The sequence below is a fragment of the Schistocerca americana genome, chromosome 7, assembly GCF_021461395.2.
Source record: "Schistocerca americana isolate TAMUIC-IGC-003095 chromosome 7, iqSchAmer2.1, whole genome shotgun sequence".
Taxonomy (NCBI): domain Eukaryota; kingdom Metazoa; phylum Arthropoda; class Insecta; order Orthoptera; family Acrididae; genus Schistocerca; species Schistocerca americana.
The window spans coordinates 194,793,762-195,370,477 of NC_060125.1; the positions used below are offsets into that span (position 1 = coordinate 194,793,762).

Here is a 576,716-nt window from a genome sequence, read left to right on the forward strand (position 1 = left end):
GAATGAGGAAAATCGGTTGGATATGATGTATGATGGAAGCAGGAAATGACGTATCTCCTAAGAAATCCGATTTCTTTGAAAGTGTCAACCTCTCGGCAACTTCACTTCTTTGGAGAATGAAGTTAACTGGAGAGAACAAAGTGCTGCAGATGCACAAGGAAGCTAGGAACTTCTTATGGTATTTTCTGGTGTTGTATGGATCCACAGATCTTTCAAGTTCAGCTTCTCGTGTTCATGGTGTCAGTTTAGGTTTTCAGATAACGTAAGAGCTGGCGTCCGTTTGCAGCACGCATGGATCAACAAGTGAAAAGACTGATCATGGAATTGCAAAAAACTTTGCAAGACTATAACCTTCAATGGGATCAGCTTCGAGGTGTTACAGTTGATGGGGGGAAAAAAAAAAGACATGGCTGGCCTGAGGTAGGGTCTGCAGGGGCAGATCAGAACTCAGTGAAATATTTTCAGATTCCGTGCATACTGTTTATATGCTACATCATATGCTGCTGTTCGTAAAAAGTGAAACAGTCAGAGTCAATGACGTATGGAACAGCAAATAATGTAAATGACAGTGAGGTGGAGTCCACGTAGGCCCAACAACGCCCTCTTTTGTGTGACCGGACAGGTCGGTCTTCCGCAACGCTCAGTCGATGAGAAGTAGTCACCCGAAGTGGAGTCCGTCCCGGTTGCTGTGTGGTCAGCGCGAAGGAATGTCATGCCCGGGTACAATTCCCGGCTGTGTCGGAGATTTTCTCCCCTCAGGGACTGGGTGTTGTGTTGTCCTAATCGTCATCATCTCATCCTCATCGACACGCAAGTCGCCGAAGTGACGTCAACTTAAAAGACTTGCACCAGCCGAACGGTCTACCCTACGGAAGGCCCTAGCCACACGACATTTCCATCCGAAGTGTAAACTGTAACCAAGCGCTCTGTGCTTCGCAGACATCACAGGGTGGAATATCGGCTTGAGAGTGCGTTCGAAAGGGGCAGAATGATTGATCTCGGGTGGGGATGGGATGGGGGGGGGGGGACGGGGGGGGGGGGGGGTCTGTCGTTCCGTGACACAGTGGGTCGCACACGACATGCTGTTTCAACAGTATGTGGAAAACCAAGGGAGAGAATTGGGCCGGATGCAGCGTCGACAGGGTAATGGGCGACACAATGTGGCCGCAGCGCGATATTACCCCCATCTAGTCCGCTTGATCATAACGAATAGAACATCTTCTTCCACAGTGTTGGCACGACGTTGGAGTACTGCAACGGGTGTGGACATGTCTGGTTCGATGGTCTGACGCCGTCTCCTGCGGGATGGACTTGCGACACGCATGCCATTGCGTCGACTTCCATTGTCCGGAACTTACCGACGCCTCACTCTGCAATGCGCACGTCAGCGCCGACACTGGCGTGCTGAGTGGCAAAATGCTTCAACTTGTCCTACAGTGAGAGCAGCATACGCGTTCGACGCCGCAATGGTGAACGCAATCGGGCATACTGTGTTATTGAGCAGCATAACTGACAAACGTCAAGTGTGATGGTTTGTGGCACCATTGTCTGTAACGCGCAATCTCGCCTCCTATGTCACAAAGGTTTTACAGCCCAAGCACTGCCCTCGTGCATGCCGTTCCACATGCCATATTTCAGTAGGGCAACGCCGAGCGTATGTGGGGGTGGGGATGTGCAAGAGCCGGCCGATGTGGCCGAGCGGTTCTAAGCGCTTCAGTTTGGAACCGCGTGACCGCTACGGTCGCAGGTTCGAATCCTGCCTCGGGCACGAATGTGTGTGATGTCCTTAGGTTAGTTAGGTTTAAGTAGTTCTAAGTTCTAGGGGACTGATGACCTCAGAAGTTAAGTCCCATAGTGCTCAGAGCCATTTGAACCATTTTTTGATGTGCAAGAATTCTTCTTGTTCGTTCAGGTCCTCCTGCACTCCAGTTGATACCTACAAACTGTGTGACAGAGTATTCCTCAGCAGCGTATTTAGGAGCTCTTTGTTTCCATGCAGCGGCCCTGATTGGAGCACGTGGTGGCGTTACTCCGTGCTGAATTTCCAGTCACAGGGCATCTACAGGTCTGTAATGCTAGTCAAATGTATAGTGTCATGTCCCTAATCGTATTAATAAATATCATTGCGGTCACATCTCTCGATCTTGGTGTTTCACTTTTTTCAAACAGCAGTGTACATCGGAAGTACTCTGCGAGAAAGACTTGGATGTTTTTTGTGTATTGAAACCAGTCGTTTCCGTTGTGAAGTTTATTCGGGAACACGCCCTCAATCACCGCCAGTTCCGGGCTCTTCTCTAAGAAATTGACTGTGAATTCTGTAGCTTGCCTCGTCATACAGCAATCAGGTGGCTCAGCTATGGTAAAGTCCGCTTCGTTTTTACACTCTCCGAACCGAAATAGTCATTTTTCTAATTGAAAAAGATAGAGCTGATTCAAATCTGTCAGAGCCTACCTGGCTGTCGAAGTTGTAAATTCTGGTAGACATCACATCCCACATGAATGAATTAAACTAGAAACTTCAGGTAAAGGATAACCTCGTCTGTGATATGCACAGAATCCTCAGGGAATCTGGGAGAAAGCTGTCATTGTTGGAAGCACAATGGAAGAAAAACCTTTTCTCATTTCCACTGTTTCAAAGAGTTTCGTACAGCAATCCTCGAAGATGTCAGCCTCGATTTTCTCAAAAAGAAAATATTCGCGACTTTAAGAAACACTTTTTTCCGAGAGATTTTCAGGTTTTGACAAAATTGGGAATGAAATTCTTGTGTTCCAGAATCCGATTTATTGCAGCATTCATGACGTGCCACTTGAACTACAAATGGAGCTTACCGATTTGCAAGCACATGACTTGTTGAAAGAGAAGCACAGAGAGGGAGAACTTGGTGAATTTTACCGCTGTTTACCTGAAATTGAGTTTGCGAAACGGAAGACATCGGCCACTAGAACGGCACCAGTGTTTGAACAACTTACGTCTACGACCAAACATTTTCAAAACAGGAGTATGTGAAGTCAGCTGATAGAACAAGATTTACAGATGAACATTTGAAACCAACTCTCTTGACTGGATGCAGCAATACCAAAACAGTGATTTCAATAACGTGTTTTACTGCTTATTTTAGATTCTGATATGTGCATAGTAGGTCTGATGTAACTATCTTTTTGCTAACTTCGCTTTTTTGACAACTTTTTTAGTAAGTAAATATGTTCCTTTTCCTTGTTTTATCTGCGTTAAATGTCACTCACCCGTGATTAACGTAGAACGCTCAGCTTAGTTTTTCTTTTTTTCTTCCCAGACTTACGATGCGACCCGCGCTAGTCATTTTGTCAGTTTGGTGACCTCTGGGCTAACGAGTGGTAGCGGCTCGATAGACACTGCGCCACCATTTCATGGAAACACTCAACATACGGCACGGTGGAAACTCATATACGTGCTCAGTGATGGCACAACCGACTTTGTTTTAACAACCGAGTGCCTTTTTAATTCACTCGTTTTTTACACTGAAAAAAGACCGAATGAAACTAGTCCCTACAGCGGCTTCAGCTATCTGAAAATTTATCACTCACTCCCAGGTTTCACTTCGTCCCTTCTTCGACCTTTCCAGTTATACCTAAACGATGACTAGTGTTGCCAACTTTTTCAGAGACAAATAATGTATCTTATGTCAAGGAGAGGTGAATAAACAGTGTATTTCTACGGACAAAGTTTATAAAAATTTATGAATCTATTTACCTGAATAAGAATTTTTCGTACTTCTTGCATTAAATATGGGTTTCAGATTGCTTTTAAGAAGTCAATAACTTGTGCCACATTACAAATTTATGTTTTAATAAAAAAAACAGTTACATGAAAATATCTAGTTTCAGTGATCTTTTCAAGTTTGAGACATCTATGATGGATACTTGAAGGCCCGCCTGGCTAGCCGCGTGGTTTAACGCTCTGCTTCCCGAGCGGGAAGGAGTGCCAGTCCCCGGCACGAGTCCGCCCGGCGGATTAGTGTCGACGTCTGGTGTGCCGGCCAACCTGTGGATGGTTTATAAGGCGGTTTTCTATCTACCTCGGCGGACGCGGCCTGGTTCCCCTTATTCCGCCTCAGTTACACTATGTTGGCGATTGCTGCGCAAACACTGTCTTCGCATACATGTACACCATCATTACTCTACCACGCAAACATTTGGGGTTACACTCGTCTGGTATGAGGCGTTCTCGGGTGGGGTCCACTGGGGGCCGAACCGCACCATAGCGCTGAATTCGGTGGGGAGCGGCAGTGGTGTGGGTGGACTGCTGTGGCCTGTTGGGGGCTTGTGAACCACTGAGAGCTGCGGTGGGACGAAGCCTCTCCGTCGTTTATAGGCCCTTAGTTTAATGCACAATACACATAATACATGCAGAATGAAGCTCCGATTTAAAATATGTATTAAGGCCAGTACTCGAACCCCAGCTCTCTTGCTCTCTAAACAGATTCGCTAATCACTACACCACCATGGAACAGCTGCTTTAGCACATCTGCACGGACTACCCTAGCACGCCTTAATCCAAATTCCCATTCATGCCTCAGGCCACTTAGTATTCCACCTAAAATTGAACAGCACTCTCCAACTGTTTTGGAATAGCACCTAAGTTTGGAACGAAATGAGTATCTTGCCTGAAATCCAGGAATAGGGGCTTTATTCAAATGAAACTATATGGCTCCAGAGATTTTTTCAGATCTGAATAATCTATGATGTTAATATGCAGACTGAAGCGATGAATGAAAATTTGTACCAAGGCTGTGATTCGAACTTATGTCTCCTGCTCACTAGGCAGATGCTCTAACCACTACATCATCCTGACACTGTAGCTTTGCATAACTGTACAGACTACCCAGACATGCCTCGCTCCTCAGTCCAAATTCCCATTCACGCCTCGGTCCACTTCCTTTGATAAAGCAGCTATGCCTGTGTCGCAGGCAGGATCCCCCATTTCATTCATTATTATTCCAGTAGTGTGCCATCCTCGCACAATGGGTTTTGCACAGCTGCATGGATGACCATAGAATGCCTCCCTCCTCAATCCAAATTCTTATTCACACCTCAGTGCACTTGGTTGTTGTTGTTGTTGTGGTCTTCAGTCCAGAGACTGGCTTGATGCAGCTCTCCATGCTACTCTATCCTGTGCAAGCATCTTCGTCTCCCAGTACCCATTGCAACATACATTCTTCTGAACCTGCTTAGTGTATTCATCTCTTGGTTTCCCTCTACGATTTTTACCCTCCACGCTGCCCTCCAATACTAAATTGGTGATCCCTTGATGCCGCAGAACATGTCCTACCAACCGATCCCTTCTTCTAGTCAAGTTGTGCCACGAACTCCTCCCCAATTCTATTCAATACCTCCTCATTAGCTATGTGATCAACCCATCTAATCTTCAGCATTCTTCTGCAGCACCACATTTCGAAAGCTTCTATTCTCTTCTTGTCCAAACTAGTTATCGTCCATGTTTCACTTCCATACATGGCCACACTCCATACAAAAACTTTTAGAAACGACTTCCTGACACTTAAATCTATACTCGATGTTTACAAAATTCTCTTCTTTAGAAACGCTTTTCTTGCCATTGCCAGTCTACATTTTATATCCTCTCTTCGACCATCATCAGTTATTTTGCTCCCCAAATAGCAAAACTCCTTTACTACTTTAAGTGTCTCAAGCCTAATCTAATTCCCTCAGCATCACCTGATTTAATTCGAGTACATTCCATTATCCTCGTTTTGATTGTGTTGATGTTCATCTTATATCCTCCTTTCAAGACACTTTCCATTCCGTTCAACTGCTTTTCCAGGTCCTTTGCAGTCTCTGACAGAATTAAAATGTCATCGCAAACCTCATAGTTTTTATTTCTTCTCCACGGATTTTAATTCCTAATTCGAATTTTTGTTTCCTTTACTGCTTGCTCGATATACAGATCGAAAAACATCGAGGATACGCTACAACCCTGTCTCACTCCCTTCCCAACCACTGTTTCCCTTTCATACCCCTCGACTCTTATAACTGCCATCTGGTTTCTTTACAAATTGTAAATAGGCTTTAGCTTCCTGTATTTGACCCCTGCCACCTTCAGAATTTGAAAAAGAGTATTCCAGTGAACATTGTCAAAAGATTTTTCTAACTCTACAAATCCTAGAAACGTAGGTTTCCCTTTCCTTAATCTTTCTAAGATAAGTCGTAAGGTCAGTATTCCCTCACGTATTCCAATATTTCTACGGAATCCAAACTGCATTTGGTATTCCTCCTAATTAGTGAAAGCTCTTACTCTACCCACTGATTTTGTACACATCACTGATAATCCTCTGCCAGTGAATGCTGAGACGACATGAACAGGAAGTATATAAGATAGATTTTTTTAAAATTGTATCGTGACTTAATCACTTGGTTTTTGCTCAGCTACTGGAACCTGTCAGAAGTAATTTTTTCGTGAGAAGTATTTGTCATTATTCATTGATTTTCTTTGAATTCCTTTAATTAATAGTTTCAGAATATGAACCATGCTTGCAGAATACTGCATATCACAATGAATTTATCTTGAGGATCACTGGTTATCTAGTGATACGACTTCTTCCACATCACTAAGTTTTTCGGTACCTTCGGTTCATAATCAAAGCTCACTATTAAGTAAACGCCTGTTCACAAAGTGGGCGAATAACTCAACTGAAATATACTTATTGGCAAGCAAATATCTGAACAATAATAATAGTGATGGGCAGGAATAATGGAGTCAGGAATAACCATTTAACAGTACCAAAACTATCGAAAGTTTCCGCTTAAATGAATGGCTCTTGGATCAGTCGACTTCCACGAGCGTTCTCAGGGGGATTCGAGTGTGATTTGAGACTGTTTACAGTGATGGCTGAAGACAGACTTAACTGTGAAACTGAAGTATTAGTGTGTGAATGTGAATAGTACTTTCTCATGTCCATGAAATGTTACACCTGCTCAAAAGCAGTAAAACGCAAACAGCTTTACGATGATCAGTATGATTTCCACCTACATAGCCCGCAACGTAATTTTCTGCACAGTATATATGTTTTCCACACAAATAAATGGCTATATTTAAATGATTTTTAGTTAATGGCCATCGTCACAGCTTTTCAGCACAACAGAATGCAACCAGTAAGTAAAATTAGGAGAGTCTCTTTCTTCTTCATGCAATCTAGAGGGAACTTTTATGTTCCACTTTGTACCTCCAGAGAAACATCAGCTTAGTTAATTACACCTTACTAGCATCTACCACACATTAATCTACAGCAATACAACAATCAGTTTTAAAAGATGGAAAGAAGAACTAGGCTGTTCAATAAGTAATCCAATCAATATGTATAATACTTATTTTAATTTATGTATACCTCCTGAGATGCCTTAAGATTCCCTCAGGGAAAGCTGTCCTGTAAATGTATGTGTAACTACGTTGTGTTCAGCTAATGGGAGTACTACTTACTGGTTCCATTCACAAGAATAAATGAATAGCTTAGTCAAAACACTAAGAAATGGTTTTAATTAAAAGAATAAGTACACAGTTCAATTGGCAGAAAAAATTCAGGCTTATTTCACTTGAAAAGAAAGGATGAGTAATTCAGTCAATAGACAAAACTACAATGGACTGTATCAAAGGTATTCATTTGGTTGCTTCTATAGACTGGTTACATTTAAAAGAATGTGTCCTATTCTCCCCTAAGCGGGGAAAGCTGGGTAAATACGACCCTAGCCTGTTGGTTACATATAATTTCAAATGGGACAGTTCATTTTAATTATTGCTTCTTTACTTTATTAGTTATTAGAGAAGATTTGAGATGATTACGAACCAAAAGAATGTCACTGCCTTTACACTTGTGGTTTTAAGTGACTTTTTCTATCAAAATATGATTTTCTTTGATTTATTTTCACAAATAGGTTCATCTATGTTTGTCTGACCTCATCTGTATTGCATTGTTTACCTCATACGTACTTAGGCATGGATTTACGTCACTTATTTTTTCGTAGACTGTCATACAGCAACAACCATGGTGTGTAGCTTGTTGTTGAGTTTCGCTAGTCTTTAACCACTCTTTTGAAGGATCCTAAATAGACCATACACGTAGTCTGTATGTGGTCTCGTGACATGCATGTGCACATAAACCTAGACATTTTGTAAAAAAAGGTTTCCTTCTGGATGATTTCTTGAAATTGAAACTTGTTTTCTCCCTTTATCCCTGAGAAAGTTTTTCCTACTTGTGGCTATGTACTTGGTACCATTGTCTGCTGGCGGCGCTTCAGACTTACCAACTGGAAAAAAGTAATCAGTTTCTATGTTTCTAATCAGGTACCTTACTCAAGTCAAAGCAGTTCATGTATTTTATTCCCAGAATTTTTTGCAGTTGTTCCTGTGGATAGGCTTAGTCCTGACTGGTAAGAGTATCTTATTGATACCTCCGACTTTGAGTACTGCATTTTACCCCCAGACTAGGACACTGCTAAAAGTGGATTTCTATGGAGGTTTAAAATTCTTCCGACACAACATCTGGTTCACTTATTTTGTAGCGGAGGGTCTCTTTGCCCATGGAATTGATGATGGCATATTGAGTTGTTAGTGACCTATTACTTCTAGTTTGCATTCGTAACCATAAATTATTACAGGCTTTTCCTCAAACATATCACTGTAATTGGTTAGACCAGTTTGCAGATCGACTCACCGTTGGTCATTAATATGAATTTTTCAGATGCTTCAGTAGCTGTTGTTATGTCACTGATACTGCCAGTATCTAAGCTGCGATTTGTGGGTGCAGGTTTGATCACCACCTTCTGCACTTTTAGCGACAAACAGAACCAGCAACAGCTTTCAGCTGTACCTAATAAAGTTACCTCCATATACAGTTTCCTAGTCGCGAAACAAATGCTTCTGCTGGATCATAGAGTTCTTCCCTGCTGGTAAGTCACTTATCTACTGCACATAATATTCTGCAGATGTTAACAGGTGGCGTGGGTCCTCATTTCATTCAGAAATTCGTTTGAACAGGTTGGTAAAGAGCGGTGTAATCTTGGCCCCAGAATCAATAACTGCCATTTTGTGAATTCCTTCAATTCGAATGGCGATAGCCGACCGTTTCTCATTGGGTCTAAGCCTGAGACAAATATCATAGATAGCTTGCAACTCGTAGTGCGTGCCCATGCCATCACTGTGGCGCAACTTGCAATTGTCTAAATTTGACCCCTTCAAATACCCTTCGACCAGCACACTGGTGAAAACTTGAGTGGTTAAAATTAATTTTTCTCTAGGTTATGATCAATAAGTTCATCCAAACAACGACTGTGATCGTGATCTATGTTAACATATCAAGTATGGTACCCTGTGTCCAGTTTACTTTTCCATCACCTGTTATTTTACTTTCATGAGTTTTGTCCATCGTTTTCATGCGTTGTCACGCCTGTTGGTCCAGTGAGTTTTCAAATGAGTGTCAGTAGTTCTGTTTAGTTGTGCTCCCTCAACTGTTTACCTGTGAAGCGTGAGCGATATTCTCAGCTGTACACCTATCCTCTTCATTTAAATCGAATGTGTCAGTTGTGGACAAGAATTCATCTGTGTCACGATCCAGAACTGTGACCAGTTTTTCTCTGACGCTTATCAAGAGATTTTCGATTACTATTTTCAGTTCATCAGTCAGTGTTATTTAATGCATCGTTTTATTTCAATATTGCCACAGTATGCATAGAGAGTGCCTTCTTACTCTTGTACTTAGAGGTATTAAATTCCTTTCTACATAAATAGTCTTGTCCATCTTTTGATCAGTACTTGAACAAAAATGCTTTTTCAAAGTCATTGTAAGTCGAGTATGCTTCAGTGGCCCACAATACTGTGTCTCCGTGCAAGTATCCTACTATAAATTTAAATATTGTATGTCACATCTTCTGTTACGAATGATGCCACAAAAAGGTTTTATGACCACCATAAGATGAATATCATGTTGTCCCAGAGCAAATGTCTTGGTTTCCATTGTCAGAGCATGTTATCCTCCACGAGATAAGCAGAAAAACACGATATCGCAGCCATAACATGTAGTACATGAGCCCTCCTAACAAGGTTTTGTTTGTTGGCAGCAAGTGTACTACTATTGTAAGTTCTGTTAACGTTTACACCTATGCTGGATGCATGATCTTCATCGCATATAGATATACCAGAGTCCAAATATTTTAAATTACTTTTTATTTCCGTTATATCATGGTGCAGGTATTTCATTTCTTGTTGAGATTTTCAGTGTTGGCATCATGGCCAATATGCGTTTTAATTAACGATTTTTCCACGACTCCAGAAATACAACTACGAATGCAATGGATTTTCCGGGATGAATCCACAGAACTCCCACCTGAGTAGAGCCACACCCCACTGCTAAGCCATGCCCCTTTCTTAACCCATCATCCCTTCATAAACACAGCCCCCTCGCCCTCCTCCCACCCCATCCCTCTCCTCCAATCACAGCCCCATAGTTTGCCAGTAATTAAAACAAAACTGACAATCAGTGTCTAGTATCTTATCGGCCACTAAAATGAAACAACCAATCAGTATGTAGGCCCAGTGCCGCCATCTTGTTCTGTTGGCACCATGCTGAAAAGTATCTCAGCAACCTGAACTGCTCAAAGAATGAAATATCCAATCAGTATTAAGCCACAGAGTCTCCATCTTGTTGCATTAGCATCATGAAAATGAAATGATCGTATGGCTTTATTGGCTAGGAGACCCCATTTGGGGTTGTTCGAGTACCCTTTGCAAGTCTTTTTAGTTGACGCCACTCTTGCAAATTGCACATCAGTGAAGAGGTGTTGAAATAATCAGTATAATACGAACACCCAGTCCGCAAGTGAACAGAGTCTACAGCCCAGCCAGTAATTGAACTCAGAGGCAGCAATGCTAACCACTAGTCCACGAACTGCAGACTATTAGCACCATGTTCAATAGTATCCGACCTACCTGCATTGCATAAATGAAACAGTCAATCGTTGTGTAGCCTCAGAGGCAAAATCTTGTCCATGTTCAAAAGTATCTGAATGATGTGGGTTGTGTAAATGAAACAGCCAGTCTCTAAGTATTCCAGTAACAGCACACGACTAACTGCGTTTCTGAAAGCTAACTGTGGCAGGTGGAGGCGTGATGCTTTGTCAGCAGAACCACAGCTTTGTCATCCAGTCTCGACTTGTCTGACTTCGTAGAAACCAAACACAATTTTATCAGCAGAATGAACACACACACACCACCCACGCACAGCTTCGTCAAATCTCGATTTATCTGAAGCTTTGCTGACTTTGCAGAAACCTGAAACAGCTTACACACCCACACCCACCCTCCCCCATCCCCCAACACACACACGCATGCACACACATACTCACTTACACACTTAGATCTCTCAGTCACAGGACTTTACTGATCTCTCAGTCGCAGGACTTTATTAGCCACTTGAACGAAACAGCCAGTTGCAGCCCAGTATTTTCCCAACTATTAAAACGAAATAGGTCATCACAGTCTAGTATTTTACGAATCATTAAAATGAAACAGCCTATCAGTGTGTACCCCACATTGTACTCTGTACCTCCTACTTGGCTATGTGCGAAGTTAGGTCTCGGTACCACACTTGGCGCGAGGCACTATGGACCCACCCAAGTTAAATAATTCCACATCTAAATTGTTTTATAGCTGCACAAAACATATTTGGCCAAAGTAATGTGCTACTCAGGCAAGGCAGTGAAAGTTGCCTTTTAAAACTAAATGACCTATATTACTGGTGGTATAAAAACGAACTTCCTTCATCTGACCAAGAACCATTTTAGGGACAATAATGTCCTAAATTAGAAAAATGTAACTAACTTTATTCACTAACTACTACAGGTTTCTTTATTATTTTTGATCTTGGGCCTACCTGTGGTTCCACTGGTGTACAAAAATGAACTTTCGAGGAAGGCTGAGATATTTACTGATCGAAGCTACTGTGTCAAGGCTGTTTACAGACAGCACTTCCAAAACCAACAACTAATCAACCATGCTTATTCATTGACGTCACGCTTTCCGACACTTTAGTACAACAAACTTTACCAACGATAATTTGTTTTAGAGACGTCCTTAATGAGGTGTACCACCTAAACTGCAATACAGAATTAAAACTTTGAACATCACCAAGCACGATACGATAGCTTCATAAATCTGGTCAGTTCACTTATGTAAAAGATGATGATGAACAAGGTTCCACACAGGGGGAACTATGATGTCTCATTGTCACTAAAAATTCGATCTTTGTGCCAGACTAAGACAGCGCTTAAAATTGATTGTATTTATTCCATAACGGTTCAAAACACATGTGACACTACTGTTAAGTAACTTAATTCTTCTGTCACAGTAAAAACTACATATGGCTCACTTACTGGCACTACTAATCTAAATTGCAGGCTAAGCTGCACTGGGCAATGAGCAGCATTGAACATTTGTACCACATGTGGTGCAAGAAACCAACGCACCCACCCCAGATTAAATATTTCCATTATCTAAATTGTTATATAACAGTAAAGGAACACATGGTCTGTTTATTGGCACTGCTGTTCTAATTTACAAGTTAAGCTACTGGCAGCGAACAAAGTTGGATCTTAGTGATAGACACGGTGCAAGACACAATGCACCCTCGAATTAAAGATTTTCACACATAAATGGGCCAATAACAGCAAAAAATACACGTGACACTACTGATATAATTTGCAGGTTATGGCACACTTGGCAAAAAGCAATGTTCAATCGTTGTACCACACTTCATGTCAGGCAGAAAGGACCCTCAAATTAAGTATCACAACTTTATGTTCATGTCAAAATTTTTATACACTGTTCAGCCACATTAATGTCACCACCTGTCAAAAGCCTGAATAACCATCTTTTGCAGTGTGGTTAATTGTGAGGCGTGCAGGAAGAGAGTGAATGAGTTTCTGGAAGGAACTGACAGGGATGTGGAGCCATGCCAACTCCAATGCCATGGACAGCTGCACTAGGTTTCTTGGTTGAGGATCCATGGTTCGAACAGCCCGATTGAGGTGAACCCACAGATTCTCAGCTGGGTTTAAATCTGAGGAATTAGGTGGTCAGAGAGTACAGTAAACTCTTCGAACCGTTTATGCACACCGTGAGCTGTGTGGCACGTTGCATAGCTCTGCTGGTAGGTGCCATGCTGCCTATGGAAAACAGACTCTACTTAGAAACGGACATGGTCCCCCAAGGATAGATGAATACTTGTGTTGATCCATTGTTCTTCCAAAATGACTAGATAACCGAGGGAATTCTATGAAAACATTCCCTAGACCAGATCGCTATCTCCTCCTGCCTGGACCCCTGAGATTTCAGAGGTTTCACGCTGTACACGCCAATGGCTACGCGTCTGAAGGAGCATAAAACCTGACTCACCTGAAAGACCACCTGCCGTCACTCAGTGGATGTCGAGTTGTGGTAATGGCATGTAAATTCCAGCGTTGGTGTTCGATGAAAAGCTTTCATCATGGGTGCATGAACCTGGCGCCTGCTGCGGAGGCCCATACACAGTACTGTTCGCTGAACGGTCGTTGATGACACTGCTGATAGCCCCTAGGTTCATCTGTGCTGTCTGTTGCTCAACTGTTGAACGTCTATTTTCCCATACATATCTCTGCAGCCATCATTCATTCCTGTCATCTATGGACCTCGTGCATCACAGTTTCCTCAGTGCCGGTTTTGAATAATGTCATTTGGCTAACCACGGCGGCATGTGAGAAGTTTACAAACTTAAATGTTTCGAACGTTCTTCCTCCCTTGACCCAAAAATCAATGATCGTGGCTTTTGGCCCGCGGGATTAGCATGGCGGTCTGAGGCGCTGCAGTCATGGACTGTGAGGCTGGTCCCGGCGGAGGTTCGAGTCCTCCCTCGGGCATGGGTGTGTGTATTGTCCTTAGGATAATTTAGATTAAATAGTGTGTAAGCTTAGGGACTGAAGACCTTATCAGTTAAGTTCCATAAGATTTCACACACATTTGAACATTTTTTTCGTGGCCTTTTGGACTTCACATAAAGCACTTCGTTTCCGCACTACAACAACGAATACAGTGTTTTCTATTTTCCCCGAGACACTTTATATACCTTCCACTGCCAGTGTTACCACCTCACTTGTGTGAGTGGTTATCACACGTTGATGTTGAACATAGGTGTGGCGACATTAATGTGGCTGGAACGTGTGTAACAGTAAAAATACGTGTTGCACTGCTGATCTAATTGGCAGGTTAAGCTGCACTGTGCAATGAGCAGAGTGCAATCTTGTACCACATATTTCACGAAAGAAGTCGGTGACGTCAGGGAAATGACTATGGATATTAAGAATGCGTCTATATCACTACCTGATGACATCAATGAATGGCGTTCAGCAAATGCTACAGACCGACTTTTAAAAAGACAGGAAACTTTCCAAGCTCACCGTTCTGATCGGACATTAAAAGAAATTGAGAAATTTGAGGTTAATGTGAAGATAAATAAAGCATTTTATGGGAGAACACACAGAAAATTATCAAAAGTGATTGCAAACGAAAAAGCAGTGACAAATGTTGATTCGAAGTACAATGATTATTGCTTCATGTGGTCAGTTACAGTCAGTTTGTACTCCAGCAAATGATCACGTGAGCAGTGTGTCTAGTTATCATCCATAATCACACGCATTCAACTTTGCAAACATTTCATTTCCTACCGAACTGAAATACGCTGAAATAGTGGAGAAAAACAGTTAAATGCATTTGTTAATGAGTACAACACTCAGTACTCTGATCACTAGTGGATAAGTACAGTAGGGACCTAATGACATGAAGAGAAAGAGTTTACAGAAATGCCATTATTTGTCTCGAAACATCATAAACGTGAGAAACATGTGAATTTCTTAATGCTGCCTGTTGGAAGCAGAATAATTTACGAGTTCTGTTAGATAATAATCTTTGTAGGCTAGCTCTTAGTAGCGTTTTCCTTCTCATCTTTATATTATACTGAGATGCTGACTGGACTGAATGGTTTAGTAAACATTTGTCTATGATTGCTGGGTGCACTGAAATTATTTGTTTCAATACAATCACATGATTATTTGTCTAAAAGAGGAAGAAGCGTTTCAAATAACAGGAATTTGTTACATCTGCAAGGAATGCCTCAAGAAGACTGATGTGGAACATAGATATCATTGTCATTTTAAAGGCAGATGATATATGTCATTTAAGCTGTAGATCCAATTTCATGATAGCTGTTGTGTTCCAATATCTACCGAATTACGATCCTCAATTTATAATAATGGATCTATGTGAACGATTGGAAAAATCTGGCCACAATAAAACAACAAAATAAATGCAGAACTATGTTACTGTGATGGCGCCAAACATGGAAGAGCATAAAACACTCACTAAATTTGACCCAGTTGATACTGTTGCGTCACTGAATTTCTATTTATAAATTCTATCAATTTTCTGACGTGTTGAGCAGAAAAATGTCTTCCATATTTAAGGCCAGTTTGCTGAGCGATGAAACAACAATTGGAATACCAAACAGCGTGCAAACTGTTCAGTTTGTTTGAATGCAAGACATCTTAATTTGAAAACCGATGTCTGGCTTTCAGCCAATGCTTGAAAATTTCCGCGCTCTCTGTCTTAAAACAGATGAACTGGGTCCAACCCATTATGTGACTTCACGTGGCTTAGCATAAGATGCTTCTATGAAAACTACTAATGTAGAACTGCAACTTATTACGTACATAGAACAATTACAGTTTGTTAATCATGGGATCAGAGTTGGGATTCTTCATCGTTTACATAGACATGTAGCTGCAAACAACGGGTTCATGGCTGATTATAATGAAAATAACGATGCCGTGTTATATACCTCGATGTTAACAGACTTTATAGCTGCGTTATTATGCACAATCTACCGGTCTCTGATTTTGACTGGATGTCTGTGGAAGGTTTGGGGCGTTCCAGATGATTTAGACATGGGTTACATTGTAGAAGCAGATCTTGAGTCTCCAGAAAACGTACTTGAGCTTCACTCTGATTTACCATTACGTCCTGCGGAAATTTTACCACCATCTAACATCAACAAACCAAGAGTTCCGAAGAAGCCAATTTTCAAACCGTATTATATGAAAAATTATATGATTCACTACAGACATTTAAAGTCGTGTTTCAACAAAAATCTTATTCAAAGCAAAATTCACCAGATAATGTCATTCTGGCAAGCTTCATCGATGAAATCAGATATCCGTTTTGATACTGAGAAACGTTTGAATGCAAAATCGATTATCAAAAGAACTCCTTCCAACTTCTGAATAACATTGTTTTTTGTAAAGCTATGCAGAATGTGCGAAAATGTGTGGTGTGAAACTAATAAGAAGATCCGAAGGTAGATACGAGACTGGTGCACTGATTGTAAGACCGAATTTCAGGTATAGTGTCGGATTTAATAAAACGTTGCTTGCTATTTAATTAAGTAGAATGTACAATGTTTCCGATGGCCCTATAATTGCAGGAATGGCTATTTTAGATATTTCTAAGACGCTGGTTCTAGATTTACATTATGGGCCTGTGTTCAATTTGAGCCAAAAAATATTAAAACATGTTAGACATCTGATTTACCAGTTACCTAATTGTTGTAAATGTAATTGTAGCCTATATGTTGTAGATGTAGAAAAGATGTGAGCTGAGAATGTAAGATATATGTTGCAGATGCAATGTAGCTGTGTTATGCAGCTGAAACTGTAATCTATATTTTGTGGATAAAGAAAAGATGAAAACTGTGAACGTAAGTGAAATGTTGTAATATGAAAATGAAATTGTGGTCTATGTGTTGTAATACAAAATTAACATTGTACTCTATATGTTGCAGATACAGTAAGAAACTGATACTGTAATCTATATGTTGCAGACGTATAATTAAAATGTGATTATGCCCTACTGGTTGTGTATACAATATGGAACGGATAATGTAATCTGTATGTTCTGTATGTAAACTGCTGGAAAAAAATAGTGCACCCTTTTAGAGATTTCCATTTCACTCAAGATGTATTATTGCAACGCTGTATGTTATGAGCAGGTTGATGGTGTGGCCAGGGGTAACCCACTGAGTCCTACGTTCGTTAATTTTTACATGGAAAAATTTGAACGATTAGCTCTGGAAAAAGCGAATAAGGAACCATGTCGATGGTATCGATACGTGTATGATACAATAGTGGTTTGGTCACATGGCAAAAAAGCTTTAGAGGAATTGTTTTGTTATTTAAATAGTATAAATCCTAAAATCCAATTTACCATGGAAATGGAGAAAGACAATGCAATATCCTTCTTGGATGTCTTCGTTATGAGACAGACTGATGGCACCTTGAAACATAAAGTCTTTCGGAAGGTTACACATACAGAAAGATACTTGCATAAGGATTCCAATCATCATCCATAACAGAAAAGAGGTGTAATTATAGTGGACAGAGCTAAAAGGGTTTGCATGCCGGAATAACTGAACGCCGAGTTAAAACATCTAAATCAGGCTTTTGAGAAGAATGGGTACTCTAGTAAGGAAATAGAGTTTTGCGACCGAATAACAGGAGGCCTAAGGACAACGATAGGAAACAGCGATGGAAGAACACGGTTTCTCTACCCTTCATCAAAAAGTAACGGATCAAATCGGCAAGATTTTAAGGAAACATAACGTTTGACCGATTTTCAGACCAACTAAGAAAATAGGCCAAGCACTTCGTTACGTTAAGGATAAACGTCCCCCTTTGTCTTCAAGTGGTGTATACAAGATTCCGTGTCCGTGTGGTAGGGTCTACATTGGAACTACAAAGAGAAGTGCGAATACACGGTTGAAGGAACATAAAAGTCTTTGCCCACTAGGAAAAACAGACAAGTCATCCGTGGCGAAACATGCTCTTCAGTCAGCTGACCACGCAGTGAAAATTTCGGAAACTGAAGTTTTATGTGCTATGACGAACTGTTATCCACGGATACATAGAGAAGCCATCGAAATATATAAACATGGGACTAATTTCAACAGAAAAGAAGAAGCCATGAAACTCAGCGATATATGGACAGTGGCGCTACAGAAACGATGAGAAGTTTTTATCGTTGACGTACTATGATCGATAGATATATTTTATCTTTGACAAGGTTTATCTCTGCTACTACGTGAAATCGAGACCACGCCCACTTTCCACGGCATTTAGGCCGCTCTTCGTTGTCCGACTCGTCAGTCGGCAAGACTCAGCAAAGCCAGGAGCACCTCCGAAGATGTCCAACGTAGCCTTGGACGAAACGTCAGGGGATAGAAGAGTTCCATGGACCACGGCCATACAACCCGCACGAATTCTCAGTACGTGGTATAGTCTCCACGGGTGGTAATGCAGGCGCTGACTGGCATGCGATCGATGGTTTAGATGGCGAATATTGTCCTGTGATACGTTATGCAACGCCTGATAGACCTGTTCACGTAGGCTTGGCGAGTCGCTTCTCCTCTCATCAGATCTTACACGTGCTCGATTCGAGACAAGCCCAGAGATCGTGCTGCTCAGGAAAGATGTTGCACGTCTTGCAGAGCACGTTCAGTTTCACGGGCAGTGTATAGGAGAGCATTATCCTTTTCGAACAGCACATTACCTTCCTGTTGCAAGAACGACAAGAGAACGGGTCTAACAACATTCTGCACTTACCGAGCGCTGCTTAGTGTCCACCCTAGAACGGACAATGGTGAAAGAGAGTTGTAGCTTCTAGTACCCCAGACCACAAAGCCTTGGGTGGCTCCAGTGTGTCTTGGACAGCGCTCACCTCTTCAGAACCGTAAGCGCAAACGTCCATCACTTGCGTGGAGGAAGAGTATACTTTAATCGCTGAAGACCACGACGCGACGCACCATTCGATCTTCCAAGTGATCCTCTGACACCACCAGTCGAGAAGTGTACGTCGATGCTGTGGCGTAAGTGGAAGGCGGGCCAGAGGTGTGTGTGCCCATAATTCCACTGCTAATAAACGGTTTGCAACAGTTCCTGTTGACACGTCTGGGCTCAAAAGCCCTCTTATCTGTGCTATGGTAGCTTTGCAATCTACCACTGCTGCCCTTACAATACGAACATCCTGGAAGGTGTCTATGCTGCGTGAACGTCCGGAACCTCGTCCGCGGTCATGAGAATGTTTACTTGACCACTGATACCAGCATCACTGCACAACTGACGCAGCACGTTCAGCTTCTGTGGCAGTTCTCCGAAAGGACCATCCCACCATCGGAAGGCCAGAATTCGAACCTTTCCGAACTCGCTCAGTTGGCTGTAGGAAGCATGAGTTCACCTCCACGACACGGTTGCCTGCTTGCTTACACGTCTGCATCTCATTCAGGCTTCTGGCTGTGAGAACTTCCTATTACATAGTAAACACAGATGGCGCTCTGGTAGCTATGCTACTACGCCATCTGTTGGGGTATGACACTGAAGCCATTATCAGTACATCTGCTATCCCTGAGATGGAATATGCAGTCATCTCATCGAAATAGACGTCGTCTTTCCAGCTGTACTAATTTTCTTTCAGTAATGTGTATGATTGTGTCGTCGTAAATTACTGGTTGTATATGTGTTTGGACAATGTAATGTTCCATGATATATCCAGCTACGTATCTCAGTGTTTTTCTTTTGATCCATGTCAATTATGCCTGTTTGAACTCGTAATGCTGTGTTCAACAGTGGAACACACGTGCCACGCACTCAATTACAACTACCAAAATTTACTGAAAAATCCAAATAACTACAGCTAATTAAATTGGGTTTGTCATCTTTATTGGAGCAAATTCCTGTAGCAGGAACAGAATTTTCTAATGCAATGTTCAAGTCACTTTCGCATGTTTTCGATGTAGAATTTGTATAGTTTTCTTAGAGCGTTAGGTAAACATAAATATATTCAAAATTAGATAAAACTAGTACTGGAACCTCCTTGATTTCCATGACTTTAGTTATGAGTGTTACCTGTAGATCGCGGGAAAGGAAAACAATGGAGTGCGATAACAGGACGCAGGTCTAACGGAGTAGAAGGTCGCTATGCGTGCTTTAACCCCTCAAGAAACTATTTGAGAACTTTTACCCCATTAACCTGTATTTTCTTGCGCAGTTCAAAATGGTTCAAATGGCTCTGAGCACTATGGGACTTAACTGCTGAGGTCATCAGTCCCCTAGAACCTAGAACTACCTAAACCTAACTAACCTAAGGATATCACACACATCCATGCCCGAGGCAGGATTCGAACCTGCGACCGTAGAGGTCGCGCGGTTGCAGACTGTAGCGCCTACAACCGCTCGGCCACTCCGGCCGCCTCTTGCACAGTCCCTTCAAACGTAATCAAGCGTTTTTTATTGGTGTTTATGTACCTTAGATGCTTCATTATTCACCTTAGATAACTTGAATTAATTTTTCTTTCCTACGATTTATATTTCGTTGAGTAACCGTTTGTTCAAAACATACTTACCGCTCAAACTCACTCCGAATATAATCACTTCTTCCATTGCGTCATTTCTTTTTCAAGAAATCGAAAGAGAACAGCAACTCGACGGCCGCTCTACAGTTAAGCTCTTGTTCTTTCTAAAAATGGAATCTCAATAAGGAAAGAATCCAAAGCTACTGTGTTTTCAGAGGCTGCGGCTTTTTTCGTTAGTGTCCATCTGTCTGCTTCCATTGTTTGGCCAGTTGGTATATCACTATACACACTTTTACATAGTCTGTATTGATTTACACTGACAACGAAAAAAGCCACCCATACTGTCGCAGTAAGTAAAAGCTAAATTTGCGTCGATATCGACAGATAAAAAACAGTCATGGCGATACATTTAAGCGTGTTCCGTCTTTTTGTCACAGAGCGAGCACCCAGCATTATACTAGAAATAGTGATGTGACTTCCGGAAACGATCTGAAGATGAACTTGAAAAGGTTCGAAAACCGGTTCATGGAATAATAAATAACTATTCAAAAAAGTGACTGGTTGCGGTTTTATGTATTTACATTCAACTGACAGTCACGGGTTCTAAAATATCCCTAATGGATAAACTTAACCTAGAGCGTTTATTTCAAGACTAGCATAGCGCCCGCTGTTTCACTCGCGTGGACTACATCTTCAGCTCAGATTTCTTTGCTTTTTTTTTCTTAAATCGAATTTGTATGTTACTATGCCCATTGCTCATGTGTAAATCTACACACACTAAAAGAGTTAGTGACCCTTTACATGGCTGCCAGTTTTTGTACAATTGAAGTGTTCCGACGGGTTTAATTTATATAGCGAGTTAAAAAAAGAAAGAGACAAATCGGGTCGGAGCCTCTACAGTTATTAGCGCCACCTGGCGCTGAATTGTCTCATGTCAAACTGATGCCCTGACCTACTGAAAAATTGATGAATTAAAGTTCCATTTCTTTTTCTGTGCAATTCTGACAAAGCCTTTCTTTGATTTAATTCACGAACTGTAAAATCTTCTAAGCTTTTCATTCTAATTAAGGCCATAGAAGCATGGTCTTTTCCGTAACTACTACTGACCAAAAAGTGATCTGCTTCCATAATGAAATGTGTTCATAAAAATTTTCGTCTCCTGTTTCACCCCATTAGGGGCAGAATATCCAAAAACACTGAAACACGTACTTTTTTTTTATTTCTAACAGAGAAATCAAATACCAACTTTCATAGACGTAGCTTTAAAATGCTTTAGTATTTCTTTAATAATGATTTATTTATATAAACTTTCACCCACTATTTCGTGCCCTTAGTGGATGACTTTCCAAAAAGGCTGAAACACTTATTTTTTCTTCCTGACTGAGAAACCAAACACCAATTTTCGTAGTTCTAGCTTCAAAATTTCCTTTATAACAACGTACTCGTATTTTCAAGTAATCTTTCAGTTCTTGTTTCACCCTCCTAGGGGTGGAATTTTAATAAATTGCTTCTTATACGATGCATGCAGTATAACATCGTCTCTAGATTTCAAGTTTTTGTCCTTAGAGGTTTAGTCTTGGAGATGATGATTCACTGAATCAGTCAGAACATTTCCTTTTACATACAGTGAAGATTTTCAGTGGCGAAGTGTTGCTCTTTTTTGTACATCATGATGATGAGTATTCTGTGGTCATCCCCCATTTTCCAAGAAGACAACAACGATGTTCAAAGTTCCTGGTTTAATGTACAGCTAGGTACCCTAGTGCACTCCGCCCGGTCCGCTAAATCACTCAATATTAATCCACTAGAAACTGTATACAACTGTTTGGAACGGCTGGTGAAAGATAGCAGCATCCCTGCAATTTGGTGGCTGCACGGTCTATTCACCAATACATGGGCACTGCTGAATATGGCGTATCTGAAAAAAATTGTCGGCTCTCTTCCTCGTCGAATTGAGGTGACTGTCAGAGCGAGAGGCTGTATCACATGGTATTAGATCGATGTCTACTGGTGGTGAGTAATTTATTGTCTGGTATGTTTATCCTGCTGACATAAAGTATGGTGCTGAGTGACTTGCTTGTCAATGTCGCGACAGACGTTTTGGCATGTAGATCCCACAAGGTGACTCAGTTTAGTTAAGTAAGCTTTTCTCAGAAAATTGGAAAGTAAAATTGAGGAAACCTGTGAGGGGGGAGATCAGCTAGATTCAGGAACGGATGTCTGAAGACGATAGCACAAAGAATTCTAGAAATGAACAGGGATAAAAGAGCTGCACACACCAAAAGAAGCTGTAGTAAGGATTGGTAATGAGATGACTTCTTAGACAAAGGTGTTGTTTGCTTCTAGGCTACTCGGTAGTCGTGCTGAGATACTAAAAGAAAGAATTAGAAAAAGCAAGAAGCAAACCAATCGGGGAGAAAGGATAAATACAATTTAGTAGCAGCTGGTCGAGCAGTTTTGGTTAAATCAAAGGAATAATTACAAATTTCGGAAAGAGAGACACGTATAAATTTGTGTTGTGAGCTTGCGTCTCAACTCCACTCCAGACTATCCTTTTCTCTAGCAACGTAAGTCGCACGGGTCAGCCTACTCGCTAGGCGGAGCGGATCCTTTTGCAATTCGAGCGGTAGAATTTCACAGAACTTACGGTCGGAAGTAAGTTTTTCGTCATCTGTTACTGCCAAACAACGTAGCTCGATGGAACTTGGGCCGTACATAAAAGGAACTGTTACGGTAAAGTACAGAAAGTAACCGTAAAAAGTACGCAATCAGAAGAGCATAAATTACACTTTCATTGAAAAACAATGATTACACTGAAGTCACCCCGATTTATAATGATTCCCAGCACATTACGATGGACGGTAAATGGTTCTTAATAGAATGTATGATCGCCACTCCCGTGCTATCCACAAGGATGTTAAGGAGTTCTTGTGGTAGGGCGTTCCATCCCACTACTGGATCGGATGATTGCTGCTGGATGGTCGTTGGTGAACGTGGACGTGTTGTAATCCGACTCACCAACGCATCCCATACGTGCTCGCTGGGATTTAAGTCGGAAGAATGGGCAGGTCAGTCAGTTCGCCGAATATCCTCTCGTTCCAAAAGCAGCTCCTGAGCGCTTTTCGATGCAGTAGCGCATTGTCGTCCATAAAAATGAACTTAGGGATGAATGCACCCGTAAAAATACTAAAGAGAGGAAGGAGTTCAGTGTCAAAATAACGTTAACCGATGAGTGTACCGATTCAAAGATCTGGAGATAATTACGCCCATGAAACCTTACGCTGCCCCACATCGTAACGCCTGGACCACCAGAATGGTCATGTTCGACAACGCTCGACATATTCTGGTGAGAGGTCGGAACACGAAATACACCCAGGAACACTGTCGAACGCGGTAGTTTCGATGGTCCAAGTGGTAGGATGTGGGGAGACATAGTGTTGCATCGCTTACTGATCTCCAAAACTTTTAACACGGTACGCTCACTAGTCGGTGTTGTTGTGACACTGTACTCCTTCTCTATGTTTGTCTTCTCAGAGTTGCGTTCCACCCTCACTTCATTTTTATGGATGACAATGCGCGAACGTCCTATCACGATAGCTCATTACCACACTTGTGGCCAGCATGGGAGACGTTGGAAATCATACGCTACCATCCTTTGTGATCACGCAACCTATTAAGAACCACTTCCCGCCTTTCGTAATGCCCAGAGGACCACCATGAATCACGGTGGCTTCAGCGCAGTTATTATTTTTAACAAAAGTGTCATTCCTGTTCGTACCATTGGTATTTCTCTCGGTTACCTTCTGTACTACACTACAGCAGTTCTTTCTAAGTATGGTCAATGTTTCATCGAGCTATGTTAGCTGGCAGTATGACATTATGCTTTATTACAGTCGTCCTTAGGTTTTGAACACCAGTGTATGTTGCAAGTGACCAATCACGCGGAGCAAATACCCCGCAGTTACATATCACTGCGCAAACCAGGACATCACCTCTTTAACAGTTTTGAAATGTGGTTCTGAAGCAATACACTAAAACTGGAATGCAGCGATAGAATGACAAATGGTGGTATTTCTAAGAACTAGAAAGGAAATTAGTGGAAATGATAAGAATGAAGTAAACATCTTGGTTGGGACATATACTGCGAAGAGATAGCCTGAAACAAAGAATCATCGAAGGAAAGATTGCTAGAATGAGAGAATGAGAGCATGAAGAAGAAATAACTTGGAATGCTAAATGGCATTAAAAATGGAATAACTTAGTAGGAGGTTAAGGAAAAAACACAAGACAGAAGAAATTGGAAAGTATCCGCTCGATTATCTGCCCTTAGACACATATAAAGAAGAAGAAACAACATATTGTTTTCAACATGCCGTTTATGAGTAACACACACAAACGAAGCTCAGTCCTCATAGTATGATAACACCGTCTTTAACTAGTAATTATTGTACTTCTAAGCCTTCAGTGCGCCTTACTTGTTGTTAACCTTAACGTGTGAAGCTTTGGTCGAGCATGAGCTCGAGATCATTTACGCGGTTATGTGTTACGGTGAGAGGACAATCCTTTTCTTAGGAATGACACGCAGAAACATTTACATAAGGGAATTCCGTCCTTAAAAGTGTTTACTATAGTAATGCCCATCATTTTATAATTTCTTAAGTCGCCACGCTAAATAGCAAACTGCACTCTGAAAGGGAATGTGATTAAAGTACGTTTCATACAAGCAACGGTCACAGACATCGCGTCAGCTACAGTTATAGGTACCACACAGCAAGAGAACTCCTTCCATCCCCTGTTTAATAATTGAATTCCTAGTTCAAAAATGGTTCAAATGGCTCTGAGCACTATGCGACTTAACTTCTGAGGTCATCAGTCGCCTAGAACTTAGAACTAATTAAACCTAACTAACCTAAGGACATCACACACATCCATGCCCGAGGCAGGATTCGAACCTGCCACTGTAGCGGTTGCTCGGCTCCAGACTGTAGCGCCTAGAACCGCACGGCCACTCCGGCCGGCGAATTCCTAGTTCATTAATCATTCTGGCATAAGGCGAAAATACACCAGGAGAGCTTTTTACTGTAGCGTCATTAGAGAGCGATCGGGATGAAAAAACTAATTCAAGTTAATCAACGCAGAGTATCACCAGATGTTTCTGGACAACAGATCATATTATCTCGGTAGTCATTGGTTTCACTTTAAACATCCTAGCCAAGAGTACTGTACTATCTTTGAAACTATACAAGGAGATATGTCCTCTAACTTTTTATAGAGTCCAAGGATTATGTACTGAATGAAGTTCTAATGCCTTCACTAGTCATATGGGAGTACGTTAAAAACAGGATGTAAAATACATGATGGCGGGAACACGAGCTACGCACGGCACATCCCTGATTAAGAACTTGTAATATGTTACAAAACCGATTTACTTTCCGACGCAAACGAAAACGCGCGAACTGTGGCTATTAGATGTTAAATAAACACACAGAAACACAAGAAACTGAACTATTAAAGCACACAGATGATATTATAAAATTATCTCCTGGTTAGGAAACCGTAAAAGTCACAAATCGGTTACTTCCCTGTTGTTGCTTGTGTCACGACCGGCTACCGCTCCCTGACTCCATGTTTTGGGTTGATGTAATATACCAATGTTGTGGTGGCGTCCTTCTTCCTCCGAGCACTAACTTTACTATGGATAGGTCCCAACCAGCCCACAAGGAACCTAGACACATCTAGTTCGAGTTATAGGCCTAGGGAGACCTCACACGAATCCGGGCCCTGTACAACTATGCCCGTAATTGTCCGCTGTTTCACAACAGTATCTCAGTCCCGCATTACTATATGTGACTACACAGAAATTGATGAGAGCAAACTTGAATGTGGCAAGTCTGGCGTAAAATTGTAGCTTCCTCGGATAAACTAATTATTGTTTACAAAAGTACAAAGCTTATTCTCCGTCCAGAAATAGCCCTGATCAACTTAACACTAAAATTCAATGGTAAGATCTCACTACCGTACCACAACATAAACTAGTAAAATCCAGTATACTAAATCACATGCAAGAACATTTAAAATGCAAGACGTCGTATTTTTTCATAACTTACACGGACAAGCACCATTTGAAGTCTCTAACGAGTCTTTATGACTATTCAGAACAGTCACAGAGACCGTTCTAGTCTATTCGGCGCGGAATCCATCAACAGCAAAGCGCATGGATATTGTTACAGAACAGTAATTTCACTTCACAATTTTTTATGGTGGTAAAAAAAGAAGGGAGATGGCACTATAAACTTATTGTGTACGCAGTTGAGGGACCTACCGCCACCTTAAATAGCCCAAAAAATTAGTATACTGCTGCTTACATTTGCCTCTTGTTCATTATTTCTGCCGTGTGCACGCAACAACCGTTTTAAATCCTAAGAAATACAATGCATACATGAATAACATAGTGTCAGAAAGGCTGTTTCGAACGTTTTTCTGTTCTTATATGATTATAAATTCTAATGAGATGACACATGTTGTCTCCATAATGTAACTTTTATTTTTGTTAACATATTTCGAAAAACCAAGAAAAACAGGATGTGGTTTGAAAAGGCTCCTTTCGTAATCTATTTGATTTCATTTTTACTATATTTGTATCGACAGCAAATGAAGTTGGAACCCCGAAATCAATGCTTGTTGGCTTACTGGTACTGCCTTTTGTTCGTTACATTTTAAGTTTTCAACTCGTATGCACAACATTTTCAAGAATAACTTTTGCATACAACTTACCTATATCTTCTTTGTTAGCCCAAACGTCTGCAGTGAGGGAAGAAACAAGGCATGCTGACGTATCTTGTGTACGTTAACAAAGTGAACGGCTATTGAAATGTTAAAAAAACAGAACTGTATAGATGTATACCTCCATGCTGAACTGAGTTTTTCTTTTATTAGACTGTCAGTGCATTAGTCTCACAGTAGTTTACGCATCTTCTCACTTTCAAATCTCTCCTCCGATGCGTCATTCAGTGTGTAGATAGTAATAAGAATTCACTGTGTGAAAAAACAACTACAATAAAAATAAACACCGCAATTATAGTTCATGTAATAAAAGAAAATATGGCTTGAACGGTGAAATGTGATTCCTTTAGATTTTAGATTACGATCGGATCTATAAGTACATCCGTAAGCGACACAAGCTGGCATGTTTTATGAAACAACAACGTCTCCACACAATCAAAGCACCAGATGCTATTTGGGATACGACCTGGAAGATGATGGATATCCTCAGCGGTCGAAACTGGCCACGAGCATGTCAGAATGACGTCAGGGGAAGTACCATTGCGGTCAACCATGGACATATAAAAGCGGTGAACCCAATGTTTTGGCCTATTTAAGACGACGGACGTCGGCTTCAAGTTTGTGACCCAATGACAACTCCCTTCTTTTCTTACCTCCATTCACGTTTAGAAATTAATTATCTGCGCCGGGATTCTTTCGTGGTTATTCGTCCCCGCCCGACCGTCGACTACCCGCTACTACTGACCAGGCACTCAGTCCACTGATTGTTTAGCTCCAGCATCGCTCCATAATCTACACTAATCTTTCCCTAACAGTTTACAGCTTACATTGATACAAGAACCCCCCCCCCCCCCCCCCCCTCCCAGGCTTCGTACAGTGTTTGCCCCTTCCCAGTATTCCTTATAATTTCTTATTAGAACATGCCGCTACCTAAACACATCGAAAAAACTTTTGCATCACCAAGGTTCCGACAGTTCCGAAACCTGTACAAAAAATTGGAATAGAGATCAACATTAACATCATTTCAGCCCTTTTTATTGCTCGTGAAAACCACACACAGCATGTTGTACCACCACACAGCGAGACCTTCAGAGGTGGTGGTCCAGACTGCTGTACACACCGTTACGGTACCTCTAATACCCAGTAGCACGTCCTCTTACATTGATGCATGCCTATATTCGCCGTGGCATACTATCCACAAGTTCATCAAGGCACTGTTGGTCCAGATTGTTCCACTCCTGAAGGGCGATTCGGCGTAGATCCCTCAGAGTGGTTGGTGGGTCGCGTCGTCCATAAGCAGCCCTTTTCAATTTATCCCAGGCATGTTCGATAGGGTTCATGACTGGAGAACATGCTGGCCACTATAGTCGAGCGATGTCGTTACCCTGAAGGAAGTCACTCACAAGATGTGCACGATGGGGTGGCAAATTGTCGTCCCTGAAGATGAATGCCTCGCCAATATGCTGCCGATGTGGTTGCACAATCGGTCGGAGGATGGCATTCACGTATTGTACAGTCGTTACGGCGCCTTCCATGACCACCAGCGGAGTACGTCGGCCCCACATAATGCCAACCCAAAACAGCAGGGAACCTCCACTTTGCTGCACTCGCTAGACAGTGTGTCTAAGGCGTTCAGCTTGAACACTTGCCTCCAAACACGTCTCCGACGATTGTCTGGTTGAAGGCATATGCGACATTCATCAGTGAAGAGAACGTGATGCCAATCCTGAGCGGTCCATTCGGTATGTTGTTGGGCCCATCTGTACCGTGCTGCATGGTGTCGTGGTCGCAAAGATGGACCTCACCATGGACATCGGGAGTCAAGTTGCACATCACGCAGCCTATTGCGCACAGTTTGAGTCGTACCACGACGTCCTGTGGCTGCACGAAAAGCGTTATTCAACATGGTAGCGTTGCTGTGAGGGTTCCTCCGAGCCATAAACATTAGGTAGCGGTCATCCACTGCAGTAGTAGTCTTTGAGCTGCCTGAACGAGGCATGTGATCTGAAGTTCCTGTCTCTCTGTGTCTCCTCCATGCCCGAGTAACATCGCTTAGGTTCACTCCAAGACGCTTGGACACTGCCCTTGTTGACAGCCCTTCCTGGTGCAAGGTAACAACGCGGACGCGATCAAGCAGCTGTATTGACCGTCTAGGCATGGTTGAACTACAGAAAACACGACCCGTGTACCTCCTTCCTGGTGGAACTGATCTAATGTCGGACCCCCTCCGTCTAATAGGCGCTGCTCATGCATGGTTGTTTACATCTTTGGGCAGGTTTAGTGACATCTCTGGTCAAAGGGACTGTGTCTGTGATACAATATCCACAGTCAACGTCTAATTTCAGGATTTCTGGGAACCGGGGTGATGCAAAACTTTTTTTGATGTGTGTATGTGTATTAGAATTAAAGACCGCCGATATAGCCAAACCGTCAGAATATCAGACGCCTCTCATCGCTGTCGAGGGTAATTTGAGGAGGAAGGTACAGTATCGAAACCGGATGCGTAACCTATTGTTCTTCCCCACAGCCAATATTTCGGCGGTCGGTTTGTCTACCCAGACGACGATGCACGATAACATGGCGTCTAACTTGTGCCCTTTTTCCTCCAGGATGCAAGGATCAATCAAATGCGATAACCTACTGTATCTGCTGACACGGACCAGGGTAAGCACGTCGGGGACGGCTGAAACTCACAGTGCGTCATCGCAGAAATCCTTTCATCACTTCTGGAAGGCTGCCGTTGAAGACTTGGAGGGGTTTGAGCAGCTATGTTTCGACATCCTTGTGCAGGAACCATGCCTGGGTTTTTGCATGGGTTGGGCCAATACTGTACTGAAAATTCAACTTGAAGTACAAGCTCACTCTCGTACCCTTGTCAACTTACAAATAATTTAGTTTTTGGGTAGGTTCCGCCTTGAGCAAAGAATTTTTTTAACCACTCGCACCACATGCTTGTTTATCAGCACAACGGTGCTACTTACTGTGACCTCAGAGTTTACTGTCCTTACTTTCACGGGTTTACACGTTGTCATCATTGTTAAAGTGAACTTTCTCTCGCATGATAGGAAAAATACTTTTCTACTGCCTGGACAAAGAGAATTTCAGTTTTCAAGTAACTTATTAACACATTTGAATATAGACTTCCTTATAGTCCTATCTCGTCAACAGATGCTGTGGTTTCTATTGATTTCACTACATTAGATTATTGGTCTTTTTCTTTTAAACTTTGTCATCTACCATCACAGAGAAAATGTGGAAAATCTATTTACATCTGTTGGGGCTTATATTATCTTCCTCTTCGTGAGAGATAGTGTGTGTGTGTGTGTGTGTGTGTGTGTGTGTGTGTGTGTGTGTGTGTGGGGTGTGTGTGTGTGTGTGTGTGTGTGTGTGTGTGTGTGTGTGTGTGTATGTGTATGTGTGTTTGCAGTATGTTTACACTTTCTTTTACAAATGGTTCAAATGTCTCTGAGCACTATGGGCCTTCGAGCCTGAGGTCATCAGTCCCCTAGAACTTACAACTAGTTAAACCTAACTAACCTAAGGACATCAACACATCCATGCCCGAGGCAGGATTCGAACCGGCGACAGTAGCGGTCGCGCAGTTCCAGACTGAAGCGCCTAGAACCGTTCGGCCACATCGGCCGGCTTTCTTTTACAGATTTACACGATGTCACCACTGTGAATGTGTAGTTTGCGTTTTCTTATGTCTCCCTGTTTACAAGTTACTAAACCAAGATGGCGGACTATTTCAGTGTGATGGGGCAGGAATTTTGAATCTTGTTTTGGCATTAGGCTTTGAGGAGTGAAATCTCTATATATATATATATCTCTCTCTCTCTCTCTCTCTCCATATATATATATATATATATATATATATATATATATGTGTGTGTGTGTGGTGTAAGATTGCGTGATATATATTCGTTTCACAGTCGTACAAAAATGTGCACTTCTTAACTGGCTGCCATTGTTTTCGTTATTGTTTGGTTTTATTTTGCAGTAACATTACATTGTTAGTTTCATAATGCTTATTTAATTCCCTATACCCTCTGAATCTAAATCTACACAACAAGATGTGCAGGTGCTGCAGAACGTTTTTTGAGTAGTTCGTTTGGCCCTTATTTCTTTTGTGAATAGTTAGCAATTAAAATTACACTCCACTTTTAATGTTGTCGGATCTGCTTTGATGGTCAAATCAGGATATCCTGTGGTATAGCACTAACAAACAAATAGCAGCTGATAGATATTAACGCATTGGCAGCGAAAATCGAACGCTTGATACTGCTACATTTGCAATGGAGCACAAAACGTTTTATCCACAACTACTGACTCACAGTAGCCACGTGAAAGTTGTGCTGCTCCTGAGGCGTGACCAGATAATCACGGCCCTCTCATTTGTAGGCTGTTATCTTCAATCGAGGTTGACACGCGTGACAAATTTCGTCACATGCTGTTGTTGCTCCGACGGAAAAAAGCATCTTATTCAGTCACAAGACTCCAAGATAAGAGACGTCACCCTTATCATCGAAATACTTACCGCCTGCAACACGTGCGTGTTTATCAACACGACACTGCTACTTAGTATGACTTGATACTCTGTTAATCCTCAGGAAATCGAAACCATTACACTTACTGTTTTTAGACAGACTAACGCAAGAAATTTTCAACGGCGTTTAAAAAAGTTATTAAATGGTCTTCGGCAAACGCTGTATAATATCGGCTGAACTTCAGCCTATCAGGTGGTTTATGTCGATAGTAAGACCGGTCACTCTATAATCCCTTTTTAAACTAGTTTTATTGTTCCAGAATGAAATTTTCACTCTGCAGCGGAGTGTGCGCTGATATGAAACTTTCCTGGCAGATTAAAACAGCGTGCTCGACCGAGACTCGAACTCGGGACCTTTGCCTTTCGCGGGCAAGTGCTCTGGAGCAAGTGCTCTATAGCAAAGTTTCAGTTTTATTATTCCATTAACTAGTTTTCGAGGCATAGTAGGTTCATCTTTAGATGTTACACTTTTACACGTACTTTACGTTTTGGTTGGTTGCTGGAATAGAGACGCTGGTAATATAAAGGGCATAGAGGTTTTTGGCTCACTTTTCTTTGCATATTGCGTGTTAATTTCAACAGAGCCCATTAATCCTGTTAACCATCAACTTACTCAGCCGTCCAGTGAATGTTTTGAACATTACATAACATGCTCCTCATTTAACGTTTTTGCACATTTCCATAACACCGTAACTCTAGTATCTGGGTAGCTATATTAAATCTCTTGTAGACCTTATTAAGCAAGAATGTCCAGTCAACATTTTGTAAGACGATTCTATCCCTTGCCTGAATCTTTAGAATCTGATCCATACTGCATAAGCTTGTAACAAACTATTTCTACCTTACTATCACGTCTATAAATTCCTGGTATCAGTCTCTCGCCATCTCTACCTATGTGTTGGCTGATGTTCTGAAAGTAAAAATAAATCATAAGTTTAAAAAAATAGTATCAATAGATTAAAGAAAACATTTTCCACATTGAGACCTTTAGGCTGCTTGTTTGAAGTGAAACAGAGCAAGATGTGCCCGATTACATTAAAACTAAGGCCTTTTATTTCTCTATCGTAAACTTAATCGTAGTACTGCAGTGAAATGCACTTATGCTCTAAATGCCCGCACATTTAAGGTCACAACATCATATATATCTTCATCTAACCTTACACGAAATGGTTTTGACGTAGCTACAGATTATATCTTTCGACAACCGACTTCAGCATGCTAAAGTATGTGATATAGTACAGTGTTGTACCTCAAAATTAAACACTCTTTGCGCATACGACGAGCCTCTTTACAAAAGCTGTGGTGTGTTTGCAGGTCTCAAATCAGTCACTAGATATAGAGACTTAAAAATGTCACTGACAGCCAAACTAGAGAAGTTTACACTGCTCCTTTAGGTCGTCTTCGCCTGAAGAAACGTTAATTTCTAAGTCCGTGTGTGACATGTCTCGAATTCCTTTTGTCGGCCTATACGCTGCCATTAGACACGAAGGCGTTCACAATCTAGCAAAAAGAAGGACCGAGAGCGAGATTTCTCCAGAAAAGGAGTCGACATGCAAAGCAATAGCAGCCTTAACATTTCTCCTACGTTCTGCGTAAATAAGTATTATTTCAGTTTTTTCTTCTACGGCTGCAACATTCATCGTCCACTTGCACGTCTGTTCTCCAAATGACAGGTGGGTGTGCAGGTAATAAAGGCTGTGCGAGTATATTATATTCTATTTTTCCCCAGTAACTTGAAGATGTATCCAGTTGAAATTTTCATCATATACTAAGGTATCTAGTAGGTATGATGAGGGTTAGCATCCAAGTCAATGTACAAACATTTATGTCACATATTTTGATACTCGCAAACTCAGTCATCAAAAACTATAGGGTAGTTTCCTTCGATCTACAATGATAAATTTGGCATGAATTAAGTCTTCACAATACAAAAAAATCCGAAAATCGTCAGTTTGTAATTATATCACACAAAAATATTGCTTCTTTCATTTGTCATCCGAATAAACCTCGAAATTAAAACAATCAGTAGTGGTCCATTCAGACTCACTGGATTGAAACTGTAAAAGTCAAATATCGCTCCTGGATATGTGACGATGGATAAATTGAGAAACACGTCATATGAGCAACAGTCATTCCTTGCCTGATATTCGGCTTTTGCTACTGAAGACCACTCAGGCTAAATGGAGAACTACCGATTATTACGCTAATGACCACCTGCGTCCTGCATGCCTATGTTACATTTACATTACTGGAATCAAAACACTATCGAAAATCCTGGGATTACTGGTAGCGATATCTCGCCAGTATCAATGTCGATAACACGTAAAAACGGTAGAGACTCTTGATTCCAAAACTGTTTATATACAAAAGTTTGTATGGAAACCTCAGTGCCCGAGACCTTCTCCCTCCTGGCCAATTTTTGATTTTTGCAATGGTTTTATTTTTTGTATGATCTAATCTGACTTCGAAAGGAAATATTAGCGGGAGAACCTCCGACATGTAATATTAATTCCTGAGCACTACATCGCATAGACTTGTGTTAAAAAGTGTGTCATGATCCGTCATCCATGCTTGGAGAGATGATTTCCGGAACATACCAGTAATGTGCTCCTTTTTACCTGCAAGGAGGTGGCGAGCCCTGGTCGAGTGTGTCGCTCATTTTGTTGTGTGTCGTAAGGTATGAAAATGGAAATGAGCGTTTGGCGTCATTGGCCGGGAGGCCCGTTACGGGGCAGGTCCGGCCGCCTTGGTGCAGGTCTTATTGCATTCGACGCCACATTGGGCGATCTGCGCGCCGGATGGGGATGAAATGATGATGAAGACAACACAACACCCAGTCCGTGAGCGGAGTATGAAACTCTAGAATTTATTTAATTTATGAAAAAACGAATGAACTGTTATATTTTAAACTTCATGTTTAGAAAAAACACAAATTTTATAGTTAATTACCTCAATTTTTACCACAGTTTTTAATAGATTTGGAAAATTATAGAGTTTCATACACCTTTAAGTATGGTTTCTATGCTGTGCAAAATTCATCGAAGAATCTCTGTTACTTATGAAGAAAAGTGTACCTGTAGCAACAAATGCTGCCATTAGTAAGTGAAAAAATGATGAAATTTCACACGTAAAACAATTACTTCGTTATGTTTTGGAACTTCCACTGCTGTGAGTGTGAATTCTGAATCCTTTCTGGTCATGCTGACAAAGTTTTATGAACTTATTTGTAAAAGTATAGACACTGGAAATTGAAATGTCCTGTGGTGCCTCTCCTGCTCCAAGTCGGCCCGTTTGACGTCCTACGCCCCTTAAAGAAGAAATCCACAACATTTTGTTTTGAGCTGTAAATTATTATTATTTATTTCGCATTTTCTTCGTCAACTGTTAATATACAAGACTATCACCGACTGTACAACCTTGATCAACCATATTAGATATTTTATCGGACCTTGTCATCACATCTCTACTTATTTCATTAATCTTACTTTTAATGCTAGTATTTTTCTTGTACGTTCGACATTCTATCCCAAACGCTAATTTCTTCAGTACTTTGCATGCACTCTCACGTCTCACGTCGTCCTTTGTCCTTTCCTTCCCTGACTTACTTGGGTACAGGTCGGCAAAAAATAGCGTTACAGTTGAAAATCACAACTGATTGAGAAACCACGGTTTTCGCAGTTACAACGTATAAGCATCGGGCTGTGGTATCAATCACAACTACAATGCGCACCTTGGGTTTTATGGCATTCATACTACCATGGAAGTCTCAAGCTGTTTCGACTATTCTCAAAAAGAGTATAAGTAAGAAGTAGCAACTAAAATTGTAACATGCCGTTCCATGTGGCATGTATCATCTGTTGGCCGAAGTTCGTACTTTTCTTCAAAAAAACTTTAGTTATGTCATCGTGTATCAGCTACTGTTAATATTATTTCGACTGTTCTCAAGAATAGTATACAGGCCCTCAAATGCTATCAAACCTACTGTCAAATTCACTCTTATCTATCCACACATTCGTCATACAAGCCCGTACATGATCCGGCTAGTTTCTTTATTTAAACTCACGTTTGAAGCACAAGCTGTTCGTGTATGCTGTATTTGGACATTAGTGGGAAAGGCTACAACTGCAGATGAAGCCAAGTGTGCCCACAAGATAGTTTGTGTGGGGGTGGGGCTGGACCTGGTGGTACTGTATATTTGTAATATTTTGAAAGACGAATGGCGACTAGTATGCAGCAATAAAATTTTTTTATACCCGACCATGTTGAAAATATATGTAATACTGACTTTTAAATCTTTTTTAAAGAAAAACACCTACTATATCACATTTTTTTCCTTTCCTTGAGACCTAGAGGCGGAGAGGGACGGAGCGGCGCCTCCTTGTTAATAGGTTGGGGTGCCCTTGGATCAAGTGTTTCTAGAATTGACTCTGGTACTGTGTTTAAAAACCAAGAAGAAGATGAAATCAAGATGTTGCTCTAGGGAATTATTTAAAATGAGAGAAATAATCACATGAAAATCTATTACACTACTGCCCATTAAAATTGCTACACCACGAAGATGACGCGCTACAGACGCGAAATTTAACCGACAGGAACAAGATGCTGTGATATGCAAATTATTAGCTTTTCAGGCCATTCACACGAGGTTAGCGCCGGTGGCGACACCTACAACGTGCTGACATGAAAAAAGTTTCAAACCGGCATTGCCTGGTGAAACGTTGTCGTGATGCCTCGTGTAAGGAGAAGAAATGGGTACCATCACGTTTCCGACTTTGATAAAGATCGTATTGTAGCCTATCGTCATTGCGGTTTATCGTATCGCGACATTGCTGCTCGCGTTGGTCGAGATATAATGACTGTTAGCAGAATATGGAATCGGTGAGTTCTGTAGGGTAATACGGAACGCCGTGCTGGTTCCCAACGGCCTCGTATCACTAACAGTCGAGATGACAGGCATCTTATCCGCATGACTGTAACGGATCGTGCAGTCACGTCTCGATCCCTGAGTCAACAGATGGGGACGTTTGCAAGACAACAACCATCTGCACGAACAGTTCGACGACGTTTGCAGCAGCATGGACTATCAGCTAGCAGACCATGGCTGTGGTTACCCTTGACGCTGCATCACAGACAGGAGCGCCTGCGATGGTGTACTCAACGACGAACCTGGGTGCACGAATGGCAAAACGTCATTTTTTCGGATGAATCCAGGTTCTGTTTACAGCATCATGATGGTCGCATCCATGTTTGGCGACATCGCGGTGAATGCACATTGGAAGGGTGTATTCGTCATCGCCATACTGGCGTATCACCCGGCGTGATGGTATGGGGTGCCATTGGTTACACGTCTAGGTCACCTCTTGTTCGCATTGACGGCACTTTGAACAGTGGACGTTACATTTCAGATGTGTTACGACCCGTGGCTCTACCCTTCATTCGATCCCAGCGAAACCCTACATTTCAGCAGGATAATACACGACCGTGTGTTGCATGTCCTGTACGGGCCTTTCTGGATACAGAAAATGTTCGACTACTGTCCTGGCCAGCACATTCTCCAGATCTCTCACCAATTGAAAACGTCTCGTCAATGGTGGCTGAGCAACTGGCTCGTCACAATACACCAGTCACTACTCTTCATGAACTGTGGTATCGTGTTGAAGATGCATGGGCAACTGTACCTGTACACGCCGTCCAAGCTCTGTTTGACTCAATTCCCAGGCTTATCAAGGCCGTTATTACGGCCAGAGGTGGTTGTTCTGGGTACTGATTTCTCAGGATCTATGCACTCAAACTGCGGGAAAATGTAATCACATATCAGTTCTAGTATGATATATTTGTCCAATATATACCCGTTTATCATCTGCATTTCTTCTTTGTGTAGCAATTTTAATGACCAGTAGTGTAATAGTACTGTCGGTCTCCACTTCGTCGTTGCTACTTTTCGTTCGTAAACGTTCCGGCAACTTAACTGCTTACGCTTCTACAACGCAGGCAGACCAGCAACGTCCTTGGTTGGTTAACGTATGGTGTGGCATCATGGGTAATAAAGTCATAGGTTCGCATTTTATCGACGGGATGCTGAATTAACGCAGATATTGAACGTTTTTGGAACAAGATCTACCAGTACTGTTTCCATTGACGTTCGACAAGAAATGTAGTTTCAGCCTTACGATTGCCCAGCGCAATACGCAACTGAAGCACGGGAGATATCAGACCGTTTATAAACGTTCGGTTCATCAGTGGAGGTGGCCCTATCAACTGGCCCGCAAAGTCACCGGATTTGACGTCGCCAAACTTCTTTCTGTGGGGATATTTAAAAGGAAAAGTGTTCCAGCATGTGCCAACAGACCGTGAAGACATGGTCGACTGCATCAGAAACGCCTGTGTTGACATTCCCGCAGGTATGCTTCTGTCCTGTATATGGCCATTTCAAAAGTGGATCACTAAGTGTATTGAAGTTGGCGGTACTGCGTGTGAACAGAGCAGCGTTCGCCTCGAGCCATGGCTACAGTGACGCGTCGAGTAGTCCCCTGTTCGATATGTCGGAGAAATAGAATGTTGCGAATGGGGTTTCCAATCAGAAGTTATCGAATATCATACCCTCGCAGCATGGAGTCTCACGTGCCATTCGATATTCAAGGGCCGTTGAGTAGCATTCCGTAATTGTGCTTCTGTACCCATTTATACTCCTCCGATTACAGAACCATCTATGCCGATACGAAGAAAATACTTCTGACAAAACATACGTAGATTTTGCCGTAGCGTAGCATTATGTAATAAAAAACAGGGTTTCCCACTGAAGATTTCAAAGTTGCTCCTCGCCACCCATACATGTGTTGGGTTGCCGAGGGGCGAGGGGGGGAGGGGGGGAGGGGGGGAGGGGGGGAGAGGGGGAGGGGGGGGCGAGGCGAGTGTGGCATCATTGGATGTCCCCTTCCAAGGCAAACGAATTGTAATTATAACTTTTTCTGACCGGATGTGTTGGTTTTAGAGATATTTAAATGTCTTCCATTAAAATGAACAGCCTGTATAACAAGTTTTAAAACTGCTGTCTTAGGTCTAAGACAGTCAAAGTACTGTGAGAACCCTTCATAGACATTCATGGCAGGAGCTAAGGAAGTGTTTGACTGTATCTGTGTTGAGGTAGTGGACAGATATTCTTCTTCTGAACACTTAGTAGCTGCTAAATTGTTCTACAAGAAAAGCTTCATTTCTTTTAAGAATGAACACCCGACAGACAGGTAGTATTGGCCATTGCAGCAAATCCCATGACTGACAAACAAAGGCCTGAAACTGAAATAAAACTATTCTGTTGTAGTCTGATAGTCAAGAGTAAAGTTGCGAAAAATTTATGCTGGAAATTGATATAGATGATATTCTTTCTGAAGTTACGAAACCGACAGAGAAACTTGTTGACAATTCCCATGATGCATTAGAGGCAGAACGTTGCTTTTCAACAATGAATAGGATAAAAACTTTTCTGAGAAGTGCTAAGAACTTGGGAAGTCTAAATACGCTTCTTGTTTATTCAATGGAGAAAAACTTCGTCATTTGTCATCCACAGATCAGGGAGAAAATTATTGGCCATTTTCATTTTTAAATGAATAGATAAAGCATGAACTGTAAACATCTAGGTGAAAGTAAAAAGGAAAATTTGATTTTGTTCTTTTAGAATTTTGTCAAGTTTCTGAATAAATTTGACTCTTACATGTGTTTCTTTAGTTACATAATTTTAAAACAAAGGCTAGTAATTTTCTGGAGTAGTGGCCCACTGACTTAAGCTATGAGGTGCCACTGACTGATGGGCTGATATTGTCTTATATTTCCTCTCTCAGGTTATTTGCTGATACTACATAAACGAGATATTTATGCTGTCTAACTTACGGTAAGGTCACATCAGGAAATGAAAAAATAAAGCTGGTCGTAGGCTGTGTTCCAAAAATGAACAGCATAGAGACAGAAGTGATGACATTTTCTACAGGAACTGACCATCATTTTGCAGGACAATGCTCAAGCACGTACTGTGCAAGCTCTTACTGATTTGTTTGACTGATGGGGCTGCTAAGTGCTATACCACCTACTGCACTCCACTGACTTAAGCCCTCTTGAGTTCAGCTCTATTTCTAAACTGAAGGAAACACTTCATGGCATTCGCTTCAAGACTGCTACAAATTCGTTGTGCAATAGACCACGCCCCTCAAACTGTCAACACAACTGGCACTGCTAAGAGTACCCTAGACTCCCACTCCGCTGCCAACGGGTTATACACAGTGCTGATGACTACTTTGAAGGTCAGTAAAACTTTGAAACACGTATCCGTCGTGTTGTTGTTGTTGTTGTGGTCTTCAGTCCTGAGACTGGTTTGGTGCAGCTCTCCATGCTACTCTATCCTGTGCAAGCTTCTTCATCTCCCAGTACCTACTGCAACCTACATCCTTCTGAATCTGCTTAGTGTATTCATCTCTTGGTCTCCCCCTATGATTTTTACCCTCCACGCTGCCCTCCAATACTAAATTGGTGATCCCTTGATGCCTGAGAACATGTCCTACCAACCGATCCCTTCTTCTGGTCAAGTTGTGCCACAAACTTCTCTTCTCCCCAATCCAATTCAATACTTCCTCATTAGTTATGTGATCTACCCATCTAATCTACAGCATTCTTCTGTAGCACCACATTTCAAAAGCTTCTATTCTCTTCTTGTCCAAACTATTTACCGTCCATGTTTCACTTCCATACATGGCTACACTCCATACAAATACTTTCAGAAATAACTTCCTGACACTTAAATCTATACTCGATGTTAACAAATTTCTCTTCTTCAGAAACGCTTTCCTTGCCATTGCCAGTCTACATTTTATATCCTCTCTACTTCGTCCATCATCAGTTATTTTGCTGCCCAAATAGCAAAACTCCTTTACTACTTTAAGTGTCTCATTTCCTAATCTAATACCCTCAGCATCACCCGACTTAACTCGACTACATTCCATTATCCTCGTTTTGCTTTTGTTGATGTTCATCTTATATCCTCCCTTCAAGACACCATCCATTCCGTTCAACTGCTCTTCCAAGTCCTTTGCTGTCTCTGACAGAATTACAATGTCATCGGCGAACCTCAAAGTTTTTATTTCTTCTCCATGGATTTTAATACCTACTCCAAATTTTTCTTTTGTTTCCTTTACTGCTTGCTCAATATAGAGATTGAATAACATCGGGGAGAGGCTACAACCCTGTCTTACTCCCTTCCCAACCACTGCTTCCCTTTCATGTCCCTCAACTCTTATAACTGCCATCTGGTTTCTGTACAAGTTGTAAATAGTCTTTCGCTCCCTGTATTTTACCCCTGCCACCTTTAGAATTTGAAAGAGAGTATTCCAGTCAACATTGTCAAAAGCTATCTCTAAGTCTACAAATGCTAGAAACGTAGGTTTGCCTTTCCTTAATCTTTCCCCTAAGATAAGTCGTAAGGTCAGTATTGCCTCACGTGTTCCAGTATTTCTACGGAATCCATACTGATCTTCCCCGAGGTCAGCTTCTACTAGTTTTTCCATTCGTTTGTAAAGAATTCGTGTTAGTACTTTGCAGCTGTGACTTATTAAACTGATTGTTCGGTAATTTTCACATCTGTCAACACCTGCTTTCTTTGAGATTGGAATTATTATATTCTTCTTGAAGTCTGAGGGTATTTCTCCTGTTTCATACATCTTGCTCACCAGATGGTGCAGTTTTGTCAGGACTGGCTCTCCCAAGGCCGTCAGTAGTTCCAATGGAATGTTGTCTACTCCTGGGGCCTTGTTTCGACTCAGGTCCTTCAGTGCTCTGTCAAACTCTTCACGCAGTATCGTATCTCCCATTTCATCTTTATCTACATACTCTTCCATTTCCATAATATTGTCCTCTAGTGCATCGCCCTTGTATAGACCCTCTATATACTCCTTCCACCTTTCTGCTTTCCCTTCTTTGCTTAGAACTGGGTTTCCATCTGAGCTCTTGATGTTCATACATGTGGTTCTCTTATCTCCAAAGGTCTCTTTAATTTTCCTGTAGGCAGTATCTATCTTACCCCTAGTGAGATAAGCCTCTACATCCTTACATTTGTCCTCTAGCCATCCCTGCTTAGCCATTTTGCACTTCCTGTCGATCTCATTTTTGAGACGTTTGTATTCCTTTTTGCCTGCTTCATTTACTGCATTTTTATATTGTCTCCTTTCATCAATTAAATTCAATATTTCTTCTGTTACCCAAGGATTTCTACTAACCCTCTTCTTTTTACCTACTTGATCGTCTGCTGCCTTCACTACATCATCCCTCAGAGCTACCCATTCTTCTTCTACTGTATTTCTTTCCCCCATTCCTTTCAGTTGTTCCCTTATGCTCTCCCTGAAACTCTGTACAACCTCTGGTTCTTTCAGTTTATCCAGGACCCATCTCCTTAAATTCCCACCTTTTTGCTGTTTCTTCAGTTTTAATCTACAGGTCATAACCAATAGATTGTGGTCAGAGTCCACATCTGCCCCTGGAAACGTCTTACAATTTAAAACCTGGTTCCTAAATCTCTGTCTTACCATTATATAATCTATCTGATACCTTTTAGTATCTCCAGGGTTCTTCCATGTATACAACCTTCTATCATGATTCTTAAACCAAGTGTTAGCTATGATTAAGTTGTGCTCTGTGCAAAATTCTATCAGGCGGCTTCCTCTTTCATTTCTTAGCCCCAATCCATATTCACCTACTACGTTTCCTTCTCTCCCTTTTCCTACACTCGAATTCCAGTCCATCGTGTACGAGCTATAAATAAATAGTTGCCACTATTAAAGTTCCAACCCTCGTATATTTTCTCAGTCGCAGAGGGCCAAGTGCCTATCTCAAGATCTCCACACGACATCTTCTCCTCAGAATCCCCAGATGAAGTTCTCTCTTCCGAATACTCAGACCACGAGATCCGTACCCAAAAGGACTTATCTCTCCGCCGGCCGAAGTGGCCGTGCGGTTAAAGGCGCTGCAGTCTGGAACCGCAGGACCGCTACGGTCGCAGGTTCGAATCCTGGCTCGGGCATGGATGTTTGTGACGTCCTTAGGTTAGTTAGGTTTAACTAGTTTTAAGTTCTAGGGGACTAATGACCTAAGCAGTTGAGTCCCATAGTGCTCAGAGCCATTTGAACCATTTGAACTTATCTCTCCTCTCTTCAAGTCCACACACCTCCTGTCCACATACGAAAAAGGATCTCCAAAATGCTGTCAATAATATTTATTTAACAAAATAACTAAGCCCCACTTGGAAAACGTTTTATAGGGTTAACCAATCATATACCTCCCATAAATGTAAATGTCGTGTGACTAGGGCCTCCCGTCGGGTAGACCGCTCGCCGGCTGCAAATCTTTCGATTTGACGCCACTTCAACTACTTATGCGTCGATGAGGATGAAATGATGATGAGTAGGACAACTCAATACCCAGTCGCTAAGCGGAGAAATTCTCTGACCCAGCCGGGAATCGAACCCAGGTCCTTAGGATTGACATTCTGTCGCGCTGACCACTCAGCTACCGGGGGCGGACAGAACTCCCAAGAACGCAGGTATTAACCAGGTTCTATTACACTCACATTCTTCATGTAAGTTTTTCACTTCATCCATTACGCTTGTCCCCATGTCTGAGTTCCTCAGATACTGGGGTGCTCTCTTACAACTTTTTAGACAGGGACATGGCTTTTGCCCAACGCTAAACGGCGCCAGAATGTCGGCTCATCCCCATACAAAGACGGAAAAGAACGACTGAACGAAATACATCTGTATCGCTCCTCAAGGAATACTGTGATCTGCATCTGTCACTGATTACCCTCTCCACAGCGTTCTAGGAAGACCAACCGTCAGCGAAAAACAAATTTCTTTTGACTAGATGGCACAGCTTGTAAAAAACCAAGACAGTGCACAAGCATAGGTACTTGTCACAGTACGTAATAGTGTTGTAGATGCTGTAGAGGCACTTGACTTGGAGTCAATGCCCAGTGCCCCTCTTTCTACTCTGGCTCATCGTGGCCTCGGCTAAACTACAGAAAATATTACATGCAAAACTGCCACTAAGAAAGAGGACAGCGTAGTCTTGACAGTCACTGAAGTTAGTTACAAGCGTTAAATATTTATTAATTGACAGGAATAGAACTCAGATTGTGATGAATTTAAAACAATCACGAATGAAACATGAGAGGCACCAGTCCAGTAACGGATCGTCGCATTTGAAACGGAATGCATACGAAAATGTTGTGAGTGCCACACGTGAAGAAGGAAGTCGGAAACGTGTTGTAAATTTTTACAATACTTTTCCTAAATGCGTCAACTTGGCTGAAAATATTATATGTCCACAATTTAGGTACTTCGTGAGAATCCTAAAATCGAGCAACGTGGGTTCGACGTAGCTGCACTGCTGGCTAGCCCACCTGCTGTGTACACCCCCCCCCCCCTCCACTTTGTAGGAGATGCATCCGGAGCGGGGCACACACAGAACGTTTTTGATTTTCGCAGTCCTTTTAATAGTCAAGCATTCGCATAATGAAACATTAAATCACATACCACTATCCCATTCGAGCAGGTATGGTTTCTTTGAAATTTTTCCTAAAAAGGAAAAGAACGGGTCATCATAAAATGCAGTTTAGTACTCGACGTACTTTTAACAGTGGGGTCACGAGTAACTGCTCGTTGGTCGGCTGCAGTGGCGGGACGCTCCGAAGTAACTGCCAAACACACCGACATGGCAGTCTTCAAGAAACTGGAAATGAACCGAGATGTTCTACGTTTATACTAGTATATACTGAGCAATACAAATCCACTGCCAGACCGAGCGAGGTGGCGCAGTGGTTAGCACACTGGACTCGCATTCGGGAGGACGACGGTTCAATCCCGCGTCCGGCCGTCCTGATGTAGGTTTTCCGTGATTTCCCTAGATCACTTCAGGCAAATCCCGGAATGGTTCCTCCGAAAGGGCACGGCCGATTTCCTTCCCCATCCTTCCCTAATCCGAGCTTGTGCTCCGTCTCTAATGACCTCGTTGTCGACGGGACGTTAAACACTAATCTCCTCCTCTCCTCCTCCACTGCCAGAAAAAAAAAATTAGCACACGCTTTTAGAGATTTCCAATTCGGTCAAATTTACTGTGGTAACAGTGCATATGGAGTACATAAAGTGATTACATTTACAGATCAGTAGCACACACCTGCTCAACCTGTTCATCCAGTTCGGTAAAAGATGCATGTTGACGAGTCGCAAGAGTCACCTCTTGTCCCATCACATCCCACACGCACTGGACTGGAGGCAAGTCCAGAGATTGTGCTGGCCAGGGACGTTGCTGCACGTCTTGCAAAGCACGTTGAGTTTCACAGGCAGCGAGTGGGCGAGCATTATCCTGTTGGAACAACACATCACTTTCCTGTTGCAAGACCTGCAAAAGAACGGGCCTAACACCACTCTGCACATACCAAGCGCTGGTTGGCGTCCCCTCCAGAAAAAAACAGAGGTCAACGAGAGTTGTAGCTTATCGCACCCCAGACCATAAGACCTGAGGTGCGGCCGGTGTATCTTGGACGAATGTGCTCTACGAGACAGCGCCAACCATCAGCTGCGTGCAGGCAGAATCTGTTTTCATCGCTGAAGACCACGGCGCAGCATTCCATATTCCAAGTTATCCTCCCATGGCACCAGTCGAGCCGTACATGTCGGTGGTGTGGCGTGAGTGGAAGATGAGACAGAGGTGTGCCTGCCTGTCGTCCCACTGGCAATAACCTGTGGTAGCTGTACGATCTGCCACTGCTGCTCTCTTACAATTCGACAATCCTGATAGACGTCTGTGGTATGTGGACGTCCTCTGTGTCTGCCGATGATGCTGTAGTCTACAGGAAAGCAGTATCACAAGAGAGTTTTGAGCAAATCAATGAGGATTTGCAGAAAATAAATGCGTGGTGTGATGATTGGCAGGTATCTCTCAATATTAGTAAGTGTAACCTACTGCGTACAACAAGGCTAAAATCCCCATTAATGCACGAGTACAAAATAATTGCCCAGTCTTTGGAAGCGGTAACATCCGTCAGGTATCTGGGTGTGACTATTCGAAATGATCTCAAATGGAATGATCAGGTTACACAAGTAACGGGCAAGGAGAACTCTAGATTGCGGTTTATTGGTAGAATCCTAAAGCGATGCAGTCCTTCAACAAAGGAAATAGCTTACAATACGTTAGTTCGTCCAGTCTTATTGTTCGTCTGTATGGGACCATTACCGGTTGGGTCTGATCCGAGAGTTTGAGAAAGTCCAAAGAAGAGCGGCAAGATTCGTGACTGGTACATTTAGCCATCGCGAGAGCGTTACAAATCTCATAGAATGTTTGAAGTGGGACACACTTGCAGATAGACGGTGCTCTAAGCGAAAGGGGCTGCTCACTAAATTCCGAAATCCGATCTTCGCCGAGGATGTAGAGCATATATTATTACCACCAACTTTGGTTTTAGGTTGCAGTAGGTACTGGGAGATGAAGGGGCTTGCACAGGATAGAGTAGCATGGAGAGCTGCATCAAACCAGTCTCAGGACTGAAGACGACAACAACAACAACAACTTTGAAATCGCGCACTGATCACCATTCAAAGATAATGGAAATTAGAGCTCGTACTGAGGCGTTCACACAAACGGTTTTCCCTCGCGCGATCCGAGAGTGGAACAGACGGGGGAAATATGACTGGCGCGAATTGCGCTCTCCGCCACACACCGCTTGGTGGCTAGCGGACTTTATATGTAGTTGTAGATGTAAATGTAGATGTAGAGTATTTTCACGTGACCACTGATACCAGTATTGTTGCACAAGTGACGCAGCACGTCCAACTCCTGTAGCAATTGTCCGAAAGGACTATGCCTCCACTCGAAAGGCTACGATGTAACTTCTTTCGAATCACTCAGTTGGGTGTAGGAAGCACGAGCGCGTCTTCGTGGTATGGTTCCCTGCTTTCTTCACAGGTTTGCACCACACTGAGCCTTCTGGGTGTGAGCTTTCCCTATTAAGGGGTAGATGCTGATGGCGCTCTGTACCTGTGCCACTGCACTATCTGTTGGCGGACGACGTTGAAACCATTATCAGTACATTCACTATCCCTCAGCTCCCATATGCCGTCAGCGGATCAAAATCGACGTTGCCTTTCCAGGTGTAATAATTTTTTTTTCGGCAGTGTATGTAAAATATCTATTTTGCCCGAGAGCCGATACTGACATTGTGGGGTGGGACCGTGTGCCGTATATGTATCGATCTGATTATAAATTCATAACCTACATAGACTGGCATTTACGAGCTCCTAAGAGTCTAACTACAATACGGGCGCAAAAAGTTAGCCGGCGACTACCATGGAGTGATCGTCCAAAGTCGGCAGCATTCGGGACATTCCTGTCGATTGTTCTCTGTTTCAAATTGCTACCGCCTTCGGTGATCCAAAAAGTAGTGATACTGTATTTGCCTGACGAAGTGCTGTTGCACTGTCTGTGAGTGCGCATGATCGATTAATAACAGTATTTTTACTTATATTTTAATGCATTATTCAATTTGAGACTTGACCACAAATCATAATTTTAGATAAATATATTGCGAAATACAGATCTGTCATTTAATAACGGCATCAGTCATAGTTGGTTCCCGAAAAGTACAAAAAAATATTTTCCTTTCTTATTAGAAATAGTCAGATCTAAGAATTTGATGATTTGTTGTTTTTTTGAGTTCAGTTGCGAATGTCAAATTTGGATGCATATTATTTCCAACGCAAATTATTTTTAACGCAGTTTTATACGTCGACTTTACTTCTCGAGATAAAAATTTCCAAATTCCAGTTTTGATTTCAGTTTAGTTTTAATAAACTGGTCTCTTCGCTGCAAGCATCGACTACAAAATTTCAGCGCACTGGTGCGCCACTTCTGTTAGCAACTCCATTCTCTTTCGTATTTGACAGTGCGCATCGACCACTGTCGTTAAGGCAACACACGGCGTCCATCGAATTCACCTTTGCCAACGGACAGCCATTTCAACCACGATGTCTCCTTGGAAACGGCATCCTTAGGCATTCTAAACGATGACACGAGAAGGCGCTCGTACACCACAAATCTTGTAATTTTTCGTACTACTCTGAAGTATTTTTAACAAAACAAATTATACTCTTGTCAATATCTGTGTAATTAATCGTTATTTACGTACTTTTATTACGAATATATAAGTGATGACTTAACAGCAGTTGCTATGGATACAGTGTCTACGTAATGCTATTGCCTCCAGACGACGTTCTGGGTTACAGTTTACCCTATCGCGTTGGCTTATTACTTAATGTCTTATAAAATCGGTTTTAACGTACACGGTATCCCTAGGGTATTGAAATCCCTGTTTATTAGCCGTTTATGGTTAAACTTATATACATTTTTGAAAATGGAAGTTCAAATCTTAACATACGACATATAAATCTCTTCCCATTGGCTGAGATTGAAGTCGTGCGGCTCATGCGCGCCCTCTTTCACTCTAACCCGTGGCTGATCAGCTGTTAGCATTTTTTTCTTTTTCAAATCTAGCAACAGCAGTTTTACGAAAAGGGTCAACATAGCTGTTCCAAGCATGATCGTTAGCTGGATGGGTAATGATACTTCATTGTAACATGTATGCTTTTTAATGTTTTCTGACTTTATGTAAATCATTGTTTTCAGTTTTTATTTTTACAATGCATTATCTGAGGATGATCTACTAATAAATTACTGTGCGATTCAGATTGTTTTTTACTAATTGTGCGATCACGAATGCTTACTAAAAGTTCTGGATATCATTTTGCTTCTACTCACAGTGCTGAATTAAAGAGTCTTAATTTAATTTCATATTCCTTGCGACGAATATGTGCCGCATTTGAAGATGATCTTTTATAATTCATATGCACGGATTCATGTTGCTTCCGTGACAAAATTTATACGACAGCAGCTGATAGGTACAAGTCGCGCATGCCCATTCGTTGTCCGTACTGGAAGACAAACAGTAAAACATTCCCGCTTTCCACACCCTCTAACCCCCAAGCAGCGACTTTCTTTGTACGTCTTGCCCTTGAGGTAAGCGGTCAACTTTACTTATCTCAAGACCCAATTCATCAAAGTCAGTTTAATATGAACACATTTTAAAATATTGTTGACTTTGTATTTTTGTTTGTTACTGAGCAGGAAACGACGCTCTTAAGAACCACTTAACAATAGTGGATGTTTTTGAACTTGTTTGTTAATTGATAGATACTTGTTGTTACACAAGATGTGACTGAAAACGTTCGGTGAACGATTTATGAAAATAAAGGAAACGACAGTTACAAACAAAATATCTTTAGTGGGATTCAAAGTAATCATCATTAGTAAGCCGTGGTAAAATTTGCTGTTTTGAAGAGCGCGCCGCAGCGCGTAGCGTGAAGCAGTCGCTCTCCGTTTCTGGCGGTGGCGCCGCTGTGGCAATCGCAGCTTTGGTGTCTCCCTCTGGTGTGAAAGGGGAAAGGTAGCCTGTTCACGTGCATTAAAGGGACGCTATGAGCTCGCTAGGGGGAGCCTGGTCAGTTGGTCAGTCGGAGTGAGTCTGGGTCAGTCACTCGTCACCAGTTGGTGGTCTGTCTCTCGTTCGCATTTGTCCGGCAGTTAGTGTCTGTCTGTCGTTCGGAGTGCTAGTATGTGTTAGGCCGCCAGTCTGCTCGAGTTTGCTCAGGCAATGGTCATTGGCGGTTGGATCGATCGGTTGGTCGATCGCGCACTGGGACACAAGATGACTTGTCCGTCTTGAGCGTCGGCGCATATGAGGTCGCCACGTCAGTCCAGTGGACCGCGCCGTATAGCGAGGGGTAGTGGCTTCGCGGCCGACGCGAGAGCAACAAGAGCCGAACCACGACATCGGTCTGGCCGGTGCGAGCTGCGAGGCCGTGAGACGGGAAACCGGCACGCCTTTAAGCGTCCGTTGTAGCGGCTGGCAGCGGACGGTTCGGGAGTGCGTTTTGGGGGTGCTGGGCCAGAGCCTAGCCAGACATCGCAGTTTATTAGAAGTTCAGAGATTCGTGATATGTTGTTTCATTTACTTGTTAAAATCTACTTGTTTTCTTGGTCAGTCTCTCGTCCCCAGCTTGCTCCTCTGTCTCCCGTCCGCATTTGTTAGGCAGTTAGTGTCTGTCTGTCTGTCGGTCGGTCTGCCCTACGTTAATAGCTGCCTCTGTCATGTTTGTCGGATTCGGTGTTAACGAATTAATTGCTTGAAGTGTAACGGCCGAATTCCTGAAATATGTTTTTATCTTGCCTATCGTCTTGAGAAGCGGTATATGTGTAATGTAGAGCATGTTTGTATATTTTATGTAAGACTGCATTTCATGGGTATTTATTTAAATGGTCATTTTAGTATATAAAGTTGCCACCCTTCCACCGTAAGAGTTCTTTTTTTAAAATCAAGTTGCACCTTCGGTGGCAAGTTAATTTTTTTAATGTTATTCTTTGTACCATTTCCATCCCTCCTACGGGGTGCATAGTTTATGTGCTTGTGTGAGTTGTTAAAATTTTCAGTTTAAAGTAATCTGGTATGTAGCAGATTTGCACCTGTGTAGTCTTTCAGAGGTTGTTCTGAGCGGTCGTGACTATGGCCGTGTCAAAAGGCAGCGGCAAGGTTCTCAGCCGCCGGCCGGGGTGGCCGAGCGGTTCTACGCGCTACAGTCTGGAACCGCGCGACTGATACGGTCAAAGAGCCATTTGAACAATTTTTTTTTTTTTTTTTTGTTCTCAGCCCGAAAACTCATACTGTCAATATTTGTTCTTTCTGTCCCTGAATAAAATTGTAACTTGATATTTTGAGGGTGCTAACAATTTCAATGTGTACTGTTACGAGCTGGTGAAGTCCAATGCTCATCCGACCCACTAACTCGACAAAACACTCTCCATTGTACCCACGACGAGCCTCCTGTACACCTAGTAAAATATGTAACAGTCGTTACAAACTTGAATTATGTGAACTGGCTTCTATGAGAGCTGGCTATACCGGAAACTGCGTGACAGTGCATTGCGGAGCAGTATACACATTACAGTTCCTCGAATTTTCTCAGATGTTGCCTCAGGAGGCCAGAATGTTGGAGTCGATTGATTGTCAGCGAATGGTAAGGACACCTAACGGTGCTCTGTGCAGTGGCCAGCCTAGAGTGCGCGCCAGATACAGTCACAGAAAATCAGGAAACAGAGATAGTTACGTTGACATATTATCAGTTACAAGTTAGAAGAGAGGAACAGAAGCTTAAGATCGAGACAGGGTTCCCTGACAAACAGAACCCAGACAAATTTGAATAGTACTCGCCCCCTGATTGTTCTAAATAAACTTAATCCATAAGTATTATAAAAGTTGATGTATGTATTTATGAATGTCTGTTTCACATCGCCTCCTAAACCTCTGGATAGATTTCAGCCAAATTTGGTACGCCTATTACTATCTGGAAAGAAACACTGCACGGAAAGAACCAGCAAAGTACTAACGTTGTGGTGCGATAAAGTGTAGAGACAATGAGGAAGAGATGGACATGCAGAGAGGGGGAAGAAGGGGATGGAAAATACAGAAAGTTGGGGATGGGAAAATGGAGAGATGCTGGGAAGAGGAGGACATGGACAGAGTGGGGACAGGAGGCGACAAAGCGAGAGGGGGGAGGAGATGGACTGAAAGTGCAACAGGGGGAGATGGACTGAGAGAGGGGGAAGAGGAGATGGAGAGAGAGAGGGGGGATGAAAGAAATGGACTAGTAGAACTAGAGTAAACACATACCTGGGAAATGCTGGGCACTCGTCAAGTTATATATCTATATATATAACTTGATGAGTACCCAGCATTGCCCAGGTATGTATTTACTCCAGTTCTACTAGTCCATGTCGGTTGGGTCCTAGACGACTGGAAAACCTTGGCCTGGTCAGATGAGTCCAGATTTTAGTTGGTAAGAGCAGATGGTAGTGTTGGAGTGCAGCGCAGACCCTACGAAGCCATGAACCCCTATGTCTGAGAGGAGAAAATGTCCGACCCAGCCGGGAATCGAACCCAGGCCCTTTTCCCTTAGCTGACCACGCAGCTACCGAGGAGGACTATAATTTACATTAAATACTTAACTTCGGTGTTAGAGAGATAAGTTCGCTCACAGAAGCACACATGTGATCAGTTTTCTCTTCCTTGTGCGCAGAAGGCATAGCCAAGACGGATTTAGAAAATGTGGTTTTTTCCAAAACAACTTGCTCTTTGTTCTCACGAAGTGATGAGTGATATCGACAGGGGACGTAAAACTGATTCCATGTTCTTAGATTTTCCAGTAGGCTTTTGAGACTGTTCCTCACAAGCGATTTCTAACTAAATTGCTGTACTATGCAGTATCGGCTCAGCTGTCCTGCTGTGTGAGCGCCCCTCTTAGAGTGTTTGCAAATGATGCTTTCACGTATTGTGGTGTAAAGTCATCAGATGATCAAAACGAATTTCAAAATTATTTAGACAAGATATCTGTATGACGCAGAAAGTGGTAGTAGATTGTAAATCACAAAAAATGTGAAGTAATACACATGAGCACTAAAAGGAACCGGCTAAATGTCAGTTACATGATAATTCACAAAAATTTAAAGGCTGTAAGCTTAATACTTGGGGACCAAAATTACGAATAAATTAAATTGGAACGATGACATAGATAATGTTGTGGGGAAAGCAAACCAAAGACTGCGATTTATCGGCAGAACACTTTGAAAATATTACAGGTCTACGAAAGAGGCTGCTTGCACTACGCTTGTCCTCCCTCTTCACGAGCACTGCTGTGTGGTTTGGAATCCATATCAGACAGATACTAGATGGCATCAAAAAACTGGCTCTGAGCACTATGGGACTTAACATCTTAGGTCATCAGTCCCCTAGAACTTAGAACTACTTAAACCTAACTAACCTAAGGACATCACACACATCCATGCCCGAGGCTGCGACCGTAGCAGTCCCGCGGTTCCGGACTGAAGCGTCTAGAACCGTACGGCCACCGCGGCCGGCCTAGATGGCATCAGATAGATTATATAATGCTAAGACAGAGATTTAGGAACCAGGTTTTAAATTGTAAGACATTTCCAGGGGCAGATGTGGACTCTGACCACAATCTATTGGTCATGAACTGTAGATTAAAACTGAAGAAACTGCAAAAAGATGGGAATTTAAGGAGATGGTACCTGGATAAACTGTCTAAACCAGAGGTTGTAGACAGTTTGAGGGAGAGCATAAGGGAACAACTGACAGGAATGGGGGAAAGAAATACAGTAGAAGAAGAATGAGTAGCTCTGAGGGATGAAGTAGTGAAGGCAGCAGAGGATCAGGTAGGTAAAAAGACGAGGGCTAGTAGAAATCCTTGGGTAACAGAAGAAATATTGAATTTTATTGATGAAAGGAGACAATATAAAAATGCAGTAAATGAAGCAGGCAAAAAGGAATACAAACGTCTCAAAAATGAGATCGACAGGAAGTGCAAAATGGCTAAGCAGGGATGGCTAGAGGACAAATGTAAGGATGTAGAGGCCTATCTCACTAGGGTAAGGTAGATGCTGCCTACAGAAAAATTAAAGAGACCTTTGGAGAAAAGAGAACCACTTGTATGAATATCAAGAGCTCAGATGGAAACACAGTTCTAAACAAAGAAGGGAAAGCAGAAAGGTGGAAAGAGTATGTAGAGGGTCTATACAAAGGGCGATGTACTTGATGACAATATTATGGAAATGGAAGAGGATGTAGATGAAGATGAAATGGGAGATACGATACTGCGTGAAGAATTTGACAGAGCACTGAAAGACCTGAGTTGAAACAAGGCCCCGGGAGTAGACAACATTCCATTAGAACTACTGACGGACTTGGGAGAGCCAGTCCTGACAAAACTCTACCATCTGGTGAGCAAGATGTATGAGACAGGCGAAATACCCTCCGACTTCAAGAAGAATATAATAATTCCAATCCCAAAGAAAGCAGGTGTTGACAGATGTGAAAAATTACCGAACTATCGGTTTAATAAGTCACAGCTGTAAAATACTAACGCGAATTCTGTACAGAGGAATGGAAAAACTGGTAGAAGCCGACCTTGGGGAAGATCAGTTTGGATTCCGTAGAAATATTGGAACACGTGAGGCAATACTGACCTTACGACTTATATTAGAAGAAAGGTTAAGGAAAGGCAAACCTACGTTTCTAGCATTAGTAGCCTTAGAGAAAGCTTTTGACAATGTTGATGGAATACTCTCTTTCAAATTCTAAAGGTGGCAGGGTTAAAATACAGGTAGCGAAAGGCTATTTACAATTTGTACAGAAACCAGATGGCAGTTATAAGAGTCGAGGGGCATGAAAGGGATGCAGTGGTTGGGTAGGGAGTGAGACAGGGTTGTAGCCTTTCCCCGATGTTATTCAATATGTATATGGAGCAAGCAGTAAAGGAAACAAAAGAAAAATTCGGAGTACGTATTAAAATCCATGGAGAAGAAATAAAAACTTTGAGGTTCGCCGATGACATTGTAATTCTGTCAGAGACAGCAAAGGACTTGGAAGAACAGTTGAACGGAATGGACAGTGTTTTGAAATGAGGATATAAGATGAACATCAACAAAAGCAAAACGAGGATAATGGAATGTAGTCGAATTAAGTCGGTTGATGCTGCGGGAATTGGATTAGGAATGAGACACTTAAAGTAGTAAAGGAGTTTTGCTATTTGGGGAGCAAAATAACGGATGATGGTCGAAGTAGAGAGGATATAAAATGTAGACTGGCAACGGCAAGGAAAGCGTTTCTGAAGAACAGAATTTTGTTAACACCGAGTATATATTTAAGTGTCAGGAAGTCGTTTCTGAAAGTATTTGTATGAAGTGTAGCCGTGTATGGAAGTGAAACATGGACGATAAATAGTTTGGGAGAGAAGAGAATAGAAGCTTTCGAAATGTGGTGCTACAGAATATTGCTGAAGATAATAATAATAATGGCGTGTGACGAGGGCCTCCCACCGGGTAGACCGCTCGCCTGGTGCAAGTCTTTCGATTTGACGTCACTTCGGCGACTTGCGCGTCGATGGGGATGAAATGATGATGATTAGGAGAACACAACACCCAGCCGGGAATCGAACCCGGGCCCTTAGGATTGACTGTCTGTCGCGCTGACCACTCAGCTACCGGGGGCGGACTATTCTGAAGATTAGATGGGTAGATCATATAACTAATAGAATTTGGGAGAAGAGGAGTTTGTGGCACAACTTGGGAAGAAGAAGGGACCGGTTGGTAGGACATGTTCTGAGGCATCAAAGGCTCACAAATTTAGCATTGGAGGGCAGCGTGGAGGGTAAAAATCGTCGAGGGAGACCAAGAGATGAAAACACTAAGCAGATTCAGAAGGTTGTAGGTTGCAGTAAGTACTGGGAGATGAAGAAGCTTGCACAGGATAGAGTAGCATGGAGAGCTGCATCAAACCAGTCTCAGGACTGAAGACCACAACCACAACAACAGCACACAGGACTGATGGAGGACATCGAAAAAGTTCAGAGGAGGGCAGCTCGTTTTGTGTTATAGCAAAATAAGGGAGGGAGTGCCACTGATATGATACACGAATTGGAGTGGCAGTAATTAAAACAAAGGCGTTTTTCTCTGCGGCTGGAACTTCTCATGGATTTTCAATCACCAACTTTTTCCTCAGAGTGTGAAAATGTTTTGTTTGCGCCCACCTACGTAGGGAGCAATAATAATTGTATTAAAATAAAAGAAATCGAAGCTCGCCCTGAAATATTACGGTAGAGAAGTACTCGTAGCTTAAAGGTGGGTCGATGAACCCTCTGCCTGGCACTAAATTGTGAATTGCAGGGTAATCATGCGGCTGTAGATTATGATGTAGACGAATAAATATAAGAAATTTCCTGTACCGCTACTTCAAACTGTCATCTGGATTTATATTTTATTGCAGATGTAGATCTCATCGACAGTTTTGTCACTAGACTGCAGTAACTGTCCCTCAAAAGTCTATGCATTCAGCTAGCACATTTACGACGACTTTAGAATCTGAAAATATAAACTTGTTTCTTTTACTTCGCATGGCAACGACAAACTAAGTTCAAAACATAAGAATTTTTTCAACTTTATAATGTTTTGACGTTGTATTTTGTTTCTGTTGTAATTCATCTACACCTCCGTTTCCTATGCAGACATCTACTGCAGATCCGTTGCCTGGACAATTTCATTTACATTGTTCAGAATTTCATTTAATTTCCTATTTTTGTTATTTATTTTTCAATACTTTAAAGATGCAAAGTCTGTTTCAGAGCGTATAGAAATATGCAATATTGCTACTTTCAGGCAACCAAGTCTTCCAAATCGAAGTGCAGCTTTACTTTTGAGAGAGTTACTATTTCTACGAAAACGAGTTAATTTTCCCGTCCGGATCGCTTTTCATGTGCTCAGTGAAGTATTGTTTCGAGCCTGGCGCCTTCACTCCCGATATCCTGCAGTTTTCCTCGTCCTCTTCGAGATAATTTGATTACGTTACCGTATGTTACAAGGTCGCAAGTTGCCGCCGGCTGAAGATATGATCTGCGATCGGTTCTCTCTATAGAATTAACGCAGAAAAAGCTGTTTACGTATATCGAGCGGCTCTGTGGTGTAACCCTGCTGACCGCGAGGTCGACTCACGTGACAACGCATGTCACATGATTTCCATCGTGCTTACCAGCGGCGACGGCACAGACCACACACACAGACGGCCTTATCACGTAGCGTCACTGACTCCTAACGTAACCCTCGCGGCTCACATGCTTCGGAATCACATGCCTCTGATAACAAACCTGGCTTGTCATTCTTCACACCTAGCGCTCATCCTGACGTACGACACTGCAACAAGCGCAAAATAAGAATATACACGCGTTATTCAACTGACCGCTTTCCAGGAAGAATTTCATACTGTGCCTATTCAGAAAAGCATCTGAATTTCGTCTACGAGCCGCATCAGACAGAATAAGGAGCTAATTTGTTGGTCTACTGGTGAGAGAATATCATGAACGGTCCAACGAATGTATGCAGCACGACACGAGTTTAGGACCGTCTAAATGGAGAAAGAAGTTGGACGGTTGGGCAGTGTGGTCTGCAGAAATTACAAATGATGCGCGTTTCCCGTGAGCCGTCGTGGATCCTCGAAAGCCTAAGCTAAAATTTACGTCCAATAGATACTAGGGGGCGTAGAATATACTGTAAATGTTAAAAAAAACAATTACTGAGTCGCATCTGATACTTTCCACACAAAACCGTACTAAATTTTTTGTGCGGTAGAATAGAAAAAAACTGGTAGAAGCCGACCTCGGGAACGATCAGCTTGGATATCGGAGAAATGTAGGAACAAAGGAGGTAATACCGACCCTACGACATTTCTTAGGGGAGAGATTAAGGCAACCCATAATTATGTTTGTAGCACTTGTAGACTTAGAGAAAGATTTTGACAATGTTGACTGGAATTCTCTCTTTAAAATTACGAAGATAGTGGGAGAAAACACGAGAGCGAAAGTCTATTTACAACTTATATAGAAAAAAGGCGGAAGTAATAAGAGTCGAGGGTCATGAAAGGGAAGCAGTGGTTGAGAAGGCAGGGAGACAGAGCTGTGGCCTATCCCCGATGTTATTCAGTCTGTATATTTAGCAAGGAGTAAAGAAAACCAAAGAAAAATTTGGAGCGGGAATTAAAGGTCAGGGAGAAGAAATAAAAACTTTGAGGTTTGCCGATGACACTGTAATTCTGTCATAGACAGCAAAAGACCTGGTAGAGCTGTTGAACGGAATGAACATTGTCTTGAAAGGAGAATATAAGATGAACATCGACAAAAGGAAAACAAGATAATGGATTTTAGTGTAATAAAATCAAGTGATGCTGAGAGAATTAGAATAGGAAACGAGACACTTAAAGTAGTAGATATTTTTGCTATTTGGACAGCAAAATAACTGATGAAGGCCGAAGTAAGCGGATATAAAATGTAGGCTGGCAGTGGTAAGAAAAGCGTTTATGAAGACGAGAAATTTGCTAACATCGAGTATCGACTTAAATATTAGGAAGTGTTTTGTGAAGATATTTGTCTGCAGTGTAGACATGTGTGGAAGTGAAACATGGACGATAGACACTTTAGACAAGAAGAGAAGAGAAGCTTGTAAAATGTCGTAACGGCACCGTGCTGAAGATTAGGTAAGCTGGTCAGTAACTAACGAGGTGGTACTGACTAGAACTGTTGCGACAAGAAATTTGTGGCACAACTTGACTAAAAGAAGGGATCGGTTAATAGGACGCGTTTTGAGACATCATGGGATCATCAGTTTAGTACTGGAGGGAAGTGTGGGGCGCAAAAATTGAGGGAGACCAAGAGATGAATACAGTAAGCAGATTCAGAAGGATGTAAGTCGCAGTAGTTATTAGGGGGCCGAACCGCACAATAACCCTGGGTTCGGTGTGGGGCGGCGGAGGGGTGAAGTAGACTGCGGTAGTCGTCGTGGGGTTGCGGACCACTGCGGCTGCGGCGGGGACGGTGCCTCTCCGTCGTTTCTAGGGCCCCGGTTAACATAACATATCATAACATAACCAAGTGGAGAAATCGGAACATTCTTCTGTTTGAGTTGAATAGAGGGTTGACAGCAGCGGAGGCAGCCAGAAACATTTGCGCCAAATGTGGGGAGATAATGGCATTGGACAGAGCACGGCAAGGAAATTATTTTCTCTTTTACGGAGGATCGTTTTGACATTGGTGCCTCTTCATGTTCAGGAAGACTTTCGGGGTTTGATGAACTTCGTACAAACGCGTTACTCTCTTATGTGCATCTGTTGTGTTTATTAAACTTACGGAAAGCTGGTACGAACTATACACCAATCCAATTATTCCCTCACTTTTCCAAAATTGCGTTTTCCGAACCAATTGTGCTTCGTGTGCTACCAGTCCCCGTGCAATCAGCTACAGATGCCGCAGGTCAGTAGTGAACAGACAGCAGTTGTACAGGGCGAGCACAAAGTCTTTCTTTGATTACAAAAAATGTATGTCTAAGAAATTATGCTAGATGCAGTACTGTATTTTACGGACTATAAGACGCACTTATTTCTGCGAAAAATTGTCTCCAAAATTCAGGTGGGTCTTATACTCGAAATTAATACAAAAATGTTCAGCGTTTGATCTAAAATTCCCGCCAGTCTTAAGAATGGCCATATATTCGATGCCGCGGGAAACCTATGTCTACCTGGCGACACTGAATTCTACTGGCAGCAGCAGTACACCGATGCGACCAACCTGAGTTACGGAGATTCACAAGCTTGCTAACGCTGTCTTCCTCCAGCCGCGCCGTCACCAACCCACAATACTGAGTACCCTATGATGCGTCGTTGCAGTCTACGGTGTCACTGAACGTGAATTAAAAGTGGTTTGTGTCATCGGTATTTTTGCCAGTAGGTAGTTCCGTAGCTATTCGTACGAGGCGGGCTATAAATTGAGAGTAATAGTATATGCCGAAGAACGGAAAGAGAGCAGCTGAGGGGCATTTCGACCCTCCACCAACAAAAAAAAAATCATTCGCGATTGGCGGGCTAGTAAAGAAGAACTGAAAAAAAACAAACAAGGAAGACTAAATGTGTAAAGAGAGGACTGAATGCATAATGGGCAAAAACAGATGATGACATAGCGAAATGGATTTAAGAACACTGTCAAAATGGCGCTGGAATTAATACAAAAATTATTCAAATACACGCTGGTATGCTAGCGCTACAGTGGAACTTAACAGACATTAAGAGTGGAGTTGGTTAGTGATGCGGGTATGTGAAGTGTCATTCACTTGGCATGCGAACCAAAATGAAAATATCTCAGAAAATTCCACAAGATTATAAAGAGAAAATATTGTCTTTCCAGTGCATTATTATTCAACATCGAAAGCAAAGCAGTCTGGAACTAAGCCATATAGCGAATATGGAAGAAACTCCTCTCACATTTGATTTGCCGAGTAACAGAACTGTTGCTATGAAAGGTCCTAAAACTTTATCTATAAGAACGAGTGTACATTAAAAAATTCACTGTTGTCCTTTCATGTTGTGCTGATTGTACAAAACTTAATCCAATGATCACTTACAAGCGCAAAACAATGCCAAAACCTTCTGAACTACTGTCAGGTATTGCTGGCAGAGGGTTGAGTGGACGAAGCTGGTGTGGAATTATGTATTAAAAGAGTGTGGGAGAGAAGGAAAGGTGCTTTATTGAAGAAGGTTTCTCTTCTTGTGTTAGCCATTTGAAAAATTCTCTGAAATAGAATTTCAGACAGGGAAGTAACAGAGCATGATGTTCCGGCAGGACTTACTTCGCAATTGCCACCTCTTAATGTCTCGATAAATAAACCATTTAAAGTGTATATGAGAGAGGATGGAACAAATGGATGATGAATGAAACCCGATATGGATTTACGCCCAAGGGAGCTTTAAAACGACCTACAATGAAACAAACTTATCGGTGGACAAAACAGTCGTGGTTTAGAGTGAGAGAAGACATTATGGTTAAGTCTCTAAAGAAGTGCGCCATTAGTAACGGTACATAAGTAACGGCACTGAAGACATCTCGTTTATGACGAGAACGACTATGACGATGAAGAGGAAGAGGAAGTCGAAGACGAAGAAGAAGAAAAAGTTCAGATGACGATTTTCAAGGATTTTAAAGGTAAGTCCCGTTTTATAAACTAAGACCTTTTTTAGTCTGGCTTTGCAGTCTAATAATAAAAATAGTAAAATGCTATTTTTAAAAAAATGGTTAAAAATTAAGGTGCGTCTTATAGTCCTTATCGCCTTACAGTCGTAAAATACGGAAATGCAGTTTCTTGAAAATGGTAACTTAACCATGAACTTCCTGAGAATACACCTGAACATGTCTTCTGACAGCATCGGATTTCTTTTCTCTCTTTCGCTTGCTACAGAGTGCATAATTTAGGAGCGCTGCTGTCACATTGCTGTCTATACAGGAGAAAGCGCAATGTGTTTTGTATTTTCATAAAGCACGGTCGCCTATTACAGTTCAGATACATCCCCGATATGCCTATGCCCGAGATTCGCCAGAGGTCAAGGGTATCAAAGGATGGTACCAAAAGTTTAAACAGAGTGGCAGCGTTGGTGATTAGGCAAGATGCAGCAGACACTGAATGAGTGACGGCACTATTGATACCGTGCAAAAAATATTCCAACACAGTCGGCAGAAATTAACGAGACGTGTTTCGAGAGGATCGGGCATACGCCAGAGCACTGTAATGAAGATTTTGCACAAACGGTTGCATTTCCATGAATACAAAGTGCAGCTCCAATAAGCCATGAAACCAAATGATACAGTAGGTGCAGACGTGGGATGTTTGCTAGAAACATTCTGGAACGAACAGATGCACGGGAAATGACTACCTTAAAGTTTATCTTTCCGGCGAAGCGACTTTTCACATCTTCTGGAAAATAAACAGCCATAATGTTCGCATCTGAGGGTCGGAGAACCCACGAATCGTGATACAGCAGATAAGGGACAGTCTGAAATTGGATGTTTGTTTTGGCTAAATGAACAACATAGCTTTTGGATCGTTCTTTTCACCGAGCCTACCATTTGGGCAACAGTTTACCTGGACGTGTTGGAACATTATTCTGCTTCTCAGTGTGAGAAATTTCAACCACGGGTAGAATTCCAACAAGATAGTGCGCTGCCACACTGAGGTTTATTTGTTCGCCTGTTCTTGGATGAAACCTTTTCAGACATATGGATCGGAAGTCTCGGTCCAGCACCATGGCTACCACGTTCACCAGACGTAACACCACTTGACTTTTTTGTGCGGTTATGTTAAGCATAAAGTGTTCAGTTCATTAGTTACTGAGATACAAACTATTACAGCACGAATATGAGACGCTGTAGATGTGGTGACGGAAGAGACTTTGTCACAGACATGGAGAGAAAAAAAAAAAAGCCTTATGAGCTAAGCTGCCATTTGCAACAAACCGCATAGCTGTATCTAGTGTAGATCCTTATAAGTGAGTTTTAGTAATCAGAGCAAGACTTTACGCTCACCCTGTATACCTTTCATGACGCACTGACATGAACACCGGTACACAGCTTTACACTGACGTCGTATTTGTTCATCAGTTCTTGAGTAGGACCATCTGTCCTGACTGCCCACAACGTATCCTTCTCGAATTTAATGTAATTGCTCAGTCTGAACACATGGTTACGGTTCTAAAGTGTCTACCGTGTTTCCTGACGTGATACAATGCTCTAAACGATAGGCCATTCTTTCAGCAAGTGGAGTTATATTTGATCGGGGCGCAGACTTTTCACGTCCGGTACGTAGTTGTATTCCATCCGCAATACAGGGCTATGGATCATTCTCTGTACTTTAAAATGCATTTTATATACACTATATCAGGACACTGCTATTTACTTCTTGTTCAGGAGTTGTACAGTAAGGCGATAAGCTTCTTTCGGCTGCCTTCCTCTATTCAAGCGATCTGCACCTATATACCGCTGTTAGTATATACAATTTTTACGTTGTACATGTGACTGGTTTTGTAACAGCGAGTCGAGTACTTACCTCCATATCTCACTGAAGACGTTGTAACTGTCAAATAATTCAACGTATTGCATTTGTAGCGCAGACTGAGTTTTTTTGTTTATAAGTATATTTTCTCAACATTAGACGGGTTATCAGAAAGTCAGTATAAATTAGAAAACTGAATAAATCACGGAATATTGTAGATAGAGACGTACAAATTGATACAAATGCTTGGAATGACATGGAATTTTATTAGAACCAAAAAGATACAAAAGTTCAAAAAATGTCCGACAGATGGCGCTTCATCTGATCAGAATAGCAATAATTAGCATAACAAAATAGGACAAAGCAAAGATGATGTTCTTTGCAGTAAATGCTCAATATGTCCAGCATCATTCGTCAACAATAATGTTGTGAACAGCACTGTAAAGCATGTCCGGAGTTATGGTGAGGCATTGGCATCGGATGTTGTCTTTCAGCATCCCTAGAGATGTCGGTCGATCACGATACACTTGCGACTTCAGGTAAACCCAAAGCCAATATTTGCACGGACTGAGGTCTGGGGACCTGGGAGGCCAAGCATGACGAAAGTGGCAGCTGAGCACACGATCATCACCAAACGACGCTCGCGAGAGATCTTTCACGCGTCTAGCAATATGGGGTGGAGCGCCATCCTGCATAAACAGCGTACGTTCCAGCAGGTGTTTATCAGCCAGGCTGGGGATGATGCGATTCTGTAACATATCGGCGTACCTCTCACCCGTCACGGTAGCAGTTTTGCTGTCCAGAGCCATCTGTCAGACTTTTGTGAACTTTGTTTCTTTTTCGGCTCTAATAAAATCCCATGTCATTCCAAGCTTGTGTGTCGATTTTTACCTCTCTATCTACATTATTCTGTGGTTTATTAAGTTTTCAAATTTATGCTGACTTTTTGATCGCCCTGTGTATTGGGAATTGTGTGGTGGTTATAGACTCTCTGTGTAGGTTTGTGTGAGTAGTCTTGCCTTATCATGTTGTCTATTAACGCGTTCTAAAATTTCGACGAAAGTTTTTTCAAACTAAACTTTTTGCTGAAGTTCAGTTTTTTCGTTTAGAATTTGGCTGGGTAGTTTAGTATGTGTGTGTACACATCCATTTCCTTGAAAAGTGTTATTTTTGGGTCTTTACGTATTACTTGTAGAATTTTCATTGCGTGGTCCAACTAGCTTACACTGCAGGCTCTCAGGAATATAAAATTCTCTTTACTATGACTTTCAGCGACCTTCGATGATTCACTAAAATATGTTGCCTCACGCCACGTCCTTAGAGATGTTATTCTTTAGTTATCCATCAGTGTATATTAAATAGTTGACATACTAAAGTATGTATGTAAATTTTTTTGACTCCGTAGCTGTACCTCAGACACGTTCAGAGTCGAAACAGTTGTACCTAACACCCCAATTACATTCACATAGTGAACATCTTCCGCCGTTGACAAGTGGCAGCGTTATGTAGCGCAGAGGCAACGGGGCAGCTTCCGACGTCACGCGTGTAGATAATGGCCGGCCTATAAAAGGAGCGCAGTCCCTCACGAGGAGTCAGTGCTGTGGGGACGCCCGTGCGTAACAAACACGCTTCTCTCTCGCTTTGGCTACTGCAGCAGCTACCTGCCGGCCGCAAGACTGCACCTACTACTGTACCAACTGACCACTGTCTGTGACGTCGCGACCTTTCGCCTACGTCAACGTACAGAAAGGCGTTGGAATCAGGTATGTCCGGCACATGCGTGCTGGTTATATTTCCAGCAGTGTACACAACAGCCCACATTTCTACTGAGGTAGGGGATACCTCCCAGTATTGTGACGGACCTACTTTTGCCCGGCGCAGTGCAGCGACTCGACGTGGCTCGGACTCAACAAGTCACTCGAAGTCCCATCCAGAAATATTGGGCTAAACTGCCTATACACCCGTCCATAATAACGAAAGCGTTAAAGGTGCATGTTGTGTACATAGTTCCGCGTAGTCAGCGCGTACACAACTTTCCCACTAGAGCGCGCCCCCATAAGCACAACAGCGCAGGCGCAGCGCACGTCCGTCTCCGCACTACGAGATGGCGTTGTCATAGAGACGGACCAAATTCTGCTTCCACCGATCCGCGTATTAATGTGTAACGCAGCCAATGAGATTGCTGCTAACGTAGAACCTTTTCTCCTCGCGGATCACACTCGCGCAGTGATACATGAACGCGCGAGGTATTATAACGAGTGTGCAGACCTCCGATTAGTCAGTCTGCATTTATCTGCACCTGTCTGTACCAGTCTGCATTAGTCTGCATTAGTCTGTAGTCAAGTTTCAGTCTGCGCCTAATAAGATTATCATATTCCTGTACATAGCCATGAAAAGAAATGTATAGACACTTTGTCAAGTATCAGAGATGTGAGAATAACATTAACGTAACAAGACCAAAGGAACTTCAGATTGTAAATTGTAAATAGCATCCAGAACCAAGTTAAGTTATTTTTACTCTTGTTATTATTTTAGTAAATGTGTGTGAAAATTAATCAAGTTATGTTTAAAGTTGGTCACCGTCAATCTGCTACTCTAAGCGTGGAAGTGGCATTTCTATCGTCTGACCTAACGGATGAAGATGAACACGCCACGATAAGACCACGAGACATATTGCTGACACTCGCCTACTTCGTTAGAGCGACAAGTCAAATAATCTGATGGTACGTGTACCGAAGGTCTTACAGTACGCACACCACAGTGCAGTATTTTTGTGCACGAACTGAGAGCTCGATTATGTCCTATAAATTTTCCATGGGATCCATATCAGGCGATCTGGGTTTACAGATCTATAGTTCAAACTGTCTAGAATGTTACTCAGAACCAATCGTGACCAGTGTGGCCTGCTGATTTGACACTGTTGCTTGTTGAATGGCTGCACATGGTTTCAAAGTAACCAAACATAACAACTTACAGTCAATGATCGGTTCAATTGGATCAGAGCAGCCAGGCCATTCCGTGTAAACACGGCCCACACCATTATGGAGCAATCACCAGCTTGCAAAGGCCTTGTTGAAGACTTAGGTGCATGGCTCTGTGGGGTCTGAGCCACACTCGAAGCCTGCCTTCAGCTCTTCCAACTGAAATCGGGACTCATCTGACTACACCACGGTTTTCCAGCCGTCTAGGGTCCAACTGGTGTGGATACGAACGCAGGAGAGGCGACGCAGAGGCGATGCAGGTGATGTGGTGCTGTTAGCAAAGGCCCTCGTGTCGGTTATCTGCTGCCATAGTCCATTAACGACATATTTCGCCCCCTGTCCTAACGGATACGTTTGTGGTACATCAGTCCCACACTGATTTCTGCGGTTATTTCACGAAGTGTTGCTTGTCTGTTAGCACTGATACCTCTACACAAACGTCGATGTCCTCGGTGACTAAGAGAAGGCCATTGGCCACTGAATTCACCGAGATGAGAAGTAATGACTAAAATTTGGTATTCTCGGCACACCCTTGACGCTGTGGATCTTGGAATATTGAATTCCCTAACGATTTTTCGAAATGGAATGACCCATGCGTCCAGCAGCAGCTACCATTCCGCTTTCAAAGTCTGTTAATACCCGTCATGCGGACGTAATCACGTCGGACACCATTTCACATGAATCACCTGAGTAAAAACTACAGCTCTGCCAATGCACTGCCCTTTTATACGTTGTGTACGCGATACTATCGTCACCTATATATCTGAATATGGCTGTCCCACGTCTTCCGTCACCTCAGTGTGTACTCTCCACCTGCAGTTGTTAACTGAAATAGAAATTGAGGGGCTGGGAGTACAATTGCTGCAAGTGACATTTCACAAGAAACTGATCTAAATGCACATTTGGTAAGTTAAAGCACGAATCTCTTCTGAGTGAAAGAAGTACACGCGAGATCCTGCATTGATGATACAATTTAAGCTCTAAGCCAATAGCTGAACTGCACTTTGAATACAACTAGTGTAAGCGAAATGGTGGACAGAAGGAGAATTGCTAATATCTTTAATGAAGGTTCAGGTATGTGTTTTTTTGAAGTACAGAAATAGTCTAATGCTTGTGATTATAAGACTATTTACAGTACTGTTTAATATATGTTTCAATAACCAAATTTTGAAATACCACTCGTGCATCTTAAGGCAAAATCAGCATATTTACACCATATATCATAAAGTCCTTGGACCTGGCCACACGTATATGGAATGTGATAAAGTATTTTGGTCTGTCTGAAAAGGCAAAAAAAGACTTCAGACATGTATTTGTTGCCCAACACAGGGTGGAAGGAATGAAGCAGATCAGCAGCAAGCTTTCAGTGGTGAAAACGGAAACCTTTCTTTCAAATAAAGCCATGGATGCCACAGCAAAAGATAAAGGTGCTAAAGACATAGATGGTAACAAAATTCAAAGGAGGTATACCAGGTGGATCATCTCGCTATCAGCTCAAGTATACACTAAACCGTGCACTTCGGATTATGCAAGTTGATTATAGGAGGACCAATAATGGTGCTGCTCACTACTTTTTAACCAGCCTTTGCATCGAGACGAGTTTGAAATAACATTTGAGAAATAGAAAGACCAGGAAATGAAGAACTAAATCTCCCCACTTTCCCACAAGTTCTGTAATAATATATCATATTCTCAGACATCACTTACTGCGAGTGTAAGAAGAAGGAGTGGAAAAAAGGACATGGTCAAAGAAGAAGACGAAGAAACTGAAAAATGTACAACACAATTTTACAGCATCACGAGTGTCGCCCAGGAAATTATTATCATTCTGTAGACACTGACTGTGAGGGGATTATAGGAAGTGACTATGAATAATCTCTTACATGTGTTAGAACCACACGGATATAATTTTGTTTCGGTACTTTCACTTTATTAGTTTCCTGTTTTTCAGACTGTTGTATAAATTTCACTTTAATTACTCACATATGCTTGTTTTATAACAAACTTGTATTTTGCTATGTACATCACGTGTGTTGTACAAAAAAAGCTTCAAAATATAGCACAGTAAATAAAATGTTTCTTTACTTCCACTTGTTTTCTTCTACAAAGTTTTAAGACAATAGATGTATAGGTAGTTTTAATGGATGGCTCTAAGCACTATGGGACTTAACATCTGAGGTCATCAGTCTTCTAGACTTAGAACTACTTAAACCTAACTATCCTAAGGACATTACACACATCCATGCCCGAGGCAGGATTCGAACCTGCGACCGCAGCAGCAACGCGGTTCCGGACGAAAGCGCCTAGAACCGCTTGACCAAAGTAACCGGCGTATTTTTAATATATTATAAAATATAATGCAGGGGCGCTACACTCTCTAAGCATGCCTGCAACTGTAAACAGACTAACTGACCATTGGGGAAAAATATTTAATGTTTCGATAGTAACTCATATAATTTACAAACAGCATTTTTACTTCGGCAGTCATTTAGTCAGGTTGTTTCAGCAGGCAATTGTACTGCTAGTACCCTGTCCGGCAGTTGTTTGCATACCGAAGTATGGCGAATGTACGAACCTGTTTGCAAATATTTTCGTAATGACAAATTTAATTATTATTTCTGCATTTAGAAACAAAGAAGCTTCTCTGTAATTTTATAACAATGATGAGTTATTGTTTAATAACTTCGAATTAATGTGATTAAAAAATTTATTTTTGCAGTTGTAGATGGCCAAATAGTGTATAGGCTAAATAGTGTAATTTTTTATGACGAAACCAGGGAAGTCCATCCTTTGAGCTTACCTGGGCCGCTTTGGAGGCGAGTATTCTTGGGACGCATATAATATACTTAACTCTAAGAACAACCGCCGGTAAAAAGCAAAACGAAATTAATTGAACATTTTATATTAAATGTTGATGTTGTGGTCTTGAGTCCTGAGACTGGTTTGATGCAGCTTTCCATGCTACTCTATCCTGTGCAAGCTTCTTCATCTCCCAGTACCTACTGCAACCCACATCCTTCTGAATCTGCTGGGTGTATTCATCTCTTGGTCTCCCTCTACGATTCTTACCCTCCACGCTGCCCTCCAATACTAAATTGGTGATCCCTTGATGCCTCAGAACATGTCCTACCAATCGCTCCCTTCTTCTAGGCAAGTTGTGACACAAACTTCTCTTCTTCCCAATCCTATTCAACACCTCCTCATTAGTTATGTGATCTACCCATCTAATCTTCAGCATTCTTCTGTAGCACCACATTTAGAAAGCTTCTATTCTCTTCTTGTCCAAACTAGTTATCGTCCATGTTTCACTTCCATACATGGCTATACCCCATACAAATACTTTCAACAACGACTTCCTAACACTTAAATCAAAACACAATGTTAACAAATTTCTCTTCTTCAGAAACGCTTTCCTTCCCATTGGGGACTGATGACCTTCGCTGTTTAGTCCCCGTTAAACATCCCAACAACAACAACCTTCCCATTGCCAGTCTACATTTTATATCACCTCTACTTCGACCATCATCAGTTATTTTGCTCCCCAAATAGCAAAACTCCTTTACTACTTTAAGTGTCTCATTTACTAATCTAATACCCTCAACATCACCCGACTTAATTCGACCACATTCCATTTTCCTCGTTTTGCTTTTGTTGATTTTCATCTTATATCCTCCCTTCAAGACACTATCCATTCCGTTCAACTGCTCTTCCAGGTTCTTTGCTGTCTCTGACAGAATTACAATCTCATCGGCGAACCTCAAAGTTTTTATTTCTTCTCCATGGGTTTTAATACCTACTCCGAGTTTTTCTTTTGTTTCCTTCACTGCTTGATCAATATACAGATTGAATAACATCGGGGAGAGGCTACAACCCTGGCTCACTCCCTTCCCAACCACTGCTTCCCTTTCATGCCCCTCAACTCTTATAACTGCCATTTGGTTTCTATACAAATTGTAAATAGCCTCTCGCTCCCTATATTTTACGCCTGCCACCTTCAGAATTTGAAAGACAGAATTCCAGTTAACATTGTCAAAAGCTTTCTCTAAGTCTACAAATGCTAGAAACGTAGGTTTGCCTTCCCTTAATCTAGCTTCTAAGATAAGCCGTAGGGTCAGTATTGCTGTGACTTATTAAACCGATAGTTCGGTAATTTTTGGGATTGGAATTATTATATTCTTCTTGAAGTCTGTGGGTATTTCGCCTGTCTCATACATCTTGCTTACCAGATGGTAGAGTTTTGTCATGACTGGCTCTCCCAAGGCCGTCAGTAGTTCTAATGGAATGTTGTCTACTCCCGGGGCCTTGTTTCGACTCAGGTCTTCCAGTGCTCTGTCAAACTCTTCTCGCAGTATCATATCTCCCATTTCAACTTCATCGACATCCTCTTCCATTTCCATAATATTGTCCTCAAGTACATCGCCCTTGTATAGACCCTCTATATACTGCTTCCACCTTTCTGCTTTCCCTTCTTTGATTAGAACTGGGTTTCCATATGAGCTCTTGATATTCATACAAGTGGTTCTCTTTTCTCCAAAGGTCTCTTTAATTTTCCTGTAGGCAGTATCTATCATACCCCTGGAGAGATAAGCCTTTACATCCTTACATTAATCCTCTAGCCGTCCCTGCTTAGCCATTTTGCACTTCCTGTCGATCTCATTTTTGAGACGTTTGTATTCCTTTTTGCCTGCTTCATTTACTGCATTTTTATATTGCTTCCTTTCATCAATTAAATTCAATATTTCTTCTGTTACCCAAGGATTTCTACTAGCCCTCGTCTTTTTACCTACTTGATCGTCTGCTGCCTTCACTACTTCATCCCTCAGAGCTACCCATATTTCTTTTACTATATTTCTTTGCCCCATTCCTGTCAATTTTTCCCTTATACTCTCCCTGAAACTCTCTACAACCTCTGGTTTAGGCAGTTTATCCAGGTCCCATTTCCTTAAATTCCCACCTTTTTGCAGTTTCTTCAGTTTTAATCTACAGTTCATAACCAATAGATTGTGGTCAGAGTCCACATCTGCCCCTGGAAATGTCTTACAATTTAAAACCTGGTTCCTAAATCTCTGTCTTGCCATTATATAATCTATCTGAAACCTTCTAGTATCTCCAGGGTTCTTCCATGTATACAACCTTCTTTCATGACTCATGAACCAAGTGTCAACTATGTTTAAGTTAAGCTCTGTGCAAAATTCTACCAGGCGGCTTCCTCTTTCGTTTCTTAGCCCCAATCCATATTCACCTACTATGTTTCCTTCTCTCCCTTTTCCTACTGTCGAATTCCAGTCACCCATGACTATTAAATTTTCGTCTCCCTTCACTATCTGAATAATTTCTTTTATTTCATCATAGATTTCTTCAATTTCTTCGTCATCTGCAGAGCTAGTTGGCGTATAAACTTATACTACTGTAGTAGGCATGGGCTTCGTGTCTATCTTGGCCACAATAATACGTTCACTATGCTGTTTGTAGTAGCTTACCCGCATTCCTATTTTTTTTTATTCATTATTAAACCTACTCCTGCATTACCCCTATTTGACTTTGTATTTATAACCCTGTATTCACCCGTCCAAAAGTCTTGTTTCTCCTGCCCCCGAACTTCACTAATTCCCACTATATCTAACTTTAACCTATCCATTTCCCTTTTTAAATTTTCTAACCTACCTCCCCGATTAAGGGATCTGACATTCCACGCTCCGATCCGTAGAACGCCAGTTTTCTTTCTCCTGATAACGACGTCCTCTTGAGTAGTCCCCGCCCGGAGATCCGAATGGGGGACTATTTTACCTCCGGAATATTTTACACAAGAGGACGCCATCATCATTAACCATACAGTAAAGCTGCATGCCCTCGGGAAAAATGACGGCTGTAGTTTCCCCTTGCTTTCAACCGTTCGCAGTACCAGCACAGCAAGGCCGTTTTGGTTAGTGTTACAAGGCCAGATCAGTCAATCATCCAGACTGTTGCCCCTGCAACTACTGAAAAGGCTGCTGCCCCTCTTCAGGAACCACGTGTTTGTCTGGCCTCTCAGCAGATACCCCTATACCCCTCCGTTGTGGTTGCACCTACGGTACGGCTATCTGTATCGCTGAGGCACGCAAGCCTCCCCACCAACGGCAAGGTCCATGGTTCATGGGGGGGGGGGGGGGGGGGGTTATATTAAATTTCATCAATAATTTTACATGTAAGTAATTACAGTTGCAATTACTTACTGTCAGTACCAGGTCTCTGAGACGTCATTAAAATTATGGCTAGCGACTGTACTTCACTTGTGGTCTCTCATCTTCAGTCACAGTATCAAACACGCTGGCTACTGGCGCCTTTTGACAGTTGACAGCATGTATGCTGAAGCTGCTGAACTACCACTGTCCTACCGCCGTGACTTTCTCCTCAGCAGGCATGCATTCCGTTTGTCTGTCATGCGGGGCCATGCATCATAGACCTCCTTCTTCAATGATTCCTTTGATCGCCAGTATGGGGCTCGTCCCTCTTCTCTGCCAACTTCTGGTGTGCGCTTTCGGCGCTTGCTTCGGCGGTTTAACTTCACACTACCTGCAACTTTCCTAGTGGGTGTGAAACCCTCACCACCTTGGCTTCGTGAAGTTGCCCGTGCTAACCTTGGCCTTCATTCGCTTCCTAAGTTCACTACTCCAGCGTCGCTCTATCGCCTTCAGTTTCACGACCTTGACATGTTATTTCGCGATAGTGCCTTTGTGTACACTGATGGCTCTCGGACTGACCGTGGTTCGGGTGTGCCTTCGTTGTTGGCGCCCACGTCTTCAGATATCGGCTTCCGGCACACTGCTCAGTACCGGGTGACCAAAAAGTCAGTATAAAATTGAAAACTGAATAAATCACGGAATAATGTAGATACAGAGGTACAAATTGACACACATGCTTGGAATGACGTGGGGTTTTATTAGAACCAAAAAAATGTAAACGCTCAAAAGATGTCCGACAGATGGAGCTTCATCTGATCAGAATAGCAATAATTAGCATAACAAAGTAAGGCAAAGCAAAGATGATGTTCTTTATAGGAAATGCTCAATTTGTCCGCCATCATTCCTCAACAATAGCTGTAGTCAAGGAATAATGTTGTGAACAGCACGGTAAAGCATGTCCGGAGTTATGGTGAGGCATTGGCATCGGATGTTGTCTTTCAGCATCCCTAGAGATGTCGGTCGATCACGATACACTTGCGACTTCAAGTAACCCCAAAGCGGATAATCGCACGGACTGAGGTCTTGGGACCTGGGAGGCCAAGCATGACGTAAGTGGCGGCTGAGCACACGATATCACCAAACGACGCGCGCAAGAGACCTTTCACGCGTCTAGCAATATGGGGAGTTTTTTTTTTGGTTCTAATAAAACCCCATGTCATTCCAAGCATCTGTGTCAATTTTTACCTCTCTATCTACATTATTCCGTGGTTTATTAAGTTTTCAAATTTATACTGACTTTTTGATCACCGGGTATTTAAGTCGAGCTCTTCGCCCTGTATCAGGCCATGGAGTACATCGGGCTACTCCGAATTTTCTATTGTGTCCTCTACTCAGACTCTCTCGGCGCCCTTCAAAGTCTATGTGCGCTGTACACCGCCCTTCCCTTAGTGCAACGGGTCCAGGAAAACTGTCACTTGCTCACTCTTGGTGGAGCCACTGTGCAGTTTATGTGGGTTCCTGGTCATGTCGGTCTGCCAGGATACGAGGCTGCTGACGCTGCTACCAAGGCTGCGATCCTTGTACATCAGCCCACTAGTTCCTATATTCCCTCCAACGATCTCTGTGCTGCCGTCTCTCAGGAGGTGGTGCCCCTTTCGCATCGCCATTGGTCCTCCCTTCATGGGAATAAGCTCAGGATTATTAAGCCTCTCCCAGCCGCTCGGACGACATACTCTCGGCCCTCCCGCAGGCAGGAAGTCATTTTAACTATGTTGCGTATTGGGCACTGCCTTTTTATCTATCGTCATTGGTAAGTGGCGTTCCCCCACCACTTTGTCCGCATGCCGAACAAGATTTAACTGTCTGCCACATCCTGTCGGAATGCCCATTTTTTCACCGTTTACGCCCCTGCTTGACCGTTACACGACACATGAGCAATTAAAAAATAATGCCACGTAACACAAAATTCACACATTTTTCACGGTTCTAGGCGATTCAGTCTGGAACCGCGCGACCGCTACGGTCTCAGGTTCGAATCCTGCCTCGGGCATGAATGTGTGTGATGTCCTTAGGTTAGTTAGGTTTAAGTAGTTCTAAGTTCTAGGGGACTGATTACCTCAGAAGCTAAGTCCCATAGTGCTCAGAGCCATTTGAGCCACACATTTTGCATATGCCAGGCACACCTCACTTGCCTCCCTTAGATTAACTGACGACAATGACGTCATGAAGGGCATCTGAAAGCAAAGTTAACATAAATTTACCAAATGACGGAAACCTGCTGATTCCGTATTACAGGATAAAAACGAGGAAGCAGAGACGGTAAAACACCATTCCACCAACTAGAATTTGTTCACACAATTAAGTAAACAAACTTGCTTTAAATTGTTATGTTACATAATACACGTTCACCTTACTAAACTAGAAACGTGTAGAAGATATACACAAGCAAAATGAAATCTACTGTGTGCTCATGCCTTGTAGCATGAATATTTTAAGCAGGCTTGTATGATGTAATACATTTTTATGTCGTTAGTTCCTAAAAATGTTGTGATTGTACCTTTAGATTAAATTATAGGTATTGTTTTGTTCGTTACATTCGGTTTTTAGTGCATGGTAATTTTATGGATTTACTCACGAACAGCTTAGGGGTTCACGTCACACTTAAGCCCACTTAAATGTGGACCTAATTGAATAGTTTACGCTTCAAATGCATTAGTACTAACTGGGTCAGCATGTTATACTGTACTTTGGAGTCATGATTACTATAACGCGTTTGCTTCTGTTCTCATACACTCTGATCTGTGTCAGTTTTCGCTATCAATTTTGACATACCATGTATAATGTATGTAGCATTTTTGTATCATTTCTGCAGATTATTCGCGTTTACATAGGCGTTACACAATTTCTATTACAGATTTCTTAGAGGTCGTGGAGGGAATGTAGTAGGTAATGCTTTTATAAGGAACCTAGTCTGGAAATGTACCGTTTTAATATAAAATAAGTTTGAAGATCGGATCACTCTAAAATCTCCCGCTTCACGCTACGCACACAATCTGAGAAGAGGGGCCGGCCGCTGTGGCCGAGCGGTTCTAGGCGCTTCAGTCTGGAACCGCACGACCGCTGCGGGCGCAAGTTCGAATCCTGCCTCAGGCATGGATGTGTGTGATGTCCTCAGGTTAGTTAGGTTTCAGTAGTTCTAAGTTCTAGGGGACTGACGACCTCAGATGTTAAGTCCCATAGTGCTCAGAGCCATTTGAACCATTTTTTACAGCAGGTGGCCATATACGATCTCTGCTTGCTCGTGATCAATTGGTTCGTGAACAACAAGACCATTTCTACCCTGTATCATTACTAGTGTCGATAAATGGTGTCTTTATGCTAACATAAGGGAAAAGGAAGGAATGGTCGAGCCCAAACAACGCAGCAACTCCCCACACAAAGACTCACGCACATCAACAAAATATAATGTTACGTATCTGGTGGAACTGCGACGATATGGTGAACTACAGACTGCGTGTCCGAGGTGTAAGCATCACTGATGACATTTATTGTCAACAACTGAGACGTCTTGCAGACGCAATCCAAGAACAACGACCAGGAAGACTGCGTGAAGTGACGCAATCCAAGAACAACGACCAGGAAGTGATGCTACTGCACGACAATGTCAGCTGCTTACTGCTTACTGTTACACTGAGAAAAAAATGCTGTATGGAAGTTATTCATCTGATCTTGCGCCCTCAGATGTTCACCTTTTCCGCTCTCGATCAAACAGCCTTCGAGGAATTTTATTTTCGGATGAAAATGCGCTTCGAACAATGCTTGACGAGTTCTTCTCCTCAAAAGCACGTGATTTCTACAGTCACGGAACCGAAAAGTTACCCCTTCATTGGCAGACAGTTGAAAATAGCAAAGGAAAATATATAATTTATGACTAAAGTCTATGCTATGTGTATCTGTTGTGTTTATTAAATGTACGGAAAGACGCAACGAACTTACGCAACAATCCAATGTTTCAACGGACATGAAAGAAGTGTGACATCATTACTTGGATAACAAAAGGAATATCCGTTGCCGCTTTCCATTTTGCGACAGTTGTACAAACGTTAGTAAAGGTCTGCTGTAGCCAGTGGAGATTACATTCAAGCTGAATAAAAGCATTTTCTTCGTATCTGCAGGAGTATTTCTTATGTGATACGAAACACCAGGAATGTTTTGTACATCTCGCACTTTAAATCGCGGCGCATAGTAATGGTTTTCAATACACAGAATGTTTCACAGGTCCTACTGCAGGCTCCCCAGGGTTGTAGAGGGGATTTAGTAGACAAAGCTCTGATGAGGAACCCATGTTCGTAAATGTACCGTTTGAACGTAAAAAATGTTTGAGGTTTGGCTCACTTTCAGGTCTCTCGTTCCACCGTACGCACACAGTGGAGACAACAAGCTTTGACTGGCATGCTCTACAGGATCCCGTGGCGTGGACAATATCTCGAGGTGTTTCTACGTGAGGAAGTACATCCTGTTCAAAGACGAGAGTGTGTCGCATCCGTGGAGCACCTCAGTCCACCCTTCTAGTTACGAACGTACCAGTGTCTCGCTGCCGTTGTAGTCGAACGGAAGTGTAAGTGATGTCATAATTATAACAGGGATTGACGTCGGAGCTCTCTTCTCAAAAATGGTTCAAATGGCTCTGAGCACTATGGGACTTAACGTCTGAGGTCATCAGTCCCCTAGAACTTGGAACTACTTCAACCTAACTAACCTAAGGACATCACACACATCAGGTTGGCAGCCCTGCAGCCGAGCGACTAGCGCGAGGTTTGGTGTTCTCGTAAAGATAAGTTATTTTAGATTATAAAACACATAGATTAGTACTAATTACGTGGTAAATAAGTGTATTAGTGTGCCGTTTAAGTGTACCATTAAAGGTTTCATTTCTCTTTACGTAATATAGCAGAAAACGCGAAAAGACCGTACAGTCGTATTTTCTGTTTACGTTCTGCTGCAGCAAACCTATAGAATTTCGTTTAGTTGTTCCTTGCTCTCTCCAGCAATTTAACTTAGCGTACCTCTTCATTATTTAACTAGCATTTCCGGAAAGTAGCGTAAAGTTTAACTTGTTGTTTCAGAAACTTTGCACTTTTGTTTTTGTTTACACACAGTTGCGTATAGGCCAAATTTGTGTAACCATATTTTCGTGTTTATCTGTAATTTAACTGACTTATTCTTAATAAATTATTACGTTTATCATGAGTGAAAAGTGCTTGACTTGCCGTAGAATTGTTAGGTCGGGGCTTTGGTGTGATGGGTGCTGTAGTTTTTTCCATGTGGGTGACTGTAGTGGCGTGGGAATAGGGGAAGTAAATGAGACTCATCAGTGGTTTTGTAGGATTTGTAGTAGAGATAGGAAGATACTGGAACAGGAGGGGAAAATTGCTGCCCTTCAGGCTGAGTTAGACAAGGCCAGGGGAGATCTTGACAGGTTAAGGAGGGAGAAGGGTAAAGAGAGGTGGGAAGTGGCAACAGGCAACAGGAGGAACAGGCCTAGAACTTTGTCTGACAGCTTTATGGTGAATGTGGAAAATAGATTTGACCTGTTGCTTCAGTTAGAAGCTGGTGAGCCTCAAGCAGTTACAGGTGTAGACAGGGCACAACAAACTTTCAGCAGCAAATTGAAAAGTAAGAATGTAGGGAAATCAGTAAAGAGAAAGAAAGTGTTGTTGTTAGGTAGCTCCCATGGAAGAGGTGTTGGCCAACTCTTGCAGGATGAACTAGGATCAGAATACCAGGTCACCAATTTTTTTAAACCTAGTGCTGGTCTGGAGCAGGTGACAGAGGATTTAGGATCACTTTGCAAAGATTTCACTAAGGAAGACACCGTGGTTATAGTGGGTGGGGCAGGTAACAGTATTGACAGAGATCCTGGGTACAGCGTAGAGTGTGACCTGGCGAAGATTGCATCAGCATCGAGGCATACCAGTGTTGAGTTTGTATCTGTTCTTGGGCGCCATGACCGACCTCATTTGAACTCTTCTGTCAAGAGAGTTAATTTGGAGCTGGAACGGCTGCTCATGTCAGGTGCGGGGTCACACATTGGTGTGGTTCATGTTGATTCTATCAGTAGGTGGGATTATACTAGGCATGGCCTTCACCTCAACAGGAAGGGGAAGGGTAAATTGGCTGGGGAAATAGCAAGAAAGTTAAAGGGGGGAGGCACTGTCATGAGTGGTAAAATACCAGTGGTTATAGGATTCAGAAAAGACCCTTTTTTAGGGTAGGGAGGACAGAAAGAAAACAAATTTTAAGAGAGGTTAGAACTGAGACAAACCTTCAGTTTGAGAAAGAAATCAAAAAACATAATTCCAGCTTATTACATCAACATAAACAGCCATTGGTTAAGAATTTTCAACTGTCAGCAGATATTTTAACTCCACCCAATTTTAAGTCAGTCAATGTGAAATGTCAGCTATCTTTATTGCATCAAAATATTCGAGGACTGAGAAATAAAATTAATGAATTAACTATGTGCATAAATGAATTAGAGTCTTCAAACCCAGCTGATATAATCTGCCTCTCTGAACATCATGTGACCACTGGTATAGAACTTTTAAGTGTTACAGGGTTTAGGTTAGCATCTCATTTTTGTAGATCAGAAATGGAGAAAGGAGGAGTTGCCACATTCATCAGGAACTGTCATAAATTTAAGAACATAGACATTCATAAATTTTGCCTAGAACAGCATATGGAAGCATGTGCAACAGAATTAGATTTTCACAAAAAATCTTTCATAATATTAAGTGTATGTCGAGCACCTGCAGGTAACTTTAATCTGTTTGTAAACCACCTTGAAGCTGTACTGGCCCATTTAACAACCAAAAACAAAGAAATAGTGGTTGCTGGTGATTTCAATGTAGATTTCCTTAAAGACTCTCCCAATAAGAACCTATTTGAGTTAGTAACACTATCATTCAACTTAATTCCCACAGTAAAGTTCCCCACTAGGATAACCACTTGCTCACAAACAGCCATTGATAATATCTTTATAGAAAAGTCAAATGAACAAAATTATATTACAAAACCAATAGTCAATGGCCTCTCAGACCATGACATGCAGTTCCTTCTGTTAAATGTTAATACTGAACAGGATATAAAATCTGTTAAATCTGAGCTCAAGAGGGTAATCAGTAAGCCAAAAATTGATTATTTTAGGACACTCCTCAGAGACATTCACTGGACTGATGTTTACAGTGCTCATGGCATGAATGAAAAATATAACATTTTTGCTAATAAAGTGCTTACCTTATTTGAACACTGCTTTCCCCCAAAACTTACCAAGGTTAGAGCAAAGTCTACAAAGAAGCCATGGATTACTCGAGGAATAGGGGTATCTTGTAAAACAAAAAGAAAACTGTATCTGTCAATCCGAAACATTTCCAATGTTGATGCTATAGCACATTATAAGAAATACTGCAAAATATTAAAGACTCTAATACGGATGTCAAAGCAAATATATTACAAGGAAAAGATAGTCATATCAGATAACAAAATAAAGACAATATGGGACATAGTGAAGGAGGAGACCGGTAGAACCAGACATGAAGAGGAACAAATAGCATTAAGAGTAAAAGATGCATTGGTGACAGATGTGTATAGTGTTGCAGAACTTTTTAACAAACATTTTATAACTGTTACTGAAAAGATGGGGTTGTCAGGTTCGGTAGATGCTGCAATGGATTACCTTAGACCAGACATTTCAAGTAACTTCCATAATATGAATTTGACCCTCACTACCCCTACAGAAATAACGTCCATCATAAAATCTTTAAAATCAAAAACATTTAGTGGGTATGATGAAATATCAACAAAGTTAATTAAAGAATGTGATTCTGAGCTAAGTAACATATTAAGCTATCTGTGTAACCAGTCGTTTATCAGTGGAATATTTCCCGAATGGCTGAAATATGCTGAAGTTAAGCCACTGTTTAAGAAGGGAGATAAAGAAATAGCATCAAATTTCCGTCCAATTTCACTGTTGCCAGCATTCTCAAAAATTTTCGAAAAAGTAATGTACAGTCGTCTTTATAACCATCTTATCTCAAATAACATACTGTCAAAGTCACAGTTTGGATTTCTAAAAGGTTCTGATATTGAGAAGGCTATCTACACTTACAGTGAAAATGTACTTAATTCATTAGACAAAAAATTGCAGGCAACTGGTATATTTTGTGATCTGTCAAAGGCATTTGACTGTGTAAATCACAATATCCTTTTAAGTAAACTAGAATATTATAGTGTAACAGGAAATGCTGCAAAATGGTTCAAATCTTATATCTCTGGCAGGAAACAAAGGGTGTTATTAGGAAAGAGACATGTATCAAGCTATCAGGCATCATCCAACTGGAAACTAATTACATGTGGGGTCCCACAAGGTTCCATTTTGGGGCCCTTACTTTTTCTTGTGTATATCAATGACCTTTCATCAGTAACATTACCAGATGCCAAGTTTGTTTTGTTTGCTGATGATACAAACATTGCAATAAATAGCAAATCAAGTGTAGTCTTAGAAAGATCAGCCAATAAAATATTTGTGGACATTAATCACTGGTTCCTAGCCAATTCTTTGTCACTAAACTTTGAAAAAACACACTACATGCAGTTCAGAACTTGTAAGGGGTGTCCCAAGAGTATATGTCTAACATATGATGACAAGAAGATAGAAGAAGTGGACGGTGTTAAATTCTTGGGATTACAGCTTGATAATAAATTCAACTGGGAGGAGCACACCACAGAACTGCTGAAGCGTCTTAACAAATCTCTGTTTGCAATGCGAATTTTGTCAGACATAGGGGATATAAAAATGAAAAAGCTGGCATACTATGCTTACTTTCATTCCATAATGTCATATGGGATTATTTTCTGGGGTAATTCATCAAGCCAAGCTAAAGTTTTCCGGGCACAAAAACGTGCAGTAAGAATTATATGTGGTGTGAACTCAAGAACATCCTGCAGAAGCCTGTTTAGGGAACTAGGGATACTAACTACAGCTTCCCAATATATTTATTCCTTAATGAAATTTGTCATTAAAAATATATCACTTTTTCAAACCAACAGCTCAATTCATGGAATCAATACTAGAAATAAGAATAATCTTCACAAGGATTTAAAGTCACTTAGTCTTGTACAAAAAGGTGTGCATTATTCAGGAACACACATTTTCAATAACTTGCCGGCAGCCATAAAAAGCTTAACAACCAATGAAATTCAGTTTAAGAGAAGCCTAAAGGATTTATTGGTGGCCAACTCCTTCTACTCCATTGATGAATATCTTAGGAAAACCAACTGATTTGTATATAAGTACAACATAACTTCTGCACAATTTCAATGCAGTAATGTGTTCACTGAAAATGTGTGTGTGTGTGTGTGTGTGTGTGTGTGTGTGTGTGTGTGTGTGCTTGGGTGTGTGTAAGTGTGTAAGTATAATCTAACTTCTGCACCATTTCAGTGCAGTAATGTGTTCATTGTAAATAAGTATTACAGTAGTTGTATTACATGTTTCTTACCTTATAAATAAATAAAAAACTTTTTTATTTTAAATTCAGTGCAATAGTATTTGTAAAATGACTCTTAGTGTTCATTAAAAAATGACGATCATTCCACTTGGGACCTGTGGAATGGTACATTAGCTTATTTGTTTTAGTTGTAAATATTTGTCATGTATTGTTGTTTCTCTGACATGTTCCACATCCTGGAGGACCTCCTCACTACGGATCAATTGGAATGAAAGTAAATCTAATCTAATCTAATCACATCCATGCCCGAGGCAGGATTCGAACCTGCCACCCAGCAGTCGTGCGGTTCCTGACTGAAGCACCTAGAACCGCTCAGTCACCACGGCCGGCACCACAAGCTGATTTTTGTGATTTGCGTGCCTGTATACCTGATCTTTGAACGTTCCCCATTGCATGAAAATCTCTCACGATTGTGGAATGATTACAGTTCATCACGTTTGGCAGTTCTCGAGTACAATGACGTGGATCACTGTGAGTTAATGCGTTTAAAAGTTCTTCATTCAGTCCGGAACGTCTTCCTGAGCGTGGAGAGTCACTAAAGTGGAAACCATCCTCCTTGAAACGAGAAAACCGTGTTCTTGCAGTGCTCTGTCCAATGGTACTATCCCCACATAGAGCGCAAATGTTCTGGCTTCCTTCACTGCTGTCACTCTTGTACTGAACTCAAACGGAAGAATATATCGGAAATGTTCAGATTTCTCCACTTGGCACTCCGTTTTCTGTCGGCCACAGTTCCATTCACTATCTCCAAATAACAAAATGACAATATGTAAACTCAAGTAAGAACATTGTACTACAAATAAAAAATGACAATCGATAAATAAACCCATGACAACAGAAATACCAACATGCAAAACAAGAACTCTACTAACTTATGCACCAAACTAATATGTTACAAAGAGCTGTGCACTACAACCGTGCCTATACTTCGTCCCGACTGAACTTACAGATCCAGGTGCTAACTAATGCGACGTTAGGCACGACGTAAGGCATACTTCAGCCATACGTGTCAGTAGAATGTGCAACAGTTTCATCAACTTCCGTGGCACAAATCGCGAACAGTCCGATCGCCTACCTATCTCCGGTTTTATTGACGGCGTAAACACTTGCCGTTTGTCGGCACTTTGTGAGATGGTCGCCCACTTTGTGACAGCATTTGTCGTTGTTGGTCCGTGCTGTCTGACATTTTGAGGTAGATAAACGCGGACATGCCGCATTTTCAGCAGTTTGTACTTCGGCCCCGAAGTGCTGAGCAGGATTAAACCTCATTTCCTGTTTACGAAATGCAGGAAGATCGGCAAAGGATCGACGCTTGGTGCAATGATTAGCAGATGACTCTCGTCGTATGCAATGTAACGTACTGCACATAAATTGGCGGGAGGCCCATTACTGTATACATATCCAACTGCAGAACAGTCACTGAAAACAGTGATACACATAAAATATCTAGGTATCTGCGGACGGAGCAATTTAATTTGGAACGACTACATGAAACTAATCACATGTGAGGCAGATGCCAGACTCACACCAAGAATCCTCACCCAGATAGGAGGAAGCCAACAAAACTCTCATTCGACCAATATTGCTCTTCAGTCGGGAGCCAGTAGCAGATAAGACTGATAGAAGAAATAGAAGGATCCAAAGAAGAGGAGCGCCCTTCGTTACGGGTTCACTTAGTAAGCACGAAGGCGTGGCAGAGTTGCTCAGTCGACCCCTAGCAGCAGAAGTTGCAAGACAGGCGTTCTGCATCATTGTGTGGTTTGCAAATTTCCGAGAGGCTACGTTCTGCTTCCAACAGCTAGGTATATCTCCAGAAAAGACTGTGAACTTAAAAATGGAAAGTTTCGAGCTCAGATGGCTGCTAACCAACAAAATTCCGCGAACCATTAGCGTCCGGAGTAGGAGAAGGAGGAAGGGGGCAAGATGACAATAGAATACAATGTGCTCTCCGCCACATAGCGTAATGTGCCTTGTGGAATACAGGTGTTGATATACATGTAGCCCCTGTTGCTCTTTTTCACAACCGTAACAAAACTACATGTTCTTGTCAGCAGCAGAGATACATACTCCAGCTCTGAGTGTTCCTCTCACTCCGTGTCATTTTCCCCACAATCATCACTGAGCACGCCTGTACACGTGGTATCATTTAGATATCAACACAGCCAACGAACGTTCGAGGTGCTCTTTATACAAGGTGGTCCACTGATCGTGATCGGGCCAAATACCTCACGAAACAAGGGTCAAACGAGAAAACTACAAAGAACGAAACTTGTCTAGCTTGAAGGGGGAAACCAGATGGCGCTATGGATGGCTCGCTAGACGGCGCTGCCCTTTTTTTTAAAGTAGCAACCCCCATTTTTTATTAGACATTCGTGTAGTACGTAAAGAAATATGAATGTTTTAGTTGGAGCACTTTTTTCGCTTTGTTATAGATGGCACTGTGATAGTCACAAACATATGGCTCACAATTTTAGACGTACAGTTGGTAGCAGGTTGGTTTTTTAAATTAAAGTACAGAACGTAGGTACGTTTGAACATTTTATTTCGGTTGTTCCAATGGGAAACATGTACCTTTGTGAACTTATCATTCCTGAGAACGCGTGCTGTTACAACGTGATTACCTGTAAATACCACATTCATGCAATAAATGCTCAAAATGATGTCCGTCAACCTCAATGCATTTGGCAATACGTGTAACGACATTCCTCTCAACAGCTAGTAGTTCGCTTCCATAGTGTTCGCACATGCATTGACAATGCGCTGACGCATGTTGTCAGGCGTTGTCTGTGGATCATGACAGCAAATATCCTTCAAATCCGGGGACATCAGATCCAGTGAATGTGTGGGCCATGGTATGGTGCTTCGACGACCAATCCACCTGTCATGAAATATGCTATCCAATACCGCTTCAACCGCACACGCGCTTTGTGCTGGACATTCATAATTTTGGAAGTACATCGCCATTCTGTCATGCAGGGTAACATCTTGCAGTAACATCGGTAGAACATTACGTAGGAAATCAGCATACATTGCACCATTTATATTGCCAACGATAAAATGAGGGCCAATTATCCTTCCTCCCGTAATGCCGCACCATACATTAACCCGCGAAGGTCGCTGATGTTCCACTTGTCGCAGCCATCGTGGATTTTCCGTTGCCCAATAGTGCATATTATGCCGGTTTACGTTACCGCTGTTGGTGAATGACGCTTCGTCGCTAAATAGAACGCGTGCAAAAAATCTGTCATCGTCCCGTAATTTCTCTTTTGCCCAGTGGCAGGACTGTACACGACGTTCAAAGACGTCGCCATCCAATTTCTCGTGCATAGAAATACGGTACTGGCGCAATCGATGTTGATCTAGCATTCTCAACACCGACGTTTTTGAGATTCCCGATTCTCGCGCAGTTTGTCTGCTTCTGATGTGCGGATTAGCCGCGACAGCAACTAAAACACCTACTTGGGCATCATCATTTGCTGCAGGTCGTGGTTGACGTTTCACATGTGGCTGAACACTTCCTGTTTCCTTAAATAACGTAACTATCCGGCGAACGGTCCGGACACTTGGATGATGTCGTCCAGGATACAAAGCAGCATACATAGCACACGCCCGTTGGGCATTTTGATCTCAATAGCCATATATCAACACGATGTCGACCTTTTCCGTAATTGGTAATCGGTCCATTTTAACCCGGGTAATATATCACGAAGCAAATACCGTCCGCACTGGCGGAATGTTACGTGATACCACGTACTTATACGTTTGTGACTATTACAGCGCCGTCTATCACAAAGCGAAAAAAGTGGTCCAACTAAAATATTCATATTTCTTTACATACCACACGAATATGTAATAAAATGCAGGTTATCAAGATTTTAGTGACTTTGACCGTGGTGTTGTAACAGGCACCTGAGCGATGGGTCACAACATCTCCGAGGTAGCAATGAAGTGGGGATATTCCGGTACGACCATTTCACGAGTGTACCGCGAATATCAGGAATCAGGTAAAATATCACATCTCTGACACCACTGCAGTTGATATCCGTTTGACCTATGGCAGATCCATGTAGCGGGCAAACCATTACGCCATCTAGTTTCCCCCTTCAAGCTAGACTAGTTTCGTTCTCTGTAGTTTTTTCGTTTCATGCTTATTTCGTGAGATATTTGGCCCGGCCACCATCAATGGACCACCCTGTATAAAACTCTGCATACTTTGCAATAACTGTGTACTTCCTATAAACAACATGTTTGTATCACTAAGAGGCATTTAAATTAATGGCTAAAAAGCTTTTGTGTCTTCTACTAAATCTTTCAGAAAGTGAGGCCTTTTTTCTTTTTTTTTCATTCTAGATAAACTTCATGGCCGTCGACTGGTTTACTACCTGCGCCCTGGTGGTGTTGGCTGCTTGGCTGCTATGGAAGTACCTGTCGTGGAACCACAACTACTGGCAACGCCTGGGCGTGCCTTGTGTGGAACCCTCGGTGCCTTTCGGCAATTTCAAAGACTTATTTCTTGGCAAGACATCGTCAACAGAATCGTTCCTGGAGATTTATCGGTAAGCGAAGGAAGAAACTCCTAAAAGAGTAACACAAATTTCTTGTTCAAACTTGTTCATCCACTTGCATAATCACGAACACTATCAACAGAAGGCATTTATTTCGGCCGTCTTTGTCGCTTGTAAAAGACACAGAGAAATTCACATTGTCAGCTGACAAACTATCAATTTCTGTTAAAGCTTTGAGTAATTGTGCTAGGGAATAAATACTGTGAATAGATAATTTTGTGTCTAACATTTTCTGTCGCCGCAGTTACCCTTCGGTTATATCCGTACACACATCAAAAAAAGTTCTGCATCACTCCGGTTCCCAGAACTCCTGAAGATAGACGTTGACAGTCGATATTGTATCACAGACACAGTCCATTTGACTGTTCAGAGTTGTCACTAGCCCGCCCAAAGATGTAAACAACTGCGCGTGAGCAGCGCCTATTAGATGGAGTCGGTCCGACAGCAGTCATTCCACCAGGAAGGCGGTACACGGCTTGTGTTGTCTGTAGTTCAACCATGCCTAGACGACCAATATCGCGGTTCGATCGAGTCCGCGTTGTTACTCTCTGCCAGGAATGCTCTCAACAAGGGAAGTGTCCAGGCCTCTCAGAGTGAACCAAAGCGATGTTGTTCGGACATGGAGGAGATACAGAGACACAGGGTCGATGACATGCCTCGCTCAGGCCGTCCAAGGGCTACTACTGCAGTGGATGACCGCTACCTACGGATTATGGCTCGGAGGAACCCTGAGAGCAACGCCATCATGTTGAATGATGCCTTACGTGCAGACCCAGGACGTCGTGTTACGTCTCAAACTGTGCGCAATAGGCTGCATGATGCGCAACTTCACTCCCGACGTCTATGGCGAGGTCCATCTTTGCAACCACGACACCATGCAGCGCGGTACAGATGTGCCCAACAGAATGTCGAATGGGCCGTTTAAGATTGGCATCACGTTCTCTTCGCCGATGAGTGTCGCTTATGCCTTCAACGAGACAATCGTCAGAGACATGTCTGGAGGCAACAGGGTCAGGCTGAAGGCCTTAGACACAATGTCCAGCGAGTGCAGCAAGGTGGAGGTTCCCTGCTGTTTTGGGGTGGCATTATGTGGGGCCGACGTACGCCGCTGGTGGTCATGAAAGTCGTCGTAACGACTGTACGATACGTGAATGTCATCCTCCGACCGATAGTGCAACCATATCGGCAGCATATTGGCGAGCCATTCGTCTTCATGGACGACAATTCGCACCCCCCATCGCGCACATCTTGGAAATGAGTTCCTTGAGGATAACGATATCGCTCGACTAGAGTGGCCAACATGTTCTCCAGACATGAACCCTATCTGCCATGGCTAGGATAGATTGAAAAGGGCTGTTTATGAACTACGTGACACACCAACTACTCTGAGGGATCTACGCTGAATCGGCGTTAAGGAGTGGGACAATATGGACCAACAGTGCCTTAATGAACTTGTGGATAGTATACCACGACGAATACAGGCTTATATCAATGCAATAGGACGTGCTACTGGGTATTAGAGGTACCGGCGTGTGCAGTAACCTGGACCACCACCTCTGAAGGTCTCGCTGTATGGTGGTACAACATGCAATGTATGGTTTTAATGAGCAATAAAAAGGGCGGAAATGATATATATGTTGATCTCTATTCCAATTTTCTGTACAGGTTCTGGAGCTCTCGGAACCGAGGTGATGCAGAACTTTTTTTGATGTGTTTATATGTGATAAAATGCCCATTACAAAGATGCAGCTCGTCATAAGGTTTTATTTGTGAAACAATTGACTAAAAACAAAGTCTGACGACCTCAGAAGAGGCCTTGCCGTGTATTCACTATGCCAGTTAAAACTACATTTACACCCCAGACCGGATTTTATATTAATATCTTACGTAGCTTTGAACCTCTGGATATCGGTAAAGGGTAATGATATTGAAAAATCTTTCAAACTTCCTCGAGAGTAACATCTTAAGAACATATAGCAAATATTTTGTCGATTTACCATGTGTAAACTTGATAGAAGTGGCCTTAACCTTAAATCATGGTTTTTAGGTGTATTTTCACACTAGATACCGATTTTCGAAAACCGGAAGCTGGCATTTCAAGATGAATGTATGAAGACTGTACAGTCCAAACTTGAGCGGTTTCCTATTGTTTGCTGTTTAGATCATTGTGAGCCACAGGGCGAAAACGTCTAAAGATCCGTTTGCACAGATTTATGCATGAATTCACACTCTAGATCTCGGTAACGGATAGCGATATCAAAGAAAGTTTCGAGGTTCCCCGAGAACGTCATCTTAACATCATACGATAAAAATTTGGATGGTTATCCATAAATATGATTTGTAGAACTGGCCAACCCCACCACTGGTACTTTTCATACCCAAAAATAATGGTGTTTTGGTTTTTTCAGGAGCTTCCTATAAAAAATTGTGCTTTTATAAGCAGCCTAAGGTTCATCCAACATCACAGCTAATGCAATAATACCTAACCATTTACTCAATTTGTCTGGAGTGGAGGAAGTGTTTAATGTTTAAATTTTCGTCATGTAATGTAGGATAGCTACAGTATACCCGTTATTCGAGGGCGTTACAATGGTCGCTAGCTCAAGGGTTATTAAAAATACTTAACAGCTGATAACTGTGATCACGAGAACCACAGATATGACCTCCTGCAAATCTGCGTTTTCGCCCGCTGCTTTTCAAAACATATTGTTGCCCTGCACTACAACAGCATCTCTAAACACTGTCTCGCAATCAGCAGAGGAGGTTCCGCGAACCTCTGCCCCATAGCACCAAATTTGATCAAACACTCTCGTATTGTTCGTGTATTTATCTATGTACTTGAAGCCCAATATTCTTTGCTCCACTGTTGCAGCTATCGGGTAACTCGCTTGCAAGTCGTTCCAGACTTTCACATTGCATGAGACAGTCAAGAAATTAGATATAGTATATGGTTTTCATTTGGATCAAGTGCGCCAAATAGACGGAGCAACGGTGCGACTGAATGCTGAAGTGCCAAGCCCTCGCGATTCTGCGCAGCACGCTTACCAGACCTCACGTATTTGGACTTTGATCTGTTGGGAAAATTAAAATAAGAGGTCTGCCGAAGACTTTAAATGCTGCTTGACAGGAGCCTGTGCTAAGAAGAGTCAGGATGAAATTTAACATGTAGTACTGTCTGTCCGGAGTCGCCTAATGGCCAACTTACCATCGGCTACCTTAGACTGCCATAAGTAAGCGAAAACTACGGTATGAATTAAAAAACGCCTTCAGTTATAATTTTTCGTGTTTTATTCAATACACGATGCATTTCGGACCCTGTGCGTCCATCTTCAGGTGTAATTCGTCTTAATATAATTTCTTTTTTTTTTTCAGTGAGATGAAATGAATATTCCTGTCACGAACAGGTTTGATGTTAGGTTACGCAAGTTCAAATGGTTCAAATGGCTCTAAGCACTATGGGACTTAACATCTGAGGTTCAAATGGTTCAAGTGGCTCTGAGCACAATTGGACTTAACTTCTGAGGTCATCAGTCCCCTAGACTTAGAACTACTTAAACCTAACTAACCTAAGGACATCACACACATCCATGACCGAGGCAGGATTCGAACCTGCGACCGTAGCAGCGCCTAGAACCGTTCGGTCACAGCGGCCGGCTGTTTCGTAAGTCAGACGCGGAAAATATGTGCGAAATAGTGGAAAAGATAAACCGTGTAAACTTACCAAATAACCTAAGAGAAACGTTTTTAACGTTTTAGCAACGGGATACGTTTTTCTCTCCATCATTTTCAAACATATCACTTCATTCAAGAGGTACATTCGCAGATACATGTTTGTAAACACTTCACAAATGTTTTTGTACATAGTGTGATCAAAGATTAATTTTTCATAGTGGTAAAGATATAATTATTAAACAGTTGACATATGCACGAAACAAATTGACATATGCAGGATATAATTTTAGAACAGATCTTTAAAATTACTGAAATAGCTGTGGCTTGCGAAATTTGTTTGTTTATTTAACATCGATTCTGGTTTTTTGATTTTGTGGAGGTGTATCTCCAGTTGTTCTAAAAGTTTTACGGGAAAAAACAGAAACGATGTTAAATGAATAAACATATTTCGCAAGCCGCGGCTCTTTCAGTAATTTTAAAGATCTGTTCTAAAATTATATCCTGCATATGTCAATTTGTTTCGTGCATATGTCAACTGTTTAAAAATTATATCTTTACCACTATGAAAAATTAATCTTTGATCACACCACGTAGAAAAACATCTGTGAAGTGTTTACAAACACGTGTTTGCGAATGTATCTCTTGAATGAAGTGATATGTTTGAAAACGATGGAGGAAAATACGTATGCCGTTGCTAAAAAGTTAAATACGCTTTTCTTGTATTATTTGGTAAGTTTACGCGGTTCATATTTTCCAGTATTTCGCACATATTTTCCGCGTCTGACTTACGAAATTCGTAACCTAACATCGAACCTTTTCGTGACAGAAATATGCATTTCATCTCATTCAAGAGAAAAAAGGAAGGGTACAATGATGGACGTGTTGACGAAATGCTGTGTTGGCTAATTAAAGCACATAATACTCTTGCACAACCCCATGCCACTGTAACAGCTTTACTCACACAAGTACCTCTCTCCTGATTCCCGAAATTCGCTTTACTCTCCTGCACATGCTGTTGGATTATCACTCCAGGAAGAAAGGATACTGCAGAGCCACAGCCAAGGGAACTGTTTGTAGAAGTGCCAGCAGAGGTGAGTGCAAGCCATGAGTCGCGCCTGGATAGCTCAGTCGGTAACACAACTGCCTGTGAAAATTAGGTTCAGGGTTCGAGACCCGATCCAGTACACAGTTTTAATTCGTCTGGAAGTGGGTTACTTGCCAATTATTCACGAAGATGTACTGGAGATAGTCTATAGGGGGCAGCCTCCATTCTGAAACTGCAGTCCGTAAACACAAAAGCAAATAAATTAATCATGCGTCATTAAACAGTAACGAAGCTGCGAATGCCATTGCTCTCACCTGATATGTTATTCCGTTTGTTTGCAGCAAGATGGATGGTGTGCCGTTCTGCGGCGTCTACCGCCTGCGGGAAGTAGCGCTGCTCGTGAGGGACGCCGAGCTGGTGCGTCAGATGCTGGTCAGGGACTTCCCCTCCTTCCAGGACAACAACAGCTTTGTCGACGAAAAACTAGATCCTGTATTCGCGAGGAACCCATTTTTTCTCAAGGGTGAAAGGTCAGTACTCTCTGTGACAAAACATAATATGGCATGATTGCTGCAGTTACTACTTACATCAGTGTTAGACAAAGTCATCTAGTGTAAACAGACAATTTCAGACTTTCTAATATACAATAGCTCTTGTTACTCAAAAACACACAGAGAGACATAATTTTGAACCTCTGTAGAGAGACAGATAAGATACCCACTAGCAAAAGAAAACATAACATCTAAATTAAAGACATCAAGTAGAATAACAAAAATCAAAGGTTACAACTGCACCTTAGTCGACAAAATTTAAAACGCGAGATTACACTCAGATGAAAAAAACAAGCAAGGACAAATTATAGCAAAAATACACAATTTACTATCATGTCATATTTGGAAAATTTTCAGATAAAGTCAGACTTGGACTTCATAAAAACCTACATACAAATAAACTTCAGCAAGAACAACATATGACAATTAAAAATTGGTCATAGTATAGAACAGTCCTGCAAATTTGTCCATTCGTATTTATAAGTTAAAAAGCGATAACTGTGAGAAAATACACATAGAGGAAAACGGGAATAAATTTCAAAGCAAGATTTCAAGAATGTCTGAATCTCACTGACACAAACCTGAAACTTGCTGGCAGAATAAAATTGTGTGACGGACCCAGACTCGAACGCGGGACTTTTGTCTTTTGCGGGCAAGCGCTCCACCATGTGAGCTACCAAAGCATGACTCGCAACCCGTCCTCACAGCTTTAATTCCGGCACTACCTCGTTTCCTACCTTGCTGACTCCACAGAAGTTCTCCTGCCCTGCAGAGCTTGCAGAACTAGCACTCCTGGAAGAAAGGCTATCCTTTCTTCCAGGAGCACTAGTTCTGCGAGGTCTGCGGGAGAGCTTCTGTGAAGTTTGGAAGATAGGAGACGAGGTACTGGCGGAATTAAAGCTGTAAGGAGGAGGCGTGCGTCGTGCTTTGGTAGCATTTACCCGCAAAAGGCAAAAGTCCCGCGTTCAAGTCTCGGTGTGGCACACAGTTTTATTCTGCCAGTATGTTTCATATCAGCGCCCACTCCGCTGCAGAGTGAAAATTTCTTTCTGATGATACAAACCTGTCTAGATTTAAGTCACACTTAGAAGAACAATATCACAAGGCCAGTGATACTATACAGTGCATATCAGCCTTGCATACTGCCAAAAATGGAAGTTAACTAAATGTTTTGGAGCAAATATAAATCTTCGTATGTATATAATGTAATGAAACCTCCCGAAATTATTTTAAACGAACAGACCGATCTTAAAAAAAAAAATTCGTCGAAAATTTCATTAGTATGCTTTAGCGCTCCACACATTTCTTTGTTCTGTTAACAGGGATAATCAGAAGTAAAACTGTATATAGTCTACGGTATGCAACAAATAATGATGCTTGCATGTACAGTAATTGTCATTGACAACGACATATTCTCGTAAAAATTTCTTATACTGATTGCATGTGCGGGGTGATTCAGCTACCCTACCTACGGGTTTTATGCAATCCACAATGCCTTCAGAAACCACGTGCAAAGTTTCCACATTCTCTCTCATTACGCGCAGATTATTAGTTCTACAGAAAAATGAACAGGACGTTTTTGCAGAAAATTTAATGTAGTTGAATTTTGTACTGGGATACGTTTTCGCTGGAGGCTACTGTTTTCGAGTTATTCAAGAAAAACGTGAAAAAGCGATCTTCAAACGTGTTTTTCTTTAACAACTCGAAAACTGTTGCCTCTAAAGGAAAAGTATCCCAACACGAAATGCAACTACACTAAATTTCTTACAAAAAGGTCCTGTTCATTTTTCTGTAGGACTAATAGTTTGTGCATAACGAGCGAGAAAACATGAAAATCTTGAACGTGATTTTTGAAGGCGCTGAGGGTTGCATGAAACCCATAGGTAGGGGCAGCGTAATCATCCTGCATATCTATATATGCATATAAATCACCTAATAATTCTGTTATATGATTACTACGAAACACCATTTTTGACATATAGTAAGAAGCACTACATACAAGGCAAGTCACACACAATAATACACAAAACCAAATACTCACAAAACACTATATACAACAAATAACATGTTTCATGAAGTTCAAAGAGGAGCAAAACGTAAGCACGAAAGTGACGTTCGCATGATGTATCATGACAAGTAAGCTTGACGAAACTTCCACCATACGTAGAACTGCTACTATATAACGCAGTAGGTAACATAAGGAAATACACAATGACACGAACAGAAATGACAGTTTTATTCTCTGTATCCGGATCCCACTCCAGCTACTGCCGAGTCTGGGTGCTGACGAGTCCTCTCCATTTGGCTCGGTCCTCCCACTACTTTTCTTCCTCCACTTGCTGCCAGGTCACACCTCTCCTTTCCACAGATATCCTCACTCCCATTTTCCACCGTGTTCTTGGGCACCCTCTAGGTCTTTTCCCATCCATCTTTAGTTCTTCCATAATTTTGGGGAGTCTCTGCCCACGCATCCTCTTAACGTGCCCATACCATCTTAATCTCTTTTGTTTTTTCAATTTCTTCAGTTTCTTCTGTCATACTTTCTTGTTTTTCCCTTAACTGCTTCGAGAAATTTCATTTCATCTGCTTACAGTCTGCTCCAGTCCCTTTTTGTCATTGTTCATGTTTCTCCACCATAGGTGACAATAGGGAAGTATTAATTCTTATACATCAGGAGTTTTGCTTTTTCTAAAACTTCCTTATTCCAAATCAGGTGTTTTATTGTTTGGTAGAAATTGCCTCGCTTCTGTAACCTCCTATTAATTTCGTTAGTTATTCTTCCATCCCTAGATATTTCACTCCCTAAATAAGCGAAACTTTCTACCACTTTGAGGGCTTCTCCATTCCAGGTAATATTTCCGTTGATCCCTTTCTCTCTACCAAATACCATTACTTCACTCTTATCTTTATTTATTTTTAATCCTTCCACGCATCAAGTTGTAACTGTACATCTACCTCTTTATCACCCCATATTACCATATCATTTGCAAAAGTCATCTTTTTGTCTTTTTCTTTTCTATATCTTTAATTGCCCTATTCATACCCTCCATAACAACATTAAAAAGTGCAGGAGATAGAATACTTCCTTGCTTAAGTCCTTGTCTTATTTCGAAGTATTCAGAGTTCCCCAATGGTTTTCTAATTCTACAATTGTGTCCTCTGAACATTGTCTGTATTACATTAATGTATCCATCTTCTATATCTAACTTCTTCATTTCCTCCCAGAGTCTTTCCATGTTAACTGAGTCACACGCCTTTTCTATGTCTATAAAAACCATTATCACCCTTTTGTTATACTCCCAGATTTTTTTTTCATCAGTTGGCGGATAGAAAATATCAGCTCGATCATGCTACTTCCTTTCCTAAGCCCATGCTTTTCTTCACTCAGCTCCTTTTCTATCTTTTCACTTATTCGATTTAGCAAAATTCTTTCAAAAATCTTGGCTGTGTGACTCATGAGGGTTATTCCTCTGTAGTTTTTACAAAGTCTTTTATTGCTTTTTTTGAAACAGTAGGGTCAAATCCTGAGTGGTTCGTTCCGAGGCTCGTCTGTGTTTTGAAATCAATATATAAAGACTTTCCTATTGGCTTGCTAGGCCTAACGCAAGAAAGGATTTTGTGTTGGGGTTGTCTCCCTTAGCCTTTGGAGTTTCTTCTCCACTACAAGGCAGTGGTTCGCGTCTCGTTTAATTCCCAGAAAGGAAGGTTGCCTCATCTACCAGCTACGCCGTTCCGAAGTCTGCCTTCTCCGCCGTCGCTGCCATTAAGGTCTTCACCCGTAACCCTAGGCATGGGTTCCGTGTTATACCCCACGGGATTGGGTCCCTGCCTAGCACTCCGGCCTACTGAGGTGTAGGATGCCCACCCCCGCGACGTGGACGCGCCAGACAGGAACTACCCCAGTGGAGGAATAGGGAAGGGGACCCTACCTCCCTGGTGCCGGGTTAATGATTGTGTATGGTGCCACAATCAAAGGTGACGCTTTTATTCAAAGACAATAATTACACTGAAGTCTCTGCGATTTATGATGGTATTCTTGACATTACAAAAGGTGGTATATTTTTCTTAATAGGATGTGTGATCACCGCAGAGGGCAGTCGATGCTCTGCAGCGTGCTTCCATACTGGACACGAACGCTGGTAAGGAGATCGTGTGGTAGGGCGTCCCATTTCTCTATCTTCAAGGTTAACAGCTGCTGGATAATCGCTGTTGCATGTGAACGTACTGCAATACGTGTCTCCCCAACGCACCCCACATGTGCTTGATGGGATTTAACTCGGGGGAACAGGCAAGTCAAACCATTCGCCGAATATCAGCTGCTCCACCTGCAATATTCGATGCGCTCGCACATTGTCCTCCATAAAAATGAAGTCACAGCCGAATGCACCACTGAACATGCAAGCATGGGGAAGGAGTAACATGTCACATGAACGTTGACCAGTGTGTGTACCTTGTTCAAAGATACGGAGTTCAGTACGCCCATGCCTTCCCACACTATAACACCTGATCACCAAAATGATCAGGTGGTGACAATATTCCAGCGTGCATTACGCACCTTCGTATGGCGAGAGATGTGGACACGTAATACACCCACGAACATTGGCAAATATGATTTTTGTGGTAGTCCAGCTGTTAAAGTGCGGGGAGGCATAATGTTGCGGCAGTATACTGACCTACAGATCTTTGAACACGGTACATTTGCCGGTCAACGTCATTGTGACACTATACTTCTTCACCATGTTGTCTTTTCAGGGGTGTCTCGGCCCTGACGTCATTGTAATAGATTACTATGAGCGATCGCATTGAACTGCGCACGTGGAGGAACTCCTGGAACGAGAGGATATTCGGCGGATGGACTGCCCTGCCCTATCCCCCAACTTAAGTAGCATTGAGCACGTGTGGGATGTGTTGAAGAGACGTACTGCAGAAACAACAGTCCAGCAGCTCTCAATTGCGCTGGTGGAAGAATAGAATGCCCTACGCCAAGAACTCCTCACTGAGATTATGTCGAGCATGGGAGCACATTTCAGAGCACTGTCGTCCTTGGTGGTTACTCACTCTATTTAGAACCACGTCTCGCCTTTTATAATGTGCAGGGGACAATCGTATGTCGCAGTGACTTCAGTGTAATTATTGTCTTTCAATAGAAGTGTCATTTCTGTACCTCTCATTGCGTGTTTCTTTCAGTTACCTTCTGGTACACGTTTCACCGAGCTACGTTATTTTGCAGTGACACATAATGCGAAAGTTACTTTCGGCCTTACGTTATGCACACCAGTGTATTTGTCTTGGTTAATAAGTGTACCGACAATGATGAGCGAACGGCCGGGAGCAGCCCAATAAAATATACCCAAAAGAACTGCTTACGTCAAATACGTAGGGTAAGAGTTAGACCATTGGGTGAGACGGACCAGTGGCAGATTTCACAAATGCGCCACTGGAGAGCGGATCACACTATTTGTGAGGAAGTTCTTTTGTGAACAAACGTGATGCGGATGAGTTGCTGTCACTTTCGTGCTAGTTCTGGAAAAAAATCACATTCTCTGTTCTGGTAAAGAGAAAAGCGTTATTGTGTTGTTACATAACTTTAGTATTAAGGCTCAATTTTCACAGTACCGATACAGTTTTTTTTTACTGCAAGTTTGAGAAATGTGTAGGCATGAAATTAACCTAAAATGGCCCCCGAATTCGCTGCCTACAGACAGAAGTTGGTGAAGTCCATCTCTCCTAGACAATCGGGAGAGATCGACCACATGTTTTTATGTGGGAGAGACGGAGCACAAATTTAGCTTCAAGGCATGTGTAATAATTCCATTGATGATAGCCGCAGTTTCAGGCTATACTTATTTGTCGGAAGACATATCTGTGCCAGCAAATGCAAGAGCAGAATCTTGCAGACAGGCCAACCAACCACCTCAAAGCTCATCAAAGGACTTGCTGACCACAAACACACCAAAAGAGCAGAGTTATCTGCCTAACTTTCAAGATTCCAGAATGAGATTTGCACTCTGCAGCGGGGTGTGCGCTGATACGAAACTCCCTGGCAAATTTAAACTGTGTGCCGGACCGAGACTCGAAGTCGGGACCTTTGCCTTTCGCGGGCGAGCAGACGAGGTACTGGCAGAATTGAAGCTGTGAGGACGGGTCGTGAGTGGTGCTTGGGTAGCTCAGCTGGTAGAGCACTTGCCCGCGAAAGGCAAAGATCCCGAGTTCGAGTGTCGGTCCGGCACGCAGTTTTAATCTTTCAAGATTATCACCTCAAAACTGACTACTCCTAAGCCAGCACAGACAATACTTTTTCTTCTATTGACAAAAACCGTTACTGTTAAGAGGGAGGCAACAGTTGTATTCAAAGGGCTAAACTCTGCTGAAAATATTGTAACTGTAGGGAAAAATGGGGAAAAGAGGAGAAAGGAAACAGAAAAAGGCACAAAAAATTATCAATGAATGATCAATGGGAAATGCCAGTATATTAGTGAAGAGGAAAACAGACCGAAGAAGCTCAGTAAGAAAAATTCTGGAAATAGCTCTCAGTGTTCATTAGGTGCAAACATTATAGAAGATTACAGAAATAAAAATTTGATGAATAAGCTGAGGATGAATGTGATGGCTGTGGTGAAATTTATTACCAAACGTAAAAATTACGATTGGATTGAGTGTGTTTCCTGTTCACGATGGTCAAAATTTTTCTAATAAGGGTAACTCACGATAGTCAAAATTTTGGTAATTAGTGTAACTGCTGTGATGAGAGAAAGACAGGATAATGCTTGAACAAAACCAAGAACTCATTAGAAATACCCTTGTTCAAGATTTGTGATAAACTGATAAAATTATTCTGGACTAAAATATTTAATATCATAATTCTATATTCACATTCAAAACAAAAATATGAAATTTTAATTGAGTCTGTTCTTCATGTTTACCCACTTTTATATTGTTCATCTCTCCCAGTACACTGGTTCATCTTACCAGTACAGCTAAAGGTGAGGTGGGCCTCTCATGTACATTTTTATTTAATCACATCTCTTGTATTTTAGCTGCCCATGCTTCAGTCATATATTGTACTTAAGTTTACATGACACTCTACACCAACATGCTGCCAGACGTCAAAAAAAAGTTGAAACACACACAGATCTTATCCTGAGGGAAAAAAGTGGTCCAAAAGTGGTAATTATTAATATAACACACTTACAGTTCCACTACCGCTGCTGATCTTTGGAGCTCAACTGCAATCGGACGATTATCACTTGAATGTCTTTTTCCTCTACACTGACTGAAATGGAATGTGTTACACCGTGTACTTTGTACATAAAGACAGCACGTTATCAAACTTATGGTCCATTGTGTCCATGTCTGGCCGGCCGAAGTGGCCGTGCGGTTAAAGGCGCTGCAGTCTGGAACCGCGAGACCGCTACGGTCGCAGGTTCGAATCCTGCCTCGGGCATGGATGTTTGTGATGTCCTTAGGTTAGTTAGGTTTAACTAGTTCTAAGTTCTAGGGGACTAATGACCTCAGCAGTTGAGTCCCATAGTGCTCAGAGCCATTTGAACCATTTTGTCCATGTCTCTGAGATATGTTGACAAAAATTTCATCCTTATGAGAGATTATTTTAAGTGTTTTCAGGACAGAAAAAACCAATCCTATACAGGCTGGAGAAAAATTGTGTCGCGTAATTTTAATCTTGGATAGCTGATGCCGGTAGGAACCAAAACTACTGACGTAGTGTAGGGCGACAACGCACCATTTTTAAACTACGGATACTTGGAGCCAAGCTCTCCGTTTGGCCGCGGGATTGCCCTGTTGCCGGGTGCTCTGGACAACGCATGATCGCAAATGCTTTGCCTGCTGGAGACCGGGATGTATCCAAGGCGGCCCGCACGCGCGGTGGTAGCGAGAACCATAGCACTGGCTGTCAACAGACAAACGGCAACACGGCAATCCACGGCCAATTGGAGCGCGTGGCGCCAAGTTACCGTAGTTTAAAAATGGAGCACAAATTTAGTAAATTTGATTCCAACTGGCATCAGCTATCCAGGGTTAAAATTTCGTGACACAGTTTTTCTCCACCCAAATTATGGGAGTACATTTCGGATATTAGGTGTGTCTAACGTTAATAGAACATCGTTGTCGCCTTCTTTCGGACTTTAAGAAAGATCGGATCATTGGCATCAGGAGCATGGAGGCAGATCACATTGACATTCGGCTGTAGTGCAAAGACAGCAGAACAAGTGGTTCAAAGTGGCTCTGAGCACTATGCGACTTAAATTCTGAGGTCATCAGTCGCCTAGAACTTAGAACTAATTAAACCTAACTAACCTAAGGACATCACACAAATCCATGCTCGAGGCAGGATTCGAACCTGCGGCCGTAGCGGTCGCTCGGTTCCAGACTGTAGTGCCTAGAACCGCACGGCCACTCCGGCCGTCAACAAGTGGTGACGACACGACCAAGGACAACGGTGTGGCACGGTCCTTCAAGGACGATCACACCACGAGGAGATCACAGAATTGAGCGACTGGCTCTGCCGTATAGACAGCCGTCAAATCATGAAATCCGTGCAGGAGTTACAGGCAGATTCGTGCCACGAGCCGTCGGGAAGAAATCGCAGGATGCTAGCGGCCACGCATTCTTTAGAGATGACAACATGCCACACATTATGGTGTAACACTATCCATTGCAGTCATTTGTAACCGAATCTACGAGGGCTATTCAGAAAGGAAATGTTTCCGTCTGAGGCCGCTAGACGCGCGCCGACCGCGTATATTTTGGTATGTACGTGTTCAGCAGCTTAGTCGGCATCCATCCGTGACAGCGGGAACGTCTCTGCGTATCTGGTTGTTTCGATATTCGAATTTGAAATGTGCGCTGCAATCGAAAATCCCTCCAGTTGTGAGGTGCGGTCTGGATACGGTTCTTGTTGGCGAAAAACCTAAAACCTATAGAAATTTATCACGAACTGTGCGAAGTGTACGGAAACAACGTAATGAGTGAATGTTCCGAAGAAAATGGTGCACTCGGTTCAAAAATTGCCGAATCTACGTTCATGATGAAGAGAGGAGTGGACGCCCGAGCATTGTGATTGACGGTCTTGTCGCTGAAGTTGATGAAACGATTCGTGAAAACCGTCGCTTCACAATAACGGAGTTTTCACTTTCTTCTCCACAAGTTTCACGGACTTTGTTGTTTGAAATTGTCACTCAAAAGCTAGGCTACCACAAATTTTGTGCACAATGGGTGCCCAAAATGCTTACAGAGCACCATAAAAAACAGGGAATGGGGTCAATGTTGACATTTCTGGAGGCCTGCCACAAACATGGTGATTCATTACTGGATCGAATCGTAACCGGTGACGATACTTTCGTGAAACACGTCAATTGCGAGACAAAATTACAGTCCATCGAGTGGAGGCACACAAGGTTCCCCCCAAAACCAAGAAAATGTTTGCAAACCTTGTCAGCAAGGAAGTTGATGGCGACATTGTTTTGGGGTAGGAAAGGTGTGCTTCTTATTGATTTTCTCGAACGTGTAGCAACCATAAATTCTGCCTGGTACTGCCAAACTTTGCACAGCCTTAGAAGAGCAGTTCAAAACAAAACGCCGAGAAAAGCTGACGTCCAAAATTTTGTTTTTGCACGGCAATGCCAGACCTCAAACGGCAAACCGCGCTAAAGAACTCCGTAATTCATTCAAATGGCAAATTTTCCCTCATTCGCCCTACAGCCCCGATCTTGTACCAAGCGACTTCCACTTGTCTCCCAAGATTAAGAACTGGCTTGCAACGCAGCGCTTTGATGACAGTGCGGAACTCTGGGCGGGCGTGACTCACTGGCAGAAGTCTCAGGCGGCAGAATTTTACGACCAAGGTATTTCAGATCTTGTCCACCGCTATGATAACTGCCTCAATGTGTTTGGTGACTATGTGGAAAAGTAGTATGTCAGTCGCTCTTTGAGATGTATATAATAAAATGTATTTCTTGTACTTAGTTTTTTTATGCCAAAACGTCCCCTACTTTCTGAGTAGCCTTCGTAATTAAATAAAACGTTTCGTTTTCTCGTATATATGTTCTTCTGAGCAATTGAATTACAAACCGTAGCGTGGAGCATCCTTTGTTTCCCTGTTGGTGAAGATGCGTCATGGCATGCATCTTTTGAAACACCACAAGCTTTGGGAAGCCATCTGACCACTTCATAGCTGCTCGTAACTTATCTACTTGCGATGGAACAACGTCCAAGGCTAGCACATTTCACTCCATGGCCTCCTAGATGCGCTCAGTAGATTTGACGCCAGGTGACTGGAGGATGATGTGGCAATAAGGGTAGCGGTGATACAAGAATTTTCTTGTCCGTCAGCTGTTCTCAAACCATTACGACTCTCTTGCAGTATGTTGCAGGCGAACAAACGGGTGCACGGGAGCGGAGAATTCCAACAGTGCTTTGTTAGCAAGCATATTGTAGTGCCTTATGGCGTATTGAGTCTTTACAGAATATACTCAGAGGTTTCAAAAAACGAATACGAAATCTGTAAACGGTGTTAAATGTTCGGTTGCCCAACAATACCTCATTTTAATATCTTTCTTCGTAAATCACCGGTCTTGTAAAGATCTTGACCAAGAAAAAAGTGAATCATCAAGCAGAGCAGGAGGAAACGGAATGGAACTTCATGGATCGAGGTGATATGTGATGTTCCTTCAGTGATTACAAAATCAAGTCAAATTTGCAAAGAACTTCAAAGTATGAACACAAGTATGAATTTGGCCTGGATGTAAGTTGGCTCAGAACTGTTGTCACTGGTATTTGATATCCTGCGTAACAGCACTGAGATGCAGCGGGCGTCAGAGTTGGCCCCACAGATCAGAGGATCTTGCAGGCCACCAGAGTACCTCTACATCATACAGACACTTCATAGAGACACGTAACATCTGTGGACGAGCATTGTGCTGTTGGAAAATTGCACCACTGTACTGTAGTGTGAGATGTAACTTTTAAGAGGACGCAGGATGTCCGTGACGTACTGTTCTGCCGTTTTTTACTCAAAAACTACCAGTCGTTACCAAAAGTGGTACGCGATGGCTCCCAACAATTTGACGGCAGGAATGACACGAGTGTGTCCAGATCGCCGACGATGGCCATCCGGCGTAATGCAAAACACCGATTCACTGCTGGACACAATACGACGCCGTTCATCCTTCCGGGTGAAGGCACCACTCGAATTGCAGCTGTTTTTGTCGTGGTGTTAACGGCAACCTACCCTTCGGATGGTAAATCCCTATTCCAGCCGCTGCTACTCTCTGACCGGTGGTGTGGGATGATACAGAATGTTGCAGTCCAATACTTGTTCTCGGATGGCAGCAGCAGACGTGAGGGATTACATTGTGCTTAGTGCATAGAACGACGATCCTTCCTTGTGGCGGTCAGACGTAGTCCACAAGAACCTTGATGACCAGTATACCTGTCCCCACATTCGCATGCTGTCCAACATCGGGGCACTGCCATATCCAAATAATCCACAAATCTGGATACTGCACTATTCGATCAGCCGGCCAACATGCTGATAACGCTGTCTCACACTCGGACGCAGCATCTCCTTGTCACTCAGAATGATCGCTCAACATCTGACACAGCTCATGCCCTTGTGTACCCCACGGTGCCTTGTAACAACACAAAAGACGAACAACACGAATGCACTGTGGTGGCCACTGTAGGTGTCGCAGACAACTGCAGTCATCTACATATCCGTCAACTGTGTGTAAGTGACGAAGTTACTCATATGTTGACATCCGAGCTTGTCTTCCGAGTGTGTATACAAACACAGTGGGTCTACAGCTCAACATCTGACACAGCTCATGCCCTTGTGTACCCCACAGTGCCTTGTAACAACACAAAAGACGAACAACACGAATGCACTGTGGTGGCCACTGTAGGTGTCGCAGACAACTGCAGTCATCTACATATCCGTCAACTGTGTGTAAGTGACGAAGTTACTCATATGTTGACATCCGAGCTTGTCTTCCGAGTGTGTATACAAACACAGTGGGTCTACAGCTCAACATCTGACACAGCTCATGCCCTTGTGTACCCCACAGTGCCTTGTAACAACACAAAAGACGAACAACACGAATGCACTGTGGTGGCCACTGTAGCTGTCGCAGACAACTGCAGTCATCTACATATCCGTCAACTGTGTGTATGTGACGAAGTTACTCATATGTTGACATCCGAGCTTGTCTTCCGAGTGTGTATACAAACACAGTGGGTCTACAATCTATTATGATTATCTTCGGTAAATAGCTAGATGTTGGACCCTACAGATTATCGAAAACATAAGAGGTGGTTGTTTTAATAAGAAACATAAACGTGTAACTCTTCAGGCTTTCCCGGCGAGATCTTGACATGTGGAATAATCGGGTCTACTGCCGTATGTTTGTGTCGCTCTGGCACCGGGCAGCGTCAGGCGGGCGCGGACGGCAGAGACAGCACTCAGCGCCCTCTGGGCATAAATACTGGACAAGATCCTCCAATACGGCAGTCTCAGGTAGCACTTGAAGAAGGCAACGAGTTACGTGGCCGAAATATTGTGCCAGAGCGACACAAACATCCGGCAGTAGAGCCGATTATTCCACATGTCAAACTAAACGTGTTATTCTTTTTACACTATTAATGTTACAAGCCCATTTCACAGCTGACATGCTCATGAAATTATCAAATGGCTCTGAGCACTATGGGACTTAACATCTATGGTCATCAGTCCCCTAGAACTTAGAACTACTTAAACCTAACTAACCTAAGGACAGCACACAACACCCAGCCATCACGAGGCAGAGAAAATCCCTGACCCCGCCGGGAATCGAACCCGGGAACCCGGGCGTGGGAAGCGAGAACGCTACCGCACGACCACGAGATGCGGGCAGTGAAATTATCAACACATGTAAATACATTAGACTTTTGCATCACACTTGATTCTAATTGTTATTAAAAATGTTAGCTGTGGACTAGAAGTAATTGTCCAGACAAAAAGTTACCTCTCCGTCTTCCAAATTTGTCTGAGTAGTACGATGTAGTTTTGTGTACCTCTGTCCGGAACGTAAGCATCTTGTTTGCAGGTGGAGGAAAGTCCGGTCTCAGCTGAGTCCGTCGTTCACAGCTAGCCGCCTGAAACCCATGTTCCTGCTGATCAAAGACGTCTGCGATAACATGGTGCGAGTGCTGAAAGAAGAGGGGCCAAAAGCTAGTTCAGGTATTTCATGCAATCATTGTGGTTTACAGCCACGATCCAAATGTAGCCAACAAGACCTACTACTTAAACGAAAATAGAACTAATTTAATACTTTCAGCTGCTAACGGGCGTTGCTATATATCAACGGACAGGTGAAAATGTGTGCCCCGACTGGGATTCGAACCCTGGATCTCGTGCTTACATGACAGACACTCTATCCATCTGAGCAACCGAGGGCACAGAGGACAGCGCGACTGCAAGGACTATCTCGCGCACGTCTCCCGCGAGACCCACATTCTCACCTTGTATGTCCACACACTACATTCGTAGTGTCCCTACCCAACACACTCATTACTCGTGGAAGACATTCTTACCAAGTCCTGTAAGAGTCCGGGGAATATGTGTGCATTCGCACAGAAGGAAAAGGTCATGGCCGGTACTGCCAGAACTATATACTTATATGGATACGGTGTCTGTTCCTTCGGACATCTTCGAAGGAACAGACACCATGTCCATATATACTACTTAAACGGTTGTGAAACGTAGCAGCGTGGCAGTAAGAATACTGATTAGACCTAGATAAACGTTTCGGAGTCGTGATGGCCTAGCAGTTTGTGCTTTTGGTTCACTTGACTGGTGTTGTCACTGTGACTAAGTGTTACACTCGCTGTTGCGATCCTGGCCATATATTCGTTGTATATTTATTTATTTATTTACACAGCAGTACATTGTTACTAGAAAAAATATTGCCACTATTCACAGTAATGTCAAACTGACGAGATCTACAGACAGAGCATTATAATTATTTTTCTATTATACAGAATTTCATTCCCCCACCCTGAGGGCAGGCGATCATCTGTCCGAAGAGCGATCTTCTGCCAACATGATGTATTTTCGACTTACAGCTCTGTTTTAAAATACTGCATGAGGTTACAGATAAAGGGTTAATATGTCTAAAGTCTTTTTATAAATAAACTGTGTTTACTATTTGATGGCTGTGCACACAAGTGAATGAACAGTTGTTCATGGTAATTCTAGGTGGATAAATGAGTGGATATGTTGGAATGAAATAAAGCAGGTAACAGGAACTTGGTATTACGTTCGCGGAAGCGCTTTAATGTATATTTGAGAGTCGAATATGGAGTGGGAGCTGTGAAATGTGGTATTGAGGGGTAGATAACAGAGCCTTGATTTACGGAAGAAAGAGGAAAAGGTGAAGGGGATCATAACACAAAATTTGGTTAACGTTACTTTCAGACATGAAGTGTGTGGTGATGAACAGAATGAAGTGCGTGTTGATAGTTGGCAGCGACCCATATTGGAAGAGGAGTAGGAACAATGTAGGATTCTGCCGACAAAGTTTCCAGGGTGCGTTGAATTCCTGCAGTAATTTGAGAAGGGATGAGAATTTAATTATCTGCTTAAGGTTTCGCGTAGGCAACGACTGGCATGTGTGGGATAGTAAGCGAGAAATAGCACGTTACAGAAACTGTTGTTGTTATTGTTGTTGTTGCTGCTGTAGTCTTCAGCCCGAAGACTGGTTTGATGCAGCTGTTATCACGAGTCTATCCTGTGCAAATCTCTTCATCTCCAGTGAACTACAGCAACGTGCATCTATTTGAGCCTCCTCAACGTATTCGTCCCATGGTCTCCCTCCACAATGTTTAGGCACCATACTTCACTCCATTACGAAACTAATCCCTCAGGATGTGTACTATCGACAGATTCCTTCTTTTGATCTATTCGTGCCATAATGTTTCTCCCCAATTCTATTCAATATATCCTCGCTATTTGCTCATCTACCCATCAATTTTCAACATTTCTCTGTAGTGCCACATTTCAAAAGATTCTATTCTCTTCTTGTCTGAGCTACCTGTCATCCTTGTTTCACTACCATACAAGGCTACACTGCACACAAATACCTAACACTTAAATTTATATTCGATATTAACAAATTTATCTCCTTCAGAATAGCTTTTTCTGTCATTTCCAGTCTATATTTTAAAGCCTCTGTACTTCGGTCATCATCTGGTATTTTAACTCCCAAATAGTAGAACTCGTCAGCTACTTTTGGTGTCTCATTTCCTAATCAAAGTTCTTCAGCATCACCTAATTTAATTCGACTGCATTCCATTACCATTGTTTCTCTTTTGTTGATATCCATCTTAAACCCTAATTTCAAGACACTGTCTATCCCATTCAATTGCTTTTCCAAGTCCTTTGCTGTCTCTGACAGAATTACAATGTCGTCGGGAAACCTCAAAGTTTTTATTTCGTCTCCGTGAACGTTAATTCCTTCTACAGTTTTTCTTCGGCTCCCTTTACTGTTTGCTCAACGTACAGATTGAATTACATCATTACATCTGGAATAGGCTACAACCCTGTCTTACTCTCTTTTCAACCATTGCTTCCCTTTCATGCCTTCGATTCCTACAACTGCGACCTGTACAAGTTGTATATAACATTCCTCTCCCTGTATTTTACGGCTGCTACTTGTTGAAATTCAAAGAACGTATTCTCGCCAACAGTGACAAAAGCTTTCTTCATTTCCAAATACTAGAAACGTTAGTCTGCCAATTTTATTTATTTTTCTACAGTATGCTGTAAGGTCGCATTGCCTCGCGTGTTCCTACATTTCTTCAGATGCCAAACTGAATTTCCCCAAGTTGGCTACCAGCATTCTTTCCACTTTTCTGTAAGTAACTTGAGTCAGCATTTTGCAACTATAACTTACTCTACTATTATTTCGGTAATGTGCACAACGTGTCAGATCCTGTTTTATTTTGAACTACATTCTTCTTGCAATCTGAGCGTGTTCTCTTGTCTCATATGTTGCGAAGTAAGTGGAACAACTTGTCATGGCTGGCTCTCATGCGGGTCCGACTACTTCTCAGGAACAGCTGTCGAATTCAGCTATAAAAAGTATACAGTTCCATTAAAAAAATCGTACATGCTTCAATATCCCTGTTGATACCAATGTCGAAAACATTAACCAAACAAAAAATACGTGCCCCTCGACGTTCTAACATTTGCTGTAAACCGAGTTTCGATCTGTGTAAGCGGTACGAAATAAAAGGGGCTTTACATCTTGCGTGACTCACCCTGTATATTTGCTGTGTGGGGAAAAAATATTGAAGCAGGCTGGTATTAACATGAATGTTGACAAGTAGCGTTACAGTAAATTCAGGCTCAGAAAATTCAAAACTTGGACGTAAGATGCTGCATTGTCTCTAATCTTACGTTACATGACCTTGAATTATTGCATTATGGCCGATGTAATAAAAAATAACATCTTCTAGTTGACAGGTCGCGTCAAGTTACTGATGGGTGAAACAGCTGTCAATACGAGTCATTGTCTTTTTTAAAAAAATGTTTTAACCAAAGTTACTTACCTAAATAGCACAAGAACTATAATTTGTTAGGTTACTGGCAGGTACAAGCACAGTAAAGTAACGGTTGGGGGCGGGGGGGGGGGGGGGGGTAGGGGTTAGTGGGCGGGTTGTATGATTAGCTGTTCGCTATAAACCTTAGAAGTACTGCGCCAAAAATTTCTTCTTATTTTCACTTTGATCATTGAGAAGGTATTCTTATGTTGTATGTGTGTTGATAAAAATTTAAATTTGTTCAAGAAGCCTTTGTGAGCAAGATGAAGTGCTTGAAGATTATGGTCTTTGCTATTTGCGGAACGGCTACGCTGGGTAAGATGTATAGCAAAATTGGACTTCTGCAGGTTGTTAAGATGGAGTACATCAGTATGCTCTAAGAATCTTGTAGCGAAGTTTCTGTCAGTTTGTCAAATATAGAAGCTTGGACACAAGTTGCATATAAGTTTGTACTTGTATTATTACACAGCGTTTGATACTATAAATAATTTTATTTTGTATCTTACTGTTGGTGTGGGAAACATTCTTACGTCACATGTCTTAAAGAGGTTGGCCATTAGCTAAAAAACCTTACCTCAGAAAGGCAGCTTTGCAAAACTGATTTCTTGTTTTTGAGTGGCCGTTCACAACTGGTTCGTCTAATTCTTTTTTGTAAAGTATTTTATGTATTAAAGCAGAATAGTATCTAATGCTGAATGTAACTGAATTTATAATTTTTATTTTTAATGTATTTTAGTTTTATTCATTAATATACTGAGCTTGCAGTTAATTATGAGTTTGAAGCATGTGATTTTATGTTGGTCTCGCTGGCGGGAAGACTTTGAGATGACTCTTGTTTTGGACGCAATTTTATTTTCTAAATTTTTCATTTCACTGGGGCTCTGCAGCTAGTGGAAGTAATACGCTGCCTTACGCAGTGGTGCAGAGTACGGTAGCACCGAATTAAAAGCTGGTTCTCACGGAGGCACTGGAGACGAATAAATCGTACGGCACAGTAGCGAGCCACTGGAATGGGCTACGAGGAAAATTTTGTTTGACGGCCGATACGTAGGGAAACCACAGGCGTTCCAGTGCGAAACTCAACATTTTGTTTATTAAATATTAGCTACCCGTTTACCTTTGTCATGGCAAATACCACGAGGAGCCTAAGAGTCATCGTATCTTTAATTCGACAGTACCACTATGCAGTAATCCAGTTTAATTAGTAGACAAATGAATACTGTTAAGACACGACGATGTACGAATAGCTGCGAAATTTTACGAAGTATGCAGGAGATTTCGACTGTGCACCAATCTATTCAGACGACGATAAGACGTACTCAAAGCGTGTTCTTCTGTAATAGTCGGTTTTACCAAGCTCTCGAATTTCATTAACTTTCTGAGACGAATTGTTTCAGACTGTTTCACTATAACTGTTTTACGGCGTTCGCTAATAAATGCTTCGTAATGGCATCCCCGGACTTATTTCAAGTAAATTAGCTACCCGCACTACCACTTATAATCGCAAGCCACCTGCTTGCACCTTCTAATGTATCCAATGCGCTAAAAATAGCTGCTTAGAGAGACTTCATCTACAAGAGCTTGTAAGAAAACAGGTGGGAGGAAATCTTACATGCCGAATCATTAAGAGGGGTAGGATGTCAAACTGGCCGACTTGGAGCAGGAGAGGCACCACGGGACATTTTAATTTCAACTGTCTATACTTTTATAAATAAATTCCTAAAACTTTGTCAGCATGACCAGGAAGGGTTCAGAATTCAGGTTCATAGCAGTGGAAGTTCAAAACTATAACAAAATATATTTTTTTACATGTGAAATGTCATCATTTTTGCACTTACTATTGGCTGCATTCGTTGCAATAGGTACACTTTTCTTCATAAGTAAGGGAGATTCTTCGATGAAATTTGCACAGCATACAAACCATACTTACAGGTGTATGGAACTCTAGAATTTTCCAAATCTATTAAAATCTGTGCTAAAAATTGAGATAATTAACCATTAAATTTGAGTTTTTTCTAAACATGAAGTTTAAAATGTAACAGCTCATTCATTTTTTCATTAATTAAATAATGATAAATATTTTTTTACAAGTGAAATGTCATCATTTTTTCACTTACTATTGGCTGCATTTGTTGCTATAGGTACACTTTTCTTCATAAGTAAGGGAGATTCTTCGATGAATTTTGCACAACCTACATACCATACTTACAGGTGTATGAAACTTTAGAATTTTCCAAATCTATTAATAACTGTGCTAAAAATTGAGATAATTAACCATTAAATTTGAGTTTTTTCTAAGCATGAAGTTTAAAATGTAACAGCTCATTCATTTTTTCATTAATTAAATAAATTCTAGAGTTTCATACACCTGTGAGTATAGTTTGTATGCTGTGCAAAATTCATCGAAGAATCTCTCTTACTTGTGAAGAAAAGTGTACCTATAGCAACAAATGCAGCCAATAGTAAGTCAAAAAATGATGTAATTTCACACGTAAAAAAAATTATTTTGTTATACTTTTGAACTTACATTGCTATGAGTTTGAATCCTGAATCCTTCCTGGTCGTGTTGACAAAGTTTTATGAATTTCTTTGTAAAAGTATAGACAGTGGAAATTAAAATGTCGTGTGGTGCTTCTCCTGCTCCAAGTCGGCGCGTTTGACGTCCTACCCCCCTTAAGATAACTCAGGAAGGGGTTAACGTAAGTAGCGTAGTCTCGGGTGGTAAGCCTGAGCACTTATACTGAATGTCACCTACACTAATTTCTATGGTGTCGTGGCTAAACCGAGAAACTTTTACGGCCGTTTGGCAAGGGGTCTTTCAATATCTAGTTCACAGTTCTTGGCTTTCTGTGAATTTCACAACTATGTTTTTTGTCTTTATTAGAGATTCTAAAATTGAAATAATTAATTCCACTTGGTGTTTTGTGTTCTACAGCGACTTGACTTTTGTGTTGTATCTTATTTAGTACTTATGCTTTATTATTATTATTATTATTATTATTATTATTATTATTATTTCAGACGGGTTGGAGGCGTGGCGTCTGTGCATGCGGTACACGGCCGACGTGGTTTCGTCGTGTGCGCTCGGCGTCAGAGGACGCGCCCTTGAGGACGAGCACTCGCCTTTACATCAAATGTTTCAGAAGCTTCTTGAGCCAACCTTCATGACCATTTTGACAATCTTTGTCACGGCTACGTCACCGAAATTGGCTACGCTTCTCCGTCTAAGGTACTGTTATCATTACTGAAGCTTCTTCGAGAAGCATCTTGAGCGCTCATAAATATCTACAGACATTATTTTCTCTATAATTTCCAAAATGCTGTGTGGTATTTGGTCTGACTGGTCTGGAAGATTATTCGTTTCTATTGACGCTCACTGGTGGTGTGTCTTGTCGGCATGAAATGTGGATTTACTCCCTGAGATGGAACATAGCATTTATGAGGGAGAATAACATTTATGCGGGAGAAACTGCCTCAGATCAGTCTCTGGGCATTCTGAATAAGGCGTTCTGTTATTTTCCTAAATAGACTCAAATGGATGACTTGCTATTTCTTAATCTGACAATAGACCCTTGAAACTTCCTGGCAGATTAAAACTGTGTGCCTGACCGAGACTCGAACTCGGGACCTTTGCCTTTCGCGGGCAAGTGCTCTACCATCTGAGCTACCGAAGCACGACTCACGCCCGGTCCTCACAGCCTTACTTCAGCCAGTATCTCGTCTCCTACCTTCCAAACTTTACAGAAGCTCTCCTGTGAGTTCGAGTCTCGGCCGGGCACACAGTTTTAATCTGTCAGGAAGTTTCATATCAGCGCACAATCCGCTGCAGAGTGAAAATCTAATTCTGCTAACATCCCCCAGGCTGTGGCTAAGCCGTGTCTCCGCAGTATCCTTTCTTTCAGGAGTGCTAGTTCTGCAAGGTTCGCAGGAGAGCTTCTGTAAAGTTTGGAAGGCAGGAGACGAGGTACTGGCAGAAGTAAAGCTGTGAGTACCGGGCGTGAGTCGTGCTTCGGTAGCTCAGACGGTAGAGCACTTGCCCGCGAAAGGCAAAGATCCTGAGTTCGAGTCTCGGTCGGGCACACAGTTTTAATTTTAGGAAGTTTCATATCAGCGCACACTCCGCTGCAGAGTGAAAGTCTCATTCGGGAATAGAAGTTTGTTTTCCAGTTCTTCTCCAAGTATACTTGGCCGTCGCCCGTAATGACCTCGACATGACGGAGTCCACTGTAGTTGCTTAAATATTTCAATTTAGTATGCAAGATACCCATCTGCTTCTATCTCGTCGCATCTAATGCCATTCATGCCAGACTCCAGCTCATCTAATGCACTTTGCTATCGCCATCAATGGTATCGCAAGTGCAGTGGGCCACACAGGCTCTCCGTCACTGTAAGTGGATGATGACCTTTGCCTCTACTATGTTTCTGCATCAATGCGAACCGATGAGCGCCAACTTCAGGGGGCTGCCTGGAGAGTCCATGATCGGGCCCTGAATCACGGCTATCAGTTTCATGCTGCGAAATCACGAGTTACGCGTTTTTGTCGACTCTGGACTGTGCACCCACACCCTGAAATTTATCTTGTTTATCTGGTCCCTTATTCTTACTGATGCTTAAGGAATCCAATACACTGTTTCTTTTTCCCTTTTTTAATAAGATGGTAACGCGTGCTTTAACCATTGCGGTTAATGAATCCTGTAAAACGGATAACAATGACTAAGATTGTTTTACAGCAAAACAATAACAGCGAGTGCTATATGTGTCACCTGCGTTTTTGTATCCACATGTTATAAGAACAATTTAAAATTATAGCCTGGTAGAAACGATGTAGCTCTTTAAATTTAATGTGGGCACAGGCCCTGTAGACGACGCGCTGCATCAACGATCTGCTCCCACCGCCTTCTATCCCTCACAGCGTCTCTCCACCCTTCGGAAATTCCTAATGCTGCGAGGTCCTTCTCTATGTCATTTTTCCACCTTGTACGAGGTCGGCCTAATGGTCTTGTTGGCTGGAGAGTTCCTTCAAATGCTGTCTTGGTGATTCTGTTGTTTTCCATTCTGGTCACATGTCCAGCCCATTGCAGTCTCCTACTTTTTAATTTCTGGATGGTAGTGGGTTGCTTCATCAACTGATAAATTTCATTGTTCTTTCGAATTCTCCATATGTCATTCTTCAACACAGGTTCCCATATTTTTCTCATTACTTTTCTTTCAAAAACATTCAGTTTTTCTCTTTCATTCTTTGTAAGCGTCCAGCTTTCTGAACCGTACAGTACTATGAGGCAGATAATAGTGTTGTATGTCTTCATCTTTGTGATGATTGACAAAGCTTTACTTTTGAGTGGGTTGATTAGTGAGTACAGACATCTCGACCATGAGGCTATTCTTTCATTTATATCCATTGTTATGATATTTTTACTGTTGAAACGTGATCCAAGGTATTTAAACTGGAGAACTTTTCTGAATTTAGACTGTTGATCAATTTCAAAGTAAGGATTTGGGTTTATGACTCGACCTATTTCCATATGCACTCCTGGAAACTGACATAAGAACACCGTGAATTCATTTTCCCAGGAAGGGGAAACTTTATTGACACATTCCTGGGGTCAGATACATCACATGATCACACTGACAGAACCACAGGCACATAGACACAGGCAACAGAGCATGCACAATGTCGGCACTAGTACAGTGTATATCCACCTTTCGCAGCAATGCAGGCTGCTATTCTCCCATGGAGACGATCGTAGAGATGCTGGATGTAGTCCTGTGGAACGGCTTGCCATGCCATTTCCACCTGGCGCCTCAGTTGGACCAGCGTTCGTGCTGGACGTGCAGACCGCGTGAGACGACGCTTCATCCAGTCCCAAACATGCTCAATGGGGGACAGATCCGGAGATCTTGCTGGCCAGGGTAGTTGACTTACACCTTCTAGAGCACGTTGGGTGGCACGGGATACGTGCGGACGTGCATTGTCCTGTTGGAACAGCAAGTTCCCTTGCCGGTCTAGGAATGGTAGAACGATGGGTTCGATGACGGTTTGGATGTACTGTGCACTATTCAGTGTCCCCTCGACGATCACCAGAGGTGTACGGCCAGTGTAGGAGATCGCTCCCCACACCATGATGCCGGGTGTTGGCCCTGTGTGCCTCGGTCGTATGCAGTCCTGATTGTGGCGCTCACCTGCACGGCGCCAAACACGCATACGACCATCATTGGCACCAAGGCAGAAGCGACTCTCATCGCTGAAGACGACACGTCTCCATTCGTCCCTCCATTCACGCCTGTCGCGACACCACTGGAGGCGGGCTGCACGATGTTGGGGCGTGAGCAGAAGACGGCCTAACGGTGTGCGGGACCGTAGCCCAGCTTCATGGAGACGGTTGCGAATGGTCCTCGCCGATACCCCAGGAGCAACAGTGTCCCTAATTTGCTGGGAAGTGGCGGTGCGGTCCCCTACGGCACTGCGTAGGATCCTACGGTCTTGGCGTGCATCCGTGCGTCGCTGCGGTCCGGTCCTAGGTCGACGGGCACGTGCACCTTCCGCCGACCACTGGCGACAACATCGATGTACTGTGGAGACCTCAAGCCCCACGTGTTGAGCAATTCGGCGGTACGTCCACCCGGCCTCCCGCATGCCCACTATACGCCCTCGCTCAAAGTCCGTCAACTGCACATACGGTTCACGTCCACGCTGTCGCGGCATGCTACCAGTGTTAAAGACTGCGATGGAGCTCCGTATGCCACGGCAAACTGGCTGACACTGACGGCGGCGGTGCACAAATGCTGCGCAGCTAGCGCCATTCGACGGCCAACACCGCGGTTCCTGGTGTGTCCGCTGTGCCGTGCGTGTTATCATTGCTTGTACAGCCCTCTCGCAGTGTCCGGAGCAAGTATGGTGGGTCTGACACACCGGTGTCAATGTGTTCTTTTTTCCATTTCCAGGAGTGTATTAGGTTTTCTCTTGGTTAATCAAAAGCCCGATTTTGCTGGCACTCTACCTGAGATATCTGTCTGTATATGTCTTTCAGTTCTTCTTGAGTTTCACTCAGCAACACTATATCATCTGCATAAGCCAGGAGTTTTACTTCACTGTGTTCGAATCGGAGACCATTATATAGATGTAAATTACTCTTCCGAACCACTTTCTCTAATGCAAGGTTGAAGACGAGACATGAAAGAGCGTCTCCCTGTCGTAAGCCTGTTTTAATTGGAAAGGTGGGGGATATGGATCCTCGGAACTTCACTGCTGCCTGGGAGCCATCCATGCACAGTTGTATCATCCTAATGATTTTACTGGGTATACTAAATTCTCGTAAGGTGTTGTAGAGGCTACTTCTGTGGATACTGTCGTAGACTCACTGGAAGTCAATGAAGAGACAGTGGATGTTTTTGTTAAATTCCCAGTATTTCTCAAAGATGTGTCGTATAGTAAACAAATTATCAGTTGTGGAGCGATTTGTTCGAAATCCAGCCTGGTAATCTTGAATAATGTTTTCCGCATAAGTTTTAAGTTTTTCCAGAATGGTCGTTGACAGGATTTTGTATGTTACGTTCAGCAAACTGAATCCTCTGTAATTTCCACATTCCATTCTGTTTCCTTTCTTGTGTGTGGGACAAATTATTGCAGTTTTCCAATCTTCAGGCAGCGTTTCAGTTTTCCAGATCATTGTGATAAGGTTATAAATTTCTTTGTGTAGTTTGCTTCCACTTTCTTCTAACATCTCTGCTGATGCCTGGTCCTCGCCTGCTGCTTTGTTGTTTTTGAACTTTTGAATGGAGTGGATCACTACCTGTTCTGTGATTCTACATTCGTCATTATTAATGCTGTCACTCTCAGACATTGCGTAATTGAAGGTTATGTACGAATCAGTGCAATTTAACATTTGTGAGAAATACTCTTTCCATCTTTCTAGGATACTTTCCAGCTGCGTTAGCATATTTTAATTTTTATCTTTTATGAATAGGTTTTCACTTTGATAACCTCTCTTACTTTCCTTTATATACTGAAACAACTTCTTTGAGTTTCTATTCCTGCTTTCCACTTCTGCAGATTCTAGGACACCAGTTAGATATTTCCTGTTCTCTGTTCGCAGAACTCTTGCTGTTCCTCTTCCAACCGCATTGAACTTCTCCCTCCTGTCCTCACTCTCTTTATTATGCAACCATAGCATCCTGGCTTCTTTCCTCCTTTCTGTTGCTCACTGACACTTTTCGTTGAACCATTTCTGTTTCTTCGTTTTCTTTTTCTTGCCCAGTGTTTTTTCTGCTACATCTGTTACTACAGTCTTTATTCTTTCCCAAGCCTTCTCGACACTATTTTCCTCCTCAGCTTCTTGCAATGCTGTAAATCGGTTATTTATTTCAATCACATAGGTTTCTTTAACAGACAGTTCCTTCAGTCGTTCGATGTCTAAATTAGGTTTTGGTGTGGCTTTTGGTTGTTGATTCCAAACCATCTTGATTTTCATCTTTCCTTCAACGAGGAAATGATCCGAGCCACTTTCAGCTCCTCTATACGTTCTGACATCTCTTATAAATGAAGTGAAACGTTGATCTGTCATAACATGTTCAATCTGATTTACTGTTTTACCATCTGGAGAGCACCTAGTACTTTTGTAACATGTCACATGTAAAAAGGTAAAAAGCGAAAAAAATGTAGACCTGGTTGCTCAAACTATATAAGCAAATCAAAGTTTAAAAAATGTGAAAGTAGCTGTAACACGACAGGTAAAAGAAAACAGAGATAACCCAGGCATTACTTTGCACAGGAGAATCTAAAGACACAACAATCCGAGAGTGGAAGAAAGTAACCTGCGGTTTCTCGGTGGGTACCCGTCACAGGGGGAGGCTCTCGTCCCCACGACCACCCCTAACATTGGAAGTGGAAGAGTATTAAAAGTTAGAATAAAATCCGCTCTCCCTCTTGAAATGCAACACTTTGGTAGTGGCTGTCACGTCATCCGTATGCATCCCAGGTTGCGAGGTTGGCAATCTGCGAGTGTGCCGCAGATCGGCCAGCAAGGGGCACTCAATGAGAGGACGCGCTGTCGTCGGTAGACTACTGCAGCTGCAGTGAAGAGGGTCCTCCTGAGGCAAAAGAAACTCGTGGGTAAGTCTCGTGTGGCTGTGTCTTTAGCTAGACGGTCGGCGAGTTCTTTCCCTGGAATGCCGATCTGGCTCGGTGACCAGATGAAGGTCACTGTCTTTCCAGAGCTCTAGAGGTCAGCCAGTAGGTCCTGGATAGCACAGAGTTATGCCTTTTAAGCAAATTATGGAATCGCTACAGATCAGAAAGATCGTCTTGGCGTGGGCGTACCGCAAAGCCTGAGAGATGGCAACCAACTCTGGAATGTCCACTTGGCAGATAGTGCTCCTCGTATCCCCTTGCATGTGGAAAACTTAACCCACCATGTCGTTGACTTTCGACTCATCCGTCTAGATGCTTACTGAATTAGAATAATCGTGAAGGACTGAAGGAAACAGGTGTCAGAGAAGGATAGATTCAGCATCCTTCTTGGGGCCACAAAAGAGGTCCATCCGTATGACAGGACATGGTATAGCCCACGGGGGATGCCCAGACTGACGGATACTTCTACATCTACATCTACATCCATATTCCGCAAACAACCTACGGTGTATGGCAGAGGGTACTTTAAGTACCTCTATCGGATCTCCCTTCTATTCCAGTCCCGTATTGTTCGTGGAAAGAAAGATTGTCGATATCCCTCTGTGTGGGCTCTAATCTCTCTGATTTTATCCTCATGGTCTCTTCGCGAGATATACGTAGGAGGGAGCAATATACTGCTTGACTCCTCGGTGAAGGTATCTTCTCGAAACTTCAACAAAAGCCCGTACCGAGCTACTGAGCATCTCTCCTGCAAACTCTTGGAGTTTATCTATCATCTCCGTAACGCTTTCGCGATTACTAAATGATCCTGTAACGAAGCGCGCTGCTCTCCGTTGGATCTTCTCTAGCTCTTCTATCAACCCTATGTGGTACGGATCCCACACTGGTGAGCAATATTCAAGCAGTGGCCGAACAAGTGTACTGTAACCTACTTCCTTTGTTTTCGGATTGCATTTGCTTAGGATTATCGAATGAATCTCAGTCTGGCATCTGCTTTACCGACGATCAACTTTATATGATCATTCCATTTTAAATCACTGTTAATGCCTACTTCGCAGCACATTCCACTTGTCTACATTGAGATTCAATTGCCATTTCCTGCACCATGCCTCAATTCGTTGCAGATCATCCTGCATTTCAGTACAATTTTCCATTGTTATCACCTCTCGATATACCACAGCATCATCCGCAAAAAGCTTCCGTGAACTTCCGATGTTATCCACAAGGTCATTTACGTATATTGTGAATAGCAACGGTCCCCTGCGGCACACCTGAAATCACTCTTACTTCGGAACACTTCTCTCCATTGAGAATGACATGCTGCGTTCTGTTATCTAGGAACTCTTCAATCCAATCACACAATTGGTCTGATAGTCCATATGCTCTTACTTTGTTCGTTAAACGACTGTGGGGAACTGTATCGAACGCCTTGCGGAAGTCAAGGAACACGGCATCTACCTGGGAACCAGTGTCTATGGCCCTCTGAGTCTCGTGGACGAATAGCGCGAGCTGGGTTTCACACGATCGTCGTTTTCGAAACCCATGCTGATTCCTACAGAGTAGATTTCTAGTCTCCAGAAAAGTCATTATACTCGAACATAATTTTGTTGTTGTTGTTGTGGTCTTCAATCCTGAGACTGGTTTGATGCAGCTCTCCATGCTAATCTATCCTGTGCAAGCTCCTTCATCTGCCAGTACTTACTGCAACCTACATCCTTCTGAATCTGCATACTGTATTCATCTCTTGGTCTCCTTCTACGATTTTTACCCTCCACGCTGTCCTCCAATGCTAAATGCCTCAGAACATGCCCTACCAACCGGTCCCTTCTTCTTGTCAAGTTGTGCCACAAACTCCTCTTCTCCCATATTCTGTTCAATACCTCCTCATTAGTTATGTGATCTACCCATCTAATCTTCAGCATTCTTCTGTAGTACCACATTTCGAAAGCTTCTATTCTCTTCTTGTCCAAACTATTTTTCGTCCATGTTTCACTTCCATACAAAAATACTTCCAGAAACGACTTCCTGACACTTAAAACTAAACTCGATGTTAACAAATTTCTCTTCTTCATAAACGCTTTCCTTGCCAATGCCAGTCTACATTTCATATCCCCTCTACTTGGACCATCATCAGTTACTTTTCTCCCCAAATAGCAAACCTCCTTTACTACTTTAAGCGTCTCATTTCTTAATCTAATTCCCTCAGCATCACCCGACTTAATTCGACTACATTCCATAATCCTCGTTTTGCTTTTGTTGATGTTCATCTTATATCCTCCTTTCAAGACACTGTCCATTCCGTTCAACTGCTCTTCCAAGTCCTTTGCTGTCTCTGACAGAATTACAATGTCATCGGCGAACCTCAAAGTTTATACTTCTTCTCCATGAATTTTAATACCTACTTCGAATTTTTCTTTTGTTTCCTTCACTGCTTGCTCAATATACAGGTTGAATAACATCGGGTAGAGGCTACAACCCTGTCTCACTCCCTTCCCAACCACTGCTTCCCTTTCATGTCCCTCGACTCTTATAATTGCCATCTGGTTTCTGTACAAATTGTAAATAGCATTTTGCTCCCTGTATTTTACCCCTGCCAGCTACAGAATTTGAAAGAGAGTATTCCAGTCAACATTGGCAAAAGCTCTCTCTAAGTCTACAAATGCTAGAAACGTAGGTTTGCCTTCCCTTAATCTAGCTTCTAAGATAAGTCGTATGGTCAGTATTGTCTCACGTGTTCCAATATTTCTACGGAATCCAAACTGATCTTCCCTGAGTTCAGCTTCTACCAGTTTTTCCATTCGTCTGTAAAGAATTCGCGTTAGTATTTTGCATCCGTGAATTGTTAAACGATAACTAGTTTGGACAAGAAGAGACTAGAAGCTTTCGAAATGTGGTGATACAGAAGAATGTTGAAGATAAGGTGGGTAGATCACGTAACTAATGAGGAGGTATTGAATAGGATTGGGGAGAAGAGAAGTTTGTTGTGGCACAACTTGACTAGGTGAAGGGCTCGGTTGGTAGGACACGTTTTGAGGCATCAAGGGATCACAAATTTAGCATTGGAGGGCATCGTGGAGGGTAAAAATCGTAGAGGGAGACCAAGAGATGAATACACTAAGCAGATTCAGAAGGATGTAGGTTGCAGTAGGTACTGGGAGATGAAGAAGCTTGCTCAGGATAGAGTAGCATGGAGAGCTGCATCAAGCCAGCCTCAGGACTGAAGACCACAACAACAACAATAGATGACACCTTTCTTATCGCACCAGACACAGAACACTGTCTTCTTTTCAAAGCGCTTTGGTTTTGCATTGTGTGTCAATGGTTTGCCTGAACTCACCCACGATTTACGACGCTTAAGATTCTTGGAAGGGCAGTTAAACAGAATGAACAGTGTCTTGAAAGGAGGGTATAAGATGAACATCAACAAAAAGCTAAACGAGGATAATGGAATGTAGTCGCATTAAATCGGGTGATACTGAGGGAATTGTATTAATAAATGAGGCACTTAAAGTAGATGAATGTAGACTGGCAATGGCAAGCAAAGCGTTTCTGAAGAAGAGATATTTGTTAACATCGAGTATGGAAGTGAAACATGGACGATAAATAGTTTGGACAAGAAGAGAATAGAAGCTTTCGAAATGTGGTGCTACAGAAGAATGCTGAAGATTAGATGGGTAGATCACATAACTAATGAGGAGGTATTGAATAGAATTGGGGAGAAGAGAAATTTGTGGCACAACTTGACTAGAAGAAGGGATCGGTTGATAGGACATGTTCTGAGGAATCAAAGGATCACCAATTTAGTATTGGAGGGCAGCGTTGAGGGTAAAAATCGTAGAGGGAAACCAAGAGACGAATACACTAAGCATACTCAGAAGGATGCAGGTTGCAGTAGGTACTGCGAGATGAAGAAGCTTGCACAGGATGGAGTAGCATGGAGAGCTGCATCAAACCTGTCTCTGGGCTGAAGACCACAACAACAACAAGATTCTCAAAATATATCCATTTTTCGTCATCTGTCACTATTCGATGGAGAAACGACTTTCTTTCGTATTTGGCGAGCAGCATTTCACAAGTGGTCTTTGGATTTGCTTACTGTCTTTCATTCAGTTCACGCAGTACCCATTTTCCTATCTTCTGCACCTTTCGCATAGCTTCCAACGGAAGAGAAACGGCTTTCTGCGTCACATTCAGAACTTGTTTTTTGGCATGGCATTCACAGCCTGCCGGAAAGGTGAGAGAAATATATAAATAGCAATGGGGTTTATTTTGAATAAAATATTGTTTTTCAGTTTTAAACAACAGACGTGCAATGATCGCAACCAAATTCCAGTTTCATACTTCTACACTTGGTGGGTCCTGTCCATTCCATCCGCTGCCTTCGCCGGTTTCGCTTCGGAGAGTTCTTGAATTTTTGTTATCGCAGCAACTCATGCGGTGCTAGCTGGAAACCGTTATCTCGATTGACAATTTTATCATGGACTCATATCTCTACGGCCTCTTTAAATAGAATCCCAGAACCCGTTCGCCCTGCACAACAGCTTTATTTGTTCGAAATCTGACGGTTTCGTTGAGACTGTGTTCCGCCACTGCAGATTTCTCTGTTTGCTCCAGTCTAGGCGAATGCTCCGTACGTGTTCGGAGCAGCGCTGCGGCATACATCGCTCCTTTTGGCCGATGTACTGCTCGCCACACTCGGAGCTGATGCTGTAGACTACATGTGTCTGTACTCTTAGTTTACTCTTCACCGAGCCCAGCATATTGTTGATTTTGGCGATGAGCAAAACATGGTTCTAACTTTGCTCTTTTCTAATATCCTAGCAACCTCTGCCGTGGGCGGTCCAGCATACGGAAGGAACGCTAAGCGCATAATGTCTTCTTCACCTACGTCTTCTCTTCTTCTTCTTCTTCTTCTTCTTACTATATTGCAAAGCGCATCATCTCCGCTTCACAGAATAGCCATTCTCGAAGAAAGTTTTTCTTGTCTCGACTGTTAAACCGAGAAGACTTCATCAATGATTACTATTGTCCTTGTACACACTCGTTCCTCGTGTATATCCTTCTTTCCAACCAGATATTCTTTATTTCCCATTATTCTTTGTCGGTGTAGTCTCTCAAAATTTCATTTTCCCAGAACTCGCTATGTTTATTTTGCACACCTATAAATTCTTTTTATATCTGTCTCCATTATTATTATTATTATTATTATTATTATTGTTATTATGAGTGCCAACAGCAGCAGGAGTAGAAGTACTGCTAGTATAAACTGTATTAGATCATAGTCAGCATTATTTATTCACACCGTCACTATAGACACTCAAATCATTTTCATGATATTTGTCATATTAAAATTGTTATTTATTTCCTAAGTAAGATGTAAAAATATACTGTAGGTGTGAAACGATATGATGCCGTAGTTAAGATGTTGTTTCCGACGCCCTTTGAAGTACATGCTGGCGTGCTTATGTCGTAGGTTGATGCCTGTGGAGGTCCATAAGTTCGTGCACAAATTGGTGACGGACACAATCGCCCAGAGAGAAAGTGGAAACGTGCAGCGCAGAGACTACCTGCAGCTGCTGGTTGACCTCAAGACCAAGGGCTACCTCGATAGTGAGGGACAGGTGCTCGCCGATAAGTCGAGTGAGTAACACCCGTAATACAGTCGCAAACGCCTCACGATTTTGCCACGGGAAATGAAACGTGAAACGTATGAGCATTTCTGCATTCCTGCTTTCTACATCCCTTGGAATCGCATTAAGACAGACCAATATCTTTAATATCGGTTTGCTGCAAAATGCTTGAGCATAGTCTAAATTCCAATATGCGAGGGTCACTCCAAAACAAATGCACACTATTTTTTTAAATCCATGTTTTATTCTACATGTTTGAAAGTTTTATAGTGTGTAGATACATCCTTTAGGAACAATATTTTAATTTCTCCACATAATTTCCATCCCTCTCAACTGCCTTACGTCATCTTGGAACTACCGTCTGTATACCCGCACGGTAAAATTCTCGACCAGCCTGTTGGAGCCACTGTTTGGCAGCGTGCACAAGGGAGTCATCATCTTCAAACCTTGTTCCACGAAGAGAGTCTTTCAGTTTCCCAAAGAGATGATAGTCACATGGCGCCAGGTCAGGACTGTAAAGCGGATGTTTCAGTGTTGTCCACCCGAGTTTCGAGATCGCTTCCATGGTTTTTTGACTGACATGTGGCCGTGCGTTGTCGTCCAACAGCAAAACATTCTGCTTTTGCCGATGTGGTCGAACACGACTCAGTCGAGCTTGAAGTTTCTTCAGTGTCGTCACAAATGGATCATAATTTATGGTGGTTCCAATTGGCTTGATGTCCACAAGCAAGAGTCGCTCGGAATCGAAAAACACCATAGCCATAATTTTTCCAGCAGCAGGTGTGGCTTGGAATTTTTTTCCTTGAGTGAATTTGCATGATGCCACTCCATTGATTGCCTCTTCATCTCTGGTGAAAAATGATGGAGCCATGTTTCACCACCTGTCATAATTCTTCCAAGAAATTCATCTCCACCATTCTCGTATTGTTCCAAAAGTTCGCTGCATACCGTTTTTCTTGTTTCTTTGTGAGCAACTGTCAACATTCTGGGAACCCCCTGGCACAAACCTTTTTTAACGCCAACACCTTCAGTATTCTGCAAAAACTTCCTTCCCCTATCCCAACTCAAATGGTTCAAATGGCACTGAGCACTATGGGACTTAACATCTGTGGTCATCAGTCCCCTAGAACTCAGAACTACTTAAACCTAACTAACCTAAGGACGTCACACACATCCATGCCCGAGGCAGGATTCGAACCTGCGACCGTAGCAGTCGCGCGGTTCCGGAGTGAGCGCCTAGAACCGCTATACCACCGCGGCCGGCCCTATCCCAACGTAGCGTGACAATTCGTTCAGTGTGATGCGTCTGTCAGCAGTCACCAATTCGTTAACTCTCTGCAAATTGTCTGGAGTATGTGCAGTACGAGGCCTGCCGCTCCGAGACAGTCCTCAAAATTGCCGTGCCCGCTTTCATCACGTAACATGCTTGCCCACCGACTGACTGTACTGCGATCGACAGCAGCATCTCCATACACCTTTTTCAACCTCTTGTGGATGTTTCCCACTGTCTCGTTTTCACAGCACAGGAATTCTATGACAGCACGTTGCTTCCGACGAACGTCAAGTGTAGCAGCCATCTTGAAGACATGTTGTGACGGCGCCACTCACGGGAACAGGTTGAAAACGAGCGGGAAGGATGTATCTACACGCTGTAAGACTTTCACACATGCAGAATGAAAACTGCATTTTTACAAAAATAGTGTGCATTTCTTTTGGAGTGACCCTCGTAACAACTTTCCTTGAGAAAACAAAGCTTCTGTCCAGAGATCAACAGATATTTAGAAAGCATCACTCGTGCGAAACTCAGCTCCCCCTCCCCCTTTTTCTCGCATGATATCCTGTGCACCACGAATGGAGGGCGACAGGCAGATTCCATATGCCTAGATTTCCGTAAAGCGTTTAATGCGGTGACCCACTCCAAATTGTTGCCGAAGGTTCGAGCTTTTGGAGTAGGTTTACACTTCTGTGAGTAGAAGACTTTTCAAGTAGTAGAACGCAGTACGTTGTGATGGACTGCGAGTGTTCATCGAAACACAGATCTCCTCAAGCCCCAGGGAATTGTTGACAAGACTGTTCTTGTTCTCTGAAGACATAAACGATATCACGGATGGGGTGAGCAGCTGTCTGGGACTGTTTCCTCAGGAAGCTGTATTGTACAGGAAACTCTCGTCGTTGTGTGACTATAGGAGGATCTACATCTACATCTACATACATACTCCACAATCCACCATACGGTGCGTGGCGGAGGGTGCCTCGTACCGCAATTAGCATCTTCTCTCCCTGTTCCACTCCCAAACAGAACGAGGGAAAAATGACTGCCTATATGCCTCCGTAGGAGCCCTAATCTCTCTTATCTTATCTTTGTGGTCTTTCCGCGAAATGTAAGTTGGCGGCAGTAAAATTGTACTGCAGTCAGCCTCAAATGCTGGTTCCCTAAATTTCCTCAGTAGCGATTCACGAAAAGAACGCCTCCTTTCCTCTAGAGACTGCCACCCGAGTTCCTGAAGCATTTCCGTAACACTCGCGTGATGATCAAACCTACTAGTAACAAATCTAGCAGCCCGCCTCTGAATTGCTTCTATGTCCTCCCTCAATCCGACCTGATAGGGATCCCAAACGCTCGAGCAGAATAGGTCGTATTAGTGTTTTATAAGCGGTCTCCTTTACAGATGAACCACATCTTCCCAAAATTCTGCCAATGAACCGAAGACGACTATCCGGGGATTCTTTTTCCTATTCATCTGCAATAATTTACATTTATCTATATTTAGAGTTAACTGCCATTCTTTACACCAATCACATATCCTGTCCAAGTCATCTTGTATCCTCCTACTATCACTCAAGGACGACACCTTCCCGTACACCACAGAATCATCAGCAAACAGCCGCACATTGCTATCCACCCTATCCAAAAGATAGTTTATGTAGATAGAAAACAACAGCGGACCTACCACACTTCCCTGGAGCACTCCAAATGATACCCTCACCTCCGATGAACACTCACCATTGAGGACAACGTGCTGGGTTCTATTACTTAAGAAGTCTTCGAGCCACTCACATACTTGGGAACCAATCCCATATGCTCGTACGTTAGTTAGGAGTGTGCAGTGGGGCACCGAGTCAAACGCTTTCCGGAAGCCAAGGAACATGGCATCCGTTTGATACTCTTCAGCCATGGTTCGCAAGACATCATGTGAAAAAAGGGCGAGTTGCGTTTCACAGGAGCGATGCTTTCTAAAGCCGTGCTGATGCATGGACAGCAACTTCTCTGTCTCAAGGAAATTCATGAAGTGAGTGCATGCTGCACTGTTGCTTGTGATACATGAGGACGTGAAGGTTCGGTGGCCACTTGGTGCTACTGGAGAAGAGTACAGTATGTGCCGAGGCGGCATCGGACTTCACTTTCTCCCTTCTCTATCATCATCCAGCACGAACCTGAGACCACCCTATACACACACACACACACACACACACACACACACTTATTATAGTCACCTACACTTATTAGATACGCTTGAACACACACGTCTCACATTTCGCGAAGAAGAGGTGCCATTGTGCCTTTCTCATTACGCGACTGAACCAATCCTTTCGTGTTTTCCATCCAGCAGTGCCATACGACTTTACAGTTTTGACCTGTTTTATCAGTGTTGAATCTCGTCCACTTTCTTCATCCTTTGAATTAATCAGCACTCCATCTTCAGGTCACAAGTGGCTCATCGGGACCATCCGACCGCCGTCTCATCCTCAGCGGAGGATGCGGATAGGAGGGGCGTGTGGTCAGCACACTGCTCTCCTGGTCGTTATGATGGTTTTCTTTGACCGGAGCCGCTACTATTCGGACGAGCAGCTCCTCAGTTGGCATCACGGGGCTGAGTGCACCCCGAAAAATGGCAACAGCGCATGGCGGCCCGAATGGTCACCCATCCAAGTGCCGGCCACGCCCAACAGCGCTTAACTTCGGTAATCTGACGGGATCCGGAGTAGCCACTGCGGCAAGGCCGTTGCCTTGAATTAATCAGGATCTCTTCTAAATAGGGACGAAGTAAATTGTCACCCATGGTTAACATTGTGTAAGACATCAAATATATCCCTTGTTCCTTGTATATTTCGTCTCCATTGGGGAGAGTCAGCTGCTGTCCTGAGAATTCTAGGGAGATCTGTTTACAGTTTACTATTTTGTAGATGCAAGAAGCCTGCAGAAAAAAACCTAAAAATTTCGTAAAGTGAAATATTTTCTTCTTCTCAGGTCGCTGATATGTAAGTCGCGTCCAGCAAGAGCAAAAGACCAGGGTTCAATTCAGATGCTGTGCCACCTTGTCGGTTTTGCTTCTTTCACATACAGTAGTAATCACGCGTTACTCCACGATTAGGGAATTCACGGAGGTTCGTGTCGACTGCTCCTTCTCTAACGTAGAATCCTGATGTGTGGGAGTGCTTTACACGTGCTATCTTATTCCCTGATGTATTTTTTTCTTAATTGTAGGGATATTCTGGGCGCACATTGTGTCATACAGAAATGTGAAGTGTGTTCGGTTTCATTACACTAAACTGCTCAGCAACATCGAAAATTATGTAAAAACGTAAATTATTCCTGAAGGTGGACTCATGGGGCTGAAATGCAGCGGGGAATAAAAAGCAATACAGATACTTGTAAGTGAAATCAGTTTTTGTAAACAATCTGTGTGTGGGTGTTTCTCGTCAAGACCGATAACAGTCGTGCATGGGTAGCTCAGATGGTAGAGCACTTGTCCGCGAAAGGCAAAGGTCCCGAGTTCGAGTTTCGGACCGGCACACAGTTTTAATCTGCCAAGGCCGGCCGCGGTGGCCGAGCGGTTTTAAGCGCTACAGTCTGGAACCGCGCAACCGCTACAGTCGCAGGTTCGAATCCTGCCTCGGGCATGGATGTGTGTGATGTCCTTAGGTTAGTTAGGTTTAAGTAGTGCTAAGTTCTAGGGGACTGATGACCTCAGAAGTTAAGTCCCATAGTGCTCAGAGCCATTTGAACCAATCTGCCAGGAAGTTTCATATCGGCGCACACTCCGCTGCAGAGTGAAAATCTCCTTCTGCATTTAAATTATTAATCGTGAATAAATTCATTCTATTTTTATTCTGTTCTAAAATGAAAAGCCGCAAAAATGTCATTTAGCATACTGATAAAAAATAAGCAAAAATGCCTTTTGAGACAATTCTAAACAGTCTGGACTTACATTTACGTCAAACAGTGCGTATGATATTTACGTGATTCGAAAATTGATGCGCTGCTTCAGCGTGAATAATATCTCTCAAAGACATTTACTAATTCCTGCTTTTTGTGCTTTGCCAGTAAAAGTTTGTGAACTCTGTTTCAGCCTTCACAGACATTGACATAGTGGCGCAGGTGATGACATTCATGACGGATGGAACCCACACCAGCGCCACGACCATGTCGTTCGCCCTTTACGAGTTGGCTCTGCATGAAGACATCCAACAGCATCTACGGGAGGAACTCCGAGAGGCGGTGGACAAGCACGGCGGGCAGCTGGGATACGAAGCCATCAACGACTGCACCTACCTCGACATGGTCTTCTCAGGTCAGCATCAGCGAATCTTTAATATTTCCGCTGGCTGTCTACTTCATGCTTAAACTTGCAGGAACCAGATAACTATTACCTGCTATATCGAATATAACAGTAACTTCAGATGGCTGCAGTATATGTACACAGAGGTGACAAAAATTTTTGCATCCTGCCTGGAAGGAGGTGCGTGGGTTTGCTCCTGTAAACTGAAAAGTTGGCCGAATGAAGGAAGTGAGTAGGAGCAGGAAAAGGTAATACACCTCGGTACTGCAAGAAAGTAATACTGGTTTACTGATGCATGAATATATACAGGACATACTTAACATTGTACTGAGGTGCGAAGCTTTAAACCAGTCATAAGTAGAGCAAAGTATGTGAAGCGAAGCTGAAGCATAGTGTCCCGGCCGTCTGCTCTTGATCAAATGGGCAGAGTCTCCAGCGGCGCTCGTAGACCTCAACAGAGCCTGCTAGAGGGCGCTGTCGGTGTCTGTCGTAGTGCCAACTTAACTTGCACCTACGCCGTGGCATCGTTGCTATCGATACCACAAAAATCATGGGATATCTCCGAATCTCTTATTGGACCTCCTTTTGCCCGGCGTAGTGCAGGAACTGTACATGGCAAGGACACGCCAAGATGTTGGAAGTCCTTTGCAGAAACATAGGACCATACTGCCTATATAGCCGTTCATAATTGCGAAAGCGTTACCGGCGCAGCATTTTGTGCACGAACTGATCTCGCGATCATGTCCCATAAATGGTCGATAGGATTCATGTCGGACGATCTGGGTGACCAAATCAATCGCACGAGTTGTCCAGAATTTCCCTCAAGCCAATCGCGTACAATTGTGATCTTGGACAGGGCGCATTGCCATCCATAAAAATCCCGTCATTGTTTTAGAACATGAAGTCGATGAACGGCTGCAAACGGTCTCTAAGTAGCCGAGCATAACAATTTCTAGTCAACGATCGGTTCATTTGGGCCAGAGGACTCAGTCCAGCACCGTTACCGAACCACCACCATCTTGCACAGTGCCTTGTTGACAACTTGGGTTCAAAATGGTTCAAATGGCTCTGAGCACTATGGGACTTAACTTCGAAGGTCATCAGTCCCCTAGAACTCAGAACTACTTAAACCTAACTAACCTAAGGACATCACACACACATCCATGCCCGAGGCAGGATTCGAACCTGCGACCGTAGTGGTCGCGCGGTTCCAGACTGTAGCGCCTAGAACCGCTCGGCCACCCCCGCCGGCGACAACTTGGGTCCATGGCTTCGTGGGATCTGCGCCACGCTCGAACCCTACAATCAGTTCTTACCAGCTGAAATCGGGACTAATTTTACGAGGTTGAGTCAATTGAAAACCTTAAATTTGTAAAAACAAATCGAAATTTCGCGCCGTTATCCTGTAAGTTGGTAAGCGTGCTACAAACAGCGTGCAGAATGGCCTGTAGGTGGCAGCATAATGCAGATGCACACATACCGTCGCAGTATCAGTATAAAGATGGCCGCCCCACTTGCGACTTGCACCAGGGAAGAACAGCGTTCTGTTATTCGGTTTTTGCGTTGTGAAGGTGTGAAACCTATTAAAATTCATCGACGAATGAAGGTTCAGTACAGTGATACATGTTTGTCACAGCAGCAAGTCTACGAATGGAGTAGGAAGTTCGCAAATGGTGTCACTTCAGTGGAAGATGCTCCTCGTCCAGGTCAGGCACAACGAGTTGTGACTCCACAGAACATTGCAGCAGTTGAAACCGTAATGAAGGAAAACCGCCGAGTGACACTGAATGACATTGCAGCATGTTTACAGACTAGCCATGGGTCAGCACACCACACTGTGCATGATGTGCTCCAGTTTCACAAAGTGTCTGCAAGATGGGTGCCACGGCAGCTGACTCCTGAAATGAGAGAACGACATGTTGATGCTTGCGAAGAACTTCTTCGCCGCTTTGAACGATAAGGTGAGTCGTTACTGGGGACGAAACCTGTGCCGATTTCCACCAACCGGAAACGAAGAGAGCGAGGAAGGAATGGCGCCATTCCTCATCACCAAAACCAAAGAAGTTTCGAACAGAACCATCAGCAGGGAAGGTTATGCTGAGTCTCTTTTTGGACGAAAAAGTCGTCATTTTGGAGCATTACATGCCTAGAGGGACCACTGTCACCAGTGAATCATACACAGATCTCCTAAAAAATTATCTGCGGCCTGCAATCATATCAAAGAGACTTGGATTACTGTCAGCAGGTGTCCTATTGCAACATGACAATGCAAGGCCCCACACTGCCCGTACAACAGTTGCAACTATCACAGACCTGCATTTTGAGTGTCTTCCTCATCCACCATACTCACCAGACTTTGCCCCAAGTGATTTCCATATGTTTGGACCACTCATAGACGCAATGGGAGGAAAGAAGTTGCGTTCTGATGAAGAGGTACGCCACACGGTGCATGAGTGGTTGCGCGGACTACAAAAACAATTTTTTTCTACAAGAATTTATGCACTTTGCAAGCGCTGGAGGACTTGCATTGAGCGTGGGGGAGATCATGTAGAAACGTGATACAGCTTTGTACCACTTCTGCACAATAAATAATATTTAAATAAATATTTAAGATTTTCATTTGACTCACGCTCGTACCAGGTCACGGCTCCTTACTCGTCTAGGGTCCAACCAGTACGGTCACGATCCCAGGAGAGGTGCTGTAGGTGACGTCGCGCTGTTAGCAAAGGCACTGCAATAGCCCATAATCGCCTCGCCTCGCACGACGAACATATCCCCTTCCCACAGTAGGCGTACTTGGGTAGGTTATTCGCTAAAATGGCGTCGAACTGAAAGGCCCACGTAACGACGGAATAGCTTTTAATACAGTCAGATGCTAAATCTACGTTCGTCGTACGCCCCGCATTGATTTCTGCGGTTATTTCACTAAGTGTTGCTTGTCTGTTAGCACTGACAATTTTACTCAAACGTTGCTGCACTGCTCTCGGTCGTCAAGCGACAACCATAAGCGCTGCCCGTCAACCGACGAACGGCAACAGGGCAATCCGACGGCTAACCGGAGTTCGTGGCGCCAAGTTTACGTAGTTTGAAAATGGTGCGTTGTCAACCTACACGACATTAGTAATTTTGGTTCCTGCTGGCATCAGCCATAACGAGTTAAAATTTCTTGACACAATTTTTCTCCGCCCTTTTAATAAAAACGAGCAGGAGTTTCATGTCGAATGCATTAGGCTCTGAGACTGCGGAAAACTACCGAAAATAAATAACCAAACCCTCATATGTATTTAGTCTAGAAATTAAACCATTGAGCACTGAACTACAAACGTGACACATTTTTCCAATAATATCACAGGCAATGCGCTTCTTGGAACTAACGTCCCAAGAGCCTTTGAAAAATATCGTTGATCGCTGCAATGGCCCTGGCGCAATTATGCATCGTGCAGTTCAAAGATGAATACAACGACTATCACAATTTAATATTTGGTTTGATTCTTCTGAGACAAAGCCGGGATGCGGATGCCGTGTCTCCTATATCATTCTACCGCTCCTCTACCGCACGAAATCAGGTTTCCCTGGAGCTGCATTAGGAAAAAAAAATTTCCCCATTTTTCGCCCTTCTCCCACAACTCAAATAGTGTTTGACATTTATTATCCCACTTTTTACATTTGAAAATAATGTTTTAGCTGAAAATAAAATAATTTACGTTTATGGACTTATAAAATATTGAAAAACTTGAAATGGCGGATTCTTGAACATAGGTGTCAACTACGTACATCTACATCTTCGTGATGACTCTACAGTTCATATTTAAGTGTCTGGCAGAGGGTTCATTGAACCACTTCACTCTATTTCTCTACCATTCCACTCTCTAAGAGAGTGCGGGAAAAACGAACACTTAAATCTTTCCGTGCGACCTCTTATTTCACTTATTTTATTACAATGATCATATCTCCCTACGCAGTATGGTGTCAAAAATATTTTCGCATTCGAGGAGAACGTTGTAAATTGGAATTTCGTTAAAAGATCACGCCGCAAACAAAAGCGCCTTTGTTTTAATGACTGCCACCCCAATTCGCGTATCATATCCGTGACACTCTCTTCCATGTTTCGTGACAACACAAAACGAGCCGCTCTTCTCTGTACTTTTTCTTTGTCCTCCGTCAAACCTATCTGGTAAACATCCCACTCCACACAGCAGTATTGTAGGAGAGGACGGATAGGATAGTGTAGGTATTCTCTTTAGTAGACCTGTTGCATTTTCTAAGAGTTCTCCCACTAAAAGGTAGTCTTTGATTTCCCTTCTCCACAACATTATCTATGTGATCGATCAAATTTAAGTTGTTCGTAATTGTAATTCCTGGGTGTTTAGATTGTGTGATTTATCATGTAACCGACATTTAATAGATTCCTTTCAATAATCATGGGGATAAAATCACACTTTTATTATTTAGGGTCAATTACCACTTTTCGCACCATACAAATACCTTGTCCAAACTATTTTGCAATTATTGGCTCGATAAACTGATCACATTATTAGATGGTAAACGACTGCATCATCTGCAAACAATCTACTCGTAAATTGACTGCCCAGATCGTCTTCTACATCATTTATGTAGATTAGTAACAGCAGAGGGCATATAACGAATCCGGTTGCACAACTGAGGCGATATTCCGTATGCACGGAGTGTGATCAGAAAGCGCTTGTGAAGAACGATATTAAAAGCCTTTTGGAGATCTGGAAATATGGAATCGTTCGACATCCTCTGTCGTCAGCGCTCATAACTTCGTCAGAATAAAGGGCTAGCTGTGTTTCACGAGAAGCATATTTTCCAAATTCGTGCTGACTGTGTGTCAACAGATATTTTTCCTGAAGATAATTCATGTTTAAACACAGTATATGTTCCAAGCTTCCGCAAATCAGCGTCATTGAGACGGGTCTATAATTCATCGCATTACCTCTACTTCCTTTCTTGAGTATCGGTGTGACCTGTGCTACTTTCCAGTCTTCAAGTATGGATCTTCCGTTGAGAGAGCGGTTGTATATGATTATTAATTAATGAGCTATCACATCAGCGTACACTAAAACTAAGCTCATTGGTATAAAATCTGTACTTGCCTTTCTTAAGTGATGCAACCTGATTTTATTCATCGAGAATTACTGCTTCAACAGTTCTTCATCCGAATTCTGGAATATCTATTTCGTCTTCTTTGGTGAAAGAATTTTGAAAACCGCACTTAGTAATTCCGATTTAGTGACACTGTCATCGGTAACATTACCATCACTACTGCGCAGTGAAGCTATCGATTGTGTCTTGCCGCTGATGCATTTCACATACGACCAGAATCTCTTCGCTTCGCATTTTCATCCAGATTTGGAGACAGAGGTTAGTTGTGGAAACTATTAAAAATATGTCGCATTGAAGTTCGCGAAACCCAAATTACAAATTTAAGGGAGGACCCTAGGAATATACTAGAACCTCCAACGTATCGCTCCAGTAGTGACCACAAAGATAAATATTCACTACATACAGTGCTAACAGAGACGATAAACAAACATTCTGCCCGAGTTGTGGAAGCAAATGGAACGGGAAGAGGTCCTATAAAATGATGCAGTGGAGGTACCTCTGCCACGCACTTTGTAGCTGTTACCAGAGTGTGGATATACACGACTGGCCATTACAATTGCTACACCACGAAGATGACGTGCTACAAACGCGAAATTTAACCGACAAGAAGAAGATGCTGTGCTACGCAAATGATTAGCTTTTCAGAGGATTCACACAAGGTTGGCGCCGGTGGCGACAACGAAAACGTGCTGACATGAGGAAAGTTTCCAATCTAACGTTGTTGTGATGCCTCGTGTAAGGAGGAGAAATGCGTACCATCACGTTTCCGACTTTGATAAAGGTCGGATTGTAGCCTATCGCGACTGCGGTTTATCGTATCGCGACATTGCAGCTCGCGTTGGTCGAGATCCAATGACTGTTAGCGAATATGGAATCGGTGGGTTCAGGAGGGTAACCCAGAACGCCGTGCTGGATCCCAATGGCCTCGTATCACTGGCAGTCGAGATGACAGGCATCTTATACGCATGGCTGTATCGTGCAGCCACGTCTCGATCCCTGAGTCAACAGATGGGGTCGTTTGCAAGACAACAACCATCTGTACGAACAGTTTGATGACGTTAGCAGCAGCATGGACTATCAGCTCTGAGACCATGGCTGCGTTACCATTGACGCTGCATCACAGACAGGAGCGCCTGCGATGGTGTACTCAACGACGAACGTGGATGCACGAATGGCAAAACGTCATTTTTTCGTATAAATCCAGGTTCTGTTTACAGCATCATGATGGTCGCATCCGTGTTTGGCGACATCGCTGTGAACGCACATTGGAGGCGTGTATTCGTCATCGCCATACTGGCGTATCACACGGCGTGATGGTATGGGGTGCCATTGGTTACACGTCTCGGTCACCTCTTGTTCGCATTGACGGCACTTTGAACAGTGGACGTTACATTTCAGATGTGTTGTGGTTCTACCCTTCATTCGATCCCTGCGAAACCCTACATTTCAGCAGGATAATGCACGACCGCATGTTACTGGTCCTGTACGAGCCTTTCTGGATACAGAAAATGTTAGACTGCTGCCCTGGCCAGCACATTCTCCAGATCTCTCACCAATTGAAAACGTCTAGTCGATGGTGGCAGAGCAACTGGCTCGTCACAATACGCCAGTCACTATTCTTGGTGAACTGTGGTATCGTGTTGAAGCTCTGTTTGACTCAATGCCCAGGCGTATCAAGGCCGTTATTATGGCCAGAGGTGGTTGTTCTGGGTACTAATTTCTCGGGATCTATGCACCCAAATTGCATGAAAATGTAATCACATGTCAGTTCTAGTATAATATATTTGTCCAATGAATAGCCATTTATCATCTGCATTCCTTCTTGGTGTAGCAATTTTAATGGCCAGTAGTGTAGATGTAGATTTAGAACTTGCTGATACACTTGTCCGTGGTTGTTACGACCTCCATCACCATTGCAGAGGTGCTGCGACTGCACCCGCCGGCCGGACACCTGGAGAAGACGTGCACGGCGGCCTACCCCATGAGGACACCCTCGGGCCGCACCTTCACTCTGCAGCCGGGCACCACGGTCATGGTCTCCATCGATGGCCTGCACAGGGACCCGCGCTACTTCCCGGACCCGGACGACTTCGATCCTGAACGCTTCTCGCCGGAGAGCAAAGATCGTAACGCCATGCAGGCGTACATACCTTTTGGACTGGGTGCGCGCTCTTGCATAGGTGAGGCCCTGATTCAGTGACGCCGTCAATTTATAATTCAGCAGTGTGTGTGTGTGTGTGTGTGTGTGTGTGTGTGTGTGTGTGCGTTTCAAAAAAGTGTTATTTACAAAATACTTTACGCGTCATATTTTGGAAGCCAACTGCAATACTTATCCGTTACTCGCATAACCCATCGAGGACGCTGGACATCAGCTGGACATGAATTCCTTGAATAAGATAATTTAAACAACAGCTGTATTGTAATCCAACGCCGGCCGGAGTGGCCGTGCGGTTCTAGGCGCTGCAATCTGGAGCCGAGCGACCGCTACGGTCGCAGGTTCGAATCCTGCCTCGGGCATGGATGTGTGTGATGTCCTTAGGTTTGTTAGGTTTAATTAGTTCTAAGTTCTAGGCGACTGATGACCCCATAAGTTAAGTCGGATAGTTCAAATGGTTCAAATGGCTCTGAGCACTATGGGACTTAACATCTATGGTCATCAGTCCCCTAGAACTTAGAACTACTTAAACCTAACTAACCTAAGGACAGCACACAACACCCATTCATCACGAGGCAGAGAAAATCCCTGACCCCGCTAAGTCGGATAGTGCTCAGAACCATTTGAACCATTTGTAATCCAACGTCATTTATTCAAAACATGCTACAAGTTTCAAAGCCAAAAAGCGCCGTCTTCAGGCCCAAAACGTAATCTACCATCATCGTACGAACCACGAAGACAAAGACCAACGGAGTCTTGAAATAGAAAGAAAGTAGATTAAAACTGTGTGACGGACCGAGACTCGAACTCGGGACCTTTGCCTTTCGCAGGCAAGTGCTCTACCAACTGAGCTACCCAAGCACGACTCACGCCCCGTCCTCACAGCTTTACTTCTGCCAGTACCTCGTCTCCTACCTTCCAAACTTTACAGAAGTTCTCCTGCGAGTTCGAGTCTCGGTCCGGCACACAGTTTTAATCTGCTATGGAGTTTCATATCAGCACACACTCCACTGCAGAGTGAAAATCTCATTCTAGAAAGAAACTAACTTATTGAGAAAGTTACGCCGGCATATACAACCAACGAAGTCGGGTGCAGCGAGGCCAAAACCAAGAGGATTCCGCATGTAGCAGTAACAAGCCCACCAATGGTGTACTCACGTGACTGGGAAACATGAACAGTTGATGAACTGCCTTATATTGCGTTCAGCGACATTCGGGATCCTCCACTACCCCAGGTGACTATAGTCGGCGAGTGTGGCAGCGACCTTGGGAGAGGTCCCATTCTTCCAGTGTTTTCGAGACGCACAGCTGTGTTACTCCTGCCGTCATGGTGTGCTGAAGCACCGGCTATGATTTCAGGTCACGATTTATGGTGACTGAAGGAACTTCGACGGCGCAACGATATGTCATGGACGTCCTGCATCCTCATGTGAGAGTATCGTGCAGCCAGTTTTCAACAGGACAATGCTCGTCCACTCGTCACGCGTCCCTATGTAGGCGTGCGGGATGCCGAAGTACAGCCGTGCCCAGCAAGAACCCCAGATCTACATCTACATCTACATCCATACTCCGCAAGCCACCTGACGGTATGTGGCGGAGGGTACCTTGAGTACCTCTATCGGTTCTCCCTTCTATTCCAGTCTCGTATTGTTCGTGGAAAGAAGGATTATCGGTATGCCTCTGTGTGGCCTCTAATCTCTCTGATTTTATCCTCGAGGTCTCTTCGCGAGATATACGTAGGAGGGGGCAATATACTGCTTGACTCCTCGGTCAAGGTATGTTCTCGAAACTTCAACAAAAGCCCGTACCGAGCTACTGAGCGTCTCTCCTGCAGAGTCTTCCACTGGAGTTTATCTATCATCTCTGTAACGCTTTCGCGATTACTAAATGATCCTGTAACGAAGCGCGCTGTTCTCAGTTGTATCTTCTCTATCTCTTCTATCAACCCTATCTGGTACGGATCCCACACTGGCGAGCAGTATTCCAGCAGTGGGCGAACAAGTGTATTGTAACCTACTTCCTTTGTTTTCGGATTGCATTTCCTTAGGAGTCCTCCAATGAATCTCAGTCTGGCATCTGCTTTACCGACGTTTAATTGCATATGGTCATTGCATTTAAGTCATTCCTAATGACTGCTCCCAGATAATTTATGGAATTAACTGCTTCCAGTTGCTGACCTGCTATATTGTAGCTAAATGGTAAACGATCTTTCTTTCTATGTATTCACAGCACGTTACACTTGTCTACATTGAGATTCAATTGCTATTCCCTGCACCATGCGTCAATTCGCTGCAGATCCTCCTGCATTTCAGTATACTTTTTCATTGTTACAACCTCTCTATATACCACAGCATCATTCGCAAAAAGCCTCAGTGAACTTCCGATGTTATCCACAAGGTCATTTATGTTTATTGTGAGTAGCAACGGTCCTACGACACTCCCCTGCGGCACACCTGAAATCATTCTTACTTCGAAAGACTTCTCTCCATTGAGAATGACATGCACCGTTCTGTTATCTAGGAACTCTTCAATCGAATCACACAATTGGTCTGATAGTCCATATGTTTGTTCAGTAAACGACTGTGGGTAACTGTATCGAAGGCCTTGCGGAAGCCAAGAAACACGGCAGCTACCTGGGAACCCGTGTCTATGGCCCTCTGAGTCTCTTGGACGAATAGCGCGAGCTGGGTTTCACACGATTGTCTTTTTCGAAACCCATGCTGATTCCTACAGAGTAGGTTTCTAGTCTAGTCTAGATCTGTTTGTGACAGTGCGTCTGTGGCCCCAGCTCGGATGTCAACTCTGTCCTGGTGGAAGTACCCAGGATATAACGGACCATTTACAACAGTCGTGCAACTGTTTGCCTTAGGAGAGGATACAACGGTTTTATAATAACTGAATCATTTCGTACATCCGGGCCAGACTGGGTATAACGTCATGCTAATAATACTGTTAAGTGTGTTCATACTGGCAAGTTCTTCGTAAATCTGACGAAATTTTGTAATCGCTGAAATTTCATAAAGTACCTTTTCAACCTGTTTCCTCCTCCTCTTCTGGCTGCTTCTCTTTTTTTGGTGGACAGCGTATTTCGGCGATATCCCACAGTAGGACTGGGGTCAGCATTGTCTTCTGGCGATAAAAGATGGGGCTCACGCATACTGGTGTACTCTAAACGGAAACATTCTTTCTAATTATAACAGAATACTTCAGGGTTGTTTTTATTTTTCTCAAAATTCCGAGGTATGCACAGATAACCCGAAAACCGAAAAACTCACATTGAGATAAATGGGAATTCGTCGTACTCATTTGCACGTTCATCATTGAGGTAGATAGTGCATCTGTTGAGAAGGGCGAGAAGGGCTTGCCAGGCGTGACCAAAGATGCCAAGCAATTACCTGGCAGTTCCTGAAATCCCAGCCACGAGATGCTTCACTGCCTCCACTTGCCTGGAATACACCAAATTGTTCACATGATCGCACAGGAAGTTGGTCACAAATGCCGAAAGTGGTTTACTTGGTGACTGGCCAATAGTTTCGTTTCTTCTGCAACACCTCTCATCAACTATTATATCCAGGTGATCTCGAAGATACTGGGGCTCCGTCTATGCCGGAACCACTTGCCTTCAAGGATTTGATGAGTCAGATTGTCTAGCATATCTGGTTGTGCATTACTGTTGAAAAATAACGTTGTTGCTTTCGTTATAAATGAAACAAAGACCAAGCAAAAGTGTCTACAGTACATGTCCAAAGAGCACTGGAAGTATCTACAAACAAATGTCACGTGATAGTTGTCATCTTAAAGCCCTTGTCTGTTCCGTTCTTCTCTGGTGAGGTGAATTTACTAAAGAAACACAATGAACCATCAGATAAATTTAGTAAACACAGTGAAACAATCAGAAATCACGCTTCTACCGAGACCTTCCCAACAACCGCTCAATAAATTTCTGCTTGAGGAGAAAATGCTGTCTGTGGTAGTTGAAGGAATGTAGCCGAACCTCATCTGTAACAGTTGTTGTCAAATGTTTTTTGCTCAAGAGCATATCATTTATTAATCGGTAACTTACATATATCTGTATGTTGTGAGCCCCCAATAAACCAACTGTACAGTCAGGTCACAAAAGTCGTTGGACAGCGACATGTACATAAACAGATATCTGGTATCGCCTACACTAGATTAAAGGGCGGTGCATTGGTGGAGCTATCATGCGTACTCAGGTGATTCATGTGTAAATTATTCCGACTTATTATGGCCGTACGATGGCAGTTAACAGTTTGAAAGCGGAGTGGTAGTTGGAGCTAGACGCTTGGGACATTCCATTTCAGAAATTCTTAGCGAATTCAGTATTCCGAGATACACAGTGTATAGAATGTCCCGAGAATACCAAATTTCATTCATAAGTCTCACCAAGGACAACGCAGTGGCCGACGGCCTTCGCGTAACGATCGAGAACAGTTGCGTTCGCGTAGAATTGTCAGTGCTAACAGACAAGCAACACTGTGTCAAATAACCACAGAAATCAATGTGGGCCGGCCGCGGTAGCCGAGCGGTTCTGGGCGCTTCAGTCCGGAACCGCGGGACTGCTACGGTCACAGGTTCGAATCCTGCCTCGGGCATGGATGTGTGTGATGTCCTTAGGTTAGTTAGGTTTAAGTAGTTCTAAGTTCTAGGGGACTGAAGACCTCAGAAGTTAAGTCCCATAGTGATCAGGCCATTTGAACCATTTGAAATCTATGTGGAACGTACGACGAACGTATCCATTATGACAGTGCGGTGAAACGTGGCGTTTATAGGCTGTGGCAGCAGACGATCGACTCGATTGCTTTTGCTGTCAGCACGACATCGCCTGCTGCGTCTCTCCTGGACTCATGACCATATCGGTTGGACCTTAGACGCCTCAAAGTTGTGGCCTGGTCAGATGAGTCCCGATTTCAGTTGGTAAGAGCTGATGGCTGGGTTCGAGTGTGGTGAGGACCTCACAAATCCATGGACCCAAGCTGCCGACAAGACACTGTGCTAGTTGGAGATGTCTCCGTAATGATGTGGACTGTGTATACATGGAATGGACTGAGTCCTCTGATCCAAAGGATCATTGACTCGAAATAGTTAGCTCGACTACTTGGAGATCATTTACAACCATTCTTGGACTTCATGTTGCCAAACATGTCACTGGACCACAATTGTTTGCGATTGGTTTGAAGCACATTCTGGACAATTTGATCGGATGATTTGGCCACGCAGATCGCCCGACACGAATCCAGTGAAACATTCATGGGAAATTATCGAGAGGTCGGTTTGTGCACAAAATTCTGCACCGACAACACTTTCGTAGTTATGGACGGCAACAGAGGCAGCAGGGCTCGCTATTTCTGCAGAGCACTTTCAAGGACTTGTTGACTCCATGCCACGTCGTGTTGCTGCACTGTACCAGGCAAAAGAAGGTCTGACACGATATTAGGAGGTACCCCATGACTTCTTGCACCCCAGTGCAGCAAGTGCGAAATAAGTTGGCCGCCATCTTACCTTGTGGGGTCGTTAAAGGTCGGTACAATTCGGAAAACCTAGCTTCGATTGTTCTCTGCCACGCTCAGCGCCCCAAGGTTGTGGCACTGCAATTCCCTGACGAACTTTTGTTGTGTTTTCTGTGCGAGTGGATGATTAATTCATTAATAACAGCAACTGTATTTATATTTAAATGAATTATGCAATGAGACACGAACGCAGATGAAACTTCCTGACAGATTTAAACTGTGTGCCAGAGCGGCACTCGAACTCGGGACCTTTGCCTTTCGCGGGCAAGTGCCCTACCAACTGAGCTACCCAAGCACGACTCACGACCCGGCCTCATAGCCTCAGTTCTGCCAATACCTCGTCTCCTACCGTACAAATTTCACAGAAGCTCTTCTGCGAACCTACCAGAACTATCACTTCTGGAAGAAAGGGTATTGCAGAGACATGGCTTAGCCACATTCTGGGAGATGTTTCCAGAATGAGATGTTCACTCTGCAGCGGAATGTGCGCTGATATGAAACTTCCTGACAGATTAAAACTGTGTGCCGGACCGAGACTCGAATTTGGGACCTTTGCCTTTCACGGGCAAGTGCTCTACCAACTGAGCTACCCAGACACGACATCTACGAACGCAGATGTTTGCTAAATTTTTTGAATGTCATTTTTGCTCTACTCTCTTCGTTGTACTAGAACAGCCTTAATTTAATCTCAAATTCCTTGCTACAGAGGGGATGTACCGCATTTGAAGATAGCAGTCTCTGTAATTCGCATTGACCAATCCATGTTACTTTCGTGTCAAAATTTATACCACAGTACGAATCGCAAGACAAACAAGCAAACCTTTCCCCCGCTCACGTCCTCTAATCTCGCAGTGGACGCGCTATTTTCCCTTCTGCCCCCGGGCAGGCGGCCAGTTTTACTTTCCTCGCCACCGAATTCACCGTTGTCAATTAAAATTAAGCACAGCTTAAAACATTATTGTCTATGTAAGTATTTTGGTTTGTTACTGAGCAGAAAAACAACACTCTTAAGAAGTTCGTAACGTTAACTAACGTTTTTGGATTTAATTCCATTCCGTTTCAAGCGCTTCATGAAGGCACTATCAATGGTCGTGGAATATGATGTTGTTCTAGAACAGTATTTGGACTGTAGACTGCCAACAGCAGGGTCTTCTGGAATCAGTCATGAAAATCGGCATCCTTTCATTGATCCATATGGAAATACGCCTTTTAACCACATTTCATCGACAGCCGCTTTTCCCACGAGTCGTATGCAAATGGTACACAGAAGGGCGAAAGTAAAGCGGCTTGCGCAGTGAAGATGTACCTGTAGATGCAGGTTTCAGAGATTTGCACTATTCCAACCATACTCCCTTACGTGAACTAATGTATCGTACTCAGAAGTATATAAAAGACTTTTTTTTAAAATTTTGGAACGTAAAAGTAAGAGACAAAGTGCGGTATGGTACATCATTGTAATCTGTCACTAAGTTTCACAACAGCATACATTTCGTATGGCAGAAAATTCATTTTCGACACAGTGATTTAAAATGCTTATTTAAGCTGTGCTCCAGAGATGTCACGCCTTTGTCTGTCTTCCAAGTGTTTATCTGACACAGACAACATAAAAAACAAGATTTTTATAGAAATTAATGTTTCTGCGAGAATCCTAAGCTTTCCTTTCTTTACATTTTATTTCGACTTCGGCCGTATTCTCGTAAGATTGTGTAGGTTACATAGAGCTTGTACCTCAAGCACTTAAGTCACCTTGTCCACCTGTTCCTCCTTTTGAAACAGTAACTTTTTCAACGGGTAGTGCAGAGAAAACTAAAATAAAGTGGGCCAACAATGGGATGGATTGGCGGGAATTGGAAGCCACAGGTGAAGTGGTTCGTGCAAGAACACAGATGTTTTACAGTGTTACGTCAAGAACGCAGTTAGAACGGACTTACTGAGAGAGCAAAACTCCATCGGGCAGAAAAGAATCTCTGTGTCAAAATGAAGAGTAGGAAAGTGGGGGTCAAAGGAGGAGCCGTATTCTGGTGAAACTTTGCTCTCAATTTACAGAGAAATAGAGAGTGTCATGCATTGTATACGTGAAGTACTTACGATGGAGATGCCGTTTGTTTAAAATCGGTGTAAGTAAATGTGAGGAAAGTAGAAGCAAAACTGTAATTTGTGGTCCTGCTGGGACTGAGGGTATTAGATATGGCAGAAAAGCTGGAACTGAAGGATAAATTTGGTAAGGCCTCGTTTAATGAAACATTTGTCTGAAGTGACTGCGGGATTCCACGATGAACTGTTGCTATAGCCTCTATGGCAGCTCGCACAGTACCTGCAACTTGTCCCCACTCTCATGCATCATGTTCCGTAATGTTGTATGCACATCGCCACGATCAACGCAGTCGACTGTTAAACGCTGCATAATAAACGCAAAAATATTCAGTGCCACCAGTGACTGCACCACTAACTTACTACTTCTCTTCCCTTCTTTTTATTACGGTGGTGGGCCTGTCATTTTCTGCGGCCCTGGAGAGTTTTTCCTGGCTGATTCACAACACAATAATTTACTTAAAAGGACCAGGGGAGGTCATACACACCGAGGTGACAATAGTCCTAAGATAACGATCTGCACACATTCAGATGGCGGACGTATCGTGTGCACAAGATATAAAAAGGTAGTGCATTGGCGAAGCTGTCGTTTGTACTCGGGTGACCCATGTTAAAAAATGTTTCGGACGTGATAATGGCCGCACGACGGGAACGAATGGTAGTTGGAGTTAGAAGCATGGGACATTCCATTTCGGAAACGGTTATGGAATTCAATATCCCGAGCCCCCAGTGTCAAGGGTGTGCCGAGAATACTAAATTTCAGGCGCTACCTCTCACCACGGACAACGCAGTCGATTTCACTTAACCCTAGGACGCCCAAGCCTTTTTTTTTCTAACTTGGATGCCTAAGGGGGGGGGGGGGGGGGTTCGGCGAGCCCACAGGTATTAAATAAGTTTACTGATGAAAAATTACAACTTTCAAAATGGTTTATGTATTTTAACTAAGGCATCAGTTTATAAGTGTTCTTAATTGTTATAAATATTGGATTGAGTGAGTAAAAAATTGACATATTACAATACAAAATACAGATGTGTTCATATACAATAGGCTACTCTGAGTCCTCAACTTCAAGGCGAGAGACACACTTCACAATTTTTTCTGAATGTGTGTTACACACATGTTTCTGACACTGTCCACAATACTGTTTTGGTTTACTTAGATTGTTGTACTTCTGCTTCTTTGTTTTAGCTTCTCTTATACAAACATGGCACCGACCTTTCCCCGCAGGAGGCTGACGTGCTTCTGTTGCCACTTCTTTGATTTTCTTTTGTAGAATAGTCTCCATTGATTGAACAATTTGGTTAGATAACCTTCTTGCATTGGCACTTCTTTCATCTACCTGCAATTTCACTAGTTCCATCCCAGCTTGCAGAAGATAAAGTTTCCGTTTGTTGTGTTTCTTTTCATTCCACTTGGATGTTGCTGGATGAATATGGTGGTTGCATTGATAGCACAAATGTCGATGAGAGAGTAAAATACAGATAGAGGCCATCCCTTTGCTCCCCTCTTGCAGGACTACATACGCGCCATTTGATCAATGGTATCAATTCCACCTTTAGTGGAATTATACTATGCATTTATCTCTGTTTTATTCTTATCTCTTCCAACGGTGTCTTTATCTTGGTGCATTGTTGACAACATCAGTAAGTTTTTACTTGGTTTCGTTTTTGCTGTGTAGGACACCAAAGTTACTGGAGGCCTACGTGTTGGGAACTGCACTAACTCACTGCAAGTTTACAAGATAAATAATAGCTGACTGACATCAACAATCACTTCCTCTGAAAGTAAACCAGTTGTTGTGAATATCAAGAATACCAACCAACAAGAAACTAACTTGCATTGTTGTAGAGATGAGAAATACGAAATCCTACTAAGGGAAATTTTCTATAGCATGGAAGCCTAAGGAGGGGGGGGGGGGGTTTGTTGGACCCATAATAAGTTTATTTATTTTTTCTTTCAAAGCAAGAATTTTCTATAAAATATATTGACACTAACGTTTCATAAAATAGCCAACAAACAATAACTCAAAGGGAATATGTAGTATGAAAGTTACTTGGGCAAAAGCAGGGGACATAAAAAAATTGTGGGTTCAACGAACCCCCCCCCCCCCCCCCTTAGGCGTCCTAGAGTTAACTACCGAGAGCGGCGGCTTTTGCGTAGATTAGTCAGTGCGAAAAGAGAAGCAACGCTGCGTCAGATTACCGCAAAAATCAATGTGGGACGCACGACTAACGTATCTGTTAGGACAATGCGGCGAAATAAGTCGTTGATTGGCTATGACAACAGACGACCGACGCGAGTGCTTTGCTACCATCACGACATCGCTTGCAGCGCCGCTCCTGGGCTCGTGAGCATACCGGTTGGACCCTGGACAACTGGAAAACCGTAGCTTGGTCAGACATCTCGATTTCAGTTGGTAACAGCTGATGGTAGGATTTGAGTGTGGCGCAGACCCCACAACGTCATGGGCTCAGGTTGTCAACGAGGCACTGTGGAAGCTGGTGCTGTACCCATAATGGTGAGGGGTGTCTTTACATGGAATTGACTGGCTACTCTGTCGAACCGAACCGATTATTCACAGTAAATTCTTATGTTCGGCTACCTGGTGACATTTTGCAGCCATTCATGGACTCCATGTTCCCAAACACCGATGGAATTTTTATGGATGACAATGGCGCCATGTCACCGGGCCACAATTTTCCCAAAGAAAGCAGGTGTTGACAGATGTGACAATTACCGAACTATCAGTTTAACAAGTCACAGCTGCAAAATAGTATCGCGAATTCTTTACAGACGAATGGAAAAACTTGTAGAAGTCGACCTCGGGGAAGATCAATTTCGATTCCGTAGAAATGTTGGAACACGTGAGGCAATACTGACCTTACGCCTTATCTTAGAAGAAAGATTAAGGAAAGGCAAACCTACGTTTCTAGCATTTGTAGACTTAGAGAAAGCTTTTGACAATGTTGACTGGAATACTCTCTTTCAAATTCTAAAGGTGGCAGGGGTAAAATACAGGGAGCGAAAGGCTGTTTACAATTTGTACAGAAACCAGATGGCAGTTATAAGAGTCGAGGGGCATGAAAGGGAAGCAGTGTTTGGGATGGGAGTGAGACAGGGTTGTATCCTCTCCCCGATGTTATTCAATCTGTATATTGAGCAAGCAGTAAAGGAAACGAAAGAAAAATTCGGAGCAGGTATTAAAATCCATGGAGAAGAAATAAAAACTTTGAGATTCGCCGATGACATTGTAATTCTGTCAGAGACAGCAAAGGACTAGGAAGACCAGTTGAACGGAATGGACAGTGTCTTGAAAGGAGGATATAAGATGAACATCAACAAAAGCAAAACGAGGATAATGAAATGTAGTTGAATTAAGTCGGGTGATGCTGAGGGAATTAGATCAGGAAATGAGACACTTAAAGTAGTAAAGGAGTTTTGCTATTTCGGGAGCAAAATAACTGATGATGGTCGAAGTAGAGAGGATATAAAATGTGGACTGGCAATGGCAAGGAAAGCGTTTCTGAAGAAGAGAAATTTGTCAGCATCGAGTATAGATATAAGTGTCAGGAAGTCGTTTCTGAAAGTATTTGTATGGAGTATAGCCATGTATGGAAGTGAAACATGGACGATAACTAGTTTGGATAAGAAGAGAATAGAAGCTTTCGAAATGTGGTGCTACAGAAGAATGCTGAAGATTAGACGAGTAGATAACGTAACTAATGAGGAGGTATTGAATAGAATAGGGGAGAAGAGGAGTTTGTGGCACAACTTGACAAGAAGAAGGGACCTGTTGGTAGGGCATGTTCTGAGGCATCAAGGGATCACAAATTTAGCATTGGAGGGCAGCGTGGAGGGTAAAAATCGTAGAGGGAGACCAAGAGATGAATACACTAAGCAGATTCAGAAGGATGTGGGTTGCAGTAAGTACTGGGAGATGAAGAAGCTTGCACAGGATAGAGTAGCATGGAGAGCTGCATCAAACCAGTCTCAGGACTGAAGACCGCAACAACAACAACAATAGGTTTGGAGAGCATTCTAGAAAATTCGAGGGAATGATTTGGTCATCTCCCGAAATAAATCCCATCGAACATTTATGGGACTTAATCGAGATGTCAGTTCGTGCACAGAATCCGGCACCAGCAATGCTTTAGCAATTACGGACGGCTATAGAGGCAGCACGGCTCTGTATTTCTTTGTAGGAGTTCCAACGACTTGTTGAGTCCATGCCGCGTGGAGTTGGTGCAAAATGAGGTCTGACAAGGTATTAGGAGCAATCCCCTGCCTTTTGTCACCTCAGGGTACTTCTTCAGAACCGAAAACCCTCCTTGAGACCAGGTAAGTGATGCAGAACTCACTTCGTTCGACCTCCTTTCACCTATCTGCCATAAAACAGTACTGTTTGAGACACTAGGATGAATCTTTCAAATGTTCAAATGTATGTGAAATCTTATGGGACTTAACTGCTAAGGTCATCAGTCCCTAAGCTTACACACTACTTAACCTAAATTATCCTAAGGACAAATACACGCACCCATGCCCGAGGGAGGACTCGAACCTCCGCCGGGATCAGCCGCACAGTCTATGATTGTAGCGCCTAGACCGCTCGGCTAATCCCGCGGGGCGATGAATCTTTCTTTGAAAGATAAAATCTAAGTCAGTTGTAGCCTTCAGAAATGGTAGAGCATGAGACCCGGCATTCTTCTTGGCAGCCACGCTACGGAAGAATGTTCATTTAAAATCCTTGCTACGGACTTCCTAATTGGCTCATAATATTTATTCCTGTAGAACGCGCACTTTCTCGCGTGTGTTTCCTTGTGAGCCCTTACATTCATTAGATTCGGATTCCTGTCAAGGGGTGCGAGAGAGTTTCTGACTCCCTCCTGACGCCACGGCACCATTGGCTAATCATAACAAATTTTGAAGGAGCAGGAGCTTTTTAACTTATTCACAAAATTATTTTCGGGCAATCGTTTTCTGAAGCCCGAGAGTTTCTTATGAATAACACAGTAGTAAAAATTCTTAAAAGAGTTGCGTTAGAATCAAGAAAGGACGAATAACTCACAGCATACACAAAATACAAGAGAAGTAACAAAAGTGGTCGCGCCTTATCACTCCTGTTGTACAAGTTCTATACCGAAGTCACGGTTTCCGAAGAGGGATAAGGGTTCACGAATGAGATTCGCATACGATGTAGCCCTACTGGCCGGATCTAAGGGGGTCCTAGAAGCCAAGATTAAAGGAATGTGCAGTATGGCTTAAGGATCTAGAGAGTGAAGGCGGACACGTTGAGGACTAGTATAAAGATGAATAACGACTTACTACTCATCAAAACTGCGAACTGCACAGTAGTGGAAGGAGTGAAAGTAAGGTAACACTGGATGGCCGAAGCCAGGGAAGATAGCAGGAGCAAATGGCCAGCAAAAAGTTTCCATTGGACAGCGTTGGTGCAGTGTATATGGAACCTGGCACTATTCCGATGCTGGTAAACAAGCAGCGGTATGTTGGCAACAGGTTAGTGTGGTCTTCGAATGGAAACTTATTTGATTGCCCCTTTTGCACAAGCAAAGAAAACTTTCTTCAACGTAAGAGGTCTACTGCTGTCATTGACATGGAGTTGACGAAGAAGTTTCTAGATGTGTAGGTCTAGAGCATACATTATTGGAAGTCTGCTGTTTTCTGTGCATTCGGATGTCAGTTGGGTTGAAGTGTGTTCTCGGTGTGTTGCAGGACAACGTTTCGCGCAGTCGCAGGTGAAGATGGGCCTCGCCACCCTAGTACTGAACTTCAAGATCACCACCACCCCACGAACTCCAGTGCCTCTCCAACTGGATCCCAGAGGGTTCCTGAGGACCGCCAAGGGCGGATTATGGCTCCGGTTCCAACCTCTGGCTCACTGACCGTGCCAATCAAACCGGGTGTAATACATTCTAATCCTCCAGGTTTCATATGTGCTGTGCTGTGCTGAGTTGTACATAACATACAATAAATGTGACATTTCACTTATGACCAATGAGGATAATTATTATTAATAAACACTCTTACATTTACAACAATGTGGACTTTGTTTTATATGTTTTTCTCTTCTGTTTCAATGCCTTTGAATGTTATTCAAGCAAGTGGTGTGGGTGATAAAGTCTATTTTTTATTTGTTTACCAGTGAGTAGAAATTTATTTTAATAAACTGCCTCTGATATGTCATTAACATGCAGTACAAAGTAAAGCTTTAGATTCAGTAATCATATTTGCAGTTTAACTTCTGTAACATCATCTAAGTTTAAAGATGAACGTTTATGCAACAATTAGTGACATAATTTCTGTCAGAAGATAAGGACCCAAATTCTGGAGTAACATAAAATTTTAATTACCTTGGAAGAAGAGAAATATCAATAGACTGCAGTGTTGGAAGTATGGCAACCTCAAACATGTCAACACAAGAGTTCCTATTTTGCACTGTGGATGGGTTCCTAACTCTTCATATGAACCAATTTACAACAAATTCATCATATAAGATTTGTTAAATAATCACTTAAATGTGCCCTTTAGTTGTATACTGTAATGTGGCATCAGTCTTGAACATAAGCATACAAGTTCCAAGATCTGCCTGAAGGATGAAACTAGGTGAAATAGCTCATATAAATCTTACAAAACTTGCAAAAAGGGATATAAAAGCTAGGAGGGAGTAATTGGAAACCCCCTTCCTACAAGTGTACTATCACATTAGCATAGTTCTTCTTTAAAGGTTACGAAGTACTTAGAGATCTCTCTAATTATATAACATTCTAACAAGACGTGGCGTTCATGTAAATGTACCAATATATACAAACATTTAACTAGAATTGGTGACAATCATCCTTTGACTGTACATTCAATGTACCATACGACAACAATAATCAAAAAATTCAATAGCTGGTTGTGTTAATTTGTTGGAGAAAGTACACCCAAAAGTAATGATAGTGTAGAGATAAATATACAACATTAGTACCCAATGTTGAGGAGCATACACATCTGTAAATACAGTCAGCAGTAAGTGTTTCTTACAAAATTTCAGCAAGTGCGTGTGTCAGTTTGTTTGACAGAACACACACACAGAAATAACAGTAACAGACAGATAAGTGTAAGACATACATTTAGTGGCAGTGTCGAAGATGTAGGAAAATATATTTATACAAACTGATATAATTCTCCTGGCTTTCTAACTTGGCGAAGGGGGAACTCATTGACTGACTGTAGTACAGTGTTAATTTATTCTCAGTAATAAGGACAAGTGAATGAGGATTCTAAAAAAGGGACTGCAACTATGTACGCTACCTAAATCACACCATAACATGACGGGGAATAAAAATATTTAAAAGGAGGTTATAGACACAGTTATGATCGAAACGTCTCTTTGTGATGACAACTGAGAAGTGATGAAATGCATAATACAAGATAAACAAACAAAAAAGACATGATACATTAGTGAATGGGTGGATACATAACACACAAACCATGTCGTAGTTAGGAAAAAACTATGAACGATTGAGTGACATCAGAAACTGGACAGTTTGATGAAACGCAGAGTGACATAATAAATAAATAAGAAAAACGCATAAGCCACAGAAAAAACCTTCAGATTATCATTTGGTGATACATAGGCTCACAGAGCACTCGACTTCATAGTCCTATTTGGGCACAAAAAAGTTAATATCTTTTCACACAGTATTAAAGGCAACTCCACATAAATGACTATGGATAACATTAACCGATTTGCCGTGTTGGTCTGAGGCACTTCACACAATCTTTCTTATGATGTTTTATGATGACAGTCCAAGCTTTTCCTCTGCACAATATTAGTTGCTATTCTCTGTCAAGTTTGGTAAGCTCCCCCCCCCTTCCTCCTCATTACTTTCCCAGTGAACCATGTCTTGACTCATAGTCTGATAACAATATGTTGTAGTATAGTAGAGACACTGTATTGTGCGTATTGCAGTTACCAAAGGAAAATGAGAAATTAAATGAACCACAGTGATTTCCTTGCAGGAGTGTGATATACATACATGAGTTACGGGTTGAGCTGATACTGTTGGTAAAGATAAATTTGAGACCACAGACGTGGAATTATCCAGCGGATTGATAGTCCCCAAGCAGGAGACGATTTAGATAGGGCAAATTCGGACGATAAACGTAAGTAGCCTGCAAGTGTAGCTGCATTACCGGAGAAAACACCACACTTGGAACGGGTAGAGAAGGTAGTGACGGAGCAATGATCGTCAAACAACGAAGCACGTTCAGTCATCACAGGTCTTTTCTAGCGACCCCAGACACAGTGCAAAAACCAACTGGGAATGAACTGCCTGTGTACTGTTAACGGTACTGTATACCACATGATCTGCAACCAAGGACGAATGAATTTAGTGCCCAGTTGACATGAGATGCTATTACTGCGAAACATTCTAGGCCCTAGGAAACAGTGATAATCATTCCAAACAAAAGTGCAGATAATACGAGGGAGTATCGCTTTTCTTGTGACTATCGATACGTTAACAACGGTACAGTACCAGATGCTTATCCAATTCTGATTATAGTAGAAACTTCGCTTAATCTGGTGCAATGAAGATACTTTTTACCACGAATCAGCGGAGTGGCTGTTACTAGTTAGAGATACCAGTAGAATATTAGTCAAAGACAGCATTTACAATCCTTTGAGTACATTATCAGTATTAGCGTATGTTGTTTGGGCTGAAGAACGCATCGCCAATGTTTCAGCGCCTCTTAGAGTATTGTAAGGATTGAAATCAAAGCATTGTATGTATTTAGGTGACGTAATACGAAATAGCATGTACTGCAGACAAGGGAAATGTTAAACGGCTGCAAATTGTACATCTAACAGTCAGCTTGGAAAAGTGTCAATTCGTGCTGGAAGAAGTACATTATTTGGGGTACATAACTAATCACAAAAGCTTTGGGATGGAACCCCAGAAAAATAAAAACTGTTCAAATTGGTTCAAATGGCTCTGAGCTCTATGCGACTTAACTTCTGACGTCATTAGTCGCCTAGAACTTAGAACTAATTAAACCTAACTAACCTAAGGACATCACACACATCCATGCCCGGGGCAGGATTCGAACCTGCGACCGTAGCGGTCGCTCGGCTCCAGACTGAAGCGCCTAGAACCGCACGGTCACTCCGGCCGGCAATATAAAAACTGTACAGCATTTTCTAGCACTGTGCACGTAAAAAGAGTTGTAGTCTTCTTTGAGCCTGGGAAAATATTACCAGAAGATTTCACCGAAATCTGCAGAAATAACATGGCTGCTGTATTGAAGAATGAGAGAAGTTTCACAGGTTAGTAGAGCGTGAATATGCATTCAGTGAGTTGAAGGTATTATTAACAACTGGACAAGTATCAGTTTTCCTAAATTATGGAAGATATTTGTGTTGCCATGCAATGTAAGCGATAATGCACTCAGCTACGTTTCGTCAGGAGGTGGTCAGGGCCTAACATACGAGTATGTTCGCCTATGGCTCACAGCAATTGCAGAGAATGGAAAAGAATTGATCTACAATGGAGAAAGGTATGCTGAGTCTCAACAGAGCATTACTCATTTTCGATGTTAGCTGTGTGGGAGAAAATTCAAGGACAGAAAGCGTCATACAGCTTAAGATGCCTATTAGGTTCAAAATATTCGTCAACACGGTAAACAGGCTGGGCACTGAAACTCAAAGAATGAATTTGATTTTGAGTGATTCATCGACCCAGCAAATCACGTAAAAATACTAGTATCCTGAGTCAGAAAGTTTGTACGATACAAAATGACAGAAGGAACAATCAGTTGATGCAGATTGCAAGCTATTTTGCAACTTAACCGCAATTCTTTGTGTGCGATGGAGAGTTACATAAACCGACAGAACTCGGTCCTCATGTGGTGGTACCAGCTACGTTGGGCACTGAAATATGAAAATATGTGCAAGACCTTGTATTGATGTAGGACGTAGAACAACAGAATGACGTGTAGCCGAATAATATTTGTGGTAAACACGAAAGTAGGATGTAGAATAGTACGCAGTGAACTGTGGACCTTGTGCACAACAAGCCAAATCAATGTATCTGCTGTTGAGATGGGAAGCCATTAAACTGTTTGAGACGATTGGTTTCGACAAAGTTTAGACATTTTAGGTCATTTTGGAAGGACATCGGCAGGGGATTGTTAGATGCTAACAGTAATAAATCACTATTTTATGAGCAATTTTCTTTGTAGGCTGAATGATTTTCGTTGTGCTACCATTAAACTGAAGTCTTGCAATAGGGTTGGTAGCCTTGCACAGGGCCGCACGTACGGAGACAGAGCTCTCGTGAAAGATAAGTTATTTAAGTTGTAATTAACTGTAGTTGAACACTTTTAACTAATTAAATACGTTCTTTAGTGTACTCTTCAAGCTCACCATTACAAGTTTTACTCTTATTTGCGTAGTGTTCTAGTAATCGCAAAAAGTTCGTTTGTTTACTTACTGCTGCTTAGGCCTAATTTTTCGAGTGTGCATATTTAGCGTTATACCGCAATTGGAAGTGCAATTGCTGTAGTTTAACTGATTAAATACGTTCATTAGGGTGCCTTTCAAGCTCACCATTAAAGGTTTTTCTTTCATTTGCGTATTGTTCCAGTAATCGCCGAAGTTCGTTTTGTTTATATTTCGCAGCTTTGCCTTACTTTCCGAGTGTGCATACTTAGCGTTATACCGCAATCTTAAGTGCATTTGGTATAGATTAACTAATTAAGCACATTCATTAGTGTGCTCTTCAAGCTTTCCATTAAATGTTTTTCTTTTATTTATGTATTCTTCCACTTATCGCAAAAAGTTCGTTTTGGCTACATTCGTCTGTTTAGGCCTAATTTTTGATCGTGCATATTTAGCGTTATACCACAAATTTAAGTGCATTTGCTAATAGTTTACTTACATATTAGTTTCCAAAACATATTTAGTGTCCTTTTGCATCTGTATTTAATATATTATCGTTATCGCTTAGTAAATCTCTTAACTAATATCCAAACTACCATGGATACTAAGTGTGTGAGCTGCAGTAGGAAAGTTAGTTCAGGGGTTTTGTGCAGCTGTTGTGACAAGTGGTTTCATTGGGGAAATTGTAGCGGCGTGGGAATTGGGGAAGCAAACGAGACTCTTCCATTCTCTTGCAGGGTTTGCTCAAGAGATAGGATTATAACTGAACATGAGGAGAAAATTAGAGTCCTTCAGGCTGATTTGGACAGAGCGAGGGAGGAAGTGAAGAGGTTAAGGGGGGAAGAGGGCAAACAGCGGTGGGAAGTGGTAGCTGGGAACAGGGGCCACAGAAAGAGGACAGTGTGTGACAGTTTCTCAATTGGCACAACCAATAGATTTGCCTTGCTACCACAGTTAAGTAAGGAAAAGGCTCCAGTAGAAGCAGATGTAGTTAAGATGCAACAGAATCTCACTAGGAAACCAACTGTTTGAAAAAAAGTAGAAAGTAAGAGGAAAGTTCTGTTGCTAGGTAGCAGCCATGGAAGAGGTGTGGGCCAGATTTTGCAGGAAAAATTAGGTGCCAGGTACCAGTTCACAAACTTTTTCAAACCAAGTGCAAGTCTTAGCCAGGTGGTAGAGGATATAGGTTCCTTGTGCAAGGGATTCACAAAGCAGGATCATGTGATGATAGTGGTTGGAGTGGGAAACAGTATTGATGGGGATAAGGGCTGTGACCTGGTGAAAATAGCCTCAACAACGACCCATACCAGCGTTGGGCTGGTGCCTGCTTTTGTGCGGCATGATCTGCCCCAGTTGAACCGCTCTGTCAGGAGGGTAAATATGGAGTTCGATCAGTTGCATAGGGCGGCCACTCTGTCAGACATTGGATTGGTTCCTGTCGAGGCTATTGATAGGGGGGATTTCACAAGACATGGCCTACATCTCAACAGGAAAGGGAAGGGTAAACTGGCAGGGTTGTTAGCGAAATCCATAAGGGGGGACACTAGTACTCATGGATGTACCTCTTTTTTAGACTAATATCAGTGTCCAATGAGAAGTTCAGGCAGGCAGGTGCTAAAGAGGTCCAAAACTCACAAAATTCTCACAACAGGAAAGTAAATAATAATGTTACCATATTTAACCAAAATATTGGTGGATTAAAGAAAAAAGTAGATTCTCATAAAAGTAAAGTAAAAAATAATGTTACCATTTTTCACCAAAATATTCCGGGATGGAAGAATAGATGAGCTCCTGGTTTGTTTAGATGACATTGAATCTGATAATGTAATAGATATACTATGCCTGTCTGAGCATCACATTGTGTCTGATATGGAAAAGGTAAATATCAGTGGTTATAAACTAGCTGCACATTTGAGTAGAGAGAATAAGGTGGGAGGAGGAGTTGCCATATATGTCAAAAGTTATCATTTTGTAGATAGCTTAAATACAAAAACGTTTTGTCTAGAGCAACATATAGAAGCATGTGCCTGTCAAACTGAAGGAGGGCTATTTTATAAATGTAACAGTATTATGTTCCCTTCAGGAAACTTTCATTTATACCTGGAAAACTTGGATGCCTTGTTGTGCTATCTGTCAGATAGGGGAAAGCAAATTATTATTTGTGGGGACATCAATGTTGATTCACTGAAAGAGTGTAATAGGAAGAATGACCTGGAAGTCTTTCTCGGTTCTTTCAGTTTGACATCTGTCATTAATTTTCCTACTCGGGTAGTAAAGGACAGAGCACATTGATAGATAACACTTTTGCAGACCAAGATAGGTTTAAAAACATAAATTCTTGTCCTGTTGAGAATGGGCTTTCTGATCATGATGCTCAGCTAATTACAGTATATGACATAGCTCCATTCAGTAATTCAAAACTACCCTCCAAAGTTGTGCATTCAATTAATGACTCAACAATTAGAAATTTCAAGAAAATCTTCAGCAGTTAGACTGGGATGAGGTGTACAAGGAACCCAATGCTAATTTAAAATATAACTTATTTCATGATACACTTATAAGAGAATTTGAAAACTGTTTCCCCAAGAAAGTAGTTAAATCTAATTATAAGAAACCAATGCAAAAAACCTTGGCTTACTAAAGGAATAAAAATATCTTGTAACCAAAAAAGGGAACTGTATCTAACAACAAGAAAGAATAATGACCCAGAAACAGCCAAATATTATAAAAACTACTGTGCTACATTAAGAAAGGTTATTAAAAAGTCCAGAAGCATGTGCATCATGTCTGAGAATAATACCTCTGATAACAAAATCAAAACAATTTGGAATATTATTACAAGGGAGACAGGACAACCAAGAGTACAGGATGACGGTATCACCAACAAAGCGAATGGAAACTTGATAAACAACAAGCCGGAAGTCGAAAATATTTTGAATAATCATTTTTTAAATGTTGTAGAGAAAATAGGATCTAAATGTGCATTAGAAGAAGCAAAGCAGTTAATGGAAGAGGCTTTACCCACATCATTTGATAGAATTGAAATTCCACCCAGCCCTCCTTCTGAAATTAGGAAGATAATAAACTCTCTCAAGAATAAAAGCTCACATGGATTTGATGGCATTTCCAGCAGGATAATAAAAGCTTGTTGCCAAGAAATAAGTGGGATTCTTAGCCACATATGTAATAGCTCTCTGAAGCAGGGCATTTTGCCAGATAGACTGAAGTATGCCATTGTTAAACCACTGCATAAAAAAGGGGATATGACTGATGTCAACAACTACCGCCCAATCTCTCTGCTGACTGCCTTATCCAAAATTCTTGAAAAAGTAATGTATTGTAGAGTAGCTTCACAACTTTGTAAAAATAAAGTTTTAACAAAATGTCAGTTTGGTTTCCAGAAGGGTTTCTCAACGGAAAATGCTATATACACGTTCAGTAATGAAATATTAAATGCTCTGAGTAACCGGAAGTCATCCGTTGGGATTTTTTGTGATCTACCAAAGGCTTTTCATTGCATAAATCATGGAATACTTCTAGATAAGCTCAAGTACTGTGGTATGAATGGGACAGTGCTCAAATGGTTTAAATCATACCTAACTGGAAGAGTGTAGAAAGTTGAAATAAACAGTTCACATAATATGCAAAAAACTGGTGATTTCTCAAACTGGGGAACAATCAAGAATGGGGTGCCGCAAGGTTCGGTCTTGGGTCCCCTGCTGTTCTTAATATATATTAATGACTTGCCATTCTATATTTATGAAGATGCAAAGCTGGTACTTTTTGCCGATGATACAAGTATAGCTATCACACCCGACAGACAAGAATTAACTGGTGAAATTGTAAACAATGTTTTTCAGAAAATCATTAAGTGATTCTCTGCAAATGGGCTCTCATTAAACTTTGACAAAACCCAGTATATACAGTTCCACACAGTAAATGGAATGACCCCATTAATAAATATAGACGTCGATCAGAAATCGGTAGCTAAGGTAGAATATTCAAAATTTCTAGGTGTATGCATTGATGAGGGGTTGAACTGGAAAAAACACACTGAGGATTTGCTGAAACGTTTGAGTTCAGCTATTTATGATATTAGGGTCATTGCAAATTTTGGCGATATACATCTGAGTAAATTAGCTTACCACGAGTATTTTCATTCTTTACTTTCGTATGGCATCATATTCTGGGGTAACTCATCGTTGAGTAAAAGAGTGTTCATTGCACAAAAGCGTGTAATCAGAATAATTGCTGGAGCTTATCCAAGATCATCCTGCAGACACTTATTTAAAGAGCTAGAAATCTTCGCTGTAGCCTCACAATATATATATTCACTTATGAAATTTGTTATTAACAATCCGAACGAATTCAAAAGTAATAGCAGTGTACATGGCTACAACATTAGGAGAATGGATGACCTTCACTACTCAAGGTTAAATCTAACTTTGGCTCAGAAGGGGGTAAATTATGCTGCCACAAAAGTCTTTGGGCACTTACCTAATAGCATCAAAAGGCTGACAGATATCCATATAGCATTTAAAAGGAAATTAAAAGAATTTCTTAATGTCAACTCCTTCTACTCATTAGATGAATTTTTGGATATAGTAAGTGGGTAATTTCCCAACCCCACAAAAAAAATTAAAAATATTGAGTGTCATGTAATATTTTGTCTAATGTAATATCTTGTATAGACACCTTTTATTAACCTGACACGTTACACATCATTACGAACTGTCGTATTCATGATCTATGGAACAAGTAGTAATCTAATCTAATTTAATCTGATTTACCTACCACTCAAGCTTTGTGGTCGTTTAACTTCCTATCCCTACAAATTGCTGCACCTTACTGCTTCTTCGAGTTTTTTGTGTTCTTTAGTATGACACCCAGATCTAAATCGTTGAAATTTAATAAAAACAGAATTTAGCCCGAGATCTAGTAGTAATAATAGTAGTTTTATTCAGCCGCGGATCTCTTATACAAGGACATTCGCTATGTCGTGGTATTACAGTTTCAGAACAACAAAAATAAACTAATTCACATACACGGGCATTTATAAGGGGCATTCAAAAAGAACCGAGCCGGAGGTATTATTACAGAAACCATTAACTGTATGTTAGAAGTATTGACCCTGGCTGTTGGGACACTGGTATCACTGTGACACAAGGTAGTGAATGACTGTCTCATAAAATACCCGGGCTGTGATGTTACCCAGTTCCGCACGTACAGCTGGACGTCGTCGTCCACACGAGTGCAGAAAAGGTCATGCTGACGTTCTTCTTTGATCAAGATGGCCCCCTCTTGATTCACTTCTTGCAGCACGGGACAACATTGAATGCCCAGCGTTACTCGCAAACCTTGACCACCCTTCGCCAAGCGATCAAATCAAAACGACCAATCTTACCCGTAGGGTCATTCTGCTCCACGACAGTGAAAAGCCTCATACGGCCAATACAGTCGCGGGCACTCCTGCAGAAATTCAAATGGGAGGCTCTCGGCCACCCCCATACAGTCCGGACCTCTCTCCCTCTGATTACGCCATTTTTGATCCCCTTAAAAAGGCTCTGAGGGGCAAACGTTTCACCTCGGATGACGACGTCCAGCTGTATGCGCGGAACTGGTTAACATAGCAGCCCTGGGAATTTTATGAGACAGCCATTCGCCGCCTTGTGTCACAGTGGGATAAGTGTCTCAACAACCAGGGACAATACTTCTAATATACAGCTACTGGTTTCTATAATTATGCCTCCGGCACGTTTCTTTTTGAACGCCCCTTACACATACTTACTGGTCACTGTGACAAGGATGGAACAGGTAGTCGGCTGTGGCCTCATAATAGGAATCGTCCCTGTCTTTGCCTGGAGTAGTTTAGGTCCTGCAAGAATGCAGAATATCGTGTTGGTAACATCGAATAAAAAGTTCTCAGGTTTCCAACCGCGTCAAACAATCAAAATTCCACCAGCTTTCGGTCAAATAATCTTTGGCTGTTGTGGCACACGGCATTACACTGGCCAAGGAGACTCGACCAAAAGCTCGTGCAGTTTTGATTGCTTGACGAGGTTGGAAATCCGAGAAATTTTGTTTAATTTATGATCTGTGAAATCAGACTATGTTTTCCTCACCCACACCAAACATTCAGTTGTATATTGACAACATTTAAAGATGGTAGAGTATTGGCACCTAATGTCCAGAAATGTCGATCAATGCAAACTGTGCACTTCACAAAACTAAAAAAAATTAGTATGCCATGACTATAGTCACAGTCGTAATCTGTGAACTCATACAAATACCTGCTTGTAACAATTACTAGTGATAGGAAATGGACGATCACGTAGACACATTCGTAGGTAAGACAGTTGTCAGACCTCAGTTCAGTGGTATAAACTAGCGAAATGGAGTCACTCTACAAAGGAGACTGCTTACAAAATACTCAAGTGTGTGGGACACGCACCAAATACGACTAACAACAGGTACTGAAGCTTAAAATGGAGTACAGTACAAGTGGTGATAGCTTTTTCAACTTTTTTTAGTCCTGTCTTCCTCAGTTTCGTGTAATATTACGGTATATTGATAATTTACGCAGTATGACACTAAAATTGTGTTTTATTCAGTTGCTGTCAGACGCCCGCAGGGAAGTGTCACGAAGATGCTGAAGAAACTTTGGTCGCATGTGCTCGAAACTATCCGAGAAAGACTACTTACAAAGTCTGAAAAACCAGGTTTTCAGTTACGAATCTAGGAATATACTCATGGTTTTTAAATAAAAGAACTCCTAGTAACAATCTACATCTTTATTCTTCATGTCTGCACATTTGCAGCCCCCTGCCACTACAGCAGTTGTACCGTGTAACATGGCAGTGTGGAATGTAACCTTGTCAACGCTGGAGAAACAGCGTGCTGTAATCGAGTGTCGGATTTGAAGGTTTCGCTCACCATGGCAATGGCATACCACACACGAGCGCTGCCGCATCTTCTACAAACCGACGCCTTTGGTTAACTGTCGTCCATCACCCTCCACACAGTCCAGACTTGACCCCATCCGATTTTCTTCTGTTTCCAAAACTTACTGAATACTTTCGAGATTATTTTGATAATGATAATGATGTAATCAGAGGTGTATTTGTGGCTCCATCAACAGAGTCAAACACTCTACAATGACGGTATCAATAAATTGGTCTCTCTTTGTGAGAAATGTGCTCGTCCCCTGGATGACTATGTTGAGAAATAAATATGTAGACATGAAGAATAAAGATACAGAATGTTAATAACGTTTATTTTTTTAAGAAGCATTAAGATTTTTCACTGAAAAAATTTTGAGCCATAATTTTAAGCACTCGCTCATAGTTTTGGATGCAGAAACTCGTCCATGAACACCTTAGGTATCCTCTATTTGCTGGCTGTGGTTGCTTTTGAGAGAACGTCGTCTCACTTGCGACCGCTGACGCATTTCTATGAGAGATGAATCAGCACGAATCCTATTTAGTTAATAGTCTATGCGTGCTATGCTAAGTCAGCGTGAAACGCCTGCAGATGGCAGGACGTTTCTGATTGGCCATAACGAGGGCTCGTAAAAGCCGCCACTCCAAGTGTGCGGCGCCGACCGCCGGTGCACCACGCCGCGTCGCTGCTTCTCTACCGAGACACGGCCAGCTTTAGTAAGTCTCCCAGCTCTGCCAATTACTGAACGTTTCCCGGTGCAAACACCTGTAATGTACTTACACGGCTTTTAGCTGGCGAATAACGAGTGCGTACACAATAATGTCTACGAATTAGTACTCACAAAATGCCGACTCTAAATAAACAACTATTCAAATACGCGGCCCACCATCCCGATTCAGGTTTTCCTAGTTTCCCTAAAATGGCTCTAGGCCGGTCGTCGGTGAACTCATTAGTCGACGGAGCCAAATATTAACACTGCTACGAACGAAATTTGTTTTCGGAACCAAAATTTAAAACTTAAACTTCAGTAACGGAAAAAAAAGAAATCGCAACGCCGTGAAGGAGTTTACGACATAAACGAAAAGTTGGTAAGCCTGTTAATACATCTGAAAGATCTACATCTACATCTATAGTCCGGAACCGCAAAACCGCTACGGTCGCAGGTTCGAATCCTGCCTCGGGCATGGATGTTTGTGATGTCCTTAGGTTAGTTAGGTTTAACTAGTTCTAAGTTCTAGGGGACTAATGACCTCAGCAGTTGAGTCCCATAGTGCTCAGAGCCATTCCATCTACATCTACATCCATACTCCGCAAGCAACCTGACGGTGTGTGGCGGAGGGTATCTTGAGTACCTCTATCGGTTCTACCTTCTATTCCAGTCTCGTGTTGTTCGTGGAAAGAAAGATTGTCGGTATTCCTCTGTGTGGGCTCTAATCTCTCTGATTTTATCCTCATGGTCTTTTCGCGAGATATACGTAGGAGGGAGCAATATACTGCTTGACTCCTCGGTGGAGGTATGTTCTCGAAACTTCAACAAAAGCCCGTACCGAGCTACTGAGCGTCTCTCCTGCAGAGTCTTCCACTGGAGCTTATCTCCGTTACCGCTTTCGCGATTACTAAATGATCCTGTAACGAAGCGAGCTGCTCTCCGTTGGATCTTCTCTATCTCTTCTATCAACCCTATCTGTTACGGATCCCATACTGGTGAGCAATATTCAAGCAGTGGGCGAAGAAGTGTACTGTAACCTACTTCCTTTGTTTTCGGATTGCATTTCCTTAGGATTCTTCCAATGAATCTCAGTCTGCCATCTGCTTTACCGACGATTAATTTTATATGAACATTTCATTTTAAATCACTCCTAATGCCTACTTCCAGATGATTTATTGAATTACAGCTTCCAGTTGCTGACCTCCTATATTGTAGCTAAATGATAAAGGATCTTTCTTTCTATGTATTCGCAGCACATTATACTTGTCTACATTGAGATCCAATTGCCATTCCGTGCAGCATGCGTCAATTCGTTGCAGATACTTCGGCATTTCAGTACAATTTTCCATTGTTACAACCTCTCGATATACTACAGCATCTTCCGCAAAAAGCCTCAGTGAACTTCCGATGTTATCCACAAGCTCATTTATGTATATTGTGAACAGCAACGGTCCTACGACACTCCCCTGCAGCACACCTGAAATCACTCTTACTTCGGAACACTTCTCTCCATTGAAAATGGCGTGCTGCGTTCTGTTATCTAGGAACTCTTCAATCCAATCACACAATTGGTCTTATAGTCCATATGCTCTTACTTTATTCATTAAACGACTGTGGTGAACCGCATCGAACGCCTTTCGGAAGTCAAGAAACACGGCATCTACCTGGGAACCCGTGCCTATGGCCCTCTGAGTCTCGTGGACGAACAGCGCGAGCTGGGATTCACACCATCGTCATTTTCGAAACCCATGCTGATTCCTACAGAGTACATTTCTAGTCTCCAGAAAAGTCATTATACTCGAACATAATACGTGCTCCAAAATTTTACAACTGATCGACGTTAGAGATATAGGTCTATAGTTCTGCACATCTGTTCGACGTCCCTTCTTGAAAACGGGGGTGACCTGTGCCCTTCTCCGACCTTTTTGAACGCTAAGCTCTTCTAGAGACCTACGGTACACCACTGCAAGAAGGGGGGGGGGGGCAAATTCTATTCAGATTTTCCACCAGTAATATAAGAGAGGAGCTCCTAGCGCCACAATGAGGATGGGTTTGCTTTAAATACACGCTGTAGCGGTCTAGAGCGTCAGTTACCTATGAGACTGAAGGGGATGAGTTGACGTTAGATAAGAATGCCTTTACGGTGACGAAGACGTATTATCAACAGCTCACTGAGTTTGAAAGAGGTCGTGCAACAGGGCTACGAGATGCTGGGTGTACCCACTGTACATGACCGCTGGCAGCAGTATCCACGAGAATGAACGGTCGCGAGAAGACGGGGCTCCCGACGGCTACGTGGCGCTACCGGGAGGGACGGTCGTCGTGTTCGCTATGGGACTCTGGCGCATAGTGTTGCGTCTGCAGCAGCATTTGGAACAGCAGTTGGCACCACAGTGACACAACGAACTGTCACAAATCGGTTACTTCAAGGACGCTCTTAGCCAGAGGCCCTGTAGCGTGGATTCTACTGACCCCAAACCACTACGACTTCAGTCGGGTCATGCGAGACCTCATTGGAGGGCACGGTAGAGGTCTGTAGATAGGTTGAACAAAACATGATACAACACATAACACCGTTATTACTTATTGATAAAATTAAATTGTAAGATATTCATAAAATTAAATAATGGCAATGACTGACGGACACTAATGTGAACAATGGACTTGCATTTTCTTGGAAAGTTAGGGAAGTCACGTTTTTATGTTGTTTTTAATTTTAGGAACGATTAGAGGCTCTCATCAATAAGATCTCTTCTCAGTTTACCCTTGGTAATGCTCATCCTTCTAACCTCACTTCAAAATAGACTCGCTCAGGCCGAAAACCGACTTCTGCGCGTGGCCTACGAAGTTTCAGTGGAACTGTACGTGCGCGACCGCTCGTTATGTTTTGTGGCAGAGTCATACACAAGGGGCCAAAAAGCCGCTGTTTACGGATAACCGCTCTAAGAAAATGCCGGGATTGTTCCTTTGGAAGGTTCAAATGGCTCTGAGCACTATGCGACTTAACTTCTGAGGTCATCCGTCGCCTAGAACTTAGAACTAATTAAACCTAACTAACCTAAGGACATCACACATATCCATGCCCGAGGCAGGATTCGAACCTGCGACCGTAGCGGTCACTCGGCTCCAGACTGTAGCGCCTAGAACCGCACGGCCACTCCGGCCGGCTCATTTGGAAGGGCACGGCTGATTTCCTTTACCATCCTTGAATCATAGCAAGCTTGTGCTCCGTCTCTGAAAACCTGATGTCGACGGGACAATAAACCCAAATCTTCCTGCCCCCCTTTAAGCGAACAAGGCATTTTCTCATTCCTAAATTACCTTTTTGCTACGATAAAACTCTGTCTCAGTGACATGCTGTCAATTTACAAGGTACTCGAAAGTCTTTTTCCTTCATATAGTGATTTGTATTACACTATGTTCAGTGTCCGCCGTGTTCCCTCCACCAAAAAAAAAGACAACCACACACACACACACACAAAATCATATTACTAGCTAATCAGAATTTATTATGTTGTCAAAACCCACATGTCTTCAATTATGTGTTTGTCGTTAATTTATCACGGCATCTATTAAGTTCTTTCCGTCACTGGATACATGGGCAAAGTTTGTTATGGATGAACACTGCACTTCTTGCTAAAAGCTTCTTTTCAGATAGGCCAATAGGACGCATTAGATCACTAATTGTCCTATTATATTTTCCCGTTTTCTGCTCCACAATGATTTCATAACTCGTTATTTACGTACGAGTATCGTACCGGCAGTCTGCCATTTCCAAGTAATTCTGCAGTATACAGTAGGTCGGCCGGAGTGGCCGTGCGGTTCTAGGCGCTACAGTCTGGAGCCGAGCGTCCGCTACGGTCGCAGGTTCGAATCCCGCCATGGGCATGGATGTGTGTAATGTCCTTAGGTTAGTTAGGTTTAATTAGTTCTAAGTTCCAGGCGACGGATGACCTCAGAAGTTAAGTCGCATAGTGCTCAGAGCCATTTGAACCATTTGAACATACAATACAGTTTTTTTCGTATGGAACTACAAATGTATGTTAGATGGGTTATATGGCTTACGTTTATTTTTTTATTTTCATGGATATTAACATTTTTAAGTGTCACATGGCAGTATCTTGAAGTGTTTCTTGAGACCTTTTATTTTTCATTTTGTTTTTATTTTTATTTATTTATTTATTTGCAGTTAAGTTCGTTTGACGGCACAATCCACTCCAATGACACAGAATGTGTTTGCACTAAATTTATAATTCATATTTGCGGAAGTTCAGTGATGATAGCTATATACAAACTTCAAAATATTTTACGCTTCCATATATTTGCTTTGTGTTGAGGCTTCTACTGTTTTTTATTTATTTCTTGTCATCGTGACGCACCGAAAATTACCTTTTCTCTTTTAAGACGCAATACCAGCAAAATTCTTAATGAACAAGAAGAACTAAGACACAAGCAGTATTTAGAAAATTTTACTGACTAATTGAAAGGGAAAGGGTAATTTTCAGCGTCTCGCGACGCCATGAAGTAAACAGAAACAATAAGGACAATTTCCATGACGTCAATAGGTTGAACACGATGTCCATCATCTTAATTACCCCAAAGCATTACTTCAGGATGTTTTTATTCTGCTCGAAACTGGAATGATAGAATACATTGAGTTCACACACAGATCCAGGCACAATTTCTGAACAGAAATGCCACGACATTGAAAACACTTCATCATGTCCTCTGTCGGAAAGTGTTTTGTCATATGTATAAAATACAGATTCCCCACAAGAAAGCAAATGAGTACTGAACGAATAAAATGATAGCTGCCTGCGATAATAAGCTTCATTGGTTGAAATACTACGAAGTGGAAGATTTTTATGGTTATCCATACAGATTGCTTTCTTAATCATGGATTTTCTGGACTTCAAACGTTAGGAACGTTTATCCTCGTAAGACATATCCGGTTTCCTCTTATGCAGTTCATAAGTCGTTAGATGTTGTGTCCACTTTTGCAAAACTTCTATCTCAGTTGCATCTTTCTCGTTGTTTATCTGTCAATCAAGGTTAGAACAAATTTGTCACACATTGAATAGGTGTCAGTTCTGAAGTACCCAAAGCTTATGTTGTACTTCGTCACAAAAATCAGTCCATGTTTTTCGTATGACACAGTGTCTGAAAGATTTTTCTCTGAATATAACAGACACTAACTACCGAATACTAACTTACGCTGGTTAATACAACCATTTGCTATCGTGAATGCTGCAATATGATTTCCGGCCCCTCAGTAACTGTATAATACGATGACGCACTTTAGATACGGTTTCTTCTGTAAGTTTTAGTCTAGAGTTATGTTTTCCTCAGTCTCCACATCTACTTTCCTTGTAGTTGCGAATGCCTTTCTAAGAGTAAAGACGTTTGTTGGTGATGCCATGCAATGCCAAGAATGTTAGTTCACATACCTGAATATCCTGTATTCGTACATCTCTGTTAATAGGTATCTTACAGACCAAGAAAGAACCATGACATGTAGATTCATCTGGACTTTTCTTTGGTCTTCTTAGTAATATAGGATTTAGACCGATAAATCCAGTCATGTGAGTTTTGTATAACACGGGAAGCCATTTGATTGCATTTCTCTATTTATCTATTCCTTTCTTTAAATGAAACATTCCGAAAACATCTCAATCGTAAGCACTTACAATCGTTCAACTGTAATGTGACTCAAGGACTGTAACCTTTTTGCGTTTTTGATAGCTTCATTTCACTTAATGAATAACTTAATGCACAATCTCCGCAACAGTAACACATGGGTGTTTCTGCTTAACTTACCGAGAAAAACTCATTTTCCGGCGTATTTCGCATGCACACTGAGGCGCAGTTTTGTATCGGCCTTTGCTCCATTACTAAACAATGTAACAGTTCGAACTTCGTTTACAATGTGTGAGCAATTCCTTAAAAACTGAGACAGAGTGGTCCTGGTAAGAAATATCCTGAGAAATGAAGCAAATATGCTACTTTTAAACAGATACAGTAACTTAATGTGAAAACCAAGTGTGAAACTGTATGCTGTTAATTAAAAATGTATTAAAATGTATGGGAAACACCTGCGTAATGAGCACGGCCACGATGTGGATGTTAGGTTATCATTGCTTAAAAAAATGAGATACATACTCGAAGGAAAATATTCATTTTACGGGTTCTAGGCTATTGAGACTATTCCTTTATTCACAATGAGATCTTTTGCACATGCTGCTATAGTAGTTATTAGTTTAATTGATCGTTAATAAACTAAATTCCGCCCGCACAGGCCATGAAGGCCCAACGGTACCGACCTGCCGCCGTGTCATCCTCAGCCCACAGACGTCACGGGATGCGGATATGGAGGGGCATGTGGTCAACAAACCGCTCTCCCGGCCGCTTGTAAGTTTACGAGAACGGAGCCGTTACTTCTCGATCAAGTAGCTCCTCAGTTTGCCTCACACGGGCTTAACGCATCCCGCTTGCCAACAGCGCCCGGCAGACTGTATAGTCACCCATCCAAGTGCTGGACCAGCCCGACAGCGCTTAATTTCGGTGATTTTATGGGAGCCGGTGTTACCACTGCGGTAAGGCCGTAATTACTCATTAATAAAATCAGAGAAGCCTACTGGTGACATTTTCTTTGTGAGCCATCAGTCTTCTCTCCTGTACCAACGTTTTCACCTCAGAATACCACTTATAACCTGCGACCTCAATTATTTGCTGAACGTATTCCAATCTCTGTCTTCCTCTTCAGCTTTTTACATTCTGAAGCGCCCTCTAGTACAATGGAAGTTTTTCCATAATCTCTTAAGGACGTCCTATCATCCTAATTAGAATTATATTAATACCTTCAGCTGCTTCAGGCGTTGATATATATCAAGGGGGCAGGTGAAAATGCGTGCCCCGACCGGGACTCGAACCCGGGATATCCTGCTTACATGGAAGACGCTCTATCCATCTGAGCCACCGAGGGCGCAGAGGATAGTGTGACTGCAGGGACTATCTGGCGCACGCCTCCCGCGAGACCCACATTCTCACCTTGTATGTCCACACACTACATTCGTAGTGTCCCACCCCAACACACACATTCTTACCAAGTCCCGTAAAAGATCCGGAATATGTGTGCATCCGCACACAAGAAGAAGGTCATGGCCGGTGTTGCCAGAACTATATACTCATATGGATATGGTATCTGTTCTTTCGGACATATCCATATCCATATAAGTAACCTACCATCCTGCCCCTTATCAGTTGCCGGCCGGTGTGGCCGTGCGGTTCTAGGCGCTACAGCCTGGAACCGCGTGACCGCTACGGTCGCAGGTTCGAATCCTGCCTCGGGCATGGATGTGTGTGATGTCCTTAGGTTAGTTAGGTTTAAGTAGTTCTAAGTTCTAGGGGACTGATGACCACAGATGTTAAGTCCCATAGTGCTCAGAGCCATTTGAACCATTTTGAACCTTATCAGTTTTTCCACATAGCTCTTTCCTTGCCTATTCTGCGGCGAACCTCCTCATTCCTTACCTTATGATCCACCTAACTTGCAACATTCTTCTGTAACACCACATCTCAAATTTTCGATTCTCTTCTTTTCCAGTTTTCCCATAGTCAATGTTTCACTGCTGTACAATGTTTTGCTCCAAACGTACGTTCTCAGATACTTCCTCACATTAAGGCCTATGTTTGATACTAGTAGACTTCTCTTGGCAAAGAATGCCTCTTTTGCCAATAGTATACTGTTGTTTTTTTTATTTCTTCCTTGCTTCATCCATAATGGGTTATTTTTCTGCTTTGTTGTTGTTGCTGCTGCCGCTGTTGCGGTCTTCACTCTGTAGGCTGATTTGCTGCCGGCCACGGTGGCCGAGAGGTTCTAGGCCCTTCAGTCCGGAACCGCGCGACCGCTACGGTCGCAGGTTCGAATCCTGGCTCGGGCATGGATGTATGTGATGTCCTTAGGTTAGTTAGGTTTAAGTAGTTCTAAGTTTAGGGGACTGATGACCTCAGATGTTGAGTTCCATAGTGTTCAGAGCCATTTGAACCATTTGAACTGGTTTGCTGCAGCTCTATCCGTGCTAGCGTCTTCATCTCAGAATAACTACACCAACCTACATCCTTCTTAATCTGCTTGGTACATTTATCTCTTGATATCAAATGGTTCAAATGGCTCTGAACACTATAGGACTCAACTTCTGAAGTCATCAGTTTCCTAGAACTTAGAACTACTTAAACCTAACTAACCTAAGGACATCACACACATCCATGCCCACGGTAGGATTGGAACCTGCGACCGTAGGGGTCGCGCGGTTCCAGACTGTAGCGCCTAGAATCGTTCGGCCACTCCGACCGGCTATCTTGGTATCCCTCTACAACTTTTACCCCCACACTTCATCCCAATACTGAATTGGCGATTCCTTGAAAGCCACGAATGTGTCCAAGCAACCGATCTCTATTTTTAGTGAAGCTGTGCCACAAATTTCTTGTTTTCCCAATCCTGTTCTGTACCTCCTCATTAGTTACGTGGTCTACCCACCCTCTTCAGCACTCTTCTGTTGTTGTTGTGATCTTCAGTCCTGAGACTGGTTTGATGCAGCTCTCCATGCTACTCTATCCTGTGCAAGCTTCTTCATCTCCCAGTACTTACTGCAACCTACATCCTTCTGAATCTGCTTAGTGTATTCATCTCTTGGTCTCCCTCTACGATTTTTACCCTCCACGCTGCCCTCCAATGCTAAATTTGTGATCCCTTGATGCCTCAGAACATGTCCTACCAACCAGTCTCTTCTTCTTGTCAAGTTGTGCCACAAAATCCTCTTCTCCCCAATTCTGTTCAATACCTCCTCATTAGTTATTGAATCTACCCATCTAATCTTCAGCATTCTTCTGTAGCACCACATGTCGAAAGCTTCTATTCTCTTCTTGTCCAAACTATTTATCGTCCATGTTTCACTTCCATACATGGCTACACTCCATACACTCTTCTACAGCACCACATTTTAAAAGCTTCTACTCATTTCTTGACTAAAATGTTTGTCATCCATGTTCTCTTCCATATATGGTTGGACTCCAGACAAATACCTTCAGAAAGGTCTTCTTAACACTTTAGTCAGTATTCGACAGTAGCAACGTTTTTCGTGCCATTGCCAGTCTACGTTTTATATCCTCTCTACTTTGGCCACCATCAGCTACTTTGCTGCCCAAATAGCATCTTTTATTTTAAGTTCCTCGTTTCCAAACCTTTCCCTTCGCCTCATATCTTCCTTTCAAGGCACTGTCCATTCCATTCAGCCGCTCTTCCAAGTCATTTACTATTTCTGACAGATTTAGAATGTCATCAGGAAACCTCAAAGTTTTAATCTCTTCTCCATGGGATTTAATTCCTATTCTAAATTATTCTTTGGTTTCCTTAAGTTCTTGTTCAACGTGCAGGTTGAGTGTCATTCGAGATATGCTAAAACCCTGTCTCACACCATTCTCATCCAATGCTTCCCTTTCATGCCGCTCGATGCTTATAACTGCCGTATGGTTTCTTTATAAATTGTAAACAGCTTTCGCTCCCTGTGTTTTACAGTAGCTACGTTCAGAATTTCAAAGATAGTATTGCAGCCAAAATTGTCTACAAATGTTACGAACATAGGTTTGTTTTCCCTTAACCTACTTACTGAGATAAGTTGTAAGGTCAGTATTGCCGCGCGTGTTCCTACTTTCTTCTGTAAAGAATTCTTCGGGCCAGTATTTTCAACCATCACTTTTTAAACCGATATTTCTCTAATTTCCCACCCATTAGCAACTGATTTCTTTGGAATCGGAATTATTACATTCTTCTTTAAGAGTGAGAGTATTTCGCCTGTCCCATATCTCTTGCTCACCAGATTGAAGAGTTTTATCATGGCTGGCCGTTCAAAGGCAATCAGTAGTCCTGACGGAATATTGCCTACTCCCGGGCCCTTGTTTCCATTTCGTATCTCAGTGCTCTGCCAAATTCTTCTCGCAGTATTATATCTCTTCATCTACGTCCTCTTACATGTCTGTAATATTTCCTTCAAGTTTCCCTTCTATAGACCTTCTATATGCTTCTTCCACCTCTAAGCTTTCCATTCTTTGATTAGTACTGGTTTTCCACCTGAGTTCTTGATATTCATGCAGCCGCATCTTTTTTCTCCAAAGGCCTCTTTAATTTTCCTATTGGCGGTCTCTGTCTTTCCCATGGTGAAATACGCTTCTAAATCATTTCATATGCCCCCTACCCATTCCTGCTAAGCTATTTAGCACTTCCTGTCAATCTCATTTTTAGCTATTTTTATTCTCTTTCGTCTGCTTCATTTGTTGAATTTTTAAATTTCTCCTTTCACCAGTTAAATTCAATATCTCCTGTGCTATCCAAGGATTTCTACCAGCCCTTGTCTTTTGATTCTTTGCTGCCTTCGCTACTTCAAGCTATCCATTCGTCTTCTACTGTATTCCTTTCCCCTGTTTCACTCAACCATTGCCCAGTGCTCCCTCTGAAACTGCCTGCGTAGCAGAATTCCTTAACTTAGCCTACTTCGTGATCATCAGTTTTGATGTTAAGAATACTCTTTCACACTAAATTTTAATCACAATCGTGAACCTTTCTTTTATCACCGTCATTGCTTCTTCGATACATAGTCAGAACAGTAGGCGCGAAAGACTGCATCCCTGTCTTACGCCCTTTTTTAATCCGAGCATTTCGTTCTTTGTCTTACAGTCTTTTTGTTGCCTCTCGGTCCTCGTACGTATTTTATATTACCCTCTTCTCTCTGTAGCTTACCCCTACTTTCCTGAGAATTTCGAACATCTCGAAACATTTTTCTTGTGGAACGCGTTTTCCATGTAAATAAATCCTATGAATGCGTCTTGATTATGCTTCACTCTTGCCTCCATTATCAACCGCAACGTGAGAATTGCCTCTCTTGTCCTTTACCTTTGCTGAAGCCAAACTAATCGTCGCCTGACATATTCTCAATTTTCTTTTCCATTCTTCTGTATATTGGAGGCAGTCTCATACGTTCTGCTCACCACTGTAAATAGTCGTTTTGATGCTTCATTGAATTGCAGATCGCTGAAGAATGTTTTCAAAAACGAATTCACGTGTTTTGCTGTTATTGGCTACACACTGAATGAAGATTTCAAAGTGAAAAAATATGTAACCTACAGAGACACTGTCGCACTGACAGTCTAATAAAACAATAACTCAATTCCGCATGGAAAATATACCTCTATGTAGTTTTGTTCCTTCTACATTTCAAGAATATTTCACTTTATTGACACCCACAAGTCATGACCGTATGCCTTGCTTATTTATATTCTCATTTCACACATTAGTTAAGTTTTCTTTGTTTGCGAATGTGAACATAAAACATGTTATGGATATGATTTAAAAGATGAAACCGTAAGAATTGAGAATCTACCAATAAGCAAACAAGCATTGATTTCAATGTTCTAGATTCATCAGCTATCGACGCAAATACCGTAAAAGAGGAACTAAGAAAGCACTCTATTTTTATCACATACTTTTCTTCTTTGTTATTTTAAATGTATAAACAAAAAGAAAGCTACATTTATGAGGGCAAATACGTCATACGCTGGATAAAACGCACCTCTAATAACAGAGAAACATTTGAAAACGGCTTCTTGGCGTTATGTTTCATTGTAAGCACTGCAACATTTACTATTTAAATGAACTCTTATGACCACACGACAGAAAGAGCGAACAGAACATAACCGTAAACAGTCTCCATGTAAAATATACTAGGCTAATGTTCTGGGGCGCCTAACACGGCGGCGCCGTCTTCAAAACAACGTACAGCTTAAGGCTGTAGCGCCACCTCCCCTTATTTTCATATCCGTGTGTTAGACTCGCAACACAAAGTACATCTTCGCACAGCACATGACAACATGGAATAATGTCTTTATGTGTGGAACCATTATCACTGAAATTTGGCTAATATGAATCGTAACTTCCTAAATATGTCATTCGAGGGTACTGTGCTGTCAAACGAACTTAATTGCAAACAGAAAAGTGCACAGAATATATAAACTTGTGACAAGCCTTAATAGCACGGAAACTGATAAACAGTCTCAGCAGACACTGTAAGACACTGTCTTGTAGCACTTAACTATGTAAATATCTACGAAAATAGACGTAAGCCATGTAACTTATATTTTATAATTTTATACAGAAAACTGTTTTTTATATTGCAGAACTGCTTGTAAATGACAAACAGTCGATAAGAGATTTGTCGCACGTAAATGACGAGCTATTGAAAATCATTGTGCAGCAGAAAACGGGAAAATATTGTGAGTGTGTGGGTTTTATTTTGTCAAGTTGTGCTGCAAGAAACAATTTCCACCTCACACTACTACATAAGTCAGACAGACGCTCCTAATGTACCAACAAGAACTGCTTGAAACACATTCAGCAACAAATATCTTCTGGAGTCGTCCACTGTGATGAAAAGACACAAAAATATTCTATATATTCTTATGTAACTAGTTGAATACTTGGGTACTGGAGTATTGTTAGTTAGTGTAAGAAAAACATCAAACGAACGAAAAATATTATTTATTGCAAAAAATTCTGAGAAATCAAGTAAAACATTTTCTTATAAAATAATAAATTTCCAGGTTCTTTTTGGAACAGTAGTTAGCCTCTTATGGATAGGAATGCTATTATTTTACAAAGTATGGAACGCTTCTTTTCTCCTTTTCTTTAAGAATGTTATTTACTCGGCAGAATGGCTGAGAGCCGCACCTACAGAACTTGAATAACTTTTCTAGGTACGGTCAAGGCTGTTGTGTGAGAAATGTGATGAAGTGTACTGTTATGGAGGACAGATGGGGCCCCTAGTCTACCTATTGGTGTGGTACACTGGTCAGATAACCAGTCCGCAGCGATGCCACTCAATATTCGCTCGCAGGCGTTTAACTAGCACTCTGTCCATGTTCACACCGCACAATAAGTGTGGCGGCCAACACAGTGAACAACGCTTAATCGCAAGCGACTCAGTATAGAGTATCACTCTGATTCGTTAATGACAGAGGTGCTCTCCCAGTGAAGTACTGAGGAGAGACTTTGTTCCTCGCTCTTTGCGTATACGTACGAGCGCACTCGCCCTCGTTACGTGTACCCGCTCCAAGAGCGACAACGGAACGGCCCCTTGTTCTGGAAAAGTTGCAAGGGTATATCATTCGCTGCCTTCCCTCACTCCTCTGGCTATTTGCATCAGAAATATTCCGCCAATCAGCGTTGCTCTTTTAAATGGGAGAATGACGTTTCCTTTGAGTCGACCAATGCGGAAATCTGTAGCATCTCCATTAGGTGTATAGTGTGCTCCTGTGAGAACTCCATAACTACGCAGTCAGTCCATGAAAAAATGCGTCTTCTGGGCGCTTCCACACATTGTAGCGGTATTTACTTTTAACTCGAACATGAGGGTCGTTATCCCTTTGCTCCAGCAAAAGCTGTCTTCTCTCTGGGTGGTCGCTTCGGCCGAAGTAGGTATGTTGTTGACCCATCCCTGTGAAGGGACGGTCTTCCCAGAGAGCTGGTTTCCTCTTTAGAACGAAAATTCCTGTGGCCTCGACTTTTTCAAACTCGGTGCACATTTGCGAATTACTTATTAGATTTGCATATCGCTTACATGAATTCATACAAAATTGACTCTACCTTATCGAGTTTGGAATCGAATGAAGCGTCTTGATGTGCAGAATACGATTTTGAGGACGGAATATGTAAGAAATGAAGGTCAGGAGACCACACCACCTTACAATATTTAATATGTAATTCGATCCTTTCTGTCCGATACCAAGGGTATGTGATGGACACTGTAAGTCTTGTCTTCTTCTGGTGTAATAATTGCGAATGTCACTGATGATTTTGAACTGTGATTGTCGATAACTAAGTTCATAATGGAGTATACAGACTGTGTGTTGTGTGCTAGTATGCCCAACTACTCGACAACCTGTTACAAGAAGTTCTAGAGTGGATACCACTGCGATATCGGTCGCCACCCGGTCGGCCTTACTTTAAAACACGCGTGTCACCAGCCACGTTTCCTACCGCCGCCTCCCCAGCACGATAGCGCTGCCATACACGCTTACGCCGAAGCCGATGATACGCAAGCAGCTGCTCTCTGTGGCTCCATGGTGGGTCTCTTTAAGTTCAAACATCGATCGACAGAGCCCATTTTAAGTGTTTGCCATTTCATAACATTTTCTAGATTTCCGTGGATATTCGGGCACATTTCAAAGGAGCAGTATTGTATAGAAGACTGACTCAATTGTAAATCTTTGTATCTGTATATATTTCAACATTCCAATCTACTGCTAGCAACTGAGCTGCAACTACAGCAAACAAAGTTATGTATTACTACTACTTGACATTAGATGTAGGATAAACTAATACCTGAGTTATCAGTCCACGAATCGCATCTGTTCCTCACTGCTGTACCCACTAACGAACCACAAAGCGTACAAAGGAAGTTACAACAACCACATTACCCTTATTACGCGATTCTGTGCAGCAAACACTTCTTCCCTCAGAGTTATACTGCATTTGTGACTGAAAATGAGAAAATCACTTCAACCATGTGATATTTATGTCCGTCAAAATGTAATGTTATTCATAACATAAACGTCTAAAGTTTACGATCTGTATTGTATGTGGCTTCTGGTTAAGGTTATTATTAGTATAAACAGGTATGAATTTAGAGTATTCTGTTTCATTTATTGATTTAACCTTAAACAATATTTATAACAGGGGGATCAGACCTTGTGCAATATAACATTACATGTGTTTTGTCTACGTCTGGTGCAATCCATTTCCAGAAGACCACAAACTAATTATTTTATTTAAATATTAAATATCCTAGTGTTGAAGTTCCTCCATTAAGCATTATTGTAATAGATGGATCGGCAGCAAAGGGAATTATTTCTTCCTTCTGTATATATATAATAAATCAGTTAAGCATATATATCAAGAACAAAAGTGGATCTAATATATACTCCTGTGGTAAACGTATAGTGATTATTCCCCTTTCTGAAAATGCTACGTCTTTGTGTGCTCTCCCTCGGTTTGTTAATACAGTACTGTTTTTCGACCTTTTACTGCGTCCTTGACGCCGTGACAGGTGTCGGAGGAAGGAAGGAAGGAAGGAAGTTTGAGTTTAACGTCCCGTCGACATCGAGGACATTAGAGACGGGACAGCCATCGCCAAAGTCCATAAACTCATTGGGAGCGGAGGAGGAACTCTCTAAAGATGGGATCTTGTATTCTGAAAGCAAATATTGTGGACGGGAACCGACACCAGAGAAACCAGAATGACGCTTCAGTTTCTAGTACGTACCAGTTACGTTTAATTAGGCATGGTCAATTCCGAAGCAAGGACCATTTGAGTGCATACATGTTTGCAGCCTTTGTTTGGAGAACATTTGTGCAAGTAGTTTCCTCTAAGACTGCGCAGGGCTCTGCCAGTTCGGCTTCCCACTGAACTCATGACTACAGCTCTAGTAAACTGATGACCTGTGCCACTGCGCCGATATATTGTGGTGAAATTTGTCACACCGTAGGTAGACAATTACGGTAATTTGATTTAAGAAACAGCAAACACCAATTCATTTGTTTTATATTTGGAAATTGTCGAGGTTCAGCATCTTACGGTCCTATTCCCTTTACCAAGCGGGCTGTCACTTGGTGTAGCGTTATTTTTCTGGAATCTCTGAGGGAGAACTGGAGCTACACGGCCAGGAAAAAAAAAATTTCACTATTCCGACACTTGGTCCTGAAGTTCGGACCACTAACTACTATTCATGTCCTCGTTGCCCCGTTTTGATAAACAGATACTTGTGACCACTTCTGTTCTGGATCAGTAATCTTTATTTGCACGAGCACGTCATATCAGCTCCAGAGGTCATGGTCGGTTCCTCCTTGTTGATGTTGTTGTTAACGTTGCGGTCTTCAGTCCAAAGACTAGTCGGGAGCAGCACTCCACGTTATATTCTCTGCATATCTGCTCGAATGTCCGCCCCGATAGCTGAGTGGTCAGCAAGACTGATTGCCGTCCTACGGGCCCGGATTCGATTCCCGGCTGGGTCGCGGATTTTCTCCAGTCAGCGACTGGGTGTTGTGTTGTCTTCATTATCATTTCATCTCCCTCAGGCGTGCAGGTCGCCCAATGTGGCGTCGAATTTAATAAGACCTGCACCAAGGCGGCCGGACCTGCCCCGTAAGGGGCCTCCCGGCCAATGACGCCAAACACTTCAGCAACCTTCTGTCGCACAACATTTCAAAACTTTGTATTCTTATTTTGTGTAAACAGTTTATCATTCACGTTTAATTTCCGTTTAAAGCTACACTCAGAACAAATATCGTTGGGAAAGAATTTCTAACATTTAAATATATATTCAGTGTTAACTAATTTCTCTTTCTCAAACGTGGTTTCCTTGCTACTGCCAGCCAGTTTCTTATATCATTTCTTCTTCGGTGACAGTGATTTTCCTTCTCAAAAAGCAAAACTGATTAACTACTTTTAATGTCTCATTTCCTGATTCCCTTACCATCGGCAAATTTAATTCGACTGCATTCCATTAGCCTTTCATATTCATCTGACAGCTTCTTTCCAGGAGCCTAAATCTGCCGTTCAATGATCTCTCAACTCCTTTTCAGTCTCTAACAAGACTACAACGTCACTGACAAATTTCCAAGTTATTTTGTCTTCTTCCTGAAATTTAATGCCTGTTATAAATTTCTCCTCTGTTCCCCTTACTGCTTGCTCAACGAACAGATAGAATTAAATAGGAGATTGGCAATCACTGTCTCATTCGCATCTCGGCTATTGTCAGTTCTTCATATCCGACAACTCTTGTTACAGTCTGGTTTCTGTAAGAACACCCTATATTTTATCGCTGCTACCTTAAGAACTTTAAAGTGTATGTTCCAGTCAAAATTCTTAAAAGTGTTCCGTAAATTTTGTTACTCCACTGTAAAGATAGGTTTATTTTATCTTTTTCTGATATCTTTCCCGAGATCGGCTTCTACGACTTTCAGCTTTTCTGTATAAAATTCTTGTCCGTATTTCGTGTAAGATAAAGAGTACACTTTTTCGCAATTTACGCACACACATTCGTATATGTGGCTGCCGCTTGAAAATGAAGTTTCTCCGAAACTGATCATGCCTCGGAATGAAATAAAATATACTAATAAAAGTTAATCATGTGGTATCTTCTTTAGTTCTTATGTAACGCTCCCAAAACGAAAGAATTATTTTTTGGAGGGAAAACGCGAGATGCCTATAACAGTTACCAAAACGAAACTTTGTCTTTAAACCTGGCAGGAAATCCAAAGATATTCTGGTCGTATGTGAAGTATGTTAGTGACAAGAAACAATCAATGCTTTCTCTGCGCGATAGCAATGGAGATACTATCGAAGACAGTGCTGCCAAAGCAGAGTTACTAAACGCCGCCTTCCGAAATGTCTTCACAAAAGAAGACGAAGTAAATATTCCAGAATTCGAATCGAGAACAGCTACCAACATGAGTAACGTAGAAGTAAATATCATCGGAGTAGGGAAGCAACTTAAATAACTCAATAAAAGCAATTCTTCTGGTCCAGACTGTATACTAATTAGGTTCCTTTCGGAGTATGGTGTTGCATTAGCTCCATACTTAACAATCATATACAACCGTTCGCTCTAGGAAAGATCCGTACCCACAGACTGGAAAGTTGCACAGGTCACACCAATATTCAAGAAAGGTAGTAGGAGTAATCCGCTAAATTACAGGCCCATATCGTTAACATCGATATGCAGCAGGATTTTAGAACATATCTTGTGTTCAAACTTTATGAATTACCTCAAAGAAAACGGTCTATTGACACACAGTCAACATGGGTTTAGAAAACATCGTTCTTGTGAAACACAACTAGCTCTTTATTCGCATGAAGTCTTGAGTGCTATTGACAAGTGATTTCAGATCGATTCCGTATTTTTGGATTTCCGGAAGGCTTTTGACACTGTGCCACACAAGTGGCTCGTAGTGAAATTGCGTGCTTATGGAATATCGTCTCAGTTATATGACTAGATTTGTGATTTTCTGTCAGAGGGGTCACAGTTCATAGTAATTGACGGAAATTCATCGAGTAAAACAGAAGTGATTTCTGGTGTTCCCGAAGGCAGTGTGTAAGTAGGCTGTTTAGGTTTTCTTATTGGTAACGCCATGTAGCGCTCTATATGAAAATCACTGGCTGTGCTGTGTGCAGTCTGTGGCTGGTTTGCATTGTTGTTGGCTATTGTAGTGTTGGGCAGCTGGATGTTAACAGCGCGTAGCGTTGCGCAGTTGGAGGTGAGCCGCCAGCAGTGGTGGATGTAGGGAGAGAAATGGCGGAGTTTTGAAATTTGTAAGACTGTATGTCATGAACTGCTATGTATATTACGATTTTTCAACACTATTAAGGTAAATACATTGTTTGTTCTCTATTAAAATCTTTCATTTGCTAACTATGCCTATCAGTAGTTAGTGCCTTCCGTAGTTCGAATCTTTTTTTTAGCGGGCAGTAGTGGCGCTCGCTGTATTGCAGTAGTTCGAGTAACGAAGATTTTTGTGAGGTAAGTGATTTGTGAAAGGTATAGGTTAATGTTAGTCAGGGCCATTCTTTTGTAGGGATTACTGAAAGTCAGACTGCGTTGCGCCAAAAATATTGTATATCATTTTAAGCACAGTCTTGTACAATTTACCATAGGGGACGTTTCATATGGCGACCGTTAGCCGAGGATACCTCACTGGAATCTTCTGACTTTTTCTTGTAGTTTGTGTAATTAGTGTAGCTTTTGTTTATTGCTAGCGCGTAATTGTAGAGAGAATCTCCTTTGTAGTTGCAGTCTTTCACTGTTGTACAATAAAACAGTTGTGGCATGCATGTAGATTTGCACCAAGTATTTCGCAGCTGCGCTTGCAATTAACTAGATATTATTTTCAGCGCTATGTTAATGTGTTCTCTTATTTTTGCTCTTCAAATTGTGCTTTTCTGTGTTATCGTGTGAAATATTGTGACAATAATGGCGTGTGAAAAACGTAACACTAGGCTCCAAAGTAAACTGAGAAATAATAGTGACGACGAGCGTAGCTTACCAGCACCACTGTGTAATGAATTAACAGACATTCAAAGTAGTAATTTGGTAACTGTGCATAGGGAAATGGAGCGGGCGTCAAATAATGGTGTAGACAGTGAAGCAGGTAGTGAACAGGGAAGCATTATCGATCGATCGGTCGGCAACAGCTCGCCTCAGGAATCGGGAATGACAGAACACAATATTGCAAATACTGTAGACTCAGGTTTTGGGTTCTCACCGTTTTCTCAAATGAGGCAAGACACATTTTCCGCTTGTCAAAATGTGAATGTTGCCGGTGCAAATTCACTGCCGAAAAGCACTGAGGAACATGTTTCAGACACCAGTGCATTGTTATTACAATTAATGCAACAAATGGGACAAAAGCTTCAAAAGTTAGACACAATGGAACAAAATCGGTGACAAACACAGCAAAAGCTTCAAAAATTAGACACAATGGAACAAAATATTCAAAAGTTAGACACAATGGAACAAAATCTTCGGAAGTTAGACACCACGCTTGAACAAACACGTGAAGATTTAACTAATGAGTTACATAACATCGAATCGAAATGTCAAAAAGTCTGTAATGACGTAAAAACACAAATTTGTGAGCATTTTCAACCTATTTTTTCGCGGCATGAAAATGCATTACAGAATCACGAAGCATCCATAAAAGAACTGCAAACTATTGTTCATGAAAATCATGAGACCTTGCAAGCTAAAATTGACTCAGCTGCATCTACCGATTCGGTTATGCAACTTGCAAAAACTCATGAAAACTTAAAGGACACAGTAGATACTCTGAAAATTGGTTCAGAAAGACACATGGAGGAAATTAGTTCATTATCAGAGAAAGTAGTCGAACTTTCGGATCAGCTAAATAATTTATCTACAAAGGTAGATGATGAGATGATTGACACAAGACCTGTAGCCTTCACTGACACTGAAGAGTATGAACAAATTAGAAAATTCAAACAAAATCAAAATCAAATCAATACACAGGACAAAGAGAAATCCAGGAAGTACAAGATCAGTTGGCACAAGTAATACAAGAATTACATATTTCAGAGGACACTCGTGCTCCAACACGGGAAGAGGAACTTAGAAACACGGAAAAGTCACAAAATAATAACACAGGGCATTTCGGAAATTATGAAAGAAATTGGCAAGGTGCACCAAATTTTGAGATGGAACCGCCGACACGACGTAACAATGACCAATATGCGACTCGCCGACATGATGATTTTGACTATAAGCTGTTTATTACTACACGTAAATTCAAACCATTTAAGTATTCCGGCAACGACATTCATCCACAAGTGTGGCTTCATCAATTCTCTCATTGTTTTCCTCCCAACTGGTCATTAGAGCACAGATTAGAATTTATGTGTGGCTATTTAGAGAATGAACCAGCTGTAAGAATGCGATCGGTTATTCACGATTGCCACAGTGAAGGAGAATTTTATCATGCCTTCCTCTCAGCATATTGGTCTCAAGCTACACAAGACTGAGTAAAACATGGCATCATAATGATGAAACATTTCGAACAATCTGAATTCTCCAGTCTTGAGAAATATTTTGAAGACATGTTGCACAACAATCAGTACCTGTCAAACCAATACAGCCCCTAAGAACTCATCCGCATTTGCTTAATCAAATTACCTGAACATTTACGACATATTATTTTGGCAGGACGTTGCAAAGACGACATTGAAGCTTTTCAGGGACTCTTACAAGAATTAGAAATTGACACTGACAATCGCGGAACGCAAAAACAGGAACACAACAATTACAGGTCACATCCGTCGCAATTCCCTGATGAAAGAAATAATAACTGGACACAACAAGGCTATTCTCACAACACAAATCGTGACCAAAACAGACACCACCCATATGACAACCGTTGGCAGAGTAGTAATAATTACAGGGAAAGATCACCTCCCCCCAGTAGTGACTATCACAGAGACAATCAGAGAAACAGACATTATGGGAACCAAAATAATTATTATCAAAGGAGACAGAATAACTTTAGATGCAACGGTCAAGCGCGCAGTTACGATTCATGGAGAAATTCTCCACCACGTGACCGACAAGAAAGAAACTATAGAATCTACCAACATGACGACAGACGATATGATCGTAACAGACCTGAATTGCATCAGAACTGGCGGGATTCAAACAGGGCGGGGCCCTCTCGACAAGGTGAATTTGTAGAAGTTAGGTCTCCAAATCCCAATAACGACGCACGCCAACAAAGGAACAGACAATGACTCGCACCACAGGCAGCCGTGTGCGCCAGCTGGCTCAGAGAAAAATAACATAGACGCTAACCTTGAGAAAAATTTTACCATTCCTTATCGACGTATGTCACATGATAATTACTTTGAAGTTGAAACTTTGTGCTCTAAAAATGGTAAAGGTTTACGCCACATTTCACATGTAAAACCGTTTATTGAAAGATAATCTGCTTTTTAACTTTGGCTTTGTCATATAACTTTTCACTTTACATTACTAGTATGCTTTGTCAGACTTAGAATCTGTTAACATGCAACAATGTTTGAAGTTAAATATCCAGTCAAGAACCTAGAGAATTTATTTAGACAGTAATTACGAATGCATTGTTATAGTGAACAGACGACACAGTGTTATTGTGTGTGTACATTCTTGCTTGTTAGTGGCACAATTACGTAACGACCATAACGCTCACATACTTAGAACGTGTACCGGTACTGCTAATGAGATTTTAATGCAACATTTTGGTTTATTTGAAAATACATTCTGGATTTAAAGTACTTTCTGAGAGATATCAGATGACACAGTGGTTAGTTTATTTGACAGCTACACGATTATTTCACGACACTACTAATGAGTGACAATTTTCGATGTTGCTTTTGCAGTGTTTCTGTTTTATATCTGCACAGTTTTTCTGTATTATTCTGCAAAGTAAAACATGTTTTAGTAGTAACTTTTGTGGTATAGCTACAATGAGACTGCCTTTTTCGTAGCACAACAATATGTTACAGCACAGTACTTTCTTGATCAAGGCAATAAGCGTAATAACTAAGATATCTATACACAAAGCATTTCACTTTTGTTTATCATGAGGCAAGTACATTGGCTTCTGCAGAACTTAGCTTTCGGAGGACAATAACTACGACACTTCCACAGAGGTTATCTTACAGCAAGACGCACATTTAGCGCTACAGGACACGTATTTGAGTGATTAATTTTGTACTTAAAACATTTATTTTTAAAGATTTTTGAATTACAATGATACAAAGGTTTTCCTTGATACATTTCACTCCATTGCTGTAATCTGTAACACCTGAGGTTATAATTACATTAATCCTCAGGGGGGTACACGCTTACTTTGTGTATCATGTGTTTGGCAAGCACAAGGAGCCCTAGCTATGGTATTTGCTTATACAACTTTACACATCAGTACCATATTTCTCTAAGACAGAATTACACAGCTATCTGATCATTTAATTGAGAGAGACAAACATTTTTTTTTGCTACATCAGTGACAGATGTTTACGCAATTACACAGCTGGATAACTTCACACTTATGAAATTGTATTTTGTCTGTACTGTGTGAACCCTTCATATATTTTGGAACCACTGTGATGCTATGAGAGCTTTGAATGATGTATTTGGTATGGGATCATGATTTTTAAAGTACGTTTGAGATAGATGACACTATTGAAATGAGCAGAGAATTTTTTTTAGGTTTTGACATTATTGCAGAGAGCTACGACGTTTTTGAGATTTGACTGAGGTGTTATGATGTTATTTTTATGACTATGATGTGTATTATGCTGTTGAGGTATGTTTATGATCAATAAGATGATGCTACCATATATGAGGAATTTGATTATGCTACGTATTTATTATGATGAAATATTGAAGAAGTGTCAACGAATACAAATATAAATAATGAGTAGTGGTTAGGGACTCTGACTTGTGAAAAAGGTTGTTGGAATCCAAGAATCGTACTTTAAGAGCTATGAAATGTGTGTAAATGCGTGAATGTATCACAATGCCGGCGAAAATTTTTTGGACACTGTTATATTTATAGGATTTTGTTTCTACTCATTTGCAACACAAATTCTCAGCCTGTGAAATTTTTTTATATGAGACTGCCACTGTAGCGGAAACTACTGTCGTAAATATTTTGGTAAGAAAGTTAAGTGACCACCTGCACGTAATGCATCATGGGCACTCAGCTGCGTGACAGTCGCCTGAAAAAAAGCCATTAGTGTGTGCCTTTCAGAGGCACAGGTAGGAAAAAAAGAGGCCATTATCCTCGCTATTGACATTTCTTTGTAGAAAGCGTCGCAAATACGACACGCTCAAACTTGAAAACATATGATAACACTGTGGAGCTCTTAATTTATGATATTTACTGAAATGCCTAATGAAATGACGAGAAATATTTTTATGTCTATACACCTGATTATGACTACTGTATTTCTAGTTGAGAGATTTTTTTTACTACCTTATGAAATGCCATATGGCTAATGAATGATGTTTCATGCCTTCCTTTGTACATATTTGCTCATTTTCTTTAATATCTCGTTTCTAGCTGCACTGCAGCATTGGTTATTATAAAATTTAATAGATGAACTAATATAACTATTTTCTGTCTACAGACCCAGTAAAGAATACGTTTATGATGTACTTTCTCAGAAAAGAGAGCACAAATAGACATTTTCCTTCACAGGAATTGCATAAATAATTTTTTTAATGACTTGGTAACTTTTGTGCAGAGTAAGTTTTTGTGATGCATCTCTCTAGTGTTAAGATGTGACATAGGTATTAAAAATGGCCATTTTTACTGTAATTTTTTTTTCTGCTTGAGCTATGTCATGTTTAGATGTAAGTTATTGCATTTGCTGCTGCTGTTTGCCAGGCATAGTGTTACTGAATTTGACTTTGTATTACTCTGTTAAGGCAGTTTTGCTACTGATTTATTTTTATTGTTTGCTGCACATTGCATTATATTAGTTGTAATATTGCAATTGCTCTGCTAATTTATTTTAGTGCTGCTTGCTTTGCCAATTTCCATTTTTTTTGTCATTGCTGTTTGTGTTAATTGTTTTGTGTTGCTGCATTGCCTCGTCCCTTAGTTTAGCATCTGAGCTCAGTAGATTTAAGTTAGCTTAAGAAGGGGTAGACTATATAAGAGAATGTGTTGCGATGAATTGGAAGAAATGCATTGAGAAGTTACACGAAAAAAGTACAGAAAGCAGGTATAGATAGGACTTTTTGGGAGTAATGATGAACGAAGTGAGATCTCCAAGAAAAAAAAGGTTTTTTTTGCAAAATACTGCAGTACCAAATGTTACACTGAAAACAAACCCTGTCCTTTCCCCCTGTGTTATTCTGCTATGTGTTTGTGTACTCTTGTATATTTGTGTTTTTCCTGTCTTTATGTGTTTAGCTAATAAGATTTATGTTGTAGAATTTTTCAAATACTATGTTATTTTCTTTGTAAAGATGTTTAGACATTATTTATTCTGTTTTGTTTTAATGCTCATGTTGATGTTTAGATAGTTATTATGACCTTTTATTTATGTATTTATGTCATAATTCCTGTAACACTGATGTGTATGTATATTTCTATTCCTTTGTAAAGCCTTTATTACTACAAATGTTATCTGTATTGTTATGTTCTTTAATGATGTATTTTGTACCTTTGTTATTGTATTCTCATGTTATAATATTGTAATTGACACCAGTTCATCAAATTAAGTAACTTGTAAGCATTCATTTCACTGCACACATTTCTGTTGGTCATAGTACTGCACAATATGTGAGAAGTAGGTACTGTTAGTGTTTGCAAGTGTGTTAATAATTCAACAAGGGACTGGATAACAGCATTGCTGGTTCTAAGGACAATTCCAAAAACTTTGTGAGTGCACAAGTGGTGGTTATGGACTTGCTATATTATCTGCAAGACTCTTCGATGGTGATTGTGCAACTGCATAGTTGCAACAGATGGCTGCTGGCCGTCTCTACAAGGACTACAGTGGGTCTGCATCTTTGATGGCCCACCAATACCATTATCTCTACAAGGACTATAGTGGATCTGCATCTTTGATGGCCCACCAATACCGTCATCTCTACCAAGACTGCAGTGGGTCTGCTCTGTGATGACCTACCTACCAATATTCTTCAAAACTTCGACTGACTCCGCTGTGGGTTTGCTCTGTTGTGGCCCATTACCTGTCTTCATGCCAAGAGTCAGCACTGTCTTTCCGTTGGAAGGACAACACTACTTCTTTAAGACTGCATAGAAATCCACTACTTCCGTGTGCATTTTCTTTTACTGCTCAGACACTGAGAAAAACACTGCTATTTTACTGTGATGAACGAACAGGACTGTCTTTATGGACTGTGAGAAAATTTTTGCTTTTGACTAACATTGTATCAATAAGTGTGTGCATTTGATATCTTTGTTATTGTAATTACGAAAAATTTCTTCAACTCTGTATTATTGCGTGTCAGTTTAAGCACAGTCTTGTACAATTTTCCAAAGGGGACGTTTCAAGTGTTATAGGCTCTTTGCTGTTCCTTGTGTATATAAACTATTTGGGAGACAATCTGAGCAGCCGTCTTCGGTTGTTTGCAGATGACGCTGGTGTTTGTCGACTATAAAGTCATAAGAAGATCAAAACAAACTGCAAAACGATTTAGAAAAGTTTTCTGAATGGTAAGAAAAGTGGCAGTTGACCCTAAATAACGGAGAATGTGAGGTCATCCACAGTAATGCTAAAAGGAACTCGTTAAACTTCGGTTACACGATGAATCAGTATAATCTAAAAGCCGTAAATTCAACTAAATACTTAGGTATTACAATTACAAACAACTTAAATTTGAAGGAACATACAGAAAATGTTGTGGGGAAGGCTAACCAAAGACTGCGCGTTATTGGCAGGACACTTAGAAAATGTAACAGAGCTACTAAGGAGACTGCCTACACTACACTTGTCCATCCTCTTTTAGAATACTGCTGCACGGTGTGGGATAATTACAAGATAGGACTGACGGTGTACATCGAAAAAGTTCAATGAAAGGCACCACGTTTTGTATTATTGCGAAATATGGGAGAGAGTGTCACAGAAATGATACAGGATTTATACTGGACATCATTAAAATAAAGGTGTTTTTCGTTGCCACGGAATCTTCTCACGAAATTCCAATCACCAACTTTCTCCTCCGAATGCGTAAATATTTTGTTGACACCGACCTACATAGGGAAAACGATCACCACGATAAAATAAGGGAAATAAGAGCTCGAACGGAAAGATATAGGTGTTCATTCTTTGCGCGCGCTGTACGAGATTGGAATAATAGAGAATTGTGAAGGTGGTTCGATGAATCCTGTCAGGCACCTAAATGTGATTTACAGAGTATCCACGTAGATGTAGATGTAGAGGATCTGACACTCCACTCTTTTTCACAGACGTCAGCAAAAACACCATGTGAGTGCGTTAATGTCATTAGAATAAATTAGTGGGGTTAGGAGTGGGCCCTTATTCTATTATAGAAAACATCAATGTTTATCTGTAAAATTTGTTTAATTTCTCTGTTGTTGTCAAAGAAGCACATGTGTTTACATAGATTGTGACAGTTGTCAAGATGTATTACGTCTTGTTTAGCAGATATAACACTGAACACAATATCAAATTTAAATAGAAGGTTCTCTACAAAATTTTTCTTACTTATAGACGGTGAAACCTTGTCTGTGTTGGTCAATATTACAACAAATCATCCTATTCCAGTTCTAAGTTCGGTACTATTTAAGATAGCAATCAAATGGTTCAAATGGCTCGGAGCACTATGGGACTTAACATCTATGGTCATCAGTCCCCTAGAACTTAGAACTACTTAAACCTAACTAACCTAAGGACATCACACAACACCCAGTCATCACGTAAGTCTGCAGAGGATGGTTAGTTTTTGTGAAAGGTGAGGAAAAGATTCCTCAAGGTTGCTCATGTTCACAGTGGACGCAAGCTGGTGATCCAACAATTTTATGCCTCTGCCAGCAGCATTTACCTTTAGCTGGGACGTGCTGGCGCATGCATGGCTGCTTTCACCCGCCTGAAAATTCTATAAAAAGCTGATCAAAATCTGTACTGATTTTATCAGCTGAAACTGTCCTCCGTTTCTCGTTAGGCGAGAAAACATGCACTCATCCCTAGCCTGGAAAAATATGGGGATATGCACGTGCACAGACGGAGCAGTGTGTATACTTCAACGCCCTCTCAGTTCTCGCAAGAACAATTTACTACGTGGCTGCTTCTTTTCTCCGCTATCGGAGCTCAACGAGTCTTCAGCTAATTTCTTGCTGAATGTCAGGCAAAGTGAATGCAGTGTTCACACAAAAGTTCCTATTTTGGCGTCGTTCAGAGCGTGATCCACCCTGTTTTACACTTGACACTTGTTCAGAAGAGAGTCCCCGAAGTTTTCGGTACTGTGTCTTTCGTAGCAAACTCTCCCCCAACTGTGTCCTTTCGTGCTTCACGCCGCGACTTTTTCAGACCAATGGGAGCGTTCCTTTCATCTTGTGGGTCTACTCCTGCCAATTGCAAAGGGTCTACCTTTAAACTGCGTCGAAATATCGCCCCTTTTTCTCCTTATGCGTTTATTCCAGCCAATCGGACATTTTGTGCCCACTCCTGACGCCTAAAAGCTGCACACGTACACAGGCTTTCATGTGATCAGCTGCGTGTCTGGCTTGTTTGTATCATGTGGAAATTCTCCAACGCAGTTATCTAAAGAATCTCTCCGTCTCTGGCAGCGCTGGACCGCTACCTGCTCCTCTCGCTGTATCGCCCAGTGCGTTCGTTATATCTCTCGCTGTGGTACACCAACTCCTGTTAGAAGCGTTTTGTTGTATGCAGGCCATGACGGTGCAACTGACGCCTGCCCCCAGACTAAATTGCTTCTTCCAGCAGCTTTTTTGACCTTTTGCTCATTGACATGCAGGATTTGCGTTCAGTGTGTTAATACTGCTGAATCGAGTGTCATCCCATTTGGCATTACCTACTGTACGTTTTGATAGGCAGATCTGCTCACTACCACTGAAGTATGTCAGGTGACATATCTATCTACTTGTTACGACGTACAAAACTCATGTAAGGTGCGAAATTAACATAATGCCATTGTAACCAACTGTTAACTACACTATCTTTCTGCATTATTAGCCTTTTTTTTAAAACCATGTTTCCAAACATGTTTGCTTTCAGTGAGTTATTGTAGGTCATTACTTACAGTATTTGACTATAAGTTTCACTTTCAAAGTCAAAAAGTGTCACCGTCAACTTCAGTGCATACTGAAACACTTGGCCTGCCGGAGTGGCCGAGCGGTTCTAGGCGCTTCAGCCTGGAACCGCGCAACCAAATGGCTCTGAGCACTATGGGACTTAACATCTGTGGTCATCAGTCCCCTAGAACTTATAACTACTTAAACCTAACTAACCTAAGGACATCACACACATCCATGCCCGAGGCAGGATTCGAACCTACGACCGTAGTAGTCGCGCGGTTCCGGACTGAGCGCCTGAACCGCTAGACCACCGCGGCCGGCAACCGCAGGTTCGAATCCTGCCTCGGGCATGGATGTGTGCGACGTCCTTCGGTTAGTTAGGTTTAAGTAGATCTAAGTTCTAGGGGACTGATGACCTCAGATGTTAAGTCCCATAGTGCTCAGAGCCATTTGAAACACATGCAGATAGATGTTCTCCTAATCGTAGCTGGTTTCCTTACGACAGGGGACCGCACCCTAACCACGAAAAATATCCCCATATCGTGTTATCACCTCCTTTGTACCCCTCTGTTGGCGCTACAGATGATGGAAGGTAAATTCCTCCAGTATTCGCGAAGCCCAAACGCTTCTGACGCATTTCACTAGGGGAAAGCGTGGTGCGTCTCCACAAATCACTCGCTTCCAGTCCATTGGTGGTGTTCTTTGCACCATCTCAAGCGTCGCTTACCACTGACTACAGAAACATGTGGCTTATGAGGACCTGCTCGACCATAGTACCCCATTCTTCTTAACTCCATATGCACCGCCAATGTGCTAACGGGACTGCTGGCAGCAATTTGGAACTCACAAGTGGTTCCTTCCGCTGGTTCCGCACTATTTCTAACAACCACTCTCCGCAATGCTCAACGGTCTATGTCCATCTGTATGCAAGGTCTGCTCAGTCTTGATTTAGCTGTGGTTGTTTCTTCGCGTTTCATTTCACAGACTTATCACTAACAGTCTTCCTGGTTGGCTTTAGAAGAGTTGTAATGCATCCGATGGCTTTATTACTCGTATGACGACCACTGACTAGTCCACGATTCGAAATCATGCAGCTCTCCTGACGTACCCCTTCTGCTATTACTGTTTATCTAATGATCACACAATACTGCCCGCCTCCTTTCAAACTGGAGGGTCTGTCTTTCGTGAAATCTACTGTATCCTCACTACGTAGGGGTGTCCAGCTACTTTTGATTAGTGTATGTGAATTAAAATTCAAGGATAATTTATTTGAGTCGTAATGAGGGTGTTTATTTATTTACATTTTTCTCTGCAGGTCTAATTTCTTTACTAACGACTCTAGGCTTCTATGTCGTTTTGTTAACCAGTTTTTGTTTCTCAAAGTACCAAATGTAGAGTATTTCCATTTTTTTAATTTCTGGTTAGCGATATGGTACTCGACTAATCCTTAAATATTCATGTATTGAAATCATGGGGATTACTGGCACGTTACCTCTTGATAACATAGATTACAAAAATCCGATTAACCCATATGAGTGAGTTGTTTTTCGTTTTGGGATAGTATTTTGCTTCTGGCCTTATCAGCAATTTCCGGACTGCAATGTATTTGTACTCTTCTAGCGATCAGTTCAATGTTTGTTACTGAGCTAATTCCACCTGTTTTTTTCTCGCCACACGGAAACTGTAATGTACTGTCTCTCGTGTGTGGTGTTTATTTGAGACACTGCTTTCCATCACACAGTTACGTGTAGCCCTCGTCGTTGACCACTACGTAGTCGACTATTTTGTACCACGCGTACTGTGTGAATTTGACTGCTCACACTTCTACATAGATTGCATCAAGGTTCCTTTTCTCGGTATTGCTTCATCTCTCTCGTTCCCACATTTTACTTAGTATTGTTTTCATTTTCTTCTAGGTGGTTTTCCAGATGATCTCGATTTAGTAAAACGGTTGCAGTTTGAAATTAATTTTTTCCCCGTTAATGAATGGTTCAGATGCTACAGCTTGAGACTGTCAAAGGCGTGTCCGACAGATGTACGAATTTATCAGTTTCAATCTGGTGCACTAAAATTAATTCACCATTTTTGCTCTTCTTTTGGCTTTGACTGTAAAGTGTAAGCAGTCCATATTCTCATACGAATCATTTCATGGCGACGTAAGATTTTTAGTTTTTATGTAGGGCAAAGGCAATATTTGTGCAAATGTAGTATTCATTGGACAGCACACATGGTAATTATGGATCTATTACTCTGGATTACATCGCTACGTCACGGTTTATTCTTTAGTAAGGCCCCTTCAGATTTTGTCACGATGTTTCTTCAATTGAGTTCTACAACTTTTACTGAACACATTAAAAGTAACTCCTTTTGAGATTTGTTGCTTGTCGGACTATGCTCAAGCTATGTCCGTTCCTTCTAACTAAGATTCAAAATAATGCTTGAATCCATATTAATTTTACCTACACTTGGTACAAATAAAGAGATAATTAGCCAGGAAAGTAGTGAATGTGAACTCGGCACTAGCTCAATAAATTTGAATAAGACGTACGTTTCCAGTGAGTAAATCAGCATAATAGTACAGTCGCCACACGAGATGTCCACATGTGTGCTGACAGAAGGACGAGGGACTGCGGAACATGAGCAGCGAAGTCCTGATTTAAGAATCAACCATTTGACAAACTGCCTGTTTGCTTCTGTCTCGGGTTCTTCGGCCGACGTTCATCTAATGATCTCATAGATACTGTTGTAAGTGGGATAATACTGGTAGTTGAGACTGTGGCGTTGGCACCAGCTCACATCCCTCCAAGCTGCTACACCTTCTTTTGACGCGAGGTAGGATGTGTTCCTGAGAAGTACGGTGGATCAGTCCACGGTTATGTTTGGATTACCCTTCAATTTGTGTGGGCCGGAGAACATGAAGTGGCAGTGTATTAACGTTGACTTTATTGGGTTATTCCTGGTGTTGCAGCCTCAGCCGCAGGCCTAATCTCACAACCAACCAAGGGGTGTCCAGGCGCTACCGTTGAGTGCTAAAACGGTCCTGACGCAGCGTTGTGCAATACAACAGTCTGCCGTAGTTTTGGGCTGGGTGTCCATACTTCATGATACAATGCTCTGCTTCCACAGGCTCCTACGTGACAGTGCGCGGACTGCTGTCACAACACAGCTAGCCAGAGCGACTCTAAGTGCTACTAGATCATTGTTAGTTCTAGTTTTTCATCTGCTTCTAACCCCCGCAGACGGTTTGAGATTCTCTGCGGCACGTGGCAGTCCAATGTGGGGACGAGGACAAGAAACTCATCCAAGGAGGATCGTTAGATAGGTGAAGACGCAGGTCTACGATCCACAAGCTAGGCGTGATGGTTCCGGATCTCGAGCAGGTACTATCTAGTGGAGGCCACTTCCAGGGTGTCATTCTTAGTCTCTCTGAGCGGCTTCAAGGGTTCTGGGTTTGGTGCACGGCGCCTGCACATTTGGGCGGCTGCTTCTAGCTGCCTGCAATCCATCGTAACCTGGCAGGCTGCTGGGCTGAACCCATCCTTGGCGCCAGCAAGGCCGTTGCACCGGCTGTTGCTACTATGTTGTGGCGGCACCCCTCTGCACCAGTATACGCACCTGGCACCGCGGGGCCACGTGCGTTGCTATCATGTTGTGCTGAGGTAGCAAGTTGCTGCCTTGGAGGATCACTGCTGTCGGATGCATCGGGACATTACGCAGAATCAGTGTCGACGAGTGTCAATGTGTATCCAACCGGGATCTCCTACTTACTAGGCAGGTGCGTTAAGCACTACGTCATCCGGGACACAACATTACCGCAACTGCGCGGACTATCTCGGCAGGCCTCACGGCTGATCCATATTCCCATCGAGTGCCACCAACCCACAGTCTCTGTCCATTCCTTCCATGTTTACTACTCTGAGATTCCCGCAGAAGATCGGCTGCACTTGGGGAATTACACTGAAGAATGTGAATCCATTACCCAGCTACGAGTATCAGTTATACAGGGTGTTACAAAAAGGTAGGCCAAACTTTCAGGAAACATTCCTCACACACAAATAAAGAAAAGATGTTATGTGGACATGTGTCCGGAAACTCTTAATTGCCATGTTAGAGCCCATTTTAGTTTCATCAGTATGTATTGTACTTCCTCGATTCACCGCCAGTTGGCCCAATTGAAGGAAGGTAATGTTGACTGCGGTGCTTGTGTTGACATGCGACTCATTGCTCTACAGTACTAGCATCAAGCACATTAGTACGTAGCATCAACAGGTGAGTGTTCATCACGAATGTGGCTTTGCAGTCAGTGCAATGTTTACAAATGCGGAGTTGGCAGATACCCATTTGATGTATGGATTAGCACGGGGCAATAGCCGTGGCGCGGTACGTTTGTATCGAGACAGATTTCCAGAACGAAAGTGTCCCGGAAGACGTTCGAAGCAATTGATCGGCGTCTTAGGGAGCACGGAACATTGCAGCCTATGACACGTGACTGGGGAAGACCTACAACGACGAGGACACCTGCAATGGACGAGGCAATTCTTCGTGCAGTTGACGATAACCCTAATGTCAGCGTCAGAGAAGATGCTGCTGTACAAGGTAACGTTGACCACGTCACTGTATGGAGAGTGCTACGGGAGAACCAGTTGTTTCCGTACCATGTACAGCGTGTGCAGGCACTATCAGCAGCTGATTGGCCTCCACGGGTACACTTCTGCGAATGGTTCATCCAACAATGTGTCAATCCTCATTTCAGTGCAAATGTTCTCATTACGGATGAGGCTTCATTCCAACGTGATCAAATTGTAAATTTTCACAATCAACATGTGTGGGCTGAAGAGAATCCGCACGCAATTGTGCAAACACGTCATCAACATATATTTTCTGTGAACGTTTTGTAAGTAGGCTGTTTAGGTTTTTTTATTGGTAACGCCACCTCTGTATAAAAATCACTGACTGTGCTGTGTGCAGTCTGTGGCTAGTTTGCATTGTTGTCTGCCATTGTAGTGTTGGGCAGCGGCAGCTGGATGTGAACAGCGCGTAGCATTGCGCAGTTGGAGGTGAGCCGCCAGCAGTGGTGGATGTGGGGAGAGAGACGGCGGAGTTTTGAAATTTGTCATGAACTGCTCTATATATATATATATATATATATATATATATATATATATATATATATATATATATGATATTAAGGTAAATACATTGTTTGTTCTCTATTAATATCTTTCATTTGCTAACTATCCCTATCAGTAGTTAGTGCCTTCCATGGTTTGAATCTTTTATTTAGCTGGCAGTAGTGGCGCTTGCTGTATTTCAGTAGTTCGAGTAACCAAGATTTTTGTGAGGTAAGCGATTTGTGAAACGCATAGGTTGATGTTAGTCAGGGCCATTTTTTTTGTAGGGATTTTTGAAAGTCAGATTGCGTTGCGCTAAAAAAAAACAATGTATTTACCTTAATATCATATATATATATATATATATATATATATATATATATATATATATAGCAGTTCATGACAAATTTCAAAACTCCGCCATCTCTCTCCCCACATCCACCACTGCTGGCGGCTCACCTCCAACAGCGCAACGCTACGCGTTGTTCACATCCAGCTGCCCCTGCCCAACACTACAATGGCAGACAACAATGCAAACTAGCCACAGGCTGCACACAGCACAGCCAGTGATTTTTATACAGAGGTGACGTTACCAATAAAAAAAACCTAAACATCCTACTTACAGTTTGGGCAGGCATTGTTGGTGATGTCTTGATTGGGCCCCATGTTCTTCCACCTGCGCTCAATGGAGCACGTTATCATGATTTCATACGGGATACTCTACCTGTGCTGCTAGAACATGTGCCTTTACAAGTACGACACAACATGTGGTTCATGCACGATGGAGCTCCTGCACATTTCAGTCGAAGTGTTCGTACGCTTCTCAACAACAGATTCGGTGACCGATGGATTGGTAGAGGCGGACCAATTCCATGGCCTCCACGCTCTCCTGACCTCAACCCTCTTGACTTTCATTTATGGGGGCATTTGAAAGCTCTTGTCTACGCAGCCCCGGCACCAAATGTAGAGACTCTTCGTGCTCGTATTGTGGATGGACGGTTGTGATACAATACGCCATTCTCCGGGGTTGCATCAGCGCATCAGGGATTCCATGCGACGGATGGTGGATGCATGTATCCTCGCTAACGGAGGACATTTTGAACATTTCCTGTAACAAAGTGTTTGAAGTCACGCTGGTACGTTCTGTTGGTGTGTGTTTCCATTCCATGATTAATGTGATTTGAAGAGAAGTAATAAAATGAGCTCTAACATGGAAAGCAAGCGTTTCCTGACACATGTCCACATAACATATTTTCTTTCTTTGTGTGTGAGGAATGTTTCCTGAAAGTTTGGCCGTACCTTTTTGTAACATCCTGTATGAATGTGTGGTGTCGGTTCTTTCGTACATGTCCGAACGACGCACTCATATGCTTGTCAAAATATAGCGTTATCTTGGCACTGCCACCTAACTGGAAATTCAAAAGCCTTTCACCAGACTTTGGAACTTAGATGGAACATGGAAAGAGCAGCCAGGTATAATGGAGGACATGGGAGTGCTCAAAGCGATGGCAATAATGTGAGACAGTGTCGACGAAACGGATCGTTCAGTGATGAGGTAGGCGTGGAACGTGTGGCGGATGTTGAGAGTTGCTAAGCAGTAACGGCATGTGGATGAGATGGATAACAGCGGACTGTGGACGTTTGATGGGAAGAGTTTTATGACAGTACATGTCGTGGAATTTGCTTGAGATATTGGTTAGGTTGACGGTTGTGGATTTGCACTATATATACCACACCATTACTTTATATTTGCATCATTTGACTAAGGAAATAGCGTGTTACCCCAGTCTTGGGATTCATAAATTGTTCAAAATAGTTTTGTGCGACACTCAATACTTGCATATTTCATTTTTGATCGGAAAACTTAATTTTTTATATTCTTTTGACCACAAGCAATCGCAACATGTAGCCACCTGTATATCGAAGCAAATGATATATTCTCAGTGCACTCCAGTAGAGCGCGCTGTGTCTCCCATATTTTCAGAACAGTGAGGCTTGTGTACTCATTTCAATGTGTTGTCATACCATGAAGATTCATTTAAAGCGCAGGCTGTGCTCAAAATGCCTCTTCACGGCGAGGAATATCGTCAGCGCGAGAGATTTACGGTGGGACACCTGAGCGACGTCTTTCGTTCATTCATCATTCAAAACACTCAAGATCTGCCTCCTTGTGGTAGTCCGATATCTGTAGTACAGCTGATTATCTCCGTGCACAAATTGTAGCTCGTTGAGAGCCCAACGAGAAAACACAACAGGACTGCGCGCGATGTTGGTGGCGCCAGATAGAAGGGCAGTCGTCACCGTACGAAAAATTTGCCATCTAAACGTCACTTACAATCAACAATACAATCCCTCCCTCCTCTTCCAAACACCGAGGTGTGCTTAGAATGTTGGCAAGGGAACGCCAGTATTGGAACATAGATCAATGGCATCGGGTTCTCTTCGCCAACGAGTGGAGGAGTTACGTGAAATCTGATGATCATCGAAGTGTGTGGGAGGCGGCTAGAACCAATGCATATCTACAGGCGTCGTCACACGTACCGTACATTCGAACGTCAACGTTGAGCGTCGCAAGTTTCGGAAGTTATAGGGCGGAAAAAACACGCTGAGGAGCCTTTCCGAACATGCAGAGACGTTATATATCCTGAATGTGTATTTGAACGTAGACCAGTGACAATGCTACCTACCTACGCCAGATGCAAAGCTATATCCCTTTCTCTCTCTTTTGAGTAAAGAGTTTGGAGACACCAGCGCATCGTGGATCTCTCGAAAAAGCGTCCTTATTGGTATAATTTGTTGTAATGAAATGACGGGGAAACGTCAGACAGCTAGTTAAAGAATTTTCCTATTTAGATGTTTTTGCATTGTAGTTTGCGTGTTATGAAAGTATGCCGTTTCAAGGCACAGCGCAACGAAGACCTATCAAAAACTAGTTGTTCTTGGTATGACTTTTCATAGTTAAATGTTTCTCAGTGACAAATCGACGATTAAAGTATTCGCGAGGTGGTAACAACATAACATGGGGGTGTTTTGTGGGAGTTCAGTGTAGGATAATGAATAGCGACGTGGGGCTACGGAACCCTTTGTGTGATCAGTAGATGGCTAGCACCTCGCTAAATCCAAAACACTTTTTTGATTATCTTCGCGTTTTCTAGAATGATCCAGGACTTTTCTTACAAATTGAATAGAAGTATGTTCTGTAATATTCGATGTTACGTAAATGTAAGTCCCAGGAGAGCTTGCACTACTTGCAGTAAGATATTTTGCACTTCCATATGTCAAGTCTTGTATTTAATTGTTGAACACCATTCAAAAGCCAAGATCGCGCGAAACAATTTTTTATTTTAAGATAACAAGTTTCAACAGTCTTTGCTGTCATCTTCAGGTCTTAAACATCTTTTTGTAGTAAAACATGTTCGTCTTACGCTGAACCTCATGCACAAGACGTCAAATAGATAAAACTCAATATTTTATAAACGTTTGACAGCGCTCAAATATTGTATATGGACATGGTCTCTTGGACAATGTGCTTGGTGTTTTTAAATCTTCTAGCAGTGACAAACGTTTATAATTTGCTGAGTTTTATACGCTTGACATCTTGTGCATGACGTACAGCGTAAAATGAACATGTTTTACTACAAAAAGACGTTTAAGACCTGAATATGACAGAAAAGACTGTTGAAACGGGTTGGCTTGAATAAAAAAGTTTGTGCGATATTGGACTCCGAATAGTTTTCAACAATTAAAACATATCGCCCTTCAATTCTCTCATAATGAGAAAATTCAGTCTTGCATTTCATAAGTTGTAGCTTAGTGTTTTACTAAAAAGTGAGAATTATGAAACAATTTTCATCTTATGTGTAAGACTGAGAAATCTGTATCGCGTATTTTGTAATGAAGCTACTAAAACATGATGATGTAACTGACTGGACATGGAGCTTTCCTTTTTGCCTTATAATGTGTTCATGGCTACTGTAGTCTTAATTTATGTGTACCACAGACAGTACAACATGACTAGCATACGGACAATGGAGTAAAATGCGTGTTTTAATAAAGCTAAAGTACGAATTTTACGCCCGTCTGTTTCGCAAAACAAAGTCTGTGATTTGCGAGGCGGACAACTGCTGCCGGGTAGCGTCACAGTCGCAAATCACCAATTTTTTTTTTTCATAGACAAATCACGTTTAGCAGCACATCCGATGTGACTCTGGTGCTGTGCCTCGAAGCCAGCTGGCTCGTCCCGTGTGAGGATGAGTTAAAGCTAGGTTACACTTGAGCGTCGCGTATGCTACGTTGGGGCTCACGTATCGTATGGTTCATATGGCTCTAAGCACTATGAGACTTAACATCTGAGATTATCAGTCCCCTAGACTTACAACTACTTAAACCTAACTAACCTAAGGACATCACACACACCCATGCCCGAGGCAGGATTCAAACCTGCGACCGTAGCAGCAGCGCGGTTCCCGACTGAAGCACCTAGAACTGCTCGGCCACAGAGGCCGGCTCGTACCGTATGCATAAGCCGATCGTTTCTGACTGTTCAGCAACGCGGTGGAGATCAAGTCAGCGCGTTGCATGTTGAAGGCCACGGCTCATGTGGCGGCGGCTTAAGGCAGTCCGACACTTTCAGCAGGGAGGTGACTCAGCCGTGTTTCGGGCTTGTATCACGTTCAGATGTCACGCGTCTCTCATAGTTGTCGAAGGGAGTTTAAGATAGGGCTGGCGGTTGTCACTGAAACAACCGGGTTCCTGTTATATCGATTTTTTTCAATTTTCGGTTTTTTATACCTATAATAAACAAGAAATCAAAGATTGAAAAATTCTGACAGTTTCTACATCTACATCTACATCCATACTCCGCGAGCCACCTTACGGTGTGTGGCGGAGGGTACTTATTGTACCACTATCTGATCCCCCCTTCCCTGTTCCATTCACGAATTGTGCGTGGGAAGAACGACTGCTTGTAAGTCTCCGTATTTGCTCTAATTTCTCGGATCTTTTCGTTGTGATCATTACGCGAGATATATGTGGGCGGTAGTAATATGTTGCCCATCTCTTCCCGGAATGTGCTCTCTCGTAATTTCGATAACAAACCTCTCCGTATTGCGTAACGCCTTTCTTGAAGTGTCCGCCACTGGAGCTTGTTCAGCATCTCCGTAACGCTCTCGCGCTGACTAAATGTCCCCATGACGAATCGCGCTGCTTTTCGCTGGATCATGTCTATCTCTTCTATTAATCCAACCTGGTAAGGGTCCCATACTGATGAGCAATACTCAAGAATCGGACGAACAAGCGTTTTGTAAGCTACTTCTTTCGTCGATGAGTCACATTTTCTTAGAATTCTTCCTATGAATCTCAACCTGGCGCCTGCTTTTCCCACTATTTGTTTTATGTGATCATTCCACTTCAGATCGCTCCGGATAGTAACTCCTAAGTATTTTACGGTCGTTACCGCTTCCAATGATTTACCACCTATGGCATAATCGTACTGGAATGGATTTCTGCCCCTATGTATGCGCATTATATTACATTTATCTACGTTTAGGGAAAGCTGCCAGCTGTCGCACCATGCATTAATCCTCTGCAGGTCCTCCTGGAGTACGTACGAGTCTTCTGATGTTGCTACTTTCTTGTAGACAACCGTGTCATCTGCAAATAGCCTCACGGAGCTACCGATGTTGTCAACTAAGTCATTTATGTATATTGTAAACAATAAAGGTCCTATCACGCTTCCCTGCGGTACTCCCGAAATTACCTCTACATCTGCAGATTTTTAACCGTTAAGAATGACATGTTGTGTTCTTTCTTCTAGGAAATCCTGAATCCAATCACAAACCTGGTCCGATATTCCGTAAGCTCGTATTTTTTTCACTAAACGTAAGTGCGGAACCGTATCAAATGCCTTCCTGAAGTCCAGGAATACGACATCAATCTGCTCGCCAGTGTCTACGGCACTGAATTTCTTGGGCAAATAGGGCGAGCTGAGTTTCACATGATCTCTGTTTGCGGAATCCATGTTGGTTATGATGAAGGAGATTTGTATTATCTAAGAACGTCATAATACGAGAACACAAAACATGTTCCACTATTCTACAACAGATTGACGTAAGCGAAATAGGCCTATAATTATTCGCATCTGATTTATGACCCTTCTTGAAAATGGGAACGACCTGCGCTTTCTTCCAGTCGCTAGGTACTTTACGTTCTTCCAGCGATCTACGATAAATTGCTGATAGAAAGGGGGCAAGTTCTTTAGCATAATCACTGTAGAATCTTAAGGGTATCTCGTCTGGTCCGGATGCTTTTCCGCTACTAAGTGATAGCAGTTGTTTTTCAATTCCGATATCGTTTATTTCAATATTTTCCATTTTGGCGTCCGTGCGACGGCTGAAGTCAGGGACCGTGTTACGATTTTCCGCAGTGAAACAGTTTCGGAACACTGAATTCAGTATTTCTGCCTTTCTTCGGTCGTCCTCTGTTTCGGTGCCATCGTGGTCAACGAGTGACTGAATAGGGGATTTAGATCCGCTTACCGATTTTACATATGACCAAAACTTTTTAGGGTTCTTGTTTAGATTGTTTGCCAATGTTTTATGTTCGAATTCGTTGAATGCTTCTCTCATTGCTCTCTTTACGCTCTTTTTCGCTTCGTTCAGCTTTTCCTTATCAGCTATGATTCGACTACTCTTAAACCTATGATGAAGCTTTCTTTGTTTCCGTAGTACCTTTCGTACATGATTGTTATACCACGGTGGATCTTTCCCCTCGCTTTGGACCTTAGTCGGTACGAACTTATCTAAGGCGTACTGGACGATGTTTCTGAATTTTTTCCATTTTTGTTCCACATCCTCTTCCTCAGAAATGAACGTTTGATGGTGGTCACTCAGATATTCTGCGATTTGTGCCCTATCACTCTTGTTAAGCAAATATATTTTCCTTCCTTTCTTGTCATTTCTTATTACACTTGTAGTCATTGGTGCAACCACTGACTTATGATCACTGATACCCTCTTCTACATTCACGGAGTCGAAAAGTTCCGGTCTATTTGTTGCTATGAGGTCTAAAACGTTAGCTTCACGAGTTGGTTCTCTAACTATCTGCTCGAAGTAATTCTCGGACAAGGCAGTCAGGATAATGTCACAAGAGTCTCTGTCCCTGGCTCCAGTTCTGATTGTGTGACTATCCCATTCTATACCTGGAAGATTGAAGTCTCCCCCTATTACAATAGTATGATCACGAAACTTCATCATGACGTTCTGCAGGTTCTCTCTGAGGCGCTCAACTACTACGGTTGCTGATGCAGGTGGTCTATAGAAGCATCCGACTATCATATCTGACCCACCTTTGATACTTAACTTAACCCAGATTATTTCACATTCGCATTCGCTAATAACTTCACTGGATATTATTTACTGCTATAAATACTCCTCCACCATTGGCGTTTATCCTATCCTTGCGGTATATATTCCACTCTGTGTCTAGGATTTCGTTACTGTTCACTTCCGGTTTTAACCAACTTTCCGTTCCTAATACTATATGCGCACTATTTCCTTCAATAAGAGATACTAATTCAGGAACCTTGCCCTGGATACTCCTGCAGTTTACCAATATTACGTTAACTTTTCCTGTTTTTGGTCTCTGAGGACGGACGTTCTTTATCAACGATGATAATGTCCTCTCTGGTAAGCCGTCAGGTATTTTATCGTTTCGCCCAAGGGGGGGTCCCTCTAACCTAAAAAACCCCCGTGTGCACGCCACACGTACTCTGCTACCCTAGTAGCTGCTTCCGGTGTGTAGTGCACGCCTGACCTGTCTAGGGGGGCCCTACAGTTCTCCACCCAATAACGGAGGTCGATGAATTTGCAACCATTATAGTCGCAGAGTCGTCTGAGCCTCTGGTTTAGACCCTCCACACGGCTCCAAACCAGAGGACCGCGATCGACTTTGGGCACTATGCTGCAGATATTAAGCTCAGCTTGCACTCCGCGTGCGATGCTGGTTGTCTTCACCAAATCAGCCAGCCGCCGGAAGGAACCAAGGATGGCCTCAGAACCCAAGCGGCAGGCGTCATTCGTTCCGACATGTGCTACTATCTGCAGCCGGTCACACCCAGTGCGTTCAATAGCTGCCGGAAGGGCCTCCTCCACATTACGGACGAGACCCCCCGGCAAGCACACCGAGTGCACACTGGCATTCTTCCCCGACCTACCCGCTATTTTCCTAAGGGGCTCCATAACCCGCCTAACGTTGGAGCTCCCTATAACTAATAGGCCCGCCCTCTGTGACTGTCGGGACCTTGCCGGAGAATCGGCCACTGGCCCAACAGGCGAGGCATCCTGTGGTGGCTCGGAAACGATGTCATCACCACTAGGAAGCACCCCGTACCTGTTGGAAAGGGGTAAGGCAGCTGCCACGCGGCCAGATCCCACCTTCGCCTTTCGGCCAGGCACGCGCGAGCCCACCACTGTCCGCCATTCACCCTGGAGTGATGGCTGACCGGTAAGATGCTCACTGCCGGAAGACGCAGCGACATCAGGGGTTCCATGTGATTCCAAGGCCACCGAAGTAGGCATAGGTCTCACCACAGTTGCCCCAACGCCACTACGAGCCGACGCCTGCGCCTCGAGCTCGATGAGCCTAACAGACAAAGCCTCCACCTGCCCCCGAAGAGTGGCCAATTCTCCTTGCGTCCGCTCACAACAACCACAGTCCCTACACATGACTATGTTTACCCTACTCTATACGGTGACAAATTCCCAAGATAATCTTCTGATGAGCTACTCTGATAATCAAGAAACACTCACTGAAATACGAGACGCGAAAACTACGCTAGGTTTTCCCAGAAAAACTATTTAAAAGCTAAGCGCAGCAAATAAGTACAAAAACGCTTTATACAAACAGTACTCGCTGCTGCTGGTGCTCTCGCTGTGGCTGTCACAAGACAACTGCTGATTCAAGTGACTAGTGGCTAACGGCCGCGAAACAAACAAAAGACGGTTTTAGGGCGCTTTCTGTTCTAAACGATCAAGAAAACACTAAGAAATCTAACACGAAAACTACGTAAAGTTTTATCAAGAACTGTTAGTTACTATGCAGAGCAGATAAACACAAATAGAATCCCTTCCTTAGTGGAAGGTCGTAAACAAAATGCAAAATAAACGCTTTATACAAACAGTACTCGCTGCTGCTGGTGCTCGCGCTCTGGCTGTCACAAGACAACTGCTGATTCAAGTGACTAGTGGCTAACGGCCGCGAAACAAACAAAAGACAGTTTTAGGGCGCTTTCTGTTCTAAACGATCAAGAAAACACTAAGAAATCTAACACGAAAACTACGTAAAGTTTTATCAAGAACTGTTAGTTACTATGCAGAGCAGATAAACACAAATAGAATCCCTTCCTTAGTGGAAGGTCGTAAACAAAATGCAAAATAAACGCTTTATACAAACAGTACTCGCTGCTGCTGGTGCTCGCGCTCTGGCTGTCACAAGACAACTGCTGATTCAAGTGACTAGTGGCTAACGGCCGCGAAACAAACAAAAGACGGTTTTAGGGCGCTTTCTGTTCTAAACGATCAAGAAAACACTAAGAAATCTAACACGAAAACTACGTAAAGTTTTATCAAGAACTGTTAGTTACTATGCAGAGCAGATAAACACAAATAGAATCCCTTCCTTAGTGGAAGGTCGTAAACAAAATGCAAAATAAACGCTTTATACAAACAGTACTCGCTGCTGCTGGTGCTCGCGCTCTGGCTGTCACAAGACAACTGCTGATTCAAGTGACTAGTGGCTAACGGCCGCGAAACAAACAAAAGACGGTTTTAGGGCGCTTTCTGTTCTAAACGATCAAGAAAACACTAAGAAATCTAACACGAAAACTACGTAAAGTTTTATCAAGAACTGTTAGTTACTATGCAGAGCAGATAAACACAAATAGAATCCCTTCCTTAGTGGAAGGTCGTAAACAAAATGCAAAATAAACGCTTTATACAAACAGTACTCGCTGCTGCTGGTGCTCTCGCTCTGGCTGTCACAAGACAACTTTCGAGATACACTCCTGGAAATGGAAAAAAGAAGACATTGACACCGGTGTGTCAGACCCACCATACTTGCTCCGGACACTGCGAGAGGGCTGTACAAGCAATGATCACACGCACGGCACAGCGGACACACCAGGAACCGCGGTGTTGGCCGTCGAATGGCGCTAGCTGCGCAGCATTTGTGCACCGCCGCCGTCAGTGTCAGCCAGTTTGCCGTGGCATACGGAGCTCCATCGCAGTCTTTAACACTGGTAGCATGCCGCGACAGCGTGGACGTGAACCGTATGTGCAGTTGACGGACTTTGAGCGAGGGCGTATAGTGGGAATGCGGGAGGCCGGGTGGACGTACCGCCGAATTGCTCAACACGTGGGGCGTGAGGTCTCCACAGTACATCGATGTTGTCGCCAGTGGTCGGCGGAAGGTGCACGTGCCCGTCGACCTGGGACCGGACCGCAGCGACGCACGGATGCACGCCAAGACCGTGGGATCCTACGCAGTGCCGTAGGGGACCGCACCGCCACTTCCCAGCAAATTAGGGACACTGTTGCTCCTGGGGTATCGGCGAGGACCATTCGCAACCGTCTCCATGAAGCTGGGCTACGGTCCCGCACACCGTTAGGCCGTCTTCCGCTCACGCCCCAACATCGTGCAGCCCGCCTCCAGTGGTGTCGCGACAGGCGTGAATGGAGGGACGAATGGAGACGTGTCGTCTTCAGCGATGAGAGTCGCTTCTGCCTTGGTGCCAATGATGGTCGTATGCGTGTTTGGCGCCGTGCAGGTGAGCGCCACAATCAGGACTGCATACGACCGAGGCACACAGGGCCAACACCCGGCATCATGGTGTGGGGAGCGATCTCCTACACTGGCCGTACACCACTGGTGATCGTCGAGGGGACACTGAATAGTGCACGGTACATCCAAACCGTCATCGAACCCATCGTTCTACCATTCCTAGACCGGCAAGGGAACTTGCTGTTCCAACAGGACAATGCACGTCCACATGTATCCCGTGCCACCCAACGTGCTCTAGAAGGTGTAAGTCAACTACCCTGGCCAGCAAGATCTCCGGATCTGTCCCCCATTGAGCATGTTTGGGACTGGATGAAGCGTCGTCTCACGCGGTCTGCACGTCCAGCACGAACGCTGGTCCAACTGAGGCGCCAGGTGGAAATGGCATGGCAAGCCGTTCCACAGGACTACATCCAGCATCTCTACGATCGTCTCCATGGGAGAATAGCAGCCTGCATTGCTGCGAAAGGTGGATATACACTGTACTAGTGCCGACATTGTGCATGCTCTGTTGCCTGTGTCTATGTGCCTGTGGTTCTGTCAGTGTGATCATGTGATGTATCCGACCCCAGGAATGTGTCAATAAAGTTTCCCCTTCCTGGGACAATGAATTCACGGTGTTCTTATTTCAATTTCCAGGAGTGTACATAGAATCACAATGTTAAATTAAATAGGCAAATAAAAGAAAACGTAGTCCTTCCACCGACTGCTACTTTTTCTGAAAGGTGGTAAATCGTTGAATACTAGAAAATAACTAGTATTCTCTTGTTGATTCTAATTTTTTGAAACTCTGCTCAAAAATCCTGTTGTAATCTCGGATCATACCACTATTTGGGCATTACGAATACTAAAGGGTGAAAACTAAGTTTGAAGAACACTGTTTTTTGTTATTTGTTCGGTTTCAAGGGCCACAATCAGATAAAGGCGTATTACGTAGACACAGGAAACACGTCAGCTAATTTCTATTTTCATTATAAACTATGAAAGAATTGTTACGTTTTAAGTTTTCTCCTTATGTGATCTCGCAAAACTGTTGTGCCTCCTCCCGTTTTTTATCTTTTAAAGCAAATAGAGCGCTGTTCTTTATTGATACTGTACTTTGTTAAATACTTCCAGACTAGGGTTGGTGTCAGTCTGCGTTACAGTTAATGTCCAATAACGACAGCGAGAAACCATCATATAGACCAGATGGGGCAAGTCTGGCACAGTGCATGCGCAGACATTCCATTTAATACAGAGCCCCACGTGGTAACTGGAGCTTCATTGTCCCTGCAATGCTGTAGCAATACTAATGCCGTTTCTTTGTTGCTCTTTTCCGTCGGCATTGTTATTAAAATAGCACATCGCTTTCTTCTACTCCCTCCCCTACAGTCGAATTCCAATAAGGGATGAGTATTAGATTTTCATCTCCCTCTACAAATCACAGTTAAGAGCCTGGCAGAGGATTCATCCAACAACCTCCACAATTCTCTATCATTCCCATCTCGTATAGTGCGCGGAAACAATGAACACCTATATCTTTCTGTACAAGCTCTGATTTCCCTTATTTTATAGTGGTGATCGTTCCTCCCTATGTAGGTCGGTGTCAACAAAATATTTTCGCATTCGGAGGAGGAAGTTGGTGATTGGAGTTTCGTAAGAAGATTCCGTCGCAACTAAAAACGCCTTTCTTTTAATGATTTCCAGCACAAATTCTGTATCATTTCTGTGACACTCTCTCCCATATTTCGGGCTAATACAAAATGTGCTGCCTTTCCTTGAACTTTTTCGATGACTCCGTCAGTCCTATCTGGTAAGTTTTGTATCCCGCCTGGGAGGCGGCGTGTGGGTAGGAACCGGAAAAGATAATACAAGTCGGTACTGCAAGAAAATGGTTTACTGCTGCAAAAACAAAGTGATAAACGATTACATAACTTCGTACGTAGGTGCGATGCTGAAGCGAAGTGTCCTGGCTGGCTGCACCTGATGAAATGGGCGAATCCCTCGCGGAGCTCGTAGACCTCGACAGCCCCTGCTAGAGGGCGCTCTCTGCGGTGTCTCGTAGTAGTGCCAACCTAGCAGAGCGCAACTACGCTGTGGCATCGTAGCTATCGATACCACAGTAAGCATCCCACACCGCGCAGCAGTATTCTAAGAGAACGGACAAGCGTAGTGTAGGCAGTCTCCTTAGTAGGTCTGTTACATTTTCTAAGTGTCCTGCCAATAAAACGCAGTCTTTGGTTAGCCTTCCCCACAACATTTTCTATATGTTCTTTCCAATTTAAGTTGTTCGTAATTGTAATAAATAGGTATTTAGTTGAATTTACGTCTTTTAGATTAGACTGATTTACCTGATAGCACTTATGTGGGTGACCTCACACTTTTCGTTATTTAGGGTCAACTGTCACTTTTCGCACCTTTCAGATATCGTTTTGCAGTTTGTTTTGATCTTCCGCTGAATTTACTGGTCGATAAACGACAGCGTCATTTGCAAACAACCGAAGACGGCTGCTCAGATTGTCTCCCAAATCGTTTATATATGTAAGGAACAGCAAAGGGACTATAACACTACCTTGGGGAACGCCGGAAATCACTTCTGTTTTACTCGACGACTTTCCGTCAATTACTACGAACTGTGACCTCTCTGACAGGACAGTCACATAACTGAGGTGATATTCCATAAGCACGCAATTTCACTACGAACCGGGTGTGTGGTACAGTGTCAAAAGCCTTCCGGAAATCCAGTAATACGGAATCGATCACTTCATGTGAATAAAGGGCTAGTTGTGTTTCACAGGAACGATGTTTTCTTAACCCATGTTGACTGTGTGTCAATAGTCCGTTTCCTTCGAGGTATTACCCATCCAGTATCCTCGTGTACTTTGTGTTGTTTTGATTACTTAGAAAGGGTCTATACCTTTTTTCTTTTCATTTCGTGTACTGTTCGTCGCATTTGGTCGGGGCGGACGTCACATGACACCCACTGAAGCTCATCGTCGATCCCTCCACTTAGTTTTATTATTATTATTATTATTATTATTATTATTATTATTATTACAGAGGGTAGCAAGCTTTCTGACCGAACTTGCTGGGCTACCGTGCCGGCATTCCTAGACCACGGTGCTGTCTAGTTTACGCTTGTCCATTTCAGCAACTCGTGTGTGTTGTGTAGTTCACGCACATCACTCATTACCGCGAATTGCCGCTGGAGCGCGCTGTGGTCGCGTATGCCACGTCGAGGCACACGCACTGTACGCACTGTGCAGCTACACGGTCGAGGCAGGTCAGGAAGTTAAATGTTGAATATCACGGCCAGTGTAACAACATCTGAAGGTGGATCGACACTTTCAGCATGGGGGTGGCTCTGCCATGTTTTGGGCTGTTATCAGTTATCACATACCACTGTTGCGGCAGCGTCCCTCTTCCTCCATACACTAATTTACTAGGGATAAGTTGTTTTCTGAGCCAATCCGCCCGTAAAGAACCTATGCACACCTAGTTCGTGTTATCGTCCTAAGCGAATCCATACGAATCCGAGAACTGTGTAACTATCCCCGTAGTTGTCCACTGTTTCACAATAGCATTTGACCCTTGCTTTAGTATATCTGACTACACAGAGATTGCTGAGGGCGAACTCGACTGTGCCAAGTCTGGTGTAAAATTACCTCTTCGTCCTAAAAACTCATTTGCGTCGGATAAATTAATATTTACAAAAGTACTTCGCCTATTCTACGTCCAGAAATAACCTTGTTGAACCCAAACAATAAAATCCAATGATAACATCTGACTATCGTTCCACAACATAAACCAGTAAAATCCAGCATACTGAATCAAGTGCAACAACGTTTAAAATGCACGCCATCGTATTTTCCTATAAGTTATACAGACAAGCCCCATTTGAAGTCTTTCATTTCGAGTTTTTATACAGTTTTAGTACTCGTACATCCACAGAAACCGATCTAGCCTATTCGGCGCGGAATCCATCAACAGCAAAGCACATAGATACTGCTACGGAACAGCAATTTCATTTTACTCATTTTCTCATGGACGTAAAAAAAAAAGAAGGCAGATGGCACTGTACACTTACGATGCATGCTTTTTGAAGCCGGAGTGAGCGGGACCTGCAGCTACCGCAAATAGCCCAAAACATCAGCAGACTACTGTTTACGTTTGCTTCTTGTTACTTATTTCTGTCGTGTGGAAACAACAGCTGTTTTAAGTACTAAAAATTACAATGCTTACATGAATAACGTAGTGTCGGAAAGGCTATTTCGAACGTTTTTCTGTTCTTATATGCGTATTTACTCTAACAATACGACACATTTGGAATCGTTAAGGTAACTTGTGTTTTTGTTTATATGCGAGGGTTGAAACTTAAATAGTGGCAACTATCTATTCACAACCGATACAAACGAGTTACATGTTTGCACCTGTTACTGTCTTTCAAAGTATTCACTGGCGTTGTGTAGAACCCGTTGCCAGCGATGTGGAAGGCGTAGTATACCATTAGCAGAGCCTGTTCAGTTGATGGTGCGAATAGAGCAGTCTTCTGCCTGTCGAATGTCTGGAACAGTTCTGAAGCGAATCCCATGAAGTGGTTTCTTCATATTTGGAATCAAAGCAAAGTCACAAGGACTTAAGTCTAAGGAATATGGTGGATGGTACAGTACTTCCCAGTCCCATCGACTGAACAGAGCACCCACAGCTTGCGCTGAATGCGCCCTCACATTGTCGTGCAAATTGATGGGGTGGGTTGCGCAGAAAGTATCGCCGCTTCTTTCGCAAAGCTGGTCGCATCTGATGCACCAAAAACGAACAGTAATACCACTTGAGTCCTTTCGACTTTGACTAGATTCAGAAGATGAAGAAACCACTTCGTGGCATTCGCTTCAGAACTGTTCCAGAGATTCGACAGGCAGCAGACCGCTCTATTCGCACCACCAACAGAACAGACTCTGCTAACGGTATACTACGCCTTCCACAACGCTAGCAACGGGTTCTACACAATGCTTTGACTACTCTGAAGGGCAGTAACAGGTGCAAACATGTAACTCTTTTGTATCGGTTGTGAACAAGTAGTTGCCACTATTTAAGATCCAACCCTGGTATTTCGAAAAACCAAGAAAAGCAAGGTGTGGTGTGAAAAGGATGCTTTCGTAATCAATTTGATTTCATTTTTACTATATTAGTATCGGTAGCAAATGAAGTTGTTTGCTTACTGGTACTGATTTTTGTTTTCAGCTTTCAATTCTTATGCACAATACTTTTAAGAATTATTTTTGCATAAAATTTACCTACATCATCTGTGTTAGTCCAGAAACGTGTACAATGAGGGAAAAAACAAGGCATGCTGTCGCCTCTTGTGCATGTCCACAAAGTGAACGTTTATTGAAAGGTTAACTAAACAGAACTGCATAGAGGTGTATCTCCAGGCGTAATAGAGTTCTTGTTGTCTTAGATTGTCAGTGCATTGGTCTCACAGTAGTTTACGCATCGTCTCTCCCCTATGGTGCGACATTCAGTGCGTGGCCAATAATAGCAAGTCACGGTGTAAAAATAAGCAACACACTCAAAGTTCGTGTAAACAAAAGAAAACATGGCTTAAAAAGTTCCACTTACGAATGAAATGTAAGTCCTTTAAATTTTAGAGTACAATCGGATCGATTAGTACATCCGCAAAAGACACAAGATGGCGTTTTTTTTGTGAAACAACAACGTCTCCACAGAATCAAAGGACCAGATGCTATTTTGAATACCACAAAGGCGGCAGATATCTCCAACGGTTGAAACTGGACACGGGTACTTCAGAGTGACGTCAGGGGAAGTACTACTGCGGTGAAACATTGAGACATGAATGCGGTGATCTTAATGTTTTGGCCTATTTAAGACGGCGGACATCGGCTTCGAGTTTGTGACCTAGGCCTAATGACACTCCCTTCCTTTTTTAACCTCCAAAACTTGATCTTCTGCGCCGGGTCTTTTTGGTGCCTATTCATCCCCGTCCGGCCGTCGACTGCCTGCTGTTACTAACCACCTGTACTGAATCCCCTGATTGTTTAGCTGCAGCGCCACCCCATAACTTATACTAATCTTTCTCTAACAGTTTACAACTTACATTGATACAAAAACACGCCCCAGCTTCGGACAGTGTTTGCCAATTAGCAGTTATCCTTGTAACTTCTCATTCCAACATGCCATAAACTGTGTCTATTAGAATTAAAGATGGCCGATATAGCGTGACCGTAACAGTGTCAGATGCCTATCATCGTTGTCGAGAGTAACTTGAGGGCTGTACAGTATCGGAACCGGATGTGCAACCTACTGTCCATCCCCACAGTCAACATTTCGGCGGTCGGTTTGTCTACCAAAACGACGAAGCGCGATTACGTGGCGTCCAACTCGTGCGCTCCTTCGACCAGGACGCAAGGATCAACCAAATGCGAAGTTGTATCAGCTGACGTGTACCAGAGTGAGCACGTCGGGGACAACTAAGACTCTCAGTGTGTAATCGCAGAAAACCTTCCATCACTTCTGGAAGGCTGCCGTGAAAGATTTGGAGGGGCTTGAGCGACTATGTCTCGACATCCTTGTCCAGCAACCATGTCTGTGATTTTGCATGGGTTGGACCAACATTGTATTGAAAATTTATCTTTAAATTCAAGCTCACTCTTGTACCCATGTTAGCCTACGAATAATTTGGTTTTTGGGTAGGTTCCGTCTTGAGCAAACAATTTTTTAACCACTTCCACGACATACTGTTTATCAGCACAACCCTGCTACTGAGTGTTACTTCGGAGTTTATTGTCCTCACTTTTATAGGTTTACAAGTTCTCATCATTGTGAAAGTGAAATTTCGATCCTATAACAGGAATAATGCTTTTCCTCTGTCTGAAGAAACAGATATTCAGTTTTAAATAATTTATTCACACATTTTAAAAATGATTATTTAATATCTTGTTAATAGATGCTGCGATTTCTGTTGCTTTCTGTGCTTTAGATTATAGGTCTTTTTCTTTTAAACTTTCTCATCTACAACCATAGATAAAATGTGAAAAACTTATTTGCATCGAAAATTAGGCTGTCGCGGTTTACATCAACTTACTCTTAGTGAAAGATTGTCTGCACGTGTGTTTGTATGCAGTATGTTTACACTTTGTTTTACAAAATGCCTCTGAGCACTATGGGACTTGACATCTGAGATCATCAGTTCCTAGAACTTAGAACTACTTAAACCGTAACTAACCTAAGGACATCACACACATCCATGCCCGGGGCAGGATTCGAACCTGCGACCGTAGCGGCCGTGCGGTTCCAGACTGAAGCGCCCAGAACCGCTCGGCCACACCGCTCGGCCTTTGTTTTACAGATTTACACTGTGTCATCACTGTGAATGTACACTTTACGCTTTCTATGTCTCACTGTTTACAAGATACTAAACCAAGATGGCAGACTATTTGAATAAGGTTTGGGGCAGGAGTTTTGATCTTGTTTTGACCTTCGGCTTTGAGAAGCGAGAGGTCTCTCTCTCTCTCTCTCTCTCTCTCTCTCTCTCTCTCTCTCTCTCCCTCCCCATTTGTTTATATGTGTGTTTGGGGGGGGGGGCGAAGGGGGGGGGGGCGGCGCTTGCGTGCGTGCGTGAATAAGATCAGGGTGTATACACGGACAAGGAAAAAAATCCCAGTTTTTCCCCGGATTCATCGGTTGAAAATACGCTTTTTCCCTGGTGAAAATACACGTTTTCCGTGTTTAAGTGACAGTAACCTTTCCCTCAGAACTGTGAAACTTATCAATCCTTTGAATGGTTAAGGTTTTATACACCGGTGTGGAACTTCCAGGCACTTTTTAGAATACGAACACCACCACAGAAAAAAACACGCTTTGGAAAGATTTTCGATGTGCAGCATCAAGTACCCTGCATATTTTCGTACTACGAAAGTATATATTCGAGTTCCATCGAACACAACACTTAGTTCCCGAAGCATTGAAATCTAGATTGCTATACGTTTTTGTAAGCCAGTCATAATTTATGTCAAGTGATCTCGCCAGCCGATGATAGCAAATATTCAGAGCACAGGACACGTGATGTAGTCAGCCAATGACAACATCACTGTTAAAAAGCGCGAACACACAAATAGGAAAAGTTAATGGTTTAAATTAATATACATAGAAAAGCTAAGTTTTCACATATAATATTGGTCTTCTTTCCGTGTGTTACACTTTAAGAAACATCACGCAAATGTGACAGTAAAATTTTAAATAATGACCTAAATGTCTGGTCTTCTGCACTCGAGATTTTTCTACGTAACTGCCCTTCAGTGTTAAGCTTTACATGAGAGTCAAACGCTCTGTCGTTTAAGAAATTCAAAGGACATTCTTGCACGTAATATAATTCATCTTGCTTACAGTAAAATTTGCTTTAAACGTAACGCTTTTCAAACCACCATTCGCAATATTTTCCCGCGACCTGTTAGAATTCGTTTCAGCAATTGCCAGAGAGCACAAGAAAATTAGCTTTACTGCACCTGCGCAATTACAATGAAGTAGGAAGCCCGTATGTTCGTACGTTGTAGCATTAAGAGATCTTAAAAATGTAAGAAACAGGACATCAGATAATACTCCGAGAACACCGTAATTTCGTAAATCACACTAAAATACATAATTCGGCATAAAGTGCGAAATCGTATGCCCAGATTCACAAAGATATACGCCCCAACCTGATATTAAGGTTTTTCAGTGTGGTTTTCGGTTTGAAAATTTTCTTGGAGTACCACTACTGTATTATCTCATGTTTCGCTCTTTATTATGGCATAATGCCATATGTGCTGGAAGATGAAAACGTGCATTTCAAATTCAGCAAACATTTGAAACTAACCAATGGTATGGAATGAAACACTTCGTTTCAAATAAATTAATTGCCTCTGCGGGAAATACTATTAAAAGACAATTTTTTTTCAGCAAATCGACAAAAATAGCTTCATTGCTCTGCAAGGCGATTAATGCTTGAATGCCAAAAACGTGGAAATAAAATAAAATCAGAAATCTGAAACTAATAACATATTTTGGACTTCCCTTTTTACTGAAATGCATTTTAATTCACTTGGATAGCTCCCGGCCACAGAATTCTATTTTGGTTTCATTTGACGTGAGAGCTGTAAACGAAGAGGAAACAGCAAAATCACTAAAAGTCACCTGGAAACCACTTCCCTCCCCACTACAACTAAGACTGCTCTGCGCATGTGCGAATCTGGCAGTTTGGGCTCGGCATAAAAATTTTACCGGGAGCATTCGGATGTTTGTTGCTACTATTGAGACAAGTAGCCAGAAGTGGAAGCAGATATTGCTCATACGCGACTGATCTGCCCATGCGCATGAACCCGCTGGCAACTGTTCGGACGAACCTAATGCGAGCAGTTCTGACGTTACACTCATCATAAGCAGTTTGTTGTTAAGAAGATCTGTATAACATTCGCCCTAAAGCCATTGACACGTTTTGATCTTGGCAGACGCTTGAATGTTCTCTGTGTTTCGTTGTTGTAAATGGCGCATTTCCTTTTATTTTGGTTTTTTTCTCTCGTTTAAGTTTTATTTAGATTTTTTTGTCTCGTTTATGTTTTATGGCCGCAGTATTGTTCTGCAGTGGCGGGATACAGTAAAATTCTTTGTCAGGGTATCAGTTCTTGCCAGTCAAAACTACAAAAATTTAACTGAAAACTAAAACAATGAATAATTCCCGGAATTCTGAAAAATTGTTTTTCCCGGATGAATAAATTCCCGGGTTTCCTCCGGATTTGCCGTTTGTCCCGGAGCGTATACACCCTAAAGATTACGTGAGAATGAGTGTGTGAAGAGAGAAAGAATGAAAGAGGGAGGCTTCAGACCTTCGTTCAACAGACTTACATTTTTCAACAGGCTGCCTTTGTTTCGATTATTGTTTGGTTTTATTTCGCATTAACGTTAGAATTTTAGTTTCATAATGCTAATTCAATTTCCTATACCCCTGGAATCTAAACCCTCACAATAGATGTGGAGGTGTTGCAGAACGTTTGTTGAGTAGTTCGTTTGGCCGTTCTATTGCGAATGGTCAGCAACTAAAATTATACTCTACTTTTTAAGGTTGTCGGACCTGATTATACAAGGTGTTAGGTGCTACAAAAAGGTACGGCCAAACTTTCAGGAAACATCATTCCTCACACACAAAGAAAGAAAATATGTTCTGTGGACATGTGTCCGGAAACGCTTACTTTCCATGTCAGAGCTCATTTTATTACCTCTCTTCAAATCACATTAATCATGGAATGGAAAAACACAGCAACACAACGTACCAGCGTGACTTCAAACACTTTGTTACAGGAAATGTTCAAAATGTCCTCCGTTAGCGAGGATACATCATACATGCATCCACCCTCCGTCGCGTGGAATCCCTGATGCGCTGATGCAGCCCTGGAGAATGGCGTATTGTATCACAGCCGTCCACAATACGAGCACGATGAGTCTCTACATTTGGTGCCGGGTTTGCGTAGACAAGAGCTTTCTAATGCCCCCATAAATGAAAGTCAAGAGGGTTGAGGTCAGGAGAGCGTGGAGGCCATGGAATTGGTCCGCCTCTACCAATCCATCGGTCACCGAATCTGTTGTTGAGAAGTATACGAACACTTGGTCTGAAATGTGCAGGAGCTCCATCGTGCATGAACTACATGTTGTGTCGTACTTGTAAAGGTACATGTTGTAGCAGCACAGGTAGAGTATCCCGTATGAAATCATGATAACGTGCTCCATTGAGCGTAGGTGGAAGAACATGGGGCCCAATCAAGGCATCACCAACAATGCCTGCCTAAACGTTCACAGAAAATCTGTGTTGAAGACGTGATTGCACAGTTGCGTGCGGATTCTCGTCAGCCCACACATGTTGATTGTGAAAATTTGCAATTTGATCACGTTGGAATGAAGCCTCATCCGTAAAGAGAACATTTGCACTGAAATGAGGATTGACACATTGTTGGATGAACCATTCGCAGAAGGCCAATCAGCTGCTGATGGTGCCTGCACACGCTGTACATGGTACGGAAACAACTGGTTCTCCCGTAGCACTCTCCATACAGTGACGTGGTCAACGTTACCTTGTACAGCAGCAACTTCTCTGACGCTGACATTAGGGTTATCGTCAACTGCACGAAGAATTGCCTCGCCCATTGCAGGTGTCCTCGTCGTTGTAGGTCTTCCCCAGTCGCGAGTCATAGGCTGGAATGTTCCGTGCTCCCTAAGACGCCGACCAATTGCATCGAACGTCTTCCTGTCGGGACACCTTCGTTCTAGAAATCTGTCTCAATACAAACGTACCGCGCCAAGGCTATTGCCCCGTGCTAATCCATACATCAAATGGGTATCTGCCAACTCCGCATTTGTAAACATTGCACTGATTGCAAAACCACGTTCGTGATGAACACTAACCTGTTGATGCTACGTACTGATGTGCTTGATGCAAGTACTGTACAGCAGTGAGTCGCATGTCAACACAAGCACCGAAGTCAACATTACCTTTCTTCAATTAGGCCAACTGGCGGATGAATCGAGGAAGTACAGTACATACTGACTAAACTAAAATGAGCTCTAACATGGAAAGTAAGAGTTTCCGGACACATGTCCACATAACATATTTTCTTTATTTGTGTGTGAGGAATGTTTCCTGAAAGTTTGGCCGTACCTTTTTGTAACACCCTGTATAGTCTAATCAGGAGATCTTGCGGTACACTATTAACAAACAAATAACTTCTAACATATTAACGCATTAGCAGCGTAAACTGAATGCTTGATTCTGCCTCAGTACTGAAACGTTGTATCTACAACTGCTGACTCACAGTAGCCACGCGAATGGCGTGCATGCTCCTGAAGCGTGTGCAGATAATGGTGCAAGTCCTCTTATTTGTAAGCTGTTATCTTCAGCTAAGGTCGACATGCATGACAAATTTGTTGCTATCCTGCTGTTGCTCCGCTTCTCATTCAGTCACAAGACTCAAAGATAACGGACGGCCCGCTTATCATCAAAATATTTACCGCCTGCAACACGTGCTTGTTTCCCAATACGACGCTGCTACTTAGAATGACTTGACAGCTTGTTAATCCTTAGGAAATTGAAGGCCGGCCGAGGTGGCCGAGCGGTTCTAGGCGCTACAGTCTGTAACCGCGCGACCGCTAGGGTCGCAGGTTCGAATCCTGCCTCGGGCGTGAATGTATGTGATGTCCTTGGGTTAGTTAGGTTTAAGTGGTTCTAAGTTCTAGGGAACTGATGACCTCAGAAGTTAAGTCCCATAGTGCTCAGAGCCATTTGAACCATTTTTAGGAAATTGAAACCATTATAGACACCCTAATGCAAGAAATTTTCAACAGTACCTGAAAAAGTTATTAAATGGTTCTCGGCGAACCCTATAATATCGGTTAAACATCAGCATATCAGATGGTTTGTGTTGATACTAAGGCCAGTCACTTTTTAATCCCTTTTTAAAACAGTTTTATTATTCCATTAACTAGTTTTCGAGGTATAGTAGGTTTACCTTTAGATGTTACACTTTTACACGCACTTTATGTTTTAGTTAGTTGCTGGAATAGAGACACTCATAAGATAGAAGGCATAAAGGTGTTTGGATCTTTTTTTTTTTTTTTTTTTTGCTTCTTGTGTGTTTTATTTCAACACAGACTTCTAATCCTGTTAAAAATCAATTTATTCAGCCCTCCAATGTATGTTTTGAACAGTACATAACCTGCTCCCTGATTTAATGTTTTTACGCGTAAGACGTATTTCCGTAGCTCACTATTTGCAGTATCTTGGTAGTTACATTAAATCTCTTGTTGGCCTACTAAGCAGGAATATCCTGTTAACATTTTGTATGATGCATCTATCTCTTACCTGCGTCTTTAAAATCTTTTCCCTACTGCATAAGCTTGTAACAAACTATTTATACCTTCCTATCACGCCTATAAATTCCTGGCATCTGTCTCTCACCATCTCTACCTATGTGTTTGCAAAAGAGCAGCTGTACTTGCTGATGCTTTGAAAGTAAAAATAAATAACAAATTAAAAAATAGTATCAACATCCAAAGAAAAACATTTCCCGCATTGCATGAGGTCAATCAGAACATGCTGTCCCCGATTACATAGTTAAAACTGAGGCCTTTTACGAGGGTTGGAACTTCAATAGTGGCAACTATTTATTAACAGCTCGTACAAAATAGATACGTGTTCCAAAGTGACCTTCAAAGTAGTCACCAGCATTGCGTATAACATGTTGCCAGCGATGTGGAAGTCGTAGGATACTCTTAGCAGTGCCAGTTGTGCTGACAGTTCGGGCGGCGCGGTCTTTTGCCCGACGAATTTGTAACAGTTCTGAAGCGAGTGCCGTGAAGTGTTTCCTTCAGTTTAGAAATCGAGTTGAACTCACGAGGGCTTAAGTCAGAGGAGTGGAGTAGGTGGTATAGCACTTAGCAGCCCCATCAGTAAAAACGAATCAGTAACAGCTTGCACTGTGCGAGCTTGAGCATTTTCCTCAAAAATTATGGGCAGGTCCTGCAGAAAGTGTCATCACTTCTGTCTCTAAGCTGGTCGTAGGTTGTGTTTCGAACATGAACAGCTTAGAGACAGAAGTGATGACACTTTCTGCAGGAGCTGGCCATCTTTTTGCAGGACAATGCTCAAGCAGGTACAGTGCAAGCTGTTTCTGATTTGTTTGACTGATGGGGCTGCTAAGTGCTATACCACCTACTGCACTCCCCTGACTTAAGCCCTCGTGAGTTCAATTCAATTTCTAAACTGAAGGAAACACTCACGGCATTCACTTCAGAACTGCTACAAATTCGTCGAGTAATAGACCGCGCCGCTCGAACTGTCAACACAAATGGAACTGCTAAGAGTATCCTACGACTTCCACATCCCTGGCAACGGGTTATACACAATGCTGGTGACTACTCTGAAGGTCAGCAAAAGTTTGAAACTGGTATGTATTTTGTACGAGCTGTAAATAAATAATTGCCACTATTAAAGTTCCAACCCTCCTATTTCTCTATAATAAACATAATCATATTGCTTCAGTGAATTTTACTTATGCTCTGGATGTCCGCATATTTAGGGTTATAACATATATATCTTCATCTAACACTACATTAAATGATTTTGACGTGGCTATATATTATATCTTTCATCAACTGACATCAGCATGCTGAAGAACACTACTGGCCATTAAAATTGCTATACCACAAAGATGACGTGCTACAGACGCGAAATTTAACCTACTGGAAGAAGATGCTGTGATATGCAAATGATCAGCTTTTCAGAGCATTCACTCAAGTTTGGCACCGGTGGCGACACCTACAACGTGCTGACAGGAGGAAAGTTTCCGACCGATTTCTCATACACAAACAGCAGCTGACCGGCGTTGCCTGGTGAAACGTTGTTGTGATGCCTCGTGTAAGGAGGAGAAATGCGTACCATCACGTTTTCCGACTTTGATAATGGTCGGATTGTAGCCTATCGCGAATGCGGTTTATCGTATCGCGACATTGCTGCTCGCGTTGGTCGAGATCCACTGACTGTTAGCAGAATATGGAATCTGTGGGTTCATACGGTTATAGTTGGTGGGGACTTCAACCTTCCCTCGATATGTTGGCTAAAATACTTATTCAAAACCGGTGGTAGGCAGAAAACATCTTCCGAGATTGTCCTAAATGCTTTCTCCGAAAATTATTTCGAGCAGTTAGTCCACGAATCCACGCGAATTGTAAATAGTTGCGAAAACACACTTGACCTCTTAGCCACAAACAATCCAGAGCTAATAGAGAGCATCATGACTGATACAGGGATTAGCGATCACAAGGTCGCTGTGGCTAGGCTCAATACCGTTTCTTCCAAATCCACTAGAAACAAACGCAAACTAAATTTATTTAAAGAAGCGTATAACGTGTCACTAGAAGCCTTCCTAAGAGACAATCTCCATTCCTTCCGAACTGACTATGCAAATGTAGACGACATGTGGCTCAAATTCAAAGATATAGTAGCAACAGCAATTGAGAGATTCATACCTCATAAATTGGTAAGAGATGGAACTGATCCCCCATGGTACACAAAACAGGTCCGAACGCTGTTGCAGAGGCAACGGAAAAAGTTCAGAAGAACGCGAAATCCCGAAGATTGGCTAAAATTTACAGACGCGCGAAATTTGGCACGGAATTCAATGCGAGATGCCTTTAATAGGTTCGACAACGAAACATTGTCTCGAAATTTGGTAGAAAATCCGACGAAATTCTGGTCGGATGTAAAGTACACAAGCGGCAAGACGCAGTCAATACCTTCGCTGCGCAGTGCCGATGGTACTGTTACCGACGACTATGCCGCTAAAGCGGAGTTATTGAACGCAGTTTTCCGAAATTCCTTCACCAGGGAAGACGAATGGAATATTCCAGAATTTGAAACACGAACAGCTGCTGGTATGAGTTTCTTAGAAGTAGATACCTTAGGGGTTGCGAAGCAACTCAAATCGCTTGATACGGGCAAGTCTTCAGGTCCAGATTGTATACCGATTAGGTTCCTTTCAGATTACGCTGATACAATAGCTCCCTACTTAGCAATCATATACAACCGCTCGCTCACCGATAGATCTGTACCTACAGATTGGAAAATTGCGGAGGTCGCACCAGTGTTTAAGAAGGGTAGTAGGAGTAATCCATCGAACTACAGACCTATATCACCGACGTCGGTTTGCAGTAGGATTTTGGAGCATATACTGTTTTCAAACATTATGAATCACCTCGAAGGGAACGATCTACTAACACGTAATCAGCATGGTTTCAGAAAACATCGTTCTTGTGCAACGCAGCTAGCTCTTTATTCGCACGAAGTAATGGCCGCTATCGACAGGGGATCTCAAGTTGATTCCGTATTTTTAGATTTCCGGAAAGCTTTTGACACCTTTCCCCACAAGCGACTTCTAATGAAGCTGCGGGCCTATGGGGTATCGTCTCAGTTGTGCGACTGGATTCGTGATTTCCTGTCAGGAAGGTCGCAGTTCGTAGTAATAGACGGCAAATCATCGAGTAAAACTGAAGTGATATCAGGTGTTCCCCAGGGAAGCGTCCTGGGACCTCTGCTGTTCCTGATTTATATAAATGACCTGGGTGACAATCTGAGGAGTTGTCTTAGGTTGTTCGCAGATGATGCTGTAATTTACCGTCTAGTAAGGTCATCCGAAGACCAGTATCAGTTGCAAAGCGATTTAGAAAATACTACTGTATGGTGTGGCAGGTGGCAGTTGACGCTAAATAACGGAAAGTGTGAGTTGATCCACATGAGTTCCAAAAGAAATCCGTTGGAATTCGATTACTCGATAAATAGTACAATTCTCAAGGCTGTCAATTCAACTAAGTACCTGTGTGTTAAAATTACGAACAACTTCAGCTTCCCGGCGGGGTCAGGGATTTTCTCTGCCTCGTGATGACTGGGTGTTGTGTGATGTCCTTAGGTTAGTTAGGTTTAAGTAGTTCTAAGTTCTAGGGGACTGATGACCATAGATGTTAAGTCCCATAGTGCTCAGAGCCATTTTTTGAACAACTTCAGTTGGAAAGACCACACAGATAATATTGTGGGGAAGGCGAGCCAAAGGTTGCGTTTCATTGGCAGGACACATAGAAGATGCAACAAGTCTACTAAAGAGACGGCTTACACTACACTCGTTCGTCCGCTGTTAGAATATTGCTGCGCGGTGTGGGATCCTTACCAGGTGGGATTCACGGAGGACATCGAAAGGGTGCCAAAAAGGGCAGCTCGTTTTGTATTATCACGTAATAGGGGAGAGAGTGTAGCAGATATGATACGCGAGTTGGGATGGAAGTCATTAAAGAATAGACGTTTTTCGTCGCGGCGAGATCTATTTACGAAATTTCAGTCACCAACATTCTCTTCCGAATGCGAAAATATTTTGTTGAGCCCAACCTACATAGGTAGGAATGATCATCAAAACAAAATAAGAGCAATCAGAGCTCGAACAAGAAGGTTGAGGTGCTCGTTTTTCTCACGCGCTGTTCGCTAGTGGAATGGTAGAGAGATAGTATGATTGTGGTTCGATGAACCCTCTGCCAAGCACTTAAATGTGAATTGCAGAGCCTGCCATGGTGGCCGTGCGGTTCTAGGCGCTTCAGTCCGGAACCCCGCGACTGCTACGGTCGCAGGTTCGAATCCTGCCTCGGGCATGGATGTGTGTGATGTCCCTAGGTTAATTAGGTTTAAGTAGTTCTAAGTTCTAGGGGATTGATGACCTCAGATGTGCTCAGAGCCATTTGAACCATTTTTGAATTGCAGGGTAATCATGTAGATGTAGATGTAGGAGGGTAATACGGAACGCCGTGCTGGATCCCAATGGCCTCGTATCACTAGCAGTCGAGATGACAGGCATCTTATCCGCATGGCTGTAACGGATGATGCAGCCACGTCTCGATCCCTGAGTCAACAGATGGGGACGTCTGCAAGACAGCAACCATCTCCACGAACAGTTCGATGACGTTTGCAGCAGCATGGACTATCAGCTCAGAGACCACGGCTGCGGTTACCCCATGACCCTGCATCACAGACAGAAGCGCCTGCGATTGTGTAATCAACGACGAACCTGGTTGCACGAATGGTAATTTTTTCGGATGAATCCGGGTTCTGTTTACAGCATCACGATGGTCGCATCCGAGTTTGGCGACATCACGGTGAACGCACACTGGAAGCGTGTATTCGTCATTACCATACTGGCGTATTACCCGGCGTGATGGTATGGGATGCCATTGGTTACACGTATCGGTCACCTCTTGTCCGCACTGACGGCACTTTGAACAGTGGACGTTACATTTCAGATGTGTTACGACCCGTGGCTCTACTCTTCTTTCGATCCCTTCGAAACCCTACATTTCAGCAGGATAATGCACGATCGCACGTTGCAGGTCCTGTACGGGCCTTTCTGGATACAGAAAATGTTTGACTGCTGCCCTTTCCAGCACATTCTCCAGATCTCTCACCAACTGAAAATGTATGGTCCATGGTGGCCGAGGAACTCGCTCGTCACTACTGTTAATGAACTGTAGTATCGTGTTGAAGCTGCATGGGCAGCTGTACCTGTACACACCATCCAAGCTCTGTTTGACTCAATGCCCAGGCGTATCAAGGCCGTTATTACAGCCAGAGGTGGTTGTTCTGGATACTGATTTCTCAGGATCTATGCACCCAAATTGCGTGAAAATGTAATCACATGTCAGTTCTAGTGTAATATAGCTGTCTGATGAATACCCGTTTATCATCTGAATTTCTTCTTGGTGTAGCAATTTTAATGGCCAGTAGTGTATGTGATGTAGTAACTTGTTGTACCTCAAAATAAGTTACTCTTAGAGCATAAGACGAATGTCTCTAAAAAAAGTTGTGATACGTTGTTTGCAGTTCTCAAGGCTGCAGGAGTGAAAGGACCATGTCCATCGAGGATTTTCAACAACAAATTTCATTTACCATAACGTAATAGCACGGCACACTGGTATCAGCATAGATATTCAGACTACAGTAACTGCATCTCAGCTGGTAAACTAAATGAAATGTAACAACGTAATGAAAAACTAAAACAGACAACATATTAAATTTATAGACTGGCGCCACCGGCTATTCGCCCGTGATATGTAACACACAGAAATTAAAAATGTAAATTCTTAAGAAGAAATAGAACTTCTATGAATGCCTCAGTGTAAAACAGAATCAATGCTAGGCACGAGCAGTGAAATATCTCAACTGAACTTAAACTTCAGTTTCAAATATCGCAATTCCATAAAAAATTAATCATTACAAGGCTGCAACCAATCCTTTTTAAGCAAAGCAAAGCAATTTTACAGCATTTAAATAAACTTATTTTAGAGAAAAATAGAATGACACAAAATGATTCAAAGAGCTATTTTAGTTTGTCTATTCTGCAGCCTGATGGACCCAACAGAGTCAGTATCCTCTGCTTCCTATTACGTAAGATAGCATGATTTACAACTAAAATCTTTTTAAAGAAAGCAGTTTATGATCAACTCTGTGTTCTTGCACAACGGTACCCTGGATAGAGCGTAGGCCCCACTGACTGTGCCCGACGGCAGCCACACCTAAGGCATGCCCGGACGTCACAGACAAATTATTTGCACTCTGCAACATATGGAAAAACCAATAAATTTATAGCCAATCGTTGTGACTCTTGTGAAGCCATGAGCCTTTCACCTACCTCTAAATTAAGGTAGCAAACACCGAATTCACCAATCAGAGGAATCAATTATTCGGTAAATACCACACAACTCACGTTGTGGTTCATAAATACCAACTTTTAGACAAGGAGGAGAAAATTAATTATGACTAATCGGATTCTACCTTTCTTGTTTAGATAATTACAGTGAAAATAATAGCATATTAGTATTTAATTACATAACAGAAATTCTAGAACACTCTGAGGAGGCTTAACTAACCGAAGTAACACCAAATACCGGTAACGCCCAGCAGAAAGATCTGAAAATTTCAGTGTTCATAATGACAAAACCCAAATTGACTGTAGCTTAAGAATCACTAACAGAACTACACGTGCTTAGCGTTTTATTTACTGGCTTCACACTGAAGCATTTTATATGGTACGCTCCTGGCACCACCATATAAACTCATTCTTACGTCACTATCGTTAACACTGGCATCATGAACACTTACAACAAACTGATTTAAATCTGAATAACAGTATAGAACGGGCATAACCCGAGCGCAAGTGAGCGAGAAAGTAAAACAGTGCAATCGTAACAGAGTATAATATTACAGGGCTGTATAACATTACAGATCGGGATTAATCTATGAGGTCTTGAATATCTTATTTGTATCTGTCAGTTGGTATGGATAATTTGCGATTTGGAGGATTTCTTTATATAGTTTTGCGTGATTAAGTCCCGCCGGCCGGAGTGGCCGTGCGGTTCTAGGCGCTACAGTCTGGAACCGCGAGACCGCTACGGTCGCAGGTTCGAATCCTGCCTCGGGCATGGATGTGTGTGATGTCTTTAGGTTAGTTAGGTTTAAGTAGTTCTAAGTTCTAGGGGACTGATGACCTTAGAAGTTAAGTCCCATAGTGCTCAGAGCTATTTGATTAAGTCCCGACGCTATGCAAAGCTGTCATTTAGTTACGCGCGAATTGCGATCTGTTATGTGTTACTTTCCGATAGACCGCCTGGTTGGCCGTTTTTCCGGGCGGGAAGGAGCGCCTGGTCCCCGGCACGAATTCGCCCGGCGGCTTTATGTCGAGGTCCAGTGAACCGGCCAGTCTGCGGATGGTTTTTAGGTGGTGTTCCATCTGCCTCGGCGAATGCGGGCTGGTTCCCCTTGTTCCGCCTCAGTTACACTATGTCGGCGATTGCTGCGCAAACAAGTTCTCCACGTACGCGTACTACCACGCAATCGTAGGGGTTACACTCGTCTGATGTTAGACGTTCCCTGGGGCGTCCACTGGGGGCCAAACCGCACGATAACCCTGGTTTCGGTGTGGGGCGGCGGAGGGGTGTAGTGGACTGCGGTAGTCGTCGTGGGGTTGTGGACTACTGCGACTGCGGCGGGGATGAAGCCTCTCCGTCGTTTCTAGGTCCCCGGTTAACATACAATACAATACTTTCCGATAATAAATAATATTTTTTCTGATTACCGTTAAAATATAATGGCGATAAATGTTTGAGATCAGTTGGAATAATATTTTAATAACTATGTAGATGACGTGACATCATTCGTTTACTCTTAGAAAAAAAGTGTTAATTGTGCGTTTATGGGCGGTCAGTGTCGGGATCAGTGATTACAATTCCATAAATAATTGATTGGACAAAGTTCAATTGCACACAGTCGTGCAGGGCGAATTACGACCTTGAAATTGGCTTTAGATGTAAGTAGGTCAATTTCGTGACAGGCTAGTAAGAGTCGCGAGTGTGTCGCGGTATCAAGACTGCTTTCGCGCCACCGATGGTTTGCTTTAAACTCGCGAAAATACAATTTACGCTAATTCTTAATTGTCACGAAAGGGTAGAATATCTGATGAGCCATTGTGGAGGACGTAAGTTTGGATAGGAAGATCGATTTAAAAATCCAATTTAAATCCTGTTGATCGAAATAGCCTAAGTCCCAGAGGCTCATACGTGGTTATCAGCAGAAAAAGTGTACTATTTTTCCATGCACACGTTTACACTCTACATCGAGGTGTGGATGATTTGTGGGCGTGAAACAAATATTTGAAAGCATTTGATTAAATTAAAAGGAAAAATTTTAAGAAGTTTAATCGTTTATTTTGTTATTTCATGAACAGTGATATTTTCTTGTAGTGGTGTAGAGCCTTACGTATTATTGGCTTTGAGCACTATGGGACTTAGCATCGGAGGTCATCAGTCCCCTATATTTAAAACTACTTAAACCTAACTAACCTAAGGACATCACACACATCCATGCCCGAGGCAGGATTCGAACCAGCAACCGTACCGATCGCGCGGTTTCGGACTGAAGCGCCTAGAACCGCTCGGCCACAACGGCCGGTGACGACAACAAATAGGTAAACACTAACATAAACGTTTCTCATGTTCTGCTATCGACGAGGGAAAGAAGAGACGTCAACGACGACATACACGTATACATATAGAAACGGTATACGTGGCACCTTACAATACAACAACAAAACAGACGTCGCGATATAACAGTACGGTTTCCAACAGAAAAGTGACCGCCAACAACTAGGTTTTCAGAGCACAGAACGTAAAACGACTAACCCTCTAGAAAGGACGCCTCAATAACAGCAGCACGAGGGTTGAAGATCCTGCGTGACGCCGCAGGACGGGTCTCAGCCATACCCAGACCTAAACCGCCCACGGGCAGCAACGGCTTCCACTGCGCACACTGCTAACCCCAGTTCCGCTACGACAACCTGGCCTCGCCTCGCCGACCCACTCAGCTGTGTCGCTTCTCCGCGTCACGCCAGACCAACAAGCAGCCCCGCACTGCTCCAGCGCTGACTGGCCGCTGCGACCGAAGAGGCCGTTCCACACTCGTTTTTTTTCTTTATTGTATTTCGATTCCTCCCGAAGGGGGCGGACTGGCAGCAGCTTAGTATGCCGCTCTTCAGCCAACATACTTTGTTTTAAAAAAGGAGAAGATAGTATATTATAAAAAACAGGCGACAGAATCGGAGACAAATGGTAACATGGCGAAAAAATCGTGGAACTTAAAACATAGAACAAAGGGATGATGATGCTAATGAAATACGTATGAAGCAGACAGGTAAAATAATATACAGACAATTACAAAACAAAGCGACAGTCTGGTTCCTGTTCGCAAAAGACATAAAATTCACACCCAGCAACAGCATGGTGTCTGTTCACAACAGGGAAAAAAGCGAAACAACACTGAACAGTCACTGGAACACTGCACTAAAATATTACATACCACAGCTGGGAGCAGGTGGAGGGAAACTGGACGGATGATGGGAAAATAAAAAAGGGGGGAAGGTGAGGAAAAGCGAAGAGGGCGAGGGGGGAAAGGAGCCAATGGAGGATGAGGACCCATAAGAGGGGTGGGGGGGGGGGCTGGGCAGACACGACAGGGAGTGGGGAAGGCAAAGGATGGGAAGACAAAAGGGCTCATGGGGGGGGGGGGAAGGGAGGTACGGAGAGGCTAGGCGGGGAGAAACACAGGATGGAAGGGGGGAAGAGGGAGCCCAGGGAAAGGACGGAGGAAAGGAAGGGGGGGGGGTGAGGATAGGAGGGATAGATGGAGGGAGAGAGGGCATCATCTGGGAGAGGGAGTTGATGGAAGCCACCTTGGGAAAGGAGATGAAGGGTGTAGAGATAGAAGGTAGGGGAGACACAACAGGGAAGGTGTGGCAGGGGGAGGGGACGGGAGAGGAAAGGAGCAACCAGGGGGTGAGAGGGATCAAGGTGGCAGGAGGTGTAGAGTATGCAGATATGTTCGAGGAATAGGAGCAGATGGGGGAAAGGAATGAGGTCATAGAAGATCCACGTGGGGGCACACTTGTTACACGTAGAGAGCCTATTTAGGGACAGAGTGGCCAATCGGCCCATAGCCGCCATGCTTTTACCAGATTGTACGTGGGACTTGCAATTAGGTAGCGACGCAAGCAGGAAGCTAGCCACTTCACGAGTAAAATAAGGCATGTGTTTGACGCATGAGACCAAAGCAGGTCTCTTAGCTTAATACTCGGTACATGATTAAAACAAATGCCATTCATCTATTTTTATATAGGCCTAATAAATATGTTAGCAAATGGAAGTATCATGAAGCAGTGTGTATGTCTGCCGAATTTCAAGAGCTGTATTTTATGGCTAATGGCTCTGAGCACTATGGGACTCTAGGCTGTAGCGCCTAGAACCGCTCGGCTAAAACGGCCACCCTGTATTTTATAATGCTATATAAACATTGACAACTGATTAATGAGAAAAAGAAGTTTCATTTAATGTGTCTCAGAGTACATGATGCTATTTCAGATTTTTCCGTGTGGATACTCATCGCTGAAACTGGTAAACTCTTGTCTCTTTCTGTCCCCACATAATGCATTTTAAGTGTATGTCGATCTTATAACATTTTCTCATGCTGGCAAAACATGTCATTCTGTACACACTTTAAGGAACTTTATACCACAGAAAATCGGAAAAATATCAGTACTTAGGTACTCTACTGAAACAGCAGAAAGTAATTCAAAATAGGTAACTGAATATCCACACGATAATTATAATTTACAGGAATATGAGTAGCCATGACTACAGAGCCTAGTGCGAGTCGCCAGTCGGTAGTACGTAGACTTGGGGTTCCGTATACATGTTAAAACACATCGTGTAGCACGAATTGTCACTCTAGAACCATTAAAAGTCTAGAAAATAACGTTTCAAAAAGACATAGACTGAGCAGGATTCGAACTCACGACCTTTGAATCACAACGTCAAATCTCAACCGCTGTGCTACAAGCCCGCATCGGTAGTACTGCAGTGTTCATATACTTTTACTTTCATGGAGGGGGATGTATCAATAATAAGATTGTTCTGTATTTTTTTTATTTCGTTTTGTAGGTATTATAAGCATATAGAAAGAAATTGATTGTTCGATACACAAAGAAACCAAACGAGCTTTCTAACAGTTTCTTCATTTCTTGGGAAAACGAGCAAATCTTCACTTCGGTTTTTGCACCCAACAGCTGAGCAACCAAGCATTCCTCTTGACTGTCCTTGATGATTTTGTTATTCATATTATCAGTGACACTCAGTAAATCAATTTAAATAAAAATTTTGTCTATAAAATTGCTGTGTAGTTCTAAAAGTATCGTCACAGATCCGATCAACAGAGTGACTGTAAGGTAATTTACGTAAATAGAACCGACAGAACTTGCGAAAGTCCTTCAGTATTACCGTATTACAACCACTGGCCACTCTCTCCCTCTACAGGGTGTTACAAAAAGGTACGGCCTAACTTTCAGGAAACATTCCTCACACACAAATAAAGAAAAGATGTTATGTGGACATGTGTCCGGAAACGCTTAATTTCCATGTTAGAGTTTATTTTACTTTCGTCAGTATGTACTGTACTTATCATGATTTCATACGGGATACTCTACCTGTGCTGCTAGAACATGTGCCTTTAAAAGTGCAACACAACATGTGGTTCATGCACGATGGAGCTCCTGCACATTTCAGTCGAAGTGTTCGTATGTTTCTCAACAACAGATCCGGTGACCGATGGATTGGTAGACCAATTCCTTGGCCTCCACGCTCTCCTGACCTCAACCCTCTTGACTTTCATTTATGGGGGCATTTGAAAGCTCTTGTCTACGCAACCCCGGTACCAAATGTAGAGACTCTTCGTGCTCGTATTGTGGACGGCTGTGATACAATACGCCATTCTCCAGGGCTGCATCAGCGCATCAGGGATTCCATGCGACGGAGGGTGGATGCATGTATCCTCGCTAACGGAGGACATTTTGAACATTTCCTGTAACAAAGTGTTTGAAGTCACGCTGGTACGTTCTGTTGCTGTGTGTTTCCATTCCATGATTAATGTGATTTGAAGAGAAGTAATAAAATGAGCTCTAACATGGAAAGTAAGCGTTTCATGACACATGCCCACGTAACATATTTTCTTTCTTTGTGTGTGAGGAATGTTTCCTGAAAGTTTGGCCGTACCTTTTTGTAAGACCCTGTATACAGGCTCTCTAAGTACACGAGAATTCTGCCCTTTCCCGGACGAGCTCGTAGCTCCCTCCAACCTCACTGGAGACCGACTTCGTTTGAATCGTATGAAGACGGTATGTGTTCTTTCGGACATGTCGGAAACAACAAACATAAAGAACAGATAAAGAACGGATAAACAGATAAAGAACAGATATATAGATACAGACATATCTTCATACAGATAAAGGTTACCGGCCAATGATCTCCTTCGGTGCGGAAGCACTCATATTGCACGAACTCTTACGGGAATCGATAGATTGACTGCCGCGAGTAATGAGTATAGTGGGCAGGGCCACTACAAATGTAGCGTGTGGACAATAAGTTGAGACTGTGGGTCTTACGGGGAGCGTGCCAGAGATACGTCCCTGCAGTCGCACTATCCTTTGTGTCGTCGGTGGCTCAGCCGGAGTGAGCGTTTGCCATGTAAGCAGGAGATCCCGGGTTTGAGTCCCGGTCGGGGCACACGTTTTCAACTGTCCCCGTTGATATTTATCACCGCCTGTAAGCAACTAAAGCTATGTATTTCATAATTATTTTCAGAATGAGATTTTCACTCTGCAGCGGAGTGTGCGCTGATATGAAACTTCCTGGCAGATTAAAACTGTGTGCCCGACCGAGACTCGAACTCGGGACCTTTGCCTTTCGCGGGCAAGTGCTCTACCAACTGAGCTACCGAAGCACGACTCACGCCCGGTACTCACAGCTTTACTTCTGCCAGTACCTCGTCTCCTACCTTCCAAACTTTACAGAAGCTCTCCTGCGAAACTTGCAGAACTAGCACTCCTGAAAGAAAGGATATTGCGGGGACATGGCTTAGCCACAGCCTGGGGGATGTTTCCAGAATGAGATTTTCACTCTGCAGCGGAGTGTGCGCTGATATGAAACTTCCTGGCAGATTAAAACTGTGTGCCCGACCGAGACTCGAACTCGGCACCTTTGCCTTTCGCGGGCAAGTGCTCTACCAACTGAGCAGAAGTAAAGCTGTGAGTACCGGGCGTGAGTCGTGCTTCGGTACCTCAGTTGGTAGAGCACTTGCCCGCGAAAGGCAAAGGTCCCGAGTTCGACTCTCGGTCGGGCACACAGTTTTAATCTGCCAGGAAGTTTCATAGTCATTTTGTTTGAATCGTTCCGCTCGCGCCTAAATAGACGATCGCGACCAACTGTAGCGCGGCAAAGCGTGCGCACGAGAAAGAGCCGACACACTAAACGTTTCAGAGGTAAGTTACGGCTCAAGTTGTGAACTGAATATATATATCAGAGCACTGTTTCCCGTGCTTGCGTGTAATAGAGGTTTCGAAGTGTTAATTTAAGGTATACGTAACAAAATAACTCCACAATCCTTTATTTATGAGCATAAAACTGCAGAGTCTAAATACTGTAGTACACACCAACTATTTTCACTAGCGCCACGATTAGAGTCATTAGCTGCACTTGGTATAGAACATAAAGCACCCGTAAATACCTACCATCTGATGATGCACTGGTTGTGTATCGAAAGTTAATTAATGGAAGAATAAAACTGTTTTGAAAAACGTTATGAACTGACTGCTTGTAGTGTCAATACGAAACATCTGACGCATCTCCGAAGATGATCAAAACTCTTTACCTGTAAACAATGATGAATATATCAATACCACACTGAAGTTAGTGCCCCTTTGATGTAGCTGTTTGATCGTGGACATTAATGGAAGGAATTGTCCAGAAGAGCACTGCGCTTCTCTGACGATCACGAGACCAGAGAAGCACAAGCGTGTTGTTCACGTGGCAACAGCGTGAGACCCATGCGGCGGGAGGGACGCTGTCATAAGGGTGGCCTAAACTGTGACTTTTCGAGACAGTGATTACTGTTAATGTTACTTTTCGGCAACTAGAATTTATAGTTATGATTGTCACAGTTTTATAAAATTTACGCATTCACAACCTTATGACGACGAAACTGGTCAGATAATTAAGATACAATCACTTAAGAAGACTAGTGTTGTAAGTTTGGCTTTGTTAACCTTTGTTCGGTTCTCTTTGTTTCTTCTATGTGATCGTTCGCTATTGTATTGTGTGCTCCACTGTGTGTTTCTTGCTGAAATTAGCAATAAATCCCTTTCATTCATATGTATCAGTTGTGATTCATGATACCACAACCTTTATCCCTCCACTCTCTACCAACATTAAAATGTATCTTTTGTTTATTATAACTGTAGACGTAACAGAGTGATTTGCAACAACTCTCAGGTATATCTGCTCACTTGTATCTCTGGCCAACTGAACTGTGTTAACTTCTTAGTAGCATAACAGACCAAACGTTGCGTGGAATGATACTTTTAATATTAGCACCTATTCTTCTTCATTTGTTACACGATAAATGTAAGTTACGAGAGAAGTTGACACACCTGTGCAGAGAGGAAAATTCATACCGACAGACAGACTGTAGTTTGGTTACATTTGTTCGTCCTTTCCTTTTAAATATTGTAGTAATGAAAGGAATGTAAAAATATTAATAATGTGATCTGAGAATCATGACATGGATTGGCACACAGTAAACCACGAGTGCGGGTTTAAAATACGATATCTAACGGCTTTGCTCTGTTCACAAATGTCTGCAACACAATTTCAGCCACTTAATATAGAGAATTAAAAAGGTCACTAACAGCAGAACTGGAGAAGTTCACACTGCCCCTTTAGGCCATCTTCGTCCAAGGAAACGCTCATTTTTAAGTCTATGAGTGAGCTTAAGTGGGATTGTTTATTGCAGGCGGGAAGACTTTCTCCACTCAACTGATTTCCTTACTGGAACAACACTAAAAGAAATCCAAGAAAAAAGAAAGACACTCACCACGAGGGAATTATCGGAAAACGACGGAAATCCGTAGATGTGACGCATATGTACATACAAACAAATGATTACAATTTCAGAAAAACTGGATGATTTATTCAAGAGAAAGAGCTTCACAAATTTAGCAAGTTGGTAACTTGTTGATCCACCTCTGGCCTTTACGCAAACACTTATTCAGCTTTGCGTTAACTGACAGAGTTGTTGGGTGTCCTCCTGAGGGACATCGTGCCAAATTCTGTCCTATTTGCGCGTTGGATAGTTAAAATCTCGAGAAGGTTAGAGGGCATTGTCAATAATGCTGCAGACGTTCTCAGTTGGAGAGAGAACCGGCGACCTTACAGGCCAAAGTAGGGTTTGGCAAACACGAAGACAAGCTGTAGGAACTATAGCCGTGTGTGGGCAGCCATTGCTTGCTGAAATTTAAGCCCAAGATGGTTTGCCATGAAGAGCAACAACATGGGACGTAGTATATATTCTACATGCCGCTTGAAACTTATCTGAAGGGCTAAAATTTTTCTGAAGTACTCTGTTTCTGATTGTAACACTGAGCTGTGATAGTAAATCAACTGCCGTGTTGGGTAAGCAAAGCTGCACTGTAATAATATTTAGTTGTAATGAAAAGGGAAGTCTTTCATAGTGTAAAAATTTTCAACAGTATAACTGTATAACTTGGACATGAAACCTAGATTAATTGGTTTTGCAAAATTTTATCACAAAACTGTCCCTGAATAACGTAAGTTGGCCCTGATTGAATAAATAAAACACTCAAAATATTTTCCCCTTACCTCTAATCTGCGCAAATCTGGATAACGCGCTGCAGTATAGTATTGCCCTGTCTAGCGCGCCACTGTGCTAATGCTGCAAATTACTCTGTTGCAGAGACACTCGAGAGTTAATTACAAATCGAACATACTTGGTTGGTTCATCCATTAAAAAGAATTGTAAGACAAGGGTTGGTAAGAAAATGAAATATGCTCATAAATGATAACATTCTGTTTTTAAAGGCAGATTTTAAATTTAATGAACTTATCAACATCCAAACAATACACTTTCCTATCTCAAAAATTTCAGTACAGTAACCACGTTCGTTCGATGGCGCAGCAAAAAGAAAAGAAAAAAGAAAAAATCCATCAATATTGTATTTGCCTCACATTCCATTAGATTTCTTCATTCACAAATCAGTTTCGTTATCATGTTGACTGAACCAAAAGACAAATTTTAATTTGAATCATAATATTTCCATAGCTTCCTCACTAGCACTGCATTAAATTATCATCTTAACACTAATACACTTTTACTCCGACCCCACTCGCATTGTCTGCTATACTCAAACACAGCTAAACTTCGACTGCTACCATGCGCCCTCTCGCAGGTCAAAGATGATAGCTTAACTTCTGCGATACAGATTACAACATCGCTGCTCGCTCACAACTGATTCAGATACCAAAATGGTTCAAATGGCTCTGAGCACTATGGGACTTAACAGCTGTGGTCATCAGTCCCCTAGAACTTAGAACTACTTAAACCTAACTAACCTAAGGACATCACACACATCCATGCCCGAGGCAGGATTCGAACCTGCGACCGTAGCAGTCGCGCGGTTCCGGACTGTAGCGCCTAGAACCGTCCAAAATTATACATGACACCTATCACGCTATGCTGTAACAGTGCCGCGGATGGCAACCAAAGGGGTCCTGCTATAAAAAGAAATGGCGTCCCAGACCATCACTCCTGGTTGGCGGCCTGCATGGTGGGCAACACTCAGGTTGATATCTCACCGCTGTCTGTGGCGTCTCCAGCCACGTCTTTGCTGGCCATCGGGGCTCAGCTCGAAACAGGATTCATAACTGAAGACAATTCTGCTCCAGTCAACGAGATTTCTCTCTATAAAAGTGTCTGGAGACACCCCTGCCGGTGGTGTGATGTGAATCTGATCGTCGCCCGCCATACGACTCGACCACCAGTAGTGATGACCTAGGATGTGGTTTCTTATCTACGGCACAGCGGTATGTCGACTATATTCTCCTCCCCCCCCCCCCCCCCCCCGCCTCCCCGTTTTGATGCCCTTCATGGCAAGCCATACTGGGCTTACCTTTCAACAAGATTACACCCCCGCGCAGACGACGAGAGTTTCTAATGCTTATTTTCGTGCATGTCAAACGCTACCTTGGCCAGCAAAGTCGCCGGATCTGTCCCCAAATGAGAATGTTTGTAGGATTATGGGCGATCTAATGCGCCAGTTGGACAGAATTTGGCGCGATGTGCCTCTGCAGGACATCCAACAACTCTGTCAGTCAATCCCAATCCCAGTTACTGCTTGCATAAGGGCCAGAGTGGACCAACGCGTTGTTGACTTGCTCAGTTTGTCACTCTCCGTCTCTTGAATGAATCATGCAGTTTTTCTGAAATTGTATTCATCTATTTGTCTGTACACGTACATCTACCGATTTCCGTCCCATTCGGATAATTCCTTCGTGGTACGTCTACTTTTTTTATGGCGTATTAGCAGTTGCAGTCTGAATATCACAGCTAGTAATCAGTTGTAGTAGAAAAGTTTAGCAATTCTCGTGATTTTCCAGACGCATTTCCTACTCTGAGTATCGGATGTCGTACGTATCCATCCACATGTAGGAGAGAGAGACTCGTGAAAATTAAAGATATACACCCTCTGCGCGAGGCACAAGGATCTTAGAACGATTTACGCCGACCGTTGTGGCCGAGCGATTCTAGGCGATTCAGTCTGGAACCGTGCGACCGATATGGTCGCAGGTTCGAATCCTGCCTCGGGCATGGATGTGTGTGATGTCCATAGGTTAGTTAGGTTTAAGTAGTTCTAATTCTAGGGGACTGATGACCTATGATGTGAAGTCCCATAGTGCTCACAGCCATTTCAACCATTTTTAGAACGAATTACGAACGTCGATCAACAGATGGCTCACGACATTAAATGTTATAACCTACTTTTAGTTGTTACTTGTCACTTAAAGGCTCCTGTACGTGTACAAACAATTTGTCAAACATTGTTATGTCTAACTATTATCTTGCCATCTACGTTGGTGTTTGACGTGTTTGACAATCACAGAGCATGTTTGAGAAAAATTCAGACTAACGAAAAATTTAACAAGATGGCGGACGTTGTGTTGATCTTTCTCTGTATATGTTCAGTGAAAAGGATTTTTATTAGAATTTATCGTACTGTATCGTCGGTTTCCACGACTATGGAAACTATGACCATGGGTAAAAACAAAACAGCGCTGGCAGCTACCACAATGATATAGTTGTCGATTCTTTCGTTCTTCCTCAGTTATATATTACGCAGAAAGACGTTAAGAAAAAAACAGACACTATTATTACGTAAAGGATAGACTGCTGCTCACTATGCAGCATAGAGCGCGCGCGCGCGCTTTTGTTGGCTAATTCGGATGAAGGCCTTTCAGGTCGAAAGTTTCCTTATTTGACTGTCCTTTTGTTGTGCCTATCTGCGACTCAAAATCTCAGCTACATACTAAAGTGAACGAAATTAAACTCTGTCCGAAAAGGCCATGAAGCCCGCCCAACGGTACCGACCGGCCGCCGGGGAGTAGCAATCTATCCTTTTCATAATGCTGTCATTGTTCCATCCTGGATTTTCCATTGTGTAAGAAGAAATCACTTATACTTTTTTTTGAAAACAGTCGAAGTAACTTGTGACTTTCGTGGTAGTATGAATGCCATAAAAGACATGTAGCACATTCTAGTTGTGATTTTTAACAAGTAAGTTATTTTTTGCCAACGTCTACCAGTCAAAGTCAGGGAAGGGAGTGACAAAGGACGACGTTCGACGTGAGAGAGCATGCAAAATATTGATAAAATGAACATTTGGGATAGAATGTCGAGGGTACAAAAATAATACTATTATTAGAAGTAAAAATAATTAAATAAGTACAGAAATGATGTCAAGGTTCGACAAAATGTCTCATATGGTTAGTCAAGTCTGACAGTCGGTGTAAGTTTTGTGTATTAACAGTTGGTGAAGAAAATGCGAAATAAACAACAATAATTTACAACAAATTGTGTATTCCTTCTTTAATTTAATTTAATTTAATCACATTGCGACACACAATGAAAGGAGAGACGCGCTCAACCAGAGCTCGCACCTTGTTGCAGGTAAAACAGGCACATTATTGTCATGCTCCGGAAGCCATTTCTTTAAGCCTGGGTGACGGATCATGAGACACTGTTTAACACGTGGTCTGTGAAATGCAGTGCTGTGGAATAAATATTGCGTGTTGGAGATTCTCTCGCTAATATTTCCTTTCGAAGTCAGATTGCACGCTGAGGGTTCCGTTATGTATACAGACAGGTCACTCATTCCGTGAATCAAAAGTCTTGTCCACTTTTGCCTCTTATCGACAATGATGCTGGCGAGATATCGGTCCTAGGGATTCAAAGACTTTCGAGAATCGTTTAATTTCAGTAATTTACGTGTAACATAAACTCATACAGGAAGCAGGTGATTATTATTATCACAGCAATCAGTATTTATCCATTCAGGCTGAGTGGGCCAACATCAGGCAAGGAATGCCTTTATATTGCTCATACGACTCGTTTCTCACTTTATCCATCATCATATATCCATGAGCGCTATTTGACTTTTACAATTGCGACGCAGTCAGCCTGAATGCACAAGTAATGACTTTTAGTTTCAGCTTTGGCTTCAGATAACAAACGAAAAAAGAAATTTTTTCGTGTGATATACTTACAAATTAACCATTTTCCGGTTTTTTCCTTTACTTGTACTGTACAGCCTTACTTTTTGCCAAATTTCGTCATTGTAGACCAATGGGAAGAACCCTATACGTTTCGATCAGTAAGTTTGCGAACATCGAAATATGTGACATCTACATTTACATCTACGTCCATACTCCGCAAGCCACCTGACGGTGTGTGGCGGAGGGTACTTTGAATACCTCTATCGGTTCTCCCTTCTATTACAGTCTCGTATTGTTCGTGGAAAGAAAGATTGTCGGTATGCCTCTGTGTGGGCTCTAATCTCTCTGATTTTATCGTCATGGTCTCTTCGCGAGATATACGTAGGAGGGAGCAATATACTGCTTGACTCCTCGGTGAAGGTATCTTCTCGAAACTTCAACGAAAGCCCGTACCGAGGTACTGAGCGTCTCTCCTGCAGATTCTTCCACTGGAGTTTATCTATCATCTCAGTAACGCTTTCGCGATTACTAAATGATCCTGTAACGAAGCGCGCTGCTCTCCGTTGGCAACATTCAAGCAGTGGGAGAACAAGTGTACCGTAACCTTCTTCCTTTGTTTTCGGATTGCATTTCCTTAGGATTCTTCCAATGAATCTCAGTCTGGCATCTGCTTTACCGACGATCAACTTTATATGATCATTACATTTTAAATCACTCCTAATGCGCACTCCCAGATAATTTATGGAATTAACTGCTTCCAGTTGCTGACCTGCTATATTGTAGCTAAATGATAAAGGATCTTTCTTTCTGCGTATTCGCAGCACATTACACTTGTCTACATTGAAATTCAATTGCCATTCCCTGCACCATGCGTCAATTCCTTGCAGATCCTCCTGCATTTCTGTACAATTTTCCATTGTTACAACCTCTCGATATACCACAGCATCATCCGCAAAAAGCCTCAGTGAACTTCCGATGTTATCCTATTATTGGCCCTATTAAATAGCCCGCTAGGTCACCGGATTTGACGTCGCAGGATTTCTTTCTGTGGGGATATTTTAACGATACAGTGTTCCAGCATGTGCCAACAGGCCGTGAAGACATGATCATCCGCACCTCCTGACTGCATTGACTTAGAAGCTAACATTTATTACACTGCCAAGGTACCTTAATATATTATGTAAATTTCAACTTGATACGTTTACACGTTTCTGGGAAAAGACAATATACCTGCGCAGTCTTTATTGCCTGCACAGCTATCTATCATTTGGAAACAGTGCAAGTAGACGTTGCAACCAAAGTAGAAAAAATTGAAGTGATACTTATTTATGTAGAATGTAGGAGAAATGTTTAGGCTGCTACTGCTTTGTACGCAGACCCGCTAGCTCTCGTTCCTCCTCTTGTAAAGCTGTGAACGACTTCATATCTGATGGCAGCATACAGAGAGGCAAAAGGAAACGAAACAAACGTGTTACAGGAAAAGATAATGAAATAGCTGTACTGGCGGCCGCGTACTACAACCGACGGATAAGCGCCCGACAATTAAACTGTGATTCCGTTATATCCGTAGTTAGTATTTGTGGTGTCACCGCCAGACACCACACTTGCTAGGTGGTAGCCTTTAATTCGGCCGCGGTCCGTTAGTATACGTCGGACCCGCGTGTCGCAACTATCAGTGATCGCAGACCGAGCGCCGCCACACGGCAGGTCTAGAGAGACTTCCTAGCACTCGCCCCAGTTGTACAACCGACTTTGCTAGCGATGGTTCACTGACAAAATACGCTCTCATTTGCCGAGACGATAGTTAGCATAGCCTTCAGCTACGTCATTTGCTACGACCTAGCAAGGCGCCATTATCAGTTGCTATTGATGTTGTTAATCATGTACCGTCACACCGACGTTCACCATTAATGGATTAAAGTTAAGTATTCCACCAGCTACGTCCGTTTTTTCTAAAGTCTAATTTCCCTTTCCTGTTCCAGACCTCACGCCAGCCTGCGTGAGCTAAAACGCGTGCCTTTCGGCTTCCTCTAATATTCCTGGGTTGGCTCTCCTGCCAATCCACAACAGTATTGACGCACTACTGCATCGTCATAAGTATCACCCATATCATGTCACCGCATCAAAGAACTTCATGGCGCCGATTTCCAGAAGCGGATAGTGTCTTCTGAATGTGCACATCAGCAAATGCAAACGACCCCACGTTCTTTGCCGAGGTACTATTTTCCGATGAGTCTACATTGACAAACCATGGTAACATTCATACAATGTAAGCTTTCACGGCCGGTAATGTCTTCACTTAAAACTTCCGAGCTGACAGGCCGTGGTCGAAGTATAAAACTCTACCCTGACGTTTCGTCTCCGACTGCGGGAGACATCCTCGGAGGTACAGCGGCGAACTGCGAAGAGAACTCCAGGAAGCGCTGTCTGTGATTAAACGACTGGACGGAACGTTGGGCCATAAGGTGTATAGAAAGGCCACTCATACTGATCGTTATCTACATAAAGATTCAAACCACCACCCTAGACAAAAAAAAGGTGTAATGAAAACCTTGGTAGACAGGGCGTACAAAATTTGTGAACCTGTTTAAAAGATGAGGTTGTACATCTACGGTCAACTTTCGTGAAGAATGGCTATTCTAGCCAGGATATAGACCGAGCACTTCGCTCTAGGCTCAGAATCAGGAGTAAAATTTTTCTTCCGTTCATTAGTAAGGTCACAGATCGCAATGGGAAAGTTTTAAGCAAGTATGGGGTGGAAATTATTTTCAGTCCCACCAGGAAAATAAAAGAATTTTTAAGATCGGCAAAAGATGCACGTCACCCTTTGGCTACACCGGGGGTATATAAAATTCCTTGTAGTTGTGGACAGGTTTATATCGGTTCCACAAAGAGAAGTGTGAACACCCGTCTTGTTGAACATAAGAGGAATTGCCGCCTGGGTCACACGGATAAATCGGCCGTAGCGGAACATGCTTACCAGGAAGGTGATCATGAAATAAAATTCAGTGAGACGAGCGTCATATCAAAAACCTCGCATTATTATGCACGCTTGTATAGAGAGGCTATAGAGATTGATAAACACCGTAACAATTTTAACAGGAAAGACGAAGGTGTTAAACTGGATAAAATTTGGATGTCAGCGTTGCACTGCAAGCGTGACGATCGATTACTTTCAATCGAGAATGTTGGCATTACCAGAGACAATCTCAGAGCCGACGCCACGTGATCGACAGTGGCGCCCTCTGTACTGCCCATATAATCAGCGCTTCCTGGAGTTCTCTTCGCAGTTCGCCGCTGTACCTCCAAGGATGTCTTCCGCAGTCGTAAGTCGGAGACGAAACGTCAGGGGAGAGTTTTATACATCGACCACGGCCTATCAGCCCGGAAGTTTTAAGTGAAGACATGGCAACATTAACCGGCATAGGATACATTACTGGGGTGTAGACGATCCTCACTGGTTGACCACCAGCGTCCTTGGTCGATTAATGTATAGTGTGATATCATGGGGAACAAACTCATTGGTTCGTATTTTATCAAACATGGTTCAAATGGCTCTGAGCACTATGGGACTGACCTGCTGAGGTCATCAGTCCCCTAGAACTTAGAACTACTTAAACCTAACTAACCTAAGGACGTCACACATATCCATGCCCAAGGCAGGATTCGAACCTGCGACCGTAGCGGTGACGTGGCTCCAGACTGAAGCGCCTAGAACCGCTCGGCCACACCGGCCGGCCGTATTTTATCGACGGCACTTTGAATGAACGCAGATACCGAACGTTTCTGGAACAAGAACTACCACTACTGTTCCCCTTGACGTTCGACAAGGAATGTGGTTTCATCTTGACGGTTGCCCCTGCGCAACACGCAGCTGAAGCACGGGAGATACTAGACCGTTTTTAAACGGTCGATTCATCAGTGGAGGCGGCCCTATTAACTGGCCCGCTAAGTCACCGGATTTGACGTCACCGAACTTCTTTCTGTGGGGATATTTTGAAGATAAAGTGCTACAGCATGTGCCAACAAGCCGTGAAGACAGGGTCGACCGCATCAGAAACGCCTGTGTTGACATTCCTGCAGATATGCTTCTGTCCTGTGCACGGTCATGTGAAAAGTGGAGCATTAAGTGTATTGAAGTTGGCGGTACTACGTGTGAACACTTACTCTAATTGGAAAAGTAGAGTAGCGTTCGCCTCGAGCCATGGCCACGGTGACTCGTCGAGTAGTCCCCTGTTCGATATGTCGGAGGAATACAACGTTGTGAATGGGGTTTCGAATTAGTAGTTATCAAATACCTTACCCTCGCAGCATGGAGTCTCACTCGCCATTCGATATGAAATAGCCGCTGAGTAGCATGCCGTAAATTACGATTGTGTACCCATTTCTATTATTCCGATTACTGCACCATCTGTACCGAGACGAAGAAAATGCTTCAGACAAAACGTAGCTAGATTTTGCTGTAGAGTCGTAATTTGTAATTAAAAAAAAAGCAGGGTTTCTCAGTTAATATTTCGAAGTTGCTCCTCGCCACCCACGCACAGGATGGGTTGGGGGAGTCGAGTGTGGTATCATCGGATGTCCCCCTCCAATACAAACAAATTGGAATTATTACTTGTTTTGACTCAATGTGCTGGTTTTAGAGATATTTCAATGTCTTCAGTGAAAATGAACAGCCTGTATTACAAGTTTTAAACTGCTGTTTTAGATCTAAGAAACTCAAAGATATTCACGGCAGAAGCTGTGTGTGGCTGTATATGTGTTTATGTTCCACTGAACAGTTAGTAACTGCTAAACTGTTCAACAAGAAAAGCTTCATTTGTTTTAAGAATGAACATCCGATAAAGAGTTAGTATTGACTATGGTAGGTAATCCCATGACTGACAAACAAAAGCCTGGAACTAAAATAAAACAATTCCGTTATAGTCTGATATTCAAGAGTACTGCAAATTAATTGAGCTGCAAAAATTTACGCTGGAAATTAACATAGATGACATTCTTACTGAAATTACGAAACCGATAAAAAAGGTAATCGACAATTCCCATCACTTTTTTAGAGACAGAACGTTGCTTTTCAGCAATGAAAAGGATAAAAATTTTCTGAGAAGTGGTAAGAATTTGGAAAGACTAAACACGCTTGATGCTTATTCAATAGAGAAAATTTCATAATTTGTCATCCAGAAATCAGGGAGAAACTTATTGGCCATTTTCATTTTTAAATGGATAGATCAAGCCTTAACTGTAAACATCTAGGTTAAAGTAAATAAAAAATTTGATTTTGTTGTTTTAGGATTTTGTCAAGTTTATGAATAAATTTTACTTTTACACGTGTTTCTTTGGTTACATAATTTTAAAACAAAGGCTAACAGTTTTCTGGAGTAGCGGCCCACTGACTTGTCTATGAGCTGCTACTGACTGATGGACCAATACTGTCTTATATTTACTCTCTCAGGTTATTGTCTGGTACCCCATAAACAAGATATTCATTGTCTAATTTACAGTAAGGTCACATGAAGAAATGACAACAACATTATGCTTGGGCAGAACATTCAGACCTGCACTAAATTTTGCTTACCAGGATGTGCATTATGATGTAGGGTTGTAAATGCAAACAGTCAAACAATGCAGTCTAGAGAGACATGGACCTCAGCTCTTATTCGGAACAACCCAAAAACAGATATCAAAATCCTAAGATCCCATCACTTGGGAAGGAAAAAAATCGGTAGAAGTACAGAAAATGGCACGGAAAATATGAGTAATCAACTAAGTTTTAGAGATACCCTTCCGAATCTCGGATGACCCGCATCTACTGTACTGACCAATAATTAGATCACTCTTCATGGACTCATATGCTTCAATAAAAACTGTAACCCAGCGGATTAATTATGGGAAACGGGTGGCCCTATTGAAACTTCCTGGCAGATTAAAACTGTGTGCCCGACCGAGACTCGAAGTCGGGACCTTTGCCTTTCGCGGGCAAGTGCTCTACCAACTGAGCTACCGAAGCACGACTCACGCCCGGTACAGCTTTACTTCTGCCAGTACCTCGTCTCCTGCTCTGAGTACCGGGCGTGTGTCGTGCTTCGGTAGCTCAGTTGGTAGAGCACTTGCCCGCGAAAGGCAAAGGTCCCGACTTCGAGTCTCGGTCGGGCACACAGTTTTAATCTGCCAGGAAGTTTCATATCAGCGCACACTCCGCTGCAGAGTGAAAATCTCATTCTGGGTGGCCCTATTACATATGAGACATGGGTGTTGTACCTCACAAAAGACAATAAAAGTCGAGCCATATAACTATGAAATGAAACACTTGTGCAAAGTCACCTCCATGCATTGTAAAGTTCTCTACTAAAGTATATGTGAACAAGAATTAATCACAAGGCCTATTCCATCTAGATATGCAGAACACGTAAACTGACAATTACTAACACAGAGTAGTTCTAATCTAACACTTAAGTATGATAGATTAGCTGAATGGGACAAAGCCGGGATGTTACAAATAACTTATTGAAAGACAAATCTGTGATGGGCTCGCAGTGATTGTCTGGGTGAAAAACTACGAGAAACAAATAATGCCACTGAACGAGTTACGTACAAGCTCTGATCACTCGGAGACGTACAAGATTTCTGGAACCAATGTGACGCTAACAACATGCCTACAAAGCTTGGCAAGTATTGTACCTGCTATTCTAAGCTGCAGTTTCTCACAATACTCTGCATATAGCAGTGCAGAAAGTCGCCAGCGCAGTGATCTGCTGCAGTACGCATCACATCAGCTGCTGATTGCATCCCTTCTCCACATCTGCAACTGAAGTGTATTTTATCAGCCTCTGAGGACCAAGTGTCTCTCTCTAGATCCCACACGATATGTTCTCCTCATAATCCCGTGGCGAATTTATCTCTCCCGAATCTTCAGACCAAGTGCTCCCTACCCAAAAGGTAGGGAGGACTCTTCACGTCCACACAGTTACTGTACACCTACGAAAAAGGTTCTGAAAAATGCTGGCCAATAATATTCTTGTTAACAAAATAACTAAGCCCCACCTGGGAAACGTTTTATAACGATAACCAATCATATAATTCCCATTTAACAGTTTTAAATGATTCTGTGTTACACTCCCACTTTTCATGTAAGTTCTTCACTTCAGCCACTACGCTTGTCTCCAAGTCTGAGTTCCTCAGATACTGGCATGCCTTCTTACAACTTTTTAGACAGGGTGAGAGCTTTCACCCCACGCTAAACGGCGCCAGAATGTCGGCTCATCACTTTACAAAGACTCCAAAGAATCATGAACGAAATGCCGCTTCATCGCTCCTCACAGAAGGTAGTGACCCGAAATTGTGACTAATAACCCACTCCATAGCGTTCTAGAAAGACCTGCCGTCGACGAAATACAAATTTCTTTTGACTAGATGGCACACCTTGTAAAAAAACCAAGATTGTGCACAAGTACAGGTACTTGTCACAGTACGTAATACGACTTCTTTGTATAGAGACATGGACCTCACGTTGCGCGGGCACATTATGAGAAAAACTACCGGAATACGACCGCCAGGCGCCCGAGCTAAAGAATGGCTGGATGGCTGGAACGTGCCTCCCATTGCCCGATCTAAACAACTTAAACAACGCTTGGGCCACACTGTTGTACGTCCTGTTGGAGGACACTTCGACCCATCTCCTAGCTTTTGACTGTGAAAAGCGAACCGAAACTCCCAGGTGTGCTCGCCTCGACAACGAGTCACTGCCCTGTGCCTCTGTGCCTACCCTGGCTCATCGTGGCCTTAGGTAAACCACATAAAATGTCACATTCAAAAGTGCCACTAAAAAGGGGACATCTTAATCTTGGCAATCACTGAAGCTAGTTATTACAAACGTTAATTGTTATAGAAGATAGACTGTGATGAATTTAAAACAATCACGAATGAAACGTGAGACGTGTCGCTCCAGTAATGGGTTGTCGATGTAAGCTGAATGCGTACGGAAATGTTGTGAGTGCCACACATGAAGATCTAAGTGGGAAACGCGTTGTAAATTTTTAAAGTACTTTTCCTACACGTGACTACTTGGCCGGAAAATATTCCGTGTCCACAATTTAGGAACTTTGCGCGGATCCTAAAATGGAGCAACGTGGATTCCATGTAGCTGTACTGCTGGCTAACTCTCGTGCTCTGGATCTCCACACTTTACACAAGATGTAACGGAAAAGGGTCACATTCGGAAAATTTTTGTTTTCACGACTTTCAAAAAAATGGCTCTGAGCACTATGGGACTTAACATCTATGGTCATCAGTCGCCTAGAACTTAGAACTACTTAAACCTAACTAACCTAAGGACATCACACACATCCATTCCCGAGGCAGGATTCGAACCTGCGACCGTAGCGGTCACGCGGTTCCAGACTGAAGCGCCTAGAACCGCACGGCCACACCGGCCGGCTTCTCAGTGCAAAGCGTATCTTCGTACCCACAAAAAATTTTCCATCACGACTTCTATAAGATCTTTCAAAAACTCCTACACCTGACTTCGCTCTGAAGGACCTCAGCCATGGCACAGCTTCATCATCTAAACTGACTTACATAGTACCGTTAACAGTATAGACGCCTACTAGATAATCTACAGTGATGACGACAAAAGTGGAAACAAACACGAATTACTAGAAAACTAGTACGTGATGTGTTATTCCTTTCGACACATCGAAATTAATCACATAACCAGTTTGTTGTTGCCATACACTTCTTTATTACAAACACATGCTCTTAATGAAATTAACAGTAACAACGATTATAATAAAAGGCACCTGCCCTACCGAACCAGGACTCAGATTAAAACATTAATGCATTTAAGTCCGATAGACACAGATCTTTCAAATTTTACTCAACCAATTTTCACTACTTAAAACAATGTTCATAAAACCACTATTAACGAAATTTAACTGACATAACTGAATCACACAAACATTTTAAACATTCTTCATGACGTACATAGAAGTGGCTTTCACATAACTCATACAAATTCTAAAACTATTTCCAACAACTAAGACATCTTCCATGGACTGATCCTCAGCAATTCTAACAAATTAAAAGTATTATCCGATTAATACACTCAACTAGGCTTCTCTTTAGTATTACTTACAGGTACGATGTTCACATACATTTCATGCCTAGAATATAATAATAGTATATTAAATAGTTTTAAAAAGGGGCCGTTTCAATTTTACGTTGAAAATTAGCGATGGAGGCGAGCAGACCCAAAGGCTCTAACAGATATAGGAGATTCACGGACCAGAAGGTGAAGTAGAACTCTACTCAACCTTGAGCTACAACTAAGCTTCCGGAAAACCACAACATTCCACCAGAAAGGTGGAATTGCAGGACACTAACAACGTAACCATAGATACTTATCCAGGTCCTTAAATTTCCCTCTTCCATCGTGATACCCCGATCGGAGTTTGCTCGCGTCGACCACTGCCAGTTATCTGAAACATAAAGACATCAGCGGCAGACAACAATCTGGCTCATCAGATACACAAAAAGCCGGCCGCGGTGGTCGAGCGGTTCTAGGCGCTTCAGTCCGGAACCGCGCGACTGCTACGATCGCAGGCTCGAATCCTGCCTCGGGCATGGATGTGTGATGTCCTTAGGTCAGTTAGATTTAAGTAGTTCTAAGTTCTAGGGGACTGACGACCTGAGATGTTAAGTCCCAGAGTGCTCAGAGCCATTTGAACCATTTTGATACACAAAACATATCTGCCCAACTGGTTATAAGTAAACCTTTACTTATACAGGGCACAAAATGAACTCAAACAGAACTAACCTACGTGACCACTCGCCCATTAACGGCTCTTAAAATTTGATTAGCCTATTCTCTAGATCAAACAAATAAAATAACAATATGGAAAAAGGAAATAGGGAAAATTATTTCGGCCCGCTCTCGAACGCCAGGCACAGACTTACGGTTCAAAATGGCTCTATGGGACATAACATCGGATGTCATCAGTCCCCTAGACTTTGAACTATTTAAAACTAGCCTAAGGACATTACACACATCCATGCCTGAGGCAGGATTCGAACCTGCGACCGTAGCAGCAGCGCGGTTCTGGACTGAAGAACCTAGAACCGATCTGCCACAGTGACCGGCCACAGACTTACGCACTTCTTCGTATGGCCTCTAGCTACACATTAAGCACGACTTCATGTCTATTTACTGTGCGTAGCTAGCACTCCCTTAAATGCCGTCAAGATATCAGGAGGCCAGACCAAGTACAGTGACAAGTAACTGAAACAATCAAGATAGTTTTCAGTGCACTCGGGTACTCAAATAACATGAACAGAACCCACCATGGAACAATTCGACGACTCCAGTTCATTCACTTTGAGTAACATGTAACAGACGCGAAGGAAATCTGTCCTTCAAATCACAAGGAAATCCCAATCACCATCGGCAGTGGATCTGCATTCCAACGGCTAAACACGAAGCAGCAGCTGCCCACGCTCCTCCGTCGTACAGACTCGGCCACTCGCCACGCTGCATACATCCACAGCCCACGCGTCACTGTCGTACACACAGCTGACACCCGAACTCAAGCCCCACCAGAGCGCGCGCCCCGCTGTCAAACAGCCATCCGCCAAAGATGCGAAGAAGACAAGCAGGGTCGAAAATCGACTCCCAATGGTCGGGATGACAATCGATGGAGACTGGCGCCAGCAGCGCACCAGCTGACTACGATCATAACACGCCATAAACTTCATGAATATAATGTATAACCAAACCGTCATACCAAATTTAGAGTTCATACCTGTAATCTACGGCAGATCTCAACATCAATTAAACGTGGATAAAATGCTGACTCGCGGACTACCGCCTGCCATGGCATGAATCTCCGGCTCCTAGGCAATTATACGAGGGTTGAAACTTTAATAGTGGCAATTACTTATTTACAGCTCGTACAAAATAAAAAACTGTTTCAAAGTTTTACGACCTTCAAAGTAGTCACCAGCACTGTGTATAGCCCATTGCCAGCGATGTGGAAGTCGTAGGACACTCTTAGCAGTGCCAGTTGTGTTGAGAGTTCGAGCGGCACGGTGTGTTGCCCGACGAATTTGTAGCAGTTCTGAAGCGAATGCCGCGAAGCGTTTCCTTCTATTTAGAAATCGAGTTGAACTCACGAGGGCTTAAGTCAGGGGAGTGCAGTAGGTGGTGTAGTACTTAGCAGCCCCATAAGTCAAACAAATCAGTAACAGCTTGCACTGTACCTGCTTGAGCGTTGTCCTGCAAAATGATGGTCACGTCCTGCAGAAAGTGTCATCACTTCCGTCTTTATGCTGTTCATTTTTGGAACACAACCTACGACCAGCTTAGAGACAGAAGTGATGACACTTTCCGCAGGACCTGACCATCATTTTGCAGGACAATGCTCAAGCACGTACAGTGCAAGCTGTTACTGATCTGTTTGACTGATGGGGCTGCTAAGTGCTATACCACCTACTGCACACCCCTGACTTAACCCCTCGCGAGTTCAAGTCGATTTCTAAACTGAAGGGAACACTTCACAGCATTCGCTTTAGAACTGCTATAAATTCATTATCTTGCTGGAACAACACATCGCCTTCCTGTTGCAAGAACGGCAACATAACGGATCTAATACCATCCTCGATATGCCAAGAACAGGTTAGCGTCCCCTCCAGAAACATCGAAGGTGAACGAGAGTTATAGGTAAACGCACCCCAGACCGTAATGCCTCGGGTGGGACCTGTGTGTCTTGCACGAAGTCATATCTAGCGTTCCCAAGGAAGTGTTGTAGACCCTCTGATCTTCCTGATTCATACCAATGAATGAGGGGACAATCTGAGCAGCCCTCTTAGACTTTTTTCAGATCATCCTTTCACGTACTGTGGTGTAAAGTCATCAGATGATCAAAACGAATTTCAAAATGGTTTAGAGAAGATATCTATATAATGCAAAAAGTGGCAGTTGATTCCAAATCACGAAAAGTGTGAAGTCATACATATTAGCACAAAAAGGAAACCGCTAAATTTCAGTTACACGATAAATCACAAAAATTTAAAGGCTGTAAGATTAATGCTTAGGGACTAAAATTACGAATTTATTAAATTGGAACGATGGCATAGATAACGTTTTGGGGAAAACAAACCAAAAACTGCGATTTATCGGCAGAACACTTAGAAAGTGCAACAGTTTCCCGAAAGATACTGCTTACACTACGCTTGTCCGCCCTCTTCACAAGCACTGCTGTGTGATGTGGATTCCATATCAGATAGGATTGACGGAAGATGTCGAAAAAGTTCAAAGGAGGGCAGCTGGTTCTGTATTATCCCAAAATAAGGGAGAGAGTGCCACTGATATGGTACACGAATTGAAGTGGCAGTCATTAAAACAAAGGCGTTTTTCACTGCGGCTGGAACTTCTCATGGAATTACAATCACCAACTTTTTCCTCAGAGTGTGAAAACATTTTGCTGGCGCCCACCTACATAGGGAGTAATAATCATCGTAATAAAATAAAAGAAATCAAAGCTCGCACGGAAATATTTTGTGTTCCTTTTCCCGCACGCTGTTCGAGAGTAAAATGGTAGAGAAGTACTAGTAGCTTAAAGGTGGGTCGATGAACCCTCTGCCTGGCACTAAATTGTGTGCAGGGTAATCATGCGGATGTAGATTAAGATGTAGAAGAATAAATACAAGAAATTTCCTGCACCGCCACTTCACAGTATCATCCGGATTTATATTTTATTGCAGATGTAGATCTTATCGACAGTTTTATCACTCGGTTGCAGTAACTGTCTCTCAAAAGTCTATGCATTCAAATGGCTCTGAGCACTATGGGACTCAACTTCTGAGGTCATTAGTCCCCTAGAACTTAGAACTAGTTAAACCTAACTAACCTAAGGACATCACAAACATCCATGCCCGAGGCAGGATTCGAACCTGCGACCGTAGCGGTCCTGCGGTTCCAGACTGCAGCGCCTTTAACCGCACGGCCACTTCGGCCGGCTCTATGCATTCAACTAGCACATTTCCGAGTACTTTAGAATTTGAAAATATAAATTTGTTTCTTTTATCTCGCATGGAAACGAAAAACTAGATTCAAAAGTTAAGAATTTGTTTAACCTCATAATGTTTTTACGTTGTATTTTGATTCTGTTGTAATTCATCTACACCTCTTCTCCGTTGTCTGTCCAGACATCTACTGCAGATCCGTTGTCTCGACAGTGTCATTTAAATTCTTCCGAATTTCATTTAATTTCCTACTTTTGTTATTTATTTTTCGGCACTTTAAAGAAGAAACGTCTGTTTCAGTGCATACAGAAATATTCAATATTGCTACTTTCAGGCAATCAGGTCTTCTAAATCTTTTCTAAAGTGCAGCTTTACTTTTAAGGGAGTTACTATTGCTTACGAAAACGAGTTAATTTATTTTTCCCCTTCCTGGTGGGCTTTTATGTACTCAACGATGTATTGTTTCGGATCTATTGCCTTCTCTGGCGAAATCCTGCAGCTTTCCTCGTATTCTACAACATAATTTAATCGCGTTACGATCTCTTACAAAGCAGCGAGTTGCTGCAGGTGGAAGGTATGACCTGCGATCGGTTCTCGCTCTAGGATTAACGTAGTAAAAGCTGTTTATCGTACATCGAGCAGGTTCTGTGGAGTAACGCTGCTGACCGCGAGGTCGACTCACGTGACAACGCATGTCACACGATTTCCATCGTGTTTACCAGCGCCGACGACACAGTCCAAACACACACAGACGCCCTAATCACGTTACGTCACTGACTTCTGACCTAACCACCTCGAGGGTCACATGCTTCGGAATAACATGCCACTGATAACAAACCTGGCTTGTCATTCTTCGCACCTAGCATTCATCATAGGGTACGACACTGCAACAAGAGCAAAATGAGAATATTCGACCATTATTCATTTTACTGCTTTCCAAGAAGAATTTCATACTGTGTCCGCTGAAGAAACCGTGTGAATTTCGGCTACAAGCCATATGGGCGAAAACAAGGAGCTAATTTGTCGGTCTATCAGTGAGAGAGACCGATGGCGATGTGCTGCCGTTGCATGGTCATGAACGGTCTAGCGTATCAGTATAGCACGACACGAATATTAGGGCCACCCAAACTGAGAAAGAAGTTGGTGGGCTGGGAGGGGGGGGGGGGGGGGGGGACGGACGGACGAAGTGTTATCTGCAGAAAGTACAAATGATGCGTGTTTCCTTTGAACCGCCGTGGATCCTCGAAAGGATAAGCTAAACTGCGCGTCAAGTAGATACTGGAGACGGAGAATACAGTGTGATTGCTAAAAAATGTAGCGTTACTGAGTTGTACCTAGTACATAAATAATACTTTCTACACTGGACCCTATTAAGTTTTCAGTAAGGAACAATATAAAACAACTGGTAGAAGCCGACCTCGTGAAGATCAGCTTGGATTTCGGAGAAATGTAGGAACACGGGAGGTAGTACTGGCCCTGTGACTTTTCTTAGGCGATAGATTAAGGAAAGCTGTATTAACGTTTGTACATGTTTGTCGAGGGACATGAAAGGGAAGCAGTGGTTGAGAAGGCAGTGTGACAGACCTGTGGCCTATCCCCGATGTTCTTCTATCTGTACACTAAGCAACCAAAAATTTGGAGCAGGAATTAAAGTTCATGGAAAATAAATAAAAACTCTGAGGTTTGCCGATGACACTGTATTTCTGTCATAAACAGCAAAAGACTAGGAACATCAGTTGAACGGAATGGACATTGTTTTGAAAGGAGAATATAAGATGACCATCAACAAAAGGAAAAAAAAAAGATAATGGAATTTAGTGTAATCAAATTAGGTGATGCTGAGGGAATTAGAGTAGGAAGCGAGACACTTAAAGTAGTAGATAGTTTTTCTATCTAGGCAGCAAAGTAACTAATGAAGGCCGAAGTAGAGGGGTATAAAATGTAGACTGGCAACGGCATGAAAAGCGTTTGTGCAGAAGAGAAATTTGTTAACGTCGAATGTAGGCTTCAGTGTTAGGAGGTGTTTTCTGAAGGTATTTCTCTGCAGTGCAGCCATACATGGAAGTGAAAACATGGACGATAAACGTTTTAGACAAGATGAGAATAGAAGCTTTTGAAATGTGGTGCTACAGATGAATGATGAAGATTTGGTTAAGAAAAAAAATGGTTCAAATGGCTCTGAGCACTATGGGACTTAACTTCTGACGTCATCAGTCCCCTAGAACTTCGAACTACTTAAACCTAACTATCCTAAGGACACCACACACATCCATGCCCGAGGCAGGATTCGAACCTGCGACCGCAGCGGTCGCGCGGTTCTAGACTGTAGCGCCTAGAACCGCTCGGCCACTCCGGCCGGCGAAGATTAGGTAGGTAGGCCAAGCAACTCATGAGGCGGTACTGAGTAGAACTGTTGACACAAGAAATTTGTGGCACAACTTGACTAGAAGAAGGGATCGGTTAATAGGACGTATTCTAAGACATCTCGGGATCACCATTTTAGTATTGGAGGGAAGTGTGGGGTGTGAAAATTGCAGGGGGAGACCAAGAGATGAATACAATAAGTAGATTCAGAATTATGTAAGTCGCAGTAGTTATTCGGAGATGAAGAGGCTTGGACAGGATAGAATAGCGTGGAGAGCTGCATGAAACCAGTCTTTAGACTGAAGACAACACTAAAAACAGAATTCACCACTCACCTCGTTTTTAGACAGTAATGATAACTGTTCTGTTTTTGTTACAAAGCTCTTCTTCTTGCTGTTAAAACTTCGGTAATTTTAAACAGATCAATACCATTCTGATTTGTCGCTACAATAGCCGACCGGCGCGCAGGATGGGGATGAAATGATGATGAAGACAACACAACACCCAGTCCCTGGGCGGAGAAAATCCCCGGCCCTGCCGGGAATCGAACCCGGGCCCGTAGGACGGCAATCCGTCACGCTGACCGCTCAGCAATTTTTATTTATTTTTATTTATTTATTTATTTATTTATTTATTTTTTTTTTTATCGTTGTGTTTGGTCGTTGCGGACGTCACAAGACACCCTGTTAAGTTCGGGGGTTGATCGTTCCACTCAGTTTTTTATTACAGAGGCTAACCGGCTCTCTGACCGAACACGCTGAGCTACCGTGCCGGCGTATCGGGGCGAACAGGAGAAGAAAGAGTATGATGCTGGAAGTAGAACTATGGTCGATCCAAAATATAATACACATCTTCAGCAAGAAGAGTAAATCTGAGATTAGATGCAATAGAGGAGTGCTAATGAGCTATAGAGCTATACAGTTTCCTGACACAGTGCATTAAGGGAGCAGCGGAGGTGGCCTTAGGTAGGGAACCGTATCACATATGGTTAAGCTCTGGGAGTGAAGAGGACTGGAACAGGTATGAGCTATCTGAAAAGAGGGCTGAGAAATTAACAAGAAAGTGTAAGGAAGAGGTATGGGAAAGAGTATGTGGGAAAATAGGGCATCCGATTGGATATAGGAGATCTGCAAGGGCATAGAGGATGATAATGGAAATGCACAGTAATCGTACAACCACAATACAATCAATATTATATTAGACAATGGAAAAAGCACTTTGAAGAACTTTCGGTAGAAAAAAGAAGTGTATGTAAATTGTTCAGTCAGAATATGTAAATTATTCAGTTAAAACCTCCGGGCTGGGAGGCTGTGGTCGATGTATAAAATTTCCACCTAACGTTTCGTCTCCATCTGCGGGAGACATCTTCTGAGGTCGTCCGGCTACTGCCACTGAGTCTCCAGGTACTCTCGCATTTATAGAGCGCATAGAGGGCACCACCATTCGTCACGTGATGCCGACTGATGCCTATCTTTGGAAGGCGTCATCATTCTCGATTAAGAGTAATCGGTTGTCATTCTGCTGGCGCAACGCCGACATCCATATTTTGTCCAACTTTAAAACTTCCTCTTTTCTACTAAAATTATTATGGTGGAAATTTTATACATCGACCACGGCCTCTCAACCCGGAAGTTTTAACTGAAGACAACACCGGCCGCAAAAGTTTACATATTATGTAAATTGTTCAGTCAGATTGTGGAGGGAGAGGAAATACCAAGAGAGTGATGTGTATCAGACATTTTCTGCTATCTATAAAAAAGGAAACAAGAAGCGTCCAAATAATTAAAGGGGTATAGTGTTATCGCATCTGTCAGCAGAGCTTTTAACGCTATATTGAAAAATAGGTTGGAGAATGAAAATGAGGGAAAGATGTGAGAGGAACAGGCAGGTTTTACGATTGGACAATATTGTGTGGATCGTCTTTTTAGCCTTAGAGAAATAAGCGAGAAGACGTATTCTAAGGATCAGGAAGTACGCCTAATATTTGTGGATTTAGAAAAAGTGTGTGATTCTGAACCCATCATCACACTATGGGAATCGATGGAGTATACATGTGTAAAAGCACAACAAATACCCCTAGTTTGGAGAATATACCACCAATTTTAAGCAACAGTTAAAATATGAAGAAAGTAGAGTGAGACATTCCAAACATTGAAAGGTCTTGGACTAGGCCGCAGTATATCGCCAACCATGTTTAAAATACATACGCAGTATATATTGGAACGATAGACTCACTCATGTGGAGGTATGGGAAATCATTTCCAGCATTGTTCTATAAACTCATTATTATTTGTAGATGATCAAATACTGATAGAAAAAATGTCAAATTGATGATAAAGAAGGTGATGGAAGCATTTGAACGAGGTGGACTTAGAATAAATATGAGTAAAACAGAATATCTAGTAGTGAGAGGAAGCTGTGAAGCAGATGTGAAACGCATGATCCAGCAAGCAAGAGACACAATTAAAATTCTAAATGGAGTTCTGTGGAGCCGTGTAATATGAAAAGAAACAAAGAAGAAGATTCTGCAAACAGTAACGGAAAGTATACTAACGAACGGTGCAGAAGGATGGAACCCGGGGGAGCACCAGAGAAGCAGAGTACGGGCAGTAGAGGTGAATGGAATGAGGAGGGCAGCCAGGATATCTAGAATAAAGCGGAGAAATAAATGAGTAAATTAGGAAGACGCCGCCAGGAAGTAGAAAGTGTGGACAACCGAGATTAAAATGGAGAATGGGGATAACTACAATGATGAGGAAGAGAGATCTGAACAAGGAGGACTGCTATGGACGTGAAAACTGGCGAATGGGAATACAGGGCAACAGCTGAAGAGTGGAGAATCGATTAAAAGTAAAAGTAAGCAAGTTAAAAACCATTAAATCAAGATTGACGGGCGTGTAGGTTCGTTCGTTTTATATCAATGGACCATGTGTCCGAGAAACTAATCCGATTTGACCGAAATGTCCGGGTTTTCGATGGCTTTGTAGAGGGTCGGAAAGTTAAGTGATAGCAGACCTGTTGATGGCTGGAATGAATTCATTCCTTGGATAAAGTTAACAGGAGCGGACTGTTCAGCGAAGGTTAGTTACACCACGTATGCAGCTCCGAGTGCCAAAATGTACTGTCAGTTCTTGACTGTAGTTCTGTGATGGCGTACTATAGAAATGTTATAATTGACCGTAGGAAAGTGGCACATGGAAATTTTACATTCAGTTACTTGTGTAATCGCGTTACGCGCGCAACGTCGAATAAAATAAAAATCTAGTTACTTCCTGCGGGAACATTTTTCTGCAAAAGAGGAAAGTATGGAAAGCGGAGAGTGCGGTATTTGTGGTCAAACATTATGTTACAAAGAAATGTGAAGGACTCGCTATAAAACGTGGAAAATCAGTTCCATTACTTCCGTTATTTTAGACGTCCGTACATCTGTGGTAGAGTAGACGCTTCCAACTATTCAAAGTTCTCCTTCAGCATTCATGCACATGTTTTGCATTTGTATTTCGTAGATTTCATCGTGCATCACCTGCCTACATGCAACTTATTAAATAATAATTAATAAGTTATACAATATATATAATATAATTATTAATAGGTTATTGGAAACTCCTTCGAGATTAGAACTAGACAGGGGTTCACTATATATACCCTTATAGAGTACAGCTATGGTGTTTCAGTAGCTGCAATTCCTCTTTTAATTTGTCGTTTCTTTTTGTATACTTACTATACAGATTACTATTGCTTATAGTGAACCACTTTACTGTACGTGATATCCTGTTATCTTACTTCACATATGATGAGTCGGTCCCTTTGCCCGCCTCTTATACTTTTTGACAAAAACCGGTAGAAAAATTGGTTCAAATGGCTCTGAGCACTATGGGACTTACCTTCTGAGGTCATCAGTCCCCTAGAACTTAAAACTACTTAAACCTAACTAACCTAAAGACATAACACACCTCCATGCCCGAGGCAGGATTCGAACCTGCGACCGCAGCGGTCGCGCGGTTCCAGACTGTAGCGTCTAGAACCGCTCGACCACCTTGGCCGGCAAAACCGGTAGGCTCTTACCACTTATAACCATGCATATTTGCAGACAATGGGTATACAGGACTGATAGTTGCGTTACTTTTACACTTCTGTTTTATGATTTCTTCCATTAGGTTACTGATGTTTTCGCAGTATGCATGAACCGGTTAACTTCTGATAGCACATATTACGTTTTGTCATGTATATTTTAATTATGATTGTTTTCTTTTAATTATGTAAATTAATATGTAACCCTTGCTGAATTTAGACAATACTCTCTGGCTTTTTACTATGTACTTATTGCCCTTTTGTAACCTTCACTGTATAGGCCTGAAGATTACATAATGTAATGTCGAAACTGGTTCCCAATAAATAAAACCAAAATAACGGCTGTTGGTATTTTATTATAGGAAATCGACCAGAAGAAGTCCCGCTCTCCAGACATAAGATGGAGTTATATTTAATTGTGCTTCGTGTGCTAAGAGTCCCCGGGCAACCAGCTACGGATGCGGCCGGTCAGTAATGAACAGACCGTTGTCGACAGCAACTGTACAGTGCGACCGTAAAGTCTTTCTTTGATTACAACAAATGCATGTCTAACTATGCTAGATACAGTACTATAATTTACGGACTATAAAACCCACTTTTTTCTTCGAATAATGGTCTAAGAAATTCGGGTGCGCCTTATACCCGAAATTAATACAAAAATGTTCAGTGTTTCATTTAAAATTTCTCGAGAGTCTTAAAAATGGCCATATATTCGATGCCGTGGGAAACCTATGTCTACCTCGCAACCCTGAATTCTACTGGCAGCAGCAGTACACCGATGCGACCAACCTGAGTTACGGGGATTCACAAGCTTGCTAACGCTGTCTTCCTCCAGCCGCGCCGTCACAAACCCAGAATACTGAGTACCCTATGATGCATTTCGACCCTCCACCAACAGAAAAGATTGGTGGGCTAATAAAGAAGAAATAGAGAAAAACAAGGAAGACTAAATGTACTGAATGCAAAATGACCAAAACCAGGTGAAGACGTATTGAAACGGATTCAAGAACACCGTAAAATGGCATTGGAATTAATACAAAAATTATTCAAATACACTCTAGTATGCTAGCGCTAAAGTTAACTTAACAGACTTTAGAGGTGGAGTTGATTGGTGATGCAGGTTTATGAAGCGTCATGGTCTTGGCATGCGAACCAAAAATCAAAATATCTCAGAAAATGTCACAAGATTACAAAGAGAAAATTTTGTCTCTATCGCTTTATTATTCAACATCGAACGAAAACCAGTGTACAACTAAGGCAAATAACGAATATGGACGAAACTCCTCTGACATTTGATTTGCCGAGCAACAGAACTGTTGCCATGAAAGGTGCTAAAACTTTAACTATAAAAACGAGTGTACATGAAAAAAAATGCACTTACTGTTGTCTTTTCATGTTGTGCTAACGGTACTGAACCTAATCCAATTATCATTCACAAGGGCAAAACAATGCCGAAACTTTCTGAAATACCGCCAGGTGTTGTTGTTCACGTACATGGCAAGGGTTGGATGGACGAGGCTGATATGAAATTACGGATTAAGAGTGTGCGAGAGAAGGGTGCTTTTTTGAAGAAGAGTTCTCTTCTTGTGCTAGACCAATTTAGTAGTCATTTGAAAAATTCGTTGAAAGAGAAATTCAGACAGGGAAATACAGAGCATGCTGTTCGGGAAGGACTTACTTCACAGTTGCAATCTCTTAATGTCTCAATAAATGAACTGTTTAAAGTGTATATGAGAGAGGAACGGAACAAATAGATGATGGATGAAACCTGACATGAATTCACGCCGAAGGGAGATTCAAATGAACTGCAATCAAACAAGTGTCTCAGTGCCGAAACAGTCGTGGTTTAGAGTGAGAGAAGACATTATTGTTAAATCTTTAAAGAAGTGCGGCCTAAGTAATGGCACAAAAAATGGTTCAAATGGCTCTGAGCACAATGGGACTTAAATTCTGAGGTCATCAGTCCCCTAGAACTTAGAACTACTTCAACATAACTAACCTAAGGACATCACACACATCCACGCTCGAGGCAGGATTCGAACCTGCCACCGTAGCGGTCGCTTGGTTCCAGAATGTAGCGCCTAGAACCGCTCGGCCACCACGGCCGGCAATGGCACAAGTAACAACGGTGAAGGCCATCTTGTATATGAGGAGGACAACTATAACGACGAAGAGGAAGAGGAAAGAGAAGAAGAAAAAATTCAGATAAAGATTTTTAGGGGTTTTAAATGTCAGTTCCGTTTTAAAAACTATACGCCTTAACACATGTTCTGACAGAGTCGGGTTTCTTTTCTTTCTCTCTCTTGCTATAGACAGCATAATTTAGAGTTGCTGCTGTCACAGTGCTGTCTACGCAGGAGAGCGCGCAATGTGTTTTGTGTTTTCATAAAACACGGTCGCCTATTCAGTTCAGAGACATCCCCGATATGCCTATGGCCGAGATTCGTCAGAGGCCAAGGGTATCAAAGGATGGTATGAAATGTTTAAAGAGAGTGGCAGGGTTGGTGACGAGGCAAGGTGCAGCAGACGCTGAGTGAGTGACGGCACCATTGATACCGTGCGCACAATATTCCAACACAGTCGGCAGAAATTAACGAGACGTGTTTCGAGAGAAACGGGCATACGCCAGAGCACTGCGGGGATTTTACACGAACAATGAATACAAAACCCAGCTCATGTAAGCCACGCAGCCAAATGACAGGTCCAAACTTGGTAAGTTTGCAACAAACATACTGGAACGAATCGGTGCTCAATGACTACGTTAAAGTTTCTCTTTTCGCCGAAGCGACTTTTCACACCTCCGGGAAGGTAAACAGCCATAATGTCCGCAACTAGGGGTCGGGGATCCCACGAATCGTGAGACAGCAGACAAAGGAGAGCCCGAAAGTAAACATATTTATTGGATCGTTTCTTTTCACGAGCCTACGATATTGGCAACAGTTTGCCTCGGCGTTTTGGAACATTACGCTGCACCTCAGTCACAGGAATTTCAACCACGGGTAGTGTTCCAACAAGACAGTGCACTGCCACTTTGGAGGTTATTTATTCGCCCGTTCTTGCACGGAATCTTTCTGGACAGGTAGATTGGTAGAGACGATTCAGCATCACGGCCACCATGTTCACGCAAACATTGGCATATTTGTGGGACTACGTTAATCATAAAATGTTCAGTTCACTAGTTACTGAGATAACAACTATTACGGCACGATTACGAGATGCTGTAGAAGTAGTGACGGAAGAGCTTATGTCACAGACATGGAGAGAAACTTTGTATCTCCTAGACGTTCTACGACCAACACTTGGAGCACATGTGGAAGTGTATCGACAAAAAAACTTTATGAGCTAAGCTATCATTTGTAACAAACCGCATAGCTGTAACTAGCATAGAGCATAAGAAGTAAGTTATAACGATCAAAGAAAGACTTTACGCTCACGCTGTATACCATTCACGAACCACTAACACTGGTATACAGCTTATATATGACTTAGTATGTGTTCATCAGCTCTTGAGTAGGACCATCTATTCTGACTGCCCACAATGTATCCTTCTCGAACTTAATGTAATTGCTCAGACTGAACACATTGATATTGTTCTGAATTTTCTACGGTGTTTCCTGGCGGATTACAATGCTCTAAATGGTAGGTCATTCTTTCAGCAAGTTGAGTTACACTGTGTGATCAAAAGTATCCGGACATCCTCAAATACATACGTTTCTCAGGTGCACTCTGATGCCACCTACTGCCAGGTGCTCCATATCAGCTACCTCAGTAGTCATTAGGCATTGTGAGAAAGCAGAATGGAGCACTCAGAGAAACTTACGGACTTCGAACGTGGTCAGGCGTTTGGATGTCACCTATATCATACGTCTGTACGCGAGATTTCCACACTCCTAAACATCGCTAGGTCCACTGTTTACGATGTGATAGTGAAGTGAAAACGTAAAGGGACACGCACAACACAAAAGCGTACAGGCCGACCTCGTCTGTTGACTGACAGAGATTGCTGACAGTTGAAGAGGGTCGTAATGTGTAATAGGCAGACATCTATCCAGACCATCGTACAGGAATTACAAATTCCATCAGGATCCACTGCAAGTACTATGACAGTTAGGCAGGAGGTGAGGAAACGACACGCCGGTAAATGCCAAACGACGCCTTGCTTGGTGTATGGAGAGTAAAAATGGTTCAAATGGCTCTGAGCACTATGGGACTTAACATCTTAGGTCATCAGTCCCCTAGAACTTAGAACTACTTAAACCTAACTAACCTAAGGACATCTCACACATCCATGCCCGAGGCAGGATTCGAACCTGCGACCGTAGCAGTCCCGCGGTTCCGGACTGCAGCGCCTTGAACCGTAAGACCACCGCGGCGGGCTATGGAGAGTAAACATTGGACGACTGAACAGTGGAAGAACTTTGTGTGGAGTGATGAATCATGGTACACAATGTGGCGATCCGATGGCAGGGTGTGGGTATGTCGAATGCCCGATGAACGTCATTTACCACAGTGTGTAGTGCCAACAGTAAAGTGCGGAAGCGGTGGTGTTATGATGTGGTCGTGTTTTTCATGGAGGGGGCTTGCAACCCTTGTTGTTTTGGGTGTCACTATCACAGCACAGGCATACATTGATGTTTTAAGCAACTTCTTGCTTCCCACTGTTGAAGAGCAATTTGGGAATGCCCATTGCACCTTTCAACATGATCGATCACCTATTCATAATGCACGGCCTGTGGCGGAGTAGTTACACGACAATAACATCCCTGTAATAGACTGGCCTGCACAGAGTCCTGACCTGAATTCTATAAAACACCTTCGGGATGTTCTGGAACGCCGACTTCGTGCCAGGCCTCACCGACCGACATAGATACCTCTCCTCAGTGTAGCACTCCGTGAAGAATGTGCAGCCATTCCCCAAGAAATCTTCCAGCACCTGACTGAACGAATGCCTGCGAGAGTGGAAACTGTCATCAAGACTGAGGGTGGGCCAACACCATATTGAATTCCAGCATTACCGAAGGAGGGTACAACGAACTAATAAGTTATTTCCGGCCAGGTGTCCTGACACTTTTAATCACGTAGTGTGTATCTGATTGGGGCGCAGACTTTTCACGCTCGCTACGTGGCTCCATTCCATTCTTTATACTTAGAAATGCGTTTTACGTATGCTATACCAGCACGCTACTATTTTTTATTAAATTTTATTCAGGAGTTGTGCAGTTACGCAATAAGTTTCTTTCGGCTGCATTTCCGTTATCAAGCGATCCTCAGTTATAAAGCGCTATTAGCATATACAATTTTTACCTTGTACACCTAGTTTTGTAACAGCGAGTCGATTACTTACTTCCATACCTTATCGATGACGCAGTAGCTGCCATATAATTCTACGTATTGTATTTGCAGCGCAGATTCCGTTTGTTTTTGTTTGTGTATATATTTTCACAACATTAGACATTGTTGTTATGTAATTTTTGTTGAAATTTTCGTTTTCTACGAATTTGACAGCTTTACTTGACAGAATAGTCTTTCCTTATCGTGTTATTTATTACCGCGTTCTAAAATTTCGACGACATTTTTAATGCCGGCCGAAGTGGCCGTGCGGTTAAAGGCGCTGCAGTCTAGAACCGCAAGACCGCTACGGTCGCAGGTTCGAATCCTGCCTCGGGCATGGATGTTTGTGATGTCCTTAGGTTAGTTAGGTTTAACTAGTTCTAAGTTCTAGGGGACTAATGACCTCACCAGTTGAGTCCCATAGTGCTCAGAGCCATTTGAACCATTTTTTTTAAATGAAACTTTTATGCTTACGTTCAGTTTATTCGTTTAGAATTTGGCTTGGCATTTTCTTATTTGTCTGGGTACTTTTATTTCTTCTAAAAGTTTTATTATTGGGCCATTATGTATAATACGTAGGATTTTCATTGCGGGGTCGAACTGATTTACACCGCAGGCTCTGAGGAATACAAAATTCTCTTTAATGTTACTCTGAATCACTTTTGGTCATTCACTGAAATATGTTGCTTCATGTCACGTCCTTAGAGGCGTTATTCTTTAGTTTTCCATCAATGTATATTAAATAGCTGACGTATTAAAGTATGTGCATATTTTTTTTTTTTTTTTTACTCCATAGCTGTCCCTGAGGCACGTTCAGAGTCGAAACATGTATACCAAACACCCTAGATACATTCACGTCGTGAATTTTTTGTTCTGTCAAGTATCTCATCCCACAGGGCTTTTGGGCCCTGTGGTGAGTGTAGTCATTGTTCCATCAAAGCAGTCTGTGAAGCTAGCGCTAGTTGTGGCGAGTTCTGTTGACAGGTATTCCGGCATCTACCGCCGTTGACCAGTGACAGCGTTACGTAGCGCAGAGGCAAAGGTGCCGCGTCTGACGTCACACGTCGAGATAATGGGGGACCTATGAAATGAAATGTCGTGTGACGAGGGCCTCCCGTCGGGTATAAAAGGAGCGTAGTCCTTCACGAGGACTGTGGGGCTGCCCGTACCCAACAAACACTCTTCTGCCTCACTGTGGCTACTGCAACACACACCTGCCGGCCGCAAGACTGCACCTACTACCGTTCCAACTGGCCACTGTCTGTGACGTCGCGACCTTTCGCCTACGTCAACGTTCAGAAAGGCGTTGGAAGCAGGTATGTCCGGCACATACGTTCCAGTTATACTTCCAACCGTGTACAAAAACACCCCACATTTACACTGAGGTGACAATAGTTAGGGGATACATCCCAGTATTGTATCTGACCTCCTTTTGCCCGGCCTAGTGCAGCAACTCGACGTTGCTTGGACTCAATAAGTCGTTGGAAATCCCATCCACAAATATTGAGCTAAACTGCCGCCATAGCCGTGCATAATAGCGAAGGTGTTGCCAGTGCAAGATTTTTGTGCACGAGCTGACCTCTCGATTATGTCTCATAAATTTTCCACGGGATTCTTATCAGGCAATTTGGGTTACCAGATCAATCGCTCAAATTGAATTTTATTCAAACCAGTCATGAAAAGTTGTGGCCTGGTGACCTGACACCGTTGCCTGGAAACGCCATGAATGGTTGCAAATAGTCACCAAATAACCAAACATAAGCATTTCCAGTCAATCGGATCATTTGGATCAGAGCACCCAGGCTATTCCATGTAAATACAGCTCACATCTTCTTGGAGTCACCACCACCTTGCGTAGGGCTTTGTTGACAGCTTGGGTGTTCGGCTTTGTGGGGTCTGCGCCACGCTCAAACCCTACCATCAGCTGTTAACAAACGAAATCGGGACTCACCTGACAACGCCACAGTTTTCCAGTCGTTTAGGTTCAAATGGCTCTGAGCACTATGGGACTTAACATCTGAGGTCATCAGTCCCCTAGAACTTAGAACTACCTAAACCTAACTAACCTAAGGACATCACACACATCCATGCCCGAGGCAGGATTCGAACCTGCGACCGTAGCGGTCGCGCGGTTCCACACTGAAGCGCCTTTAACCGCGTGGCCACACTGGCCGGCCCGGTCGTTTAGGGTCCAACTGCTATGGTCGCGAGCCCAGAAGAGGTGCTGCAGGCGAAGTCGTGCTGTTTCCAAAGGCGCTCGATTCGGTTATCTGCTGCCATAGCCCATTCAACACACTTTTCATCGCACTGTCCCACGGGGAATTCGCCATATCTTCACCCTGCCATCGGATCGTCGCGTTGTGTACCGTGATTCGTTGCTCCACACAAAGTGGTCGGGTGATTGGGTGTCACTTACGTCAAATGTCTGTACGCGAGATTTCCACACTCCTAAACATCGCTAGGTCCACTGTTTCCGATGTGATAGTTAAGTGAAAACGTGAAGAGACACGCACAGCACAAAAGCGTACAGACCGACCTCGTCTGTTGACTGAGAGAGACAGTTGCAGAGGCTCGTAATATGTAATAGGCAGACATCTATCCAAACTATCACACAGAAATTCCAAATTGCATCATTATCCACTGCAAGTAGTATGAAAGTTAGAGAGGAGGTGAGAAATAATGGATTTCATGGTCGAGGGGCTGCTCATAAGCCACACATCACGACAGTAAATGCCAGACGACGTATCGCTTGGTGTAAGGAGCGTAAGCATTGGACGAATGAACAGTGGAAAAACGATGGCAGGGTGTGGATATGGCGAATGCCCAGTGAACGTCATTTACCAGCGTGTGTAGCGCCAACAGTAAACTTCGGAGGAGGTGGTGTTATGGTGCGGTCGTGTTTTTCATAGAGGGGGCTTGCACCCCTTATTGTTTTAGATGGTACTGTCACAGCACAGGCATACATTGATGTTTTAACCAACTTCTTGCTTCCCACTGTTGTAGAACAATTTGGGGATGGCGATTGCATCTTTCATCACGATCGAGCACATATTCATAATGCACGGCCTGTGGCGGAGTAGTTACACGACAATAACATCCCTGCAACGGATTGACTGTACAGAGTCCTGACCTGAATCCTATAGAATAACTTTGGGGTGTTTTGGAACGCCGACTTCGTGCCAGGCCTCACCGACTGCCACCGATACCTCTCCTCAGTGCAGCACCCCGTGAAGAATGGTCTGCCATTCCTCAAGAAACCTTCCAGCACCTGATTGGACGCGTGCCTGCGAGAGTGGAAGATGCCATCAAGGCTGAGGGTGGGCCAACACCATGTTGAATTCCAGCATTACCAATGGAGGGCGCCACGAACTATTAAGTCATTTTCAGCCAAGTTTCCAGATACTTTTGATCACATATTGTATATGTAATTACAGTTGCAAGTACTTACCGTCAGTAACAGGTCTGTGAGACGTCATAAAAATTATGGATAACGAGTGTACTTCACTTGTGGTCTCTCATCTTCAGTCACAGTATCAAACACGCTGGCCACTGGCGCCTTTTACACTAGCCCAGTTCACAGTCTGTATGCTGAAGCTGCTGAACTACTACTGTCCTACCGCCGTAACTTTCTCCTCAGCAGGTATGCATGTCGTTTGTCTGTCATGTGTGGCCATCCGTTGTATACCCCCTTCTTCGATGATTCCTTGGTCGGCGGTATGCGGCTCGTCCCTCTTCCCTGTTACCTCCTGGATTCTGCTTTCGACACTTGCTTCGGCAGCTTAACTTCACAATACCTGCAACTTTCCCCGTGGGTGTGAACCCTTCACCACCTTGCCTTCGTGAAGTGGCCCGTGTCAATCTTGGACTTCATTCACTTCCTAATGACACTACTCCAGTTTCGCTCTATCGCCTTCAGTTTCACGACCTTCGCATAGAATTTCACTATAGTACCTTTGTGTACACTGACGGCTCTCAGACTGATCATGATGTCGGGTGTGTCTCGTTCTTTGCTCCCACGACATTAGATATCGGCTTCCGGCACACTGCTCAGTATATACAGCCGAGCTGTACGCCCTGTATCAGGCCACGGAGTACATCGGGCGACTCCGATTTTTCAGTTGTGTCCTCTCCTCAGTCTCTCTTGGCACCCTTCAAAGTCTATGTGCGCTGTACACTGCCCATCCCTTAGTGCAACGGGTCCAGGAAAACTGTCACTTGCTCACTCTTGGTGGAGCCACTGTGCAGTTTATGTGGGTTCCTCGTCATGTCGGTCTGCCAGGAAACGAGGCAGCTGACACTGCTGCCAAGGCTGCAGTCCTTGTACGTTGGCCCACTGGTTCCTATATTCACTCTAATGATCTATGGTGTCCCTTTGGCATCGCCATTGATCCTCCCTTCATGGGAGTAAGCCAAGGATTATTAAGCCTCTCCCAACGGCTTGGACGACCTCCTCTCGGCCCTCCCACTGGGAAGAGGTCGTTTTAACTAGGTTCCGTGTTGGGCACTGCCTTTTTAGTCATCGTCATTTGATAAGTGGCGCTCCCCCACCACTTTGTCCACATTGCGCCCAGGTAGTAACTGTGCCCCGCTTCCTGACGGAATGCCCATTTTTTAACTGTTTAGGTTTCCGCTTGGGTTTGCCATCTGAATTATCGGCCGTTTTGACAAGTCAAGCAATATGGCGAAAGCCATCTAATTTTTAGTTTTGGAGTTCCATTTCTGTATGGTGTTTTTAGTAGCCCTTTCTCCATGTCCCTGTTTACAGCTTTCTTCTCTTCTGTCAACTGGGACTGACGTTTAGCCCTTTTTAACTCATATCTGTTTTCGTTTTCTATAGTTTTGACGTAGGCGCGTGTGACCCCAGTTGTTTTTTGCGCCCTAAAACAAAACAAAACCAACAAAACAAAACACGCTTAGAAGAAAGATTAAGGAATGGCAAACCTACGTTTCTACCATTTGTAGACTTAGAGAAAGCTTTTGACAATGTTGATTGGAATACTCTCTTTCAAATTTTGAAAGTGGCAGGGGTAAAATACAGGGAGCGAAAGGCTATTACAATTTGTACAGAAAGCAGATGGCAGTCATGAGAGTTGAGGGGTATGAAAGGGAAGCAGTGGTTGGGAAGGGAGTGAGACAGGGTTGTAGCCTATCCCCGATGCTATTCAGTCTGTATATTGAGCAAGCAATAAAGGAAACAAAAGAAAAGTTCGGAGTAGGTATTAAAATCCATGGAGAAGAAATAAAAACTTTGAGGTTCGCTGACGACATTGTAATTCTGTCAGAGACAGCAAAGGACTTGGAAGAGCAGTTGAACGGAATGGACAGTGTCTTGAAAGGAGGGTATAACATAAACATCAACAAAAGCAAAACGAGGATAATGGAATGTAGTCGAATTAAGTCGGGTGATGCTGAGGGAATTAGATTAGGAAATGAGGCACTTAAAGTAGTAAAGGAGTTTTGCTATTTGGGGAGCAAAATAATTTATGATGGTCGAAGTAGAGAAGATATAAAATGTAGACTGGCAATGGGAAGGAAAGCGTTTCTGAAGAAGAGAAATTTGTTAACATCGAGTATAGATTTAAGTGTCAGGAAGTCCTTTCTGAAAGTATTTGTATGGAGTGTAGCCATGTATGAAAGTGAAACATGGACGATAAATAGTTTGGACAAGAAGAGAATAGAAGCTTTCGAAATGTGGTGCTACAGAAGAATGCTGAAGATTAGATGGGTCGATCACATAACTAATGATGAAGTATTGAATAGAATTGGGGAGAAAAGGAGTATGTGGCACAACTTGACAAAAAGAAGGGACCGGTTAGTAGGACATGTTCTGAGGCATCAAGGGATCACCAATTTAGTATTGGAGGGCAGCGTGGAGGGTAAAAATAGTAGAGGGAGACCAAGAGATGAATACACTAAGCAGATTCAGAAGGAGGTGGGTTGCAGTAAGTACTGGGAGATGAAGAAACTTGCACAGAATAGGGTAGCATGGAGAGTTGCATCAAACCAGTCTCAGGACTGAAGACCACAACAACAACAACATCTATTTTTGGTTCACATTGATTGACAGTAGTCCCAAGACGATTACTTCCGGCATCTACCGACAACTACCGACCAGCGACAGTACATTACAAAAACCTGTTATAAATAACTTTATTTGATGTGACTAGGTTGTGAGGGCAATGAGCGTGATGACCGCTGCAGGGCGACAATAGGCAACAGAAGCAGCTATCACGTGCACTGCTAACGAGTTTTGATTTGTAATGATTATCTGCTATGGTAGAAAGTGCTCACGAAAGTAAAAAGAGTTCTTGGATGTCCTTTACAGTATGCTAATGTTCGAATGCAGTTCTTTCGAGGGGCGTTCAATAAGTAAGGCATCATTTTTTTCACGGCCAGTTTCGGTTCAAAAAATGCGGAATTTGTTGTGGAACATCGTGGAATATTCCCGCTTCAGCCCTTATAGTTTCACGAAGTTCCGATAGGCGGCAGCGCCGCACGTAACCTTCAAAATGGCGTCTGTAGAGGAGGTGCTTTCCAAGCAGAAAGCAGTCGTTGAGATTCTTTCGGTGGAAAATCAGAGCATCGCAGATATTCATAGACGCTTGCAGTATGTCTATGGAGACCTGGCAGTCAACAAAAGCACGCTGAGTCGTTGGGTGAGGCGTCTGTCATCATCGCAACAAGGTCGCACAAACCTCTTTGATCTCCGGCGTTCCGGCCGGCCGCACACAGCTGAGACTCCGGCAATGTTGGAACGTGCGGACACTCTCGTTCGAGGTGATCGACGGATCACAATCAAACACCTCGCTTCACAACTGGAGGTCTCTGTTGGCAGTGGTGACACAACCGAGAGGAGCTCACAAAATGTCATTGGACTGTCTTCCTCATCCACCCTACAGCCTGGGTCTCGAACCTTATGATTCCATCTGCTCGGCCTAATGAGGATGCACTCCGCGGGAAGCAGTGCGTGGATGATGGGGTGGTTACTGATGCAGCAGGACATTGGCTCCAACGTCAGCCAGTAGAGTTCCTCCCAGTAAGGTGGCGTCAGGCTGTTTCATTGAACGAAGATTATTTTGAAAAATAGGGTCTTGTGGCAAAAAGAGTGAGAAATAATATGGTGTATTACAATTCTGAAAAAATAAGCCTGTTTTCAGAAAAAGAATGTGTTGCAGTACTTACTGAATGCCCTTCGTATTTGTAGCAATGCTCGTAATATCAGTTTAAACCTCTTATAATAGAATTACGATACTGTTAGCAAACATTGGCAGTAATTGCGACCACATGAAGATTTATAGCTTCTGGCGACTTATGGTGATTACAAATACGGTGAAAACTGTTGTTTATCAGAATTCTACGGAATTCACACAGCATTTCCTTCTACCTACATATATTAATTTCATTACACATCTCTAAATCTTTAGTTTCGCAGTTGCAACTGAAGTATCAGTAAGATAACGGAGCAGCACATCTGAGGGACTGGTCGGTTATAAGTACGGGATTCTGGGGGTGTAAGTATAGCACTGGTGACAATGATAAGAACAGGAGGGACCAGTGTGAGAACTGCGTTGTGAGGCAGTAATTTCAAATTGAAAATATTGAATTTGTTATAACTTTACATAAATGGAATTTTATAGACCGATCTTGTGGTGAGTGCTCACTTCTTGGGCCGCAGTGATTCTTCGAGCCGTTGGCCGCGGGTATTATACCCGTGCGCTAAACAGTGTACTAATCACACACACTGTAAGGTGACCCTTTGCTTACTGTTGGAATTCTGTAGACTTCGTGCCGCTACGGAATGTTTACGCTTGTTCTACATCTGCATCCATATACATAATCCACATAAATGACTTAGTTGACAACATCGGTAGCTCCGTGAGGCTATTTGCAGATGACACGGTTGTCTACAAGAAAGTAGCAACATCAGAAGACTCGTACGTACTCCAGGAGGACCTGCAGAGGATTAATGCATGGTGCGACAGCTGGCAGCTTTCCTTAAACGTAGATAAATGTAATATAATGCGCATACATAGGGGCAGAAATCCATTCCAGTACGATTATGCCATAGGTGGTAAATCATTGGAAGCGGTAACGACCGTAAAATACTTAGGAGTTACTATCCGGAGCGATCTGAAGTGGAATGATCACATAAAACAAATAGTGGGAAAAGCAGGCGCCAGGTTGAGATTCATAGGAAGAATTCTAAGAAAATGTGACTCATCGACGAAAGAAGTAGCTTACAAAACGCTTGTTCGTCCGATTCTTGAGTATTGCTCATCAGTATGGGACCCTTACCAGGTTGGATTAATAGAAGAGATAGACATGATCCAGCGAAAAGCAGCGCGATTCGTCATGGGGACATTTAGTCAGCGCGAGAGCGTTACGGAGATGCTGAACAAGCTCCAGTGGCGGACACTTCAAGAAAGGCGTTACGCAATACGGAGAGGTTTATTATCGAAATTACGAGAGAGCACATTCCGGGAAGAGATGGGCAACATATTACTACCGCCCACATATATCTCGCGTAATGATCACAACGAAAAGATCCGAGAAATTAGAGCAAATACGGAGACTTACAAGCAGTCGTTCTTCCCACGCACAATTCGTGAATGGAACAGGGAAGGGGGGATCAGATAGTGGTACAATAAGTACCCTCCGCCACACACCGTAAGGTGGCTCGCGGAGTACAGATGTAGATGTAGATGTAGACTGATGACCATAGATGTTAAGTCCCATAGTGCTCAGAGCCATTTGAACATACTCCACAAGCCACCGTGTCGTGCGTAGCGGAGGATACTTTCTACCATTACTTGTCTTTTTTCTCGTGTTACAGTCGCAAACAGAGTGAGGGAAAAACGTCCATATATGCCTCCCTAAGAGCCGTAATCTCTCCAATCTTATCTTCATGGTCCATACACTAAATGTACGTTGGCGGAAGTAGAACCGAATTGCAGATAGCATGAAATAGTAGTTCTCCATATTTTCTTAATAGTGGTCCTCGAAGAGAACGTCGCCTTCCCTTCACCGATTCCCATTTGACTTCCAGAAGAAGCTCTGTAACGCTTGCTTGTTGTTCGAACCTACCGGTAACAAATCTAGCAGCCCAGCCCTGAATTTCTTCGATGTCTTCCTTCAATCCGACCTGATGCGGATCCCAAACACTCGAACAGTACTCAACAGCGGGTCGCACCAGTCTCCTGTATGCGGTCTCTTTTACAGATGAACAGCCTTTCCTAAAATTCTCCTAGTAAACCGAAGTATACCTCTCGCCTTTCATACTACAATCCTTATATGCTCATTCCATTTCATATTGCTTCGCGACATTACACCTAGATATTTAGTCGACGTGTCTCAAGCAGCAGACAGCTAATGCTGTGCTCCAACATTATGGGTTTGTTTTTCCTACTCATCTGCATTAACTTAAAGTTTTCTACATTTAAAAGGTAGCTATCATTCTTCACATCAGCTAGAAATTTTGTCACTCAACGACATCTTCCCATACATCACAGCATCATCGGTAAACAGTTGCTTTCCACGCTGTTCGCCACATCATTTATGTATATAGAAAATAACAGCGATCCTATCATACTTCCATGGGGCATTCCTGACGAGACACTTGACTTTGATGAATACTCGCCGTCGTGGACAACGTACTGGGTTCTGTTACTTAAGAGGTCTTTGAGTCACTCACGCACCTGGCAACCTGTACCGTATGCTTGTATCTAGGTTAATAGTCGAAAGTATGGCACCGTGTCATATGCTTTATGAGAATCTAAGAATATGGAATCCGCAGTTACCCTTGTTCCATGGTTCGTAGAAGCTCATGTGGGAAAAGGGCAAACAGAGTTTGCACAAACGATGTTTACTAAAACCGTGTTAGTTTGTGGACAGAAGATTTTCCTTGTCAAAGAAATTTATTATATTCGAACTGAGAATATGTTCAAGATAGTGCAGCAAACCGATGTTAAGAGTATTGGTATGTAGCTCCGCGGGTCCGTTTAGTTGCCCTTCTTATACACGGGAGTCACGTGCGCTTTTTTCCAGTCGCTCGGGACTTTCGGCTGGACGAGAGAGTCGCGATAATGTAGGTAAGGAACAAATGGTATAGAGCACTCTTTGTAAAACCGAATTGGGATTCCACCAGCACCTGGCGACTTACTAGTTTTGAACTCTTTCAGTTGCTTCTCGACACCAGATATGACTATTACTATTTCGTCCTTGCGGGAGTCCTTGCGATGGTCAAACGACGGTATGGTTGTACCATTCTCCCGCGTGAACGATTTCTTAAATGCGAAGTTTAAAGCTTCGGCTTTACTTTTCCAAATGTCCCAGTTTTAGGTGCGTAACTATACTGTGTGCACCGTAGCAATAAACAGCCACTGCGAAAATGGTGTTTATTCGTGTGCGTTTTTGTAATCGTGGTTACTATTATGATACAGGAAAAGGGCGGAGAGGCTAATAATAAGTCGACTTCAGTGTTATTGCACCTACGGGTGAGGGAGCTTCGCTCGGCTCATTTGGAATTAGCCCGCAATCTGGGGTGATACTATATACGCAACCGACTTGAAAGCATTCACTGTGCGAAGCGATTTCGTGTCACCATTGTGCTTGTTTACCGTAACTTCACCGCGTGTTTCAGATAATGACCAGGTATAATAATGTCGTGGTCGAGCAGCGCCTGTGCCTTCTAGCGAGTCGCTATCACCTTCCGAGTCACTCCTTCACCGCATTGATTACCTGTTCTATTCTTATACACTGCTAAGCGAAAGACATTATGACAACTCCGTAACGTGATGTTGGACGCCGCCTGGCGTCGTTGCGAGCACGTGAAGCGTTAACAGAAGTATGTAAACGGAGCAAACAGGGGACCGCCCTAGCAGAGATACGGGCTGCAAATGGGGAATCCATTAACATAAGCAACTTTGACAAAGGGTAGATTATTGTTACGCAGAGCCTGTGAACGAGCATCTCGGAAATGGCGAAGCTGGTCGAACGTTCACGTGCTACGTTGGTGAGAATCAATAGATAGAGGTAGAAAAAAAATGGTTCAAATGGCTCTGAGAACTATGGTACTTAACTTCTGAGGTCATCAGTCCCTTAGAACTTAGAACTACTTAAACCTAACTAACCTAAGGACATCACACACATCCATGCCCGAGGCGGGGTTCGAACCTGCGACCGTAGCAGCAGCGCGCCGCCGGACTGAAGCGCCTAGAACCGCTCGGCCACACCGACCGGCATAGAGGTAGAAGGACATTAAAACTACGACTAGGCCGTGAAGGATGGACGTCCACGAATCTTCACAGAACGTAGAGTTCGGAGGCTTGTCTGCTCTGTAGAGTAGTATAGATGGTGATCTTGGCAGCACAATGCTGCTGACCCTCAAGTATTTCGGCGTACACGGGTCATCGTACATTGTTGAACATAGCTTTGAACATTGAGCCCCACTGCAGACCACCCCTACATGTTCACATGTTGACGCAACAACATCCTCACTTACGATTGCAGTGGGCACGGGACCATCGGGTTACGACAGCTGACCAATGGAAACGTGTCGGCTCCTCGGTGAATCACATTTTTGCAACACTAGCTCAGTGGTCGTTTCCAAAGCCGCCGTCATCGAGGTGAACGGCGGCTCGAAACGTGTAGCGCGCCGCAGACGCAGGCTGGTGGGAGCAGTATTATGCTAAGGGCCACACACTTCTGCGCTTGCGTGGGACCTGTGGTAGTAATCGAAGACACGCTGACAGCTGTGAACTTCCAGCATCCCTTCATGCTTGATGTCCTCCCTGATGTCATCTTTCAACAGTATAATCGTCCGTATCTTGAAGCCAGAACCGTGCTACAGTGGTTTGATGAGCATTATAGTGAACTCACGTTGATGACTCGGCAACCAAATTTGCCTGAGGTAAATCTCATGGAAGCTCTCTGGGTCTCTACTGGGCGTCGTCATCGCGTACGCAAATCTCCAGCCCGTTATTTACGAGAATTACATGACATGTGCGTAGATATCTAATGCTGCATACCTCCACGAACCTGCCAAAAAACTGTTGGACCCCTGATACGCAGAGTTAGTGACGTATTTCGTTCCAAATACGGACAACAAGCTATTAAGCAGATGTTCACAATGTTTTGGTACGTCAGTGTATTATCTACAAGATGGTTGTCGTGGGAGAAAGAGGGCAGTATCGTCACAGAACGCAATGTACTAAGAACCGATAGCAAGCTTTCGCTCCCAGAATGCTCTGCAAAACGGCCACCATCAAGTGTGTGATTAGTACCCTCGCTGAGCGCAAAAAATAAATAAAAAATAAAATAAATCTCTAAAATAGTCTTCAGAGGAAAAACTGTGCTAACTGCAAGATGTCTCCCGTAGATAAGAAAGAGACGCTAGTGAACATTTTTATACTTCGACCAAGACCTCTCAAAACACAATTTTTAGCAAAAGCAAACAGCAGCAGCGAAAGCGGCCTTTGTGTTACTAGCAACTTACTTCAAGTAGAACCCACATTCACGCCGTTGTTTAAGGATAGGTTGCCGATCCAGTTCCCAGTGACGACGTACACTGAGGTGACAAGAGTCTTGAGTTAACTCCTAATACCGTGTTGGACCCCTTTTGCCTTGAGTATTGACGTGTCATAGACTCAACAAGTCGTTGGAAGTCCCCTGCAGAAATAATGAGTCATCTACCTCCATACCCGTTCATAATTACGAAAATGATATCGGTGCAGGATTTTGTGCAGGAACTGACCTCTCGATGATGTCCCATACCTGTTCGATGGCACTCATGTCGGGCTATCTGGGTGACCAAATCATTCGCTCGAAATGTCCAGAATGTTCTTCAAAGCAATCGCAAACAGTTGTGGACAGGAGACATGGCGCATTGTCGTCCATAAGAATTCCATTTTTGTTTCGGAACGTGAAATCTACGAATAGCTGAAAATAGTCTCCAAGTAGCCGAACATAATCATTTTCAGACACAGTTCTGAACATGGGTGTCTTTCAGCAAACGTATGCAAGTTTCAAATGAGAAATGACACAGCCAGTCAGTTGCAAATAACTTTTTAATACACTGACTTAGGTTTCGACACCTCTAAGGACGTCTTCATCAGGATGAAAATTTAACTACCGTAAAGTTATGTTGCGAGAAAGCAACAGTCAAAGTTTCGAGCAGTCATGCTCAGGCCAAAAATTAAAAGTTAAAAGTGTTCCAGCCTTTGGTACGTATACGTACGACGATCATATCCGTGAGGACAGTGCGGCGAAATTTGGTGTTAAAGGGCTATGGCAGCAAACGACAGACTCGGGTGCCTTATGCTAACAGCACGACATTGTCGGCAGCGCTCTTCTGCGCTACTGACCATTTGGACTCGAGACGACTGGTCAGAAGAGTTCCGGTTTCAGTCGGTAAGAGCTCGAACCCTAACATCAGCTCTTACCAACTAAAATCGGAAATCTTCTGACCACATCGCCGTTTTCCAGTCGTCTCTGGTCCAACAGATATGGTCACGAGCCCAGCAGAGTGCTGCAGGCAATGTCGTGTTGTTAGCATAAGGCACCCGAGTCGGTCCTTTGCTACCACACCCCTTTAACACCAAATTTCGCCGCACTGTCATGACGGATACGATCGTCGTACGTCCCACGTTCATTTCTGAGTTTATTGCACGCAATGCTGCTTGTCTGTTAGCACTGAGAACTCCACGCAAACGCTGCTGCTCTAGATCGTTGCCGGCCGCTGCGACCGAGCGGTTCTAGGCGCTCCAGTCCGGAACCGCGCTGCTGCTACGGCCGCAGGTTCGAATCATGCCTTGGGCATGGGTGTGTGTGATGTCCTTAGGTTAGTTAGTTTTAAGTAGTTCTAAGTCTAGGGGTCATGACCTCAGATGTTCAGACCCATAGTGCTTAGAGCTATTTGAACCATTTTCTAGATCGTAAGTGAAAGCCGTCGGCCAGTGCGATGACTGTGGAGACAAGTAATGCCTGAAATTTGGTATTCTTGGCATACTCTGGACACTGTGGATCTCGGAATATGGAATTTCCTAACGATTTTCGAAATGGAACGTCCCAAGCGTCTAGCTCCACCTACCATTCCCGTTGTGCGGCCACAATCACATTGGTAACCGCTTCTCCTGAATCATCTGAGTACAAATGACAACTCCGCCAATGCACTGACCTTTTATACCTGGTGTACACGATACGAAAGCCATCTGTGTATCTACATATCGCTATGCCACGAGTTTCGTCACCTGGGTGTAAATTTCGTTTATCAGGATTTGGCCAGTCGAGGAAGAACGGGCAATGGAACGAGCCAATACCCTGTCTCGTAATGTGGGAGTTCTAATGTCCCTCCATTGGCCACTATAAAAATTATTAAGTATTCCTGATAAGAGCAAAAACAACAAAGAGACAGGCAGCCTCGATACTTTCCACTGCAAAATCGATTGTAACAACTGTTCCCTACTCTTACCACGTCCTCCTTTCTTTTTAAATAAATCTGTCCTTCGGTGTTACTTTCGAATATGAAAATTGAAATTGACGTTTTTATAAAAAATAAAATATATAGTGCTGTGGATCTTAATTACTGTCTTCTTGGCTGAAAAAGAGTAAATTATTAATTTTGCAGTAATGCGTGGCGTCTCCGGAGTGCAATCGGGCGCACCCAAGGTTAAAGTTCTTCTTAGCAGCCAGCGTGAGAAACAGCTTTCCAAGATTTACCTCGTAATGTAGCTCTGAAAAATTCTTGACGCTGTTATTGAAGAGCAAGTCAGACGGATACGATTCTGAACAACTGTGATAATCTGTGTCGGTAGGGCAAGTTCCACAAATTTTCGCTTTTCACAAAAGAGAATCTGTTCATTCCAAAAGTTAATGATACTAAACAGGGATCGCACAGTCGTAAGTCTTCTGCTTGCTTCCACTTTGCATCGTAATCGCTAGGAGAGAAAAGATGAGCATAATATTCACTTCAGAAATGAGAAAAATTTTACCTTTTAGGGTAACAATTATTATTTCATAAAAACGTTCTTCTCATTGCTCAACTATTCTTGCAAGAGCAGACAGGGTGTTACAAGAAGGTACGGCCAAACTTTCAGGAAACATTCCTCACACACAAAGAAAGAAAATATGTTATGTGGACATGTGTCCGGAAACGCTTACTTTCCATTTTAGAGCTCATTTTATTACTTCACTTCAAATCACATTAATCATGGAATGGAAACACACAGCAACAGAACGTACCAGCGTGACTTCAAACACTTTGTTACAGGAAATGTTCAAAATGTCCTCCGTTAGCGAGGATACATGCATCCACCCTCCGTCGCATGGAATCCCTGATGCGCTGATGCAGCCCTGGAGAATGGCATATTGTATCACAGCCGTCCACAATACTAGCACGAAGAGTCTCTACATTTGGTACCGGGGTTGCGTAGACAAGAGCTTTCAAATGCCCCCATAAATGAAAGTCAAGAGGGTTGAGGTCAGGAGAGCGTGGAGGCCATGGAATTGGTCCGCCTCTACCAATCTGTTGTTCAGAAGCGTACGAACACTTCGACTGAAATGTGCAGGAGCTCCATCGTTGTGTCGTACTTGTAAAGGCACATGTTCTAACAGCACAGGTAGAGTATCCCGTATGAAATCATGATAATGTGCTCCATTCAGCGTAGGTGGAAGAACATGGGGCCTAATCAAGACATCACCAACAATGCCTGCCCAAACGTTCACAGAAAATCTGTGTTGATGACGTGATTGCACAATTGCGTGCGGATTCTCGTCAGCCCACACATGTTGATTGTGAAAATTTACAATTTCATCACGTTGGAATGAAGCCTCATCCGTAAAGAGAACATTTGCACTGAAATGGGGATTGACACATTGTTGGATGAACCATTCGCAGAAGTGTATCCGTGGAGGCCAATCAGCTGCTGATAGTGCCTGCACACGCTGTACATGGTACGGAAACAACTGGTTCTCCCGTAACACTTTCCATTCATTGACGTGGGCAACGTTACCTTGTACAGCAGCAACTTCTCTGACGCTGACATTAGGGTTATCGTCAACTGCACGAAGAATTGCCTCGTCCATTGCAGGTGTCCTCGTCGTCCTAGGTCTTCCCCAGTCGCGAGTCATAGGCTGGAATGTTCCGTGCTCCCTAAGACGCCGATCAATTGCTTCGAACGTCTTCCTGTCCGGGACACCTTCGTTCTGGAAATCTGTCTCGATAGAAACGTACCGCGCCACGGCTATTGTCCCGTGCTAATCCATACATTAAATGTGCATCTGCCAACTCCGCATTTGTAAACATTGCACTGACTGCAAAACCACGTTCGTGATGAACACTAACCTGTTGATGCTACGTACTGATGTGCTGGATGCTAGTACTGTAGAGCAATGAGTCGCATGTCAACACAAGCACCGAAGTCAACATTACCTTCCTTCAATTGGGCCAACTGGCGGTGAATCGAGGAAGTACAGTACATACTGACGAAACTAAAATGAGCTCTAACATGGAAATTAAGCGTTTCCGGACACATGTCCACATAACATCTTTTCTTTATTTGTGTGAGGAATGTTTCCTGAAAGTTTGGCCGTACCTTTTTGTAACACCCTGTATATTGACAAAAATTAATATTTTCTGATATCTCGCAGTAATTGCGGCTGTCGTTTCTTTTTTTTACAATAGAAGGACACCTCCTTCGAAAATACGTCCTTCCGTAGTCAGGTCTACTATCAGGGAAAAAGACTCATTCGTAAAGTCACGGAATACACAAGTTTGGTAAAAGGCACGCAAGGCTAACAGGCCAACGATGTTATTTACAATGTTGTGCTATCGAAGGCGAAAGCGATAATTCACGTTATTTATAACTGAGAGTTTTTCCGTTGCTCATGTTTTTTCATGTTCCTCAAAACATTTAAGTCTACCAAACAGACCCTTTTACAGTATTTTACTGTTAAATAAACTGACTATTATTATTGGAAAATGTCTTTCGAGCTGTCGCAGCACTCAGTATTTAGTCTGCATTAAACATTATGAAATGATACTATGGAGTATGTAACACAGTTAATTACGATCAGATGTCTAAGCTCTATAACGTCTTGCGATGGATAAGCTGTGTCCTGTGGTTGATTTTGTGAGAACGTCGCCTCAGTTGCGATTGCTGACGTATTTCTATGAGAGATGAATCAGCACGAATCCTATTTAAATGATAGTTTATGCTTACTATGCCCAGTCACCGTGATGGTCCTGCAGACGGCAGGACGTTTCTGATTGGCTATAACGAGGGCTCATAAAAGCCGCCGCTCCAAGTGTGCGGCGCTGAGTTTTCATCGACCGCTGGTCCGCCACGCCGCGTCGCTGCTTCTCAACCGAGACACGTCCAGCTTTAGTAAGTCTCCCAGCTCTGCCAATTATTGAACGTTTCCCGGTGCAAACACCTGTAATGCTACTGCTGCTACTGTCGCAGGTTCGAATCCTGCCTCGGGCATGAACGTGTGTGATGTACTTAGGTTAGTTAGGTTTAAGTAGTTATAAGTCTATGGGACAGATGACCTCAGAAGTTAAGTCCCATAGTGCATAGAGCCATTTGAGCCACACATTTTGCATATGCAAGGCACACATCACTTGCCTCCCTTAGATTAACTGACGACCATTGCGTCATGAAGGGCATCTGAAAGCAAAGTTAACATAAATTTACCAAATGACGGAAACCTTCTGACTCCGTATTACAGGATAAAAACGAGGAAGCAGAGACGGTAAAACACCGTTCCACCAACTAAAATTTGTTGACACAACTACGCAAACAAACTTGCTTTAAACTGCTATGTTACATAGAACACGTTCACCTTACTAAACTAGAAACGTGTAAAAGATATACATAAACAAAATGAAATCTACAGTGTGCTCATGCATTGTAGCCTGAATATTTTAAGCAGGCTTGTATGATGTAACACATTTTTATGTCGTTAGTTCCTAAAAATGTTGTGATCCTACCTTTAGATTAAATTATAGGTATTATTTTGTTCGTTGCATTCGGTTTTTAGTGCATGGTAATTTTATGGATTGACTCACGAACAGCTTAGGGGTTCACGTCACACTCGAGCCCAAGTAAATGTGGACCTAATTGAACAGTTTACGCTTCAAATGCATTAGTACTAACTAGGTCGGCATGTCATACTGTACTTCGGAGTCATTATTACTGTAACATTTTTGCTTCTGTTCTCATACACTTTGATCTGTGTCAGCTTTCGCTATCAATTGTGACATACCATGTATATTGTATGTAGCATTTTTGTATCATTTCTCCAGATTATTCGCGATTACACAGGCGTTACACAATTTCTACTACAGGTTTCTAGAGGTCGTAGAGGGAATGTAGTAGGTAAGGCTTTTTTATAAGGAACCTAGTCTGGAAATGTACCGTTTTCATATAAAATAAGTCTGAAGATCGGACCACTCTAAAATCTCCCGCTTCAATCTACGCACACAATCTGAGAAGAGGGGCCGGCCGCTGTGGCCGAGCGGTTCTAGGCGCTTCAGTCTGGAACCGCACGACCGCTGCGGTCGCAGGTTCGAATCCTGCTGCGGGCATGGATATGTGTGATGTACTTAGGTTAGTTAGGTTCAAGTAGTTCTAAGTCTAGGGGACTGATGACCTCAGATGTTTAAGTCTCATAGTGCTTAGAGCCATTTGAACCATTTGTACAGACACAGCTTAGCTGGCGAATAAGGAGTGCGTACACAGTAGCGGCTACGATTAGTACTCACATAGTGTCGATAGTAAAGACAACGACTCAAGTACACGTTCGACCATCCTGATTTAGGTTGTCCGTAGTTTCCCTACAAGGCTCTAGGCCGGTCGTCGGCGAACTCATTAGTCGTCTGAGTCAAATATCAACAGTATGGTTCAAATGGGTCTGAGCACTATGGGACTCAACATCTGTGGTCATCAGTCCCCTAGAACTTAGAACTACTTAAACCTAACTAACCTAAGGACATCACACACATCCATGCCCGAGGCAGGATTCGAACCTGCGACCGTAGCGGTCACGCGGTTCCAGACTGACGCACCTAGAACCGCACGGCCACACCGGCCGGCAATATCAACAGTACTACGAATGAAATTTATTTTCGGAACCAAAATTTTTAAACTCAAATTACAGTGACGGAAAAAGAAATCGCAGCACTAAGCACAAGTTGTAAGACATAAACGGAAGTTGGTGAGCGTGTTTGTACATCTGAAAGATGATGTCTATTCAGATTTTCAGCCAGTCGTATGAGAGTGGCGCTCTTAGCGCCACTATGAGGATGCGTTTCAGGTCTGCTTTAAACACGCGCTGTAACGGTCGTGGGACTAGACGCGGCAGATTGATGTTTGTTAAGAATGCCGCTAAGGCGACAAAGACGCCACCATCAATAGTTCACTGAGTTGGAAAGAGGTCATATAATAGGGCTACGAGAAGCTGGGTGTTCCTTCTACGATAATGCATGAAGATAGGGCGAAAATGTACCCACTGTACATTGTGGTGTCACCGCCAGACACCACACTTGCTAGGTGGTAGCCTTTAAATCGGCCGCGGTCCGTTAGTATACGTCGGACCCGCGTGTCGCCACTGTCAGTGATTGCAGACCGAGCGCCACCACACGGCAGGTCTAGAGAGACTTACTAGCACGCGCCCCAGTTGTACAGCCGACGTTCATAGCAATGGTTCACTGACAAATACGCTCTCATTTGCCGAGACGATAGTTAGCATAGCCTTCAGCTACTTCACTTGCTACGACCTAGCAAGGCGCCATAGCATTTGATAATTAATATTGTGAAGCATATACAGTAACGAGAGATGTTCTACAATTGTGGATTAAAGTTAAGTATTACATCAACCACATACTTTATTTGCTACTAACAATTCCCTTAACTGTTCTAGACCTCACGCCAGTCTGCGTGAGCTAAACGCGTGCCTTTCGGCTACCTCACAGTGGCTTGGCTGTCTGGCCAAGTCACTACATACATGACCGCTGGCAGCGGTTTCCACAAGAGTGTACGGTCTCAAGAAGACAGTGCTCCGGACAGCCATGTGGCACTACCCAAAGGGACGACCATTGTGTTCGCTACGGGGCTCTGACGCATCGTACTGCATCTGCAGCAGCAGTTTGAGCAGCAGCAGTTTGAGCAGCAGCAGTTGTCACCTCAGTGACACAACGAACTGTTTCAAATCGGTTAGTTCAGGGTCAGCTTTGAGCCAGACGCCCTGCAGCGTACCTGCCACTGGCCCCAAACCACTACTTCAGTGGTGTCGAGGGAGAGCTCATTGGAGAGCAGGCTAGAGGTCTGTTGTTTTCCTGATGAAAGCTGGTTCTGCCTCCGCGGCAGCGATGGCCGTGGGTTGGTGAGGAGCAGGACAGTTGGGGCCTGCAACCACCCTGTCTGCGCACTAGACTAAGGGTACATACGTCTGGAGTTTTGGTCTGCGGTGCAATTTCGTATGACACCAGGAGCACTTTCATGGTTATCCCCAGCATCTGAAATGCAGATTTGTACGTCAGTCTGGTGATTCGACTTGTTGTATTGCCACTCATGAATAGCAGTCCATTCGATGTTTTCCAAAAGGATAACGCTCGCCCACACACCGCTGTTGTAACCTAACATGCTCTAACTCCTGTCGACATGTTGTCCCGGTCTGGCTTAATCACCAGATCTGTCTCCAAGCAAACATCATCGGACGACAAAATCCAGAGTCATCCAGATACAGCATTAACTGACCCTGTACTGACCGGCCGCGTGGGACAGGCATGGAACATCATCCCACAAACGGACATCCGGCACCTGTACAACACAGTGCATGCACGTTTGCATGTTTGCATTCAACCTGGGCGTTACACCGCTTATCATTTATCAGTGGCTTACATTAACATGTGATCTTGCAACGTTAATCCCTTAAAAACGTTACCGAGACGCGACAAATGTATTCCCGAAATTTCATTACTCTACGTTAATTATCTTTTTGGTGTTGCGATTTATTTCGTCGTTGTATATAGAAAGGTACATTATTATTTTATTAAGTTAATTAGTTCACTGCTAAGCTGGCCTTTGCTAAAAACGCCCTCAATCTGACAGCGGTACATTTGCTGAGATCTACCCCTTCCTAGTCTCTTATTCACATTCGTATACTTGTTCGTCTATCTCCTTTCGTTGATCTTCTCTTTATTTCCAAACCATCTCAACATACCTTTCTAATTACTAAACACTACAGCTTCTCTCTCTGTGCCGGCCGGTGTGGCCGAGCGGTTCTAGGCACTTCAGTCTGGAACCGCGCGACCGCTACGGTCGCAGGTTCGAATCCTGTCTCGGGCATGGCTGTGTGTGATGTCCTTAGGTTAGTTAGGTTTAAGTAGTTCTAGGGGACTGATGACCTCAGATGTTAAGTCTCATAGTGTTCAGAGCCATTTGAACCATCTCTCGCTGCAAACGCTTAACTTAGTAAACCTCTCTTAAAGTTTTAAGCCTTAGTGAAACTGTTGATAGGTTGAATAAAACATCATACCATATGTAATATCGATATTATTTATTGATAAATTTAAATTGTAAGATATTCACAAAATAAATAATGGCAATGACTATCAAACACTAATGCGAACAATGGACTTGCATCTCATTGGAAAGTTTTTAATTTAAGGAACGATTAGAGGTTCTCACTAACAACATATATTCCCAGTTTACTCTTGGTAAGGCTCATGCTTCTAACCTCACTGCAAAATAGACCCGCCCAGCCGAAAACCGACTTCTGCGCATGGGCCACGAAGTTTTAGTGTCACTACGCGATCGACTGCACGTAATGTTTTGTGGAAGAGTCATACTCAAGGGGCCAAAGAGCCGCTATTTACGTACTACCGCACTAGGAAAATGCCAGGACCGTTCCTTTCAAAGGGCACAGTTCATTTCCTTTCCCATCTAATGATAATTAAATCAAGATCTTAAGCTGCCGACAGGCGTTGATATACATCAACGGGGACATTTGAAAATGTGTGCCCCGACCGTGACTCGAACCAGGGGTCTGCTTTTACATGGCAGACGCTCTATCCATCTGAGCCACCGAGGTGCGACTGCAGGGATTTATCCCTTGCACGCTCCCCCGTGAGACCCACATTCTCAACGTCCACACACTGCATTTGTAGTGCCCCTGCCCATTATACTCATTACTCGCGGCAGACAATCTTACCGAGACCCGTAAGAGTTCGGGCAATGCGTGTGCATCCGCACAGAAGGAGAAGGTCAATGGCCGGTTAGCCTAGCAAAGAAACATTAGATAACATGCAAACGTGAACATTAAACATGTAATGGATATGATTCAAAAGATGAAACTGTAACAAGCAAGAATCTACCAATAAGTAAATAAGCATTACTTTCAGAGTTCTAGATTCCTCAGGTATCGACGCAAATACGGTAGAAGAGGGATTAAGAAAGCACCCTTTTTGTATCACATACTTTTCTTCTCTTTAGTTTGAAATTTATAAACAAAGAGAAAGCTACATTTACGAGAGCAAATGTGTCATATTGCTGAATCAAATACTCATTTAAGAACAGAGAAACGTTTGAAAATGGCTTTCTGACTTTCGTTTTGCCGTAAGCACTGTAATATTTACCATTTAAAACAACTCTTACGTCCACACAACAGAAATAACGAACAGAACGTAACCCTAAGCAGTCTACATGTAAGCAACAGTCTGCTAATGTTTTGGGGTGCCTAACACGGCGGCACCATCTTCAAAACAAGGTAACCGTAAGTGTACAGCGCTTTTTTTTTTTTTTTTTTTTTTACTTTATTGTTATTTTAAAACCTGTACAACAGGTAGGCTGTCAGCAGCACACTACGCTGCTCTTCAGCCATAGAAGACACAAGCAGCAAAAACAGTGAGAAGACACATAAGTCACAGAGCGGTGGGCAATAAAACAGGAGACACATAGAGACAATCACGGAGCCGTTCACACTCGTCGATAATCCACACTGCTAGCTGATGAGACGACGCACAACCACTGAAGATGATGATGGCACTGGTGAACGATGGAGGGGACGGTGAACACTAAACACTAAACACTAAACACACAAAACACTGATGGCGGCGACCTCCGGCGCGCGAATGTGTGTACAGCGCCATCTCCCCTTACTTTTATATCCATGTGTTAGACCCGCAACACAAAGTACATCTTTGCACAGTACATGAAAACATAGAGAATAATAAGGTCTTTGTGTGTGTAGCTATTATCACTGAAATTTCGTGAATATGAATTGTAACTTCATGTATGTGTCATTCGTGGGTATTGTGCTGGCAAACGAAGTGCAAATAAAAAAGTGCACAGAATATATAAACTTCTGACAAGCCTGAACAGCACGGAAACTGATAAACAATCTCAACAGACACTCCAAGAAGCTGTCTTGTGACAGACAACTATGTAAATATCTACGAAAATAGTCATGTAACCTATATTTTATACTTTTATAGGAAGTAACTGTATTTTATATTGCAGGATAGCTTTTAAATGACAAATTGTCGAAAAGAGATTTGCCGTACATAAATGGCGAGCTTATAAAAATCATTGTGCAGCAGAAAACGGGGAAATATATAATATGTCATTCACTCCTTTCTGTCCCACACCAAGAGTGCGTGGTGGACACTGGAAGTCTTCTCTTCTTCTAGTGTAATAATTACGAGCTTCACTGATGATTCTGAACTGTGATTGTTGACAATTAAATTCATAATGGATTATACGAACTGCGCGGCGTTGTTAGTATGCCCAACTACTCAAAGAGTGGTTACAAGTAGTTCTAGAATGGATACCTCTGCGGTATCGGCCTCCACCCGGTCGGCCTCTCTTTAAAATTCGCGCGTTACCAACCACGTTTTCTACAGCCGCCACAGCGGGACAAGAGTGCAGCCACGAACGCTTGCGCCGCTACTAATGATAGGCAAGCAGCCTTTCTCCGTAACTCCAGGGCTCGTCTATATAAGTTCAAACATCGATGAACAGAGCCCATTTTATGTATTTGCCATTTCATAGCATTTACAGATTTCCGTAGCTATCAGGGCTCGTCTATAAGGAGTAGCCATTGTATTGAAAACTGATTGATTGTAAGCCTTTGCATCTGTATGTATTTCAACATTTAAATCTACTGTTAGCAACTGATTCTGCAACTACAGCAAACAAAGTTATTTATTACTTTTACTATTTGATATTAGATTTAGGATAAATTAATATCTGAATTACCTGTCCACTAATCACTTCTGTTCCTCGCTCCTGTACCCACTAAAGAACCACAAAGCGCACAAAGGAAGTTAAAACAACCACATTACCCTTACTACGCGATTCTGCGCAACTAACACTTTTTCCCTCGGAGATATAAGACATTTGAGAATGAAAATGGGAAAATTAATTCAAGTTCGTGATATTTACGTTTGTTATAATCTCGTGTTTTTCATGACATAAGAGCCGTAGGGTTAAGACATTTATGACCTGTATTATACGTGGTTTATGGTTAAAGTTATTATCAATATAATAATATCACATATAGTGACAGATCAATTATACGTCGCACAAGAGTGGCCTAATAATACCCCTGTGGTAAAGCTATAGTGATAATTCCCCTTTCTGAAAATGCTGTGTCGTTGTGCGATCTCCCTTGGTTTCTTAATGCACTACTGTTTTTCGACCTTTTACACGTCCGTGACGCTGTGAAAAGTATCGAAGGACGAAGTAGGTTTGGGTTTAACGTCTCGTCGACATCTAGGTCATTAGAGAGGGACAAGCAGCCTATCATCGAAGTCCATCAACTCATTGGGAGCGGACAAGAAATTCTCTAAAGATGCGATCTTGTGTTCTGAAAGCTAATATAGTGTAAGGGAACTGACATGATAATGATGTTACAGTTTCGTGTACTTAACAGGTACGTTTAATTAGGCTTCGTCACTTCCAGAGTAGGATTCATTTGAGTACATAAATGTTTGCAGCCGTTGCTTTCACTGCTCGGAACATTTGTGTATGTCGTTTCTATTGAGGCTGCGCAGGGGCTCCGCCGTTTTCGCCTTCCCGCTAAGCGCAAGATTACATCCCTAGTAAACTGACGACCTGTGCCACTGTGCCGATCTATTCTGATAAAATTTGTCACAACGTAGGAAGGCAATTACGGTAATTTAACTTAAGAAATACCAAAAACTAATACAATTCCTTTTCATTCTTATTTGGAAACTGTGGAGCTTTATCATCTTACGCTCCTGTACTCTTTACCAAGCGGGCTCTCAATTGAGGTATAGTTATTTTTCTGGAATTTTCTGTTGCGCTTTGCGCGCCGCAGTAGGTCTGTGTATTGTACGAAACGTGTCGGCAATGCGGTACTAGGAGCTGCACAATCGGAACAAAATTGTTCACGGTTTCCAAACACGATCGCGTAGTTCCGACCACTAAGTACTGTTCATAGTTTTACGTTTGTGAGACACACTGTCGTCGTTGCTACGCTTTGATAAACAGATATTTGTGACCACCTCTGTTCTGGATCAGTATTCTTTGTTTACAGGAGCGCGTCGTATCAGCTCCAGAGGTCATGGTCGGTTTCTGCTCGTTGTTGTTGTTGCTGCTGCGGTCTTCAGTCCAAAGACTGGTCGAACGCAGCACTCCACGTTATATTCTCCACAAGCCTCTTCGCCTCTGCATCTTTGCTGCAATGTGCATTTATTTGAATCTGGTTACCGTAGCCAATGCTCGGTGCGCCTCCACAAATCCCGCCTCCCACCCGGCAAGCCCTCACTCCCCCTTTCATCATAAAACTGACGAACCGTGATGTCTCAAGACGTGTTCCATCAACCGATCCCCTGTTTTAGTCAACTTGTACCTCAAATTTCTTTTCTCCGCCGTCTGATTCAGATACTCTCCATTAGTTATGTGATATATTTATCTACTCTTCAGCATCCGTCTGTCCCACTACATTTCAAAACCTTCTATTCTTTTCTTGCTTTTGCCAGTCAGCTTTTTATATCATCTCTTCTTCGGTGATATTTATTTTGCTGCCCAGACAGCAAAAGTAATCAACTACTCTTAATGTCTTATTTCCTAATTCCCTCACCATCGGCTAATTTAATTCGACCGCATTCCATAACCTTCTTTTACTTTCATAATTTTACAGTCTTTTTCCAGGAGTCTAAATCTGCCGTTCAACTGATCTCTCAAGTTCTTTGCAGTCTCCTACAGAACTGCAGTACCATGGGCAAACCTCCAAGTTTATTTTTTCTTCTTCCTGAAATTTAACACCCTTTATAAATTTTCCCATAGTTTCCATTACTTCTTGTTCAACAGACAGGTGTAATTGAATTTGAGATTAGCAATAACTCTCATTCACTTCTCGACTACTGTCACCCTATCATGTCCGTCGACGCTTGTAGCACCGGTTTCTACAAGATTTGTAGAGAACCTGTCCTCCCTGTATCTGGTTGCTGCTACCTTAAGAATTTTATAGTGTATGTTCCAGTCAGCATTGTTAAAAGTGTTCCGTAAATTTGCTACTCTACTGTAAAGACAGGTTTGTCTTTCTTTTTCTAATATCTTCCCAGAGATCAGTTTCTACATCTTTCAGCTTTTCTGTAAAGAATTCGTGTCAGTATATTGTGTAAACAGAAGAGTACACTTTTTCGCAATCTACGTACACACATTCGTACATGTGCTGCCGCTTGGAAATGAAATTACTCTGAAACTGATCATGCCTCAGCATGAAATAAAATATAATAATAAAGTTGAATCATGCGGTAACTTCTTCAGTCACGATATAGTGTTCCCAAAATGGACGAATTGTTTTTGGATGGAAAACGTGTTGTAGAGGTGACAAAAAATAACGATGTTAGTAAAGCATTTATCAGTAAACCTGTTTAAGCTTCACTCAAGTTAAATATGCTGTTGGATCACAAAATTACCGTATGTGAATAACGCATATTTGAGTTAATGAATTCTGTGCATTAGTATTGCACTATGCGGCGTACTCACTTGCTTCACACACGTTTATAGAAACTCACAAATATACTTCAGTTTCTCATAACTCAGATATGTAGAAAATGAATGTCGTGCAAAGCGAATAACTGTTACGAGATCCTAAGTAAGAAACTTGACAGGATGCAGTTTTGAAAAAGGAATTGTAACGGACTGTTGACTGTGCTCTGTTTCTGCGTAATTAGCCGTTTGTTTTAAAACCATGTATCTGAACATGTTTGTTTATAATATATTATTGTAGATGGTTACTTACTGTGTTTGATTATAAGTTTCACTTTTCAAGTTCGAAACTGTCATCGTCAACTTCAATGCAAGTTGCAAGGCCTGCAGATAGATGTTCTCCTAGTCGTAGTTGATTTCCTTAGGACATGGTTAAGCATTGGTTTCCCTTCAGAGTATTTCATGTCACCACCATTTCATCCTGATACACCCAGCTTTTATTCTTGTTCAGGCATCTTTCTGAATATCCAATTTAACAATTATGTTAACTCTCATTAGTTAAACAGGACACCCATCATTTATTAATATTTGACTAGTGTAAATATGACTAACGAAAGAATGCAGCAATCAGTCATTGTACCTTACATGTTTTTTCACCTTCATCGACTTTAATCGGCAATGCTTGTACTACAATGACAGATATTCGTGTTAACAATTGTGAAGCTAGGTGCTGTAAGGCCGGTGTTTTAGCTTAAAGTGACAATAAAATTATTCCATTAACATTTACGCCTTTTATGATAGAGAGAATTTCTACACACTTGTAATACACGTTCTACTCGGGTGGCAACATTCTAGGATCAAAACAAGACCTAATGTTACTCACGACATATGCTCAACATTACGTTCTTGCTGCTTTCTACACCTGAAGAGAGCCTCATAATAACCGCTATGAGCAGTAAGGCATGTTCTCCAAAGCCTCATGGTGGGCCGACGAATCTTTCGTTGATACCTGTGCGCTGTCTAACAGCTGCTGAGGCGTTATTAACGAAACGCTGTTTCACGCCGTTGATTTTGTTGTCCGATGCGATTTGCACCACATTTTTCGTTGGTTTCACTAGTAGGAAGATGTGGTGACTAATGAAAATTTGTGCAGTACCTGAAGTGGAACCCAGATTTCCTACTGATCGTAACCAGTCGTATTACCCAGTAGGCTAGTATATTTTTTGGAACCTCCTATCTCCCTCTGCAGCCTGTCTTAAACCTCTCCAAAAATACTTTCTATGGCTAGCTTCTCGCGCGATAGTCTGCAATGTTTTTTCTCCTGTTTCCCTTCTTTTATTTTTATTTGTTAACCATGATTCTTAAAATTAAATTTCTTCGTTCTTAAAATGAAAAAAGTTCCCTTCTTCGGGATTAGACCCTTATCACCCCAAGAGAGTCGTCGGGTCCTCGTTGAATTCCAGCTTCTATTCCTATTCAGTGCAAACCAACTTCTCAACTTGTTTTCTGCCACATTTTTGTCAGTCCACTGTTGCTGTTGCAGATTGGAATGGGTGAGATTAGTAAGTAGTGAGTGAAATCAGCCACCTACCAAGTATACCATCTGTTTTCGGTCCCTTAGAGCACATACAAATCCGACTAGCAAATGACGTTCAATTTTACGGTGGTAGAACTCGTTCTGGGGATTAAAGGTAATTTCTTCGTTGTCCACGATCAAATTGAATTTTGATCTGAAGAAACGAATCTACGTATAAGGGTATCCTGTAACTGATACTTTCTGCAGAGAGGGTGGTGTTAGACTGAGGTTGTGCAAATTATATCTAGTTGGAACCTTTCCGCATATTACACCCAACCAAGTGCATTTGACTTCTGAAAGTAGGAATTTTTAACACTTCGCCAAAGCCAGCTCCAGTATGTCGCTCTGTAATTCCTGTCAAGTTGGTGTAACGGTGTGTGCTGAAATGCTTGTTGGTATAAAACAGCAGTGAAATCGTGAAACGATTACTCCCCCATGTAACTTGTCATAATGAACGCGAAAGCACGTAGCGCGGCATGGATTCTGTTAGAGCTATGAATACTGTCGGAGACATGTCGCCTGGCCTAGAGGCATTGAACAAGGTTTTAGTTACAAAATTACCACTAGCTGATAAGAAACTGAAAATAGTTCTGGCGTAAATAATGCTGAAATGCGTTAGAGGATTGTGCAAGCCTAAACCGCCTTTAGAAATGGGACTGGTTGTCGTTAGGAAGCGTAACTTGAAAATATTAGACGAGCAGATTGCGCAAACAGCGGCTGTCAGAATTTCTTTCGTTATGATGACCGGGATGGTGGAGCTTCGGGCTGACACAAACTTATCATGCAACTGGCATTTGCGCATGTACTTTTTAGGGAATAATAGGAGGAAATATCAGCAGCAGTGAAAGATTGACCCAGACCTGCAGCCGCCCTCAGATAGGACATTTATAAGTCAGTCGTCCTAAGGCTGCCTTGGAGTGCGGAGCAGTCGCAATAACAACACACCAACCAGCCCAACGCAGCTTAGCAATTAACTGTGAGTACGGCAGATAACCCAGTACGATCACTGCGATGAAGTGGGGATAACCTAGTTTTTGTGATAATCGATACTTACATGAAATCCGGTCACAATAATAAGATATGCAATGAATTTATTGGATTTCTATCGAGGTTACTAAAGCGAAATAAAATAATCACGCAAAACACATAACAATTAATATTATAATATAATAATAATAATAATAAGGCATATGATTCAATTCACAGACCCACACTATTTAAAATTCTTGAAGAACAAGGACTGGATAAGAAGACACGGAACATCATAGAGCAGACATTAACAAATACAAAATGCAAAGTGAAATTCATGGGAAAACTTTCAAAATCATTTGAGATAAAAACTGGGGTTAGACAAGGTGATGGATTATCACCTCTGTTATTTAACTTAGTTCTGGATAGAGTCATGGCAGAATGGGAAAAAGAACTCAAAAAAGAAAAGTACTGGAAACCAATATCACTGGGAACCAAAAAAGATGACCTACAAATCCCCTACTTAGCCTACGCAGACGATCTTGCAATAATGGCAGATTCTAGTGAAATGGCAGTCAAACAGATAGAAACCTTAAAAGAGTGTGCAGGAAAAGTTGGCCTACAAATATCTTTTGAGAAAACGGTGTTTACAACAACAAATCTAGAAATTTCTAAGTTACAAACCAAATATGGAGAAATTAAGAGGGTACCATACTTTAAATATTTAGGAGAGATAATTTCTGAAAAATACTCACAACAAGAAAGAATATTAAAAGCTCGTAGGGGTCTAGGGCTTGTCCAAAACATTTACAATAAAAAATGTCTATCTATAAATACAAAAATTAAACATTATAAGTCGGTAATTAAACCAATAATGCTATATGCCAGCGAAACCTTGACACTTAAAAGGAAAATAGATATGGAAAACCTGAAGAAAGAGGAAAGGAAAATCATTAGGAAAATTCTAGGACCAAGATGGACCAAAGAGGGGTATAGATTACAGAAAAATTCTAAAATTGAAGAATATTCTAACATAGAGATAGACATGAGGAAGAGGCGTCTAAAATTCTATGGCCACATAATGAGACTTCCCGATCACAGACTTAAAAAAAAAATAGTAAGATACGTAGCATCCCTTGTTAATGGAGGAGAATGGATCAAAAATGTAAAGAAAGATCTGGAATTAGCCAACATTACTACTGAAGACATGAACAAAAGAAACAATTTCAAACTTAAAAGTTGACAAATGGGAGGTCAAACCAGAGACAAAAGCGCCGAGAACTGGAACAAAATGGAGCGAAGAAAGAAAAGCTGAATTCTCGCAAAGAATGAAGACCTGGTGGGCAAACAAGAAGAATAAGAAGCCCCAGAAGTGAACCATCTTTACTTAGCGTCTTCCATGTTGGGAGCTTTACGACTAATAATAATAATAATAATAATAATAATAATAATAATAATAATAATAATGTAATGGTAATAATAATGTAAGAATCACTTGAGAGGTGGGAAAACTTGTCTCTGTATCACAGTTGCTTTCACTATCAAGAAGCGATCACCCCTAAGAAAACCGGACATGTTAGCGTAGGACTCGGGCCCTGAAGATTCCGTACAAACTTAATTATGTATACAGATTGTCCATCTATAGGTTTTGAAAAGTGACTTTACGAGCACCATAATATGTGATGTAAATGGCTGTATCTTTGATTTCATTGCTATAGAAGCTTAATTTTTTTTAATCCGGCAGTGCACCGTAGCTCTTAGTATTTGACATAAATTTCAATTTGATACCTCTAACCGTTCATGAGAAAAACGAATCTTGACAGACGAAGAAACAGCCGAACAACAAAGTGATCCTATAAGGGTTCTGATTTTATCGACTGAGATACGGAACGCTAAAAAATTATGTTGTCGAAAACAACATACTGCACTTTCGCGGCAAAAACGCACATGAGCCGTAGTTACATACGGAAATAGCCGAATGAGCAAGTGAGTTTATCGACGTCTTTTGGAAGCTGCAGTACGACAGGTTTCAGAAAGTCTGCCACATTCTATCTACCCATGCTTTCTGAACATTCCACCAATAAGAAATAACCTGCTGTTTACTGATTCGTCAGTGCCGAAATGTAATAGCGAAAGCAACATCTCGCTCGTAATTCATAAAGTGCAGCAGACGTCACTAACAACACAACTAACACACACATATGTAAGAACACATCCACCAAAAGTACGGAAAAACAAATGAAATTTAGAAACGAAAGTAAAAAATATCAAGTTAAAAGTTGTGTGCAGCTGTTAATAACTCGAAAATGTGTGACATTTCTACATCCAAATCAGTACAAAAGTTCACACAGTAAAACATATCGCTTTAGTTTAGAATCTATATATTTTGAAATAAAATTATGTTTAATGGCTGGAACGAGAATTCCAAGATTATGTCATGCGTTAGCACTGAGAACGACAATGAGTAAGCAAACATTCAACTTAGTTACTGTTAAAGCAAGCGTATTGCAAAATAACGATTCGTTATAGTCTTGAAAAAACGGAATTACATTTAAAAAAATAAAATGAAACTTTTCGTAAATTCTGCCGAGGGAAAGCTTTTTGGCAGTTGGAAGGTCTTAAAGTTACTTAGTTTGTGCGCTTTGACTGATGTCTTGTAAAGCTTAGTTTACACTGTAATGAATGGAAGGGAAAACTACCGCACGAGCATTCGCAGACATTTCGTCAGAATTCATATTTTTTACCTCCATGATGATCACTATTGATCGCTTGTGTCTGTGTACAAGCGTTTATGCTAGAAAGAACAGAAGAGCACACGATATAACGATGCGGTATTGTTTTTTGTCGATAATAGCCGTTACAAGATTCAACTCTGATATTCAGAGAGGATTATTTTGCATGGCGAGCGCACTGTTTATGAAGAGGTACGCAAAATGGCGTAGGAAAAGGGTGTATGTGGCGGATTTTGCACGTAAGCGTGAAATGCATCGAGTAGTGCGCCTCTGCAGCGCATCTCTACATTTCCCGATTTCCGGCATAATTTTAAATGTCCCGCCCGGACAGGCTCTGTCTTACATTTCAACCTTGTCCGATTACTATTGGAAATCTTTCGCGCTATAGCTGACAAGTACCTATTATCTATGCACGTACTGCGTGAACATACAACTAGCTCGGGAATCAATCTGTCGTATTGCCGGGCGAGACCGATAATCACGGTTACCACCCTCTCATGCGGCGCCGAGCGTCTCCATTCGCCTCTGTCTATTGGTTTATTATCCATTTCACTTTCTTACTACAATTTTGTGTTTAATATTTTCGTTTTGTTCTCTAACTCGTTTTAATGCTAAGTCAACGCGTGTTGACAATACTGGAAGGACTTTTATAGTTCCATTCTTGATTTTAATTCTAGTGAAAAACTTCCTTCTTTCGAATAACCCATTTGGAGGGTACGATGAATCAACTTTGGCTACTCTTCACTGTATTAGATTTCCTTAGTTTCCAAATTTCCTTCATCCTTTTAGAGTGCTCTTCCCTTTCTTCTTGAGTCCACTTTCGTCTAGTTGTCTTCTTTCTCTCCCGAAATTCTGCCTTTTGAACTGCCTTTATGAATTGTATCTGTTGTGTCTATTGTAATTCCAGCGTTTTCCATGTCCTTTTCAGTCTCTATAAACCACGTGGGCTTGGATTTGTAGCTATTGAGTAATGTGAATATTCGCTTGGTTAGTCTGTTGTTATCCATTCTGAGTATACACTCCTGGAAATTGAAATAAGAACACCGTGAATTCATTGTCCCAGGAAGGGGAAACTTTATTGACACATTCCTGGGGTCAGATACATCACATGATCACACTGACAGAACCACAGGCACATAGACACAGGCAACAGAGCATGCACAATGTCGGCACTAGTACAGTGTATATCCACCTTTCGCAGCAATGCAGGCTGCTATTCTCCCATGGAGACGATCGTAGAGATGCTGGATGTAGTCCTGTGGAACGGCTTGCCATACCATTTCCACCTGGCGCCTCAGTTGGACCAGCGTTCGTGCTGGACGTGCAGACCGCGTGAGACGACGCTTCATCCAGTCCCAAACATGCTCAATGGGGGACAGAACCGGAGATCTTGCTGGCCAGGGTAGTTGACTTACACCTTCTAGAGCACGTTGGGTGGCACGGGATACATGCGGACGTGCATTGTCCTGTTGGAACAGCAAGTTCCCTTGCCGGTCTAGGAATGGTAGAACGATGGGTTCGATGACGGTTTGGATGTACCGTGCACTATTCAGTGTCCCCTCGACGATCACCAGTGGTGTACGGCCAGTGTAGGAGACCGCTCCCCACACCATGATGCCGGGTGTTGGCCCTGTGTGCCTCGGTCGTATGCAGTCCTGATTGTGGCGCTCACCTGCACCGCGCCAAACACGCATACGACCATCATTGGCACCAAGGCAGAAGCGACTCTCATCGCTGAAGACGACACGTCTCCATTCGTCCCTCCATTCACGCCTGTCGCGAGATCACTGGAGGCGGGCTGCACGATGTTGGGGCGTGAGCGGAAGACGGCCTAACGGTGTGCGGGACCGTAGCCCAGCTTCATGGAGACGGTTGCGAATGGTCCTCGCCGATACCCCAGGAGCAACAGTGTCCCTAATTTGCTGGGAAGTGGCGGTGCGGTCCCCTACGGCACTGCGTAGGATCCTACGGTCTTGGCGTGCATCCGTGTGTCGCTGCGGTCCGGTCCCAGGTCGACGGGCACGTGCACCTTCCGCTGACCACTGGCGACAACATCGATGTACTGTGGAGACCTCATGCCCCACGTGTTGAGCAATTCGGCGGTACGTCCACCCGGCCTCCCGCATGCCCACTATACGCCCTCGCTCAAAATCCGTCAACTGCACATACGGTTCACGTTCACGCTGTCGCGGCATGCTACCAGTGTTAAAGACTGGGATGGAGCTCCGTATGCCACGGCAAACTGGCTGACACTGACGGCGGCGGTGCACAAATGCTGCGCAGCTAGCGCCATTCGACGGCCAACACCGCGGTTCCTGGTGTGTCCGCTGTGCCGTGCGTGTGATCATTGCTTGTACAGCCCTCTCGCAGTGTCCGGAGCAAGTATGGTGGGTCTGACACACCGGTGTCAATGTGTTCTTTTTTCCATTTCCAGGAGTGTATATCCAAAAAACTGTAGTCTTCTCTTCCTCATTACCTCAGTTAGTTTTTCTGTTTTTAAGTATAGCTCTCTGTTTGGTCTTAACCTATATTCAGCATAATCGTTTCTTTTAGCTCCCAGTATTTTCCTTAAATTCTTCTTTCAACCTTCTGTAGTTTTTCAAGATCTCCATTTCTTGTTAATTTAAGTGTTTCTGCCGCATACAGAGCTTCAGGACTGGCCACTGCTTAGTAGTGTCTTAATTTCGTGCTCCAGGCCAAGGATTTTATTGTTATAAACGTTTTTGGTCATATGAAACACTCGTTCCCTTTTGTGCACTCTAGTTCCTATAGCTGTCTTTTCTTTTGCATTGTACGTAATCCGTTCTCCTAGATATTCAAAGGAACCTGTTTTGTGTATTGTATTGTTGTCAACTGCAATATTTTGAGTAGCATCACAGATGTTTGTCATGAACTTTGTCTTTTCAAAGGATATTTGTAGTCCTACTTTGGCTGTCTGTTTTTGCAGTTCTCTTATTTGTTCTTGGGCATTATCTAGCAAATCTGTAATCAATGCCATGTCATCTGCGGAGGCTAAACAGTCGACAGTGATCTCGTTTGGATTTCTTCCTAGTTGAATCCCTTTAATATTGATGGCCTTCCTCCGTTCTCGAACTACCTTCTCTAACACACAATTGGAAAACAGATGTGACATACCGTCTCCCTGTCGAACACTTGACTTTATTTCAAACGATTTTGAGACCTCCCCTAAATTTTACTTTCGACTTTGTATTTATCAAAGTTGCTTCAATTATTTCAGTTGTTGTATTATCAAGTCCCAATTCTTTTAAGATATCAAGCAGTGTATTTTTGTCACTTCAGTCATAGGCTTTTTTTTAAATCCATAAAAGTAATTACATATTTTAAGTTCCTGATTTTACTCATCTCTATTATGTTCTTGAAGTTTACTATTTGTTCTGCACATGACCCTCCCTTCCTAAATCCAGCCTGATACTCTCCACGCTCTTTGTCAAGTATTTCTTCTGCTCTTTTTAAAAGCACCTTAGACAAGATCTTATAGGTCACTGGTAAGACGAAGATTCCATTATAATTTCTAGGGTCTGTTTTCTTCCCTTTCTTATGTAGTGGATGTATTAGTGCAGATGTCCATTCTGGCGGTAAGCTGTGTGTTGTCCAGATTTCTTTGAGTATTTCTGATAGACATTGTATCATATTGTCACTAGAGTACTTCTATAGTTCAGCAATTATATTATCCTCTCCAGGTGCTTTATTACTTTTAAGTTCTTTCCTGATTTCTTTTATTTCCTCTGTGGTTGGCGGCTTTGAGTCCAGTGTTGTTGGGTTTACAATATCGAAATTAAATTTTTCTTTCGGTGGATCACAGTTCTGTAGTTCTTCAAAGTATCCGGCACGTATTCTGCAGTTCTCTATGCTACTGTATGCAGTTTTCTGCGTTTTTGGGTCCTTGAAAAATAGACAAGGTGGAGTGTATTTCTTTGAGTTACTTTTGAAAGTTTTGTAAAAGTCTCTAGCATTGTTCTGTTTGAAGTTGGAGTCTATTGATGCTAGTTGGTCTATCATATATTGTACTTTGATCTTTTTAAGACCTTTTGATGGTTGTTTCCGAGCTTCTTTTAGGGAGTTCCTACTTTTATCATTTTTATTTGCATTCCATATGTTCCAATCTCGTTGTCTTGTTAGGATTAGTTCATCACACTCATCATTCCACCAGGCATGTTTCCATTTTTTGGTAAGGATAATAGTTTATTCTGCTGTCTGTACTATGTCTTTTTGAAGTTGTTCCCATATTTTAGGTGTTCTCTTTTCCAGAAGTGTCCTGAAATTATCTTCCTTAGTTAATTTCTGAGTTTCAAATTTTTTTGGTTGATATTGACTCTTTTTTTATATATTGGCCTAATTTGGAATTTAACGCTAGATTGATAGTGATCCGAATCTAAACCTGCACTCTTAGCAATTTTTACATTGAATATCTCTGATGTAGACTGTCTGCTTGCAGCAACATGGTCAAGTTGTTTCTCCACACAGACTGGATTCGGGGATACCCATGTAGTTTGTTTCCTATGGAGGTTTTCGAAAAATGTAGACTTTAGAACTATGTCATGTTCTCTGCATAAACTAATAAGTCTTTCTCCATTTGCATTGGTTCTTGCCTACTATGGATAGGTGATGACATTCTTTGCCGATTTGAGCATTAAAGTCTCCCAGAAATATTATTGTGTTTTTGGATGAAATCTGGTCTAAGGTGTTTGACATTTCCTGCCAAAAAAATCAGTTTGTTCTTTTTGTGTTCTGTTTTTCTCATTTGTTGGTGCATGTGCATTTGCAATGATATACAGGTTGTTTACTGATTTGAAGGTTAATGTTGAAAGTCTTCATTGATAGGTTTAGATTCTACTGTTAAGTTTAATATATTTTGGTTTACAATGAATCCTGTTCCAAACTGGGGTTCATTCTTCATAACTCTTTTTGCCGGCTTCCCTTTGAAGATTCTGAATCCCTCTGAATCAAATGAATGTTCATCAGTATACCTTGTTTCTTGGAGTGCTGTTATCATCATAGTTTTCTGTTTTATAAAATGTATTAACGTTTTAAGTTTTCCTGTATTTAGAAGTGAGTTTACGTTGAAAGTTGCCAAGTAGTTTAAATTTTTGGTTTAATTTTATTTGTTGCTTGTTCAAGGTAGGTTTCAGGATGCTCCAACTCATCCTTCGCACATTGCTGTAGGCCCCCAGAATCCGAATGCCTACTTTTAATTTCCTTAGTAATTGGAGAATGATTACTCCCTGGGGTAAAATCTCTTACAAGGTGCGTATCCATTGTTGATTTGTTGGGTTAGGGGAACAAGTCCCCTAAAGATTCTATTCGAGGTTGTTAGCTCTGAGGAACGGTTTTCAGCCACACCACTGGTGGACAGACGATGACCACTTTGCCGCTTGTTTCAAGACAGACGCCAAGTGGATTTTATTTCTTTGGTAGTCTCTTTCGCTAGTTCCGCCATACCGAGAACTATTCCCTCCACCTTCACTATCGTTGAGGTATTCGCTGTATTCTTAGCATGGAGCCCTTACAAGGTACTGTCACCCGGGCCAGGTGAACCTTGGTTTTTTAAGAGGTTGTTACTCCTCCCCCTCTTCCTTCCTCACCTCTTGTATGGTGATGCCCCAAACTTGGGACTGGCGCAGCGGAGTTAAAAACTTCCTTCATTGTTTTGCGAGAACTGACGAGTATTGAACGTATTACGCTTGTGAATTACTTCTAAAACCATACGGAAAATGAGCGGTTTAAGTGACAGTGACACAGATAATTCGTCTAGAAGTAGTGCAATGCCTTCTAAAAAAGCCAAAAGGCTTACTGAGTATAATCCGAACTGGGAAAATGGTTATTCCTCGATAAGAGAAGTAAAAGAAAACTCGTACAAGGCGTACTGTCCTCTGCGGAATAAAGATCTCTCGTGTGCCCTGGAGGCGTTGCTGACGTAAAACAACATGCATCTACTAAATCTCACATGACTGTTCTTAGCAATAGAGCATCGAGTACCTTACCCAAATATTTCTCGAAGCCTAATTTATGTATCTGCCTCAGAGACGGACAAGATTACTGCTGGAGAATTCGCATCTGTTTACCTTACTGTTGAGCGTTCTCTAAGTTACAATAGCATGGATTGTTCACACAAATTATTACCATATGTTTGCAGTGATTCAAAAATCGGTCAAAGTTTTATATGCGGAAGAACAAAGTTGGAAGCTATTGCATGCAAATTATTGGCCAAAGTATGTGTTAAAAATATTTTAAAGACCATACATGGGAAAAATTTATACTTTTCTATACCGACAGATGCAAGTAATAGTAAAGTAGCAAAATGCTTATTGCTTGATATTCTTTGTTTATGACACTGGGGTTGTAAACCGTCTAATGGAATTTGTAGAATGTAACGATGAATGTGCATATCAAGTTTCGAAGTTATTAACAGACGCACTGGATAAGAATTGATTGTCTTTAAATAAACTTTCGGCATTCACCGCAGGCAACACTAAAGTAAACTTCGGCAGAAACCATTCAGTTTGTACACTTGTTAACTGAAAACGACAAAACTGTCAGAGCTGATTTCCTCATCAATACCCTCCACAATGCTACAAAATGCAGCACTGATAAACTGGAAGTGGATGCAGAAAGTTTTTTCTAAATTTTCTACATCTTTGCAACTTCTATAACCTGTCTTGCAACCAGGCTCAAAACAGGAAGGCATCGTCACTTAAGTTTAGGAGACTGCAGACCCAACTATTAATTTCAATCGAAACAACCCTATTCACCCCATGTTACTGGAGACAATAGATGACGCTTTCTGTTTCTGTACGCTATACTGACACTGTAAGATTGATTCCGCAGTCCCTGCCAGCAGTAGATTTCTTTCTCCCAAACTTCAACAGCTTCTGTTGTATTCCGTCAGTTTCAATAAAGTATTGAATGTGTAAAGAAATATCGTTTCAGCCTTGTGGGTCGATGTATCGGTGCCTACGCCGTAAAATGAAACTTCTTGCAATTGTTTTATGCATTCGGATACAGAGTGGGCGCTAGAATATTTTTAACGGTCGCTATAGCTTTGGTGCTGGCTGTAGAGTGCTTTGCGGTGACGTTGGAGTCAGGATATGTAGCGGCATTCGGTTTTAAGAGTGGCGGCTGCTGTGAAAGAGCACAAGAACACATGTACACCCTAGCTTTTGACACCTTGAGCATTTAGTGGTAAGTTTTCTTTGAACGCTGTTAAGCATAATGTAGATGCGGTAATCTGAAATTCACGGCACTAAATTTATCACGCTGTGCTACATATTGCTCCTCTAGACTCGGTGAAACTTGGCACCAGGGTCGCGAGCGCACCTTCACTTGTGCATGTTTTAAGGAGCTTCTGCGCATGCGCAACTGGCATGACGTAATTGCCTTACATGCCAAGTACATACGGATTTGTTAAACAACGTGCACGGTTCACTGCGTGCACTGCTACCACTCAACGACAAGCCTATGTCAATGCTATCAGCAGGTAGCACACTGTAGTAGACTTATCTACATTCGCTTGCATAAATACCGCTAAGCGGTAGCACACTCCACAGATATGCGAATTCAATCACTAAATAGTAAAATTAGATCGGACATCAGTATTTGTTGTTGTCATATTGATGGAAAAACCTGTTTTGGTGATTATGAATGAGATATAGTACATTAAGTCTTGGATTTTATCCTAGAGTAATCCATCTGAGACATTGACAACCATAAAACACATCATTGTGAGACTGTACCATTTATTCATGCTACTGACGTCTGTTAATTTTATGGTTGGTCAGTTTATCTGTAATGTAGGCCTACATTGTACGTATATCTGAGCATTCACGAAGTCCTGCCTCACTGGTTTCTCTGATATTCATTTAAATATGGAGGGTCGAAGACGGTATACTTTCGTCCCTTACGGCTCTCACCGCCTCATTTGCGTTCTTGTCAAGTGACCTTGTTGATAGATAGCACTACTTGAATTTAATCATTTCCACAAACAGCGGCAGTTTGTGCTTGGAGTTGGTTGTCTACTGTGTACGAATCGGCTTTCCTGTGGAGTGTCAACATAAACTCTGTTACCCCGTATTAAGCTCTAACAGGAAAGAAAATTACCATGAAAATTTCGCCATAAGGAACTAGGGCATTCCAGAGTAGGTCCGTTGTCTGAGCAAGTAACTAAATCAAATAAGCGTGACTAGAAGAGAACATTTAACAAAGAAGTGTGTAATAAGTGTAAGTTGTGGTGTGGATGCAACGTAAGAGAGCCTGATTTTCAGCCCACAAGTTAATTCGCTAAGCAATACATGAATTAGAAATCTTGCACATTGGCCCAAAAAAATAAAATAGCGCGCGAACTGCAACTTAACAAAAAGGCGAAACGGAGAGTAGCGAAAGAATAAACATTATTTCGTTCTTCCTGTAAACTGTACTTAACTATGTACAAAACAACAGAATTCCACGAAAACAATTCTTCCTTTTTGCAGACAAGTTATGCATGTTATTATTATTATTATTATTATTATTGAAAGCGGCTGAATTTGTATAAATCTGTTGATAAGCATAACTGTTATACAGCAGATGCTATTAATTTCGCACTCTCATATTTATCTGAATTTAAAAATTTGTGAACATGCAGCTTGTATATGTACGAGCCGCCACTGGGTTTTACGGTACAGTCAAGTGAACTGAAGGACTGATGATGCTTGACAACTTATAAGCTGTTTTTAGTTCCGCAGCAGCAATGAGTAATTCTTCCTGGGTATCTTCTTCATCATGAATGTAGAAACAGGCTTCGATGTCACTGCTATCGCAAATGTGTTTGTACGTTTCCTCGTAGAAATGTGGGGCCTCATATCCGCCTGACAGTAACGCTTGTCGTCGAAATACGTGTCATAAACTTCTGGCCCTACATACCCGCAATAAACACTTCGGACTATTACTGACTTGCACTCATTGTTCGTATTAAGTTTAGAAAGAATCGTCTTATCAAATCACTATTCAAATGGAGCTGCCCGATTCTTCTGCGTGGTGCTGCTTAAATAATTCTAGTCCTGTTCTACTGGAGAAGTCTGGTATTTTCTCGAATGACTGCGCTAGGTCGAGAAGGTGTTTGTATCGTCGATACAGGATCGCAACCTGCAATGCCATCTGTGAGACGACCTTGTCAACATAAATTTGTTGACATAAATAAAACTAAGTGCGGTTGCAATTACATTTCGCGCTAACAGATGGCGTTACTTCAGTATTTGAGCCAAGCTTGTAAACGTATTTTGCAAAATAGAGAGATAAATAGGTCTTGCCGGGACGCCAAGACAAGAAGGTCTATAGCAGTGATGGCTCCGATACATTCGGACAAATGGCAACCCTAAGAGCATCTAACACTGAACTGCAGCTTCATCTTTCCTTGGAGTTATTCCAAATCTTTGTACATATATCGGTTGACACTTTTTTCTAGCTTCTCGTTACACAACAAGAGGAAATTTGAAGGCCGAAAGTCATTTATCGATTCCAGCATTACTTGAAGAGAGGTTACCAGCTACACACTGGAGACAATATTTCAGTAGCCCCTATATCTAAGACAGTACCGTATGTCTGCAGTGACATATCAAGCACTTCTTAGATTTTATTAAAGCACGCATGAGAAAGATAATGTCAACAAAACATGATTAATGAAATGTGAAATATACTGTACCAACGACTTGTCACATTGAGTACTTTAGAAAATTGCAGTGTACGTTGTTAGAGGGCATATAACGTGATCCTATATAAACCACTTTGATTTATCATCAAAGATGTTTAACGTAACAGGGATACACCAGCAACGAGAATGATCTGGTCTTCCATACGTTTTTAATTTTAATCAGCATAGTAGATACATTACGTATTTACTTTTTAGGATATTTACTGTGCTTTTCCTTTTTAATAAAAGGAAACAGAAAACTTCTGCTGATACAGGTATCTAATAAATTTATCGTTTTATTCATGTATCGAGGAGTTGTGAAGGCTTCGGAAACTGTATGCCAATCGTATTCAATTTCCTTCTGCATTTACGCGGGGGTCTCTTGAATCACAGAAGCAGCTATGATATCTGCTCTATCAGCAACATTAAATTCCCTTCCGACCACTCCATAGATCACTCAGTTTATGTCAAGCAACAAAAGCATTTGGTACTGCTATCGCCTAAGCCCTAAGCGGAGAGGACGCGATCTTTGACAGTCTGCCGAATGACCAACGATCAGGGGAACATTAGCGAACATTGGAAAATGCGAACCGACACGCCCGAACTCGCCTACCTATTACACCAGCGATAATTCTCTTTCTGTTGGGTTCGCTCCAGCATAAACCAGGATTAATATGTTTGCGGGTAGATGGTGGTGGCGACGGTGCACCGTGCCCATAAATATCCCTTTACAACCATTAAATTCCTAATGATTATAGTTAGTTTGGCCACTGGAATACTGGTATTTCTGTTTCCATTGGATACATGCTGGCTACAAGCAACCACTGTCTTTTATCGTTTAATCTAGCCCTTAACAAATACGTTTTCACGACACGAAACTTTCTCGTTCTTTCTGGGCATGCAGAATCATATTAACCTGCAGAATACTATACGGAGATCACCAGTTTATTTCTTTGAATGTGCCACACCAGCGAGCTAAATCTAGCAACAACAGTCACGTCCCATAACTAAGCAATTAAACTTTCTAATTATTTTAATTTAATACAAACTTTAACAAAATATTTTGAATATTTTTTATGCAATTAACTCTTAGAAGATTCTACAGAAACTGATAGACTAATATTTGAAATCGATATTTATGACAAACCGTATATCATAAACTTTAATAAAACTGCTGGTAGTTACGTTATCGCGTGTATTGTGTGAACTTAGGTGTATATTAGCACAGTAAGGGTCGCCATCGCCCCCCCCCCCCCTCTCCTCCCACTTCCCCAACCTTCTTTCCTGCCTTGGCTGTTTCTCGCTCTTCCTCACTGCCCTAAAAACACACACATCAAATATTCCGTTAGTCGCAGTCCACCTGTGAACTCCATGTGATGTGGGTTTAATTTTGTCATTTTTGTCTCCTGCTGCCAAAAGTGATAACATTTATTTGGTTAGGTTTCACATTGAGTTATTTTGTATAAAAGTGCTTCGTTTTGCTACAGTTCTGTTTATGTGGAAATATTCTTGAGCGAGATAAGGTAAGAGTAACCTTTACTAATAATCCAGTTTGAGAAGCGAGAATTTGTATCATAAAGAAACATATTTTCGCCAGAGTGTATTGTTTCATTTCATATTACATAACTAAAAAAAAAAACAAATTCAAATGCCGACGTAAAGACGTAAATCTGGAGCTTTAAAAAGAAAGCTCCAAAAAGACTAATTAGAATCAGCCGCTAAAGGTCGTGAGACTATTACAAAATCTTTTAAGCCTCACGAAAAGAAGAGTTACAAGAAGTTCATCTTTAAGATATGTCAGAACCTACAACACCACCAGAGAGACAACCATCAAGCTATATTGTTCAGTGAGCTTCAGAGTGAAAAAATGTAAAACAAATCACACAAGAACAAGATATTTGGCTTCTGTGCAGCTACTCTAAGGGAAGGAAACAAAAAACGACAGAGATTCTCTTACTGTATGTCAAGAAAGTAACGAGATCTTAGTATGATCTTAGTACTGATGACAGGAACAGTTGCATGTTGTACGATCCTGGTACTGGGTCTCCAATAATGAGTGTAACCTGCGACTGGTAACAGCATGTCCTTACGCTGGTTTCTCAACTTTTCAGACCAGATTAGCGTCTTTTCCCTCCGACCTTTCAAGTAAACGTTTCCATGGGAGATTGCTGTACATCAAAACAACACACAACAGAACCAGTAAACAATTTCCACGTGATTGGTAATGCGGAGCGAGTCGAAAAACAGTATTCATTGTTTACCTTGCGGCAGTTTTAAATCAAATCAGAGTGAACTCGCTAAAGAAGGATTTTCTCCAAAAAAGCACCCTACAAAAGACTTTACAGATTGTTAGCAATGCATGTAAAAAGCTCTAAGCTTCTAAAACATTACTTATGATGGAAAACTGTCCAAATAGCATTGAAAGTTCATGGTGCAGTCAATAATCTTCAACAGATGGTTAATTGTGAAGCAACAAGATGGAAAGCTGTATTACAAAAAATTCTGGACACAGCTTTCCTCTTAAGCAGTAGAGATTTAGCTTTCCAAGGCGAAAATAGTGAGACTGATGATGTTCACAATGGATTTTTTTCGGGGATTAGGGGGGGGGGGGCGGGGAGGCTGGAATATTGGAAGTATGACGAAGTAACTCGTGAACATCTGCCCCAAGTTACAGAAAAGCAGCTGATAAACGAAAGTATGATGGGTCAAGCTCACTACCTATCATGGTACTCGTAGTATGAATTTATTTCTGTATGTGGTGAAAAACTATTGTTGATACAACTCCTGACATTTCCCACTACGATCAGAGTGTACTCATTATGCACTACGTATTTCAAAATGTTGAAAAAATTCATTCGACGTTTGTGAAACACTCACTGAATCTATGAACATTAGTGGAAAAACAGGAGAGGCCATAACTGATTACATACTGCCCACGTTAGAAACCCTTGGAGTGCCATTTGCGCACTGTCATGCACAAAGCTGTGACAATCGCTCATATGTGGGTTCACACTAGCGGCGTTCAGTCAAGAATACGGAGGAAAAAAATAAATATCCCATTTTTTCTTCCTGTGGAACAGTCTCTCTGCACAGAGTTGGTGTCAGTTCCGCTAAACTGAATTATGATGTTGCGAAATTTTTTGGAAACCTTAAAAGCTTTTATTCTTAACTCTCTAACAGACTCGGTCATTAGGTATTGTTGAAACAGCGTGTTCCTTTGTCTGTGCAAAACCTCTCTGAAACTCGTTGGGATGAAAGATTACAAGCTGTGCACCTAATTTTGAAGCACTGTCCTTCGATCCACAAAGTCTTAGATCTGTTTCTGGTGGTTTAGGCACCAACATTAACTCTTCGACAAGAAATACTGTTTTGGGGCTCAGGTAGTACTTTGGATCTATCAAAGGCCCCTTGATACCATCATTTCAGGAGTAGCACCAGGTCTTGGCCTCTATTAATTATGATTAGAAAGAACAAAGGAATTCTCCTCAACGTAGAGACGCAACTAATTAAAAACTTACTTCATAACATGCAAGTCCTATGCGATTCATGAAAAATCTTTTTAAATTAAGAAAAAGTAGTTGTCGAAGCAGTTGGCATCCGACTACAGTTTATTATCAAAAGGAAACTCAGGACAGGTGCAAAGACACCTGCTTCAGCTAGAAGCATCAAATGATTTCAAATCTTTTGTTCTCCATCCTGTTTTTTATTTTGTCACGGCAGATTTGACAACAAGATTTTGAAGCTGTGAACAAATCTGTGATCTTTTTAATCCCCAGTTTTGCTTTCTTGTACGATTCCGCTAAGACTGTTTACGGCTGAAAGCTCTTTTAGTGAAATGGAGAACTTTTTCAAAACTGGCAAAGTGCACGATAGGCCAAAGTCATCTGAGGCATTTAGCTGTTGAGAATGTACTGCCGAAGACTCGTGACTCTTTACGACGTAATTCATCATTGTAGTCAGTAGAAAGCTGGGATTACTAAGTAGTCTTACTTTGTAGGCAGCGCCTATTACTGACATAGATCATAATTTTAGTTTTTTGTACCTCTTTTTATGTTAACCTTAAATAAATATGCTTCCTGTGATAATTTTTAACTAAAATTACCTTATAAATGAAGTTTAGTTTGGACATATAAAATCGTTACCATAATTATACCCTGCATTTTCAGGTCAAATTGCATTCTTAAATTGGTACTGTTAAGAAATAACCATCCAATTATTATGTAGCAAGCTACTGTAAAATGAGAGAAAGCGAAACTTCTATGATCGTCGGTTCAGCGCCCGTAATCGAATGTGGAGGCCATGATTAGACCATACATTCTCTGTCTCAGTCTCCTCTCTGTCCGTCAACGATCGATATTTTACCGCTCTCTCTCTCTCTCTCTCTCTCTCTCTCTCTCTCTCTCCCTCGTGCTGCAGTTTTTCCTTGGTCGTAAGTATTGTAAAGATATGTATGAAACGTAGACAGTTCCGTAGTTATGTCTCACTATTCAACAACGCATGAACTGACAAACATTTATTCATTGTTAAACTGTAATGCTGTAATTAAAAAGGAAAAAATTAATATTACACAGCAGTAGCATTGTGTTCACGACATCTTAAAGAAATCTGCACAGAAGTTTTGCATTGAATTATGGTTATTTGAGGCCTGAAGTTTCAGAGATCGACGAATGATTCCGTCAGACGATAAAATTGCAATACAGTGGGGACAGTGGAGTTCCAGTTCAGTAGTGAACATTAAAAAGATTGTTCCCCATACACTTCTCCGTAAAGCTTGTACCGTACTGCGTGGAAGCTTAGTTGTGCGTTCGATCTCCATTACATATGGGGTGTTATACGAGCACAAGCGTACCAACGTAAGGTAATGCCAACCTGCAAACACTATGCTACTTCTCAAAAATGGAATACTTGAGAAAAATCGCGTTACAGAATTCTACAAAACTTATAATGAAATAGTATCACCATCGTTTAAATTTCAAGAAAGTAATGTTGGCTGTAAATTCCATTGTAGTCTACACACCAGTAATATGGACATTTAGGTCTATACTCGTCGAATGCAAAGTGTTATCATGCAATTGTCAACTAATCCTTTTAGTTGCTTTTCTTGATTTCTAAGAATTTTCTAAAAATGTGTTTTTTTTGTTATTACCCCTCATGTAATACTTTTGCCACTTTTACACCCCAAATAATACTTTTTTTTACTTGCTGTAATGTAATACGAGAGTCGAGCCTTCATCAGGCAAAGTTAGTACTTAAGTTAAAATAAGAAGTGAAAAACAAGTTGAAATTGTTGTATGAGAAAATACAAAGCACAAAGTTGTAATTCATGAAAATAACTATAATTTAGTAAGGAACATTTTTAAGTGCAATTTAAGGAACACAATTTACGAAAACATAAAACCATAAATGGTCTTATATAACGTAGGAATACTTTTCAATGGAAAAGGAAGTCAATATGAACTTCCTTTGCAGCAGAAATTTCTATTTTTTTCTTGAGTGCCACAAAGCACGAATTTCATAATACTTATAACGGTTGTAATCGTCAAAACAGTGTCTGTTCCCTGAGACATGCATGCACATCAGAAGGACATTGTAATGTAAGATACAGACACGTCATAAACACAGAAATTGTAATAATCAATGCTATTTAAAATTGCATTCAACTTTCCTCATACTTGAAAAGTATCACAGCTCAGAATGTGCCGCACTTCTTGAATAACCCATTCACACCTTGCAGTAAAAGCTTTGATATGACACTGTTCTTGCCGTGGTGGGTCGTGAAGTAGCCTTCAACAAAACTGACACAACTGTCCTGAAGTGCAAAAATTGCGAGATGGGGATGTGACGTTTTACTTACAGGATGGGGTGCTTCACATGTATTTTTCTATGACAGAGTCTAATATTTGCCCTTGTTTGACTTGTATCACTTTTCTCACCGGTGTGCTACGTGCCTGAGTGGAGTTCGCATTGCCTTCTGTTCTCAACATCAAGTCAACAAAGATTTGCTCGTCTCTTCATTTGACATATACTGCATTCCCAAGGAAATTATATTGGAACCATATTACCTATCTGTCTCAAACAACCACACAGGAATCTCCCAAATTTTCGGTCTCATATAACCATGGATAAATAGAAACTTCACAGTAAATTTCCTTATGGAGTACGTGAGGAATCACTTCCTGTAGTCACAGTTACCTGCTAAGAAGCATATAGTGTCATATAATCACACATGGAGTCAGGGCATTGGTTCTATACGACGGACTACTATATACTCACCACGATTTTCAGGGCTCGTGACCATTTAAAAGCTACGTGTCCGTAAATCAAACCTGCTCGTGATAACCTATTCACGGCTCCTACTACAGAAATCCATTCACCACACTGATCGGCGACTTACGAGAGCGTAACTGTAATTATAAAAACTATATTTCGTACGTCGAGAGAAGAGCTCTGACAGCTGGCAGCGCAGTTGCCAGTATTCGGCACGGATGGGCAGCGAGCCAGCAGCGATAGCCCAGCACTACGGCAACACTGGGGCGTTGCCACAGTAACGTAAACAAAAGCTCACGTTCTGATTGGCCATCGAGCATGCACAAAGTACGTGCTCCAGGGCCGCGTCAACTGTTAGATGTCTTCTCCGGCATACGCACTGTAACGGCCTAGAGCGGACGGAAATTTCCGACGCCAGACAGGCCGCCGTTCGTGGACAAGTAAACAGAGCGAAGGCTGCAACGCTAGACGACCCTGCTGCCCGAACAAGAGAACGTCACACAATAGGATAACAACGCGACTCATCGCGAAGTTGTAAACACCGCTTATGATATTTCAATGGACCGAGCAACAGTCGATTGGTAACAGGATTCTAGCTAACTACAGAAAGAAACAATCGATTAAATTACATCACAAAGATGGACCTACATGTAATTAAATATTCTGCACCATTTCTTAAGTTAACTTCAACAACCAATCGAACGGTCATGGATTTTCTCCATATCGAAAAACGCATAACGTAACAACCTATACAAAGCTTCTCTTAAGATCTTCAGCCAGCATTTGTTTGATAATTTTTCTGGCGTTTCAGCAGCACCAGTGGTAGACATTCTCAAAGATTCACCCTCCAATGCCGGCGATTGTGCACTAACAATAGTCATGGAATACCTCCTAACATCGTGTTGGACCTCCTTTTTCTCGGTGTAGTGCAGCAGCTCGAAGTGGCATGGACTCCACAACTAGCTGGAAATCGCCTTCAGAAATATTGAGGCATGCTGCCTCTATAGCCTTCCATAATTGCGAAAGTGTTGTCGTTGCAGGATTTTGTGTACGACCTGACCTCTCGATTAAGTCCTATAACTGTTCGGTGGGATTTATGTAGGGCCAACTGGGTGGCCAAATTATTTGCTCGAGCTGTCTGGAACTGTCTTCAATCCAATTGTGAGCAACTGTGGCCCGATGCCTTGACGCTTCGTCAGCCATAAAAATTTAATGGTTGTTTGGGAACATGAAGTCCACAAATGGTTGCAAATGGTCCCCAAGTAGCCGAACATAACCAGAGGATCCAGACCGTTCCACGTAAACACAGCCCACACTACTGAGGAACCACCAATAGCTTTCACAGTTGCTCGTAGACAATTTGTGTCTGTGGCTTCGTGGGGTGTGCGCCACATACCAGCCCTACCGGCAGCTCTTACCACTTGAAACTGGGACTCATCTGACCAGGTCACTGCTGCTGTAGCCCAATAACACCAAATTCACTCTCCTAACAGGTACTTTCGTTGTACGGCCCAAATTGATTTCTGACGTTATATCAAGCATTGTTACTTGTCTGTTAGCATTGACAACTCTACACAAATTCCGCTCCTCTCGGTGCTTCAGAGAAGGCCGTAGGCCACTTGCATTGCCCGTATTGAGAGGTAATGCATGAACTTCAGTACTCTTGGCACACTCTTTGCAGTGTGGATCTTGGAATACTGAATTCCCTAACCATTTTAGAAATGGATTGTCCCATGCGTCTAGCTCCAACTACCATCCCGCATTCAAAATCTGTTAACTCCTGTCGTGTGGCCACAATCACATGGGAAGTCTTTTGAAATGAAGCACTTGAGAACAAATAACAGCTTCGCCATTGGACTGCCCTTTTATACCTTGTGCACGCGACACTGTCGCTATTTGTACACGAGCATATCACTATCCCATGACTTTTATGACCTTAGTGTATGAACCTGCCACGGCAACATCAAAGAGCTCTTTCCTGGTGATTTTCGCTGTAACTCTATGATTGTTGCATGCAACGGTTGTGCATTGCAGCGCGGTAATTCAGGATCTGTTTATCGAGATTTCAAAAACATTTTAATAGGCAGGATCGCATTCAAAATTATTTATTCCTACGACCGGTTTCAACAGCTGAGGCTTTCATCTTCTGATCTTCAAAAAACTTGTTGTTATACGTCCTGTTCCATTATGACTGTTGTAGTGAACTCTGGAGAAATTATTTTGTGACTTCAGGTACCATGAAAATTTCCAATGAGATCACCCTACGCTGGGCGCCATAAATGTAGTGAACTCTAGAAATTAATGAAATCACACACACAAAGGGTACAAAGTTAAGGTGTCCACATATGAATGTAAAAGATTGCTTATATGATGAAAACATGAAAGAAATGTATTTATTTTCGTGCTGTTTACATAAATCAAAACAGAAGTGTAAATCTCAGGGCCGATTTGACTGGGCGTAGACACGACTCAGTTATTAAGGGGAAGGAGGAGGGAACGAATCGTCTCACCTTTATTCATTATCGTTCGTCGTATGCTGCTGTCGGAGGCAGGCGCTGTGTCGGTACGGCGCTTCGCCTCAGAGCTGTGCTGCACGGGTTGGCTGCCCTCATCAGCAATCGCGGCTTTGCGGCGGGTCACAGGTATGATCTACCCGTTGTCTGCCCGTTGTCGGTTGTGTGGCCGAAGCAGTGATATCACGGCGTCGGAAGGCGAATGATAGCGATGGGTGGAAGAGTGCCCATGTCCTCTAGCTTCTGCGATGTCTCCGAGACTCCATCCTCTCTCGCTTCTCCTCCATCTCCCAACTCAACTCCTCTTCGAGATATTCTTCCTTTCGGCGCTGTCATCAGCGGACGAAATTTTCAATGCAGCCCATTGACAGATCGCCGTTTCATCGCCACGTCTCTTCGTGCGCGATGGAAATGTTCTACCTGGCGTGGGCTGGCGTGTGGCTCGCGAATCGGCATCTTCCTCAAGATTTCAAATTCTTAAGATGTTTTCCTGTATTCCGAGGCTGTTGGGAGAGCAGCTACACAATGCTTCTTTATAACCACTCACTCTGCGTGAGCCCTGGATAGACTCATGCCTGGACTCCGTCTGAAAATCTTCTGGGGTTCGTCATGAATGTCCTCACTGTCAGGAAAAACATCTTCTTAAGAATGCTGGCATCTTTCACACGCCACCCTGTACCAATTTCCCGCGCTTTTTGTACGCTCCTCCTTGTGCCCATGGGGTGCTGGAAATTTCCGGCACATCTCCGCTTTCTAAGGCAGGTAAAATGGCTGCCCCCATGGTGTTCCGTTCTAGTGGCTGCAGGTGTCGATCAGCTCTTCGCACTAGAGATGGGCAAACTCGTTCATCCTTGGGAACTAGTTCACTGCTGATCGTTCTTTTTTGGGAACCGTTCATCTTTACTCGTTCACCGTTCATTTGCTTGGTATATGGTTCTTATGAAAAACTGAAAACTAGTAGTGTAGGTGACTGAAGGATGGAGGGCACCAAGAGGGGGCACTTGCCTCCCCCTGGAGTATAGAGTTTTTATTCATTACAGTATTCTTACACACTTTTATAAGTAATTTCTGTGATTCTGCAGAACCTGTCGTTTAGCCAACGGTGGCTTTGAGTGGCTGATCGCAGGGAAATAATATAGGGTGGCGCACGGAAAACCGGCCCCGAGTACAGACTGCTCGCCAATTACGGACGATGTGTTGACCGTTACGAGCAGATATAACAAACAGACAAACATGTAATAATTAGGCAGTGAAGAAATAACAAGCTAATGCAAGCAACAATTGCGAAACAATCGATAACGATGTGTAGAGAACTGGAGAAGAGAACATGAAAATCTCATGCGACGCGCATGGGCTATAATAGCTCACGTACTCTTGTAAACCTGTTGGTGGCTGTTTCCCAACTTAATAGACCACAAGGCTCTTGTATAAAATTCTTCGTTTCGACTTCCACTACATAGCTATGCTACGTTGTAAACAATAATCGTTTACACCCTATATATACTTGACGTTGTCTCTGAGTTCGTAGGCGAAGTAGAGACTACATGGAAGCATAAAATAAAATGTGGTTTTCTCACACTTGCGTCACACACTTAGTAAAAATTGGGTTTTTGTTGCATTATTAACGTTGATGCAACAGCAATAATAATAATTAAGTTCGCAGTAATAAAGTTTTTAGTTTGAAATCTCCTTCTGAACAAGTGTTTTTGAGATTAAAAGTAAATATGAATTTATAGCAATCTACGTCTCTTCAAACGGAGAGGCACCGTTTTTCCTACTGAGCCAAAATGACCCACAACCCACTTTCCTTTTTTTTTTTTTTCAAAGAAACCAAACTAGCAGGTAATGCAAATTGGAAACAACCAAACTTAAAAATAATTAGAGCCTTCCTAAATGTAATGTTTTGTATATGAAAGATACGCGAAAATCGTTTTATATGAATTTTCTTGCACTAAAAATTAAGCAAATTATTGAAAGTTAGTTGCTAAATCAAGTCGATGAAACCAAAAAATATATGAATAACAAAAAAACTTGCCTTGTTATAAGTATGTCTTCTGCTGTTCATCGATATAATGAAGTGAGCTGATATGCCCTTTTGTTACGTGAAAAGACGTACCTATTACATACAACGTAATTTTTATGTAATTTACGTAACTATAAAATACTTTTTGATTACCGCTCGTGGACGCTGAATAGCCAGAACCAAGTGCAAGAACAGTTTGGAACACATGTAAAATAGGCGAGCGCAGTGAACGAAACGAACAACTGGATACTGAACTAACAAGGAGCACTCGGCAGTGGAACTGAGACAGGTGGTCATGCGAGCAACGTCGAGTGCGGCCGAGGGAGACCGAGACTGAGACGAGCACGCGACCAAGGCAGGAACGAGAACTGCCGAAGTGACCGCCGCGACCGAAGTGAACTAGTGAACTATGAACCGATCGTTCCTCGTTCCCGGAAACTATAAGAAAACCGCCGCGACCGAAGTGAACTAGTGAACTATGAACCGATCGTTCCTCGTTCCCGGGAACTATAAGTAGACCGCCGTGACCGAAGTGACCTATGAACCGATCGTTCCTTGGCATTCGTTCCTCAGTCCTTTCGTTCATCTTGGTGAACCGTTCCTTTGCACCCGTTCGTTCGCGAACTACCCATCTCTTCGCACAGAGCGCTTCTCGTTGTTTGGCGGGCCCTTCGCAACGTCTCCCTCCTGCAGAGAGGCAAGGGCACCCGCTCGGCTTGCCGCTGTATCCCTGCAGAATGACTGCATCCGGGGGCTCGCCCCAGGGTGTCCGGCTCAGCCGCTTGCGGCCCGTTGGCGAAAGTGGCCGCAGTCGGACGTATTACGCTATACTACACCTGCTATGTTTACATTATTGTTTATAATATCTAACACATAACACACAGATCAGTTAAAAATAAAAACAGGTTTGTCACCAATAAAAACGATACAGTTGAAAAGCCCCTTGTGTAACTGGGGATGTGCACACACAACATTCCACTGATGCTTGTTGGAAGTTGAATGGAGTAACAGTGCACGCTCCCGTGTAGCCCAGGATCGGGACAAAACCCCTCCGACACATCCTCTTACAAACTATGCCATGTGCCAATAGTGCTGTCTCACACAACTACAAGCCGCCTCCATATGATTCACAGTGATCATTCAACATCTGACGCTGGTCACACCCCTCATATACTCCACCATACATGGTAACAACAATATACACGAACAACACTAATGTACTTTAGTACCCGCTGCTTTTCGCAGAGATTGCGGTTCTAATCATTTCGTGGTTGAAGAATATTTCACGGTACAATGGCAGGTCATGTGACCCTGTGTGTTAACTCTTATGCGATAGTATCGTTGTGTTAACAGCACAGCCGGCCGGAGTGGCCGAGCGGTTAAAGGCGCTACAGTCTGGAACCGCACGACCGCTACGGTCGCAGATTCGAATCCTACCTCGGGCATGGATGTGTGTGATGTCCTTAGGTTGGTTAGGTTTAAGTAGTTCTAAGTTCTAGGGAACTTATGACCACAACAGTTGAGTCCCATAGTGCTCAGAGCCATTTGAACCATTTTTTTGTTAACAGCACAATGCTCGTCTACAGATGGCACGTGTCTGTATGAACTGCCTTTATGATGCTGAGATACTTCCATTGGCAACAACGGCTTCATATCTGTCCCCAATTGAATTTGTAGGGAACAAGCTCGTATGTCAACTCTGTCCCAGTGCCAGCATCCTCGATATCAAGGATCAGCTACAACTATTGTGGGCCAGCTTGCCTCAGGCGGTGATACAGTGGGTTTATGACACCATTCCCAAGACAGTCAGTGCGTGCATCCGGCTAGAGGAGGTGTATTATCATTCTGATACGTGGGCCCATAGTCCGAAGTTCTTTGTGAAACTGACTTGTGTAATCAATGAAATGACATCACATACCCTCACAAATGAAGTTTCATTTCGTTTCCTCCTCCGCTTTCGGGTGCTTCGATTTTTTTTTTTTTTTTTTTTTTTTTTTTTTTTTTTGTGGTGATGGCATCATAACCCATCATGTTGCTGTAGGGAGCCAGCAACTCTTTTGCTGATTTACCAAGCGGCGACTGGCACACTCCCAGCTGGGTGAGACTTTATTTCTCATTTCAAGTCTCACTCCTCTGCCATCTTTCTCTGTCCGTAGGTTAAGAAAGATAGTGTATAGTACTTAGAATAAGTAGTGGTCGTCCAAATAATTCAGTCAGGAACCATATAGTAAATTTGTAGTGGTTACTGTTAATGTAGAGTGTGGCATGTCAGAGAATCAATAAGTTAAAAATCAGTTTAGTGTTAGTACATTACAAAATTATTAGTGCCAGAAGTAATAAAAGGAGAACCAGATCAGAAATTTAATGTTTATAAAATGTGGTTGGAAGCTAATTGGTCAAACAAGAGTTTGTGTGATCTTACACAGTTGTTTTATGAGGCACAAATAGGTCAAGCAATTGTAAGAGAATTGAAGTAATGTATCAGCTTGTAAGTAGATGAACATATAAAGAAACAAATACAGGAGGACATACTTGTTCGAATAAGTGATACGAGATATGATGTACGGAGAGGCCAAGGAGCCTGGAGTAGTATTTTTAAGTGGTTATTGCAGCGAATATGGACGGTTGATGTAGGTTGAAGGTATATATTTATTTGCAGTTGAAGTTGCTATTAAGTTTAGGGAGTTATGTGTAATGAAGTGTATTGAGTATGAGATGTTTGAAGTATTGAAGAATGTCATTTAGCACATGAGCAACACCTGTTCGCAAGTTATAAGTCAAGCAATTGTAAGAGAATTACCTGTGAAAATCTATTACAGCGTACGCGTGCCATATCTGTCAGGGATAACTAGGAAAAAAACGACCAGTGGGCATATCACAACGACCAGACAGACGGAAGTTCAGCATACAGTACAAGTAAGACAGCCGGCGGTTCTAGGCGCTACAGTCTGGAACCGCGCGACCGCTACGGTCGCAGGTTCGAATCCTGCCTCGGGCATGGATGTGTGTGATGTCCTTAGGTTAGTTAGGTTTAAGTAGTTCTCAGTTCTAGGGGACTAATGACCTCAGCAGTTAAGTCCCATAGTGCTCAGAGCCATTTGAACCATTTTTGAACAAGTAAGAGCTTCATCCAAGCAGCAGTTCCGTGTATGGCGTGTCCGACAGAGCAAGTCTATGATGCTGTCACCACAGTTTACAGGAAAAGTGATGGGTAGATTCCTGCCCAACCACAGAGGTAGCTAACAACAAGTGTTGTATTGGCTATGCGCAGAACCGCCATGGCCTTCGACTGGTGGATGACGGGCTGCCTGGTGGTGGTGGCGGCGTGGCTGCTGTGGAAGTACCTAACCTGGAGCTACAGCCACTGGCAGCGCCTGGGCGTGCCCTGTCCGCAGCCCTCCGTACCTTTCGGGAACGTCAAAGAGCTCATGCTCGGTCGGAAGCACTTCTCAGAGATCGCTGACGACATTTATAGGTAAGATTCTCACAAGATTTTTGTACTGATCCTATCTTTGCTTGTCTCGTTACTTGTTTCGATGTGCTAAACGTTGGCTCCATTTAATGATCTGTGCCAACACAACCGTTTTCATCTGATAACTCTCTATTCGTGTCATCTTTAGTTTCTTCCAGTTCTTACATTAGAAAGTAACGCTGCGTTTGAAGACTTTCTTCCAGGTTAGATGACTTATAAAAACTATCACATTTTGGAAACTCATTACTGGTTTCTTTGTGTGTGTGTGTGTGTGTGTGTGTGTGTGTGTGTGTGTGTGTGTGTGTGAGAGAGAGAGAGAGAGAGAGAGAGAGAGAGAGAGAGAGAGCATGTTTTAATACAACTAGGCAGTTATTGGTAACGTAAAGTTGTGATGCATTTTCTTGAATGTTTAAAGCACATGCAATTTATTCCTGCCGGCCTTGGTGGCCGTGCGGTTCTAGGCGCTGCAGTCCGGAACCGCGGGACTGCTGCGGTCGCAGGTTCGAATCCTGCCTCGGGCATGGATGTGTGTGATGTCCTTAGGTTAGTTAGGTTTAAGTAGTTCTAAGTTCTAGGGGACTGATGACCTAAGATATTAAGTCCCATAGTGCTCAGAGCCATCAATTTATTCCTTGATGTCTTTTCACACGTCCTATCTTCCTGTCCCTCCTACTTGTCAGTGTTTTCCCCGTTATCATCGCCTCGTCGACTCTGCGGAGTACCTCTTTACTTATTATCTTATCAATGTACTCAGATTTCAACATCCTACTATGGCACCACGTGTCCAGTGCTTCGATTCTCTTCTATTCCCGTTTTTTTCTATAACACATGATTTTCTTTCACACAATCCTACGCACCAAACGTACATTCTCAGAAATCTCTTCCTTAAATTATGGGCGATATTAATCCTAGTAAATTTCTTTTGGCCAGGAAGGTCACCTTTGCCTATACTTCTCTGCTTTTTTATGTCCTCCTTACTTCCTGCATCACATGTTATTGTGATTCGAAGGTAGCAAAATTCAATTACTCTGGCTACTTCGTGATTAAGAACTTGAGGCTACATTTACCGCTGATCTCATTTCCGTCACTCCTCGTTACTTTAGTCTTTCTTCGCTTTACGCTTAGCCAATATTCTGTACTCATTAAACTGTTCATTTAACAGGTCCATTAATTTTTCTTTGCTTTCTACGCAAATAGCAATGTCATCAGCCAATCTAGTCATTGATATTCTTTCACCTCGAATTTTAATACTTAATTTGAACATTTCTTTATTTTCGTCATTACTTCTTCGATTTATAGTCATTGATATTCTTTCACCTTGAATTTTAATACATAATTTGAACAATTTTTTATTTCTGTCATTACTTCTTCGATGTATAGATCAACTTCGATCTTGATCTTCCATTCTTACTGTTTCCCCTTGACTCCTCAACATACTGTACAGTATATTATCCATCTTTCCCCTGGCTTGATTTCTTCTTCCGCAATCATTTTAGAAATTGTTACATATGCCTTCCGCCATATTTGATCGCAACCCTTCCTCATTCCTGTAAAATTCTGACTCTAATACAAGATTCCATATGTCTCTCACACTGACTCACATGTCTTCTTCTATCACGTCATCAGACAGTTCTATCCTCTCATAGATGCCTTCAACATACTCTTTCCATCCATCCGTTCTTTTCTCTTGCACTCTTGATGTTGACATCTCTGTCTTTAATTTCACAGAATGTTGCTTTGACTTCTCTATATGCTGAATGAATCCTTCTGACAATCACTTCTTGCTCGATTTCTGCGCACTGTTGCTGCACCCATTTCTCCATATGGTTGTTGTTGTTGTGGTCTTCAGTCCTGAGACTGGTTTGATACAGCTCTCCATGCTACTCTATCCTGTGCAAGCTGCTTCATCTCCCAGTACGTATTGCAGGCTACATCCTTCTGAATCTGCTTAGTGTATTCATCTCTTGGTCTCCCTCTACGATTTTTACCCTCCACACTGCCCTCCAATACTAAATTGGTGATCCCTTGATGCCTCAGAACATATACTATCAACCGATCCCTTCTTCTAGTTAAGTTGTGCCACAAACTCCTCTTCTCCCCAATTCTATTCGATACCTTCTTATTGGTTATGTGATCTACCCATCAAATCTTCAGCATTCTTCTGTAGCACCACATTTCGAAAGCTACTATTCTCTCCGTGTCCAAACTATTTATCGTCCATGTTTCACTTCCATATATGGCTACACTCCATACAAATACTTTCAGAAACGACTTCCTGACACTTAACTCTATACTCGACGTTAACAAATTTCTCTTCTTTAGAAACGCTTTCCTTGCCATTGCTAGTCTACATTTTATATCCTCTCTACTTCGGCCATCATCAGTTATTTTGCTCCCCAAATAGCAAAACTCCTTTACTATTTTAAGTTTCTCGTTTCCTAATCTGATTCCCTCAGCGTCACCCGACTTAATTCGACTACATTCCATTATCCTCGTTTTGCTTTTGTTGATGTTCATCTTACATCCTCCTTTCAAGGCACTGTCCATTCCGTTCAACTGCTCTTCCAAGTTCTTTGCTCTCTCTGACAGAATTACAATGTCATCGGCGAACCTTAAAGTTTTTGTTTCTTCTCCATGGATTTTAATACCTACTCTGAATTTTTCTTTTGTTTCCTTTACAGCTTGCTCAGTATACAGATTGAATAACATCTGGAAGAGGTTACAACCCTGTCTCACTCCCTTCCCAGCCACTGCTTCCCTTTCATGCCCCTCGACTCTTATAACTGCCATCTGGTTTCTGTACAAATTGTAAATAGCCTTTCGCTCCCTGTATTTTGCCCCTGCCACCTTCAGAATTTGAAAGAGAGTGTTCCATTCAACATTGTCGAAAGCTTTCTCTAAGTCTACAAATGCTAGAAACGTAGGTTTGCCTTTTCTTAATCTAAGACAAGTCGTAGGGTCAGTATTGCCTCACGTGTTCCAGTATTTCTTCGGAATCCAAACTGATCTTCCCCGAGGTCGGTTTCTACCAGTTTTTCCGTTCGTCTGTAAAGAATTCGCGTTAGTATTTTGCAGCCGCGACTTATTAAACTGATTGTTCTCCTTAGCGTCCATGATATTTCTATTTATTACATTACTAAGTTACTTACATGGCTCTTTTCCTATATTATCCTGAAAATTAATATACTTACTTTTTTTCGAAGTTCAATTAATATTTCATCTGTTACACAAGACTTTTTCGCAATTACCGTCCTTGTTCTTATATTTTTCTGTCCATGTCCGTTTTCGTCCTTTTTAGAGATGTTCATTCCTCTTCAACTGAAGTGCCGGCTACGAGATTTATTATCGCCTTACCTGTAGCTTTTGAAAACTTCAAAAGCAACTCATGTTTCCTCAGCAATCCGATATTCCATTTCTATGCACGTAGATTCTTCCGGACGACTCTCCTAAACGTTAGTCTACTCTTCGTCATTACTAACTTGTTAACCTAGACTACATTGCTCCTAGATGTGCCATACGATCCAATAGTTTATTTCTTCTATCTGATCATGATGTAATCCATCTTGTATCATCTCGTGTCTTCAGGGCTTTTCAATGCATACCTTCTCTTCTTGTGATTTTTCAACAGTTTATTTGCTATCGGCAGCTGAAATATACTGTAGAATTCAGTTAGTCTTTTCTTTCATTCCCACTATCGAGTTCATATTCTCCATTATATCTGTCTTTTATTTCTTCCCCTATTGCAGTGTTCCAGTTACCCATGAGTATTAGATTTTCATCTCTCTTTAAATAGAGAAACACACGTTCAGTATTGTCATATAGTTCCTCCATCTCTTCGTCTTCTGTTTGTGTCGTCGGTATATATTTTTGAACTATTGTTGTTGGCGTTGATTTGCTGTCGATTCTGTTGTGAATGATCCTATCACTGAACTGTTCACAGTAATTCACTCTCCACTTTACCCTCCCATTCATGATGAATACTACACCTGGTGTAGCATTTTTGCTGCTGTTGACATTAACCTATATCCATCAGACCAGAGATCCTTACCTTCTTTTGATTTCGGTTCACTAACACCTCACTATACCTAGACTTGGAATCTACAACGATGACAAATCACCGACGTTTATTCCTATTTCGTCTTCGACGTCTGTACTTCGACAATTGATAATAATCAGTCCCAAAACATCAATATTAATGATGAATTTATAGCATGGTGTAAAAAGCAGCATATGAATACATCAGATATCACAGTGTGACGTATGAAATGTGGTAAGTCTGAATTTGAATCAGGAACTAATTTTTTATCGGTTCCCTATCTCTAGTTAAAAGCTAGCTTACCAGGTCTTTTGCCTCCCGATCGTGGCAAAATCGGAAAACAAACCGACTGCAGGTGTTTCAGTCATATGAAGTGTCAGAATAAAGGACAGGGGGAAGGCCATAAATACATTACAGAAAAGTAGTAAATCAATTTAATAATTATATACTAACCATTTAACACTATGGAATGTGAGGTAGATTTTAACAGCACGGGACGTTTCCATCCCAAAATTGCGAATTGTCCTTAAAACAGGTACATATTTTCTTCCAGAACTAGATAAAAATATTTCTAGTGTTAACTGTACGAAATCTACCGGCTAGTTTGCGTACTTCGGCGAAAATCTGTACTCCATATCTAGAACATTCTCATAAACATGAAGGTTGTTATGACTCTCCATGTAACATTCTTCATGGCAAGACAGAGAACACAGCATTCCGCTAGTACTTTCATTTCTTTTTTGATCTTTTCTATTTTTTCTTGCAGGTATTTCGCCTTGGCTTCCCTGCACTTCCTATTTATTTCATTCTTGGGTGTCGTATATTGTACTGTTCTTTCTTGCTTTTCTCTCAGCCACGTAGGCCTGCAGTTCATTAGCTGATATTTTAGCTGCCAGCGAGTACGTCTTATGCCTCAGTTTCTCATTCTTTATTATGTTATAGACCGCTGTATTACCAAAAACGTTCCTGTTCTGATCTGTAACATCTTGTGTAATAACCGAGTCCCACACGATGTGGTCCATGGTGCCGATTGTTCGACATTCACAAGTGTCTGTGGAGCGTTGTCATATTTTTAATATGTAGTTGGGACATGGATCGTGGGTCATGACCCGACAGGTAGTGTTTAGCCCCCTTGGTTGGAAGGAAGTATGATGTTCTTTCTTTTATAGTAGGAAGGAACAGGTAAGTTTTCCTACCTGTTTCTACCCTTTTCCTAATTCTCTAACAACACAGGCCTTTATTTTTTTTTCGATATGGCTCTTGTGACTAATATCTCCTTTATCATATCGTATTTTTCTTTTTTAGCCAATATTGTGCACCTTCTCCTTGGAAGAGCTAATAAGTTTTGGCCTGGTTCACCAATTTTTGCTCATCTTTTGCACAATTGTAAAACATACTCGTACGTAGATGGAAGAGAAACTGCTCTAGTGCAATATACTTCTCAGGATTTGTTAAGAAATCTAACTTCATAGTTTTACAAGATATTGAGCACCAGCCGGCCGGAGTGGCCGAGCGGTTCTAGGCGCTACTGTCTGGAACAGCGTGACCGCTACGGTCGCAGGTTCGAATCCTGCCTCGGGCATGGATGTGTGTGATGTCCTTAGGTTAGTTAGGTTTAAGTAGTTCTAAGTTCTACGGGACTGATGACCTCAGCAGTTAAGTCCCATAGTGCTCAGAGCCATTTGAACCATTTTGGTTGAGCGCCAGCTGTTGAGTATCGCATTTACCACAACCTGTTTAGGTGACCTCTGTGGAAGCTGCATTCTTGAAAGGCTAAAACGGTGCATCTCCAGGTTGCCTATCTATCGGATTCCAAGCGCTACAAATGTTTTCTTTTTAATTTTTTTGTATAATTACCAACCAGTAATAGAAATTTAAGACACTGGCATAATCTACTCCTTTTGCGGTAAAACCTTATGCTAAATGTTTCACACGATAAGGCAAGTGTAAAAGTTAGGAATTGAATATATATATCTCTAGGTAGTGTTGTTGTGTACCACTTCATACACAATGGTAAGACGAGGTGAGCTACAGGGTGGTGCAGCAGCTGTCGTCATAGGAAAGCTGGAGAGGAGCAGAAATGATAAGCGAGCAAATTAATACAATGAACGTAATATTTACTTAACTCATAAATCTCCAAGTAAACCATGACTTAAATATAAACAAAGCATCAAGAAAGAGAGTCCAACTTTTACAGTATCTCAAGGAGGAGGCTCCCTGATTAATTACGAAAGCAGGTCTTGTAGTGTGGCCGCGCAAGTCGAAGTGGAAATCTGAGCGCAGGTCGGCTGTGTGTGTGCCGCCGACCCTCTTCGGCCCTCCTATATGGCACAGTATAGAGCGCTCGTAGTACGAAGCAGCTGGGGCCATGGTTCAGCGGGCGCGCGTCATTGGGTCCGTTCGCAGTCGGTGTCTCACGGAAAGCTGCAATTCCACTGCCAACATAACTACTTCGATAGGGTGGTATCGATACTTGATACCACAAGTGTAGCTCAGGCTGCACAAATTGCCCAGATCACATGTATCAAGTATTTTAGAATGATATCATCCAACAAATTTTACACATAATTTCGAACTTTTTTGAAATTTTTTCACGCTGACGCCTCATACAAAATAATGAAAATCGTTTACTCCATTTTCGATATTCCTGCAGTAAAACATTAGCAATGACATTTAATTTATAATTTGTACTGCTAATTCTATTCACATGTTGCAGACAGTATCCATGCATCTCACGGAATGTATCAGCAAAATTATCTCATTGTATGAAAGATAGTTTAGGACATACAGGGTGGCGCACGAAATGTGTTACCATTTTGTTTTTGAATATAAACTTTATTGTCTATACAATCTGAAAGGAACATATATTTCAATGAAGAGCCGTCCATGGAGATTTGTTCTAACTCAGCACATGCTCAATATGTCCACCATTTCGTTTCCTAACTTCCTTCAAACGAACACTGAAGTTAGTGATTACCCTACGGCACATGTCTTCCGTAATTTCACTGCAAGCTTGAAGAATAAGGCTTCTGAGCTCAATTAAATCACGTGGACGTTTCGGGAAAATGTTTCCCTTTAGGTACCCTCAAAGAAAAAAGTCACATGGATTGAGGTCTGGACTATTGGGGGGCCAATTTCGTCCGCCATTGAAGCGACCTGGAAACCTGAGTGAAATGATCCTTATGTCGAAATCCTCGTGTAAAAACTCCAACACAGCGTTTGCAGTATGTGACCTTGCTCCATCTTGCATGAACCACTGCGTGTTGAACGGCAAGGCAGTAGCAAGAAGCTATGGAATGAAGCTATTGGGAAGCATGCTCAAATAACGCTCGCTGTTCACAGTTTCTTGAAAGAAAAAGGGTCCAATAAGTCCGTGACTGGAAATTACTGGCCACGCTCTAATCCTCGGAGCATAATGTTGTCGTTCATGAAGCACTTGTGGGTTTTCAGTGGCCAAAAATCGTACATTTTGTTTGTTAGCCACACCGTCTAAATGAAAATGCGCCTCGTCTGAAAACTAAACGTTGTTGAAAGTTTCTTCCCTATCCTCCGCCCACTGAGCAAACAGTAGTCTCTGCTGCTTGTGTTCTTCAGTGAGCTTCTGTGCACAGGTCATCTTGTATGGGTACATATGGAGGTCACTTTTAAGAATGCGTTGAACGGAGCGGCCTGATACTCCCAGTTGCACTGCTGCCTTTCTACACGATTTCCCGGGACTTCTCTGTACAGCAACTCGTACCGCTTCAATATTCTCCGGCGAACTAACAGGCTTAGACCGAGGTCGCTTCGCTTCCAATACTGTTCCTTCCTGTACAAATTTATCGTACAACCTGTGGATGGTCTTCTTGCAAGGGACCCATCGTGTGTTAAACTGTTGTCGAAAACGCCTCTGAGTCACAACAAGGCTTTTCGTTTCATGAAAAAGTAACACAATTGCCGATCGTTGCTTTGTCGTCACTCTTCCATTGTCAGCCATTGCTACTTACTAGTCTCCTAGCGGCAGTATCGTGAATTGCACGTCATTTCGTAACTCATTTGTTTTTCCAAGCTCTACTGGTACTGCTGTAGAAGAGATCTCAGCGGGATATCTAATGTGCGTCGTAAATTGTGAAAGAAACAATTGGTAAAAAAAAAAAAAAAAAAAAAAAAAAAAAAAAAAGACTCGGTGGAGGGAGGGTTGTAGAACAGAGTGGACATGACAAGGGTTCTTTGGTTTTAATGGGTACAGCGTCGAGCGCTACATGTGCGTGACGCGTTTTGTTGTGTTCGGACAGGCAGATGGACGGCCAGCCCTTCTGCGGCTTCTACCGGGTACGGCAGCCGGTGCTGCTGGTGAGGGATCCAGAGCTGGCACGCGCCGTGATGATCCGAGACTTCGCCGCATTCCACGACAACAATATCTACATCAACGAGGAGCTCGACCCAATTCTGGCGAGGAACCCTTTCTTTATGAGAGGTGAACCGTAAGTACAACTTTGTATTGCCAAGGAACCGTGTGAAATCTAGTGTAGTGACGCAGCCTCACTTGCTATAACATCACTCCCTAAATAATTAGTTTTCTTCTTCTTTTGGGCTGTCTAATTCATTCGTGATCTATGTACTGTGAATATACGGAAACTCCACTTTGTTATTGACGCTGTATTTTTCGATACTGTATTATTCAGAGTATAGTTTACAGACAGCTGATGACAGTATTTTATTTAATGAAATATATTGTAAATTTACGATTCATCAAAATTCTATCCTGCTAATAATTGTTTTGGCTCTGACAACTCTTATTTAAGTGCCCCATCTTGCTTTTCTAACAGCGTTTTACTTTTTTCCGAAAATTTTGTATTTCAGCTGCTATTTCCTATTCACATGTGTAGATTTCAAGAATATACCAATCTTAAAATGTGAACTTTTAAAAATTTTGGTGTTATTACCATAATTTTACTGATTATAAATGGGCATGATTTTTCTAGATCATTGTATTGTTTAATGAAATATTCACATTAGAAAATTTAAGTTTGCATAAAATTTTGATGGGCTTTTCTAAATTCAAGGACGCGTTAAAATTCTGCGCCAAAAAACAGAACCATTATTTGTACCAACTGAATGACATCCATGCTGTGCCTCTGACTACTGTGTTTACGCATTTTTTTCCTGTCCTTTATGTTCATATCTAAATTTAATAACTTTACATTTTACCTCTTTGTAATATCTGTCCTTTGCCCTCCCGCAAAGCCTAAGACACTCTGTAGTGAATATTCAGCGTGTAAAGTCACAAGTCAGTCAGCACGTTGCATTCAAAGAGCACAGTTAGTATGATAGTCAACCAAGTAATTAAGGTATGTTTGCATCGAGTTATCAAGCAGTTATCAGTGTAAATATGAATTTTCAGTTGTGAGCTTCTGTTAGGCTATGAGTAGCCAATTGATATTACCGATGTGTGTTCTTAGATATTTATAATTCGTTACAAGCAAGCTGACGCTTGGAAACAATTAAAGTGAAGGAAAAAGATAAGTTAACAGTGTTGTATTGAATTATTTAATAGCTGTTTAAAATAGCTAGTAACCACCAGGCCGCTAACGGTAGAATACATTAAACGCATTCGCAATTGCGAAAATGGACAACCATCAGCTGTAGAATGGAAAGACGACACTGAAAATTCGTCCCAGACCGGGACTCGAACCCGGATTTCCCGATTATCACGAGCAGTCGTCTTACCATTAGTTATCCGTTTACGGTCCACGGCCATACCCAAACTTCCGTATGTCGTCAAGCATGCTCCTATAACCTGTACTTCTACATGCATTGTGTACATTCCCGTACCGGCCAGACATTTTACTTACCCCGGGCAAGTGACTTCCAAATAAAATGCCCCACCTGTTCGAGAATATACGTAATGGATGTACAAGTACAGATCGTAGACGTATGGTTGACAACATATGGAAGTTCAAGTCTGGCCATGTGTTGTGCACAGGCAGCCAAATGTTCAGACCACAGCTCACGATAAGCGGGAAATCTGGGCTCGAGCCCCGGTCCGACACGAACTTTCACTGTCGTCATTCCATTCAACAGCTGACGGTTGTCTACATTCACAACTGCGAATACATTTAAAGTGTTTGATAACGGCTATAGTCGCAGCATCGTATTTCAGAATAACACAGACACTGAGGTAGAAGGTCTACGAGATTTATGAGGCATCAGAATAGGTTTGTGATGTTATATATGGCTTGCCTACAACATGCTGTACGTCTCTCCTGAGAGGCTCCTTAAAAGAGTCATGTGACAAGTCCTCTACTTTTTCTGTAATTTGGATGGAGCCAACACACCTTACAACAGGCAAATATACTACTGGCCATTAAAATTGTTACACCATTAAGAAACGCAGATGAAAAACGGTTATTCATTGGACAAATATATTATAATAGGATTGACATGTGATTACATTTTCATGCAATTTGGGTGCATAGATCTTGAGAAACAGTACCCAAAACAACCACCTCTGGCCGTAATAACGGCCTTGATACGCCTGGGCATTGAGTCAAACAGAACTTGGATGGCGTGTACAGCCCATGCACTTCAACACGATACCACAGTTGATCAACAGTAGTGACTGGCGTATTGTGACGAGCCAGTTGACCACCCGCTATTGACCAGACGTTTTCAATTGGTGAGGGATCTGGAGAATGTGCTGGCCAGGGCAGCAGTCGAACATTTTCTGTATCCAGAAAGGCTCGTACAGGACCTGGAACAAGCAGTCGTGCATTATCCTGCTGAAATGTAGGGTTTCGCAGGGATCGAATGAAGGGTAGAGCCACGGGTCGTAACATATTTGAAATGTAACGTCCACTGTTCAAAGTGCCGTCAATGCGAACAAGAGGTGACCGAAGCGTGTAACCAATGGCACCCCATACCATCACGCTGGCTGATATGCCAGTATGGCGATGACGAATACACGCTTCCAATGCGCGTTCATCGCGATGTCGCCAAACACCACCATGATGCTGTAAACAGAATCTGGATTCATCCGAAAAAATGAAGTTTCGCCATTCGTGCACCCAGGTTCGTCGTTGAGTACACCATCGCAGGCGCTCCTGTCTGTGATGCAGCGTCAAGGGTAACCGCAGCAATGGTCTCGGAGTTGATTGTCCATGCTGCTGCAGACGTCGTCGAACTGTTCGTGCAGATGGTTGTTGTCTTGCAAACGTCCCCATCTGTTGACGCAGGGATCGAGACGTGGCTGCACAATCCGTTACAGCCATGCGAATAAGATGCCTGTCATCTCGACTGCTAAGGATACGAGGCCGTTGGGATCCAGCACGGCGTTCCGTATTACCCTCCTGAACCCACCGAGCCGGCCGAAGTGGCCGAGCGGTTAAAGGCGCTACAGTCTGGAACCGCACGACCGCTACGGTCGCAGGTTCGAATCCTGCCTCGGGCATGGATGTGTGTGATGTCCTTAGGTTAGTTAGGTTTAAGTAGTTCTAAGTTCTAGGGGACTTATGACCACAGCAGTTGAGTCCCATAGTGCTCAGAGCCATTTGAACCATTTTTTTGAACCCACCGATTCCATATTCTGCTAACAGTCATTGGATCTCGACCAACGGGAGCAGCAATGTCGCGATACGATAAACCGCAATCGCGATAGGCTACAATCCGACCTTTATCAAAGTCGGAAACGTGATGGTACGTATTTCTCCTCCTTACACGAGGCATCACAACAACGTTTCACCAGGCAACGCCGGTCAACTGCTGTTTCTGTATGAGAAATCGGTTGGAAACTTTCCTCATGTCAGGGCGTTGTTGGTGTCGCCACCGGCGCGAAACTTGTGTGAATTCTCTGAAAATCCTATCATTTGCATATCACAGCGTCTTCTTCCAGTCGGTTAAATTTCGCGTCTGTGGCACGGCATCTTCGTGGTGTAGCAATTTTAATGGCCAGTAGTGTACTTTTGTATAACCAACGTGTGTAGATTCCAAACGCCCGCAATCGGGTGGTAGAACAGCAGGGTAGTGTCACACTGCTGAAGCTTTCGAGGAGATGCCTATTCTTATCTGTTCCTACTTAAGATAAAGGAAAGGTCCTGAGTGTCATACTTCTTCCAAACAATGGAGCTATACAATACTTGTCGGGACATGGTCCATATTCCAGCTACTTACTAAAAATGTGAGAAGAATCGTTCAAGGATTGTCTCTGTGCGGGTAGATTTTTAAAGTGCTCAACAGATCACTCCTCAGATGGGCGGGAAACGGGAGGACTGAAGAACCATAATCACCCTTAACTGCTTTGGATCACTTTCATATTTCATCCAATGGTTCTGAACGGTCCGTAGTGGTTCCACCTTGTATACCAGAGCATAAATTGTGGTAGCATTACAGTCCAAAGCGGTCAGATCATGTTCAATGGGGTTGCAACGTCCACAACGTCCTTAGAGGAGGGTTGAGTGGTCAGGGGGGTATCAGCAGTCCCAAAGCCTGTTAAGAATATCAGTCTGTTGAACAACGCACTGTAAGTCGTCATCTTGAATGCGAAATGTGTGTAAACGAACGCCCTAAGGTGTGAGGCCTTATGTGGTTGATTCCGAGCTGCGGTGTGTCTGAAATGTTTTCTTCAGCCACCAGTGGGAAAACCGCGTGATTTCAACACTGGGCGTTGCTGTTCTGATCTCAATCGAGGATGTTTCAAGAGGAGGGATGAGATGTGGGTCAGCGAGGTATGACGACTTTCTCATCTCGTGACGTGTCCGCGGTGGCGTTGGGCAAAATTGTGGTGAAGTTTGGTACCAGTGTGACATAGTTAGCCCAACTTACACCTCGCATGAATGTCTGAGCTCTAGACTTCTATTCCCATGTCTCAACACCTTGCTGTTTGAAGTGTTGCCGAATCCGAGGAGGACGTTGCAGGGCGGCATACTTTTGTACCACTGCTAAGCGTACTCGCGGTGGTCAGTTTGCTTGTAATCAATTACAAAGATTTAACAACAAACATTGGTTAACAACATAGACAGCGAGGAACCTAACAAACGTTAATAACTGACGTTTCATATTTATGATTGGCAGCACCGCATCAGAGTAGGCGTACATGTTTTTGTGCTTTTGTAAAGATAAGTTAATTAGATAGTAATTAAAGGTAGATTAGGTTCGTTGGTTTGTGGGGGCTGAAGGGACCAGACTACAAAGGTCATCGGTCCATAAAGGTAGATTACAATAAATTACTCATTACTTAGTGTGTTAGTGTGTTTTTAAGCTAACTACTCACTTTTCTTTACATATTATTCCAGAAAATGCGAGAATTTCGCAATGTCGGGTTACAGTAGTATTTTTGTTCAAGTTTTGACCTAGTGAACTTAGAGAATCCCGTTTAATTGTTCTATTTTTCCTTCCGCCAATTTAAGCAGATAATGCCCATTCATTATTAAGTTCATATTTCTCGATAAGTTGTTTAATTTAGAAACTTTTGCACTAGTAGTTTGTTTACATACCGTTTGCTAACATTGAAGTTAGATTAGAAAGTTAATTGTATTGTGGATAAGTTAATTAACAGATATTGCATTTAAGTGAGCGCTGAGTTCTTTTTGTGAACGGAAGTAATTAACTTCTTACGTTATATCATACCACTGGAGCGCTAACCTGCAGCTTGCAAATGAGAATAATTTGTGTATTATGAAGTGAATTTAGTGAGTTAACTTCATTTAAAGGGTATAATCATGCAGTGCATGACTGGTGTGGATGTTGCCATAGGATAGTCAAAGTGGGTGCTGTATATATAGACTGCGGGTTCGAATTTTACGTGGGTGACAGTAGTGGGGAATTGAATGGGAAACTCAGTCTGGCTCTCCCATTGAACTGTAGGCTCTGCAAAAAAGACAAGTTAGTCGCTAAACAGGAGACAAAGATTTTTGCCCTTCAGGCTGAATTAAAACTTGCGAAATCTGGAATAGATAGGTTGAAGGAAGAGAGAGCGGGCACGTTATTGGCACGAGAGATGTGATGCTTTCATCCGGGAAATTGCTGCTCTAGTGGAACGAGGTGTTCCGGGAGTGCAACGAGTGTGCACAGATTGGTTCACGGAATGCCGTAGAACAAGACGAGATGGGTCAGGTCGCACCACCCAGACCATCCATCGAGAAGATCGACGCCTCATACGAATGGCATTCCAGGATAGATCTGCGTCCTCCTCGGCTCTGGTGCAACAGTGGAGCAGTGTAACGCATCGTACACTATGAGGGGTGACAGCCCATCGCCGTTTATTACAGCGGGGGCTACGTGCACATCGTTCACTTCCCCGCCTATCGTTGACGAAAGTGCAGAAACATGCTAGACGGCAATGATGTGTGGAACAACATCACTGCGGACGGGAAAGGCATCAAATAGTACAAAATTGTTGAGGCTTTCGTGGCCACTTCTTGACAAACTGCCTACTGGCTTCTGTCTCGGGTTCTTCGGCCGACGTTCATCTAATGATTTTTCTGACGTTTCGCCAGCACGAGTGGCTGGCATTGTCAAAGCTTCACCCTCCACTGCCGGTGGTGAACTGGAGCCGAGCTCGCGGGCGCAAACTATATGTACCTGGCGCGCCAACGTCCGAGGGCTTCTCCGCGGTCATTTCCGGTGCGGTTCTCTTCTTGCTACCTGCGACGGTCGTCCGCTGTAGTACGGGAAGCCAGGATCCGTTTACCTTAAGGCTTTCCTCTTTCTTGTTCAAACTGTTCGCGTGTTTTTGTATTTCTACAGCTTCTCTGAACAAGCGCGTGTGATAGTGCTTCTCTACAGCCAGAACTTCCGTGTCGGCGAATTTTATTACGTGGTCGGTCTCATTCAGTGCGTGCTCTGCCACGGCCGACACGGAAGTTCTGGCTGTAGAGAAGCACTATCACACGCGCTTGTTCAGAGAAGCTGTGGAAATACAAAAACACGCGAACAGTTTGAACAAGAAAGAGGAAAGCCTTAAGGTAAACGGATCCTGGTTTCCCGTACTGCAGCGAACGACCGTCGCAGGTAGCAAGAGGAGAACCGCACCGGCAATGACCGCGGAGAAGCCCTCGTACGTTGGCGCGCCAGGTATATATAGTCTGCGCCCGCGAGCTCGGCTCCAGTTCACCACCGGCAGTGGAGGGTGAAGCTTTGACAATGCCAGCCACTCGTGCTGGCGAAGCGTCAGAAAAATCATTAGATGAACGTCGGCCGAAGAACCCGAGACAGAAGCCAGTAGGCAGTTTGGCATCAGATAGTGTTTTCGGATGAATACAGGTTCTGTCCGTTTGAAAGTGATGGCACATTTTGGTTCGCCACAGACAGGAGGAGCGCCATTACGGTGACTGCATTCACACAAGACGTATAGCGCTAGCTCAAGGCCTTATGGTGCGTATCCAGGGCACTGTGTCCAATGTGAGCGACGTGAATAACATCCCGCGATCCGTAGCCACACCCATTCTGCACAACACCCCATATGCCATTTATCAGTAAGGTCATGCACGACTATTTGTTGCTGCATGAACACGTGCCTTCTTGATGTCACAGGACGACAGTTTTTGCCCTGGCTCGCCAGATCACCAGACATGTCACCAATCGAAATTGTGTGGTACATGGTGAAATGACAGGTGCAGTGCTTTGAGCCAATGCCAACCACCGCAGATGAACTTTGGAACCATGTGTATGCAGCATGGACGGCTATACCACAGGACTCTGCCATATACGCGTCGATACCACCATCCATGAACCAATTGGCCCATGGCGTACCCGTTGCCTACTAGGTAACAGGACACATGCTGGACCGAGGAGACTGAAATGCTTATCATTTCTGCAGAACATAGTAATGTACATGTCCTGTGGATATGAACGTCCTGTCTCTACTCGTTCAACGTGTTCAGTTTTTTTCTGAGCATAAATGTAAATAAGGAGGGGACTAGACCAGATGGTACAGGATAAATTAGGGAAAGGGTAACAGGTCACAAGTATTGTGAAGCCAAGTTGTAGTCTTGGCTTGGTGACAGAGTACATAGGGAATTTGCGCAAATATTTTGGCGAAGAGGATCAGATTATCACAGTGGTGGAGTGGGGAACGGCCTCTCTAAGGACAGAAATCACTTCATTAGAGTTGACTTGGATGAAACAGGAGTTGTAACTAGACACAAAAACGTGAGATTTGCAGAGATTGTAGAGCGCCATGACGAGCCTTGTGTTAAAAGTGCTGTGAGTTGTGTGAACACTGACTTGAGCAAGTTGCTGCTGACTGAAGTGAAATGTTATACATGTGCAGTGCCTGTTGCTACATTTGGGAGATGAGAATGTACTAGGTGCGTCTTACAGCTGAACAGGAGACGGAAAGAGAGGTTGGCTGAGCTTTTTTCAGCAAATATGTCGGGAGCCACCATCACACCATCCCTGTGGCTACTGTTGTCAGAGAGATATCACAGACGTGATACGTAAATTGGAGTGGCAATCATTAAAACAAAGGCGTTTTTCGTTGCGACGCGATCTTTTCATGAAATTTCAATCGCCAGTTTTCTCCTCCGATTGCGAAAACATTCTGTTTGCACCCACCTACACAGGGAAAAACGATCATCACGATAAAATAAGAGAAATCAGGGATCGCACAGAAAAATTTAAGTGCTCGTATTTTCGAAAGTGGAACGGTAGAGAGGTTGACGGTGGTTCACTGAACCGTCTGGCAGGCACTTTATTGTGAATAGCAGAGTAATTACGTAGATGTAGATGTACCTTTTTCAGGTAAAAATTACGATTTAGGCTCGATGATTTCAAACAAATCAGAATAACGAAAGAGCACCACAAACGCTTAAGAATGTCCAGAAATGTATAGTTAGCTTATTTCATCAAAACATTAAATTATAGAGTGATAAGATAGAAGGGCTTCTTGTATGTTTGGAAAATTTAGAGAACTCTAAAAAGGTAGACATACTGTGTCTTTCTGAGCACCACATAAGCAACGGAATAGATAAGTTTTATATAAAAGATTACAGTAGGTTGATTTTTCCAAAGAAGAAGACAGCAACCAGCCACTATTAATACTGCTATTTATTTAATAAATAGCGCCATAACCAGTTTCGAACTGACAAGTTCATCAGCAGACAGCAGTTCACAAGATACCCTTTACATAATCGTTAGTTTTCGATTTTTGTTCTTCCACTGTGGCGAAACAGTCTTGGTGTGTTTGTGTCATCGAAAATTCGGCGCTATTATGTTGCGAATTTGCAGGATTATATTTTTCAACTATTCCAAAATATATGCAGCACTTATATGATTTGCACATCACCATATTGTGCAAAGCACCACACACGCAACAGAATCGCGCGGAATTTTCGATGGCACCGAGACACCAAGAGTGTTTCACCACAGTGCAAGAATAAAAATCGAAAACTGGCGATTATGTAATGGGTATCTTGCAAATCTTGTGAAGAGCCGTCTGATGATGAACGTGTCTGTTCGAAACCGGTTACAGCACTATTTACTTAAATAAATTGGAATATTAATAGTGGCTGGTTGCTGTCTTCTTCTTTGGAAGAATCAACCGACATTAATTGTGCATAGCCACGGTGTCACCATGTCAGCTTTAGACAAAATAGTAAAAGATTACACTCTAGTAGCTTACTCATGCAGAACTAATATGAGGAAAGGTGGAGTTTTTACATATATTAAGAAAGAAGAGAAGTTCAGAAGCATGGAGATAAGTAGATTATGTAGTGATCAGCAGACAGAACTGTGCGCTTGTGAATTAATACTGAAAAATAGTTCACGTTTAATTGTATCTGTACAGGATGTCCTACCAAAGTCTGCCACTTCATAGTTTCCAAAAAGAAAAAGAATGTGAATAATGTAATTGGACAGGAATTCACTTATGTCAGGGGCTCATACGACTGGCAGGAATGCTTACTGCACAAACGAAAACCACATTCAGCACAAAGTAAGGTTTTTTAAATGACGCATGCATGTTGTTTCCACATAAATGAAAACTAGAGGTACAATTAGTGATGGAAGACATGGTTTCATTGTTCTATAGTTGGCTCCACAGTCCTGCAACCTGCTGTAAACGGACCACTATCAGTACGCACGTTCCACCTACTGTTGTCGGGTCAAACAATGAAATACACTGTGACGCATTTCACGTACGTTTCGGACAGTGCGTTCCCGGTTTTGGTGTGGCTTGTGACATTTTCGACTCTCTCGTCGACATGCCGATCTTCAGTAACGAAGAAAACCTAGATAACCATGGCAGATATGATGTTAATTTACGCCGAATGTCACACAACTGTAGCAGTGTACGCTAAACGCTACCCAGGTCGATGGCGTACTTCACGTCGTACCATCTCCAACAATTGCACAAGTTCCGGAAACAGGCATACGGGTACCCAGAAAGCGGCAACGTACGAACACAGAACTTAACATTGACATCGAAATTGCTGTTCTGGCTGCTGCAGTGCACAGTCCTGAGTTAAGTGTACGACAGACTGAACGCGGTTCTGGAATAAGCCATAGTAGTAAGTGGAGAATTTTGCATAGGTGTACCTTTCAGCCTTACCGTATTTCACTCCAAGAAGAACTGTTCGGAAATACCTCTGAATCCCACACTCAATTCCATTGTTCTGCACTTCAGTGGTTGCACGGTCATCCCGACTTCTTATGTAATACGTTGTTTACCGATGATGCTTCGTTCACAAATCATGGCCATGTGAAACTACGGAACATACAGTACTGGTCCGTACAAAATTTCGCGCGGTTGCCCATTAACGACAGTGGGATGTCAGTGTTTGGTGGGGTATCATTGGTACCCGTATTGTAGGTCCCAGTTCTTATTGGAGAACATTAACCAGACGACCATATGCATAATTTCTACAAATCACTCTACTCCTTCTCATAGGAGGTGTGAGACTGGGTACTAGTCTATCAATGCTGTCTCAGCATGATGGAGGCCTCGCAGTCTACGCACTTGTTTGAAGGGAAGTTGTGGAAGTAATGTTGCCAAACAGTTGGACGGGAGAGAGAGGTACTGTGAGCTGGCCAGAATGACGTCATTAGACGTCATTTCCTGGGGCCCAGTAAAAAGAGTGTCTGTACCACGAACCCCCCAACGACACCATAGGACATGCTACAACGTATTACCTCATTGTGAGCAGCAGTATCTGCGGAAACACTATATTCTGTGCAACGCTCACTTCCTCACTGTCTCCACAAGTGTACAGGCGCAAATGCTGGGCCCTTCGAACATCTGTTGATGTGACTCAGTTTCATCGGACGTGACGCTACCGGTTATTTGTGAGTGCTTTTTCTGTGCTGGATTTCATGCACAAATTTGACCTTTCCGTGGGCTGCATCTCACTCATGATTGTGTTTATGGTATTAAACCCATGCATTATCACTAAACTGTAACTGTAGCTTACATGTACCACTTAAATAAATGCAACTTTGCGTTGAGACTGGTGCTTGTATCATGCATTCCTGCCCATCGTGTGAGGCCCTGATGGCAGGCTGCAGAACAGTGCAGCAAATCCTTATCCTGCGCATTGCGGCAGAAACCGCTGCTCCATTGCCATCTTTCAAGCATGATATTTCAGAGTGTGTGAGTTACAGAACAGTAACACCAAGTTTTCAATCACTAATTGTACCTCTAGTATTCATTTTTGTAGAAACATCATACATGTGCCGTTTAAAAAACCTAAGTTTGTGTTTAAAGTGGTGTTTGTCGACCTTTATTATTATGCATTCCTGCCACTTATGTGAGCCCCTGAGATATGTGCATCCCTGGCTAACTGCGTTTTCCACACTTCGTTTCATTTCGGAAATACGAGGGTTGGAACTTAAATAGTGACAACTATTTATTAACAACCGATGCAAAAGAGTTACATGTTTGCACCTGTTACTGTCCTTCAAAGTAGTCACCGTCTTTGTGTAGAACCTGTTGCCAGCGATGTGGAAGGCGTTGTATACCGTTAGCAGAGCCTGTTCTGTTGATGGTGCGAATGGAGCGGTCTACTGCCTGTCGAATCTCTGGAACAGTTCTGAAGGGAATGCATCTTCGGAATCAAATCAAAGTCACAAGTACTTAAGTCTGGGGATTATGGCGGATGGTACAGTACTTCCCAGTCCCATCGACTGAACAGAGCAACCACAGCTAGCGCTGTATGCGCCCCCCGCATTGTCGTGCAAAATGGTGAGTGGGTTGCGCAGAAAGTATCATCGCTTCTTTCGCAAAGCTGGTAGCAAGTGATGCTCCAAAAACGAACAGTGATACTGTGTATTGACGGTCTGCTGTGGAGGAACCTAATGCGTCAGGATAACACCATCACAGTCGTACACGAGAACCACCATAACTTTTACCATACTGGGGCTCTGACGCATTTTCGACTTTCGCGGCGAGCCATAATGATGCCATTCGTTGGACTGGCGTTTCAGTTTTGGCTCGTACGACATGGCCCATGTCCCACCCATTGTTACGATACAGCGTAAGAAAGCCTCTCCTTCGCACTCATAGCGGTCCAAGTGGGTCTGAGCAGCGTCGTAACGCGTACATTTCTGCATTTCCGTCAAGTCATGGGGAACCCATCGTGATGCAATTTTTCGCATGCCCAGGTGTTCCTTCAGGATGCGAAACACAGTCGTATGCACTAATCCGGTTTCGTGGGCGAGCTCATGAATCGTATGGCGTCGATCATTGTCCAATAACGAGGCAACAGCATGCACTTCTTCTTCAGAGACGCTAGCACGACCTTCCCGATGCATGTCTGCCACAGTTTGTCGACCTTCGTTGAAAGCTTCCACCCAATGCGCCGCTGTTCTGCACGGCAATGCCGATTCCCCGCTAGCCTCTTGAAGACCTTGATGACACTGGCGTGCTGTACGACCTCTGGCACGTTCAATCTCGATCCAACTCCGTTGTTCCTGTTTCGAAAACATAGTGACACCGTTACGTTACACCGCTAGCTCACAAGTGACTGTGTTTCCCTCGATTGTGTCATTCCGGTGACGTGGGACGGGCAAGTCCATTTGCTCGGAGGTAAGGTAGGTATGTCAACAACGTCTGCTATCAGCGACAATAGTAGATTCCATTGCATCGTGTCTCCACAGCAGTGTTGCCACTATTTAAGTTCCAGTCTACGTATAAGAGATGGCAGAGTTAGGTGGGACAGCCTGTATATATATTCCCAATGGGATATTATGAAATGTTTATAAGCAATGTGGATTCCTTATTGCTCTATCTGTCAGACAACAGCAATCAGTTAACAGCCTGTAGTAACGTCAAGGTAGATTTTCTGAGGGATTCTGGTAGGAAAAATGATCTAAAAATCTTATTTGGATGCTACAATTTGGTCTCAGAAATTAACTTTCCAACACAGATGGATAAAGACAAAAGATCTTAACTGATAATGTTTTCTTTGGTGAAACTCAAAGCAAGAAAATAACTTTTTACCCAGTAAAAAATGCAGTCCCTGATCAGGATGCACACTTAGTTAAGATAGATAAGATAGTGCCTTACAATATGTTTGCTCCTCAGTGGAAATCAGTTAGAATAATTAATGACTTCAGGCCAAATGTTTTTAAGAATAGTCTAGAAGGGATGAACTGGGATGAAATTTATAATGAATCAAAGATAAAATTTGATCTATTCCACGATAAATTCATATCGTTACTTGAATATAGTTTTCCACAAAATCTAAACATAAAGGGCATTAAACAGCCATGTAAAAAGCCATCGATCACTAGAGGGATTAAAGTATCTTGTGAAAGGAAAAGGGAAATGTATTTGTTAGCAAGAACAAGTAAAGAATCTGCAGTATCTGCACTCTACAGAAGCTACTCATAATTACTAATTTTTTTTAAAATCAAGAAACATAAACATGTCAGAAATCAGTAAATCCAAAAACAGACTTAAGACTATGTGGAATATACCGGAACTAGAGATAGGACAAAGAACAACCAGCCACAGCACAGGATAACATCACTTCTGAACTGAATGGAAGGGTTATAAATTACGAATCATAGGCAGCAAATACATTTTATAATCATTTCTTAAATATAGATTAAAGTTCAGAAACAAATCACAGTATTTTGTTGAAAATGCAATTCTCATGAAATCTGTCACATGAATGCATCACTAACTGCTCTTTCTGAAATTGAGAAAAATTATGCATTCTCTTAAAGTTATAAATTCATCTGGTTTTGATGCTGTACCGCATAGAGTACTAAAGATTTGTTCCCAAGTAGTAAGCCCTGTCTTATCTGAAATATGTAACGCGTCACTAACTCGAGGCATTTTTCCAGAGAGACTAAATTTGCTGTTGTCAGACGCCTCCATAAGAAAGGCAGTAGGACAGATGTCAGTTAACTACCCACCTGTTTCATTGCTCACACCAGTTCCCAAACTGTTTGAGAAAGAGATGTACTCTAGAATAGTATCTCACCTGAGCAACAATATTATCCTCAGCAAATCAAAATTAGGATTTCAGAAGAGTTGCTCTACTAAAAATGTCATTTACATGTTCACTCACCACATTTTACAAGTATTAAATAATAAAATAGAGCCGGCTGGTATCTTCTGCGACCTATGTAAAGCATCTGACTTTCTGAAACAGAGTAGCCTTCGGCGAAGTGTAATTTCATGGTTTGGATGGTATAGCCAACCAATAGATAATGGCATATCTAGGCAAAAGAAGGTAATTCAACCAATTTAATCCAAGTTCATAATTCTGACTGGGAAGAAATCACGTACAGGGTTCCCCAAGGCTGAATCTTTAGTCCAGTATTGTTTCTCATATGTATAAGTGATCTCCTGTCTAATATACAGCAAGCTGAACTAGTTCTTTTTGCCGATGACACTGGCACTGCGATCGATCTGAATATTTATAAATAAACAGAAGAGACGGTAAAAAATGATCTCAAAATGTCATTGACTGGTTTTCTGCAAAAGGTATCACTCTTAGCTTCAAAAAGAAACAACATATTCAGTTATGCAAATCTAGAGGTACTATGCAAGTGCTATGTGCAACACATTGTGACGAAATAATAAACAGGGTGAAAACTTCAGAATTTTCGGGTGTTCCTGTTGATGAGAATTTAAACTGCAAAAAGCACATTTTGGAATTCCTAAGCAACTTAGTTCAGCCACATGTGCGCTTAGAGTCATTGTAAATCGTGAGGAGAGACAAATCAGTATGCTGACACATTCTGGATATTTTCATTCAGTAATGTCATGCGGAACAATATTCTGAGGTAACTAAGCTTAAAGAAATAAAGTTTTCATTGCTCAGAAAAGTGCCGCAAGAATAATATGTGGTGCTCACCCATGACCGTCTTGTGGACATGTGTTTAAGAAGTTGGGGATTCTGACTGCTGATTCACAGTATACTTATTTCCTCATGAAATTTGTTGTAAATAACTACTGCAGTTCAAATAAACAATGACGTACATATTTACCATACCAGAAGCGAAATTGACATTAATTACCCCACATTGAGGTTTTCTTTAGCGGAAAAAGAAGTGCACAGTGGTCAACTAAAATTTTTGATGACTTACCCAGTGACATAAAATGTCTGACAGACAACAAAGTAACATGACGAAACAAAGCGAAAAATTTTCTCTTTGACAAATCCTTCTATTCCACAGAAGAATTTCTATGTGACTTGCTCCACATCATAACGATTTATCGTGAAAATTATTCGTGGAACATGAAACTAATTAACAGAGAAGGGTTGTAGGCATCTTTGAGCCAAATTTAAAATCTCTGTCTCGAAATGAGGGAACATGATAGGGTTTCAAAAAAGAGACTCTTTAATTCTTTTTTGTAGGGTATATATTTTAATTTAGGGTATTTGGGCTAGATGTGCCATTTCGGCATCTTGTAACATCACTCGAGACAGAAAGTGCGAAGTGACGGTAGGTCAGGTGGTGATGTGCCAATAGGGGCAGGCAGCTACTACTATTGGTAAGTTATTTATCCAGAATAAAACTGTTCACAGAAACACCTGACGTTGGCTCTGCTCACAGGTGGAGAAAGCTACGCTCGCAGCTGAGTCCATCCTTCACAGCGAGCCGCCTGAAGCCGATGTTCCTGCTGATGAAGGAAGTGTGCGACGACCTGGTGCAGGTGCTGCAGAAGGAGGGGAGTAGAGGTAACCACCGCCCCCCACAATACACCCTGTCGCTTAGGCTGCTGCTAGCTGCTGGCAACTAGTGGCGACAGTGGTGCCAATAATTGCCCGGCACTTCATATAGTAGTCAGATGATTTTGCAACTTTCTGATAACTGCTCACTTCTCATTAGTCACCTTAGATAATATCATTCCCTGAAGGACTTTTCCCCCCTTTAACTTCTACTAAAAAAAGACAATAAAAACCGAAAGGTCTGAAAAATACAAAAATTTCCTGCATATGTTACTCAACTGACAAGATGATAATACGACTTGATGTTTTTAAAAAAAGTGCAGCTGATTAAAAATTATTCATTTACTTTTCAATATTTAAATCTACATAGGCCGAGCTGATTGGCTGCATAAAAGATGTAATGTAAATCAATAAAGAAGTAAACAACTGTTACTCAGCAGAAGAAAAGCTGTGTCTTGCACTGAAATAGTTGGTGCCATAGTTTTTACATTAATTTTCATAATATATCTTCTGGAATTATTTATAGATTTGGAAACGTTAGTAGTAGTAGTAAACAACATAGGTGAAAAAACAACTAAATATCTGCATCCACGTGTGTATCTATAAAGCAAGACACAGGACATTTTATGCAGAGTGTATTATGATGTGTCACGAAAACTGGAACACGTAAAAGCATATCATGATAGAGACAAGAACGTTCTACAAAACATGGGCCTCTAATGAGGCTTTTCTGAGATAATTGTGAATGTGTCGTTGCAGTCCACCACTGAGTTCACTATGAGATATTGTCCTTGTCACTACAAATCTATCTGAAATGTTAACTTCTTCATTAAGTTACCGATAAATTTTTGCTCTCTAGGATGCAAAATAGCTTGTAGTGTAGGTGTGATAGAGGCAGAGTGTAACTTCCAAGAATTCACAGTACGACTCCAATAGCAAAAATGGTGCATTATTCCAAAACTCATCGGATTTTATTCACGTTAAGTAAAAAGGTAATCAAAGACTTCCAAGCACAGTATACTCAAAATTAATATTTATCCTGACTGTGTGTCAAGGGCTAAATTCCAAGTAATATGTGACTATTGCAAATAAAATTTAATTTCCTTTGAGTTACTTTTCGCCATAATTATTTTACTTCTTATTACCGAAATTTGACTTCATTGATTCAGTGCAATCGTGACCATTCTTTACTCTATGCACCATTTGCAGCTTACCTCCAACTCAGTCCATCCGTTATTCGCTTTTAATTACAAACTAATGCTTAACGCCAATTCGTTTCTCAAAAATGCTGGAACCAAAACAAACGTAGTAACGAAAAGAACATATCACGATATTACGATGGTAATTAAACTAGCTACTGACTGCAAGAGCGGTTTTTAATTTCTTTAATGCATAATGCACCTTGAAATATACGTGTAATCGATGTTAGCCGTCTGCTACCGGCCACTGAGGTGTCATATGTGTAATTTCCTACGGCGTTCTGGATGCGTCTCTCCCGCTGTGATCCCGAAAAGATAACTGACATCGATTTGCTGTATATTTCATAGGTGCAGCCGAAGATGAGGATAACAGTCCCGATATCAGTTATACATTAAAGAAATTAAAAACCGTCCTTGCAGCCAGAGGCTAATCTATTTATACTTGCGAATCATCAGACTGCTGCCTTTCCACCATCCATAACGATGGAAAGTCAAGATATTACAACAATGACTTTTTAATTTTACAAGTTCTTATAGCTTTCTGTACTCACATTTTTCAACTACATATTGTTACTTATAACGATGAAAGTAGCATTTTATGTATCGTTTGTGACAAATTGGATACATATATAATTACTGTTTACCAAATATAGCTATAAGTAATATAAAAAATATTTTAAAATGTCATTCTGTAAAGTGTCCCCAAATAGTGCATGTTTCCTTTCCCTTTATTCATCAGTGTTTATACTGATCCTGCTTGCCAACCTTTTCATTTTAGAGAAGCAGTTACACACACTGCCCTGACTCCTTTGTTGGATGTGTTCCAGAGCCTGTCTTCCTCTACAGCTTTTACCCTTTACTGCTCCCTTCAGTACCATGAATGCTATTCCCTGAAGTCTTAACGCATGACCTGTCGCTTCTTCTTGTCAATGTTTTCCACAGTTTTCCTTTCCTCCTTCATTCTGTGGAGCACTTCCTCATTCCTTATCATATCATTCCACCAAATTTTCCACATCTTTCTCCCGCATCACTTCTTAAATGCTTAGATTATACATTTTTCCGGTTTTTACACAATCCATCATTCACTTCCATAAAATGCTGTGCTTCAAACCTACATCATGAGAGATACCTTCCAAAAATTAAGGCGTCTTTTAGATACTATCACCCTTCTATTAGCGACGAAAGCTCTCTTTGCCTGTGCTGTTCAGCTTCTTACACCTTCCTTGCTTCGCCCGTCATGCGTTATTTTGCTTCCAAGGTAGCAGAGCACTTTCGCTTGGTCTACTTCGTGGTCTGAAATGTTGATGTTAAGTTTATTGCTAATCTTACTTCTGCTACTCCTTAGTACTTTCAACTTCTTTTTGGTTTACTATCAGTTCATATTTTGTCCTCATTAGGCTGTTCATTCCTTTCGACAGGCCGTGTAATTCTTCACTTTCATTGCGACAGCAATTTCATCAGTGAATCTTATCATTGATATTCTTTCAACCAAAATTTTAGCCCTACTCCTAAAACTTTCTTTTATTTCTGTCATTGCTTTTTCAATAGACAAACCGAACAGTAGAGGAGAAAGACTGCATCGCTTTTTTAATCCGAGCGCTTCTTTTTTGGTCTTTCATTCTTATTGTTTCCTCTCGGTTCTTGTGCATATTGTATATTACGCGTCTTTCCCCATAGCTAATATCAATCGTCCAGAGAATTTCAAACATCATGCACCACCGTCTCACAGTCCACAGTCGCTTCTTGCCTTCGAAAGGTCAAGGTCTCAAATCTGAGTCTCATTGTCAGTTTTAACCTAGCAGGAAGTTTCATATCAGCGCACACTTCGCTGCAGAGTGAACTTTTCATTCTGGGATCATGTACCATTTTACACTGTTGGACAATTTTTCTAGTTCGACAAATCCCAAGAAAGTGCCTTGATTTTCTTAAAAAGTATTCTCTGCTTTCTCAAGTACAGCGGAGAACTGACTCTGTGGAACGTTTGCCTTCCCTAAAGCCAAGCGTCGTCATTGAACAAACCCTCGGTATTCTTTCCCATTGTTATGTATATTATTCTTTCCGGCTACTTGGATGCATGAGTTGTTAACCTGATTATACAACAGTTCTCGCATTTGCCTGCCCTTGCTGTCTTCGAGATTGTTTGGCTGAGATCTTTCCGAAAGTCTGATGGTATGCCTCCAGGCTCATAGACTCTGCGTATAAACTTGAACGGTCGTTTTGTTGTTACCTGCCCCAGTGAGTTTTAGAAGTTCCGAAGGAATGTAAACTCTTCAGTTTAATTTACTTCATCGCAAGTCTACCAAAGGTCAGTGAAACTATGACTTTAACACTGGAGCTCCTATGTATTCCAAAACGACTCCTTATTTCATCTTTTGTCACATCAGTAGACAGTTCCTGCATCTCGTAGAGACCTTCAGTGTACACTTTTCACATGTCAGTCTTCTCCTCTACATTTAAGAGTGGAATTCCTGAACCAGTCTTAATGTTGAGTCCTTTACTTTTTATTTCACCGAACGTTCTTTTGGTTTTTCTATATGGCGATTCTGCCCTTCCAATAACCATTTCCTTTTCGATTTTTTCACATTTCTACTGCAGCTACTTCGCCATGGCTTCCCTGCACTTCTTATTTATTTTATGTCTGTATGATATATATTACCTTGTGCCTGTCATTCCTGAACAATTTTTAACTTCTTTCGTTGATCAGTTGAAGTACGTCTCCTATTACCCAAGGTAACTAAGTATATTTGTGTGTCCAACTTGTGTGAAGGCTCTTTCTAGAGATGTCCATTCGAGTTCTACAGAAATGTCTGCTGTGATATTATCGCAGAGTCTACGGCGTCACAGGTCTTCTAATGTGCGTCGTCAATTCTCAGTTCTTCAGTGTTGCATTTATTTAAACACTGACTTTTCCTGGCGTTTCTCTTAAACCTCATTTCACTCTAGGCATCGATGCTAATTTTTTTCTGAGTCTATATGTACTCCCAGGTGCATTTTACAAACCAGTCTCTGATTTTGGAATCTGTCTTACGAAAATGTGCTGCAGTTGGTATCTTCTGTTGTTCCAAATATATCTCTTCCTCTTGATATTCGCTATTATAAGTTGAAATTTATTGCAGAGCTCTGTGAGTCTTTCTCCTCTTTCCTTCTTATTACTATGTCCATAATCTTCCATAACTGTATCTTCTGTTCCTTTCCCTAATTCAGTGTTCCAGTCCCACATGATTATTAGATTTTCACCTCCTTTCACATACGAGTTACCCATTCAATGTCTTCATAAATTTTCTCCATCATTTAATCTTCCGCTTGAGAGGTCGGCTTTTATACCTGAGCTATTGATGTTGTGGTTGAGATTCTGGCGATTCTAAAGAGAATAGTCCTGTTGCTGAAATGTTCACAGCGGTTGACTGTCAGCCCTAAGTTCTTGTTGATAGCAAAATTTACTCCCATTACACCATCTTCTGCTGCTGTTGACATTACCCAGTATTCTTCTGACCTGCAATCCTTATCTTCTTTCTGTTTCTTCATTGATCCCCACTACATGACAGTTGAGCTCTTGCATTTTTCTCTTTCAGATTTTGTAATTTCTCTACCACATTCAGACTTTTGACAGTTCACGCTGTGTCTCTTAGAATGTTACCCTTTTGTTGATGATTCTTTCTTTTTCTCATTGTTACCTCCCTCTTGGTAGTTCCCCGCTGGAGATCCTAATGGGAGGCCAATCCGGAATATTTTGCCAATGGAAAGATCCCCATGATGCTTTCTTTAAATTGCAGGCCACATATCCTGTCGCTACACATCACGTGTGTATTTAATGCAGTGGTTTCTACCACCTCCCCCATCCTCATGCTGTTCATCATTGCTTGTTCTTCCAATTTTAGAATGAGTTTCCCAATCCCAAGGATAAGAGGGCGCCCTGAGCACTTGTCCTATCCTCAGCTCCCTTTGACAGCGCCATACGCAGAATATGGGTGACTCCTTACAGCGGATGTCATCAGCTGCCATTACTGTTGATTTTTTAATTCAAAATTTAAACTGTTGGCGGAATCGAAACGGAGATCAAGGACGTTCTGGGTGATAATCAAAGAAGCTGTCCCATAGATCACGACGGAAACATTAAAAAAAATGGTTCAAATGGCTCTGAGCACTATGGGACTTCACATCTCAGGTCATCAGTCCCCTAGAACTTAGAACTACTTAAACCTAACTAACCTAAGGACATCACACACATCCATGCCCAAGGCAGGATTCGAACCTGCGACCGTAGCAGTCGCGCGGTTCCGGACTGAAGCGCCTAGAACCGCTCGGCCACCGCGGACGGAAACATTAAAATGTACCCTAAATCCCTGCAGGCAAATGCCGGGATGGTTCCTTTGAAAGGGCACGGCCGATTTCCTTCCCCGCCCTTCCCTAATCCGATAAGACCGATGACCCCGCTGTCTGGTTTCCTTCCCCACACAACCCAACCAATTAAAATGTAGTTCGTAAATATGCACAATTCATATCTCTACTGTCGAAAACTATACTATGGCCACGTCCACTTATGCACTTCTCCACACAAATGAGAAACAAAGTATTAATATCTGTCTACTAATTGAAAAGCCATAGAAGTCTAAACTGGACAATCATATCACAAGAAACATTATTTTCCTTTAATTTTCCGTTGTTAATTTTAGTCTATTTTTATTTTATTTTTATTTCATTTTATTATACTCATTTAGTCTAAGTAAATAAATATGAAAGAACTGCAAGTGAAACATGCACATTGAAATATTCATACAGAAGTTTTTTGTGAAATTGTTCAGGTGTAAGCTATTGATACTCCACTGTTGTGATACATAAGGACGAGCAGAAAAGGCAAACAGCTATAGAAGAAGAAAAAAAAAACTTCGAAGTCTTTCGAGGACAATAATGCTGGAGTTATATGGCACCATTCCTTTATTAATGACAAACCAGCTATTTCTCCTGTGCAGAGGAGGTTTCACACAACACGTTATTCACGTTCCGTGCAACTTGCTCACTCTGCTTCCAGGAGAGCTCGAGGCACGGGAGCTGTGCATGCGCTACACGACCGACGTGGTGTCCTCGTGCGCCATGGGCATCCGGGGGGGCGCGCTCGACGACTCCAGGTCCGACATGCTGGCCGAGCTCCGCAAGATACTCGCCCCGGAGACGCTGAGTGCCGTGTCCTTCAGCCTGGCCACCGTGTTCCCTTTCCTGGGAAGTCTGTTCCGTCTCAGGTAAGTTATCTGCAGTTTTTTTCCCCCAGTTCGGTTTTCTGCCATACTTATTGACATGAAGTCGTCATCCGTTCGTCGGCAGAACTTTCTTATCTGACAAAATTACTGTAAAATTTCAATTGCTAATAGGTATGAGATTAATATAGCGGGTACAATACAGCAAAGGCAGTCACTAATTGTTTCGGAAACTAATCAACCTCTGCAACCTGACGCAAACAAGTGGCAATGTCCTTCGCAATCAGTGTCCTAGCGTCGTTCCTGCGTATTCTCTCCTCGATATTGTTATCGATTGCATTCGTGTGTTACCGAGCGAGGTGACGCAGTGGTTAGCACACTGGACTCGCATTCGGGGGGACGACGGTTCAATCAAAGATGGCTCTATGGGACTTAACTTCTGAGGCCATCAGTCCCCTAGAACTTAGAACTACTTAAACCTAACTAACCTAAGGACATCACACACATCCATGCCCGAGGTAGGATTCGAACCTGCGACCATAGCGGTCGCGCGGCTCCAGACTGAAGCGCCTAGACCCGCTCGGCCACCACGGCCGGCACGGTTCAATCCCGCGTCCGGCCATCCTGATTTAGGTTTTCCGTGATTTCCCTAAATCCCTCCAGGCAAGTGCTGGGATGGTTCCTGTTGTGTACATAGTTCCGCATAGTCAGCACGTACACAACTTTCCCACTAGAGCGCGCCCCACTAAGCACAACAGCGCAGGCGCAGCGCTCGTCTGTCTCCGCACTACGAGATGGCGCTGTCTTAGAGATGGACCAAATTCTGCTTCCGCCGATCCGCGTATTAATATGTAACGCAGCCAATGAGATTGCTGCTAACGTAGAACCTTTTCTCCTCGTGGATCACACTTGCGCAGTGATACCTGAACGCGCGAGGTATCATAACGAGTGTACAGACCACCGATTAGTCGGTCTGCACCAGTCTGCATCAGTCTGCATTAGTCTGTACCAGCCTACAGTCAAGTTTCAGTCTGCGCCAAATAAGATTATCGTATTCCTGTACATAGCCATGAAGAGAAATGTATAGACACTTTGTCAAGTATCAGAGATATGTGAGAATAAGATTAACGTACCAAGACCAAAGAAACTTCAGATTGTCAATTGTAAACAGCATCCAGAATCAAGTTACGTAATATCTATGATTTTTATTATTTTAATAAATATGTGTGAAAATTAATTAAGTTCAGTTTAAAGTTGGTCACCGTCAATCTGCTACTCTAAGCGTGCAAGTGGCATTTCTGTCGTCTGACCTAACAGCAGAAGATAAACACGCCACAATAAGACCACGAGACATATTGCTGACGCTCGCCTACTTCATTAGAGCGACAAGTAAAATAATCTGATGGTGTGTGTGCCGAAGGTCTTACAGTACGCACACCACAGTTCCTTTGAAAGGGCATGGCCGACTTCCTTCCCCATCCTTCCCTAACCCAATGAGACCGATGACGTCGCTGTTTGGTCTCTTCCCCCAAACAACCCAACCCAACACTCGCCTGTTCAAATTTGTACTTTGATTCTATAGCATGTGAGGTGCCATAGCTGTAATCTACCAGGTCAAGACAGCGCATGCGAGGGTCCATAGCTGTATTCTACTGAGTCAAGGCAGTAAACACAAAAGTTCTAACTGTCCACCACCGAGGTGTCTCGATAGATGTTCCAGTGCAGTGACGGCAATTAGGCCACGTTGACTGTTCTCTTGACGTGAGGCTGTAATGAAAGTTACTTGTGAGTTAGCTATGGCTCTCTAACTACCGACTGAGAAGTCCAATTTAATGTTCAGGTCTGCCAACAGCTGTACTTAAATGAAATAAATTACCAGTTAAAACTGTAAACCCCTTAAAACTGATATACGAGGGCTGTTCGGAAAGTAAGGTCCGATTGGGCGCAAAATGGAAACCACAATGAAAATCCGAAGAAGCTTGGACACATGTCTTTGACAGTAGTATGCCCGTCGATTGGGTCACATCCTTCTTTTCAGCTCTGAGCGCACAGTAAGCACGTAAAGGTGCCTACAAAATAATGTCTCTGCCAGGTATGAGGGCCTGGAAAGAGATATCACCTGATGTCATGCAGCCAGCATAACTGTCGTGCGCTTCCTTCTTCACGACAATTCTCGGCCGCGTTCTGCTGGAGCAATGAAGATGCTCATGCAGCGTTTTCGATCGGAAGTGCTTTATCACCCACAATACAGCCCGTAATTGGCTCCCCCTGAGTTTCATCTCTGTTCACTTGATCCGCATTCTGGCACAGACAACGAGCTATAGACCAGCGTAGATAACTGGCGGAGAACAGAGACGACTGTCTTCTATGTCGAGTGTATTGGAAAGTTGCTTATTTTTTATTTTTTTATTTAATCGTATGACTAGGGCCCCCCGTCGGGCAGGCCGGTAGCCGGTTGCCGATCTATCAATTTGACGCCACTTCGGCGACCTGCAGTCGATGAGGATGATAGGATGATGATGACAGCACAACACCCAGTCCCTGGGCGGAGAAAATTTCCCGACCCAGCCGGGAATCGAGCCCGGGCCCAGAGGATTGACAATCCGTCATGTTGACCATTCAGCTACCAGGGACAGACGTTGGAAAGTTGCTACAATGCTACAACAAAGGTCTGTGTCGAAGCGGTGACTATGTAGAGACGCAGCCGGAAGGTGCAGCTAACTGTTGCAGATAAAACACATTTGATTTTCTCATTGGTTTCCATTTCGCGACCGATCTGGCCTTACTTTCTGAATAGGCCTCTAAATAAATGTTCCACCATAGAATCACACGCTATTCAAGCAATTAACAATGTTGAAACAGACAACAAAAGTTTGTACACAATCCATATTAAAATAACTCCATTTTTACGCAATCTGCTCTGCATTGTGCGCAAAGTCACGGTACGTTAGTATTTACATACTTGGTGACCAAATAAGATGAAACACTTCGCCAAAATTTATCTACTAAGAGACACTGCAAGTTCTTTTTTACAATATGTTGGCATTTGCCAAATTTTAGCTCGACAAGCGGCTGCTGAAACGTACACGCCCGCCATAGCCGTAGCAGACACATGTCCATGAGTGACTGTACATCGATAAACTTATTCATTCAGCATTGCCAACACCGTAACGTGTAGTGCTACTAACAACGAGCTAACCCGTTCATGTCTTACACATGACTCCAGCTAACAGAGCCTGGAACACTTGGTTTCTCTGTCATCGTCGGCGCACCAAAGGTTGGGTCTGCGCAGTGGCCAGTTTTCGTCAAAGGCGCTGGGCGAGTTCATTCGTTTGTTCAGAAGCGAATGGCGTGAGTGTTTGCTACCTTTCGGCCTGTCGGCAATGACAGAATCGGGGCACGCCCTGCAATCTTTCTCGAACGATTTTACAGAAACTAATCAGTAAAAAAAATTCATTTTTGTCTTACTTATAGCTTTGTATGTCAGGTTGATGATGATGGGCCCATCATTTCGTTTGTGGTCATAGTTGTGATATTTCTGTGGAAGTAAGATACTGCGCGAAATTCTAAAAAAGTGTACAATGAAAAATAGGGGTCGCCATGATTTTGTGCTTGGTGCATGTTACATAATATGTTGCTGCGTATGAAATTCAGCTAACATATTGAATTCTTCTTTAGAATTGGATGGAGATCTCTGTCTGTCGCCAATCTCGAGATAACTGATTTGATGTAGAACACTCATTTGCGATTTGCCATTGATAAAGCCAGAGTGAATTAGTCAACGCATTTCTAATATTTCAAGAACGGTTTGAGATATCGAAATGAGATTTTAGCAAATGATAGCATGCAAATAGGAGAGTATTTTGCCATATAATTATCACGAAAAACTTAATTATCTACCGTGTTACTCCACCAACCACTGAGTTTTTCGATAAAAGGCGATGAAGGGCCATCGATGTCTGTTGAAATGAGGAATGCTATGGGTTTTGGAACAACGCAGGTGACGACTTACACGTTTAATTTGTACCGAGGATGTTCTTTTTCATCAGATACTGACTTAGCGTTTCCTCAGTTCCTCACTCAATAAACTTAATAAAGCACAGTTTCAGAATTCTGTCACAATTGTGTCTGTACAACACGTTAGTGAGGTGAGACTGTGTAAACGTAGCTGCGTTTTGGCAAAAGAAGGATATTGTAACATGGCAACAAGAGAAACATGTAGGTTTTATTCAAAATTCGCCACTCATGACACTTCTTTGAAAGTTACAGATGGTTAACAAACCAGGCGGGAATAAATCGCTACATTTTCAACGAAATTCGTTTTACATACTAAGCAACTCAGAGATTGCAATAGATATTTTTGAATGGTCATCATGCGTGTGCGGGTTCGAGGTTCTCCACTTAATACTAAGAAAAAGTGTGAGCGAAGGTTTCAGTTTAAAATAGCACTTCCCTCCAGCGCTCGGCATTTCTCTTGCAGCTCCTTTGTAGTGACATGTACACCCTGATCACTAATATCAAAAGATGAGTCGCATATAGGACTGAAATATATTTACCTTTTGGTCTAAAAGAAATCTGTCTTCGAAAAGTGTTGAGTATATGGTTATCAAATGTTTAAAATGCAAGAACTTTTGTGTATTTGATGCCAAACTGCGTTCGTCTGTCCGACACGTTCTGGTAATCACCGAATCGTTTATATAAAAAAATTACCATTTTTGATTCTCGGCTCCTTTAGAATGAACTTTTACGGAAGCTATGATGCTTCCCACCGTGACCTGAGACCAACAGAATTTGTATTCATCTGGCACGGTAGTCACACAGATGCTGATTGCAAAAATATACACGCTTTAATTAGCTGAGTTAATTTTTAGGTATTGTTTGAGAAGGACGGAGAAAACACCGAATAATATTGAGGAACCGTCAAACACGAGTACCTAAATCTGGATAACAGTAAAACATAATTACCGACTTGGTAAATGCTTGTACATTTATTTTGTTGCTCTCTAAACCTTCCACGTTCATTTGAAACGAAATCTTCATATCTAAATATCAAGTGGAGATCCACACAGCGATTGGTTAAGCAAAAGTTCAGGGGGAGAGTTATTCCAAACGATACCACTGCAGTCAGGGATACGGCAGAACTTTCAATCACTAATTTGTCTCTTTCCAACAAGTTATTCAAATATCATAATAAAATCACTGAGCTTTAGACAGACGTTTAACGTGATATTGTCTAGCATAAGCACGTTCTTGTATCATATAATGCTGGTGTTTTGAAGCTCTGAGGTTTCCGAGTTTTTTCCCTCAGGTCTGGAAGCATATAGAGACATAAACTCTGTTGTTGTTGTAGCTGTGGTCTTCAGTCCAGAGACTGGTTTGGTGCAGCTCTCCATGCTACTCTATCCTGAGCAAGGTTCTTCATCTCCCAGTACCTACTGCAACCTACATCCTTCTGAATCTGCTTAGTGTATTCATCTCTTGGTCTCCCTCTACGATTTTTACCCTCCCCGCTGCCTTCCAAAACTAAATTGGTGATCCCTTGATGCCTCAGAACATGTCCCACCAACTGATCCCTTTTTCTAGTCAAGTTGTGCCACAAATTTCTCTTCTCCCCAATCCTATTCAGTACCTCCTCATTAGTAACGTGATCTACCGCTCTAATCTTCAGCATTCTTCTGTAGCACCACATTTCGAAAGCTTCTATTCTCTTCTGGTCAAACCTATTTATCGTCCATGTTTCACTTCCATACATGGCTACACTCCATACGAATACTTTCAGAAACGACTTCCTGACACTTAAATCTATACTCGATGTTAACAAATTTCTCTTCCTCAGAAACGCTTTCCTCGCCATTGCCAGTCTACATTTTAAATCCTCTCTACTTCGACCATCATCAGTTATTTTGCTCCCCAAATAGCAAAACTTATTTACTACTTTAAGCGTCTAATTCCAAAAAAATGGTTCAAATGGCTCTGAGCACTATGGGACTTAACTGCTGTGGTCATCAGTCCCCTAGAACTTAGAACTACTTAAACCTAACTAACCTAAGGACATCACACACATCCATGCCCGAGGCAGGATTCGAACATGCGACCGAAGCGGTCACACGGTTCCAGACTGAAGAGCCTAGAAACGCACGGCCACTCCGACCGGCCTGTCCAATTCCCTCAGCATCACCCGATTTAATTCGAATACATTCCATTATCCTCGTTTCGCTTTTGTTGATGTTCATCTTATATCTTCCTTTCAAGACACTGTTCATTCCGTTCAACTGCTCTTCCAGGTCCTTTGTTGTCTCTGACAGAATTACAGTGTCATCGGCAAACCTTAAAGTTTTTATTTCTTCTCCATGGATTTTAATAGCTACTCCGAATTTTTCTTTTGTTCCCTTTACTCCTTGCTCAATATACAGATTGAATAACATCGGGGATAGGCTAAAACCCTGTCTCACTCCCTTCTCAACCATTAATTCCCTTTAGTGCCCCTCGACTCTTATAACTACCATCTGGTTTCTGTACAAATTGTAACTAGCCTTTCGCTCCCTGTATATTACCCCTGCCACGTCCAGAATTTGTAAGAGAGTAGTCTAGTCAACACTGTCAAAAGCTTCTTTAAGTCTACAAATGCTAGAAACGTAGGTTTGCCTGTCCTGAATCTATCCTCTAAGATAGTTCGTATGGTCAGTGTGTCTCATACATCTTTGCTCACCAGATGATAGAGTCTGGTCAGGGGTGGCTCTCCCAAGGCTGTCGGTAGTTCTAATGGAAAGTTGTCTACTCCTGGGGCCTTGTTTCGACTTAGGTCTTTCAGTGCTCTGTCAAACTCTTCAAGCCGCATCATGTCTCCCATTTCATCTTCATCTACATCCTCTTCCGTTTCTATAATATTGTCCTCAAGTACATCGTCCTTGTATAGACCCTCTATATACTCCTTCCACCTTTGTGCTTACCCTTGTTTGCTTGGAACTGAGTTTCCATCTACGCTCTTGATACTCATCCAAGTGGTTCTCTTTTCTCCAAAGATCTCTTTAATTTTCCTGTAGGCAGTATCTATCTTACCCCTAGTGAGACAAGCCTCTACATCCTTACATTTGTCCTCTAGTCATTTCTGCTTAGCCATTTTGCACTTCCTACCTATCTCATTTTTGAGAGGTCTGTATTCCTTTTTGCCTGCCTCATTTACTGCATTTTTATATTTTCGCCTTTCATCATTTAAATCCAATGTATCTTCTGTTACCCAAGGATTTCTACTAGCCCTCGTCTTTTTATCTACTTGATCCTCTGCTGCCTATTTCATCCCTCAAAGCTACCCGTTCTTCTTCTACTGTATTTCTTTCCCCCATTCCTGTCAATTGTTCCCTAATGCTCTCCCTGAAACTCTCTACAACCTCTGGTTCTGTCAGTTTATCCAGGTCCCAACTCCTTAAATTCCGATCTTTTTACAGTTTCTTCAGTTTTAATCTACAATTCATAACCAACAGATTGTGGTCAGAGACCCCATCTGCCCCTGGAAATATCTTACAATTTAAAACCTGGTTCCTAAATCTCTGTCTTACCATTATATAAACTACCTGAAACCTCCAAGTATCTCCAGGACTCCCAGATGTATACAATCTTCTTTCATGATTCTGATTAAGTTATGCTCTGTGCAAAATTCTACCAGACGGCTTTCTCTTTCATTTCTTATTCCTATTCGATATTTACCTTCCACATTTCCTTCTCTTCCTTTTCCTACTATCGAATTCAAGTCACCCATGACTATTAAATTTTTGTCTCCCTTCACTACCTGAATAATTTCACTTATCTCATCATACCTTTCATCAATCTCTTCGTCATGTGCGGAGCTGGTTGGCATATGAACTTTTACTACTGTGGTAGGCGTGGGCTTCGTGTCTATCTTGGCCACAATAATGCGTTCACTATGCTGTTTGTAGTAGCTTAACCGCACTCCTATGTTTTTTATTCATTATTAAACCTACTCCTTCGTTACCACTATTTGATTTTGTATTTATAACCCTGTGCTCACCTGGCCAGAAGTCTTGTTCCTCTTGCCACCGAACTTCACTAATTCCCACTATAACTAACTTTAACCAATCCATTTCCTTTTTTAAATGTTCTAACCCACCTACCCGATTAAGAGATCTGACATTCCACGCTCCGATCCGTAGAACGCCAGTTTTCTTTCTCCTGATAACGACCTCCTCCTGAGTAGTCCCCACCCGGAGATCCGAATGGGGGATTATTTTACCTCCGGAATATTTTACCCAAGAGGACGCCACCATCATTTAACCATACAGCGCCGGCCGCTGTGGCCGAGCGGTTCTAGGCGCTTCAGTCCGGAACCGCGCTGCTGCTACGGTCGCAGGTTCGAATCCTGCCTCAGGCATGAATGTGTGTGATGTCCTTAGGTTAGTTAGGTTTAAGTAGTTCTAAGTCTGGTGAACTGATGACCTCAGATGTTAAGTCTCATAGTGCTTAGAGCCGTTTGAACCATTTTGAACCATACAGTAAAGCTTCATGCCCTCGGGGAAAATTATGGCTGTAGTTTCCCCTTGCTTTCAGCTGTTCGCAGTACCAGCACAGCAAGGCCGTTTTGGTTAGTGTTACAAGGCGAGATCAGTCAATCATCCAGACTGTTGCCCTTGCTACTACTTAAAAGGCTGCTGCCCCTCTTCAGGAACCACACGTTTGTCTGACCTCTCAACAGATACCCCTCCGTTGTTGTTGCACCTAGGGTACGGCTATGTGTATCGCTGAGGCAAGCAAGCCTCCCCACCAACGGCAAGGTCCATGGTTCATGGGGGGGGGATAAGCACTGTATGGCACATTAAACTTTAGCAGATGCAGCGAGAGTGAGGAGTGATTTTGATACTATTGATTGGCGACGTTTTCACAACAAGAACCGCGAGTAATCGTGTGCACTTGTGTGGTATGATGCCCATTGAAACTCGACGTCGGTTGGGTGAGACATGTAGTGACGATCTCATGAATGTGAAGAATGAAGTTTGCGGTTGCGACAATCCAGAGGAAGCTGAACATGGTGGGACAACGAACCAAAACAATCTCCACTTCGCACCACTTGGGCAGACAACAACATCACTAGAGTGGAGCCCGTTGTTTTGGAGGATTGCCGGTTGACAGTAAAAGATATCGCCTTTGTATTCGGCATTTACTTAGGATCTGTACACAGAATCCTGCATGAGGAACTGGAAGTGTGAAAAGTGTCCTCCAAGTGGGTATCACGAGTGCTGACGAACGACCTCTAGGCTCCAGGCGTGGTAGTTTGCTATGCGATTTTGACACGATGACTGGGCCAGTCATGACAGTGCAAGCATACAAACTCAATGCCACCAAAGGCTTTCTACTAAGGGCGAGTGCTGAAAAAGTGGCTGCCCCTTTTTGGACCAGCGATGGCGTGATCCTAACTCGTTGTGTACCAAAGGGCACTACAGTGACGGGTGTAAGGTATCAATATGTTTTGAACAAGCTCTTTCCATCATGTCTAGAAAAAAGGCTGTGAAAGCCTGCACATGTATTCTTTCACCAAGATCATTCATCATCAGCGCACCGGTCGATCACGAGACAAGAATTTTTTTTTACGTGGAAACAACTTTGAATTGGTATCTTATGTTCCTTTCTCGCCTGAGCTGGCTCCTAGCAATTTCCGACTTTTTCCGATGAAATACTCGCTTCGTGGTCACACACTCTCCAGTCTTACCACTCCTGCATCAGCAATTTTCCAGTTGTCAGAAACATATTATTCCTAAAAAAGCATTCGCAGGTGTCGTGGAATCATGGCACTGACGTATGTGAATAGTGTATACGTCTTTAGAGAGATTACGTCGAGAAATGACTGTAGTGTCAAATTTTGTTGTGGAAAATGTATATGAAACGTAGAACGTGAACGCACTTCGTAAAAATCCACTGAATGTAGCGTTTTCCGAAAGATCTACTAGGTATACCAGGAGATATGATCGATATTCAGGGATACGATAGGAACGATCGTCGGCCGGTGTGGCCGAGCGGTTCTAGGCGCTTCAGTCTGGAACCGCGAGACCGCTACGGTCGCAGGTTCGAATCCTGCCGCGGGCGTGGATGTGTGTGATGTCCTTAGGTTAGTTAGGTTTAAGTAGTTCTAATTTCTAGGGGACAGATGACCTCAGATGTTAAGTCCCATAGTGCTCAGAGGCATTTGAACCATATTTTAGGAACGATTATTCGAAGCAAAGAAGTCAAGTAAGCATCGACTACAAAATGCATAGCTTCATAACTATGAGCACATCGTCTTCGATACTGTAAAGTAAATGACCAAATGACTTCCGCTGCAAGCTCTTTGCTTCCTATACAGGTTGATCCATTGACGAAATAACTACAAAGAACGAAACTTGTCTAGCTTGAAGGGGGAAACCAGAGGGCGCTATGGTTGGCCCGCTAGATGGCGCTGCCATAGGTCAAACGGATATCAACTGCGTTTTTTAAAAATAGGAACCCCCATTTTATTACATATTCGTGTAGAACGCAAAGCAATATGACGTTTTAGTTGGACCACTTTTTTCGCTTTGTGATAGATGGTGCTGTAATAGTCACAAACATATGGCTCACAATTTTAGACGAACAGCTGGTAACATGTAGGTTTTTTAAATTAAAATACAGAACGTATGTACGTTTGAACATTTTATTTCGGTTGTTCCAATGTGACACACGTACGATTGTGAACTTATCAGTTCTGAGAACGCAAGCTGTTACAGCGTGATGACCTGTAAATACCACATTAATGCGATAAATACTCAAAATTAAGTCCGTCAAACTCAATGCATTTGGCAATACGTGTAACGACATTCCTCTCAACAGCGAGTAGTTCGCCTCCCGTAATGTTGGCACATGCATTGACAATGCGCTGACGCATGTTGTCAGGTATTGTCGGTGGATCACGATAGCAAATATCCTTCAACTTTCCCCACAGAAAGAAATCCGGGGACGTCAGATCCGGTGAACGTGCAGGCCATGGTATGGTGCTTCGACGACCAATCCACCTGTCATGAAATATGCTATTCAATACCGCTTCCATCGTGTTGGAAGTACATCGCCATTCTGTCACGCAGTGAAACATGTTGTAGTAACATCGGTAAAACTTTACGAAGGAAATCAGCATACATTGCACCATTTAGATTGCTATCGATAAAAAGGGGGCCAATTATCCTTGAAATGCCTCTAAGCACTATGGGACTTAACATCTGAGGTCATTAGTCCCCGTAGCGGTCGCGCGGTTCCAGACTTAAGCGGCTAAAACCTCTAGGCCACTGCGGCCGGCAATTATCCTTCCTCCCATAATGCCGCACCATACATTAACCCGCCAAGGTCGCTGATGTTCCGCTTGTCGCAGCCGTCGTGGATTTTCCGTTGCCCAATAGTGCATATTATGCCCGTCTACGTCACCGATGTTGGTGAATGATGCTTCGTCGCTAAATAGAACCCATGCAAAAAATCTGTCATCGTCCCGTAATTTCTCTTGTGCCCAGTGGCAAAACTGTACACGACATTCAAAGTCGTCGCCATGCAAAGATTTTTGAAAACGGGTAGATGGCACTTCTAGAGAAATGCCTGTAGAATATAACGTTAAAATGTGAGCAATCTTCTACTGTTACTTATCGTTTAGATTACGCCTCGCACCGGATTTCACCCGAGTATTTTAGGTGAGGAAGAAGTAAGGTAACTTTGAACCTCTGTATGTCGAAAACGGATAAAAATATCAAGAAAATTTTCAAGGTTGTGTGATATCATGATCTTAGAATAATATCATGAGAATGTCAATCATCTGTTGTGCGTAGCAGACTTGGAATCCACGACTCAGTTTTGGTAAGAAAAAATTGTAAAAAATTTGTGGGCGTTTACTAAGGAACCGCCCATGAACTAAAGTTGCCTCCATAAGCTCCCTAGGGCCTAACGTAGACATCAATTACAAAAAGAACTAACTGATTTGCTCCATTTATCTGGACAGGAGGAACTGTATAATTTTCATAATTTGATCCTGTACTGAAGGATAGTGACACCAAGACGATCCTTCTGCTGGGTATACAAATGGTCCCTATCCCAAGGGCTATCCAAAACAATTGACTTTAACTTTCTATCACCAATAGAACGCGAAGTATAAGACCGGGAAGAACCCCATTTTTATGCACAGCGTTCCGATACTGTCTACCTAATTTAAATCTCATAATACAGCGAGTTTCAAAAAGAATATACGTATTACAAAATTCAGATGTTAAAATGTGTGTGAAATCTTATGGGACTTAACTGCGCCGGCCGCGGTGGTCTAGCGCTTCTGGCGCTGCAGTCCGGAACCGCGGGACTGCTACGGTCGCAGGTTCGAATCCTGCCTCGGGCATGGGTGTGTGTGCTGTCCTTAGGTTGGTTATGTTTAAGTAGTTCTAAGTTCTAGGGGACTTATGACCTAAGATGTTGAGTCCCATAGTGCTCAGAGCCATTTGAACCATTTGACTTAACTGCTAACGTCACCAGTCCCTAAGCTTACACACTACTTAACCTAAATTACCCTAAGGACAAACACACACACCCATGCCCGAGGGAGGACTCGGAACCTCCGCCGGGACCAGCCGTACAGTCCATGACTGCAGCGCCTGAGACCGCTCGGCTAATCCCGCGCGGATACGTATTACAAAGTATTATTTTGTCCAAACCATCGATCGCTGCGCCTGGGCTCGGCTGTTGGGGAAACTAATTCGTAGTCTAGGTTATATTAATGGCCGTTAGAATTCAGTTGTCTTCTGTTTTTCTTGGAAACAGACATATGGTTAAAATGGCTACTCCGCAGCAGAAATCATTTTGTGTTCTCGACATTGCGAAGTGCAATTCGGTGATTATAGTGCAAAGACGTTTCAGGTTGAGGTACCAAACTGATCCTCCGAATGGGTGGAACATTCGCAGATTTTATTGACAGTTTCTAGATACAGGATGTGTGTGTAAAAGAAAGAGTCCTGGCCGCCCTCGTGTTCCTGAAGAAAATGTTGCACGAATTCAAACTGCTTTCCAACGTAGTCCTTCAAAATCAACTCGTCTTGGCAGTCTGGAGTTAAAACTGCCTACAATAACAAGACGGGGTACCTCCTCACTGGAGTCGCCAAGTGCGTGAATATCTGAATGAAACTATACAAAACAGATGGATTGCTTGTAACGGAACTGGCGACTTAGCATGTCTCAGCTGGGCTCCAAGGTCACCGGATTTGACACCGTCTTACTTCTTCCTGTGGGGTTTCGTTAAAGACAACGTTTATGTACCATCACTCCCACAGAACGTGGAAGAGTTGAAGAACCAGATCTATACTCCTATAACATCAGTGATGAAGGACATGCTTGTCCGTGTATGGGAGGAATTTGTGTATCGAAGTGATATTGTTCGTGTCCCTGATGAAGGACATGTTGAACATCTGTAATCAGAACTTCAGAGGTTCGTAAATATGTGTGTAAAAGTTTCATATTCGTATGTCTTAAAGTTTAATAAATATATGCATTCGAAATACGTATATTCTTTTTGAAACACCCTGTGTACTTATGTTAAAGATTAAACACTATAAGTCAAGTATTATAGTTAGAACCTGTGTGTTTCTCTTAAACTCACGGCTCGCAAGCTGCCGAGATGCTGAGACAATAATCATCCAGTGTGACTTCCAACAAGCTTTACACATAGTTTAAAACCTTTTCAAGACCTTTTCTCAAAGTATAATGAAAGGAACCAAGTTTATTGCTTACTACAGTTTCACCATTCATGAATTAAAACGGTAGTATCAGACATGACGTTTTAATTTATTACTGCTTTACTACAAACTCTATTCGCAATGCATTTTACGGACAGCGTATTTACAAGGAAAATGGTACAGATGCAACCACATGGAAAAGAAGGAGAACAGGCAGAAATAAAGTTCATGTTTGACACAGGTCAGACTCGCAATATAAAAGTCGATATCAGGCTCCTAGAAAGGAATATACCCTTCTCGGTCAGTAGTGCAAAATTTGCTCCTTCTTTTCTTGGTGGCTACTAAACTGTTGAGGAGAACTTGAGGGATATTGTCCCATTCCTCCTTCAATGCGGTTTTCAGTTCTTGCGCCCGCATCTCGTGGTCGTGCGGTAGCGTTCTCGCTTCCCACGCCCGGGTTCCCGGGTTCGATTCCCGGCGGGGTCAGGGATTTTCTCTGCCTCGTGATGGCTGGGTGTTGTGTGCTGTCCTTAGGTTAGTTAGGTTTAAGTAGTTCTAAGTTCTAGGGGACTTATGACCACAGTAGTTGAGTCCCATAGTGCTCAGAGCCATTTGAACCATTTTTTCAGTTCTTGCACGCTTCGGGGAAGGAGTGTTCGTTGGGAAACACGTCTGCAAAGAGCATCCCTGGCACGCCCTATAGGGTTTAGGTCCGGAAAGTATACAAGCCGTTCAATAAGTTCAATATCTTCACTTTCCAGTATGTGGATGATTATACTCTCGCAGGTTGCGAGCGGTGAGTTTAAGAAAAACGCACAGATTCGGAGGATATTGTCGTCCATAAACAGAAAGTCGGGACCTACTGCTCCCCTAAACAGATCGACATGAACAGAATGCAACACCGGTGAGCTCTAATGCCATCCCTCGCAAAGATACGCAGCGGTGTTCGACCATTTTATATAATGTCTGCTCACACCATTACACCTAGACCATATTGACGACTTTCATGAACATTCTGTGACGTGTAACGTGTTCCCTCCCTCCCTCTCTCTCTCTCTCTCTCTCTCTCTCTCTCTCTCTCTCTCTGTCACTCTCTGCCCACACTAACTGGTGGCCAGAATCACTTGCCACAGTGAAGCAGGATTCGTCGGATAACATCACTCTGGACCACGGTTGCTGACTGTAACCAGCATGTTCCCTACACCAACGAATTCTTTCTCGACGGTGGCTAGTATGAAGTTGGGTACATTTAACAGGCTTCTAAGCATACAAACCAGCCTGATTTAAGTGCCGCAATATGGTTAGGATAGAGACAGGTGTACAGAGAGCGGTTTCACAGTCTGCAACTGAGATGTCTTTTCCTTTTCACCACTATGGCTACGTATAGATCGTCTAGCGGTGTTGTGGGCCGCAAACGATGTCCAGAATGCTTATACATATCGTTTCCACCTTCAGCGTCTTTCTTAATCGTGAAATGACCTTTTTGGAAACAGCCATCACTGTGATCACAATAGTAACACTTTGACGGGCTTCAGTTCCACAACAACCTTCGTCAGATATCGTACAGTATCAAATGTCGAATGCATACAATCACCGAATTGCACTTCGCAAAGTCGAGAACACAAAATGATTTCTGCTGCTGAGTAGCCATTTTAACCATATGTCGGTTACCAAGAAAAACAGAAGACAACTGACTTCTAACGGCCATTAATATAACATAGACTACGAATTAGTTTCCCCAACAGCCGAGCCCAGGCGCAGCGATCGATGGTTTGGACAAAATAATACTTTGTAATACGTGTCCGCGCGGGATTAGCCGAGCGGTCTCTGGAGCAGCAGTCATGGACTATATAACTGGTCCCGGCGTAGGCTCGAGTCATCCCTCGGGCATGTGTGTGTGTGTGTGTGTGTGTGTGTGTGTGTTTGTCCTTAGGATAATTTAGGTTAAGTAGTGTGTAAGCTTAGAGACTGATGACCTCAGCAGTTAAGTCCCATAAGATTTCACACACATTTGAACATTTGTATTCGATACAGTTAATACCTTCCGCCTCTACATCTCCTTTTACTATCGTTGGTTGTCTGTTCCGTAACCATTGTCGGTTATTCCATAGCAATTGACAGCTGTTCTTAGCAAGTCCCAATTCTTCCTTAGCAAATGTCAAAAATGGTTCAAATGGCTCTGAGCACTGTGGGACTTAACTTCTGAGGTCATCAGTCCCCTAGAACTTAGAACTACTTAAACCTAACTAACCTAAGGACATCACACACATCCATGCCCGAGGCAGGATTCAAACCTCCGACCGTAGCGGTAGCGCGGTTCCAGATTGTAACGCCTAGAACCGCTCGGCGGCAGCAAATGTCAAGCTGTGCATATTATTGTATGACACATAGTTCAGGAAATATCACGTCACAAACATTCAGATTCGTCTGAACTAGCTAACTAGCTGTTTAGTATCCTGTCCATCTTCAGCAACTGTAGTATTATGCACTGAAGCGCCAAAGAAACTGGTGTAGGGATGCGTATTCAAATACAGAGATTTGTGAACAGGCACAATACGGCGCTGCGGTCGGGAACGCCTATACAAGACATCAAGCATCTGGCGCAGTTGATAGATCGGTTACTGCTGCTATAAAGGCAGGTTATCAAGATTAATGTGCGTTTTAATGTTGTGTTATACTTGGCGCACGAGCGAAGGGACACAGCAACTCCGAGGTAGCGATGAAGTGGGAATTATCCCATACGACTACTTCATGAGTGTACCATGACCGAGCGAGGTGGCGCAGTGGTTAGCACACTGGACTCGCATTCTGGAGGACGACGGTTCAATCCCGTCTCCAGCCATCCTGATTTAGGTTTTCCGTGATTTCCCTAAATCGTTTCAGGCAAATGCCGGGATGGTTCCTTTGAAAGGGCACGGCCGATTTCCTTCCCCATCCTCCCCTAACCCGAGCTTCCGCTCCGTCTCTAATGACCTCGTTGTCGACGGGACGTTAAAAAAAACACAAACAAACCAAGTGTACCATGAATATCAGGAATCCGGCAAATCATCAAATCTGCGACATCGCTGTGGCCGGAGACAGATCCTGCAGGAACGGGGCCAATCGTTCAAAGTGACAGAAGTGCAACCCTTCCACAAATTGCTGCAGATTCCATTGCTGGGATATCAACAAGTGTCAGCGTGCGAACCATTCGACGAAACATCATCGATATCAGCTTTCGGAGCCGAAAGCCCACTCGTGTACCCTCGACGAACGCAAGACACAAAGCTTTACGCCTCGCCTGTGTCCGTCAACACCAACATTGGACTGTTCATGACTGGAAACATTTTGCCTGGTAGGACGAGTCTCGTTTCAAATGGCATCGATCGGATGGACGAGTACGGGTACGGAGAGAACCTTGTGAATCCATGGACCATGCATGTCAGCAGGGGACTGTTCAAGCTGGCGGTGGCTCTGTAACGGCGTGGGGCGTGCGGTTGGAGTGATAGATACGACTCTCAGGTGACACGTACGTAAGCATCCTGTCTGATCACCTGCATCCATTCTTGTCTATTGTGTATTCCGACGGACTTGTGCAATTCCAGCGGAACAATGCGACACCCCCACACGTTCAGACTTACTACAGAGTGGCTCCAGGAATACTCTTCTAAGTTTAAACACTTCCGCTGGCCACCCAACTCCTCAGACATGAACATTATTGAGCATATCTGGGACGCCTTGCAAAGTGCTGTTCAGAAGAGATCTCCAGCCCCTCGTACTCTTACGGATTTATGGACAGCCCTGCAGGATTCGAGGTGGCTGTTCCCTCCAGCACTACTTCAGACATTAGTCGAGTCCATGTAACGTCGTGTTACGCCACTTCTGCGTGCTCACGGTGGCCCTACACGATATTAGGCAGGTGCACCATTTTCTTTGGCTCTTCAGTGTATAATGAAATATATGCAGGAGCAATGAGTAATACTTATTGCTCCTGCATATATTTTTTAGGACCATGGCATTGAGCTGTATGCACATAATTATTGACATTCGCAAATAATGTGATAGGCATAACCTTTTGAAAACTGGCACTAAATGCCCAAACCCAGTCAAGACATTACATTTCTTACATGCAACTAGTAGGCTATCATTTCATTATATAAATAGCTGTTTAATACATAAGAGCTTGATTCTTAAAGGAATCAGTGATGGGGGAGGGGGTATTGGTGTCTTCTGATGTAAGGTCTACTTGGTTCGATCAGTAATGTAGAAAACGATCTTGCACCGCTTAAGTTCGAGTTCCATAGCACCTAAATCGTTTCAGGCAAATGCCGGGATGGTTCCTTTCAAAGGGCACGGCCGATTTCCTTCCCCGTCCTTCCCTAACCCGAGCTAGCGCTCCGTCTCTAATGACCTCGTTGTCGACGGGACGTTAAACAACACTAACCTAACCTAACCTCCCTAGCACATTTAGAAAATCCGACGTTGATCTGTTGTTGCTCAAAAAAGCTACGTTACGTGAAATTCAGCGACACGACATCACGTTCTTCGTTTCATGTCGGAACTGCTCAAGTATTCCTGGTGTGTTGTGCTGCAGGATTCTGCCGTTGGAGGTGCACAACTTCCTGTGTGACGTAGTGTCCCGGACTGTGGCGCGGCGGCAGCACGAGGGTGTCTACCGCAACGACTACCTGCAGATGCTGGTCGACCTCAAGACCAAGGGCTACCTGGACGGCGCGGGGCAGGAGCTCGCCAGCAAGACATGTGAGTAACGCCATGGGCACACGTCTTCCTCAAGTACAGTGGCACCAGCTTACCACGCACGGGTTGTGAAGTAGGGCAAGGCTATGCTTTACGTAACTCATTCCTGGAACTTACTAAATGTATCTAAAGTGTTTTGCACTACCCATATGGATAATTTTCATTTGTCTTTTTTATCGGTGACGTCTTTCCCAATACTATTTACACCGTAAGATGTCGTCATGTATGACCACCTATGCGTACCCAAACTCTCAGACCAATTCAATAAAGCGCACGATGTTTTCAAAAGTGAATCAAATAATGTGGCTTTGTTGTCACCAAAAAAGTCGCCCGCCAAATAGACGTAGACCACTGTTAAATCATTCGAAAATTCATTCCCTATCTTAAGAGACAAACCACTGAAGATCTGTCTCACAGTGGTGACCTTGCAGTCAATAAATCAGCTGATGTCTCCATTCTGCAGAATATGGGTTGTAGCTATCCCACAAAGAATGCAATAAAATAGTGAAATGGTGTTTTGGAGACACAACACACCTTTCTACGCTATTGGCCATTGAAATTGCTACAGCAAGAAGAAATGCAGATGATAAACGGGTATTCATTGGACAAATATATTATACTAGAACTGACATGTATTATATTTTCACGCAATGTGTGTGCATAGATCCTGAGAAATCAGTACCCAGAACAACCACCTCTTGACTCAAACAGAGCTTGGATGGCGTGTACAGGTACAGCTGCCCATGCAACTTCAGCACGATACCACAGTTCATCAAGAGTAGTGACTGGCGTATTATGACGAGCCAGTTGCTCGGCCACCATTGACAGACCTCAATTGGTGACAGATCTGGAGAATGTGCTGGCCAGGGCAGCAGTCGAACATTTTCGGTATCCAGAAAGGCCCGTACAGGACCTGCAACATGCGGTCGTCTATTATCCTGCTGAAACGTAGGGTTTCGCAGGGATCGAATGAAGGGCAGAGCCACGGGTCGTAACATATCTGAAATGTAACGTCCACTGTTCAAAGTGCCGTCAATGCGAACAAGAGGTGACCGAGACGTGTAACCAATGGCACCCCATACCATCACGCCGGGTGATACGCCAGTATGGTGATGACGAATACACGATTCCAATGTGCGTTCACCGCGATGTCGCCAAACACGGATGCGACCATCATGATGCTGTAAACAGAACCTGGATTCATCCGAAAAAATGACGTTTTGCCATTCGTGCATCCAGGTTCGTCGTTGAGTACACCATCGCAGGCGCTCCTGTCTGTGATGCAGCGTCAAGGGTAACCGCAGCCATGGTCTCCGAGCTGATAGTCCATGCTGATGCAAACGTCGTCGAACTGTTCGTGCAGATGGTTATTGTCTTGCAAACGTCCCCATCTGTTAACTTAGGGATCGTGACGTGGCTGCACGATCCGTTACAGCCATGCGGATAAGATGCCTATCATCTCGACTGCTAGTGATACGAGGCGGTTGGGATCCAGCACGGCGTTCCGTATTATCCTCCTGAACCCACCGATTCCATATCCTGCTAACAGTCATTGGATCCCGACCAACGCGTGCAGCAATGTCGCGATACGATAAACCGCTATCGCGTTAGGGTGCAATCCGACCTTTATCAAAATCGGAAACGTGATGGTACACATTTCTCCTCCTTACACGAGGCATCACAACAACGTTTCACCAGGCAACGCCCGTCTACTGCTGTTTTTGTATGAGAAATCGGTTGGAAACTTTCCTCATGTCAGCACGTTGTAGGTGTCGCCACCGGCGCCAGCCTTGTGTGAATGCTCTGAAAAGCTAGCCATTTGCATATCACAGCATCTTCTTTCTCTCGGTTAAATTTCGCGTCTGTAGCACGTCACCTTCGTGGTGTAACAATTTTAATGGCCAGTAGTGTAGAACCGCCAAGTGGTGAGACGCTTGTGAGGACGGCCACACAATGCCGCAAGCAAAATAGGAACTGAATAGGAAGTACTGAGCTGTAACGTTACTATCTCATATCGCTATGAGATATTAATTCATTTTCTGTCACTACTTCATAGTTATTTTAGCGAGAATATTGGAAAGGCAGCTTTGCACATGCCACGCTGGGATGGTGTGACCTCGGAAACGTCTCTGCGCCCTCTTTTGTTGGCAGATGACAGTCTGTGTATTTAATTACGCCAACAGGGCCTTCTCTGGAGATACGGGCAGTTTCGTGGAATCTGGGAAGTGCCCTGATCCACAGCTATCGAATGCCAGGCAGGGACCCGCAACTCCTGTGGTCAGTGAACGCTGTGGCCGCACCACAGTCCGAAGAGAATAAATGAGCATGGCGTTCCCGTCTTTCTGCGCGTACTTCAAAGAGCTAGACGCAACAGCGTGGTCCAACCAGTGTGCGATAATCACTTACATTCACTCTAAGAATTTGGATCAGGCAATACTACTACATCGCTCTGGACAGTATTTTTGGAACGTAAAGTCTACCAATCATGAAAACCAAGTACCAACTTCACGTTTAGAAATGTGCATCTTGTATTCAAAAGGAGGAAACTTACGTGCGCTTTCCCCTGCTTTTTTATAAATTTTCTCACCCGTCACATTGGCAACAGTGTCGAGTCGTTCCCTCCACGCACAGTTCTTTGAAAGTAGGGCTGTGAACTTGGAGTCTGGGCTTTCTGCTCCAGGCCGTCGTAGAGAAAGGATTACAGGGCTATTACAAATGATTGAAGCAATTTCATAAATTCACTGTAGCTCCATTCATTGACATATGGTCACGACACACTACAGATACGTAGAAAAACTCATAAAGTTTTGTTCAGCTGAAGCCGCACTTCAGGTTTCTGCCGCCAGAGCGCTCGAGAGCGCAGTGAGACAAAATGGCGACAGGAGCCGAGAAAGCGTATGTCGTGCTTGAAATGCACTCACATCAGTCAGTCATAACAGTGCAACGGCACTTCGGGACGAAGTTCAACAAAGATCCACCAACTGCTAACTCCATTCGGCGATGGTATGCGCAGTTTAAAGATTTTGGATGCCTCTGTAAGGGGAAATCAACGGGTCGGCCTGTAGTGAGCGAAGAAACGGTTGAACGCGTGCGGGCAAGTTTCACACGTAGCCCGCGGAAGTCGACGAATAAAGCAAGCAGGGAGCTAAACGTACCACAGAATGGTGCTTCACCGCACTTCCATCACGATGTTCGGCATCTCTTAAACAGGAGATTGGAAAACCGATGGATCGGTCGTGGTGGAGATCATGATCAGCAATTCATGTTATGGCCTCCACGCTCTCCCGACTTAACCCCATGCAATTTCTTTCTGTGGGGTTATGTGAAAGATTCAGTGTTTAAACCTCCTCTACCAAGAAACGTGCCAGAACTGCGAGCTCGCATCAACGATGGTTTCGAACTCATTGATGGGGACATGCTGCGCCGATTGTGGGAGGAACTTGATTATCGGCTTGATGTCTGCCGAATCACTAAAGAGGCACATATCGAACATTTGTGAATGCCTAAAAAAACTTTTTGAGTTTTTGTATGTGTGTGCAAAGCATTGTGAAAATATCTCAAATAATAAAGTTATTGTAGAGCTGTGAAATCGCTTCAATCATTTGTAATAACCCTGTATATTTGCCAGCTGTCACATGCTGACTGGCGCACACAAGTGTTTAGGATAATGTAAGTGTTGTAGCTGTGACAGTGTGTTCCATATTCTGTGAAGTTCATTACTTGCTTACTTTGCCACGCAACTATTGTTGCTTACTTTGGTTGTAATTTGTGTCTTCTTGTTGTAATGTAATTTCAAGAGCTGCCCAGATACGTAGATTCTGTTCCGCGTATTCCATACAGTCATCCATACTTTTTGTACCTCCCCACAATGTTAGCATCATTTTGTAATTTGACTGATGAGACGTATAGACCTTTGCTCTGTTAATGTCACTGTGATTTATTTCAGTCAGTAGAACAAACAAATAACTGTGAGTCTCACTCTTGGTTTAGATTTCAAGATCCTTCAACTTGTTCTACAACTTGTTCTGATTAGCCGACCGGGTAGAAATAAATACAACCTATCCAGTTGGTTCACTTCACTGTGTTGGTGTTGCCGTTGTGCACAGTGGCCATCTAGAGGGATAATTTACTCGCCGTTTTGTGAAAGCAACGAGCATTCCACTTGCTCGTCCTGCATCAGTACGATTTGCTTTTACTTGTTATCCTGTGACGACAACGAGTATTGCACTCATTCGTCTTAAGTTACTATAAGTTGGTTTTATTATCTCAGGGGCGAGAATTTTCTAAGCAGTCAGACGATAGGTTCAGGATCTTTGGTAATAAAAAACCCACCAAAGCATCCATGTTCTCCCTACCATTTTTATTTCAAATTCCTTGGAAATTTAATCACGATTTAGACCTTTAACGAAATTTCCAAGAAAAAAAAAGAAACTTCATTGCATAAAGATTCCTTACCTACTGAAGGACCAAAATCTGAAAACAGAGTGCGGTTGCCGTCATTTCGGGAGGAGTTGGTAACTTATTTAAAAAGACAGCAACCATTTAAAACTACTCCAGGTTTAAACGGCCGTTTTTCTTCATTTTGAATGTATGATAATAAAGGTAGCACCACCTTTTCGACAATTGGAACTTACCCAAAGTAGGTTACCTCTGATGGCGGAAAGACAATGGCACCTCCATTGTCTCAGCAGGTAGGCTTCGGCCCCTGCCTTTTCAAGTGTTTGGCAACTCCCCGGCTTTTTCTGTGTGCTCGGTTTCAGTACATGTGCTCTGTGGCGTTTTTCGTTGTGTAACATCACTGATGCCTGCCCTCAGCGAATTATTGTGTTTTGCCAAATTCTAATTAAAAAAATATATAAATATTTTTGTTACTTCTTATCTCTCTCTTGTAAGAGTTGTGATATCCTCTCACCTTTCCCATTATCCAACAAGTGTGCGGCTCCCTACAAGTAGGAACATTGCTGATGCCTTAGATGATCAAATTCTGGATAGGTTATCAGTTTAAATTACCACTAGCCTGTCAACGTTTACCGCTCCCACAAACTGGGGCAAGCTCATTTCATATTCGTTCGGCATTGCAAGAGCTGTGGGGGAGAGGGGGTGGGGGAGTGGCGTGTAGTAACCACAAGGTATGAGAACTGTACCGACCTAGGCAGTACGCAAACACCTCAACACGATCAATTTGGCGTTTATTGTCCAGTATACTCAACAGTAAAAAAACACCCAGCAATGTGATGCGGGCACAGTGCACACTGGATCACCTGCAAGAGGACTTGGATCAGTGACTTCTTGTACGCGTCACCAACAAAGAAGAGGATTTATCTGATTCTAGATGAGAGTGGAGGCGGCTATGTAACGATGCACGTCTCTGGTTTTCAGCCCCATGAATTAACTATGGAGGTTGGTCAGTCATGTTTTGGGTTAACGTGGATATCCAAAGCCTCTCGTCGCCACTGAGGATAGTTTGATGGCTGTACTGTGTTGACACAGATCCTTCAGCCTATTGTCCATATCTATAAACATTTCAAGCCATGTACCAGTCATTGAATTCGATAATGCACGAGAACACCGTACTCATCTCCTGAACACCTTCCTCCAGGAGGCAGGAACCAGCTAATTGGAACGGACAGCGATGTCTACTGACATGAATCGTATTTGGGACCATCTTCGCAGGAACCCTCCTCACACATTGCATGACCTCAGGATGCTGCTATCAAAGGATGGAACAGGCTCAATCTACAATTCCCAGGATAAATAACACAGTGTTGATCCACCCAGTAGCAAATTTTTATTTCACAGATGTGTACATTCGAACAGACTCCCTTTATTTTGATTATTGTTTTGTATTCATTTCATACACAAGTTCACTTCGTTATTTTTTGTTTCATGAGGCTTGTTATTTCATTCTCTGCTCCTCTTGAATCTAAATACACTCCTGGAAATGGAAAAAAGAACACATTGACACCGGTGTGTCAGACCCACCATACTTGCTCCGGACACTGCGAGAGGGCTGTACAAGCAATGATCACACGCACGGCACAGCGGACACACCAGGAACCGCGGTGTTGGCCGTCGAATGGCGCTAGCTGCGCAGCATTTGTGCACCGCCGCCATCAGTGTCAGCCAGTTTGCCGTGGCATACGGAGCTCCATCGCAGTCTTTAACACTGGTAGCATGGTAGCGTGGACGTGAACCGTATGTGCAGTTGACGGACTTTGAGCGAGGGCGTATAGTGGGCATGCGGGAGGCCGGGTGGACGTACCGCCGAATTGCTCAACGCGTGGGGCGTGAGGTCTCCACAGTACATCGATGTTGTCGCCAGTGGTCGGCGGAAGGTGCACGTGCCCGTCGACCTGGGACCGAACCGCAGCGACGCACGGATGCACGCCAAGACCGTAGGATCCTACGCAGTGCCGTAGGGGACCGCACCGCCACTTCCCAGCAAATTAGGGACACTGTTGCTCCTGGGGTATCGGCGAGGACCATTCGCAACCGTCTCCATGAAGCTGGGCTACGGTCCCGCACACCATTAGGCCGTCTTCCGCTTACGCCCCAACATCGTACAGCCCGCCTCCAGTGGTGTCGCGACAGGCGTGAATGGAGGGACGAATGGAGACGTGTCGTCTTCAGCGATGAGAGTCGCTTCTGCCTTGGTGCCAATGATGGTCGTATGCGTGTTTGGCGCCGTGCAGGTGAGCGCCACAATCAGGACTGCATACGACCGAGGCACACAGGGCCAACACCCGGCATCATGGTGTGGGGAGCGATCTCCTACACTGGCCGTACACCACTGGTGATCGTCGAGGGGACACTGAATAGTGCACGGTACATCCAAACCGTCATCGAACCCATCGTTCTACCATTCCTAGACCGGCAAGGGAACTTGCTGTTCCAACAGGACAATGCACGTCCGCATGTATCCCGTGCCACCCAACGTGCTCTAGAAGGTGTAAGTCAACTACCCTGGCCAGCAAGATCTCCGGATCTGTCCCCCATTGAGCATGTTTGGGACTGGATGAAGCGTCGTCTCACGCGGTCTGCACGTCCAGCACGAACGCTGGTCCAACTGAGGCGCCAGGTGGAAATGGCATGGCAAGCCGTTCCACAGGACTACATCCAGCATCTCTACGATCGTCTCCATGGGAGAATAGCAGCCTGCATTGCTGCGAAAGGTGGATATACACTGTACTAGTGCCGACATTGTGCATGCTCTGTTGCCTATGTCTATGTGCCTGTGGTTCTGTCAGTGTGATCATGTGATGTATCTGATCCCAGGAATGTGTCAATAAAGTTTCCCCTTCCTGGGACAATGAATTCACGGTGTTCTTATTTCAATTTCCAGGAGTGTATATAGAATTTAGCAGATAATCAGTTGGTGTTAAGCTTTTTAGAACAGGTTATAAAGCGCTGATTAAAAAAAAAAAAAAAAAAAATGTTCAAATGTGTGTGAAATCATATGGGACTGAACTGCTAAGGTCATCAGTCCCTAAGCTTCCACACCACTTAACCTAAATTATCCTAAGGACAAACACACACACCCATGCCCGAGGGAGGACTCGAACCTCCACCGGGACCAGCCGCACAGTCCATGACTGCAGCGCCCGAGACCGCTCGAGCGCTGATTCAGCGCAGGGTGTCCCACTCGTTAAGGCCCCGGGGAAAAGTATTCAAAAAACCGTAATAAAAGAAGATATGAAACCAAATCTGTGAATGACATACCTTCATGGCTGAGAAATGAAGCTACATTACAAAAGGTGTTCTCCACCTGTATACACAGTTCAACACGACGCTACATGTTTGTGCATGATGGAGCCAGAGTACTGGATTTCACGGAGGATGTTCTCATATAAATTGTCAACGTAGCAGCATCTGTGGAATGTGGCGACAGCGACATTCTGCAAACTATGTGTAGGTCTCGTGTTTCAGAGTAACTTGGTTTACTGTTCATGGTGTTCTGTGTGACTTGCTACTTAAATTGATGTTTCATTCTGACGTTTTATCGATGTTCTGTGGAGGAGCGCATCTTTCTTGGCGAAACAATATTGGGTAAGTTGTTCCGTTAAGCCATGTCAGCGACTCCGACATAAACCATTTAAATACTAGATTCAAGACTTGGTGACGAATATGGAGATAAATAAATGTCGTGTGACTAGGGCCTCCCGTCAGGTAGACCGTTCGCCTGTTGCAAGTCTTTCGATTTGACGCCACTTCGGCGACTTGTGTGTCGATGGGGATGAAATGATGTTGATTAGGACAACGCAACACCCAGTCCCTGAGTGGAGAAAATCTCCGGCACAGCCGGGAACCGAACCCGGGCCCTTAGGATTGCCACATAATGTCGCGCTGACCACTCAGCTACCGGGGGCGGACAGTATGGAGGTAAAGAAAAACATATTTAGGTCTGCACGGCGGGAGGTGCCCGCAGTTATCAGAAGAAAGGGTGTGTGAGGTAAAGACATGATTGTTAGCGTCGCCCACAAGATCTCGGAACCTCAGTTTTGCCACATTTCACAAATGTTGCCTCCTCGACGAGTTCCGTGAGAACATCCGCCGTGAAATTAAATATTCTGGCAACAACATTCACGAACATACAGCGCCATATTGAACTATGTGTACAGATGGCGGTGGTTCACATCCAGTGTCTCTAGTTCTGTCGCTTCATTTCTCATCCACAAAGATATGTCATGTACATATTTCTTTTCATATTCTCTTTCACCAAAATATTTATAACACCTTTCCATGAGCCAATTATGAGTGGGACACCCATTCTTTCGTTTTTTCTTAGAGTGGATACCAGTATGTCAGTGACCCACGTTTTGTTGTGTTAATCAATTATCGTGGTGGTTATGCATATCACTGTATTTGTAACAATTGTAGATTTATCAAAGATCGTAGATTTCTTGTTGAGCAGTTGTGTAGAGATGCAAGACAGCATACAGATTTTATAGGGAAATTTGTCTGATAAATTCAATAACGGGAAAGAAACTGAAATTTTGGTCAGAACACAGTAAAATTAAACAAACTTGATACTTCCAGTGAGACCACTAACACGAAAGTCAGTTCTGGAGTCAGAAAATGCTTCCTATTGTTGCACAGTCTTTACGGACCTGGACATCGCGGCGCAGGTGATGACGTTCGTGGCTGATGGCATCCACACCAGCTCCGCAGGGATGTCCTACCTGCTGTACGAGCTGGCGTTCCACCCAGACATCCAACAGCGGCTGCGTCGCGAGCTGCAGGAGGCGGTGAACAAACATGGCGGCCAGCTCGGCTATGACGTCATCAACGAGGCCTCCTACCTTGACATGGTCGTCTCAGGTGAGCGAGGGGTGCATCTCGTTTACTGTCACTAAAACGCTGCAACGTACTACTATCACAGCAAAAGAAGCTTCTTAAGTAATGGTTTATTCATGCAACAGTAACCCTTTTCTTCAGTGAACATGATAAACACACCGCACAAAAAAATTGTCACCCTCAGCACTGTAAATAATAATTGCTGATTCTGGTGTAATTGCAGTAAGAGCTTCCGTTTGATGATAGTAAAATCAACTCTGTGACCCGACAAATTTCGTTTTGGTTAAAGCTATCGATGGGACAACGTAATCGTCATGCTGTAGTACTGAGCTATTTAGCCCATTGATATCCAGTCAAAAATTTGTGGACACCCGTGTAACATTAAAATTAACATTTCTAAGGTCGTCAGATATCTTGTCTTCATCGAGTCTGTCACTCTCCATATGCTAGCAATTCCTTGGGGTTTAGTCGATGTCAGTTTTGTTTCTTGTCTTTCTTCGTGAACTCGTTGAAACTTCCACAGTCTTCTTGACGCCCTACAACGATTGGCTAGTCAATTATAGTGAACAGCAAGTGTTTCACATTCATTCATCTACATAGTACTTTCCCAAAAAAACTATGTGATGATCAATTGTGCCACATCAAAACTGCGAACCACATTGCAACTCATATTTAGATACTTATCTCCAGCAAGTACCCTTATGACCATGTCACTGACATGCAGGCCTACAGCCAGTCGATTCTATGAGTCAGTTTGTTTTATTTGAACTGGGCGGCTGAGGGGAGTGGTGGCGAGAAGAAGGGAGGAGGGAAGTGGGTTGGCTAATGGGAACGGGACTGCACTCGATAGGCAGGTATTTGGGTTCGTTTCTGTCCACTATCAGTAGAATGACTGGCTTCTCGACTGCAATGAAAATGTTACGTCATGAATAATTAGTCCAATAGTTACCAAACTTTATGGAAATGTTGATTACATAATGAGTATTAAAAAATTAAACATTCATGTCATTCGGAACTGATGTCCAGCGTCAACATCACTGTGATGTGAGACCCCAATGAACATGAATGTATGTATGTTGGAATGAAACAGCTTCTGAACGTCATTTTGAGATATTTCTTACTATGCCTGAAACGCGTGCTGTGCCATTTCATGATGACTTCTGGCTTGAGGCTGGTAAGAAAGAAGGGTGCGTCTTCCCATGGCATCCCAGTCAGCTGTAGGTGACAAATGAGGGGACCTTAAAAGCCAGTCCAGGAACCATACACTCCTCAAAGTGTTTTCGTGTGAACTGCAGTGTGCGGGTCGAGCATTGTCCTGCTGGAATATGCTATTTGTTACCTAGGTCATGCAGGGTACAAAACAGGATTTACCGCTGCAGCCACATACTGGCGACCATTCTCTCTCTCTCTTCGGCTATTGCAGAAAAAGTTATCATACGCAAAAGCTCTCTTCCCACTGAATCAGGAGATGGAGCAGTAGGGGTCTGGAGTACAGCTGCTTCATCCGATCTCCCACCAAATCGCCTGTGGACACAATGGCATCGATCTGACCGCCACAGACAGGAACGCGAATCATCTTAGAATACCATACATTGACACTCAACGTCTCTGTTGTCAGCGTTAAACGTGGCATAGCAACTCTGCACCTCAACTCAGTTCCCAGTTATTTGTTCTCAAAGGTTCATGGTGACGCTCTGCAGTTAACCTCTGCCTGAATTTTAGCTTTTGTCATGTGTTTCTTCATCAGAGCCAGTCGAACAACCACACAATCTTTTCGTCATGTAGACGCTCTTGAAGGACTCATCCAGTCTACACTGTTGTCCTGCAAGCTTCTTGTTAGCATTCCCTGTCCTGTCACTGCACTACAGCCAGTTGTCTGTGTGATCTGTCAATATGATGATTCCTTGTCCCTCATCCCAATGAGTAAACCTTTCTCAAAATCCAAAAGATGGCAACAACCAGCACGTGGTCATCTTCTGGACATGCTATGCTGCAGTCTCTGTCTGCAAAGTTCCAGCAACATTAGGCACACACTACAGCTATCAGATAATCATATCATTCTTCATCTTTTGGAATGGGTTATTTTCTCTACTTGCCTCATTGAATACAGCTGTTTCGTCAGATTATCGAAGTTAAGCAATGCTGACCATGTCTAGTAAGGGGTTGGGTGAGCCCTGGCTACGCCATGTACTGCTGCCCTTTGCCTTTACATCAAATGGAAGGAGGTGTGATGCTGTAGAGTTTCTGATCATCAGACTTTGGGCCAATTTCCTGGATTAAATTCCAATTCTCTTTGCAGTGGCTAATGAAGTGAAGACATGTGTTTGCTGATTCTGACCTGTCCTTCAGATGGTGACGTTAAGCTTGGTGACCCCCTTGATGATATTCAAGAGGCTTATAGTCTATGCTGGCACCAGGTTTCACCCTCTCCCCTTCCTTCATTCGTAACACAAACCCAACACTGCAATATACAAGCACTTCACAGTCATCTACACGGCATACACACTTGACATGTCATAACAGGTCGGAGGAAAGCAATGGCAAACTACCTCCATAGGACATTGCCTAGAACGGAGATGCACGATTTCTTCCCCACCAAGCTCAATCCTTGAGTATGGCACTACTTTGATTTTTGTCCGACATGCACTGCAACACTGGAGTATGGGTTTTGTAGCATTCGGTCAAGATGTTCATAGTGTAACAGTGTACAGTTCCATCGGTGTAAATAAGAACACTGTACAATGCAAATCTGGAAGAATACATGATGGTACACAGTAATAAACTGTGGTTCCGCCTGCTGTTCCAGAGTCCCTGAGACTGCACACACCGTTCGCCCCGCTGGAGAAAATCTGCACTGCCCCATACAATCTGACGGCGTCCACGGGACAGACGGTGTCGATTTCGCCTGGCATGGCGGTGGTCCTCCCCATAAGCTCCATACACGTCGACCCACAGTACTTCCCCAACCCACACGTGTTCGACCCAGAGCGCTTCTCGCCCGACAACAAGGATCGCACAGCCAAGCTGGCCTACATGGCTTTCGGGGCAGGACCCCGGGCATGCATTGGTAAGTAGTAGGAGCTACCCTTAAATATGGCGGCTGCTGTGCGAGAACGGTGTATGTAAGGGAAATGGGTAAAATATGATTTAAAAGTAGGCATACATCTGGCAACCGTAGAATCTGTCTGGTTATAGAGAACCCGGCAATGCGTCGCAGTTCCTAAATATGAATTGGAATTGGATGTATGTAGTAATTTCTTCCTTCTTGCTCTCTCTTTGGCCACTCCTCCGTCTCCCCCTCTATATACATTTCCTCTTTCCCTTCTCTGTATACCCCCTCTCCCTCCTCTCTCTCTGACCATGAGCCTTGTTTATTCTTATAGCAAACAAAACCTTGATAGGAAACTGCAGTAGTTTAAAATAGGAGGATAAATTGGTTGGGATCTGTGGTATATGGGGTATCAGAGAGACCTCTGTAACTGCTGGATTTGTGAGGATAGTAGCTTCAGTGACAGTATTTTACTTAGTTTTAATCTGTTAACGGATAGGGTTACAAACTTTCGTATCATTCAGATTTTGCAGTAGTATTCTAATCATAGGGTGATAAACCATAAATACAAATTGCCCGCCCGGTTGGGCGAGCGGTCTAATGCACGGCTTTCCGGGCGGGAAGGAGCGCCGGTCCCCGGCACGAATCCGCCCGGCGGATTTTTGTCGAGGTCTGGTGAGCCGGCCAGTCTGTGGATGGTTCTTAGGCGGATTTCCATCTGCCTCGGCAAATGCGGGCTGGTTCCCCTTATTCCGCCTCAGCTACATTATGTCGACGATTGCTGCGCAAACAAGTTCTCCACGTACGCGTACAGCACCATTACTCTACCACGCAAACATAGGGGTTACACTCGTCTGGTGTGAGACGTTCCCTGGGGGTCAACCGGGGGCCGAACCGCACAATAACCCTGGGTTCGGTGTGGAGCGGCGGAGGGGTGAAGTGGACTGCGGTAGTCGTCGTGGGGTTGCGGACCACTGCGGCTGCGGTGGGGCGGAGCCTCTCCGTCGCTTCTAGGTCCCCGGTTAACATAACATAAAATAATATAACATAAATACAAATTTCCTGTTTTCTGTTAAAACTGACTGTGAGAAAGAAAATAAAATAGCACTTTGTTGTGAATGCAATTTTTGTTTAAAATTATGTATAAGGAGAAAGAATATATGTAGAAGAAACACTCTGTCTAATGACTTAAATATCCTGCTATCATAGTTCAAACTGACTATGAGAAATAAAACTAAGCTGTACATTCTGTGTGTGTGAATTCCTAAGGGACCAAACTGCTAATACACACTACTTAAACTAACTTATCCTAAGAACAACACACACACCCATGCCAGGGTGAGGACTCGAATCTCCGGTGGGACGGGCCGCGCAGTTCGTGACATGGCACCTGTGACCGCGCGGCCACTCCGCGCGGCTAGGTTGTACATTTTCACAGCACAGCACAATACATTCCCTTTCTCGCAGTTTTACAGAAAACCTCTTCATGTTGTCTAAAAAAAACGAACTGCGTACTTTTGTCTGTTTATTGGAGTATTGTGTAAAATTTTGAAGTAAATAGGTCAAGAACTTTTTGAGTATTTGGCAACAGCGTTTTCCCTTCGTATATCGTATGTATTTTTATACGGGGTGTAATGGGTATAAGAGCAGGTATTTCTATTGTTCACTGAGAACAGTGTACTGAACAACACTGCATCGGTATTTTAGTCATCTTCAGACTAATAATTATAGCCATAATTTTTAAGTTGGTTAGTACCTCCAAGTATATGAGGCAAGGGCAAGCCATTAAAGCTTATTTTCTCCTAGGCGAGAGATCAGGTGTTGAAGCGTGGGCGCAAAACGGAATCTACACGAACAGGTGTAGCCCACTTAGTGGTGCAGGACGAGTTTGCGGAAAACATCAGGCCGTAAAGTTTGTGACGTGTTTGAGAGAAGACTGCTCGATGCAGGCACCGTGTGGTTCGTTCGAAATGGAGCCAAACAAAGTTGCACCTAACGGGTTGAACAGTGATTTATTTTCCAAGAATATTGTTAAGAATGTATTTTATTTACTAGCGATTCAACAAGAACAGTAACACATTTAATCACGCTATGTAAGTATGGAAGTAGTTGCCAGGGAGTAACTGATGAAATCATAACCAAATTCCTTTTAACAAATGGGAATTTTATTCACTTTAATAGTGCCTAAAAGCATTTTTTTTAAAAATAAACAGGTTTAAAATTATAATCAGAAAGCACCCTCTAAATATCAGAGTTACAATTTATTCAGAGGCAGAAAGAAACAAGTTCTGACTGTATGAGCTTTCGGGCAGTGAACCTTGCCGCTCCCCTTTGACACGGCCATAGTTACGACCGCTCACAACAGCCTCTGAAAGACTACGCTGGTGCATATCTGTAACACACCAGATAACTTTAAAATAAGAATTTTAACAATTTACACAAGCACACAAACTACGCACCCCCCGTAGGAGAGATGGAAATGGTACAAAACACTAACAATTAAAATATTAACCTTGCCACCGAAGGTGCAACTTGATTGTAACTTCTAAGAAAAGTCTTACGGTGAAAGGGTGGCAACTTTATATACTAAAATGATCATTTAAATAAAAGCCCATGAAATGCAATCTTATATAAAATTCTACAAGGTTGGCCAAACAATAGTTAAGATGCTCTACAGTACACAGATACCGCCTCTCAAGATCATAGGCAATAATATCACAGTTTCCAAAGATCAAAACATATTTCAGATATTAGGCCGTCACACTCCAAGCATATATTCGTTAACACACCAAATCCGACAAACATGACAGAGGCAGCTACTAACGTACGGTAGATTGATAGGGAGATTACCGAACAACCCGAAACGCAGGTTGCTCTAACCCGCCCCTACTCCACAAGGGAAAAACGGATCACCCAATTTATAAACAACCACCTTCCTGCGGGTGGGCAAAGGAAGTAGAATGGTGGGACGACCCCAAAGCAAAACGACTGGTGACCTCACCAAGAACACAAGTAGAATTTATCAAGAGTAAATCAAACAACATATCACGAATCACTTAACTTCTAATAAACTGCGATTTCTCGAGAAGACCTGGCGCATCACCCCCAAATCGCTCTCCCGAACCGTCCGCTGCCAGCCGCTTCAACGGACGCAGGAAGGCGCGCCGATCTCCCGTCTCACGGCGTCGCAGCTCGCACCGGTTAGACTGATGTCGTGGGTTGACTCCTGTTGCTCTCGTGTCGACCGCGAAGTCACTACCCCTCGCTATACGCCGCGGCCCACTGGACTCACGTCGCGACCTCACATGCGCCGACGCTCAAGACGGACAAGTCATCTTGTGTCTCAGTGCGTGACCGACCAACCGATCGGTCCAACCGCCAATGACCATTGCCTGAGCAAACTCGAGCAGACTGGCTGCCTAACGCGCAGACGGAGATGCAGGAACTAAGCCCCGACCGGGCGACCACTTGCTGAGTTCTCTTACTGGCGGAGTGGAAAGACTAATTTTACCGGCCTTAAAGGTTGATCCGAACTAAAGACATACTAACACTCCGGACAACAGACAGACACTAACAGCCTCACAAATGCGAACGAGAGACAGGCTAGCAAGCTGGGGACGTGATACTGACCCAGACTTACTAAACAGACCCACTGGCCAGCTCATAGCGCCCCTTAAATACACGTGAACAGGCAACCTTTCCCCTTTCCCACCAGAGGGAGACACCAAAGCTGCGATTGCCACAGCGGCGCCACTGCCAGAAACGGAGGGCTACTGCTTCACACTACGCGCTGCGGCGCGCTCTTCAAAACAGCAATTTTTACCACGGCTCACAGGTGTTTCACTTTCTTGATAAATCGAGTCATTGTATTGGATCACTGCAAATTTACTGGCGCAGGGATGGACTGGCCTCATATTCGCCCAGTCTGACTGCTTGTGACTATTTTTTTGTGGGGCACATTGAACGACACGGTCTACCGAACCGTCCCACCATGCTAGACAACCTTGAAACGGATGTGATGGAAAATTCGTAGTTCGTTTGCGTCATCCCCATATTGTGAATGGTGGATGATTTTGAAAAGATTGTGATGTGATTGCAAACACTTCTTGCAGGGGACGAGTTTAATAATGCACGACGATCCTGTACAAGCTGCACAGCATAAAAATGACATCTATTACCAGCTCTTCAAACTATTTCGAAATTTCTACATAAATACTCAGATTCTTACAGCTTTACAATCAACATACTTTTTGATGTACTTGATGTCGATATGACAAGGGAACTGAAATTTTTATACAGGAAAAATATACTGAAAGAAAGAAATGTCGTAATTTTTGCTGCTAAGACAGCTCGAAAGTATTTTTTTTAAATGTTGAAAATTTCCAAATTCGTAGCTCGCCAGGCGGATCGAGAAATATGAACCCCTGCCGTAGCTGTAGCAGACAGAGCATCCGCAACACGGCAGGTTCATACCCCTAGCTGACGGCACATCTGTGAGCAGATAACACGACACAATATGATTGTAATTCGTAAAGCAAATTTCACTTTTCATTGACAATTTTTCTCACACAATAGTTCACATTTTGAAACACTCCCAATTAATATGACGTCGTCTGTTACATACCAAAATAGCAGACCGACTTTAATTCTGGCGTGACTGTGACCCAATAGATAAGTGCTAATAATATCTAGCTGCTTCGGGAGTTGTTTGTAATCAGGATGTGGCTGCTCAACAACACAATGATAGAGGGTGTTGCAATAACGAGTGCCACGATGTTTTACTCTGTTTGACTGATAAGCTGATTAAACACAATTTTGAGGAAGACACTACTCTCGTCTCACTCTTCTAGTTATGGTTGGTACTGTGTCACTTGCTGTAACAATGATTAACACACACAATTCACACTGTCATTCAAGTGGGTGGCCGGCGCGGTTGACGAGAACGCGAATTATACGCCACACTATCAACCTTTATAAAACACTGTGAGGGATGTAATTTGTCACGAATCGTTAAAGCTTTGCTGAGAGTCAACCCACGGCGGTGGGAGTTCACCCAGCCTGTATGACACGAGGCATAGCTCACGGCTCCGTCTGGAAACGATGGACTTCGAACACGAATTCCCGCTTACACTTCACTCATTTAGCGCTAGTGGCGCTTCATAGTCGACATTGACTAGCATCGATTGTTTGACGCAGAAACGTTTTTATCATCTGGTAATGAATTGCGCGCACCTTACAAGTTCCTATTCGCTCGAATTCGCAACTCACTGAATATCCATAACAATTATCAGTTGCCTTTTTGGTATCATTAAGTGTTAAAAATAGCAATTGCGGTGTGCGTACTGTAAGACCTTCGGTACACACACCATCAGATTATTTGACATGCCGCTCTAACGAAGTAGGCGAGTGTCAGCAATATGTCTCGTGGTCTTATCGTGGCGTGTTTATCTTCTGCCGTTAGGTCAGACGATAGAAATGCCACTTGCACGGTTAGAGTATCATGTCGTTTTTGGAAACCCAGAATCTACTATGTAGGAATCAACATGGATTCCGGAAACAGCGATCGTGTGAGACCCAACTCGCTTTATTTGTTCATGAGACCCAGAAAATATTAGATACAGGCTCCCAGGTAGATGCTATTTTTCTTGACTTCCGGAAGGCGTTCGATACAGTTCCGCACTGTCGCCTGATAAACAAAGTAAGAGCCTACGGAATATCAGACCAGCTGTGTGGCTGGATTGAAGAGTTTTTAGCAAACAGAACACAGCATGTTGTTATCAATGGAGAGACGTCTACAGACGTTAAAGTAACCTCTGGCGTGCCACAGGGGAGTGTTATGGGACCATTGCTTTTCACAATATATATAAATGACCTAGTAGATAGTGTCGGAAGTTCCATGCGGCTTTTCGCGGATGATGCTGTAGTATACAGAGAAGTTGTAGCATTAGAAAATTGTAGCGAAATGCAGGAAGATCTGCAGCGGATAGGCACTTGGTGCAGGGAGTGGCATCTGTCCCTTAACATAGACAAATGTAATGTGTTGCGAATACATAGAAAGAAGGATCCTTTATTGTATGATTATATGATAGCGGAACAAACACTGGTAGCAGTTACTTCTGTAAAATATCTGGGAGTATGCGTGCGGAACGATTTGAAGTGGAATGATCATATAAAATTAATTGTTGGTAAGGCGGGTACCAGGTTGAGATTCATTGGGAGAGTGCTTAGAAAATGTAGTCCATCAACAAAGGAGGTGGCTTACAAAACACTCGTTCGACCTATACTTGGGTATTGCTCATCAGTGTGGGATCCGTACCAGATCGGGTTGACGGAGGAGATAGAGAAGATCCAAAGAAGAGCGGCGCGTTTCGTCACAGGGTTATTTGGTAACCGTGATAGCGTTACGGAGATGTTTAATAAACTCAAGTGGCAGACTCTGCAAGCGAGGCGCTCTGCATCGCGGTGTAGCTTGCCCGCCAGGTTTCGAGAAGGTGCGTTTCTGGATGAGGTATCGAATATATTGCTTCCCCCTACTTATACCTCCCGAGGAGATCACGAATGTAAAATTAGAGAGATTAGAGCGCGCACGGAGGCTTTCAGACAGTCGTTCTTCCCGCGAACCATACGCAACTGGAACAGGAAAGGGAGGTAATGACAGTGGCACGTAAAGTGCCCTCCGCCACACACCGTTGGGTGGCTTGCGGAGTATAAATGTAGAGTAGCAGATTGACGGTGACCAACTTTAAACAGAACTTGATTAATTTTCACACACATTTATTAAAATAATAACAACATAAAATTACTTAACTTGATTCTGGATGCTATTTACAATTGACAATCTGAAGTTCCTTTGGTCTTGGTACGTTAATCTTATTCTCCCATATCTCTGATACTTGACAAAGTGTCTAGTCATTTATCTTCATGGCTATGTACAGGAATATGGTAATCTTATTAGGCGCAGACTGAAACTTGACTACAGACTAATGCAGACTAATGGAGACTGACCAATCGGAAGTCTGTACACTCGTTATGATACCTCGCGCGTTCAGGTATCACTGCGAGAGTGTGATCCGCGAGCAGAAAAGGTTCTACGTTAGCAGCAATCTCATTGGCTGCGTTATATATTAATACGCGGATCGGCGGAAGCAGAATTTGGTCCGTCTATAAGACAGCGCCATCTCGTAGTGCGGAGACGGACGAGCGCTGCGCCAGCGCTGTTGTACTTAGCGTGGCGCGCTCTAGTGGGAAAGTTGTGTACGCGCTGACTACGCGGAACTATGAACACAACAGCAATAAAGCTGAATTTCTTTTTTTGCTTCTTCGTATATAAATACTAATAATATCTCTCTTTGTGCAGGTTCCAGAGTTCCACATTAATGCGGAATCCAGTTAATGTTTCAGGTTTCCAAACTTGCATAGAAGAAACACAAAGAATGTGGTATTCACCCGAAATCGCCTACTTCTCCTGAAGACCTACTTATATGTTACTTATTTGTTAATTTTTAGGACATTCATTCGAATGATGTCGATTTTTCGCTAAAAACTATGGAAACACTAGAAGAAACCGGAAATAGCTTGGACGATTCTGTGAATTATGGTTCGAACACTTATGGTTGTACTAATTATAGTCCGGAACAAAACCACAGTATCTTCCTAGCCCAAAGAAAAAATGTACAGTAATAGCTTTCACTGACAAAGATAACGATGTTCATTTTTTGATTAAATGAATTAGGGAGAAAACTCTTGAAGTTAAGCAGTGTTCAAAGTCAGTTTTTATTTAGTAAAATCTGAACATGAACTGTATAAATGGAAGAAAGGTTTACATCATATTCAAAATATACACCAAAATGAAACTCGTAGGAGTTTGAAAGAAAAACTATTTGAAAGGTTTAGAACAGTTCGTAAGAGTCAATCCACCATTGCTGAAGGAGGTTTACGAGACTGGGTCTCCTGAATTGCAAGTAAGATGAACATTACTGATGTACAGGCTTCCTCGATCTGGTTAAACAGATTCAGGAAATTACACAGAAAATTATGAAGTATATAACTATAAGATTTTTATAAATAAAAGATGCCATTAATAACTAATACTATATAATAATATCTAATACTATAGAAGCTAATACTATACAAGAATTCGAAGCTTCTTGTTGTGTATGAAGCAAGTCAGCTTTCGTGGTAGAATGGCGTGCAGACCGCACTTCATCGTTTTGAGGGAAAAAAGACAGAGTCGCATCTGCAGTCGGTGAATGCTATGACGTATTCGTATATAACAATGCCAGTGATCGTATCGGTGGATTACTGTTTTTGCAGCTTTATACCCGTCTTCAGGTACCTCAAAGCAAATCAGGGCCAAAAATTTTATAAAAAAGTCTTGTTAGTGGCAAAAATTTTGTAGTCGACGTAGTAAAATCTGAAAAAAATGGCCGAGAAAAATTTTCAGAATATCATCCAAAACGTCTTCTTACCAGCTTCAAAAAAAAATTCATTACTTTTGTAGGACTCTTGGCCTTTGACCTCTGTCATTTGGACGGCAGAAAGGCTGTTAATATAATTCGGATTCTATCCGGAACAAACAGTGTGATTCAGCCTCTCTATAAAGAAGTTTCGACAGCGTAAAGCATTTTTCAGGAAATTGTCAGACAGTGTAATTTTCGATAGTTTTTTATCATTTCACGTTTATCAATGGAGCAGTGTTGTTAAACTTAGTCATTTGTGCATTGTCGGTTTGCATCTCCACGATTTACTAATTTGATCAAGTATGCCTGGTATGCAGCACAATATGCAGAACAACGGCCACGACCGTTTCTCACTCCATCCCAATTCTGTCTAAGTGAAACTAGTAATTACTGTGAAGTGCCTTAATGCATCCATTTTTCTTTTACCACGTGTACCAGGTTTTCGTCATCCAATAGGCACTTGGTATTTTTGTGACGACTACAGGGAATAAACAAGGAACTGTTTCATTGTTAGCAAAATATGCAGTATTGAACTCTTAAGGACTGTGCTACAGGAATGATTGTAAAATATTTAATGTTAAAAAATTAAGGTCCGACTGATGAAAGTCGTTTGTGATGAACATTATACGCTGCCTTGATTTTCTCTCCTCTATTAGTAACAATTACATCTGCAACCATTTAGCTGACAGTGTGAATTGTAAGTTATTCAAAAAACTAATAAGCTGAGAAATTTTTGGTTGGTTTAAGAGCGTAAAGTTAGCGTGTGCGTACTTTGGATTTAGCGTTACGCGGCACCACGTTGCATTTTACAGCTGCGTCTGCTTTATTCACCGATTCACGAGCTGGGTAGCAAGGGCCGTACAAACTGCTGCTATAAACGGTTCTTCATTAGCAAAAATGAGTATCTTTACCGTTTTTTTTTAATATACTTGAAGTACGCCTTAGCAACTCAACTATTGACAGTGCATTTCTTTCGGTATTCTCTTTCCCTGTGAAAAATTTCAGGGTACGTTTCGGCATGTCGGACTGGACAATTGCCATGTTAGTTTTCGAAGTATTTAATTTTGAAATCAGGGGCTCCTTCGCTGGACACGGTGTAGTTACTACGTAGAGGGTAACATACACGAAATATTTGTTCACTTACGACTGAAGCTTTTCGATACTTGCTGGACAACACAGTCACAGGGACTTTTCTCTTTATGACAGGGCAGCGGTTCGCGCTATCGCAGGTGAAGATGGGCGTGGCTGCCATCGTGCTCAACACGGAGATCCGCTGCAGTGCGCGCACCCCGAAGACCATCAGGATCAACCCTTTGGCAGTCCTCCGGCTCTGCAAGGACGGGCTGTGGCTCAACTTCAAACCACTGCACCACTGACTCATTCCCCAAGGTAGACGACGCGTGGAAGATGGAACGCTGCTTTCTTCTAAATGTTACAAGGATTTTTATTTAACCGCAAAAAAGTTTAAAAATCCAATTGTTAACTAGTTTGTAATTCAAATACACAATCTTAATAAATAAAACTCTGATAAACCATATCATTTAAAAATTCATAACCCGGAGACCTACTTGTAATTCATATCCCTGAGACCTACCCGTAGCTCATTTTAAAAGGCGTTCATTCGACCCCATACTAATAAAATAGACCCAAAATCTACAACTGTCATGGACGTACGTACCTTCTGGTCGTTTGTTAAAAAAGTGGCTCTAAGCACTATGTGACTTAACATCTGAAGTCATTAGTCCTCTACTTAGAACTACTTAAACCTAACTAGCCTAAGGACATCACACACATCCATGCCCGGGGCAGGATTCGAACCTGCGACCAGCAGCAGCGTGTTTCCGGACTGAAGCACCTAGAACCGCTCAGTCACAGCGGACGGCTAGTCGTTTGTTGTGCATGGTTGCTGGTCCATGGCTTCGTGTATTGGGTGAAGTGTTGTTTAACTTTGATGCCCTTTGTGACTGCAGAGTTGTTCAGGAGAGCGGCAAGTTCCGGAGTGTATTAGACAACTGCTGCGTGGTTCTAACTAAAGCGGAGCTACTCGCGTAGGTCCAGTGTAGGCTAAAATTATCGTATGACAGGAAAACTTGGTCGATATGCTAATGCGTTAATGTGGAACCGATTTACGCTGGAAAAATATTAGTTCCACTTTTGGCGATTAGGTGCTGCAAATCTGGGGCTGTTTAGCATCTCATCGACGTCTCTAGTACTCATATGGAACAAACTGTGTAAACGGCACTTAATAAATTCAATATTAGGCTTTCCTCACTTGTTTGTCCTTTTCTGCTCACGTTCCATTCCTAACCCATTACATACAGAAACATTTCTATACGTCTTTCTGGCGTTCACAGCACCAGATTGCACCTGGTGTCCAAAATCGGAACTAATTTCTTTCCAGAGTAAACCGGTTCCGCATTAACGCGTTAGATTAGCTACGAAGTTGCGCTGCCATACGATAATTACAGCCCACACTGGACCTCTGTGATAGAATAACCACCGGGTATGTGCTTGGTAAAATGGAGTGGAGAAAAATAGCATAGAATGATCGTACATATCTTGCGAACGCTGCATTCAGAACATTACCTGGTTCATATTGTTGCTGTTCCTAAACCATGAGCTATATGTGTTGTTCCAGTAGCAAAATACCATGCACACATATCTCGTGTCACCTAGCATGCACTCCGAGGTGTTCATTAATACCTCTCGTCATGTCAAACGTATGTGTGATATTCGAGACAGAAGATACAGTGAAAGTCCAGTCTCTCAAATCACATCTGACACCTATATTACCATCAATCTCCCCATTTGCAAGACTGGGTTTGAACTACATTCCATTCGGCGAGAGAAGATCCCTGAGTGTTGATACATGTCTTACCATTTTTCAACAGCAAAGTGCAAAAGACAGCCGCAACACTAACTGAGAGCCTATCTCCCTGGAACTGCCGCAAAAATCTGTCGTTGCTGTAGAAATGTTAACAAAATCGCGTTACTCTGATCGTGAAAGAAGCGCGAAGTTGCCTCGCTAAGCTCATATGAAGTATCGTGCACCTTCTCAAGCTTCACGAACTGTGGAAGATAGCATTAAAAAAATGAAACTGTGCTTCGCCTATAATAGGATATTCGGTGTACAAAAATACTACAGACCTGTCTGCTTTCCATAACGCAAAAGATATTCGTACGAGAGTTGCCCAGAAAGTAATGCACCGCATTTTTCCTTCAACAACTCCTTATTGAACAAAATGAGGATTATACACTCGAAAGAATGGTGTTTTATCTACACACCCTATTTTTCCACGTAATCTTCATCCCGTTTTGTGGCCTTCTTCCAGTGCGAAACAGAGACGTTTATGCCCTGCAGGTTCCAATCCTTGAATTCGTGGTGGAACCAGTGCTTTACTGTGTGAATTACTTCCTCATCGTCCTCAAAATGTATTCTGCGAATGCCATCCTATAATGGCCCGAACAAGTGGAAGTCCGAGGGGGCTAGGTCAGGGCTGTAGGGTGGATGGGGTAACACTGTCCCACCCCGTTTTGCGATGTGTCCACCAGTCCTCGGACTTGTGTTGGTCGAGCGTTATCGTGTTGCAGCAAAACATCTCCATGGTTGCTGTGGCGCCGAAGTCGCCGACAGCGCGTCTTGAGTTTTGCTAATGTGTTGACATATGTTTCTGATCTAATGGTACCGCCTTCTGGCACCACATCAATGAGGATCACACCTTCACTGGCCCAGAACACGGTGATCATGACCTTAATGGCGGAAGCAGTTGCTTTGAATTTTTTCTTCTGTGGGGAGTGGGAATGTCGCCATTCCATCGACTGTCGTTTTGTTTCGGACTCAAAATGGTGAACCCTGGTTTCATCACCTGTCACAATCCGGGACAAGGAGCTCCCCACCCCCACCCTCAGCTTCAAAACGTGAGAACAACTCGCGAAAAAAGTTTTTCTGTGCAGTTTGTGATCCACTGTTAGATACCGCGGGACCTATCTTGCACACAATTTTGAATATCCGACAGTGTGGAAAATTTCATCCACACTTCCTTTGCTAATTGACAGATGCAGCGCCAACTGCTGAGTCATAGTACGTCTGTCCTTGTGAATGACAATATCAGCTCGCTGCAACATGTCATGACTGACAGCCGCGGATGCCTCTCCGACCTCTGCAAATCGTGGAGCTCCGCCGAACCGCCTTCTGATCACCTCATCTTCCATGCCAAGCGACTAACTATACTACTGTCGTCAGCAGATGCCTCACAGACTTAGCACAAGCGTGTGTGAATATTCCCCACAGTTTCTTTCTCTGCAGTGAGAAATTCAATGACGGCACGTTGCCTGTAACGTACATCACATACATATGCCATTTTGAAACCATCCTGCAGCTACGCTATCTGTTGGAAGTGACGGAAACTTGGCGCGCTCACTCAGGAAACTTCAAATAAAACGTATGTAACGTTTCGCATTCGTAGCATTGTTTTCGGCTGAGAAAAAAAATGCGATGCATTACTTTCTGGGCAACCCTCGTATGTCAATGCGCCCAGATCTGTCGCCAATAAAACATGTGTGGGACCAGCCCTGACTTCCACTGTCACAGCGACAGTATCAGGATGTCAAGATACAATAGCTGTGGACCAGACTGCCACCGCAGAGTCGACAAAGACTTTATGAAAGCCTTCCAAAACGAATCAGTGCTTACACCCGGGCCAGAGGGGATGGAACGTCGTAATGACACGTGGGCGTATACTGCCAAGTTCGTTGTTATTCTGACTTGGTTTTGTAATCGCCAAAATTACAATAAATATTCTTTCAATCCGTGAAGTTTCATTTCGATTCCTTTCTCCCCTACTGGCTGCTCCATTTTTTTGTCAGGAAGTGCATTTATTTTCCAGTTAAGCGTGTTATCAGTACATCCATGTATGATTTCGTTACTGACGTAACTCTGTGGAAGTGCAAACTTTGTTATTGTTTCTGTTTAGTACTTTATGTTTCAGACATTGGAACTGATATTTACACTATACGTAATTAATGAGTACTTTCATAGAATAAATGACGAAGGGACAAAAATTTTTGAATGCTGTTTTACAGTAATTTTATCGGCAAAACGCTGCCTCCTAACCTCACAGACATAGTCTACAACAAAACCACCACACCTGTGTCTTATGTAGTCACGCAAAGTAATTTGTAGCTAATAGATGGACATGTGATGATTACAGCATCCCAAAATGCGGCGTACCATATCAATATTGCTATTGAACCACACTGAAGGTACGTAGAGTTTATAAAATGCAAATGACAGTCATAGACGTAACATAATATCGATTTTGAAATACATTGCGACTTTTCTTCAAACTGCAACCTGTCAAAAACCTTGTTTCCAGGTGTATAAAGTATGAGTCAGCTGCCTCTACCTAGGGGTTCTATGCAATCCGCAGCACTTTCAAATATCGCGTGCATGATTTCCACATTCTCTCGCTTGCTATGCATAAACTATTAGTCTTACAGAAAAAATGAACAATGCCTTTTTGTAGGAAATTTATTGCAGTTGAATTTAATGCTGGGAAATGTTTGCACTAGAGGCCGTAGTTTTGGAATTATTCAAGAAAGATGCACAAAAGTGATCTCCAAACACATTTTTCTTGAATAACTCAAAAACTATGGTCTCCAGCGAAAACATATACAATATAAAATTTGACTACATTAAATTTCCTACAAAAAGGTTCCGTTAATTTTTTCTGTGGGTCCTACAGTCTGCACATTCGAGTGAGAATATGAATATTTCTGAAGCGTGTTGCATGAAACCCATAGGTTTGGGCAGCTGAATCACTCTATAAACTTGTTCTTTCGTTATTTTAAAGGACACCGATCGAACTGTGTACGATACCAACATGCCGCATCAATAGTACTGAATGGATATTAGCTTCAGTGTGTTCCGTGTCGGTGCTACCCATTTACAAGATTTTGAAGACAGAAGTAAGCCGAAAGTTTATCGTGGAGGAGAAAAGGCCAGTAACGACACATAAAGGAATAGCAATTATGGGATGTTTGGAGCACTGTCTTTATCCCATTAGCAGCAATTTCTATGGGCTGGCTGTGATGCAAGCCAGTGCCTTTTGGCGATTTAACAGTGTTTACATGTTGACTTAGCACAGTTCAACACGTACAGCGGCGCTTTGAGACTATATTGGAACATGGCAGGCTGCCATAACACGTAGGTACATAAAAGCTCTTAACTGTAAGGCGTCACAGTTGACAGTAGCCTCTCAGGACCTGCTTATATTTGAATACTTCATCTAGGCTCCTGCTGGCAGATCTATATTGCTCAGTACACAGCCGTGATTACCATAAAGTGCCTAACTACTTTCTATTCGCGTATACCGTTAACTACACGCCAAGTCGTGAAATTCCTACAGTATCCACAACCGTAAAACAGGAGCAGGACTCAACAAAGCTAAAAGTTGGAGATTCTTATGTTGTATCACACAAACAGTATCAGCCTTGTTCAGAAGGAAGTACCGCGAAGAAATTTGGCACGATGTATAAATCATTTCAGTTGTTGACCATTTTACTAATAATGGTTCAGTGCTGTTCTAAAACAAGTGGAACTCGCAGACATCTCAACATTCAAGAAAAATCGTTAATTCTGACCGATTTTCTTAAAAAGTTCCATTGCAGTTGCGTATTCCTAACCTTTTCACCAAGGAATCACACGGATGGTAAGACCTACATCATATGTCTTTCTTTTAATAAACCTGCTTGTAATCTCGCTTGACAGTAATGTGTTATACAAGTAGAATAACCAGCCCTGTGCCATTTGTGTGTACAGTAAGTGTTAACTCCCGCTGTAAGTAGGTATTTAAGTCTGTCCGCGAATATCAAATCACTTCCGTAAACTACTGACTGAACTTCCTACATCATCCAACTGTACACTTTCGCCATCTTGTCTGACGAATATCTAATACTGAGTAACGTCACCACAGACAGTTTTGCGGTTGGAAACAGACGTATGTGAGTAAATTAAAATTTAGCGATAAACAGATCGTAGTTTCCGGTCAGCTAACTATGTAGAATATATTGTTACTGATGAGCTATGTGTCCCAGATGGCAATGCCTTTATAGAAGTAGTAAACGTTTGATACTCCAAATGACGTCTTACTGTTTGCGTGGACGAAAATACTCTCAAACTGGCCATGTTTCAGATCCCATACGTCATAAGTTATTTCCTGGATGTATTCCAGTCTCCATTTTCCTTTAGAGCTTTCACCTTCTACAGCTCCCTGTAGTACCAAGAAAGTTATTTCCTGATGTCTTAACATTAGTCCTATCATTATCTCCCTTTTTCCTGTCAGTGTTTTCCATATCTTCATTTCTTCGTTAATTCTTCATTCCTTATCTTATAGTCCACTTTATCTTCAATATTCTTCTACAGCATTACATCTCAAACGCTTCCACTCTCTTCTGCAAGGTTTCTAGCTTGTGTTTAGTTTTCGAGGAGAGCGATATGCGATCTCTTTTTATTCAATGAATCATACTTGTACACTGTATACTTTTCAAACGGAAATCTTTAATAGTCGATATGTAATGCCACAGAGGTTCTGAGTACAAGCAGTATGATCTTTTGTTCTCAGTAGTATTGTTGTTGCCTATGTAGCATTCGAGAAGTATTGACTGAGAGAGTCTGGTGTCGGTCACGCTGCTGAGAAGTCTGAGAATAATTAGCGGCACATAGAGATGCAAACACAGGGGATGCTGATTTTTGGAAATAAGATTTTGTAAAGATTGATTTTAGGAGTGTGAAGATATCCAATTAATGTGGTCGCTGCATTGCTTGCTCGTACTTAATGAGTCTGTGAAAGAGAATCAGTATGATTTTTTTTATTGATTTCGGTCTGTTAGTTTGACTGTCGAAACGATATTATGCAAAATTATCTGCTCATAGGTCTTGGACTCAGCGTTATAGATTCACCGCTCCTTTACCATTTCACTAACGAATTGCACGACAGGGTTATATTTTTTATATAATAATTGAATTTTGTAAAGGTTGTTGTAAAAGTTACAAGTCAGTCCCACAATACAGTTGTTGTATGCTAATCTCTCTTGTATCATTCAGTAGGTTCAGTTTCTTTCACCGTACCCTTATTACAGTTTCACTTAGCGGATCATAGTTGTTCAAGCTGTAACTATGGCGTGCTTAGCATAGTTGCTGTACTTTTCACTGCACTTTGACAAGGTTTCTTATAACTGGTTTCCACAAGATAAATTACTATGGACCAGTTTAACGCTACTTGGTTCAAATGGCTCTGAGCACTATGGCACTTAACTTCTAAGGTCATCAGTCCCCTAGAACTTAGAACTACTTAAACCTAACTAACCTAAGGACAACACACACATCCATGCCCGAGGCAGGATTCAAACCTGCGACCGTAGCGGTCGCGCGGTTCCAGACTGTAGCGCCTAGAACCGATCGGCCACCCCGGCCGGCTTTAACGTTACTCTCGGGCCACAATAACTTTTTTACAGTTAGACGTTGCATTTCAAAATTATGATCAGGGTCAGCCATATGGTCAGAATTAAGTTAAAATTTAATTCTGATCTCATTTCTTGTCAGACATTCTTACTCTCATAGTGGAGTGTTACATGTTTACGTGTTTGCCGTTTAATGTTCAGTATTTTACTTAGCCAATCTGTGTAGGTAAGTTTGCAGGGTATTTTAACAGAAGAATTCTGAGCGCTTATTCTTTCAAATTTCAGTTTGTAATTTTGTCTAGGGTTTTTATTCTGTTGGTTCTGTGTATTAGAACTGCAAGACACATACTCTGACGTCATGCACGTTAGTATGGTTCACTGCACTGCGCAATACAGAGTTTCACGTGATAGCTTCTTTAGTATTCATCTCTATGTTTTCTAATTATTTTTAGAAAAAGTTGAATAGAATACAGTTACACAGTATGGTGACTCGTTTCCTCAGATAGTATTTACGTAAGCATATCACTTGCGTTGTTCAGTTGAGAGACGGTTCAGCTCACAATACATACACACGTGAAAGTTAAGCAAGAATACAAAATGAAACAAACAAAACAGCTACACTTTTTTTCATTTTTCCCACAGTCCACGATTCACTGTCATACAATGCTGTATTCCAAACATACATTATCAAAATTTTCTTCCTTGAATTAAGATCTACGTTTGGTAATAGTAGACTTCTTTTACCCAGAAATGCCCTCTGTGGGTGTGTTTGTCTGCTATTTATATCCTCTTTGCTTCGTCACTCATATGTTAGTATGCTTCCAAGGTTTCACTGTTCCTTCACTTCGTCTATTTCGTGGTCACCAATTTTGATGTTACATTTTTCGCTAATTTAATTTCTGTTGCTCCGCATTACTTTCGTCCGACTTTGCTTTACACTGAGTCCATGTTCTGTAGTTATTATTCTGTTCATTTCGTTCAATAGAGCCTATAATTATTCTTCACTTCCATTAAGGATAGAAATGACATCAGAGAAACTTATCATTGACACGCTTTCAACCTGAATTTTAATCCCACTCTTGAACTTTTCTATTATTTCCGTCATTGCTTCTAGGACAGTATGGGCGAGACTGCATCCCTATCGTACACCCTTTTTAATGCGAGCACTTTGTTCTTGGTCTTCCACGCCTATTTTCCCCTCTTGGTTCTTGTACATACTGCATATTACATGTCTTTCCCTTTAGCTTAATCCGATTTTTCTCGGAATTTAGAACATCTTGCATCATTTTGTAATGTCGAAGGCGGCTTAATTTTTCTCAATTCTTCCTTCTGTCATCAGTCGCAATGTCAGAACTGCCTCCGTGGTACAGCACATTTATCATTCCAAAAACCCAAGCTGATCGTCATCTAAAAGACCATCATTTTTCTTTTCCTTTCTTCTGTATGATATTCTTCTCAGCAACATGGGTGTGTAAGCTGTTAACCTTATTGTGCATTAGTGCAAATAAGCACACGAAACAAGCATTTGCTTTATAAGTAACAAGTGCATTATTACTCAACTTGCATTTCCAGTTATGTCACGGCTTTTACACGTTTTTCTAATATGACTTCCGTACTCGAAGACCACTTTACCTCGTAGCACAGACAGAATAAGACTTATTAGTTGTGGCACAGACCAAATAAAAATGTTGCATTTCAAGTGATAATGAGCTATGTCCAGGCCTCTTTGACGAATGCTACTGAAATCTGAAGTGGCAGCTTACTATTTGCAGTTCTGAATGCTACAGGACCTTCAGTTGTACATATAGCTAGCAGCATCTCTCTTGCAGGTTGGTGAGCCCCCATGATACACAATACAACAGGCTTTTTACCCCACAGTAAGCCAGAGAGAATCTCTTTTTACGTAACACACAGTTTAGCTGCACCTAACGTAAAATGATAGCCTCATTCACGAGTCACCTGAGGCTAACTTTGCCAGCGCTCGATTTTCACCACGCAAACACCATACACGTGCACTGTACTCACAATACTACTGACTACCTTGGGGGACTGATGACCTTAGCTGTTTAGTACCCCTTAAACATCCCAACAACCACCACCACCACTACTGACTACAGTCTTTGTTTGAGAGCTATCGCTTCTCCGCTCCCATTAACGTGCGGGAATTCCTTTAAAAATCATTACTCATTTCTAAAGGCAAGACTGTGTTTTAAGACACAATTCATAATTTTACAGTCATTTTAACACCACAATAAACAGTGTGGTGCCAAGAAGTCTAGCAGTGGCGGCGCCAGAGAAGTGACATGCACCAGCATCACTGTAGACTGAGCACGTCCAAGTCAGCTCGACTACCGAGGAGACCGCCTTCTACTCGTGTATTTTGCGCCGCAACTTCTGCTTTTATTGAGAACACCCCAGCCCGTTGTCAGTGAGCATTCTAGTAGGACAAGAACTCTTTACTGTCTAGCCTGATCTTCTGGAATAGTAGTGGAAATTCAGGATCTGCTGTCTGAGCCGATTTGTACAAAACTGAGTATTCTCAATAAATGTACATGTTCTTGTCACTAATCGTCAATATTTCAGTGTTCTCCTCCTCTCATAGTTTTTCCGCTCAGAGCACTATAAATAGTTGAAGGTGGTGACGAGTAAAATCTCCTTCTGTGGTTGTATCAGAAGTATGATACAAGGAACAGAAGATAATATAATATTTAATTATTCCTAATATAGTTAAGTAAATGTGTAACTTAGGTTATTTGCCATTGCCGCCACAAGCCGGCAGCACGTTACAATGATTCGTAACCATGGAGATAAAAAGGGAAGTGGCATACGTCACGAACTTGTAGCCTATGTCCACTATCTTAACTAGCCCAAAACATTAGGTTCACCGCATTCATACCCCCTCAGTTCACCCTGGTGACACACTTCCCCATGAAGTCGCTCTGACTGTGTCTTATAACTAGAGCAAATATGAATTTAAGAACAGAAAAACGTTTGAAATTGCTTTCCAGACACTATATTATTCATGTAAGCTCTATAATTTTTAGCATTTAAAACAGTTGGTGCGCGCACGTGACAGAAATAATGAACAAGAAGCACTCGTAAACAGTAGTCTGCTAATGTTTTGGGCTACTTAAAATGGCGGCAGGCCCCACCCCGTCTGGCTTCAAAACAACGTACACAGTAATTCTGCAGTGCCACCTTCCTTCTTTCTTTACCTCCAGGTTGGTAACCCACTCATTTTTACAACCAGATTGCATCATTGCAACCGCTAGATGGCATGACCGTCCACATTACGCGTGTCTCATACAGTGACCTCAATGCCAAAATGGTTCAAATGGCTATGAGCACTATGAGACTTAACTTCTGAGGTCATCAGTCCCCTAGAACTTAGAACTACTTAAACCTGACCAACCTAAGGACATCACACACATCCATGCCCGAGGCAGGATTCGAACCTCCGACCGTAGCGGTCGCGCGGCTCCAGACTGTAGCGCCTAGAACCGCTCGGCCACCTCGGCCGGCCCCTCAATGCCAGTAGACCCCTGCTTCAGTGATGCCAACTGTTATTTTTCAAAGTTATGCTGTATAAAGATGAACAATTTACCTGATCGAAATTTAGTAATTCTGTTAACAAAGAAGTTGTTTAGTGTTGTACCGTTACATGCTCCATTGCAATTTGTAAATCATCATCATTGACACACTACTGTCATACATTCACTATATAACACTGCATATTTACGACTGACTGGTCGGATGCACTTACGTCGTTTGTAAAATGTAAACTTTCACGGCTAGAAATGTCACAATTACTAAAATATTCCGGGCTGTTACGCCATGATCGGATGGATTTCACGTTAAAACCGAAAGTATCGTTCCCACCTGCGGATGACATTTTGTAGGGAGATCGTAGCTTCTTTAAGTGTCCGATTCACACCCTGGCTCACTACTGACTGCAGTAAAATTTCATTTATACGTACTCCCGCGCAGTGGCTTAGCGTCATATGCTTTGAATACCCGATCGCCATTGGCCGTTGTTGGCGGCTGTTGTTACCAGCCCACGGTGGAATACTAGTACACGTCTTCTAGAGTACAAGGGCAAATGTAGAAGGGTAGAGATTGACATATGACCTGTTGCGGAACACGTTTTTCAGCCAGGAGACCACAACATTCATTTTGTTAGGGCTCAAGTACTGGCAGCCAAAAGCGGATATCATGAGACGCTGTTCAGAGAGGCCATAGAGATTGTTAAACACCCCTGGAATTTCAAAAGGAAGGAGGAGGTGTGACACTGAATGACACCTGACCCTGGTGGTGAAGAAAATGCGTACTGGTCCTTCACCTTGGGGTGATAACAACAGCAGACGACGGCAACCGACAATGGCCAAATGCTCTGGACTATTCAAAGCTTGTGACGTCATGTCACTGCGCGGGAGCACGCATAAACGGAATACTGCTGCAGGCAGTAGCCAGCCAGGGTGTCAATCAGACACTCAAAGAAGCTGCGACCCTCCTCGAAAATATCCCACGACTGCCATGCAAGTATTGAATCGTTGAGTTCAGGAGGGCCGTACTCAACGCCACGCAGCATCTCAATGGTCCCATGCATCTAGAGCCCAGAGAGGACTCTTGACGTGCAGCCGTCCCGTTCCATGAGTTAGGAAATGCGTTTGTTTGCAGCGACAGCACCACGTGTCATCCTGATGCACAGCCACTTTAGAGCTAATGATGCTGCCACAGGTACCAGATCTGTGCACTACACACATGAACAGAAGTTTTGCATCACCCTGCCGTGCACGTGTGTTGCTACTGTGATTGTTGCTGTAGCTGTCGGAAGGTCACCCCTGACGTTTTTTGTAAACATATACAATTAACACTGGTGCTACCTACGAGCAGAACACCACACTCGAATGGATTATAGCATTTCGGCTGAAAGCAAAGCACCTGTGCAACAGTACAGTGAACGTCCTACATTGCACAAAGGACAATCGCAACCAATGATCGTGTCTGCATCATCACGTTATGGACTGAAGGCTTATCAACCAACTAAGTTGCTCGACGTATGCACCGGGGTCAAACCTGCTGCGGAGATAGAACTGGCCCAGTTTATAGCTCGTGCTGAGCGGTTACACTGCACAAGCCGTCCACGTTCGATACGTGCACAGGGTGATCGATATCTATGACTTCTGAGCCAAACCTACCGTGGGATAACTGCTCCAGAACTGAATTTGGCTTTCGAAGATGCTAGACGTCCTCATATATTGCATCTAAGTATTAGAAGACGATTGCACGATGCAAATCTCCGTTCCCTATGACCATGGAGAACACCACAATATCGTGGAATCCGTTACAGAGAGGCAAGAAATAATGCCGAATGGACACCACAGGATTGGCATTGTGTGTTATTTGCGGACGAAACTCGGATCTGTTTGTGCCATGATTGTATTGTATTGTATGTAACAGGGGACCTAGAAACGACGGAGAGGCTTCGTCCCCACCGTAGCCCTCAGAAGTTAACATACAACTCCACAACAGGCCCACCTCCGCACCCCACTTAATCCAGGATTACTGTGTGGTTCGGGCCCCAGTGGAACCCCCGGGAGCGTCTCACACCAGACGAACGTAACCCCAATGTTTGCGTGGTAGAGTAATTATGCTATACGCGTACGTGGAGACAGTGTTTGCGCAGCAATCGCTGACATAGTGTAACTGAGGCGGAATAAGGGGAACCATCCTGCATTCTCCGAAGCATATGGAAAACCGACTTAAAAACCATCCACAGACTGCCCGGCACACCGGACCTCGACACAAATCCGCCGGGCGGATTCGTGGCGGGGACCGGCACGCCTTCCCGCCCGGAAAGCAGTGCGTTAGACCGTACGGCTAACCGGTCGGATTTGTACCATAATAATCGCATACAATGTGTTTGCAGACAATCCGGTTATACCGAACACCTCCGACAATATGACCCACATGTGCAACAGGTTGGTGGCGTAATGATGTACGGTGGCATTACAGGAGGGCACAGTATACCTCTCGTGGTTATTGAGGGCACTCCCACTGCTCTGCGATAAAGGAACGAGATTCTGCAATCAACAGTGGGACTGTATCGCCAACATTTTGGTGACAGTTTCGTCTCGATGATGATAACTCGTGAGTTCATCGTGCTGTTCTGGTGAGCATGTTCCTTCAACATGCTATGATAACGCAGAGTGGATTATCCTGCCTGTTCCCCAGAAATGAACCAATCGAACATGTGTGTTATCGATTAGCGAGACTGACGCAGAATCGCTATTGAATAGTCGGAAACTTAGACCAGAGGCGTCCCGATATCGTCGATGATATGACACGACCAATTCAAGCCTGCATCAGAGAAAAGGGATGTTCGACCAAGTACTGAAGGTGTACAGGTGTGCTGTGAAAAAACGTCCATGGGAAACTGACCATTCCGCCGTTATAAAAGTGTTTGTTTTTATTTTTGATTTAATAATCTGGACACATTGCAAATGAATATAAGCACATGTCTCAGAGCAAATTTTTGTTTTCCGCAGAATAATTGATTAGTGCAAAACTCTCAAATCACTTACAAATTTAATAGCGATAAGAAAATTTGCGCCTTTACTATTCTTTCAGTTGTTATAATTTTAGTAGCCACCATTGTATAAGGTCGAATCCATAGAAATACATTTAGCCGTCAGTACCATCCGAGAACAGAATAAGTCAAATTGCTGAAGTTGTTCACAACATGGTTACGAACCACAGTAAAGTGCTTCCGCCTTGTAGCGGCAATGGAAAATAACCTAAGTTACACATTTACTAAACTGTATTAAGAAATAATTAAATATTATATTATCATCAGAATTTTCGCGAAACGGACTGGCATCACCACACTGTACGCCAATGTGCGGAGTCGAATCTCAAACTTGTCAGTAGTATTTCATGAAGTGAAGGCATGTGAGAAGGTTGACCGTTACGTACTCGTCGGATAAGAACTGATAGCTCTGGCCACCTTGGTGCTGCAGACTATGTTCCGGCACCCATCATTTACCCTGCACCCTCCTGCACGGAGAGAAAATTACATTGCAAAAGTGCTCCTCACATTCATCCTCACGATACAGTAGAAAAGATCACCTCTGACTGAAAGTGTGGAGGAAGGCACTTCCTTTAGGATGTTCTCGAAAAACTGGCGTAGGATTCCTGCCATACTCCTGAACCAGTGCAGTTAGTTGACGACTAACTTTATGAGAAACTAATTTCTGGACACAACGTCCATAATGGACAAAATTTGTTAAGTTTTACTAATTATATATTTTTAATTCACTGGCACTGTAGATAAAAAGCACTTTTATACAATAATAGGAATAGAAGCATTTTTGTTGAAAATATGGTATCAGTTAAGACAGATATGGAATATTTTCCAAACTAGGTTGTGACAAGCAAATTTATTTTTAACCATAAACCTCTTTACAATGAGCAGAAAATATCTGTGTATATTCACTGGCATTACTACAGGGTGTTTCAAAAATGACCGGTATATTTGAAACGGCAATAAAAACTAAACGAGCAGCGATAGAAATACACCGTTTGTTGCAATATGCTTGGGACAACAGTACATTTTCAGGCAGACAAACTTTCGAAATTACAGTAGTTACAATTTTCAACAACAGATGGCGCTGCGGTCTGGGAAACTCTATAGTACGATATTTTCCACATATCCACCATGCGTAGCAATAATATGGCGTAGTCTCTGAATGAAATTACCCGAAACCTTTGACAACGTGTCTGGCGGAATGGCTTCACATGCAGATGAGATGTACTGCTTCAGCTGTTCAATTGTTTCTGGATTCTGGCGGTACACCTGGTTTTTCAAGTGTCCCCACAGAAAGAAGTCACAGGGGTTCATGTCTGGCGAATAGGGAGGCCAATCCACGCCGCCTCCTGTATGTTTCGGATAGCCCAAAGCAATCACACGATCATCGAAATATTCATTCAGGAAATTAAAGACGTCGGCCGTGCGATGTGGCCGGGCACCATCTTGCATAAACCACGAGGTGTTCGCAGTGTCGTCTAAGGCAGTTTGTACCGCCACAAATTCACGAAGAATGTCCAGATAGCGTGATGCAGTAATCGTTTCGAATCTGAAAAATGGGCCAATGATTCCTTTGGAAGAAATGGCGGCCCAGACCAGTACTTTTTGAGGATGCAGGGACGATGGGACTGCAACATGGGGCTTTTCGGTTCCCCATATGCGCCAGTTCTGTTTATTGACGAAGCCGTCCAGGTAAAAATAAGCTTCGTCAGTAAACCAAATGCTGCCCACATGCATATCGCCGTCATCAATCCTGTGCACTATATCGTTAGCGAATGTCTCTCGTGCAGCAATGGTAGTGGCGCTGAGGGGTTGCCGCGTTTGAATTTTGTATGGATAGAGGTGTAAACTCTGGCGCATGAGACGATACGTGGACGTTGGCGTCATTTGGACCGCAGCTGCAACACGGCGAACGGAAACCCGAGGCCGCTGTTGGATCACCTGCTGCACTAGCTGCGCGTTGCCCTCTGTGGTTGCCGTACGCGGTCGCCCTACCTTTCCAGCACGTTCATCTGTCACGTTCTCAGTCTGTTGAAATTTTTCAAACAGATCCTTTATTGTATCGCTTTTCGGTCCTTTGGTTACATTAAACCTCCGTTGAAAACTTCGTCTTGTTGCAACAACACTGTGTTCTAGGCGGTGGAATTCCAACACCAGAAAAATCCTCTGTTCTAAGGAATAAACCATGTTGTCTACAGCACACTTGCACGTTGTGAACAGCACACGCTTACAGCAGAAAGACGACGTACAGAATGGCGCACCCACAGACTGCGTTGTCTTCTATATCTTTCACATCACTTGCAGCGCCATCTGTTGTTGAAAATTGTAACTACTGTAATTTCGAAAGTTTGTCCGCCTGAAAATGTACTGTTGTCCCAAGCATATTGCAACAAACGGTGTATTTCTATCGCTGCTCGTTTAGTTTTTATTGCCGTTTCAAATATACCGGTCATTTTTGAAACACCCTGTACATATTACTTTAATGCATGATGTAGGTAAACGTGTGGTATACATATAGACATGTTTTTTTCGAGTTTCGATACGATGAAGAAGTGATGTCCAGTTTCTCAAAGCAAGTCTTAACCCACAAGGTCGCCATTGTATAGGTGCTACTAAAAAGATTCCTGTGTCTGGAATTACGTAGGAACACACTTTGTCTTTTAACCAGCATTTTTTTAACACCAAGCACAAAGTGCGTTCCAGGGATGATAACCATTCGCAGGTTTATAACTGACTACTTATATTTTGTTGAAGGACTCCTTTAAGATGTACACTGTGGTGATAAATATCGTGGAATAGAGATATGCACACACACACAGATTGCCGTAGTATCGTGTACACAGTGTAAAAAAGGCAGTGCTTTGGCGGGGCTGTTATTTTTATTCAGGTGATTCTTGTGAAAAGGGGGAATTAACAGACTTTATACATGGAATAGTAGCTGGAGACAGAATTATGGAACATTCAATTTCGGAAATCATTAGGGAATTCAATATTGCGTTTCCTACAGTGTCAAGATTTCAGGCATTGCCTCTCAGCACAGAGAACGCAGCGGCCCACGGCCTTCACGTAATGACAAAGAGCAACGCCGTTTTAGAGTTTGCTAACAGACAAGCAACACTGCGTGAAATAACCGCTGAAATCAATGTGGGACGTAAGACGAACGTACCTGTTAGGACAGTGCGGCGAAACGTGGCGTTAATCGGCATTGGCAGCAGACGACCGACGCTAGTGCCTTTCCTAACAGCACGACATCGCCCGCAGCGCCTCTCCTAGGATCGTGACCACATGGGTTGGACTCTAGACGACTGGGAAACCGTGGCCTGATCAGATGACTAAAGAGCTGATGGTAGGGTTTGAGTGTGGCGCAGACCCATAAAGCTATGGACCCAAGTTGTCAACAAGACACTGTGCAAACTGGCAGTGGCTCCATAATGGTGTGCGCTGTATGAATGGACTGGGTTCTGTCGTCCAACTGAACCGATCATTGACTGCAAATGGTTCTCTTCGGCTGCTTTTGCAGCCATTCCCAAACAACGACAGAATTTTTATGGATGACAGTGCGCCATGTCAAAACAATGACAATTCGAACGAATGATTTGGCCCCCGAGTCGCCCGACGTGAGCCCCATCGGTCATTTATGGGACATAATCAAGAGGTCAGTTGGTGCACAAAATCCTGCACCGGCAACACTTCCGCAATTATTGACAGGCTATATAGGCAGCATGGCTCAGTATTTCTGCAAGGGGTGCCCAACGACTTTTTGAGTCCATGTCACATCGAGTTGCTGAACTACGCAGGACAAAAGGAGGTCCGACACGATATTAGGAGGTATCACACGACTATTATCACCTCATTGTACAAGAAGTGCTTAAGGAGAAACAACTTTATGCCGCATTTAAAAACGCTTCTGTTGCCTGTAAGAATTTCTGTTTTATGTTAGGGAGTTTTATATGTGTGTATTTCACTATTTTTTTGTGCCAAAGTTAGATTCTCTAGATGGAAGTGCAAATCCTTTTATCTCCTAATACCGTATTTGTTAATACCTCTATTTCTTTCAAGCTATAATAGATTGTTGAGAAGAAATTTTTGTCAATGAACGTATATTCTGAATAGCTGTGGTTAATATTCTAGTTGCTTAGACTGATGTCAGCGTGATGTGCAAGTGTAAACATCAAATGCAGTTAAAATTACTTTCTATTGCTCAATTAATAGTTTTTCCTAAGTGAGGTGTAGCCAGAGAATGTTATCCCGTAGGACATGAAAATACCGGTGTGCAAATATTCTCATGATTTATACGTCCCAAAGATGAAAATTATTCTTATGGTAAGAGTAGCTAACCTAAGCGTTTCAGCAGATCTACTATATGGATTTTCCGATTTGTGTTCGTCAATAAGCACACTCAAACTTAAAAATTTGCCCCTGTTAATTATTTTTTGTTGGTGCGTCACATTCCTTACAACGCAATCTTCTATGAACTGCTTTCTTTTTATTTAATTTTTTTAAAAGTCTAAAATAATCCATTTATGCAAAAGCAGTTAATTTTAAGAATAACTCCATTTACTATTTTCCCTGTTGACGCTTTAGCTCGATTTGAACAGTAATGCATGTATCTTATGCAAAAAGAACTACTTTCATTAACGATTCATGCTTTACCCCCACACGACGTTCGCTGTAACAGGCAAGCTGGCATGTTCTAGATACGAATGGAGCGACCCTTAAATTAAAATCACATCACAAAGGCACATGGTTGAGGCAACTGGTCAGCTCCTTCCTCTCCATACTTTGCATAAATCTCAGTGCTCTGGTGTTGGAGGAATATTTAAGTCATTTTCCTTTTAGGGTTGTCACTGTGGAAGGAGCAGCAGGTTGTCCAGGCCTTTCGAAAGCTACACTCTACCTGGACGCCGCTGTCAGCAGCCAGTGACGTCAGCAACATTTCGTGTGACAGAGGCGCAGCGCTGGTTGTCATCCCCGATGCTGCTGATCTGGCGTGGCTTAGTAGTGTAAGACGAGTCCGCCCTTACCGAAACCACTATACTAACATTTAAAGAGCGTCAGTCTCTACTTCTGTCTGTACAAGTTTTTTATCTGCTATTTCAGTTACGGCATAAAGCGCTTGTAACCATCTTCTAACATGTAATATAACCCATCAGGAAATACAGGGTATCCCAGAAGTCTTTCCCTGGTTACAAACATGCATTAGACAAAAAATATGCCAGTATTTTATCTTGAAATGCAGGTAACACATTAAAGTTTTTTTGTTTACACACACACAAAATAAAATTCGACGTGTGTTCCTTTCGTTGTCCGAAGGATATCCAGGTTATATTCTAGTTCCACCGACGTGTTGGTCAATAGTTCGTAAGAGATGGATGTTACCACGTCAATAATTCTACGTCGTAATGCCGCGGTATCGTTCACTTCCGTCTGGTGAACCTAGTCTTTTACATTACCCCAAAGGAAAAAATCCAGTGGTGATCGTGGAGGCCAGTTGATGGGACCACCGCGCCCGATCCATCTTCCCGGGAAGGTTGTATCCAAATAGGCATAAACATCTAACCCCCAATGAAGCGGAGCACTCCGTCGATGGAAAATTAATTCCGGAATGTCCTGAATCTGTGCCACAACAGGGAACTGCAACACATCAACATAGGTATTGGCTGTGACTGTCGTTTATTCTATGATTTTACCACTCGTAAGACCGCACCAAACGTTTAGTTTAGGGCTGTATCTGGTGGACTCACAAGGGGAAGGCCTTAGACAAGGCCAACTGATTCGGCTCAGATTTGGCAGGTCGCTTGTGTACAACCCAAAACGAAAGACTCAAATATATTTTGGGTCAACACCCCCGAAATTTTGAGAAAATTACCCCTAAAGGTTATGACGAGCAATCGACTTAAAATTGGTGGATCGATAGATAATTGTATGCCGGCACGGTAGCTCAGCGTGTTCGGTCAGAGGGTTAGCTGCCCTCTGTAATAAAAAACTGAGTGAAAGGATCAACAGTTAACTTGAAAGGGTGTCATGGGACGTCCGCCCCGAACAAGTGCAACGAACAATATCGAACAAAACGAGATATGCCGGCACGGTAGCTCAGCGTGTTCGGTCAGAGGGTTATGTGCCCTCTGTAATAAAAAAAACTGAGTCAATCGATCAACAACGAACATAAATGGATGTCTTAGGACGTCCGCCCCGAGCAGATGCAACGAACAAAAGCGAACAAAATGAGATTTTTTAAAAAAAAAAAAAAAAAAAAAAAAAAAAAAAAGGTAGCTGGCTGGGAATGAGAAATCCCGGTGAACTGGATGGTAGGACAGCTTGGCTGTGGAAGTGGAAGGGTAGCCCACAACATAGACAACAGTATTCACAATTACAAGCGCCCAAACTTTAATGATCTTCCAGCAATAAAGGCTCTTAACAAATCTCAATTAAGCAAGGACATAAACTTGGTTACAAACATATGTTAACCTTTAACCAGTGAATAACACTAATAAAGAATTACCAATCAATAAAACGTAGATAAAGGACTGCTTTACAAGAATGCTTAAATTAAAATCATGAAAGCTAAGTTACAAATTTTATGTTGAGCTTCAACAGGTGAATAACCCCAACAGATAATTCTCATTTAAATAAAACAGATAGGAAAATGCCTTACCAAAATGCTTGAATTGTGTAAAATCATGAAAAGCTCAACCTTCCTCACAAACTACTTAGGAATTTACTGCAAATAAACAAATCTGATCTCTTTAATCAGAAGGTAACTGCCAAGTTCAAGCGACCGAAGCCAATCCGAGCGGACGACCGCCCCAACGCTGGTCATCAGCCGACATCGTCACGGCCCAGTGGCCACCGTGCTAAAACAGACTAAAGTTTCGGTAAGCGACCGACAGCAACACAGGAGTAACAGTGACAAAGTCGGCGTACGCCTTACGAAACACGGCACACCCTGAAGCGGGAGCAGGCACAGCTGACTAGCGGCCATACAACCGCGAGCAAACAAATCTCACGCCGCCCGTACTAACGCGGAAATGGTAGCGAGCGACAAGACGCCACGCGCAAACCAGCAACCGTGCCTACCCCTCGACCACAGAATGTGCCCTGTCTCCTTATCTATGGTAATACAATTTATAGCACACAAGAAACGATTTAATAATGGCATTAGTTCCACGCAAGGTCAGTTAACAGTTAGGTGCAGTAAAAAATGACAAATTCACCATTGAAAGCAAAAACACACCACAAAGGTTAAATTAATTAATTTGCAGACGAGCCAGTCACTGAAAGCTCAGTTTCACAAGATTAGGGCTAACCTCGCTCGGCAGCAATACGTTTGTGTGCATGATAACTAGGTTTCCCAAAACAGGACTCCAAAACCCAAAACAGGTCACACGTTAGCTGTCTTGTTCACGACGAAAACAAAAAACTCTGAAATTACAGCTGCCTGGAGCAAACAGATGAGTCAGGCTGCATGAACGTAAAGCACAAGCCACTGTTCCAGCCGGAGCGCAACCTTTTCAATCCACATACGGACAGAACACCACACGTGGGCATAAAGGGAGAAGCAGATTACCAAGCAAACTACATTGCGCCAAAATACGACCCACGTCACGTCCACAAACTGGAGCACTGCTCCCGGAGCTGGTGTCTGCTCGCTGGACTGCCGCAACTCTCTGTTCCCCGGAAAGCGATGCTGACTGCCGCCTTGCTCAACGCTCCCTTCTCGGCCGTGCACAACAACTCTTCTCTTGTCGCCTCAGAGTGCGGCCGCCATGTCCGTTCTCCCCTCCTGTCCGCCCCAGACTCTCTTTACTCGTCCTCACTCTACCGTTAGGAGCCGCTCCGACAGGAGGCGCTGGCGATCGCACATAGTGCCAACCTCAACCAGAGGAGTAATCGATAGCGTCTTGCGCCCGAGAGCCGCGCCACAGCTCACCCGGGTTCGAATCTCGAAGAAACCTAGCGGATGTTTTTCATTTCGTTTGTATTTTCCCATATCTCAATTGATAGGGATAGGAGAGTTAATAAGGTAAGTAAATCAATAAGGAATGATAATAATAAGGTAGGCAAACTAATTTCCCAAACGCCGTTAATAAAGTATTAAACTTTTAAGCCTTGTCACATGAACGCAACTCCGAGTAAGATTGCTGCGAATTCCCCACGAGGGATCACAGATAGCCAACCGCGCGACGCTTGTTTACAGCGAGGCACGGGGCAGAATGCACGAGGGGAGAGTTATGTTGTCCAGGTTGCCTCTTCGTCGTATCATAGTTGTGAACCAGGAAGAGTGAAGGTGTCCAGAACGAGCCTTATAGAAGTCAATCGGAAAGAGTTGTTTTCCGTCATTAGGCTTTTGTGAATGAATACAGTATTCTTCTGTAAGTAACATATGACGAGTACTGTATGTACGAGGTGCATTCAAGTTCTAAGGCCTCCGATTTTTTTTCTCCGGACTTGAAAGAGATAGAAACATGCGCATTGTTTTAAAATGAGGCCGCGTTCATTGTCAATACGTCCCAGAGATGGCAGCACCGTACGGCAGACGGAATTTTACCGCCAGCGGCGAGAATGAGAACTGTTTTAAATACTTAAAATGGCGACGTTTTCCTTACTTGAACAGCGTGCAATCATTCGTTTTCTGAATTTGCGTGGTGTGAAACCAATTAAAATTCATCGACAGTTGAAGGAGACATGTGGTGATGGAGTTATGGATGTGTCGAAAATGCGTTCGTGGGTGCGACAGTTTAATGAAGGCAGAACATCGTGTGACAACACACCGAAACAACCTCGGGCTCGCACAAGCCGGTCTGACGACATGATCGAGAAAGTGGAGAGAATTGTTTTGGAGGATCGCCGAATGACTGTTGAACAGATCGCCTCCAGAGTTGCCATTTCTGTGGGTTCTGTGCACACAATCCTGCACGACGACCTGAAAATGCGAAAAGTGTCATCCAGGTGGGTGCCACGAATGCTGACGTATGACCACATGGCTGCCCGTGTGGCATGTTGCCAAGCAATGTTGACGCGCAACGACAGCATGAATGGGACTTTCTTTTCGTCGGTTGTGACAATGGATGATACGTGGATGCCATTCTTCAATCCAGAAACAAAGCGCCAGTCAGCTCAATGGAAGCACACAGATTCACCGCCACCAAAAAAATTTCGGGTAACCGCCAGTGCTGAAAAAATGATGGTGTCCATGTTCTGGAACAGCGAGGGCGTAATCCTTACCCATTGCGTTCCAAAGGGCACTACGGTAACAGGTTCATCCTACGAAAATGTTTTGAAGAACAAATTCCTTCCTGCATTGCAACAAAAACGTTCGGGAAGGGCTGCGCGTGTGCTGTTTCACCAAGACAACGCACCCGCACATCGAGCTAACGTTACGCAACAGTTTCTTCGTGATAACAACTTTGAAGTGATTCCTCATGCTCCCTACTCACCTGACATGGCTCCTAGTGACTTTTGGCTTTTTCCAACAATGAAAGACACTCTCCGTGGCCGCACATTCACCAGCCGTGCTGCTATTGCCTCAGCGATTTTCCAGTGGTCAAAACAGACTCCTAAAGAAGCCTTCGTCGCTGCCATGGAATCATGGCGTCAGCGTTGTAAAAAATGTGTACGTCTGCGGGAAGTTACCGACGCTGTGTTTTGGTTTGTAAAAATGTTGCAAGACAGATATATTATCAATGCACTATCGGAAGCAGGCAGCTCTGTTTCTCGGCGTCCAGATTGATAGGAGCGGCTACTGTCGAGCGATTTTTGGAGCTAACGAACGAAATGACTTTTGTTGATACTGAAGTACTATGCCATGAAGACGAAGCAGAAGGTGATTTAGAGGAAGATATCCCGACTAGTGAACCGCAAAATGGTCATAACACTTTGGAAATCTCCACGTCACTGGGAATATGTGCATCTGTTCCCGATGAGTATTACGAACCGGTTACTAAACGTTTGGACTACGGCACTATACCCCTTGAAGTAAAATTAAAGGCGGTAGCGCTAGCCAGGAATCATCCAAATTGGAACTTACAAACACTGCAAAAGAACGGAGCAACAACAGCCCTGAAAAGGAAGAAGGACTTGAAATTGTGGGAAAGTGATATCGTTAAAGGAGGGACAAGATACGACAAATACCAGGCGATAAAGAAGTGGACATACGACCGATTTGTCGAATCTCGTTGTAACGAGAATGTAACAACAAGAATACTTCAGGAGTGGGCTGCAGGTGCAGCGCTTCAATATACGGCCAACAAGGATTTTACGTTTGCTGCATCATTATCTTGGGCAAGAAATTTCAAATCGGAATATAAAATTCGTCAACGGCACGTCACTAAATACAGAAAGTGACGGCTCTTTTCAGCACGCAAACGGCGTCACTTATGACCGGTTTTAATCGTGATTACGTGATCAACACCGATCAAACAGGATGCGAGTATCGGGTGAACATTCGACGCACGTTAACGCATAAGGGAGAAAAACGAACCCTTGTCGCAGTTGGTAGTAAAAAAAAATGTGACACATTCGTACACGGCACAATGTGCCATCACGGCCTCTGGAAAAGTGTTGCCTAAGGTTTCCTGTGTTTACAAGAAACGAATGTTACATTTGGTCCTCGGGTTGTAGAAGAGTTCAATCGTTTAACTGACTCTTTGTAAAATGTTTACATTACCTGCTCCAAATCCGGGAAACTGACGAATGTGATTTACAGAGCATTTCTTGAGAATGTTTTAACACCATACGTTTCTGATAACAAGTTTTGTCTAATATTGGATTCCTGGAGTGGACAAATTAATACTACAAGATATGACACAATGTTTGTAGGTGGCGAGGGTCAGCCGACGTGCACAGTAAAAGTAATACCGCCAAACTGCACACCTGTGTGCCAGCCGTGTGATATTTATTTCTATCGCCAGGTTAAAAACTTTATTTCCAGGTTTCAGAATTGCAGTGTGCTTCTGGAAACCCAGCGGGAATTGCACAACCGCACGGATGGAATAACTATTCACAGCATAATTCATAACCAACTTCCAGCACCGATTTTTCAGGCAGTGATATCGTATGCGTGGTACGCATCAAAATTAATTCCCGAAAAAGACGAATGTTTAAATGTAAACCAAGTTTGTTTTCCGCCGACTCTTCGGAAGGAACAGTGTAGCTGTCGAAAGATTGCGTTCATTAGATGTTCTTGGTGCCGAGAGTATATTTGTTTGACAAGTCTGTTTGTAAGACAAGTACCATCCATCTAGTTGTTCGAAGAAAAGTGAGGACACGTAACAGTGACTGGAAGAGCCGTTGTAAAGTGACCTGGAGTAACATTTTAGTTGTTTACTATCCCAAGAGATTTGAGAAATTTATTTGCCTATCTTACTATTATCATTCCTTATTGATTTACTTACCTTATTAACCCTCCTATCCCTATCAATTGAGATATGGAAAAATACAAACTAAAAGAAGAACATCCGCTAGGTTTTTTCGAGATTCGAAACCGGGTTCTCCGATTCCCAGCCACTTACCTTGGCCGTTGCGCTATCGGTGCTCTCGACAAAAAGCGTTTACCATGTGGGTACAGAAGTGGCAGTTGTAAAAGTTTCTTACCTCGATTTCTGGAAAAGTATGTGTTTTTGGACCCCATACCTGATGATGAATAATGCTCTATTTACAATTATCTATCAATTGCTCGTCATAACCTTTAGGGGTGATTTTCTCAAAAACGAGGGGTTGTTGACCCAAAATATCTTAGATTACTTCGTTTTAGGTTGTACACAAGCAACCTGCCAAATTTGAGCCGAATCGGTTGGCCGTGTCTGAGGCCTTCCCCCTGTCAGACACGGCGTCCGGATTCTCGGACCCTCAGATCGGTTGACAACACCTTTCAAACGAAATGTCGTCTTATCTGATAAAAGGATGCGTTTCAGACAGTCACCAACATTTTCAATCTCAGCCAGAATGGCAACAGCATGGTCATAACGAGCCCAGTAATCCGTTTGTTGGAGGGACTGCACCATCTGTACTTTTTACGAACGGAAAAGAAACTGATTATGTAGGGTGCACTGATGCATTCGAGATCTGCAACTCACGTGAGACTTTGCGGACTGACTTCTTGGGACTTCTCACGAAGGCATCTCTTACTGCCTGAATTGTCTGCGCACTAGGTCCAGGCGTTCCTGTTCTAGGGAGATCACAAACGCCCCCACTTTCCTCTAACTTCGCGTACCACATTCTGATGCTTTTAACATGCGGTGACTGGCTATGACATGCCAGTCTGGACTGTTTCTCGTGGCAGTGTCTCGTGATACCAGAGGACACATCGGGCTTTCTTCTGGTCTGAGTACATGTTGTTCTCAAATGGTGTCCGATTCTGCTGTCGTTACGTCACTGGGTCCTGTAACAAAAGAAGTAATAGCAAGTGTGTACTCACACAAAAACTTGAATTTGCCGTATGCCATTCAAGATACAGAAGTATTTGTCTATATATCAAATCTTATGCCTTATGAATATTTGTAATTACGAAAAAAACTTCTGGGACAACAATGGTACGAACAACGAACTCAGGACTCTCCGTACATCCATGTCTTGGTTGATACTGGGACAGCGGCTGTTCTATTAACGTGGAATAATGAAAATACCTTGAACTTTATATACTAGTTTTTAATTATTTGCGACCGGTTTCCATGGTACAATGCACCATCCTCAGGCCCCTAGATAAAGGAAACATTTCATTTATCGTACTATACCAAATCTATCAGCATTCATGTACTTACAAATATTCGATACCACATAACAGAACAGATACAAGTTACAAGTAGGAAACCCTTATATGCTTGCGTCCAATTTATAGTTTGTTAAGAAATCATGTATAAGTAAATCGCTTATTGCAGCAAGGTAACAAGTCCAAAATATATAAATTTCCGTTTTTTGACAATTATAGTTCTGAGTGGATCAACACATTGTTTACTGCAAAAAGGAAACCTGTTTGCATGCTAAAACGGGTCTGGTAACGCCGTAAATTTTTGTTTAATGCAGATAGGGAACTAGTCCGTAACGTGTTGGCGAAAGGAAGAAAAAAGATACTTCACCGTGTATAACGTTGCTGAATTGGTAAAACTTTTCTCAAAGAACAGTAACAAGTTTTTCGTTGCTCAAATGAAGGTGGATTCTTTTATTGCTACTTGGTGGCCTGCATTTTATAAAAGAACCTGCCTGAACGATGATTCGAGTGGTAAAGTCTTTCCTAGACACATGAAAAGAAGTCTCACTAATTCAGAATACCATGAGATGGTGTTCTTATCTGCATGTTTCACAGTGTTATGTGCAACATGAATATTGCTGGCTTGACGATGAGCACTTTTAGGATGAGAAAAGCTATACAACCTTTCGAACTCCCTTTAAAGAAAGCCTACAAATCTGTACTCCCTATAAATAACAAAAAATGGATGGTATCAAATTTTGGTCTGTATTCCTCAACAGGAGATACAGTTTTGGAATTCAGTCACATTAGCGACGACAACAACGGTATCTCGTGATGAAGATAACTGAGTAATGAAACCATGTAAAACCTCCAATATTATTCAGAAATATGTAACAAACAATGTATATTAGAATAAAAGACGTTTATTTGTAGAATTATATTTCAAAACAAGTGACGCAACCCTAAAATTAATTTGAAAATCCAGTGTGCCGCAGAAAGGGAAGAAAAAAGAAAAGCCATCGTCCTCTTTTCCTTTGCGTCATACTTGACTTTTGCGCATATATAATAAACAATTATACTAACATCAAGAAATTAGAAATACATGTGTGGAGATACATTGCATCAAACTGGTATTATTCAGCTTTTTTATCTATACTGTTAAAGTATAGTAAGCGGTTCACACATACTACATACAGTGCCACGGTTTCAAACTGCATGTGAGCACGAAGGATGCGACGGCAGTGGAAATAACAGCTGTGTTCACTGAATAAAATAAAATAGTGCTTACACTTATACAGGCTGAAATACAACTGTGGTGTACACAATAAGTTAATGTGAAGCAATGGTAACGAGGGTTGCACGCGCCTCATCTCGCTTTATTGAAGCCTGTATCTTCATTCTTATATTCTAGGTTTTAAAAGTGAATGTTTATTCTGTTAAACTGGTTATTTTGATCACAGTAAAATGATTTCTATTGCTACTGAGGAATTTTGGATGGTTTATTTACAACTCTTTTTTCTGAAGAAATCGAATTTGTCATTCACAAGAATAAGGTACAAGTACCACCTAAAAACAGGTGTATATAGACCAAAGCCATCACAGTGTATAAAACAAACACATACAATTTATATAATCGTCAGCATGTACTCTACAACAAACGCGATTGTTTCCTGAAACAAGAGAGGAATTCAACAGAACGCTTGGGTCTACGAAAAATAATGTTTTAGGAGAGATTATAGAAATAGTTATGACTATTGAAGTCTATTTTACTTTGAACATGTGATGCTTTAACATTATTTTGTAAAGTACATGTTGTGATTCTCTAACAACTACTACTAACTCCAGCAACATAGTAAAATGAGCTAACAAATAAAAAATTTTATCATAAATATCTTTTAATGCCTAGACTACAGTTCTCAGCGTGCGATTAAAGCACAATGACTAGTTTCCGCTGTTTCCCGCAACCATCTCAAGATCATTCAAATCGTAAAAAGGGGTGAATATGCACTGAAAACGTTATCATTAACTGCAGTCATGCAATGATATGCATTCGTATTATGTGCCAAACAGGCTATGACAGTATGTAATTAGAAACCTCATCCTGAGCCAGATGGTAAACCATAATCTTGCAATATAACGGTAAAAAATTAGGAATATGTCTAGTTGCATTGGTAAAGTTTTTTTGCAATGCATCTGGCCACTTTCCTTCTTTATTACCGTCATCTTGCGAGATCATAGTTGACAACCTGTGTCACTCACGATGAAGTTTTTAACTACATGCTGGCCCATAACCACGAATACATGTCGTTGCATGACTACTGCTACTGTTGATGTTTTTCAATGCATGTTCACTGCATTTTTACGATTTGAACTAGTCATCGTGCTTTAATTGTATGCTGAAAATTGCGGTCTAGGAACTGAAAATTTTTTATATTATAAAATTTTAATAAATTATATTAAGACTGCTGTCTCCTCCCTGAAAATGTCAAAGTTCGCTAACAGTGAGATGATCATCTACGTCCTTTTCTGTACCGATTTAGATTTTCGTGTTTCTTGAGTATTAATGTATTCACGGGATCTCCTCCTGAAATTTAGCCTGTTGTGCTCTATAATCCAAACTAAGTTCACTTTTCTACTTGTTTACAACAGTTCTTTACACAAATCCGATTCATGTGTTCACGATTGAGTAATCCGTGTGTTATAATTTATATAATTAGGAAAAATTGTTAAAAAGGCAATTATCTATATTACGATGATCACCAAATTAAAATACATCCTAAATATCTCCATCATCACTAGAAGTAATGTTATAGACGAATCACATCTTTATATTCCACTTTCAGCTGTCAAGAAAGGAAAGATTTTGTAATTCAAAATGGCTACTGTTCGAAGACGACAATACCAATATCGACAAGGAGTTCAAGAACATCCACCTCCAGTTCAATTGCATTTTTTACATTGTACAGTCTGTTGGAAGAGACTTTGAAATAAACGAAGTTTACAAGGTGGACGAAAACTCTCCCCTAGTGACGTCGCTGTTTGGAACCTGGAATGCTCAACGAGGACTGCACACGCTGAATAGCCACCTCTACAGCAGACGAGCAAGTCTGAACGGCCGCTCATTCCAGGTGAGATTAGTTGTGAGATGTGTCACCTGTAAAGGTCTTGTCTAACTGGTACATTACAAACTTATTTTTCTAGGTCGTGTCCTTTGTCTCCGCAAACATCCATCTGTCAGAGAAAGTGCTGAAAATATTGACAAGCCTCACCAACAGCACGTATGTAATGAATAACTCAACTGACAAAATTTTTCGTCTTATAGGTATTATTTAGGTGTAATTCTAAGTGTATAAAGGGAGTCTCAAACCATTTGGGTCAGATTGAAGCGTGTTGTAGTGGGTTCACCACCAATTATATTGAGATAAGGAACCGGTAGTCAGAAGCGCGTATTTATTGTGTCATGGACACACGCAACAAGTAGCTCATAGTAACTGTTCATATCGACGACCGCCAGTCTTAATGCATATATTGCAAGAGTGCATGAACTTTTGCCACATTCTTGCAGAGATCCTGATTGTCTGTTGTACATTGGAACAGGTAGTGGGTGATAAACTTCATACACCCCTGACCACCAAGCAGCTCACTGAACAAAATGCAGCTCTTAGTAAGGATTTTATGTGACGACCGCACGCATAGCATTGGCCCATTAACTTGTGCCGCATGCAAACCCCTACCCATTGTTTCAGTTGTCTACTGTATCAAACAGTTTCTGATATGCCCCATCGTGAGGTGTGCTAATGTGTACAGTGCGTGACGTGTAATCAAAGATGCAATGTCACCCGTCACAAGAGTAGGCAGACATGCATATATTGTAAGTTGTGAGAAGAGGACATAATGGCCATAAAATAGCACTAATTTACAGAGAATGTTGTCCCAACAAGCGTGAACCTAACTGGAAGATGTATCTCCGTGGATACCAAGTTATGAGAGATGACGTCACTCACGCCAGCCAAGATTCCTGCCAAAGACATGTCCGAGCAACAGACTTTGAGATGATGGTGTTGGATCGTGTGGCCAGCCACCCAGCAATAAGCAATTGTCAGCTTGCCTATGAAATGCACACTTAGACGGATACATTATGGAGGGTAGTGGTAGAGCTGTTATTACACCCCTACCATACAGCAGATGTACTGGGACCAAAAGATTTTGACCCATTCGTTCACTTCTATCAATGGGTTATCCACAGCAGTGCTGTAGTGCTGGACATACAGTTTCTATTGTTCAAGCATGAAGTCTCATTCACTCATGGCAGTGTATTACACAGCAATGTCTGGAGTGAGGACAGTCCCCATGCCACCACCCACATTGGTGGCCACCAGTAACGATTCTCCATCAATGTATGGATGGACACTGATCCAGATCACCTAACAAGACCTTATTATTAAGAAAACAGTCTTAATCGCAGGGGCCATCTTCAGGATGAACATATGGTCGACTGCTGGTAGCGTCACGTATACCAAGGTGTGGCAGGAGATTGGAAGTCCACAGTCGCCACAGAGAGGGGCCTGTGAACAGCGGGAAGACATGTGTCCAAAATGCAAGCACTTAAAACACCTCATAGGTGGTGGGATGTACGATAAACCATAATCTTTACTTTGTCAGGCAGCGTATCCCCTTCAGAGGCCAAGATAAAGGCACCAGTATCAATACGATTGTCCTTCCGACCCTTCTGAACACGCTGAACATCCCGCCATCCGAGAACATCCAGAAGTTCCTCATCAGTTTGAAGGATGAGGTCCCTATGAAAAATCACACCTTGAACCATATTTGGTGGGGGGGGGGGGAGGAGGTAATGGTCACATGAATTGTGCCAAGATGGTTACAGGCAAGAAGGGCCGCAGACTGGAGAGCTGAAGCAGTTTTGATCAACAATGAACCCGACCCCATCTTGCTCAGAGAGTCCACTTCGCGAAACTTGTCTTCCATGTGTTCCACAAAAAATAAAGGTTTGGTATTGGTGAAAGTATCCCCATCAGTCCTGGTGCAAACCAGATAGCGGGGGAAAGGTTTCGCGCCTAGCTGACAATCCTGATCCTCCTCCCAGGGGGTAATCATGGAAGGGAACGCCGAAGGGGCAGGAGAAGCAGCACGAAAAGAATCAGTTCCACGCAGAGAGACGGCAGGAGAAGAGCGGCCAGAGTTCAGGACCCGTATGCGTTTCATTTGCATAGCGTCCGCCCCGATACCACTCACTCCGAACAGGGGCTCTCCCCAAGGGCGCCACCCAGCCACAGCAAAGGCCGTCTGGCACGGTGGCCATTGCTGGGAGTTTGGATGCTCCAGGATGACGAGCAACCACTCCTAGGCTTACATGAGGAGGTCACAGATCAGGTATTAGAAGTGTGATCCCTGTGCGTTCAGGAGGTTCAACCAAAGGGTACAAAGCGACTCCACCACACGGGCTGGTTACCGTGCTGGCTATGCACCCTAGCATCAGACAACGACGTGAAAGAATAGGTGGAATGAACTAAGAAGGCACATGTCGGAGATATTAGGTAAGGTGCTCTTCCCCAAATGCCTCACACTACGGAAAAGAAATTTAGTAATGGAGGTCAAACACCAGAGCGGGACCAGGGAATGCCAAAAAGATGAGGTGATTATGCAACAAAACCAAATTGGAAAGTCAACAGAACCAGGAGGATTGCGGAGCCAACTTAAATAAGGACACCAACAGAGGGAGAGGAGAGACCGAAGGGGAAGGAGCAAGGAGAGGAAAGGAGGGGAAGGGCAAGGAAATGCAGCCCTGGGAAGAAGGAAGGCTGCAATAGTTCGGGGCCCCGTGCTCGCCACGCACGTACTCACGAAAGGACCGTGAGCCCCCTGGGGAAGGGAGGGGGGGGAAGGGGGGGGCTGCACTCGGAGGGAATTTCTTTTTATCATTTATATCTGGAAATACTTTCCACACAATCATTACTGGCCATTCTCCAACAAATCAAGACAGTGAACGAAACAAGGAGGAAGCAGAATATTTCTGAGAAACACGCAATAACAAGCAACAACAGAAGTGAGAATTTGAAAGTGTAAATGAGAAAAATTCTGAACATCGATTCTGACCATTACCTTTCGAAAATTAACGTAAAGTATCAGCCAAATAGACCTCAGAAAAAAAAGGATCGATACTCAGACTCTGAAAGAAAACAATAAGATTTACCAAGAGGATCTATCGGTATTGAAGGTCAACAGCTGGGAGGAAGCAAAAGCAGTTGGGAACCCTGAGGAAAGAAGAAGGAAAGAGAAACACGGATGGTGGAACAAAATGTGTGATGAAACCCTAGATAAGAGACTAAATGCTTGTAAAAGCTTGTACTCAAACCACTCTGAGAGAAAACGTAGACATCTGTAGTTAAAAAAACAACTACTACATAGATTACTAGAGGAAAAAAAGAAAGTACGACAAAAAATAGTTTAGAAAATCTAGAGGAACACTTCAAGAAAAATAACGCCAGGGAATTTTGTAGAACTTTCAAGAAAGAACTACAACAGTATCATGCCTTTGTTTCAACATACAAGGAGGAATACAACTTTTAGCCGACTACTTTAGCACTCCTGAGAACTGTGAGGAACTCTGAAGAGTCTGAACTTCATAAGACAATCAAATGTAAATGCACATTCAAAACCATCGAGCCTCGTGAAAGTAATAAATTCAGCGAAGAACTAAAAAAATAAAAAAAGAGACTAGAGCGGACGGAATAGCAGAGGAGATGTTTAAATATGGAGTGGACAAGCAACAGAAAACTTACATCATGTGATCCGTGATACCTGAGGAAAGGACACAATACACGCTGCCTGGAAATTAGCCCTTATACACCCACTCAGTATGAATCGAGACTGCAACATTCCAAACAATTGCCATCTAATTTCGTCACCACCAACTTCCTACAAAATATTTTCCAAAGTCTTATGAAACTTAATAGGAAACAAACAGATGAATACCAACCAGACTTCAGAAAAGGATAACCCTTTGTGGAAGAGAGTTTCTGTCTGAAAACCATTCTCAGAGCAAGTTCAATACGAGGCAGAACTACTTTAGTTGCGTTCGTTGACTTTGAAAAATCATATGGCGTAATCGACAAGCAGAAGCTGTTCAGTGTTCTGGAAGAATTCGGAACAGGTGCAAAAATTTGGGCAATTATAAATCAAACGCTAATTGAAGCCATCTCCAACGTAAAATTTGATGGGGAAATTTCAGAGCCCTTGAAGACTAAGACAGGAGTTAGACAGGGTGTGGACTGTTGCTCATTTTGTTTAACATGTTTCTGGAAATGATAATGAGATAATGGAAGGTAGCTATGAAAGAATGAGTGGAAGGAATCTGTTTAGGTCCAAAGAAGCAGGGTTTGAAAGTGGATGATTTCATATTGTTTGCCGGTCAGGAGAAATAAGCTCTGATGAGCTCTGATAATGATCGAAAACCTGCAGTGGATGTCAGGAAAAACAGAACTCATGCTCTACGAAAAAATAAAATACATGGAGTGCAAAAATGATGGAGAAACTCGTCTGAATACAAGGTCTGGAAGAATCAAGAGAAGGGATAAATTCAGGCACATTGATGAGTGGAGCCATCTGACTGGGCTTAATAAAGAAGTAAACAAAGGACGAACCAGAAAGATAGTACTAAAATACAGGTTGGTACAGAACAAACATAGCAAAAGAACAATCTCCTACCGTGAAGGCCAGTTGAGCCGAACCTTCCCTCTCGCATGGTTCCGTGACCTGCATCAGATGGGTCGCTGAGAGCCAGATCGCTCCACAAAACTCAGATGCTCAAGGGAAAAAAGTTAAGCTTTTAATGAAAAGCACTAACTCTTAGGTATCGACTTTTCCATGATTCAGTATAAAGATATTCGCTACCTACGAAATCAGAAACGTGACGCATATCAACTCACACTTTACTACAAGATTCAGTGTTGACAACTGATAAAAAACGTTCGATGAAAATAAATCGTACACTCAACATTTGATTAAAGTGAAATAAAATAATAGCAACACCGAAAGGATAGGAAAAGTTATACGATAGGGGAGTAGGATCAGTAGACATCAGCTCCCTAACACAATTAATTTAGTGCCACATAGCTGCGGATAAATAACAGTGACCGTGCAATCGTATCGGAAAGAAGAAGAAAGTTAGCTATGCAACTCTGCCTGATCGTCCAGTTGTGGGTGAACCTACTTGAATTTATTAGCCGGCTGGTGTGGCCGAGCGGTTCTAGGCGCCTCAGTCTGGAACTGCGAGACCGCTACCGTCGCAGGTTCGAATGCTGCCTCGGGCATGGATGTGTGTGATGTCCTCAGGTTAGTTAGGTTTAAGTAGTTCTAAGTACTAGGGGACTGATGATCTCAGATGTTAAGTCCCATGGTGCTCAGAGCCATTTTTTAAATTTAATAAAATGGTGAACAATTCCAAACTTCGTTTCATACTAACAAGCCAGTGCTGCCAGATATTCTCACCACAGTTGCCGAACGTGGGCGAACAGCTATATACCGGGTGATCAAAAAGTCAGTATAAATTTGAAAACTTAATAAATCACGGAATAATGTAGATAGAGATGTAAAAATTGACACACATGCTTGGAATGACATGGGGTTTTATTACAAGAAAAAAACATATTGCTAGACACGTGGAAGATCTCTTGCGCGCGTCGTTTGGTGATGATCGTGTGCTCAGCCGCCACTTTCGTCATGCTTAGCCTCCCAGGTCCCCAGATCTCAGTCCGTGCGATTATTTGCTTTGGGGTTACCTGAAGTCGCAAGTGTATCGTGATCGACCGACATCTCTAGGGATGCTGAAAGACAACATCCGACGCCAATGCCTCACCATAACTCCGGACATGCTTTACAGTGCTGTTCACAACATTATTCCTCGACTACAGCTATTGTTGAGGAAAGATGGTGGACATATTGAGCATTTCCTGTAAAGAACATCATCTTTGGTTTGTCTTACTTTGTTGTGCCAATTATTGCTATTCTGATTATATGAAGCGCCATCTGTCGGACATTTTTTGAACGTTTGTATTTTTTTGGTTCTAATAAAACCCCATGTCACTCCAAGCATGTGTGTTAATTTGTACCTCTCTATCTACATTATTCCGTGACTTATTCAGTTTCCAAATTTATACTGTGTTTTTGATCATCCGGCATTATGTTGATGGATGTCGCCAGAACTCGTCTAACAGTTCACGTGGCCACTCAAGCAGCCAGAAGTCGCAAAGTCAACACTGTCTGCTGCAGCCGAAGTTGGAAAGCAGAAAGTGTGCACTCCGTGCCAAAAAAGAGGTGAAGAGAAAGACTGCCCGAGCAGAACTGCGTCCCTCATATGATTGCCCACAAATGAAAAAAATATTCGTTGGTTGCTAGCCAATGGCGTAAAAGTTTTGCTGTTTTACCCCTACAAAAAATTCTCCAAACGACTGGTTTCCTGGCTCTCTGTCCTGAGAATTCTGCGTTCAAGAGCCCCTATCATCGCCTCCGTAGTATCGTGGCTTATCGATTCTACGGGAGGCGGTGCCTCGATGAAAATTCCCGCAGGCGCCACAAGTGGCGCTTTGAACATCGCTCCAATAGGATGACCTGACCATTGGAGAACCTCAAGGCCATCGATCAATGAAGGCCGCCGGGACGGTGTTATAAGCAACAGGCACCAGGGCACCGTTTTCTCGTTCTAGATTGGTTCCAAGTTGCTAGTTGCAGACGAAAGTTACACCGAGTTGTTGATAGTTGGCTCTACCAGCAAACATTCAGTGTATACAGACGCACCCGGTGTCTGGCCTCGGCTTACAGCTAGCCATGGCTGCCACAAGTTTCAGCAGTATAGCTGTTCTGCAGCAACAAGCTGAGTGAAATATATTTATTTAGAGTGTACTTGTGTCAACTAATTTTTTGCTTGCCTGTCCAGATTCCTACAGCGACAGAGCTCTTTGGCCAGATTCCACCCATTTATCATTAGCAGCGAGGATTTAACATTCAGCTCCTCGGAACGTAACGGTTGCCGACTGGCACCATAACAGGGTCACTTATTGATTCCATTAATCTGTTGTCTATATTAAGAACACCCAATGTGCTGCTCTCTTGTGCGCGGGAAAAGGAAGTAGTCTGCCATCACACCAAACTTTTGGCGTCTGTATGTTGCACGCTTACACCAAATGGCAAAAAAAATAGTCTGACAAAATTTTGTTGTTTTCGGGAGAGACAACGAGATAGCGGTCTGTTTGAATGGGCCCTCTACATCTACATCTACATCTACATGATTACTCTGCAGTTCACATTTAAGTGCTTGGAAGAGGGTTCGTCGAACCACAATCATACTATCTCTCTACCATTCCACTCCCGAACAGCGCGCGGGAAAAACGAATACCTAAACCTTTCTGTTCGAGCTCTGATTTCTCTTATTTTATTTTGATGATCATTCCTACCCATGTAGGTTGGGCTCAACAAAATATTTTCGCATTCGGAAGAGAATGTTGGTGACTGAAATTTCGTAAATAAATCTCGCCGCGACGAGAAACGTCTTTGCTTTAATGACTTCCATCCCAACTCGCGTATCATATCTGCCACACTCTCTCCCGTATTACGTGATAATACAAAACGTGCTGCCCTTTTTTGCACCCTTTCGATGTCCTCCGTCGATCCCAACTGGTAAGGATCCCACACCGCGCAGCAATATTCTAACAGAGGATGAACGAGTGTAGAGTAAGCTGTCTCTTTAGTGGACTTGTTGCATCTTTTAAGTGTCCTGCCAATGAAACGCAACCTTTGGCTCGCCTTCCCCACAATATTATCTATGTGGTCTTTCCAACTGAAGTTGTTCGCAATTTTAACACTCAGGTACTTAGTTGAATTGACAGCCTTGAGAATTTTACTATTTATCGAGTAACCGAATTCCAACGGATTTCTTTTGGAACTCATGTGGATCACCTCACACTTTCCGTTATTAGGCGTCAACTGCCACCTGCCACACCATATAGCAATCTTTTCTAAATCACTTTGCAACTGATACTGGTCTTCGGATGACCTTACTAGACGGTAAATTACAGCATCATCTGCGAACAACCTAAGAGAACTGCTCAGATTGTCACCCAGGTCATTTATATAGATCAGGAACAGCAGAGGTCCCAGGACGCTTCCCTGGGGAACACCTGATATCACTTCAGTTTCGCTCGATGATTTGTCGTCTATTACCACGAACTGCGACCTGCCTGACAGGAAATCACGAATCCAGTCGCACAACTAAGACGATACCCCATAGGCCGCAGCTCGATTAGAAGTCGCTTGTGAGGAACGGTGTCAAAAGCTTTCCGGAAATCTAGAAATACGGAATCAACTTGAGATCCCCTGTCGATAGCAGCCATTACTTCGTGCGTTGCACAAGAACGATGTTTTCTGAAACCATGCTGATTACGTATCAATAGATCGTTCCCTTCGAGGTGATTCATAATGTTTGAATACAGTATATGCTCCAAAACCCTACTGCAAACCGACGTCAAAGATATAGGTCTGCAGTTCGATGGATTACTCCTAGTACCCTCCTTAAACAATGGTGCGACCTGCGCAATTTTCCAATCTGTAGGTACAGATCTATCGGTGAGCGAGCGGTTGTATATGATTGCTAAGTAGGGAGCTATTGTATCGGCGTAATCTGAAAGGAACCTAATCGGTATACAATCCGTCTTCCATCTCCCTGGGGCCAGAGGCAACGCTTTCAAGAGAAAACATCTCGCCCGAAGGCATAGCTGTAAACTCTCCATTCTGTTGCTAAGTCGCGTGTCCATGGACACCGTTTTTAAGCTTTCTGCTGCATTCTTGTTTTGCGTTCTGCATCCTAAAAAGCCCAAGGGAAAAGAATTTAGCTACGAGGCATCAGCCCGTCGCCAGAACTCAAACAATGCAGTCATCCTGCGGCATAACTGTCCGGTGTCGAGATGGCGAGGGTAAAGGCTTCACCTTGCGCTGCCGGTTTACACAGCGCGGGGGATTATCTCAGTTTCTCAACGCCAGGTCAGTCGAAAGTTGGTTTCGTAGAATCCTCTCCTCACAAGCGAGTCGAGGAAGACCTGCAATTACATGCGCAGAGAAGAAAAATACGGTTTGACTTCAACGATCACTGTTACTGAATTGCAGCTCGAATAAGTATAAATTTGATCAGCTCACACGATTTGAGACGATGCTTAATTAGAGTTGCACATCAAAACAATGAGGACTGTCAAGCCGAAAACGGCTTTTCACTATACCACTTAAGCCATAAGCAATTTACAATTTAGAGTGTCTGATACTGAATAAGAAAGGATAAATGGAACAATTAGCGAAGAAAGAAAGAAAAAAATTTAAGGAAGACCCTCTGACCGGCAAAAGAAATGTCTGATATGTGGAAGAAAAAGAAAAATCGAGGTCTGTATAAACCGGTGGAGAAGATCACGGACACTATACGCAAGAGACAGTCGAAATCTTACGAGCACTGTTTCACAAAGAGCGAATGGAAAGTGACAAAGAAAATCTTTAATCACATCACCACACTAAAGGCGCACGCACATAAGGTTGAGGAAATAAGTAACGAAGTTGGCATCAGTTGGAAAGATATCTAGGATAAAGAGGTATTTCGAAGAAGGTTAAAAAATTCAGGGAGTTACGGGAAATTAGTGTATAAAGACCAAGTAATCTGAACAGGGGAGTGGAGGAGGAACCTCAGAATGAAGAGGTTCTGGGAGAAGAAGTCGCACAGTCAACATGGATTCAGAAAACATCGTTCCTGTGAAACACAACTTTCTCTTTATTCCCATGAAGTGTTGAGTGCTATTGACAAGGGATTTCAGATCGATTCCGTATTTCTGGATTTCCGGAAGGCTTGTGACACTGTACCGCACAAGCGGTTTGTAGTGAAATTGCACGCTTGTGGAATATCGTCTCACTTATGTGACTGGATTCGTAATTTCCTGTCAGAGAGGCCACAGTTCGTAGTAACCGATGGAAAGTCATCGAGTACAAAGGAAGTGATTTCTGGCGTTCTCCAAGGTAGTGTTATATACCCTTTGCTGTTTCTCATCTATATCAAAGATTTGGGAGACAATCTGAGCAGCCGTCTTAGGTTGTTTGCAGATGACGCTGTCTTTATCGACTTATAGTCATCATAAGATCATCACAAATTGACACCGATTTGGAAAAGATATATGTATGGTACAAAAATTGCCAATTGACCCTAAATAACGAAAATTGTGAGGTCATCCACATGACTGCTAGAAGGAACTCGTTAAACTTCCGTTACGCGGTGAATCAGTCGAATCTAAAGGCCGTAAATTCAACTAAATACCTACGAATTACCACTACGAACAACTTAAATTGAAAGGAACACACAGAAAATGTTGTGGGGAAGGCTAACCGAAGACTGCGTTTTATTACCGGAATACTTAGAAAATGTAACAGATCTACTGAAGAGACTGCCTACACTATGTTTGTCCGTTCTCTTTTAGAATACTGCTGCGCAATGTGGGATTCTTACCAGATAGGATTGACGGAGTACATCGAAAAAGTTCAAAGAAGTGCAGCACGTTTTGTATTATCGCGAAATAGGGGAGAGAGTGTCAATGAAATGATACAGGATTTGGCGTGGACATCGTCAAAACAAAGGCGTTAGGACTTTTTCGTTGCGGCAGAATCTTCTCGCGAAGTTCCAATCACCATCTTTCTCTTGTGAATGCGACAATAGTTTGTTGACACCGACCGACATAGGGAGAAACGATCACCATGATAAAATAAGGGAAATCAGAGCTCGTAGGGAAAGATATAGGAGTTCGTTCTTTACGCGGGCTATACGAAATTGGAATAACAGAGAATTGTGAAGGTGATTCGATGGACCCTATGCCAGCAAACAATCTAATGTTTCCCGTGATCCAGAGTAGGTAGAAGTAAAAAAGGAAGTTTCCAGTCGATTTCGTGCCAGGTACATTATAATTTTGCGCTAGATGCATTAAGTAACATCGGGCAGTAATGTAGTGGGACCTGATCTGCTCTTATTCATGTGCCACGGGCTAGCTTGCAACACATGGTGAGCCAGACCCGGATCGCATTCGGGTGTAGGATTGACGATCGTTGTTGCGGTACGCCGGTCAACCTGTAGTTTTGAGGCAGTTTTCGACCATTGATCAAGCAAATACAGGGCTGATCTCTAATCCTCCTCTCAGAAAATACGATGCACAAACATCTAAAATACGATGACACACGGGGAAAAGTATACACAATCCACAGACAGACGGCTCTAGCGCTTTCCCTGTCTGAAGTTAACTGAAAAATGTGGCCACATTGATGGCATCTGACCACAAAGTTAAATAAAGTGATCAAATAAACTAAATCATGAAAAGCAACGGAGATCTACGACGGCATAAGCACTAGGAAAGACAGCATCTCTTGGACAAAGAAGCCATAATCATCCGGTTCCAAGTGACAATGTAACATGGAAGATACAATCCAGTAATCATGCACCGTTCTCTCCAACATACCGTTCGAGAAACATTCTTGGTAGGCAAGGACGTTTAGCACGTTTCGTAGGAACACTGTGGCCTTAAGCAAGTCCTTACGTGTCAATGTACTGTGATCCGCAAATTGTCTGCTTCATACAAGAAGCTGTCATTCTTGTAACGATGTTTCCCGCCTATCAGTTTACAATCCTGGCATATCTGCATGAATAATCCTGTCCATATTACGAATAGTAGTATCCTTTGCCGGCCGGAGTGGCCGAGCGGGTCTAGGCGCTTCAGTCTGGAACCGCGCGATCTCTACGGTCGCAGGTTCGAATCCTGCCTCGGGCATGGATATGTGTGATGTCCTTGGGTTAGTTAGGTTTAAGTAGTTCCAGGAGACTGATGACCTCCGCTGTTAAGTCCCAAAGTGCTCAGAGCCATTTGAGCCATTTTTGAGTAGTATCCTTTAATATTCGAGATATCACAAACTTTACAAATGGTTCAAATGGCTCTGAGCACTATGGGACTAAACATCTTAGGTCATCAGTCCCCTGGAACTTAGAACTACTTAAACCTAACTACCCTAAGGACATCACACACATCCATGCCCGAGGCAGGATTCGAACCTGCGACCGTAGCAGTCCCGCGGTTCCGGACTGCAGCGCCTAGAACCGCACGGCCACCGCGGCCGGCACAAACTTTGCATGTTGCCTAATTGTTGCAGGTATAAGATGGCAGCATACCCTGAACAAGTACCAGGCTACGAGGAAGAGAACCAGACTTGGAACGGCTTGATTGGAATGCTACAACAGGGGACTGCAGAGATTATAATTGACTTACTCACGCTGACAGCCGACAGGTTCCGCGTTACTGACTTCTCCAGAACCGTTTATGAGGACAGGTACGGCAAACCTCTCTCGTGATATATTTAATTACGAACGCCTTTCTAGTAGATTGTTGCCCTTGTAAGCACCGTGTGCCCCCACACGTAATATTTCTTAGAGATAAAACGTAATTTTCTCTTATTTTCACAGAGAGTCTGGCTCGCTATAGGCGGTAGGTTAAATAACAGACAATTAGAAAAGCATACACTGATCAGCCAGAAAATCATAGCTACCGAATTACTATCGATATAAACCCGTCCAGGCGATAGTAGCGTCACCTGGCGAGGAATGACAGCTAGTCAGACACACGCACGGTACATTTTGTATCAGTGAGCGTGCGGTCGGTGTGTAGAATGGGGAAGTTGCGCGATATATCTGTGTTTGACCGAGGGCAGATTGTGATGGCCAGGAGGCTCCGCACCAGCATTTCGGGATCTACACGATTTGTCGGGCGTTCGAGGAGTGCTTTGGTTAGTGTCTTCAACACATGGCGGAACGAAGACGAAACAACGTCGAGACGTTGGTTAGGCGACCACTCCTCGTTTCAGATGTCGGACGTCGTAGACTGGTTAGACTGGTAAAGCAGGACAGGTGGCGAACTGTGGCAGAGCTAACTAAGACTTTAATGCTTGGCAGAGTACAAGTGTGTCTGAACGCACAGTCCACCGGAGACTCCTAAAGATGACCTCCGCAGCTGACGACCCTTGCATCTGCCAATGTTAATACCACAACATGGTAACTAAGACAAAAACGGCCACGTGACCATCAGCAGAGGAAGTGGCGCAGTGGCAGATCGTTGCATGGTCTGATGAATCCCGATACATTTGTCATCATGCCTATGGGAGGCCGCGGATTTGTCTTCTTCCAAGGAACAGCTCCTTCACACCTGTACTGCCGGACGCACACAAGCGGACGGCGGCTCCATTATGCTCTGGGGAACATTTATTGGGCATCCATATCCATGGGTGGAGCTCGTGCAAGGCACAATGACGGGCGAGGAGAATCATATACTGGTTGCAGACCACGTACACCCCTTCATCACGATTATGTTTCCCGACGGTAATGGCAATTTTCAATACGATAATGAAACACGTCACAAGGCCAGGAGTGTTACGGTATGGTTCGAGGAACACAGTGGCGAGTTACAATTGATGTACTGCCTCCGCATCTCGCTAGTTTTGAACCCTATCGAACATTCCTGGGATGTGATTGAACCTGGCGTCAGAGCTCATTTATTTCAGGAGTCATAAACGGTTACGAAAACGAATAATCCTGACCAAATAGAGAGCAATATGACGTACAGGGATTAGTGACCATAAACCTGTTGTAGGTAGACTGAATACCGAACATCCAAACCAACCAAACGCAAAATACATCTACTTAAAAAAGCAGATAAAACTTCACTTGACACCTTTGTAAGAGAGAATAATCGCCGTTCCTTCCAATCTGAATATGTAAGCTTACACCAGATGCGGTTTAAATTCAAAGAAATAGCATAGATGGCAGTTGAGAGATATGTAATAAATAACTTAGTAAGATGTGATACTGATCCCCCATGGTACAGAAAACAAGTCAGAACATTGTGCAGAAGCAACGAAAAAAACGTGTCAAATTTAAAAGAACGCAAAATCCCCCAGATTGGCGAAGTTTTACAGAAGCTCGAAATTTAACGCGAAATTGAGTGCGAGATGCTTTAATAGTTTCCACAGCAAAATTCTGTCTTGAAATCTGGCAGAAAACCCAAAGAGATTTTCGTCGTATGCAAAGTACAGCAGTCACCAGTAGCACGATGCAGTCAATACCTTCACTGCACAATAAGAATGGTGATCATCCCATGTAGGCTTTCACGGCCGGCGTCTTCATCAGTAAACACTTCCGGGCTAAGTTGCCGTGGTCGATCTGTAGAACTTCTACAGAAGTTCTACAGATCGACCACGGTAACTTAGCCCGGAAGTGTTTACTGATGAAGAATGGTAATGTTTTTGGCGACAGTGCTACTAAACCATTTACTAAACATGGTTTTGCGAAATTCTTTCACAAAGAGGACAAGTAAATATTCCAGAATTTGAATCAAGAACAACCGCCATCATGAGTAGATATCCACAGTGTGGCGAATCAACTCAATACATTTGAGAAAGACAAGGCTTCCGGTTCAGATTGTATACCAATCAGGTTCCTTTCAGAGTATGCTGATACAATAGCTCAGTACTTAGGAATCATATACAACAGCTCGTTGTAGAAAGTTCCGTACCCAAATACTGCAGAATTGCACAAGTCACATTAGCACCATGGAAAGAAAATAGGAGTAATTCATATCACGAATGTTGATTGTCAGTAGGAGGCGAGGTCTGTTCAAAAATTTCCAGAATTTTGTCCACAACATTTTTCTACGCTTACCTTTTACTTAATGTGCATGGACTCCTTCGAAATACTCTCCTCCACATTTGATACATCGATCGCAACGCCGTTTCAACTTCCGGAAGCAGCCTTGGTACGCCTCTTGCTGGATCGCCCGAAGCACCGTCTGCGCATTTTCTTTTATCTCGTCTTTCGTTGCAAATCTTCGTCCTTTCAACGGGGTTTTTAACTTTGGAAATAAAAAAAAGTCCGCAGGGGAGAGTACGGAAGATGAGGCAGTGTGTATATTTTAGTTTATGCAACTGACAATATGTCTCTTTATTGTGCCAAACATTCATTTTTGTCAACCGTCATGTTCAGTTTTATGAATATGTTTTAAATTTTTTTATTGTTTAGCTAAAGAGAGCCAATTTGTACCCATATACAGCCTGCTCCCCCGCCTATATGTAGGGAAGGCGCGTTAAATAACAATAAAGGGAAAAAAGGATATTGTGTCACAACCCCATATCACCCAAAATCAGTTTTTGACAAAGTTCTTCAATGTATAGACGTCATGGTTTTACAGTTTTATTATCAATACAGACATAGAATGGTGAGGCAGAAAATTACTCTGTCCCACACCTGTCTCGCGAAATGACCACAAAGAGAAACTCAGATGCGTCGTAGCTTATCATGCGGGTTACCGGAAATCATCTTCCTATGCTCCAGCATTGAATGGAACGCTGAAGGTCAGAAATGGTAGTGGCAGCAGAAAAATTTTCCACCAACACTTTTTAGATGGCTTGCGTATTACAGATGTAGACGTAGCTCAAATTGATTCCTCAGAAGAACTATATCAGTGCTATTTCCTTTGTCGATTATTGGGCACAGTTTTTGTGTGCTCTAAATTGTCTAGAATTTAATCATTCATTTGTTTTGTGTTTTACAGGATTGTTTTGTTCATCAGAAACAACATGCCACTTGACCATGGATGGTGGCTTATGATGTCTGCTTTCAGCTGGGATCTCTGGTTAGCAGTGACGATTGTCGTCATTTTGCAGAACTCCTGTTTGTTTCTCATGAGACATGTAGTCAAGAGAAAAACGACAGAACTCTCTCACATTAATTGTAAGTGGAACTGTAGTCTTTATTCCTTACGTAAAAATAATAATTATCATGTTAATTAAATAAGCTGCATAAAAAACGCCGGCTTCTCTTAGAATCGTGTACAGGACAGCATCCTGAATATTTTTCAAAACGGAATCCCTGTCCAGGAAATGCATAGGCACGCACAGTGCCTGCCAGAATTTTATAACGTCGGCGTCAATTTGTCTGATTAGTTATCCTTCCCATTAATGACCAGTGTCAGATGGATTCCTGAATTGCCCCTAATATCATTCCTGCACATGCATGCATGTTTCCGTAGACCTTTGTCGTCGTCATAATTGACTAGCTGTGTTGTGTAACGTTTGTGGCAGCATTACATCGCAGACAAATATACAAGTAACAAAATTATTGATCTGCTGTTTGCATAAATCAAAATTGATAACAGCTAAGCTGCTGCATGATTTTATATGGCAAAATATCCCAACAGAGATATTCTGCATCACTGAATTTCACAACTGAGAGAAGGCAACGAGAGACCGAACAGTCGCAAGCACGTATGATATTTCTCACTTCGTGTTTTCCCAAAACTGCAGGGTGTACTTCCAGCAAAGCGTCTTATTTGTTCATTTTCCAGTAGTGCTCTGTGGTACTGGGAAATTTTCTGTGGGTATGGGAGTTCTTACGAATATTGTATCAATGCTACTGTATTTCTGTCCAACATTTGCTGTCAAAAATGGATGACAGCCATCAACACTCAATTTGAAAAAGGAACGTTTTGGAACATTTCGAAAAGGAACTGTCCTCCAGCAAGTGGCGCAGCACTGGATGTGAGAGCTTAAGTTTGCAGATCGTGACTCACAGTAATGTATCCTGTCCAGTTAGGTCAGCTATTCGGAATTTTATCACTCAGTTTATGCAGAATTTTTGTTTGTGAATACCACGTGGTCGCGGATTGTGAGAATCGTTACATGTCATAGTTACTGATTCTCGGGATAAAACTTCCAAATTAGTTTCAGAATGTCTTCTGTGGTGCAACTATTAACAGTTTATTCTTATCGATGAATTCTTATTCACTTACTTCGTGCACTCAAGCCAAAGGAACGACCGTTTGCTAACCACGTGCATACTGGTTAAGTTTTTTCTTTATTCTTGTATTTGTCCTGTATATCTGTTATACTTGTATATGTGCATGAATGTCGCCGTTAAAAGATTGCTCTGACTCTTCCATAATTAATAATTAATGATAAATCGCGCTGGGGTCCCCAAGACGCAATTTTGTAACTCAGCCGAGAGTGTTACGAAGAACAACCACCATCATCCATTTACACTCCTGGAAATTGAAATAAGAACACCAAGAATTCATTGTCCCAGGAAGGGGAAACTTTATTGACACATTCCTGGGGTCAGATACATCACATGATCACACTGACAGAACCACAGGCACATAGACACAGGCAACAGAGCATGCACAATGTCGGCACTAGTACAGTGTATATCCACCTTTCGCAGCAATGCAGGCTGCTATTCTCCCATGGAGACGATCGTAGAGATGCTGGATGTAGTCCTCTGGAACGGCTTGCCATGCCATTTCCACCTGGCGCCTCAGTTGGACCAGCGTTCGTGCTGGACGTGCAGACCGCGTGAGACGACGCTTCATCCAGTCCCAAACATGCTCAATGGGGGACAGATCCGGAGATCTTGCTGGCCAGGGTAGTTGACTTACACCTTCTAGAGCACGTTGGGTGGCACGGGATACATGCGGACGTGCATTGTCCTGTTGGAACAGCAAGTTCCCTTGCCGGTCTAGGAATGGTAGAACGATGGGTTCGATGACGGTTTGGATGTACCGTGCACTATTCAGTGTCCCCTCGACGATCACCAGTGGTGTACGACCAGTGTAGGAGATCGCTCCCCACAACATGATGCCGGGTGTTGGCCCTGTGTGCCTCGGCCGTATGCAGTCCTGATTGTGGCGCTCACCTGCACGGCGCCAAACACGCATACGACCATCATTGGCACCAAGGCAGAAGCGACTCTCATCGCTGAAGACGACACGTCTCCATTCGTCCCTCCATTCACGCCTGTCGCGACACCACTGGAGGCGGGCTGCACGATGTTGGGGCGTGAGCGGAAGACGGCCTAACGGTGTGCGGGACCGTAGCCCAGCTTCATGGAGACGGTTGCGAATGGTCCTCGCCGATACCCCAGGAGCAACAGTGTCCCTAATTTGCTGGGAAGTGGCGGTGCGGTCCCCTACGGCACTGCGTAGGATCCTACGGTCTTGGCGTGCATCCGTGCGTCGCTGCGGTCCGGTCCCAGGTCGACGGGCACGTGCACCTTCCGCCGACCACTGGCGACAACATCGATGTACTGTGGAGACCTCACGCCCCACGCGTTGAGCAATATACGCCCTCGCTCAAAGTCCGTCAACTGCACATACGGTTCACGTCCACGCTGTCGCGGCATGCTACCAGTGTTAAAGACTGCGATGGAGCTCCGTATGCCACGGCAAACTGGCTGACACTGACGGCGGCGGTGCACAAATGCTGCGCAGCTAGCGCCATTCGACGGCCAACACCGCGGTTCCTGGTGTGTCCGCTGTGCCGTGCGTGTGATCATTGCTTGTACAGCCCTCTCGCAGTGTCCGGAGCAAGTATGGTGGGTCTGACACACCGGTGTCAATGTGTTCTTTTTTCCATTTCCAGGAGTGTATTAGTTGGTTAGCTTATTAGTTTGTTCATCTGCTCTTGAATAAACGTGACATTTTATCAGAGCACATGCTTACATATTTCCTCGCAAACTTCCATTTTACGCCCTACTGCAACCCGTTGTGCAACAGATAAATAGGGCCAAGTTATTTATTTAATATTTATTCAACTATCATAAATATGCTGATCCGGCAAGTCAGTTCATCTAAACATCAAAGGTTTTTCTTTCATGTACATCCAGGTACCGCCTTCCCACCTTCCATGTTAATAGATGCTGTCAGGTTCATGAACATCTATATTTATCTATTATTACTTTTATGTTGTAATTTCATGTACTGACACGTTCCATGACCTTGGAGATTCCTTCCTCAATTTGGTCCTACGGAACTTGGCGTAAAAAAATAGATACCTCATTTTTATGGACACGTTTATCACAATCGCCGATCCCCAACCAGGTCTTTCACCGACAGATGCCCTTCACAGCTACAGGGGCAGAATGAATCAATATTTCTGCCGGAGACTTCCAACGACTTGTTGATTCCGTGCCACGCCGAGTTGCTGCACTACACCGTGCAAGAGGAGGTGCGATATGACATTAGGTGGTGTCCCGTGAATTCTGTCTCCCCACTGTAATCTCCCACAGCTGCTGTGGAGTCACTTGCTCCGATGCCGTGACGGTGTGGGCCGATGTGCTGTCCCTCTATGCCGAGGCTTTGTGCGCAGCTGCTTGTAGACACACTGCTGCGAGGTGTCCGCTTGTTGCATACCCAGCAGCTCGCTGCATGGGGTGGGCAGCCACTGCTGGAATATTGGTTGCTTCAGTCAGGGTACGACTGCGGTCTCTTCAGCTTGCGTGAAGCATGTCGCAACACCAAAGAGGGACGGCGTTTCTAACTCACCTTGTTAACATATAGGAAAAATCATTCGACACTGAGGGGGGGACCAGAATGATCGACATATTCAAGTCTCTAGAGACTCCGTCGATCTAGACGCCTGTGAACTGGAATGAAACACAGACACAGAAAAAGAAGGTGATGAGTGAAATGCCGGAATGGTTCCTTTGAAAGGGCACGGCCGAGTCGCTTCCCCATTCACTGCTCTTTGCGCCAATGGCCTGGATTAAATTCCATACCTCTCAGCAGTGTCCTACGAAATGAGGCCATGTGGAGCTGCTGGTGCTGATATGTCCACTGAATGGGGACGTTAAGTTCGGCAGCCCCCTTGGTGCTGATTGACTGGAGTAGACTAAGCGTCTCCCTTCTGTCATCATCATCCAACACAAACATGAAGCCACACTATACACATACTCTGTATAGTAGCCTACACTAATCAGATAAACTTAACACACAACTTTCACACTTCACGACCTAAAGGTGCTTGTGGGCGTAAAGAATAGGAAACATCCCCAAGATTGGCGATCTTTTACAGAAGTTCGAAATTTAGCGCGGACTAAAACAGAAGTGACTTCTGGCGTTCCTCAAGGTAGTGTCATAGGTCCTTTGCTGTTCCTTACCTGTATAAACGATTTGGGAGACAATCTGAGCAGCCGTCTTCGGTTGTTTGCAGATGACGCTGTCGTTTGTCGACTAATAAAGTCATCAGAAGATCAAAACAAATTGCAAAACGATTTTGAAAAGAAATCTGAATGGTGCGAAAAGTGGCAGTTGAGCCTAAATGACGAAATGTGTGAGGTCATCCACATAACTGCTAAAGGGAACTCAAACTTGGGTCACACGGTAAATCAGTCTAATCTAAAAGCCGTAAATTAAATACCTAGGTATTACAATTACGAACAACTTAAACTGGAAGGAACACATAGAAAATGTTGTGGGGAAGGCTAACCAAAGACTGCGTTTTATTGGCAGGACACTTTGAAAATGTAACAGACCTACTATGGAGACCGCCTACACTACGCTTGTCCGTCCTCTTTTAATATACTGCTGCGCGGTGTGGATCCTTACCATATAGGATTGACGAAGCACATAGAAAAAGTTCAAATAAAGGCAGCACGTTTCGTGTTATCGCGAAATAGGGGAGTGTCAATGAAATGATGCAGGATTTGGGGTGGACATCATTAAAAGAAAGGCGTTTTTCGTTGCGACGGAATCTTCTCACAAAATTCCAATCACCAACTACGTTCTCCGGCCGGCCGAAGTGGCCGTGCGGTTAAAGGCGCTGCAGTCTGGAACCGCAAGACCGCTACGGTCGAAGGTTCGAATCCTGCCTCGGGCATGGATGTTTGTGATGTCCTTAGGTTAGTTAGGTTTAACTAGTTCTAAGTTCTAGGGGACTAATGACCTCAGCAGTTGAGTCCCATAGTGCTCAGAGCCATTTTGAACTATGTTCTCCGAATCCGAAAATATTTTGTTGACACTGACCTACATAGGGACGAACGATCACCACGATAAAATAAGGGAAATCAGAGCTCGTACGGAAAGATATAGGTATTCATTCTTTACGCGCGCTATACGAAATAGGAAAATAGAGATTGTGAAGGTGGTTCGATGAACCCTCTGCCGGGCACTTAAATGTGATTTTCAGAGTATCCATGTAGATGTAGATGTAGATCTTACCAATTAGTCGGTTGAGCCTGGCGTTCGTGTTTTCCCATCCAATCAAACCATACAACTTTACATTTTAAAATCCCCAATCAATAATTCTTTATACAAGACTTTACAGTTCTCATACGTGAAATTGCATTTGCATACTAGACCCTGGAAGTCGGCAGCCCATTCTGCGTTTATTCCACTGATTAAACTATAGCCCAGCCGCCACAATGACCTCCCATGATGGTAGCATCCGATTAAGAGAGCACACAGCGCATTGAAAGGCAAAGCCTTATCATGTGAGAATGGTTGAAATTTCTGCACCACTTCGTATAAACGAGTACTAAAAGAGCAACACATTTTGATGCCTACCAGAAATACCATACAAGAAACAGTACAGTAAAAAACGACCGAGGTAGACTTCACTGCTCTCTGAAGACTCGTCTAACGCAACTAACGGAGGTGTCAACTTTGCCCTGATCACCAACTGACGTTGTTGTTGGTGCTGAGACCGAGCTGCACGAAAACAAAAGGCTATTTTTGCTGTTGTTGGAGCAGTTCCTGGTACTGCTGCTGTCAAAGTGACAGCTGTTGCTGCCAGAGTGACAGAAACTTGGGATTCATAAAACTGGTTCAAGAATGGTTCAAATGGCTCTGAGCACTACGGGACTTAGATACTACTTAAACCGAACTAACCTAAGGACATGCCACACATCCATGCCCGAGGCAGGATTCGAACTTGCGGGCGTAGCAGCAACGCGGTTCCGGACTGAAGCGCCTAGAACCGCTCTGTGAACGCGGACGGCTGGAACTGCAAGTTGAGTAATAATGCACTTGTTATTTATGAAGGTAATGCTCATCTCGTGTGCTTATCTACGTTTTTAAAAATCAACAGCTTTATAGCTCCAGTGTTTCAAACCAAAGATTTTTACACTAATAAAAGCTGGTATTTATTTGAATGCAAAATCGTTCGCCGACTTATATTAAGATTTCATTTATAAATTGTAAACCAGCCAAATTTCGTAATAGATGCAGTGCGTCACTGTCACTGTTAAGAAGAAGACACTACAAGATAAAGTGAAACTTCTTTTCTTCAGGAAACTGCGGTGGCCACAGCAGCCGGCCATTAAACTGGCAGTGAGTGTGAACACATTGCTGAAGACGCGGTTCAGCAGGACCCCGTCGCCATTTACTTGTCCTCTCCTAATATGAATGCGTAATCCATAATCGAAGCCAAGTTTGTCGAAAGTAGAACACAGAATGAAAACCAATACGGAGAACAAGAAGATCGGGCACAATGCGTGGCGTAACGTCTCCAGGCGTGTTGGCTGCAAACATGTTGCCTCGTCGGATGAGTCTCGTTTCAAATTGTATCCAGCGGATGGACGTGTACGGGTACGGAGACAACCTCATGAATTCATGGACCCTGCACGTCAGCAGCGGAATGTTCAAGCTGGTGGAGACTCCGTAATGGTGTGGAGCCTATGCAGCTGGAGTGACATAGGACCCCTAATACGACTCTGACAGGTGACACGTACGTAAAGATCCTGTCTGATCACCTGCATCCATTCATGCCTATTGTGCATTCTGACGGACTTGGGCAATTCCAGCAGGACTATGCGACGCCCCACACGTTCAGAATTGCTACAGAGTGGCTCCAGGAACACACTTCTGAGTTTAAACACTTCCGCTGGACACCAAACTCCCCAGACATGAACATTATCTAGGCTGCCTTGCAACGTGCTGTTCTCCACTCCATACTACTCTTAAGGATTTATAGACAGCCCTGCAGGATTCACGGTGTCAGTTCCCTCCAGCATTACTCCAGACATGAGTCAAGTCCATGCCACGTCGTGTTGCCGCACTTGTGCGTGCTCACGGGTGAACTACACGATATTAGGCAGATGTACAAGTTTCTTTGGCTCTTAATTTTATAATGCATGCAAAATTTTCAAAGATAAATGCAATACTTTTGGTCACAATGTTTAGAATATACACAAAGGGTATTCGTGTTATTATAATACTACATCAAACTCGACTGTCTTGCAAAATTTCATAAAGTAATTCGTCCCTGAGGCTTCCCGGCAAATTAAAACTGTGTGCCAGACAGTGACTGAAACCTGAGATCTTGCCCTTCGCGAAAAAGTGCTCTAGCACCTGAGCTTCCCCATCACCACTCATGACCCTTCCTCACAGCTTTACCTCCAGCAGTACCTCATCTTCTACTTTCCAAACATCACGGCAGTTTTCCTGTGAGTCTTGCAGAATTAGCACTCCTGGAAGAAGAGAGTGCTAATCGTGCAAGTGTCGCAGATGAACTTCTGTTAATTTTGGAAGATGAGGTAATGACGGAAGTAAGCTGTGAGGTTGAGTTGTGAGTCATACTGTAGTATGTCAGTTGGTAGAACACTTACCTACAAAAAGCAAAGATCCCGGGTTCGATTCCCGATCCAGCAAGCAGTTTGAACCTCCCAGGAAGTTTCATATGAATGTACGCTATGTTGTGAAGTTAAAATTTATTCTAAACGCATCCTTATTTCATCTACATCTACTTCCATACTCAGCAAGCCACCAGATGGTGTGTGGCGGAGGGTACCTTGAGTACCTCTATCGGTTCTCCCTTCTATTCCAGTCTCGTATTGTTCGTGGAAAGAAGGATTGTCGGTATGCCTCTGTGTGAGCTCTAATTTCTCTGATTTTATCCTCATGGTCTCTTCGCGAGATATTCGTTGGAGGGAGCAATATACTGCTTGACTCCTCAGTGAAGGTATGTTCTCGAAACTTCAATAAAAGCTCGTACCGAACTACTGAGCGTCTCTCCTGCAGAGTCTTCCAATGGAGTTTATCTATCATCTCCGTAACGCTTTCGCGATTACTAAATGTTCCTGTAACGAAGCGCGCTGATCTCCGTTGGATCTTCTCTATCTCTTCTATCAACCTTATCTGGTACGAATCCCACACTGATGAGCAGTATTCAAGCAGTGGGCGAACAAGCGTACTGTAACCTACTTCCTTTGTTTTCGGATTGCATTTCCTTAGGATTCTTCCAATGAATCTCAGTCTGGCATCTGCTTTACCGACGATCAACTTTATATGATCATTACATTTTAAATCACTCCTAATGCATACTCCCAGATAATTTATGGAATTAACTGCTTCCAGTTGCTGACCTGCTATATTGTAGCTAAATGATAAAGGATCTTTCTTTCTATGTATTCGCAGCACATTAAACTTGTCTACATTGAGATTCAATTGCCATTCCCTGCACCAAGCGTCAATTCGCTGCAGATCCTCCTGTATTTCAGTACAATTTTCCATTGTTGCAACCTCTCGATATACCACAGCATCATCCGCAAAAAGCCTCAGTGAACTTCCGATGTCATCCACAAGGTCATTTATGTATATTGTGAATAGCAACGGTCCTACGACACTCCCCTGCGGCACACCTGAAATCACTCTTACTTCGGAAGACTTCTCTCCATTGAGAATGACATGCTGCGTTCTGTTATCTAGGAACTCTTCAATCCAATCACACAATTGGTCTGATAGTCCATATGCTCTTACTTTGTTCATTAAACGAATGTGGGGAACTGTATCGAACGCCTTGCGGAAGTCAAGAAACACGGCATCTACCTGGGAACCCGTGTCTATGGCCCTCTGAGTCTCGTGGACGAACAGCGCGAGCTGGGTTTCACACGATCGTCTTTTCCGAAACCCATGCTGATTCCTACACAGTAGATTTCTAGTCTCCAGAAAAGTCATTATACTCGAACATAATACGTGTTCCAAAATTCTACAACTGATCGACGTTAGAGATATGGGTCTATAGTTCTGCACATCTGTTCGACTTCCCTTCTTGAAAACGGGGATGACCTGTGCCCTTTTCCAATCCTTTGGAACGCTACGCTCTTCTAGAGACCTACGGTACACCGCTGCAAGAAGGGGGGCAAGTTCCTTCGCGTACTGTGTGTAAAATCTAACTGGTATCCCATCAGGTCCAGCGGCCTTTCTTCTTTTGAGCGATTTTAAATGTTTCTCTATCCCTCTGTCGTCTATTTCGATATCTACCATTTTGTCATCTGTGCGACAATCTAGAGAAGGAACTACAGTGCAGTCTTCCTCTGTGAAACAGCTTTGGAAAAAGATATTTAGTATTTCGGCCTTTAGTCTGTCATCCTGTGTTTCAGTACCATTTTGGTCACAGAGTGTCTGGACATTCTGTCTTGATCCACCTACCGCTTTGACATAAGACAAAATTTCTTAGGATTTTCTGCCAAGTCAGTACATAGGACTTTACTTTCGAATTCACTGAACGCCTCTCGCATAGCCCTCCTCACACTACATTTCACTTCGCGTAATTTTTGTTGCAAGGCTTTGGCTATGTATATGGTTGCTGTGAAGTTCCCTTTGCTTCCGCAGCAGTTTCCTAACTCGGTTGCTGTGCCACGTGGCTCTTTTCCATTTCTTACGATCTTGCTTGGCACATACTCATCTAACGCATATTGTACGATGGTTTTGAACTTTGTCCACTGATCCTCAACACTATCTGTACTTGAGACAAAACTTTTATGTTGAGCCGTCAGGTACTCTGAAATCTGCTTTTTGTCACTTTTGCTAAACAGAAAAACCTTCCTATCTTTTTTAATATTTCTATTTACGGCTGAAAGCATCGATACAATAACCGGTTTATGATCGCTGATTCCCTGTTTTGCGTTAACTGTTTGAAATAGTCCGGGTCTGTTTGTCACCAGAAGGTCTAATATGTTATCGCCACGAGTCGGTTCTCTGTTTAACTGCTCAAGGTAGTTTTCAGATAAAGCACTTTAAAAAATTTCACTGGATTCTTTGTCCCTGCCACCCGTTATGAACGTTTGAGTCTCCCAGTCTATATCCGGCAAATTAAAATCTCCACCCAGATCTATAACATGGTGGGAAAGTCTACTCGAAATATTTTCCAAATTATCCTTCAGGTGCTCAGCCACAACAGCTGCTGAGCCAGGGGGCCTATAGAGACATCCAATTACCATGTCTGAGCCTGCTTTAACCGTGACCTTCACCTAAATTATTTCACATTTCGGATCTCCGTCAATTCCCTTCGATACTATCGCACTTCTTATCGCTATAAACACGCCTCCCCCTTCACTGCCCAGCCTGTCTCTGCGGTATACATTTCAATCTAAGTTTTGAATGGTTTCAGCCAACTTTCTGTCCCTAGCACTATGTGGGCATTGTGACTGTTTATTAATGAGAGCAGTTCTGGGACCTTTCTATAGACGCTCCTGCAGTTTACTTTTAGCACATTAATATTGTTATTCCCTGTTGCATGTCGTGTGTGTTCCCTATATGCCTATGATATTAGCGCCAATTTTGTGTAGTGCCACGTTGTGTGGCACCACATTCTGCGATTATCCTTAATTTATGAGCATGAGTGTGTATTAAGAGATATACCATGACTCTTGTTACCTCAGTGTATGCTACAGCCTGGCTGCCAGTGTGTCAGCTTTTTGCCAATCCTTGCCCACCTGTGTCCATGGACGCCAGCCTGGCACAGACGTAACCGATTTCTTCTGACACGAACTCCCGCTTGTCCACATCCAGATGGCGGTGAGGTGCAAGCTCGCCTCGACTCTCACCGCGTGCTGTGCCTGTGTGCGTCTCTGGTATTCGTGACAGTGCAAGGAGCCTACTGCGCAAGGGTGGTCTCCATCGCGGCGGTCGTCACGGTGCCGCTGCCCTTCTCTGGGCTTGAGGGTGTTGAGCCCGCCGGCTACAGCGTCATCGTCGCCCCTGGCACATCCACTTACGAGCATTTCAAGGCGGTAAGTCGCAGTTTCCTCAGCATATGCGTCGCTGCAAAACTGGTAAAAAGTACTGTAGGTGTCAAACTATGGTCAACACACTCTTCTTTTACGTGTGCTGCAACACCGCCTTTACTTCCCCCCACTTCGGTTCCATATGCGAATAGCGACTGTTGCCAACCATCCATATGAGCACTAATTTTTCTGACTTTCTTGGAGAGTTCATTTCACAAGATGTATGCAAAAGGAAGTAACACACTCTTCTTTTGCTGGTGCCTTGTCCCGCGGTTTCGCAGGGTCAGTATGGTTAGGAAGGATTTGTCAAGGTTGATTCTAAGGGGTGGCCGTATGCCATTCCTGCCCCCCTCCCCTCTCCCCCCCCCCCCCTCCAGGACGGAATTAGTGTACCCAGCTGTCTGCATCCAGTGTAATCCATGCGAACATGTTCAGATGTCTGCGATTCGTGTAACTGAGGCGGAGTGTGGGGACCAGCCCGGTATTCACCTGGCGGGATGTGGAAAACCGCCTAAAAACCACATCCAGGCTGTCCGGCACACTGGCCGACGTCGGTAATCCACCAGGCGGATTCGATCCGGGACCGGCGCGCCTACCCGAGTCCAGGAAGCAGCGCATTAGCGCACTCGGCTAACCTGGCGAGTGTTGAAAGGAAGTGACACAATGACGGAACGAAATCGAAACAAAAAGAGGGAGTTGTGCTACATAAATTAAAGTTGGTAGGCGTGTTTCTACATCTGAAAGATGATGTCTACTCAAGGTTCGCACCAGTCGAATAAGAGTGGCTCTAGTAGCGTTACTGTGGGGACGTTCATTAGCTTCACTTTAAATGCCCGATATGACGGTCGTGAATCGATGTTAGTCAAGATCATCCTTCAGGCGGCAAAGACGCCAACACTTCAGTGACTCTGAAGGAGGTGGTGTAGCGGGGCTATGAGAAGCTGGATGTTCCTTCTGCGATATTGATGAAAGACGTGGCAGAAATGTAGCTGCTGGCAGCGGAGATCAGAAGGATGTACGGTCGCAAAAAGGCCGGGCTCCGGGAGGCCACGTGGCACTAGCGAGAGGTTCAAATGGCTCTGAACACTATGCGACTTAACTTCTCAGGTCATCAGTCCCCTAGAACTTAGAACTACTTAAACAATAAAAGGATGACAGCCAAAAACAGTTGCAGGATAAAAATTTTTTATTAAAATTCTTGCCCAAGGTTTCGGTACATATAAATATACCCTCATCAGAAGTAAAACTTCTAAAATTACATCATGCAATGGAGAATAATAAAACAATTATGCCAAAGGCGTCGTCAGTAATTAAGATATCATCTCCATTTGTATAACTTGTGTAATGGGCACAGGGCACAGGGCATAATTGTTTTATTACTCTCCATTGCATGATGTAATTTTAGAAGTTTTACTTCTGATGAAGGTATATTTATATGTACCGTAACCTTGGTCAAGAATTTTAATAAAAATTTTTTATCCTGCAACTGTTTTTGGCTGTCATCCTTTTATTGTGAAGAATTTTAACAGTTGCTGCTACAGCCATGTTTAAAAAAAACTACTTAAACCTAACTAACCTAAGGACATCACACATATCCATGCCCGAGGCAGGATTCGAACCTGCGACCGTAGCGGTCATGCGGTTCCACACTGAAGCGCCTAGAACCGCTCGGCCACATGGGCCGGCGGACTTCATACACATCCATGCCCGAGGCAGGCCTGCAGCCCAACCTGTCTGCGTGCTAGACACACTAGACTACACCTCCAGTAAGAGTCTCGGATGCGATTTCGTATGTACTCTCGTGGCTCACCACCCACCCTCACTATTAATTTGTACGTAAATCTGATGATTTGACCTGTTGCGACGCTATTCATGAACAGCATTCTAAGGAGTGTTTTCCAACAGGATAACGTTCGTCCACGTACCGCTCTTGTAGCCGCTGTTGTTACTCTACAGAGTGTCGACATGCTGGCTTGGCCAGCTCGAAAACCTGTATTGACCGATTAAGTGCAACAGCATGGACCTCCACCCAACAAACTGACATTGGGCACCTGTGCAATATAATGCATCCACGTTGCACGATTGCTCTCGATATTCTGGCGGTTACACCTGTTATTAATGTACCACTGTTCCATGGCTTATCTCGAGCTTACATTAATCTGCGAGCTTGCAATGTTCATCATTTCAGTATGTTACCTAAAAAAACCTATTCCTGAACATTCATTACTCTACATTAATTATTTTTTGGCGTCCGATTTTTTCCCACCAGTGAATATTTCCTGGCGCTTCTTGGACTGTACGCTCTCGGAGGTTTGATAGTGAACGTTTCTGTAAAGCAAAGCGCCTTGTATGGTCTACTATTAGATTTTCATTAGTTCCTTCCTAACGCTCTCACATTTACTGAACAAACGAGTGATGAGACGTAGGAGCTCTTTTTTCGATCATCTGTGCCTCCCCTATTACTCTTGCTTAATGTCTTTAGCTTAAGAGGAATACTTAGTCACTTCAACGACCGTTTTCTAAGTCACTCCCTTAAGTGAATAAATTTCGTTTCCTTGAGGTCACCTTGCGAAATCGCGCAGCGGTTAACACACTGGGGCCGCATTCGGGAGGACGGCGGTTCAAACCCGCATACGACCATCCAGATTTAGGTTTTCTGTGATTTCCCTAAATCGCTTCAGAGAAATGCCGGGATGGTTCCTTTGAAAGGGCACGGCAGATTTCCTTCACCATCCTTGAAATAATTCGAGCTTGCGCCCTGTCTCTAATGACCTTAATATCGACGGGACGTTAATTCTTAATCTTCCTTCCTTCCTCCTTGGCGTACACCCGGAATCTGCTTATTGTATAACTTGGTTTATGTGACAGGGTAATACTGGGTGTTACCCAACTGAGACTTGCGGTGTTACGATTGTTTAACTACCAAAGGCGATTTCGAGTTTTAGATCGACCGTGTTTTGTGACCCATATAGAAATTTATCTGTGGTGGGAAACAAGTTTAGTACCTCAGTTCTGTATACTCTTTGCTTCCGTCCATGCTCTCTTCTGTTGAACATTTGCATCACTGGATCAGAAATTAATTTTAAAAATTATTGTTGTAGGTTCTGTTTATACCGCAACGAGAGAGAAAAGTTGATATGACAATACGAGGGATGAAGACAGTGATTAACTGCTCAGTTTGAACTGTCGTCAAATAACTTGAATATTCCCCACACAGCGGCAAAGAGTATATAACTTCCAAAAAGTCACAGTAAATAAAATATTTCGTTCATATAAAATATGCCCAAATTATTAAAAGAAACATCGTTTTTATGTAAATGATTTCCTCTGCTTTGTCAGCTTGTAAAAGATGAATTATATCACTTGATGAAAGTAATCATCGTCATACGTTGCATCATTCTCAGGTGTTATTTAAATGCATCTGTAAGTTGTGAGTAACAAACTTTTTTTCACCTTGTGGCTCAGCAGCACAAAAACAATTGAACGAATTCTGGCAGCAGAAAAGAAGAAACTTGGTTTAACTTTCAGTAACAATGATCACTGATCACAGATTAGAGGGACAATATGCGAGTGGTTAATGCTCGTTTCACAACAATTTTCGCAAACGTGACGTCATTTTGACGTCACGTGCATTATCGATGACCGCATGAGCGGCTATCGACTTTGTGGCAGTGAAGAATACGAGTATTATTACACTTCCAGTCACTCGCAGCGATTTAAGCTGTTCCTACCTCGCCACACACTCGAAAGCCGGCGTATATGCGGAAATAAAGAGCCAAATGTTTGTGAGGAGGAAAATTATTAATTTCATTGTTGCTCGTTTCAGTAGCAGCAATTTAAGCTATTAGGTTCCTGCCTAACCATATACTAGGAAATCGCTAAATATTTGTTTCATCCTTCGTTCTCAGATCAGACTGAACATAAATAACATCCAGTATTGCATAACATAGTTGTATTACATTCATAAAAAATTAACAGAATGTGTTAATAATGCTGACATGAAAAATATTGCATTTAACGGGTTGAGAACCAAAAACTTTCGATTCCACCAGCCAAACGCCATTTAACGTTGTGACTTAATTCCGGTCTTGGTTATCATAGTCTGTCTTGAAGGCTTGTATCGTTGATATGTTATGAAGCGACATTTAATGATAATAGTGATGGGTTTGTGATAAATTTTCAATATTCTGTTACATTGAAACGGCATACTACGTTACTGCAAATTATAAAACGAGTTTCATTCTTAATTTGTAAATTATTGACGGTAATAGCTCAGTCCTAAGAGAGCACTCTTATATAAAGACATTCATCGTCGATAAATCATTACGTGACATTTTGTTATAGCAGTAATTATAATAAATCATTCCAAGAAAGACGCGATTTTGTAGATTTCCGGTACGTGTGCATGAAATCTTGTGAGAGGTTCGCATCGAATGCTAACGAAAGTCGATAGCCGATCATGCGGTGGATATTATATGTGACATCGAAATGACCTCATGTTTGCGGGAATTGTTGTGAAACGAGCATTCCCCTAAAAAAGAGAAAAAATCACCATTTTTGTAGTAAAAAAGAATACATTCATACCGGGCGAAAATTATTTAAACCGACGAACTCTGGGAGGTGCACGAGAGACGAAGATTATCCTCCAACATGTTAATTATCTGTCACCTTTTTTTAATCCGGCAGACCCATGCAGTTGCGCGTAACATGGAGACGAATCAGACGAATGTAAGAAACGTCATTCATGAGCAGTTGTCAATCCATTTCACATAAAGCATGTGCACAAAGTGAAACCAGATAATTATCTATTCAGAGCACATTTTTCGCAGTGGTACCTGGAACAGTGTCATATGCGCTTCTACATTTCCTTCCTCTGTGCTGTTTATCGATGAAACAGCGTTCAGATGTGATGGGGTCTTCAACACTCACAATTCACATGTTTTGAGTGAGGTTAATCCACATGCAACATTTACTCACGATCGTCAGTTGCGGTTCTACGTGAATGTGTGGTCACATGTTGTGCGCGACTATTTAAGTAGGCCATATCTCCTGCTTAGTCCATTAAATGACAGGCGTTATTATAACTTCCTCGCCAGATGATGAACAGGGTTTCTGGACGACGTGTTACACGCTACAAGATAGCGCATGTGGTTCCATTATGACGGGGCGCCGACACGTTTCAGTCGTCCTGTGCGTCAGTTCTTGAACCGACAGTTTCAGATGGTTCAAATGCCTCTGAGCACTATGGGACTTAACACCTGAGGTCATCAGTCCCCTAGAACTTACAACTACTTAAACCTAACTAACCTAAGGACATCACACACATCCTTGCCCGAGGCAGTATTCGACCCTGTGACCGTATCGGTCGCGCGGTTCCAGACTGAAGCGCCTAGAACCGCTCGGCCACAGCGGCCGGCAACAGTTGCAAGAACAGTGGATTGGCAGTGGTAGTCCTGTAACTCGATTCCTTGATTTGACCTCTCTGAACGTTTTTGTACAACGAAAGATGTACAACTTTGTTTACGAAACCCCTGTTGAATTAGAAGCGGACCTTATTGGCCAGACAGTAGCAACACCAGCAAAAATTAATGATGTTCCTGCATTCTTTGACCGTGTTAGACGGAACACGACAAATCGGTGTAACCTCTGCTTTACAAGTCAATGAGACATTCTTAAACCAGTACTGTAATTGAAGTAGTTGTGTTGTGTTAATGTTGTTGTCTCTTGGTAATAAGGCATTAGAACTTGTGTTGCTTTTGACTCTCACAGAAAACACATTAGAAAAATTGTTATCATTGTCAGACTGTTTGTTTAAAAACACTGACAGAAAAAAAACGCAAAACCAAGAAGAAGTTGTTCAACATACATGATAGTTGGTAGGCTTGTTTCTACATCTGAAAGATGATGCCTATTAAAATTACGCGCCAGTCGCATAACAGTGACGCTCTTACTGTCACTATAAGAATGCAAATCAGGTATGCTTTAAATACATACTCTAACGGTCGTGAGCGCTAGTTGCCTTTGCGATTGGACGTAGTGAGCTGATGTTAGTCAAGAATGCATTTATGCCGACAGAAACGCCATTATCAGCATCTCACTGAGTTTGAACGAGGCTGTCTAAGAGGGCGGCGACAAGCTGGATGTTCCTTCTGCGATACTGGAGAAAGACTTGGTAAGAATGAAGCCACTACACACGATTGCTGGCAGCGTTGATCACAAGAACGTACGGTCGCAAGAAAACCGGGCTACGATAGCCACGCGGCAGTACCAAGTGAGAAGACTATCGTGTTCAGTGACTGGCTCTGGTGCAGCGTACTGCATCTGCAGCAGCAATTTGAGCAGCAGTTGGCACCACGGTGACACTTCGACCTGTTACTAACCTTTTCTTCAAGGACACCTGCCATGTAACGTGTTTGCGAGTTCAGTGATGTGAAGCGACAGCCCATTGGAGGGCAGGATGGAGGCCTGTTGTGGTTTCTGCAGTAAGCTGGTTCTGCCTCAGTGCCAGTGATGGCCGTGTGTCAGTCAGAAGGAGGCCACTTGAGGGCCTACAGCCAATCTACAGTACTGACCATTAAAACTCATACACCAAGAAGAAATGCAGATGATAAATGGGTCTTCATTGGACAAATATATTATACTGGAACTGACATGTGATTACATGTTCACGCAATTTGGGTGCATATATCCTGAGAAATAAGTACCCAGAACAACCACCTCTGGCCGTAATAACGGCCTTGATACGTCTGGGCATTGAGTCAAACAGAGCTTGGATGGCGTGTACAGGTACAGCTGCCCATGCAGCTTCAACACGATTTCAACACGATACCAGAGGTCATCAAGAGTAGTGACTGGTGTATTGTGACGAGCCAGTAGCTCGGCCACCATCGACCACACGTTTTCAGTTGGTGAGAGATCTGGAGAATGTGCTGTCCAGGGCAGCAGTCGAACATTTTCTGTATCCAGAAAGGCCCATATAGGACCTGCAACATGCGGTCGTGCATTATCCTGCTGAAATGTAGGGTTTCGCAGGGATCGAATGAAGGGTAGAGCCACGGGTAGTAACACATCTGAAATGTAACGTCCACTCTTCAAGGTTCCGTCAATGCGAACAAGAGGTGATCGAGACGTGTAACCAATGGCACCCCATACCATCACGCCGGGTGATACGCCAGTATGGCGATGACTAATACACGCTTCCAATCTGCGTTCACCGCGATGTCCCCAAACACGAATGCGACCATCGTGAAGCTGTAAACAAAACCTAGATTCAACAGAAAAAACGACGTTTTGCCATTCGTGCACCCAGGTTCGTCGTTGAGTACACCATCGCAGGAGCTCCTGTCTGTGATGCAGCGTCAAGGGTAACCGCAGCCATGGTCTCCGAGCTGATAGTCCATGCTATTGCAAACGTCGTCGAACTGTTCGTGCAGATTGTTTTTGTCTTGCAAACGTCCCTATCTGTTGACTCAGGCACCGAGACGTGGCTGTACGAAGCGTTCCAGCCATGCGCATAAGATGCCTGTTATCTCGACTGCTAGTGATACGAGGCCTTGGGATCCAGCACGGCGTTCCGTATTACCCTCCTGAACCCACCGATTCCACATTCTGCTAACAGTCATTGGATCTCGACCAACGCGAGCAGCAATGTCGCGATACGATAAAGCGCAATCGCGATAAGCTACAATCCGACTTTTATCAAAGTCGGAAACGTGATGGTATACATTTCTCCTCCTTACACTAGGCATCACAACAACGTTTCACCAGGCAACGCCGGTCAACTGCTGTTTATGTATGAGAAATAGGTTGGAAACTTTCCTCACATCAGCACGCTGTAGGTGTCGCCACCGGCGCCAACCCTGTGTAAATGCTCTGAAAAGCTAATCATTTGCATATCAAAGCATCTTCTTCCTGTCGGTTAAATTTCTCGTCTGTAGCACGTCATCTTCGTGGTGTAGCAATTTTAATGCCCAGTAGTGTATCAGCTTGCTAGACACACTGGACTACACCTGGAGCTATGGTCTGGGATGCTACTTCTTATGACAGAAGCGCTCTCGTGGCTATACCACGCACCGTGACTGCAAAATTGTACGTCAATCTTATTATTCGGCCTGTTGCGCTGCCATTCATGAACAACATTCCAGGGAGAGTTTTCCAACAAGATAACGCTCGTCCACATACCGCTGTTGTAACCCAACACGCACTGAAGAATGTCTACATGTTGCCTTGGCCTGCTCGATCACCAACGGACTATAACCTCAGTGTCATCCACAAACAGCCTTAACCGTTCCTGTGTGCTGCCGACATGGTAATCTATCAAATGGTTCAAATGGCTCTGAGCACTATGGGACTTAACATCTGACGTCATCAGTCCCCTAGAACTTAGAACTACTTAAACCTAACTAACCTAAGGACATCGTCACATCCATGCCCGAGGCAGGATTCGAATCTGCGACGTAGCAGTCGCGCGGTTCCTAAATGGAGCGTGTAGAACCGCTCGGCCACATCGGCCGGCGTCACTCTATCCCTCAAACTGACATCTGGCATCTGCACAACACAAATCATTGTAAGGGGTTCACCACCGTGCTGGAGCAAATGTAGTTTCGATGTATTGCTCACGCGCTGCCTGCGACAGAGAATATCTTTGCTGCAATACAGTCGCAGGTCAGAAGTCTCGGCAATTGTTGCAATCGCTCGCTGCTACAGAGCAGTTCTAGTCTGTCGCTGGTACAGCGCAGTTCATAGCCATGTATTTGTAAGTTAAATTTTATTTTTACTGGCATGCGCGTAATAAAGTCACTTGTCTGAGATGTTAATATGAATTTGTTTCAATCTTTTTGTGATTCGTCAGCACCAGTTGACCCAGATTTGTAATATCCAATTTTTCATATAATGGATTGCATATCTTTATCAATAATAGTGCTTCTCTACAGCCAGAACTTCCGTGCTCTAGAGAAGCACTATCACACGCGCTTGTTTAGAGAAGCTGTAGAAATACAAAAACACGCGAACAGTTTCAACAAGAAAGAGGAAAGCCTTAAGATAAACGGATCCTGGCTTCCCGTACTGCAGCGGACGACCGTCGCAGGTAGCAAGAGGAGAACCGCACCGGAAATGACCGCGGAGAAGCCCTCGGACGTTGGCGCGCCAGGTGCATATAGTCTGCGACCGCGAGCACGGCTCCAGTTGACCACCGGCAATGGAGGGTGAAGCTTTGACAATGCCAGCCACTCGTGCTGGCGAAACGTCAGAAAAATCATTAGATGAACGTCGGCCGAAGAACCCGAGACAGAAGCCAATAGGCAGTTTGTTATTGTATAGATCTTATATGACAACCTTGGGCTTAGAATTTAGTTACGATTTGCTTGCACTGTGGATTTGTGAATTGTATTGTGAACTTAATTACGTAGCTACTTGCTATGAGAGCAATAGCCGGTGCCTGCTTCAATGTGGAGAATAAAGATAAGTAATCTTCCTGATTGCTGGCGCCTTACTTTGAGACTAATCTTTTCTCGGCCATCACATCTTGCGTCACATCCCGGTCACGTCCTGCTACCAATTCCAACTTATGAAACTTCCTGGCACATTAAACTGTGTGCCGGACCGAGACTCGAACTCGGGACCTTTGCCTTTCGCGGGCAAGTGCTCGAGTCTCGGTCCGGCACACAGTTTTAATCTGCCAGGAAGTTTCATATCAGCGCACACTCCGCTGCAGAGTGAAAATCTCATTCTGGAAGCATCCCCCAGGCTGTGGCTAAGCCATGTCTCCGCAATATCCTTTCTTTCGGGAGTGCTAGTTCTGTAAGGTTCGCAGGAGAGCTTCTGTAAAGTTTGGAAGGTACGAGACGAGATACTGGCAGAAGTAAAGCTGTGAGTACGGGGCGTGAGTCGTGCTTGAGCAGCTCAGTGGTAGGCGGCACGGTAGGTCAGCGTGTTCGGTCAGAGGGTAACGTGCCCTCTCTAATAAAAGAAATGAGTTAACAGATCAACAACGAACTTAAATGGATGTGTTACGACGTCCGCTCCGAGCAAATACAACGAACTAAAGCGAAAAAAAAAAAAAAAAGAAATAGTGGTAGAGCACTTGCCCGCGAAAGGCTAAGGACACGAGTTCGAGTCTCGGTCCGGCTCACAGTTTTAATCTGCCAGGAAGTTTCATATCAGCGCACACTCCGCTGCAGAGTGAAAATCTCATCCTGAATTCCGGCTTATGTTTGCCACTCCAGGCAGACATAAAATTACCTAGAAAAATTATTTCCGTAAATTCATTACTGTACATTAATTATTTTTTGTCGTTGCGTTTTCTCCGTCAGTGTATAAGAACAAGTTTTTCAGAGGCCGCTACTAGTTCGTTGGTGATCTGCTTATTTAATGTTTCGAGGTGCAATCTCATCATCAGGCATCAAATGGCAATTCAAAAACTTTTGAAATAAATACGTACAGATGTATACGCAGTAGCCTTCTGCCTTGGCCTGCGCTGAGGCTGCCTGCGGAGAAATAGAAGTGCTAGCTGCCTGCCGTCTTTGCAGTGGTCGTCGCGAGCGCTGGCGGTCGGCTGCAGCGTGCCTTCGATGCGCCGCGGCCCCCCCGTGTTGTCGACCGCAGAGGCGCTGGCCCAGCTCTGCCGCACCCCCCGGCTGTGCCTGCTGGAGCAGTCCTACACCGTCTCCTGCACTCCGCAGCCGTGCCCCGTCCTCCAGGTGCCGGCGGCCTCCGTCGCCGCCGTGCACCTCGGCTTCGTCCTCAACAAAGGCAGTCCCTTCACGGGCATCATCAGTTACCAGTTAAGTGGCAAGCTTATCGACACCGTACAGAGTGTTCCATTTATCTGGTGGCTTCACGCACGGCACAGTAGATGGCGGGCAGCGAACGCTCTGTTGTCTGCCGAATCAGGTGCCTTGTCGCCCGTCTACTACCACCACAGTAACAAATTTAATAACAAACGGAAATAAATTTTGTATTCACCCACTGTAAATAGGCTGTTTAGGTTTTTGTGTTGGTAACGCCATGTAGCGCTCTATATGAAAATCACTGACTGTGCTGTGTGAAGGCTGTGGTTGGTTTGCATTGTTGGAGTATATGCTATTGTAGTGTTGGGCGGTTGGCTGTTAACAGCGCGTAGCGTTGCGCAGTTGGAGGTGAGCCGCCAGTAGTGGTGGATGTGGGGAGAGAGATGGCGTTTGAGTTTTGAGAGCAGATGATCTGGACGTGTGTCCATCAGAGACAGTAAAATTGTAAGACTGGATGTCATGAACTGATATATATGTTATGACTTTTGAACACTATTAAGGTAAATACATTGTTTGTTCTTTATCAAAATCTTTAATTTGCTAACTATGCCTATCAGTAGTTAGTGCCTTCAGTAGTTGGAATCTTTTATTTAGCTGGCAGTAGTGGCGCTCGCTGTATTGCAGTAGTTCGAGTAACGAAGATTTTTGTGAGGTAAGTTATTCATGAAAGGTATAGGTTATTGTTAGTCAGGGCCATTTTTTTGTATGGATTTTTCAAAGTCAGATTGCGTTGCGCTAAAAATATTGTTTGTCAGTTTAGTGTTGATCAGAATAAGTAAAGAGAGAAATGTCTGAGTACATTCAGTTTTTGCGCCACTACTGCCAGCTAAATAAGATTCAAACTACTGAAGGCACTAACTACTGAAAGGCATAGTTAGCAAATGAAAGATTTTGATAGAGAACAAACAATGTATTTACCTTAATAGTGTTCGAAAGTCATAATATATATAGCAGTTCATGACATCCAGTCTTACAATTTTACTGTCTCTGATGAACACACGTCTAGATCATCTGCTCTCAAAACTCCGCCACCTCTCTCCCCACATCCACCACTGCTGGCGGCTCACCTCCAACTGCGCAACGCTCCGCGCTGTTAACAGCCAACTGCCCAACACTACAATAGCATATACTCCAACAATGCAAACCAACCACAGCCTTCACACAGCACAGTCAAGTGATTTTCATAAAGAGCGCTACGTGGCGTTACCAACACAAAAACCTAAACAGCCTACTTACACCACGTCATGCAGGTACTGCCTACAATTGTTTTCCACGTATTTCTGACTTATTCTCAAGAAATTGTACATCAAGGGATGTAATTCTGCCAACAGCCTTTCCGCAGTGGCAACACCGGTTCCCGTCAGATCACCGAGTTAAGCGCTGCCGGGTTTGGCTAGCACTTGGATGGGTGACCGTTCGGGTCTGGCAGTCGGGGCGCACTCAGTCTTAGTGAGACCTGTTGAGAAGCTGCTAGACTGAAAAGTAACGGCTCCTGTAACAAAAACTGACAACGGCCGGGAGAGTAGTGTGCTGACCACATGACGCTCCATATCTGCGTCCAGTGACGCCTATCGTTGAGGGCGACACGGTGGTCGGTCAGTACCGTTGGGCCTTCCGAGGCACGTTCAGACGAAGTTAGTTATGACGTAATTCTCTTTGATAAATTGAATTAATTGGTTCTGAACTCCTGTAACGTGTGCGGATCTGTTGTGTACACTTCATCGGCCGGCCGTAGTGGACGAACTGTTCTAGGCGTTACAGTCTGCAACCGTGAGACCACTGCGGTCGCAGGTTCGAATCCTGTCTCGGGTATGGACGTGTGTGATGTCCTTGGGTTACTTAGGTTTAAGTAGTTCTAAGTTCTAGGGGACTGATGACCTCAGAAGTTAAGTCCCACAGTGCTCAGAGCCATTTGAACCATACACTTCATCAGTGCCCCCCCACAAATAGAAATTGCACAGGGTTAAGCCGGGACTTTGAGCGGGTCGGATATTGTAGCTAATGACTGTCGTGGAACACATCGCGAATTGTGTGTAGAGAAACATTGGCCGTATGAGTCCTTGTCGAATCCTGTTGAAAAAACGCGAAACTTCGCTTCTTTCACTCAGTTCATTAAAAATCGGCTGCGAAATGTTTTACATTGATCTTTCCCTGTTAACTGTGTAATTAGAAAATTGACCTCATTCTTCTGTCACCGCTAACTACGCGCCACACGCCTATCTTTTGATCATGAAGGCGTTCCTCACGAGCCAGAGTAAGGCTATCGGCCTCCAATGTCGACGATTTTGGTAGTCAACATACAAATGTAAATGGAGCCAAGCCGCGTCTGAGAACAGAATGATACGAGGATCCATTTCAACGTCATGCATTTGTTTCAAATTCCTTTCACAAAATCTAACCCTGTTTTTAGATTTAACTTCTTGCACTACTGTTACCTTACAGGGCATTTGCCCAAGTAACTTCCCAGCTCTTTGTACAGAGGTACTAGAAATTTGAGTTTGCTGTGAAAGACATCTAAGAGACGCTTAAGGGAAGTTCTCTAGGCGATATGCAGTATCGACGAGATGAGCATCTGTGAGTACTGTACATCATCGTTTAAACTTCTCATGAACTCTTCCCGTTTCACGAAATTTATTCTCATTTCTCAATTGCATCACGACTCGGAATTCAGGAAACTTCTGTGCAAAATGGTTCAAATGGCTCTGAGCACTATGGGACTTAACATCTGAGGTCATCAGTCCCCTATAACTTAGAACTACTTAAACCTAACTAACCTAAGGACATCACACACATCCATGCCCGAGGCAGGATTCGAACCTGCGACCGTAGTGGTCTCCCGGTTCCAGACTGAAGCGCCTAGAACCGCTCGGCCACACAGGCCGGCCTCTGTTCAAACATCGTCGGATAATACGAGTGAACTCTGTATGCACATACGAATCGTAAAAAAAAAAAAAAAAAAAAAAAAACACTCGTTGTGAAATGAAATAATCCATTTTGCCATTGTTGCGTTAACAAACTTCACTGTTCACACCCACGATGTTTATTTCACTGTTCGAATGACTCTGCCCGAAAAAGTGTTAAAGAGGAGAACGTCTCCCATTTGACCAAGATGCGCGTCTCCAGTGGCCGACAGACACAAAACCGCGTATGTGGTCATCAGAAAAATCGAACGCATTGTACGTTAACCTCTGTGAAATATAAGCTTCCCATTAAGAATGATACGCATGAATACGAATTCGAAGTATCTGTAGCACAGTATACTAGTAATACCTCATTAAGACAGCCATTAGCCGGCCGGTGTGGCCGAGTGGTTCTAGGCGCTTCAGTCTGGAACCTCGTGACCGCTACGGTCGCAGGTTCGAATCCTGCCTCCGGCATGGATGTGTGTGATGTCCTTAGGTTAGTTAGGTTTAAGTAGTTCTAAATTCTAGGGGACTGATGACCACAGATGTTAAGTCCCATAGTGCTCAGAGCCATTTGAACCAAACAGCCATTAAAACTGCAACGCCATGAACGACAGAAAATAACGAAATTTTATTTACAATCAGGTCACAATTAAATCGGAAGATCTGTCCGGATACCTATTAGTGGACGTTAATATGAGGTGAGTGCACCCTTCGACTCTGTTACGTGTTGGACTCTGCTGGGGTTGCTTTTAACGAGGTGCCTGAAAGTCTGTGGAGGAACGGCATTACGTTCTTCCTGAAGAGCTCATACCAGAGATAGTATTGAGCGGTTTTGGACGCTAGGGTCTGGAGCGAGGGCGACGTTCTGTTTCATACCAAAGGCGTTCCATTAACTTCATGTCTGGACAGTGCACGGACGAATCCACAAATCGTCTCCTAACTACTCCCTTACCTTACGCAATAAACAATACTGTAAATGTATTCATATCCTTGGGAATTTGGCATTTGCTAAAGCGTTTTCCAGTTTTCCGAAATTCCTTCACCAGGGAAGATGAATGGAATATTCCAGAATTTGAAACACGAACAGCTGCTAGCATGAGTTTCTTAGAAGTAGATACCTCAGGGGTTGCGAAGCAACTCAAATCGCTTGATACGGGCAAGTCTTCAGATCCAGATTGTATACTGATTAGGTTCCTTTCAGATTACGCTGATACAATAGCTCCCTACTTAGCACTCATATACAACCGCTCGCTCACCGATAGATCTGTACCTGCAGATTGGAAAATTGCGCAGGTCGCACCAGTGTTTAAGAAGGGTAGTAGGAGTAATCCATCGAACTACAGACCTATATCATTGACGTCGGTTTGCAGTAGGGGTTTGGAGCATATACTGTATTCAAACATCATGAATCACCTCAACGGGAACGATCTATTGATACGAAATCAGCATGGTTTCAGAAAACATCGTTCTTGTGCAACGCAGCTAGCTCTTTATTCGCACGAAGTAATGGCCGTTATCGACAGGGGATCTCAAGTCGATTCCGTATTTCTAGATTTCCGGAAAGCTTTTGACACCGTTCCTCACAAGCGACTTCTAATCAAGCTGCGGGCCTATGGGGTATCGTCTCAGTTGTGCGACTGGATTCGTGATTTCCTGTCAGGAAGGTCGCAGTTCGTAGTAATAGACGGCAAATCGTCGAGTAAAACTGAAGTGATATCAGGTGTTCCCCAGGGAAGCGTCCTGGGACCTCTGCTGTTCCTGATCTATATAAATGACCTGGGTGACAATCTGAGCAGTTCTCTTAGGTTGTTCGCAGATGATGCTGTAATTTACCGTCTAGTAAGGTCATCCGAAGACCAGTATCAGTTGCAAAGCGATTTAGAAAAGATTGCTGTATGGTGTGGCAGGTGGCAGTTGACGCTAAATATCGAAAAGTGTGAGGTGATCCACATGAGTTCCAAAAGAAATCCGTTGGAATTCGATTACTCGATAAATAGTACAATTCTCAAGTCTGTCAATTCAACTAAGTACCTGGGTGTTAAAATTACGAACAACTTCAGTTGGAAAGACCACATAGATAATATTGTGGGGAAGGTGAGCCAAAGGTTGCGTTTCATTGGCAGGATACTTAGAAGATGCAACAAGTCCACTAAAGAGACAGCTTACACTACACTCGTTCGTCCTCTGTTAGAATATTGCTGCGCGGTGTGGGATCCTTGCCAGGTGGGATTGACGGAGGACATCGAAAGGGTGCAAAAAAGGGCAGCTCGTTTTGTATTATCACGTAGTAGGGGAGAGAGTGTGGCAGATCTTATACGCGAGTTGGGATGGAAGTCATTAAAGCAAAGACGTTTTTCGTCGCGGCGAGATCTACTTACGAAATTTCAGTCACCAACTTTCTCTTCCGAATGAGAAAATATTTTGTTGAGCCCAACCTACATAGGTAGGAATGATCATCAAAATAAAATAAGAGAAATCAGAGCTCGAACAGAAAGGTTTAGGTGTTCGTTTTTCCCGCGCGCTGTTCGGGAGTGGAATGGTAGAGAGATAGTATGATTGTGGTTCGACGAACCCTCTGCCAAGCACTTAAATGTGAATTGCAGAGTAGTCATGTAGATGTAGATGTAATAAGGAGACTACACCTTGGCCACGAAACATACCCCATTCTGTAACACAACCTGCTCCGTACCACTACGCACAATGGTATTCGCCAAACCCAAAGCCTTCCATCCGAACGCCATAGAGTATAGGGTGAGTTATCATTCCAAATCACTCACTTCCAGTCATCCACTGTCCTGTGGCCTCGCTCTTTGCGCCAGTTCAAGCATCGCTTAGCACTGAATGCAGAAATTGACTGAAGACCCAAAGAAAGTGGTACACCTGTCTAATATCATGGAGAGCACCCTCGAGCACGCAGAAGTGCCGCAACACGACGTGGCATGGACTCGACTGATGTCTGAAGTAGTGCTGGAGGGAACTGACACCATGAATCCTGCAGGGCTGCCCATAAATCCGTAATAGCACGAGGGGGTGGAGATCTCTTCTGAACAGCACGTTGCAAGGCATCCCAGATATGCTCAATAATGTTCATGTCTGGGGAGTTTGGTGGCCGGAGGAAGTGTTTAAACTCAGAAGACTGTTCCTAGGGCAACTCTGTAGCAATTTGGACGTTTAGGGTGTCGCATTGTGACCAGACAGGATGCTTCCGTACGTGTTACCTGTCAGAGTCGAATCTATACGTATCTACATCTACATTTATACTCCGCAAGCCACCCAACGGTGTGTGGCGGAGGGTACTTTACGTGCCACGTCATTACCTCCCTTTCCTGTTCCAGTCGCGTGTGGTTCGCGGGAAGAACGACTGGTGGAAAGCCTCCGTGCGCGCTCGAATCTCTCTAATCTTACATTCGTGATCTCCTCGGGAGGTATAAGTAGGGGGAAGCAATATATTCGATACCTCATCCAGAAACGCATCCTCTCGAAACATGGACAGCAAGCTACACCGCGATGCAGAGCGCCTCTCTTGCAGAATCTGCTACTTGAGTTTGCTAAACATCCCCGTAACGCTATCACGCTTACCAAATAACCCTGTGACGAAACGAGCAGCTCTGTCAACTCGACCTGGTACGGATCCCACACTTATGAGCAATACTCAAGTATAGGTTGACCGAGTGTTTTGTAAGCCACCTCCTTCTAAGGACTCTCCCAATGAATCTCAACCTGGCACATGTCTTACCAACAATTAATTTTATATGATCATTCCACTTCAAATCGTTCCGTACGCATAGTCCCAGATATTTTACAGAAGTAACTGCTACCAGCGTTTGTTCCGCTATCATATAATCATACAATAAAGGATCCTTCTTTCTATGTATTCGCAATACATTACATTTGTCTATGTTAAGGGTCAGTTGCCACTCCCTGCACCAAATGCCTATCCGCTGCAGATCTTCCTGCATTTCGCTACAATCTTCTGATGCTGCAACTTCTCTGTATACTACAGCGAAAAGCCGCATGGAACTTCCGACACTATCTACTAGGTCATTTATATACATTGTGAAAAGCAATGGTCCCGTAACACTCCCATGTGGCACGCCAGAGGTTACTTTAACGTCTGTAGACGTCTCTCCATTGAGAACAACACGCTGTGTTCTGTTTGCTATAAACTCTTCAATCCAGCCACACAGCTGGTCTGATATTCCGTAGGCTCTTACTTTGTTTATCAGGCGACAGTGCGGAACTGTATCGAATGCCTTCCGGAAGTCAAGGAAAATGGCATCTACCTGGGAGCCTGTATCTAATATTTTTTGGGTCTCATGAACAAATAAAGCGAGTTGGGTCTCACACGATCACTGTTTCCGGAATCCATGTTGATTCCTACAGAGTAAATTCTGGGTTTCCAGAAATGACATGATACGCGAGCAAAAAACATGTTCTAAAATTCTACAACAGATCGATGTCAGAGATATAGGCCTATAGTTGTGCGCAGTTGCTCGATGACGCTTCTTGAAGACTGGGACTACCTGTGCTCTTTTCGAATCATTTGCAACCTTCGCTTCCTCTAGAGACTTGCGGTACACCTGTTGGAAAGTGGGGCAAGTTCTTTCGCGTACTCTGTGTATCAGGGGTCCTTATCACTCCAACTGCGTATGTCCCACACCATTACAGAGCCTCCACCACTTGAACAGTCCCCTGCTGACATTCAGGATCCATGGATTCTTGAGATTGTCTCCATACCCGTACGCGTCCATCTGTTCGAAAAAATTTGAAACGAGACTTTTCCGACCGGACAACATGTTTCCAGTCATCAACAGTGCAATGTCGGTGTCACGGGCCCAGGCGATGCGTAAAGCTTTGTGTCGTGCAATCACCAAGGGAACACGAGTGCGCCTTCGGCTCCGAAAGCACATATCGATGATGTTTCGTTGAATGGTTCACACGCTGACATTTTTTGATGGCCCGGCATTGAACTCTGCAGATATTTGCAGAAGAAATGCACTTCTGTCACATCGAACGACTCTCTTCAGTCGTCGTTGGTCCCATTCTTGCAGGATCTTTTTTCCGGGCGCATCGATGTCGGAAATTTGATGTTTTACCGGATTCGTGATATTCACGGTTCTCTCGTAAATGGTCGTACGGGAAAATCCCCACTTCATCGCTATTTCGGAGATGCTGTGTCCCATAGCGCGTGCGCCGACTGCAATACCACGTTCAGACTCACTTAAAGCTTGATAACCTGCCATTGTAGCAGTAGTATGCGATCTAATAACTGCGCGAGACACTTGTCTTATATAGGCGTTGCCGAACGCAATCTGCCTGATTACTTACCTCTGTATTTGAATACGCGTGGCTGTACCAGTTTTTTCTGGTGCTTCAGTTTATGTAGCTTGTGACGAGCTCCTCCGCCATTATTCTCCACTCTTCTTAACTCCCCACACAAAGCGATTGTGCTAGATGTTCTGCTGATAGCACTTTGGATAACACGGTTGATCCCACCCGCCGAACCGAGCGAGGTAGAGCAGTGGGTTAGCACACTGGACTCGCATTCGGGAGGACGGCGATTCAATCCCGTGTCCGGCCATCCTCATTTAGGTTTTCCGTGATTTCCCTACATCGCTCCAGGCAAATGCCGGGATGGTTCCTTTGAAAAGGCACTGCCGACTTCCTTCTCCGTCATTCCCTAATCCGATGAGACCGACGACCTGGCAGCTTGGTCTCTTCCCCCAAACAACCCAACCCAACCCACCCGCTGATTTCATGCGATTTTTTGACACCCACCCTCCCAATACCTGACGGCCCCTGTCCGGCAGTACGTGAGCTCTGCCTGGTCTTGGTTTAGGTGTGGTTGTTCCTTCTCGTTTCCATTTCACTATCAAATAGCCGTCTGTCGACATGGGCAACTTTAGAAGGGTTGAAATGTCCCTGATGAATCTGTTTCTCGGGTGATATCCAGCGGGCTAGCCCACTTTCGAAGTCACTGAGCTCTCCCGATCAACCTGTTATATCCTGTTAATGCTGTTACCGCTTTTCTGCTTTTGTTCAGACAGTGTGTTCCTCTTGATGTTGCTATTTTCACAATATTACTGTATATCAAACCTTTTTTCTGAAAAACACTGCCTGAAAAAAAGCAATACCCTCAAGTAGAAAGTCATTTTATTGATAATCGATGTGACAAGTAGTTAAACACTGTAACAGTTTATGAGAAATTTAGACCAACTGAAACATACGTCACATTAAAGAGTGCCCAATTAGTCACATTAGTACATGGGGTACCTCCCTCTGGTGGCAACGCAGGAGTCTATTATTACGTGCACCATACCATGAAGGTATGACTCGGTGCCCCACTGCAGACTCATAACTAAGGTACGAGCATATGGGATTGGTTCCCAAATATGTGAGTGGCTTGAAGACTTCTTAAGTAATAGAACCCAGTACGTTGTCCCCGATGGTGAGTGTTCATCGGAGGTGAGGGTATCTTCTGGTGTGCCCCAGGGAAGTGTGGTAGGTCCGCTGTTGTTTTCTATCTACATAAATGATCTTTTGGATAGGTTGGATAGCAATGTGCGGCTGTTTGCTGATGATGCTGTGGTGTACGGGAAGGTGTCGTCGTTCAGTGACTGTAGGGGGATACAAGATGACTTGGACAGGATTTGTGATTGGTGTAAAGAATGGCAGCTAACTCTAAATAATAATGCAGATGAATAGGAAAAAGTATCCCGTAATGTTTGAATACTCCATTAGTAGTGTAGCGCTTGACACAGTCACGTCGATTAAATATTTGGGCGTAACTTTGCAGAGCGATATGAAGTGGGACAAGCATGTAATGGCAGTTGTGGGGAAGGACGATAGTCGTCTTCGGTTCATTGGTAGAATTTTGGGAAGATGTGGTTCATCTGTAAAGGAGACCGCTTATAAAACGATAATACGACCTATTCTTGATTACTGCTCGAGCGTTTGGGATCCCTATCAGGTTGGATTGAGGGAGGACATAGAAGCAATTCAGAGGCGGGCTGCTAGATTTGTTAATGGTCGGTTTGATCATCACGCGAGTGTTACGGAAATGCTTCAGGAACTCGGGTGGGAGTGTCTGGAGGAAAGGAGGCGTTCTTTTCGTGAAACGCTACTGAGGAAATTTAGAGAACCAGCATTTGAGGCTGACTGCAGTACAGTTTTTCTGCCGCCAACTTATATTACGCTGAAGGACCACAAAGATAAGATAAGAGAGATTAGGGCTCGTACAGAGGCATATATGCAGTCATTTTTTCCTCGTTCCGTTTGGGAGTGGAACAGGGAGAGAAGATGCTATTTGTGGTACTAGGTACCCTCCGCCACGCACCGTATGGTGGATTGCGGAGTATGTATGTAGATGTAGATGTAGGTACCATATGGCATCCTGTGATAAATTATCACAAGCATCTTGCACCTTTTGTTCCAATTCGGCAATGGTTCTTGCAAGCCCAGGAGACTGACACCGCTTCATCACTTCCCATGTGCATTCAATTCGCGGGAGATCTGGTGATCTTGTAGCCCAGGGAAGTTTTTGTATACCACAAACATTACGTTGTGTCGCAGCAGCTGTGTGTGGATGCACATCGTTCTGCAGAAAAAAACACTTTACCTTCCTATGCAATGTAACGGGCAATGGTTACTTTACCCGGCAGAAATATCATATGTGGCCAGGAGTTTTAATTGATTGCCACCCCACACGATGAAGACTGCGTTGGGACCTGTGTGTCATGGGCAGTGCACTCTGGAACAGGTAGCTCGCCACTTCTACGCCATACACGTGTACGTCCATCACTCCGATACAGGCAGAGCCTACTCTTATCACTGAAGACAACAGTGTCACCCCACTCTCCAGTTAACTCTTTCACGACATCGGAGTAGCCATGCTTGGGTGTGTTGTGGCGTCAGTGATAGCCCGGCCAGAGCTACACGTGACCTTAATCCTGCTCCAAGCAGATGGTTCCCAATAGCACCCGATGACACAACAGGTGCAACATGTACCTGGACCTCGCCCCTGCTCGGTGTTCGGTCGGCCACCGCTGCTCGCACAGTACATCGATCTTGACGCGCGTTTCTACTACGCAACCGCCCAGAACTTGGTCTGCAGGAGTGGGAATGTTCCACAGACCAATGTTGAAAGCAGTAACACACCACCAATAAATTATGCCCACCACGTGCAGCAATCCGTCGATACTTCTAACGAGCCTGACACAGGCCAACAACGCTACACAGTTCAAGTGGTTGAAGCTATTCAGCAGGAGAACTTACTCGTTGGTGGGGCATGGTTGTAGACTAGAATGAACGTTGTTCGAATCTATACTAAGCGCACTTACCGTCTGCTGAGTCAAGGCACAGGGTTTACAGACAAACCTCCTGAGCGCCATCTGACTGTCGATAAGCGTGACATATGCACGCGAAATTTAACCGACGGGAAGAAGATGCTGTGATATGCAAATGATTAGCTTTTCCGAACATTCACACAAGGTTGGCGCCGGTGGTGACACCTACAACGTGCTGACATGAGGAAATATTCCAACCAATTTCTCATACACAAACAGCAGTTGACCGGCGTTGCCTGGTGAAACGTTGTTGTGATGCCTCGTGTAAGGAGGAGAAATGCGCACCATCACGTTTCCGACTGTAATACAGGTCGGATTGTAGCCTATCGTGATTGCGGTTTATCGTATCGCGACATTGCTGCTCGCGTTGGTCGAGATCCAATGACTGTTAGCAGAATGTGGAATCGGTGGGTTCAGGAGGGTAATACGGAACGCCGTGCTGGATCCCAAGGCCTCGTATCACTAGCAGTCGAGATAACAGGCATCTTATGCGCATGGCTGGAACGCTTCGTACAGCCACGTCTCGGTGCCTGAGTCAACAGATAGGGACGTTTGCAAGACAAAAACAATCTGCACGAACAGTTCGACGACGTTTGCAATAGCATGGACTATCAGCTCGGAGACCATGGCTGCGGTTACCCTTGACGCTGCATCACAGACAGGAGCGCCTGCGATGGTGTACTCAATGACGAACCTGGGTGCACGAATGGCAAAACGTCATTTTTTCGGATGAATCCAGGTTCTGTTTACAGCATCATGATGGTCGCATCCATGTTTGGCGACATCGCTGTGAACGCACATTGGAAACGTGTATTCGTCATCGCCATACTGGCGTGTCACCCGGCGTGATGGTATGGGGTGCCATTGGTTACACGTCTCGGTCACCTCTTGTTCGCACTGACGGCACTTTGAACAGTGGACGTTACATTTCAGATGTGTTACGACCCGTGGCTCTACCCTTCATTCGATCCCTGCGAAACCGTACATTTCAGCAGGATAATGCTCGACTGCATGTTGCAGGTCCTGTACGGGCCTTTCTGGATACAGAAAATGTTCGACTGCTGCCCTGGCCAGCACATTCTCCAGATCTCTCACCAATTGAAAACGTCTGGTCAATGGTGGCGGAGCAACTGGCTCGTCACAATAGGCCAGTCACTACTCTTGATGAACTGTGGTATCGTGATGAAGCTGCATAGGCAGTTGTACCGGTACACGCCATCCAAGTTCTGTTTGACTCAATGCCTAGGCGTATCAAGGCCGTTATTACGGCCAGAGGTGGTTGTTCTGGGTACTGATTTCTCAGGATCTATGCACCCAAATTGCGTGAAAATGTAATCACATGTCAGTTCTAGTATAATATATTTGTCCAATGAATACCCGTTTATCATCTGCATTTCTTCTTGGTGTAGCAATTTTAATGGCCAGTAGTGTAATACCCTCGTGCCATTGAAGATAGTCCTTTTTCTGGCAGTGTAGTTACTCTGGCTAAATATTGGCATCATTTTAACTAAACCTATCTAGCAGCCACTGTCATGTACATGCCATGTCTCATTTCTGGAGGAAGTAAAGATGAAATTATTCCCTACAATTATTCTTGTAACCAAGACCAGTATCAGCAGCTTTGCAAAGTATTACATTATTTAACAGTAAACGTGGACTTATTTTAGCAAATTTTGCGTTTTAAGATTATTTTGCCCCTCTTTCATATTCCGGGGGTTATAAAGCCAAGGTAATAGAACTCTCTGAAAATGTGATTCTAAGTTTCACTCTATAAGGAATTCAAGGACAAATAACCAGTTAAGACATTCAATCACTACAAAATGTACAATGACTTCTATCACTTTGCCATGGGTGGATCCATGATCATTTTGAGGAAATGCACCATTTCACTGGGCTGTATTTTGAAATTTTACTGTACTCAGCAGCATTAATTTTCAGTATGGCGCAATTTCATGTGCATCTGTAACCATTGTGGATGGTACCTGCACAAAATAACATAACAGGAGGATGTGCAGTCCGCAGGGCACACATGGGGAGAGCAGTAGAGGTGGGGGTTACGGGCAGGCGCTGTAGGGGAAATGCCGAGCACTGGAGGGGAAGTGCCATTCTAAACTGAAGCCTACACTCATATTTTTTTGTAAATATTAAGTGGAGCCTCTCCACGCTCACAGCTGTATGGTAACCATTCAAAAAGATCTGTCTCATCTGCCTTGGTTAGTGTCTAGAAAGAATTCCACTAAAAATGCAGCCATTTACTTTCGCCTGGCTTGTTAAACGTTAGTAACTTTCAGAGAAGCGTCATGAGCGGCGAAATTTTATTGAAAGCTACGTTTCTCTTCTTGTCATGTTGAAAATTTACTTCTTTTGCCAAAACACAACGCTGTTTAGATGGGTGTCACCTCACTAACACGTTTTGCAGACCCAACTGCGAGAGCATTCGGAAACAGTGGTTTATTAACTGAGGAACTGGGGAAAATTAAGGTCAGTACCATATGAAAAAACACATCCTCGGTACAAAATAAACGTGTAGCGTCTACACTTATGTTGCTCCAAAACCCAGAGCATTTCTTTTTTCACCAGCTATCGAAGGCTCTTGAAAATTACATTATTTCAATGAAAAAGTCTGTAGTTAGTGGTATAACACGGTAGATAATGAAGTTTTGCGCAATAACCATATGGTAAAATACTCTCCGCTTTGCGTGCTACAATTTGCCAATATCTCATTTCGATATCTCAAACTGTCTACGAAATATGAGGAATGTTATTGATATTTCACTCTGGTTTTATCGCTGGTGCAGCGCGATCTCAAATGAATGCGCTACATCAGATCAACTTTCTCGAGATTTGTGGCAGATAGAGACCTGAGCACAAGTCTGAAGAAAAGTTCAATATGTTAGCTAAGTTTCAAATGCAGCAACATATTATGTAATACACACCAAACGCAAAATCATAGCGACCCCTATTTTTCACTGCAAACTTTTTAGAATTTCTCGCAGTGTCTTACTTCCTTCTAAATATCACAATAACTATGATCATTAACCAATCGATGGGCATATCATCATCAACCTAACATACAACACTCTAAGTAACGCAGAAATTAATTTTTTTACCGAATATTTTCTGTAAAACAGTTTGAGAAAGATTTCAGAGCGTGCGCCTCGATTTTGTCATCGCCGACCGGCCAAAAGGTGGCAAACACTGTTGCCCTCCCATTCCGATCAAACGAATGAACTCGCCCAGCGCTTTGGACGAAAACTGGTCACTGCGCGTAGGCGCTGGCCAGGTGGCCGAGCGCTTCTAGGCGCTGAAGTGTGGAACCGGGCGACCGCTACGGTCGTAGGTTCGAATTCTGCCTCGGGCATGGATGTGTGTGATGTCCTTAGGTTAGTTAGGTTTAAGTAGTTCTAAGTTCTAGGCGACTGATGACTTCAGAAGTTAAGTCCCATAGTGCTCAGAGCGCGTAGGCCGTCGTATCCTGCACGCGCTCTACATCAGCCTCGTCTCGTCATACAAAAATACGAAGCAAATGGAACCATATGGTTCCAGAAGCCTTTTAAAGTCTCAAACACATGTGATGTACATATGCTGACTAAAGCTACGAATAAAAGTTTGTACCGAGGCCGGGCTTCAAACTTAGGTCTCCTGCTCAGTAGACAGATGAGATGACCACTATGCCATTCTCGCACAGTGGCTTTGCACAACTGTACAGACTACCCTAGCACGTCTCCTTCCGATTTTCACTTGTCGCTTCGGTCTGCATGTATACATCATAGGTCTTTGAAACTTTAAAGAGCTCTGGAACCATAGTTTCATTTGATTAAAGCAACTATGCCTGTGTTTCAGGCAGGAATACCGTTTCGTTCGTTGCTGAGGTGCTGTTCCACTACAGCTGGAGAGCCTCTACAATGCTTTTCGACCTTAGGGGGAATACCAAGTGGGCTGAGGCGTGAATCGGACTTTGGATTGAGGAGGGAGGCATACTAGGATAGTCTGAGCAGTTGTGTAAAGCTACTGTGCCAGTGTGGCGTAGTGGTCAGCACATCTGCCTAGTGAGCAGAACACCGAGGTTCGAATCCTGGCCTTGGTGCAAATTTTCATTCGTCGCCTCACTCCGCACACTTGCCTCAACAACAAACATGACACGGGATTTCTGTATGACAAGACTAGATTGGGAAGTGAAAAATGAAGAAATTTCTTGCCTCTTGTGGAAAGCATCTACAACTCAGAGAAGGCATTTCGTAAGCTACTTAAGTAAATGTGACGTATATGTCTCAATAAACCTACATCTGTTATAGATGAACTTGAAAATGGGTCATACCCGAAATTATTGGTGCTGAATAAAGTACAATTTTGAACTACACCCCAGTGGAACGATGTCTTCCTTTAATATTTTGCTTGATGTTGAGCTACTTAACAGTGAATAAAGAAGCATAAATAAATATTTAATTTCTGATTAAGTCAGCGTTTACTAAATAGCAGCCGGACGCGGTGGTCTAGCGGTTCTGGCGCTGCAGTCCGGAACCGCGGGACTGCTACGGTCGCAGGTTCGAATCCTGCCTCGGGCATGGGTGTGTGTGATGTCCTTAGGTTAGTTAGGTTTAAGTAGTTCTAAGTTCTAGAGCACTTATGACCTAAGATGTTGAGTCCCATAGTGCTCAGAGCCATTTTGAACTAAATAGCCTTGAACCTATGTTCACCTCCTATGGATACATCAGATGAATCAGACAGGATATGATTGAAAGAGAGAGAAACTGATCTTGTTCGCGGGGAGAGACCTCAAAATGTCGAAAGGAATCACAGTCTGAGGAAAATACAGCCAACAGTGGTGCTTCTAGAGCAGTGGTTGGCCAACCTTTTTGAAATCATTACCCCCTGATTGTAATGAGACAGACAGTGCCCCCCTCCCTCTGCCATCATCAACATTACTGCCTAGCTAAATTTTAGAACAAAGAAAAATTTGCTCTGCACACTTTCATTTTTAAAATGACAAAAAGTAGATGTTTAGTTTTGTAGACATTTTATTATGCCATGAATTGTTGGGCCAAAGAGACATTAGTACCGCTTATGTGGATGGGCACCACTGTTGTGGGCCGGCCGTGGGGATCCAACGGAAGTCCAGCAGTTCCGAGTCCTCCGATCGGTCCTCACCAGTGGCCATCCCAGTTACTGCTCGCACTGAGGCTGGACCCTTAACCTGTGGTCGAGCGGGAGGTCGCCCCAGGGCGAAGCAGGCGGCGAAAGACTTCCCAGGCGGCCACACGTAAGGCCTCCCCGGTTTGTCTGACAAACAGGCTCCATGTGCTGCCTGTGGCTGACACTGTCGGTGAGCCGGATGCTGTCGCCTGTCCTGTTACAGAGGAAACCACTCATCCTGCAAGATCCGGGCAATCACAGAGGGTGGTTGGTTGGTTGGTTATTTCGGGGAAGGAGACCAGACAGCGAGGTCATCGGTCTTATCGGATTAGGGAAGGACGGGGAAGGAAGTCGGCCGTGCCCTTTGAAAGGAACCATCCCGGCATTTGCCTGGAGCGATTTAGGGAAATCACGGAAAACCTAAATCAGGATGGCCGGACGCGGGATTGAACCGTCGTCCTCCCGAATGCGAGTCCAGTGTCTAACCACTGCGCCACCTCGCTCGGTCACATAGGGTGGGATTGTTGGTAGTTGGGAGGTCAAAAGTTAGGCGCGTTGTGGGGCCCCGTAGGGACTTGGCTGACAAGATGGGTAAGAAAAACAATGTGAACTCCGTGTGCATACCGGGTGGAGTAATTCCAGATGTGGAAAGGGTCCTCGCGGATCCCATGAAGAGCACGGGGTGCAGCCAACTGCAGGTGGTTGCTCACGTCGGTACCAATATGTGTATCACTTTGGATCAGAAGAGATTCACTCTGGTTTCGAGAGGCTAACAGAACTGGTAAAGGCTGCCAGTCTTGCTTGCAAGATGAAAGCAGAGCTGACCATTTGCAGTATGGTCGACAGGACCGATTGCGGACCTCTGGTACAGAGCCGAGTGGAGGGTCTGAATCAGAGGCTCAGACGGTTCTGCGACCGTGTAGGCTGCAGATTCCTTGACTAGCGCCAAAGGGTGGTTCGGTTTCGGGTTCCGCTGAATAGGTCAGGTGTCCACTATACGCAGGAGGCGGCTGCACGGGTAGCATCGGTAGTGTGGCGTGGACTGGGCGAATTTTTAGGTTGCAGGGTCTCGGAAAAACACAAGAAGGGCTTCAGTCGCAATGGGTGCAAGCTGAACACAGGAAGAACATAGATACAGGAACCATTGGTATAATAGTTGTAAATTGTCGTAGCTGTGTTGGGACAATACCAGAGCTCCAAGCGCTAATAGAAAGCACTGATGCTCAAATAGTTATAGGCACTGAAAGCTGGCTAAAGCCGGATATAAGTTCAGCCGAAATTTTTGCGAAGGACCTAACGGTGTCCTGAAAGGATAGGCTAAACACGGTTGGCGGTGGCGTGTTTGTTGCTGTTAGAAGTAGTTTAACTTGTCGCGAAATTGAAGTAGATACTTCCTGTGAGTTAGTATGAGCAGAGGTCATTGCTGGCAACCGGAATAAAATAATAATTGAATCCTTTTACCGACCTCCCTATTCAGATGATACAGTTGCTGAAAGGTTCAAAGAAAACTTGAGTTTGATTTCAAACACGTGCCCGACTCATACGATTATAGTTGGTGGTGACTTTAATTTGCCCTCGATATGTTGGCGAAAATACATCATTAATACCGGAGGTACGCATAAAATGTCCGAAATTTTGATAAACGCATTCTCTGAAAATTATTTCGAGCATTTAGTTCATGAGCCCACCCGAATAGTAAGTTGTTGTGAAAACACACTTGAGACCTTAGCAACAAATAACCCTGAGTTAATAACGAGCATCAAAACCGATTCAGCCGGCCGGAGTGGCCGTGCGGTTCTAGGCCCTACAGTCTGGAGCCGAGCGACCGCTACGGTCGCAGGTTCGGATCCTGCCTCGGGCATGGACGTGTGTGATGTCCTTAGGTTAGATAGGTTTAATTAGTTCTAAGTTCTAGGCGACTGATGACCTCAGAAGTTAAGTCGCATAGTACCAAAGCCATTTGAATCATTTTGAACCAAAACCGATTCAGGGATTAGTGAACACAGGGTTGTCGTAGCGAGATTGAATATTGTAATCCCCAAATCCTCTAAAAATAAGCGAAAAATATACCTATTCAAAAAAAGCAGATAAAAATTAACTTAACGCCTTCCTGAGAGACAATCTCCACTCATTCCAAATTAATAATATAAGTGTAGACCAGATGTGGCTTGAATTCAAAGAAATAGTATCGGCAGCAATTGAGAGATTTATACCAAATAAATTAACAAACGACGGAGCTGACCCTCCTTGGTACACAAAACGGGTTAGAACACTGTTGCAGAAACAACGAAAAAAACATGGCAAATTTAAACAGACGAAAAAAGTCCCCAATATTGGCGATTTTTTACAGAAGCTCGAAACTTAGCACGGACTTCAATGGGAGAAGCTTATAATAGTCTCCACAACGAAACTTTGTCTCGAAACCAGGCAGAAAATCCAAAGAGATTCTGGTCGTATTTGAAGTATGTTAGCGGCAATAAACAATTAATGCCTTCTCTGCGCGGTAGCAATGAAGATACTATCGAAGACAGTGTTGCCAAAGCACAGTTACTAAACACAGCCTTTCGAAATGCCTTCACAAAAGAAGACGAATTAAAGATTCCAGAATTCGAATCGAGATCAGCTGCCAACATGAGTAACGTAGAAGTAAATATCCTCGGAGTAATGAAGCAACTCAAATTACTTAATAAAAGCAAGTCTTCTGGTCCAGAACGTATACCAATTAGGTTCCTTTCAGAATGTGCTGATGCATTAGCTCCATACTTAACAATCCGTAGAAGTAAATATCCTCGGAGTAATGAAGCAACTCAAATTACTTAATAAAAGCAAGTCTTCTGGTCCAGACCGTATACCAATTAGGTTCCTTTCAGAATGTGCTGATGCATTAGCTCCATACTTAACAATCATATACAACCGTTCGCTCGACGAAAGATCCGTACCCAAAGACTGGAAAGTTGCACAGGCCACACCAATATTCAAGAAAGGTAGTAGGAGCAATCCGCTAAATTACAGGCCAATATCGTTAATGTCGATATGTAGCAGGATTCTGGAACATATACTGTGTTCGAAAATCATGAATTACCTCGAAGAAAACGGTCTATTGACACACAGTCGACATGGATTTAGAAAACATGGTTCCTGTGAAACCCAACTAGCTCTTCATTCACATGAAGTGTCGAGTGCTATTGACAAGGGATTTCAGATCGATTCCGTATTTCTGGATTTTCGGAAGGCTTTTAACACTGTACAACACAAGCGGCTCGTAGTCAAACTGCGTGCTTACGGAATACCGTCTCAGTCATGTGACTGGATTTATGATTTCCTGTCAGGGTGATCACAGTTCTTAGTAATTGACGGAAAGTCATCGAATGAAACAGAAGTGATTTCTGGCGTTCCCCAAGGTAGTGTTATAGGCCCTTTGTTGTATATAAAATATTTTGGAGGCAATCTGAGCAGCCATCTTCGGTTGTTTGCAGATGACGCTGTCGTTTATCGGCTAATAAAATCATCAAAAGATCAAAACAAATCGCAAAACGATTTAGAAAAGATATCTGAATGGTGCGAAAAGTGGCAGTTGAACCTAAATAACAGAAAGTGTGAGGTCATCCTTGATGAGTGCTAAAAGTAACTAACCAAAGACTGCGTTTTATTGGCAGGACACTTAGAAAATGTAACAGACTTACTAAGGAGACCGCCTACACTACATTTGTCAGTCCTCTTTTAGAATACTGCTGCGCAGTGTAGGATCCTTACCAGATAGGACTGAGGGAGTACATCGAAAAAGTTCAAAGAAAGGCATCACGTTTTGTACTATGGCGAAGTATGGGAGAGAATATCACAGAAATGATACATGATTTGGGCTGGAAATTGTTAAAAGAAAGGCGTTTTTCGTTGCGACGGAATCTTCTCACGAAATTCTAATCACCGACTTTCTCCTCCGAATGCGAAAATATTTTGTTGACACCGACCTACATAGGGAGGAACGATCACCAAAATCAACCAAATTAAAATGTGAACATTATACTTAGACCTACTGCCTGTAAATCACTTAACTGCTGGACTACACTCCTGGAAATTGAAATAAGAACACCGTGAATTCATTGTCCCAGGAAGGGGAAACTTTATTGACACATTCCTGGGGTCAGATACATCACATGATCACACTGACAGAACCACAGGCACATAGACACAGGCAACAGAGCATGCACAATGTCGGCACTAGTACAGCGTATATCCACCTTTCGCAGCAATGCAGGCTGCTATTCTCCCATGGAGACGATCGTAGAGATGCTGGATGTAGTCCTGTGGAACGGGTTGCCATGCCATCTCCACCTGGCGCCTCAGTTGGACCAGCGTTCGTGCTGGACGTGCAGACCGCGTGAGACGACGCTTCATCCAGTCCCAAACATGCTCAATGGGGGACAGATCCGGAGATCTTGCTGGCCAGGGCAGTTGACTTACACCTTCTAGAGCACGTTGGGTGGCACGGGATACATGCGGACCTGCATTGTCCTGTTGGAACAGCAAGTTCCCTTGCCGGTCTAGGAATGGTAGAACGATGGGTTCGATGACGGTTTGGATGTACCGTGCACTATTCAGTGTCCCCTCGACGATCACCAGTGGTGTACGGCCAGTGTAGGAGATCGCTCCCCACACCATGATGCCGGGTGTTGGCCCTGTGTGCCTCGGTCGTATGCAGTCCTGATTGTGGCGCTCACCTGCACGGCGCCAAGCACGCATACGACCATCATTGGCACCAAGGCAGAAGCGACTCTCATCGCTGAAGACGACACGTCTCCATTCGTCCCTCCATTCACGCCTGTCGCGACACCACTGGAGGCGGGCTGCACGTTGTTGGGGCGTGAGCGGAAGACGGGCTAACGGTGTGCGGGACCATAGCCCAGCTTCATGGAGACGGTTGCGAATGGTCCTCGCCGATACCCCAGGAGCAACAGTGTCCCTAATTTGCTGGGAAGTGGCGGTGCGGTCCCCTACGGCACTGCGTAGGATCCTACGGTCTTGGCGTGCATCCGTGCGTCGCTGCGGTCCGGTCCCAGGTCGACGGGCACGTGCACCTTCCGCCGACCACTGGCGACAACATCGATGTACTGTGGAGACCTCACGCCCCACGTGTTGAGCAATTCGGCGGTACGTCCACCCGGCCTCCCGCATGCCCACTATACGCCCTCGCTCAAAGTCCGTCAACTGCACATACGGTTCACGTCCACGCTGTCGCGGCATGCTACCAGTGTTAAAGACTGCGATGGAGCTCCGTATGCCACGGCAAACTGGCTGACACTGACGGCGGCGGTGCACAAAGGCTGCGCAGCTAGCGCCATTCGACGGCCAACACCGCCTTTCCTGGTGTGTCCGCTGTGCCGTGCGTGTGATCATTGCTTGTACAGCCCTCTCGCAGTGTCCGGAGCAAGTATGGTGGGTCTGACACACCGGTGTCAATGTGTTCTTTTTTCCATTTCCAGGAGTGTACTTACTTCTGAAACGTTAGAAACTGGAAGACTTCATTCTGCCAGTGCTGTGTGTCTGGATACTGCCACTAATAATAATAATAATTATTATTATTATTATTATAATAATAATACATGGTAAGCCTTATAGCAGTGTAATGCCGTAACATAGTTACCGTTGTGTTGTGATGTCAGTTAGTTCGTTTATTGTTGGAAAGTTAAAAATGAAGCAATTTCTGGTCTCCCGTTTCTCTTGACAGGTCATTCAAAACTGATATTCATCGTTAATGAAAAAATCCGTCACAGCTGCAAAAAATTATTTCGAATGTGGAAATCACAACGCAGTTTCAGAACACGTGTCCCATCTTCAACTGCATCTGCAAAATTATAAATGAATAATAATACGTATCCACATGGTTAAGATAATCAAAGCTAAACAGAACCAACAGAAATTCTTAGAAAAAAAACACTGTACGTACATTAAAATACAAGTCCTCAAAATATGCATGACTGAAGCTAAAATAGGTTAAAATAGTATGTCTCTAGTACATGGCATGAACAGTATATCCTCTTCCGTCCTTGGTCTGACAAAGTCTGTCGTGGAGGAGGATCTGCATGAAAGGACAAAGGTCCCCAATTAAATGAGCGGAAATCACCGTTAAATAGAATGAAATGTAACTTATTAACGGCCCAAATCCCCACTGCAAAACTTAAGTGGTCCGGTCTTAGGGCGCGCCGCACATGGATCCGCATGAAGACAGACAGGCAGTCTTTCGTACAATGTAACATCCAGAAAAGGGGTTATGAGGATTGTGCATCTGCAGGCTTGTCAGAAAAACACTATGTGCTGCGTGGACTCCCATCAGACACGTACGAAGCATAAACCAAAGTTTAAATCCCGGCGGGAATGCCGTATATTCGCAATGTAAGTGAGAGAGGACAGCTCACACCATCCGACGATCAAAATTTGAATTAATGTGTCCGTCAGCTACTGGCCAAATAAATCGAAAACTGTCATCTGCTGAATTGCAAGCTAACTTCTCTCATGTACCAGCGAGGCCCTCATTACAGGTTGCCGTGTCTGTACGTCAATACATTGCAAACCAACCAAATAGGGTCAAAATCAAAGTAAATTGATTTAATTCCTGTTATATCACTCAAGAATTTGTATAGCACGCTTGGAGAGCCCAGTAGCAAATTATCACCAATTTGATCATGTACAAAGGTGTGGAGCAACCAATGAAAACGGAAGGAAACCTATAAAGGACTTCTAGCCTACCAGCAATAATACCAGAAGAAGCTAAGTTAGGGCACTGTTTATCACATTATTTAAGAAATAAATAATTCTTACAACTGTAGCGGATTTTATCATCGATAATTTATGGTCTGCTGTGGGAAGTATCTACATCTCGGAGAAGGCACTTTCTAAGCTATTTAAGCGTATGTGATGTATATGTCCTAATTTTACTGTCGTAAATGCATGATATAAAGCATAAAGTTCTTGTCTAGTGGGTGGACTATGTGTGGAACATGACGTTCATACATTCATTTCACAAGCTGCAACCATCAGACCCGTACGAAGCTCAACCCAAAGTGGAAATGCCTGCGAGAGCGGTGTCTGAAAAGAAGTTATTTTTGAGAACCTAGGTAATCAGTATTACAGTAATACGAAATATTGATAACAGTAATGACATTTTAAAAAGAATTGCTTTCGTGCTGAAACAATTGAAACTTCTTGGTTTTATCCCTCAGAAAATTGTATTTACCCCTCGGGTGGTAATTAACCCCAGGGTGGGAACTGCTGTTGTAGAGTATTGGCGAAGGGTGCGAATGATCTGTAACACGAAATACAACAATTGTACTCTTGAAGGTAAGAAGAAAGATATCAAACAATGGAGGAATACTGACCAGAGGGCAAAAAAAAAGTAAATATTTCTAGGCTTAATCAGTGCTCATAGTCGTCGAAACGAATTTTTAAAATTAATGTGTGTTAGTGCAGCCTCTGTAAAAGTACTGCTATTTGCTGTGAAGTAATCATTAACAGTTGTTTGAAACACTCACTGAAATTTCAATTACCTTCACATTTTATTAATCATAAAGAAATTAATATAGTGCGTTCTCCTGTTTCAGAATTGCCAAATTAAGTGAGAGTGGAATTCTTAAGAGACTCAAATCTACCACATGCAATCGCGATAAACCTACCCACGACCAAGATTTCAAGAACGTAGATATGTCACTTGTGGCTCCAATATTCGTCATCTTAGAAATAATTTCTTTATTTTCATTGTTAATATTGTTATGCGAAAGAGCACTGCATGCTTACACACTAAAAAAATGACACACAACTGAACAGCTGTATCTCAAGATTAATAGTTTCACCTTTTTCTGTTAATTCATAGAATGACAACAATTAATTAAATCGCACAGTCCCCGCATTGTGGGCATGGCGTTGCTGTTGAAATGTTGATGACCCAGAAATGTTTTGTCCCCTATGGCGTCTTTACTCCATTATAACACAATGCAACACACTGCTGCCCACATACCAATTCTCATGGAATATTTTACGTGAGGACAATTTGACTACCGCCTTTAGAATTCAACCATTGAATAGATTTGCTATGGAACCTACTGCTGTTGCCACACACACACACACACACACACACGCACGCACACACACACACACTGATGACGTATAACGCGCAATGGAAGTTTTTGTTTCACTTTTTTTTTCTTTCACTGTGGACCTGTTTTTGGTTCGACCCTACAATTCGATCTTTTGTTTCGTAGTAATTAATTTTTTTTTTCCTAAGACAGCTCAGACGCTGTAGTCATGTTACCCCTGAGGTGTGCACCGTCAGCGCACCTCTTGAGACTAATGGTGCGACGTCCTAATTATTCATTGCTCGCCGTCGATATACGTAATAATCAGTAATGTGTTGACACACTTTTACACGCACAGCTAATTTGATGGAGAATAAGCACGCCTCAGAGGCGGGCATTCTGTCCTTCGTACACGTGTCTTTCTTGTACCTCAAGTAAACTGTTTGTGTAATCAGTATTGAGATTTTGTTGTCCCCCCTTCAATGTATAAAATGTATTGCATAACAGGTACTGTTTAGCTGCCTTTTTAAATAAGTGTATTTTCGGTTTCTTTAATCTCTTTTGCTTATTTATTGTACAGTTTTATTCCTTGGTAGAAAATACTGTTTTGAGTTTCATGTTTATTTTTTCTTGGTAAATGTAAGTCGAGTGTATCTCTTGTTGCTTGGTCATGGACAGAGCTGTTTGTGCAGTAATTACGAATGTTATTTTTGATGAGAACAACTGACTGGTAAACGTATTCACATGGAGCAGTTAAAATCCCCAGTGTTCTGAACAGATCTTTACAATGAGCTCGACTAGTACTTTTGGTTATTATTCTTATGGCTCCTTTCTGGAGTTTGAAAACTGTGTTCATATTTTGTGAATTTGTTCCCCAAAAAAGAATGCCATAGCTAAGAACTGAGTGTACATATGACTAATATGTAACTAAAAGACACTACATGTTACACACTGATGATAGGATTCTAAGGGCATAACATGCTGATGACATTCTGTTTGCAAGTACCTTTGTGTGTTCACATCACGCCAGCTGAGTATCAATATTCATTCTGAGAAATTTTGTATTTGTTACGCAGTCTATAGAGATGCCATCTACATTTAATTTAACATTGTCATTTTTCCTCTTCAAACTGAAATTCATGGCATTAGTTTTCTCTATGTTCAGTGTCACTTTATTATGCCAAGTGACTGGAAGAATAGAACCGACATATTCAAGAACATCGTGAATAAGTTCAAAATTTAGTACAAAAAGCAACAGACCATCGTGGATTTTTGTGTAGCTTCATGCAAATGAAAAGTTAAAAAATGTAGCCTTATATTGCTTCACATGTAGTTAAATAGAATCATATCTGTGTAACACCAAGAACTGCTAATTGAACAAACTTTTATTTCCTACCAGTTTCACTGGAACTGGCCATATTAGAAAACCTGAATAGTAACTGAGGATACATGAGATATAGCTGACCATATGAAAAAATGTAAAACAGTATGTGGTTTGTTCACCGAACTGTCACACCATAAATCTAACACATATACATAAAACTGTTATAGCAGCCTAGTGTGTCGTCAGTAATAGCAATAAAACTGAAAACTTTCATTCTGTGTCACTAAATATAAGATATAACTACAAAGTAGTGGAACCAACAGTTTTCATACCTATCAACTAAATCGTTGGGTACAATTCATTTATGCAGTGTTTCCTGTCATCAGGAGTAAAATGCATTTGTATAATGGAGTAATCTTAGTAAACTGTCCATTTCTATGTTCGCTGTTGATATGCGAAGTACACTCAGCATACTAAAGAACTGGGCAACTGATTTCTATTTACAAGGGCAATGGTAGAGCATAGCATGCGGAGAGCTCCTTGCTGCCTACACTTAACCACAGAGTCCCGTAACAGTTATGATTACAAATTTCGCCACAAATACTTTCTCCATAACCATACGTACAGTATGAACCATTTGTGACAGTCAAATATACAAACAAAGGTATGTTTCTTAGACAATATTGTATTAAGTTTATTGCGATTTTACAAGAATACAATAAATATCTTTCATTGATATTAGTAAAGCATGACTAAGTACAACTTTACGTGTAGGCTATGCATTTTGTCTGGTGTGAAAAGAATCTACACCAATCGTTTCAGACAAGATGTATCATAATTAAAGGCGTAAACGCATGTAATTAAATATAAGATGCTAGTTTCAGTAAACATGGGTTTGCAAACGAATAACACAACGTGATAACTGCGACTTCGTCTTACCAGCCATTACTGATGGGTTTCTGTGTAAACACCACATTCCGGTCCGTGGGGTGGTCTTTGCTTACATTTTCGAGACGTGGTATAGTAAACAGAATGGATACTAACTATTAGTCACCACAATATTATTGCACCTGATAGTGAGGGCACTTCGGCCGGCTTATGGTGAATTTTTATCATGACATATCATGGGGTTACACTGAACCACTTAAGATAAGAGAATGCACACAACTGCTTTGAAGGCAGTTCCAGTGCGATGCGTTTTCCTTAGCCACCGCTATACTGGTCTGCTGTAATGTCACTGCATGTTTCCGTCAACGGCCGCAGGAGGTCAAGTGCAACAACATCGTGGTCGGGTGACACAGAACGCAGGCAGAGTGCCACTCATGGCAGCTGTCTGCAGAGCGTTAGTTGTGTTGTACGAGTGTTGGTGGTAACATGGATTGTTACAGTAATGGCGAGTATGCGGATGGCATCTGTCGAAATGCGGGTTCTGTTTGTGGTTGGTGGGTTTAATGTGAACAGAGGTGTTAACCTAGCCCTCAGAGAGGAGGTGGTCAACGTCCAGGAAGGTGGCATGCCAGATTGAGAAGAACCAAGTGAAGGCAGTGGGAGAGAAGGTGTTGCGGTCGTGAGGGAATGAGGACATGGGTGTCTCAGCCATGAGTACAGATCAAGGGTTCAGGGTTTGGGAGGCTTGGAAGGTTTCCTCTAAATGCCCCATAAACAGGTTGGCGTAGGAGGGTGTAATGTGGGTGCTTATGACTGTGCCATGGACTTGTTTGTATATCCTCCCTTCAAAGGAGAATAATTTGTGTGTAATGATATAGTTAGTAACATGCATGAGGTATAAGGTAGTGTGTTTGGAGTCTAAAGGACGTTGGGAAAGGCAGTGTCCAATAGCAGCAAGACCATGGTCATGAGGGCTGTTGGTGTATAGGGAAGTGGCATCAGCAATGATGAGTGGGATTAAGGGGATAAGTAGATGTGGAAGGTGGAAAGATGGTGATGAAGTGATTGATATCTTTAACGTGGGAGGCTAGATTTTGGGCAACAGGTTGGAGGTTCTGGACAATGAGGGTCTAATTTCTTTCAGTAGGAGCACAATAACCAGTTAAAATGGGCCATCCAGGACTATTGGGTTTGTGGATTTTGGGAATCATGTAGAAGGTGGGTGTATAGGGTGTAATAGGATTGATGAGGGAAATGTATACAGGGAAGAGGTTCTGGGCAGGGCTTAAGGCTTTAAGCAAGGATTTAAGGTTATGTTGAACTTCTGGAATGGAGTGATTCCGCATAGTTTACAAATGGAGGAGTCAGAACATTGGCAGAGGCCTTCCGCCAGGTAGGGCGATTCATGACGACAGTGGTGGAACCTTTTTCCCATCTGTCTGGTTAGCAGGACAAAAAAAGAAGGCTGGAAAAGGAAGCTGAAAGGAAAAAAAACTGGAAAGTAAAAAATTATATCCAGAGTTGTACCAAAACAAATGACAACTATAATAATCCAACATCATGTACAGCTATAATTAAAACGTGGAATAGTTAAACGGTGATAATGACAAACAAATGTACGAAATTTCTAAGTCAAATGGGGCTAACGACACTCTGACTATCATCAACAGATGAAAGCACTGAAAAAATTTACACCAATGTGACAGCCATAGAAAGCGTTCTACTAACTGAGTTCAGACCCAACACTATAGCCAAGAATTTTAGGAGAACCGAAATAAGTTTTTTAATAAGACAAGTCCCACATAAACCACTGCATAATTACAAATTTCCTTCCAATGACACTTGTCGACATTTTAGAGCAAGATATTATTTACAAATTTTAAAACAGAGACTAAGTTTCAGGACACTGGCTAGCGAATTCTCTTTTACAATACTGCTTCGCTGTTTCTGTTGAAAAATTTTCAGTCGTAGAGTTAGGTCTCTTTCAATGAAGGGTTTCAAAAGTTGGAAGCACCTGAGTGACACTTTAAAAATGCATTCAGTTTCAAAAAAATCATGGCTAGAAATGAACCAAAGGCGAAAGTCTTGTGAAACTATAGATGCTAACACTGAAAGAATTATAAATGCCAAAACAAATCGTTGGACGAGATACTTCTAAGAACCATGGGAATTACCAAAATGCTTGGTAAAAGTGGTCTGGCTTTTCAAAGCACAATGGACACATTGTTCGAATGTAATAACGGTGATTACTTAAAAGTGCACCAATGTTCAGAAAAAACAGAACACCATGAAAGACTGGAGACAGGACGTTCATATTCGTAGGACAAGTCATTAGCATGTTCTGTAGAAATTACTGACATGTCAGTCTCCTCGGTTTAGCATGTATCCTGTTGCGCAGTGTTGTGGATTGGCAGGAGCCAACCCACGGAGTTTGGAGGAAGCCGAAAGGCACGCGTTTAAGCTCACGCAGGCTGGCGTGAGGTCTGGAACAGGAGAAGGAATTCAGACTTCAGAAAAAAGGTGGTACTTGGTGGAATACTTAACTTTAATCCATCAATGTTGAACGTAGCTCTTGTCTGCACATTCTTCACAATATCAATAGCAACTGATAATGGCGCCTTGCTAGGTCGTAGCAAATGACTTAGCTGAAGGCTATGCTAACTCTCGTCTCGGCAAATGAGAGCGTATTTTGTCAGTGAACCATCGCTAGCAAAGTCGGCTGTACAACTGGGGCGAGTGCTAGGAAGTCTCTCTAGACCTGCCGTGTGGCGGCGCTCGGTCTGCAATCACTGATAGTGGCAACACGCGAGTCCGACGTATACTAACGGACCGCGGCCGATTTAAAGGCTACCACCTAGCAAGTGTGGCGGTGACACCACACGCAGTAGGCAAAGAGTCCGCCATCGGCCCTGATAACTTGTTCCATGTGTGATGGCATCGACGCTTATAAGGCGCGAATGGCGTCCTGTGGTACAGTCAACCATGCTGCATTCACCTGGTTCCAAAGTTCATCTGTGGTCGTTGGAATTGGGTTAGAGCGCTGCGTCCGTCGTTTCACCATATCCTACACATTTTCGACTGGTGACGATTCCGGAGATCTGGCGGGCCATGACAAAGATTTGACATTCTTTGATATCAAAAAAACCACGTGTTTGGGCAGGAACATTGTTTTCCTGAAAAATGGCGTCTGGGATGTTGTGCAGAAAGGGTGTGGCTACGGATCGCGCGATGTCATTCAAGTAAGTCACACTGGTCACAGTGCCCTGGACACTCACCAGCTGTGATTTGTGGTTGTCCCCAGTAACACCACACAGCGTAAGGCCTTGTATTAGCGCTGTATGTCTTGGGCGAATGCAGTCACTGTGATGCCGCTCGGCCTGTCTGCAACGAACCAAAATGCTACCATCACTTTCAAACAAACAGAACCCGAAGTCGTCCAAAAACACTATCTGACGCCATTCCTGTCCCCGGTAATGTCGTTCGATACACCACCACTGGCGTCTAGCATGTTTCTGCACAGTCGTCAGAAGTAGGTGAAGAAGTGGTGGACGACGCGCACGTAACCCATGCCGTAATAATCGGCCAAGAACTGTCACCTCTGGTATTGTACGATGTCTTACACTGGTCCACTGTTGCACCAGGGTCGAGAAGGAAGCAGATCTGTCCTGCAACGCCATTCGGATGAGGTGTCGATCTTCTTGGGGGGGGGGGGGGGTCTGGGTGGTGCGATCTGTCCGATCTCGTCGCGTTCTACGGCCTTCCGTGAACCATTCGGGGCACACACTCGTTGCACTGGTGAAATACTTCGCCCCCACAAGGCAACAATTTCCCGGATGGATGCATCACATTCTCTCGCGCCGATAATGTGACCTCTTTCAAACTCACACTGATCCATTACCTTCGGTTCATAGCGACAATGAGACCTGCAGGCACATTTTACCGGTAGGTGGTGTTTGCTGCACAATAATAATAATAACACAGGGTCACGTCAAGAGAAGACATTCGATACTGTTGTTGCATCGTTGATGAGTTTAAGATCAGCATAAGGAAAACGGGAAATGTTTTAATTTTACTAGTATTATAAGTTACAGCTTAGGTTTCAGAGATGAGTTAAATTTGGTTACATCATTAAAGATCGCAACATCAGCATGAGGAGGAAGGGAGTTCAGTGTTTCCAGACATTTCTGCGGACTATATTACGCAACGTATCTAGCTCGGCTCGACGCGCGTTGTAGTTAGTATTCTTTTTTATTGTGTTGGTTGCAGTGTTGCCAAGTCAGCTTTTTAGAGCTAACTATGGCATCTTGTTAATATCATTTAGCTGGCAAATAAGTGATTTAACTGGTGGCTATAAGTATGGGATTTTTCACAATCATTTGGCTTCTTCTCTAGGTTTTTTCTTGACTATAGGAAAGTTTATTGAAGAAAAATTATTTGCACTGAGCTAAGTTCTCAAAACATGATTCAGTATTCCATAAAATATATAATTAGACCGAATAAAAAGTCTCTACAAAGCCACGATATCGATGTTGAGCTTGAGACCGACGCCGACATCGTTCAAATACTATTCATTTCTGCAGAATATACTAATATATATGTCCTGTGAATATGAACGCCCTGTCTCTAATTGTTCATGGTCTTCTGTTTCTTTTGAACGTGAGTGTAGTTTAGTTTCTATCTGAATTTGGTCTCATTATGGACGAAGCGACTAATGCTCACTATACCAGGAAAAATATACAAAACAAGATAACAGATCTCCTGCATCAAAATATAGTCTCATATTACTGATGAAATAAAAAAATCCAAATATTTTTTCCATAATTTTGGGCTGTACTCGCGACATTAGTAAGGTAGAGTACATGACTCTCGCAAACACATCTATTTCAGTCAGTGAATTTGACACTGATGTTGAAATTAAAGTTAATGGAGGCTTTTTAGGTTTGTTATCTGTCTAAAGATATATGTAAAAACAGATGTCTGCCATTGTAATTGGAAAACTTAAAGACTTGGGTTTAAATCTGCAGAAAACCAGACGGAAGGGCTACGACAATAGGCCTAATATGAGGGACGATGAAGCAGGAGTACAATATAGAAATGAACAAAATTGTCGAGCATTTAATGTTCCGTGTAACAGCCACTCTCTCAATCGGTGTGTTAACGATATGGCGAAAGCATCTCTGGAAGCCGCTAATTTCCTCAGAACTGACAAAAATATATTAATTTTTTGACACCTACTTTTGGTGAGGAATGTTTGGAAAATATGTTCAAAGTTTAAATTTGAAACCACGGAGTCACAATAGATGAGAAAGTAGAAAAGATGCCTGAAAGCTTCTGAGATTTCAATTGGGAGATGTATACATCACCTTCCTAAGAATTTACAAAAACTAAGCAATTGACAATTTAGTAAGAGACAAGGCCTTGGGTTTACTGAGTTTTATTGAACAATTTAAATTTTCGTGTTCTTTAGTTACTTGGCATAAAATACTAAATCCAATAAGCCAGTTGATGCAAGCTTTTGCTGTAGCCTTTGCAATTACTTTTTTACGGGTCTTCGATTGGATTATTCCTTCGATGAAACTATTATTGATACTAAAGAACTTGCTATTGAAATTAATGTGGAGGCTTATTTTTGATCAACAATAACATGACACCACATTAGAAGAATAAAACAGAACTTCTTACGAAAAGTACAAGGTGAACCCATGAACATACAAAAGAAGACTATCAAATATTTTTTTATATTCTGATTGACCAAGCAGTAAATCCATTACATGCTAAATTTGAACAACTTAGTAATCATTGTAAATATTCTGCGTACTTATAAGATTCCTGCTATTTAAATACTATGTCTAAGTAAATGGTACCAAAACATTGTAAGAATTTAGAATGTATTTTAACTGATGATAATCCTGTTGAAATAGATAGGGTAGAATTAGTGGAGGAAATTCCAGCACTTCTGGGCAAAAAGAAAGCCTAAGCAATGTACTGGACTGAATTACAAAATTAAATTTTGTCCAAATCTTACAATTACTGTAACAATATTGACAACGATACCAGTAACTGAAAAAAGTTGCGAATGGAATTTCTCTAAGTGATAATTATTTAAAAACTTATGTTTGACTACTACACAAAATCATCTTCATGGTTTGGCCATTGTTGGCAACTGAACATGGAATTGCTCAGCAAACAAGTTTAAAAGATGTAATAAAAAACTTGCAGAAGTAAAAGAAAGAAATTTTTTTCATTTTAGCATATCACCTTATTATATTTTCAAAATAATGGTATTTAAAAATGTAAAAAACTGTATGATTAACAATTTGTGGCTAGGACCAGATATTTCTTTGTTAATTTCTAATGTTTTGCATTGTTTGATTATCAATGTTATCTTATGTTTTTCTTTATAAATGTGTGCTTTTATTAAAATTTTAATAAAATCTTTGGCTTTTATTGGTAGTAAAAAGATACATATCTTTATTTAATGTAGACGGTGGCAATAAACGGACTTTTGGAATACTGCTGCAAACACTTCTCTCTGTCAGTTTCGTGCAGGAGATACGGTAGCGATATAAAAGTCATGAAATTTTTATGGAGCGCTAAATTTTCTATTTATGTGGTGTCTTTTCTTCCGGACATACTTGAAACAACGCACACCACATATAGAATTAAGGTGGCCAATAATCCCTTCAGATGTACTGAAAGCTAGAATTCTTACGGGAATCAGCGAAACGCCTCGAGTAATGAGGCTAATGAGCAGGGGCACTGAATCAGTAGTGTGTGATGTAAGTTGAGAATTTGGGTCTGACGAGAGGCTTGAAGGTGTACTCCCTACGGCTGTGCTGACCACTCTGTCTGGATAGCGTAGTGGTCAGCGGTTCTGCCTACCAAGCAGGACACCTGGGTTCGAATCTTGGTCTGGCACAAATTTTCAACTTGTTCCATTTATATAAATCAATGCCCAGTGATAGCTGGTGTCTTTAATTCCTTTGTGTCTTAACTAAATTTTCTGTTACCATCTTGCAGGGACAAAAGCAAGACAAACTGTAAATTTAGTAGCTTAAATGAAGGAAGGAGTTATGCTGATTACATTGTTATTATGTGTCCGTCTAACAATTACTGCAGTCTGCTGCTGATGTGAGAGAAGGGTACTTCAGACATTGCTGCAGACAACGATATTACTTTTACATCCAAAACGAAATTATTCTTAATTACGTAGAGACATAACGAATTTTCTTTTCTAAATACAGCATGTTGTACGATGCACCAGAAACGAGTCTGCATGAATTATTACTTCAGTGCTGCAAAACCAGAATCCTCCATACAGAGTAACACAGAGATCAGCGTCGCTAAGTGCTGATTATGGCTGGAGTCCGGCACGGTTTTGTGTTGAATAGGACATGTTGCAAACCGAGTACTAAGTAGGTTAACTAGGAATAAATAGATTATATCAATTCATTTCGCCCTCCGTTCTATTTGTTGTATTTTTAGAGCCCAAGAAACTCGCTGAATTATATGAAGTCATTTCCAGTTAACTGCATGCAACGCTAGCAGCTTCTAGCTGTTAGCGACTTTTGTTGAGCAGGAAATCGATGGGCTGTCAGTGGGATTAGGCCGCGTGGGAGGGGGGGGGGGGGGTGGGGGTGGGAGGAAGAGGCATCGAACAGAGTAAGAACCACTCTCGTTTTCCAGCCAATTTTTATAGCTGTTGTTATGACGTTTAAGCGTGCTTACTTGAGGAAAAGATAACATCGAGGTATCTGACAGACACAGACTTTGGTCGAAGTAAGAATTGTTGGTCAGCACAGTGGTTGCCAACCACTTTCGCAAACAAACTCTGATCTAAAAACATCGTTAACATTTCGCCTACTTTAATTCCCCTGAGAGCAGACTTATTTTCCACATGAAATCTGAAGTATGCTAAGTGCGTCCTTTGTTGTTTGCACTACGCTTTATACCTGCACTTTGTCTGATGAACTGTGCAATAAGAAAATAACAAACGCCACCTTCAATTAAGGGATTGCAAAAGTGCGATTGATTGTTGGAACCGCACGGAAACCAGACCGCTGAATTATGTAGTTATTGCTGATGAGAAACGGCGAAACAATTTCTTACGGAGTCCCTGGTCCACGTAATTCGTAAGTTCAAACACTCAGGTAAGTTACTAATTACAACATCGTAATCGATATCGTACAGTTCCACCAATAGGAACAGGCAAACAAGCTCTTTTCAAGCTAACCCGTATGCGTTGTCATTAGCGTTGAGCTCACGGCAAAACGCAGCTTTGAATAAATGTTCACTGTTCAGCTTCTTATCTATTTTGTAGCGTTATTGTCCGCCTCGGAAAAGATCGAGTGTACAGAAGATTTTCAAAATGACATTGTTACAAAGGCGGCAATTGTCACAGAAGTCCATCGCCAATTTACGACTAGCTGCGTGTTTCTCGTGCACCATGATCTCGGCGCCGATACGTACGGTAAGATAAATGGACAACATATGTATTACTTTCTTTTTGGTCGTGTTTTCTCAAGATGACACGAAACTGTTTTGCTACGAAAACCAATATGAAGGAAGGTTTGGATAATTATCTGCTGTCATTAAAACTTTTTGACAACCTATCTCACATGTTAATCACAACTACATACCTTTTAAAATGAATATTAAGATAACTGGTACGATTTATCATATTTTAATTGCGAAGTAGTCTATGAGTTATCCAGTTATACTTTCAGCTGAAGGTATTTACTGTTGCAACTAAACTGAATCTGTTGATAACAGATTTAATCGCAGAATGAATAGAGGGACTTATGCCAGAGTGAACCAGGAACAAATTTTGACATTTTGTGTTTGACATGGCAAACTCATCTTGAATATCGCAAATGTTCGTGTGTCACACCGAACTAACATTATGGTATGACAGAGAGAGATATTTCTTATGTTTGGACATCTTGTATGTGACAAATCTACAGTTATTTCTGGTATAAAACTGAACTTATTATGATGACAAGATGTGGACCAAATTCTAGACCACGGATGGGCAAGCTGCAGCCTGGAGGCGGGCTTGGCCAGCGTTCGATTTCAGTCAGACCTTCGACTGGTTTCAATCCGGCCTACTGTAGAAATTTTTGGGACACTGGATGAGGTACTCACATTGAACTCCGCCGGGACACGTTTTCGGATATTTCCGCCGACGCTCGGCTCGCTACGTGAGTCCTTACTGACCAACAACATTCGATTCGAGCCTAGCATCTACAATGGTTAGAAATGTCACACGGAAATTAAGCAGTCCTTACACATTCAACATTATTGTCAGTGTGCTAATATATTGACTACTTGACGGCGAGTATTGTCAATACTAGAAATGTCGACGAACAGTATTGATGTTGAACAAAATAATTCAATATTACCAATACGTATTGAGCGTGTGAGTATGAGTATTATCAATTTGACAATTCGTCATTCTGTTGCTCACATTTTCCCTGTTTGGCTTCTGTATAATACAGCCCATACATGCAACGTTCATGGGATGTAGACTTTTAATTTTTTTTAAATGAACGTAGAAATGATGGCTTGATCTACTTATTATTACCCTTACACATGCAGACAAACATCGAAAATATTTTGCGACAAATATTTAAAAAAATGCTTGTTAATAGTGTTTGTGGTTAGGAACATACAAAATTTCATACGTTCGAATTACCTTCTTAAGGCCAAAAACCAAGAAGGTCCTCCAAATTGCTTGTCGACTGGGATTGCCTATCCCTTTGCCGAATAGTCTTCTTCTTTGCTTTCTCATAGTGACAGTAGTAGATAATTCATGTACCCTGTGGACGTATTAGAACATTACAACTGTTGAAAATGAAGGTAATTTATAATGAATTAGCTGCAATCAGTTGTTTTTATAGGCGTTTATTTCTGTGTAGTGACATTTCAAGTTGGCTGCCATTCCATTTTCAGATGTTTACGTTTATTTATCTGCCGTGAGCATTGTTTCTTTGTTAGCAGCGAGCCGGCCTCTGTGGCCGAGCGATTCTAGGCGCTTCAGTCCAGAACCGCGCTGCTGTTCCGGTCGCAGGTTCGAATTCTGCCTCGGGCATGGATGTGTGTGATGTCCTGAGGTTAGTTAGGTTTAAGAAGTTCTAAGTTCTAGGGGACTGATGACCTCAGATGTTAAGTCCCACAAGGCTTGGAGCCATTTTTTTTTTTTTTTTTTTTTAGCAGCGTTGCAAAATTTTGCAACGGAAGTTTTTAAGACAGCTGTTGCAAAATGTCGTAAACAAAGGATCAGTGTTCATGACGCATAAATAAATGTAAATATCTGAGGATGCGGTCAACAGAAAATGAATGTGCTCTCATAAACGCTTGTTTTTTGGGCATGATTTACTGGCGTGGTATGTCGTAAATGGGTGCCATTGATATCGGTATGTTACCACATCGAATAGAGATATTTCTACTTTCTGAGTCACCCCTTAAACATTAGGGCACGAACACCAGCCGCGCAGGATTAGGCGAGCGGTCTAGGCGCTACAGTCAGGGACTGTGCGGCTGGTCCGGGCGGAGGTTCGAGTCCTCCCTCGGGCATGGGTGTGTGTGTTTGTCCTTAGGATAATTTAGGTTAAGTAGCGTGTAAGCTTAGGGACTGATGACCTTAGCAGTTAAGTCCCACAAGATTTCACACACATTTGAACATTTTGAACACGAACACCACAATTTAGACTAAGAGCGCCGCTGTCGCGTGACCTGCCAAGGCGACTCGCGAGCGTAAGTATGGGTATAAGGCCCGGGGGTCACCAGGGGCTGACCATTCCTTTTGTACACGATAGATCACGTGAGTCAAACGACAGTGATGCTGACTTGGTTCTAGTGAGGAGTACGTGACATCCTCTGATCAATCAGTTACTGAGGATACGATTTATACTTACAACTACATCAATGTGGCTACAGCGGGGTAAACTACTCTATGGTTGTGTACAATTGTATGAAGTTAAGGTCTAGCTATATGAGGGTGTGCTACGGTACCATCTAGGCAGTAAAGTGACAACTGTGTGGTGGAACACACACAACCACCCACAGAAATACATTCCAAGGTGATTATTACAGCCGTTGGACATCATGAGCTCCAGGATCGTAGCTAGCTCACTTTAGCACATAAGGATTCAGTCGTCATATGCTGTCAAGACATATGCAATAACTCTGAGACATCTCAAATAAGAACCAAGTATCGTGATAGTTCGTGCTGTTTTTTTTTTTTTTTTTGTCATCAGTCTACTAACTGGTTTGATGCGGCCCGCCACGAATTCCTTTCCTGTGCTAACCTCTTCATCTCAGAGTAGCACTTGCAACCTACTTCCTCAATTATTTGCTTGACGTATTGCAATCTCTGTCTTCCTCTACAGTTTTTGCCCTCTACAGCTCCCTCTAGTACCATGCAAGTCATTCCCTCATGTCTTAGCAGATGTCCTATCATCCTGTCCCTTCTCCTTATTAGTGTTTTCCACATATTCCTTTCCTCTCCAATTCTGCGTAGAACCTCCTCATTCCTTACCTTATCAGTCCACCTAATTTTCAACATTCGTCTATAGCACCACATCTCAAATGCTTCGATTTCTTCTGTTCCGGTTTTCCCACAATCCATGTTTCACTACCATACAATGCTGTATTCCAGACGTACATCCTCAGGAATTTCTTCCTCAAATTAAGGCCGGTATTTGATATTAGTAGACTTCTCTTGGCCAGTAATGCCTTTATTGCCATAGCGAGTCTGCTTTTGATGTCCTCCTTGCTCCGTCCGTCATTGGTTATTTTACTGCCTAGGTAGCAGAATTCCTTAACTTCATTGACTTCGTGACCATCAATCCTGATGTTAAGTTTCTCGCTGTTCTCATTTCTACTACTTCTCATTACCTACGTCTTTCTCCGATTTACTCTCAAACCATACCGTGTACTCCTCAGACTGTTCATTCCGTTCAGCAGATCATTTAATTCTTCTTCACTTTCACTCAGGATAGCAATGTCATCAGCGAATCGTATCATTGATATCCTTTCACCTTGTATTTTAATTCCACTCCTGAACCTTTCTTTTATTTCCATCATTGCTTCCTCGATGTACAGATTGAAGAGTAGGGGCGAAAGGCTACAGCCTTGTCTTACACCCTTCTTAATACGAGCACTTCGTTCTTGATCGTCCACTCTTATTATTCCCTCTTGGTTGTTGTACATATTGTACATGACGCGTCTCTCCCTATAGCTTACCTCTACTTTTTTTCAGAATCTCGAACAGCTTGCACCATTTTATATTGTCGAACGCTTTTTCCAGGTCGACAAATCCTATGAAAGTGTCTTGATTTTTCTTTAGCCTTGCTTCCATTATTAGCCGTAACGTCAGAATTGCCTCTCTCGTCCCTTTACTTTTCCTAAAGCCAAACTGATCGTCACCTAGCGCATTCTCAGTTTTCTTTTCCATTCTTCTGTATATTATTCTTGTAAGCAGCTTCGATGCATGAGCTGTTAAGGTGATTCTGCGATAATTCTCGCACTTGTCAGCTCTTGCCGTCTTCGGAATTGTGTGGATGATGCTTTTCCGAAAGTCAGATGGTATATCGCCAGACTCATATATTCTACACACCAACGTGAATAATCGTTTTGTTGTCACTTCCCCCAATGATTTTAGAAATTCTGATGGAATGTTATCTATCCCTTCTGCCTTATTTGACCGTAAGTCTTCCAAAGCTCTTTTAAATTCCGATTCTAATACTGGATCCCCTATCTCTTCTAAATCGACTCCTGTTTCTTCTTCTATCACATCAGACAAATCTTCACCCTCATAGAGGCTTTCAATGTATTCTTTCCACCTATCTGCTCTCTCCTCTGCATTTAACAGTGGAATTCCCGTTGCACTCTTAATGTTACCACCGTTGCTTTTAATGTCACCAAAGGTTGTTTTGACTTTCCTGCATGCTGAGTCTGTCCTTCCGACAATCATATCTTTTTCGATGTCTTCATATTTTTCCTGCAGCTATTTCGTCTTAGCTTCCCTGCACTTCCTATTTATTTCATTCCTCAGCGACTTGTATTTCTGTATTCCTGATGTTCCCGGAACATGTTTGTACTTCCTTCTTTCTTCAATCAACTGAAGCATTTCTTCTGTTACCCATGGTCTCTTCGCAGCTACCTTCTTTGTACCTATGTTTTCCTTCCCAACTTCTGTGATGGCCCTTTTTAGAGATGTCCATTCCTCTTCAACTGTACTACCTACTGCGCTATTCCTTATTGTTGTATCTATAGCGTTAGAGAACTTCAAACGTATCTCGTCATTCCTTAGTACTTCCGTATCCCACTTCTTTGCGTATTGATTCTTCCTGACTAATGTCTTGAACTTCAGCCTACTCTTCATCACTACTATATTGTGATCTGAGTCTATATCTGCTCCTGGGTACGCCTTACAATCCAGTATCTGATTTCGGAATCTCTGTCTGACCATGATGTAATATAATTGAAATCTTCCCGTATCTCCCGGCCTTTTCCAAGTATACCTCCTCCTCTTGTGATTCTTGAACAGGGTATTCGCTATTAATAGCTGAAACTTGCTACAGAACTCAATTAGTCTTTCTCCTCTTTCATTCCTTGTCCCAAGCCCATATTCTCCTGTAACCTGTTCTTCTACTCCTTCCCCTACAACTGCATTCCAGTCGCCCATGACTATTAGATTTTCGTCCCCCTTTACATACTGCATTACCCTTTCAATATCCTCATACACTTTCTCTATCTGTTCATCTTCAGCTTGCGATGTCGGCATGTATACCTGAACTATTGTTGTCAGTGTTGGTCTGCTGTCGATTCTGATTAGAACAAGCCTGTCACTGAACTGTTCACAGTAACACACCCTCTGCCCTACCTTCCTATTCATAACGAATCCTACACCTGTTATACCATTTTCTGCTGCTGTTGATATTACCCGATACTCATCTGACAAGAAATCCTTGTCTTCCTACCACTTCACTTCACTGACCCCTACTATATCTAGATTGAGCCTTTGCATTTCCCTTTTCAGATTTTCTAGTTTCCCTACCACGTTCAAGCTTCTGACATTCCACGCTCCGACTCGTAGAACGTTATCCTTTCGTTGATTATTCAATCTTTTTCCCATGGTAACCTCCCCCTTGGCAGTCCCCTCCCGGAGATCCGAATGGGGGACTATTCCGGAATCTTTTGCCAATGGAGAGATCATCATGACACTTCTTCAATTACAAGGCACATGTCCTGTGGATACACGTTACGTGTCTTTAACGGAGTGGTTTCCATTGCCTTCTGCATCCTCATGTCGTTGATCATTGCTGATTCTTCCGCCTTTAGGGGCAATTTCCCACCCCTAGGACAAGAGAGTGCCCTGAACCTCTATCCGCTCCTCCGCCCTCTTTGACATGGCCGTTGGCAGAATGAGGCTGACTTCTTATGCCGGAAGTCTTCGGCCGCCAATGCTGATTATTTTCAAATTTTACGCAGTGGCGAGGATCGAACCTGGGACCGAAGACGTTTTGATTATGAATCAAAGACGCTACGCCTAGGCCACGGGTCACAGTCTTCGTGCTGTATTCTTAACCAAAGGAAGGAATGAAGATTGGGTTTAACGTCCCGTCGATATCGATTTGATTCGAGACGGAGCACAAGCTCGTATTGTGTCAAGGAGGGGGAAGGAAATCGGCCGTTCCCTTTAAAAGGAAGCATCCCGGCATTTGCCTGGAGCTATTTACGGAAATTATGGAAAACCTAAATCCGGATGGCAAGACGTAGGCTTGAACCGTCGTCCTCCCGAATGCGAGTCCAGTGTGCTAACCTCTGCGCGACCTCACTCGTTATTCTCAATTGAATTACTAGGATGACTCACACAAAAAAAAATCCATAAGGTGGCATTCACCCACACTTGGATGTAATCGTCTGTGTTCCAAAGATACAGCGTAGGTCCACAACTGAAATAAACACTGAAAATTAGAGATGGCGAACAGTGAATTTCGCAGTGTTGTCATGACTAAGTTCATTGTGCTGAAGCCACTTTCACAGCCCGATGTGACCAGGGCTAGCCTACCAACACGAACAAAAACTAGTTAGCCGGCCGAGGTGGCCGAGCGGTTCTAGGCGCTTCAGTCCGGAACCGCGCGACCGCTACGGTCGCAGGTTCGAATTCTGCCTCGGGCATGGATGCGTGTGATGTCCTTAGGTTAGTTAGGTTTAAGGAGTTGTAAGTTGTAGGGGACCGGTGACCTCCGATGTTAAGTCCCACAGTGCTCAGAGCCATTTGAACCATTTGAACCAAAAACTAGTTTCAGGTTTTCAGGAATCTCCACTGTTGTCTTTGTAATCTCTGAAAGATTCTCTCACATTTGGAAAATAAAGAAGTTCAACGATCATACATTTTTCTTAGATTTTCTTCCCATTTTAGCCCTGGGCTCGCAACGCAACAGGCCCATTCTTTATTGTCCAAAATATTAATCTTTTTCAATATGTATTTGAAGTCCTCATCGTCATTCGACGTTAACTTTGGGACTCAAATTATCATTTAGGCAGAACTGTCTCCTATTGTAGAGATTGTGTAGATATTCTGCTCGATCCTCAGCTGGGAGCCGTGAAACGTATTGCAAGTGCCCCTCTGAAATAGCTTTCTCTGCTTCCTTCATACGTGCACCTGGCATTTTCGTCAGTTGTTCAGTGGCTCTTATGGACCTTGTAATTGCCCTATATGATGGAATATTAGCTCTGTCCTTTTTCAGGTACTGTGAAAGGATACTAATCTCTTCAAGAACATCAGAAAGCAGTGTAATATTGCATACCTATTTGAGACTTGGTAATGCTTCCTGTAATACCTTCAATTCATCTCTTATATTTGATTTTCTGTCATGTCATTCATTCAAGCCAGGTAACATATCTGTAATGCTTGCACTGCTCTGGAGCTTGAGGCCACCCAGCTTACTGAGAATACTTTAGATTTCTTCTTACGTTCTGCACCTAACTCTTGTGCAACAGCTGGCAGTTAATGTTGATTCTATGGAGACTCGGGGCACAATGCATACAGGTTGTTTAAAACTATGATAGTTCGATGAACACCAGAAAAATCTTCAACTCCACCAGCAGTTCCTAATTCAATTCAGTTGCACAAACAATGTGATTTGAATGGTTTGTTATATTTATTCTTAAGTCGTTCTAAAATAAGTGAATTCCTACCTAGCGTTACACTAGAATCAGTTCCAAGCAAGTAGTATTTGCATGAAACTTGAAGAGAAACCATACTTCGCGAGGTATTTTAAAGGTTCGGCTTCTTTTGTTTCTGCATTTACATACATCAAAAAAAGTTTTGCATCGCCCCGGTTCCCAGAACTCCTGAAGATAGGCATTGACTGTGGATATTGTATCACAGAGACAGTCCCTTTGACTCTTCAGAGGTGTCACTAAACCCACCCAAAGATGTAAACAACCTTGATTGAGCAGCACCTATTAGATGGAGGGGGTCCGACAGCCGATCAGTTCCAGTCATTCCACCAGGAAGGAGATACACGGCTCGTGTTGTCTGTAGTTCAACGATACCTAGACGGTCAATACCGCAGTTCGATCGCGTCCGCATTCTTACTTCGTGCCAGGAAGGGCGCTCAACAGGGGAAATGTCCATGCGTCTCTGAGTGAACCAAAGCGATGTTGTTCGGACATGGAGGAGATACAGAGAGACAGGAACTGTCGACGATGTGCCTCGCTCAGGCCACCCAAGGGCTACTACTGCAGTGTATGACCGCTACCTTATTATGCCTCGGAGGAACCCTGATAGCAACGCCGTGTTGAATAATGCTTTTCGTGCAGCCACAGGACGTCGTGTTACGACTCAAACTGTGCGCAATAAGCTGCATGTTGCAGAACTTCACTCCCTACGTCCGTGGCGAGGTCCATCTTTGCAACCACGACACCATGCAGCGCAGTACAGATGGGCCCAACAACATGCCCAATGGACCGCTCAGGATTGGCATCACGTGCTCTTCAGCTATGAGTGTCGCATATGCCTTCAACCAGACAATCGTCGGAGACGTGTTTGGAGGCATCCCGGTCAGGCTGAACGCCTCAGACACACTGTCCAGCGAGTGCAGCTAGGTGGAGGTTCCCTCCTATTTTGGGTGGCATTATGTGGGGCCGACGTACGCCGCTGGTGGTCATGGAAGGCACCGTAACGGCGTACGATACGTGGATGCCATCCTCCGACCGATAGTGCAACCATGTCGGCAGCATATTGGCGAGGCATTCGTCTTCATGGCCAACAATTCGCGTTCCTGTCATGCACATCATGTGAATGACTTCCTCCAGGATAAGGACGTCTCTCGACTAGAGTGGCCAGCATGTTCTCCCGACATAAACCCTATCGAACATGCCTGGAATAGATTGAAAAGGGCTGTTTATGGACGACGTGATCCACCAACCACTCTAAGGGATGTATTCCGAATCGCCGTTGAGGAGTGGGACAGTCTGGACCAACAGTACTTGATGAACTTGTGGATAGTATGCCACGACGAATACAGGCATGCAACAATGCAAGAGGACATGCTACTGGTTATTAGAGGTACCGGCGTGCACGGCAATCTGGACCACCACCTCTGAAGACCCCGTTGCACGGTGGTACAACATGCAATGCGTGGTTTTCATGAGCAATAAGAAGGACGGAAATGATGTTTATGTTGATCTCTATTCCAATTTTCTGTACAGGTTCCGGAACTCTAGGAACCAAGGTGATGCAAAACTTTTTTTGATGTGTGTATTTTTTGAAATTCGGTGATATTCAGGACATTACTACCACTAATTTCTGACCTTAAATACAACATTAAAACTGATTGTGAAGCCACTCCCGTACACTCAAGAATGAATACATAGATTTTGGAATTCTTCGATATTACGCATGAAAAGAGCTGTTTCCTCATATTTTCTGCAATGCAGTGCTTGATGTTGGCACAACTGAGTTTACTACGCATTATTTTACCCCTGTGAAGACCATTTTGAATTTGGAAATCCACAAGTTTGTGAAAGTCTAAATATTGTTTTCTCATTTTTTGCTATGAAGTACGGTATGCGAAACACTTTCCTCGCACTTTCAAATATGTCTGTCTGCTATTCAACTACAAGGTTTTCTAAAACATTGTCTTGTCTTTTTTTACGTTGTCTGCATGGAGTTAAGTGAGCATCGAAATCCCTATGTTTATTGGTTTTCTTCTCCATGATGTTAACTGAGCTTGTTTACTTTCACAAACCGGATTCACTGAAACACTGCTCCAATTTTTAGAAATGTGCAGTCCCTGTCATTTACTCTTAATAACATCTTTCAATTACTAGCACAATTTATACACTTATCACTTAAAAATGCAATCTGCCAGGCATTAAAACAGCAAAGCAGAACCTATACATAGAACTGTAGAATTCAACAGAACTGTTCACTGAAACACTTGTAACTTTACTGAGAAGACTGGACCGCAATATCCGTGCCGGTCGTGCCGTAGTTAACGATTAAAGCTGTTAACAATCTTACTATAAAAACGCAAACTAAAGGCACGGTAATCACTGAAAATTATAAATAGCTTTGCTGTTTGCTGCACAATAATAATAACACAGGGTCACGTCAAGAGAAGACATTCGATACTGTTGTTGCATCGTTGATGAGTTTAAGATCAGCATAAGGAAAACGGGAAATGTTTTAATTTTAATAGTATTATAAGTTACAGCTTAGGTTTCAGAGAGGAGTTAAATTTGGTTACATCATTAAAGATCGCAACATCAGCATGAGGAGGAAGGGAGTTCAGTGTTTCCAGACATTTCCGCGGACTATATTACGCAACGTATCTAGCTCGGCTCGACGCGCGTTATAGTTAGTATTCTTTTTTATTGCGTTGGTTGCAGTGTTGCCAAGTCAGCTTTTTAGAGCTAACTATGGCATCTTGTTAATACCATTTAGCTGGCAAATAAGTGATTTAGCTGGTGGCTATAAGTATGGGTTTTTCACAATCATTTGGCTTCTTCTCTAGCTTTTTTCCTTGACTATAGGAAATTTTATTGAAGAAAAATTATTTGCACTGAGCTAAGTTCTCAAAACATGATTCAATATTCCATAAAATGTATAATTAGACCGAATAAAAAGCCTCTAAAAGCCAACTAAAGCTGTGCTGGCTTGTGTTCCGGGCTCGTCAGCATACACACGCAACAACAAAAAAACTTCGCACCTCGTGGTCTAGTGGCTAGCGTTCCTGCTTCTGGACCACGGGGTCCCGAATTCGATTCCTGACCGGGTCAGGGATTTCTCCGCCCGGGGACTGGGTGTCTGTGTTGTCCTCATCATCTCATCATCACTGGGGAAAATGTCGAGACTGGGCAGTGAAAAGATTGGGAATTTGTACGGGCCCTGATAACCACGCAGCTCAGCGACCCACAAAACAAATAATATCAACAGAGAGCCTTACTAGAAACGCTGTTGGTGCATAGCTGACATCAGCAAAGGATCGCAAGTTCACAATAATGAAGGAAGATGTTCTAAGCAAATCGTAATTTGATTTACGCAGGATGAATCAGAAGCTAAAATAAATAATGTGCCAGCAACTGAACTGTATTCAGTGTAGTAGTTGACTAAGTGTAAGAAATGTAATATTACAGTGCAGATATTGCGAAATTTGTCCTGTAAGTATCTAACAGAAACATTGTTGACATTTTTATTGTGAGGAAAAGAAAGTTATGCGAAACAAACTGACATGATGTTTATTTAAATACATGTTTGCCTCAGAATATAGAGGCTTTAAACATGGGCTGATATTTTATATGCGAATCATACAAATAAAATCTCAGATTTTTATACCTGCATTCCTAGTACAAGAGCATCCAGAAATCATTTCTCTAATGACATGCACAACGCTCGACTCTAAATTCTTATTCTTCTGTGCTTTCGAGATCCTTTTCATTTTTGAATATCTGAACAATTTCTCACCCGCTATTAAAGCTTACTTTTAATGTCTACATATCTGCAGATGTCTGCAGCTAGTGGCCTTCGAATCTTAGTTTGTAACGTGGCGATATGTAATGTAATTTTCTAGGTGCGTGAGAAACAGCGTGGTGTAATCGAGTTTTTAATTCAAAAAGTTCGTCCACACAAGGAGTACGCTCGCCCCCAGCATGACGATGAAAGGCCTCACACAAGCGCTGCGACATCTGAGATAATCCAACGCCTTCGATCAACTGTCATCGATCACCCTCTACACAGACCCGACTTGCGCTCATACGATTTTCATCTATTCCCAAAACTTACAGAAGACCTTCCAGGACTTCATTTTGATAGAGATGAAGCGATGCAAGCAGAGATGACGTTGTGGCTCCGTTAAGAAAAAAAAAAAAAAAAGTAAACATTCTACGGTGACAGTATCAACAAACTGGTCTCTCATTGAGAGAGTAGCAAGCGAACAGGGAATGAGGGTAAGGAATGAAAGAGGTAGCCGCTTGGTAGAATTTTGCACATTCGAGGTGCATTCAAGTTCTAAGGCCTCCGATTTTTTTTCTCCGGACTGGAAAGAGATAGAAACATGCGCATTGTTTTAAAATGAGACCGCGTTCATTGTCAATACGTCCCAGAGATGGCAGCACCGTACGGCAGATGGAATTTTACCGCCAGCGGCGAGAATGAGACCTGTTTTACATACTTAAAATTGCGACGTTTTCCTTACTTGAACAGCGTGCAATCATTCGTTTTCTGAATTTGCGTGGTGTGAAACCAATTGAAATTCATCGACAGTTGAAGGAGACATGTGGTGATGGAGTTATGGACGTGTCGAAAGTGCGTTTGTGGGTGCGACAGTTTAATGAAGGCAGAACATAGTGTGACAACAAACCGAAACAACCTCGGGCCCGCACAAGCCGGTCTGACGACATGATCGAGAAAGTGGAGAGGATTGTTTTGGGGGATCGCCGAATGACTCTTGAACAGATCGCCTCCAGAGTTGGCTTTTCTGTGGGTTCTGTGCACACAATCCTGCATGACGACCTGAAAATGCGAAAAGTGTCATCCAGGTGGGTGCTACGAATGCTGACGGACAACCACACTGCTGCCCGTGTGGCATGTTGCCAAGCAATGTTGACGCACAACGACAGCATGAATGAGACTTTCTTTTCGTCGGTTGTGACAATGGAAGAGACGTGGATGCCATTTTTCAATCCAGAAACAAAGCGCCAGTCAGCTCAACGGAAGCACACAGATTCACCGCAACCAAAAAAATTTCGGGTAACTGCCAGTGCTGAAAAAATGATGGTGTCCATGTTCTGGGACAGCGAGGGCGTAATCCTTACCCATTGCGTTCCAAAGGGCACTATGGTAACAGGTGCATCCTACGAAAATGTTTTGAAGAACAAATTCCTTCCTGCACTGCAACAAAAACGTCCAGGAAGGGCTGCGCGTGTGCTGTTTCACCAAGACAACGCACCCGCACATCGAGCTAACGTTACGCAACAGTTTCTTCGTGATAACAACTTTGAAGTGATTCCTCATGCTCCCTAATCACCTGACCTGGCTCCTAGTGACTTTTGGCTTTTTCCAACAATGAAAGACACTCTCCGTGGCCGCACATTCACCAGCCGTGCTGCTATTGCCTCAGCGATTTTCCAGTGGTCAAAACAGACTCCTAAAGAAACTTTCGCCGCTGCCATGGAATCATGGCGTCAGCGTTGCGAAAAATGTGTACGTCTGCAGGGCGATTACGTCGAGAAGTAACGCCAGTTTCATCGATTTCGGATGAGTAGTTAATTAGAAAAAAAATCGGAGGCCTTAGAACTTGAATGCACCTCGTAGAATAACTTAATCATAGCTAACACTTGGTTTAAGAATCATGAAAGAAGGTTGTATATGTGGAAGAGGCCTGGAGCCATTAGGAGGTTTCAGATAGATTATACAATGGTAAGACAGAGATTTAGGAACCAGATTTTAAATTGTAAGACATTTCCAGGGGCAGATGTGGACTCTGGCCACAATCTATTGGTTATCAACTGTAGATTAAAAATGAACAAACTGCCAAAAGGTGGGCATTTAATGAGACAGGACGTGGATAAACTGAAAGAACTGGTGGTTGTAGAGAGTTTCAGAGAGAGCATTACGGAATGGTTGACAAGAACAGGGGAAAGAAATGCAGTAGAAGAAGAATGGGTAGCTTTGAGAGATGAAATAGTGAAGGCAGCAGAGCTTCAAGTAGGTAAAAAGACGAGGGCTAGTAGAAATCCTTGAGTAACAGAAGAGATATTGAATTTCACTGATAAAAGGAGAAAATATAAAAATGCAGTAAATGAAGCAGGCAAGAAGGAATACAAACGTCTCAAAAATGAGAGCGACAGGAACCGCAAAATGGCTAAACAGAGGTGGCTAGAGGACAAATGTATCACTAGAGGGTAAGATAGATACTGCCAACAGGAAAATTAAAGAGACCTTTGGGGAAAAGAGCTCAGATGGAAAACCAGTTCTAAGCAAAGAAAGAATAAAGCAAAGAAACAGTAAAGGAAACAAAAGAAAAATTTGGAGTAGGAATTAAAATCCATGGAGAAGAAATAAAAACTTTGAGGTTCGTCGATGACATTGTAGTTCTGTCGGAGACAGCAAAGGACCTGGAAGAGCAGTTGAAGGGAGTGATCAGTGTCTTGAAAGGAGGATATAAGATGACCATCAACAAAATCAAAACGAGGATAACGGAATATAGTCAGATTAAATCAGGTGATGCTGAGGGAATTAGATTAGGAAATGAGACACTTAAAGTAGCAAATGAGTTTTGATATTTGGGAAGCAAAATAACCGATGATGGTCGAAGTAGAGAGGATATAAAATGTAGACTGGCAAAGGTTAGAAAAGCGTTTCTGAAGAAGAGAGATTTGTTAACATCGAGTATAAATTTAAGTGTCAGGAAGTCTTTTCAGTATTTTCATGGAGTGTAGCTATGAATGGAAGTGAAACAAGGACGATAAATAGTTTAGACAAGAAGAGAATAGAAGCTTTGGAAATGTGGTGCTACAGAAGAATGCTGAAGATTAAATGGGTAGATCACGTAACTAATGAGGAGGTACTTAACAGAATTGGGGAGAACAGGAATTTGTGGCACAACTTGACAAGAAGAAGGGGTAGGTTAGTAGGACAAGTCATGAGGCATCAAGGCATCATCAGTTTAGTATATGAGGGGAGCGCGAAGGGTAAAAACCTTAGAGAGTATCCAAGAGATGAATACACTAAGCAGATGAAGAAGCTTGTACAGGATAGAGTATCATGGAGACTTGCATAAAACCAGCCTCTGGACTGAAGACCACAACAACAACAACAACAATAAAATACAGGGTGATCAATCCTTGACGCAACCGCTTTCGTTGCTCGCAACCGGCCGTCGAGGGCTGCTGCTGTCCCTGCGGCGCGGATGACAGGACGTCTGTATTACTATAGTACTGTTTCTAGCGTAAGTCATTTCTGACATACATAACAAACACCTAAAAAGGAAAAGTAAATTAGTCATGTATATTAAGCACGGAATGCTGGATATGGCTCTCTTCGTTGTTCAAGAAGTTCTGACACCTGCGTCGGAAATTGCTCATAACAGTTCGCAATTCCCTCTGAGACGTGATAGCAATTTCTTGACGATCGTTAGTTTTAAGTTCATCTAAAGTATTTTTTTGATTTTTATACTTCCTCTTTTAATGCTCCCCTCATATAAAAATCGCAGAAGGTTAAATTGGGGGAACTAGGAGGATGTATGTTGTCAGTGATAACCATCTCGAAACACGTCACGAATTTTCTGTAATAAGAAGTTGGCTGTGTGTGCCGTGGCAGAGCCCTGCTGAAACGTCGCCAAATCACGTTCTCTCTCGGCTAATTGGCGAAAAAAGACCGTAAATATCATCCATTGTTAATTATCTCCTGAAAAAGAGAGCCTATTACTCTTTCATCGCTCACAGCACACCATACTCCACTTTTTTGATCACGCAGGGGTACCTCGTGTATTATGTTACGCTTTTCAGAACTCCAATAACGGTTAATTTGTGAATCAACGTAACCACGTCGTTGGAACCATAATTCTTCCGGAAAGAAAATTAGGTGGGAGTCAGTTTCTCCGTCACGCACCCTATTCAGAATCCATTCACGAAGCCGCAGTCTTTTTACAGGGTCACCTCGGTTAAGTTCTTGCACTGCCGTTATTTTATAGGGCTCTAACTTCAATAACTTAATAGCGATTTGAACAGAGCTACAGGAAATTCCTATTTGATGAGACAGTCTTCGAATTTATTTCCTAAGAGACCTTTCCATGGCATTCCCAATGTCAGCCAGAGTTTCTTATGTGGGTACTGCATGTGTTGTCTCACGTTTTTGTCAAGAACGCTATCCGTTTCGCGGAATTTATTTATAAATCGAAGAATTGTACTCCGATCAGGAACTTGCAAATCAGGAAATTCCTCTTTAAATATTCTCCTTACTGCACACGCTGAATCTGTACGCATGCATGATCTATGTATGACCATGCTTTGGCGAATAGAATACTTATGTCTAGCCATTTGAATTGAAAAATTTTCGCTCAGTACGCTGTCTTGCCTCGCCCAACAAACACGTGCTACAGGTTCAAAAAATTTCGGGCTTGCACCTGGTCGTCGTTTAACTCATCGGACGACTTTTCGACTGGGCACCTGCCAGTCATCTTCAGGTGAACCGTCGAAGAGTGACGACTTGCTCCGTTCCGTTACATTTAACGCGCTGCGAGTATTCCGCGCATGCGTCAAAATACAAGTCGACAGACGGATTGCACTTCCTGGTGGCAGCGCCCTCGCTGGTGGAAAGGCGGAACTCGGCCGTCCTCTGTGTTACTGGTCGCCGTGGCCGTTGGCGCACTCTGTCGTTTGCGATTAGAACAAACCGTGGAGATGATGGGGTTCCACGCACTGTCTAACTGCTAGCCGCCAACTCGGTTCATCAGATTTTCCGCCAGGCCTATTTCCACAGATTCTTTAATAATGGATCCCCAAAACTATGTTGCTGCGGTAAGAATCATAGTTCTGTCACTCTCCATTGAATGTCCAGTGGAAATACAGTGTTCGACGATAACGGACTTCCTTGGTTGCAAAGGGCGAGTGCAGCGTTGACGTGGAGTGCAATGTTCTTTCCTATGTGAACCAAACAACACTGACAAAGTATTCTGTAAATTCCGGCCTCCCGCAATAACAAATCGTCCTTCACCGATCTGGAGTCTAAGATGGTAGACCGAAAAACACTTTCACCAGAAATTTACAGAGGTTTCTTGCTATTTTAAACGAAATGTTGTCCACAAAACGAAGAAAAGCTAAAGAATTTAGTGATGTGTTCTCTTTATCCACTTCCTGATTTTTTGTTTTGACTGACAGTACCCTATTAGTCTGCTGGATGGAAAATCCATTTTTTTCTTAACACTATCTTTAGGTGGACGAGCTCTTTGTTCAAATTATCTAGATCTGAGACAGTGTAAGCTCTGTGTATGTGTGTTTAAGCACGCTCATAGTTTGCGACAGGTGATAACTTGATGCCTTCAAATATCAATCAGTATGAATACCCCAGAGTCCCATCAGTCTTTCGTCTTATCAAGACACTAAGAAAGGAAGACAACCAACTGGCTACCGACAGTGCAATAAAATAGATGCCAGGCGGTTACGTTAAGGATTGATCAGCCGGAAGTAAGGGTGTAACCTCCCAACAAATTTATAATCCCGTAACCTCGGAATAAAATGGTGACTAACCTCTCAATAAAACTGTGACTCATATATAACCTTTCAATAATTAAGTGACTATGAACCTAAATTGGTAAATCTGGACGTCAGCAAAGCTGTGTTATGGCCCTGAAAAGTCATTCTGAATAAACTGAAAATTCTTCCCTCAACGAAGTGGCCGGATAACGTATATATATATCTGCTCCTATAAGAAATTTTTCTGGCACAGCCCAGTGCAATGCTGGCCACTACATTTGTTATGTATAAAAAGAAACAACTGATTTTTCTTTACAATCATCGGGATGACCATGGATAGGAGAAATTACTAAAATCTTTAAATTCAGATGAATGATTGTCAAAAGTTATCTTTATAAGAAAGATTATTATTAAAAGTTTTTTTTAAAAAAGAAAACATTTACATGGGACTTGATATAACAATAGTACGAAATCAGTTGTTACAAATTACATATTCGCTCTGCTATAAATAGTAATTTTTGGTTTTACCTTATACTACATCGCTCAGGCACTGCCATCGCTCTCCACGACCGGCCCAACCGCCCGACTGCGAACTATTACTACTGCTGCTGCCGACACTGCTCTCTGGTCTGCGATTCTATTGTAGCTTAAATATCGCAGGCAGCGCGTGAGCAATCCATCGAAGTTACATCTGCTCGAGTGCGCTAACAATAAATTCCTTATTCATGGACCTCTTACAAGGGGACAATGTACACTTCGGGGAAAAAAAGCGTGGGGATGTTGTCCACCAACGCTTCCCTCCAACACAGCCTTGCTTTTAACTATTCCTAACCGAATATTTAAATATCCTGATCGGACGTGAAAAAAATCACTCAAAGATTTTTAACCCTAGGCAACACTTATTTGCCGAATTACAATGATCTCAATCACACTGAGAGAAAGTAATCAAAACATGCAGAGTTAAAAACCAAAAGTTCCATATAGTGGTCGGATGGTTCATTTTGGGGGGGTGACCAAACAACGAGGTCATCTGTTCCATTGGATTAGGGAAGGATGGGGAAGAAAGTCGGCCGTGCCCTTTCATAGGGATCATCCCGGCATTTTCCTGAAGTTATTTAGGAAAATGACGCAAAACCTAAATCACGACGGTCGGACGCGGATTTGAACCGTCGTCCTCCCAAATTTGAGTTCAGTGGGTTAACCACTGCTCCACCTTGCTCCGTCAGCGAGTGGACACAGGAAGCGATGATTTCCTTAGTACGACAGTTTAACATCAGTTTTAAAAACAGAAAATTTTTTTGAAGATCAAACTGTAGCTTGGATGGGCATGATATGCATCACATTCAGTGAAGATAAGCCAGACTGAATGCAGTTTAAGTACAAGCAATGAAGATATGAAATATTATGAAATGAGTTTGCAATACGAGAAAGGAGTCAGCCAGCTGAGCTTCACAACACTGTTCTGAACCTCTCAAGTATTCCAGAAAAAAAAAAACACGTGTGTAAGGAAGAAACGCTTAGTCAGTGCTACGCTTCTTTCCCCCCTATTCATCACGATATTTACGAGAATATGTGAGTTGTTACTCAGAGTGCTGGAGATTTCAATAATGAAGAAATGTCAGTAGATCGGTGGGAATCCTCAAAATTCTATTTAAAATATATGACATTGTCTCTTAATAGTATACTAACATAGTCCTTGGTAGAATGAAATATGACTATTGTACAGGTAACATGTATGACAAGGCAAATTTGTTCCATTTTCATTGCACTTACCGAGAGAGGTGTCGCAATGGTTAGCACGCTGGAGTCGTATTCGGGAGGACCAGATGTATGTTTTCCATGATTTCCATAAATCGCTCCAGCAAACGCTGGGATGAGTCCATTGAAAAGACACGGCCGATTTCCTTTCCCATCCTTGATACAATCCGAGCATTTGCTCCGCCTCTAATGACCTCGATGTTGATGGGATGTTAAATCCAGTCTTCCTTCCTCCTTCACTGCACTTACTTGTAACGACTATAACTTTATCTGTCCTGCAATGTGTGTAATTTGCTTGAAAAGCAAACAAATAAGGTTGAATGTTTGTTAGGAGTCTGTAGAATGTCATTTACTTTTCTCAATATCCTAAGCGACTCTTTTCTGTGCTGAAACTTCACAGCTCAACATCTCGAAGCACGTAGTTTGTTACGGTTCTCTCTGGTATACGACCTACCAAATGTGCTTTGGCACTATTCTTAAGTATTTCGAAACTGAAATTTTTCAAAAGTCTGTAAAACTCCATAAACACTTAAAATTAATTTATTTTGAGTAGCGAAAATGTTTAATGCAAGCGACAAGTTATCTGAAGATACCATATCGTAATTTTTCTGTGACTGAAACATGCAAATTATAATAGGTTACTTAGCGAGGTGCCTCGGAGTAGGATTGCCACCTTCATCTTTTTTTCCTTTGTCCAAGTAAAGTATATTGGCTCTTAAAGGTAGCAGAAAGTCAGTTGTCTCAAAATAAAATGTTATACATTTTCCTTAATTATTTTGTTGAAAAATAAATTATTTGTTGCTTTTAGGAATATTTAACAAATAACATCGACATTGCTAAACAGCTTCATAATATTTGCAACTTTAAATTAAGATACATAAATAATCTACTTTTCATCAAATTCGGAAGTCAATTGTTTCTTTCGTTTTCTAGGCGTACAAAGAGCACTCAGTTTAGTAAAGTTGCCTCTATGCTTGATTCACTGTTATAGGAAGCTATTAAACCGACTATCGGATTTTATCGCGCTCAATACGCCTCACACACCACTTCATAAGAATTTTCCGCTCTACAACAGTGCCGCAGCTGCTACATCGCTGAGGTTGGCAGCAGTCGTCAAGGACACGAAATGTTGCGACTAGCGCTGATGCGTAACGATCAGTACTTGGGATGCCATCGACTACGTTTTCGTTAAGCAAATAATCCACGGGAAGATGTTTATTTAGTCCACACACTGCGGTACTTAGTAACTGCAAATAATATAAAATTAATGGAGTCTCACTCTTTTTCAGTTGAAAGTTTGATATTGATTATGTTGACGTTTGAGATTAGGCTCCGCTATTCATTACATGATCACTCAGCCGATCCATTATACGGAAAATTACTATCAATTTTTGTGGTCTTTTAATGATTTACGCAAAAATTACTCCTAGAAAAAATCCAACGACGTGGATAAAGTAGTATCACATACTTTATTGTCGTGAAGTATTGAGACTCGGAGGTCAAGCCACTGGACTTGCATTCCTAAGGACGGGGCCTCATATCCCTGTCAGACCACAAGGATACGGATTTGCCGTAGTTTCCCCTCAGACGAATGGCAAAGAAGTTCCTTTGAATAGTTCGTGTGTGATTTTCTGCTACATTATTGTAGAGCCACAGATAGTTTTCGATCTTTAATGATTTTTTGTCCGGAAAACAATAAACACCCTAATCTTTCCTTCCCTTTCTCTTAAGGATGTCCGTGTCCGCATTACCGCAAGATATTCTTGCAGCAAGTGTTATTGAATTGTATTTCATAATTAATACAACAATACACTTTCTCTAAATATTATATCAAGATACAGTCTCAAAACATCAAACAATTTCTTTTGTTTATTGATTCGCTCATATCGACTGCCTATTTTTTACGCTATGTTCATTGATGAGAGCATAGGCCTACTGTTTGCAGTGAGAAAAACTTTAAGGAAGCCCAATTAGACCAATTGGACGAAATGTTGTACAAGTCGTTCCGTGTCAGAAGGTCTGAAGGAAACCCTATAAGTGGGTCTGTTATTATGGTAAAAAGTAAAAAGTTCCAATTATCTGGGGTTATCAGAAACTGAAAGTGTATTTTCTTACAATTGGCTATACCGATTCCAAAGTCGTCATGGAATTCGGAAGCTTGATGTAAGTGGGGAGTTACGATCGGCAGATCAAAATGCAGCTGAAGAATACATAGAAACATTTTGCAATTTGATTAAACACCATAATTTAACTGCTGGTCAAATCTACATTACCGGTGAAATGTGAATACTTTGGTGCAAAAGAACCATAACGAAAAACTAAAAATGATCATTAACACAGCACAAAAGAATGGACACAGCAGCAACACAGTACACAGATTACACACCATTCAAAATAAAATACAGACAGAACAGCAAAATTAAAAACAGTCCAAATATACCAACAAATAACAAAAGCACACAATGCGCACTCTCACCAGAAAAAACAGCCCTCAACAAATAATGGCACACCTTGACGTACACCTACAACTCACACACAAAATTGGGAACATTTTCAAAAAAACAAAAAAGTCAGTATAGCCATTAAGACAAATGACACAATACAAGCCGGCCGTTGTGGCCGAGTGGTTCTAGTCGCTTCAGTCTGGAACTGCGCGACCGCTACGATCGCAGGTTCGAATCCTGCCTCGGGTATGGATGTGTGTGACGTCCTTAGGTTAGTTAGGTTTAAGTAGTTCTAAGTTCTAGGGGACTGATGACCACAGCATTTAAGTCCCGTAGTGCTCAGAGCCATTTGAACCATTTGAACACAATACAAAAGAAACTAAAATCTGAGACAGATGTGAAAGATAACTACAACAATCCAGGTATACAGTATGAAGCACATAAAAAGTGCACCGCACATATGGCGGAAATCGAAAGTGCTGTTGATGAGCGGGTTTCGGAGAATGGAGTGGCAGTCAGGGGCTCGTACTGTGATCCAATCAACAGACTGCAATAATATTTAGAAAGTGTACTTTTGTGCAAACTTACACTTTTAAAAGTGGAACAATATCTATTGACATTAACAAATTAAAGGTAGGGTAAATTAGAATGTCAGTTGTGTTTGTTGCAAGATTCTAGTGTGAGTCGCTCACGAGATCCCATGATTTGTTATTCCAGTGTGTAACTAACTGTATAAAATTGACCAGTCGCTCTTGTTCTTTTTTTTTTTTTTTTTTTTTTTTTTTTTTTCTTCAATTAATTTTGTGGCATCTACTTTACAAGCCATGCAGATGGGTACTTACTTTTTTTTCTAATCATCACTCTTCTCGTGTGCCAACCTCTTCATCTCAGGGGAGCGCTTGCAACTTACGACCTCAGTTATTTGCTGGATGTATTCCAGGCTATCTCTTCTTCTACAGTTTTTACCCTCTACAGCTCCCCCTAGCACAATGTAAATTATTCCGTGACGTCTTAAGAGATATCCCAGCATTCTGTCCCTTCTTGTCAGTGTTTTCCATATAATCCTTTCCTCGCCAATTCTTCGGAGAACCTCCTCCATTCCTTACCTTATCAGTCCACTTAATTTTCAACAGTCTTCTGTAGCACCACATCTCAAATGCTTCGATTCTCTTCTGTTCCGGTTTTTCCACAGTTCATACATCACTACCATACAATGCTATGTTCCAAACGCACTTTTCAGAAATATCTTCCTAACATTAAGGTTCAAAATGGTTCAAATGGCTCTGAGCACTATGGGACTTAACTTCTGAGGTCATTAATCCCCTAGAACTTAGTACTTAAACCTAACTAACCTAAGGACATCACACACATCCATGCCCGAGGCAAGTTTCGAACCTGCGACGGTAGCGGTCGCTCGGTTCCAGACTGTAGCGCCTAGAACCGCACGGCCACTCCGGCCGGCTAACATTAAGGCCTATATTTGATACTAGCAGGCTTCTCTTGGCAACGAAAGCTCTTTTCGACAGCGGTAGTTCGCCTTTTATGTCCTCCTTGCATCGTCATGGGTTATTTTGCTGCCTAGGTAGCAGAATTCCTTAAATTCATCTACTTCGTGATCACCAACCCTGTTGAGCTTCTCGGTGTCCTTATTTCTGCCACTTCTCGTTACTTTCGTGTTTTTTCGATTTATTCTCAATCCATATTCTGTACTCATCATGTTGCTCATTCCAATCAACGTTTCCTGTAATTCTTCACTTTCACTAATAGCAGTGTCAACAGCGAAACATCACTGATATCTTTTCAGCGTGAATTTTAATCCCGGTGCTGAACCTTTCTTTTATTTCCGTCATTGCTTCTTGGACGTATAGATTGAACAGCAGGGGCGAAAGACTACATCCCTGTCCTACACTTTAATTCGAGCACTTAGTTCTTGGTCTTCCACTCAGCGTTCCCTCTTATCTCTTGCACATATTGCATATTACCTATCTTTCCCTATGGCTTACCGCTATGTTTCTCACAATTTGGAACATCTTGAACCATTTGAAATTGTCTAACGCTTTTTTCCGGTCTACAAATGCTCTGAACGTGTCTTGTTTTTTCGTCAACCCTGTTTCCATTATCAACCGCAAAGTAGAACTGCCTCTCCGGAACCTTTACCTTACCTTAAGCGAACCTGATGATCTAACACACCCTCATTTTACTTTTTCTTTCTTCTGTGTATTATTCTTGTGAGCAACTTGGATACACGAGCTGTTAAGCCTATTGTGCGAGATTTGTCGCACTTGTCAGCTCTTGCAATCTTCGGTATTGTGTAGACGATGTGTTTTTTTCCCAAAGTCGAATGGTGTATCGCCAAACTCAAGTGTTCTACACACCAAAGTGAATGGTCCTTTTGATGGCACTTCTTCCAATGATTTTAGAAATTCTTTTGGAATGTTATCTAACCCTTCTACCTTATTCGATCTTAAGTTTTCCACAGCTCTTTTAAATTCTGATGCATGTACTGATCCCCTGTCTCTTCTACACCGACTCCTGTTTCTTCTTCTATCACGTCATAAGACAAGTCTTACCTACCACAGAGGCCTTCAACGTACTCTTTCACCTGTCCGTTGTCTCCTCTGCTTTTATCAGTGGAATTCCCATTCCGTACTACACAAACGATGTATTCGATGATTAAAATAAATCTGTTCGAGGACATACAGAGCAAATAGTAACTGATAACGGATCACACATCGAACAAAATATTAATCAACCCCATAGCAGAGCACACTGGCGTAGAACTTGTTCTAGGTAGTCATCTGACGCCCCACCACTGACATAAGTAATGGCAGCGAGGCACTGTGTATGTGCCTTGTACACAATCATCGGAGTAATACGGATCGACGCGAAGACGTAACAGTATACCGCGCAGGTGCTGTCGTGTTTGGAAGCACCTATGAGCACATCGTGAATGAAGTTACACTGTATGTTGGTACATCGACGCTGTCTGTTCATAGCATTTATAGGAAATGGTGAACCATCGACATGCATGCATCGCAGCGTAAAACAGTGACTGCTAACAACTAACTGGCCCTTTTTACCCTGGGTTCAAGCCATTGCGCCTGCTCGAGAAGCGGAAGAGCTGCCCCCGCTTCGAAGCGAAAAATTGCAATGCGGCCGGCGGTAGAAACTGGCGAGAGTGATAAATCACAAATTAAGATGTAGCGGATCGAAAATCAGATCGTTGTTGTTTTTTATCAGATAAAATGGGGTTCCATATCTTGTTTAAAGGAAAATCTTTATCTCTATTAATAATGTCATCAGATAATCGTATTTCGATGAATTCCTGAGCATACAATCCCAGTAACGAGAAGCCGGAGCAATAATTTGCGTCTCTGTAAACGACATGTTATGCCCTCCATTGAGACAATGGTCGGCGCCATCAGATTTTTCAGACTAGAGCAAACATATGTAACGCTAATGTTCCGTACATCGGTCATGGACAGTGCGAATAGTTTGTCAAATACACGCCTTTCCACAATGACAGGGAATTTCATAGACTCCAGGCTTTCTCAATGCCAAATCATCTTTAACAGATGCAAACAGGGCTCTAGTCTTGGCCAAAGGCAAAATAACACTTTTAATATCATAATAATAACATAAAAATTTAAGCCAGCGAGGCAACTATCTTGAAGGTATTGTAAGTAACGTAGGGCAGTGCATTAAAATAAGGATCTGTAACAAAGTTTGTTCATAAAAGCTTTTTAACCATCCTCTGCTCGTTCAGTGAACGCATGGTTTGGATGTATCACTTAATGTTTTGCTGACACCATTCTATAATTTATTTCTGCAGGAACATTTTCAGACGTGCCGTCAATAGTCCGAGTTCATAAACTGCTACATGGCAGTATGGTTTCGTCCTTTGCTGGTAGCTCGCCTACTAGTAATGGATGTGGCATCAACAAAATTTTTAACATCTTTTTCTATCCAAGCATAAATGTGAGCGACAAATTGTTCCAGGTGAGTGAAACGTCTATATTTTACTAGATTAAGCCTATTGTGACCATTACGTTTTTATTTGTTAGATGGATCATTTAGACTGAGGTGATAAAAGTCATACAGATGTACAATGGAGGTAGTATTGCGTATACAAGATATAAAAGGGCATTGCGTTGGCGGAGCTGTCATTGGTACGCAGGTGATTCATGTGAAAAAGTGATTATGGCCGCACGACGGAATTGACAGACTTGGAAAGCGGAATGGTAATTGGAGCTACGCGCGTGGGACATTCTATTTCGGAAATCTTTCGGTAAATCAATATTCCGATGTCCAGTGTCAATAGTGTGCCGAGAAGAGCAAATTTCAAGCATTACCTCTCACCACGAACAACGCAGTGGCAGACGGCCTTCACTTAACAACCGACAGCAGTGGTGTTTGCGTAGAGTTGTCAGTGCTGACAGACAAGCACCGCAGAAATCGATGTGGAACAGTAAGCATAATGCGGCAAAATTTGGCGTTACTGGGCTATGGCAGCAGACGGCCGACACGAGTGCCTTTGCTGACAGCACGACATCGCCTGCAGCGCCTCTCCTCGGCTCGTGACCTTGTTGGTAGAACCCTGGACCACTAGAAAACATGGCCATGTCAAATGAGTCCAATTTCAGTTGGTAAGTGCTGATGGTAAAGTTAGACTGTGACGCACACCCGATACACCCGTAGGCCCCAGTCGTCAAGAAGACACGATGTAGGCAGGTGATGACTCCATAATGATGCGGGCAGTGTTTACATCGAGCGAACTAGTTATGGTTATGCTTGGGTCCTTGGAGGTCATAGGCAGCCATTCATGGACTTCATGTGGAATTTTTTGTGGGTGACAATGCGCCACGTCTCCAGGCCACATTTGTTCGCCATTGGTTTCAAGAACATTCTGGACAATTCGAGCGAATGATTTGGTCACCCAGACAGCCAGAAATAAATCCCATCGACCATTTATGGGGCATAATCGAGGGATAGGTTTGTGTACAAAATCCTGCATCGACAGCACTTTCGCATTTATGGACAACTATACAGGCAATATGGCTCAATGTTTCTGTAGGGGACTTCCAATGACTTGCTGAATCCGTGCCACGTCGAGTTGCTGCACTACGTTGGGCAAAAGGAGGTCCGACCAGATATTACGAGGTATCCCATGACTTTTGTCACCTCAGTATAGTTCATGTTCCATAGATCATCTGAAGTCGTTTCTGAGAGTGTTTGTATGGAGTGTAGCCATGTATTGAAGTGAAACATGGACGATAAATAGTTCGGACAAGAAGAGAATAGAAACTTTCGAAATGTGGTGCTACAGAAGGATGCTGAAGATTAGACGGGTAGATCACATAACTAATGAAGAGGTATTGAATAGAATTGGGGAGAAGAGGAGCTTGTGGCACAACTTGACTAGAAGAAGGGATCGGTTGGTAGGACATGTTCTGAGGCATCGAGGGATTACCAATTTTGTATTGTAGGGCAGCGTGGAGGGTAAAAATCGTAGAGGGAGACCAAGAGATGAATACACTAAGCAGATTCAGAAGGATGTAGGCTGCAGTAGGTACTGGGAGATGAAGAAGCTTGCACAGGATAGAGTAGTATGGAGAGCTGCATCAAACCAGTCTCAGGACTGAAGACCACAACAACAACAGCAATAGTTAGGTGAACTTACATTTGTTCTTTATTTTGTAACTCCTTTTCCTATCTTTACAGGCATAGAATACACAGCGTTAGCTACATTGATGCAGTGGTACAGTGTAACATTCGCCTTGTAATCGTCTTACGCGTTTGTTTACGTAGGAAATTAGACCTAAAGCTAACTTGTACTTTTATAATACACGATGTCTATCCTGTGGGTCGTTAGGCGCATTTCCTCTGATGTTTCGGCAGATAATTGCAATTTAGTTTTTGCAACGTGTAGCTGGACCCAACCCAGACAAATCCTGCTGATCACATCCCTCATACGACGCCCAGAGTCGAGGGAAAACGTCCCTTTGTTTTACGTCACAAACAAAATTATTTTTAAATAGCAATTTTAAGTACCCATTCGATTGAGCTGTCCCAAATTATCCTAACGCGATATCCGTTTTATCCATATGTATTAACAGGGACAGTAAAACACGAAGACTAAACACTACTCGAGCAGTAACTGTGCGGAGATTCTGCATGTCGGTAGCAGTTAGAACGGGCCAGGGTGGTACAGTCGCTGCTTAAGTACTGATCATTCTTCGTGTTTTGCTGCCCTGTTAATACCCGTCAAGAAAACGAATATTGCACCTTGCCTCTTCCCGCCAACCGCGCTTGGGATCCGCTCCACTCCTACCACCGTCACATTGTTCCATTCTGGGTTCTCGCAGAAGTATGCATGCCGGCAGCACCTTCCGATTCATCCGCCTGTCTCCAAAGTCAGGCTGTTGTGGGATAATTTCTTTCTTTTCTTAACCAGCATATTCCCAGTGCTTACTAAAAATGTTATCACGATTGATCAGCTGTTACCTTACTCGAATCTCGATAGTTTCATTAATGACACAGGCCCCGAAGTTAGACGTCTGTGTCAGAATAACACCGAGAAAATTTCGTAGACTGTTCCAAGATTTTTTGTGAGTGTTTTGGTGGGTGTCCAGAAAGATACGGACACAGAGACTTGCTGACACCAGAGATTTCAAGTAGTATTGTTTAAACTACACACAACAGTGACGTGAGAGGTCGCTGCAGCGTGATTAATACGGTTACCTAAGAGTCCTCTGGTGTTCTGTGAATGTACGTTTAATAGTTATTACGTTACAGGTCAGAAACGAACCTTGTCATCAGGTTTGAGAACAAGGTCCAGTCACAATCGAGTTTGATTACCTCTGACATCGACTAAAACAGGACACAGAAGAGAAAATAGAAACACAGTGAGACATGCATGCTTGAACATAAATGCAGATGTTAACCAAGCCTGCAACTTGCACTGTTGCATTTGACCAAGAACAGCTCATGTGCAGTGTTTTAGATACGTTGCAAGTGTCAATCGTGTCAGAACAGGGTTCTGTATAGTTGTGAGTTCATTATGTACGAACTAACTGAATCCGAGCGTGAAAAAATTGTTGATGCTCGTATGGTGTCTGCCGAAGGATTCGGTGTTTCAAGAGGTGCCCAATCCAAAGTTTATATCCCATACACAGAAGGCATAAAAACATTATCCCCTAAGTCACAATTCGAACGAGATGGGTGTTGAATGATCGTGACGAATGGCCATTGAAGAAGATTGTGACGAAAAATAAGAAGACTAAAGCTGCAAGTGTCATGGAAGAACGGACGCATTCGAGCACACTGTCAGCACCAAAACAGCACGAAGGGAGCTCAGTAGGCAGGGAACTGCAGGGGGAGCTGGAAATCCAACACCTTTCATCAGTGATGCAAATGCAGAAAAAGTTGGTGGAGAAGTCTGGACTATGAAGCAGCGGAAGGAAGTCATTTCGACGGATGACTCTTGTTTCACAGTCTTTCCAGCTTGCACTCGAGTTAACATCCCAAGAGTGAAACATGGCGGGGGTTCGGAGATGATTTCGGCAGCCACATCGTGGTATTCTGTGGGCCCCATGGGTACTCTTCAAGATCGCGTTACTGTCAAGGATTATGTGACCATTTTGGCTGATCAGATCCACCCAATGGTTCAGTGTCGGTGCGTCTTTAGTGACGCTGTTTTCTAAGATGATATGATCCCTGTTCACACAGCTCTCATCGTCTGGGGCTGGTTTTGTGAACACGAAGATGAATTTTCACATCCCATCTGACCGCAAGAGTCCCCAGATCTCAATATTATTGAGGTGAGGCTTTGCGCTCTACTTTGGAGAGAAGGGTGCGTGATCGCCATCTGCTTCCATCGTCATTAGCTAAACTTGTCACTATTTTGTAGGAAGAATGGTCTACAATTGCCTTGAAAACCATACAGGACTTTTATTTATCCATTCTGAGCTACTGGAAGCTGTTTTGAATGTTACTGGGTTTCATACACTATATTAGGTATAGTAATGTGTCGTGTTTTTGGTATTTCCATGTTTTCCCATCTCCTATCTCTTGTATTATTATTCACGAATGGACCCAATAGGACCACGTAAGGTACACTCAGTCAATGTCGCTTTTGATGGTTGGCCTTCCTTTGGGTCCAAATTTGTTTCACTCTTTCAGAATGAAGTCTCTCTTTCATCAGACAATGGTGTTCCAGTCCGTTTTCTAATTTCCCTCTGACCAATTTTCCAATCAAATATGTTTTGTCTGAATGTTTTTCTAGCTGTAACGTCAGCCTGAGTCATACCGGTCACTTTTTTATTCTTTACATATTACCACAAACTTCCACAGCTATTTAAAACAAATAAAAATTAGACCATTTTCTATTACACGAAGTGACAATCAATGCAGTGACCTCTGCCATTTCTTTTTGAACATCACTGATCACTTAACCAGCACACGCGTACGTTTCACAATTAATCGCGAAGTAGCGCAACTCGCTGATGTGTGTAGTTCAAACAGAACCACTTACAGCCAGTACCGCGAAGCATGGTCTTACGTAACAGTACACCCCTCCCACACCCCTACAGCGTTGTGTGAACATCGCGCGCTTGGAAACAAGTCTGTGTGTTTCCTTTCCTTTCGGAATTCCTAATGTGACTGTCATTATGGAAGCTGCTGCAAAGACCAAGGGCAGGCCTTCTGCTCATCAGGGTCGTCACGCATATCGTAAATTCAGGGAATCTGAGGAAGGTGGTGTCACATGGATGTGGCCCACACCTCTGTAGGTCACCTGACACTGCAGCTCTTGAGGTCAAGAAAAAAACGGAGGAGGTAAAAAAAGAGGGCTCGAGAAGAAATTAACCAATTATCCGAGATATACTATGTGTGACAAATGTGGCATCTTCATAATGAAGGTCGCGATTTTGTTATGGTAATGCTTCGCTCAGAAATTATGAAGAGGATTGTGCTATCAACGGCGTCTAGCACGGGAGAGTTAATAAGAGCCCAACAATTCTTTTTTAAACTGATTTCCTAAAATTGACAGTAGTTTTATTCTAGAAGTCGACAGACAAGAGGAGGGGATAACTATTTTTTGTGGAAGCAAAGGAATAGTAAGCTTAAAAATGTCTTCACATTTTCCTTTTATGGGTGGTGCATTTAAGAGCTGCAGCAAGCAGTTTGCACGAATCCACACTGAACCGTGAAATTACTTTCAAAACCTTTTCTTAAGAATTTACTTTATTTACTAGCGATTCATCAAGAACATTAACACATTTAATCACACTATGTGAGCGTGGAAATAGTTGTCAAAGGGTAACTGATGAAACAAATTAAATTTTATTTTTTTTAATAAATGGAAATTTTATTCCTAAAAGCCCTCTTTTTGTTTTGAAACAGATTTAAAACTATAATCAGAAAGCACCCTGTAAATATCAAGTTACAATTTATTCAGAGGCAGAAACAACTTTTTTTTTTTTTTTTTTTTTTTTTTATTTTTTTTTTATAGTATGAGCTTTCGGGCTGAGAACCTTGCCGCTCCCTTTTAACACGGCCATAGTCACGACCGCTCACAACAACCTCTGAGAGACTGCACTGGTACAAATTGCAACACACCAGATTACTTTAAACTAAAAAAATTTTAACAACACACACAAGAACATAAACTATGCTCCCCGTAAGAGAGATGGAAATGGTACAAAACATTCACATTAAAAATTATTTGCCACCGAAAGTGCAATTTGTTTTTAAAAGAACTCTTACGGTGGAAGGGTGGCAACTTTATATACTAAAATGACCATTTAAATAAAATCCATGAAATGCAGTTTTACATAAAATGTACCAAAATGCTCTACATTACACATATACCACCTCGTAAGATGATAGGCAAGATAAAAACATATTTCAGGAGTTCGGCCTTTACACCTTAAGCAATAAATTCGTTAACACCGAATCCGACAAACATGACAGAGGCAGCTATTAACGTACGGCAGACCGACAGACAGACAGACAGACACTAACTGCCTAACAAATGCGGACGAAAGACAGGCGAGCAAGCTGGGGACGAGAGACTGACCAAGAAAAAAAGTAGAATTTAACAGGTAAATGAAACAACATATCAGCAATCACTTAACTTCTAATAAACGGCGATGTCTGGCGAAGACCTGGCGCAGCACCCCCAAAACGTTCTCCCGAACAGCGCTGCCAGCCGCTTCAACGGACGCAGGAAGGGGCGCCGATCTCCCGTCTCACGGCGTCACAGCTCGCGCCGGCCAGACCGATGTCGTGGGTTGACTCCTGTTGCTCTCATGTCGGCCGCTAAGCCACTACTCCTCGCTATACGGCGCGGCCCACTGGCTACCACGTGGTGACCTCGCATGCGCCGACTCTCAAGATGGACACGTCATCTTGTGTCCCAGTGCACGACCGACCAACCGATCGATCCAACCGTCCTTAAAGGTCGGTTCTAACGACAGACATCCTGGTACTCCAGACGGCAGACCGACATTGATTAAGCGATACACTCGGTCGGACCCACCCCTGCAGAGGAAACATGCCCTCAGGCTACCCGACATCCCTGCCCCGGGAAGAGACCGACCTACCGATCAATCCAACAGCCAATGTCCATTGCTTGAAAAAACTCGAGCAGACTGGCGGCGTAACAGATACTAGCACTCCGGACGACAGACAGACACTCACTGCCGCACAAATGCGAACGAGAGACAGATCAACAACTGGTGACGCGAGACTGACCCAGCCTCACTCCGACTGACCAACTAGCCAGACTCGCCGAGACTGCAGACTGACCTCTGCCGAGCTGATAGCGCCCCTTAAATGCACGTGAACAGGCAACCTTTCCCCTTTCCCACCAGAAGGAGACGCCAAAGCTGCGATTGCCACAGCGGCGCCACCGCCAGAAACGGAGGGCGACTGCTTTACACTACGCGCTGCGGCGCGCTCTTCAAAAGAGCAAATTTTACCACGGCTCACACACCATAGACGCAGGCTGAGGAGACCCGAGTGACGAAACATTTTCTTCCTGTTAGATTTGCCGTGCTTCGTAATATGAAGAAAGAAATCTACGCTGATGAGCATAAATACACTCCTGGAAATTGAAATAAGAACACCGTGATTTCATTGTCCCAGGAAGGGGAAACTTTATTGACACATTCCTGGGGTCAGATACATCACATGATCACACTGACAGAACCACAGGCACATAGACACAGGCAACAGAGCATGCACAATGTCGGCACTAGTACAGTGTATATCCACCTTTCGCAGCAATGCAGGCTGCTATTCTCCCATGGAGACGATCGTAGAGATGCTGGATGTAGTCCTGTGGAACGGCTTGCCATGCCATTTCCATCTGGCGCCTCAGTTGGACCAGCGTTCGTGCTGGACGTGCAGACCGCGGGAGACGACGCTTCATCCAGTCCCAAACATGCTCAATGGGGGACAGATCCAGAGATCTTGCTGGCCACGGTAGTTGACTTACACCTTCTAGAGCACGTTGGGTGGCACGGGATACATGCGGACGTGCATTGTCCTGTTGGAACAGCAAGTTCCCTTGCCGGTCTAGGAATGGTAGAACGATGAGTTCGATGACGGTTTGGATGTACCGTGCACTATTCAGTGTCCCCTCGACGATCACCAGTGGTGTACGGCCAGTGTAGGAGATCGCTCCCCACACCATGATGCCGGGTGTTGGCACTGTGTGCCTCGGTCGTATGCAGTCCTGATTGTGGCGCTCACCTGCACGGCGCCAAACACGCATACGACCATCATTGGCACCAAGGCAGAAGCGACTCTCATCGCTGAAGACGACACGTCTCCATTCGTCCCTCCATTCACGCCTGTCGCGACACCACTGGAGGCGGGCTGCACGATGTTGGGGCGTGAGCGGAAGACGGCCTAACGGTGTGCGGGACCGTAGCCCAGCTTCATGGAGACGGTTGCGAATGGTCGTCGCCGATACCCCAGGAGCAACAGTGTCCCTAATTTGCTGGGAAGTGGCGGTGCGGTCCCCTACGGCACTGCGTAGGATCCTACGGGCTTGGCGTGCATCCTGCGTCGCTGCGGTCCGGTCCCAGGTCGACGGGCACGTGCACCTTCCGCCGACCACTGGCGACAACATCGATGTACTGTGGAGACCTCACGCCCCACGTGTTGAGCAATTCGGCGGTACGTCCACCCGGCCTCCCGCATGTCCACTATACGCCCTCGCTCAAAGTCCGTCAACTGCACATACGGTTCACGTCCACGCTGTCGCGGCATGCTACCAGTGTTAAAGACTGCGGTGGAGCTCCGTATGCCACGGCAAACTGACTGACACTGACGGCGGCGGTGCACAAATGCTGCGCAGCTAGCGCCATTCGACGGCCAACACCGCGGTTCCTGGTGTGTCCGCTGTGCCGTGCGTGTGATCATTGCTTGTACAGCCCTCTCGCAGTGTCCGGAGCAAGTATGGTGGGTCTGACACACCGGTGTCAATGTGTTCTTTTTTCCATTTCCAGGAGTGTATTATGACCACCTGCTTAATAGCTTGTTTGTCCGTCTTCGGGACGAAATAAATCACTGATTCTGCATATCAGGCATCCGTCTGTTTGTTAGCAGATTTGTGGAGGTTAGTGGCATTAGATGTCTACGCACAGATCATGTAATTCGCGTAAATAACGGGCCGCTGATTTGCGTACGCGGTGATGGCGTCCGATAGCGACCCAGATGAGTTCCATAGGATTTACATCAGGCGAATTTGGTAGCCGAGACGTCAACGAGAATTCACTATAATGTTCCTAAAACCACTGCAGCAACGGTTCTGGCTCTCAGACACAGACAGTTATACTGCTGAAAGATGACCTCGCCGTCAAGGGAATACATGAAGTATGAAGGGATGCAGGTGATTTGCAGCTTTCAGCGTGTCTTCCATTGCTACCACAGGTCCCATGCAAGCGCAAGATAATGTCTCCCATAGGATAATAGTGCTCCCACCAACCTGCGTCCGTGGCGCGCCGCACATTTCGAGCCGCCGTTCACCTCGATGACGGCGTTTGTGGAGGCGGCCATCGACCTAGTGTAGCAAACATATGATTCACCCGAAGAGCCGACACTTTTCCATTGATGGACGGTCGAATCCTGACTGCAAAGAATAGCATGCGTGTGTGGGCTGCTAGCCACTTCGCGTTTATAGTGCGTATGCACGTATGGACGCCGCTTGCTTTTGATGTGTTATCACTTGCAAAACTGATAACAGCGCCTCGGTTCACTCGAACAGTACGGCATCGAAATGCATACAGGAGTAATACGTGGGGCCTCTCCTTGAGAAACGAGGTGACTCAGTCCGCTCACCTACTGACCCAATCTGCAGTGGTAATTGATGATGTCGGATCAACATGCGAACACGCAGGGGTGGTCTGCTGCGAAGCTCCATGTACAACAATGTACTACGAACGTTATGCCTCAAAATAGTTGTGCATGCACCAGTGTTGGGCGCTTTCGGCAGAGATGCCACAGATCGCCATCTGTCTTACCTTACAGGGTAGACAAGCCTCCAAACCCCACTTTCTGTGAAGAGTCGTGGACGTACAAACGTTTAGCGCGCTCTTACATGTTAAAGACAACAAATATTGCAGGAAAATACTTAACTTTCACGTATAACGAAGTCTCAGATTGTGTTACAAACATGATGAGGAAAAAGAATTTATAATAGCCAGCAGGATGTGAACATATAACTTTCGACGTTTTAGTTCCTTGCCTTAACCACTTGTCCACGACAACTCTTACACATCGAGCGCTTTATTCGCGGCGATTCTAATGGACAGTGACGCACGCTGACTTCGTTACCGAATGATGCGGGCGTAGGCCATAAATGCATGAAAGTTTGGAAGGTTTCCACTGTCAGGCCTCACACAATTCCTTTCTATTGTTACGTGAAAGTTGTAAACGCGTTTCGATAGTTAATAACTAAACCGTTTGCGGGAAAAAGTACGCAAAGTCATTAATGTCAACTAACACTCGCGTAATATATGTAAACGGAGCCAATATCTTGAAATTTCATGATTTTTAAACTCTTAATTACATAAAAATAACAGCTTTTTGTGAGAATATTGACCGAAAATGTTTTTGATGCTATAATCATTCTCAGTAACAACAATACAAACCATATTTCTGACAAAGGAAAACAGTCTGTCATGAATTCACTTATCATCGGATTCTTCAGTAAAACAATCACTAAATCCGAAAATAAAACCACTCAATAATTGTATAATAACAAATTCTAGCTGTAAACAGATCACACCGAACTGAACGAGTGCCCATACCTAAACCCAACCACCTCTCGTTACAGTTGTCGGAAAATCGGCGGAAGAACCGATGTCTCAGAAGCTGGCAGACTAGCAACTTCGGATTAATAGCCGAAAATAACATCACTACCGAGGCTAACCTACCGCACCGATCGATGTGTACTATATGGAATAGGGCCACAGGCGACATCCAGTGTCGCGGTGGTTGGCTGGTTGATTTAAAAGGGGGGGGGGGGGAGAAGTAGGGACCAAACTGCGTGGTCATCGGTCCCTTGTTCTCAGTAGAACAATTACCCAAGGGAAAGGAAGAACGAGAAGAACGACAGAAGGACAACAAATACTACAATGGGCAAAACAGGACAAGAAAACCACAGAGATGCAAGAAACAGGGAGAGGAGATTAGAAACAAGAAAGCCGATTACCATGGCCGGCTGACCATGAGAATAAAAAAGGAGAAGCCAGCCACTCTGCAACATATTAAAACCTCCACCCTAAAAGCCCTAGGGTGCAGGACACAGAGGGACAAAGGACATGCGCTAAAACTTAGATCAAATGGTAAAACCCACCCTCACGAGTAAAACATAAAATTAAAGCTGCTGTTGCGGCATTGTCGCCCAACTCCAAAGATAGGGCTCTGGGAAAGTTAAAAGTCCGCCACAGAGCGGTTAAAAGTGGGCAGTCCAGCAAGAGGTAGACGATTGCCATTTGGGAGCCACAGCGACACTGAGGTGGGTCCTCGCGACAGAGGAAGTAACCATGTGTGAGTCATGTATGGCGGTCAAAGGACAACTGATTCCTTGCGAGAAGCCTGCAGTCTCCTTAATGACACACAGTTTGTTGTGCAAACTGTTATGCCACTCCGTCTCCCAGAGCCGAAAAACCTTGCAGCGTAAGACAAAACGGAGATCAGTTTCAGAGATGCCCATCACCAGGAGCGGTTTCCGCGTAGCCTGATTGGCCAGCCTGCCAGCAAGTTCGTTGCCTGGGATTCCGACGTGTCCTGGGGTCCACACAAACACCACTGAACGACTGGACCGTTCCAGGGCAGAGATGGACTCCTGGACGTTCGCTACCAAAGGATGGCAAGGGTAGCACTAGTCGATAGCTTGTAAGCACTCAGGGAGTCACAACAGAGAAAAACGGCTCAGCTGAACAGGAACGGATGTACTGAAGTGCACGAGATATGGCCACAAGCTCTGCAGAGAATACACTGCAGCCAGTGGGTAAGGAATGCTGTTCAATATGGCCTCGAGCCGCTGGTGCAAACAACTTCAGAGCCCCGAAACACGTAAAGAATCGAGAGTAAGTGACAGCAGAGAGCAGCAGGGTTAACGGAGTCATGAGGGCCATGTAAAAGGTCCAGACGAAGCTTCAGCGGAAGTGTTCACCATGGAGGTGTACGTGAATGGACCTCAAGTAGAGGTGGTAAAGGGAAGGATTCCAGTTTGGAGAGAAGGGATCACACGCAAATAGCAGTCGTGGGCCCTGACCTGGGCCGCCGATGTGGGAGGTAAACTTTCACGGGTGGGAAAAGGAGATGATAATTCGGATGCTCAGGAGAGCTGCGAATGTGTGCAACATAACTGGCGAGTAGTTGTGCATGTCAGATCCGCAGCAGGGGGATTCCAGCCCCCATCAGGACACTGGTCACCAGTCGCCTAAAAGCTCCTGTCGCTAGGCGAATGCCGCTGTGGTGCACTGGGTTGAGAAAACAATGCTGAGGGCGCCGCCGAACCGTAAACTAGACTCCCATAGTCAAGGCTGGATCGAACAAGAGCTCTGTAGAGCTGCAGCAGCGTAGAGCAATCTGAACCCTAGTTGGTGTTGCTCAGGTCCCAGAGAGCATTGAGGTGCTGTCAGCAATCCCACTTAATCTGACGAAGGTGAAGTAGTCAAGTCAATCGGGTGTCGAAAACCAGTCCTAAGAATCGATACGTCTCCACTACAGTGAGTGGATCGTCATTAAGATAAAGTTCAGGTTCCGGATGAACGGTACACACCGACAGAAGTGCACGACTCATGACTTCACAGCTGAAAACTGGAAGCTGTGGGCTAGAGCCCATGACTGTGCCTTGTGAAATGGCTCCCTGTAGGCTCCGCTCAGTAACACCAGTACTGGAGGGGCAATACAAAATGCAGAAGTCATCCACATACAGAGAAGGGGAACCGACTGTCCTACAGCTGCTGCTAGGCCGTTAATGGCCACTAAAAATAGAAGTACACTCAATACGGAGCCCTGAGGAACGCAATTCCCATGAATACAGGGCAGACTATGGTAGGCACCAACTTGGACAAGGAAACTACCAAGACACCGGAAGTTTTGGATAACAATCGGGAGCGGACCCCAGAGACCCTACTCACACATTGTGGCAAGGATATTTTGTCACCAGGTCGTGTCATATGCTTTACTTAAGTCAAAAAAGATGTCAACCAGGTGTTGGCGTCAGGAAAGGCTGTTCGGATTGCAGACTCAAGGGACACAAGATTATCTGTGATAGAGCGACCCTCGCGGAAGCCGCCCTGACATGGAGCCAGCAGGCCACCAGACTCCAGGACCCAGCCGAACCACAGACACACCATACTTTCCAGCAGCTTACAGAGGACGTTGGTGAAGCTGATGGGCCGATAGCTGTCCACATCAAGTGGATTTTTACTGGGTTTTAGCACTGGAAGGATGGTGCTCTACCGCCATTGCGATGGAAAGACGCCATCGCACCAGATCCGGTTGAAGATGACAAGGAGATATCGCTTGTAGTCAAACGAGAGATGTTTAATCATCTGACGGCCCAGGAGCAGTGTCAGGGCAATGTGCAAGGGCGCTGAGGATCTCCCATTTTGTAAATGGGGGCGTTCTAGGGTTCACTGTGGTGTGTAGTGAACGAGAGAACTTTCCTTTCTATCCGCCGCTTGAGGGGAGGATGCTAAAGACAGGGGGGTAGTTTGCTGACGCAGAGGCTCGAGCACAGTGCTCAACAAAGTGCTCGGCAATCGCGTTTGCGTCAATAGGGAGTACGCCATTGATGTTAACACCAGGGACACCTGCTGGAGTCGGGTACCCAAAAAAACGTTTGATCTTCGTCCAGACCTCGGAAGGTGACGTATGGCACCCAATAGTCGACATGTACTTCTCCCAACACTCCTGTTTCCGTCGTTTTATAATCAGGCGAATGTGGGCACGGAGCCACTTAAAGGCTATTAGGTGCTCTACAGAAAGGTGACGCTTATGCTGGTGTAGAGCTCGGCGACCTTCTTCAATTGCCTCAGCGACTTCCGGCGCCCACCAAGTGACTGTCTTTCGCTGGGGCACCATAGAGAACAAGGGATCGCGTTTTTCCGCCACAGAAATTATCGTTGTAGTGGCCTGCTCAATAACAACGTCGATGACACCACGTGGAGGAGATTCAATGGTGACAGCAGAGGTGAAGGCTACCCAGTCTGCCTTGTTTAAAGCCCATCTGGGTAGGCGTCCATGGGCATGATCCTGGGGTAGTGGCAGGAAGATGGGGAAGTGGTCACTTCCAAATAGGCCAGTGGATACATGGGAGAAGTCCTGAGCTGAAAATTAGTAAATCAATGACCGAGTAACTACCATGAGCCACGCTGAAATGTGTGGATGCCCCAGTATTTAAGAGGCAGAGGGCGAGTGGGGACAGTAAATTTTCGACACCTCTGCCACAGCCAGTAAGCAGGGTGCTACCCCACAAGGGGTTATGGGAGTTAAAACCTCCCAAAAATAGGAAAGGTTTAGGGAGTTGATCAATCAGGGCAGCCAATACGTTCAGTGGTACTGCACCATCTGGAGAGAGATATACATTTAGACAGTTATTTCCTGCATCGTCCGTATCCTACAGCCACAGCTTCAAGAGGAGTTTGGGAGGGCACAGGTTCACTACATACCGAGCTCAAGACATAAACGCAAACTCCACCTGACACTCTTTTATATTCGCTATGGTTCATGTAGTATCCGCTGTAACCACGAAGGGCAGGGGTCCGCATTGCTGGGAACCAGTTTCCTGGAGAGCAATGCAGAAAGCAGGTGTAAAGCTTAACAGTTGCCATAGCTTAGCTGGATGGTGGAAAAAACCGCCGCTATTCCACTGGAGGATGACGTGATCGTAAGACTGGAAAGGCATGAAACACTCAATGAGGCCGTCTACGCCTCAGGATCACCTGCTGCCACCGACTTATTTCCTGAACAGGCTATATCCACTGTGTCTGCGGGTCTAGCGAGATCTAGGTCCCCAGTGGGCGCCGGAATCTTCAGCTCATCCTCAGACGCTGAGATTGTAGGCAGTGATGGTGTGGGTGCTACCCCAATTCCCTTGGGCTTGGGGTTCTTCTTTCTGGATTTCTATTGCTGATCCTCAGGTTTCTCTGGCTGGGAGGGCTTCACTGCTTCAGTCTCCAGGACTGAGGATAGTCATGAAGCAGTACGACCAGATACTTTTGGTCAATTCAGTCACTGGTGGATCTTTCCCACTACCAGAAACTTGGGAAGGGATTGACCCAAGGGACCCCTTCCTAGCGAGAGGAGCCAAAGAGGCTTCTCCAGCTGAGAAGTGGAGACTGGTGTCCCTAACAGTTGGGGGGACAGTGCTACAGAGCTAGGTTGTGTGGGAGCAACAGAGAGGGAAGTTCCCCTCCCCCTCCCACCATGAAGGGAGCAGATGTAGTCTTCTGGCTCTAAGAGCTGACTGGAACTCACAGAACTGATGGGGCTACAACTGTTCTCATAGTGGCGGCATAAGAAGACTTCATAGCCACAGGATGTAAGTGGTCAAATTTCCTCTTGGCCTCAGTGTAGGTCAGTCGGTCCAGGGTCTTGTATTCCATGATTTTCCTTTTTCATTGAAAAATCCTGCAATCTGTTGAGCAAGTGGAATGATGCTCTTCGCAGCTGACACAGATGGGAGGTGGGGCACATGGAGTATTGGGATGGGATTGACGTCCACAATCTCGACGTGATGATGGAAGTACAGCAGGAAGATATACGGCCGAACTTCCAGCACTTATAGCACCACATTGAGGGAGGGGTATATGGCTTCAAATCGTAGCGGTAGACTAACACCTTCTCAGATAATGTGTCACCCTCGAAGGACAAGATGAAGGCACCAGTAGCAACCTAATTATCCTTCTGACCCCAATGGACGCACCAGACGAAATAAACTCGTCGTTCTATGTTGGTGCGCAGCTCGTCATCATACTGCAACAGAAGGTCCCTGTGGAATATGTAACCTCCCCACAAAAATTTGAAAGAAAGAAATATGACAATATTTAATTATGAATGCTAATGGACATTGCGCTATGCGTAACCTGCGCACAATGAAATGTACTGACAATGGGAACAAAAATGTGAAATTCGCAATCTGACTCAAATATAAATTCCTCACGAAAAATTAAAGTCCATTCAGTGATAAGAAAATTCAATTAAACCGAAATATCGGTCTTTGGCCCTGTGTAAAACAATCAGAATTAAAGTCTTACCTCAGAATAACTGGATGTCACATTTCTGCTCTTATTTCTGCGCACAGCTTGGAGGAACTGCATTGCAAATAATAATATTCCTTTTTTTTGTGAATTTACTGAAATTTTTCTTCAAAAGAAGTGGAATGAAATGGGAAGTGCAACGAAATCTTTAGTTCAATAAAAAATAAAATTTTTGAAAAATGCTTTTGAAATCAAAATTATTATTGGGGGACTTGTTAGAGATTGATTACAATAAATAAGTTTTACATTGTCTAATGATTATATTAATTAACAGTGTACCTCATTCAGCATCTTGACCAGTGTTGCCGACCGCCTGCATCACACAACCGCACTGGGCTGCTACTACTGACCGACCGCTCTGCATGACGACTACTAGCTTACTGCACTGCACGACTACACAGAGCTACAGACTCGCAACGACTGCTGGACGCAACAGAGAACCGCTCGCAACACTCGCGCGGTCAAGCGCAAACCCTCTGGTCACAGATGCTACAATGCCTCGCCATCGCTGCTATGTTACATACGTGTTTCATAACCCTCCACTGGGGGGGCAAAAATTTGGCAGCGATGGTGAGTCATTTGGACTTGCCAAGCGCGGCAAAATTTTTCTTTAATTAACAAAATTCTTCAACTTACAGAATATTTAAACGTTGTGCACACGCACTAAGTACAAAATATATCAGACAAAGACAAAATGTGAGTACAAAACATAGTAGCAAATCAGAAAAAATGCATATGCAAATTATTTGACAGATAACAAAGTGCACAGGCACTGAAAAAATTCTTTAGCATATTCAGAACAAATAAACAGAGTGGTAAGAAAAAATATCATGATGACAAGTGGCATAAGTGTACTCGCATTGGAGTTCAGCGAATCGAAAAATGTATAACCTATGACCATAAATGATGTTACCAAAAAAAATTTTTTTTCTTTATGTGACAAGAATCAGGATAGGAAAGGGAAGGATTGCATCATGGTTGTAGCACTTTAGATTGCACACAGCTGTTCTGAAAGTCCATATCTTTCCACAGAAGTACAACACCAAGTGACACAACTTGAAGTTCTTTTCCCATCAGAATTTATCAGTGTAGCCAAGACACTGAACTGTCGTAGTAATGTTCCATGTTTTCATTTTGGCAGTACCTTACGTACACCAAACAATGGGACCATAATAATGTCTTCATCGCTCACGGTGGTGGACAGCATGTCGTGTCAACACCACGCTCTTACAAGGCACACCAACGTAGAATTAGTGCAAAACCAAATATAGTGCTCCATGATCACTAGGATAAACAGGACAAATGGACATTGCAATAATTCAGGGTAGTTAGCTCATGAGGTGAAGGACATTATGTCACATACCATTGACAATTACAGTCTTCATTAGTAGTTTGCGGCATTCATAGCCCAGTTATTGAACATTTCTGTACCAAGTATGCAGTATTACAGAAAAATGTTCATTAATTGTTTTACATAGAATCAGTAGCCTTCTTTTCCTGGTTACAAAGTATTATGAAATAATCGCATTCTTTTCAGTTACAGAGTATAATTAAGAATCATTAACCTTCTCCTAATTACAGTTAATTAATCATTTGTCATTCCAATAATACTCATTATCCTTTTCCTAATTACAGTTGATTAATCATTTGTCGTTAATTAATCATTTGTCTAATTACAGTTAATTAATCATTTGTCTAATCACAGTTAATTAATCACCTGTCTAATTACAGTTAATTAATCATCTGTCTAATTACAGTTAATTAATCATTTGTCGTTAATTAATCATTTGTCTAATTACAGGTAATTAATCATTTGTCGTTCCAATAATAATCATTAGCCTTTTCCTAATTACAAAGCATTATTAAACAGTCACATTCATTTCCAATTACAAAGTATGAACATTGAAAACAAGAGTTAATTAATGGCATAATTAATAACAATTTGTGGAGTGACATTAATTATTGGCACTCAGTGGCCAGCAAGTATTGAATAGAATCATCATTCAGTATTATTCAGATTATTATGAAGTCATTATTAAAAATCCGTTAAATACAGTCATAGCATTAATAATCATGGGCATTACAAGTACTCATTACAATAAACAGTGTTCCTCATTCAGTAGTATTCAGATCATTACAAAGTCATTATTAAAAATCAGCTAGTTACAATCAAAGCATTAATAATCATGGGCATTATAGGTAGTCTCATTACAATAAAACATTGTTCCTCATTCAGTCAGATCATTACGAAGTCATTATTAAAAATCAGCTAATTACAGTCAAATCATTAATAATCACAGGTACTATAAGTAGTCTTATTACAATAAACAGTGGCAGTTATTAGCTAGTGACAAAGCATTATCTTAAATATATACCTTTTTTTTTTGTCTCATTAAGAAGTCATTACTCAAGTGACGTACTATTCAGAGCTAATCAGTATTATTCAGAATTATCATAAACTAGTGACATTATGTGGGACTGGTAATACATTTTTTTTTGGTAGCAATGCATTGCGTTTGGATCGATAATTAATTGCTGAGGCATAACACTATTTGCTTTTGACCTATTGCTGCAAACGAGGATAGGTAACGTCATTCGTCATGAGTCAGCTGTAGCAAGGTTATGTAACAAGGCAGTACATGTGATCACATTTATAAACGATAGACACAAATGGGTAAAAAATATAAAAATGCAAGTACTAGAACAGGTATAATAAGTAACAGGTTTAGCAAGTATCATGAAAAGCTTCTCCTGGAAAAAATACAAAATGGATTATTGACCTGAAAGAAGAAACGCACACTATGCTGAAAAGTAGTGAACTTCGAATTAACAGGTAGTGAAATGTGTATAAAAATGTGTTCCATAGCTGTCCTTTCCAAAACTTTCCGTCATCCTACTATGCAATATAACACCTGCTGTCAAAACAAACTGCAACAAATACTTAAATAACTACATAGCATAAATATAAAACTTCAACATTATCCTCATCTGTAAAGAAAAAAACTTCATTATCCATATCATCACAACTTCACTATTATCATCATCTGTAAAGAAAAACTTCATTATTCATAACATCATATCCTTCATCATTATTCATCAGTATTCATTATCATCTGCAAAAAAATCACTTCATTACTCATTATACAACTATTCCTTATCTCTAGCATATTTCATCACTAAAACTAAGATGTGTAGTTCAGTCTGACAGCCTGCATCAATCACCTTGTATTCTGAAAGAAAAAATTAGTTAAGACTGCTATTCTGTGATGAGTATAGTATAGTCTTGTTAATGCTTGTTAATCCTGATCCATTTACTCTTCCCCATAAAGTTATTGCATCTCCTTTCGTTTATTCCGTAGGTGAAATTCCATTTATGTTAAATTTATTTCTTAGAATCATCATTCCTTTCTGAAATTCATGAACAAAGATTAATGTCTTGCATTTAAATCATATACCCACTAAATAATGACTGGTTTATGGTGACACAATTAAGCATACAGCATAACATGACAGAAAACGTAACGTGTCAAAGACATTGACAGTGTTCAGATGCAAAAATGTACACAGAATAATACAATGCAGTAGCAAAAAAAAAAATGTAAAACAGTCACGATGTTGAGATGTCATAAGGCAAAAAATGTCAAAGTCGACTGGTGTGTGTTATATCTTAACTATTTCACAGTGCATATAAACAAAACTGGAGTACAATCATATACACAAAAGAGTGGAAAATGTGCACGGTCTGATGTGTAACGACAAGAAAAGCGACCTGCTAACCTTACCTTGCCGGGCACTTGCCAAGAAAAAATACGATAATCATCAGTAATTAGTCACGTGAAATAATTGCATTAGTAAATGGCATCATAGTGTGTTGAATCATACAGTGGTTTCACTCAATAAACGGTTTAATGTTTGAGATATGGTGATTGCCTTTCGATTTTCTAGTTCTCAAAGTTTCGACGTGTACAACATTGGGGTGAGGGATGCTGCGAATCCGATACGGACCTGCGTATAGAAGTTCAAATTTACTGCACTTACCTTTTAATTTGCTGGATAAATAGTGTGTACGTACTAGTATCTTCTGTCCAACGTGAAAGTCGCGGCGTGTACAAACCTGTTTTTGCTGTCTTCTCCGGCGCTCTGCGGCACGTTTGATGTTGTTCAGCGCAATGTCAATTATTTCGTGGTGTCGTAATCGACGAGATGTTGGAAATGTTATTAATTCTTTAATTTTGTTAGGTGGTTCAGCATTTTTCAGTATAACAGACGGAGATAGCATAGTGGATTCATTTGGAATGGAATTAATTACATCTTGGAATGAGAATATGTGTGTGTCCCAATCAATATGTCTTTTGTGGCAGTATATTCGGCACAGTTTACCAATTTCTTTCATTAATCTTTCACAAGGGTTCGAAGAAGCGTGGTACTTGGATATATAGATCGGAGAAATGTTTCTGGCTCGTAACATGCGTGTCCATACGCTACTACGAAATTGTGATCCATTATCAGAAATTACTTTCATTACATGCCCTACATGAGATAGAAAATGTTTTACAAATGCATTTGAAACAGTTTTAGCAGTAGCTTTGCGTAATGGAGTGAAAGTAACAAATTTTGAAGTGAGCTCAACAGCGACAAAGATGTAGCAAAAACCTCTGTTAGTTCTCGGAATCGGACCAAAAATGTCTACTGCGGCCATATGTCTTAATTTAACAGGTATAATGGGATATAATGGAGGAATATGTGAAGTGGTGTCTGATTTAGCTTTCTGGCAAATTTTACAAGACGCTAAAACTCGTCGTATACGTTTTTCCATGTTAGTAAAATAACAGTTCTGTCTCAGTATAAGAAAACATTTTCGTGCTCCGTAATGTGCGTAACTTAAATGAGTGTACCAGATTAATTTGTTAACCACTTCGTCCGGAATGCATAATAACCAATTGTTGCTGTCAGGATGAGAGCGGCGAAACAGAATGTCATTGCGTACTGTGTAGTGGTTCCTAATCGTAACATTATTCTTATCTTGCCAAAGGTGTTTAATTTCTTTCCACACATTGTCTTTATTTTGTTCTTGTGCTATGTCCTGTAATGACGATGAAATAAAGTTTTCAAATGCAACTTGCTGAATGTACATGACACTGAAATTTGTTTTGCAGAAGTTGGTTGCTACGTCTTGCTGATTGTTGCCGAGAGAACGCGATAGCGCGTCTGCTATAACATTTTGTGTGCCAGGAATGTGAACTATTGTAAAATTAAATTCCTGTAAATAAAGTTTCCATCTGCTTAACCTGTCGTGAGTGAGTTTAGCTGAAAGCAAAAATTGTATCGCTCTGTGGTCTGTGTAAACGGTGGTATGTCTGCCATAAAGAAAGTGCCGAAATCTCGTAAAAGCCCATACAACACATAATGTTTCCAATTCTGTAACGGAATAATTTCGCTCAGCAGGTGACAGAATGCGACTTGCAAATGCGATGTTTTTAATAACTGTTGAACCATCTTCTTCAATTTCCTGGAAAATATGTACGCCTAAAGCGGTGTTAGAACTGTCGGTGGCAATGGAAAAATTTCTGGTAAGATCTGGATGCGACAACAGTGGAGCATTCAACAAAGCATGTTTCAAATAACATTCTCGTGAACAAAATTCTGCGTGTCAAAAGTAATGTTTGCGTTACTGTAATATGCAATCTGTGCTCTATCTGGTTAAAATTTATCGTACGTGTTATTATTTACGGGAGAATGTTGTGGCATATCCACTATATGAACTGTTCTGTTATTTTGTACTGACGTGTTACGCTATGGATGACACCTATTGTCTGTTTCATTCATGATTATTTGTTGTTGCTGATGTTGTTGCTGCTCATAAGATCGTCTGTAGTTGAGTGTACGCTGAAAATTGTGCTCGTTATTTTTTTTTTTTTTTTTTTTTTTACGTCCGTCATGATAGTCATTCCTACACGGTGTATTACGATAGGCATTGAAATACTGTCTTCTCTGTACGTAATTATTTCCTTTCTGCTGTGCGTTACTATTTGTTGGATCTGGTACTACACGTGCACGCGGCGAAACATTAAAGCCTGGTTGACCTTGCAGACCGCATTGTTGGTTAGGTACGCCAAGCGGCTGACTTTCATGCTATTGTGGTGTAAAGGTCTATTGTTACCAAAACTGCGCTTGCTGTTAATTTTATACATACTGATGATTACGATTTTATCTGTTATTAAAATTACGGCGGTAGTTGTCATTACGGGAGTGCCTACTGAAAATTGTCACATTCGGTAAAATATTTCTCATATCCGGTTTTCATTACTCGTTTCTTAATACTAGGTAGAGCAATAGTTAAAGAGCAGTTTTGATAGATATAAAGGATAGTAGAAGAAAAGGCAGCAGTGCAGAAAACTAAAGATGAAACAGCACTACTACAGCTCGGGGCCCTATGCTCGCTACGGCACATATTCATTAAAGCGTAATGAATCCCCTGAGGTCAATTACGCATTGCAAATAAATTTTAGCTTTTGCGTTGCACGCAATAGCAGTAAAATTCCAAAAGCAAATCGCTGTATTCTTGCTAATTCTAGTTTCATCATTATAGGCAATGCTGTTGTAAATACAAAAATAAATTGTCGCATCTGGTTCAAAGCTAGCTTTTGCATTACAGGTAATAGCGGTGAATGTACAAAGATAAATTGTCGTTTACAGTGCAAAGCGTGTACCTGTACGCTGTCATTATTAAGTTCTTTACATTTTCTGGCGGATAAAAATTGCTCGTAATCTACATTCTCGTCATTGAATTTGAAAACACGTTCGGGTTTGTGTGTGAATCTGTTTGTCTGTGTCATTTCGGATTTCAAGTTGCGTAGCTTTTCAGATTTTAATTCGCGTAGTCTCTGTAAATTGCTCACATTATACACGCTGCGTGACTCTGACAAATGCTCGCAAAGTGGCGGATTCTGTGACGTATTGGTGACTGAAATAATTGTTAATTCTGTTACTTTAATACTTTCGTCAATCTGGTTATTGTGTCGTTCACTTTTCTCGTCAACTTCCGTATTCGGAGTGTATGAAACTTCCACTGACTCTAAATTAACTTCGTCGCGAATCTGTACTTCGTTTTTAGGACATTCTTCAGTGACTGCATTAATTTCGTGTATCAGTGTTTCGTTTGCTGAACATTGTTCAGTGACTGCAATAATCTCGTCTTTATGTGATTCGGTTGTGCCTACACGTGTGCTACTGAATTCTTGTGCAACAGTGCCAACTTCTTCATTACTGTTATTAGCACAAGTCTTAGTATCCACACGTAATTGTCCTTTACTGTCCTGACATTGCACGGTAACAGCTGTAATCTGCTCACTAACTTGTTTGTTCCGTTCTTTAAGGTCGTCTTGTTTTTCGTTTGTGAGCTCGAAACTTTTATCAATTGCTTCGCTAAGTTGTTTGAAATTGTCGTCTAATTTTTCATTTAAGTGTTGTTTGAGATTTTCATTATCTTGTTTGTTCTGTTCCCTAAGTTGTTTAAAATCTTCACTCTGTTGTCTGACCTGTTCACTAAGTTGTTTGAGATTTTCGTCATTATTGTCAAGTTTTTCATTTAAGTGTTTGGCCTGTTCACTCTGTTGTTTGGAATTGTTATCAAATCTTTCATTAAACTGCTTAGTCATTTGTAGCAACAATGCCATAATTGGATTCGACTCAAAGTCAGCATTTCTATTCTCAGTGCTGTTTAATGGTGGATCTGGAATTGTTTCGCTTTCTGTAACCATTTGGTTATTTTGAGATTTACAAAAAGATTTGTCAGTCGAATGTACACTGTCGGTCATTATTTCGGAATTAAATGGATCCGTCATACTCTCACTACACTGCCCATTTTCATTCGAAAAATTTGTCTGTACATTACTTGGATTTTCTAAATCGGGTGTGTTAAGCTCGGCAGCGCTCATTACTATAGACCGCTCCGCGTCATCAATTGTCGTCAAGTTAACAGACGAGACAATTGAGTTCGTTTGTTCATCATTAAGGTGAAAGTCATCATTAGTGGTTGGAATGCACTGATTGTTAGTGAACGCAGGATCGTCATCATTACGCTGCGTATCACAATTACTATCGGTAAAGTCATTTGAGCCGGTAATTTCGTTCGTAATACCTCGCGATACACTATTCACAGTCTTTCGCGGCATTTTTACAATAGTCAAAATTTTTCACAAAACAAATAAACACAATGCAAAAGCAACACACAAATACAACAAAGCAACAAATTGCCGTTGACCTGTAGAAGGAAAGTCACAAGATTAGTAAAAGCGTTGCGCCAAATCCTAATTATATCTAAGCAAATAAGAGCAGATATCTGACTGTCGCTCAAAAGACTCTCAACGAAATTCGATCCTGGACTGGGTGTCGCCAAGTGTAACCTCCCCACAAAAATTTGAAAGAAAGAAATATGACAATATTTAATTATGAATGCTAATGGACATTGCGCTATGCGTAACCTGCGCACAATGAAATGTACTGACAATGGGAACAAAAATGTGAAATTCGCAATCTGACTCAAATATAAATTCCTCACGAAAAATTAAAGTCCATTCAGTGATAAGAAAATTCAATTAAACCGAAATATCGGTCTTTGGCCCTGTGTAAAACAATCAGAATTAAAGTCTTACCTCAGAATAACTGGATGTCACATTTCTGCTCTTATTTCTGCGCACAGCTTGGAGGAACTGCATTGCAAATAATAATATTCCTTTTTTTTGTGAATTTACTGAAATTTTTCTTCAAAAGAAGTGGAATGAAATGGGAAGTGCAACGAAATCTTTAGTTCAATAAAAAATAAAATTTTATGAAAAATGCTTTTGAAATCAAAATTATTATTGGGGGACTTGTTAGAGATTGATTACAATAAATAAGTTTTACATTGTCTAATGATTATATTAATTAACAGTGTACCTCATTCAGCATCTTGACCAGTGTTGCCGACCGCCTGCATCACACAACCGCACTGGGCTGCTACTACTGACCGACCGCTCTGCATGACGACTACTAGCGTACTGCACTGCACGACTACACAGAGCTACAGACTCGCAACGACTGCTGGACGCAACAGAGAACCGCTCGCAACACTCGCGCGGTCAAGCGCAAACCCTCTGGTCACAGATGCTACAATGCCTCGCCATCGCTGCTATGTTACATACGTGTTTCAAATATAATACCCTTGACCATATTTAAGCTCTTGAGGTGTGATGGTAATGGAAACACCCCCAGCTTGTCACAAGTGAGTAATGCCCATGACTGGGCAGATGATGCTGTTTTTATCAAGACTGACCCTGACCGCATTTTGGACAAGCACTCCACCTCTCCATACTTGTCCTCTAAATGCTCTACAAAAAAACAGGCTTCATCGAGACAAAGGAGTCCCAATCAGCTCTCGTACGTATGAGGTACCAGGGTGAATAACGTTTGCTGCCATCCTTAGCCTGAAGTTCCTCCCATGGTGTGTCCAGGGAGGGGAACGATTTAGGATCATACTTCTTTGCATTCTACTGAGACTTGGAACGCTTAGTGACTAGTGGCGCTTGATCACCAGCAAGTGATGACTTCGTACACTTCACTGCGCGTCATCCGCCCTGATGCCACCCACTCTGACCAGGGGCCCACCCCATGGGCGCCAACCAGCCACAGCAAAGGCCACCTGGTAGGATAGCCTCTGCCAGGCGTCCCGATGTCCCAGGGTGACAGCCATCTACTCCTTGACATACGTGGGGAACTAATGGCGCAGGCATCAGCAGAGCGATCCCTGCATAATCAGGGAGCTACAACCAACAGGGTAAATGTCTGCCCTACTGCAACGGACTGGCTACTGCGCTGGATATGAGGTGCAAAGAATTCCATGGTCATCATCGGCGCAGAAAACAACACTGCATAGTGGGTGGAGGAAAAAGCACACAGGAAGGTGTTCTCGCTCAAGAGATGGAGGATGAGTGGGACTGCAACGCCACGACGAGTGGGCTAAAAATCTCAATGCATGATGGACACGATGCATCATGTGAGGCACCCTTCCCCAATTGGCTCACTCTTCGGGAAAATTTTGAAAAATGGTCAAACCCTGCAGGGGACCATTGCATAAAGGCCGAAAGGTGTGAGACTCCTTTTAGTCCCTCTTACGACAGGCAGGAATACCTCGGGCCTATTCTAACCCCGAGCATGCAGGGGGTGTTGCAGTGGGCAGTGGTGGTAATATTTTGGCTGATCAGTGTATGTTCGCCTATCTCATCTGATTAAACAACCAGTTCCTCAGTAGTGTCCAAGGAAAGTGAACTACATTTTTAGGCATCTACGATATTGGCCGTTGGTGAAGTTTACCTCTCATGGAAAACAAGTGGATGAAGAAGATTTTGTGGAGAAAAATTCAAGATCTCGGTCTGACTGACGAGTACCATCACAATGAAAATTTAAGACATGTCAGCATGTGTACAGCACTGGCGTTTTTAAAACCAGAAGACATAAATAATGGATGGGTTAAGATTAATGTGCAAGCTCCTGATAAAAAAACCCATGTCTTTGACTACTTCGTGCATACTTGAATGAGGATATCCCCATCGCAATGTGGAACTGCTGTAATAAAGTTGACAAATGCTGTTGAAGGGCAACAGAATAAATACTATTACTGAAAACTCCTATCCTAGAATCAACTATTTGGTGGAAGCCTGAATAAGGAAGTTGAACTCACAAATTGCATGTAGGTCAAGTAGGAGATCAATCTTCAAGGGATGAAGCTACCAAAAATTATGAAGTGACTGGTAAAAATTAGGTCCTACTTGGAAACCACTGTCCACATTCAGAACACCGAACTAAATCTATTCACAAGTTAAAAGCCTGTGAAATGACTGAGTCCATGCAGTTTATTTGATTAAAATTATTAATTATATTGAAGAGGCGATATTTATTAATTTAAGTTGTATTAATAAATAAAATGTAATGCACCTCTAGCATATAAATGATGAAGCCTACGTACAAAGAAGAATTTTTCGCTGCTGATAAGGGTAATTTCCCAGAGGAAATAATTGTTTAGAGTTTTGCACAGTTTGCCCTTATAAGGGAAAGAATTAAATGGCCAGGTTGGGGAAAGTGGCCACTACTTATTTGATGCCTTCAACGGTGCTGTTTCCTATCGAGAGGTGACCACAGTAGGTATAATCAACATTATTAGTGTTTTTAGATAAGTCACTTTTATTACTTTAGTTGATTCACTGTTTTGTAGAGCAATAGGTTTTTCCGATATCACTGTTTACGCAATGCCTTTTGGCATATCTACATCTACATCTATACTCCGCGAGCCACCTTACGGTGTGTGGCGGAGGGTACTTATTGTACCACTATCTGATCCCCCCTTCCCTGTTCCATTCACGAATTGTGCGTGGGAAGAACGACTGCTTGTAAGTCTCCGTATTTGCTCTAATTTCTCGGATCTTTTCGTTGTGATCATTACGCGAGATATATGTGGGCGGTAGTAATATGTTGCCCATCTCTTCCCGGAATGTGCTCTCTCGTAATTTCGATAATAAACCTCTCCGTATTGCGTAACGCCTTTCTTGAAGTGTCCGCCACTGGAGCTTGTTCAGCATCTCCGTAACGCTCTCGCGCTGACTAAATGTCCCCATGACGAATCGCGCTGCTTTTCGCTGGATCATGTCTATCTCTTCTATTAATCCAACCTGGTAAGGGTCCCATACTGATGAGCAATACTCAAGAATCGGACGAACAAGCGTTTTGTAAGCTACTTCTTTCGTCGATGAGTCACATTTTCTTAGAATTCTTCCTATGAATCTCAACCTGGCGCCTGCTTTTCCCACTATTTGTTTTATGTGATCATTCCACTTCAGATCGCTCCGGATAGTAACTCCTAAGTATTTTACGGTCGTTACCGCTTCCAATGATTTACCACCTATGGCATAATCGTACTGGAATGGATTTCTGCCCCTATGTATGCGCATTATATTACATTTATCTACGTTTAGGGAAAGCTGCCAGCTGTCGCACCATGCATTAATCCTCTGCAGGTCCTCCTGGAGTACGTACGAGTCTTCTGATGTTGCTACTTTCTTGTAGACAACCGTGTCATCTGCAAATAGCCTCACGGAGCTACCGATGTTGTCAACTAAGTCATTTATGTATATTGTAAACAATAAAGGTCCTATCACGCTTCCCTGCGGTACTCCCGAAATTACCTCTACATCTGCAGATTTTGAACCGTTAAGAATGACATGTTGTGTTCTTTCTTCTAGGAAATCCTGAATCCAATCACAAACCTGGTCCGATATTCCGTAAGCTCGTATTTTTTTCACTAAACGTAAGTGCGGAACCGTATCAAATGCCTTCCTGAAGTCCAGGAATACGGCATCAATCTGCTCGCCAGTGTCTACGGCACTGTGAATTTCTTGGGCAAATAGGGCGAGCTGAGTTTCACATGATCTCTGTTTGCGGAATCCATGTTGGTTATGATGAAGGAGATTTGTATTATCTAAGAACGTCATAATACGAGAACACAAAACATGTTCCATTATTCTACAACAGATTGACGTAAGCGAAATAGGCCTATAATTATTCGCATCTGATTTATGACCCTTCTTGAAAATGGGAACGACCTGCGCTTTCTTCCAGTCGCTAGGTACTTTACGTTCTTCCAGCGATCTACGATAAATTGCTGATAGAAAGGGGGCAAGTTCTTTAGCATAATCACTGTAGAATCTTAAGGGTATCTCGTCTGGTCCGGATGCTTTTCCGCTACTAAGTGATAGCAGTTGTTTTTCAATTCCGATATCGTTTATTTCAATATTTTCCATTTTGGCGTCCGTGCGACGGCTGAAGTCAGGGACCGTGTTACGATTTTCCGCAGTGAAACAGTTTCGGAACACTGAATTCAGTATTTCTGCCTTTCTTCGGTCGTCCTCTGTTTCGGTGCCATCGTGGTCAACGAGTGACTGAATAGGGGATTTAGATCCGCTTACCGATTTTACATATGACCAAAACTTTTTAGGGTTCTTGTTTAGATTGTTTGCCAATGTTTTATGTTCGAATTCGTTGAATGCTTCTCTCATTGCTCTCTTTACGCTCTTTTTCGCTTCGTTCAGCTTTTCCTTATCAGCTATGATTCGACTACTCTTAAACCTATGATGAAGCTTTCTTTGTTTCCGTAGTACCTTTCGTACATGATTGTTATACCACGGTGGATCTTTCCCCTCGCTTTGGACCTTAGTCGGTACGAACTTATCTAAGGCGTACTGGACGATGTTTCTGAATTTTTTCCATTTTTGTTCCACATCCTCTTCCTCAGAAATGAACGTTTGATGGTGGTCACTCAGATATTCTGCGATTTGTGCCCTATCACTCTTGTTAAGCAAATATATTTTCCTTCCTTTCTTGGCATTTCTTATTACACTTGTAGTCATTGATGCAACCACTGACTTATGATCACTGATACCCTCTTCTACATTCACGGAGTCGAAAAGTTCCGGTCTATTTGTTGCTATGAGGTCTAAAACGTTAGCTTCACGAGTTGGTTCTCTAACTATCTGCTCGAAGTAATTCTCGGACAAGGCAGTCAGGATAATGTCACAAGAGTCTCTGTCCCTGGCTCCAGTTCTGATTGTGTGACTATCCCATTCTATACCTGGTAGATTGAAGTCTCCCCCTATTACAATAGTATGATCACGAAACTTCTTCACGACGTTCTGCAGGTTCTCTCTGAGGTGCTCAACTACTACGGTTGCTGATGCAGGTGGTCTATAGAAGCATCCGACTATCATATCTGACCCACCTTTGATACTTAACTTAACCCAGATTATTTCACATTCGCATTCGCTAATAACTTCACTGGATATTATTGAATTCTTTACTGCTATAAATACTCCTCCACCATTGGCGTTTATCCTATCCTTGCGGTATATATTCCATTTTGTGTCTAGGATTTCGTTACTGTTCACTTCCGGTTTTAACCAACTTTCCGTTCCTAATACTATATGCGCACTATTTCCTTCAATAAGAGATACTAATTCAGGAACCTTGCCCTGGATACTCCTGCAGTTTACCAATATTACGTTGACTTTTCCTGTTTTTGGTCTCTGAGGACGGACGTTCTTTATCAACGATGATAATGTCCTCTCTGGTAAGCCGTCAGGTATTTTATCGTTTCGCCCAAGGGGGGGTCCCTCTAACCTAAAAAACCCCCGTGTGCACGCCACACGTACTCTGCTACCCTAGTAGCTGCTTCCGGTGTGTAGTGCACGCCTGACCTGTCTAGGGGGGCCCTACAGTTCTCCACCCAATAACGGAGGTCGATGAATTTGCAACCATTATAGTCGCAGAGTCGTCTGAGCCTCTGGTTTAGACCCTCCACACGGCTCCAAACCAGAGGACCGCGATCGACTCTGGGCACTATGCTGCAGATATTAAGCTCAGCTTGCACTCCGCGTGCGATGCTGGTTGTCTTCACCAAATCAGCCAGCCGCCGGAAGGAACCAAGGATGGCCTCAGAACCCAAGCGGCAGGCGTCATTCGTTCCGACATGTGCTACTATCTGCAGCCGGTCACACCCAGTGCGTTCAATAGCTGCCGGAAGGGCCTCCTCCACATTACGGACGAGACCCCCCGGCAAGCACACCGAGTGCACACTGGCATTCTTCCCCGACCTACCCGCTATTTTCCTAAGGGGCTCCATAACCCGCCTAACGTTGGAGCTCCCTATAACTAATAGGCCCGCCCTCTGTGACTGTCGGGACCTTGCCGGAGAATCGGCCACTGGCCCAACAGGCGAGGCATCCTGTGGTGGCTCGGAAACGATGTCATCACCACTAGGAAGCACCCCGTACCTGTTGGAAAGGGGTAAGGCAGCTGCCACGCGGCCAGATCCCACCTTCGCCTTTCGGCCAGGCACGCGCGAGCCCACCACTGTCCGCCATTCACCCTGGAGTGATGGCTGACCGGTAAGATGCTCACTGCCGGAAGACTCAGCGACATCAGGGGTTCCATGCGATTCCAAGGCCACCGAAGTAGGCATAGGTCTCACCACAGTTGCCCCAACGCCACTACGAGCCGACGCCTGCGCCTCGAGCTCGATGAGCCTAACAGACAAAGCCTCCACCTGCCCCCGAAGAGTGGCCAATTCTCCTTGCGTCCGCTCACAACAACCACAGTCCCTACACATGACTATGTTTACCCTACAAGCGAACGGTGTACTCGCCTTATTAGCAGCAGGAAATCGAAGTGCTCTCTCACTGACGGTCTAACCGACGCTGAGCTGTTCTAACCAAACAAAAGCCTGTACAATACGAGGGTCGATAGCAACGGCGATACTGTACACTACACTGTTATTAAAATAAAAGGTTGTGTCTAGTAGGCACTCAAACACAAGAAATTACAAAAATAAAATAGTAACTACCCAGATAACTGAAAATAAGTTGTACCTGTTTGAAGCTCGTAAAAATGTGTAACAAGCGAACGGTGTACTCGCCTTATTAGCAGCAGGAAATGTAAGTCACTGTCGTTTCCTTCGGTTGTAGTGTTTAGCGTGTGAAACACTGATATGGACATGGCGTCCGATCGGAAAAACCTGCCACGCCACACGTCAGGAAAAGTGGCCAAGGTGGCCTCTTTTCCGACGGATGGTCACTATTCCCCACCATTTTCTATCTGTTTATCCCAATCTGAATTAGCTAATTCCATTTGTTGTTCACTTCATAAAAATTAAAATTAAAACATTACAAATCGTTTTCTACACAAAACAAATATCCGCTATTCTGCTCTTTTAGAAGTGTGTCAAGATACCAAGACAAAATACAACTGAAGCAGTAAAGGATGATGAAATACCTTTTTCAGAAGCAGCATAACAATTCAATATTCCACATTATACGATGAAACTAGAAGTTTTAGGGGAAAAAATAGATGTAGTTGGCAGTAAAAAAGTTATGGGCAGCTTAAGGGCAGCGTTCAATGAAGAACAAGAGCAAAAAAACTTAATTACATTTTTGAAATTGAAAAAGCGATTTTATGGAATTACAGTGGAATTACTGCGACGATTAGCATTCCATTTCAGAGAGCATAACAAAATAGCACATTGTTTCAACAAAGAGTCTGAAATGGGAAGTAAAGACTAGGTGGTGTGCTTTACAGAATGATATGTTAATATTAGTCTTATGAAGCCAGAACCTACCTCTATGGCTAGAGCACAGGCGTTTAACGAAGTGAACGTAGACAAGTTTTTTGATAGCTTGAAAACGTTGCAAGGCAAACAATGTCATCCTGGTCATCGTCTTTATAATATAGATGAAAGAGGTCTTGCGACAGTTCAGTCCAAGAACAGCAAAGTACTTGCACTCAAAGTAAAATGGTAAGTCGGGGCCGCTACTTTAGCTGATAGAGGTTTGCTGTCGACTTCTGTAGTGTCCACATATGCAGAAGGAAATTTCATCTCTCCTTTTGTAATCTTCCCTAGGCTTGAATGAACATTGAAGATAAAAATGGAGCTCCGCCAGGAAACGAATCTGCGTGTCACCCCAGCAGGTGGATGCAGAGTGAAAGTTTTCTTTGGATTTTATTGACCTTTTTAAAACATGCAAAAACAACTGCTCAAGATCCAGTTCTAATCTTGGATAGTCAGTCAACCCATAATCAGAATATGGTTTCATTGATAAGACCAGAGAAAAGCATACAATTGTTGTGTGCTTGGCCCCATACTGTAGCCACAAGCTCCAACCTTTGGATGTGGCATTTATGTCATCTCTAAAGACCTACTGCACACAAGCTCGTGAAAAATTTCTTCTCAATAATCCAAGAAGAAATATTACACAGTTTCAAATAAGTGCACTATTGGCTGAAGCGTCAATGACAGGGATCAATAGCTTTAAAAAGTGTGGAATTTTTCCTCTAGATCCTAACGTGTTTACTGATGAAGACTATACTGCAGCTAGAACTACTGGTTAGATTAGATTAGATTAGTTTGTCGTTCCATAGATCCGTGCTGAGGAGGTCCTCAGGGATGTAGAACATGTCAATTTTTTTTTAAAGCTGAAATAACAGTACTAATGGTATGAATATATATAATACATTATTTTTTAAGCTGAAATGACAATACTAATAGTATGAGTATATTCAATACATTATTTTTTTAAGCTCAAATAACAATACTAATAGCATGAATATATGCAATACTTTATTTGTTTCTATTAAAAAATTCGTCAGTGTAGTAGAAGGAGTTGGCCACTAATAAGTCTTTCAGGCTCCTTTTAAACTGATCTTTATTTGTAACTAAATTTTTTATGTTTGCTGACAAATTATTGAAGATGAGTGTTCCTGAGTAGTGGATCCCTTTTTGAACTAAAGTAAGTGCTTTTAAGTCCTCGTGCAGATCATTTTTGTTCCTGGTATTGTATGTATGAACTGAGCTGATTGTTGGAGAAAGAGATATCTTATTTAGAATAAATTTCATTAAGGAGTAAATATACTGAGAGGCAGTAGTTAGCATACCCAGTTCTTTGAAGAGGTTTCTACAGGATGTCCATGAATTTACTCCACAAATAATATGTATTACATGCTTTGGGACTCTGAAAACTTTTGTTTTACTTGAAGAGTTACCCCAAAACAGTATACCATATGACATTATGAAATGGAAGTAGGCAAAGTATGCAAGCTTTTCCATTTTTATGTCGCCTATGTCTGCTAACACTCAAATTGCAAGTACAGATTTGTTAAGGCGTTTCTGCAGTTCTGTGGTGTGCTCCTCCCAACTGAATTTATTGTCAAGTTGTAATCCCAGGAATTTAAGACTGTCAACCTCTTCTATCTGCTCTTCTTCATACTTTATGCAGATGTTGGGTGGAAACCTCTTACAGGTTCTGAATTGCATATACTGAGTCTTTTTGAAGTTTAATGTCAGTGAGTTGGCTTTAAACCATTTATCAATATCCATGAAAATGTCATTAGCAGATCTTTCTAGAACTAGACTCGACATACTATTTACTGCAATACTTGTGTCATCTGCAAACAAAACGAACTCTGCTTCTGGCAGTGTAACTGATGAGAGATCATTAATGTACACAAGAAAAAGCAATGGCCCTAAGATGGATCCTTGTGGGACACCACATGTAATTCCTTTGGATAGGGACACTAATCTTGTACCTTGTTCAAATATTGATTCCTCTCATTCTGAAACTGCTGGATCTTCTGCATGTGCTGGCTGGTTGCTTTGCATGCCAAACTGCTGCATCTTCTTCAAATAGGCCTACTGGTACATTTCTGGCACCAGCTAATGAGCTGTCTTCAAGAGCAGGCTACCTTCAGATTATAGGTGACAGGCCTTCTCCAAGAAAAGGTTCCCCTCAGCATCCAGTCACTGAAGAAACTCCATCTGAATATTCAACAGATGGGTTCCACCTAAGCCCAAAAGATGTAAGAAACTTTGCCTAAGAAAAAGTGTGACTCAAAGACAAACTAGGAGTAAAAAAGGAAAGACTGCTACAATCAGTTCAAGACTTTATAAAAATGTGTTGGCTGAAGCTTAAAGAAAAGAAGATTAAGACCTTTCAATGAAAAAAAGGAAGTTCGAAGAAAAAAAGACGCATAAGGCCAATATTATATAACATACGAGAACACAGAATGGGTACCTTTGAGAGATGAAATAATGAAGGCAGCAGAGGATTAAGTTGGTAAAAAGAGGAGGGATAGTAGAAATCCTTGGGTAACAGAAGAGATATTGAATTTAATTGATGAAACGAGGAAACAAAAAAATGCAGTAAGAGAAGCAGGCAAAAAGGAATGCAAACGTCTCAAAAATGAGATCGACAGCAAGTGCAAAATCACTAAGCAGGGATGGCTAGAGGACAAATGTAAGGATGTAGAGGTATATATCACTAGGGCTAAGACAGATACTGCCTACAAGAAAATTGAACAGACCTTTAGAGGAAAGAAAACCACCTGCATAAATATCAAGAGCTCAGATGGAAAACCAGTTCTAAGCAAAGAAGGGAAATCAGAAAGATTGAAGGAGTATATAGAGAGTCTGTACAAGGGCGATGTACTTGAGGGAAATGTTATTGAAATGGAAGAGCACGTAGATGAAATGAAATGGGAGATATGATATTGCGTGAAGAGTTTGACAGAGCACTGAAAGATCTAAGTCGAAACAAGGCCCCAGGATAACTATTGATTGCCTTGGGAGAGCCAGCACTGACAAAACTGTACCATCTGGTGAGGAAGATGTTTGAGACAAGTGAAATACCCTCAGACTTCAAGAAGAATATAATAATTCCAATCCTGACCCTACGACTTATCTTAGAGGATAGATTAAGGAAATGCAAACCTATGTTTCAAGCATTTGTAGACTTAGAGAAATATTTTTGACAGTGTTGACTGGAATACACTCTTTCAAATTCTGAAGGTGGCAGGGGTCAAATACAGGGAGCGAAAGCCTATTTACAATTTGTACAGCAACCATTTGGCAGGTATAAGAGTCGCGGGGCACGAAAGTAATGCAATAGTTGAGAAGGGAGTGAGACAGGGTAGTAGCCTATCTCCGATCTTATTCAGTCTGTATACTGAGGAAGCAGTAAAGGAAACAGAAGAAAAATTTCGAGTTGGAATTAAAATCCATGGAGAGGAAATGAAAACTTCGAGGTTTGCCGATAACAATGCAATTTTGTCAGAGACAGCAAAGGACCTGGAAGAGCAGTTGAATGGAAGGAACAGTGTCTTGAAAGGAGAATATAAGATGAACATCAACAAAACCAAAGCGAGGATAACGGAATGTAGTCGAGTTTGATCAGGTGATGCTGTAGGTATTAGATTAGGAAATGAGACATGGAAAGTAGTAGATGAGTTTTGCTATTTGGGAAGCAAAATAACTGATGATGGTCGAAGTAGAGAGGATGCAAAATGTAGACTGGCAATGGCAAGGAAAGCGTTCATAAGGTTACCTTCCAATCAGAAAGCTGTTGCACTCAGCGACTGTTATACATGGTGATTCAAAAAGAATACCACAACTTTAAAAATGTGTATTTAATGAAAGAAACATAATATAACCTTCTGTTATACATTATTACAAAGAGTATTTAAAAAGGTTTTTTTTCACTCAAAAACAAGTTCAGAGATGTTCAATATGGCCCCCTCCAGGCACACGAGCAATATCAACCCGATACTCCAACTCGTTCCACACTCTCTGTAGCATATCAGGCATAACAGTTTGGATAGCTGCTGTTATTTCTCGTTTCAAATCATCAATGGTGGCTGGGAGAGGTGGCCGAAACACCATATCTTTAACAAACCCCCATAAGAAAAAATCTCAGGGGGTAATATCAGGGCTTCTTGGAGGCCAGTGATGAAGTGCCCTGTCACGGGCTGCCTGCCGGCCGATCCATCGCCTCGGGTAGTTGACGTTCAGGTTTCATAACTAACCTTTTAAGTAGGACTCCCCATACAGTTGATTGTGGAATTTGCAGCTCTCTGCTAGCTCTGCGAGTCGATTTTCCTGGGCTGCGAACAAATACTTGCTGGATGCGTGCTACATTTTCATCACTCGTTCTCGGCCGTCCAGAAATTTTCCCTTTGCGCAAACACCCATTCTCTGTAAACTGTTTATACCAACGTTTAATACACCACCTATCAGGAGGTTTAACACCATACTTCGTTCGAAATGCACGCTGAACAACTGTCGTCGATTCACTTCTGCCGTACTCAATAACACAAAAAGCTTTCTGTTGAGCAGTCGCCATCTTAGCATCAACTGACGCTGACGCCTAGTCAACAGCGCCTCAAGCGAACAAATGTACAACTAAATGAAACTTTATAGCCCCCTTAATTCGCCGACAGATAGTGCTTAGCTCTGCCTTTTGTCGTTGCAGAGTTTTAAATTCCTAAAGTTGTGGTATTCTTTTTGAATCACCCTGTATTGACTTGTAAATTATAGATTGCAACGATCAGTCGTCCTTTTCAAATATAAAAAGGACAACTGATCGCTGCAATCTATAATTTACAAGGAAAGTGTTTCTGAAGAAGAGAAATTTGTTAACCTCGAGTATAGACTTATGTGTTAGGAAGGCTTTTCTGGAAGTATTTGTAAGATAAATAGTTTAGACAAGAAGAGAATAGAAGCTTTCGAAATGTGGTGCTACAGAAGTATGCTGTAGATTAGATGGGTAGATCATGTAAGAAATGAGGAGGTACTGAATATAATTGGGTAGAAGAGGAATTTGTGGCACAACTTGACTAGAAGAAGGGATCGGTTGGTAGGGCATTTTCTGAGGCATCAAGGGATCACCAATTTAGTATTGGAGGGCAGTGTGGAGGGTAAAAATCGTAGAGGGGGACCAAGAGATGAATACACTAAGCAGATTTAGAAGGACATAGGTTGCAGTAGGTACTTCGAGATGAAGTAGCGTGCACAGGATAGAATAGGAAGCAGAGCTGCATCAAACCAGTCTCTGGACTGAAGACCATAACAACAACAACAAGGTAACACAAAATAAAGGTAAGAATCTAAAAGTGAGACCGAACACTAAGGTGTTTCTGCTAAAAAGAATCTTTTTCAAGAACTGGAGGAAATTTCCACTGATGAGAACAGTGGCATGGGCTGCTTTTACTGCAAGGAAGTGTTTTCAAGATCTAGAGAAAATTACGTATGGCTATGATGTCGGAGCTGTAAACACTGGGCTCATGAACTGTGCACTGCATGGGATGAGGACGATGACAACTTCATGTGCCCATTTTTTAGATGTGTTCATTTTGTTTCTGAGTAGATCAACTGTGAATGAATTAGACTAATATAACCTATAATTAGTCTGAGTTCTCTTTTGCATCCTTAAGAAAAATTAATGTTACTCATTTCTTGACATTTTTGTGTCAGCAATGTATTGCAACAAGTTTCTCCCACATTAGTATCGTTGTTCTAACACTTATCAAGGGTGAAATAAAAAATATAATAATAACATTTTAACTAACCAGGCTGTTTGGCAATGGAGGCAAAGGACTGGCAACTTTACCCCATGAGGTAGGAAAAGATGGCCACTATGTAAGCATTCAGGAACTCGTTTATATTTTGTAAAATACAAACTTTTCCCTTAGCTATAAATAATTGCTGTGGGACCTTACAGTATGTACATTGGAGATGTCTATGATAAAAGCTGGTTTCATGAAAATTCAATTTCTCTTAAGGTGGCCACTATACCCCTTCTTCTCCTATTTGTTTCTTATGTACAGTTTTCTGAAACTGCATACTTGCCTACCAGGTTACTTGAGAGAACCATTACCACCATGAGATGGCACAAAAAATGGTAGTGTCTGAAATGCGAAACGAAAATTGTTCAAATAACAGTACAAGTTTTATCGTCTATAAACAAGCTGAAAGTGTTGTCTGAGCTCATAGTAAGCCTGAAACAACAATAGGTCTATATGTATCCATGCATATTTTCGTATTACACATTTAAAACAACAAAAACCCAATTACTTACAATTTTTTGAATAGTACTCTAATCGAAAATTCTGAGGTAGCATTAATCTACGCGATAGTGGTTATATTTAACACTTCGGAACGTGGCTAATGAATGATTCTCTGGGACATTGCGTAAATTTTAAACATTAATACACAGTTTTGTGATTCGAGTTAAATCGCAGCAGTACTCCACACTGCAGCTGCGGGCAATCGCTTCCATTTCGAACAGTACATCGCGTTTATACAGTCACCAGTATCTGTAAAATGAGTATCCGTCTCACGAAATTGTTAGCCTCGTGCATAAGTTCAAAGCATTTTTGTTTTTCATGTTGGTCTTCCGGTTGCTATGGGTTTATTAATCGATTGTCATTTTTAATTACCCTAACTATGGACGCTAGAAAATGGAGTGCTAAGTGAAGAAATCGGAACTTCTCCGACGTCTTATTCTGTTTACGTTCAGTAGAGGGGTGAGAGCAGCTGAGGCAAATAGAAACATTTTCGCCGTGTTTGGAGATAAGACCATTGGAGCACGGCAAGAAAATTGTTTCTCGTTTTGTATTTCGATGTAACTGTCATCAAGGAGTGTAACTGAATGAAATTTAAAATGTAACAATACCACAGAAGGAAAGTTGCTACTCACCATGTGTGTGTGTGTGTGTGTGTGTGTGTGTACTGCTGACAAAGGCCTTAATGGCCGAAAGCTTTAATTGTGTGAATCTTTTTATTGTGCCTAACGCGAATCAGCATCTCCGCTATATGGTGAGTAGCAAATTTCCTTCTCTGTTATTGTTACATTCCATCCTGGATTTTCCATTGTTTGAAACTTAAAATGTTTGTTCGACACAACAAACGGTCATCAAGCCACAATCACTAAAACAATGAAATTATTAAAAGCTTACATAACTAGTTTCTACACACAGAGTCGTCATTTTCAAATGTAATCTCAAACCTGGACAACTGCATTAATAACTGCAACCACACTTCTTTCAAATTCACTAAACCAGTAAACTGTAACAAAGGCAACAGAAACAGTGCACCAGACGTGATGACAATTTTTGGTTGATAAGTCATTTCACACCTTCATGCAGTTTAGGTGAAAACTGCACCCTTTGTGCTATCATACATTTCACGTATTGACGTTAGCGGCTCTTCATGTGCGGGAAGATCTTGGAGGTTTGATGAAAGTCGTTTAAACACAATGATCCACATCACTGTTCTCGAGAACTAACAAATGTGATGAACTACCATCATTCCACCACCGTGCGACATTTGCATGCGATGGGGTGGGTTCAAGAATCGGGCGTCTTCATACCGAATGCTATAAGCCAGAGTCACAAAAATCAGCGGGTGGCCATATGGGCATCTCTGCGTGGTCCCTATCAACTAGATCTCGAACACCACCGGCCATTCCTGCCCCGTATCGTTACTCGAGGCGAGAGGTGGTGTCTTTATGCTAACGTAAGGAAAAGGATGGAAAGGTTGAGCCAAACAATGCCTTAGTTCCCTGTACATATCTCTGCGCGTACCCACAAAAGATAAAGTTACGCATCGGGTAGAAAAGAGCTGCTGTGGTGTACTGTTAATTGCTTCGCCGAGGTTTAACTATCACTGCTAGGGTTACCATAATCAAGGACGAAAATCAAGGACAAAATTCGGTGATTATAATGCTGTGGTTGAAACACGAACCGATATGTTGTGCAAGTGACCATTGATTTACATTTCACTTTTTTCGCGGACATTTTCCTCTTCGTCCAGGACACCCGTCACCGAGCATAAAATCGCCGACTGTCCGCGAAATCCGCGACGTATGGCAACCCTAATCATTGCTGACATATATGGTGAACAACTGAGAGGTCGTGCAGATTTGATCCAAGAACAACGACCAGGAAGATTGCGTGAAGTGATTCTAATCCACGATAACGCCCGCCTGCATTTTGGGAGACTGGCAAAACACTATACAGGAATTGGGTTAGGAAGACATTCCGCATCCACGGGCTCGACGAGTTCTCCTCAAAACGACGTGATTTCTACAGTTGCCGAATCGAAAAGTTACCGTAGTGTTAGCTGACTGTTGTAAATAGTGAAGGAGAATATATTATTCATGACTGAAGTCTCTGTTATGTCAGTAAACTTACGGTATGCAAAACAACCCAATATCATAAATGATTAAGGAATCTGAACATTCAGCTATAACAGTACTAATTATAAGCTCATGCTCATCAAACTCTAAATATGAATTTATGACCTTTATAGTTATTTGCTTATACAAGGTGCAATGACACGTTTTAAACTGCTCGTCGTTGTTGAACACTGCCATTACCTGACAGAGGCGGCGTCCGAAAATATTCGGCAAACCCTGCTGTCCGTATTCCTCCGAGTCCGCGTTTCTCCAGCATTCGTCTTGGTGTAAGGGGCCCACGGTCTCAGGTGGATCATTACAGAGTAATTAGGTTTCGTTACATTTCTTGTCCAAATTTTACTTTGTGTGTGTGTTAACATTGAACAATGTACACATGAAGATAAATATCGACGGTATGTGCTGTGTGTCTTGTTTCTAAACAAAATTGTTCCACTTGATGTTGACATTAGTAATACCTAATTTTTTCCAACAGTGTTAAATGGGAACAACGTTTTACAGCGCGTTCTGCGGAATAACCGTCTGGGAGACGGATAGGGAATTGGATCATCTGCCTGTGGGGCAAATTTCGCTTTTTTTCTTACGTATATTAAGGCACTGTTGAATATTGGGATTTATCTGAAAATTTAAAATAAATCAAACTTTTAAATTCAACGACTTTAAATTTTTATTCAACTACAAAAAGAAAATCTATTGGTCTCACAAATTTTCATCGGTCTGGTCAATATTTAAGCTACAGAGCAAAGAAATAGCAAACAGCTTCGCTTTGGTAGCTCTGCAAAAAACTAACAGATGAATTTGGAACAAGTGGTGAATACTGAGGGCCACAGTCCGTGTTTATCATGCTTCGTACATTATCTTCAGAATTGGGATTTCTCACTTTCTAAGCTGGGTGGTGTTAATCGACTTTAGTAACAATACATGCATTATCTTTATACACATTATTCTGATCCAGTTCGTTTTCGGATATTTCTGAGCCTGTGTCATGTTCTACCACTAAAAGATCGTTTTCATGAGGAACACATTAATCACCGGAGTCAGCTTCGGAGTCAAGTCTTCAGAAAACAATTCCCTTTGTTATCTGTATTTTCCATGCATTGCACTCTAAAAACAGCCTGAATTAGGAGCCCATATGTGCTAGGACTTCCTTGTTTCGAAACAAAATTGTTCCACTTGATGTTGACATTAGTAATACCTACTTTTTTCCAGCAGTGTTAAATTGGAACAACGTTTTACAGCTAACTTATGAAAAGAGTTGTAAAACGAGTAGCTATCTGTCTTCACAAACTATTAGTCAAGAAACAATAGTAAAGTGAATGAGCCGTGATAAATGAAACCAAAACTGATACTGTGAGAAGTGCACACCTATGTACAAAAAATTGTAGTTTATAAAGAAATAAAACCACACTAAAACGGACAAACCCCGCTTAAAAATAGGTAAACTGGTAAATGTGATTTTATGACTAAAGTTATTCACTCCAAATTCCCCTAAGCAAACTCATTAAAACGCAGATTAAGCAAAGGCGTAGTCAGGTAATTAAAAATGTCATGTAAAAATTGATTATCTTTCTGTGAGGCATAGTAGTGCAAGTTCAGGAACATTAAACTGAGAGGCAGGTGAATATATGCTCTTCCCTGGAACATCCACGTGTGAGGCGATGTGGGCCTGGAATGGAAACAACTTCTGTTGGGTAAATCGGCACGACGAGGCACGTCACCTTCGCTGCACCACAACAAAACACCACATGATGCTCTCGTAGCCGTCTAGAACCGGAGGGCGATTTTCAGCTCCTCTAGCGGAACAAACCTAAACCATATCCGCCTGTCAGACAGATGTTCCTGTGGTGTCACCGCCAGACACCACACTTGCTAGGTGGTAGCCTTTAAATCGGCCGCGGTCCGTTAGTATACGTCGGACCCGTGTGTCGCCACTATCAGTGAGTGCAAACCGAGCGCCGCCACACGGCAGGTCTAGAGAGACTTCCTAGCACTCGCCCCAGTTGGGGCGATGGTTCACTGACAAAATACGCTCTCATTTGCAGAGACGACAGTTTAGCATAGCCTTCAGCTACGTCATTTGCTACGACCTAGCAAGGCACCATATTCAGTAATCAGAATAAATTCTGAACAAATAATATTGTGAATCATGCACCGTCAAGAGCGACGTTCATCATTAATGGATTAAAGTTAAGTATCAAACTAATTCCGTCCGCTTTCTGAATTCTAATTCCTTGTCATGTTTCAGACCTCACGTCAGTATAGTTCTTCGCTCCTCACGCCAGCCTGCGTGAGCTAAAACGCGGGCATTTCGGCCTCCATTCGTAACACGGTGTTGGCTCTTCTTCCAACACAACAGTTCCGTTCTAAGTGTTAATTGTACATTAAAAGTGCTAAACAGCAATACAAAGAACAGTTACATTATTACTCTAGCGAGTCAACGGAGAACGCAGGTCTGTAGTACCAAAATATTTAGAAATTGTCACTGAACAACCTCTGAAACATCGTCGGTGAAGATCGATTTCACCCTGTATAAACTATTTTCAATAGATCATTTAAAAAATCTCATTAAAATATCTTTAACGAATAATCATTTTTTCTGGCATCAGAAATTAAACCTGCTCCTTTGTTTTCAGCAAACAATTAATAAGAATCTTGGTTCTGTCTTTTTACAGATCAACACTACAGAAATTTGCCAAAGGAATGTATGGATGATATTCCTGGAAGTGGATGAAGACGTACAAGAACACTTCCGGAACGCTTATATTCCGATCAATTGTCATATTTTTGTAGTGTACCGCAGTAATCATCATCACCACGTTGCTGAAATATTCAAACCATATAGAGAATCACCTCTAATAATAACAGATTATGGCCAATGGAATAACGAAGGACGGTTCCAAATAAAAACAGGCAACTCTCTTGAGGAAAGAAGTAACTTTCACGGCATGAAATTCAAGGTACTACTTAATTAGAGACAGAGAGGTTAATTGATAATAATGCTGTATTTCTGTACTTTAAGTTGGCCAATTATGAAATGATTTTCTCGATATCCCTCAGGGTCTTGACGTCTGGTTATGCACAGCCTACATTACTGATTTTTTTGTTCCTCCGATAGCTCCGTTGCCTGTTAAACCCACACAGTTGAGACACTTTAATTCTCATTTTACTTGATTTTCATTTACGTATTTCTGACCGATATAATGTCTGTGGTATTACTGCACAAAACTAAAAGTAGAATGTAGGACACCGAAAACTTTCGCAAATGCAGCTCTATATGCAAAAAAATTACGAAACTTAGCACAGCATTTACTCTTTGAAGGAAACATGTCAATACGAGGGTTGACTGAAAAGTAATGCCTCCACCTTCGTAACTCTTCAACAGCTGGCAGCATTGGTACGCGTTAGGTATTGGCTTGTTCCGTAGTCTCTTCTCTAGAGCTCCAGTTGGCGGGAAGCCTCAGCATTGAACGGTTGTGTTGTTACAGTGTAAAGTATGGAACCCTTAGACGGTCGGTCAATGCGATGTGAGCAACGTGCATTCATTGAATACTTGACAGCAGAAGGTGTCACCCCAAGGGAGATTCATCAGAGAATAAAAGCAGTTTATGGTTATTGTTTTGGTGTGAGTACTGTGCGTCGTTGGGCGAGTAAGTTTAAAGATGTTGAGACGGAAACATCTGACCTGCGTGACAAACAAAGAGTTGGACGTCCTGTGACAGCAACCACCGAGTTTCACAAGCAAAATGTTGACAGGTTGATTCAGGACGGTCGTCGTATCACTCAGAGAGAAATTGCAAGCACAATTGGCATTTCACAAGAACGTGTCGATCACATTATTGCTTTGTTTGGCTATCGGAAGATCTGTGCATGATGGGTACCCCAGATGCAGACTGAATCTCACCACCGTATGTTACCCTCCTTACAGTCCAGATGCAGCACCATCTGTCTTCCATCTGTTCCCGATGATGAAAGACGATCTACAGGGACATCATTATGCTTCTGATGACGATGTTGAGAGAAGTGTGAGACTGTGGCTGCGGAAACAGGCTATCGACTTCTTCTGTGACGGCTTTGTTCATCGTTGGCAGAAATGTATCCAATTGGCTGGTGATTATGTGGAAAATTGAATGTTGGCAATTAAAGATCACATTCTAAGGATTACGTACTAACTACAATCACACATCTGACCACCAAATTCCAGCAGCAGGAAAAATACAAGTAACGAAACATTACTTAAAGTGCGTATACATTTTATTCAAAAATGGTTCAAATGGCTCTGAGCACTATGGGACTTAACATCTATGGTCATCAGTCCCCTAGAAGTTAGAACTACTTAAACCTAACTAACCTAAGGACATCACACAACACCCAGTCATCACGAGGTAGAGAAAATCCCTGACCCCGCCGGGAATCGAACCCGGGAACCCGGGCGTGGGGAGCGAGAACGCTACCGCACGACCACGAGATGCGGACATACATTTTATTATGTTGGTGCATAATTCGTGGCATACACATAAAAGACACTTTATTCACTTTGTGATTTTGGCTTGAATCTTCCCCATTGCACTGTCGCATGATGGTAGAAAGATCACAGTGCATCACATTTGCTAGTTCGAGAGCACAGTGACATGGATCATCGTGAACAAATGCGTATAAACGATCTTCATCAAATCTTGAAGGACTTCTTCAAGGTGGAGAGTCAATAATGTCAAAACGAACCTCCTTAAAACGAGAAAACCATTTTCTTGCCTTATTCTGTCGAATGGCATTATTCCCATACACGACACAAATGTTTCTGGCTGCCTCTGCCGCTGTTGAATCCAAACGGAAGAATATATCGGAAATGTTCCGATTACTCCACTTTCCACTCCATTTTCCAGCGTCCACAGCTGCACTCAACATCTCCAAATGACAGTATGTAAACTATAATAGCAACAGTGAACTACAAATGGAAAAAAATGACAAAAGATAAATAAATCCATAGCATCTAGAATGTCAACATACGAATCAGAAACGCTACGAACTTATGCACCAGCCTGATAGTATCCTGTAGGTGATTTGGCGATACACAGAGCTGCCACTTCCGGCAAGCTGCCACTCCAGCAGTAAGAATGCTTCTAAACCAGTTGGACATCGAGTCAAACTGAGTTTGGATGGTAAATATGGGTATGTCATTCCATACAACTTCAACTCTATGCCAGAGTTCATCAACCGTAGTGGCTGGTGAGTGGTGGCGTGCCAGTATCTCGGCAACCCACAAACAGGTTTCCAGATCGTGCTGGGCAGGGCTACAGTTGAACACTTTATGTATTGGGGTAGCAGGTGGATATAATTAAGGTGCAGCTACTCATGGAGGTTCAGCGTGGGCTGTAATTATCGTATGGCAGCGAAACTCGGTAGATGTTCTAATTTATTAATGTGGAACCGATTTAGGCTGAAAAAAATAGTTCCAATTTTGGCCACCACTTGCAAACCTGGCGCTGTCAATACAAGAGAAAATAGAAATCTTTCCCTATGTAATGGATTAGGAATGTGGCATGGACAAAAAATGTCAAACAACTGAGAAATGCGTAATGTTGATTTTATTGTTAAATGCTGCTTACACAGTTTATTCAATATGTGCACCAGAGATGTCGACGATATGCTGCATCCGTAAAACGAAATTACCGACAGCTGCTCGTAACAGTTCCAGTGGAATATGAGCAACGTGTGCCTGTATACCAGCATTCAAATCATAAAAACCGAATGTGCCGTTGGTAAACGCGTTCTCTTAGATATCCCCAGAGCCAAAAGTCACTTGGATTCAGATCAGGTGATCTTGCAGGCAATGCATCAGTAGACCTATTGGAGATAACACGTTCATGGAAGGGTGCATTAAGCAGATCTGTCTCTGGAAGAGTGACATGAGGTGTTGCCCTTCTTGAATGAAAACAGTATTTTCCACGCAGTTGCGCACTTCAAATGCAGAGTGACAATTATTGAACTATATGAAATAAAATCGTCATAACTTCTGAACGTCGTTCAAATTGCACGTTTGGCCGCGTAGCATGATGGGCATTAATATGCGCATGCATGGTTTGGTTTAGCGACGAATCCCGCTTTCATTGGGACGGGTTCGTCAATAAGCAAAAATGGCGCATTTGGGGGACCGAGAATCCGCATTTCGCGATCGGGAGTCTCTTCACCCTCAGCGTGTGACTGTGTGGTGTGCAATGTCCAGTCACGGAATTAGTCGGAAGATATTCCTTGATGGCATGATGACTACCGAATGGCAGATGAAGGTTTTGGAAGATGGTTTCATCAAAATGACCCTGATTTCGACAAGATGTGGTTCATGCAAGATGGAGCTCGCCCCCATCGAAGCATGAGAGAGTTTGATGTCCTGGAGGAGCACTTTGGGGACCACATTCTGGTTCTGGGGTACCCAGAGGCCTCTGGCATGGGCCTCGATCGACCGCTATATCTCCGGATCTGAACACATGCGACTACTTTTTGTGGGTCTGTATTAAAGATGTACAGCAATAACCCCAAAACCATCGCTGAGCTGAAAATAGCCATTCAGGAGGTCACTGACAGCATCGATGTTCCAGGTCATGCTGAATTTCGCTTCTCGTTTCCGCCGCCTCATCGCCAATGATTGCAGGCATATCGAAGATGCCGTAACCTATATCCGAATATCTTTAGTGACGTTTACATGTTGAATAAAGTGTATGCACGCCGTAGTTTGTAACTAATTTATGTTTTTTTCATACAATTCAATAATTGTCACCCTGTAGGAATCATACGTTGTGCAATGTGGGCATGATACGTGCAGACGTACACTTGACGGAGCCTCTGTCTGTTTTCTCTTCAAAGAAGAATGGACCGAGAGTAAATGTGTTTGTCACATCAGAGTCACATATGGCGAGTGCGGTGGCTCGTCGTACAGAACACGGGGCTTAACAGTACCCCAAGTTCTGCAATTCTGTGCCTTCATTGCACCCTGTAGAGTAAAATGTACCTCGTCTCACCGCTGAATATTGCCCAGCCATAGACCATCAATGTCGATCCATGCCAGAAACCAAAGAGCAAATTTAGAATGTTGCTGGGAACCGCGAGGTTTCAGTTGCTGCACCATTTGCATCTTGTACAGGTACCAGTGGAATATGGACTGCAGTGTTTTCTGTACTGTTGACCAAGGGATGGACAATTCTTGTAACACTGCTTCAGCACTACTAGTACCCGATGCACGTGCTGCATGGTCAGTTACAGCAATAGAAAAATGGTTCAAATGGCTCTGAGCACTATGGTACTTAACGTCTATGGTCATCAGTCCCCTAGAACTTAGAACTACTTAAACCTAACTAACCTAAGGACATCACACACATCCATGCCCGAGGCAGGATTCGAACCTGCGACCGTAGCAGTCGCGCGGCTCCGGACTGAGCGCCTAGAACCGCTAGACCACCGCGGCCGGCACAGCAATAGAAACCTCGTCAATAACTTCCATCGGGATATGATGTCTTCCTCTTCCAGGAGCCACACCAAGCTCAGTTTTCGAATTTAGTTCTCATCTTCTTTAAACCATTCAATGACATCAGACCTCTCCTCAAACTTTTCAGTCCGCAGCTAGTAGTCTCGCGGTAGCGTTCTCGCTTCCCTTCGGTATCAGGGATTTTGACTTGCCTCAAGATGACTGGATGTCTGTGTTGTCCTCATCATTTCATCATCATTCATGAACGTGGCGAGATTGGACTGAGCACAGGTTGGGAATTTGTACGAACGCTGATAACTGCGCAGTTGCCCCACAAACCAAAGATCATCATCATCATCAGACTTTTCAGTCGGCGATACGCTCTCAGTGCAGTATCGCAATTGTTGGCGTTTCATTAACAGCACACCATCTCTCTTCTTGATAGTCATACCGTTCACTCACTTTATGGCTTGTCATATGAGAGCATGGATGTCATACTGTCATGCAGTGTTTAGCGTCACATTTGCACCTGGTGGCCAAAACTGGAACAATTTTTTTTCCAGCGTGAATTGGTTCAGCATTTTATATATCACGTTTTGCTGCTGTACGATAATTACAGCCCACATTGGAACTCTGTGAGTATCTGGACTTTAATTGTAGCCACTTGGTAGGTGAGAACATCATGGCCAACATGTGGACTTGTATGCCTTTTGAGAGATAACGTCACAAAGACACTGTAAGGCGGAGACACCGAACTTAACACTTTAGAAACGCCACACATGCTCTCAGAATTACTGGTTATGCGAACCAGAAGTGAAAGTGATGTGTACCTAATGGAACTTCTTACCATCACGCCTGGTGCTGGACCCGTACGATGATGATCGCAGTCTGGCAATGTTCGCGCATCTTGGAGTGTACACGTCCATTGTGATGCTGTATATAGATCCAGGACTAAAGCGAAAAGATGACGTCGTACCACTCTCATGACTAGAGTTGAACGCTTAGCGTCAGTGAACCTCTTTCTTTCATAGGAATCCATGGTGTCTTTTCTTTTGGATATGTCGAAAAAAGCAGACACCATGCGGAATCCGCAGCTGCGGTACATATTATGTAACTGAAAGTGGAGGGGGGAGAAAGCATAGGAAAGGGAATGAACTGATGATATCAGCTTTGTGTGGAGTCAGCGGCGATGAGTCAAAATATTTGCTGCGCTGGAACCCAAACTCAGGATCTCCGGCTTGCTAGGCAGTTGCGTTAACCTCTGCGCCATGTGGACACAGTGTTTATCGACAGTGCACAGACTACCTCAGCACGCTCCACAACGGACTCACGTTCCCACCTAGCGCCACGTATCTGCAGGCCCGTCCTTGTCCTCCATGATTAATAATTTTAGATACCCATTGGAGGTGTAACACAATGTGCACCCGCACTGAAGGTTGTGGATTCATTGCCCATCTAAAATTAGCGAATACAGAGGGCAAGTATGGGGATTGCAGACAGACGGCGCTAGATGAGAAAGTGAGTCGGCCAGAAAGCGTTCTGACATAATCTGCGCATTTGCGATAAACACTGTGTCCGGATGGCGCACTGGTTAATGTAACTGCCTAGTAAGCTGGTGATCCTGGGTTCGAGTCCCCTTCTAGCACACATTTTCACTCGTCGCGCTGATTCCGCACACAGCCCCGATGCAGCTGATATCATCAGTTCAAAAATGGTTCAAATAGCTCTAAGCATTATGGGATTTAACGTCTGAGGTCATCAATCCCCTAGACTTAGAACTACTAAAACCTAACTGACCTAAGGACGTCAGACACATCCATACCCGAGGCAGGATTCGAACCTGCAACCGTAGCAGGCGCGCGGTTCCGGACTGAAACGCCTAGAATCGCTCGTCCACAACGGCCGGCATCATCTGTTCCATCTCTTTCCTTTCCTCTCCCCCCTCCACCTTCAATCACATAATAAGAAAACCTTTTATTGTTGTCAGGTCAAGGGAAGACACAACAATGACCTCTATGCTGACGAACAGTGTTTATCAGATATCGTCGTACGGACAGTTATTATCGTTGTAAACGAGTCCCTTTTCTGACTCAGTATACCCGACATGAACGTACGATCCCGTATGGTGTGGGAGATACAGGTTGTCTGAAGAGAAATAATTAATATTTGGGAATATGACAGGAATGACTATTTGAAGCAAAAAACTTCAGATGGACAGACGCCCTGTTCTGAATGGTTACCAAGATAGAACACGTAATTTAATGTACATTGTTATTTATTTTCTGCACTAATTAATCTCTGTCAGGTTTACACATATACTGCAACCTTCAAACTGAAGTGCGCACGAATAACGCTGTATGGCATATTTTGACACTTTGTAGAATCGAGTGGAAAAATGTTGTATATTGCGGTCTTGATTGCCTGCTGTAATAGTTGACCTGTTTACCGTCGGAGAACAGCACTAAACAGCGAGGAAAGACACGCCGTTTTCGCGAAGAATTCCTCATGTTACAAGAATGGCAGAGTGTAGCAAGGTGCGGCTTACCGCAAGTGGTTTGAAATGTGCAAATAATGCGCGGAAAAGGAACATTGACATCTGTAATTGGCAGGATATTAAGAGGAAAAGGCTTCGTAATGTTCGATTTGACCATAAATCACGAAAAGCAAAGGTAGTTCCTGCGAAACAGCCTCCAACGCAGGCGAGTAGTATGGGTTCTGTAAAAATGTGTATGTTTTCTGAAAACATTACAGTAATAATAATACGCAACATGCATGAAATTAACTGCAGTTCTGTAGTTATCTTCGACGAAAAAATATCATGCACAATCTGAGCACTGCTATATTATTAAAAGAGAATGTGAAATACGAAAATCCAGTTGAATATTAGGTGATTGTGTGCATGACTCAGGTTCGTGTGTGCAATCCAGAAGTACGTCCAAAAGAAGAATGCAAATTAAAGCTGTACGAAGAATATCATGCCTTGACGTACAATGAGCAGTCCATTTACTTGTTAAAATCCATGGAAATAGGAGTGCCAGATAGACGAATGAAATGTAAGGCAGACGATACTTGAAGGAAACAAGATACTTTCAAATACAAAGTCTAGTCAAGAAAAGTGTGTCGCAAAACATTGCTTGGCATATTCTGCACCATCCTACGACGAATACAGACTCTTCAACGTAAATTAAAAGATGGAAAGACCACTCCTAAAGATGGTCGAGGAAAACATTTCAATACACCACGTGCTGTATCAAATGACGACAGGACTCTTGCAAACACATTTCGAGTTTCCCAAAGCAGATGAGCCGTTACAGCAGGAATAAATCCTCAAAAGAATGTCTGCACCCCGATCTCAAGCTCTGCAGAACACATCGACTGTTTACCGAAAAGTTTCCTGATAAATCAAAAAGCAGATCATACTACCAAAGTGTGTTTCACACACATTTTAATTTACGTTTCGTAACACCTAGATCAGATATTTGCAGACAGTGCGATTGTTGTTTAACAAAATGATAGCAGGATCAGAATAAATAGAACTGCACATCATCGAATTGAGAGTCAGTTGCATAATGCGAAAGAAACCAAGCATACAAACAAAGTGCTAAAAATGATACGGAAGTGGCTAAAAGAACAACAATATATACGTAAGATGCGTTGACGTACAACAGATTTTGCCTTGTCCTACATTGGCACATTCCACGGTATTCTAAGAGACACAGCCGTAATCATATAATTTTACGGTTCATGACATTGCTACTGGAAACATCACAGTAAATTTGTGGTATGAACCCACTGCAAGGAGAGGCTTAAATTTGTGACGAACAATAACAATTCACTTGAAGAAACTGGTTGTATGGTCTGATCGCTGTGTCGGGTAGAACAATAATTGGAAAGTTTTAGCGCTTTATTTCCATCTGGTCAGCTGCAACTTCGGAAGTTTTTATTTTCGGGTCACAGTTTCCTACCTTGTGACAGGGACTTTGCAACAATCGAGAAAAGAAGGTATGTGTCAAGAGTTATGGTTCATTCATAAAGGAAGTACGTCATTGCTAAGGTCTCTGTCGATCCTTCAAAACTGACCATTCCGGAGATGACGACTGAAGACTTCAAGGGCTAGGACCCATTGAGTTGGTTTTATAAAAGCCACCTGATTTGAAAATCATTGATGTACTCTGGTTTACACTGTGTAGTGACGACCCTCGAGGTGTAGGCATGTGTCGTAATCACAACATGCTTCGCCCATGGGAAAGACATTGTATTCTAAAACATGGTTGTGAATATCAAGTACAAAATTGCCGTTGCCTCTGATTTTCGGCTGCTCTACAGTGGGGCAATGAAACTTCATCAGAAGAAGAAAAGACATATGTTGGACAAGATGAAATATATGGAGCCAAAACACAGGAATTCTGTGACAACTGAGTTTAATGTACCAGATTTGTGTCTCAACTTGATAAAAACTCATGTTCTGTTATTTTTTGAAGACCAAAATAATCAGTTTACAATAAAGATTATTTTGTGTCTTATTATTTTCTTTCTTACAACTTTTAGATTGTAGACAACCCTATCATTACAGTAGAATAAATGGAATAATGCTAAACGTCAATTGCTATACAACATTTTTTTCCCCTTTTAATAATTGCTTATTTTAAAAAAAACTATGCTTAGCGTAATTTTAAAAAGCAGAACCAAGTATTTTCAACTCTCTGTACGCACAAACAATACATATCTGTTATTACATCATTATTTTGCAATAACTCTGTGGAATTAACAGTTTTTGTAGATTTCCTAAAAACTGCAAAATGTGCCATGCAGCATTATTCGTGCACATTCTCCTATACGTTTCTGTGTGAAATTTTTAGCCCAACTCTACCTCCCACTCTATAAAAGTCCATATATTACCAAAACTATGTACCCACAAACTGTTATCCAACTTCAACTCGTATGCCAACCTTTGACTAAACAAAACCTGATTGGAACTAAGCTGTAACTGATCTTAATATAATATTTCCTCATATTAAATGAGCAACTGAAGTAAAACAAATATCTGGCCCTAATCAAAATTTCGACTTACTCCCTTCTTGACAAAATTGTACAGATTTCTCAAAATCAAAACAGCAGACAGTTAGCAGGCAGCGGTTAAGCTAGATTTCTATTTCTAAATCAAATTTCCAAACTATATTCTAACTGATGCATACCACATGGTACAGTGTGGTAAAGCATAATGCCAAACCTTTAAACAGTGGAATGGGGAGAGGAACTGTTCCTATGAAATGATATTCCGAAACAATGATTTTGGAAAGAAGTATATGACCTTCACACAGAACATTGGCCTGAACAATAATATGCTTAAAAAAGTGAACAATGATTTAAAAAGGGTACAATGTTAACAGAGAATTTCTATAAAAACCAAACGGCTTAATCAATTGATATCGTAATGCATGATATTAGGTGTACAGTGCCGCAGACTTATCTCAAAGTTCTTCTCTTCAAAGAAAAGTAACATTTTTCAAAATTAACATTCCTTCTGCCTTTCAATATATACACAGTATTCATCCTTGCAGTCCTTTACAATAAATCTTTCTTCATCTAACAGATACAATCACAAATCAACACAGCTCTACTAAAGACACCCATCACCTACCACACTTAAACTAAGATTGTCTCAGACTGCGCAGAGGCAAAGACTGTGCCACAATAAGATCAAGGGTTGATTCACAGCAACGTAACTTGCTCCTATCTGATATGCACATCGATAACGTACAAAAATTAAAAGACATGCCCACCTAACATATCCTCCACCTCCCCCAAGTAGAATTTTGTATGAGGGTCTTTTTAGATAGGAATTGGATGAGGACAAAATTCTAAACATTATGGATAGGAACATACGAAACATGTTACTAATACGAAGAGCAAAATAGCTTAACAAGAATATGAGTTAAAGAACTGTAAGTAAAAAAAATTTACAAAATTCAGGAAAAAGTGAATGATTAATCAATAGAATTTACCACATGTATGTTATAATGTTTCATGATGTCTATGAGAAGGTTCTGCACAGGGCTATGTTGAAAGTTTATGTGTCACATTTTGTATTGAATTTACACTGATCTACACTGCTTTTGTTGCATACAGGAAGTAGATTAGACTGCCTATACCACACAAAGCCTACATTTCTTAAGCTCTCTCAGATATGACAGTAACAGTTTGCGTGATTAAAGCAGGTAGAAGAGAGTCTTTGTCACGAAAGACCAAACTTTCTTTAGCTTGTTGCAATAATGTCAGTATTGTGGGAATTTATGTGGAAGCAGACTCAGTGAAACTAACCAGAGTTGTCAACCGACAACGTCACACATGCACAAAGAGTAAAATGTCGTAGTATCTGTCTGAAGCAGAGTAGATCCATGGATAACTCAAAAACCACCTTGTAGTATAGAAGAGTCCATCATAAAAGTATGCAAATACCGGACAGAAAATATTTCAGTATGTAATCAGTAGATATATTTCTTCTGCCCTCACAAGTTTCAATCATTTGTGGTGAATGGTCCATTCGTTACAATTTGTTACATTTACAATATACAGTTACCTATATTAAGACAAGAATAACAAGATTTACATCATTGTACATATGGAATGCACGTATAGTGTAATGGTAACAACAGATTTCTATGCCTATAAAAAAGTCAGAAAAATGGCATCATGGTTTTGCAATAGTGAATCACAAGTAAATCATGTGAAATAGTGTACAGTAATAGGCATAATAAACAATTACATGTGTATAGAATGATCTACAGAAAATTCTAAATCTATTCAAATATATACGTATGCATGTACATCAGTAGAAAATGTATAAAAGTGTAGGGAGTAAAGTATAAACAGACATTTGGGGATAGTGGTCACACACAAGAAATAAACATATGAGGATAGTGTTCGCACACACAGATAAAGAGAACATAAATATATTAGGAAAAACGTTGATTAGGGAGTAACAAAGGTTCACATCAATAAATACTTTATGCAGTCAGTCAAACATCAGCCTATTATTATACCTAATATGGTCAATAAGCATCGCACTATCTAGTCATATTTCATCCTTTAGTTTGTGCACTTCTTAATCCCTTTACTCCTAATTTCACCTATCTTCCAACAAATACCTCTGTTTACTATATGTCTTCGCTTCTTTCTGTAATATATTTTATACATTCTCGTTGGTTCATATCATTTAGGGCTTTTGCCCTACCTAACCAGTTGTCATCTTTGCCCTAGCTAACCATTTGCCAACTTTCATTACCATACCTAATCATTTCATCTCAAATTCATGGTTGTAACCATTTCTTTGGTCATATATGTGTTGTACAACTTCATACCTTTTTCTGTTTGCTTCCTCCTTACACATCTTTCATGACTTCCTACACGTCTTTCAGACTTATGAGAGCTCCCTATAGTACTACACTTAATATAATTATTATACTAATTGTGCTGCATCCTACAGTAACAATTTATACCAAGAATATACATTATAAAGAGTTAGAGTACTCTCTGCGATTATTTTGATTGTTATGATAATTGTGATTATGCCTAATTCCATTACTGTAATTCATTTGCAGTGTTTCCACTCCATTTCTTTTTTTTCGATCAAGTTTTACAGAATTTCCCTTTTTTTCAACAAAAACTCGAATGTCCCCATTTTCCCTCAGTACAAATAAATACAGTTCAGTTTAATAAGTATAATTTATGTTGTATTTGGTATAATGTATTTTTTTGCTTTATCTGATCGTTTAATTCAAAAATTCTGCTACTTGTTTATTCATGACAGCCACATATATTTTGTATAACATCTATTAATAAAACATGCCGATTTTAAGCCATTATTCTGGAGAGGAAATTAAAATCGATAACTAATGAGCAAACAGAAAAGCAAAAGTTATGTTGCAAACAATACTGATTTATTTTGGCTCAAGTACACTAGAAAGACGTCATTCACAAAGAACGAAAGGTTAGAAAGGCTGTAAAATAATATTAATAGAAAGTACGTGAATAACATTTTCTAGCTACAAAATGAACAATGAAATAAATTTTAGCACTGAAAAACACTCAAAATCTCAGTAAAACAAATTGACAGAAAATTTATCAGACACTGCAGAAAAAAGAACAAATTTTAATACTGTATTGTACAGTTTTTTGTTCAACTTAAAATGAACAAAATGAGGACCGAGAAGTTGTTTACGTCCTTGTTGACCTTTCTTTGCTGCATATTACACCAGGCAGAGTTTGTGTATGAAGTCTGTCTTGACTATTAGTCCTGATATTTCCTAGAGTGTTGACCAACATTTCAGTTAATCCATTCGAGAAAGAAAAAGCAAAAAGATATGATATTAGTTTCATGAAATTTTCGTACTACTTTTTGCCTCTCGCATCTTTAATTTCAAGTACTTTACTCCAAAACTTATAAACCTTGGTGTAATTTTTCATATTTTCTAGGCATCAGCTTTTCCACTCTTTATCCATATTCTTGAATCTAACCTGTGGTCCATTAATCTGTATTTACGCCCTGTGGTAACTGAAGATTCTAGGACACACTCAAACACTTTTTTTGGCTTCAAAGAAGCTGAATATGAGTAAATATCGTCTGCAAGAGGAAATCTGGTTTTTATTTGCATTGAAACTTCAAAGTGAAATGGCACAGCTGATTCCCTGATGGCCTTGACACTATCTGCTGAAGGACAATTAATGTTTAGCAATAATTCATTAGCATCAATTCCAATGTAAATTTTGTATAGTGGCAACAAGCTTTTGAAGATATGGAAAATTAAGTCAATTACTTTCTCTAATATATACCACAAGCATGAAATTCAATGCTAAATTTTTGCTAAGCTCTTCCACTTTGTTTTGTAATAAACAAACATGTTGGCCCTCCGATTGGAAAAATGCATTGCATTCACTTGAATGGTCCAAAACTTACTCATGGAAATACATTAGACACTTTTGGTCTGTGTTTTTTAAAGTGTTATACATGGTTTGATTAGCATGGTTGGATCTTCCAAAACAAGACTATGCCAATACACATACAAGCCATCTCACTGACCTAAAATTCTTTGGACACAATTTTGAAGGGATAGATATTGTGTCTGGCAAGGTTTAAAAAATTTGTCTGGTTTAAGATCTTAGAAGTGTTGAAACTCTTTGTCAGACTCGATATTTTTGGGACTCCATGAAAAGTGGTTGTGAATGATTGACATAAGTCTTCCAAGGAATGAGGCATTTTTTGCATGCATAGCTGGAGCACAAGTGAATCAATTTGCAAACACAACCACTTGTGCCTGGGAGTGATTTCTTTTAATGAGTTGCGAAACAGAATTTTTTTACACATCATGCTGCTTGTTGTTTCTTAGCAGAAACCAATCCAGGTACATATTTTAATTTGTTGTCTTTAAGGATACGAATTAATGTTTCATAAATGCTATGTACCGTGTTGTCGAGGCATGGTAAAAATCAAAAACATCTGTACAGTGTTCGGAACTCTGGTATTTAAAACAGGAAGTCAATACAGCAGGTAGTTTCTCACAAGAAATATCTGTGGTCCCATCAATGAAATTTTCTAAACTCCGCCTGAAAAGGAAAGAAAAATGACTCTTTAACCCTCCATATTGATATTAGCTTTTTTTTTCGATAAGGCAATTTTAGATAGCGTATCCCTATCGGGAAGGGCTTCTATAAAAGGCAAGTTTTTCAGTATTTGTTTCCATTACAAATGCACAAACAGCAGCTTGCATGTCATTTTTCTTTTTATTCACACTTGTAAAGCTGATCACAATCTTGGTTGATGATTCGCTCTCAGTGTCATTTTGTAGTCTACGTTTTGACTGTTTTCATTTCGATGCTTGAGAAGCACGAATTTTCCTGCTTTAAGAAGCACATTGAACACTTTGCATTTTCCTTGGTCACCTTAGCGTATAAGCCATCCCTTAACCTCTGAAAGGCGATACTATAGTATATAATATCGCAGTAGAATCAGAGTTCGTTGCTACTGACAAGGGAACCTCACCATCGCATCCCCCTCAGATTTAGTTATAAGTTGGCACAGTGGATAGGCCTTGAAAAACTGAACACAGATCAATCGAGAAAACAGGAAGAAGTTGTGTGGAACCGCGAAAAAAATTAGTAAAATATACAAACTGAGTACTCCATGCGCAAGATAGGTAACATCAAGGAGAATGTGAGCCCAGCAGCGCCGTGGTCCCGTGGTTAGCGTGAGTAGCTACAGAACGAGAGGTCCTTGGTTCAAGTCTTCCCTCGACTGAAAAGTTTACTTTCTTTATTTTCGCAAAGTTATGATCTGTCCGTTCGTTCATTGACGTCCCTGTTCACTACAATAAGTTTAGTGTCTGTGTTTTGCGACCGCACCGCAAAACCGTGCGATTAGTAGACGAAAGGACGTACCTCTCCACTGGGAACCGAAAACATTTGATCGCAAGGTCATAGGTCAAACTCCACGGGAAAACACGTCTGATATATTCTATACGACACTGGTGACGGCATGTGCGTCACATGACAGGAATATGTTGTCGACCCACCTAACTTGTACACTTGGCGAATGGGTAAAAAGATTCTTCTACCTTGCCCGATTTAGGTTTTCTTGTGCATGTGATAATCACTCCCAAAAAAGTGATGAAAACATAAGAGATTGTCACATAAACTGAAAATAAAAAATTAAACTTTTCACTCGAGGGAAGACTTGAACCCAGGACCTCTCGTTCCTTAGCTGCTCTCGCTAACCACGGGACCACGGCGCTCCTAGGCTGCCAGTGTCCTTGATGTTGCCTATCTTGGCGTGGACTACTCAGTTTGTATATTTTACAAATTTTTTTCATAGTTCCACACAACTTCTTCCTGTTTTCTCGATTGATCTGTGTTCAGTTTTTCAAGGCCTATCCACTGTGCCAACTTATAACTAAATCTGAGAGGGGTGCGATGGGGAGGTTCCCTTGTGAGTGCCGAAGAAGTCAACCATTTACGTATTTTATTTCTTCAATTACATCTCAAAATAAGTGTTTTTGGCGCTTCTGGCTCATGAAGTATGTCAAGAAAGCCATCAAAATGGGAGTATAGGGCAGTAGTAAAAACTGTCTGAGATAGGACGTGCTCAATTGGAACTGTGACAAAAGTAACTGAGCGATTCCGATGGCAACTGAAAATCGCAGCACATTTTT

General features: G+C 42.7%; 2 protein-coding genes and 1 pseudogene across 5 annotated transcripts; 2 read left to right on the top strand and 1 right to left on the bottom strand.

Annotated features, from left to right (window-relative positions):
- Positions 1-63,970: 63,970 nt before the first annotated feature.
- LOC124622214 (cytochrome P450 6a2-like) lies at positions 63,971-148,732 on the top strand. Its single transcript, XM_047147862.1, has 9 exons — positions 63,971-64,127; positions 85,423-85,628; positions 90,696-90,884; positions 104,006-104,139; positions 110,523-110,730; positions 122,102-122,268; positions 127,610-127,831; positions 134,866-135,126; positions 148,452-148,732. Exons 2-9 carry the CDS (start codon positions 85,432-85,434, stop codon positions 148,619-148,621), a joined length of 1,548 nt encoding a protein of 515 aa, XP_047003818.1. The 5' UTR covers positions 63,971-64,127; positions 85,423-85,431; the 3' UTR covers positions 148,622-148,732.
- On the bottom strand, positions 126,150-126,267 carry LOC124623516 (annotated as a pseudogene).
- A 12,024-nt stretch (positions 148,733-160,756) lies between the features above and the next one.
- On the top strand, positions 160,757-390,208 carry LOC124622274 (probable cytochrome P450 6a13). Of its 4 annotated transcripts, none has more exons than XM_047147938.1 (9): positions 160,757-160,817; positions 318,696-318,899; positions 327,207-327,395; positions 342,916-343,040; positions 349,260-349,467; positions 367,708-367,874; positions 376,968-377,189; positions 379,972-380,232; positions 389,880-390,208. In XM_047147938.1, the coding sequence occupies exons 2-9, from the start codon at positions 318,703-318,705 to the stop codon at positions 390,047-390,049; spliced, it is 1,539 nt and encodes a 512-aa protein (XP_047003894.1). In that variant the 5' UTR covers positions 160,757-160,817; positions 318,696-318,702; the 3' UTR covers positions 390,050-390,208. The 4 variants fall into 4 exon arrangements, with proteins under 4 accessions (XP_047003894.1, XP_047003896.1, XP_047003893.1 ...); XM_047147940.1 differs by lacking the exon at positions 160,757-160,817 and adding an exon at positions 264,003-264,021; XM_047147937.1 differs by lacking the exon at positions 160,757-160,817 and adding an exon at positions 279,972-280,086.
- The last annotated feature ends 186,508 nt before the right edge of the window (positions 390,209-576,716 follow it).

Bases quoted from the DNA above. Each gene is read 5' to 3' on its own strand.
- LOC124622214 (XM_047147862.1), top strand. From the start codon at position 85,432: ATGGCCGTCGACTGGTTTACTACCTGCGCCCTGGTGGTGTTGGCTGCT. The intron at 104,140-110,522 runs GTATTTCATGCA...TTATTATTTCAG, and splicing joins GGGGCCAAAAGCTAGTTCAG to ACGGGTTGGAGGCGTGGCGT. The intron at 122,269-127,609 runs GTGAGTAACACC...ACTCTGTTTCAG, and splicing joins GGTGCTCGCCGATAAGTCGA to CCTTCACAGACATTGACATA.
- LOC124622274 (XM_047147938.1), top strand. From the start codon at position 318,703: ATGGCCTTCGACTGGTGGATGACGGGCTGCCTGGTGGTGGTGGCGGCG. The intron at 349,468-367,707 runs GTAAGTTATCTG...GTTGTGCTGCAG, and splicing joins GGAAGTCTGTTCCGTCTCAG to GATTCTGCCGTTGGAGGTGC. The intron at 377,190-379,971 runs GTGAGCGAGGGG...CTGCTGTTCCAG, and splicing joins CCTTGACATGGTCGTCTCAG to AGTCCCTGAGACTGCACACA.